The 443,531-nt window shown below is 46.3% G+C and overlaps 173 protein-coding genes across 173 annotated transcripts; 76 read left to right on the top strand and 97 right to left on the bottom strand. All coding sequences in view use genetic code 12, as the record gives it.

Moving 5' to 3' along the window:
* Window positions 1–52,871: 52,871 nt before the first annotated feature.
* On the top strand, window positions 52,872–58,721 carry LODBEIA_P54840 (uncharacterized protein; the record flags this gene model as incomplete). The annotated part of the gene is made up of 1 exon (XM_066975821.1): window positions 52,872–58,721. One exon carries the CDS (start codon window positions 52,872–52,874, stop codon window positions 58,719–58,721), a length of 5,850 nt encoding a protein of 1,949 aa, XP_066832422.1.
* Window positions 58,722–58,783: 62 nt separating this feature from the next.
* LODBEIA_P54830 (uncharacterized protein) lies at window positions 58,784–59,539 on the bottom strand (the record flags this gene model as incomplete). Its single annotated transcript, XM_066975820.1, has 1 exon — window positions 58,784–59,539. The coding sequence occupies one exon, from the start codon at window positions 59,537–59,539 to the stop codon at window positions 58,784–58,786; it is 756 nt and encodes a 251-aa protein (XP_066832421.1).
* A 257-nt stretch (window positions 59,540–59,796) lies between these two features.
* On the top strand, window positions 59,797–60,903 carry LODBEIA_P54820 (uncharacterized protein; the record flags this gene model as incomplete). Its single annotated transcript, XM_066975819.1, has 1 exon — window positions 59,797–60,903. The coding sequence occupies one exon, from the start codon at window positions 59,797–59,799 to the stop codon at window positions 60,901–60,903; it is 1,107 nt and encodes a 368-aa protein (XP_066832420.1).
* A 52-nt stretch (window positions 60,904–60,955) lies between these two features.
* Window positions 60,956–62,227, top strand: LODBEIA_P54810 (uncharacterized protein; the record flags this gene model as incomplete). The annotated part of the gene is made up of 1 exon (XM_066975818.1): window positions 60,956–62,227. One exon carries the CDS (start codon window positions 60,956–60,958, stop codon window positions 62,225–62,227), a length of 1,272 nt encoding a protein of 423 aa, XP_066832419.1.
* Window positions 62,228–62,634: 407 nt separating this feature from the next.
* LODBEIA_P54800 (uncharacterized protein) lies at window positions 62,635–64,410 on the top strand (the record flags this gene model as incomplete). Its single annotated transcript, XM_066975817.1, has 1 exon — window positions 62,635–64,410. One exon carries the CDS (start codon window positions 62,635–62,637, stop codon window positions 64,408–64,410), a length of 1,776 nt encoding a protein of 591 aa, XP_066832418.1.
* Window positions 64,411–66,472: 2,062 nt separating this feature from the next.
* Window positions 66,473–67,198, bottom strand: LODBEIA_P54790 (uncharacterized protein; the record flags this gene model as incomplete). The annotated part of the gene is made up of 1 exon (XM_066975815.1): window positions 66,473–67,198. One exon carries the CDS (start codon window positions 67,196–67,198, stop codon window positions 66,473–66,475), a length of 726 nt encoding a protein of 241 aa, XP_066832417.1.
* Window positions 67,199–67,360: 162 nt separating this feature from the next.
* Window positions 67,361–68,404, top strand: LODBEIA_P54780 (uncharacterized protein; the record flags this gene model as incomplete). The annotated part of the gene is made up of 1 exon (XM_066975814.1): window positions 67,361–68,404. One exon carries the CDS (start codon window positions 67,361–67,363, stop codon window positions 68,402–68,404), a length of 1,044 nt encoding a protein of 347 aa, XP_066832416.1.
* A 42-nt stretch (window positions 68,405–68,446) lies between these two features.
* On the bottom strand, window positions 68,447–69,757 carry LODBEIA_P54770 (uncharacterized protein; the record flags this gene model as incomplete). The annotated part of the gene is made up of 1 exon (XM_066975813.1): window positions 68,447–69,757. One exon carries the CDS (start codon window positions 69,755–69,757, stop codon window positions 68,447–68,449), a length of 1,311 nt encoding a protein of 436 aa, XP_066832415.1.
* A 269-nt stretch (window positions 69,758–70,026) lies between these two features.
* LODBEIA_P54760 (uncharacterized protein) lies at window positions 70,027–70,548 on the bottom strand (the record flags this gene model as incomplete). The annotated part of the gene is made up of 1 exon (XM_066975812.1): window positions 70,027–70,548. The coding sequence occupies one exon, from the start codon at window positions 70,546–70,548 to the stop codon at window positions 70,027–70,029; it is 522 nt and encodes a 173-aa protein (XP_066832414.1).
* Window positions 70,549–70,949: 401 nt separating this feature from the next.
* LODBEIA_P54750 (uncharacterized protein) lies at window positions 70,950–72,882 on the bottom strand (the record flags this gene model as incomplete). Its single annotated transcript, XM_066975811.1, has 2 exons — window positions 70,950–72,009; window positions 72,836–72,882. 2 exons carry the CDS (start codon window positions 72,880–72,882, stop codon window positions 70,950–70,952), a joined length of 1,107 nt encoding a protein of 368 aa, XP_066832413.1.
* Window positions 72,883–72,962: 80 nt separating this feature from the next.
* On the bottom strand, window positions 72,963–74,015 carry LODBEIA_P54740 (uncharacterized protein; the record flags this gene model as incomplete). Its single annotated transcript, XM_066975810.1, has 1 exon — window positions 72,963–74,015. The coding sequence occupies one exon, from the start codon at window positions 74,013–74,015 to the stop codon at window positions 72,963–72,965; it is 1,053 nt and encodes a 350-aa protein (XP_066832412.1).
* A 1,319-nt stretch (window positions 74,016–75,334) lies between these two features.
* LODBEIA_P54730 (uncharacterized protein) lies at window positions 75,335–76,387 on the bottom strand (the record flags this gene model as incomplete). The annotated part of the gene is made up of 1 exon (XM_066975809.1): window positions 75,335–76,387. One exon carries the CDS (start codon window positions 76,385–76,387, stop codon window positions 75,335–75,337), a length of 1,053 nt encoding a protein of 350 aa, XP_066832411.1.
* A 991-nt stretch (window positions 76,388–77,378) lies between these two features.
* LODBEIA_P54720 (uncharacterized protein) lies at window positions 77,379–79,613 on the top strand (the record flags this gene model as incomplete). The annotated part of the gene is made up of 1 exon (XM_066975808.1): window positions 77,379–79,613. One exon carries the CDS (start codon window positions 77,379–77,381, stop codon window positions 79,611–79,613), a length of 2,235 nt encoding a protein of 744 aa, XP_066832410.1.
* A 17-nt stretch (window positions 79,614–79,630) lies between these two features.
* LODBEIA_P54710 (uncharacterized protein) lies at window positions 79,631–80,215 on the bottom strand (the record flags this gene model as incomplete). The annotated part of the gene is made up of 1 exon (XM_066975807.1): window positions 79,631–80,215. The coding sequence occupies one exon, from the start codon at window positions 80,213–80,215 to the stop codon at window positions 79,631–79,633; it is 585 nt and encodes a 194-aa protein (XP_066832409.1).
* A 235-nt stretch (window positions 80,216–80,450) lies between these two features.
* LODBEIA_P54700 (uncharacterized protein) lies at window positions 80,451–82,742 on the top strand (the record flags this gene model as incomplete). Its single annotated transcript, XM_066975806.1, has 1 exon — window positions 80,451–82,742. The coding sequence occupies one exon, from the start codon at window positions 80,451–80,453 to the stop codon at window positions 82,740–82,742; it is 2,292 nt and encodes a 763-aa protein (XP_066832408.1).
* Window positions 82,743–92,289: 9,547 nt separating this feature from the next.
* On the top strand, window positions 92,290–93,885 carry LODBEIA_P54690 (uncharacterized protein; the record flags this gene model as incomplete). Its single annotated transcript, XM_066975804.1, has 1 exon — window positions 92,290–93,885. The coding sequence occupies one exon, from the start codon at window positions 92,290–92,292 to the stop codon at window positions 93,883–93,885; it is 1,596 nt and encodes a 531-aa protein (XP_066832407.1).
* A 560-nt stretch (window positions 93,886–94,445) lies between these two features.
* LODBEIA_P54680 (uncharacterized protein) lies at window positions 94,446–95,612 on the top strand (the record flags this gene model as incomplete). The annotated part of the gene is made up of 1 exon (XM_066975803.1): window positions 94,446–95,612. One exon carries the CDS (start codon window positions 94,446–94,448, stop codon window positions 95,610–95,612), a length of 1,167 nt encoding a protein of 388 aa, XP_066832406.1.
* A 100-nt stretch (window positions 95,613–95,712) lies between these two features.
* LODBEIA_P54670 (uncharacterized protein) lies at window positions 95,713–97,416 on the bottom strand (the record flags this gene model as incomplete). Its single annotated transcript, XM_066975802.1, has 1 exon — window positions 95,713–97,416. One exon carries the CDS (start codon window positions 97,414–97,416, stop codon window positions 95,713–95,715), a length of 1,704 nt encoding a protein of 567 aa, XP_066832405.1.
* A 399-nt stretch (window positions 97,417–97,815) lies between these two features.
* Window positions 97,816–99,213, top strand: LODBEIA_P54660 (uncharacterized protein; the record flags this gene model as incomplete). Its single annotated transcript, XM_066975801.1, has 1 exon — window positions 97,816–99,213. The coding sequence occupies one exon, from the start codon at window positions 97,816–97,818 to the stop codon at window positions 99,211–99,213; it is 1,398 nt and encodes a 465-aa protein (XP_066832404.1).
* Window positions 99,214–99,353: 140 nt separating this feature from the next.
* LODBEIA_P54650 (uncharacterized protein) lies at window positions 99,354–100,730 on the bottom strand (the record flags this gene model as incomplete). The annotated part of the gene is made up of 1 exon (XM_066975800.1): window positions 99,354–100,730. One exon carries the CDS (start codon window positions 100,728–100,730, stop codon window positions 99,354–99,356), a length of 1,377 nt encoding a protein of 458 aa, XP_066832403.1.
* A 2,822-nt stretch (window positions 100,731–103,552) lies between these two features.
* On the top strand, window positions 103,553–104,881 carry LODBEIA_P54640 (uncharacterized protein; the record flags this gene model as incomplete). The annotated part of the gene is made up of 1 exon (XM_066975799.1): window positions 103,553–104,881. One exon carries the CDS (start codon window positions 103,553–103,555, stop codon window positions 104,879–104,881), a length of 1,329 nt encoding a protein of 442 aa, XP_066832402.1.
* Window positions 104,882–105,140: 259 nt separating this feature from the next.
* Window positions 105,141–105,980, top strand: LODBEIA_P54630 (mitochondrial 54S ribosomal protein uL1m; the record flags this gene model as incomplete). Its single annotated transcript, XM_066975798.1, has 1 exon — window positions 105,141–105,980. One exon carries the CDS (start codon window positions 105,141–105,143, stop codon window positions 105,978–105,980), a length of 840 nt encoding a protein of 279 aa, XP_066832401.1.
* A 111-nt stretch (window positions 105,981–106,091) lies between these two features.
* Window positions 106,092–107,816, bottom strand: LODBEIA_P54620 (uncharacterized protein; the record flags this gene model as incomplete). Its single annotated transcript, XM_066975797.1, has 1 exon — window positions 106,092–107,816. The coding sequence occupies one exon, from the start codon at window positions 107,814–107,816 to the stop codon at window positions 106,092–106,094; it is 1,725 nt and encodes a 574-aa protein (XP_066832400.1).
* An 88-nt stretch (window positions 107,817–107,904) lies between these two features.
* Window positions 107,905–108,897, top strand: LODBEIA_P54610 (uncharacterized protein; the record flags this gene model as incomplete). Its single annotated transcript, XM_066975796.1, has 1 exon — window positions 107,905–108,897. One exon carries the CDS (start codon window positions 107,905–107,907, stop codon window positions 108,895–108,897), a length of 993 nt encoding a protein of 330 aa, XP_066832399.1.
* A 12-nt stretch (window positions 108,898–108,909) lies between these two features.
* On the bottom strand, window positions 108,910–110,616 carry LODBEIA_P54600 (uncharacterized protein; the record flags this gene model as incomplete). The annotated part of the gene is made up of 1 exon (XM_066975795.1): window positions 108,910–110,616. The coding sequence occupies one exon, from the start codon at window positions 110,614–110,616 to the stop codon at window positions 108,910–108,912; it is 1,707 nt and encodes a 568-aa protein (XP_066832398.1).
* Window positions 110,617–110,857: 241 nt separating this feature from the next.
* On the bottom strand, window positions 110,858–112,441 carry LODBEIA_P54590 (uncharacterized protein; the record flags this gene model as incomplete). The annotated part of the gene is made up of 1 exon (XM_066975793.1): window positions 110,858–112,441. The coding sequence occupies one exon, from the start codon at window positions 112,439–112,441 to the stop codon at window positions 110,858–110,860; it is 1,584 nt and encodes a 527-aa protein (XP_066832397.1).
* A 306-nt stretch (window positions 112,442–112,747) lies between these two features.
* LODBEIA_P54580 (uncharacterized protein) lies at window positions 112,748–115,156 on the top strand (the record flags this gene model as incomplete). The annotated part of the gene is made up of 1 exon (XM_066975792.1): window positions 112,748–115,156. The coding sequence occupies one exon, from the start codon at window positions 112,748–112,750 to the stop codon at window positions 115,154–115,156; it is 2,409 nt and encodes an 802-aa protein (XP_066832396.1).
* Window positions 115,157–115,455: 299 nt separating this feature from the next.
* LODBEIA_P54570 (uncharacterized protein) lies at window positions 115,456–116,919 on the top strand (the record flags this gene model as incomplete). The annotated part of the gene is made up of 2 exons (XM_066975791.1): window positions 115,456–115,476; window positions 115,540–116,919. The coding sequence occupies 2 exons, from the start codon at window positions 115,456–115,458 to the stop codon at window positions 116,917–116,919; spliced, it is 1,401 nt and encodes a 466-aa protein (XP_066832395.1).
* Window positions 116,920–117,162: 243 nt separating this feature from the next.
* LODBEIA_P54560 (uncharacterized protein) lies at window positions 117,163–118,287 on the bottom strand (the record flags this gene model as incomplete). The annotated part of the gene is made up of 1 exon (XM_066975790.1): window positions 117,163–118,287. One exon carries the CDS (start codon window positions 118,285–118,287, stop codon window positions 117,163–117,165), a length of 1,125 nt encoding a protein of 374 aa, XP_066832394.1.
* Window positions 118,288–118,865: 578 nt separating this feature from the next.
* Window positions 118,866–120,074, bottom strand: LODBEIA_P54550 (uncharacterized protein; the record flags this gene model as incomplete). Its single annotated transcript, XM_066975789.1, has 1 exon — window positions 118,866–120,074. The coding sequence occupies one exon, from the start codon at window positions 120,072–120,074 to the stop codon at window positions 118,866–118,868; it is 1,209 nt and encodes a 402-aa protein (XP_066832393.1).
* A 935-nt stretch (window positions 120,075–121,009) lies between these two features.
* Window positions 121,010–122,053, top strand: LODBEIA_P54540 (uncharacterized protein; the record flags this gene model as incomplete). The annotated part of the gene is made up of 1 exon (XM_066975788.1): window positions 121,010–122,053. The coding sequence occupies one exon, from the start codon at window positions 121,010–121,012 to the stop codon at window positions 122,051–122,053; it is 1,044 nt and encodes a 347-aa protein (XP_066832392.1).
* A 282-nt stretch (window positions 122,054–122,335) lies between these two features.
* Window positions 122,336–122,671, bottom strand: LODBEIA_P54530 (uncharacterized protein; the record flags this gene model as incomplete). The annotated part of the gene is made up of 1 exon (XM_066975787.1): window positions 122,336–122,671. One exon carries the CDS (start codon window positions 122,669–122,671, stop codon window positions 122,336–122,338), a length of 336 nt encoding a protein of 111 aa, XP_066832391.1.
* A 731-nt stretch (window positions 122,672–123,402) lies between these two features.
* Window positions 123,403–125,956, top strand: LODBEIA_P54520 (uncharacterized protein; the record flags this gene model as incomplete). Its single annotated transcript, XM_066975786.1, has 2 exons — window positions 123,403–123,598; window positions 123,687–125,956. The coding sequence occupies 2 exons, from the start codon at window positions 123,403–123,405 to the stop codon at window positions 125,954–125,956; spliced, it is 2,466 nt and encodes an 821-aa protein (XP_066832390.1).
* Window positions 125,957–126,050: 94 nt separating this feature from the next.
* Window positions 126,051–126,602, bottom strand: LODBEIA_P54510 (uncharacterized protein; the record flags this gene model as incomplete). Its single annotated transcript, XM_066975785.1, has 1 exon — window positions 126,051–126,602. One exon carries the CDS (start codon window positions 126,600–126,602, stop codon window positions 126,051–126,053), a length of 552 nt encoding a protein of 183 aa, XP_066832389.1.
* Window positions 126,603–127,580: 978 nt separating this feature from the next.
* On the top strand, window positions 127,581–129,014 carry LODBEIA_P54500 (uncharacterized protein; the record flags this gene model as incomplete). Its single annotated transcript, XM_066975784.1, has 1 exon — window positions 127,581–129,014. One exon carries the CDS (start codon window positions 127,581–127,583, stop codon window positions 129,012–129,014), a length of 1,434 nt encoding a protein of 477 aa, XP_066832388.1.
* Window positions 129,015–129,296: 282 nt separating this feature from the next.
* Window positions 129,297–130,055, bottom strand: LODBEIA_P54490 (uncharacterized protein; the record flags this gene model as incomplete). The annotated part of the gene is made up of 1 exon (XM_066975782.1): window positions 129,297–130,055. One exon carries the CDS (start codon window positions 130,053–130,055, stop codon window positions 129,297–129,299), a length of 759 nt encoding a protein of 252 aa, XP_066832387.1.
* An 897-nt stretch (window positions 130,056–130,952) lies between these two features.
* LODBEIA_P54480 (uncharacterized protein) lies at window positions 130,953–131,771 on the bottom strand (the record flags this gene model as incomplete). Its single annotated transcript, XM_066975781.1, has 1 exon — window positions 130,953–131,771. The coding sequence occupies one exon, from the start codon at window positions 131,769–131,771 to the stop codon at window positions 130,953–130,955; it is 819 nt and encodes a 272-aa protein (XP_066832386.1).
* A 5,092-nt stretch (window positions 131,772–136,863) lies between these two features.
* LODBEIA_P54470 (uncharacterized protein) lies at window positions 136,864–137,583 on the top strand (the record flags this gene model as incomplete). The annotated part of the gene is made up of 1 exon (XM_066975780.1): window positions 136,864–137,583. The coding sequence occupies one exon, from the start codon at window positions 136,864–136,866 to the stop codon at window positions 137,581–137,583; it is 720 nt and encodes a 239-aa protein (XP_066832385.1).
* Window positions 137,584–137,683: 100 nt separating this feature from the next.
* On the bottom strand, window positions 137,684–138,238 carry LODBEIA_P54460 (uncharacterized protein; the record flags this gene model as incomplete). The annotated part of the gene is made up of 1 exon (XM_066975779.1): window positions 137,684–138,238. The coding sequence occupies one exon, from the start codon at window positions 138,236–138,238 to the stop codon at window positions 137,684–137,686; it is 555 nt and encodes a 184-aa protein (XP_066832384.1).
* Window positions 138,239–138,486: 248 nt separating this feature from the next.
* On the bottom strand, window positions 138,487–139,461 carry LODBEIA_P54450 (uncharacterized protein; the record flags this gene model as incomplete). The annotated part of the gene is made up of 1 exon (XM_066975778.1): window positions 138,487–139,461. One exon carries the CDS (start codon window positions 139,459–139,461, stop codon window positions 138,487–138,489), a length of 975 nt encoding a protein of 324 aa, XP_066832383.1.
* A 183-nt stretch (window positions 139,462–139,644) lies between these two features.
* LODBEIA_P54440 (uncharacterized protein) lies at window positions 139,645–140,610 on the bottom strand (the record flags this gene model as incomplete). Its single annotated transcript, XM_066975777.1, has 1 exon — window positions 139,645–140,610. One exon carries the CDS (start codon window positions 140,608–140,610, stop codon window positions 139,645–139,647), a length of 966 nt encoding a protein of 321 aa, XP_066832382.1.
* Window positions 140,611–140,835: 225 nt separating this feature from the next.
* On the top strand, window positions 140,836–141,120 carry LODBEIA_P54430 (uncharacterized protein; the record flags this gene model as incomplete). The annotated part of the gene is made up of 1 exon (XM_066975776.1): window positions 140,836–141,120. One exon carries the CDS (start codon window positions 140,836–140,838, stop codon window positions 141,118–141,120), a length of 285 nt encoding a protein of 94 aa, XP_066832381.1.
* Window positions 141,121–141,223: 103 nt separating this feature from the next.
* LODBEIA_P54420 (uncharacterized protein) lies at window positions 141,224–145,132 on the bottom strand (the record flags this gene model as incomplete). Its single annotated transcript, XM_066975775.1, has 1 exon — window positions 141,224–145,132. One exon carries the CDS (start codon window positions 145,130–145,132, stop codon window positions 141,224–141,226), a length of 3,909 nt encoding a protein of 1,302 aa, XP_066832380.1.
* Window positions 145,133–146,295: 1,163 nt separating this feature from the next.
* LODBEIA_P54410 (uncharacterized protein) lies at window positions 146,296–148,050 on the bottom strand (the record flags this gene model as incomplete). Its single annotated transcript, XM_066975774.1, has 1 exon — window positions 146,296–148,050. One exon carries the CDS (start codon window positions 148,048–148,050, stop codon window positions 146,296–146,298), a length of 1,755 nt encoding a protein of 584 aa, XP_066832379.1.
* A 216-nt stretch (window positions 148,051–148,266) lies between these two features.
* On the bottom strand, window positions 148,267–148,974 carry LODBEIA_P54400 (uncharacterized protein; the record flags this gene model as incomplete). Its single annotated transcript, XM_066975773.1, has 1 exon — window positions 148,267–148,974. The coding sequence occupies one exon, from the start codon at window positions 148,972–148,974 to the stop codon at window positions 148,267–148,269; it is 708 nt and encodes a 235-aa protein (XP_066832378.1).
* A 364-nt stretch (window positions 148,975–149,338) lies between these two features.
* Window positions 149,339–150,988, top strand: LODBEIA_P54390 (uncharacterized protein; the record flags this gene model as incomplete). Its single annotated transcript, XM_066975771.1, has 1 exon — window positions 149,339–150,988. One exon carries the CDS (start codon window positions 149,339–149,341, stop codon window positions 150,986–150,988), a length of 1,650 nt encoding a protein of 549 aa, XP_066832377.1.
* A 205-nt stretch (window positions 150,989–151,193) lies between these two features.
* Window positions 151,194–151,439, bottom strand: LODBEIA_P54380 (uncharacterized protein; the record flags this gene model as incomplete). The annotated part of the gene is made up of 1 exon (XM_066975770.1): window positions 151,194–151,439. One exon carries the CDS (start codon window positions 151,437–151,439, stop codon window positions 151,194–151,196), a length of 246 nt encoding a protein of 81 aa, XP_066832376.1.
* Window positions 151,440–152,623: 1,184 nt separating this feature from the next.
* Window positions 152,624–155,002, bottom strand: LODBEIA_P54370 (uncharacterized protein; the record flags this gene model as incomplete). The annotated part of the gene is made up of 1 exon (XM_066975769.1): window positions 152,624–155,002. The coding sequence occupies one exon, from the start codon at window positions 155,000–155,002 to the stop codon at window positions 152,624–152,626; it is 2,379 nt and encodes a 792-aa protein (XP_066832375.1).
* A 104-nt stretch (window positions 155,003–155,106) lies between these two features.
* On the top strand, window positions 155,107–156,576 carry LODBEIA_P54360 (uncharacterized protein; the record flags this gene model as incomplete). Its single annotated transcript, XM_066975768.1, has 1 exon — window positions 155,107–156,576. One exon carries the CDS (start codon window positions 155,107–155,109, stop codon window positions 156,574–156,576), a length of 1,470 nt encoding a protein of 489 aa, XP_066832374.1.
* A 274-nt stretch (window positions 156,577–156,850) lies between these two features.
* LODBEIA_P54350 (uncharacterized protein) lies at window positions 156,851–157,705 on the bottom strand (the record flags this gene model as incomplete). The annotated part of the gene is made up of 1 exon (XM_066975767.1): window positions 156,851–157,705. One exon carries the CDS (start codon window positions 157,703–157,705, stop codon window positions 156,851–156,853), a length of 855 nt encoding a protein of 284 aa, XP_066832373.1.
* Window positions 157,706–158,071: 366 nt separating this feature from the next.
* Window positions 158,072–161,977, bottom strand: LODBEIA_P54340 (uncharacterized protein; the record flags this gene model as incomplete). The annotated part of the gene is made up of 1 exon (XM_066975766.1): window positions 158,072–161,977. The coding sequence occupies one exon, from the start codon at window positions 161,975–161,977 to the stop codon at window positions 158,072–158,074; it is 3,906 nt and encodes a 1,301-aa protein (XP_066832372.1).
* A 2,846-nt stretch (window positions 161,978–164,823) lies between these two features.
* LODBEIA_P54330 (uncharacterized protein) lies at window positions 164,824–166,047 on the bottom strand (the record flags this gene model as incomplete). The annotated part of the gene is made up of 1 exon (XM_066975765.1): window positions 164,824–166,047. One exon carries the CDS (start codon window positions 166,045–166,047, stop codon window positions 164,824–164,826), a length of 1,224 nt encoding a protein of 407 aa, XP_066832371.1.
* Window positions 166,048–168,045: 1,998 nt separating this feature from the next.
* On the top strand, window positions 168,046–168,541 carry LODBEIA_P54320 (uncharacterized protein; the record flags this gene model as incomplete). Its single annotated transcript, XM_066975764.1, has 2 exons — window positions 168,046–168,070; window positions 168,144–168,541. The coding sequence occupies 2 exons, from the start codon at window positions 168,046–168,048 to the stop codon at window positions 168,539–168,541; spliced, it is 423 nt and encodes a 140-aa protein (XP_066832370.1).
* Window positions 168,542–169,188: 647 nt separating this feature from the next.
* LODBEIA_P54310 (uncharacterized protein) lies at window positions 169,189–169,806 on the top strand (the record flags this gene model as incomplete). Its single annotated transcript, XM_066975763.1, has 1 exon — window positions 169,189–169,806. The coding sequence occupies one exon, from the start codon at window positions 169,189–169,191 to the stop codon at window positions 169,804–169,806; it is 618 nt and encodes a 205-aa protein (XP_066832369.1).
* Window positions 169,807–170,629: 823 nt separating this feature from the next.
* Window positions 170,630–173,683, bottom strand: LODBEIA_P54300 (uncharacterized protein; the record flags this gene model as incomplete). The annotated part of the gene is made up of 1 exon (XM_066975762.1): window positions 170,630–173,683. One exon carries the CDS (start codon window positions 173,681–173,683, stop codon window positions 170,630–170,632), a length of 3,054 nt encoding a protein of 1,017 aa, XP_066832368.1.
* A 7,202-nt stretch (window positions 173,684–180,885) lies between these two features.
* On the bottom strand, window positions 180,886–183,879 carry LODBEIA_P54290 (uncharacterized protein; the record flags this gene model as incomplete). Its single annotated transcript, XM_066975760.1, has 1 exon — window positions 180,886–183,879. The coding sequence occupies one exon, from the start codon at window positions 183,877–183,879 to the stop codon at window positions 180,886–180,888; it is 2,994 nt and encodes a 997-aa protein (XP_066832367.1).
* Window positions 183,880–184,209: 330 nt separating this feature from the next.
* On the bottom strand, window positions 184,210–185,988 carry LODBEIA_P54280 (uncharacterized protein; the record flags this gene model as incomplete). The annotated part of the gene is made up of 1 exon (XM_066975759.1): window positions 184,210–185,988. The coding sequence occupies one exon, from the start codon at window positions 185,986–185,988 to the stop codon at window positions 184,210–184,212; it is 1,779 nt and encodes a 592-aa protein (XP_066832366.1).
* Window positions 185,989–186,251: 263 nt separating this feature from the next.
* On the top strand, window positions 186,252–186,998 carry LODBEIA_P54270 (uncharacterized protein; the record flags this gene model as incomplete). Its single annotated transcript, XM_066975758.1, has 1 exon — window positions 186,252–186,998. One exon carries the CDS (start codon window positions 186,252–186,254, stop codon window positions 186,996–186,998), a length of 747 nt encoding a protein of 248 aa, XP_066832365.1.
* Window positions 186,999–187,102: 104 nt separating this feature from the next.
* On the bottom strand, window positions 187,103–188,527 carry LODBEIA_P54260 (uncharacterized protein; the record flags this gene model as incomplete). Its single annotated transcript, XM_066975757.1, has 1 exon — window positions 187,103–188,527. The coding sequence occupies one exon, from the start codon at window positions 188,525–188,527 to the stop codon at window positions 187,103–187,105; it is 1,425 nt and encodes a 474-aa protein (XP_066832364.1).
* Window positions 188,528–188,869: 342 nt separating this feature from the next.
* Window positions 188,870–189,892, bottom strand: LODBEIA_P54250 (uncharacterized protein; the record flags this gene model as incomplete). The annotated part of the gene is made up of 1 exon (XM_066975756.1): window positions 188,870–189,892. The coding sequence occupies one exon, from the start codon at window positions 189,890–189,892 to the stop codon at window positions 188,870–188,872; it is 1,023 nt and encodes a 340-aa protein (XP_066832363.1).
* Window positions 189,893–190,360: 468 nt separating this feature from the next.
* Window positions 190,361–191,704, bottom strand: LODBEIA_P54240 (uncharacterized protein; the record flags this gene model as incomplete). The annotated part of the gene is made up of 1 exon (XM_066975755.1): window positions 190,361–191,704. The coding sequence occupies one exon, from the start codon at window positions 191,702–191,704 to the stop codon at window positions 190,361–190,363; it is 1,344 nt and encodes a 447-aa protein (XP_066832362.1).
* Window positions 191,705–192,253: 549 nt separating this feature from the next.
* LODBEIA_P54230 (uncharacterized protein) lies at window positions 192,254–194,881 on the bottom strand (the record flags this gene model as incomplete). Its single annotated transcript, XM_066975754.1, has 1 exon — window positions 192,254–194,881. One exon carries the CDS (start codon window positions 194,879–194,881, stop codon window positions 192,254–192,256), a length of 2,628 nt encoding a protein of 875 aa, XP_066832361.1.
* Window positions 194,882–197,219: 2,338 nt separating this feature from the next.
* On the bottom strand, window positions 197,220–198,659 carry LODBEIA_P54220 (uncharacterized protein; the record flags this gene model as incomplete). Its single annotated transcript, XM_066975753.1, has 1 exon — window positions 197,220–198,659. The coding sequence occupies one exon, from the start codon at window positions 198,657–198,659 to the stop codon at window positions 197,220–197,222; it is 1,440 nt and encodes a 479-aa protein (XP_066832360.1).
* Window positions 198,660–199,219: 560 nt separating this feature from the next.
* Window positions 199,220–200,671, bottom strand: LODBEIA_P54210 (uncharacterized protein; the record flags this gene model as incomplete). The annotated part of the gene is made up of 1 exon (XM_066975752.1): window positions 199,220–200,671. The coding sequence occupies one exon, from the start codon at window positions 200,669–200,671 to the stop codon at window positions 199,220–199,222; it is 1,452 nt and encodes a 483-aa protein (XP_066832359.1).
* A 937-nt stretch (window positions 200,672–201,608) lies between these two features.
* LODBEIA_P54200 (uncharacterized protein) lies at window positions 201,609–203,279 on the top strand (the record flags this gene model as incomplete). Its single annotated transcript, XM_066975751.1, has 1 exon — window positions 201,609–203,279. One exon carries the CDS (start codon window positions 201,609–201,611, stop codon window positions 203,277–203,279), a length of 1,671 nt encoding a protein of 556 aa, XP_066832358.1.
* A 634-nt stretch (window positions 203,280–203,913) lies between these two features.
* Window positions 203,914–204,819, top strand: LODBEIA_P54190 (uncharacterized protein; the record flags this gene model as incomplete). Its single annotated transcript, XM_066975749.1, has 1 exon — window positions 203,914–204,819. One exon carries the CDS (start codon window positions 203,914–203,916, stop codon window positions 204,817–204,819), a length of 906 nt encoding a protein of 301 aa, XP_066832357.1.
* Window positions 204,820–205,023: 204 nt separating this feature from the next.
* On the top strand, window positions 205,024–205,914 carry LODBEIA_P54180 (uncharacterized protein; the record flags this gene model as incomplete). Its single annotated transcript, XM_066975748.1, has 1 exon — window positions 205,024–205,914. One exon carries the CDS (start codon window positions 205,024–205,026, stop codon window positions 205,912–205,914), a length of 891 nt encoding a protein of 296 aa, XP_066832356.1.
* A 109-nt stretch (window positions 205,915–206,023) lies between these two features.
* LODBEIA_P54170 (uncharacterized protein) lies at window positions 206,024–206,956 on the bottom strand (the record flags this gene model as incomplete). The annotated part of the gene is made up of 1 exon (XM_066975747.1): window positions 206,024–206,956. The coding sequence occupies one exon, from the start codon at window positions 206,954–206,956 to the stop codon at window positions 206,024–206,026; it is 933 nt and encodes a 310-aa protein (XP_066832355.1).
* Window positions 206,957–207,729: 773 nt separating this feature from the next.
* LODBEIA_P54160 (uncharacterized protein) lies at window positions 207,730–208,671 on the top strand (the record flags this gene model as incomplete). Its single annotated transcript, XM_066975746.1, has 1 exon — window positions 207,730–208,671. One exon carries the CDS (start codon window positions 207,730–207,732, stop codon window positions 208,669–208,671), a length of 942 nt encoding a protein of 313 aa, XP_066832354.1.
* A 188-nt stretch (window positions 208,672–208,859) lies between these two features.
* On the bottom strand, window positions 208,860–209,939 carry LODBEIA_P54150 (uncharacterized protein; the record flags this gene model as incomplete). Its single annotated transcript, XM_066975745.1, has 1 exon — window positions 208,860–209,939. One exon carries the CDS (start codon window positions 209,937–209,939, stop codon window positions 208,860–208,862), a length of 1,080 nt encoding a protein of 359 aa, XP_066832353.1.
* Window positions 209,940–210,490: 551 nt separating this feature from the next.
* Window positions 210,491–212,515, top strand: LODBEIA_P54140 (uncharacterized protein; the record flags this gene model as incomplete). Its single annotated transcript, XM_066975744.1, has 1 exon — window positions 210,491–212,515. One exon carries the CDS (start codon window positions 210,491–210,493, stop codon window positions 212,513–212,515), a length of 2,025 nt encoding a protein of 674 aa, XP_066832352.1.
* A 734-nt stretch (window positions 212,516–213,249) lies between these two features.
* LODBEIA_P54130 (uncharacterized protein) lies at window positions 213,250–214,233 on the bottom strand (the record flags this gene model as incomplete). Its single annotated transcript, XM_066975743.1, has 1 exon — window positions 213,250–214,233. The coding sequence occupies one exon, from the start codon at window positions 214,231–214,233 to the stop codon at window positions 213,250–213,252; it is 984 nt and encodes a 327-aa protein (XP_066832351.1).
* Window positions 214,234–215,634: 1,401 nt separating this feature from the next.
* Window positions 215,635–216,384, bottom strand: LODBEIA_P54120 (uncharacterized protein; the record flags this gene model as incomplete). The annotated part of the gene is made up of 1 exon (XM_066975742.1): window positions 215,635–216,384. One exon carries the CDS (start codon window positions 216,382–216,384, stop codon window positions 215,635–215,637), a length of 750 nt encoding a protein of 249 aa, XP_066832350.1.
* Window positions 216,385–217,600: 1,216 nt separating this feature from the next.
* Window positions 217,601–218,392, bottom strand: LODBEIA_P54110 (uncharacterized protein; the record flags this gene model as incomplete). Its single annotated transcript, XM_066975741.1, has 1 exon — window positions 217,601–218,392. The coding sequence occupies one exon, from the start codon at window positions 218,390–218,392 to the stop codon at window positions 217,601–217,603; it is 792 nt and encodes a 263-aa protein (XP_066832349.1).
* A 3,495-nt stretch (window positions 218,393–221,887) lies between these two features.
* Window positions 221,888–222,421, bottom strand: LODBEIA_P54100 (uncharacterized protein; the record flags this gene model as incomplete). The annotated part of the gene is made up of 1 exon (XM_066975740.1): window positions 221,888–222,421. One exon carries the CDS (start codon window positions 222,419–222,421, stop codon window positions 221,888–221,890), a length of 534 nt encoding a protein of 177 aa, XP_066832348.1.
* An 832-nt stretch (window positions 222,422–223,253) lies between these two features.
* On the bottom strand, window positions 223,254–224,207 carry LODBEIA_P54090 (uncharacterized protein; the record flags this gene model as incomplete). The annotated part of the gene is made up of 1 exon (XM_066975738.1): window positions 223,254–224,207. The coding sequence occupies one exon, from the start codon at window positions 224,205–224,207 to the stop codon at window positions 223,254–223,256; it is 954 nt and encodes a 317-aa protein (XP_066832347.1).
* A 1,201-nt stretch (window positions 224,208–225,408) lies between these two features.
* LODBEIA_P54080 (uncharacterized protein) lies at window positions 225,409–228,951 on the top strand (the record flags this gene model as incomplete). The annotated part of the gene is made up of 1 exon (XM_066975737.1): window positions 225,409–228,951. One exon carries the CDS (start codon window positions 225,409–225,411, stop codon window positions 228,949–228,951), a length of 3,543 nt encoding a protein of 1,180 aa, XP_066832346.1.
* Window positions 228,952–229,401: 450 nt separating this feature from the next.
* LODBEIA_P54070 (uncharacterized protein) lies at window positions 229,402–230,766 on the top strand (the record flags this gene model as incomplete). The annotated part of the gene is made up of 1 exon (XM_066975736.1): window positions 229,402–230,766. The coding sequence occupies one exon, from the start codon at window positions 229,402–229,404 to the stop codon at window positions 230,764–230,766; it is 1,365 nt and encodes a 454-aa protein (XP_066832345.1).
* A 175-nt stretch (window positions 230,767–230,941) lies between these two features.
* On the top strand, window positions 230,942–231,727 carry LODBEIA_P54060 (mitochondrial 37S ribosomal protein mS42; the record flags this gene model as incomplete). The annotated part of the gene is made up of 1 exon (XM_066975735.1): window positions 230,942–231,727. One exon carries the CDS (start codon window positions 230,942–230,944, stop codon window positions 231,725–231,727), a length of 786 nt encoding a protein of 261 aa, XP_066832344.1.
* Window positions 231,728–232,016: 289 nt separating this feature from the next.
* Window positions 232,017–232,496, bottom strand: LODBEIA_P54050 (uncharacterized protein; the record flags this gene model as incomplete). Its single annotated transcript, XM_066975734.1, has 1 exon — window positions 232,017–232,496. The coding sequence occupies one exon, from the start codon at window positions 232,494–232,496 to the stop codon at window positions 232,017–232,019; it is 480 nt and encodes a 159-aa protein (XP_066832343.1).
* A 620-nt stretch (window positions 232,497–233,116) lies between these two features.
* LODBEIA_P54040 (uncharacterized protein) lies at window positions 233,117–233,662 on the bottom strand (the record flags this gene model as incomplete). The annotated part of the gene is made up of 1 exon (XM_066975733.1): window positions 233,117–233,662. One exon carries the CDS (start codon window positions 233,660–233,662, stop codon window positions 233,117–233,119), a length of 546 nt encoding a protein of 181 aa, XP_066832342.1.
* Window positions 233,663–237,020: 3,358 nt separating this feature from the next.
* On the bottom strand, window positions 237,021–238,010 carry LODBEIA_P54030 (uncharacterized protein; the record flags this gene model as incomplete). The annotated part of the gene is made up of 1 exon (XM_066975732.1): window positions 237,021–238,010. One exon carries the CDS (start codon window positions 238,008–238,010, stop codon window positions 237,021–237,023), a length of 990 nt encoding a protein of 329 aa, XP_066832341.1.
* Window positions 238,011–238,143: 133 nt separating this feature from the next.
* On the top strand, window positions 238,144–239,052 carry LODBEIA_P54020 (uncharacterized protein; the record flags this gene model as incomplete). Its single annotated transcript, XM_066975731.1, has 1 exon — window positions 238,144–239,052. One exon carries the CDS (start codon window positions 238,144–238,146, stop codon window positions 239,050–239,052), a length of 909 nt encoding a protein of 302 aa, XP_066832340.1.
* A 1,106-nt stretch (window positions 239,053–240,158) lies between these two features.
* Window positions 240,159–241,886, bottom strand: LODBEIA_P54010 (uncharacterized protein; the record flags this gene model as incomplete). The annotated part of the gene is made up of 1 exon (XM_066975730.1): window positions 240,159–241,886. The coding sequence occupies one exon, from the start codon at window positions 241,884–241,886 to the stop codon at window positions 240,159–240,161; it is 1,728 nt and encodes a 575-aa protein (XP_066832339.1).
* Window positions 241,887–242,647: 761 nt separating this feature from the next.
* Window positions 242,648–243,262, bottom strand: LODBEIA_P54000 (uncharacterized protein; the record flags this gene model as incomplete). Its single annotated transcript, XM_066975729.1, has 1 exon — window positions 242,648–243,262. The coding sequence occupies one exon, from the start codon at window positions 243,260–243,262 to the stop codon at window positions 242,648–242,650; it is 615 nt and encodes a 204-aa protein (XP_066832338.1).
* A 382-nt stretch (window positions 243,263–243,644) lies between these two features.
* Window positions 243,645–244,403, bottom strand: LODBEIA_P53990 (60S ribosomal protein eL43; the record flags this gene model as incomplete). Its single annotated transcript, XM_066975726.1, has 2 exons — window positions 243,645–243,921; window positions 244,396–244,403. 2 exons carry the CDS (start codon window positions 244,401–244,403, stop codon window positions 243,645–243,647), a joined length of 285 nt encoding a protein of 94 aa, XP_066832337.1.
* A 485-nt stretch (window positions 244,404–244,888) lies between these two features.
* Window positions 244,889–247,366, bottom strand: LODBEIA_P53980 (uncharacterized protein; the record flags this gene model as incomplete). Its single annotated transcript, XM_066975725.1, has 1 exon — window positions 244,889–247,366. The coding sequence occupies one exon, from the start codon at window positions 247,364–247,366 to the stop codon at window positions 244,889–244,891; it is 2,478 nt and encodes an 825-aa protein (XP_066832336.1).
* Window positions 247,367–248,255: 889 nt separating this feature from the next.
* Window positions 248,256–249,758, top strand: LODBEIA_P53970 (uncharacterized protein; the record flags this gene model as incomplete). Its single annotated transcript, XM_066975724.1, has 1 exon — window positions 248,256–249,758. The coding sequence occupies one exon, from the start codon at window positions 248,256–248,258 to the stop codon at window positions 249,756–249,758; it is 1,503 nt and encodes a 500-aa protein (XP_066832335.1).
* A 381-nt stretch (window positions 249,759–250,139) lies between these two features.
* LODBEIA_P53960 (uncharacterized protein) lies at window positions 250,140–252,302 on the bottom strand (the record flags this gene model as incomplete). The annotated part of the gene is made up of 1 exon (XM_066975723.1): window positions 250,140–252,302. The coding sequence occupies one exon, from the start codon at window positions 252,300–252,302 to the stop codon at window positions 250,140–250,142; it is 2,163 nt and encodes a 720-aa protein (XP_066832334.1).
* Window positions 252,303–254,841: 2,539 nt separating this feature from the next.
* Window positions 254,842–256,140, bottom strand: LODBEIA_P53950 (uncharacterized protein; the record flags this gene model as incomplete). The annotated part of the gene is made up of 1 exon (XM_066975722.1): window positions 254,842–256,140. The coding sequence occupies one exon, from the start codon at window positions 256,138–256,140 to the stop codon at window positions 254,842–254,844; it is 1,299 nt and encodes a 432-aa protein (XP_066832333.1).
* A 711-nt stretch (window positions 256,141–256,851) lies between these two features.
* On the top strand, window positions 256,852–258,003 carry LODBEIA_P53940 (uncharacterized protein; the record flags this gene model as incomplete). The annotated part of the gene is made up of 1 exon (XM_066975721.1): window positions 256,852–258,003. One exon carries the CDS (start codon window positions 256,852–256,854, stop codon window positions 258,001–258,003), a length of 1,152 nt encoding a protein of 383 aa, XP_066832332.1.
* Window positions 258,004–258,281: 278 nt separating this feature from the next.
* On the top strand, window positions 258,282–259,589 carry LODBEIA_P53930 (uncharacterized protein; the record flags this gene model as incomplete). Its single annotated transcript, XM_066975720.1, has 1 exon — window positions 258,282–259,589. One exon carries the CDS (start codon window positions 258,282–258,284, stop codon window positions 259,587–259,589), a length of 1,308 nt encoding a protein of 435 aa, XP_066832331.1.
* A 201-nt stretch (window positions 259,590–259,790) lies between these two features.
* Window positions 259,791–261,371, top strand: LODBEIA_P53920 (uncharacterized protein; the record flags this gene model as incomplete). The annotated part of the gene is made up of 1 exon (XM_066975719.1): window positions 259,791–261,371. The coding sequence occupies one exon, from the start codon at window positions 259,791–259,793 to the stop codon at window positions 261,369–261,371; it is 1,581 nt and encodes a 526-aa protein (XP_066832330.1).
* Window positions 261,372–261,576: 205 nt separating this feature from the next.
* Window positions 261,577–262,692, bottom strand: LODBEIA_P53910 (uncharacterized protein; the record flags this gene model as incomplete). Its single annotated transcript, XM_066975718.1, has 1 exon — window positions 261,577–262,692. The coding sequence occupies one exon, from the start codon at window positions 262,690–262,692 to the stop codon at window positions 261,577–261,579; it is 1,116 nt and encodes a 371-aa protein (XP_066832329.1).
* Window positions 262,693–263,610: 918 nt separating this feature from the next.
* LODBEIA_P53900 (uncharacterized protein) lies at window positions 263,611–264,090 on the top strand (the record flags this gene model as incomplete). The annotated part of the gene is made up of 1 exon (XM_066975717.1): window positions 263,611–264,090. The coding sequence occupies one exon, from the start codon at window positions 263,611–263,613 to the stop codon at window positions 264,088–264,090; it is 480 nt and encodes a 159-aa protein (XP_066832328.1).
* A 462-nt stretch (window positions 264,091–264,552) lies between these two features.
* LODBEIA_P53890 (uncharacterized protein) lies at window positions 264,553–265,992 on the top strand (the record flags this gene model as incomplete). Its single annotated transcript, XM_066975715.1, has 1 exon — window positions 264,553–265,992. One exon carries the CDS (start codon window positions 264,553–264,555, stop codon window positions 265,990–265,992), a length of 1,440 nt encoding a protein of 479 aa, XP_066832327.1.
* A 2,724-nt stretch (window positions 265,993–268,716) lies between these two features.
* Window positions 268,717–271,413, top strand: LODBEIA_P53880 (uncharacterized protein; the record flags this gene model as incomplete). The annotated part of the gene is made up of 1 exon (XM_066975714.1): window positions 268,717–271,413. The coding sequence occupies one exon, from the start codon at window positions 268,717–268,719 to the stop codon at window positions 271,411–271,413; it is 2,697 nt and encodes an 898-aa protein (XP_066832326.1).
* Window positions 271,414–273,287: 1,874 nt separating this feature from the next.
* LODBEIA_P53870 (uncharacterized protein) lies at window positions 273,288–273,863 on the bottom strand (the record flags this gene model as incomplete). The annotated part of the gene is made up of 1 exon (XM_066975713.1): window positions 273,288–273,863. One exon carries the CDS (start codon window positions 273,861–273,863, stop codon window positions 273,288–273,290), a length of 576 nt encoding a protein of 191 aa, XP_066832325.1.
* A 2,345-nt stretch (window positions 273,864–276,208) lies between these two features.
* LODBEIA_P53860 (uncharacterized protein) lies at window positions 276,209–277,990 on the top strand (the record flags this gene model as incomplete). The annotated part of the gene is made up of 1 exon (XM_066975712.1): window positions 276,209–277,990. One exon carries the CDS (start codon window positions 276,209–276,211, stop codon window positions 277,988–277,990), a length of 1,782 nt encoding a protein of 593 aa, XP_066832324.1.
* A 288-nt stretch (window positions 277,991–278,278) lies between these two features.
* On the bottom strand, window positions 278,279–279,631 carry LODBEIA_P53850 (uncharacterized protein; the record flags this gene model as incomplete). Its single annotated transcript, XM_066975711.1, has 1 exon — window positions 278,279–279,631. One exon carries the CDS (start codon window positions 279,629–279,631, stop codon window positions 278,279–278,281), a length of 1,353 nt encoding a protein of 450 aa, XP_066832323.1.
* A 3,180-nt stretch (window positions 279,632–282,811) lies between these two features.
* On the top strand, window positions 282,812–284,197 carry LODBEIA_P53840 (uncharacterized protein; the record flags this gene model as incomplete). The annotated part of the gene is made up of 1 exon (XM_066975710.1): window positions 282,812–284,197. The coding sequence occupies one exon, from the start codon at window positions 282,812–282,814 to the stop codon at window positions 284,195–284,197; it is 1,386 nt and encodes a 461-aa protein (XP_066832322.1).
* Window positions 284,198–284,283: 86 nt separating this feature from the next.
* On the bottom strand, window positions 284,284–287,469 carry LODBEIA_P53830 (uncharacterized protein; the record flags this gene model as incomplete). The annotated part of the gene is made up of 1 exon (XM_066975709.1): window positions 284,284–287,469. One exon carries the CDS (start codon window positions 287,467–287,469, stop codon window positions 284,284–284,286), a length of 3,186 nt encoding a protein of 1,061 aa, XP_066832321.1.
* A 95-nt stretch (window positions 287,470–287,564) lies between these two features.
* LODBEIA_P53820 (uncharacterized protein) lies at window positions 287,565–288,899 on the top strand (the record flags this gene model as incomplete). Its single annotated transcript, XM_066975708.1, has 1 exon — window positions 287,565–288,899. The coding sequence occupies one exon, from the start codon at window positions 287,565–287,567 to the stop codon at window positions 288,897–288,899; it is 1,335 nt and encodes a 444-aa protein (XP_066832320.1).
* A 1,069-nt stretch (window positions 288,900–289,968) lies between these two features.
* LODBEIA_P53810 (uncharacterized protein) lies at window positions 289,969–291,927 on the top strand (the record flags this gene model as incomplete). The annotated part of the gene is made up of 1 exon (XM_066975707.1): window positions 289,969–291,927. The coding sequence occupies one exon, from the start codon at window positions 289,969–289,971 to the stop codon at window positions 291,925–291,927; it is 1,959 nt and encodes a 652-aa protein (XP_066832319.1).
* A 291-nt stretch (window positions 291,928–292,218) lies between these two features.
* LODBEIA_P53800 (40S ribosomal protein uS7) lies at window positions 292,219–292,896 on the bottom strand (the record flags this gene model as incomplete). Its single annotated transcript, XM_066975706.1, has 1 exon — window positions 292,219–292,896. One exon carries the CDS (start codon window positions 292,894–292,896, stop codon window positions 292,219–292,221), a length of 678 nt encoding a protein of 225 aa, XP_066832318.1.
* A 2,494-nt stretch (window positions 292,897–295,390) lies between these two features.
* On the top strand, window positions 295,391–296,992 carry LODBEIA_P53790 (uncharacterized protein; the record flags this gene model as incomplete). The annotated part of the gene is made up of 1 exon (XM_066975704.1): window positions 295,391–296,992. One exon carries the CDS (start codon window positions 295,391–295,393, stop codon window positions 296,990–296,992), a length of 1,602 nt encoding a protein of 533 aa, XP_066832317.1.
* Window positions 296,993–297,954: 962 nt separating this feature from the next.
* LODBEIA_P53780 (uncharacterized protein) lies at window positions 297,955–298,308 on the top strand (the record flags this gene model as incomplete). Its single annotated transcript, XM_066975703.1, has 1 exon — window positions 297,955–298,308. One exon carries the CDS (start codon window positions 297,955–297,957, stop codon window positions 298,306–298,308), a length of 354 nt encoding a protein of 117 aa, XP_066832316.1.
* A 211-nt stretch (window positions 298,309–298,519) lies between these two features.
* On the bottom strand, window positions 298,520–299,851 carry LODBEIA_P53770 (uncharacterized protein; the record flags this gene model as incomplete). The annotated part of the gene is made up of 1 exon (XM_066975702.1): window positions 298,520–299,851. The coding sequence occupies one exon, from the start codon at window positions 299,849–299,851 to the stop codon at window positions 298,520–298,522; it is 1,332 nt and encodes a 443-aa protein (XP_066832315.1).
* A 330-nt stretch (window positions 299,852–300,181) lies between these two features.
* On the bottom strand, window positions 300,182–301,108 carry LODBEIA_P53760 (uncharacterized protein; the record flags this gene model as incomplete). Its single annotated transcript, XM_066975701.1, has 1 exon — window positions 300,182–301,108. The coding sequence occupies one exon, from the start codon at window positions 301,106–301,108 to the stop codon at window positions 300,182–300,184; it is 927 nt and encodes a 308-aa protein (XP_066832314.1).
* Window positions 301,109–301,451: 343 nt separating this feature from the next.
* On the bottom strand, window positions 301,452–302,360 carry LODBEIA_P53750 (mitochondrial 37S ribosomal protein uS7m; the record flags this gene model as incomplete). Its single annotated transcript, XM_066975700.1, has 1 exon — window positions 301,452–302,360. One exon carries the CDS (start codon window positions 302,358–302,360, stop codon window positions 301,452–301,454), a length of 909 nt encoding a protein of 302 aa, XP_066832313.1.
* A 366-nt stretch (window positions 302,361–302,726) lies between these two features.
* Window positions 302,727–303,917, bottom strand: LODBEIA_P53740 (uncharacterized protein; the record flags this gene model as incomplete). Its single annotated transcript, XM_066975699.1, has 1 exon — window positions 302,727–303,917. The coding sequence occupies one exon, from the start codon at window positions 303,915–303,917 to the stop codon at window positions 302,727–302,729; it is 1,191 nt and encodes a 396-aa protein (XP_066832312.1).
* A 338-nt stretch (window positions 303,918–304,255) lies between these two features.
* On the bottom strand, window positions 304,256–304,747 carry LODBEIA_P53730 (uncharacterized protein; the record flags this gene model as incomplete). Its single annotated transcript, XM_066975698.1, has 1 exon — window positions 304,256–304,747. The coding sequence occupies one exon, from the start codon at window positions 304,745–304,747 to the stop codon at window positions 304,256–304,258; it is 492 nt and encodes a 163-aa protein (XP_066832311.1).
* Window positions 304,748–305,051: 304 nt separating this feature from the next.
* LODBEIA_P53720 (mitochondrial 37S ribosomal protein uS14m) lies at window positions 305,052–305,399 on the bottom strand (the record flags this gene model as incomplete). Its single annotated transcript, XM_066975697.1, has 1 exon — window positions 305,052–305,399. One exon carries the CDS (start codon window positions 305,397–305,399, stop codon window positions 305,052–305,054), a length of 348 nt encoding a protein of 115 aa, XP_066832310.1.
* Window positions 305,400–306,003: 604 nt separating this feature from the next.
* Window positions 306,004–306,705, top strand: LODBEIA_P53710 (uncharacterized protein; the record flags this gene model as incomplete). The annotated part of the gene is made up of 1 exon (XM_066975696.1): window positions 306,004–306,705. The coding sequence occupies one exon, from the start codon at window positions 306,004–306,006 to the stop codon at window positions 306,703–306,705; it is 702 nt and encodes a 233-aa protein (XP_066832309.1).
* Window positions 306,706–306,931: 226 nt separating this feature from the next.
* LODBEIA_P53700 (uncharacterized protein) lies at window positions 306,932–307,525 on the top strand (the record flags this gene model as incomplete). The annotated part of the gene is made up of 1 exon (XM_066975695.1): window positions 306,932–307,525. One exon carries the CDS (start codon window positions 306,932–306,934, stop codon window positions 307,523–307,525), a length of 594 nt encoding a protein of 197 aa, XP_066832308.1.
* Window positions 307,526–307,568: 43 nt separating this feature from the next.
* LODBEIA_P53690 (uncharacterized protein) lies at window positions 307,569–308,489 on the bottom strand (the record flags this gene model as incomplete). Its single annotated transcript, XM_066975693.1, has 1 exon — window positions 307,569–308,489. One exon carries the CDS (start codon window positions 308,487–308,489, stop codon window positions 307,569–307,571), a length of 921 nt encoding a protein of 306 aa, XP_066832307.1.
* A 407-nt stretch (window positions 308,490–308,896) lies between these two features.
* On the bottom strand, window positions 308,897–309,892 carry LODBEIA_P53680 (uncharacterized protein; the record flags this gene model as incomplete). Its single annotated transcript, XM_066975692.1, has 1 exon — window positions 308,897–309,892. The coding sequence occupies one exon, from the start codon at window positions 309,890–309,892 to the stop codon at window positions 308,897–308,899; it is 996 nt and encodes a 331-aa protein (XP_066832306.1).
* Window positions 309,893–310,958: 1,066 nt separating this feature from the next.
* LODBEIA_P53670 (uncharacterized protein) lies at window positions 310,959–312,263 on the top strand (the record flags this gene model as incomplete). The annotated part of the gene is made up of 1 exon (XM_066975691.1): window positions 310,959–312,263. The coding sequence occupies one exon, from the start codon at window positions 310,959–310,961 to the stop codon at window positions 312,261–312,263; it is 1,305 nt and encodes a 434-aa protein (XP_066832305.1).
* Window positions 312,264–312,615: 352 nt separating this feature from the next.
* LODBEIA_P53660 (uncharacterized protein) lies at window positions 312,616–314,088 on the top strand (the record flags this gene model as incomplete). The annotated part of the gene is made up of 1 exon (XM_066975690.1): window positions 312,616–314,088. One exon carries the CDS (start codon window positions 312,616–312,618, stop codon window positions 314,086–314,088), a length of 1,473 nt encoding a protein of 490 aa, XP_066832304.1.
* A 66-nt stretch (window positions 314,089–314,154) lies between these two features.
* LODBEIA_P53650 (uncharacterized protein) lies at window positions 314,155–317,151 on the bottom strand (the record flags this gene model as incomplete). Its single annotated transcript, XM_066975689.1, has 1 exon — window positions 314,155–317,151. One exon carries the CDS (start codon window positions 317,149–317,151, stop codon window positions 314,155–314,157), a length of 2,997 nt encoding a protein of 998 aa, XP_066832303.1.
* A 1,459-nt stretch (window positions 317,152–318,610) lies between these two features.
* Window positions 318,611–319,048, bottom strand: LODBEIA_P53640 (uncharacterized protein; the record flags this gene model as incomplete). Its single annotated transcript, XM_066975688.1, has 1 exon — window positions 318,611–319,048. One exon carries the CDS (start codon window positions 319,046–319,048, stop codon window positions 318,611–318,613), a length of 438 nt encoding a protein of 145 aa, XP_066832302.1.
* Window positions 319,049–323,050: 4,002 nt separating this feature from the next.
* Window positions 323,051–324,799, top strand: LODBEIA_P53630 (uncharacterized protein; the record flags this gene model as incomplete). Its single annotated transcript, XM_066975687.1, has 1 exon — window positions 323,051–324,799. The coding sequence occupies one exon, from the start codon at window positions 323,051–323,053 to the stop codon at window positions 324,797–324,799; it is 1,749 nt and encodes a 582-aa protein (XP_066832301.1).
* Window positions 324,800–324,954: 155 nt separating this feature from the next.
* LODBEIA_P53620 (uncharacterized protein) lies at window positions 324,955–326,193 on the bottom strand (the record flags this gene model as incomplete). The annotated part of the gene is made up of 1 exon (XM_066975686.1): window positions 324,955–326,193. The coding sequence occupies one exon, from the start codon at window positions 326,191–326,193 to the stop codon at window positions 324,955–324,957; it is 1,239 nt and encodes a 412-aa protein (XP_066832300.1).
* A 2,066-nt stretch (window positions 326,194–328,259) lies between these two features.
* Window positions 328,260–329,108, bottom strand: LODBEIA_P53610 (uncharacterized protein; the record flags this gene model as incomplete). Its single annotated transcript, XM_066975685.1, has 1 exon — window positions 328,260–329,108. One exon carries the CDS (start codon window positions 329,106–329,108, stop codon window positions 328,260–328,262), a length of 849 nt encoding a protein of 282 aa, XP_066832299.1.
* Window positions 329,109–329,796: 688 nt separating this feature from the next.
* LODBEIA_P53600 (uncharacterized protein) lies at window positions 329,797–330,212 on the bottom strand (the record flags this gene model as incomplete). Its single annotated transcript, XM_066975684.1, has 2 exons — window positions 329,797–330,032; window positions 330,146–330,212. 2 exons carry the CDS (start codon window positions 330,210–330,212, stop codon window positions 329,797–329,799), a joined length of 303 nt encoding a protein of 100 aa, XP_066832298.1.
* Window positions 330,213–330,909: 697 nt separating this feature from the next.
* Window positions 330,910–331,851, top strand: LODBEIA_P53590 (uncharacterized protein; the record flags this gene model as incomplete). The annotated part of the gene is made up of 1 exon (XM_066975682.1): window positions 330,910–331,851. One exon carries the CDS (start codon window positions 330,910–330,912, stop codon window positions 331,849–331,851), a length of 942 nt encoding a protein of 313 aa, XP_066832297.1.
* Window positions 331,852–332,001: 150 nt separating this feature from the next.
* LODBEIA_P53580 (uncharacterized protein) lies at window positions 332,002–332,949 on the top strand (the record flags this gene model as incomplete). Its single annotated transcript, XM_066975681.1, has 1 exon — window positions 332,002–332,949. The coding sequence occupies one exon, from the start codon at window positions 332,002–332,004 to the stop codon at window positions 332,947–332,949; it is 948 nt and encodes a 315-aa protein (XP_066832296.1).
* A 76-nt stretch (window positions 332,950–333,025) lies between these two features.
* On the bottom strand, window positions 333,026–333,580 carry LODBEIA_P53570 (uncharacterized protein; the record flags this gene model as incomplete). The annotated part of the gene is made up of 1 exon (XM_066975680.1): window positions 333,026–333,580. The coding sequence occupies one exon, from the start codon at window positions 333,578–333,580 to the stop codon at window positions 333,026–333,028; it is 555 nt and encodes a 184-aa protein (XP_066832295.1).
* A 331-nt stretch (window positions 333,581–333,911) lies between these two features.
* LODBEIA_P53560 (uncharacterized protein) lies at window positions 333,912–334,583 on the top strand (the record flags this gene model as incomplete). The annotated part of the gene is made up of 1 exon (XM_066975679.1): window positions 333,912–334,583. One exon carries the CDS (start codon window positions 333,912–333,914, stop codon window positions 334,581–334,583), a length of 672 nt encoding a protein of 223 aa, XP_066832294.1.
* Window positions 334,584–334,691: 108 nt separating this feature from the next.
* LODBEIA_P53550 (uncharacterized protein) lies at window positions 334,692–335,012 on the bottom strand (the record flags this gene model as incomplete). The annotated part of the gene is made up of 1 exon (XM_066975678.1): window positions 334,692–335,012. One exon carries the CDS (start codon window positions 335,010–335,012, stop codon window positions 334,692–334,694), a length of 321 nt encoding a protein of 106 aa, XP_066832293.1.
* A 308-nt stretch (window positions 335,013–335,320) lies between these two features.
* Window positions 335,321–335,824, top strand: LODBEIA_P53540 (uncharacterized protein; the record flags this gene model as incomplete). Its single annotated transcript, XM_066975677.1, has 1 exon — window positions 335,321–335,824. One exon carries the CDS (start codon window positions 335,321–335,323, stop codon window positions 335,822–335,824), a length of 504 nt encoding a protein of 167 aa, XP_066832292.1.
* A 681-nt stretch (window positions 335,825–336,505) lies between these two features.
* On the bottom strand, window positions 336,506–337,999 carry LODBEIA_P53530 (uncharacterized protein; the record flags this gene model as incomplete). The annotated part of the gene is made up of 1 exon (XM_066975676.1): window positions 336,506–337,999. The coding sequence occupies one exon, from the start codon at window positions 337,997–337,999 to the stop codon at window positions 336,506–336,508; it is 1,494 nt and encodes a 497-aa protein (XP_066832291.1).
* A 5,097-nt stretch (window positions 338,000–343,096) lies between these two features.
* On the bottom strand, window positions 343,097–344,854 carry LODBEIA_P53520 (uncharacterized protein; the record flags this gene model as incomplete). Its single annotated transcript, XM_066975675.1, has 2 exons — window positions 343,097–343,861; window positions 343,949–344,854. 2 exons carry the CDS (start codon window positions 344,852–344,854, stop codon window positions 343,097–343,099), a joined length of 1,671 nt encoding a protein of 556 aa, XP_066832290.1.
* Window positions 344,855–347,973: 3,119 nt separating this feature from the next.
* LODBEIA_P53510 (uncharacterized protein) lies at window positions 347,974–349,080 on the bottom strand (the record flags this gene model as incomplete). Its single annotated transcript, XM_066975674.1, has 1 exon — window positions 347,974–349,080. The coding sequence occupies one exon, from the start codon at window positions 349,078–349,080 to the stop codon at window positions 347,974–347,976; it is 1,107 nt and encodes a 368-aa protein (XP_066832289.1).
* A 376-nt stretch (window positions 349,081–349,456) lies between these two features.
* Window positions 349,457–349,783, bottom strand: LODBEIA_P53500 (uncharacterized protein; the record flags this gene model as incomplete). The annotated part of the gene is made up of 1 exon (XM_066975673.1): window positions 349,457–349,783. The coding sequence occupies one exon, from the start codon at window positions 349,781–349,783 to the stop codon at window positions 349,457–349,459; it is 327 nt and encodes a 108-aa protein (XP_066832288.1).
* A 469-nt stretch (window positions 349,784–350,252) lies between these two features.
* On the top strand, window positions 350,253–350,699 carry LODBEIA_P53490 (uncharacterized protein; the record flags this gene model as incomplete). The annotated part of the gene is made up of 1 exon (XM_066975671.1): window positions 350,253–350,699. One exon carries the CDS (start codon window positions 350,253–350,255, stop codon window positions 350,697–350,699), a length of 447 nt encoding a protein of 148 aa, XP_066832287.1.
* Window positions 350,700–350,843: 144 nt separating this feature from the next.
* LODBEIA_P53480 (uncharacterized protein) lies at window positions 350,844–351,476 on the bottom strand (the record flags this gene model as incomplete). Its single annotated transcript, XM_066975670.1, has 1 exon — window positions 350,844–351,476. One exon carries the CDS (start codon window positions 351,474–351,476, stop codon window positions 350,844–350,846), a length of 633 nt encoding a protein of 210 aa, XP_066832286.1.
* A 767-nt stretch (window positions 351,477–352,243) lies between these two features.
* LODBEIA_P53470 (uncharacterized protein) lies at window positions 352,244–352,894 on the bottom strand (the record flags this gene model as incomplete). The annotated part of the gene is made up of 1 exon (XM_066975669.1): window positions 352,244–352,894. One exon carries the CDS (start codon window positions 352,892–352,894, stop codon window positions 352,244–352,246), a length of 651 nt encoding a protein of 216 aa, XP_066832285.1.
* A 449-nt stretch (window positions 352,895–353,343) lies between these two features.
* Window positions 353,344–354,156, bottom strand: LODBEIA_P53460 (uncharacterized protein; the record flags this gene model as incomplete). The annotated part of the gene is made up of 1 exon (XM_066975668.1): window positions 353,344–354,156. The coding sequence occupies one exon, from the start codon at window positions 354,154–354,156 to the stop codon at window positions 353,344–353,346; it is 813 nt and encodes a 270-aa protein (XP_066832284.1).
* A 200-nt stretch (window positions 354,157–354,356) lies between these two features.
* Window positions 354,357–354,711, top strand: LODBEIA_P53450 (uncharacterized protein; the record flags this gene model as incomplete). Its single annotated transcript, XM_066975667.1, has 2 exons — window positions 354,357–354,384; window positions 354,443–354,711. 2 exons carry the CDS (start codon window positions 354,357–354,359, stop codon window positions 354,709–354,711), a joined length of 297 nt encoding a protein of 98 aa, XP_066832283.1.
* Window positions 354,712–354,804: 93 nt separating this feature from the next.
* LODBEIA_P53440 (uncharacterized protein) lies at window positions 354,805–355,617 on the bottom strand (the record flags this gene model as incomplete). The annotated part of the gene is made up of 1 exon (XM_066975666.1): window positions 354,805–355,617. One exon carries the CDS (start codon window positions 355,615–355,617, stop codon window positions 354,805–354,807), a length of 813 nt encoding a protein of 270 aa, XP_066832282.1.
* Window positions 355,618–356,144: 527 nt separating this feature from the next.
* LODBEIA_P53430 (uncharacterized protein) lies at window positions 356,145–356,747 on the top strand (the record flags this gene model as incomplete). Its single annotated transcript, XM_066975665.1, has 1 exon — window positions 356,145–356,747. One exon carries the CDS (start codon window positions 356,145–356,147, stop codon window positions 356,745–356,747), a length of 603 nt encoding a protein of 200 aa, XP_066832281.1.
* Window positions 356,748–356,839: 92 nt separating this feature from the next.
* Window positions 356,840–360,964, bottom strand: LODBEIA_P53420 (uncharacterized protein; the record flags this gene model as incomplete). Its single annotated transcript, XM_066975664.1, has 1 exon — window positions 356,840–360,964. One exon carries the CDS (start codon window positions 360,962–360,964, stop codon window positions 356,840–356,842), a length of 4,125 nt encoding a protein of 1,374 aa, XP_066832280.1.
* Window positions 360,965–363,512: 2,548 nt separating this feature from the next.
* Window positions 363,513–363,968, top strand: LODBEIA_P53410 (uncharacterized protein; the record flags this gene model as incomplete). Its single annotated transcript, XM_066975663.1, has 1 exon — window positions 363,513–363,968. The coding sequence occupies one exon, from the start codon at window positions 363,513–363,515 to the stop codon at window positions 363,966–363,968; it is 456 nt and encodes a 151-aa protein (XP_066832279.1).
* Window positions 363,969–364,282: 314 nt separating this feature from the next.
* On the top strand, window positions 364,283–366,634 carry LODBEIA_P53400 (uncharacterized protein; the record flags this gene model as incomplete). The annotated part of the gene is made up of 1 exon (XM_066975662.1): window positions 364,283–366,634. The coding sequence occupies one exon, from the start codon at window positions 364,283–364,285 to the stop codon at window positions 366,632–366,634; it is 2,352 nt and encodes a 783-aa protein (XP_066832278.1).
* A 202-nt stretch (window positions 366,635–366,836) lies between these two features.
* Window positions 366,837–369,020, bottom strand: LODBEIA_P53390 (uncharacterized protein; the record flags this gene model as incomplete). The annotated part of the gene is made up of 1 exon (XM_066975660.1): window positions 366,837–369,020. One exon carries the CDS (start codon window positions 369,018–369,020, stop codon window positions 366,837–366,839), a length of 2,184 nt encoding a protein of 727 aa, XP_066832277.1.
* Window positions 369,021–369,556: 536 nt separating this feature from the next.
* Window positions 369,557–370,579, bottom strand: LODBEIA_P53380 (uncharacterized protein; the record flags this gene model as incomplete). Its single annotated transcript, XM_066975659.1, has 1 exon — window positions 369,557–370,579. One exon carries the CDS (start codon window positions 370,577–370,579, stop codon window positions 369,557–369,559), a length of 1,023 nt encoding a protein of 340 aa, XP_066832276.1.
* A 380-nt stretch (window positions 370,580–370,959) lies between these two features.
* LODBEIA_P53370 (uncharacterized protein) lies at window positions 370,960–372,162 on the top strand (the record flags this gene model as incomplete). The annotated part of the gene is made up of 1 exon (XM_066975658.1): window positions 370,960–372,162. One exon carries the CDS (start codon window positions 370,960–370,962, stop codon window positions 372,160–372,162), a length of 1,203 nt encoding a protein of 400 aa, XP_066832275.1.
* A 5-nt stretch (window positions 372,163–372,167) lies between these two features.
* LODBEIA_P53360 (uncharacterized protein) lies at window positions 372,168–373,121 on the bottom strand (the record flags this gene model as incomplete). Its single annotated transcript, XM_066975657.1, has 1 exon — window positions 372,168–373,121. One exon carries the CDS (start codon window positions 373,119–373,121, stop codon window positions 372,168–372,170), a length of 954 nt encoding a protein of 317 aa, XP_066832274.1.
* Window positions 373,122–373,485: 364 nt separating this feature from the next.
* LODBEIA_P53350 (uncharacterized protein) lies at window positions 373,486–375,174 on the bottom strand (the record flags this gene model as incomplete). The annotated part of the gene is made up of 1 exon (XM_066975656.1): window positions 373,486–375,174. One exon carries the CDS (start codon window positions 375,172–375,174, stop codon window positions 373,486–373,488), a length of 1,689 nt encoding a protein of 562 aa, XP_066832273.1.
* A 2,590-nt stretch (window positions 375,175–377,764) lies between these two features.
* LODBEIA_P53340 (uncharacterized protein) lies at window positions 377,765–380,533 on the bottom strand (the record flags this gene model as incomplete). Its single annotated transcript, XM_066975655.1, has 1 exon — window positions 377,765–380,533. One exon carries the CDS (start codon window positions 380,531–380,533, stop codon window positions 377,765–377,767), a length of 2,769 nt encoding a protein of 922 aa, XP_066832272.1.
* A 252-nt stretch (window positions 380,534–380,785) lies between these two features.
* Window positions 380,786–381,913, bottom strand: LODBEIA_P53330 (uncharacterized protein; the record flags this gene model as incomplete). Its single annotated transcript, XM_066975654.1, has 1 exon — window positions 380,786–381,913. The coding sequence occupies one exon, from the start codon at window positions 381,911–381,913 to the stop codon at window positions 380,786–380,788; it is 1,128 nt and encodes a 375-aa protein (XP_066832271.1).
* A 407-nt stretch (window positions 381,914–382,320) lies between these two features.
* On the bottom strand, window positions 382,321–383,172 carry LODBEIA_P53320 (uncharacterized protein; the record flags this gene model as incomplete). The annotated part of the gene is made up of 1 exon (XM_066975653.1): window positions 382,321–383,172. The coding sequence occupies one exon, from the start codon at window positions 383,170–383,172 to the stop codon at window positions 382,321–382,323; it is 852 nt and encodes a 283-aa protein (XP_066832270.1).
* A 322-nt stretch (window positions 383,173–383,494) lies between these two features.
* LODBEIA_P53310 (uncharacterized protein) lies at window positions 383,495–384,484 on the bottom strand (the record flags this gene model as incomplete). The annotated part of the gene is made up of 1 exon (XM_066975652.1): window positions 383,495–384,484. The coding sequence occupies one exon, from the start codon at window positions 384,482–384,484 to the stop codon at window positions 383,495–383,497; it is 990 nt and encodes a 329-aa protein (XP_066832269.1).
* A 619-nt stretch (window positions 384,485–385,103) lies between these two features.
* LODBEIA_P53300 (uncharacterized protein) lies at window positions 385,104–386,102 on the top strand (the record flags this gene model as incomplete). The annotated part of the gene is made up of 1 exon (XM_066975651.1): window positions 385,104–386,102. The coding sequence occupies one exon, from the start codon at window positions 385,104–385,106 to the stop codon at window positions 386,100–386,102; it is 999 nt and encodes a 332-aa protein (XP_066832268.1).
* Window positions 386,103–387,945: 1,843 nt separating this feature from the next.
* On the top strand, window positions 387,946–390,795 carry LODBEIA_P53290 (uncharacterized protein; the record flags this gene model as incomplete). Its single annotated transcript, XM_066975649.1, has 1 exon — window positions 387,946–390,795. The coding sequence occupies one exon, from the start codon at window positions 387,946–387,948 to the stop codon at window positions 390,793–390,795; it is 2,850 nt and encodes a 949-aa protein (XP_066832267.1).
* Window positions 390,796–392,385: 1,590 nt separating this feature from the next.
* Window positions 392,386–394,677, top strand: LODBEIA_P53280 (uncharacterized protein; the record flags this gene model as incomplete). The annotated part of the gene is made up of 1 exon (XM_066975648.1): window positions 392,386–394,677. One exon carries the CDS (start codon window positions 392,386–392,388, stop codon window positions 394,675–394,677), a length of 2,292 nt encoding a protein of 763 aa, XP_066832266.1.
* Window positions 394,678–396,215: 1,538 nt separating this feature from the next.
* LODBEIA_P53270 (uncharacterized protein) lies at window positions 396,216–398,561 on the top strand (the record flags this gene model as incomplete). Its single annotated transcript, XM_066975647.1, has 1 exon — window positions 396,216–398,561. The coding sequence occupies one exon, from the start codon at window positions 396,216–396,218 to the stop codon at window positions 398,559–398,561; it is 2,346 nt and encodes a 781-aa protein (XP_066832265.1).
* Window positions 398,562–400,992: 2,431 nt separating this feature from the next.
* Window positions 400,993–403,293, top strand: LODBEIA_P53260 (uncharacterized protein; the record flags this gene model as incomplete). Its single annotated transcript, XM_066975646.1, has 1 exon — window positions 400,993–403,293. One exon carries the CDS (start codon window positions 400,993–400,995, stop codon window positions 403,291–403,293), a length of 2,301 nt encoding a protein of 766 aa, XP_066832264.1.
* Window positions 403,294–404,828: 1,535 nt separating this feature from the next.
* On the top strand, window positions 404,829–406,979 carry LODBEIA_P53250 (uncharacterized protein; the record flags this gene model as incomplete). Its single annotated transcript, XM_066975645.1, has 1 exon — window positions 404,829–406,979. The coding sequence occupies one exon, from the start codon at window positions 404,829–404,831 to the stop codon at window positions 406,977–406,979; it is 2,151 nt and encodes a 716-aa protein (XP_066832263.1).
* A 360-nt stretch (window positions 406,980–407,339) lies between these two features.
* Window positions 407,340–410,540, top strand: LODBEIA_P53240 (uncharacterized protein; the record flags this gene model as incomplete). The annotated part of the gene is made up of 1 exon (XM_066975644.1): window positions 407,340–410,540. The coding sequence occupies one exon, from the start codon at window positions 407,340–407,342 to the stop codon at window positions 410,538–410,540; it is 3,201 nt and encodes a 1,066-aa protein (XP_066832262.1).
* A 148-nt stretch (window positions 410,541–410,688) lies between these two features.
* LODBEIA_P53230 (uncharacterized protein) lies at window positions 410,689–412,200 on the bottom strand (the record flags this gene model as incomplete). Its single annotated transcript, XM_066975643.1, has 1 exon — window positions 410,689–412,200. One exon carries the CDS (start codon window positions 412,198–412,200, stop codon window positions 410,689–410,691), a length of 1,512 nt encoding a protein of 503 aa, XP_066832261.1.
* A 1,426-nt stretch (window positions 412,201–413,626) lies between these two features.
* Window positions 413,627–416,314, top strand: LODBEIA_P53220 (uncharacterized protein; the record flags this gene model as incomplete). Its single annotated transcript, XM_066975642.1, has 1 exon — window positions 413,627–416,314. One exon carries the CDS (start codon window positions 413,627–413,629, stop codon window positions 416,312–416,314), a length of 2,688 nt encoding a protein of 895 aa, XP_066832260.1.
* A 956-nt stretch (window positions 416,315–417,270) lies between these two features.
* LODBEIA_P53210 (uncharacterized protein) lies at window positions 417,271–418,938 on the top strand (the record flags this gene model as incomplete). The annotated part of the gene is made up of 1 exon (XM_066975641.1): window positions 417,271–418,938. The coding sequence occupies one exon, from the start codon at window positions 417,271–417,273 to the stop codon at window positions 418,936–418,938; it is 1,668 nt and encodes a 555-aa protein (XP_066832259.1).
* A 116-nt stretch (window positions 418,939–419,054) lies between these two features.
* LODBEIA_P53200 (uncharacterized protein) lies at window positions 419,055–421,598 on the top strand (the record flags this gene model as incomplete). Its single annotated transcript, XM_066975640.1, has 1 exon — window positions 419,055–421,598. One exon carries the CDS (start codon window positions 419,055–419,057, stop codon window positions 421,596–421,598), a length of 2,544 nt encoding a protein of 847 aa, XP_066832258.1.
* Window positions 421,599–421,747: 149 nt separating this feature from the next.
* LODBEIA_P53190 (uncharacterized protein) lies at window positions 421,748–423,211 on the bottom strand (the record flags this gene model as incomplete). The annotated part of the gene is made up of 1 exon (XM_066975638.1): window positions 421,748–423,211. One exon carries the CDS (start codon window positions 423,209–423,211, stop codon window positions 421,748–421,750), a length of 1,464 nt encoding a protein of 487 aa, XP_066832257.1.
* Window positions 423,212–425,067: 1,856 nt separating this feature from the next.
* Window positions 425,068–426,360, bottom strand: LODBEIA_P53180 (uncharacterized protein; the record flags this gene model as incomplete). Its single annotated transcript, XM_066975637.1, has 1 exon — window positions 425,068–426,360. The coding sequence occupies one exon, from the start codon at window positions 426,358–426,360 to the stop codon at window positions 425,068–425,070; it is 1,293 nt and encodes a 430-aa protein (XP_066832256.1).
* A 2,491-nt stretch (window positions 426,361–428,851) lies between these two features.
* On the top strand, window positions 428,852–433,624 carry LODBEIA_P53170 (uncharacterized protein; the record flags this gene model as incomplete). Its single annotated transcript, XM_066975636.1, has 2 exons — window positions 428,852–428,933; window positions 429,003–433,624. 2 exons carry the CDS (start codon window positions 428,852–428,854, stop codon window positions 433,622–433,624), a joined length of 4,704 nt encoding a protein of 1,567 aa, XP_066832255.1.
* Window positions 433,625–433,669: 45 nt separating this feature from the next.
* On the bottom strand, window positions 433,670–434,605 carry LODBEIA_P53160 (uncharacterized protein; the record flags this gene model as incomplete). Its single annotated transcript, XM_066975635.1, has 1 exon — window positions 433,670–434,605. The coding sequence occupies one exon, from the start codon at window positions 434,603–434,605 to the stop codon at window positions 433,670–433,672; it is 936 nt and encodes a 311-aa protein (XP_066832254.1).
* Window positions 434,606–434,784: 179 nt separating this feature from the next.
* Window positions 434,785–435,969, top strand: LODBEIA_P53150 (uncharacterized protein; the record flags this gene model as incomplete). Its single annotated transcript, XM_066975634.1, has 1 exon — window positions 434,785–435,969. The coding sequence occupies one exon, from the start codon at window positions 434,785–434,787 to the stop codon at window positions 435,967–435,969; it is 1,185 nt and encodes a 394-aa protein (XP_066832253.1).
* Window positions 435,970–436,056: 87 nt separating this feature from the next.
* Window positions 436,057–438,372, bottom strand: LODBEIA_P53140 (uncharacterized protein; the record flags this gene model as incomplete). Its single annotated transcript, XM_066975633.1, has 1 exon — window positions 436,057–438,372. The coding sequence occupies one exon, from the start codon at window positions 438,370–438,372 to the stop codon at window positions 436,057–436,059; it is 2,316 nt and encodes a 771-aa protein (XP_066832252.1).
* A 242-nt stretch (window positions 438,373–438,614) lies between these two features.
* LODBEIA_P53130 (uncharacterized protein) lies at window positions 438,615–439,685 on the top strand (the record flags this gene model as incomplete). Its single annotated transcript, XM_066975632.1, has 1 exon — window positions 438,615–439,685. The coding sequence occupies one exon, from the start codon at window positions 438,615–438,617 to the stop codon at window positions 439,683–439,685; it is 1,071 nt and encodes a 356-aa protein (XP_066832251.1).
* Window positions 439,686–440,184: 499 nt separating this feature from the next.
* On the top strand, window positions 440,185–441,573 carry LODBEIA_P53120 (uncharacterized protein; the record flags this gene model as incomplete). Its single annotated transcript, XM_066975631.1, has 1 exon — window positions 440,185–441,573. The coding sequence occupies one exon, from the start codon at window positions 440,185–440,187 to the stop codon at window positions 441,571–441,573; it is 1,389 nt and encodes a 462-aa protein (XP_066832250.1).
* Between the last annotated feature and the right edge of the window lie 1,958 nt (window positions 441,574–443,531).

Genomic DNA, 443,531 nt, shown 5'->3' with positions numbered 1-443,531 from the left:
CGCTGGGAACGACTATGGGAGACTGGACGATGCCACCATTCGAATCTCGAGAGTTAACAGATGACTACCGAAGAAGTAGCGTAGTTTTCACTCTTAATCTCCGGGCAAAGCTCGTCGTTGCTTGTCTCGTCTCCAACAGCCTTATTTATCGGTCAAAAGTCTCGCACTCGACTGTGTGGGGCTCCACGCCCACTTCTCCAATCATTTGCATGTCACGTGACGCGCTCTCACTTGAAACTCCCATGCTTGAACAAGACACCGCTGCAACTCTCACACTTCAACCTCTATCGCTCTATATCACGCTGGGAACGACTATGGGAGACTGGACGATGCCACCATTCGAATCTCGAGAGTTAACAGATGACTACCGAAGAAGTAGCGTAGTTTTCACGCTTAATCTCCGGGAAAAGCTCGTCGTTGCTTGTCTCGTCTCCAACAGCCTCATTTATCGGTCAAAAGTCTCGCACTCGACTGTGTGGGGCTCCACGCCCACTTCTCCGGAGGGGAGGTGATCATTTCCAAGTCACGTGACTCCCACTCCCATGCTTGAACAAGACACCGCTGCAACTCTCACACTTCAACCTCTATCGCTCTATATCACGCTGGGAACGACTATGGGAGACTAAGCAAGGCCACCATTCGAATCTCGAGAGTTAACAGATGACTACCGAAGAAGTAGCGTAGTTTTCACGCTTAATCTCCGGGAAAAGCTCGTCGTTGCTTGTCTCGTCTCCAGCAGCGTTATTTATCGGTCAAAAGTCTCGCACTCGACTGTGTGGGGCTCCACGCCCACTTCTCCGGAGGGGAGGTGATCATTTCCAAGTCACGTGACTCCCACTCCCATGCTTGAACAAGACACCGCCATAACTCTCACACTTCAACCTCTATCGCTCTATATCACGCTGGGAACGACTATGGGAGACTAGACGATGCCACCATTCGAATCTCGAGAGTTAACAGATGACTACCGAAGAAGTAGCGTAGTTTTCACGCTTAATCTCCGGGAAAAGCTCGTCGTTGCTTGTCTCGTCTCCAACAGCCTCATTTATCGGTCAAAAGTCTCGCACTCAACTGTGTGGGGCTCCACGCCCACTTCTCCGGAGGGGAGGTGATCATTTCCAAGTCACGTGACTCCCACTCCCATGCTTGAACAAGACACCGCCATAACTACCCCCCCACCAAGCTCTATCGCTCTATATCACGCTGGGAACGACTATGGGAGACTGGACGATGCCACCATTCGAATCTCGAGAGTTAACAGATGACTACCGAAGAAGTAGCGTAGTTTTCACGCTTAATCTCCGGGAAAAGCTCGTCGTTGCTTGTCTCGTCTCCAGCAGCGTTATTTATCGGTCAAAAGTCTCGCACTCGACTGTGTGGGGCTCCACGCCCACTTCTCCGGAGGGGAGGTGATCATTTCCAAGTCACGTGACTCCCACTCCCATGCTTGAACAAGACACCGCCATAACTCTCACACTTCAACCTCTATCGCTCTAGATCACGCTGGGAACGACTATGGGAGACTAAGCAAGGCCACCATTCGAATCTCGAGAGTTAACAGATGACTACCGAAGAAGTAGCGTAGTTTTCACGCTTAATCTCCGGGAAAAGCTCGTCGTTGCTTGTCTCGTCTCCAGCAGCGTTATTTATCGGTCAAAAGTCTCGCACTCAACTGTGTGGGGCTCCACGCCCACTTCTCCGGAGGGGAGGTGATCATTTCCAAGTCACGTGACGCGCTGTTCCCGCCCACTCACATGCTTGAACAAAACACCGCTGCAACTCTCACACTTCAACCTCTATCGCTCTAGATCACGCTGGGAACGACTATGGGAGACTAAGCAAGGCCACCATTCGAATCTCGAGAGTTAACAGATGACTACCGAAGAAGTAGCGTAGTTTTCACGCTTAATCTCCGGGAAAAGCTCGTCGTTGCTTGTCTCGTCTCCAACAGCCTCATTTATCGGTCAAAAGTCTCGCACTCGACTGTGTGGGGCTCCACGCCCACTTCTCCGGAGGGGAGGTGATCATTTCCAAGTCACGTGACTCCCACTCCCATGCTTGAACAAGACACCGCTGCAACTCTCACACTTCAACCTCTATCGCTCTAGATCACGCTGGGAACGACTATGGGAGACTAAGCAAGGCCACCATTCGAATCTCGAGAGTTAACAGATGACTACCGAAGAAGTAGCGTAGTTTTCACGCTTAATCTCCGGGAAAAGCTCGTCGTTGCTTGTCTCGTCTCCAGCAGCGTTATTTATCGGTCAAAAGTCTCGCACTCAACTGTGTGGGGCTCCACGCCCACTTCTCCGGAGGGGATGTGATCATTTCCAAGTCACGTGACGCGCTGTTCCCGCCCACTCACATGCTTGAACAAAACACCGCTGCAACTCTCACACTTCAACCTCTATCGCTCTAGATCACGCTGGGAACGACTATGGGAGACTAAGCAAGGCCACCATTCGAATCTCGAGAGTTAACAGATGACTACCGAAGAAGTAGCGTAGTTTTCACGCTTAATCTCCGGGAAAAGCTCGTCGTTGCTTGTCTCGTCTCCAGCAGCCTCATTTATCGGTCAAAAGTCTCGCACTCGACTGTGTGGGGCTCCACGCCCACTTCTCCAGAGGGGATGTGATCATTTCCAAGTCACGTGACTCGCTGTTCCCGCCCACTCACATGCTTGAACAAGACACCGCTGCAACTCTCCCACTTCAACCTCTATCGCTCTATATCACGCTGGGAACGACTATGGGAGACTGGACGATGCCACCATTCGAATCTCGAGAGTTAACAGATGACTACCGAAGAAGTAGCGTAGTTTTCACGCTTAATCTCCGGGAAAAGCTCGTCGTTGCTTGTCTCGTCTCCAACAGCCTCATTTATCGGTCAAAAGTCTCGCACTCGACTGTGTGGGGCTCCACGCCCACTTCTCCGGAGGGGAGGTGATCATTTCCAAGTCACGTGACTCCCACTCCCATGCTTGAACAAGACACCGCTGCAACTCTCACACTTCAACCTCTATCGCTCTATATCACGCTGGGAACGACTATGGGAGACTAAGCAAGGCCACCATTCGAATCTCGAGAGTTAACAGATGACTACCGAAGAAGTAGCGTAGTTTTCACGCTTAATCTCCGGGAAAAGCTCGTCGTTGCTTGTCTCGTCTCCAGCAGCGTTATTTATCGGTCAAAAGTCTCGCACTCGACTGTGTGGGGCTCCACGCCCACTTCTCCGGAGGGGAGGTGATCATTTCCAAGTCACGTGACTCCCACTCCCATGCTTGAACAAGACACCGCCATAACTCTCACACTTCAACCTCTATCGCTCTATATCACGCTGGGAACGACTATGGGAGACTAGACGATGCCACCATTCGAATCTCGAGAGTTAACAGATGACTACCGAAGAAGTAGCGTAGTTTTCACGCTTAATCTCCGGGAAAAGCTCGTCGTTGCTTGTCTCGTCTCCAGCAGCCTCATTTATCGGTCAAAAGTCTCGCACTCAACTGTGTGGGGCTCCACGCCCACTTCTCCGGAGGGGAGGTGATCATTCACATGTCACGTGACGCGCTGTTCCCGCCCACTCACTTGAAACTCCCATGCTTGAACAAAACACCGCCATAACTCCCACCCTTCAACCTCTATCGCTCTAGATCACGCTGGGAACGACTATGGGAGACTAAGCAAGGCCACCATTCGAATCTCGAGAGTTAACAGATGACTACCGAAGAAGTAGCGTAGTTTTCACGCTTAATCTCCGGGAAAAGCTCGTCGTTGCTTGTCTCGTCTCCAGCAGCGTTATTTATCGGTCAAAAGTCTCGCACTCGACTGTGTGGGGCTCCACGCCCACTTCTCCGGAGGGGAGGTGATCATTTCCAAGTCACGTGACTCCCACTCCCATGCTTGAACAAGACACCGCCATAACTCTCACACTTCAACCTCTATCGCTCTAGATCACGCTGGGAACGACTATGGGAGCCTGGACGATGCCACCATTCGAATCTCGAGAGTTAACAGATGACTACCGAAGAAGTAGCGTAGTTTTCACGCTTAATCTCCGGGAAAAGCTCGTCGTTGCTTGTCTCGTCTCCAACAGCCTCATTTATCGGTCAAAAGTCTCGCACTCGACTGTGTGGGGCTCCACGCCCACTTCTCCGGAGGGGAGGTGATCATTTCCAAGTCACGTGACTCCCACTCCCATGCTTGAACAAGACACCGCTGCAACTCTCACACTTCAACCTCTATCGCTCTATATCACGCTGGGAACGACTATGGGAGACTAAGCAAGGCCACCATTCGAATCTCGAGAGTTAACAGATGACTACCGAAGAAGTAGCGTAGTTTTCACGCTTAATCTCCGGGAAAAGCTCGTCGTTGCTTGTCTCGTCTCCAGCAGCGTTATTTATCGGTCAAAAGTCTCGCACTCGACTGTGTGGGGCTCCACGCCCACTTCTCCGGAGGGGAGGTGATCATTTCCAAGTCACGTGACTCCCACTCCCATGCTTGAACAAGACACCGCCATAACTCTCACACTTCAACCTCTATCGCTCTATATCACGCTGGGAACGACTATGGGAGACTAGACGATGCCACCATTCGAATCTCGAGAGTTAACAGATGACTACCGAAGAAGTAGCGTAGTTTTCACGCTTAATCTCCGGGAAAAGCTCGTCGTTGCTTGTCTCGTCTCCAGCAGCCTCATTTATCGGTCAAAAGTCTCGCACTCAACTGTGTGGGGCTCCACGCCCACTTCTCCGGAGGGGAGGTGATCATTCACATGTCACGTGACGCGCTGTTCCCGCCCACTCACTTGAAACTCCCATGCTTGAACAAAACACCGCCATAACTCCCACCCTTCAACCTCTATCGCTCTAGATCACGCTGGGAACGACTATGGGAGACTAAGCAAGGCCACCATTCGAATCTCGAGAGTTAACAGATGACTACCGAAGAAGTAGCGTAGTTTTCACGCTTAATCTCCGGGAAAAGCTCGTCGTTGCTTGTCTCGTCTCCAGCAGCGTTATTTATCGGTCAAAAGTCTCGCACTCGACTGTGTGGGGCTCCACGCCCACTTCTCCGGAGGGGAGGTGATCATTTCCAAGTCACGTGACTCCCACTCCCATGCTTGAACAAGACACCGCCATAACTCTCACACTTCAACCTCTATCGCTCTAGATCACGCTGGGAACGACTATGGGAGACTAAGCAAGGCCACCATTCGAATCTCGAGAGTTAACAGATGACTACCGAAGAAGTAGCGTAGTTTTCACGCTTAATCTCCGGGAAAAGCTCGTCGTTGCTTGTCTCGTCTCCAGCAGCGTTATTTATCGGTCAAAAGTCTCGCACTCAACTGTGTGGGGCTCCACGCCCACTTCTCCGGAGGGGAGGTGATCATTTCCATGTCACGTGACTCGCTGTTCCCGCCCACTCACTTGAAACTCCCATGCTTGAACAAAACACCGCTGCAACTCTCCCACTTCAACCTCTATCGCTCTAGATCACGCTGGGAACGACTATGGGAGACTAAGCAAGGCCACCATTCGAATCTCGAGAGTTAACAGATGACTACCGAAGAAGTAGCGTAGTTTTCACTCTTAATCTCCGGGAAAAGCTTGTCGTTGCTTGTCTCGTCTCCAACAGCCTCATTTATCGGTCAAAAGTCTCGCACTCGACTGTGTGGGGCTCCACGCCCACTTCTCCGGAGGGGAGGTGATCATTTCCATGTCACGTGACTCGCTGTTCCCGCCCACTCACTTGAAACTCCCATGCTTGAACAAAACACCGCTGCAACTCTCCCACTTCAACCTCTATCGCTCTAGATCACGCTGGGAACGACTATGGGAGACTAAGCAAGGCCACCATTCGAATCTCGAGAGTTAACAGATGACTACCGAAGAAGTAGCGTAGTTTTCACGCTTAATCTCCGGGAAAAGCTCGTCGTTGCTTGTCTCGTCTCCAGCAGCCTCATTTATCGGTCAAAAGTCTCGCACTCGACTGTGTGGGGCTCCACGCCCACTTCTCCAGAGGGGATGTGATCATTTCCAAGTCACGTGACTCGCTGTTCCCGCCCACTCACATGCTTGAACAAGACACCGCTGCAACTCTCCCACTTCAACCTCTATCGCTCTATATCACGCTGGGAACGACTATGGGAGACTGGACGATGCCACCATTCGAATCTCGAGAGTTAACAGATGACTACCGAAGAAGTAGCGTAGTTTTCACTCTTAATCTCCGGGCAAAGCTCGTCGTTGCTTGTCTCGTCTCCAACAGCCTTATTTATCGGTCAAAAGTCTCGCACTCGACTGTGTGGGGCTCCACGCCCACTTCTCCAATCATTTGCATGTCACGTGACGCGCTCTCACTTGAAACTCCCATGCTTGAACAAGACACCGCTGCAACTCTCACACTTCAACCTCTATCGCTCTATATCACGCTGGGAACGACTATGGGAGACTGGACGATGCCACCATTCGAATCTCGAGAGTTAACAGATGACTACCGAAGAAGTAGCGTAGTTTTCACGCTTAATCTCCGGGAAAAGCTCGTCGTTGCTTGTCTCGTCTCCAGCAGCGTTATTTATCGGTCAAAAGTCTCGCACTCAACTGTGTGGGGCTCCACGCCCACTTCTCCGGAGGGGAGGTGATCATTTCCAAGTCACGTGACGCGCTGTTCCCGCCCACTCACATGCTTGAACAAAACACCGCTGCAACTCTCACACTTCAACCTCTATCGCTCTAGATCACGCTGGGAACGACTATGGGAGACTAAGCAAGGCCACCATTCGAATCTCGAGAGTTAACAGATGACTACCGAAGAAGTAGCGTAGTTTTCACGCTTAATCTCCGGGAAAAGCTCGTCGTTGCTTGTCTCGTCTCCAGCAGCCTCATTTATCGGTCAAAAGTCTCGCACTCGACTGTGTGGGGCTCCACGCCCACTTCTCCAGAGGGGATGTGATCATTTCCAAGTCACGTGACTCGCTGTTCCCGCCCACTCACATGCTTGAACAAGACACCGCTGCAACTCTCCCACTTCAACCTCTATCGCTCTATATCACGCTGGGAACGACTATGGGAGACTGGACGATGCCACCATTCGAATCTCGAGAGTTAACAGATGACTACCGAAGAAGTAGCGTAGTTTTCACGCTTAATCTCCGGGAAAAGCTCGTCGTTGCTTGTCTCGTCTCCAACAGCCTCATTTATCGGTCAAAAGTCTCGCACTCAACTGTGTGGGGCTCCACGCCCACTTCTCCGGAGGGGAGGTGATCATTTCCAAGTCACGTGACTCCCACTCCCATGCTTGAACAAGACACCGCCATAACTACCCCCCCACCAAGCTCTATCGCTCTAGATCACGCTGGGAACGACTATGGGAGACTAAGCAAGGCCACCATTCGAATCTCGAGAGTTAACAGATGACTACCGAAGAAGTAGCGTAGTTTTCACGCTTAATCTCCGGGAAAAGCTCGTCGTTGCTTGTCTCGTCTCCAGCAGCGTTATTTATCGGTCAAAAGTCTCGCACTTAACTGTGTGGGGCTCCACGCCCACTTCTCCGGAGGGGAGGTGATCATTTCCAAGTCACGTGACGCGCTGTTCCCGCCCACTCACATGCTTGAACAAAACACCGCTGCAACTCTCACACTTCAACCTCTATCGCTCTAGATCACGCTGGGAACGACTATGGGAGACTAAGCAAGGCCACCATTCGAATCTCGAGAGTTAACAGATGACTACCGAAGAAGTAGCGTAGTTTTCACGCTTAATCTCCGGGAAAAGCTCGTCGTTGCTTGTCTCGTCTCCAGCAGCCTCATTTATCGGTCAAAAGTCTCGCACTCGACTGTGTGGGGCTCCACGCCCACTTCTCCAGAGGGGATGTGATCATTTCCAAGTCACGTGACTCGCTGTTCCCGCCCACTCACATGCTTGAACAAGACACCGCTGCAACTCTCCCACTTCAACCTCTATCGCTCTATATCACGCTGGGAACGACTATGGGAGACTGGACGATGCCACCATTCGAATCTCGAGAGTTAACAGATGACTACCGAAGAAGTAGCGTAGTTTTCACGCTTAATCTCCGGGAAAAGCTCGTCGTTGCTTGTCTCGTCTCCAACAGCCTCATTTATCGGTCAAAAGTCTCGCACTCAACTGTGTGGGGCTCCACGCCCACTTCTCCGGAGGGGAGGTGATCATTTCCAAGTCACGTGACTCCCACTCCCATGCTTGAACAAGACACCGCCATAACTACCCCCCCACCAAGCTCTATCGCTCTAGATCACGCTGGGAACGACTATGGGAGACTAAGCAAGGCCACCATTCGAATCTCGAGAGTTAACAGATGACTACCGAAGAAGTAGCGTAGTTTTCACGCTTAATCTCCGGGAAAAGCTCGTCGTTGCTTGTCTCGTCTCCAGCAGCCTCATTTATCGGTCAAAAGTCTCGCACTCGACTGTGTGGGGCTCCACGCCCACTTCTCCGGAGGGGAGGTGATCATTTCCAAGTCACGTGACTCCCACTCCCATGCTTGAACAAGACACCGCCATAACTCTCACACTTCAACCTCTATCGCTCTAGATCACGCTGGGAACGACTATGGGAGACTAAGCAAGGCCACCATTCGAATCTCGAGAGTTAACAGATGACTACCGAAGAAGTAGCGTAGTTTTCACGCTTAATCTCCGGGAAAAGCTCGTCGTTGCTTGTCTCGTCTCCAGCAGCGTTATTTATCGGTCAAAAGTCTCGCACTCGACTGTGTGGGGCTCCACGCCCACTTCTCCGGAGGGGAGGTGATCATTTCCAAGTCACGTGACTCCCACTCCCATGCTTGAACAAGACACCGCCATAACTACCCCCCCACCAAGCTCTATCGCTCTAGATCACGCTGGGAACGACTATGGGAGACTGGACGATGCCACCATTCGAATCTCGAGAGTTAACAGATGACTACCGAAGAAGTAGCGTAGTTTTCACGCTTAATCTCCGGGAAAAGCTCGTCGTTGCTTGTCTCGTCTCCAGCAGCGTTATTTATCGGTCAAAAGTCTCGCACTCAACTGTGTGGGGCTCCACGCCCACTTCTCCGGAGGGGAGGTGATCATTCACATGTCACGTGACTCGCTGTTCCCGCCCACTCACATGCTTGAACAAGACACCGCTGCAACTCTCCCACTTCAACCTCTATCGCTCTATATCACGCTGGGAACGACTATGGGAGACTGGACGATGCCACCATTCGAATCTCGAGAGTTAACAGATGACTACCGAAGAAGTAGCGTAGTTTTCACGCTTAATCTCCGGGAAAAGCTCGTCGTTGCTTGTCTCGTCTCCAGCAGCGTTATTTATCGGTCAAAAGTCTCGCACTCGACTGTGTGGGGCTCCACGCCCACTTCTCCGGAGGGGAGGTGATCATTTCCAAGTCACGTGACTCCCACTCCCATGCTTGAACAAGACACCGCCATAACTCTCACACTTCAACCTCTATCGCTCTAGATCACGCTGGGAACGACTATGGGAGACTAAGCAAGGCCACCATTCGAATCTCGAGAGTTAACAGATGACTACCGAAGAAGTAGCGTAGTTTTCACGCTTAATCTCCGGGAAAAGCTCGTCGTTGCTTGTCTCGTCTCCAGCAGCGTTATTTATCGGTCAAAAGTCTCGCACTCAACTGTGTGGGGCTCCACGCCCACTTCTCCGGAGGGGAGGTGATCATTTCCATGTCACGTGACTCCCACTCCCATGCTTGAACAAGACACCGCTGCAACTCTCCCACTTCAACCTCTATCGCTCTATATCACGCTGGGAACGACTATGGGAGACTGGACGATGCCACCATTCGAATCTCGAGAGTTAACAGATGACTACCGAAGAAGTAGCGTAGTTTTCACGCTTAATCTCCGGGAAAAGCTCGTCGTTGCTTGTCTCGTCTCCAACAGCCTCATTTATCGGTCAAAAGTCTCGCACTCGACTGTGTGGGGCTCCACGCCCACTTCTCCGGAGGGGAGGTGATCATTTCCAAGTCACGTGACTCCCACTCCCATGCTTGAACAAGACACCGCCATAACTCTCACACTTCAACCTCTATCGCTCTATATCACGCTGGGAACGACTATGGGAGACTAGACGATGCCACCATTCGAATCTCGAGAGTTAACAGATGACTACCGAAGAAGTAGCGTAGTTTTCACGCTTAATCTCCGGGAAAAGCTCGTCGTTGCTTGTCTCGTCTCCAGCAGCCTCATTTATCGGTCAAAAGTCTCGCACTCAACTGTGTGGGGCTCCACGCCCACTTCTCCGGAGGGGAGGTGATCATTCACATGTCACGTGACGCGCTGTTCCCGCCCACTCACTTGAAACTCCCATGCTTGAACAAAACACCGCCATAACTCCCACCCTTCAACCTCTATCGCTCTAGATCACGCTGGGAACGACTATGGGAGACTAAGCAAGGCCACCATTCGAATCTCGAGAGTTAACAGATGACTACCGAAGAAGTAGCGTAGTTTTCACGCTTAATCTCCGGGAAAAGCTCGTCGTTGCTTGTCTCGTCTCCAGCAGCGTTATTTATCGGTCAAAAGTCTCGCACTCGACTGTGTGGGGCTCCACGCCCACTTCTCCGGAGGGAGGTGATCATTTCCAAGTCACGTGACGCGCTGTTCCCGCCCACTCACATGCTTGAACAAAACACCGCCATAACTCCCACCCTTCAACCTCTATCGCTCTAGATCACGCTGGGAACGACTATGGGAGACTAGACGATGCCACCATTCGAATCTCGAGAGTTAACAGATGACTACCGAAGAAGTAGCGTAGTTTTCACGCTTAATCTCCGGGAAAAGCTCGTCGTTGCTTGTCTCGTCTCCAGCAGCGTTATTTATCGGTCAAAAGTCTCGCACTCAACTGTGTGGGGCTCCACGCCCACTTCTCCGGAGGGGAGGTGATCATTTCCAAGTCACGTGACTCCCACTCCCATGCTTGAACAAGACACCGCCATAACTCTCACACTTCAACCTCTATCGCTCTAGATCACGCTGGGAACGACTATGGGAGACTAAGCAAGGCCACCATTCGAATCTCGAGAGTTAACAGATGACTACCGAAGAAGTAGCGTAGTTTTCACGCTTAATCTCCGGGAAAAGCTCGTCGTTGCTTGTCTCGTCTCCAGCAGCGTTATTTATCGGTCAAAAGTCTCGCACTCGACTGTGTGGGGCTCCACGCCCACTTCTCCGGAGGGGAGGTGATCATTTCCAAGTCACGTGACTCCCACTCCCATGCTTGAACAAGACACCGCTGCAACTCTCACACTTCAACCTCTATCGCTCTAGATCACGCTGGGAACGACTATGGGAGACTAAGCAAGGCCACCATTCGAATCTCGAGAGTTAACAGATGACTACCGAAGAAGTAGCGTAGTTTTCACGCTTAATCTCCGGGAAAAGCTCGTCGTTGCTTGTCTCGTCTCCAGCAGCGTTATTTATCGGTCAAAAGTCTCGCACTCAACTGTGTGGGGCTCCACGCCCACTTCTCCGGAGGGGAGGTGATCATTTCCAAGTCACGTGACGCGCTGTTCCCGCCCACTCACATGCTTGAACAAAACACCGCTGCAACTCTCACACTTCAACCTCTATCGCTCTAGATCACGCTGGGAACGACTATGGGAGACTAAGCAAGGCCACCATTCGAATCTCGAGAGTTAACAGATGACTACCGAAGAAGTAGCGTAGTTTTCACGCTTAATCTCCGGGAAAAGCTCGTCGTTGCTTGTCTCGTCTCCAGCAGCCTCATTTATCGGTCAAAAGTCTCGCACTCGACTGTGTGGGGCTCCACGCCCACTTCTCCAGAGGGGATGTGATCATTTCCAAGTCACGTGACTCGCTGTTCCCGCCCACTCACATGCTTGAACAAGACACCGCTGCAACTCTCCCACTTCAACCTCTATCGCTCTATATCACGCTGGGAACGACTATGGGAGACTGGACGATGCCACCATTCGAATCTCGAGAGTTAACAGATGACTACCGAAGAAGTAGCGTAGTTTTCACGCTTAATCTCCGGGAAAAGCTCGTCGTTGCTTGTCTCGTCTCCAACAGCCTCATTTATCGGTCAAAAGTCTCGCACTCGACTGTGTGGGGCTCCACGCCCACTTCTCCGGAGGGAGGTGATCATTTCCAAGTCACGTGACTCCCACTCCCATGCTTGAACAAGACACCGCTGCAACTCTCACACTTCAACCTCTATCGCTCTATATCACGCTGGGAACGACTATGGGAGACTAAGCAAGGCCACCATTCGAATCTCGAGAGTTAACAGATGACTACCGAAGAAGTAGCGTAGTTTTCACGCTTAATCTCCGGGAAAAGCTCGTCGTTGCTTGTCTCGTCTCCAGCAGCGTTATTTATCGGTCAAAAGTCTCGCACTCGACTGTGTGGGGCTCCACGCCCACTTCTCCGGAGGGGAGGTGATCATTTCCAAGTCACGTGACTCCCACTCCCATGCTTGAACAAGACACCGCCATAACTCTCACACTTCAACCTCTATCGCTCTATATCACGCTGGGAACGACTATGGGAGACTAGACGATGCCACCATTCGAATCTCGAGAGTTAACAGATGACTACCGAAGAAGTAGCGTAGTTTTCACGCTTAATCTCCGGGAAAAGCTCGTCGTTGCTTGTCTCGTCTCCAGCAGCGTTATTTATCGGTCAAAAGTCTCGCACTCAACTGTGTGGGGCTCCACGCCCACTTCTCCGGAGGGGAGGTGATCATTTCCAAGTCACGTGACTCCCACTCCCATGCTTGAACAAGACACCGCCATAACTACCCCCCCACCAAGCTCTATCGCTCTAGATCACTATGGGAACGACTATGGGAGACTGGACGATGCCACCATTCGAATCTCGAGAGTTAACAGATGACTACCGAAGAAGTAGCGTAGTTTTCACTCTTAATCTCCGGGAAAAGCTTGTCGTTGCTTGTCTCGTCTCCAACAGCCTCATTTATCGGTCAAAAGTCTCGCACTCGACTGTGTGGGGCTCCACGCCCACTTCTCCAGAGGGGATGTGATCATTTCCAAGTCACGTGACTCGCTGTTCCCGCCCACTCACATGCTTGAACAAGACACCGCTGCAACTCTCCCACTTCAACCTCTATCGCTCTATATCACGCTGGGAACGACTATGGGAGACTGGACGATGCCACCATTCGAATCTCGAGAGTTAACAGATGACTACCGAAGAAGTAGCGTAGTTTTCACTCTTAATCTCCGGGAAAAGCTTGTCGTTGCTTGTCTCGTCTCCAACAGCGTTATTTATCGGTCAAAAGTCTCGCACTCGACTGTGTGGGGCTCCACGCCCACTTCTCCAATCATTTGCATGTCACGTGACGCGCTCTCACTTGAAACTCCCATGCTTGAACAAGACACCGCTGCAACTCTCACACTTCAACCTCTATCGCTCTATATCACGCTGGGAACGACTATGGGAGACTGGACGATGCCACCATTCGAATCTCGAGAGTTAACAGATGACTACCGAAGAAGTAGCGTAGTTTTCACGCTTAATATTCGGGAAAAGCTCGTCGTTGCTTGTCTCGTCTCCAACAGCCTCATTTATCTGCCAGAAGTCTCGCACTCAACTGTGTGGGGCTCCACGCCCACTTCTCCGGAGGGGAGGTGATCATTTCCATGTCACGTGACTCGCTGTTCCCGCCCACTCACTTGAAACTCCCATGCTTGAACAAAACACCGCTGCAACTCTCCCACTTCAACCTCTATCGCTCTATATCACGCTGGGAACGACTATGGGAGACTGGACGATGCCACCATTCGAATCTCGAGAGTTAACAGATGACTACCGAAGAAGTAGCGTAGTTTTCACGCTTAATATTCGGGAAAAGCTCGTCGTTGCTTGTCTCGTCTCCAGCAGCGTTATTTATCGGTCAAAAGTCTCGCACTCAACTGTGTGGGGCTCCACGCCCACTTCTCCGGAGGGGAGGTGATCATTTCCATGTCACGTGACTCGCTGTTCCCGCCCACTCACTTGAAACTCCCATGCTTGAACAAAACACCGCTGCAACTCTCCCACTTCAACCTCTATCGCTCTATATCACGCTGGGAACGACTATGGGAGACTAAGCAAGGCCACCATTCGAATCTCGAGAGTTAACAGATGACTACCGAAGAAGTAGCGTAGTTTTCACGCTTAATCTCCGGGAAAAGCTCGTCGTTGCTTGTCTCGTCTCCAGCAGCCTCATTTATCGGTCAAAAGTCTCGCACTCGACTGTGTGGGGCTCCACGCCCACTTCTCCAGAGGGGATGTGATCATTTCCAAGTCACGTGACTCGCTGTTCCCGCCCACTCACATGCTTGAACAAGACACCGCTGCAACTCTCCCACTTCAACCTCTATCGCTCTATATCACGCTGGGAACGACTATGGGAGACTGGACGATGCCACCATTCGAATCTCGAGAGTTAACAGATGACTACCGAAGAAGTAGCGTAGTTTTCACTCTTAATCTCCGGGAAAAGCTTGTCGTTGCTTGTCTCGTCTCCAACAGCCTCATTTATCGGTCAAAAGTCTCGCACTCGACTGTGTGGGGCTCCACGCCCACTTCTCCAGAGGGGATGTGATCATTTCCAAGTCACGTGACTCGCTGTTCCCGCCCACTCACATGCTTGAACAAGACACCGCTGCAACTCTCCCACTTCAACCTCTATCGCTCTATATCACGCTGGGAACGACTATGGGAGACTGGACGATGCCACCATTCGAATCTCGAGAGTTAACAGATGACTACCGAAGAAGTAGCGTAGTTTTCACTCTTAATCTCCGGGAAAAGCTTGTCGTTGCTTGTCTCGTCTCCAACAGCGTTATTTATCGGTCAAAAGTCTCGCACTCGACTGTGTGGGGCTCCACGCCCACTTCTCCAATCATTTGCATGTCACGTGACGCGCTCTCACTTGAAACTCCCATGCTTGAACAAGACACCGCTGCAACTCTCACACTTCAACCTCTATCGCTCTATATCACGCTGGGAACGACTATGGGAGACTGGACGATGCCACCATTCGAATCTCGAGAGTTAACAGATGACTACCGAAGAAGTAGCGTAGTTTTCACTCTTAATCTCCGGGAAAAGCTTGTCGTTGCTTGTCTCGTCTCCAACAGCCTCATTTATCTGCCAGAAGTCTCGCACTCAACTGTGTGGGGCTCCACGCCCACTTCTCCGGAGGGGAGGTGATCATTTCCATGTCACGTGACTCGCTGTTCCCGCCCACTCACTTGAAACTCCCATGCTTGAACAAAACACCGCTGCAACTCTCCCACTTCAACCTCTATCGCTCTATATCACGCTGGGAACGACTATGGGAGACTGGACGATGCCACCATTCGAATCTCGAGAGTTAACAGATGACTACCGAAGAAGTAGCGTAGTTTTCACGCTTAATCTTCGGGAAAAGCTCGTCGTTGCTTGTCTCGTCTCCAGCAGCGTTATTTATCGGTCAAAAGTCTCGCACTCAACTGTGTGGGGCTCCACGCCCACTTCTCCGGAGGGAGGTGATCATTTCCAAGTCACGTGACTCCCACTCCCATGCTTGAACAAGACACCGCCATAACTCTCACACTTCAACCTCTATCGCTCTAGATCACGCTGGGAACGACTATGGGAGACTAAGCAAGGCCACCATTCGAATCTCGAGAGTTAACAGATGACTACCGAAGAAGTAGCGTAGTTTTCACGCTTAATCTCCGGGAAAAGCTCGTCGTTGCTTGTCTCGTCTCCAGCAGCGTTATTTATCGGTCAAAAGTCTCGCACTCAACTGTGTGGGGCTCCACGCCCACTTCTCCGGAGGGGAGGTGATCATTTCCAAGTCACGTGACGCGCTGTTCCCGCCCACTCACATGCTTGAACAAAACACCGCTGCAACTCTCACACTTCAACCTCTATCGCTCTAGATCACGCTGGGAACGACTATGGGAGACTAAGCAAGGCCACCATTCGAATCTCGAGAGTTAACAGATGACTACCGAAGAAGTAGCGTAGTTTTCACGCTTAATCTCCGGGAAAAGCTCGTCGTTGCTTGTCTCGTCTCCAACAGCCTCATTTATCGGTCAAAAGTCTCGCACTCGACTGTGTGGGGCTCCACGCCCACTTCTCCGGAGGGGAGGTGATCATTTCCAAGTCACGTGACTCCCACTCCCATGCTTGAACAAGACACCGCTGCAACTCTCACACTTCAACCTCTATCGCTCTATATCACGCTGGGAACGACTATGGGAGACTAAGCAAGGCCACCATTCGAATCTCGAGAGTTAACAGATGACTACCGAAGAAGTAGCGTAGTTTTCACGCTTAATCTCCGGGAAAAGCTCGTCGTTGCTTGTCTCGTCTCCAGCAGCGTTATTTATCGGTCAAAAGTCTCGCACTCGACTGTGTGGGGCTCCACGCCCACTTCTCCGGAGGGGAGGTGATCATTTCCAAGTCACGTGACTCCCACTCCCATGCTTGAACAAGACACCGCCATAACTCTCACACTTCAACCTCTATCGCTCTATATCACGCTGGGAACGACTATGGGAGACTAGACGATGCCACCATTCGAATCTCGAGAGTTAACAGATGACTACCGAAGAAGTAGCGTAGTTTTCACGCTTAATCTCCGGGAAAAGCTCGTCGTTGCTTGTCTCGTCTCCAACAGCCTCATTTATCGGTCAAAAGTCTCGCACTCAACTGTGTGGGGCTCCACGCCCACTTCTCCGGAGGGGAGGTGATCATTTCCAAGTCACGTGACTCCCACTCCCATGCTTGAACAAGACACCGCCATAACTACCCCCCACTTCAAGCTCTATCGCTCTATATCACGCTGGGAACGACTATGGGAGACTGGACGATGCCACCATTCGAATCTCGAGAGTTAACAGATGACTACCGAAGAAGTAGCGTAGTTTTCACGCTTAATCTCCGGGAAAAGCTCGTCGTTGCTTGTCTCGTCTCCAGCAGCGTTATTTATCGGTCAAAAGTCTCGCACTCGACTGTGTGGGGCTCCACGCCCACTTCTCCGGAGGGGAGGTGATCATTTCCAAGTCACGTGACTCCCACTCCCATGCTTGAACAAGACACCGCCATAACTACCCCCCCACCAAGCTCTATCGCTCTAGATCACGCTGGGAACGACTATGGGAGACTGGACGATGCCACCATTCGAATCTCGAGAGTTAACAGATGACTACCGAAGAAGTAGCGTAGTTTTCACGCTTAATCTCCGGGAAAAGCTCGTCGTTGCTTGTCTCGTCTCCAGCAGCGTTATTTATCGGTCAAAAGTCTCGCACTCAACTGTGTGGGGCTCCACGCCCACTTCTCCGGAGGGGAGGTGATCATTCACATGTCACGTGACTCGCTGTTCCCGCCCACTCACATGCTTGAACAAGACACCGCTGCAACTCTCCCACTTCAACCTCTATCGCTCTATATCACGCTGGGAACGACTATGGGAGACTGGACGATGCCACCATTCGAATCTCGAGAGTTAACAGATGACTACCGAAGAAGTAGCGTAGTTTTCACGCTTAATCTCCGGGAAAAGCTCGTCGTTGCTTGTCTCGTCTCCAGCAGCGTTATTTATCGGTCAAAAGTCTCGCACTCGACTGTGTGGGGCTCCACGCCCACTTCTCCGGAGGGGAGGTGATCATTTCCAAGTCACGTGACTCCCACTCCCATGCTTGAACAAGACACCGCCATAACTCTCACACTTCAACCTCTATCGCTCTAGATCACGCTGGGAACGACTATGGGAGACTAAGCAAGGCCACCATTCGAATCTCGAGAGTTAACAGATGACTACCGAAGAAGTAGCGTAGTTTTCACGCTTAATCTCCGGGAAAAGCTCGTCGTTGCTTGTCTCGTCTCCAGCAGCGTTATTTATCGGTCAAAAGTCTCGCACTCAACTGTGTGGGGCTCCACGCCCACTTCTCCGGAGGGGAGGTGATCATTTCCATGTCACGTGACTCCCACTCCCATGCTTGAACAAGACACCGCTGCAACTCTCCCACTTCAACCTCTATCGCTCTATATCACGCTGGGAACGACTATGGGAGACTGGACGATGCCACCATTCGAATCTCGAGAGTTAACAGATGACTACCGAAGAAGTAGCGTAGTTTTCACGCTTAATCTCCGGGAAAAGCTCGTCGTTGCTTGTCTCGTCTCCAACAGCCTCATTTATCGGTCAAAAGTCTCGCACTCGACTGTGTGGGGCTCCACGCCCACTTCTCCGGAGGGGAGGTGATCATTTCCAAGTCACGTGACTCCCACTCCCATGCTTGAACAAGACACCGCCATAACTCTCACACTTCAACCTCTATCGCTCTATATCACGCTGGGAACGACTATGGGAGACTAGACGATGCCACCATTCGAATCTCGAGAGTTAACAGATGACTACCGAAGAAGTAGCGTAGTTTTCACGCTTAATCTCCGGGAAAAGCTCGTCGTTGCTTGTCTCGTCTCCAGCAGCCTCATTTATCGGTCAAAAGTCTCGCACTCAACTGTGTGGGGCTCCACGCCCACTTCTCCGGAGGGGAGGTGATCATTCACATGTCACGTGACGCGCTGTTCCCGCCCACTCACTTGAAACTCCCATGCTTGAACAAAACACCGCCATAACTCCCACCCTTCAACCTCTATCGCTCTAGATCACGCTGGGAACGACTATGGGAGACTAAGCAAGGCCACCATTCGAATCTCGAGAGTTAACAGATGACTACCGAAGAAGTAGCGTAGTTTTCACGCTTAATCTCCGGGAAAAGCTCGTCGTTGCTTGTCTCGTCTCCAGCAGCGTTATTTATCGGTCAAAAGTCTCGCACTCGACTGTGTGGGGCTCCACGCCCACTTCTCCGGAGGGGAGGTGATCATTTCCAAGTCACGTGACGCGCTGTTCCCGCCCACTCACATGCTTGAACAAAACACCGCCATAACTCCCACCCTTCAACCTCTATCGCTCTAGATCACGCTGGGAACGACTATGGGAGACTAGACGATGCCACCATTCGAATCTCGAGAGTTAACAGATGACTACCGAAGAAGTAGCGTAGTTTTCACGCTTAATCTCCGGGAAAAGCTCGTCGTTGCTTGTCTCGTCTCCAGCAGCGTTATTTATCGGTCAAAAGTCTCGCACTCAACTGTGTGGGGCTCCACGCCCACTTCTCCGGAGGGGAGGTGATCATTTCCAAGTCACGTGACTCCCACTCCCATGCTTGAACAAGACACCGCCATAACTCTCACACTTCAACCTCTATCGCTCTAGATCACGCTGGGAACGACTATGGGAGACTAAGCAAGGCCACCATTCGAATCTCGAGAGTTAACAGATGACTACCGAAGAAGTAGCGTAGTTTTCACGCTTAATCTCCGGGAAAAGCTCGTCGTTGCTTGTCTCGTCTCCAGCAGCGTTATTTATCGGTCAAAAGTCTCGCACTCGACTGTGTGGGGCTCCACGCCCACTTCTCCGGAGGGAGGTGATCATTTCCAAGTCACGTGACTCCCACTCCCATGCTTGAACAAGACACCGCTGCAACTCTCACACTTCAACCTCTATCGCTCTAGATCACGCTGGGAACGACTATGGGAGACTAAGCAAGGCCACCATTCGAATCTCGAGAGTTAACAGATGACTACCGAAGAAGTAGCGTAGTTTTCACGCTTAATCTCCGGGAAAAGCTCGTCGTTGCTTGTCTCGTCTCCAGCAGCGTTATTTATCGGTCAAAAGTCTCGCACTCAACTGTGTGGGGCTCCACGCCCACTTCTCCGGAGGGGAGGTGATCATTTCCAAGTCACGTGACGCGCTGTTCCCGCCCACTCACATGCTTGAACAAAACACCGCTGCAACTCTCACACTTCAACCTCTATCGCTCTAGATCACGCTGGGAACGACTATGGGAGACTAAGCAAGGCCACCATTCGAATCTCGAGAGTTAACAGATGACTACCGAAGAAGTAGCGTAGTTTTCACGCTTAATCTCCGGGAAAAGCTCGTCGTTGCTTGTCTCGTCTCCAGCAGCCTCATTTATCGGTCAAAAGTCTCGCACTCGACTGTGTGGGGCTCCACGCCCACTTCTCCAGAGGGGATGTGATCATTTCCAAGTCACGTGACTCGCTGTTCCCGCCCACTCACATGCTTGAACAAGACACCGCTGCAACTCTCCCACTTCAACCTCTATCGCTCTATATCACGCTGGGAACGACTATGGGAGACTGGACGATGCCACCATTCGAATCTCGAGAGTTAACAGATGACTACCGAAGAAGTAGCGTAGTTTTCACGCTTAATCTCCGGGAAAAGCTCGTCGTTGCTTGTCTCGTCTCCAACAGCCTCATTTATCGGTCAAAAGTCTCGCACTCGACTGTGTGGGGCTCCACGCCCACTTCTCCGGAGGGGAGGTGATCATTTCCAAGTCACGTGACTCCCACTCCCATGCTTGAACAAGACACCGCTGCAACTCTCACACTTCAACCTCTATCGCTCTATATCACGCTGGGAACGACTATGGGAGACTAAGCAAGGCCACCATTCGAATCTCGAGAGTTAACAGATGACTACCGAAGAAGTAGCGTAGTTTTCACGCTTAATCTCCGGGAAAAGCTCGTCGTTGCTTGTCTCGTCTCCAGCAGCGTTATTTATCGGTCAAAAGTCTCGCACTCGACTGTGTGGGGCTCCACGCCCACTTCTCCGGAGGGGAGGTGATCATTTCCAAGTCACGTGACTCCCACTCCCATGCTTGAACAAGACACCGCCATAACTCTCACACTTCAACCTCTATCGCTCTATATCACGCTGGGAACGACTATGGGAGACTAGACGATGCCACCATTCGAATCTCGAGAGTTAACAGATGACTACCGAAGAAGTAGCGTAGTTTTCACGCTTAATCTCCGGGAAAAGCTCGTCGTTGCTTGTCTCGTCTCCAGCAGCGTTATTTATCGGTCAAAAGTCTCGCACTCAACTGTGTGGGGCTCCACGCCCACTTCTCCGGAGGGGAGGTGATCATTTCCAAGTCACGTGACTCCCACTCCCATGCTTGAACAAGACACCGCCATAACTACCCCCCCACCAAGCTCTATCGCTCTAGATCACTATGGGAACGACTATGGGAGACTGGACGATGCCACCATTCGAATCTCGAGAGTTAACAGATGACTACCGAAGAAGTAGCGTAGTTTTCACTCTTAATCTCCGGGAAAAGCTTGTCGTTGCTTGTCTCGTCTCCAACAGCCTCATTTATCGGTCAAAAGTCTCGCACTCGACTGTGTGGGGCTCCACGCCCACTTCTCCAGAGGGGATGTGATCATTTCCAAGTCACGTGACTCGCTGTTCCCGCCCACTCACATGCTTGAACAAGACACCGCTGCAACTCTCCCACTTCAACCTCTATCGCTCTATATCACGCTGGGAACGACTATGGGAGACTGGACGATGCCACCATTCGAATCTCGAGAGTTAACAGATGACTACCGAAGAAGTAGCGTAGTTTTCACTCTTAATCTCCGGGAAAAGCTTGTCGTTGCTTGTCTCGTCTCCAACAGCGTTATTTATCGGTCAAAAGTCTCGCACTCGACTGTGTGGGGCTCCACGCCCACTTCTCCAATCATTTGCATGTCACGTGACGCGCTCTCACTTGAAACTCCCATGCTTGAACAAGACACCGCTGCAACTCTCACACTTCAACCTCTATCGCTCTATATCACGCTGGGAACGACTATGGGAGACTGGACGATGCCACCATTCGAATCTCGAGAGTTAACAGATGACTACCGAAGAAGTAGCGTAGTTTTCACGCTTAATATTCGGGAAAAGCTCGTCGTTGCTTGTCTCGTCTCCAACAGCCTCATTTATCTGCCAGAAGTCTCGCACTCAACTGTGTGGGGCTCCACGCCCACTTCTCCGGAGGGGAGGTGATCATTTCCATGTCACGTGACTCGCTGTTCCCGCCCACTCACTTGAAACTCCCATGCTTGAACAAAACACCGCTGCAACTCTCCCACTTCAACCTCTATCGCTCTATATCACGCTGGGAACGACTATGGGAGACTGGACGATGCCACCATTCGAATCTCGAGAGTTAACAGATGACTACCGAAGAAGTAGCGTAGTTTTCACGCTTAATATTCGGGAAAAGCTCGTCGTTGCTTGTCTCGTCTCCAGCAGCGTTATTTATCGGTCAAAAGTCTCGCACTCAACTGTGTGGGGCTCCACGCCCACTTCTCCGGAGGGGAGGTGATCATTTCCATGTCACGTGACTCGCTGTTCCCGCCCACTCACTTGAAACTCCCATGCTTGAACAAAACACCGCTGCAACTCTCCCACTTCAACCTCTATCGCTCTATATCACGCTGGGAACGACTATGGGAGACTGGACGATGCCACCATTCGAATCTCGAGAGTTAACAGATGACTACCGAAGAAGTAGCGTAGTTTTCACGCTTAATCTCCGGGAAAAGCTCGTCGTTGCTTGTCTCGTCTCCAGCAGCGTTATTTATCGGTCAAAAGTCTCGCACTCAACTGTGTGGGGCTCCACGCCCACTTCTCCGGAGGGGAGGTGATCATTCACATGTCACGTGACGCGCTGTTCCCGCCCACTCACTTGAAACTCCCATGCTTGAACAAAACACCGCCATAACTCCCACCCTTCAACCTCTATCGCTCTAGATCACGCTGGGAACGACTATGGGAGACTAAGCAAGGCCACCATTCGAATCTCGAGAGTTAACAGATGACTACCGAAGAAGTAGCGTAGTTTTCACGCTTAATCTCCGGGAAAAGCTCGTCGTTGCTTGTCTCGTCTCCAACAGCCTCATTTATCGGTCAAAAGTCTCGCACTCAACTGTGTGGGGCTCCACGCCCACTTCTCCGGAGGGGAGGTGATCATTTCCAAGTCACGTGACTCCCACTCCCATGCTTGAACAAGACACCGCCATAACTACCCCCCCACCAAGCTCTATCGCTCTAGATCACGCTGGGAACGACTATGGGAGACTAAGCAAGGCCACCATTCGAATCTCGAGAGTTAACAGATGACTACCGAAGAAGTAGCGTAGTTTTCACGCTTAATCTCCGGGAAAAGCTCGTCGTTGCTTGTCTCGTCTCCAGCAGCGTTATTTATCGGTCAAAAGTCTCGCACTCGACTGTGTGGGGCTCCACGCCCACTTCTCCGGAGGGGAGGTGATCATTTCCAAGTCACGTGACTCCCACTCCCATGCTTGAACAAGACACCGCCATAACTCTCACACTTCAACCTCTATCGCTCTAGATCACGCTGGGAACGACTATGGGAGACTAAGCAAGGCCACCATTCGAATCTCGAGAGTTAACAGATGACTACCGAAGAAGTAGCGTAGTTTTCACGCTTAATCTCCGGGAAAAGCTCGTCGTTGCTTGTCTCGTCTCCAGCAGCGTTATTTATCGGTCAAAAGTCTCGCACTCGACTGTGTGGGGCTCCACGCCCACTTCTCCGGAGGGGAGGTGATCATTTCCAAGTCACGTGACTCCCACTCCCATGCTTGAACAAGACACCGCCATAACTACTCCCCACTCAAGCTCTATCGCTCTAGATCACGCTGGGAACGACTATGGGAGACTGGACGATGCCACCATTCGAATCTCGAGAGTTAACAGATGACTACCGAAGAAGTAGCGTAGTTTTCACGCTTAATCTCCGGGAAAAGCTCGTCGTTGCTTGTCTCGTCTCCAGCAGCGTTATTTATCGGTCAAAAGTCTCGCACTCAACTGTGTGGGGCTCCACGCCCACTTCTCCGGAGGGGAGGTGATCATTCACATGTCACGTGACTCGCTGTTCCCGCCCACTCACATGCTTGAACAAGACACCGCTGCAACTCTCCCACTTCAACCTCTATCGCTCTATATCACGCTGGGAACGACTATGGGAGACTGGACGATGCCACCATTCGAATCTCGAGAGTTAACAGATGACTACCGAAGAAGTAGCGTAGTTTTCACGCTTAATCTCCGGGAAAAGCTCGTCGTTGCTTGTCTCGTCTCCAGCAGCGTTATTTATCGGTCAAAAGTCTCGCACTCGACTGTGTGGGGCTCCACGCCCACTTCTCCGGAGGGGAGGTGATCATTTCCAAGTCACGTGACTCCCACTCCCATGCTTGAACAAGACACCGCCATAACTCTCACACTTCAACCTCTATCGCTCTAGATCACGCTGGGAACGACTATGGGAGACTAAGCAAGGCCACCATTCGAATCTCGAGAGTTAACAGATGACTACCGAAGAAGTAGCGTAGTTTTCACGCTTAATCTCCGGGAAAAGCTCGTCGTTGCTTGTCTCGTCTCCAGCAGCGTTATTTATCGGTCAAAAGTCTCGCACTCAACTGTGTGGGGCTCCACGCCCACTTCTCCGGAGGGGAGGTGATCATTTCCAAGTCACGTGACTCCCACTCCCATGCTTGAACAAGACACCGCTGCAACTCTCCCACTTCAACCTCTATCGCTCTATATCACGCTGGGAACGACTATGGGAGACTGGACGATGCCACCATTCGAATCTCGAGAGTTAACAGATGACTACCGAAGAAGTAGCGTAGTTTTCACGCTTAATCTCCGGGAAAAGCTCGTCGTTGCTTGTCTCGTCTCCAACAGCCTCATTTATCGGTCAAAAGTCTCGCACTCGACTGTGTGGGGCTCCACGCCCACTTCTCCGGAGGGGAGGTGATCATTTCCAAGTCACGTGACTCCCACTCCCATGCTTGAACAAGACACCGCCATAACTCTCACACTTCAACCTCTATCGCTCTATATCACGCTGGGAACGACTATGGGAGACTAGACGATGCCACCATTCGAATCTCGAGAGTTAACAGATGACTACCGAAGAAGTAGCGTAGTTTTCACGCTTAATCTCCGGGAAAAGCTCGTCGTTGCTTGTCTCGTCTCCAGCAGCCTCATTTATCGGTCAAAAGTCTCGCACTCAACTGTGTGGGGCTCCACGCCCACTTCTCCGGAGGGGAGGTGATCATTCACATGTCACGTGACGCGCTGTTCCCGCCCACTCACTTGAAACTCCCATGCTTGAACAAAACACCGCCATAACTCCCACCCTTCAACCTCTATCGCTCTAGATCACGCTGGGAACGACTATGGGAGACTAAGCAAGGCCACCATTCGAATCTCGAGAGTTAACAGATGACTACCGAAGAAGTAGCGTAGTTTTCACGCTTAATCTCCGGGAAAAGCTCGTCGTTGCTTGTCTCGTCTCCAGCAGCGTTATTTATCGGTCAAAAGTCTCGCACTCGACTGTGTGGGGCTCCACGCCCACCTCTCCGGAGGGAGGTGATCATTTCCAAGTCACGTGACTCCCACTCCCATGCTTGAACAAGACACCGCCATAACTCTCACACTTCAACCTCTATCGCTCTAGATCACGCTGGGAACGACTATGGGAGACTAAGCAAGGCCACCATTCGAATCTCGAGAGTTAACAGATGACTACCGAAGAAGTAGCGTAGTTTTCACGCTTAATCTCCGGGAAAAGCTCGTCGTTGCTTGTCTCGTCTCCAGCAGCGTTATTTATCGGTCAAAAGTCTCGCACTCGACTGTGTGGGGCTCCACGCCCACTTCTCCGGAGGGGAGGTGATCATTTCCAAGTCACGTGACTCCCACTCCCATGCTTGAACAAGACACCGCTGCAACTCTCACACTTCAACCTCTATCGCTCTAGATCACGCTGGGAACGACTATGGGAGACTAAGCAAGGCCACCATTCGAATCTCGAGAGTTAACAGATGACTACCGAAGAAGTAGCGTAGTTTTCACGCTTAATCTCCGGGAAAAGCTCGTCGTTGCTTGTCTCGTCTCCAGCAGCGTTATTTATCGGTCAAAAGTCTCGCACTCAACTGTGTGGGGCTCCACGCCCACTTCTCCGGAGGGGAGGTGATCATTTCCAAGTCACGTGACGCGCTGTTCCCGCCCACTCACATGCTTGAACAAAACACCGCTGCAACTCTCACACTTCAACCTCTATCGCTCTAGATCACGCTGGGAACGACTATGGGAGACTAAGCAAGGCCACCATTCGAATCTCGAGAGTTAACAGATGACTACCGAAGAAGTAGCGTAGTTTTCACGCTTAATCTCCGGGAAAAGCTCGTCGTTGCTTGTCTCGTCTCCAGCAGCCTCATTTATCGGTCAAAAGTCTCGCACTCGACTGTGTGGGGCTCCACGCCCACTTCTCCAGAGGGGATGTGATCATTTCCAAGTCACGTGACTCGCTGTTCCCGCCCACTCACATGCTTGAACAAGACACCGCTGCAACTCTCCCACTTCAACCTCTATCGCTCTATATCACGCTGGGAACGACTATGGGAGACTGGACGATGCCACCATTCGAATCTCGAGAGTTAACAGATGACTACCGAAGAAGTAGCGTAGTTTTCACGCTTAATCTCCGGGAAAAGCTCGTCGTTGCTTGTCTCGTCTCCAACAGCCTCATTTATCGGTCAAAAGTCTCGCACTCGACTGTGTGGGGCTCCACGCCCACTTCTCCGGAGGGAGGTGATCATTTCCAAGTCACGTGACTCCCACTCCCATGCTTGAACAAGACACCGCTGCAACTCTCACACTTCAACCTCTATCGCTCTATATCACGCTGGGAACGACTATGGGAGACTAAGCAAGGCCACCATTCGAATCTCGAGAGTTAACAGATGACTACCGAAGAAGTAGCGTAGTTTTCACGCTTAATCTCCGGGAAAAGCTCGTCGTTGCTTGTCTCGTCTCCAGCAGCGTTATTTATCGGTCAAAAGTCTCGCACTCGACTGTGTGGGGCTCCACGCCCACTTCTCCGGAGGGGAGGTGATCATTTCCAAGTCACGTGACTCCCACTCCCATGCTTGAACAAGACACCGCCATAACTCTCACACTTCAACCTCTATCGCTCTATATCACGCTGGGAACGACTATGGGAGACTAGACGATGCCACCATTCGAATCTCGAGAGTTAACAGATGACTACCGAAGAAGTAGCGTAGTTTTCACGCTTAATCTCCGGGAAAAGCTCGTCGTTGCTTGTCTCGTCTCCAGCAGCGTTATTTATCGGTCAAAAGTCTCGCACTCAACTGTGTGGGGCTCCACGCCCACTTCTCCGGAGGGGAGGTGATCATTTCCAAGTCACGTGACTCCCACTCCCATGCTTGAACAAGACACCGCCATAACTACCCCCCCACCAAGCTCTATCGCTCTAGATCACTATGGGAACGACTATGGGAGACTGGACGATGCCACCATTCGAATCTCGAGAGTTAACAGATGACTACCGAAGAAGTAGCGTAGTTTTCACTCTTAATCTCCGGGAAAAGCTTGTCGTTGCTTGTCTCGTCTCCAACAGCCTCATTTATCGGTCAAAAGTCTCGCACTCGACTGTGTGGGGCTCCACGCCCACTTCTCCAGAGGGGATGTGATCATTTCCAAGTCACGTGACTCGCTGTTCCCGCCCACTCACATGCTTGAACAAGACACCGCTGCAACTCTCCCACTTCAACCTCTATCGCTCTATATCACGCTGGGAACGACTATGGGAGACTGGACGATGCCACCATTCGAATCTCGAGAGTTAACAGATGACTACCGAAGAAGTAGCGTAGTTTTCACTCTTAATCTCCGGGAAAAGCTTGTCGTTGCTTGTCTCGTCTCCAACAGCGTTATTTATCGGTCAAAAGTCTCGCACTCGACTGTGTGGGGCTCCACGCCCACTTCTCCAATCATTTGCATGTCACGTGACGCGCTCTCACTTGAAACTCCCATGCTTGAACAAGACACCGCTGCAACTCTCACACTTCAACCTCTATCGCTCTATATCACGCTGGGAACGACTATGGGAGACTGGACGATGCCACCATTCGAATCTCGAGAGTTAACAGATGACTACCGAAGAAGTAGCGTAGTTTTCACGCTTAATATTCGGGAAAAGCTCGTCGTTGCTTGTCTCGTCTCCAACAGCCTCATTTATCTGCCAGAAGTCTCGCACTCAACTGTGTGGGGCTCCACGCCCACTTCTCCGGAGGGGAGGTGATCATTTCCATGTCACGTGACTCGCTGTTCCCGCCCACTCACTTGAAACTCCCATGCTTGAACAAAACACCGCTGCAACTCTCCCACTTCAACCTCTATCGCTCTATATCACGCTGGGAACGACTATGGGAGACTGGACGATGCCACCATTCGAATCTCGAGAGTTAACAGATGACTACCGAAGAAGTAGCGTAGTTTTCACGCTTAATATTCGGGAAAAGCTCGTCGTTGCTTGTCTCGTCTCCAGCAGCGTTATTTATCGGTCAAAAGTCTCGCACTCAACTGTGTGGGGCTCCACGCCCACTTCTCCGGAGGGGAGGTGATCATTTCCAAGTCACGTGACTCCCACTCCCATGCTTGAACAAGACACCGCCATAACTCTCACACTTCAACCTCTATCGCTCTAGATCACGCTGGGAACGACTATGGGAGACTAAGCAAGGCCACCATTCGAATCTCGAGAGTTAACAGATGACTACCGAAGAAGTAGCGTAGTTTTCACGCTTAATCTCCGGGAAAAGCTCGTCGTTGCTTGTCTCGTCTCCAACAGCCTCATTTATCGGTCAAAAGTCTCGCACTCGACTGTGTGGGGCTCCACGCCCACTTCTCCGGAGGGGAGGTGATCATTTCCAAGTCACGTGACTCCCACTCCCATGCTTGAACAAGACACCGCTGCAACTCTCACACTTCAACCTCTATCGCTCTATATCACGCTGGGAACGACTATGGGAGACTAAGCAAGGCCACCATTCGAATCTCGAGAGTTAACAGATGACTACCGAAGAAGTAGCGTAGTTTTCACGCTTAATCTCCGGGAAAAGCTCGTCGTTGCTTGTCTCGTCTCCAGCAGCGTTATTTATCGGTCAAAAGTCTCGCACTCGACTGTGTGGGGCTCCACGCCCACTTCTCCGGAGGGGAGGTGATCATTTCCAAGTCACGTGACTCCCACTCCCATGCTTGAACAAGACACCGCCATAACTCTCACACTTCAACCTCTATCGCTCTATATCACGCTGGGAACGACTATGGGAGACTAGACGATGCCACCATTCGAATCTCGAGAGTTAACAGATGACTACCGAAGAAGTAGCGTAGTTTTCACGCTTAATCTCCGGGAAAAGCTCGTCGTTGCTTGTCTCGTCTCCAGCAGCGTTATTTATCGGTCAAAAGTCTCGCACTCAACTGTGTGGGGCTCCACGCCCACTTCTCCGGAGGGGAGGTGATCATTTCCAAGTCACGTGACTCCCACTCCCATGCTTGAACAAGACACCGCCATAACTACCCCCCCACCAAGCTCTATCGCTCTAGATCACTATGGGAACGACTATGGGAGACTGGACGATGCCACCATTCGAATCTCGAGAGTTAACAGATGACTACCGAAGAAGTAGCGTAGTTTTCACTCTTAATCTCCGGGAAAAGCTTGTCGTTGCTTGTCTCGTCTCCAACAGCCTCATTTATCGGTCAAAAGTCTCGCACTCGACTGTGTGGGGCTCCACGCCCACTTCTCCAGAGGGGATGTGATCATTTCCAAGTCACGTGACTCGCTGTTCCCGCCCACTCACATGCTTGAACAAGACACCGCTGCAACTCTCCCACTTCAACCTCTATCGCTCTATATCACGCTGGGAACGACTATGGGAGACTGGACGATGCCACCATTCGAATCTCGAGAGTTAACAGATGACTACCGAAGAAGTAGCGTAGTTTTCACTCTTAATCTCCGGGAAAAGCTTGTCGTTGCTTGTCTCGTCTCCAACAGCGTTATTTATCGGTCAAAAGTCTCGCACTCGACTGTGTGGGGCTCCACGCCCACTTCTCCAATCATTTGCATGTCACGTGACGCGCTCTCACTTGAAACTCCCATGCTTGAACAAGACACCGCTGCAACTCTCACACTTCAACCTCTATCGCTCTATATCACGCTGGGAACGACTATGGGAGACTGGACGATGCCACCATTCGAATCTCGAGAGTTAACAGATGACTACCGAAGAAGTAGCGTAGTTTTCACGCTTAATATTCGGGAAAAGCTCGTCGTTGCTTGTCTCGTCTCCAACAGCCTCATTTATCTGCCAGAAGTCTCGCACTCAACTGTGTGGGGCTCCACGCCCACTTCTCCGGAGGGGAGGTGATCATTTCCATGTCACGTGACTCGCTGTTCCCGCCCACTCACTTGAAACTCCCATGCTTGAACAAAACACCGCTGCAACTCTCCCACTTCAACCTCTATCGCTCTATATCACGCTGGGAACGACTATGGGAGACTGGACGATGCCACCATTCGAATCTCGAGAGTTAACAGATGACTACCGAAGAAGTAGCGTAGTTTTCACGCTTAATATTCGGGAAAAGCTCGTCGTTGCTTGTCTCGTCTCCAGCAGCGTTATTTATCGGTCAAAAGTCTCGCACTCAACTGTGTGGGGCTCCACGCCCACTTCTCCGGAGGGGAGGTGATCATTTCCATGTCACGTGACTCGCTGTTCCCGCCCACTCACTTGAAACTCCCATGCTTGAACAAAACACCGCTGCAACTCTCCCACTTCAACCTCTATCGCTCTATATCACGCTGGGAACGACTATGGGAGACTGGACGATGCCACCATTCGAATCTCGAGAGTTAACAGATGACTACCGAAGAAGTAGCGTAGTTTTCACGCTTAATATTCGGGAAAAGCTCGTCGTTGCTTGTCTCGTCTCCAGCAGCGTTATTTATCGGTCAAAAGTCTCGCACTCAACTGTGTGGGGCTCCACGCCCACTTCTCCGGAGGGGAGGTGATCATTCACATGTCACGTGACGCGCTGTTCCCGCCCACTCACTTGAAACTCCCATGCTTGAACAAAACACCGCCATAACTCCCACCCTTCAACCTCTATCGCTCTAGATCACGCTGGGAACGACTATGGGAGACTAAGCAAGGCCACCATTCGAATCTCGAGAGTTAACAGATGACTACCGAAGAAGTAGCGTAGTTTTCACGCTTAATCTCCGGGAAAAGCTCGTCGTTGCTTGTCTCGTCTCCAACAGCCTCATTTATCGGTCAAAAGTCTCGCACTCAACTGTGTGGGGCTCCACGCCCACTTCTCCGGAGGGGAGGTGATCATTTCCAAGTCACGTGACTCCCACTCCCATGCTTGAACAAGACACCGCCATAACTACCCCCCCACCAAGCTCTATCGCTCTAGATCACGCTGGGAACGACTATGGGAGACTAAGCAAGGCCACCATTCGAATCTCGAGAGTTAACAGATGACTACCGAAGAAGTAGCGTAGTTTTCACGCTTAATCTCCGGGAAAAGCTCGTCGTTGCTTGTCTCGTCTCCAGCAGCGTTATTTATCGGTCAAAAGTCTCGCACTCGACTGTGTGGGGCTCCACGCCCACTTCTCCGGAGGGGAGGTGATCATTTCCAAGTCACGTGACTCCCACTCCCATGCTTGAACAAGACACCGCCATAACTCTCACACTTCAACCTCTATCGCTCTAGATCACGCTGGGAACGACTATGGGAGACTAAGCAAGGCCACCATTCGAATCTCGAGAGTTAACAGATGACTACCGAAGAAGTAGCGTAGTTTTCACGCTTAATCTCCGGGAAAAGCTCGTCGTTGCTTGTCTCGTCTCCAGCAGCGTTATTTATCGGTCAAAAGTCTCGCACTCGACTGTGTGGGGCTCCACGCCCACTTCTCCGGAGGGGAGGTGATCATTTCCAAGTCACGTGACTCCCACTCCCATGCTTGAACAAGACACCGCCATAACTCTCCCACTTCAACCTCTATCGCTCTAGATCACGCTGGGAACGACTATGGGAGACTGGACGATGCCACCATTCGAATCTCGAGAGTTAACAGATGACTACCGAAGAAGTAGCGTAGTTTTCACGCTTAATCTCCGGGAAAAGCTCGTCGTTGCTTGTCTCGTCTCCAGCAGCGTTATTTATCGGTCAAAAGTCTCGCACTCAACTGTGTGGGGCTCCACGCCCACTTCTCCGGAGGGGAGGTGATCATTCACATGTCACGTGACTCGCTGTTCCCGCCCACTCACATGCTTGAACAAGACACCGCTGCAACTCTCCCACTTCAACCTCTATCGCTCTATATCACGCTGGGAACGACTATGGGAGACTGGACGATGCCACCATTCGAATCTCGAGAGTTAACAGATGACTACCGAAGAAGTAGCGTAGTTTTCACGCTTAATCTCCGGGAAAAGCTCGTCGTTGCTTGTCTCGTCTCCAGCAGCGTTATTTATCGGTCAAAAGTCTCGCACTCGACTGTGTGGGGCTCCACGCCCACTTCTCCGGAGGGGAGGTGATCATTTCCATGTCACGTGACTCCCACTCCCATGCTTGAACAAGACACCGCTGCAACTCTCCCACTTCAACCTCTATCGCTCTATATCACGCTGGGAACGACTATGGGAGACTGGACGATGCCACCATTCGAATCTCGAGAGTTAACAGATGACTACCGAAGAAGTAGCGTAGTTTTCACGCTTAATCTCCGGGAAAAGCTCGTCGTTGCTTGTCTCGTCTCCAACAGCCTCATTTATCGGTCAAAAGTCTCGCACTCGACTGTGTGGGGCTCCACGCCCACTTCTCCGGAGGGGAGGTGATCATTTCCAAGTCACGTGACTCCCACTCCCATGCTTGAACAAGACACCGCTGCAACTCTCACACTTCAACCTCTATCGCTCTATATCACGCTGGGAACGACTATGGGAGACTAGACGATGCCACCATTCGAATCTCGAGAGTTAACAGATGACTACCGAAGAAGTAGCGTAGTTTTCACGCTTAATCTCCGGGAAAAGCTCGTCGTTGCTTGTCTCGTCTCCAGCAGCCTCATTTATCGGTCAAAAGTCTCGCACTCAACTGTGTGGGGCTCCACGCCCACTTCTCCGGAGGGGAGGTGATCATTCACATGTCACGTGACGCGCTGTTCCCGCCCACTCACTTGAAACTCCCATGCTTGAACAAAACACCGCCATAACTCCCACCCTTCAACCTCTATCGCTCTAGATCACGCTGGGAACGACTATGGGAGACTAAGCAAGGCCACCATTCGAATCTCGAGAGTTAACAGATGACTACCGAAGAAGTAGCGTAGTTTTCACGCTTAATCTCCGGGAAAAGCTCGTCGTTGCTTGTCTCGTCTCCAGCAGCGTTATTTATCGGTCAAAAGTCTCGCACTCGACTGTGTGGGGCTCCACGCCCACCTCTCCGGAGGGGAGGTGATCATTTCCAAGTCACGTGACTCCCACTCCCATGCTTGAACAAGACACCGCCATAACTCTCACACTTCAACCTCTATCGCTCTAGATCACGCTGGGAACGACTATGGGAGACTAAGCAAGGCCACCATTCGAATCTCGAGAGTTAACAGATGACTACCGAAGAAGTAGCGTAGTTTTCACGCTTAATCTCCGGGAAAAGCTCGTCGTTGCTTGTCTCGTCTCCAGCAGCGTTATTTATCGGTCAAAAGTCTCGCACTCGACTGTGTGGGGCTCCACGCCCACTTCTCCGGAGGGGAGGTGATCATTTCCAAGTCACGTGACTCCCACTCCCATGCTTGAACAAGACACCGCTGCAACTCTCACACTTCAACCTCTATCGCTCTAGATCACGCTGGGAACGACTATGGGAGACTAAGCAAGGCCACCATTCGAATCTCGAGAGTTAACAGATGACTACCGAAGAAGTAGCGTAGTTTTCACGCTTAATCTCCGGGAAAAGCTCGTCGTTGCTTGTCTCGTCTCCAGCAGCGTTATTTATCGGTCAAAAGTCTCGCACTCAACTGTGTGGGGCTCCACGCCCACTTCTCCGGAGGGGAGGTGATCATTTCCAAGTCACGTGACGCGCTGTTCCCGCCCACTCACATGCTTGAACAAAACACCGCTGCAACTCTCACACTTCAACCTCTATCGCTCTAGATCACGCTGGGAACGACTATGGGAGACTAAGCAAGGCCACCATTCGAATCTCGAGAGTTAACAGATGACTACCGAAGAAGTAGCGTAGTTTTCACGCTTAATCTCCGGGAAAAGCTCGTCGTTGCTTGTCTCGTCTCCAGCAGCGTTATTTATCGGTCAAAAGTCTCGCACTCGACTGTGTGGGGCTCCACGCCCACTTCTCCAGAGGGGATGTGATCATTTCCAAGTCACGTGACTCGCTGTTCCCGCCCACTCACATGCTTGAACAAGACACCGCTGCAACTCTCCCACTTCAACCTCTATCGCTCTATATCACGCTGGGAACGACTATGGGAGACTGGACGATGCCACCATTCGAATCTCGAGAGTTAACAGATGACTACCGAAGAAGTAGCGTAGTTTTCACGCTTAATCTCCGGGAAAAGCTCGTCGTTGCTTGTCTCGTCTCCAACAGCCTCATTTATCGGTCAAAAGTCTCGCACTCGACTGTGTGGGGCTCCACGCCCACTTCTCCGGAGGGGAGGTGATCATTTCCAAGTCACGTGACTCCCACTCCCATGCTTGAACAAGACACCGCTGCAACTCTCACACTTCAACCTCTATCGCTCTATATCACGCTGGGAACGACTATGGGAGACTAAGCAAGGCCACCATTCGAATCTCGAGAGTTAACAGATGACTACCGAAGAAGTAGCGTAGTTTTCACGCTTAATCTCCGGGAAAAGCTCGTCGTTGCTTGTCTCGTCTCCAGCAGCGTTATTTATCGGTCAAAAGTCTCGCACTCGACTGTGTGGGGCTCCACGCCCACTTCTCCGGAGGGGAGGTGATCATTTCCAAGTCACGTGACTCCCACTCCCATGCTTGAACAAGACACCGCCATAACTCTCACACTTCAACCTCTATCGCTCTATATCACGCTGGGAACGACTATGGGAGACTAGACGATGCCACCATTCGAATCTCGAGAGTTAACAGATGACTACCGAAGAAGTAGCGTAGTTTTCACGCTTAATCTCCGGGAAAAGCTCGTCGTTGCTTGTCTCGTCTCCAGCAGCGTTATTTATCGGTCAAAAGTCTCGCACTCAACTGTGTGGGGCTCCACGCCCACTTCTCCGGAGGGGAGGTGATCATTTCCAAGTCACGTGACTCCCACTCCCATGCTTGAACAAGACACCGCCATAACTACCCCCCCACCAAGCTCTATCGCTCTATATCACGCTGGGAACGACTATGGGAGACTGGACGATGCCACCATTCGAATCTCGAGAGTTAACAGATGACTACCGAAGAAGTAGCGTAGTTTTCACTCTTAATCTCCGGGAAAAGCTTGTCGTTGCTTGTCTCGTCTCCAACAGCGTTATTTATCGGTCAAAAGTCTCGCACTCGACTGTGTGGGGCTCCACGCCCACTTCTCCAATCATTTGCATGTCACGTGACGCGCTCTCACTTGAAACTCCCATGCTTGAACAAGACACCGCTGCAACTCTCACACTTCAACCTCTATCGCTCTATATCACGCTGGGAACGACTATGGGAGACTGGACGATGCCACCATTCGAATCTCGAGAGTTAACAGATGACTACCGAAGAAGTAGCGTAGTTTTCACGCTTAATATTCGGGAAAAGCTCGTCGTTGCTTGTCTCGTCTCCAACAGCCTCATTTATCTGCCAGAAGTCTCGCACTCAACTGTGTGGGGCTCCACGCCCACTTCTCCGGAGGGGAGGTGATCATTTCCATGTCACGTGACTCGCTGTTCCCGCCCACTCACTTGAAACTCCCATGCTTGAACAAAACACCGCTGCAACTCTCCCACTTCAACCTCTATCGCTCTATATCACGCTGGGAACGACTATGGGAGACTGGACGATGCCACCATTCGAATCTCGAGAGTTAACAGATGACTACCGAAGAAGTAGCGTAGTTTTCACGCTTAATATTCGGGAAAAGCTCGTCGTTGCTTGTCTCGTCTCCAGCAGCGTTATTTATCGGTCAAAAGTCTCGCACTCAACTGTGTGGGGCTCCACGCCCACTTCTCCGGAGGGGAGGTGATCATTTCCAAGTCACGTGACTCCCACTCCCATGCTTGAACAAGACACCGCCATAACTCTCACACTTCAACCTCTATCGCTCTAGATCACGCTGGGAACGACTATGGGAGACTAAGCAAGGCCACCATTCGAATCTCGAGAGTTAACAGATGACTACCGAAGAAGTAGCGTAGTTTTCACGCTTAATCTCCGGGAAAAGCTCGTCGTTGCTTGTCTCGTCTCCAGCAGCGTTATTTATCGGTCAAAAGTCTCGCACTCAACTGTGTGGGGCTCCACGCCCACTTCTCCGGAGGGGAGGTGATCATTTCCAAGTCACGTGACGCGCTGTTCCCGCCCACTCACATGCTTGAACAAAACACCGCTGCAACTCTCACACTTCAACCTCTATCGCTCTAGATCACGCTGGGAACGACTATGGGAGACTAAGCAAGGCCACCATTCGAATCTCGAGAGTTAACAGATGACTACCGAAGAAGTAGCGTAGTTTTCACGCTTAATCTCCGGGAAAAGCTCGTCGTTGCTTGTCTCGTCTCCAACAGCCTCATTTATCGGTCAAAAGTCTCGCACTCGACTGTGTGGGGCTCCACGCCCACTTCTCCGGAGGGGAGGTGATCATTTCCAAGTCACGTGACTCCCACTCCCATGCTTGAACAAGACACCGCCATAACTCTCACACTTCAACCTCTATCGCTCTAGATCACGCTGGGAACGACTATGGGAGACTAAGCAAGGCCACCATTCGAATCTCGAGAGTTAACAGATGACTACCGAAGAAGTAGCGTAGTTTTCACGCTTAATCTCCGGGAAAAGCTCGTCGTTGCTTGTCTCGTCTCCAACAGCCTCATTTATCGGTCAAAAGTCTCGCACTCGACTGTGTGGGGCTCCACGCCCACTTCTCCGGAGGGGAGGTGATCATTTCCAAGTCACGTGACTCCCACTCCCATGCTTGAACAAGACACCGCTGCAACTCTCACACTTCAACCTCTATCGCTCTATATCACGCTGGGAACGACTATGGGAGACTAAGCAAGGCCACCATTCGAATCTCGAGAGTTAACAGATGACTACCGAAGAAGTAGCGTAGTTTTCACGCTTAATCTCCGGGAAAAGCTCGTCGTTGCTTGTCTCGTCTCCAGCAGCGTTATTTATCGGTCAAAAGTCTCGCACTCGACTGTGTGGGGCTCCACGCCCACTTCTCCGGAGGGGAGGTGATCATTTCCAAGTCACGTGACTCCCACTCCCATGCTTGAACAAGACACCGCCATAACTCTCACACTTCAACCTCTATCGCTCTATATCACGCTGGGAACGACTATGGGAGACTAGACGATGCCACCATTCGAATCTCGAGAGTTAACAGATGACTACCGAAGAAGTAGCGTAGTTTTCACGCTTAATCTCCGGGAAAAGCTCGTCGTTGCTTGTCTCGTCTCCAGCAGCCTCATTTATCGGTCAAAAGTCTCGCACTCAACTGTGTGGGGCTCCACGCCCACTTCTCCGGAGGGGAGGTGATCATTCACATGTCACGTGACGCGCTGTTCCCGCCCACTCACTTGAAACTCCCATGCTTGAACAAAACACCGCCATAACTCCCACCCTTCAACCTCTATCGCTCTAGATCACGCTGGGAACGACTATGGGAGACTAAGCAAGGCCACCATTCGAATCTCGAGAGTTAACAGATGACTACCGAAGAAGTAGCGTAGTTTTCACGCTTAATCTCCGGGAAAAGCTCGTCGTTGCTTGTCTCGTCTCCAGCAGCGTTATTTATCGGTCAAAAGTCTCGCACTCGACTGTGTGGGGCTCCACGCCCACTTCTCCGGAGGGGAGGTGATCATTTCCAAGTCACGTGACTCCCACTCCCATGCTTGAACAAGACACCGCCATAACTCTCACACTTCAACCTCTATCGCTCTATATCACGCTGGGAACGACTATGGGAGACTAGACGATGCCACCATTCGAATCTCGAGAGTTAACAGATGACTACCGAAGAAGTAGCGTAGTTTTCACGCTTAATCTCCGGGAAAAGCTCGTCGTTGCTTGTCTCGTCTCCAGCAGCCTCATTTATCGGTCAAAAGTCTCGCACTCAACTGTGTGGGGCTCCACGCCCACTTCTCCGGAGGGGAGGTGATCATTCACATGTCACGTGACGCGCTGTTCCCGCCCACTCACTTGAAACTCCCATGCTTGAACAAAACACCGCCATAACTCCCACCCTTCAACCTCTATCGCTCTAGATCACGCTGGGAACGACTATGGGAGACTAAGCAAGGCCACCATTCGAATCTCGAGAGTTAACAGATGACTACCGAAGAAGTAGCGTAGTTTTCACGCTTAATCTCCGGGAAAAGCTCGTCGTTGCTTGTCTCGTCTCCAGCAGCGTTATTTATCGGTCAAAAGTCTCGCACTCGACTGTGTGGGGCTCCACGCCCACCTCTCCGGAGGGGAGGTGATCATTTCCAAGTCACGTGACTCCCACTCCCATGCTTGAACAAGACACCGCCATAACTCTCACACTTCAACCTCTATCGCTCTAGATCACGCTGGGAACGACTATGGGAGACTAAGCAAGGCCACCATTCGAATCTCGAGAGTTAACAGATGACTACCGAAGAAGTAGCGTAGTTTTCACGCTTAATCTCCGGGAAAAGCTCGTCGTTGCTTGTCTCGTCTCCAGCAGCGTTATTTATCGGTCAAAAGTCTCGCACTCGACTGTGTGGGGCTCCACGCCCACTTCTCCGGAGGGGAGGTGATCATTTCCAAGTCACGTGACTCCCACTCCCATGCTTGAACAAGACACCGCTGCAACTCTCACACTTCAACCTCTATCGCTCTAGATCACGCTGGGAACGACTATGGGAGACTAAGCAAGGCCACCATTCGAATCTCGAGAGTTAACAGATGACTACCGAAGAAGTAGCGTAGTTTTCACGCTTAATCTCCGGGAAAAGCTCGTCGTTGCTTGTCTCGTCTCCAGCAGCGTTATTTATCGGTCAAAAGTCTCGCACTCAACTGTGTGGGGCTCCACGCCCACTTCTCCGGAGGGGAGGTGATCATTTCCAAGTCACGTGACGCGCTGTTCCCGCCCACTCACATGCTTGAACAAAACACCGCTGCAACTCTCACACTTCAACCTCTATCGCTCTAGATCACGCTGGGAACGACTATGGGAGACTAAGCAAGGCCACCATTCGAATCTCGAGAGTTAACAGATGACTACCGAAGAAGTAGCGTAGTTTTCACGCTTAATCTCCGGGAAAAGCTCGTCGTTGCTTGTCTCGTCTCCAGCAGCCTCATTTATCGGTCAAAAGTCTCGCACTCGACTGTGTGGGGCTCCACGCCCACTTCTCCAGAGGGGATGTGATCATTTCCAAGTCACGTGACTCGCTGTTCCCGCCCACTCACATGCTTGAACAAGACACCGCTGCAACTCTCCCACTTCAACCTCTATCGCTCTATATCACGCTGGGAACGACTATGGGAGACTGGACGATGCCACCATTCGAATCTCGAGAGTTAACAGATGACTACCGAAGAAGTAGCGTAGTTTTCACGCTTAATCTCCGGGAAAAGCTCGTCGTTGCTTGTCTCGTCTCCAGCAGCGTTATTTATCGGTCAAAAGTCTCGCACTCGACTGTGTGGGGCTCCACGCCCACTTCTCCGGAGGGGAGGTGATCATTTCCAAGTCACGTGACTCCCACTCCCATGCTTGAACAAGACACCGCCATAACTCTCACACTTCAACCTCTATCGCTCTAGATCACGCTGGGAACGACTATGGGAGACTAAGCAAGGCCACCATTCGAATCTCGAGAGTTAACAGATGACTACCGAAGAAGTAGCGTAGTTTTCACGCTTAATCTCCGGGAAAAGCTCGTCGTTGCTTGTCTCGTCTCCAGCAGCGTTATTTATCGGTCAAAAGTCTCGCACTCAACTGTGTGGGGCTCCACGCCCACTTCTCCGGAGGGGAGGTGATCATTTCCAAGTCACGTGACGCGCTGTTCCCGCCCACTCACATGCTTGAACAAAACACCGCTGCAACTCTCACACTTCAACCTCTATCGCTCTAGATCACGCTGGGAACGACTATGGGAGACTAAGCAAGGCCACCATTCGAATCTCGAGAGTTAACAGATGACTACCGAAGAAGTAGCGTAGTTTTCACGCTTAATCTCCGGGAAAAGCTCGTCGTTGCTTGTCTCGTCTCCAACAGCCTCATTTATCGGTCAAAAGTCTCGCACTCGACTGTGTGGGGCTCCACGCCCACTTCTCCGGAGGGGAGGTGATCATTTCCAAGTCACGTGACTCCCACTCCCATGCTTGAACAAGACACCGCCATAACTCTCACACTTCAACCTCTATCGCTCTAGATCACGCTGGGAACGACTATGGGAGACTAAGCAAGGCCACCATTCGAATCTCGAGAGTTAACAGATGACTACCGAAGAAGTAGCGTAGTTTTCACGCTTAATCTCCGGGAAAAGCTCGTCGTTGCTTGTCTCGTCTCCAGCAGCGTTATTTATCGGTCAAAAGTCTCGCACTCGACTGTGTGGGGCTCCACGCCCACTTCTCCGGAGGGGAGGTGATCATTTCCAAGTCACGTGACTCCCACTCCCATGCTTGAACAAGACACCGCTGCAACTCTCACACTTCAACCTCTATCGCTCTAGATCACGCTGGGAACGACTATGGGAGACTAAGCAAGGCCACCATTCGAATCTCGAGAGTTAACAGATGACTACCGAAGAAGTAGCGTAGTTTTCACGCTTAATCTCCGGGAAAAGCTCGTCGTTGCTTGTCTCGTCTCCAGCAGCGTTATTTATCGGTCAAAAGTCTCGCACTCAACTGTGTGGGGCTCCACGCCCACTTCTCCGGAGGGGAGGTGATCATTTCCAAGTCACGTGACTCCCACTCCCATGCTTGAACAAGACACCGCTGCAACTCTCACACTTCAACCTCTATCGCTCTATATCACGCTGGGAACGACTATGGGAGACTAAGCAAGGCCACCATTCGAATCTCGAGAGTTAACAGATGACTACCGAAGAAGTAGCGTAGTTTTCACGCTTAATCTCCGGGAAAAGCTCGTCGTTGCTTGTCTCGTCTCCAGCAGCGTTATTTATCGGTCAAAAGTCTCGCACTCGACTGTGTGGGGCTCCACGCCCACTTCTCCGGAGGGGAGGTGATCATTTCCAAGTCACGTGACTCCCACTCCCATGCTTGAACAAGACACCGCCATAACTCTCACACTTCAACCTCTATCGCTCTATATCACGCTGGGAACGACTATGGGAGACTAGACGATGCCACCATTCGAATCTCGAGAGTTAACAGATGACTACCGAAGAAGTAGCGTAGTTTTCACGCTTAATCTCCGGGAAAAGCTCGTCGTTGCTTGTCTCGTCTCCAGCAGCCTCATTTATCGGTCAAAAGTCTCGCACTCAACTGTGTGGGGCTCCACGCCCACTTCTCCGGAGGGGAGGTGATCATTCACATGTCACGTGACGCGCTGTTCCCGCCCACTCACTTGAAACTCCCATGCTTGAACAAAACACCGCCATAACTCCCACCCTTCAACCTCTATCGCTCTAGATCACGCTGGGAACGACTATGGGAGACTAAGCAAGGCCACCATTCGAATCTCGAGAGTTAACAGATGACTACCGAAGAAGTAGCGTAGTTTTCACGCTTAATCTCCGGGAAAAGCTCGTCGTTGCTTGTCTCGTCTCCAGCAGCGTTATTTATCGGTCAAAAGTCTCGCACTCGACTGTGTGGGGCTCCACGCCCACTTCTCCGGAGGGGAGGTGATCATTTCCAAGTCACGTGACTCCCACTCCCATGCTTGAACAAGACACCGCCATAACTCTCACACTTCAACCTCTATCGCTCTAGATCACGCTGGGAACGACTATGGGAGACTAAGCAAGGCCACCATTCGAATCTCGAGAGTTAACAGATGACTACCGAAGAAGTAGCGTAGTTTTCACGCTTAATCTCCGGGAAAAGCTCGTCGTTGCTTGTCTCGTCTCCAGCAGCGTTATTTATCGGTCAAAAGTCTCGCACTCAACTGTGTGGGGCTCCACGCCCACTTCTCCGGAGGGGAGGTGATCATTTCCAAGTCACGTGACGCGCTGTTCCCGCCCACTCACATGCTTGAACAAAACACCGCTGCAACTCTCACACTTCAACCTCTATCGCTCTAGATCACGCTGGGAACGACTATGGGAGACTAAGCAAGGCCACCATTCGAATCTCGAGAGTTAACAGATGACTACCGAAGAAGTAGCGTAGTTTTCACGCTTAATCTCCGGGAAAAGCTCGTCGTTGCTTGTCTCGTCTCCAACAGCCTCATTTATCGGTCAAAAGTCTCGCACTCGACTGTGTGGGGCTCCACGCCCACTTCTCCGGAGGGGAGGTGATCATTTCCAAGTCACGTGACTCCCACTCCCATGCTTGAACAAGACACCGCCATAACTCTCACACTTCAACCTCTATCGCTCTAGATCACGCTGGGAACGACTATGGGAGACTAAGCAAGGCCACCATTCGAATCTCGAGAGTTAACAGATGACTACCGAAGAAGTAGCGTAGTTTTCACGCTTAATCTCCGGGAAAAGCTCGTCGTTGCTTGTCTCGTCTCCAGCAGCGTTATTTATCGGTCAAAAGTCTCGCACTCGACTGTGTGGGGCTCCACGCCCACTTCTCCGGAGGGGAGGTGATCATTTCCAAGTCACGTGACTCCCACTCCCATGCTTGAACAAGACACCGCTGCAACTCTCACACTTCAACCTCTATCGCTCTAGATCACGCTGGGAACGACTATGGGAGACTAAGCAAGGCCACCATTCGAATCTCGAGAGTTAACAGATGACTACCGAAGAAGTAGCGTAGTTTTCACGCTTAATCTCCGGGAAAAGCTCGTCGTTGCTTGTCTCGTCTCCAGCAGCGTTATTTATCGGTCAAAAGTCTCGCACTCAACTGTGTGGGGCTCCACGCCCACTTCTCCGGAGGGGAGGTGATCATTTCCAAGTCACGTGACGCGCTGTTCCCGCCCACTCACATGCTTGAACAAAACACCGCTGCAACTCTCACACTTCAACCTCTATCGCTCTAGATCACGCTGGGAACGACTATGGGAGACTAAGCAAGGCCACCATTCGAATCTCGAGAGTTAACAGATGACTACCGAAGAAGTAGCGTAGTTTTCACGCTTAATCTCCGGGAAAAGCTCGTCGTTGCTTGTCTCGTCTCCAGCAGCCTCATTTATCGGTCAAAAGTCTCGCACTCGACTGTGTGGGGCTCCACGCCCACTTCTCCAGAGGGGATGTGATCATTTCCAAGTCACGTGACTCGCTGTTCCCGCCCACTCACATGCTTGAACAAGACACCGCTGCAACTCTCCCACTTCAACCTCTATCGCTCTATATCACGCTGGGAACGACTATGGGAGACTGGACGATGCCACCATTCGAATCTCGAGAGTTAACAGATGACTACCGAAGAAGTAGCGTAGTTTTCACGCTTAATCTCCGGGAAAAGCTCGTCGTTGCTTGTCTCGTCTCCAACAGCCTCATTTATCGGTCAAAAGTCTCGCACTCGACTGTGTGGGGCTCCACGCCCACTTCTCCGGAGGGGAGGTGATCATTTCCAAGTCACGTGACTCCCACTCCCATGCTTGAACAAGACACCGCTGCAACTCTCACACTTCAACCTCTATCGCTCTAGATCACGCTGGGAACGACTATGGGAGACTAAGCAAGGCCACCATTCGAATCTCGAGAGTTAACAGATGACTACCGAAGAAGTAGCGTAGTTTTCACGCTTAATCTCCGGGAAAAGCTCGTCGTTGCTTGTCTCGTCTCCAGCAGCCTCATTTATCGGTCAAAAGTCTCGCACTCGACTGTGTGGGGCTCCACGCCCACTTCTCCAGAGGGGATGTGATCATTTCCAAGTCACGTGACTCGCTGTTCCCGCCCACTCACATGCTTGAACAAGACACCGCTGCAACTCTCCCACTTCAACCTCTATCGCTCTATATCACGCTGGGAACGACTATGGGAGACTGGACGATGCCACCATTCGAATCTCGAGAGTTAACAGATGACTACCGAAGAAGTAGCGTAGTTTTCACGCTTAATCTCCGGGAAAAGCTCGTCGTTGCTTGTCTCGTCTCCAACAGCCTCATTTATCGGTCAAAAGTCTCGCACTCGACTGTGTGGGGCTCCACGCCCACTTCTCCGGAGGGGAGGTGATCATTTCCAAGTCACGTGACTCCCACTCCCATGCTTGAACAAGACACCGCTGCAACTCTCACACTTCAACCTCTATCGCTCTATATCACGCTGGGAACGACTATGGGAGACTAAGCAAGGCCACCATTCGAATCTCGAGAGTTAACAGATGACTACCGAAGAAGTAGCGTAGTTTTCACGCTTAATCTCCGGGAAAAGCTCGTCGTTGCTTGTCTCGTCTCCAGCAGCGTTATTTATCGGTCAAAAGTCTCGCACTCGACTGTGTGGGGCTCCACGCCCACTTCTCCGGAGGGGAGGTGATCATTTCCAAGTCACGTGACTCCCACTCCCATGCTTGAACAAGACACCGCCATAACTCTCACACTTCAACCTCTATCGCTCTATATCACGCTGGGAACGACTATGGGAGACTAGACGATGCCACCATTCGAATCTCGAGAGTTAACAGATGACTACCGAAGAAGTAGCGTAGTTTTCACGCTTAATCTCCGGGAAAAGCTCGTCGTTGCTTGTCTCGTCTCCAGCAGCCTCATTTATCGGTCAAAAGTCTCGCACTCAACTGTGTGGGGCTCCACGCCCACTTCTCCGGAGGGGAGGTGATCATTCACATGTCACGTGACGCGCTGTTCCCGCCCACTCACTTGAAACTCCCATGCTTGAACAAAACACCGCCATAACTCCCACCCTTCAACCTCTATCGCTCTAGATCACGCTGGGAACGACTATGGGAGACTAAGCAAGGCCACCATTCGAATCTCGAGAGTTAACAGATGACTACCGAAGAAGTAGCGTAGTTTTCACGCTTAATCTCCGGGAAAAGCTCGTCGTTGCTTGTCTCGTCTCCAGCAGCGTTATTTATCGGTCAAAAGTCTCGCACTCGACTGTGTGGGGCTCCACGCCCACTTCTCCGGAGGGGAGGTGATCATTTCCAAGTCACGTGACTCCCACTCCCATGCTTGAACAAGACACCGCCATAACTCTCACACTTCAACCTCTATCGCTCTATATCACGCTGGGAACGACTATGGGAGACTAAGCAAGGCCACCATTCGAATCTCGAGAGTTAACAGATGACTACCGAAGAAGTAGCGTAGTTTTCACGCTTAATCTCCGGGAAAAGCTCGTCGTTGCTTGTCTCGTCTCCAGCAGCGTTATTTATCGGTCAAAAGTCTCGCACTCAACTGTGTGGGGCTCCACGCCCACTTCTCCGGAGGGGAGGTGATCATTTCCAAGTCACGTGACTCCCACTCCCATGCTTGAACAAGACACCGCCATAACTACCCCCCCACCAAGCTCTATCGCTCTAGATCACTATGGGAACGACTATGGGAGACTGGACGATGCCACCATTCGAATCTCGAGAGTTAACAGATGACTACCGAAGAAGTAGCGTAGTTTTCACTCTTAATCTCCGGGAAAAGCTTGTCGTTGCTTGTCTCGTCTCCAACAGCCTCATTTATCGGTCAAAAGTCTCGCACTCGACTGTGTGGGGCTCCACGCCCACTTCTCCAGAGGGGATGTGATCATTTCCAAGTCACGTGACTCGCTGTTCCCGCCCACTCACATGCTTGAACAAGACACCGCTGCAACTCTCCCACTTCAACCTCTATCGCTCTATATCACGCTGGGAACGACTATGGGAGACTGGACGATGCCACCATTCGAATCTCGAGAGTTAACAGATGACTACCGAAGAAGTAGCGTAGTTTTCACTCTTAATCTCCGGGAAAAGCTTGTCGTTGCTTGTCTCGTCTCCAACAGCGTTATTTATCGGTCAAAAGTCTCGCACTCGACTGTGTGGGGCTCCACGCCCACTTCTCCAATCATTTGCATGTCACGTGACGCGCTCTCACTTGAAACTCCCATGCTTGAACAAGACACCGCTGCAACTCTCACACTTCAACCTCTATCGCTCTATATCACGCTGGGAACGACTATGGGAGACTGGACGATGCCACCATTCGAATCTCGAGAGTTAACAGATGACTACCGAAGAAGTAGCGTAGTTTTCACTCTTAATCTCCGGGAAAAGCTTGTCGTTGCTTGTCTCGTCTCCAACAGCCTCATTTATCTGCCAGAAGTCTCGCACTCAACTGTGTGGGGCTCCACGCCCACTTCTCCGGAGGGGAGGTGATCATTTCCATGTCACGTGACTCGCTGTTCCCGCCCACTCACTTGAAACTCCCATGCTTGAACAAAACACCGCTGCAACTCTCCCACTTCAACCTCTATCGCTCTATATCACGCTGGGAACGACTATGGGAGACTGGACGATGCCACCATTCGAATCTCGAGAGTTAACAGATGACTACCGAAGAAGTAGCGTAGTTTTCACGCTTAATATTCGGGAAAAGCTCGTCGTTGCTTGTCTCGTCTCCAGCAGCGTTATTTATCGGTCAAAAGTCTCGCACTCAACTGTGTGGGGCTCCACGCCCACTTCTCCGGAGGGGAGGTGATCATTTCCAAGTCACGTGACTCCCACTCCCATGCTTGAACAAGACACCGCCATAACTCTCACACTTCAACCTCTATCGCTCTAGATCACGCTGGGAACGACTATGGGAGACTAAGCAAGGCCACCATTCGAATCTCGAGAGTTAACAGATGACTACCGAAGAAGTAGCGTAGTTTTCACGCTTAATCTCCGGGAAAAGCTCGTCGTTGCTTGTCTCGTCTCCAGCAGCGTTATTTATCGGTCAAAAGTCTCGCACTCAACTGTGTGGGGCTCCACGCCCACTTCTCCGGAGGGGAGGTGATCATTTCCAAGTCACGTGACGCGCTGTTCCCGCCCACTCACATGCTTGAACAAAACACCGCTGCAACTCTCACACTTCAACCTCTATCGCTCTAGATCACGCTGGGAACGACTATGGGAGACTAAGCAAGGCCACCATTCGAATCTCGAGAGTTAACAGATGACTACCGAAGAAGTAGCGTAGTTTTCACGCTTAATCTCCGGGAAAAGCTCGTCGTTGCTTGTCTCGTCTCCAACAGCCTCATTTATCGGTCAAAAGTCTCGCACTCGACTGTGTGGGGCTCCACGCCCACTTCTCCGGAGGGGAGGTGATCATTTCCAAGTCACGTGACTCCCACTCCCATGCTTGAACAAGACACCGCCATAACTCTCACACTTCAACCTCTATCGCTCTAGATCACGCTGGGAACGACTATGGGAGACTAAGCAAGGCCACCATTCGAATCTCGAGAGTTAACAGATGACTACCGAAGAAGTAGCGTAGTTTTCACGCTTAATCTCCGGGAAAAGCTCGTCGTTGCTTGTCTCGTCTCCAACAGCCTCATTTATCGGTCAAAAGTCTCGCACTCGACTGTGTGGGGCTCCACGCCCACTTCTCCGGAGGGGAGGTGATCATTTCCAAGTCACGTGACTCCCACTCCCATGCTTGAACAAGACACCGCTGCAACTCTCACACTTCAACCTCTATCGCTCTATATCACGCTGGGAACGACTATGGGAGACTAAGCAAGGCCACCATTCGAATCTCGAGAGTTAACAGATGACTACCGAAGAAGTAGCGTAGTTTTCACGCTTAATCTCCGGGAAAAGCTCGTCGTTGCTTGTCTCGTCTCCAGCAGCGTTATTTATCGGTCAAAAGTCTCGCACTCGACTGTGTGGGGCTCCACGCCCACTTCTCCGGAGGGGAGGTGATCATTTCCAAGTCACGTGACTCCCACTCCCATGCTTGAACAAGACACCGCCATAACTCTCACACTTCAACCTCTATCGCTCTATATCACGCTGGGAACGACTATGGGAGACTAGACGATGCCACCATTCGAATCTCGAGAGTTAACAGATGACTACCGAAGAAGTAGCGTAGTTTTCACGCTTAATCTCCGGGAAAAGCTCGTCGTTGCTTGTCTCGTCTCCAGCAGCCTCATTTATCGGTCAAAAGTCTCGCACTCAACTGTGTGGGGCTCCACGCCCACTTCTCCGGAGGGGAGGTGATCATTCACATGTCACGTGACGCGCTGTTCCCGCCCACTCACTTGAAACTCCCATGCTTGAACAAAACACCGCCATAACTCCCACCCTTCAACCTCTATCGCTCTAGATCACGCTGGGAACGACTATGGGAGACTAAGCAAGGCCACCATTCGAATCTCGAGAGTTAACAGATGACTACCGAAGAAGTAGCGTAGTTTTCACGCTTAATCTCCGGGAAAAGCTCGTCGTTGCTTGTCTCGTCTCCAGCAGCGTTATTTATCGGTCAAAAGTCTCGCACTCGACTGTGTGGGGCTCCACGCCCACTTCTCCGGAGGGGAGGTGATCATTTCCAAGTCACGTGACTCCCACTCCCATGCTTGAACAAGACACCGCCATAACTCTCACACTTCAACCTCTATCGCTCTAGATCACGCTGGGAACGACTATGGGAGACTAAGCAAGGCCACCATTCGAATCTCGAGAGTTAACAGATGACTACCGAAGAAGTAGCGTAGTTTTCACGCTTAATCTCCGGGAAAAGCTCGTCGTTGCTTGTCTCGTCTCCAACAGCCTCATTTATCGGTCAAAAGTCTCGCACTCGACTGTGTGGGGCTCCACGCCCACTTCTCCGGAGGGGAGGTGATCATTTCCAAGTCACGTGACTCCCACTCCCATGCTTGAACAAGACACCGCTGCAACTCTCACACTTCAACCTCTATCGCTCTATATCACGCTGGGAACGACTATGGGAGACTAAGCAAGGCCACCATTCGAATCTCGAGAGTTAACAGATGACTACCGAAGAAGTAGCGTAGTTTTCACGCTTAATCTCCGGGAAAAGCTCGTCGTTGCTTGTCTCGTCTCCAGCAGCGTTATTTATCGGTCAAAAGTCTCGCACTCGACTGTGTGGGGCTCCACGCCCACTTCTCCGGAGGGGAGGTGATCATTTCCAAGTCACGTGACTCCCACTCCCATGCTTGAACAAGACACCGCCATAACTCTCACACTTCAACCTCTATCGCTCTATATCACGCTGGGAACGACTATGGGAGACTAGACGATGCCACCATTCGAATCTCGAGAGTTAACAGATGACTACCGAAGAAGTAGCGTAGTTTTCACGCTTAATCTCCGGGAAAAGCTCGTCGTTGCTTGTCTCGTCTCCAGCAGCCTCATTTATCGGTCAAAAGTCTCGCACTCAACTGTGTGGGGCTCCACGCCCACTTCTCCGGAGGGGAGGTGATCATTCACATGTCACGTGACGCGCTGTTCCCGCCCACTCACTTGAAACTCCCATGCTTGAACAAAACACCGCCATAACTCCCACCCTTCAACCTCTATCGCTCTAGATCACGCTGGGAACGACTATGGGAGACTAAGCAAGGCCACCATTCGAATCTCGAGAGTTAACAGATGACTACCGAAGAAGTAGCGTAGTTTTCACGCTTAATCTCCGGGAAAAGCTCGTCGTTGCTTGTCTCGTCTCCAGCAGCGTTATTTATCGGTCAAAAGTCTCGCACTCGACTGTGTGGGGCTCCACGCCCACTTCTCCGGAGGGGAGGTGATCATTTCCAAGTCACGTGACTCCCACTCCCATGCTTGAACAAGACACCGCCATAACTCTCACACTTCAACCTCTATCGCTCTAGATCACGCTGGGAACGACTATGGGAGACTAAGCAAGGCCACCATTCGAATCTCGAGAGTTAACAGATGACTACCGAAGAAGTAGCGTAGTTTTCACGCTTAATCTCCGGGAAAAGCTCGTCGTTGCTTGTCTCGTCTCCAGCAGCGTTATTTATCGGTCAAAAGTCTCGCACTCAACTGTGTGGGGCTCCACGCCCACTTCTCCGGAGGGGAGGTGATCATTTCCAAGTCACGTGACGCGCTGTTCCCGCCCACTCACATGCTTGAACAAAACACCGCTGCAACTCTCACACTTCAACCTCTATCGCTCTAGATCACGCTGGGAACGACTATGGGAGACTAAGCAAGGCCACCATTCGAATCTCGAGAGTTAACAGATGACTACCGAAGAAGTAGCGTAGTTTTCACTCTTAATCTCCGGGAAAAGCTTGTCGTTGCTTGTCTCGTCTCCAACAGCCTCATTTATCGGTCAAAAGTCTCGCACTCGACTGTGTGGGGCTCCACGCCCACTTCTCCAGAGGGGATGTGATCATTTCCAAGTCACGTGACTCGCTGTTCCCGCCCACTCACATGCTTGAACAAGACACCGCTGCAACTCTCCCACTTCAACCTCTATCGCTCTATATCACGCTGGGAACGACTATGGGAGACTGGACGATGCCACCATTCGAATCTCGAGAGTTAACAGATGACTACCGAAGAAGTAGCGTAGTTTTCACGCTTAATCTCCGGGAAAAGCTCGTCGTTGCTTGTCTCGTCTCCAACAGCCTCATTTATCGGTCAAAAGTCTCGCACTCGACTGTGTGGGGCTCCACGCCCACTTCTCCGGAGGGGAGGTGATCATTTCCAAGTCACGTGACTCCCACTCCCATGCTTGAACAAGACACCGCCATAACTACCCCCCCACCAAGCTCTATCGCTCTAGATCACGCTGGGAACGACTATGGGAGACTAAGCAAGGCCACCATTCGAATCTCGAGAGTTAACAGATGACTACCGAAGAAGTAGCGTAGTTTTCACGCTTAATCTCCGGGAAAAGCTCGTCGTTGCTTGTCTCGTCTCCAGCAGCGTTATTTATCGGTCAAAAGTCTCGCACTCGACTGTGTGGGGCTCCACGCCCACTTCTCCGGAGGGGAGGTGATCATTTCCAAGTCACGTGACGCGCTGTTCCCGCCCACTCACATGCTTGAACAAAACACCGCTGCAACTCTCACACTTCAACCTCTATCGCTCTAGATCACGCTGGGAACGACTATGGGAGACTAAGCAAGGCCACCATTCGAATCTCGAGAGTTAACAGATGACTACCGAAGAAGTAGCGTAGTTTTCACGCTTAATCTCCGGGAAAAGCTCGTCGTTGCTTGTCTCGTCTCCAGCAGCCTCATTTATCGGTCAAAAGTCTCGCACTCGACTGTGTGGGGCTCCACGCCCACTTCTCCGGAGGGGAGGTGATCATTTCCAAGTCACGTGACTCCCACTCCCATGCTTGAACAAAACACCGCCATAACTACCCCCCCACCAAGCTCTATCGCTCTAGATCACGCTGGGAACGACTATGGGAGACTGGACGATGCCACCATTCGAATCTCGAGAGTTAACAGATGACTACCGAAGAAGTAGCGTAGTTTTCACGCTTAATCTCCGGGAAAAGCTCGTCGTTGCTTGTCTCGTCTCCAGCAGCCTCATTTATCGGTCAAAAGTCTCGCACTCGACTGTGTGGGGCTCCACGCCCACTTCTCCGGAGGGGAGGTGATCATTTCCAAGTCACGTGACTCCCACTCCCATGCTTGAACAAGACACCGCCATAACTCTCACACTTCAACCTCTATCGCTCTAGATCACGCTGGGAACGACTATGGGAGACTAAGCAAGGCCACCATTCGAATCTCGAGAGTTAACAGATGACTACCGAAGAAGTAGCGTAGTTTTCACGCTTAATCTCCGGGAAAAGCTCGTCGTTGCTTGTCTCGTCTCCAGCAGCGTTATTTATCGGTCAAAAGTCTCGCACTCAACTGTGTGGGGCTCCACGCCCACTTCTCCGGAGGGGAGGTGATCATTTCCATGTCACGTGACTCGCTGTTCCCGCCCACTCACTTGAAACTCCCATGCTTGAACAAAACACCGCTGCAACTCTCACCCTTCAACCTCTATCGCTCTAGATCACGCTGGGAACGACTATGGGAGACTAGACGGTGCCACCATTCGAATCTCGAGAGTTAACAGATGACTACCGAAGAAGTAGCGTAGTTTTCACGCTTAATCTCCGGGAAAAGCTCGTCGTTGCTTGTCTCGTCTCCAACAGCCTCATTTATCGGTCAAAAGCCTCGCACTCAACTGTGTGGGGCTCCACGCCCAATTCTCCCGCGTTTTGGTGGGAGGGAGGTAATCATTTCAAAGTCACGTGACTCTTGTTGCCACCCACTCACTTAAAGCTCCCATGGTTGAACAAGACACCGCCATAACTCTCACCCTAGAAGCTCTGTTGCTTTAAATCAGGCTGAAAGAGGCTATCGGAGACTAAACGAGGCCACCATTCGAATCTCGAGAGTCAAAAGATGGCTACCGAAGAAGTAGCGTAGTTTTCACGCTTAATCTCCGGAACAAGCTCGTCCTTGCTCATCTCGCCTCCAACACCCTTATTTATCTGCCAAAAGTCCCACACTCAACTGCGTTGTTCTCCTGGCCCACTTCTCCAGAGGGGAGGTAATCATTCCCACGTCACGTGAAGTTTCGTTGCTGTTGGCTCCTAAATTTCGGGTTTTTCTTCCACCCACACACGGAGTGAGTCCGAGAGTGAGAACTGAGAGACAGGTTCAATTTGAAAAATGTTGCCAATAGGGCCTGTTGTCAAAACTCGGATCTCTTCCACCAATGTGTTGAGAAAGACAGGTAGGTAGAACAAAGGGTGCCCGGCAGGTTTGGTATACTTTCGCTTCTTCGTTCTGGTCTTTAATTGATAGAGAACCATGTCGTCATACAATGTTACGTCCGTGAAATCATTCATGGAGGCCATGCTGCCGATGATCCAAGAATTGTCCAGACTACCACTCCAGCAGCCAGACGCCAAATTGGGCAACAAACTTGGCAAATTCGACTCAGAACCAGCCAGGATCACACCTATGGATAGCATAATTGGCAGGTTCAAGGACGTCACGATCGAATCGGTGAACCACCTTACAAATACTAGCCAGTCGTCGCATGATGTGCTCGTGTCTCAAATTGAAAAAGACTGCGCCAGGATAAGTCGAGGTCGTCGTCATGATGAGCTGGAAATGTTTACGTTGGTAAAGACGCTAGTGGAGGACTCCCAGAGTGACGAGCAGCTCCAGTCGTCGCTATTCGATATCTTGGGGTTTGAAGAGTTTGAGCTCATTTCGAAAATAGTGCAGAATAAACTGGCATTGGCAACCTACCATGCCCAAGTCAGCTCGTTGTTGACTGCGGAAGAACGAGCGCAAATATTGGTTGACAACCACAACCGAACAAAGAACCAGGCCATTTTGCCGAAAAATTTCGGCAACAGCCAAAAATACCCGCATGTATACAAGAAGCAAGACACAGTGAATCTTGCTAGTGTCACTGGTGGCAAGTTTAGCTTGCCCAAAGGTAGTACACGACAATCGTATGCTACCCACGAAGAACTCATAATTCCATACCCTGATGAGTCACCAAACAAATGGATCAAGGGAAATCAGCTAGTCAAAGTCAAAGAGTTGGATTTCTTGTGTCGCGGAACATTCAAAAATTACACTAGTTTAAACAAGATGCAAAGCTTGGTTTACCCCGTGGCATACGACACTAACGAAAACATGTTGGTTTGTGCGCCCACCGGTGCAGGCAAGACGGATGTGGCGCTCTTGACCATCTTGCATACGATTCACCAATTTGTCACCGAGACCGTGGGCGAAGATGGCGACGTTGCCGTGGATATAGACTACGATGAGTTTAAAATCATCTATGTGGCACCACTCAAGGCATTGGCCGCGGAGATTGTCGAGAAGTACGCCAAAAAGTTGGCGTGGTTGGGCATCCACGTGCGGGAGTTGACTGGTGACATGCAATTGACGCGACTGGAAATCATGAGCACCCAAGTTATAGTGACCACACCTGAAAAGTGGGATGTTGTGACGAGAAAACTGAATGGCGATAGCGAGCTTGTGGCCAAGGTAAAGTTGTTGATCATTGACGAAGTGCACCTCTTGCACGAAGACCGTGGTTCCGTTATCGAGACCTTGGTTGCTCGTACGCTTCGACAAGTGGAGAGCACCCAGCTGATGATCCGAGTCGTTGGTTTATCGGCAACGTTGCCAAATTACATGGACGTGGCCGATTTCTTGGGGGTCAATCGGCAAGTGGGCATGTTTTACTTTGACCAATCGTTTCGACCCATCCCGTTGCAGCAGCAAGTTATGGGTGTTCGCGGCAAAGCGGGTTCAAAATTGGCCAGGGAAAACTTGAACAAGATATCGTACGAGAAACTAGCCGAGTATGTCAACCAGGGCTTACAAGTGATGGTATTTGTCCATGCTCGTAAGGAGACGGTCAACACCGCCCGGAATTTTATCCAAATGGCACAAGAGCACAACGAAATGGACCTTTTTGATTGCTCAGAAAATGACTCTTATGAGAAATACAAAAGAGAGGCAGCTCAAAAGCATCGATCAAAAGAGTTGCGAGAGTTGTTTCCCTACGGGTTTGGCACGCATCACGCCGGTATGCTTCGAAGCGATCGTAACTTGACCGAAAAGATGTTTGAGAGTGGTGCCATCAAGGTGTTGTGTTGTACTTCCACCTTGGCCTGGGGTGTCAACTTACCGGCAGCGGTGGTGATCATCAAGGGCACCCAAGTCTACAACTCCAAGGAAGGTGGATTTGCAGACTTGGGCATTTCGGACGTTATCCAGATCTTTGGCCGTGCTGGTAGACCGCAGTTTGAGAAATTCGGTATTGGTATCTTGTGCACCACCAGCGACAAGATGGACAGTTACATTTCCTTGTTGACGCAGCAGCACCCCATCGAGTCCAAACTCCGAGAGAAAATCACCGATAACTTGAACGCAGAAATCTCGCTCGGCACAGTGACCAATGTTGACGAAGGTGTGCAGTGGCTCGGCTACACTTATATGGTGACCAGAATGAAAAAGAACCCGTTTGCTTACGCCTTGTCGTGGCAAGAATTGCAAGAGGACCCACTTTTGATCAACAAGAGGCGAGAAATGATTATCGCCTCGGCCAAGAGATTACACAATTTGCAAATGATCATATACGATGAAGAAACTGCCGCATTCACACCAAAAGATTTGGGGAGAATCGCCTCGGATTTCTATTTACTAAGCAACTCGGTTGAGATTTTCAATCAGATGTTCAACCCGCTCGCCACTGAAGCAGACGTGCTTTCGATGATTAGCACCAGTAGTGAATTCGACAGCATCAAATTCCGCGAAGAAGAAGCCAAGGAGTTGAAAATGTTGATGGAAGAAGACTCGCCATGCCAGATTGCAGCTGAAGTCGAGTCGCCGCAGGGAAAGACAAACATCTTGCTACAGGCGTTTATCTCGCAGGCAGTGATCAAAGAGTCGGCCTTGATTTCAGACTCAAACTACGTGGCTCAAAACTCCGCTAGAATCTGCAGAGCATTGTTTCTCGTGGCGATGAATCGAAGATGGGGTAAAGTAATGGATGTTATGTTGTCCATGTGCAAATCCATCGACAAGAGGATCTGGTCATTCGAGCATCCAATGTGCCAATTTGACTTGCCCGAGTCTGTGTTGAGAAACATTAAAAGCAAAAATCCCTCCATGGAGATGTTGCGCGACATGGAACCGGGTGACTTGGGCGAGTTTGTCAATAACAAGCTGATGGGCTCGACCTTGTACAAATTGGTGGGCAAATTTCCCTATATCGAAATTTATTCGGAGATTTTCCCCATCACCACCAACGTGATGCGAGTGCATGTTGAGCTTGTGCCGGACTTTATCTGGGATGAACGGTACCATGGCCATGCGCAGATCTTTTGGCTCACAGTTGAGGAATCCGATAAGCTGAACGTGTTGCATGTTGAGAAATTCATCTTGAGCAAGAGACAAGCCGTCAACAGTAATAGTGGAAACAATGCACACGAGATGAACTTTATGATCCCGCTATCTGATCCATTACCGCCGCAGGTTGTCATCAAGGTCGTCTCGGATATATGGATTGGAGCGGAAACGGTGCACCCAGTATCGTTCCAGCATCTCATCAGACCGCAGAACGAAACCATCAAAACTGAACTTTTGCGGTTGCTGCCCTTGCCGGTGACGGCGTTGCACAACAAAGAAATTGAACACATCTACTCCTCCAGATTCAAGTATTTCAACCCGATGCAGACCATGGTGTTCCACAGCTTGTACAACACCAACGAGTCTGCGTTTGTTGGCTCACCAACGGGTTCAGGCAAGACCGTTGTGGCTGAATTAGCAATCTGGCACGCGTTCAACGAGTTCCCCGGCTCCAAAATCGTCTACATTGCGCCGATGAAGGCGCTTGTGCGTGAAAGGGTCGACGACTGGAAGAAGCGTATATGTGGTGGCAGCACCAAGCATAAACTCGTCGAGTTGACAGGTGACTCTTTACCAAGCACTGCTGAGGTGAAAGAAGCAGACATTATCATCACCACACCGGAAAAGTTTGATGGTATATCACGTAATTGGCAAACGAGAAAATTCGTGCAGCAAGTCTCGCTAGTAATTATGGATGAGATCCATCTTTTGGCCAGTGACCGTGGTCCCATTTTGGAAATGATTGTGAGTCGTATGAACTATATCGGATCGCGACTCAAGAGACCCGTGCGGTTGTTGGGCATGTCAACCGCGGTATCCAACGCGTTCGACATGGCAGGCTGGCTTGGTGTTAAGCTGGCGTTGTTCAACTTTCCGCAATCGGTGAGACCAGTTCCCTTGCAGATGTATATTGATGGGTTCCCCGATAACCTTGCATTTTGCCCCTTGATGAAAACTATGAACAAGCCGGCGTTTATGGCTATAAAGCAGCATTCGCCCGAGAAACCCGTGTTGATATTCGTTGCATCGCGTCGTCAAACACGGTTGACTGCGTTGGACTTGATCCACTTGTGCGGCATGGAAAGCAACCCTAGGAGATTCCTAAAAATGGACGAAATTGAATTGCAGGAGATTTTGGAAAAGGTCAAAGATGACACCTTGAGATTATCCTTGCAGTTTGGAATGGGTTTACATCATGCCGGACTCGTCGAATCCGATCGTCAAATCTCGCACAAGTTGTTTGAGGCAGGCAAGATCCAGATTTTGGTGGCCACCTCGACCTTGGCCTGGGGTGTGAATTTGCCTGCCCATTTGGTGATTATCAAGGGCACGCAGTTTTTCGATGCCAAGATTGAAGGGTATCGAGACATGGACTTGACCGACATCTTGCAAATGATGGGCCGGGCGGGACGTCCCGCATTTGACACGAGTGGTATCGCGATAGTGTACACCAAGGAATCCAAAAAGATTTTCTATAAACATTTTTTGAATCTCGGGTTCCCAGTCGAGTCCTCCTTGCACAAGGTGTTGGACAATCACATTGGTGCCGAGATTTCAGCGGGCACTATAACAACGAGGGAAGAAGCCATGGATTTCTTGACTTGGACGTTTCTATTCCGCAGGGCGCACAACAACCCTGCATACTACGGAATCGACGACGTGTCCCAGTATGGTATATCAAAGTATTTGGCGGGACTCATTGACCTGACAATAGACAATTTGGTTGACTCCAAGTGTTTAACAACCGCGGGCGCCAATGCATTGTACGCTACCCCCTTTTTGCACATTTCCTCGTATTATTATCTTTCCCACATGACGATGCGGAACTTTGTCAAGAAGGTGAAGCCAGATTTGGATTTCAGACACTGTCTCATGTTGCTTTGCGAAGCTGCCGAGTATGACGAATTAGCCACTCGACATGGAGAAGAGTTGATCAATGCCGAAATGTCGATGGCGATGCGGTACCCTGCCGAGGATCTAGAGCGCGAGTTCATCTGGGACCCCCACGTCAAGGCGTATTTGTTGATTCAAGCATTCATGAGTCGGGTCGAGCTACCAATAGCTGATTACTCACAGGATACCGTTTCAGTGTTGGATCAAGCTTTGCGTATCTTGCAAGCTTACATCGACGCTGCTGCCGAGTTGGGCTATTTGCAAGCGGTGATCAACTTGATTGAGTTGATGCAGTGCATTAAGCAGCGGTACTGGTACGACGATGACCCAGTGACGGCACTTCCTGGATTGAAATTGCTGCCCAAGAATGACGATAAGGGAAAGAAGAACAAGAAGACGACAAGTTTGGATGAATTGGGAAGGATGAAACGCGGACAAATGTTTAACTTTGCTGAACGTGTTGGTGTGCGTGGAGAGAACATTGAACTCAAGCATGGAGAAATGGTTCATGTCGACGACGAAGAAGCACGCAGGCAATTTGTCCGAGTCGCCTCGCATATACCTACTGGTAATTTGCGCATCAAACAAGACCAACTGGATAAATGCCGAGTTTCGCTCACCAACGGCAATGCACCGTTGAACGACGAGTTCAAGTTGTATTGCCCTTACTTTCCCAAGCCTCAGAGGGAATCGTGGTTTGTGATTGTGCATGATGGAACGGAGTTGGTGTTGCTCAAACGTGCCTCGCCAAGATTTGTGCAGTCGAAGCGGATAGTAGAGTGCGACTTGGACGTGACGGAGGACTTGTTCCACAAGAGGTACAACATTGCGGTGGTCAACGATGGCATGGATACACGATACGACGGCGAAATCGAGTTCTTATAGATTGTGGGAGATGAATAGAAAGACAAAGAAATAGAAATAATCGCGTCGAATGCAATAAATATTTATTCAAAGAAATCATCATCATCATCATCACCTGTCTTTCCTTCTCCTTCTCCTTCACCTTCTTTTCCTTTTCCACCTTCCTCTTTAGCATCAGCTTTGGCTTCAGGCGCATCGATTTCCCGAGCGGGTTTCTCCCTCTCCGGCTTATAGCTCAGCTTCACCCGCTTACCACTCAACACATCGTCCACCGTGAACCCCACTTTCCCCTGGTCCATCAACCGCTCAACTTCTTTGCGAAACTCGAGTCTGCGAGCCTCGGTCTTCCTTAACCCGCGCTTGACGTTAGGATCACTCATATCCTCGGTGGTCTCACTTGGGTAAAGCGAGATGTATTTTTCCAGGTTGGGGAAAAGCACCACGTACATCAAGTCTATCTCGCCGTGCTTAAGCTGTTTCCTGGCCTTTTTGATATCTTTGCGAACTTGCGTCTTGGCCACGTCGTCGAATGCCCTGCGTAGTTGTTTCAATTTGCGGATGGCTTTCTTGCGCTCAAAGAACCGCACCATGTGGTATTTCGACGCATTGTGTTTTTCCTTCAAGTTATGCTGGGCGTTGGAGAGCTCCACGTCTAGTGCCTTGAGCGCTCTCTCGTATTCGATGCGTTTGTCAGCTGGGAGTTTGGTGTTTTTGGCGAGGGCCCGTTCAATGTCTCTTTTCTTCTTCTTGAGTTTGGCGGAGGAGTTGGAGTTGAGCGCTTGCGAGACTTGCACGGGGTCATGTCTCGACGTTGTTCTGGTCTTGGTCGATTTGGGCATTACTTGAGAGTGGAGGGGAGGCGGTGAGATGAGATGAGATGCGATGAGATGGATGGGTTGTGGGACTAAATATTTAGGACTCGGATAATAACTTTTTCTACTATTGCGTGCGCACATTAGCTGAGATGTTGGCGATGTTCTTTTGACAACGTCAGACCCTGGCTCGAGTCAAGATTGAACCTAGGTTCTTTGAATAGACTTTGACTTTGACTTTGACTTGGTCTTGATTTTGATTTTGGCTTTTAATTACATCAGCGATGGGGATCTTGGAGAAAATAGCCCAGATTCAAGAAGAGTTATCACGAACTCAAAAGAATAAAGCCACGGAATACCACATTGGTCTACTCAAGGGTAAACTTGCTAGGTACCGAAGAGAGCTACTCGAACCACAACCTGGCCAAGGTGGAGGCGGCGGCGGACAAGGGTTTGAAGTGGCCAAAGCTGGAGACGCACGGGTCTCGTTGATTGGGTTCCCCTCGGTGGGTAAGTCTTCGTTCTTGTCCAAGGTGACCAATACCAAGTCGGAGGCAGCCAATTACGAATTCACCACCTTGACCTCGGTGGGCGGGATCTTGGAGTATAATGGAGCCGAAGTGCAAATTGTTGATTTGCCCGGTATCATCAAAGCTGCAGCCCAGGGTAAAGGTCGAGGCAGGCAAGTTATTGCGGTGTCGCGTACTTCCGATTTGATTTTGATGGTGCTAGATGCTACAAAAAGCGAAGATCAGCGACTGATTTTGGAGAACGAGTTGGAGTCGATGGGGATCAGGTTGAATAAAAAGCGACCCGATGTTGTGATAACGTTGAAGAAGACCGGTGGTGTCAAGATGAGCTCGATTATCCCACCTAAATATCTAGACGAGAAGCTCGTTACTGCCATTTTGAAAGATTACAAGATCTTGAATGCACAAGTTTTGATTCGAGATGAGAATGTCACCATTGATGATTTCATCGATGTGATTAATGAGCAGCACATCTCATACATCAAATGTCTTTATGTGTACAATAAAATCGATGCTGTTAGTTTGGAAGAATGCGATCGGTTAGCGAGAGAGCCAAACACTGTGGTGATGTCGTGCGAGCTAGATTTGGGCATTGAAGACTTGAAAGAAGAAATCTGGAGACAGTTGGACTTGTTACGGTTGTACACCAAGCGTAGAGGAGTGTTGCCGAATCTAAACGACCCCATGGTTGTGAGAAACAAGAGCACCGTTTTGGAAGTTTGTGACTCGATCCATCGCGATATGAAGAACCAGTTCAAGTACGCCATGATCTGGGGGTCGAGCGCTAAGCACTCACCTCAGAAATGTGGATTGAACCATGCCGTGCACGATGAAGACGTGGTGCAAATATTTACCAAGTAAACACATCTGACTTTTAAAACACTTTTGCATTCTGCTAGGGCCGGCCCGAGAGATGAATCTCTACATCCCCATCCCCACATCTCTTTATTTCTATCAAAATTTGGCATCGCTGAGTGATCTCCTGCTCAACACGTTTATTTTGCAAAGGGTGTTCAACTGCTGGAGAAATGAAAAATCAAAACCAACGCGCGTCCCATCGCGTGGTGATAATCCGTTACTCTTCGCCCTCCCTACCCTCACCACCACCCTCGACGCGATGAACGACAAATTCAATGATTTACCGGGGATAGATACAACAAGCCAAGAGGTGTTTGAGACTTCTGACACCGAGGCAGACCAAGCACCAGCACAAGTTTCAAACGAGGAGTTTCTAAGTAGCGCACGGTTTGATGAGTCAAGAAAACAATTTCTTAACCAAGTTGTCACCAATCGAGGGTTTGATTTCTCGGGCAATGTCACCAATCTCAGTGGGTACCAAGTCAAGGAAGTGAGCGAGACTCGGGAGGACAAGTTGAGCCGAATACGCAGAGAATTGGATGAGATGAGAGTTGAAGACGGAGAGGAGGAAGGTGACGATGATGGGGGTGATGAGGAAAGGAGAGTCCCGGTGGTTGATGAGTTGTATTCTGCCTTGTTAGCTTTGAAGCTGAATCGGCCGGTGAAACCAAAGATTTTCCAAGCCGATGACATGCGGTTGGACTCGATTTTCGAGTTGGATAGTCCGACGGCGGGCATTAAAGCTTCGCAATGGCGACAGCTTGGCGAGTTTGAACAAGAGTTGAGCCAATTGGAAAAGAGAATAGGTCCAAGCGACGCTTCATCACAATCTGTGCAGTTTGCAGTGAACGATCTTCGACGAAAACTAGACACTATAGAACACCCCGAAAATTGCATCACTGCAATTGAAAAGCAAATGGAGTCGCTTTTCAAAGAGATCAACAAGTTGGAGTTGAATAAAAAGGTATTTGGAATTGAAGAAACACCAAAGTTGAAAGTCGACAAGATTGACAACATCTATAACGTCTTGCCCAACTTGAAGCAGTACGCTGACCATGCGCCTATTTTGTTGGAGAGATTGAAAACTTTGAATTCTGTTCATAACGAGATTATCGATGCGGTTGAATTTGCAAACAGCCTAGACGCAACTATACACGATGCAATTGAAGATATGAAAAAGTGGGACCAATCAATTAACGGCTTGAATGAAAAGATTGATTCTTCAAAGCTGATATTTGAATCGAATCAAGCCAAGATAGAGGAGAGAGTTGATGAATTGGTGAACAAAGTGAATCTTTTGCAAAAAAAAAACAGCGCAGCCAGCTAGCATCAACGACATAGATAGATAGCATTATTATCAGCATCAGCATCAAATACATGTTATATCATTTCTTTTTTATTCTTTGGTTGGTTTCATTGACTCCTTTGACTTCTAGACAACGCCTTTGACTTCCAGATAAGAGTCGCTTGCATTGAACGTCTGCCGTGGTCTTGCTCGCTTGTGTTAACCTCGTGGAAGTTCACGTCGCTTGTGCTTACCATATTCGCGCCTTAATAATACATCAAATAATTTGGGATCACGTGATGCTGAACTTTCAATGCCCACTCGTCATCTCCGTCTTTCGTCCCTGCTCCCCCCACGATTTATATAAACCCTTTTAATTCTTCAATTGCATCCCGTTTTTCTTGAGTTTTTCCCAATCCCAGCGTCTGAAACCAAATCAATTACATATAATGTTGAGAAGAACAACGGTGCGCAGGTTGACAACGTTAACCAGAAACAAACCAATCAAACTCACTCCAAGGTTACTCCTTTCAACCCCACACAACGTGACGCCAGTTCGTACATTTGCATCGCAACTAGCTCAAGTTAAAACCCCGCCAAACCTCCAAAATGAACCAGTCAAGAATTTTGGATTCAACGATACAAAGGACTGGGACTTGCTTCGCGCATCCCTTACCAAATTCACCGATGAAGGCGCATTGCAAGTGCCGCTTGTGATTGGGGGCAACAAGATCCATCGCGACCAAACGTTGCCCCAGTTGAACCCAGCCAACCACTCGCACAACTTGGCCGATGTGTCGCAGGCTACCGCCGACGATGTGCGCGCGGCAATCGACGCTGCCAAAAGGGCCAAGTTGAAGTGGTCCCAGACGTCATTTACCGATCGAGCTGCGATCTTTTTGAAAGCGGCCGATTTAATCTCGACCAAGTACAGATACGACATGTTGGCTGCCACGATGTTGGGACAGGGCAAGAACGTGTACCAAGCTGAAATCGATTGCGTTGCTGAACTCATTGATTTTTTCAAGTTTAACGTCAAGTATGCCGAGGAGTTGTACGGCGTGCAGCCTATTCAAACTAGCGCCGGGGTGTGGAACCGTAGTGAGTACCGTCCCTTGGAAGGTTTTGTTTATGCTGTTACTCCGTTCAATTTCACTGCCATTGCTGCAAACCTTGTTGGTGCTCCCGCGTTGATGGGCAACACCGTGGTTTGGAAACCAAGTGCCACGGCCGCATTGTCCAATTACTTGCTCTTGACGATTTTGGAGGAGGCCGGCTTGCCCAGCGGTGTGATCAACTTTGTGCCCGGTAACCCCGTCGAGGTGACCGATGTTGTACTTGCCGATCGCGATTTTGCAGCGTTGCATTTCACTGGTTCCACCGATGTTTTCAAAAAACTTTATCATGAAATTAGCTCCAATGTTGCCAAGGACAAGTACCGCGACTTTCCTAGAATTGTCGGTGAAACTGGGGGCAAGAACTTCCACTTGATCCATCCTAGTGCTTCATTGCACCATTCGGTTTTAAGTACGTTGAGAGGCGCCTTTGAATACCAGGGACAAAAATGCTCGGCCACGTCGAGAGTCTACGTTCCAGAATCGTTGTGGCCCGAGTTTGTCAATGTCTTGAGCTCGAAAATGGCTCAGATTAGCATTGGCAACACTGCGGACTCGACTGCTCTCAACTCGTTTATGGGACCCGTGATTCACGAGCCCAGTTTCAACAAGTTGGCTGCTGCTATTGATCATGCCAAGGAAGACCCCGAGTTGGAAATCATCAGCGGCGGTGGCTACGATTCAAGCCAAGGCTACTATGTCCAACCAACATTGATCAAGACCACCAACCCCAACCACGAATACTTGACCAAGGAGTTCTTTGGGCCCATATTGACCGCGTACGTATACCCCGACTCACAATTTGAGCAGATTATGGAATCGATTGACTCCGTGACAAAGTACGGATTGACCGGCTCGATATTCGCTAGAGATAGAGATGCAGTTAGAGCAGCTGAAGAGAACTTGAGGTATGCTGCAGGTAACTTCTACATCAACGACAAGTCCACTGGTGCTGTTGTTGGACAACAATGGTTTGGCGGTGCTCGCGCTTCAGGTACCAACGATAAAGCTGGCAGTGGCAATATCCTTTCGAGATTTGTTTCTGTTAGAAACATCAAGGAGAACTTTTACGAGTTGACTGACTTTAAATACCCTTCAAACTATCAGTAATAGTCACAGAATATTAAACCGGACATTCGTATTTTAATTTTTGGAAATAAAATGAACCTGAATCGTAGAAGGACTCTGGACCCCTCATCCAAAAATCCATCATGTTTTCACCATGAAACATCTCATAAAGCGTAAAAAAAAAAGAAGCAAACAAAAACTAGAACAATCAAAACCTCTTCTTTGCCTCCCTCTTTCCTCTTGTTGTTTTTTTTTTTCAGTTCTTGAAAGGACGACTACTTACACGCGACATATAAGTAGGACTACCCTGTTGTGGCACAGGCCGAGGCAAGTTCACCACCCGGCCCAACCCAGAACAAACAGGACACAACTCCATATCCAACAAGAAACGAACCATGCCTGAGCCACGACATCTTCCGCACAACACTCCTCCTAGTCTCGGATCACCGGGAGAGACCCGCAAGGGAGCAGCCAGTGGGCCCGGTGGTGGTCCGTAGCCTTGGTACGGGACATAGGTGGTGCATCCGAAATAGTTTGGAGCATAGTTGGTGCTCACGTGATTATATGTATTTCTTGGGGCAAGCGAGTCCCAGCAGTCTTTGCAAGTGCGGCCGTTTTTGAGCTTGTAGCCTGTGTTATTGCATTTCTTGCACCTGTAGTTGCGTGGATATGTGAATGGTAATTGCGGCTGGTCTTGTGGTGGGAGTGGTGGCGCCGATGAGTGTTGAAACGACGAGGGCGGTGAAGATGATGATGCCGGGGGAAATTGGGATGTGTGTGAGTATGGCAAGGACTGGGTTCTTGGTGGCATTGCTGGTGGCGGTCTAGGTTGTTGTGGCCTGGTATGAGACGACGATGATGACGATGAGGGTACACCAGGTGTGTTTATTGCCTCTTGATAACTTGGTGGTTCATCCTCTGGTCTCCCCATTTTCCTAACTCTCTATTTCTTGATAATTTGCTATTTCAGTGACGACTCAGTCAACAGTGGTTTGGGATCAGTTGAGTTGACGATTGGCGCAAGGTTATAAGAAAAAAGTGGGTGGTTGGCAAGAGTGGGTGTTGGGTGGTTGAAAAGGGTGTGGTGCAGAGGATATCAAGCAAGATGGAGTGTAGAAAGTGTGACTGGTACTGATATCCAAGAGTGTTTTGCGGCTTAGCAAAGTTCGGAGATGAGATATTTCAGTTACCATCGCCATCCGCCTCCACCAACCAGCCAACACTCACCAGCCCACCTCCACCCAAACCCGAGCCCAGACTTGTATCGTACTGCAGGAACAAACAAGAGAAATTTCATTTACATTGTTTTGAAGGAGTAGCAAGTAGGTAGAAAGGCAGTGCGTCGCTCTTGTTAACAATAGGCTGACAGCGGTGAAATGATGTGCATGTGGTGCGTATTTCTTATCGCGAATGTTGAGCCGATCACTTCGATGGATCTACAGTCTGGCACGGCATTCCTGCTGGAGTCGTCTTGACAAGGTCCGCCATGAAGTGAAGGGAGGCCACATTGAAAAAACAATACAATACGAATTTGCTGCCGTTGTCCATTCTACACTGTCTCCATCCGTATAGATATGGCCCCTTTTTCTCATTTTTTTTTTGTCTCTTTGGTTCGGACTCTCTAGGTCTCCAGGGCGCTGACTCTGTCGGATAAAGTGGGTATTATGCCGAGTTTCGTGGTAGTGGTGAATGAAGGGGGAAGGGGTAGGGATCTAACTCTAGGTAAACTCGCTGCACTGGCATCTAAATATGCATATATAGAAGCTCAAAGGCACCCGGTAACGGCATTCGCGACTTCAAGGTGATTTTCCACGAGATGCTGTTTCCTTGAACCAAGTCTATCAGAAACGGCAGGTGGGAAAACAGCAAAAGTGAATATTTCTTAATAGTAGAATGGTTTCTAATGTGGGAAGGGAGAACACAAGCTCACATTGATGAAGGGTCTCACGGCGTGCTGAACTATATTGTCTACTTCCAGCAGCAGCCAGAATCCCTCCCACTGAGCCCCTATATTGCACCCCGTTTCTGGCTTTCGTTATGAACGTTTCGTTGGTCGGCCCTCCAACCAATTTTGCCAGTCGTGATCGTGGTGTGAAGAAATTGACTATTCTCTCTTTGGCTTGGTACCCTTGAACTTCTCAGTCATTCGGCGGATGATAAAAGTAAACAATGCCGATAATACACCCACGGGCGGGAACAAGTCAATCAACGTCCAAAGTTTGCTCGGCTTGACTTCATATACAACCAGCTCGATCTGTTGATGCAACTGCTGCAAAGTACCCGAGTTGTCAATGACAATATCGCTTCTATAGTTTCGTTCGGCATTGGGCATCTGAAGGCCAATACGGTTCTCGGCGTCCTTTGCTGTCAACTCGGGATTGCGTTTGAGCAACCTCTCCACCTGCAACTCCGGCGTCGTTGACACTGTGACTATTAGCCCGCACACTAGATACAACTGCGACTCAAAAAGGAGAGGCACGTCCAAGATGACCAAACTCCTGAGACTGATGTAGGCCCGCAAGATCTGCTTGGCGATTTCCCACTTCACTGCCGGGTGCACGATCGAATTCAAGGTTCTCAATCTGCGCCTGTCGTGAAACACCACCTGTCCCAACGTTGCCCGATTAAGGCTCTTGTCCGTCGCGTTGACCAAGTCGGGCACGTCTTTGAACGCTTTGACTATCTTGTTGTAAGCGGGCCTGCCTGGCTCGACAACTTCCCTAGCGATCAAATCGGCATCTACAACGGTAAGCTTATACTTTCGTTGCAATTCTTGCGAGACTGTAGATTTACCGCATGCTATCCCACCAGTAAGTCCGACTATAAGCATGGTTGTGGAATCTTGCTTTGCCAGTGGTTGAGTTCCTCGTACGCAACTACACACGAGATCAAGTGAGTGGAAAGAGACGCACATCAGGAGCGCATATTTTTGGAGCGAATTTCTTTCAACGCAACACACATATATATTCATCGCGATGCCCTATTATATGCAATGAATGGGTTCGCTTTGAAGGTTCACGTTCTAGGAGCCGGGTCAATAGGATCCCTAGTAGCCCATGAGCTAAGGCAGCAGTTCCCCAACACATTGGCAGCGACGGTGCTCGTGCGGCCCGAGCGCAGGGTCGAAGAGCCCACGCATATTCGGTTGAAGCGACTATACGATTTATCGATCCCCGACCTGAGCGTCGAGGTGCAAACGGCCAAACCCAGCATGAAAGACGACGTCATAGAGAACTTGATCGTGACTACCAAAGCGTTCCAGACTCAGGCTGCGATCCTGCCGTACATTGACCGACTAAACTCGGAGTCGAATGTCTTGCTCATCCAAAATGGCATGGGCATGGTCAGCAATTTAACCGACAAGTTTTGGAAACACTCGCTCAACAAGCCTCGTATTTTTGAAGGCATCACCACCCATGGCGTGTTTATGGGCCCTGGTGGGATCGTGAACCATGCTGCTAGGGGCACGATCCAAATCAGCAGCCCTTCTTTCGACTCTGCTTTGAATGAGTTGCCGCTCGTGGTGCAGACGTTGCTCGAGACCCCGCAGCTAAACGCAGAGTACTTGCCCTACGAGGACTTTGTCTTGCGGCAAATGGAGAAATTGGTGGTGAACTGCTGCATCAACCCCTTGACGGCGATCTTTGACGTTGAGAATGGCCATTTGTTACTGGGGGAGCAAGTGCCTAGAATCTGGAAATCAATCATCGCCGAGGCTGTCGATGCGCTCTTGCAGGAGTATCCAATATTGGCCACCATCCCCACCGCCGCGGCGTTTTTGAACCACGGTAGACTTTTAAACTCGGTCATTTCGGTTTGCAGTCTCACTGCGAAAAACAGTTCATCCATGAGACAGGACATGCTAGCGTTGAGAACAACTGAAATTGAGAGCATGAATGGCTACATTGCATACTTGGGGAGAAAACACGGCAGAAACACGCCGACCAATAAGTGGGCGTCGAACTTGGTCCGATCCAAGCTTGACATCGATAGAGGAATCAACAATGCAGCTGCAGATGCACTTTTAAGCCAATAATCCAGACTTTTACTTTTTTTGTTGTCTATTTGGTCTACTTGTCTACTTGTCTAGTTTCTGCTCGAGAACTCTCCTGGCAAGCAAGAGTCTATCCTTATAGAGCGATCCGATTGCCCGCATTTGTGCCTGCTTCACAGGATCAGCATCATTGGCAAACTCCAAGTACTGATGATTTTCGGCTTCGTGGATCACTTTCTTTAGAATTTCAGCAAGCACGATTTGTGAGTGTCTCTTGTATACTGTACTGTCTATATTCCCATTTATAAGAGCTCTCAATCGCCTCGACTCTGCAGGGTTCGATTCCTGGAGTGTAGCCAAGGCAACCTCGGTTCTAAAAGACAACCCGTCTCTATTCAACGTGTAGGTGTCGTAGTAATCGGCATCTTTCAAAAAGTCCACTACAGTTGCAGGCTTCAAAAGCGGTAGGATGTACCGCGATATGTCAAGGTCGTTCCATTTGTTCTCGGGCACTGTGAATCCATACTCCGTCAACAAAAAATCATTGGAGTGTGGACCATAGCTGAGGAACAATTGCTCATCGCTAGCGTATGAGTTTGTCGTGGTGATCTGGAACCCTCGCCCGTCTATTTTCAACGTGCAATGGTCATCGCACGAGTGATTAATAAAGTCAATGTAGGGAGCCATTGTGAAATTATCCAGCGACTCGTGACTAGTGGGGAGGTCCATGTACAAGCAACGCGAGTTAATACATAGCCACGATAACAAGAACTCTTCTTTCGGTAGTAGCTTCGAAACGGTCTCAGCTGTTGTTTTTGAGCTGAGCAATTTTACAACCATGTCGTAGTCGTTTTCAAATCTCTTTTCGAGCTTGTCATTCATCTGCCTCGTGGTGTCTGGAAGTAGCCGTTTCAAATCTTGGCTGTATCTAATCGGCATCAACTCAAATTCACCCATCTCGGGCAACATGTCTATGAAAGGCTTCCAATACGAATGCGGCCTCTTGCGCTCAAACGTCAAGTACATCCCCAAAAGTTGAAACGAGGATAGTCGCAATAGCTCTGGCTTTGTAAGCTGCTTGTAAATTTCCGTAAACTCGTCCTCCTTCACGTCGTACGGAACATAGACATGTCTATCCAACTCCATCTTGTTGAACTTGGCAATGTGGTTCAACACGGTGGTAAAGTTGAGCAAAAAGGCGTGAGGAATGTTCATGATGAGCTCATGGGGCGAAATGCCCGAGGCCGTGGCGGCATAGATACCCCTACCGGAGTCCTCTACATTTTTAACTGTGATTTTGGGAGATATGAATGAATGAGTGGACGGTTTCCTGTCGTCCTCGGTGTATTTAATCCATTCGAGAAGCGCCTCGACTCGCTTGTCGAAATCTAGCATTGAAGGGGAGGGAGGGGGAGGAAGAGTACTTGGTCTGCTTGATCTGATGTGCCCAAGCTGAAATTTTTCAAATGTGCTCCTGCTTTATTAAAACCCCCTTCTCCTACTGATGCCGCCACTTATGAGCACCAAATGAGTCACCCAACCAATACATACACACACCAATGCTGACGTGGCTACAAGATTTCGTTGATGATGGGTTTGGTTTTCTTTTTTAAAAGAAAAAAGATAGATACTGTACTTATATAAATATAACTTTTCCACCCCGCTTAGAACATGTTCAACGTCAACGTGTTTGCAATCGAATTGCTGTCAACTGCATTTTTGAACTCCTCGAAGTTCAACTTGCCATCACCGTCCTTGTCGGCCTCCATCATTGTTTTGTCTACAATCTGCTGGAGCTCTTCGTCTTGTAAATTCTTGCCCACCATCATCTTCATCACAATAAACAACTCTCCGTTTCCGATATACCCGTCTCGATCAATGTCGTATATGTTGAAAGCGAACTTCAACTTGTCCAAATTGGGCGACTTACCGCTGAAAGCAGATAGCCCCATGATAAACTCCTGGAAGTCTATTTGGCCGTCGCCGTCCTTATCGAACACATCCATCAACCGCGCGGCCAAGGGGTTCGATGATATTCCTGGTATCGACAAAAACTCGTTCTTGTCTATTTCTCCCGACCCGTCCTTATCTAGCTTCATGAACCTCTTGCGCAACCGGTCTATTTCCTCCATGCTGAAGTTGGTGTCCTCCATGAGATCACTTAGTAGACTTGACGATGCACCCATCCTCTTGACGTGCGTGTTGCTATAAAAAAATTAGTATGCGTTGAAGATCTGGAAGTCAAAATTGATTCTGCCGAGGTAGGGCAAAAAGCAAACACAGTGGTGGCCGTTGGTTTCAAGATCAATATTAGAGCAAACTGAAGGATGTGTTCTGTTTGAGGCTTGTCTCCACTTCCAGGCTCCTTGGGGTTTAAAAATACATCAACATAATTCTGTCTTTTTTTTTGCTCACTGATTACGGAGCTCATCACACGAGGATCACCACCGTCATACGTCCCAGCAGCAGCAGAAGCAGAAGCAGTAGGGACGATTCCAAACATCCAGAGACTAAGCAAAAGAGTTAAAGGTCTCTCCATTAACTTCATACATTTTTTAAGAATTTTTTTTAAAAAAAAACCTATATTTTACTTACTAGTATCGAGCACGTATCTACCCATGATCTTACCTTCTCCCATCAACTTGAACACTTTTGGCAATTCGCTAAGGCCGACAACTTTTATGGGGCAGTTGACCAAACCCCTGGCAAAGAAATCCAATGCCTCGGAGGTGTCCTGTCTGTTACCGACATAAGATCCCTTGATTTGAATAGTCTTGACAATGGCGAAAAACACCGAGGCAGACACTTTTGAGCCGGCGGGCAAGCCCACCAAAACGACGGTGCCCAAGGGCCTCACATATTTCACAGACTGGTCGATTGCCTCCTCGGATACAGCAACGTTAATCACGGCATGTGGTCCGCCGTTGGTCACTTTTTCAACGGCAGTAACGAGATCTTTCTCCTTGGTGTAATCGAGGTAGGCCTCGGCTCCCAACATTACACAGTACTCTCCCTTGTCGGCACCGCCGTCTATGGCGAGAACCCGGTAGCCCATGGCAATGGCATATTGGATTGCCAAGGATCCCAAGCCGCCGCCAGCACCAGAGACGCAGACCCAGTCTCCTGCTTTCACATTGGCGGTTTTCAAGGCCTTGTACACGGTGACACCAGCACACAAAATGGGGGCTGCTTGCGCCAAGTCTGCATTTTTGGGGATCCTGGCAGCTTGAACCGCGTCGGCCGTGGCATATTGCTCAAACGACCCGTCGTGGGTGTATCCTGATAAATCCGCCTTGGGACAGTTTGGCTCGGCTCCTTGTTCGCAGTACTCGCAGGTCAAGCACGAGCCATTGAGCCACTTGATCCCAGCGTAGTCTCCAATCTTCCAGCCTTGGACATTGTCTCCCATGCCAACGACAACACCAGCGCCCTCGTGGCCGCCAACCAACGGCTTCTTTGTCGGTAAGGGCCAGTCGCCCTTCCACGCGTGCAAGTCGGTGTGGCACACACCGGAGTACTTGACGTGGATCAAAAGTTCATTGGGTTTGGGGGTGGGGACTGGGATATCCTTGTACTCCAACTTGCCTCCGTTGTCCTGAAAGACAACAGCCTTTTGCGTTTTGGGGATTGACTCGGACATGATGTAACTATGAACAACTAATGATACGGTTACTGAAAACTTGTCTCCACTAAGAAGAAGAAAAGCTGCGATACTTAAATGCTGGAGAGGTGTTATCTTGGGTTAACAACAAGCAGGGGCAATCTCCGGTCCCAGCTCTTGCCACTTTTGTAAAAGAAAAGTATGCGGTGGCATGTGTAAACGTATACGATATCACGCAAGACCCGCCCCCCTTACCCCCCGGTGTTTGACCGTAAAGAAGAGGATGCTTGAATCTACCACATGGATCCTTATCTAGCCCCTCTAAAACCCAGATCCCAATTTTTTTTCCCTATTGTTTGTTGATTACCCCTTGCAGAATGCAAGGCCCACCACCCATCAACTCGCGCACAAGCCACCACCTCTTGAGCAAAGAGCCCAGGGCTAGTTGGTCTTCTTCGTCGCTCTTTGCGTTGTGTTAAATTTGCACACCATCTGCTTCCACTTGTGTTCTTTTGCAACCTGTCGAAAATGCAAGTAGATGCGAATGTGGCATCACCAGCTGGGCCGTTTTGGACAGCGGGCTGATTTTTCTTTTCTTTTTGCAATCTTGACGGGAGAAGTAGCCTTACTGTGTGAACGATTGACAGCGAATCGGTACACTTTCTCCCATCTAACACACGTGGGAGGAAAATCTGGCGAGCATTACACGGGCCGGCGGTGTGCTAGAATTATTAAACTTCCTGATTTATGTTCACCACATCGGTGTCGGATTTGATCCCTTACTCGGATCCCTGATTTTAAAGGGGGGTGGGGGGGAGAAACCATAAAAAAAAAAGGAATAGCGTCGAGAGATGTAGTTTAACTCGAATCACGCAAGAGGGTAACCTAAGAGCTCATCGTCATCTTCATTCATCATCATTATTACTCGTATCTCTATCTATCACTCTATCGACTTGCATGCCACCGGATTATTGTTTGGTCCAAAATTTATTTTCGCATCTATTTGCTGGTGTCAAGAACGTATCTGCCCATGATCTTGCCTTCTTCCATCAACTTGAAGACGTCTGGTAACTCGCTGAGACCAACAATCTTGATCGGGCAGTTGACCAACCCTCTGCCAAAAAAGTCCAACGCCTCGGACGTATCTCTTCTGTTTCCAACGTATGAGCCTCTGATTTGGATTGACTTGACGACGGAGTCAAAGACTGGCGCAGTAACTTTCGATCCCGCGGGCAATCCAACCAAGACAACAATACCCAAGGGTCGAACGTAATCGATCGATTGGTTGATGGCATTCTCTGACACCGAGACATTGATGACACCATGAGGTCCGCCATTTGTAGCTTTCTTGACTGCTTCGACAATGTCTTTCTCCTGGGTGAAATCGACGTACGCTTCAGCTCCTAGCTTTTTAACATAGTCTCCCTTTCCGGCACCGCCGTCGATACCAACGACTCTATAGCCCATTGCAGTGGCGTATTGGATTGCCAAGGATCCCAAGCCGCCGCCAGCACCGGAAATGCAGACCCAGTCTCCTGCTTTCAAGCCCGCGGTTTTCAAGGCCTTGTACACGGTGACACCGGCACATAAAATGGGGGCTGCTTGCGCCAAGTCTGCATTTTTGGGGATCCTGGCAGCTTGAACCGCGTCGGCCGTGGCATATTGCTCAAACGACCCGTCGTGGGTGTATCCTGATAAATCCGCCTTGGGACAGTTTGGCTCGGCTCCTTGCTCGCAGTACTCGCAGGTCAAGCACGAGCCATTGAGCCACTTGATCCCAGCGTAGTCTCCAATCTTCCAGCCTTGGACATTGTCCCCCATACCAACGACAACACCAGCGCCCTCGTGGCCGCCAACCAACGGCTTCTTTGTCGGTAAGGGCCAGTCGCCCTTCCACGCGTGCAAGTCGGTGTGGCACACACCGGAGTACTTGACGTGGATCAAAAGCTCATTGGGTTTGGGGGTGGGGACTGGGATATCCTTGTATTCCAACTTGCCTCCGTTGTCCTGAAAGACAACAGCCTTTTGCGTTTTGGGGATTGATTCGGACATGCTTATTAGTCTGTGCAATTGAAGCTGGTGAGCTTTTGATCTTGAAACTTGACGCTTCAACTGGGCAAAACCCAAGGCTTTTATAATGAACATCTAGCCAAACTCCAAATTTAAACACAAACATCGTTTTTTGGTTAAAAACGTGTCGATAAGCCCCCCATCCCCCCCCCAAATAACTCAAACTTTGTCCATTTAGAAAGATCCCTTGGCGGCGTGGACCAGTGTTGCCCAATTTTTGGAGGTTGAGGGAAGGAAATCATGCCTTTACATCTTCCGCTAGTAAACCCCTAACCCCCTTCCCCCCAAAAAATAAAGTAGTGGTGGTGGTGAATTTCAATCCTGGGACTAAATTAGACCCCCGCGCAGCAAACAATCAGATGTTTTTATCGGTGATGATCAGACCGTATCAGACCGTATCAGTGGTTTTACACCATGCAAAAACAAAAAACCAAAATTTAGAGAAGTTCACCATTGCGATCGACAGCTGACCATACTCCGAATCCCGGTTCACGAGCCAATGCCAATCCCGGCATGATCCTCTTCCTCTTCTCCCCCCCCTTTCCCCTATAATCGCAAGGGGAAGTTATCCCAGGTAGCGTCGTGGATTGAGGGTTGGAAAAACGTGCTTGCATGATTTCCTGCCATCTGCGATCAGTGTGTATCATATACAAACTTGCCCATACTTCTCAAGCTGGATGTACCAACAGAATTCACCTTACAGCTTCATCGAACGTGACGGCCCTGGAGTGGCCCGGAAACGCATCAAACTTGAACAACGCCATGAAAGCATGCCACAAGCCGCCTCTTACACACATACACACACATGTGGATCACGCCCAATACGTTTCGCTCTTCTGATCAACCTCGAATCTGTTGCAGTTGCTGCTGCTGCTGCTGCCAGTCGAGAGTACGGGTGAGTGTGCCTCAAGTTTGGCAACCAAATTTTGCCAGATTGCCAGATCCTTAGAGTGATAAGATCACTACCTTCTTCACGGAAGTACACGTCCGCGTATTTGTTTTCTTCCCCTGCGTTCGCGACGCGCGGCTGCGTGGCTCGCGCTGAGCGTCGCCGGAGATTAATCTCCGCTGAGGCATAAGCGTCAGCACCTGTCGCCTGTCGCGCAATCCCGCATGGCCTAGACGCATTGGTGGACCCTCGCTCATACCCTCTACGTTCAAAGAAATAAAAAATGGCATTTCCCACGTCATAACTCGTCATCATCGTCATTGTCATACACCTCTGTAGAATAAAATTTCTAATTTCTAATCTGTTTGTTTGCTTCTTTCTTTTATTCGTCAAGAATGTTCAAAAGATGGCTTTATTTGCTAGTGTCAAGGACATATCTTCCGTTGATTTTACCAGCTTCCATCAACTTGAAAACCTCTTCAACGTCTCGGAGTTTGCCAATCTTGATAGGGCACTTGACCAAGCCTCTGGCGAAAAAGTCCAAGGCCTCGGCGGTGTCTCTTCTGTTTCCAACGTACGAGCCTCTGATTTGGATCGATCTAACAACAGAGTCAAACACCGAGGCTACCACTTTTGACCCCGCGGGCAATCCAACCAAGACAACAACACCCAAGGTTCGAACGTACTCGGTCGACTGGTTGATGGCCGTGTTTGAAGTGGAAACATTGATGACGCCGTGTGGACCGCCATCGGTGGCGTTCTTGACGGCAGCAACCACATCTTTTTCAGTGGTGAAATCGATAAAGGCATCGACCCCCAAGTCGTTGGTGACGTAGTCCTTCTTTTCGCCGCTATCAATTCCCAAAACTCTGAAACCCATGGCCTTGGCGTATTGGACTGCAACAGAGCCCAAACCACCGCCGGCACCAGAGATACCGACCCATTGGCCTGCGATAACGCCAGTTGTCTTCAACGCGGTGTATGCAGTGACACCAGCACACAAGATGGGGGCCGCCTCAGCCAAGTCGACACCCTTGGGGATTCTGGCAGCCTGGGTAGCATCGGCAACTGCATACTGTTGGAAGGACCCGTTGTGGGTGTAACCAGACAAGACAGCGTGGGGACAGTTTGGTTCAGCCATCTCTTCGCAAAACTCGCATTGCATGCAACAGCTGTAGAGCCACTTGATGCCGGCATAGTCGCCAATGTTCCAGTACTGCACGTCGCGACCCATACCAACAACAACACCGGCACCCTCGTGGCCGCCAACCAATGGCTTCTCGGTCGGCAAAGGCCAGTCTCCTCTCCAAGCGTCGATATCAGTGTGGCAGACACCAGTGTACTTGACATGGATAAGCAACTCGTTGGGACCGGGGGTAGGAACGGGGATTTCCTTGTATTCGATCTTGCCCGCGTCACTTGCGTAAACGACAGCTTTTTGGGTCTTGGGGATGTCTTCGGACATGGCTTCTGTTTGTTATTGGTGGTGGTTGATGGACCCTTAGAAATATGATTGACTGATGAGGAAGGGCGGAGTTTCCTGTGTATTTATACTACTTCAGAACAGTTGATAGCCCTGCCCCCCTCCCCGTCATCGTCGAACAGAATGCGATGGAAACCTGGTGTCCATACTGTATATGATAAATGGAAAATTCCATAAAGATATTCCTCCATTCTTTTGCAACCCCCATCCCCCTTTTTTTTGTTCCTCCTTCAGGGTTAAAGTCACCCATGCAAAGCATTCTAAACATTGATGGGGAGTCTCACTCCGGCTGAACCCAGTGTGGCCAATATACACTCTTGATTATACCCATGCCAGCTGGCTAAATTTTTCTGTTGTTTTTTGGTGGGATTTTGTTGTTGCTGGATGAAAGCAATCCCACCAGTGGTTGCGAAATTTTGGTCTCGATTATAAATTTGCCGGAACAAATGCACCCGTTTCAGAGCCCCCGTGGCGTCATCTAACCCTCTGGCAAGTGCAAAAGAAGTTGTAGGAAAGAAATTGAACCGTCAGAAAGCAAGGTAACGGGAAGGAGGTCGTATTTGGGAGCTTATCTTGCCGTCGAGCGGCGTAGATCTGGGATGCCGTTTGTTCTTGTTCTGATAAACTTTATCTACATCTCTTGCAAAAAAAAAAAAAAAAAAAGGGTCCTGAAGTGTAAGAACCTCTCCCCCCGCCTTATCTACAATGAGTATATGTTTCCCAATCTTGGAGGGTATATTGCTGCTGCTAGGTCTTTCTCTACCTCCCTCACTCCCTCTTCAAACGATGTAAGCTGCTTGATCTCGAGTCTCCACAATCAACAGGAGTTCATGTGCCTCCCTTTTTTTTTATCTCGAAGCGCGCGAGAACCACACCAGGAGGACAATTCGCTCCCGGGTGGGAAAAGATTCAGCCGAAGCACACACGTATATATCTATGTGTATATATCTTTCAGCATTGTTTATGACCGTTGATGTCTTTCCCCCAGATTTTGGAACATATCGAAAAGAGCCATGTCTTTGTTTCACTCGATAAGCTCGACCAGGCGAAAAGCGAGGTGCTGAAAGCGTCCAAGTTGATAAACGCCCTCCTAACTAAACAAAACGAAGCCGACCCCGCAATTATCAAACTCCTTTCGAAATATATACTTGATCATTATGATGGACTCAAACGACAGCAGCAGCAACAAAGACAAGAGAACGCAGTCTCGACGTCGACAAAGCTTCTATGGCTTTCGTCCAAGTTGGCGAACGAGTGCGTCTGCTACCCGGTGTTGACTTTCGGCCCTGGCCTCGATTCGACGTGCTCGATTTTCATTGACACCAAAGCTAACTACGAGGACCCAGATCTGTCATTGATGTTGTTGCCCACTGGGATCGACGCGGTGTTTACACGGGTGAGCGTGCGCAATTGGACCACCGAGGAGTCATCCCTCTCAAACCTATGCCAGGACCTACTAGAAAACTGCTCGTTTGTTTCCTCGTTCTTGTCCTTGATCGACCAGCGTTTTGACATTGTCGACAGCATATCTCCCAAGCAAGAGTCGCAGCATTACTGCGTGGTTCTTCACTACAACGGAGCGCGAAGGAGAGTCAACATTGACAACCAGTTGCCCATTATCCCCAACTCGCAGAGAAACCTCTTCATGAAAGCGCAAACCGGCGACGAGTTGTACTGGCCGGCATTGATCGAAAAGGCGTATCTAAAGATTATAGGCTCCGGATACGCTGTCAGCGGCTCAAACATGGCTAACGACACCCACATCTTGAGCGGATGGCTTCCTGAGATCATAAGATTGAAACAAGGGGAATTGCCCGGTTTGTTGGCCAAGTTCTGGCCTCTCAAACAAAAGAAGCAAGTCATCTTGGGAATCGGCACGGGCAAGTTGAGCAAGAGGCTCGGCTCGCAACTAAACCTAATAAGCGAGCACGACTATATGATTGACAACGTTGGCCAGGGTCACGACCATGACCAGGGCCAAGGGTCAATCACTTTGAAAAACCCTTGGCTCGACACCGATTCCAAGAATAGATACATCACCACCGATGACTTGTCGCAATTTCGTTATCTCTATGTCAACTGGCGGCAACCTGACGTTGAGCAGTTTACAGAGAATTTCATCTACTCCAAGAAGAACATCATGGCCGACTTGCCCCGGTTTACACTCGAATGCACAAGCGAATGCTGGCTCTTGTTGGAGAGGCACTTACCGCTGGAACGTGGACACTGGTCCAGTATTGACGTCTTTGAGTCAAAGTACCGCGTGCTCTCCCCTATCCAAGCTATAAACTTCATGTCGTGCGAGACCAACAACAGACTTCAGCTACTCAAATTGAAACCCGGAGCATACACAGTTGTCATTTGGTCTAACCTTGTCGGCAAGTTTTCATTGACTTCCTACGGGTTCCCATTGCAAAAGCTGGTGCTGCAGTACAAGTTTGTTAGCCGCATCAAGGGGGAATGGACCACTGAGACTGGCGGTGGCAACTGGTCACAGTCTAGTTTCCTCGACAATCCCATGTATGATATTACTGTACGTGACGCTTGCGAGCTCACGATTTGCTTATATGGAGAAGGCCCCGTGAATTTCCACTTTCTACACACTGACTCTCATCAGCAGGGCAAGAGGTTGAGGAAATTTATCATGGCAAAGTCATTCACGGGCGATAATTACAATGAAAACTACCAGTCGGCGTCTTTGTCGTTGAATCCCGGAAATTACAAGCTTATCGTATCAACGTTCCAGTGCCGTACTGGCGAATACACGTTGTTGTTCAACTCCTCGACTTTATTGCAAGTGGAAAAAATATCAAATACAACTGCCTTGTATTCGACAAAAACAACACTATCGTGGAACAATGAAAACCGATTCAAGTTGTACTTCAATGTTGAAACCCGCAACACGTCGGTGACTTTTAAAATCCAGCATTATGCCAATAGCAACACCATCCAGCGACAAACAGATTACCGTCCCAAATTGCGAGCCTCTGTGTTTGATGCCTCGACAAGACAGCCAGTTCAGATCAACGAGGAGTTTGATGACGACACCTTGTATGGACTATACGTTGACCAAAAGTTTGCAAACCCGGGAACTTACATATTGCTAGTCGAAAGGTTTGAGATTGGGTTCGGTCTGTGCGTTGTGCAAGTGGACAGTAACTACAAAGTAGACATGCTAGCCGCCCCCCAAACCAACAACAATCAATAAAAGAGTGGGTGCCCCATTTATTTTTTCAACTTTTCTCGAAGCACATTATTCTGCATTTGATAAGTAAGCAACTCGTCATTGACAAACTCAATTGTGCGGTTTTTTTCCTTGATTTCGAATTTCAACGACTCAATCTTTTGCTTCAACTTGCCGTTGATGCTCTGGAGATTCTTAACCGCGCCGTCTCTTTCACTCACCATGCTCTCCAATTTCTCATTTTTCAACGTGGCAGAGTTTAAGTTTTCCACTAACTCGGTGATTTCGTTGGCCAATTGGTGGTTCTGCTTGATGAGAAGCGCGAGCTGCGTAAGGCTTTGCTGGGCTTCGGGCAACTTCTGCGTCTGCGACGAGGCCAATTTGGGGTCCACAAGCGACGGCGACGGCGATTTTGAAATTGTGGATGAGGTGGACGGACGCTCTATGCGTTGACCTTGTTCCTGATCTTGAGCTTCATTCTGAAGTTGTTGCTGCTGTTGTGCCTGGAGCTGGAGTTGTTGGCTAACCTGTTCAAACGCTCGGAAATATCCCAAGTCTTTCTTCTCCACCTCGTCCCTTATGGCTAGACTCTTGAGTATCTCTTGCTCCCATGACGGTAGACTCATCGTTTATGCGAAAAAAACCAACCTTCAATTATTGTTGGGTCTGGTTGTTGCTGCAAAGCATGTGATCCAATTTGGCCCTTGGAGTTTTTAGAAAAAAAAAGGCGAACCATATTGAGATCATCAGCGGCATCTGATTAGAGAATAATATAATCCTCTTTCCCCATACTGGTATTAGATACGCGAGGCCTACGAGTTGCCATCCAACCACCACCAAACTGTTGCCTTCGGTTCACCAATGTCTCTACACAATGGAGACCAGCAGCAGCAGCAACCACTACTAATACCAAATTTACCACGGGAGCGACTGCTAGCCCCTTTTAAACACAGTCGCAACGCCACGCGCTCGAATAGCCCCACCAAGAGTGCTCCTTTACAGCTGTCGCCACGTAGAGCAATCACGCCGCCTACGGCGAATAACGGATTCTTAACTCAGACAAACTATCAACAGTTCTCAGTGTTTTCGGCATGGAGCAATAAGCAGAAACCTGGTAATGAAACACGAAACAATGGCGAGAACGGCAGCAGCGACGATGCTGCGGATCCTAGAACCCCGTCTCCGCCGGTTGCTTCCCAGCTCATTCAGAGAGACGAACTGAAGCTAAACTTGAAGCTACCGGCTGGTGGTGGTGGCGATTGTGGCGGGGGGAATAACAACAGCTCGAGCTGGTACTCGTATTACTCATCAATTTTGTTCCCCAGAAACGAGAGCTTGCTACGGATAGAAGATATTCCCTTGCTCAGTCCCGAGCGTCCTGCCTCGCCGAAAGAAAGCACGAATTCGGATTTCTCACAGGCCGTGAATAGCGAGCAGTCGTGGTTTGGCTGGCTTTTTTCGCACAACCCGTTTGCATCAGCAGCTAAAGTTGAAGATGGGCTTACCGAGATGGAGACCACCAACGAGGCTTACAAGAGTGCGAAACTGGCCATTGAAGGGGCCAAGGACGAATGCCATTACGTGTACTATAGCGGTGACGGTTTCAAAACGTTTGAGCTCGCGGTGTTTGGCACTATGAGCGAGCAAACCCCAGTTCATGTTTATTCGCGCAAGGATAGACCCGTGTCGCCCAATGAGCTATTTGAAAAACTGCTACGGCGATCGCTGTCTGTCTCCGTGAATGAGCTAGCTGCGTTGAACGAGCCACCACCTCTTGAGGCTCTGCGTTCCCCGCGAGTAGTGCCCACGTTTGAAGAAAACTACCGCGAGCTGACGCTCAAGACCAAGCTCCGGATTTTTTCCAAAGACGTCGTATGCGGGATCAAGACTGAGCATCACCTTTATCGAAAGCCCAGTGTCCATATCAAGAAAACCGTTGACAAGTTGAAAAGAATCACAATTATTGGAGTACACAATTTCTTACCTACAAAGATGGTGCGGGCACTAATCGGCGAGAGCACGGGTACTTCGATCCACTATGCGAGAAGGGCGGCGCGGGCAGTCAAGCTGTGGCTAGCCCACAACGGAGCTGAATACGAGTCCGAGTATAGCATTCGAACAATTGCCATCGATGGCCAGGGCAAAAGCCACAATTGCGTTGAAAAGTCGGTGGAGTTGCTAGCCAACTGGAAAACAGTGTTTGAACAGAGCGATTTCATTTTCTTTGTGAGCTACTCGACCTCGGTGCCTATCGCCGTCAACATTTTCGCGAGACTTTTCCAGAAAATCCCCCACTTGAAACATAACCAAAAGAAAAAGATGGCGTTATTGAGCATGCTGGGTAACTTTCTTGGTCCAGTGCCTTCGCACATTTTCAAGATCGTGTATCGTGCATACACGCAGACGGAGAATGAAATTGTTCGCGAGCTGTTTGAACTAGAAAGGAAAGATTCGCACTTGGCCGAACAGCTCCATGAGCTGATGCAGTTTCTCGTGGCGCAAAATGTGAGGTTTGTGTTTACGAGCGATTTAGACGAAGCGTTTTTCATCCCGCTTTACTCGTCTTGGGGCTTGCAGTTTCAGCACCCCAACATCCATCGCAACATGTTCCAGCACAACAATGACGCGTCGGTTTCTTTTATTTCGTCAACGTTTAAACTTATTTGCATGATGAAGAACTTGGGCCAAACGAGCGACTACAACATCATCAAGGAGCTAGGGGACAAGTTGGACGTGGCTGCGAAAAATCGATTGTCACGGATGATGATCTATGAAGAAGAAGAAGTTTATTTCGAAGCTCTCAATTTTGCATTGGGTTCAACGAGCTTGAATCACAAGCGCGATTTGAAAATCGTCTATCCTCGCATCCTCACCAAGCCATCGTCGTCTTCGTCATCCACGTCAGCGACGGCTTCATCGGCTGACTCGTTATCGCCCGCGGAGTTGCAGCTCAATTTCCAGAATGTGCTACCGTGGACCATGCGCGGGTTGTTGCAGGACTTGGTGCAGTATCAGCACATTGATGTATATGCAAGGTTGCGGGAGTTGATTAGACAGTTTGACGAGTGGAAGCCCACGTCGAAGCCGCATAGAGACGTTAAATATTGCCTTGATGCGTTGACTGATTTTGACTTGGCCGAGTTGGTGCAATAAACAGCGAAATAGGAGAAATCAAAGTATGTATCGCATGAGAGGCTGAATTTCTATAACTTGCGGTACGGTTGAGCTAACTCTTGTCTTGTTTTGTCGTCTCTACAATCTGATCGAGTAGATTCATCACTTATGGTGATCGTAATTGATCGTATTACCCCAAAGGTTTTTTTTTTTTTTTTCGCAGTCGTTGTTTCTTGTATTGTATTCAAAATGGCTTTGTGGCGCGAAACCATTGCGACTCGCGATAACAGATGAACGTGGCTCCTCGGAGGCTTCTGCCAAAACACTCAAAAAAAGAACTCACCGCGAATAGATGGTCTTTTCCCCCGTAATAGTCAGGGATGCTGAGAGGGTATACAAAGAGGGAGTTTATAGAGTTCTGAGTTGGTGAATCACGGATATGAACTAAGCTTATTCCCAAACAGACACCTGTAGACAACGAGGCTCTCCTCGCTGCTGTGCTGCGCTACGTTGCGGTGCTCGTTTGGTTGGGGGTCGAAGTCACCCATATCGAAAATTCAGCAAATTGTACCACCTACCATGGCAGTTGAAGACACCCCCCCCGAATTATAATCTTTTTCACGCCACCCCATCGGCGGTGCTGCATTCCATGCTTTTGCACGGGCAGGACATTCGCAGATGAAACGTGGAGGAGACAGGTTTGAGATAAGCCCCTGTCCTCTCTGCTCTTGCGCGAATGTTTCATACAATCTTGACTGCACTTTAGTTGCCGCTTGTGTTGTATCTATCAGAAAGGAGTCGATTCTCGCCTCTCTGTGGAACTTGTGAACCCCAGTGTGCCAACACCTTAGCCGTTCATTTTATTATCATCAATGCTGTTGTTTTATTTTATTTTTGTAGCGAAACCGGCGATTCAGGGTCTTGCTACGACAAAGACATCTATTTTGGTGGTGTTGTGCGTTTCTCTCGATGGCATTAGCTGACAGGGAGTGAACGATTGAGAAAATAACTTAGGGCATTGCACTAGAGAAGTTGCGTTTCCTAGTTGAAGTTATTTCGAACTGGTTTGGATGGCATGCAAACTCGAGGACGGAACCTATCTTGGATGGTTTGCCTAGTCTCAATCAAGGTCGACCTAGAAAAGTACAAAAAGCTACGAGGTTCGACATGTCGGCAACGAGTCGATGGGTATACACGGGTACGTGAAAACCAAATAAAAAAAAAAAAGAGAAGGACTAGTTTCAACACTTTGGAATTGTCCTGCACTGCGCAATCTGGAACGATCAGCGCAATTAGGCTGCAAAAAAAGACAAAGAGGAGAAGGAGATGTGTCCGCTCCCAAAACGGAGATAACGCGGAATTACGTCGACCAAACTCTACCCGAAAAACAGCCAAAAAAGGAGCCCAAAACGGGTGTAAAAAAATACTCACCCCCTTAACGAGCCCTTGACTTTGTACCAAGAAACATTACTCGAAAAACAAAAACAAATGCTAGCAGGTTGGAAGAAGAGTCTTGATGAGATTCTGCAGACAACACAGCGTAGCCCACGTCAAAAAACAAAGCGATACGAATGAACGGGCGTAGGATGGAGGGCGTAGGACGTGGGACATAACATCAACCTATTTGCTATGGAAACCGGAAAATAAAAAAAGCCGGAACTCCAGAGTTTCCGCTGACATAACAACGATAGCTCGACTTGCTATCACGTTCAACAGATAATATGCCGTTCGACGCCCTGGCTCAGTCGTAAGCAAGCAAACGCCAAAGCCAAAGTTTTTCACGGATACGCACAGCTCCCGCCTAAAACCGCTTGAAGCACACTGCACTTCACTACAGTGGAGGACGACTGGAGGTAAAAAGAGGGAGAGCCACAGGAGGGGGGGACAAACAAGCTCAACAAGCTAAACATGCTAAACCAGAACAAAGGCCCCAAACCCTGAGCTCTCTTTTCTTTGACCAAAAGGTTTTCCCTTTGTTGTTAAATGCTGCATCGTGTGGTAAGAAAAGACACAGCACAATATAGGATCTCGGCCTAAATATAGACAGATATCAAGACTCACAACGCTTGTACGGCGTTTTGAAGAGAAAACATTAGTTAGGATCGGCCGATGAGACTTGTTTTCAATCAAGCGCTGATGCATCGCGACAATCGAGAAGGGTTACTTTGTTGAAGTTGAAGTTGAGGTCTTTTTTTTTTTTTTGAGGGGTGGGGTAGTCTGGGGGGGGGGGGGGGGGTGCGATTTCGGCTTGCTGCTACAGGGTGGCTTGGTGAAGTGAAAAACAACAAAACCAAGGTCAAGTGAGCGCAGCAGGTAACTTCTAGCGTCGTCGATGCTAGAGTTGGGTTTTGGGTTTCAAAAGCGACGGCCGATTGTTGGGAGTCGAAGAATTCGAGTTTGCTTCGCTTAGTCTTCCATTGGCTCAATTTGTAAAAATTTAGTCAATCTCCAGCACCTATGAAAATCTGACATCAAGAAATTCGTGAGGCAAGCGATGCAAAAAAGGAATATGGATGGGCTCTTTTCGTTTGTCTGAGGATTAATGTTGACGGGCTGTCAAGTTTTTCAAGACAAAACATTGTCGTCATGCGGGGTGCCGAATCGAGTCGAATCTCAATGCAAACTCTTTACGATTCAGAAAGATACGAAAATAAAAAAAAAAAGAGACGAACATCGTGTTGTTGGCTGTAGTTTTGCTAGAGGCGGAGGGGTTCTTCGTGGACCAGCTGACGACACCAAGTGGGCAGCATTTTGGGAATTGCGGATATTGCAAAATTCTACGAAAATTGAAGACTTATCGCAAGCAAGAGGCACGACATCAAGAGAAAATCCAATGATGTCAAATATTGATGACAGAGAGTTGCACAGCAAGGCACTCTAGGTTGACCTATAGTGTATTACCTCTCTTCTACCTGATCCAACTTCGGGAGCAAAAAAAAAAAAAAAGAACATGGTGCTTCTAATCCTCTCCTCTCACCCACACTCTTTTTCAAAACTGGGTTATCTCACACGGCATTTTGAGCTCTATTCGTGGGTTGACTCCGCTGAGCTGACTTTACTGGGTTTCGCAAACACAACGCAAATCCAGACGAAAAATATACGAACACCAGTAAGTTTAAACGCGAATAAATCTATATATATTACACAACTGAGGATCTCTTTCCTCCTGCTCCTGGGATTTTTGGCGGGAGCCTACGAATCGAGCGGGCTGTACCTGAGACGAAAGTGCTGTCGGTTGAGTGGGTGCTACAGCACAAGCCCGTCAAAATTTCAATGTTCTTGGGGAGAAACTAAAGGGATGTTTTTGTTGTTGTTCTTGAACAATAGATCCTGTTTCGCTCAAGCTAGCTTTGTTTAATTTTTTTTCTACCAGTTGTATTTTGACATGAGACAGCTATGGCACGTCAAAATGTGAACATGACGTAGGTTTTCTTGATTGCTTTGCGAGTGCCAGCTCCAGTTTCATCTGGGTTTGGCATTCGAGATCTAGGCTCGTTTCTCAAATCTCACTTGCCCTGCTCGCAGACCCATGTACCATATCCAAAATTTGTGTAAGGTGAGGGAAGAGCGATGAAAAAAAAACCTTATCAGAACGCTAGTTTTGAGAATGAAAAGACATTCCGAATGGGTTTCCTTTTCACCGATCTAAAATACTCTACTATTTTTGAGAAAAAAACCAGGACGGTGCTCTACATGAATTCCCAACTGACAACCGACAGGACAACCCGTTTCTGTTGAGAAGGGTAATAAACCCGACTATGTTCAGGTTAAATCCGCTGTTGTCCTATTGTTCAATATGCAAAACAGAAAATAGAAAACAACGCAAGTTTGGGGGGGGGGGAGGGCTGCTCTCCGTTTGGTTAAATGGCACAACGTCTAAATGTCTTGAAAAAGCTAAAAGCTTACTTTTTAGACTCCCTGAGGCGGAAGCAGAGGTATCAAATTGATTCCTGTAGGACAACCAAGTCAACCTGAGTTTTGAAAAAAAAAAAACTCACCAATCACCAGCAGGTTAAACACAAGACAAAGTCTGTTCTAACTATAGTAACTTCAGCTACGAGTTAAGCAGCCCTTGTTTCACTATTTCGGAGGTATTTTCCAACTACCAACTCGATAGTGAATGTTAGGATGTCTCTGGTGTGTAGGAGGAAAGTTTAGACCCACTAACCATCGGAGTAGAAGTCACGACTAGCTGACCTTGGAAACGCTCAGAAAAAAGGGAGGACCAAAACCAGCCCCCAGTGGATACCTGGAAACAACGCTGGAGGAGCTGTACGATTGTATAAAATCTCGCCCATCAAGTGACTAGCGGACACCAAATCAACCACAACCGTCGAGACAAACAAACAAATGCTCTCCATCCGTCACCTGGAGAGAATATCTGCCCAAGAGTCGTCTGACTTGATCAACTTCTTCCACTTTAACCTTGATGATCCCTGTTGTAGTTTTTTTTTTACTTGCATTGTCTCACATTCCTCACCTCCGCTTGCTTGCTTCCGGTGGCCGTAGATCAGGTCGCATCCCACACCACCACCACCTTGTCCTCCTCCCCCTTTCCCAAAAAAAAACCCCCCCTGGTGGATATTACCTGACTACACGATAGGAGAAAAAAGCTTGCAAAAGTAGCGGAAATTGCAACCTAAAACAGAAAAAAAAACTAATCGGGGGATCCTTTGTTCCAGAGTTTGAGGGGGTGCATTACACAAACGCACATCTACTTGTTTTACTATTGTGTAAGTTCTGAATATGAACGGTCCCCCCACTTATCGGACGAAACCGCAATACCGGCACCTAAAAACACTCACGCGGACTATCTCCTGAATCGTGTTGACTCCAGAACCACTTTTCTTTTCTTCAACGTCCTCGACGCCAAACATACGCTGCCTTTCTTCGAGTTGGTAAAAGAGAGAGAGGGAGAAATAATGTGTCCGGTAACCCTAAAGCTCGGGGAGATGCGCTTGCGGCCCGTTTTCTCGTTGCGTTGTTTTACAGTGCTGCTGTTAGGTGGAAGGGTCTTTAACTCTGAAAAAAAATTAAAAGCGCTTTTGGTTAATGGTAAACCGTGCGCCTGGTAAAAGAAATAGATAGACTTAGCCTGAGTCCAAGACTAACGGGTACTGAGTAAGAGATAATGAGATCAAACCTTGAAATAGAGTAGGGAGAGTCTGGAGGGGGGCCGGTGGCGGGGACATAACGTTCCGGTTTCTTTCTTCCCTTCCCCTCCCCCCCCCCTCCCCCCCCCCATGGCGATGATAAAAGTGTAGAAGCTTGGCTAAGTTGGTGCATGCTGGCAACGCCTCTTGACGACGAGCAGAGCTAAGCAAGGGAATCCCTCTTTGTCCTTTGTAAGAATGAAACAGAGTAACATTAGATACACACACTGGAGACATTGAGCAAAGAAGTAAAAAACAAGAGAGATGAGAGAGATGAGAGAGATGAGGGAGAGATGAGACATTGAACACACAAAGCTCAGACTAAAATTTGAAGATGTACCAAATTGTAGATCATTTTCAGGTTAGTGCTTTTTTCCATGTTTATTCAACTTAGCCGGCTAGAGAGACCCAATTTTCCAACAATAAAACCTAAAAAATGAAAAAAAGAGTGTTTAAATTCTTCCAACATGGTTGGAATCATTATAGCCTCAATGAGTCGTTGAGCTTCGCTAGTTTCCCCATTTGCAACTCCGTGGAGATGAAATTCAAGCTCAGTGACGTTTGGACCGTAGAAACGCAAGCGCAACGTAGCAAACGAATCCTCCCCCTCTTCCTCCTCCTCCCCCCCTCTCTTTTCCTCTCATCTGCCCATCTACCCACCTGCAATGGTTAAGAAGAATCCTTCTTCTTCTTTGGTTCTGATACCACCGCAAATCGACCTAAGCCCAGATTTCTCTACCATCGCTCAAACAAAAGAAAACAAGAGGCCGTCGCCATTACTCCAAACCTACATCTATATCTCTCTTTTTTTTTTTCAACATGTACAACGTTCTTTTATTTATTGAAAAAGAAAATATCCCTTCTCTTTTTTTGACGCCTTTCTTTCGCCAACTCTAGTCTGGGAACCGGGCTAAAGCAAAGTTGTTCAGGGTGATGAAAAAGAACAACAACACTGACAAAGCGCAAATGGCTTTTTTTTCACTTCTTGGTTTGGTTTGAGGTTTTAATTTAGTAGAACTTTTATGGGAGCACAAGAGCGGAAGGCACAGGATCAGGTTCTAGCACTGGTTCTGGTTCTGGTGCTGGTTCTTGTGCTGATGCAGCTACTGCTTTAATGTCTCTAGCGTGCGGGATCGCATTGCTACGGCACTACAACAATAGATCCGCCCTCATTTCTCTCCCCCTCCCCCCCCCACGCTGTGAGACACCTTGCGTCGACGAACTTAGTCTACCCTTGTGTTTAAAAAAGGAATAGTTGTTGTTGTTGTTGTGTGGGAGTCCGGATTTGTTTCACCGTTGCTCGGTATTGTCACCAGACAATCACCCAACGCAGAACCACTTCTCTTCTCATGCCTCTTGCCCAAAAACAAAGAAAATTATTGGCATTTAGATCCGAGATGAACGAGACACACCCAGGGTCTAACTCATAGCCTACGACGAGACAGAGTCAAAAAACGTTTGTAGAATGTGCCTGGGGAAGAGAGGGAGAGAAGGTGAGAGATTATTCGCTTGACGTGTTTCTAGCGAAACTGCTCTTAGAGAAACGTTTGACGAGTCAAATGGGCCACAGCCGAGAGAGAGAATGTTGAAGCCTGTGGGTGACGTCTTGTCACGAAGCACATTTCCATGTTTCCAAATTCTAGGAACTCTGCCACGGAGGAAAGACGGGGTGAGTGGATGTAAGTGTTGAGATCAGGAGATAGCTGAAATATGGTTTGGTCATCGCAAAGCGTGCGCTTAGTCTGGCAGAAATGGTTTGCCAGCAGATGTTTGGAAACCTTGATTGACGACCGGAACTCAACGGGGGTTGGGCAAGTCTCAGGGTCACGGATCCTCATGACATTTGCCTAGTGTTAGCTGCCGCTCTTGCTGCTGACAGACTATGAAATTTCAGTTGCTGGCTGGCCAGAGGCAACATACAATCGGCCAAGCTGGTGGGATGTTATACTTGCTCTTAGGCTCCTTCTTCACCTCCTTCTTCTGTTCCTCCTGACTTATAGCCACGAGGACAAGGCGACGTCCCGCCCTGGAAACAATTATTATTTTACTCACGAGATCGATTCCAAAAAACACCCAGTCCGCCTGCCCTTGGGGCAAGAATGTCTCCCTGGTGCTTTAGCACCACACAGTACGGTTCCAGAGACAAAGAGAAGGAAAAAGCAGCATTTCTTGCACGCTTCATCATGCCATGAGAATGCAACAAAACTTGTTACTTTGCTGTGAGCTGTATGAAACTGTATTCTCGTTGGAATGCATTGCTATTTTTTTTTCTATTTTATGGGTTGAGCTCGAACTCTGTAGGCTGCCTTGTCTTGGGAATGAAAGTAGGAGAATGTACATGAGCGAGTTTTAGCAAAGGCATATAGCTCGATATACGTCGGTTACAATGCCAATCCGATTAAATCTCTCAAACCATACAAGCAAACAACAAACACAACAACAACAACAACACGGGCTCTCTCAACATGCATGTGTGTGCATGGTGAGTGTACAACCGGCAAAGCTGAACATTTCCAGAGAAAACAGCCAAATTCCCACCACCAAAGGCTATCCAAACGTACTTTGCCGCCCCATGTCCACCACAGGTAGATGGAATGCGTAGAGAGCTGAGCTGAGACACTTGTCAAAAGGTCCGACCACCAGATTGCTCAAGAAACTGGACTTGATTGAAATCGAAAGCGCACCCACCATAGGTGCACCAGTGGCTGCCATGACATATTGGCTAAGCCGGGGCCTACCTACACCCACACCCACACCACTGCCCTCACTAGCAGTAACAGCAGCGAAACTAAACATCTGATCTGGCAAAAAACAAACAATAGCTTCGGCACTTATGAAACCAGAGCCAGCCGAGCTGTGTATACCACAATATACTACTACACCCCTCAAAACACACACCTGGTTCCATAAACAAGCAAAACGCCCCCGTAAGAACGGGCCAACTACAGTGTGATCCCTTATTTGTCTGATTTGCCTGAGACATGTGACCACGGGCCGCGGCGACCCACACTTTTATCACAAGCAGATTTCTCCCTCACTCAGCTTACAACCGAAACCCAAGCCCAAACCCTAGCACGGGAACCCAAAATAATTAATTATTATTCCAGTTGACAACTTTCATTGCAACTTCAAACAACTCAACTCGATGAAAACCTACCAAGAAAGAGGAAGTCGAGGGTGGTGCGGTCTCCCTCCCGTCCACCTTGCAAAAACTCCTAAAAAGCTAAGACATGTGTTGATTCGTACACCTTATTCTGCTTGACAACTTCCACCACCCTCAAAAATACACAAACCTTCGGTTATAACCCCCGAACAACTCCATTTGATAGCCAACAGTTACAAACTAAAAAAATAGAGCTCTAGCCAGAAGTACACTACGATTTGGGGAGGTTCCTATCCTGTGCTGGGGGCTCTATCCTGTCCGCTGTGTGCTGTGCTGTTTGCTTATTTGGTGGTTGGTATACGAAGCAAACTAAACCAAACTAAACTCATCCGACCCAGCGGCCTAACAAAAAGCATTTTTAGCCAGACAAGCATATACCCAACATGCCTAAACGCAAGAAAGATTTGGGGGACACCCTTGTTCGAACAATAGAGCCCACCTCCCTCCCTCTCTACACTGTACACCACACCTGTCCAACCATCACCGACATCATGTTCGTCTGTTACCGCCGTGAGTAGCCCCCTGCACAGCTCTTCCCAAAGCCAAAAAAATACTAAATAAAAAAAAAATTAAATAAAAAAAAAAGGAATTTTTAAAAAAGTCAACAGCTGTTTGCAGTCAAACCAAACCGAACATAATCCCATATACTACGCCGGTGCCCACATTACCCACCCACACACTCACCTTAGAGGCTGTAAATAACGGAGGTTGAGGTTGAGGTTGCACCAACTACATCAACCGCATGTTTTTTTTCTTTTATGGCCAAGTACAAGGGACTAAAAAGACACACTGGCGCATATACTACAAAAGTTTTTCACAGCCGCCCCAAGGACTTACTGAACAGGATACATCCGAGCTTTTATGTATATATATATAATCTTGCAAATCATCCACCGTCCGTTAGCTTCCGACGATATAACTGAGCTAGAACCCTAGGCACCCTTTCCCATCAGCTTAACCCCCTACTCAGAATATAATTTAAACTTAGAAAACCTTTTTTTTAAAAGAAAGTAAAATATCAACGGTTTCACCCTGGGCTTTTCTTGTGGGAAACAAGCCCTTGCATTGATTCACATATACATAAATATATATATTGATACATTCTCCATCATTTGCACGGAAACTCTCAAGCAAAGTTTCAAACCAATTCCACTGTTTTTCCTTTTTCTTTTACTTGTTCTTTCTTGTTCAACAGAAGACCATATTCATCATTCATTCATTCCTACAATAAAGTCCTGCCCCCCTTTCCCCACAATAAATCTCTCGGATCATGTCTGAACGAAGTCTGAGCCCCTCCAGCGTCAACAACGACGTCAAGGATGCACAACCACAGAAGAGGATTAGAGCCTCGGGGGAAGTGCTCAACTTTCTAATTGAAGAGTTCATAAAGAACGCCAACCCAAGCCCCGATAGACGCAAATTCATCAGCGACAAAGCCTCCATGAGCGAAAAAGCCGTGCGCATTTGGTTCCAGAATAGAAGAGCCAAGCAAAGGAAATACGAGCGGTCCAAAAGGCAGGACTTGAATGGGTTCCATATTCAACAGCACCACGCTAGCACCTTTGATCTAATACAAAAGCCCAACGTGCCCATTGAAGTCAATGAAAAATACTCGTTTATCGACTGTTCGAGTCTATCTGTGGGGTCCTGGCAACGGATCAAGAGCGGCATCCACCTGGCGCTGTTGCTCCAAGATAATCTAATCAATTTGTCCCCTTTCAACCTCAACAATATCATGACTCAAGTGGACTTGTTGGTTATACTATCCAAAAAAAACCAGGAGTTGAACTACTTCTTCCTGGCGGTGACAAACAAGGACTCGCGGATCTTGTTTAGAATCTTTTATCCACTCAGCGCCATTTCGCTGTGCTCGCTACATGGGAACTCAATTGAAGACAAGAATGGGGGTCATGAATTGAGGATCAACTTGTGCCACCAGCCCAAATTCTCGGTGTATTTCTTTAATGGGATCAACCTGAGTGCCAACCAATGGTCCATCTGTGACGATTTCAGCGAGGGCCAACAAGTTAGCCAAGCATACACTGCCAATTCAGAGTTTCCTCACTACAATAAAAACCAAAACCATAGCCATTCGCCCTCGGGTGTGCCCCACGTCATTGTTGGCTCCAAGGCGTCCTTGAGCTATTTGAGTCTATACATCAACAACATTATCGGCGACTCTTGCAACGTGGACTTTTCGGCAAACCAATTGGCAACAGTCGCACCTACAGACTTTATCTCATCAACTCAACCACCACCACCGCCACCACCATTCAAGCAGCATCATCCTCATTTATTCGATGTCAACGCCAGCAACTCGCAACATCCACAGCTAGACTTTCAGGATTTGCAATCGCTCTGGCCAAACTCATCAAACCCCAACTCCAACTCCAACAACAACATCATCACCTCAAACATAAACACATCACCTTTTTCCACCACTTCGTCGTCACATCCATTCTATCAAAGTGAAGATACACCACAATCAACGCAATCCCTCACCAACACTACCGCAGCCACTTCCATCACCACCACCACCAACAACAACAATGCCAAGAATAACAACCACATGGTCAAATCCTCGTCGTCACCAGAAGATAGCTTCCCCCTCCATGAAATGAAACACGCATACACCCACGTGGGATCGACTGATTTCATGGGTTTAGTAGATCCAGCACTCACCACCTTTGCCACTGGCATCATCAACAACAACAATAGCAACAGTAACACGGCTGATTTCGATTTGGGCGGGTTTGGCGTCGATGTGAGTCTAACGGGCGGAGCAGCACATCCTTTTGATCTACTTCATCATGGCACGGCGGCGGCTACTGCGACAGCATTGGACTTTATTGATTTCAACAGCTAGAATTTTTCCAAAAAAAAAAAAAAAAGAAAGAGGCGTGAGAAATTAGGGTACGAGGGGTGGTCAAGGGCGGTAATGGTCAATATCATACAAATCACAGGAGTTTTATTAAGCGAGTTTTTTATTTTAACAAATAGACTCGACTTTTTCGTTTTCAGTTCTTTCTTTTCCATAAAAAAAAAAGTCTTTTTGTTTTAAAGATGTTTTTGTTGTTTCATTGTGTAACAATATAATTAACAATGTGTGATTCTTCGTGCTTCTTGATGAAGATTGTGATTTTCTTATTTAAGATTGTAGAATTTGCACTCTTTGTAGAGGGGACTGAGAACCAAGACTTCGTGAAAGGTTTCGGCATGGGCCGACTTGCCCTGGGCATGAATTTGGTCACGTGCAAAATGTTGATGATTTTTCTCGTTTTTCAGGTTCGCCAGATTGGCACCCACCGGCCTTCAACCTCGATTTGATGCGCTTGTTAGTTTGAAATCCCCCCTCCCTACACCCGTATACACTTTTTTGTTATTTTTTACTCCGCCGAAGTTCCTCCAAGACATTACCAATAGAGAATGTTGCGACTAGTACGACTAGCGAGCACAGCAGCTGCCCCGACCCCAGCACAAGCACGCCCCGAGCTCCGCTCGATCCTCCCTTCGAAACGCACCATCAACCGTCTTTTATTCGATGAAAACTCGCAGGTCACATACGCGAAAATGATGCCGGTGCTCGAACAAATCTACACCAACTTATCCACCCCTTCCAAGATCGAAATCCCCCCCACCATAACATCAAACGACCTAATGACCTTCCGCTCGATGCTTAAATCGATGCGCACGCAAACGCAGTCCATCAACACCCACCTCGCGGCGCTCGAGATGGAACTCGTGGAGCAAAGCGCCGAAATGGGCAACTTGGACGCGATCACCATCCTCGCGTACCGCACCATCCAATCGCATCTCAAGCGCGACACGGTGGTGCTGACGCAAGACAAGCGCGACTTCCAACATGCAAATGAGCTCGTGCGCCAATTGACGCAGATGAAGCATCCGCTCGTGTTCAAGATGGGCGGCGACCTCGCGTTGCTGAAGCTGATGTGGACCCAGGCGCATGATTACTATACGCGGTTCTTGGCGTTGGATAAGGATAGTGTTGACGCGGGGCATGTGCATTATCAATTGGGGTTCTATTTCTACAATTCGCCGAGGGACGATGTGCGCGATCATGATGTGGCACGCGCGCATTTTTTGAAGTGTATTAAGCTTAGTGATCTTGATTTGTCGGCGACGAAGGCGCATTATTATTTGGGCCAGATCTATTTGCAAGGTGGCGATTTTGCGAGGGCCAAGTATCATTGGGAGATTGCGGCGTCGAAAGCGCTTTTGGAGTCATTCCAGGCGTTGGGGTTTTTGGAGATGAACAAGTTGGGCAATTTGCATTTGAGTGTTGAGTGGTTCAAGTTGGGCATCGAGGCGAACAAGTACGATGCGGTGTGTCTTGTTGGCTTGTTTGATTGTTTGTACAAGATGAAGCGGTACGATGACGCGGTGAAGCAGTGGAATAATTTGAAAAACTTGAAAATGTATTTCGATAAAGCGGGCAAGATGACGGTCCTGGAGAGAGAGAAGTTGCCCGGGTGTGAAAACTTGCAAGAGAAATGGGCTATGGTTAGTGGTATTGTTGGTGGAGGGAGGAAACTGGAGATTGAGTCTTTACGAAACTTGGGTTACGACGTGTAAATAAAAAAAATGCTAGACTTATTTAATCACTGCCCAAAAGTCTATATATATATATGTATCAAGCGGGGCAACATCAACCACGCTGCTGCTGCAGTTGTTGCTACTTCCTCTTCTTCTTTTTCACCTTATCCTCAAAATCAATACAGGAAATGGGCACCCCTTTACTTTTCAACATTTCAACAATGAGAGCACCATGTGGACCTTGCACTTGGACTTGATCGTCGATAATAGTGGACGAGCCCGAGCACTTATTCCGCAACTCCTCAGCGAATGCCCCTTGCTTGATGAAAAACTTGTCATAGTTGGATACACGAGTCACGACTTTTCTGCCGATTTTGAGCTCAGTCACAATGTGGATCTTGGGAGGCATGCCACGCCCCAATTCGCGTTGGCCTTCATTTTGAACCTCATAAAAGGGCGTGAAATTGGTCATGAATTCCTTGAGGAATTGGTCTCTTGCAATTACAAACCCCTGATCTTTGTTTATTGGTTTAGACAAGATCTCGTCCAAGATGATGGTTTTGGGGTTTTGTGGGTTGACAAGTTGAAACTTCTTGACATAGGTTTCATACATTGATCTGAGTTCGACTTGAGTGTATAGTTGATCAAAAATTTGGTCGAGTTTATTGAAAAACATGCGTGATTTGCTAGTGGGCTTGTACAACGTGGTGATATTCATTGCGGCATGTTGCGAAGAAGAAGAAGAAGAAGATGATGATTTGCTGCCGGTTTGGTTATTCTTGGGTTTATTGATCTTGTGAGGAACAAAGTTTTCAATCTTTGGGTCTTGCTTCGACATGAGCTTGGTTACCGAGAGGTCCTCGTCTTTACCCTTGGTGTCCAAATAGTTTAATTTGGTCATTGCTTTCAAGAACTTTGCAGTTTTCTTCCATGATGTTTTCTTGATGTTGGTATACGATGCATCCATCAGGGGCAAGTTTTTGTAGATGTACGAGGACATGAACGTAGAAGCCGAAATGGGGAGTTCAAAAGTTTCAAGTTTGATGGTTTGGAGGAGCGAACGGATGAAGAAGTTGTCGATTTCTTCTACCGTTAGCCGGGCCATGTCTTCTTCCAATGCGTCCACGTCCACACTGTCACCGCCAGCGTCACCTCCATCTTCTTGCTCCTGCTGCTGTTCCTCTTCCTCCTTTACCTCCTCGGTTGTCTCCGCGTCCGGCACAGTCTCGATCCGGGGCATCTCGGCATCAATCACATCGGGCACCACCACGTCAACCTCCTTATTCAACTTCATCAACTCATCATCATAATGGTGCAAGACCTGCACCGCAGTGCCCGACCGTCCCAACACACTATCAAACTGGGTCAAGTCCAAACCGCACAACCCCACGGCCATGATCCGAGTTGGATCCTGGCTACTTACAACACCAACCACGGCATGCTTGGTGCACCGCGCGTCGAAAGGCGGGATCGATCCAGGCAACATTAGGTTTGCACCTCTGGCCAAGACTTCAATCACATGGGGATGCGTCTGGACTCGAGGCACCAAATAGGGACATTTCCAACACGTCAACACGGAAGGGTACAACTGCGAGTCGCGAGTCTGGAACCACGTGGGCACTTCCTGAGCATCAAAATAGATTGTCCCGGAATGAGGGTCACCGGTGCTGGTGCTTATATAACTGGCCTTTTTGCTGATTGCCGGCAACAATTTCTCCAACCCTTCCTTGGAGATTTCGTCGATGGGGAGGTTATAAGTTCGACATATCGTGGATAGAAGTTTCCGTCTGTCTGACGACTTTATGTTGGCTGCCGCTTTTGCCTGCGGCAGTTTCCTAAACATCCTTGCTTGCCGGATGAAAGAAGGCAAGTGAAGTGGTTGCTGCAAATGGCGCTGGTGGTCAGAGAATCGTGTGCGCAGTTTTGGCACCAGCTTTGCTGCCCAAAAAGTTGAAAAAAAGCGAACCACTGGGGCAACTCTGGTGTAAAGGGACTGAATTCTACCAACTACAGCTTTCCCACAGACCAGTATCTCTCAATGAAGGTCCCTCTCTTTGCAAATTGAGACTGCCCACTGGTGAAAGCCATATTCCTCTATTGCTCTTCATTCAAAGGGTCATTGGCGATGATCACCAGCCGTATCACGTGACAGAGGCAGCGGAGAAAAAGAGATCGCGATGTCTCACTGGAAACGGAACATGAACACGTCGAGGTTACTCTATTCCAAGGAGCTGAGGGCCAAATGCCGGAACCCGTGATTGAGCAGTCCAAGGAGTCTCCCACCACGTCGTATGTACGGAACTTCATCAATGCGTTGATAGTGGTTCTAATTGTCATTTTGGGGTACCCGTTATTCACGTCCACCACGTCGATATACCGAGCTGTTTTGCCCATTGAACGCATCAATGGGTTTGACATCAATGATATCGCGTTTGAGATACCCGTGACGATTTTGCTGTCAGATCGTCGTGAGGAGAAGGAGGAGGTGGTGGTGGTGGATGAAAGCTATATACAGTCGCAGGTCAGCGAAAGGTACCCCCAAATCGATTTTTGGTCTTTGAAATTCACGACGCTGCTGGAGCATGAGGCCCCGGGCTACAAGGTCGTCATAGTTGATGGGGCCTCAACTTCCAAAAAGTTTGAAGTTGACGGCGACACCATCTCGATTTTTACTACGCCCGACACCAATGTCGACGAGTACATAGCCGAGGTGTTGCTTGACCACGTGTTCAAGGCGGAATTGCAGAGTCTATCGACGTTGGCCCGCGGAGAATCACTTCCAGGAGTGTCGCTCCCCTACAGCGCCAACTACAACTTGGTTTTTTCGCTCTTTGTCGAAGGCGGCAAGCGGATCAGCTGGGAAATCGGACAAGCTCTTGAACAATTCCAGCCTGTTCTCAGCGCGTTGTTGCGTCCCATTTCGTCGTTTCAAGTCAGCACCCAGATCCAGTACTATTCGAAATTATCGCAACTATACCCAAACGGCAAGATCCCCCAGGATGAGCTAGCGACATTTATCAACTTCGGAGATTGGAATTTGGGAAGTATAGATATAAACCCAACTATAAATTTCCTCATCTACATCCCACAGAATCACCTTGAAATTGAAGAGTCTCCAGATAATGCATTTTTGGTTTCGCAATGGGGCGGGGTCAAGATTATGAATCGGATGCCCACCATGTCGCAATCGACAATTTCGCAGGATGAACTTGTGCCGATACTCGAGATTTTCGCAAACCACTTGTTGAAGCTCTTGGGGTTACCTGACTCGTGCATCGATTCCGTCCCATTGAGACTAGAGTCCTTGCAACGAATTATTACTTTTAAAAACTTGCGAGACTCGCTCGCCAACCTCAAGTCGCTCGTGAAGTTGTCTGAATCACTAAAGGAAATCACCGTGCCCGAGGAAACCAAGCAGCAGATCTTGTTAAGTTTGGACCGCATGGACCAAGCTATACAAAGCCAATCTGTGCTGGATTCAGGTGAAGCTGTTGACGCGTCGAATCGAGCATTTTTTGAAAAGAAGATGGTTCAACAGGCTTATTTCCCTAGTGAACACAAACTAGCGGTATTTTTGCCGTTATTGGGACCCGTGGGTTCAATTGTGATATTTAGCATCTTGAAATTTATCAAAAAGTAGATAAATCAACAGGTTACTTGCATTCTATTTTTCATTTTTTTATTCTAGATCACGTTCATTCATTTACTCTATTTGCTATCTAAAGGTGGTTACTCCAGGTAAAGGAGGAGGAGGATACAGTAGGTTTTGTTCTTTTTTTTTCATTTCAACCAGCTTCTATTCAATACGTCGACAACTTGTGAATCACAACTACCAACCGAGGAAGAGGCTACATGGGTTTTACCATGGTTGACATTGTTAGGTAAAGGCAAATTCATCTTGGGCCAGTTGTAGTCTCTCATATCCTGCAGTAGATTATTTGATCGGTTTCTAGCCAAGTCATTCTGGAAAGGTTGTGGCAGGATCAACTGCTGCGGTTGTTGTTGTTGTTGTTGTTGTTGCTGCTGATCAGGTGCGATTCGCATCAGTGGCTGCGAAAAACTCTTTCTTGCGTCACTATAAGGCGAATGAAGTTGCAATTGCGACGGAACATAAAGTTGCTGTTGTTGGGACTGTTGATGCTGCTGGTGATGTAGTTGTTGGTTCTGGTGCTGCTGCTGCTGTTGTTGCTGCAGCTGTTGCTGTTGCTGGTGTGAAAGACTCTTTCTCCGATCAGCAAATGGTGAACTGAGCTGAAACTGCGGTATAGAATACTGTTGTAGTGGCCCAGGAGCTAGGCGTTGCTGCTGGTGGTGGTGATGGGTTGCATGAAGCTGGGGTGATGGGGAGGCAAGGTCAGATACGCTCAGCGCCAGTGGTGGATGCAGCGACGCCAGCATTTGCAACAGAACGGGGGTCCTATTGAAGCTCACGGGTGAATGCAGTCGCAGCCGCAGCCTCATCCCCGATGCCACTGAAGACGAGGGTCGCAATAATGGGGTGGTGGTGGTTGATGCCGACGATGGATTCTTGATAAAGTGCTGGTTATACACGCTTTGCAACATTGTGCCCGGGTAATGGTCATTGGATAGCTTCAAGTGTGCCAAAGCGGCATCTTTACTTGGTACTTGCACGTCTCCGTCTACCCCATCCACCATATTGACATTCTCAACTGTTGTTCCCGAGCTGTTTCCAGCCTTGCTGAATATGGGGTTGAGGTAATATGAAATAATGTGGTATTTTTGCTCGTCTTTTGTAGTTAGTGAAAAGCTCTGCTTGATAAGTCCATTTTCTTCCAACTTTTGATTAAACTTGTTCAACTCCTTGTAGATTAGAAAATTGCCATTGTGGACTTTCGAAGGTGACCAGATCTTGCCGTCCGTCCATCGTTTCATCCCACAAGTGCTCTCGTTCCAGATAAAGATCGTATTGGGTAGTATGTATTTGGACCGCTCAAAACTGGTCAATCGACGGTTAATTGTAGGGATGAGATGCTGGCGACACGCCTCTAGTAGGAGCAAGGCATCCTGGGTGGTTTTTATTCTGCCATGGTACGATATTATTTGATCGCTCTGGGCCAACGATATCGCTGTCTCGTTATCCTTGCTACTTCTCGGTGTTTGCTGGCTCTGATTGTACTGCTTTGGCCAATTAGCCATGTTCTAAACAAAAAATGATCACTTTCCTTCCTCTAGCTTGTCTCTAATTTCTAAATGGAGACTTTTGGTGACTATGAGTATACTTGCACATTGAAAATAGTGGGCTTCCTTTCAGTGAACTGGTTATGTATCTGAATAAAGAGAGGAGAGTAGAAGAGAGTTGAGGAGAGTTGAAGAAAGGCGCAAGGGACTGACGGGGTTTATTTAAAATCTTTAAACTAAATTTCTGTTTCTGCTTCTGTTTCTGTTTCTTCTTCTTACGCTTCTTCTTCTTCCTGTTCTCCTGAGTAGTGGCAGTTTCCCTCTTTCGCTCCCAACTTCCACTCCCTCCAATCTCTCTCAATGCTGGATGAGTAAATTTTGGATTCTTAAAAATGCTTAATTTTCCTTTAAAGAAATGTTAAATAAGTTTTTTTTTTTTCTTTGCTGTAGGGTTGAATAATTGAATTTCAAATAAACTAACATCCTTGAACCTTCTTACATCTCTTGCTACTCTGCTCTCACCCACCCTTTCTTTTTTTGTTTTTTTTTTTTGCTTTTTTACTTTACCTATCTCTTTCTTCTAAAGGACACTAGAATAAGAAATGGGTGTAAAATGTGGTTTTTTCAAAAAAAAAAAAAAAAAAAAAATTTCGCAACTTCAACTTTTCTGTTTGGACTGTCCTGGTTTTCAGCCAATGTGGAAAAAAAAAACCAAAAAAATCAACAAATGAACAAACTACCTCTGCAGTAATGGCGGCAAATGACTTATCCCCGGCAGAACAAAGGCTGCAGTGAGTGGCAGACACACGTAGTGGGGTGGAAACTGGAAACCGGCCGATTTTTTTTCCTCTGTGGTTTGAATGCTTTGAGCAAGTGACATGTCCTTCGTAACTAGGAGTCGCCATTTTTCGATTTGGGGGTTTTTATTTTTTTGTTTTTGTGATTTTGGCAAAATGGGGGTGGAAGTCCAAGCGAGAGAGCAATAATAAGAAAAATACGCTGAACAGACATGTAGAATGCCAACCCCCAAAAAAAACCCCCCTCCTTTTGGAAAAGAGAGTGGGTGAAGCTTTTGGTGATGGTCAGTGGTCACTGGTGAATGGTTAAGGGGTTGCGTGCGATACACCTCTGGTCGATCAACAGGAACGTGATTCTTGAATTGCCACGGAGAAGTATTCAAGGTCACGGTCAATCCGTCCACAGTTTGCATCCTTTTTTTCGTGCTGTGGGAAGCAAGATTAAAGAAAGTTAAGCTGTCCCAACCTTGCCCACGGTATTCGTGGGTTCCATAAGTGTCGATGCATATACTACATCTTTCTCTCTGCCTCTCGCTCGCTTCCCTTCGCAAGGTAAAAGCAAATTGCCTCGGATATCTGTCAATACGGTCTGCGCCTAACCTTATTGTCACTGAGCAGGCTGCGCCAACAAACAATTCTCGAATTTAAAATATACGTCAGCAACAATTTGAAGCAGGCAGGTGATCATCACGATCAAAAACTAAAAAAAAACAACGACAACAAAACAGAAAACAGGCTCTTGATAGCAAACTTGAAATGAAAAAAAGGCTATGATATCATAGCCAAGGTTTTTCCCTCTCTAAATCTGTAGGAGACAATAGATTCAACGGTCCAAAACGTTGAGCGGGTAAAAGTTCTAGAATGTGGGCGTTAGTACGTGTGGTTCTATTCCCACTGTGAAAGAAAAAACCACCAAAAAAAACAAAAAAAAAAAAAAAAATTAAGGAAGTGGTACGGCCTCTCCTTGTTCGACGTCTGGTGGATGTAATCAAAGTTGAAGAGACTAAATAATAAGCGTTGGCAATTCCCCTGTGACAAAATCTTGAAAAAAAAAAAAAAGAATGAAAAGAGGTGAAGCAAGGTTGGTGGTGTTTACGAGACTATTTTGCAGCAGAGATTCATCGAGTGGCGAGTGAGCCACATATACGCCGCTGCCCCTTCCAAGTTCTAGCCTCTGAAACAGCAATGAAACGGCGAACAGCCGGGCATGACTCGACAGAAGGTTTGTTTCCCAGCCAGGCTACGCAGCCCCCGCGGATTATCGGACTGATAAGGGGTGCAGTATGTGTGTGGGTTATTCATGAGGTGTGCGGGTTTGTGTCGTGAATTCACGACACTGCCTTTTCCGACAACGCGTCAGAGATGTAGTTTTTCAGCCTAGCGCAGTCACGTGACACTACACCAAAAAGCACCGCTTTAATTTGCAGGTGAAAAGGCCGCCCACAAGCCCCCCCCCCCCCCCCCAAAAAGTGTTTCTCCACTGTTTCTTCTGTTCGTCTTCACCTTCAGCACCGTGTCAGGATGAAAAAAAAAACACTAGTTCACACTCACTGTATTCGAGTTTCACATTCACACTGTAATTGCAAACTAACACATTCCCCAGTTAAACATGGGGCCCTGAAACACAGCCAAACATACATACTTCCGCACTGGGGGTCGTGTCTCACTTTCTCCGAACGCGACACGCAAAAAAACGACAGACCACGTGATCGAACGTTCGATGTTTTCAGGCACCAATAACACAACATAACACATAACATCAACAGCTACAAACACCCACGCCATTGATCCGTGCCAGATCAATCCTTTCACTCTACAAGTACCACTAAAGACTAGGGCTACTACTTCTTCAGGAACAACCACGTCTAGTGTCTATCCACTAAACAGGAAGCTTTATTTGAAAAAAAAAAGTAAAAAAAAAAATAAAACTTGTTACGCATACCCTGATTTTTTTTTCCTGTTTTACAACCCGTTTTATATATCCACTTGAACAACAAGGTCAAGAACAAGTAGAAGACACTTGTTCGAGGAAAAAGCGAAGCAATGATGAACTACTCCATAGACCAGGGGAACGTCTCCTCAGCCGCCTTGAGGAAAAGGAGAACCCTCAAGAAATCGATCAATTTTTCAATCATGATTGTTGGGGAAAGTGGCTCGGGAAGGTCGACTTTGATCAACACGTTATGCGGAGGCAATTCGATTGTCCCCACGTCCTCCACCATCAAGGATAACCCTTTCACGAGAAAACTCACTTTGAGACACGAAAATGTCGAGTTGGAGGACAACGAAGGGCACAAGATTAGTCTCAACATCATTGATACCCCGAACTTTGCCAATCAAATCAACTGCAACGACGACTTCAGAATCATTGTTGATTTCATCCGCCATCAGTTTGACGAGGTGTTGTTGGAAGAGTCTCGCGTTAAACGGAACCCCAGGTTCAAAGACGGCAGAATCCACATTTTAATCTATCTTATTAATCCCACGGGCCACGGCTTGTCGGAAATTGATGTGAAATTCTTGAAGCACATCAACAACTTGGCCAATATAATACCCGTGATCTCGAAAGCCGACTCGTTGACAAGAGAAGAGTTGAAGCTAAATAAACGGTTGATCTTGGAAGATCTAGAAAATTACGGAATCAATTACTACAAATTCAACGAGTACGAATACGAAAAGGACTACATTGACGATGAAATTATTGAATACAACAAGTACTTGAACTCACTTTTGCCGTTTGCCATCATTGGCGCAAATGAGTATAGAAAGAACCCAGGGCCAGAAGCAGGCGCGCAGCACGAAGGCGACGAAGATGACGAGGCCGACGATATTATCAAATTGAGAGTGTTGAACAGCGACCTCAAGCCCATTAATATCGATGACCCCGAAGTGAATGACTTTACCATTTTGAAAAATGTCATACTCATCACCCACTTGAATGAGTTTAAGGATTTGACCCACGATCAAATATACGAAAACTATAGAACCGAGGCATTATCTGGTAAACAGTTCCATTACATGAACAAGAACACCTCGGATGACGGAAGCTATAGATCGTACACAGCAAGCACCCAGAACTTGGAGAATTTGAATAATGGCAACGGTACAATTAATGGACTGAGTAACGGCCATCACTTGGGCAACGGTCCCGAAAGTGCCAACTCCTCCGACTACTTGAAGAAGGAAGAACAAATCAGATTGGAAGAGGAGAGATTGAGGAAGTTTGAAGAAAGAGTGCACCAGGACTTGATAAACAAGAGACAGGAGTTGCAAGATAGGGAAAATGAGTTGAAGGAGATTGAAAAGAGGCTATTAGCAGAGGGTTTGAAGTTGAATGAAAATGGCGATGTAGTTAAAGTTGGCGAAGATTGAAAAAACAAAAGAGCCATTTCCGTGTATGTGTCGGTGTGTATAGCTGGCTATTAGTTTGAGTATGCTATTAAGGTAAATCTTTTGGGCTTGAACCAGTAGCATCTGGTACTCTTCTCATGGTTGTTGTTCAAGGTTGTTGAAAAAAAAATCTATGCGCATCCACTCGTTCAACACCTAGGGCCGAGCCAAACAAAAAAATTTTCAGATCTCCATATCAGGGCTCTACACGTTGGATGAGCACCAACCACCACGAACAGCAATGTTTTCGAGGCTACTATCCCTGCCAATGAGGCACTCAGCAAGATCACAGCTTGCAAGGAACCCCATGCGAACCGCAGTGACGCAATCGAAAGAAGCCAGAGACGAGACCCGAAGACAAAAGGACAAGGAAAAGAAGCGCAAATTGAAAGAAGAGCTCAAGTTCCAAAACATGGAAGACTTGCCTGACCACCCGTTGCACATGTCGATCGCGGACGCTTTAAACACCATCAGGTCGATCAACATCGGTAAGCCTGCGGAAAAGACCAATATCGCCTGCAACTTGTTTGTGCGCCAAGAGCAAGGCGCGAGCCCCATTAATGAAACGATCAATATCCCGTTCCCCGTGCTGAAAAAGACCAAGCCTGTGGTGTTCACGTCCGACGCGGGTTTCATTGAGGAGTTGAAGGATGTAGTTGACCCGCAGCATATCGGAGGGCGCGAACTCTTGGCGAAGTTCAGCGAGGGGAAATTGGACGCGAGTGCTTTCACGCATGCCTTCGCCACGAGCGACATGGAGAAGGACTTGAAGTCGGTGGCGAGGATCTTGGGGCCCGCGGGGTTGATGCCCTCGAAGAAACGAGGCACGGTGACGGACTCGCCGCTGGATGTGTTGAAGATTGTGCGATCGTTTCAGATTAAACAGAAGAATGGACATGTGTCTTTCTTGGTTGGCAACTGCACTTTTAGCGATTACCAGATTATGAAGAATTTAAAGGCTATCAGTGACGCGATTCACAAGACTATTGATGACCCCAGCACTAAGAAAAAGACGAGAACGGGGCATTGTTATATCAGTTCAGCCCATAGTCCTAGTTTGGTCATTGACTTTAAGCCGTAATCATGTGGTGGGGAGAGTTAGAGGTTAGGATGTAATAGTAGATGGGAAGCGGAGTAGCCTTGTAAATAAATATATATATATGTATATATATATATTAAAGAGGAGGGAATGCTAGTTGGATTTCTCTGATTTTGCTGTGGTTGCTGGAGGTTGTTGCACTTGCGATGGTGATTGCGGTTCGAATATTAGCGTGATTGAAGCATATGCAATCATCAACCAAACGGGGAACCAACCCAACGCGAAAATAAACCACGTCCAGCTTTGCAAATCGGCCCAAGCTTGGATTAGACTGGAAAGGACATCTTTGTAACCGATGAACACCCCACCCACGTATAAAATCAAGAATGGGTTGGATACGACCAAACACAAGACAGCCAACACTCTATTCTTTCTAATCAACGTTGGAAGAAAAGTCAACGGCAACGCCAATAACCCAAGTGTAAAGGCCAATGCAAAATGAACAATCAATAGCGCAGCAATGAGCAATGACATGATTAGCAACCCCAACGCAATCACGAAATAGCTCATGGTTCTGTTTAAAACGGAGGCCCGGGAAACAATCACACCGCCAACGACCAGGAGCGCAAGGGATACCGGCTGGAAAAGCTCGACTGAATACTGCGGTATCACAAGTGCTGTTACAACACAGCTGGTTTCAATGATGACCACCAACATCAACAATTTGGTCAAGTGTTGCGGTATTTCGCGCAAGTCAATCTTGGAGTTCAAGATGGCGTCGAGGAACCCAATGGCATAAGTCAAAGCCAACGTCACCGCTGCGGGCAAATACGTTCCAATCGAAACAAAGTGCTTGGGACTCAACATCAAGTAGAAAAAAAAAGACTGGTGGAATTTCTCCAATAGATTATTCACTGATCTAAAAGTGGAATCGATGATCCGTCCAAACTGGGTCACATCGTGCCCCTGGTTACCGCGCGCCTTGATTGTGAAAGCTTGGATCTGCCAGCCGGAAAATGCCTCGTGCCCATGAACATCGGTTAACCCTGCAGTGACCAATTTGAAAATCCCCTTGAACAACGTCTTTAATCTGTTTTCGTAACTTTGCTCCTTCCCGCTGATGCCTTGTAAGCTGCAACTTATCCCCTCGTGGTGGCTAATCAAGTTGGCGGTGTTGAGCAAGTCCAAGTTGGGCAATTGGCCATTCAACCCTTCGTAGAACATGTCATAGTATGCAAAATAATCTCCTTGTTTACCGTACTCCACGACTATCGCCGCTTCAATCGACCCCGCCGTGTCGTCCAACGTCGTGTGATACGCTTCGACCCACGACCGCAAACTTCTTGCGCCATCAGGCGGGATCACCAAGATGATGTTCTTGGACCACACCGAGATACGCTGGAAATATCTCATTAGAGCCACGCCCAAACTCATGCCGCCTTCATTAAACTCTGAATCCGAATTGATCCAGGGCACAACTAGCGCCATGGCCTCGGTGTTTTCGCCTCGTGGAGCGTGCATTATTGCATACATGGTGTCTTCATGGTACGATACTTGTAGTCCCAAATCAAGTAGCCATTCGCTGATAACTTGGTTTCTGCGGTGCAAGTCTTGTTCATGTTCAAGTTTGGCGACTTCTTCACGGTACCCACGCACTATGTTCCACTCGCTCTCTCTGAAATAGGAGTGCACCTGGCTTGGCATCAACGCGTTTTCCGAGATGTAGCAGTTGCGGAAATTGCCCAGCTGGGGTAATGTCAAGAGCCATACTAGACTCGAAACGGCGAATAAGAATGAAATTTGAGGTAGAAGTCCCACTGCTTTGGGGATGAGACCCAATTTATGGATCTTCCGTATCACATTCTCCGCCAATGCCATCTCGAAATCCTCTGGTTGTGTTCTGGCTGGTGGTGCTTGGAGGAGACGTGTTATTGCTATCGACGTGGTGTTTATTTTTCAACCCGCCATGAATTTGAAAAAGTTGAAAAAAGCGCATCATTGCAAATTGCGAAAATGCATCGAGGAAGGGACTTCGGGTGGCCTCCCCGGCATGCCTGTAATGGGGGAACTCACATATAAACAGCTCCAGAGACAACTACGAAGACTACCGTTGCCCACAGCGGTACTTCGAGACGCAACGAGGTTCGTCAAGAAGGATTTCAAGTATGGCGCAGCCAAAAAATTCCACGCGATATTCACCGAGATCCTCGTCAACGAGCAATACAAGGATCAGATTCCGAAATTCCTAGATTTGGTATACAAATACCATAAGCCAAAGTGGTTGAAGCGGTTTATGCATGCTCACTATATGAGTCTCAAAGCGCATTGGCCCGTGGTTCACTTGATCGATGAAGTGACAAAGGATCCCGGATTGCTTGCGACTTACCATGGCAGGATCGAAAAACCGTTTCTGGTGTTGGAGCATGTTAAGTTTGACCCGGCTGAAGAGGAACATAAAGAGCGTCGCACACCACTACCGCTCATGAAACACTACGGTGACCAAAAAGATGAAGTTGGCGGTATGGTAAAACAAGTCGAAACCTTGTACAGTTTTCTAACAAGGGGAAGCACTTTGGGCTTGACCAAGCTTCCATTTGAAATCATATTCGCTCCTTCGAAATTGGGCTTGCCTATGTATCCCACCGGTAGAGACATGGAGTTGAAAAGGAAAGTCACTCATGTGAAACACACCATTGAAGCGAACCTACCCATGATGAAGACCGGCCTAGACGGCTTGATCAAGGCTTGTGAGTCGCCCATCAACAAGAACTTCTATAAGCACTTGAGACGGACTCGTGAGGATGAGAGCGTGCCGCACCAGGTGAAGAAATTGATTAGAAAGGAGGAAGTGGTTGGAGATGATTATTTCCGCGACATTTTAGCGATGTACTTGCGCCAGCAGTACTGGCACGATAAGGAAAATTCAAACTACCGCATGAACCTCGACTCGATAAAATGAAAATAAACAAAATCAGCTAATTTGGAAAATGGCATAGTTGACCTTCATCTCATCGGCGAGACATATGTAGGATGAGTTCAACTTGATCAATCTTGGTTTAAACTGCAAGGTTGGTAACGTGATCAGGATTGAAGACGACGAGTTGATGATTAGAATCTGGTCCTGGGTTAGTGCCACTAGGTCATTACTCCGGTGTTCATAGGTGATGATGTTTGGAATCGTTGCGAGGATGGAGATGGGCGTTGATATGATCAACGACGATGCTTCGTTCAAGTACGTAATGACGGTTTGGCCCTCCCATTCGGATGATTGAAGGTTGGTGTGGCTCGGTAGATCTAGCTTCTGCAAAGGTCGAATTGAGATGATGGAAGTTTTATGCGTATGGTTGACTTGGGAAAGGACTTTGCTAAACATGTTGCAAAGTTGCTGGTGTGAATCGGATAAGCTAATGCTACTGCTAGTACCACCACCACCACCACTGCTTTTTCTAGATGAAATGAAATCCAAATCAATATCAAAATGCGTGAGTAGTTTAGGTTTCGACATATCCTTGAGTATATAGGTGAGAATATTCGTGGGCGAGTAATTCATGCTCCACTCTTTTTCTTCCAAAGTATCAAGCAAAGTTTTCAACCACACCAAAAACTCATCGAAATTCTCCAAGTGAGCTTTCAAGTCAAAGAGCACCTGGTAGTAGTTCTTGAAACGGGCCGTGCTTTCCTCCAAGACAAGTTCGAGATACTCGATATCCAACCCCAACACATTGCTCCACTTGCATATTCCAACCAACTTGTTCAACAAGGCAATCACCCGTTCCATGGGCGAGATGAGGTACCTGTAAATCCGCTTAACGGCGCTATCCCGCATCGTCTCGTGGAGTTTCATGAGTCGTTTATACCCACGCTCGCCCAATTGGTTCACCCAGAAATCCTTTGTCGAATTGCAAATTAGATGCGTAGTCAACACTTCGCACAAGGTCTTTTCCGCCTTGCCTCCCGTTTGTTCGTCAAAATTAGCCAAATATCGATCGAGCAAGGTGAAAAAGGGTTTAATCTCCTCTTCGCCAAGTTTGCCAACTTCCAACTTGATCCTCTCAAAGATTGCAAACACGTGGCACAAGATGACAATCAGATCAACGTACAATCTAGTCGATGAGACATTAAATTCAACGCTGACTAAATTCAGCTCTTGATCCAAGTAGACTTGACTAAACAAGTCCGATTTCAACTGTCGTGTCATCTTGTGCTGTGTCTCCTTCCGCACACTAACAACCTTGTTGAAATTGAAACTGATACCGCCACGAGTATCACTAATGGCCAAATACTCCAAAGTGTACTCCAAGTCCCATATCTGGGGCAAGTTTCTCAACACAACGTCATCCATTTCAAACGGCGTGCTATTCCAATTGATCAACCCCACATCCTGAAACCCGTTCTCTATACTCTTGACCAACGTGCCATCATTGACATCGTAGATCCGCACACTGTGATCAGCCCCTGAAATGCAGCAAAAGTGCTCATGGAACACAATGTCCAAGATCGTGGTCTTGTTGTTGATGGAGTACAATCGCTCTCCGTCGATGCGATAGCACCATACCGACGTGCGGTTCATGGTTTTGAGAAGGAGATTGAGCAGCGGGCACCACGTGAGTATCGACTGCCGGTCATTGGAAAAGGGGAGTTTGCCCGAGTGAAGAAGCGATATGGTGGAGTTGGACATTTACCCTTGTGGGGCTTGCATGGGAGTACCGTCGCGTGTAGTGACATCTCATGAAAACAAAGAGAGTGAGAAGTGAGCCGCACTGAGTGCGGCGTTTTCGATGTCCAATGCTTACCCTTCCACCCTAGAGATCAGATCAGATTGAAGCATTGTACTGTGAGGGACTCCAAGCTCGATCCCATGCAAGGAAGTCTAGAAGAAAAGAACAAAAAATTGTTAATGTGCTACTCTATTCCGTCAACTATTGGGACTGACGAACTCCACTAACGATATCGTCGACTCTCAACAACAAGCAAGCACTCTCAATGGCAGTCTTGATGGACTGCTGTTTAATCACCTCGGGTTCCCAGATCCCGTACTCTTCCATGTTGACCATCTTGCCGTTTTCTCCATCGATACCAAAAGTGTAATGGCCCAGGGCCTGTTTGGCTCTCAACTGCGACAACTCCTTGATTGGGTTACCTCCGCAGTTTTGAATCAAGGTTCTGGGAATCACTTCAAAAGCATCAGCAACTGCTTGGTATGGGTACTGCTCCACTCCCTGGATGGTCTTGGCCTTTTCTGATAATCTCACGCTGCAAGCCATTTCCGTGGCGCCGCCTCCGGGACTCAATGATGGCGCAAACATGACGTTTCTCGTGACTGCCATTGCGTCGTGTAGGTTTCTCTCGACTTCGTTCAAGATATCCTTTGAAGCGCCTCTCAATATGATTGTGCATGCTTGAGGGTCTTTGCATTTGTAGAGGTAGGAAAAGTATTCATCGCCAATCAACTCGACTTTGAACTCTCCGCATTTTGTTCCAACGTCGGATTCTTTCAAGTCTTCGACTCTGTTGACTATAGTTGCCCCCGTGGCTCTTGCGATTCTGTTGTTGTCGGATTTTTTAACTCTTCTCAATGTCGAGACACCGCCTTTCAATAGATAGTGTTGAGCCAAGTCGCTGACACCCTTTTCGGTGATCACCAAGTCGGGCTTGAATTCTAGGAGCTGGTCACACAAGGCCTTGACTTGCTCTTCTTCAATCTGCAATATCCTGTTCCAGTCTTCTTCCTTTGTGATTTCAATGTTTGTTTGCGACTCGCCCTTTTTGTACTCCAAGGGGCAGTCCAACAAGATGACTCGCGGGTTCTCAATGTGTCTCTTCATCTTGGGGTGGACAACGTCCTTGTTCAACAAAACGCCATCTAGCACCTCTGACTCTTCAACTTCTCCACCGGGGATCTTTTCAATTCTCACATACCTCTTGACGTCAATCTCCTTGTGGTCTCCGTTTTCAATGGTCACGGTTCTCACAGCTTTCAAGCTCAATTGGCACATCTTCTCCGACCATTTGTTAATGTACTTGGTGCCAATCGAAGCCTGAATAAGCTTGATCATCGCCTTGTCGTTGTCGATATCGACGGGTCTAGATACTTCGTGAATGACATCCAAGGCATCTTTCAACGCCTGCTTAAGAGCCTTGATGATGATGACAGGGTGGATGTTTCTCTCAATGTAAGGGAACGTCTGCGCAAGAATCTCACCGGCTAAAATTATCACCGTGGTTGTTCCATCGCCAACTTCCTCGTCCTGAGTTCTCGATAACTCAATCATTGATTTCGCAGCCGGGTGCGACACGTCGATTTCTCGCAAGATGGCATGGCCATCGTTGGTCAAAACAATGCCTCCCATGGGATCCAACAACATCTTGAGCATCGCCTTGGGACCCAAACATGTTCTGATGATGTCGGCAACCGCTTTTGCCGCTGTGATGTTGGCAACTTGTGCCTGTCTCCCAGTTTGTCTCTGAGTAGACGTGTTCAAATAAACAACCGGCGCTTGCATTTTCCTCGTTGCTTCGCTTTCAAATTTTCAAAAGACACCAATAGACTAACAACAACGCGTGATATCTGCAAAATTGAGCTGGCCTTGGGTATGAAGGAGGTTGAACTTCGTACTGAAAAGTGGTTGATGTGTTGAAGTTTGACCTCGTATTTTTTTCTCTTCTCACGGGGCTCTTTTTTTTCATCCCTTCGTTCTTCCGTCTTCGATCTCAATCTTGGTGGCAGAAAGCCGCACGATCAGGTACGCAAGGTTGAAACCAGTCACGAAAGAGCCCAGCTTGTGGAGTGACGATAGAAGATAGTGGCAATGGCGGACCTCGATGGGTACGTGAACCTTCATTTCACCAGTTTGGATGATTTGGAAACAATTGACGCAAAGGTTGAGGAGTTGAGCGCAAGGCAGAACCGAATCAAGGAGGTTACATCTGACAAGCTCAAGCCCCGGTCCTATGTGTCTGATCTGACGGAGCTGCAGCAAGAACTGTTGCGGCCTCAAGTTGACGTTGAAAAATTGCAAGATGCGGTGAGCAAGGTCAAGTGCGTTTTATCGACGGTGATTGGCGGGAGTGACGACAACAGCGTGAGAGAGAGTTGCGACAATGTCGAGGCCTTGATCCAGGAGTTTGGCCCGTTGCCATTGTTTGTCAATTTGCATGGTCAGTTGCAGACGAAATTGGAGGCGCAAGGCGCTGTCTCGTATTTGGAGAGATATGGTGATGTCGAGGGCAAATTGCAAGCCGATTTGTCGCTCAGCGAGCTTGAACAAGTTGCTCGCGAGGTCGACAGCCTCGGTGATGTGACTTTGATCAGCAAGCTAGAGAGCAAGATTGGAGACGAGAAGCACAAGTTGGTGCTGCAGCAAAAGAAATTGCAGCGGGAGAGCAAGTGGCTAAATGACAGCAGCATTTCGCGGAGTGAATTGACATCGCTATCAAAAGTATTTGACCAGCTTATAAAGCTACAAGCGATCAAGAACACCCCCAGCTACCCGGCACGATGGTGGGCGGTGGACTTGCTATTGGAGCCGTTCAAGTTCAAGTTTGACTACCATTTCACCTCGCCGAATAAGGAGACAAACAAGTTGTCCAAACCCGAGTGGGCCTTAGACTACGTCGAGACTTTTCTCGAGGAAAACTTGTCTTTATTGAGCAATATTGTTGACGACACATTTAAGAGTTTACATCGGATTGGCACCTATGAAATCATCACCTCCTTATTGCACCTTGTGCGGCAGAAAATCACCAAGATGATCCACGCCATCAATGCAAAAATTGATGATGATGGTGGTGATGATGCTGCAACCGATAGGAAAACTTTGGAAAAGTTTGGAAGGCTCTTATCTCATTTGATTTTCGAGACGTCAACCTTTGATCAGAAGTTGAGAAACAAATACAAGTACAACCCGTTTATTACCAACTTCAATGACCCTGTTACTCTCAAGTGGACGGGGCTAACTGGAGATGTGCTATTGGATGACCCCCACACGGTGGACGTTTGGCTTAATTTTGAGAATGCGTTGGCAACAAAGAGATTCAAAGCGGAAATCTTGGGTGCCGACGACGCTTTCAAGATTGACTTTGACTACCAGGCTCGTGAATATTACAAAGGGGAGTTTAAGGGCCACCACCACCACCAACTCGAGGGCTACTTGCGTCCCACTTATTCTGCATACGGCGTATCTAAACTCATCAACAATCTAAACTCACATTTCCAAACCCTAGCCATTGTCAAATTCCAGTTGCAATATGTATCCAAGATTCAATTGAACCTTCTTGATTCGTACCTCGACGCAATCCAACGCCAATTTGAGATTTACATTGACAAATACAATTCCAAAAGTGTCATGAACATGATCCCGGGGGCCATGAACGAGGATGCAGTCGCAAAGGAAGCTCTTGAGCACGAAAAGCAGCTACTAGCCAATATTGAAAAACTTACAGAGATATTCTGTTCTACAAAGTTCTTAATCAATTGCATGGAAGTTTGGGGTGAGGAGTTGATTTTTGTCCAGTTGTGGAATATGTACCGGACGTTACAGGCGGATCCTGACCACGTTGACGATTCTGAGGGAATCTTTGGAAATCTATTACAGAGGTACGACAAGCTACTAACTAAAACTGTCAACACCTACGTGGCCCTTTTCAAAACAGAAATCAAGCAATTGTTGAAAAAATACGTCAACTCGAGCCAATGGGAAATACCAGCGTCACAGAGCACGGACATGACCCCGTCGTCGGAGTTGAACCCTTTGGTGAATGCCTTGCCCACATACCTTCAAGTGATCTCAAGATCACTTTCGCAATTGGAATATTTTGCAATCTCGGACGCGGTGGTGGGGATAGTTTGCGACTTGTTGTACGAGTTTATCCTTACAAACAACCACTTTTCAAAAAAGGGCGTGGACCAGTTGATTGTTGACTTTGGCTACGTGATCACGTCCTTGCAGTATGCCTTGTCGCTCAACTCGAGAAGGACAAGCGTCGTATCTGGAGACACCCGGCCTTTGTCAAGTGACGACAACGAGATGTACGTAAAAGTCGCCCAAGCCATTGACTTGTTGGACTCGATGGAAGTGGAACGAGCCAAGAAGTTGAGCAAAACTAGCGACTCCGACTCAGGGGAAATGAAAGCGTTGAGACTGGAATATGGTCATCATTTGCTGCAGTTTAGCAATGCTGATATTAAAGACTTGTTAGGTAGAATAGTGCTGAAATGAATAAGTGTCTTGGCCCAGCCCTTGAGGTTCCGAGCGTCGTAGACCTATTCCCTTTCTTACTCCTTTCTTACTCCTTTCTTACTCTTTCCCATCTCTCAAATGAGCTCCTCCCTTCCCCTAGAGATAGTACATCTCGTGCAATCCCCATGGAAAGTCACGTGTAGGCCATCAATGGTGCCACGCCAAAAAAAGGAACGCGAGAATCTGCGCGGGGGGAACCCTCTTCTCTTTGGTTTATTTACACTTGAACACCCATCTCAGAGAGCCAAACCAGCCAAACCTGAACGCCCATACGGACAATGTCGTTGATACGGAAAAGAGTACGTCTTCGCATTTACAGGTTTGCCTACTGTCTGATCTCAAATGACTAACCATCTATTTAGAAGCTACTCGAGACGCAAGATCTAGAGCCCACGGCCAAGACTCAACCTACCATTGAATCCACCACCAGCAAGGAACGCACGCCGATAGCCAAGCTATACAGCACACGAACGCCGCCGCAGGCAGCACTCACGATCCCGCACCAGCAACGCGTCGTGATTGGGCGCAGCAAGACGTGCGACGTGCAGATTCTGGGGTTGGACGTGTCGTCGCGTCACTGCAGCTTGAACTTGGTATGTTTGCCGCAGTCTGATTCGCAGCGCGAGTACATGGACTTGTGTGACTTGTCTTCGAACGGGATGTGGGTCAATGGCGAGCGGATGGATGGCGCGGGCAGTGCTGTAGTTTTGAAGAGCGGGGATAAGTTGACGTTTGCCAAGACGGGCGGAAGCTGGATCTTTCGGTATAATGTCGATGGAGAAGGTGAGGAAGGGGAGGGAAATACGTCGGATGTGATGGTGGAGCAGAGCGCGAAGAAGAGAAAGACGACGCGGAGATTATCGTTTTTCGACGAGTACATCTTGGGCCGGCAATTGGGGTCGGGCCATTACGCCGTCGTGAAAGAGGCACGATGCAAACGCACGGGCGAGGTTGTCGCCGTCAAGATCTTCCACCCAAACAAGACCGGCAAGCTGGAAGAAGAAGCCAAGTTGCAACAAGAAATGAACTTACTCCTAGCTATCAACCACCCCAACATAGTCCAGTACCGTGGCCACTATACTGAACCCCACCTGAACTCCACTACAAACACGTATTTGGTGCTTGAGAAGATGAACAGCGGCGAGTTGTTCCAGCGCATTATCAACAAGACGAGGTTGGGCGCCGCGGAAACGCGAGCGATTTTCACTCAGTTGCTCGCGGGACTCAAATACTTGCACGATCGAGATATAATCCATCGCGACATCAAGCCCGAGAACATCTTGCTCGATATCGTGCCGCGTAAACATGCAGATGAAAGACAGTTGGGGCCATGGGACCCCGAGGAGATTGACGTTCGTGTGAAGATTGCCGATTTCGGCTTGGCCAAGTTTATCGGCAAGTTGAAATTCACCAATACCTTATGTGGCACCCCCGCCTACGTGGCCCCGGAGATCTTGAGGTTACAGGATAAGAGAAACTATCTGACGAAAGTTGATCTATGGTCGAGTGGAGTCTTGCTTTATGTGTGTCTAAGCGGGTTTCCTCCGTTTAGCGATGAGTTGGCGCCACCAAATATGAAGGAACAGATCTTGCTGGGGAAATACGCGTTCTACTCTCCTTATTTTGATGATATTAGTGATACGGCGTTGGACTTGATCACCAATTTGTTGAAGGTTGATCCTGCTGATAGGTTTAATGTCGATGAAACTTTGAATCACGAGTGGTTTACCGAGAAGGACTAAGAAAAGTCATAAATACACACACGTATATGTTTATATATTGAAATACCCCGTCACTTACAGAATTTGAACAAGGGCGTCATTATAAGAGCAGCCTACTTTTAATCGTGAAATCAAATGATCAAAAAAAAAAAAAGGTCTAGCTATCTATGCACATTTCTAATTAGTATACTATCATCTAACAAAAAAAGATCATATTCTTTAAATTCCAACCAAGACCTCCATTACCACTCCCTTGGGTTGTTCTCATTCAGAGTGTGATGCGTATTCTTCATCAAATTCCTCCTCCTCGGCAGCTTGACTTTCCCAGAGTAAAATCTTCTCCTTTATCCCATTGTAAAGAATTCTATTTGGGGTATGTTTCCTCAAAAACAACGACGATTTCGAAATCCGATTCTTGGCAGTCATGCGCAACAACGTGGCCTTGATCGTTTGCGGATCAACACCTTCGCTCAACAAATTTGCCACTAAACCAGTAACAATCGGCGAAGCCATCGAGGTTCCCGATAACACTTGAGACTTGTCGTGGTTCTTGGCATCAACACTTCGAACATATGCACCACTAGCAAACAAATCAACGCATTCGCCCCAATTCGAAAACGTGGCAACCGAATCATTATGATCGTCAATTGCACCCACAGTGATGGCATATTTCGAACTAGCGGGACTCGTCAAGCAAGCATTAATGTTTGAGTTCCCAGCAGCAACAACAAAAAGCAACCCAGATTTCGTGGCTTGTTCTATAGCTCGATTTAAAACGTGATTCTTGTATGCTCCCAATGACAAATTTGCAACTCCCTTTTTACCAGAGTCAAGGCGATGCTTCACGGTGAAATCTATAGCTGATAAAATCGTACTCAATGAACCGGCGCCCTTGCTATTCAAGGCCTTGACTTCAACAATATTGACATTCTTGGCCACGCCATACGTCTGAGATCCAATCAAACCAGCCACATGAGTTCCGTGCCCGTTGGAGTCACCCGAGCCTTCGTTGGTGAAATCCTGCCCCGCCAGTGCGCGTCCTTGGAATTCAGGGTGTTTAACTTCAACTCCAGAGTCAATCACATAGGCATTGACCCCTTGCCCCATATACTTTTTATCGTAAATATAAGGGTACTGCTTATTTGGCTTCATTCTTTTCCTTCTGGAAATGCGGGCCAAGTGTCTTGGTGCATCGGCTTGAATCTTATAGTCAAAAGTCTTGAATGTCAAATCCTCAGTGATCTCTTGAACAAGCGGACATCTTTTCAACCTCAACAAGATGTCCTTGGAAAAATTCCCCGAAAACCCTTTGAAATCTCCAATCACGATGGAGGTCTTGATTAGATTCCGTACTTGAAGATGCTTGGGGTATTTGAGATCGTGAGCCATAAAGTTATCAAGCGAGGAACTTGTCTTTAACGAAACAAAATACGGCTCGTCAGCCGAGCCACCACGACATAAAACAATAAATAGTGCATAAATATAGATTGCTAGCATTTAGACGACACGACGGACTCGACTCAACAAAGTTTCATTCAAGTTTTTGTTCCTTTTTCATACATTAGCTATACTTGAGCCCCGGGCTGCTCTTTTTCCTGGGAAATCTGAGCATATTTATGGTTCCCCAGTTTTTGACTCCACACCGATGAGATTTGGGGAAAGCATAACGAAAAATGTTTCCTTACCTGACAAAAAATCTGAGCTATTGTGTTCCCTTTTTTGATATCCCCAGCAAATCTCACAAATCGGGGAAATCATGGCAAGGGAGGGGCAAAAAAGAAAAAAAGCAGACGAGGTGACCTTTGGTTCTATAGTATCTTGCTCGTTTAAAAAAAAAAAAAAAACTGGTGGGGTGGGGTGCGGTAGGATTCGTATATCTCGAGAATAATGGCTGCAAAAAAAAAAATTGCAATCGAGAGGGAATTTTCAATTTTTTTTTTCTTTTGTTTGTTTGTTTGTTTGTTTCCTCATGATGAGAATTCGTCCCACGGCTCCGTGTCTAGTTTGAAAACACTGGCTTCAAATCCATTAAAGGCAATCTTGTCAGTAGTGTACGGACGATGTAGATAACTCAATTCGGGTATCTTGTTTCTCGTTGACGACTTGAGGAGGTGTTCTTTGACATATGTAGGTTGTATACCTTCGCTCAACATGCAGGCAACAACACCAGTCACGATGGCACTTGCCATCGACGTGCCGGACATTACCAGTGCCCGGTACAAGTTGTTCATGTCAACGCTTCTCACGTATGAGCCACTGGCAAAGATATCAACACACTGCCCCCAGTTTGAGAAACTAGAGATAACGTCGTTGAAATCGTCGATTGCGCCCACGGTTATAGCCAGCGAGGAGCTTGCGGGAGAGCACTCGCATGCGTCACTGTTGGAGTTACCCGCGGCAGCCACAATGACCAACCCCGTCCAAATCGCTTGCTCAATCAACTTGTCCAACACTGAATTCTCCTTAACGGCAAATGGTAAATTGGCCACGCCCAAGCAATCGTTGTTTCTTCGATGATCCACAGCAAACTCAATGCCAGCAATCACCGTGCTCAATAGGCCTCGCCCGTTTGATTTCAAGACTTTAACGTCGATCAACTGAACCTTCTTTGCCACGCCATACGTCTCAGAACCAATAAGGCCGGCTATGTGGGTGCCATGGCCGTTTTTATCGCCGCAGTTTTCACCGGTGAAATCCTCTCCTCTTCTTGCGCGTCCTTGAAACTGTGGGTGGCCAATGTGGACCCCCGAATCGAGCACGTAGGCACTGACGTGGTTGCCAATCGTGTCGTCGTCGTAAACATAAGGGTATTTCTTTTTCGATGCCATTTTTCTGCGCCTGCTCAAACGAGCTAGATGCCGCGGTGCATCCGGTTGCGATTTCGTATCCATGGCCTGGACCAATACATCTATGGTAATCTCATCCACCAAGGGGCAGCATTCCAAACGTTTCACCACCTCGGGAGGGAAAGTCCCACAGAATCCGCAAAGTTCACCAATCTCAAACGACAGTGTGATTAGTTCTTTTATTTGGAGGTCGTTTGGGAGTTCTTCGTCAAAGTCGAGGAACGATTGGTACGACTGGCCCGGTCCGAGTATAACCACGTAGGACTCACAATAATCCGAGGACACAACTCTTGAAAAGATGAGGAGGCAAAGGCAGGTTAGTAAAAGCATTTTTGATGTTTATCGAGGTTGTTGCCGGTGGGGTGAAAAGTGCTGCAAAAAAAAAAAAATAGTGTCACCACAGTCAAAACCAAAACCAATACCAATACCAAAAAAAGGTGAAGCTGTGATAGCCTGGTGTATTTTTTGATCCAAATCCAAAGCCGAATCTAGTTGAAGATCTTCATTTCGAAGCTGGACCTATGTACTTCTACAATCTTCGACGATGGTGGTTTTTTTCTTCCTTTTCCCAGGGGTGGTGGAAACATCATAAGAAAGACCATAGCTTTGAGCAAAATGTAGTTTCACGGCCCTGTGTCAGTCCAAGAATTTGAACCTCGAGTTAAAGACTGATTTGCTTGTTTTTGCTGCCAACGACGACGGGAGGTGGGACGTTTCTTGCTCCGGGGAAGCTCAACCGTGCACTTCTTTTCCTTTTGATCAACACTGACCCTCTCCTTACCCCAACCCTCCCTCCGTTACTGCTCCCTTCAAGCATCCAATTACAACCGACACCTGGGATTTACCCTGGAAAAGTTATGGCAGCCCAATCTTCAAATCAACATCCCATTTATGCATTTGCTGCGCGAGCAAATGAAATCAGTAGAACAGTCTCTGTATCAACCCCCCCCCCCCCCCACCTCTGTAACCTAATCGTGGTCTCTAGACAAACACAACCTTAACAACATATAATACCATGCAATTCGCCAACCCTGTACCCAAGAGAATGTCCCCGTACCAGACTTGGCCGTGTCTCAGGCGGTCTCTCTCACCAGTAACCGCTAATGAGAAAATAAAATAAGGAGTCAAAAAAAAGGAGTCAGTGCGTGGGATTTGAAGGGAAACTCAGATTCGGAAAATGTCGACATGTGTCAATAATTTTCCACCCATTATAAAATATATACATATAATTTCGGCAGTGCCAGGGACCCATCTTTTCGTGAACGATGCAACCATTGATAGTAGTAGCTGGTCTCGTGCTATCCTACTTGTGTGCGCCTGTTCAGAGTGCCTTGACCAAGGACCAATTGCTTCAGACAGTGCAGAACTCCAAGCGGAAGCTCTTGCCCGTGAACGACGCCAATTACGAAACTATCTTGAATGGGAAACGCGATTATCATGTTGTTGTGTTTTTCACCTCCGAGGCGCCCCAGATCAACTGTGTGTTGTGTAAGGAAATTGCGCCGGAGTTTGAACTAATTGCCGACTCGTGGTTCAAAGACCATCCCCACGGCGTTGGAATTGGCGAAGGCGAAGGTGAGGAAATTGACGCGGACGGCAACAAGGTCGAGCCAAAGAAGAATGTGTTTTTTTTCAAGAGTGAGTTTGCTGATTCCAGAAAGTTTTTCAGCTTGTTTGGATTGAACAACATCCCCAAGATTTTCCACTTCGCGCCCACCAAGGCCAAAGGTCCAAACAACTTTTTGAAAGAACGCACCGAGTATCAATTTTTCCAGGGCGACCACAAGAGTTTAATGGTCAATTGGTTGCTGGATTTAACGGGACACAGTTACAATTTGTACATTCCTATAGACCGAACTAGGTTGGTCATCAACGTTGTTGTTGGCTTTGTTGGCGCACTCTTGGCAAAGAGGTTCAAAAAGCAGATCTTTGGCGTGTTGCTTTCGCGCTTGGTGTGGATTGGTGTATCCATTGTCTCGGTGTTGTTGTTCACCACGGGCTACATGTTTAACAAGATCAGAGGCAGCCCCTATTTGATTGAGCATCCGGACGGCAGGACAGAATACTTTATTGGCGGTCAGCAGACCCAATTGGGCATTGAGACACAAATCATCTCCTTTATCTACGGGCTCATGAGTATATTGGTGATTATATTGATCAAAAGAGCGCCTGAAATCAAGACCCCGTCGATAAATTTGATCTTGGTGGCCGTCATCAGTGGCTTGATTTTCCTTTTATTTAGCTTGTTATTGTCAATTTTCGGATTGAAAGGTTTGGGATTTCCTTATAGATTCATCAAGTTCTTTTAAAGAATTTTGAATGAAAAAACCAAAAACTGAAAAAAAAAAAAAAAAGTAAAAAATGAAAAAGATGCATTAGATGGATAAATATTACTACGGCTGTAATGCGTCGACTATGGTTTCAATCCTGTCCAATTGTTTTACAATTGCCGAGATTCTCTTTGTCAATTGCTTAATCTTTTGATGCTGAATAGTGAATTGTTTTTCGTCAATCACATGTGCTTCAACTAGGTTCTTGAAGCTAGTGAGTTTCTCTTCCAAAAAGATGCATTGGATGAACAAATATTACTGCTACGGCTGTAATGCGTCGACTCTGGTTTCAATCCTGTCCAATTGTTTTACAATTGCCGAGATTCTCTTTGTCAATTCCTTAATCTTTTGATGCTGAATAGTGAATTCTTTTTCGTCAATCACATGTGCTTCAACTAGTTTCCTGAAGCTAGTGAGTTTCTCTTCCATTATGCGTAGTCGAGTCAACAAGATGACCTGCGATTGGTTCAACAGCTCAAAGTTTTCATTCAAATTGTCGAGGGACCCACTCAACAAACTATGAGCCGTCAATTCAATCGGGTGCAAGTCATTGATGGAGCTGCTACCTCTCGAAGTCATTCCATCCGCGTCACCCATCCACTACACGATCCCACGAAAAAGCAAAAAATGAAGAATAGCTGCCGACGAGAAGTTTCCTAGCAATGAGAAAAGCAACAACTGCAGTGGTATAGGTACTGACACCAGTGGTGGTGGTTGTTTGTTATCGACTTATCTCTCCACAGCTGATAACACATCATCTCCACTGTGTGAAAAGTAGCCCCGACAATTGGTAGCGGACGGCGGTTGCTATCTTCAATCGGCAACTACAAACCCACTGGTATGCTGTATGGGCAGTGTGTGGGGGGGCATTGTAGGGAGAGATACCCCTTGTAGGCAGTAGAAGGGATGTGATTGCTATCGAGTGTCAGTAGCAGCTACAGCCCCAGCTGGCTTGCGCATCTACAAGTGGCATGTGATGTTGTTGTAGTTGTAGATGTCGTTATTTTACTTGTTTGCTCCAGGAGTAGTGGTTGGGGCGGTTGTAGCGAAGTTCCCCACGGTCGTAAAACCAAACAATCAACCACCTTTACAACTGTTCAAAGTCATATCAGCAACAGGGAATCTCCGTCGCTTCGAGACAATCAGCTGAGTGCCTACTACCTCCTACCTGCTACTGCTGCTGCTGCTGCTGCTGCTGCTATTACTACGACTGCCGCTACTATTTATACCCGCCCACCGCCTTTTAAAACACCCGCCCACCGCGCTCCTCCTACATGTCTTATGGCCTCTCGCGTGATGAAGAGTCTGCACTGCTCAAACCTCTAGCCATGCGTCATGAACTACTAGAGTCCTTGGAGGACAAGATCTTGTATCGGCAGCAAAGCTCGGTCAAAGCGGGGCAGATTCGCCGGTTCAAGATCAATTTCACGCCTCATGCTGAGGGAGACGAGGTGGTAATGCCCCCTACCCTCTGGGTCAAGATCAAGAATACTGAACCTGTATCGAAACGAGCGATTTATTTAGGTACGTGATCATCCCATTTCGGGCGCTGCAAAAGACAAACAAAGTGAATTTCAGAATTCTTACTGACACGTTTTCAACAACTTTTCAGCTGGCCCCTACATCTTATACGTTGACTGCCGGCTGCTGGATTATGACCCCAGTGTCAAGTACTTTGTCACCGCGGATCAGCCGGCGTTTGAACCGCAATTGCTCGCAGGGCAGAGTTTTTATGTCCAATTATCATGCCACACGCTAAAATCGGACTATTCCTGGATTGTCGATGTTGTCTCTCAAATCATCTTTAACAACACCATTTCGATCAATTTCGAAATCACCGTGGGCACGTCGAAGCAGATTTTGCACGATGCCTCAACCACGGAGGGTGCGAAAATCATGAATTCAGACAAGTTGGGCACGTTCCACCCTTTGTTGCATGTGACGGAATGGGACACCCACGATTTGTGGAACTTGCCTCTGCCTCAATTGGGTAAACCTAAACATTTGGTTGTATTTACGCATGGGCTACACTCTAACGCCAGCGTTGATATGTTGTATTTGAAAGAGCAAATTGATGAGATTGTCAAGGGTTCCAGTGGTGACGCGGTAGAGAACGAAGAGGTGATTGTCAAGGCCTTTTTTGGCAATATTGCCAAAACAGAGCGAGGCATCAAGTATTTGGGTAGCAGGGTTGCTGAATACATAGTCCTGCTCGTTACAGAGGACGAGGTGTTTAACAACGGCCAAGTCTCCAAGATCTCATTTGTTGGCCACTCGCTAGGTGGTTGCGTGCAAACTTTTGCCATTGCCTACTTGCGACTGAATTTCCCTTGGTTTTTCGAAAAGATTAAACCAATCAATTTCATTGCTATAGCTTCACCGTTACTCGGTGTTGTCAATGAAAACCCACTCTATGTCAAGATGGTGTTGAGTGCTGGGTTTCTCGGTAAAGCAGGACAAGAGTTGGGTCTCAAGTTGGTGGAAAATGAATCAAAACCTTTATTGTTGTTGCTCCCCACGGGGCTTGCTCATCGTATACTCAAAAGATTCAAAAGACGAACCGTTTATGCCAATGCTACAAATGACGGAATCGTGCCACTTCGTACGTCTGCGTTATTGTTTCTCGATTATAAAGGTTTAGCAACGCTTTTAAACTCCAACCAGATTGAAAATATCGAGTCCACGGGTAAAGTGCCCAAGGCAATGGAAGAAGATAACTTGTTTTCACCAGTGCAGGCGTTTCTTTCCTATTTCATGCCTCAAAAGCAAAAAGGCGATGGTTCGCAGTATAAGCATTTCCAATGCATGGGGGAAGAATGCGATGATGCGGGCCATGAGAAAGAAGGTGTTATGGATGGGATTCCCAGTCTGACATTTTTGGACAGTGCAGCTGCGTTGGTGTTGCCACCGATGCCATCAATGAAGTATATTGTCGACCCTTCGAGCCGTGAAAATGTGATTTTACACGATAAAGTGTATTTCGAGACTGACTTGCCACGAAGAAGACTCAACAGTGCAACCACCGCCACCACTACCACCACTACCAGCAATAATGGCACCAGCATTGACAACAACAACAACAACAACAACGGCAACACCACCGCCCCACCCGCAGCAGCGCAGAATGGCAGTACATCGTCATTGCGCCAAAAGTTGATTGAGAAAATCGACTACAGCAATCTCGAAAGCCTTGAAGAGGAAATTGCACGCGAGTACCACAAGAGCATGAGTTGGAGGAAAGTTGTCGTGAAATTGAAACCAGACGCACACAACAATATCATAGTGAGGCGGCGATTTGCCAATGCTTACGGATGGCCCGTGATTCAACACTTGGTTGAAACCCATTTTAGCGAGGAGGCACGACGAGAAGACGATGCAGGGGAACAAAGACAAGAATCGCTTACTTCGCTAAGTAGCACCGATTCACTAGATGATGAACCGGGGCTCACCAAGCTTCTCTCGCGTGATTTGATGACCAAGGAAAACCACGAGATTGATGAAAATAACCCCGATGAAGAAGAGTTGCATTTGAACCACGAGTGGATCAATTCAAAAGATAACGCCGAGAGTTTGTTTGCCTTGGGGGTAACGGGTTTAATTGGTGAAGTTACTGGTATCGTTGGAGATTTCGGGACTCAGCTATACAACTATAGCTTCCCCCTGGTTAAAATACCACTCGTGGGGCAGATACCGAGGCCTGGGTCATTGACGTCTCCGCATGACGCAGGTGGTGAGTTGTACAATGGCCATCATGCCGCAACCCCTGGTAGCAATAGTAATAATAATATTGATGGTGTTGTTGCTGGTGTTAACGGGGAGGAAAACGATCAAAAGTCCCCTGCTTTGGAAGTGCCTAATGGATTGATGAATGCGTTCATCTAGCTTCAAGGCACACGCAGGTATATTTATATATATATATAGAAACCAGCATAGAATGTTAAAAAAGTTTTGCATCTGTTGAATCACTGACTAGAGGCTATTCCTCCATATTCTCATCTCCTCCTTCTCCCTGCTCCTCTCCATTTCCATCTCCATCTTCCTCCGCCTCTTCCTCTTCCTCCGCCTCTTCCTCTTCCTCCTCTTCTTCCTCTTCCCGAGGAAACATCTCCCGTATCCGCCCCACAATCTCCTCACACACATCCTCGCCAAACCGCTCCATGCACTCCTCAACCAACGCACACAAAACGACCACATCACGAGGCAAATTATTCACAATCTGCAACTTTTCAACCTTGACAAACGCAAACTGGTTCAAATACCGCATCAACTCAACAAATTTAGCGTCGTCCATTTCGGCGATGTCGCTGTTGTGCGCTGCAAACTGGAGGATATCCCTCGTGACGCTCTCTAACTCGACTCCGCATTCCGTGAATCTTTGGTTGTGGTGATGTTTTGAGGTGCGTTTTGATTCTTCTTCAGCGTGGTCTGCTTCTGTGAATGTCCAGTTGTATTTCTGTTTGAGCGATGCTAGGTGTTTCGCTACTTCGTAGTTTGAGAGGAACGCGTCTCGCTCTTTTAGTACTTGCATCGTGGGTGTGTTTGTGGTTGGATGTCGTTATGGGGGTGATGGTGGTGATGGTGATGGGTCTTGGGTTCGGGTTTGATGTCGTGAAAAAATAATGGTTGTGTGTCGCGACAGATGGAGGTGCGGCGTTGTTTCTAAATTTAGACGGGGTTTTTAGCCGAGTATGCAAGGGGGCGGAAGATGGAAGAACCGAGGAAGGGGTTGTTTGTAGCGAGAGTACGTCTAGTCTCTTGCTGGTTTTCTAATGGCTAAAGTGTGCCAAATGAGAGAGATTCCTCAGTGTGAGGGGGAAGGGGGGATCCCACGGGAGTCTCAGCCTACATTCGCGTACGTGTTTTATACATCTTTATCAAGGTTTTTGACGGTGGTGTCGGTGGAATTCTAGAAGGAGACGAGAAATTGCAAAAAGCTCCGCGGGAATGATAAAATTCCCTGCAGTGGTCAGAGAATTGATTGACGATAAGAAAAAGGGGAAGCGGGGCAAGGGGCGCTAGTTCTCTGCTTCTTCGTCTTACGTCTTGTCACCTTGGAGTGAAATTTTCAAAGGGCACATGCAGCGCGAAGGAGGTACTATCTTTGGTAAATTGCGATGGGGTGGGTGCCACGAGATATTTTATTCTAGAAACGACCAAAACTTGATGTATTTTATTTTTTGCAAAATTTCAAGGTTTTGCAATATTCCTTTGAAATTGTTTATAGCCGGTATTGCTTCATCGCCATCTGACGCGTTCTCTTTAGCTTGGCAACTTGCATGAGACAACTTTAATGGTCTTCAATGGTCTTTTTTTTTGGATTGTTTCTTAATTATATATTTTCTCCAGTACTTGATATATTTGACCATTTCTGCCCGCCTCGGGAGAAAGACCCCCAGTTCATCACCCTTTCTACTTCTTTTGCTAAGTATACGAATAGTAGATTTGGTCTTCCCCCCTCCCCCCCCCCATACTTAATTGAGAACGGCATAGTCGCAGGAGTCCAACGATGAACGTTCACGGTGCCTCGATCCAGGGTCTAGGGATCAACTATCCGCCTACCCCAAAAAGCCAGAACAGTAGGAGTCCAACTACCCCGAGCAGCGAGCATTCGTCCACGAGACGATCTGAAAAGACACTTGTCTCCGTCGAGCTACAGGGCAATGCCACCAAGACCACCACCAGTGCTAGCCCGACTCCGAAAAACACCTCGAAAAGAACATCTAGTTTCGGCTCATCTACACCCACGGCATCAACACTACCATCACACGCGCACGCGCAACCACTTCTAGCGGTATTCGAATTGGACGACGCCATACCGTACAACCTATCCAAGCACTTGCACCAAACTTTCAAATCGCGAATAAAATCACAGGAAAAATCGACAAAGTTTACTTATTTGTTGAATGCGTTGGTCTACCTCAAGGCATTCAAGCAAGTTTACTCCAGCGTCGACCTCGACGACTTGATATCTGATGTTCCCGAGACTGAGATAATTGTGAATGGAAATGGAGACAAAGACGAAAATGGTGATGTCGAGTTGTTGAGTGATGTGCATGAGATTCTGAAACTAGCAGTGTATGTACCGGAACGAGTCGATATGTTGCTATGTGGCTTGGGCAACTTCACCAGCTCCAGAGGCGAAGTCAAGATCTTGTGGCCACGAGTTACGTTGTTGACGATGTTGGTTAATGCCATGTACTATGGCCTCATGTACTTTGATGAAAAGATCATCTCGCGAAGACTACCCAACTTTGAGCTTGTATCGGACAAAACTCAAAGGGATCCAACCACCGGAGACGTGAAACTCGCGACGCAGCTCATTTGGAACGACTACGAGTCGTATATGAAATTCCAGCATTATTGCAAACGGCACTTGGCGCAGTACCCCGCGCCTCAAACCATGACCGAGAGACAACAGCGAGGTTTCCACCTGCGGAATCCGCATTACCGCGTTGTTTACGACGCTTATATGTGTGGATTCCAAGAATGGCGCAAGCGTATCGAAGACGAGAGAGACGACGTTGTTGGTGCAACTTGCAAGATTCTCGGTTTGCAGTTTGTCACTATCCAGTCCACGGTGTTGAAGAGCATGAGCTATCGGATATGCCGGGCGTACCTGCTGAGAGAACATGTCGAGTTTGAAAAGATTTGGAAAATGAAGCGGACAAAAGGTACGAGCAAAGGCTGGTTGGGCCAGTTGTGCAAGAATCGTATTGATGATGATGATGATGGTGGTGGTGGTGGTAGTGGTGGTTTTGGCGAATACGAAGATGAGATGTTTCATTTGGGTGAAAGAAACGGCAGGACGATATCAGCGTTCCCTTTGAGTGGGTTTGATCGAACGTTTGGCCATATGTTGAAGCCCAGTAAACACTACGAGATTTTAGATCGTGAGGCTGCTTTGGCCTTGTATCAAGACATGATGAGCAGAGACATTTAACAGAAAAGACGAACTTCCATTGTATTTATAGTATAGCATTTTTGCATTTTCATTCCCACCTCTTTGTCATGGTTTATATATATATATAAAACTATATATATATAAATACAAAAGAGACACTTTTCTTTTCAAATTGGTTGTTTTCGGTTGCAAAAATAATAATATTGGGATCAACATCGGTAAATACTCCAACAAAACGGCTACTTAGCAAAAAAAAAACTCACGACTGCAAAATCATCTAAAAAAAAAAACTTTTAATCTGGCCCCCTTAGTATTTACCCATCAATGAGTACTGGTGGCTGCCGTGACTGCAGCTTTCGACGCAGGAGAGTTTGCTTGTTGCGAGTCAGCACTCTTGACACCGGCTGCACCTGGTGCACCAACACTACCAACTCCAGCAACACCACCGGCACCACCAACACCAACACCCCCAACATTAATCTCGGGTTGCCCATGGGAATTAGCAACAACTCTTTCCATGTCTTTGCCGTCGCTCCAGTCGAAAATTCTCCAGCCAAAGCAATGGCGAAGACGAAGCCCGCTGTGAGGATCCACAAAGATGCATCCCCAGTAGTAATCCGTGAATCTGAATTGATGAAAAAACCCATATTCGCGGATCTCGGGAACATAACTGTAGCCGATGAAGAAGGACATGGAGAAGGTGTACAAGAGCCAGTCCATGATGCCAAAGGCCAACATGGTTTGGTAAATCTGGCAATTTTGCTTGCCCCAGCTGTTGGTTGGACAATCGGTTGGGAAATCACTTGCAACCACCGCCCAGCTCGACAAAAGCAAGACAAAATTCAAAATCTCCATGATCAAGATTATCCAAGATGGCGAGTTGTAGTTGAAAAAAATGGGGACGAAAGCACCCACATAGCCAAGGTAGGTCACACTTATAACACTAGCAACCAAATTGTAAATCACCCTCGCTTCTCTGATATCAGCAGTGAAACCAGCCGATAATCCCAACAAAATGATTGACATTATGAGCTCCAAAACCCGGAGTGCAATACTCGCGGCTTGTGGTCCGTTAGCCATGCTAAATTCAATCGAAATCAAGAACCTGATAGAAAAGATCTAATGATCAAGTAAAAAAAAAAAAAAAAAGAAAATGGCTTTCTGATTCAACAACACACAAGCAACCAACAGACTTGATAAACTGGTTGGTTGTACTTTACCTGAGAGTAAAAAAAGATGTGGTGTGGCAATTTTGGTTGTAAAAAAATTTGACAAAAAAAAATGTGGGAGATCATTTGGTTGTAAATAAATACCCTACTATCTACAATTCAAATGTGTTGTTAAAAACTCATACACCACACACGCAGACACATATACACATACACACATCAGACACACACCAGTCAGCTTGCTTTCACTGCTCGAGATCAAATATTTAAAAGAACGTAGTCGGAGCAATGGCCTGATCAAGTCACATTGAGGGATTGATGGGACATGAATGATTCCATACAAGTGTTGCAAAAAAAAAAAAAAAAAAAAAGCTGCGGTGCAATTGCAAAGGTTAGGGCCAAGTGGGTGTAGAGTCTCTAATAAATGGTATATCTTTCTCCAAACAGGAGAACACAGTACAACCAGTCTCTTTTTCATTTTCTCTTTCTTCCTGGCTCCTGCTTGACCTGGTGTTGTCTTCACTGGCTCCTGCCCCAGCATCTGTTTCGATCTCAGTTGGAGGTGCGGCTGACACCAAGGGGGAAAATTTCTGGGAAAACGCAAACGCTACCAACACATGGCTGCAAAAAAGTAAAAAAAACGACAAAAGAAAGGGGGCGTCGCATTTGAAATTAAAGTGTTCATTAAAGATGTATCGACATGGAAACTACTAAAACAAATGTGTTTAACGAAGTTGAATCATAGCGGGATTGATATTAATTGGTTTTCTTTGGTTTTTTCTTTTTTTTTTTTTTTTTTTCAATTTATTTACTTTTGGTCGCGATCAGAGCTACTAGTGGATGCAGCACGTTCTTCAAGTGGACGCTCGACTCTAGCAGCATCGGTTGGGGCGCCAGTGTCATTGATCGTGTTCTCGACGACATTCTGGTTGTTCTCAATTTGGTCAACATTGGTTACTTGTGGATGTATTTCGCCATCTCCTACCCCTTGCCCATCAGCCACAACTCCACCTGCTTCGACACCAACGGCTTTTTCTTCATCAGCAGCAGTCTTGCTTCCCCATTGGCCAAACCAGGCTTTTCTTCCAGTTCCGTCGACATCGGGGTAGATACAGCCCCAAAGGTAGCTCGACATTTGAACGGTGTGGTTAAAACCTTGGCTTTTCATCTCGGGGATGTAGCTGTAATGAATGAACAAGCCCAAGCTTGCAACAAAAGCAATGAAATTGAGCAACGTCATGGGGAGAATAGCTTGGTACAAACGGCAACCATTTTCCGAGAAACTGCCGACGTAGTAATATGCACTGTACATATCTCCAAAATCACAAGTTGAAGGGAAGAAATCGGCAATCGAGGCCCAGGCAGCAAGGTAGAAAATAGCGAAAATAGATTCCCCAATTATTATCACCAACGATGGTGTTCTTCCATTGAGACCTTTGGGAACAACAAAGCAAACAAAAGCAAGGTAAAGCAAAGTGAGCACTGAAGCGGCAACAGTAAAGGCCACCCTACCAAAGCTATACCCAAGTGCGTTCAAAACTGCTGCTCCCAATGCCAACGAGATGATCGTCAATACCAATTGAACGCCTCGAATCACTATACTGATTACACCTTTGTCTAATTTCATGATGACGTTTTAATGAAAAACAAAATAAAAAGATTCCTTTCTCTCTTCAGGTTGAGGTATGATCAAGTTAAAAATTGCTTCAAGAGTCACTTTAAAATTTTAGACACGAACGGGAGCAAGGGGGGGGAGGAAATTGGGACTTATATACTAAGCCAGAGTCATAAACATCAGTCGGGGAGGAACCACTTATTATTAAATATCGACTGGTGAATAACCAAAATTAAAAGTGCAGAAAAAAAAATAGGAAATTTAATGACTACGAAAGAAGGTTTTAAACTTCAACTTAGGGAAAACAAACTCAGAGCTAAATGAAATAAATAAACATTGGCAAAAGCTCGTCTCAATACCCTTAATAAGAACTCCGTGAAGCCGGGGGGGCTATTCGCCAAAATGATGATCTTATTAGCAACGACGGCTCACCAATGTTAGCGGAAGAGAGAAATTATATCCTGGCCATGCAAGTTGTAAACAAAGATTTTTTTTTTCTTTTCGCTATTTGCAACCCACACCATTGGTGTTGCGTGGAACTATTTGAAGACCTGTTTTTTTTTGTATTTTTTATTGCTGCAAATGAAAGATCAATGGCTAAGACACAAAGGGTCTATAAAAATATATTGATATTTACAAAAAGAAAATACGCGGACTTTCTCATGACATTGCAATTGTTTTTGACAGGATGGGCGAAGTTTTCAACTTGAGTGGATTTGGACATCTGTCTTGTTTTTGAGAAAAGAAAATAAATTGCGAACGGAAAGGAATATCATTGGCAAAACCATTCTTGAGAGTTTCTTTTTTTTTTTCTTCCTTTCGAGGGGGGGGGGCGATTTGCAAAATGCATGTCTCTGCTTTTTAGTACAGCCTTGTTCTTACCATCGCTACTCAGTTGGTGTGCTTTAGTCTTTGGGGTCTAGGTCTAAGTTTTTTTTTGTTTTGTTTTGTTGGTGTTATCTTCAGCCTGACCGTAGATCCTAAGGTCACTTTTAGATCTTGTGGTTCGGAATCCACAATAAGGACACTGGAGATGAGCGAATCAAAAGAAAACAAAAGGCTGGGGATCTTGAATGCTAAAATGCTCTCTGCATGCTTTCTGGTTCAAGCCGTTTGCAGATACGTGCCACGACACAAAATCAGAACCCCCTTCACCACCTAGCTGCTCTTTGACAAAGACGCAACAGACTGAGCGGTCCGACTGTCTACTGTGCAAAAAGCTGACAACTGGTTACTTTTCCATCCCGCTGTTGGGTCTCGTCAGCAACTGCCAACTGCAAATGTGTAAAATTTACATTTGGTATCGAAATGGAAAAAAAATAGAGAAAAAAAAAAAGAGAGTTTACGAATCGCTTATCGTCTCCATAAGTAAGGCGAGTACGAGGTGCGGCTGAATCCTGCGGCATTCTGCTGTTCCAGCCCGCATACAAGTGCACACACATGGACGCAACCCCGGGGAGGCATGCTTCTTTCGTATGGTTTAGCTACTATTGCATATGAAAGCTGGACAAGCAATCTGCGGTGATTTTGTCAAGCGCGGCCAGTTTCCCCCCAATACATTTTCCATGGCTAAAGCACTCCAAAATTAGCAGTTTTACCAAGAAAAATATTTTTAACAAGCATCACATGACACACCCGCCAGTTTCAGAAGCAGAAAAGACATAGCATCTTTGTTTACCGTAGCTTTTTCAAATCTTAATTTCTGCAATTGAGCACAGCATTGTTGTTCATTTGTCTTGTATTGCTGAAAGTTTGATTGTTGTTAGTACAACTGACCATCTCGTCTAACGAAGCCAATAAAACCCAAAAAAAAAAAAAACTCTTGATTGTGAAGGCTAAAGTTGAGCGGAGCAGCAACATGAAAGCAGGCAGTTCCACTCTGAACCCCACAATTGCTCGACGTACATTGAATGCTTTTCAAGAACGATTTGCTTTTTGGCGACTAGACGCGTATTGAGCCAAAAGACGCTAAGCTTGTATTGGTTATGACTTTTGGCTTAAAATACTCTGGAAGTGCCAGGGGGGAGGGGGAGGAAAGTGTGGTTCAAAAAAGAAAAAACCAAAAGGCTATAGCAAATCACAGGGCTGGCCCCTGTGTTTCCGTAACTCAACCAAAGACTCCAGACTTCGTCACGTTGCGATAAAAACAAAGCATCAAAAGAGAAAATCATCATATATTGAAATTCATCTAATCATGGAAACGAGTAAATTTACTCCCATTTTGAAAAGCAGCCAAATTCTGCTGAGACTGACGGGTTCTTCGTACAAAGATAACTTTGTCCTTTGCGTGTCCTCGTTTCGCCTGACGTATTTTCCGACCATGCATCGGGTTCAATTTCCACGGCCATCCCATCTTTTGAGCTTTTAAAAAATGTTAGTGGTGTATCAACGCAAGCTAAGGAAAATTTTGTTGTGCTCGGGTTCAGATTGTACCTTGCGTGGTAATCAAAGAGTGCAGATTCGCATTTTTTTTTTTTGGCTTTGAGTAGCGCAACATTCCGGTTGCAAAAAGGAAAAAAAAAAAAAGAAAAAAAAGGAAAAAAAGAAATGAATTAATACCAGATAGAAGAGATATCGTTAATATGAAAGATGCGTAAAAAAAAAGGCCATAAGACTAAGCAACCGTCAGGAAAGGTCTTGGTTTCAAAATTAGAAAATACCATTATCAGCAGCAGCCGCTACCACCACCACAACCACCACCACTATTATAACCACTAAATCCACCACCACCAAATCCACCACTAAATCCACCACCACTATTATCACCACCAACATATGTGTTGGTGGCGTGGTGGTGATGTTGTTGATGATGTAAATCAGGGTTGGGCAGTTGAAAAGCTCCGGTGTAGGCAGGTGCTGGAACGCTGACAAAGCCCGGTGAAATATTAGATGGACCATCATGATGATTGTGATTGTAGTTGTGGTCATGAGTGCAGTTGTCGTCCGGTGAGCCCGAAGTGCCCGCAGTGAATGGTTTTTCGCCGCACGCGTACGAGCATGAGCAACTCGGTGCAGGATACTCGGGACGGGAACGCGGCACGATATCAATCATTTTTTGTTCTTGGTCGGGTCTTGAAAAGATACCACCAAAATAGAAGCGTACCTTTGTTGATCCAAATGATTTTCCATGAGCTCTCCAAGTACAGAAAAAGAACAAGCACATGTTCAAAAGGGAGAAAAACCAGGCAATCACTGCACATGCCATTATACTATACAATAAGTTGCACGAAAATTGCCACAGATCGAAAATTGTCCAATCCAATACGTAAATAATCGAGTAGTCCACGTAGCAAGAAGAAGGAATTGATGAAGCTAACCACACCCAAGGTGGGAAAACCGCAACAACGAGTATTGCCTCCAGAATGAGTATTTTATTTGGTGGGAGTTTGCTTCTCAACGAACAGGGGAAAATCACACATATGAAGAACAACCAAACCAAAGCGATAAAGGACATGATTGCGAGGTAAAGTAAGACACCGATGACTGACTCTGTCCTTGCCATAAAGCCCAAGCTCATTGCAAAGGAAGCGGCGTAGAAAGCAAATTCAAGGAATCTAAGCACAAATGAAGCTAACCGGGATATCGTAGCACGAGCAGTCCCCATTTTTGGTCTTTTTTTGCTTTTTTGTATTTGATGGGGAATGAGTATTTGGTTGATGCTATTTTCAAAAGATTCCCTTTTCCAACGTGCCATAAGTGTTTTCTTTTATAGTGCAATTCGGTACCCCTTTGACGTCATTGGAAGACATCAAGAAAGGCATCATGGGTAGCATCAAGGGACGGACCCTCCAATACTTCCTCCTCGTGGTGCATCTAATTGACCAATTGATGGCAATATCAGATACGAGGTTGACATTCAACGGGTTACGAGTTCTCATGAATGGATAGTTATTGAACTCTTGGGTCAAAAATTGAAAGGTCGCCGTACTGGAGGCTAAATAAACACATATCTAGTTCTTGTTTTTTTTTTTTTAGGGAAACACGAAGCCGTGTCAGGGTACGGGGCAAGATCGGGCCGTGCCATAAGAGTCTCACTAAAAGTCGGCACTTGCGCAATGACTTCAATCAACCGTCAAGCAACGGTCATTGACAAAAATAAACTGTTCCCAAGGCTTAGCTCATTGCAAAACAAAAAAAAAAGGCTCTTGGGATGATCTGAAGCAGATGTAATCCCTGTTGACCCCCTGACTTGCCCTATTCCATTCTTTGCAAAGTCTCCATGCGTACTCATTTCCCACAACCGCTCAGTTCAGCTCAGCTCAGCTCAGCGGGTGGAAAGAAAGGGGATCGAGGGAAACTCACCAGCGAAGCCCTTGTGCAGCCGCTCTTCCCCCCCCCCCCCCCTCCCCATACAGCGACCCCAGTAGATCATGCCTTGTGAAACACGCATGATACATTGACCTGGTTTTACGAATTGTAATCACGAGAAGACAAGCCCTGTGTCATGCATCGCGGCTCAAGTCGAGTTTTACGACGATAAGCCCTTTAATCCTGTTGTCTTTCACGCAAAGAGTCTTGGATACTCACCTTCTGTTGAAGTAGGACGCAAGTGCTTTGTTTCTAAAACGACAACATTTGCATCCTTGCACCTTGTTTGAAAAGTGGTGACCTGCTCTGTCCACAGCGAGTGGGCTTGACTTTGGCTGAAATGCTGTCAGTCTAGATAAGGGAGTGGGGCCAGAGACACGTGCTAGACATATGTAAATATGTCTGTGGGTAGAGGACGTCGGTAGTCTCCGGAAAAGCGTCGCGTGCCCCAAAAAAACAACCGAGTGAGCAATCGATGTGCTTGCAGCAGACCGTGGAGTCCTTTGCAGCAAGCTTAATTGGCACTACTTGGCCTTGGCCTTGAAAATCAGTGGAAGCCTCAATGTTCACGGGGTTCAAGGGGTTCACGGGGTTCATCATTCCTCCACGATGACTGGGAAATGGCTCACGTGCGCTGTGGATCACGTGACTTTCCATTTCTAGCTGCGATACTATGCGCAAGAAAGGAAGCAAAGGAAGCGAAGGGAAGCATATCGATATATCTATTCAACAAAGTTCAGGATTGAATTGACATCACAGTGCCACTTTTTTCCTTCTTTCTCCCATTATATATCAGATGAGCGTGATTTCAGCCATTAGAGTGCCAGCTACATCGGCACCTGCAAAAGCAGCCATCATTTTCGTCCATGGACTAGGCGACTCGGGTCAAGGATGGAGTTTCTTGCCGCAATTCATCAACCGGTCAGGTCTTATTCCGCATGAGATTTCCAGCTCGATAAACTATGTTTTTCCCAATGCGCCCCTGATTCCAATCACGGTGAACGGTGGCGTGTCCATGCCCGGCTGGTTCGACTTGTATGAGTTTGGCAACCCCAACGCTAGACAAGATGTCGTGGGATTTTTCAAGTCTGTCCTGGACGTGATCAAAGCCTTGATTGATGAGCAAGTCAACAAGTTCAACATCCCGGCGGAGAATATCATCATCGGTGGGTTCAGCCAAGGTGCAGCTTTGTCGTTGGCTACTTTGGCCACGTTGAACTTCAAGATTGGAGGAGTTGTGGCCTTGTCTGGATTCGTCACCCCTCCGGTTGCGCAGGAGTTGGAAGCAAAATACTTGGTAAAGGATGTAAACTACAACACTCCCGTATTCCAAGGTCACGGAACTGAAGACCCTTTGATTGCTTTTGCCTTTGCTGAAAAGACTGCCGAGTATTACAAAGATAAATTGGGGTTCAAGAATTTGCAGTTTCATGCGTACAAAGGAATCGCTCATAGTGCCAGCGAGGAAGAATTGGCCGATGTCATCAACTTCATTAAAGGCATTCTTACAAAATAGATCAGATAGATTGTAAAAGAAAGAGAAGAAAAAGAAAGCAACCTTGGAATATCACTTTTAAACTCTAATACCACAACTAACTTCTCCTTCGTTGCAACTTTCAATTGTCGTAGCTCTTCTTCTCCTTTTCGACTTCTTCTTGCAACGTCTCATACATGTAATCACTAAACTTGCACAATCCGGTCTTTCCGCTGCAAATCTCATACATGTCATTCTTTTGCCACGATCCAGGCACAATGTTCCCCTTGTCGTCAACCTGCACGTATCCAAACACATCTTCAATGTACGGAGTGCGCGAGTAGCGTGGAATCTCTCTAAAGTCATAAACTGGCATGAACGAGTTGGCATTGGTGCCGGCCTCCATCACGAATGTAAAGTCATTGTAGATCTTATCAGCTAACGTCTTGTCTAGAAGCGACTTGAAATGGGAGTCAACGTGGAAATCCAATGGCGCTGGATCGGTAGATTGCGACGTGCCGATTGGGATTGACTCGGGCTGTCTTGAAAGGGAGAAGGTGAAGTAGTTGGGTTGCTTCTCGTGGATGAAAATCTGGGGGTTCTTGCTGTACGTGGTGAGCAACCTCAATGGCTTGAAGTTTGAATGAAGCTGAAGAGCAAGGCTGGTTCTTGTTGTTTTCAACAAAGTGTGAAGCATGGTTTCTGGACGTGATGAGCCAACGGAATTGGTTGCAAGGGATGAGCTGAAGGGGAGACAGAGGTAGAGAAGAGATGGGGGGTTTCTACAAGATAGACCCTGTTGGAGGTCCATCAAAGCTTGCGCGCGGCACATTCAATATCCTCTCCCCAGACTACGAGATTTCGCAACCAACCGTTTGACTTAAAGCATTAACAAAGACAAAAGGGAGCGGCTAAAAAGGCTAGCTCATAACAAATCAACCATGATCATCTCTTTGACGTCTTTCTCATTTTCTTCTTTGGCTTTTCCTCTTCCTCCTCCTCCTCCTCCTCCTCCTCCTTCTCCTTCACCGCCGGCGTATCGTCATGTCTGTACTTGTTCCAATCGACATCTTTATCCGTGAATGGGTTCTCCAACTCCACCATCCTGGTCTCTTTGTTCGCATCATAGAATCCAATGCTCCAAGCACCCCGTTCCAACTCCGTCATTGTCCACCCGTCTTTGGCATGCGCGTGCATAATGTCGAAAAACACACTCAAGTACTCATCGGCGTATTCCTTGGGGCTATATCTGAGCTTATACTCCAGGCGTGCTGCGTCGCCAACGACAAAGTAGAGGAAGCTGTCGTCGCTGAAGAACGGTGGGGCAAGTCGGGGGTAGATGTCGCTGAGACAACTGAGTAGTAAGCTGGCCGTAGCGGGACCGATGCCTTTCAACTCGCCCAATTTCTTTAGCGCAAGCCTCACTGTTTTCGAGTACTCTATCCTGTCGTTGGCGGTCAACTTGTCCCAGAAGTCGTCTGGTAAAGTCTTGAAATAGTCGAGCATGATCTTGAACCCTGACCTGGTGACCTCTTTGACTGTGTCTTCCTCGTTGGACTTGATGAGTTTTGGTAGGGAGGGGCGGAAGGTCCCCTTGGCCAATTTCCAGTCCATTAGAAGCACGAGTTCTTTCTTTTCTAGATACGTGGTTGTATCTTTGGATTTGCGGTATCGTTCTGCAAGAATCTGGGGCACATCTTTACTTCTCCAGGAGTCTAGCTGTTCAAACGTTTTCGTGTTTCCATCGTATTTCTTTGTGATGTGGACGGAGAGTTCGCGGACTAGATTGGGGTAGAGCTTCTTGGATGCCGTTTTGAGATACTCTAGGCTCATTGGGATGTCAATTGTTGTAAATGCAAGAGAAGCAAAAGAGGGCAACTGGCAATTGCGTGGGGCTAGTGTGGGTTTGGTTGATGCCATGCGAGTACCAGTTTCATGAAATATAAAAAAAAAAATCAAAAGCGCTATCCTCCTAGCCTCTAGCTTCTAGCCTCAAGGGCAAAGAGTAGCCACCATCAACCACTTCAAGTACTTGTAACACTCTCGTGTAATGTCCCTCCGTCTATCTATTTACAAACTTGTCTTTTTCTTTCGCTAGTTTTCCTACTCATCATCGGAAGTTTCTCTACTGAACCTCTTCTTTGGCGTATAGGAAATGGGGAACTTCGAATCAAGGACCACGTTCTGGACAAGCGAATAAAACTGCGAGCTCAACCAGTACAAAGTCAACGCCGCTGGCGCATGCACCGAAATCGCCATCATGAACACAATCGAAAGCCGGGAGAAATTGGCCACTGCGTCAGTCAAGGTAGGCCTAAACTTCAACCTCTGCGTCAACCGCGCCATTTCCAAAGTCTTGAACGTCCATTCGACATTGCACAACGAAACCACGCCGAGTATCACGGGGAACACGTGAAGCGAGTCGGCTACGGTCAAGTCCTGGAACCACAATATGCCCTCGGTGCTCAAACTTGGATCGAGGGGTTTATTATGGATGTTGTCCCATGAGGACCATCCGCTGAGGTCGCGCATCGTGAGCGACATGATGATCCAAAGCGGGATCTGCGCCGCTGGCAACATGAAGTTTTTCCATATCTGAACCCCATGCTTTTGGAAGAGCTGTTTCTGACGCTTGCGCACCTCCTTAGCGCTCAAGAGGAGGATCTGCTCGTAGGTCATGTTCGCCAACGGCGATTGTGTAGCGACGACGGAGGGGGACGTCGTGGGCTGCTCTTGCATGTGTTTGGCCTCTTGGGCTTTTTTAGCGAGGTTCATCCGGAGCACGGGGCCCATGGCGGACACGATCGGCTTGAGCTCGCTTTGCCTTTGGATCCGCTGGCGTTGGATAAGTGCGAGCGGCAACGTCCATGCTGATCGCAAGGCGAACGTTGTTATGGGGATGAGGGCCCACCATGGCAAGTGGGTCACTTCGTGGATCGATTGGAACGAGTGGGTGAATGTAGTTATGATTGCATTGTGGTCAAGCGAAAATTTTCGAGCTTGCGTCGTCGAAGCTAGAAATGATATGCGGTTCGGTAGAATTCGTTCCGTGGACCGTCTTAGTAGCATTCTCTTGGTTTCAAACCGTTGGGATATCGTGATAACTTCCACACACACTCGCTCATACTCACGCTCACATTGCACATTTTCATCATCATTTTTTTTTTCAGAATTTCGTCTCCTGGTGAAAGTCGCTCACGAATACAAGATACACACAACTAGCCAACTTCATCACCACGGATAATGTCAACCAAAACAGAGAGAGCATGCATGTTATGCGGGATAATACAGCCGATGAAAGTATTCAGAAAGGACGGATGCCCCAACTGTGAGTCGCTCTTGCATTTCTCCGGCGACGCCAGCCAAGTGTCAGAGTGCACCTCGCCTTCATTTGAAGGCTTGGTGGCGTTGGGCCAGGATAACAAGGGGTCATGGGTAGCCAGGTGGCTAAGGATAGAGAGCTTTGTGCCTGGGTTATACGCCGTCAAGGTGAATGGGAAGTTGCCGCTAGATACTGTTGATTCGTTGGAACAGGCTAATGTTTACTATCGACCTCGTGATGGCACCGCGGAGGACTAAACATGGGAAGAGGAAGATAAAGAGAGGTAGGTGATTTAGCGGAGTTGTGTCTATCTATACTTAATTATACGAATGAGCGAAAAGAGGAGTAGAATGTGTCAAGTTAAAGCGTAGCTTGGAGCGAGCTGATTGTAGCTTCGAGATCAGCCAACGTCTGGGACTTGTCCCACTCGTTCCTATCTTTCCAGATAACGTCCATCAATCGTGCCATCACGATCTCCAACCGTTCTACATTGTACTCTGCCGTCATTTCAAGAATCCTAGCTTGGAGAAGAGTCACTTTGGATTGATCGAGTTGGACTTGTCGGGAGAAATCGACATCTAGCAATTCCTCAGCTTCGGATTCCGACTCAGCGTCTTCAATGACCGCGGTCGTGGTTTCCTTGCTGCTGCCGTTGGCGTTATTGTCCACCTCGATAGTCTCGGTGATCGCCACGCCCACTCCCCCGTTTGAATCTATTTCTGGTGTTGCCCCATTCAAGTCTCCGGCTTTGGTTTTGGTTTCTCCTGGAGTTGGAGCTGGACCTGGACCTGGAGCATCTGCGTTGTTGACTGGATGACCTGAGTCCGCCACAGTTCCATTCAAAACAACTTCATCTGCAGTTGCAGCAGTTGCCGCAGCTGCATTGGCTTCCATCTTGGCCTTCAACTCTTCGTGCTCTTTCAACAATTGTTTCTGCTTGATGAGATCCCGCTCTCTCACCTCCTTACAAGCCTTGACAAACTCGGGAGTTGAAATGTCATCGATGCCAAATTGGGCATTAGTGATCATCTCGTTGGCCTTGAGGATCCGATCACGGTCATTCGAAGTGACGCTATCCTTCAAGATCAACTTCAAGTCCTTGAGGAACTGCTTTGGTTCGCTGTAAAACCCGTTCCATAACCGTTCTTCAATAGTATCCAAATCCATGTTGTAGTAGTTCCTACCAGTGGTGATTTCCTTGATCATGTTTTCGGAACCTGGGTCCTCGGAACGGATGTAGAGAACTTGGTAGTTGTTGAGCGGGTTATCTAGCACCGAGGGGTCAAAGAGATGGTACAACAAGTTCTCATCGACAATGGGCTTCTTGAACCGCTTGTACCGGACCTTGAACAAGTCCATCAAACTGGCGAGTTTGATTTTCAAAACGTTTTTAAGTTTCGTATCTTGGTATTCTTGTTCCCTGATTTTCTTCCTGGTGAGTTCCGACTCTGATGCTTTTATCTCCACGTCGGCAATTTTAAGCTGCTTGAGTTTCCGCTTTGGTCTATTTTGCAAGTCGTTTACAAACTCAAACGGTTTCATCGACAAGGTTTGCCACAACGTGGCAAAATAAAGCCTTCTCTCGCTTTCATTGGGGTTCCTCAACGCGATGTTATTCGAGGGACTTTCGAATCCAAAGATTCCCCGAATCTCCTCGCCCAAGTCCTCCATCGACGACTCGGCAATACCGAGCAATAGCAACTTTTCGTTGCTTTTCAACCCGCGGAGCAAGCTTGACAACGTGGCCTTCGCTGGCGAGGGTAAGACGTCAAACCAAATGTCGATGCTAGGGATTAGGATGATTGCCGGCTGGTGTCTTCTCGCTTCGATGAATGCTTGAACAATGGCCAGCTCCGGTGTTCTAGTGGAGTCGCCAAACATGGATCCCAAGTCTAGCGATTGCACTTGGAACCCTTCCAAATGGTTCAAGACTGCCGCTGCCAAATATTGTTGCCCATTGCCTTCTCGTCCGCTTATCAACAAGTGCGGTCTGCAGATTCTAGAGTTTTCCAACGTCCTGAGCAATTGCTGCTTGGCAAACCCACCGTCGGCATCCTTGGTTGTGGGATCGAGATATTTCGCTTCGTCGAGCGCCGTGAATTTCTGCAACTTGCCTGATGTATTCACTGAGGCAGGGAGCAAGTCATTCAATTTTAAAAGTATCTCATCTAGTTCAGCCTGTAGAAGAGGCTTGAGATGCTCGGGGAGCGGCGACGAACCACCCGTGGTAGATCGGGCACTTGACGGAACAATTCTTTCCAATGCCTTCATAAAGTCCTTGGCAATCACCTTGACTTTCGACGGGTGGACAACTAGTTTGTGGTTGGTCTCATATATCTGAGGATACTTTCTTTGAATACTGTTGAGGGCAGCTTCCGTGCACAAGGCTCTCAAATCGGCACCCCCGTAGCCTTTAGTAAGATCGGCTAGATTGCCCAAAAAGTCATCTCTTAAAGGCGGAACCCATTTCTTGGTGTGAATTTTCAAAATCTCCTTTCGCGAGTCGATATCGGGCAAGGGAAAATAAAACTCTCGGTCAAACCTACCGGGTCTTCGCAATGCCGGATCGATTGCATCGGGTCTGTTGGTGGCGCCAATAACAATCACCTGTCCCCTGTTGTCCATACCATCCATCAACGCTAGCAATGTCGACACGATACTTGCGTGGATTTGTTCTTGCTTCGACGATCGCACGGGCGCCAAGCCATCAATCTCATCAAAAAATATGATGGAAGGTTGTTGGTTTTTGGCCTCTTCGAAAAGCAACCGCAACTGTCTCTCAGCTTCACCGACCCATTTACTCAAACAGTCGGCGCCCTTTCTCATGAAAAAGGTGATTTTCCTTTCGGAAGTAGAGCAGCTCGCAGCTAGAGCTCGAGCCATCAAGGTCTTACCAGTCCCTGGTGGACCGTGGAACAAAACGCCTCGCGGTGGGGTAATTGCGAAATTCTGATAAAGCTCGGGGTACAACAATGGCAACGCCACCATTTCCTTCAATTGGTTGATGTAGTTGTCCAAGCCTCCCACGACCGAGAAATCGATATTCATATCCACGCCCAAGGGATCGGTATCACTGAGATTGTTCTTGCCCTTGGAGGTGTTTTTGTTATCATCTGTTCCGCCCGTGATTAGTTTACCACCCGACTTGTCCCTCTTGGGGTTCTGCTTCTTGCTCACGGTGGCTTCACCGTTAATGGGCGCGATTTCGTCTTCAGAAGTATCTGAGTCGCTCACGTTTTGACCTATAGCGGTCATGTTGTTCCCCGTTGTCGAGCCGCCCGTTAAAGGGATGCCACCTGGTGGGATATTTGTGCCAAATAGCGAGATCACGTCGCTGCCACCAAAGGGGCCCGCTGTCGGATATAGGATCTGGCGAAACTCATTCTGCTTCGTAGGACGTCCTTTTCTTCCCCTCAACCCCGTGGGCGTCGAGGGTCTCTCCGCAAACATATCATTTGTAATCGGAGGCGGGATGGTGTAATCGACTTTGGTGCGTTGGCGGAGTTTATGCGCTGCCGGCTCAGAGTCATGCATGGGCGACGAGTCGTACAAGTCAGCCACCTCCTGGCGGATATCGTCTTCTTCGTCGCCGTCCACGGTGTTGTTGATCATCGTCAGCTCCTCGTGTTCTTCCTCCAAGAACCTGCCCGAGCGCGTAGCTCTGCGGGGCTCAATAGACGCCGATCTGCTCTTTTTGGAACGTCCTTTTCTTTTCTTGGATTTGCGTCTGTCGCCGTATGCGCCGTCTTCGTCTTCGTCCCAGTCATTCTCGTCCTTGACGATGAACGCATCGCGCTTCTTCTTTTCCACGTACTCGTCCTCGTCCGACATGCTCAAGTCGTCCTCGTCTTCATCGCCGCCGTCGTCGCCGTCGTCTTGGAAATCTTCGTCGTCGGAGTCCAAATGACGCTTCCTGCCCCGCGCTGGTTTCCGCTGGGAGGCCCTGGGTTTTCTGTTTCTCTTTGGCCGAGAGACCTTGTCGTCGGAGTCGTCGTTGAAATCATCGGCGTCGTAATCGTCTCCGCCGTCGTCCTTCTCGGGGGACGACGGCTCTGCTGCTGTTTCCTCGTCGTCTTCAAGGGCGTCCTCCGCCCGTGGTGGCTTTTCTCGTTTCCCACTTTGTGGTTTGTCTGTGGGATCCTCGTCGTCGTCGTCGTTCTCGTCGTTTTTCTCCTCGGCGTAGGAGACGCCCCTCGTGGCCCTTCTTGGCCGCGACTCGTGTGCGTCGCCAGCGTCGGAGTCGTCGTCGGAAAGTATCTTGCGGCGCATGGGCTTACTCGATCGTATGGTTTAACGTGCGCCGCAGACGAATTAATATGGGATGTATATTTTCACACCACTAATTGAACCTCCTCTTTCAAAAAAGCGAGCAACCCCACTGGCAATTGAAAACACAAATGTGATATATAATGGGAATCCCCTCCTCTCTTCAATAACGTGCGAGGAAAACTTAGTGCTGCCAATAAAAAGGTGATCCACACTGTATAACTGGACCGTCCAGGCGACAACCCTCCTATTGGCAAGGTAGTTACGGTGTGTGGTTTTTCCCACCTTAGAATGCGGACAATTGTCTCTACGGGATTTTGGTAAGCGCACGCCCCTCCATACACACCCACATACCAAAAGGAGAAGGAGAGAGCCGCACCGCGAACGGCTCCAGATTCTCCGCAGCGTACAACAAAAAAACAAAACCTCTCACACCACGGCGTTGATCAAACCAGCAAGCACAGGACATCAGAGAACCTCTACGAGCCAAAGACGTGGAGAACCTAAAAATGAAAGGCTAGATGAAAACGAAAGTTGCTAGGGTGGATGTAAGAGATCTAGAGTGAGTGCTAATCTAAGCTCGTAATTCGCCTCTGATTTCGAAACCCCAGTCGCACCAGTTGTGTGTGGAGGAAGGGGTATCGCATGTAGATTGGTGAAAAGGATTCTCGAGTTTCAAGCTTCATTTGCAGCCAATTTTTTTGCAGCCGTGTTGGGCTTAGATAATGTGCTGTCTTGACGGTGAGAAATGTCCCTTGTGGGACGTCTAATCTTTGGCGAGCTCGCCCTCGCTAACATCTGTTGAAAGACCCCGGTGTCGTTTTCTACATGTTGTCGCGTTTTTGCATTTGCGACACTGTGCGAGGTAGTTGTGGTTTGTGTGCTACCAGATGCGAATGGGATAGCTCATATATGTGCCTTGGGGGCATCAACCAGTCACTTCTCACCTCTAGTGTATAAGTGTGTGGTGTGTGGTGTATGGAGTAGGCTTTTTCTAGACCCAGCTGCTTCATTCGATACTACTCCCAGACCAGACATTTCACTCGCAAACTCTGTTTAGCTTATATCGACGGAATTACACGAACTAGATTTCTTTCTTCTTCTGAACATCGTCATGTCCACTATTTACATACATCTACACCGTACACGACTCTGTACTCTATATTTCACGAAGCAGCAACTTGTCTCACCTTAAGCTTGCTCAACAACGGCCTGGGCAGTTCATCATTAGCGCCCTCGCCGTACAGTTCATCGGCACCCAAGCGAGCAAACTCGCACGTGCGTTTATTCTCCCGAACCTTCAACAAATCCAACACTTGGCTCGCTAAACTCGGCATCACAGGCTGGATCAAGATGGAGGCGACGCGCAACGCTTCCGCAGCGACGTAAACGTAACGCAAGCTTAACCTCGTGTACATTTCCCGCTTCACGGAATCGAGATCCTGCGAGTTTTCCTGTTGCAATGCCCGGGCGTATTTCCACGGCTCGCCCATTTGGAAAATCTGGTTCGCGAGCGAGACTACTTCCCACCACGATTGAATCGCTTTCGAGTAATCAAACTGCTGGAATCTATCGTCCATCGTTGCGTAAAGTGCGTCGATCTTGGTCTGGAATGAAGTGATGAGCTCCGCGAGTTGCTCCGGGTGTTCTTCTTGGAGTTCGTTGCTGCGGTGGTGGTGGTGGTGGTGGTGGTATCTGACGGCGTCGGCAATGTTGAAATTGGGCGAAGTTACCCGCATCGCGAGGTTGAAATACTTGTTGAGCAACTGCACGCGAGAAGCATGGAGCAACTCATCGGAGAATTTGCAGTCTTCGCGAATGTTGGAGTTTTCAATAAAGAAAAACCGCACGGGGTCAGTGCCGTAGTACTGGAGGATATCTGCGGGGTGCACCACGTTACCCAAACTCTTGCTCATTTTGGAGCCGGAGCTTAGCCAGTGGGAATGGACAATGACCTCGCGTGGTAGTTCGACACCGGCTGCAATGAGGAAGATGGGCCAGTATATGCAGTGGAAGCGGATTATGTCCTTGCCGATGATGTGAGTCGCGGGCCAGATGTTCTCAGTAGGAGTAGTAAAGTTGTAGTTCGTGGTGTTTGGGGTGGTGAACCCGTGGGGGAAGTTTGCGGCGGTGAGGTAGTTTAGCAACGCGTCGAACCAGACATAGATCTTCTGCGACGGGTCATCGGGCACCTCGATGCTCCACTGGAGCCGGCTTGCGGGACGCGAGATTGACAAATCCTCCAACTTCGACCTGGTCAACTCGTTCAAGATAAACTCGTATCTGTGACGCGGTTTGATAAATTCAGGATTCTGCTCGAGATAATCAATCAATTGCTGCTGGAACTGCGAGAGCTTGAAAAAATAATTGGTCTCAGTGCCATACGTGACCTCATGCTTCGACTCAGTCGAGATCCGAATCGTCTTGCCGTCCTTCTCAATCTCCTCCGTGCTCGATTCGGGGTAGAAAGTCTCGTCACTAACGCAGTACCACCCGCTATGCGACCCCTTGTATATATACCCTTTTTCACGCATCAACCTCCAGAAGTACTGCGTTAATCGCACATGGTCCTCATCCGAAGTGCGCATAAACCGGTCGTACGAGATATTCGCCGACGAGCACAACTCCTTGAAATTTTGCGCTACTTGGTCCACCAACGCCTTGGGCTCGAGTCCTTGTTTCTTTGCCGCGGTTTGGATCTTGAGGCCGTGTTCGTCTGTGCCTGTTAGCATGAATGCGCTCCTGCTAGGGTGCATCTGCTCCCATCGACTGCGTGCGTCTGCCATGAGCATCGAGTATAGATGGCCAATGTGCGGAGCCGCATTGACGTAGAATATGGGCGTGGTGACATAGAATGGCTTGGTGGATTGGAGCCGCCTGAACCGAAGCGGGTTGATTTGAAGCGAGCAGCGTGGCTTCATTTGGTTCAACGTGGTGGACAGATTTTCACGATAATCGAGTAAGTGGGGTTTTACTTCTTGTCTATTTTTTTTTCATGCAAAGCCCGCGGCCTGCTTGACGGCGGGTTTACCGATGGGTTCAACTGTTGACCTTGGTTCCACTACAAACAGCCAGCCTTGGGCCTACAAAAAAAGGCAATCATCTATGGTATATGGTACAGTTAAATTTTTGTTCGCCTATTTACCTCCAATCTCTGTCTTTTCCACAAATATCGCCATCAACGCAAACACGCTATAGAACATGCACAACGGATAAGCAATCAAGGGTCTAACGTTATGCAACTTCAACACCGAAACAAAAAACCCACTAGCAGAATAAGTGCACCACAACACGGCGAATGCACTGAGACAGTACCCCAACAAATTGTCCAAGCTAATCACGACCCCCAACACACTGATCAACACGAGCGGCAATAGACAGTATCCGATAACCGACGCGGAACGCACCAAGTCAATCGTGGTGGTGTTGCTCATGAACTTGAACAAATAATGCAAGCTCACAATGCCAAACAAGCCCACCCCGTAAATGTATCCAAACTGGATCTTGCCCGCGAGGAGCAACAAGGTGCCAAAGAGCAAGACGAACAAGATGGGCCCCGCGAGGTCCGAGTCGCTCATGATGTCACTTGGTATGTCTTTATTCAAAGGGTTCAACACCACGAGCGTCTTGGACTTGATGTGCAGGAAATTGATCCCGAGCTCCTCGAGTAGAGGTGGTTCACCGGGGTATCCCAGCGTTCCAAATGCGGCGAGGAGCCCGGGTTTTAGCTCGCCGTCGCTCATGGAGCCGCTGACATCGCCAAAACCGGTGTCCATTGATCCTAGCCCCGTTGTCGAGGCTGGTGCTTGTTGTTGGTAGGAATAGCTTGATTGGTAGAACTGCATGTTTTTTGGATTGCTCACATGCTGTTGGTAGTACGCCATTGTCAAATACCCTTAATACTCTCTGCAAATTAATGAAGCTCTCTAATGTAAATAATAAAAGCGGCAAGTCGAAAGATGAAAGACGACAAATAGGTCTTGTCAGTTTCCCTTGTGGGTAGGGTTCCGGTTGATTAAGTTGGAAGCTTTTATCGAGAGTGCTGGTCTCTTTTGATTCCTGTTAGCCTCTCGCTTGTTCTCTTCTCCTTTTCAGTTTTTCCTTTTTACTGCGCGGTGGGCGGTGACGTTGACTGAAAACGATTAACTCGGATTATAGAAGTTCAAACCAGGCAAAGCGAACAGGTAAGGATTTACAGGGTAACGAGTGATGTCGCAGTCGTTGATCATATTTGAGCCTTCTGGAAAAGTCCAGTACCAGAGCAACGCCAAGATCTACCCCTTCAACGAGTTCATCTCGCATTTGATCAACGAGACGCAGATCACCTTGGAGAACAACTTGACGACGCAAACCATCAACCAAAAGAGGTTCTACTGTTTCCACAAGGAAGAGACTTACGTGGCTCTATATTTTGATGCGATAACTACGATAGATGGCGAGAAGGTTAAGCAGACACTAAGTGGCATCTACAAGACCTACAAGAAGTTTGAAGAGGAGGAGAATCTAGCGGATGAGAAGTTCAAGCAATTGGTTGATTTGCAGTTTATGAACTTGATGAAGCTTAAACGAACGGAAGCGGTAGAAGAGGGTGAAAGAGAGTTGCCAACGGCGGTCGGTGCAGGCAACAACAGCGGCACATCGACCCCCGTCAAGCCAAGTCTGGCCAAGAAGCCCCCGGCAAAGAAGTTGCGTAAATGGGACGACAGCGGAGAGATGGTCGAGGTGGCTGATTCACAAGCGCTCGATTACAGCGTGGGGGATAGTAATGGCGACTTGAGCCTAATGCCCGAGATGAAGGTCAACAATGAGGCTGCATTCACGAAAGAGCATGACATTGTTCTCGTGAATGAACTAAATGAGATTTTGAATGCGTCAAGAGACGGCGATGACGATGAGGATGATGATGATGATGAGGAAAAAGAACGCAAAGATGGTGGAAGGTCAAGCGGATTTTTCAGCAAGATCAGCTCGTACCTTGGTGGCTCGATCAATTTGGATGAAGTCTCCAAGAAATTCAACGAACAACTCATGTCGAAAAATATTGCCCCCTCGACAGCCAAAACCATCATTGACAAGATCAAAAGCCGTCTATCGGGTAAAAAAGTCACCATGGCGATATACAAGCAGACCTTGACTGACGAATTGACCAAAGTCCTTACCCCCAACGTCTCAACGGACTTACTATACGAAATCAAGCGGAACAAGACGGGCAGACCATACGTGATTTCGGTGGTTGGGGTCAATGGGGTCGGCAAGTCGACCAATCTCGCGAAATTGGCCTACTGGCTCCTTCAAAACAACATCAATGTCTTGATTTGCGCGTGTGATACCTTCAGGTCCGGGGCAGTGGAGCAGTTGCAGGTGCACGTGAACAACCTCAACCGGTTGAACGCTGATCTACCCAACAAATCCAAGATTGACATTTTCCAAAAGGGCTACGGAGGAGGCGACCACGTTGTAGCCACCGCGAAACAAGCGATTGAACACGCGAAACTGAGCCAGTTTGACGTGGTGCTTATTGATACCGCTGGCAGGACCCACTCCAACGCTAAGCTCATGGCGCCATTGAAGAAGTTTGGCGACGCTGCTGACCCCGATAAGATTATCATGGTGGGCGAGGCCCTCGTGGGTACCGACTCCGTAGAACAAGCGATAAATTTCAATCTGGCGTTTGGCAATAAGCGGAGCTTGGATTTCTTTATCATCTCCAAAGTCGACACGGTGGGGGACTTGGTGGGGACCATGATCAACATGGTGATGGCTACCAAGGTGCCCATCTTGTTTGTGGGCACGGGGCAGACGTACACCGACATCAAGCGGTTGAGCGTGAAGCAAGTGGTTGAGATGTTGATGAAGTAGAACCAATTGAATTCTAGGATATAGAAAAGACTTTTAATGTAAAAATGTAATCTACATACATACAAACTAACCAACCAGCCAAATAAACCTCTGCTCTCACGCAGGATACCAGAACTGAAAAAAAAAAAAAAAAAAGACAAACCTATATGCAAAATGAAACCGTAGCAAAAATCGCTAAAGCAGTCAACGACAAGTCAAGACCCCATTAAGATTGGCCCTGCTTATAATAAGTGCCAGGTGTATACATATCCTCCTCGGCATACCCGCGATCCTCCTGGATATGCCTCACGTTCCAGCCGACGTACTCCATCTCCTGCTGGATATAGTGTATCTCCTTCATGGCGTCCTTGGCGGGGTTATAATAGATGGGCACAATTACGCATTTCGTCACGACGGGCGTCACGAGTGCTCCTGCTATGAGGCCCTTGAGGCCTGTTGAAAGATACGACATGGTTATTGCAACTCGATCTCTTGTGTGTGTGTGGGGGGGGTATTTCTTTGAATGGTGAGATTAGGGCTTGTTGAGGTATTGAGGTGGTGATAGTGTTCAGGGTTATGGTGAGGTTAGTGAGGGTGGGTTGCAAGGGTATATATACTGCTGCTGCGAACTTGTCAGTGTGGGGAAACCGTACAGTTCTTCTATTTTTTAACCCCCCGGGAAAGTCAGGCTTTCTCGCCCCAGAATGTATCGCTCTGGGGGCATCCAAACATCAATAGCTAAGCAGTCGGAGGTGCATCCAAACATCAATAACTAAGCGCTCGGAATCTCACTGCTTGGGTGGTGCTTAGTGGCCCACTCTCGCCGAAAAAATAAAAACAAAACAGGAGAGAAAAAAAAATCATGTGACACCACTGTCTACTGGGTCTACTGGGTCTACTGTCTACTGGGCGAATACGAATGGGACGATACGACGGGGTGTGAGAGAGATGAGTTGAGAGGAGTTTTTTTTATCCGTTCCTTAGTTTTCCGAGAGGTACAGCCAACCGGGACCGCTTCTATCCGTATGTCATCACGTGATGGAGGGAGAAAGAGCCTGTGGGGTGTGCTGTGTGTATGGGGGGGTAATTATATGGGCTCACCTGATGCGTGATCATTCTGCAGTGCGTGAGACACACGAAATGCGGGGAGACAGCAAATTGCGCTTTCCATTTCTCTCTCTTTCTCGGCTCTCCTTTTTTTTTTCCGGTTCTGGGTCCCCGCGCGCTGGAAAGCTCCGGCTATTTGGCTTTTTTAGAGCCGATGGGTGTGCTGGCGAGGAGAGCGGCGGGCACGTGCTGACTAACGACAATCAGGCTGGTGCTCTTTGGCTGCAGTGATAAGACTCCGCGGGGATACCGCGGGCTCGCTAATGAGGGATCGCTACATTTCTTCCACCCTGGTCTTTTGGTTGGAAAAGTTTTGCAACCAAATTTGCCTCTACTTTGAGGCACTTGTTGAGGCCACGTGTCGTCTTTTGGGAGAGATGTTTCCAACTTGCTTGAGTGTTATAGCGAAAGTGCTGAACCAGTCAGTAAGGCGGCCAGAGCTCAGCGGGGAGGGTGGGAAGGCCCATACGTGAAACGCCTCTCCTTCCTTCGCGGTGCACACTTTTATAAAACATCCTCTATTCATTCACTACGTAATCGTCATCTAGTCTATTTCTTTTGTTGTCCGCCATACAACTTCCTCCACTCGTCAACTTTCTTCTCGTCGATCCTGGTAAACAAATACTGCGCCTTGCCAATGTGATGCCCCGGTTGCAAAACAAGCGTGAACTCATCGGTGATGGACAAGGCGGGCGCATTCAACATCTGGTTGATCTTGCTGGTGGTCTCGGGCATGAATGGCGAAAACACGGCACCTACTGAGTACACCAAGTTTAATGCGACAACAACAACGGCGTCGGCTCTCTCGGGGTGGTCATTATACAAACTATTGTCGAGCTTGTTCTCCTGCAAGAACTGGTTGCCTCGAGAGGAAAGAAGCATGGCTGTCTCTAACCCTTTTCTCAAATTAACAGCCTCCATATTGTTGATGTACGTCGTTAGCAAATTGTTGACTTCGGAAACAAAAGTGTCGTAGTTTGGAATGTGTTTCTGAGCATTGTACTCGGGCAAGACTCCGTTGTATTTGGCAATGGCAAACTTGATGATTCGGTTGACAAAGTTGCCCAAGTTGGCCAACAACTCACTATTGTTCTTGGTCACAAAGTCGTCCCATGAGAAATGCGCGTCGCTGGTCTCGGGTCTATTCGACGCCAAGTAGTATCTCCACACACTGGCAGGCACGCCAGTCTCCTTGGCATTGTTGCCAAAAACACCCACGCCTCGCGACTTGGAGAACTTGCCGCCTTCGTACTGCAAATACTCGGTAGTGCTCAAGTGGTGCAACTTGGTCCAGTCGTCGCCTGTGCCGATTTGAGACGCGGGGAACACCACCGTGTGGAAGGGAACATTGTCCTTGCCCATAAACTGATACAAGTCGACATTCTCGGGGTTCTTCCACCATTTCTGCCAGTTTTCAGTATCGGCTTCTTCAATGTTCTTGAAATAGTTGGCGGTGATGGAAACGTACCCTATCGTGGCATCGAACCACACGTACAACACTTTTTCCTCGTATCCTGCAAGTGGCACCGGTGTGCCCCATTTCAAATCCCTAGTGATGCATCTTGGCTCCAACCCTTGCTTAATCCACGAGTTGGTGATGGTCCTGGAGTTTTTCGACCACGAGCCCTTTTCGCTGGAAACGTCGACCCACTCCTTAAGTGGAGCTTCCAAGTCGTTCAACTTGAGATAAATGTGCGTCGAGGGCTTAACCACTGGCTTGGTGCCGTCGACTTTACACCTAGGCTCAATCAACTCCAAGGGGTCCAATAACTGGCCACACTTGTCACATTGGTCGCCTCGTGCGTCTTCGTAGCCGCACTTGGGACACGTGCCCTCGACGAATCTGTCAGCAAGGAACGAGTGATGATGATCACAGTACAATTGCTCGGTGGTTTTCTCTTCCAAAAACCCGCCCTTGTACAATTTGGTAAAGATATCCTGGGCGATTTCAGTCTGCAAGGGAGTAGTCGTTCTACCAAAGTAGTCAAACCCAATGTCGAACCAATCGTAGACTTCCTTGTGGATCTTGTGGTACTTGTCGCACAACTGCTGTGGCGTGACGCCATCTTCCAACGCCTTGGTCTCAGTGGCTGTACCATACTCATCGGTACCGCAAATATAGATTGCATTGTAGTTTCTATTCTTGGCGTATCTGGCGTAAATATCAGCACTCAAGACTGACCCGACAATATTACCCAAATGAGGCACATTGTTAACATAGGGCAACGCCGAGGTGATCAAGATGTTGCGCTCGTCGGAGTTGGGCACGATTCTATCCGCTTGGCTCTTGACCAAGTGTTCCTGGTTGAAATTCCGGGCCCCGGTGTTGGTGGCCTTGACTCTCTTCAACTTGGTGATTGACAATGCATGCTTGACTCCGGCCTCGACTTTTGGATCCTTAGCAAACTCGCTAAACCATGCTGGAACTTGCAAGGTGGGGAAGGCTGAAGAGGCAGCACCACCATTATAAAGTGGGTATAATGCTGAAAACAAGATGATTTGCGAGGGACAAAGTTCGACCTTGTCTGGCAATGGGATGTTTTGAACGTCGTTGGTAAATACTGCCTCTTTCTTGTTCAACGACAAGGCCCTGTAAAGCTGGGACTCCTCGAATCTGGTCAAATCATCACTGGTAAAGTCATTAGCGAGATATTTGACTATAGCATTTGGTTCAGTCAATTCGAAATCCGGTTTCTTGAGCAAGACATCTTTGATGCTGCCATCTTCTGAGATTTGGACTGCAAGATCGGGTTTGTAAACTGCTGTGGCTATTGCAACTTTCAAATTCTTGACTAATGTGAGCAACGAGCTGCCCTTGGCTCCATACAACTCCAAACTCATGGTATATGATCCTAGTGAAAAAGAATAGTAAAATGGTGATTGAAGCTGCAAAAAAGTGGCTCCCAATGAGTCAATTTTTTTTTTCATTCTCTTTCGTGAACCTCTCACTCCGCGATTCCACTGAACCCATCCGAAACACATCCCTCGCCATTTCCCAACTTGGTGTCAGCCACAGTCATCAACCAAAGTCAATGAGTCGAACATTGATCCGGTGTATTCGCCAGTATTCCCAACTACAGCCAGATAGGTTCAACGCACTCATATCGCAAGGCCTAATTGAGCCCATCGAGGCCGCCGAGTCCAGGTTGCAGCCACTTGGCAACCTCACGTATGCTTGCAAGGACAACATCGTAACCAAGAACAGCGACACGACAGACACGGCGGCGTCGCACGCGCTCTACAACTACAAGTCGCCCTTCGAGGCCACCGTCGTCAAACTTCTCGCGCAAGCGGGCGCCACCTGCATCGGCAAGGCCAACCTCGATGAGTTTGGCATGGGGTCTGCTAACCGCAACTCGTATTTTGGACCAGTGCGGAATCCATTTGCCCCTGGGACCGTGCCTGGTGGATCGCTGGGTGGGTCGGGTGCTGCCGTGGCCATACCGAAAGATGATGGTGATGTTAGTGGTGGTGGTGGTGGTGGTGGTAGCGGCTCAGCGATTTGCGACTTTGCGTTGGGGACGGACACGGGTGGATCTGTGCGGCTACCCGGGGCATATTGCAACGTGTTTGGGTTCAAGCCCACGTACGGGCGTGTGTCACGATGGGGGGTGATTGCATATGCGCAGACGCTCGATACTGTAGGTGTACTTGCGCGCGACGTCAACACGGTGCGCAAAGTGTTTGATGTTCTCGATTTGCACGATGCTAAAGATCCCACGTCGTTACCTGATGACGTACGGCACACGATAGAGATGGAGATGGAGACTACGACGCAAAGGGGAAAGAGAGAAAAGCTCGTGATTGGCGTGCCCTTGCAGTTTATCATCAAGGGTTTAACTCCGCAAGTGAGGCAAGTCTGGGAAGACGTGTTGAACAGGTTCGTGGAGATGGGGCATGAGATCAAGACAGTCTCGATCGCTTCCATCTGCAAGAGTTTGCCCGCGTATTACACCCTAGCTACATCTGAAGCAGCGTCGAACTTGGCCCGCTTCGATGGAACTCGCTACGGGTACACGGCGCGCACGCCCAATGCCAATGACCATCCCATGGAATTGATCTTTGAGAACCGGACAAAATCCTTAGGTGACGAAGTTCAAAAACGGATAATCTTGGGCAATTACACGCTCAGCTCGGACTCGGCTGCCTACTACATGAAGGCTAATCAAGTGCGGGAAAAGCTCACGCGAGAATTGTCGTCTTTCTTTCGCAATGAACATCCGCTTTTGAAAGACGGCGACCTGAAACAAAGCGACGAAAAGCTCTGTGATTTGTTAATTGCGCCAACGGCCATGAGCGCGCCTCCCACGGTTGAGGAGTACGAGAGTCTGGATAAGGAAAACATCTTGAGCGGGTACATCAACGATGTGTTTACCGTGCCGGCGTCGCTTGCCGGTCTTCCTACAATCTCGGTTCCGTTCAACGGCGTGGGTATCCAGTTAATGGGACAATTTGGTGACGACCGATTCGTACTCGACGCAGCCGAAATGATCAAGAACTAGACCCCACACAGAGACATCTTAAATCAGCTTCAAATGTAGCATACATAACTCTATAAAATATAAAAAGCAAATACAAAAAAAAAATAGACATAGAAAAAAGAAAATTGTCAATCAAAAGGGTTGGTAGTCATTGCAAGAACTGAAAAAGGACAAGCTAAGTTGAATTATCATAACATTCGTAACATCAGGAAGAGGGAATGTAACCCCATCTAATCAATTTTTTTTTTTTTTTAACCAGCAGCTGTTGAATCTGCTCTTCACCCTCCCAGCTTTTCTATTTCCTACCCAACAAAGTCAAAAACTCCTCCCTCGTCTTTTGCTGATCTCTAAAACATCCCAACATACAACTCGTAGTAGTCGAGCTCCCAGTCTTCTGCACGCCACGACTAACCATACACATATGGGTCGCCTCAATCACAACAGCGACACCGCGCGGCTTCAAAATCTCACTTAGGGCCATGGCAATCTGTTTCGTTAATCTTTCCTGGACTTGGAACCTACGAGAGTACATCTCGGCTAACCTCGCCAATTTGCTCAACCCCAACACGCGCTTATTCGGAATGTAAGCAATGTGAGCCTTGCCAAAGAAGGGAACCAAGTGATGCTCGCAAAGCGAATAGATTTCAATATCGCGCACAATCACCATCTCGTCGTGGTCTTCTTCAAACACGGCCCGTTTGATCACGTCGCGGATGTTTTCTTCGTAGCCTTTAGTGAAGTAGAGCATGGCGCGCGCGTACCGTTCGGGCGTCTCGACGAGGCCCTCCCGCGTGGTATCTTCGCCTAGCTCCTCCAAGATCACCTGTACGGCGTCGGCTATACGACGCTCGCGCTGCGATGATTGGTCTGCCGTCTGATCGATGCGCGAGCGCGCGCCGCGTGAGGGCCAGCTTAGCCCGTCGGAGTCTATGGGCGGGTTGAGTATGAGCGGGGATGCAGCTCGTGTTTGGAGCGGCGAGTGTTGCGATGGTGATGATGCCGAGGATGTCGCGGTGGACATGAGCTTGGCTCGCTTGATGGGTAAGATGGGTTTAGGAGCATATGTGCCGTTTTGAGTCGCTGGTTTCGTTGCTGCGTCGTTTTTTTTGTGGGGTAATTCTTTGCTCGATTCCTGCTCAGGTGTAGACATTGTCGGTGGTGGTAATGGTGGTGGTGAGTTGCAACTTTTCACACGTTGAAATTTCGACTTGTTCTAATTTTCTAATTTTTTTTTTTTTACTCTTTGTAGTGTGTGGTGGACTGTGCCAGTGATGAAGATGACGCACTGGGACCGCTTCACGTTTATTCATGGAGAAGTCAAGTCACGTGCAAATCTAAAATCTACCCCCCCCTGGTACCTTTCCATCCAACTACAAAGGAGGTTAGATAACACCCTCCTCCTCGCGCCTCTACAGCTAGAGCACACTTACTCAATTTTTTGGAGTTCCACGGGGGTTGAAAATGATTGATTTTTATTTCGCTTTTGGTTTTTTTTTTTTTTTATTTATTTCGTCAACTACATAAACGGGTTCAAGACACGCACGGTCAAGCATGGCAACGTCATCCCGATCTCGGCTCTTAGCAAGACAGGAACTTGGCTCAATTCCTTAATGACTTGAATGTAGTTCTGGCCCTCGACTCGTGTCTCGATGCCTTGTAAATATGGAGCCAATCCGGTAGAGTACGAGTTTTCGTTGGATTCGGAAATGACGGAGGAGGAATTGGTCCTTGCGTTTTGAGGAAGGTTATTATGCGAATGGATAGGCGATGCGGGCATCAGCTTGGTGTGGTCTTTTCTCTCCTTCATCCCGGTGGCATCGCTCTTGTTGTTGCTGTTGTTGTTGTATTGCTGAGGAATCGGGAGCTTCAATTTTGGCGGCTCCAAATTCATCTTGTTCAATTTTTCAACAATGGAGTCGGTGGTGAAGTTGTCCTTCTCCAAAATCGTCTTGCTCTGGATCTTGGCTGCCTCGGCAGCAGATGTCCGGTATTTGTTCTTGATCGAGTTTCTGTACGAAAGCGATGATTTTTCATCGGGCGGGATATAGGTTGCCGAGTCGATACCCTTTTCCCAAAAGAGCTCGAGGATTCTCTTGCTCTTGTCAAACTCGGCCTTGGCCAATGGTAGCTGGTCTCCGTGGACCCTCTTCTCAACACCAAACTCGGGGATAAACACGTCAAACGAGGACTCGTAAACTTGGAGCACCGTTCCCATGCACAAGACTTGGCCCGCGCTTTCGCTAATCTCGTTAATTGTTTGGGACAATAACAAATGGATGGCTTGCTCTTGAGCATTTGCAGCACAGTCCTTTTTGAAGTTACAAGCATCGGCAGCGGCTTTTAATGCATCCAAGTCTTTTTCTTCAGTCCCTTTTGCCAAAACCGTCTTTAACTGTCTGTGCACAATCAAGTCGGCATAACGTCTCAAGGGTGCCGTGAAATGAGTATACAACGGAAGATTCAAGTAAAAATGGGCATAACTGTCGGGATCCTGTTTACCGGCAACGTAGTATTTGCCTCTCGACATGCACTTGTATAATAAAATCTCAATGCACTGCCTCTTGACGGGGTCCTCAATGGCAAGCAAGGTGTTTTGCAACGTGGCCGAGTTGGTGGAGTCAATCTTAACGCCCAAGCTTGTTGCCTTTCTCGAAAATGTCTCCATTTTTTGCAAAGTTGGAATTGCTTGGCGACGCAAAAAGGCCTTGTTTCCCAAGCCAACGTGTATCTTTGCTGCAATGGCTGAGTTGACCTTGAGTGCAACCTCGTTGACAACGTCGTTTGCCAAGTTGTCATCAAAGATATTCAAGCTCAACGAGACTTTTTCGTCATCCAACTGGTTCAATAAAGTCAAGTTGGGTGTGATGCCCAAGTCCTTGTTTGACAACCGGTGACGGCGAAACTCTTTTGCAATCAAGCTGAAAGTTTTAATGTAATCGGAAGTGGCAGATGATATCGACTCATCGGGATCGTTTTCCAAAATTCGATTCACGGCGCTGTATTTGACAACTTGCTTTGGAGTGATAATCGATTCATGGATAAACAAATCTTCAACTTCAAAGTTTGTGGTGTCAATTTCAAAAACCACTGATAATGCAAGGTTTCTCTCGTTTTCTTTGAACGAGATCAACTTGTTGGCCAGTTTGGGGTAGAGGTGGACAATCTTTTGCGGAAGGAAAACAGAAGATGATCTTTTCTTGACCTTGCGTTCCAACGTGGAGCCTCGCTCAACAAAGTAGGAGATATCAGCCACATGGAAACCAAGCTCAATCTTGGTGTTGGAGATTCTCTTTACATGCAAGGCATGGTCGACAAACTCGCCATTCTGGGAAAACGCAATAATGTAGTCGTTGGCGTACTCGACCCTGTTTTTATTGGCCAACTCGGGTTCGGCCGATGGCAAGTCGTAGTGGTTCTCAACACTAGCACCACCACCACCGCCAACGTCTTCTTTATCTCCACGTCCATGTCCATGTCCATGTCCATCTTCGTCTTCATCTTTATCTCCATCTCCAGCTTCATCTTCGTCCAAGTACTCGTCACATAAAAAGTTGTTGTCTCTCAAGATAGAGTCCACCTCGGTTTCAGGACTATCAACGGTGCCCAACTTCGACACCAAAGTACCGAACGGGTGCAAAGACGTGATTGGCCACCTCTTGATTGAAGCCACGAATAATTGGTCGCCGTATTTTTCGTGGTTCTCCACAAAGTCCTTGGGTGCTTGCTCGGTTGGGATGGCGATTAAAGGAACCTTTTTATCCGTGGGCTTGAACCAAACGATTTTCGGTGCTTTTGGCGTGTTCACAGAGGACTCGTTGCCGGATTTCTTGTCCCTTGCCGCTTGTGCTGCTTGAGCCGGTCTCAACAACCCCAAAGTGCCCGCAAACAATTGGCCTGGAATACGATCGACAACTGCAACAACGTGCCCAGCATAGAGCGGTTTGATTTCGTCATTGATCTCTTCTTCTTCAACCAAGAGCAACGATTGGCCTTCTACTTCGACATCGTCATTCTTCTTCATGGTTGGTCTCTGCTTAAGGGAACCTCTTCTACCAAGTCCCGCCTCTTCGTCTTTATCATCCTTGCCGTCAGTGGTGGTGGCAGATGCTGATGCAGATGCTGATACCGATGCCGATGCCGGTGTAGGCGCGGGTGCAGGTGCAGAAGTTGCGTCATTGTGGATATCGTCGTTTAAGGGCCTCGTATTGTGGTCTTTTCTCCTCTTTTTCTCCTCCTTTTCCTTCTTGGATTCCCAAACTTCGTCAACAATCAACAATTCCACGGCAACCAAGTCGCCCTCCAATGCTCTATTACGATCCTTGGAACCGCAAATGAATATATCGGCGTCGAGCAAGCCGTCGGTCGAGACATAGGCGTCTGATCTGTTTTTCTTGTTAACTCTCAAGGTGCCAGTCACCAATCTACCTTCATTTATCAATTCCGGGAGCGAAGACTGGGGCAAATAGGGAGCAAAAAGCGATTTTCTGCCATTATTGCCACCACCGGGCTGGCCTCCTCCTTGGCCCCCTCCTTGGCCAGAACCATTGTTTGTTGAAAATTGCGACAACGACGATATGGACGAGCCGCCACCAAAGGAACTATTGCGTGCTCTGTGACCTGGAACAAACGCAGAGGTTGGTGGTTCTAAAGTGGAACCTTGTCTGTGGTGCTGAGGAGGCAATGACTGTGGTGGTTGTTGCTGAGATCTCCAGTTTTGGTTCATGCCCTCGGTGTTTCTCGACAATGTTCGGAAATGCGATCCTCTTCTATTGTGGCCTCCTCCGCCGCGATCGGGAGATTGAGTGACGCTGAAATTGGGTGTTGGAGGGAGCAAGCTATTATTACCTTGATCGCCTGCCCCGGATTGTTGTGTTGGTTGCTGTTGTTGCGATGATGGTGGTGGTAGTGGAAATTTAAAAGGTTGGCCAAACTGCAGCGACCTGGTACGACTATGCGATGACGACAATGATGGATAATTTGAATCATTATCGGGATTCAGTGGGAATTTAAAAGAGGAAGAAGAAGACGAAGAAGAATTGGTCTTGCTGCCGCCGGCGGCGCCATCGTCGCCGGCCGAATCGTGCGCGGGGCTGGCCTTGGGACTTGAGCTTTGTCTAGTTCGTTGTTGGTCTGCAGCAGCAATTGCTTCGTTCAATGCAAGTGAGTGTCTTCTGGTGTGGCCATGGGCGGTGCCTCCAGTTGACCCTGTTCTTTTATGGGCATTTATAGATGCATTTCTTGAGTGGGAGCCGTGATGATAACCGGGTGACAAGTACAGTGAATCTCCATACACGGAGGAGGAAGACTGGGGTGGGTACTGATATTGTTGCTGCTGCTGTTGCTGTTGCTGTTGTTCTAAGATTTGCTTCTGTTGAGCTTGTACTTGGTCCAATTGACGTTGTAAATTGTATTGTTCAACCATCAAAGTGGTCAATTCAGATGGCGAACGTCTATGAGCAACATGCAAGTTTTTCCCCTTTCTGCTAGAGACTCTAGTCGGGGCATCCTCCCCCTGAGGGAACGTATACTCCTGATCTCGAGAACCACTCATGACAAAGCCAGTTTACCTATTAGGTGTGGGTGTGTGTGTGTGTGTATGAAGAAGTGAAGGCGAGTTGTATCGAGTGTAAGTTGAAAGATAGCAGATGAAGGAGTGGAGGTCTATTAATGGGGAGGCAAAAATTTCAAAAGAGTGGTGCGGTTGGTGGAGACTGGTACTCCCTTGTCTATTGCTTGATTGATGGTCTACCCTCTTGGTCAAAACGGCAAATTGTGATGGTCTTGCTAGTGGTAGTGGGTGGGGAGAAGTGGTTTTGGTGGTTGAAGAAGTAAAGGGGGATGCTGTTATAAACGTTGTAATGGCAAATTTACTGAAATATATTCGGGGTTATTGGTGTCAGATTTTATATTACCAACCACCCAAAAATTGAAGGGGAAAAAAATTTGAACCAAGTGACGGAGGCACCAATTACTATTTTAAAAATAGATTCAACCACCACCAGGTCCAAATAGTTGCTACTGATCTGGAAGTAGAGATAGAGGCCAGCAGCTGTATTCTATTGGCTCGCGGCTCTGCTGGAGATTGAATCGAGTTCAACCTCCACCGCCACTACCACCGCTAGGCCTACAATTTTTACAGCTTCTGTCGACTCCATGACTTTCCCTGCTGTCCGCTGTGTGTAAGTATGGGGGGAGTGCGCGCCGGTCTCCCACCGACTCGTTAGATTTCGCCCCATTTTTCAATTTTGCCCTTTCTTTTTTCAATCTCCAGGCGGATTGAAGAATCCCTTGTCTGAATAATGTCCAGTCAGTCAATCAGTCACTCAATCAATCCAGGAGCAAGTGTGGTGTATGCAACTTCCTGTAGGGAACTTTTTTTTTTTTTCTTTTGATAGACTAAATCGAGTTGGATTGCAATTAGGACATCCTGTTCAAGTTATTTGACACTTTGACTACAAAACCCTCTATCCCCTCTCCTCTTTCCCCCCTCCCCAATCACTTCCCGGGGAGCAGGGAGATAGGATGATATGTGGCAATTTAAGAGCAAAAAAGATAGACAAGGGCACATTCCTACTGGAAGACCCGCGCTGAACCCCGTAGGCACAATTTACACCAGCAATTGGCTACCTATCTCGTGAGTGGATGCTACCACGCTACGCATGCGCCGCAGGAGACTTCATAGTGACGTGTAATAGCACACCCCAGTGAGGAACCAAACTGATTTGTTTATCGAAGAAGTGGAAGTAGCACAAGTAGGAGGTGCTACTCATCCACACAACCCACTTGGCCCAGTAAATCTCAGATCCACAACCATTGTTAATCTTCATTATCAATTTCTTTTTTTTTTTTTTTGTTTTCAAGATAATTTCCTTGTCGATGCATTATTTTGATCAAGAACTTGTTGCGAAATATTTGCAAAAATCCGGGGAATCGATTCTGAAGGAAAAAAAAAAAAAAAAAAAGCTATCACCGTAGCATCCCTGAAAATCCCGCAATGGCACGAAAAATAATGCTCATGATTGCTTTTGAAGAGCCTGCTACTTGACAGAGTTCTTTGCATTCATTGAATTTGCCTCTACGGAGGTGATGTTTGAATTAAACATTTGATAAGCACGAGCAAAAGCGTGTGCATTTTCTATTAAAGCGATATTCATCAAGTAAGTTGGGCTTCTAGCTCAGTTGGCAGAGCGTTTCCTTAGCATGGAAAAGGTCTTGAGTTCGATTCTTAAGTGGTCCACATCTTTTTTTTTTATTTTTTATTTTTTAATTTTTTTTCATGCGTGGGGAAAGATAAAATGAAGTGTGATAACGGCATATAACACCCTATTTTTTCGTAAATACAAGTCACGGGCACTCAATTCTCATAAATATGGCTAGCAATACTTTGTCAAGAAGCATTGGTGAATTCCACCGTGGTCACGTTGAATTTCGGAAAAAAAAGAATCGTTTCAGAAGAACATGACTAGCAAATTACCACTTCAACGCTGACTTTTTCTTTTTTCTTTTTTCTTCCGGGTGTTGACATGTTTAAGTACAAACTTGAAGCGCTGGAAATTTCTTCATGTTTCCCTAAATTTTTCGCAGCCAAAAAATGCGGTCCGAGATCAAAGAGACCCCTCCCCTTACTTTGTCAAGTCCAGACGTTTTATTTTCTGTCCCAAGATAAGCAACCTCAATTGAACTTCCACAAAATGACTCTTGGAAATCCTGCAGACCCATTCCAAGCTCTTGGAGTTTCCAAAACAGCAGCTTTCAACAGCCACTCCAGATGGGCAAATAGGGAGAAGTTGGCAGAGCGTTTTTTTAGCAATTTTATTAAATTACTTTTTTTCCAAACGGAGCCTGTGGCATGTTACGGCATCATCACGACACATGGTGTCTAGCGCATCAGAGTCAGCGAAAAGGAAACCTGAATAGAAGTAATCTCAAATGTCCCTTTTAAAATAACCATTATATCTAGCATCATTTTCTCCATCACAAGATGGGCTTCTAGCTCAGTTGGCAGAGCGTTTCCTTAGCATGGAAAAGGTCTTGAGTTCGATTCTTAAGTGGTCCACTTTTTTTTTTCTTCTGGGCTCTCTGTCGAAAGTGACGTGGAGCCCAGATACACACATCAAAGACTCCGAATACAATATCTCATTTCTCTTCAAAAACACCATGATAAATAACTTTTTATTTCATTTTTATCTAAATATAAACTGTAAAACTTTTTCTTTTATTTCACTAAACCTCTAACGTCTTTTTTTGGCTCATTTTTTTTTTTTTTTTTTATTTTGAAACCGGGTTGAGCTTGAACGAGCTACATGAGCCATCACTCAATTTAACTGCAGTTTGAGCTGTGGATCCACTGCCGGAAGACGAGCCTAAACACCAGTCGTAATTGCCGCCAAATCCAATATTACCATTCTTGATCTGGAATTGGTTCTGCGAAGCATCAACTGATGAACTGCAAGTGAACTCCTTAGTGGACGAGTTGACACCACAACCACCTTTGGACGAAGTGATCGTGACTCCACCAAAGGAAGACTCGGCGAAATGGTAAGTGGCACAAGTGCCCGAGGTATAGTACTTCCCGTTGGAGATCAAGCATCCTGGCTTACCGGACAAGTCAATGTATCCCGCAGATGGCACACCCGTGGGAGCTGGACCCGATGTTGTGGTGGTTGTTGGTTTTGGTGCTGGGGTATCGTCGTCGCCGCCGCCGCCAGAGCCCGATTTGGGTGGGAAGAGGATACCTGAGGAAGGACAATTGGAATTTGACAATGGTGCAATTGGAACGAAATTGTGTTGTAACAATGAGCCTTTAATGTGGTGGAAATACCAGATTTCATTTATAGCATTATTGGAGTCACATTTGAAGTAAACATCTTGACCAAAGTTTGAGCTGAGGGCTTGCTGGATTTGGTCATAAGTATAAGTTTTCGAGTTGCTTGGAGTAATTCCAGCATTGACCAACCATTGATACGTTGGCAAAGATTCATACAAATTGTACAAGGTCTTGTAATAGTCGTAAACGTCTTCGTGGGTTTGGTAGTTGGAGTAGCAGCTTGGGTTAATGGTGTTGATACAAGTTCCGTGCTTGTTCCATTCATGAGCCCACAAGGACCGGTCGTTACCGTTAATGTCTTTCCAAACGTTGCTCAAGTTGTCGTACAAGCCTTGGTCGTTGAATTGGTTAACCAAGATATCCTGGATGGTGCTTCCATCGTTGGGGATGGTGACCGAGTTATCGCAAAATTGCTGGTATGTACCATCACAGTTATCTGGCCATAATCCGTGCAAAGTGAACAAGTCGGAAGGGCCAGTAGCTGGTGAATAATCCCAAAATTGAGTTTGCAAAAGGACACCACCGGGGGCTTCAAAACAACACGAGGCCGAGTTCGACGTGGTGCATGACTCGGGCGAGTCTGATGGACAGTCACTGGCAAACACGGACTGAGCAGCAGAAACGCGTGCTAAGAAGTAGGCAATTGTAAGGAGAACGAACTTCATCTGAAAGTGGCAGGGGGAAGGGGGGTTGATTCTGGGCACTCCTAAAGATGGATATATTTATTGAGATATCCTGGGCTGTGAAATGGAGCTGATATCTGCTTTTATTTATATAGTTTTGCAAAATAGGGGTATGGGCCAGCCCAAATTATAGCAAAATGGTATTAAACGTGTGTAGAGTCGGTTGGAAAGGCGTTGAAATCTGAACCCGTATTAAAAACGAAAGAGTTGCATCCAATTCGTCGTTGGCACATTGTTGAGATCTTATCGTGCTGCAATTTCTTTTTTTTGTCTCTTTGTTGCGTATATTCCCTGTTGGGAGTGGCACATGAGGCACCACTTTTTTTTCAACTCGAAACACCCAATTGTACAAATCAAGGTTCACAATCCTAGTCGCAGAGCTACTACTACAGGAGACTCCCTTGTTCCCACGGGGGTGAGGTGCTACAACGTCACTACGGCGTTATGGATGAGCTCTTTTGTTTTTTTTTTTTTTGTTTCGGAAGCCAACAATAGAGAGCGGTGCCGTTTAAAGATTGGCCACGGGGCCAATTTCTTGTTTGACGGGGGAGAGAAATTCCAGATGCTAAGCCACCTAAAAAAAAGTAGAGACCGAGTTTTGTATTGTTATTGTCTTGTTCCCTGCCACCGACTAGAGTCGGATTCGACGTTGTGCGGGACGGGGCCGCTGCACTGTCCTCTTGACCTCTTTTTCTCGTAATAGGAGGCCGAGGGACCAGACCATGCCAGGACAATTGTCAAAATAGCATGTAGGTAATTTGAAATAGGATTACGAAGTTTGAAACGCTGCCCCTCCTCTTAGTCCTCTCCTAGTCCTCTTGCAAGGTTTGAATATCAACTAGGTTTTGAGATTATGGCAACGATCAACGGTCCGGTTTTTGGTGCACTCCAATTACAAATTATAGCTGCAAAAGAAATTTCAACAATAGGAACCTCAAATGTTGGTATAAAGATGAAGGTGGTATAGAGAGCGCATGTACGTGATCCATCCTTGTGAAAAGGGTGACGTCAATTTAAAATTCACCATGTTGATGTGAGGGACTTGAAGAACTTCATGATACCTGACTGGCTTGGTTTCGAACCAGGATTTTCCCCTGGAGAGTTTCTATTCAAATGCCGGCACGTTGAACCGGTTGACAAGTTCGTCATGTCTGAGAGATAACGCTACCGACCGACCCTTCCCCAAAGATCAATCCCATCACACGTGAGGCCCCTTCTTCCCCACCTTCCCGGAGTTATTGGCCTGCTTGAGGATTGAGTTGAGTTGAGTTGGGTTATAGTTGGATTATATTTACTGCCCATCAGGTTTGAATTACAAAAAAATGCTTTCTGAAATTTGTCCCCGATTATCACGGTTTTAAACTTGTCCAGGTCTTTTCTGGGGTTTTTTTTTTTCAGCGACTAACCCATAAAATCTGCGATAAAATTCAACCCAGTGGAAGTAGTTGAAGCTAAAATCGACCAATTTACTAGGGTCAATCCCACAATATATATAAATATATATATACATGTATATATTAGCCACGATTACCAAAAATGACCAATCCCAATGATACCAATGAAAACGTGCTAAAATTGCTCTTGATCCAGTTTTGATTCTCGGGACCAAGGTTGGGCAGACACCATGACACTTAGACATTAAAGACTTCTCCTTTGAATAAGGAAAGGTGGAGCATCGTCTCATCTGCCTCTCGAATCAACAACCTAGAACCCTCACGATAGAGATGGTTTCAGCAACTTTAGAGTGAAGAAAAAACAACGCGTTGACATAACCGCATGGAGTGCGGCGTCGGATAAATACGTCCAAGTCGAATGAAATTCCGATAGTCAGAAAAAAAAAAGAGATCAGAAAAGAGAGTAAGTTCACACGTTATCTAATAACCACAACCCAGAATTTCAACCATTCCATCAGGTCACCTTCAACATCTCCGGTGCACATATAATATATACACACACACAAACATATAGAGACCCTGGATCATGATTTGGTTATCAGAAAGACAAAGTACGTACTATACATTCCCCACCCATCCGTTTGTTGTTGCAATTCACTAACAAAAGCTTTTCCCCTCCCTCAGAATTTGGTGTTGGTTTCACAGCAAGTGGAATATTCTTCTTTTTATTTGGAATAATGACATTTTTTGACTCGGGCTTCTTAGCACTCGGCAACCTTTTATTTATAATTGGCCTCGTGCTAATCATTGGGCCTCAGCGGACTGTGGCGTTCTTCACAAGGCCCACGAAGATTCGAGGTACGGTATGCTTTGCCTTGGGCATACTTTTGATTTTGCTCAAGTGGTCATTTTTCGGGTTCATTTTGGAAAGTTTTGGCATATTGGGTTTATTTGGCGATTTCTTTGGTACTATTGTCCAGTTTTTAAGAAGCATACCGTATATTGGAGACTTGTTGAACCATCCTATTGTTGCTCCTACTATTGACCGATTAGCCGGTATCAATAACACTTTGCCTGTGTGAATGTTGAAGTAAAGGTTTGAAGCGAACACCGAGGTGAGTGCTGAAGTGACTGCGCTTTGTATTATTTATCATCCCCCTCCCACGCCTTGCCGACTGGGTTTTCCTGAATTTGTAAAGGGTTTTTCCTTGGTTGTTCTTTTATGTATAGGTAGACGGCAATTAATTCATCACTTATAATCCAATAGTTTAGAACTTGCTCAACCAAGCATGAACTTTTTGAACTGGCAAATTCAACATTGTTTAGTTACAACTAGGTAAGTCATCGTCACTGCTTGACAACAAGAAGTCCCAGATAGTTTAGTGGCTAGAATTACCGCTTGTCGCGTGGTAGACCAGGGTTCAATTCCCTGTCTGGGAGAAAAACACCAGAATCTTATTCTTTTTTGTCTTTTTTTTTTTATACCCAGAATCTCATGGACTCGTATCAGAAGGTCATCTTGGCAATGCCTTGGAGACAAAGTACGCAACATCTTTTTTCCTAATTTTCAACCACTGTAGTGATTCATTCACTTCCTCCCACTTCCGCATCTAATCGCACGCAAGGTGCGCGCGGCTCACAATGTGATCTTTTTTTTTTTTCTGTTTTTCAAATCTCAATCCCGCATCACCACATTATCCCGTTCTTCTTCCAGCCGGGGAACTCATGAATGGCGCCGAATAGAAGAGAAGAACTCAAGAAGAAACAGGATCTACAAGCTAGGTTCCAACTTGCGCAATCCGCAAACCACGCGCGCGCTTCATCGTGGCTCATCCCCAAAAAACAAGATCCCTCATCACCGTCATCATCTTCAGTTGGGAATGGTGGAGATGACGAGTTTTTGAATCTTAAAGTTGTACCATCGGGATCAACTCTCGGGTCGACGCGAGTCAAACAGACCGTTTCAGAATTCATCCAATCGCGAGATCCGAAGCGAGGTCAAAAAGAGGGTGATGATGATGATCAACAGCGAAGTGGGGGGCCTGGGGAGATAAAACTGGGGGGAAGTCGAGCTTTGAATTCGTTGTTGAATAAAATCCGCGATGAGCTGCGCCGGCTGATTGCTCGTGATGCTAGCTTGGATAAGCACAGGAGACCTAACGTGGTGCTGGCGAAGAGGAAAGTGGTAGCGGTGGGGAATACTTGGAATGGTGTATCGGATAAGAATAGTGGGGGTGATGGTAATGATGGTGATGATGGGGAGGAGGAAAAGGAGGGGAGTCGGGAGGCGTTGCGAAGTCGGAGTTTAAAGAGTCGAGGCAAGATTAGCAAAAATCGACCTTTTTGAACTCCCAAAGCCCCTTCTTCCCCTTCTTTCCCTCCCTCTCCACCACCTGTGAGTTTTTTTTTCCACCAGAGATGCAGTTTCATTTTCCACGGAGTTGGAAATTCAGCCAGCTGTAAAAACAGAAACAACGGCTGATGAAACTGTTCCAATTGTATCTTACGCTTGCTCGCGTACCTGTCAAATACAATTGTTTTTCTCTTTACGAATGCTGTGCCGTGCCTTGTTTTTTTTTTTTTTTTTTTTTTTTTTTTGGGTGGTTCTTATATATAAATATCAACTGCCCTGACGGATGGATTTTTCGAAAACTTGAAACTTCGTGATGTCAGCTTTAGTGCATTGTGCGCTGTGCATTATCCAGTTGACAGGAACGCACTTTAGTGTTGACGAGGCTAATCAGCTGCTTATGTTCCGTGTGTATCCACGTCAAGTTTGGAGAACAATCCGTCACATTCGCATCACGAAGGGAGTATCTATGTCTAGAGCACACCAAGAGACAATTTACAATAAAAGACTCTTTATCTTCTACTTTGCTATTTTTTTATTTTTTCACTCTATCTTGAAACTCATTTGATTGAAGAATTTATATAAACACACATACACATACTAGCTCAGACAGCGTTGGTACGAAGAATTGAAATTTCACTTTGAATTAATCTAAAATTAATTTTTGGGTTTTTTCTTTTTTTGGGACGATGGAACGTCATTATCGTTGTCGTTGTCGTTGTCGTTGTCGTTGTCTTTATTTTTATTGAAACTTTTTTCATGCTGCTTCCAACATGTCTCTTTATTGGTAGTTTAATTATTTGATTATTTGATATCGGCTTCACTCGATTTTTCTTCTTTTGTTTGCATCTTCCTCACTCATGTCTTCCTCATTTGCGTCTCCCTTCTGTTCAGGTACATCAGTTTCAACCCCACTCTCGTTACTTGATTGAGAGCTGCGTTCTTCACGAATCAGCGATGATAAATAAAGCGGCCGCTGAGGTGCGAGATGAGTTTGCTGAGGCGTAGCAACCCCCGGTGCTGCTCCTGCAGCAGCAGCAGCAGAGGTCGCAGCTTCATCATCTTCTCTCTTCTTCTTGCTCTTGTTATTTTTCTCCTCCAATCCGGCATTCGCCTGAGAATCATCTAGCAATGAAGTGACAGACACTTTCTTGTTGGGCCTATTGTTGTTGCCCAGCGTGAGCATGCTCAATGATGCAGGAATGGGTCCACTCAGACTACGAGCAAGATGACCAAACGGTGAGTTGGGACGATTCTGGTTGGGTGTCTTTGGTCTTTGAGTCAGCTGCACGTGGCGATTCAAGTTCAGCAGGTGTTCCGGTATTGGATGTGTTCTCGTCGGTGACTGCAGCGGCGTACCTGAAACGTCTTCCATAGAACCTCCAATTTGCTTACTTGACAAATGCTCAAGCGGGCCAAGTGAAAACGAACTATTGCTCGAAAACGCAATCGATCCAAATGAGGAATTGCGTGCCGACGATAATGAATTCGAATGGAATGAAGATATCGATGACTTGGCCGAGGAGAAAATCGAGCCGTGTGAAGATTGCGAGGCTATTGAGTTTGAAGCTGTTGCAAACGCAATATTACCCAACAGCCCATTGTAACCACCACTTCCAACAGCACTACCAGCACCACCAGCGCCAGCTGCGCCAGCACCAGCACCAACAACACCACCTACAGCAGCAGCACCGATACCAGTGCCACCACCAATTCCACCAATACCACCAGCAACACCACTACTGCTACTGTTGCTGCTTCCTCTTGCATATCCAATGTGCGTCGTGGGACTATATTTACTTCCACCCGAGTGGAGTTCAAACACCGAGGGACGCAATCTCTCATGAATGGATTGTATCGAGGACTTTTTCACAACATTCGACTGCAACGGCGAACTAGATCTCGATGTAGTTGATTTAGCAGATGTTGCCGTGGTGGTCTCTTGCAGTGACGGATTCATCGAAGGTAAATATGTGATTGGAGCAGATGCCGAAACCGGTGGCAACAGGTTTGATTCTGCACTTCTCTGAGACACGCTTGACCTGATGCGATGTTGTGGTATTGGCGCAACAATGGAGCTCTGGCGTGAGTCGAGTCCCAATCCAGGAAGAGGGGGATGAAAATGAGAATAAGTGGCAGCAGTAGTGGCAGTACCAGTACCAGCACCAGCAGGTGCTGGTGGAGGGGACGCAAGAATGGTTGATTGTGAGGATAACGAAGACGAAATTGTAGTGGCTGAGCTCGGTCTATGGATGGTGGAAGGTGGTGGCCGCAATAGCTGGGATAGTTTCAGCACGGGTGAAATTGCCGATGCGTCTTGTGACATTGCTGGTTTTGGAGAAGGCGTACCTCTCGATGATGCTGCCACTTGTGAAGCGGGAGCCAATGGATCGAAAAGCACCGAAGGGTTCCGGGGCCTTGCGCCTCCTTGATCCCACACTTTTCTAAATTGGAAACCCGAACTACTCAAGGGTGACTTTTTGCGAGTAGTTTCTGGTTCAACAATACTCGATCCACGAAGGATCAGCATCTTCTTAGGTGACGCATCACTAGGAGTATTTCGAGACGTATGTGGAAAAGAGGTCGACGCAAGTGATGACGAGGAGGTCATTTGCAGTGGTTGTTGCAGTCGCAGTTGCAGTTGACTTTGATTTTGAATCATTCCCATGGGTGAATTTACATGTGGCCGTTGGACTTGGTAAAATTGAGGTTGGCTTGCATGTTGAGGATACAGGCTCAACCGATGTTGCGGTTCCGAGTTTGTTCGCTGAGGGTTTTGTAAACGATCATGCGACTGCTCCAAAGGATAAGAGCCTCTGAAGTGTGGTGGGAAATGAGCAAACTGTTCTGGTTGATGTTGCAAATACGATAGCGGATGCTGGTGATTCGGGTATCCTAAATGTTGTTGCTTGTTTTCCTCCTGATATACATATGGTTGGTTATAAATAGGCAAGCCTTGCCCAAAAGGGATTGGCTGTGGTTGAGACTGAGACAGGGTTTGCGGCTGAAGTTGCGGCTGGGATTGATGTCGGTGTTGAGGCTGCGGCTGAGATGCAGGCTGATGGCCATATTGTAATTGATGATGCGGAGGCTGTGCCTGATGTTGCTGGTAATGAAACGCTTGCTGAGCATGAGAATCCATATATCCAAACAACTGCGGCTGTGGGTATCCATTGCTTGGAGGATACTGCTGAGGATACTCTTGCACACCATATTGTAGCTGCGGCACTTGCTGTTGCAGCTGCAGGTGCGAGTTGTTACGCAGAAAAGACGATGATGTCGGTTTGTCCAGTGGGTAGCTATTATTTCTTGATGAGCTATGTGAGCTTGATCTCCTCTTTATATAAATTAGTGAAGACTCATCGTCTTTTTTAAACTTGCCACTCAGGTGTTTAAACTCCCAAATGGGAGGAACATCTTTATCGAGGTACGCAGTGGGGTCCAGAGGGTCTATAGCTTGTCCGTATGGATCATTGAGACCAGGCCCGTGATTATGAGGATTATTGGCGTTATTGTTGGAGTTGTTGGAGTCGCTTACTTTATGAAAGCCATACATATGCAATTGTCGAACAAAACTGGCAACGTTGCCATGCTTGAAATATCGCGTTAGACAATGAGCAAACTCTTTACCTGGGTAAAGTGAAAATGTATTTTGTTCTGGATTATTTGTGCTCCACCATATTAGACTGTTCAAATTTGGATCACTCAACATGGTGAATAATTTGCTGACAAAGGCATTCTTCTTGACCCGCGGTGCTGCCGCTGTTGTTGCTGCTGCTGTTGAAGTTGTTGCAGAAGCAGAAGATGAAGTAAAAGATGCCGTCACTGCCGTTCGAGGGTCATGCTCGTCTTCCCCATGGATTTTTTTGGTCATTTCTATTTATATTATTGTAATTTTCCTTGAGCCTCTTGAGGGGTAGGAGTGGGAGCTATTGAAATATATATATATATGTGATGATAAATGATAATGATGATGATGATTTTTGATGATGATGACAATAATCTCTCTTTAGTCTATACTTGAATCATGAAAATGATATATATATATATATATTGGGGTTGAGTGAATGTTGTAATTGTTGGCTTCTGTATCAGTTTAGAGTAAATGGTCGGGCCCCCTTTTGCAGTGGAAAGCAAAGCAATTTGGTTGTAAAAATCAGTTCTGAGACGAAGTGAAAAATCTCTATCCTTGTTCTATGTTTGTTTCTAAAAATTTGAAGTCCCTGTGAGAAAAATGATTGCCATGCGAGCCACCAGGTGAATGATAAGGATAGTGGATTTCTATCTATCTATCTGTCTATCTATCTATTTCTATGTTTTGGCTGTGGTGTTGGTGGTGGTTGTGATGGATGTGGTTGACAATGACGGTGGTTGTAAAAAAAAAAAAACCGTTGCAAAAAAATCTGGAGTATAGAAGTTTGTAAATTGCAAGTAAATTTTTGTTTTTCTTTTTTCACTCCTGAGTCAGTGTAGGCAATAGTAGCGAGGCGAAGGGACTCCTTCTGTTTCTCAAGTGTGTAAATGAAATGTGATGGTGGTGACGAAATCTGGAGACCGGATGGAGTGAGTAAGTTGGGTGCTTTTGGGGGACGGGGATTGAGACTGAAACTGGGACCGAGTGTGAGTGTGACTCTGAGTCCAAGTCCGAGTGGAATTTCCACTTTTTTTTTTTGTCAAAAAGAGCCTGTAGCTGCTGTTGTTGTAGCTGTTGTTGTTGTAGCTGCTGTTGTTGTAGCAATTACGAAGAATATGCAATGTATGGTAATAATGGGGGAACAAGCTGTAAGTAATAGCGTTGCTTCTATTTCACTTCGGTTATTTCTTGCAAAATATCCTTCTCTCTTCTAATGACTTCTCAATTCCTCAAAATCTTGTGCTGGATGTAATGCTGAATAAGGCCTTCTCTACTCCCCCCCTTCAAAGACTTCTTTAGCTGTTGAATATGGAATTTGAGAAATGAATGGATAAACGAAATGAGTGAATGAAATGGGTTCTGATTTTGATTATCAATTTTTAATTTGAGGAAATAATTTCCCACCTGAAAAAGGTCTCAGAACTGTAAATACTATAGCAAGTGGAAGAAAAAAAAAATAAAGAAAAATAAAATTAAAAGAAAAATTATTAAGTCTGAGTGTTTTGGCTGTTCGGGTCTAACCGATTGGTGTGTGTGTGGAATGGGTGTTGGGGGTGGGTTGAGCTGGTTAGGGTTCACTTGCTGAAGTAAGTGGCTCTTTTGCCTTTGGTGTATTCTTATTGTTGTTGTTGTTGTTGTTGTTGAGGGGAAAAAAAGGGGACCTGGTGAAAAAAATTGGAAATTTTTCTTCTTCTTTACCCTTTTGCAAACCAGTAGCTCTCTCCAGTAGCCCAATAACTCTCTCAGTTTAAGTACAGACAAGAGAAGGAGAAGAAAGAAGAAGAAGTGGAAGAAGAAAAAGAAAAGGAAAAGGAAGAGGAACAGCTCTGCTTTAGTTGGTGTCTTTTTTTTTTTTTTCTTTCTATTTAGTCGTTCTGGCTGTGGTTTTGATATATCCCCCCATGCCTTTAGAGTCGATTGGCGGCTCACCAAACGTCATTCGTGGTGACTTTTAGTCGGTGAGTCGGTAAGTTAGTGCGTAGGATAGTGCGTGAGCTAGTGAGTCGGTGGGAGGATTACTGGGGCGAAGGACAGCCAGAGAGAAGGTCGATGGGAAAACAGATTGAGAGACAGATGGTAGCACCGCTATCTATTAGTCTCTTTGCTTTGCGTTTTGCGTCTAATTTTATAATTAGAGAAGAAGCGCCACTGCAGAAAATAGCACGTGACACATACCGATGGAGATATTGGCAACAGTGCAAATTCAAGAAAAACCCACCTTTGTCCATAGAGCAGTGCCAATAAGAAGGACAGCAAGAACAACAAGGACAGCGAAAAAAAGTAGTACGTCTTTCAAGGTTTTGGACGGTGTTGCCGTTATTACTCCTACTGTCGAACCCAAGAATTATTGACGGATACCAAGAATTCCCCAGCTTCAGGAGAGAACCCTAATATTTTCACGTCTTTAAAGAGTCTCTAAAGCCGTAAAAATAAAAAAAAAAAGGGCAGGAAAGAGCCACCAGACTTTTATTCCATGCATCTACTGCCCCAAATTACATAGCGGCGGGATGGGTTGAGCATAGACTTGGTTTAGACCAATCTACATTACAGCTCCTGCTTCTCAACCTGCAAGAGGTCTTCTTGTTCTAACAAGCTCTACATCACCTGAGAATTTCGATTAAATTACAAGATTCCGTCTTTTTCTTTTTTTTTTTTACACACTTCCGACTTTATGCAGCTGCAAATGAGATGGAACAAAAAGTGGTATAGTATGGCTTGCATGAGCGCTCGATTCCGCTCTTGAGCTCAAAACTGTTGTCACTGTAAAGAGGGGAGGATAACCAACCGCTTTTCTTTTCATCACTGTCCCTGGGGACGGAATCGCGGGATTTTCGCAGTAAGAGGCTGCTGATTCATGTGGCTTCGTGTCGTCTCGTTTAATTTCCGCTCCTTTTTTTTTTTGGTGCTTTTAGTTGAAACGGTTAACGTCTCAAACAAAATAATTATTTGCAGCATATGACTCCGTAACGTCATCTCGATCCAGCAAAAGATATACAGGCCCAAGGCACACTTATCACCACCACTAAAGCTAATTAGGGTGAATCCGGTGATAGCCAGCAGCGATAACAACCTATTCTAGCATGGGTGTGTTTTGTTTGTTATTGTTTCAGCTTAGCGGTTGGCGATCCCGTCTAATATTTTTCAATCCAATCCAACCCCCCGTATCCTATAGCCCTGTAAGTATTATAAACCAATAACAAGTAGTTATCGTCTAAGCGGCAATCCACTTTTGAGGAGAATTATAATTGTCTGACACACACACTGGGACTTTCTCAAACACTCCAATTTTGCAGCAAAAGCCTCCTGTGCAAACATGTAGCTGTATGCAGCTGCCAATTGGACCAGGTGGGACAAAACTCGACGAAATACGCAAGCGGACACCTAAACAGGCATACGGATGGGGAAGGAGGGGATGGGGGTTGGAAGTAGACATAGTGAGAGATCTCGGCTACTGCTACTGCTACTGCTACTGCTACTGCTACTGCAGTGGCAATGGGTGGGTTTGGACCAGCTAGCTAGCCGTATTTTTTTTTCATTCTTCTCAGCATAACCCTACCCCCTCGCGGTCTAACGCGACGACGTTCCCCTCTTCATAAAGGAGACACCACCTTGTCTCACAGGCCTCAGCACTACACTCTATCCTGTCTCAGATGCGATGCTCTCTACCTTGAAATATTTTTGTTGACGTTGATCCTCATCATCGACAGACTCAACAAAAAAAAAATGGGTTGTGAGCCTTCCTTCTCTTCCTTTTCGTTCTTCGTCTCTCCCCCTAGAAATTTTGTACATTTTACATTTCCCGACGAATCTTTTTTTTTTTTTTTGCCAGCTTTTCGTCCGATGTTGAAACTTAACCTTTGGCTTCGATTTTTACTCTTTTTCTTTACTTGTTCCATCTTTATCTCGTCCAGTTGAATAACGTTGCTGGTTATGAACAGACTCAAGTAATTGCATAATTCCATTCCTTTTGTGTTTTTTTTTATGGTTCCACATTGTTTGCACCCATCATATTTCCCCGTCGATCTCAAAGCTGGTGTTGTTGCGTATCTCGCCAATGTGCCTAGAAACATTTATTCAGTCTCGAATCTAAATGGTTTGACAATGCCCTACTCGTTTCGATTTGTAGGTGCAGATGCACCGCACAGCACACAGCAAACTTATCCAATATGTAACCCATGCTTTTTCTTTTCTCTTGTTTATTCATGCAGTCAAATCAATCTAATCTGAGGCTTTCAAAGTGTAAGGATCAAGAGCCCCTAGCTCCATGGATTGTTCGTCTTATCGAAGAGAGGCGGAGTCACATTGCGCTGGGGGTACAATCTAAGCATCGCATGGCTTCAAAGAAAACAAGGATCCAAAGAGAGGAAATTCGAGGATGGCTTTGCTTGGTGAAAGTACACTGGCGAGTCAATGCGAGCACATTTAAACAAGCTTGACATTTGACAAATTGAAAGTGGTTGAAAGTGTTCTAAAAGGGAAAGAAGCGAAGGGGGGCAAGAGGGGAAGGGATAAGAACCCAGACTTTATTCGACACACCCCATCGAATCCCATCGCAAATATGGGAATAAGCCCTTCAATTTTGCAAAAAAAAACTCAGAGGAAATGAAAGTGGAAACATGGGACACGGCAACTATTTACCTCCCCTTCCACCCCAATACAAACAAGATTGAAACAAGCAAACGAGCTTCAACCCCCGAGCACAAAAGTGAACGCGACAACGACGACAGAATTAGCCCAACATGCTGGTGGTAACGAGCGTGATGGCGATGATCAATTGTGGAGCGCGAAATGCTCTCCACTTCACATGTATTGTTGCTCCTTCTAGCGAATGTGGCATAGTCGCCATGGCCACACCTGGCAGAATTGGAAATATAGTGCCATGGGCGTGATGGCCAATTTGCGCTCTTGAGACAAACCAAAAAATTGAGCAAGGTGGCACTCTGCTCGTTTACCTTGATGAAGAAGGGTCCAGTGACCAATACGTGAATCCCCCTTTTGCTTCCTTCCCCTTGCTGTCACATTTCAAAAGAACGTCTCGCTTCGCAATGGATCTCGATCAGAACTTCATGTACCCCACGAAAACACCCAAATCAAACGTTTGAAAGCCTCACCCTTTTCACACGAACTCGACGAATTATACTGCACGAGATCTGGAAGAATGCAATCGGTACGAACGGAGTTATTCTGCATCAAAGTTTATTGGACAATATGCATTTCTCTTTTCTTACTGTTATCAGAAAGTATGATATTTTTTTTATTTCTTCACGAGCTCGAACCCTGTCGCGTATAATTCCAGGTACATTATTATGATGCTGTCGAGAGAAACTGAGGTTGATAGTTTCCCACCCGGCTAACCTTTCCTCGGCGTCTCGTGAGTTACGTCACTTTGTATGCTTATTGCGTAGATCACTACTTTGTCTACTGCTTCAAATCGATGGATATTATTTTTGGTGGAGAGAGAGGGGAGGGGAAGCGAGAGGCAAGTGGTGTAGACCTGCGTTTGGGATCAAATTTCTTTTTTTTTTTTCACTTTCGTTCGTTCTTTGATTCTTGATTCGGGGTGATTTAAGAGTGGGAAAGGCAAAGAAGTAATAGTTCATCATGAAAATGCAAAAATGGGTTGAGCTTGACGCAAGAGGAGGTGGAGAGAATTAGGTCTAAATATCTGCAATTGTACATCTCATTTATCAAAAATTTTGCAGCTGCTGTCTCCCTACATCGGGCGCTTTGTGTAATACGTCCTAATTCTGCAGCACACACACATATATCACCACCACCACTACGCCAATAAAAAAAGAAAGGGAAAAACAAACGGTGCCAAGTTGTTTCGTAAATTTTTTTTTTTTATATTTTTTTGTATTCTTGTCTTTTTTCATGAGGTAAGTGATGTGGTGGTGCATTTGTGTGGGTAAAGCGATGATTCGTGCAGATGATTTGTGCATGTATTGTTTGTCTTTGTTTGTTTGTTGTTGTATTTCGGGACTGCGCAATGTTTGTAATTCCAAAACACTTGGAGATCGAGTGCGTGAGGTTGTACCCAGCTGGTGATTTTCGAGTGGCTCCTGTATAACTTGAACTCTGCAGAATTTTGAATGTATGCTACAGGTGACGCCGGTGATGTTGCTGACGTATACCTCCTTGATTCAAGCTTCTATTTCATCTCAAAGCAACAATTGCACCCAAGTGCAAACAACATCAAAACACGTTCTTTCTTTTTTGCCCATGCCACAGTTGAGTTATTTTCGCTTCCTTCCCTATTCCTGCGTTTTTCCCTTTTCTTCTTTCGATGATTGGCGTATCCTAGGATTAACCAAGGAACACCTAAATTTAATGAACGTGCCCCGTCCCCTTCGGACGATACTCCCCACCGCGCTCGCCAGGGTTAAAATTATCGACCTAATTTAACTGTTCCAAGGATATGACAAAGAGGACGAGAAAAAGTGGAGAGTGATTGGAATTATCATCGTCGAGTACGAGAATGAAGGATGTTCAACTTTAGTTTCAAGAGGCGGCGAGATACGTCAACTTCCGCCCTGCTTTTTTTCTTTCCCTGCTCGTGCTAACTCCTGTTTGACGAAAATCACGACGATCGTGAACTTCGAAACATATACTACAAAGTTTTCCTTTCGTTTCGTGCACCTGTGGAGATGGAGGCTTTGTTCAATCCACGCTCGAAAAAGCAACTGAAGTGCGTCGATATGCTGCATTCTTCACCGTGCAACTTCGATCATCTTGAAAGACATGTCACCTCTAGATGCCAAAGATGGGTCAAAAATAAAGCCTCTAAAAAGGCGCGCTTTCTTCTTCTAACCACCGCCACTCTCATCCTTCGACATTTCGCATTGCACACCACTTGGCCCAATATGCGCTGCTTACACGGTTTCGCGGTGTCACGGTTGCAAAAAATTTAGCAAGCACGCACCCCGTTCCTGCCGCTGCCGCTTTTTTTCTTCTCTCTCTCAGAGAAGTAAAAGGAAAGGTTGCGCTGCGCACCGCTCCACACCGCTCGGCACCGCGTGATTGGGGTCACCCACTTTCCACGGCTTAGGAGTCACCGAAGTCCGCCATGGCATCACCTACCGAAACACATCAACTAGTAATGAAATTGGGCTCATGTTGTAGAGAATGTGAAACTGAGCATCTTTTGTATGTGAGGTTTTTGATGAAAGTCAGGCTGTGGCTGTTGAAATTGGTGGAGTGGCTCATGAAGTCACGGGGACGTACGTGGATTTCATCCGTCTATTCGCCACCGCTTCGGACTGTCGAAATCTTGTAAAAGAATAACAAAACACGGGCCACTGACACACTGCTTCAGATTCGAATGAGAGAAGCTAGCAATCACTGTTATTACCATTTATGATTCCTACTTTTTCCTTTTTTTTTTTTTTTTGTTCTTTTTTTTTGCAATTTATTGTCTATACCCGATACACTTAGTTCAGAGTTTAGCTCAACTCCTGTCTCAACTTGAGCAAGGTCTTTCCACTCAACATGTCTTCAACTTCAATCATGTCCTTCCAATGCACAGTCTTACCTTTGCGCAACTCTACATTCGCTTCCGTGTCGTACAAATGCTTCACGCTAGTAAACTCCAACAAATCGCCCTTGATGCCAATGACCACGGCTTGGTGTTGTTCGACTTCCGAGTCTCCAACACTAACAATGTGGTCAACGTTGTCGGTGCATTTGTTCCACTCTTCAATAAACTCCATAGCCTTGAGCGCAAACTTGACTGCCATAACACGGTCGTTGGCCGTGGGGGTGTAACCTTGCTGAACGTGGCCCGGGATCGCGGTACGCGTTTCAAACCGATTATTGGCATTTTCCTTGATTATATCTGCAATCAATTGCGTTGAGTAAACCAGCGATGCCTGCTCGTTTCGAACAACTAGTTTCCCGTTATGGTCTTCCCCGCGATCGGCTTGGAAAACTTTAAACAAAAGGGCAATGTCCTGGTGTAATTCGCGAAGGTTGATCTTGGCCTCGGGGGTGTATGTAGCTAATGCACCGGTGATTAGCCCACAGTAGGATGCAACGTAACCCGAGTGGCCCCCTTGCACTTCAACCACAAACACTCGTCTACGACTCGATGACGCTGACTGCATCACGGCATCGCAATACGTCACCAATTGGTTCAAACATGTGTCTGACCCGAGCGAGTACTCCGAGCCGGGAACGTTATTGGACACCGTGGCTGGCACTACCACCATGGGAATGTCAAAGATTGGATAATTGACTTTTTCTTCATGCAATTGATGTAAAGCTGTAAAAGCTTCAAAGCCTCCGATAATGATCAAGCCTTGAATGTTGAATTTTTGTAAATTGTAAGCAACTTTACCATAGTTTTGCGAGGGCAAGGTGCGATTGGTACCGATTTCACTGCCGCCTCGATTGTGCCACCCTTCAACGTCTAACCATCCCAATTGCTTCATGTTGCCCTGGTCCAAGCCAGAGAATCCATCTTGCACAGCATACAAGGTGTGGCCACGCGCGATACTGTTCAACACAATGGCCCTGGTGGCTGCGTTCAATCCGGCTGATGCAGCACCCACGTGAACCACAGCAATGTTGAGTCTTCGATTCTCCAGCAATTGGTGCGATCTGTCGTCATAGTATGAAATGGAACGGAAATAGTTGTAAGCATCGAAAAACGAAGTGTCTCTTAAACTCATTGCCTTATCGAAATCCTTATTTTCAATAGCTTCTGCCACTTCCTTCGTCTGCTTAACGGCTTCAACCAAGGGATACCTCACGATTTTGTTCTTCAAGATTCCAATCATAGGGGAAGGGGTCTCTGGAGTCAACTCCAAGACGGCCTTGATGGCCTCGACACCTTGCAACGTTGCCAACCTTCTATCAAATGCCACAGCAGTACCACCTCTTTGCACGTGGCCCAAAATGGTGACTCTGGTATCCAATCCCAAATCAACCAAAACCTTTTTCACGTCATCCGACTTGATGGGGTTCAACTCGTCATCAATGGCACCTTCAGCCACAATAACGGTGGTTTTCCTTCTTCCATAGTCCCTGTGTCTAGCACAGATCTCGGTCAACTCCTTTTCCCATTCACCAGCCTTTGGCGGTCTTTCGGGAATAAAAATATAGTCTGCCCCCGTGGCGATACCTGCCAAGAGGGCCAACCAACCACAATGCCTTCCCATGACCTCAACAACAAAGGCTCGCGAATGCGACGATGCCGTGGCTCCAATGTAGTCCACCATTTCCACGATTCTCTCCAAGGCAGAATAAGCACCAATGGTAACATCAGTTCCAGACATGTCGTTATCGATTGAGCCAACCAATCCTACAATGGTGAGATGCTGATAGGGTAAAGCTTGCTCCTTGGTCAATCGCCCCGTTTCAATCAATTCCTTCACTAACGAAGGCCACTCGCTTCTAAACAAGTCGGCACCAGTCAAGGAACCATCGCCTCCGCACACAACCAATGCGTCAATACCGTTGGTGACCATATTGTAAGCAGCGTGCAATCTTCCCGCGCGCTCTCTAAACTCCTTGCATCTCGCGGTTCCAATTGCAGTACCGCCCAAGGACAAAAACGAACGCACATTGGTCCACTCCATTTGCTTCAACAACTCTCCTCCCTTGACCAAGCCTTCGTAGCCTTCATACACGGCAAACACGTCGCATCCATAGAATATACCTGCTCTAACCACGGCTCGAACTGCAGGGTTCATCCCTGGAGCATCACCACCAGAGGTCATCACGGCAATTTTCTTTTTCTTGACAGTCTCATTGCCGTTTTTATCGTCAAATGCCTTTGTCTCTTTTTCTTCAATAGCTAGACTGATTTCCGATCTGAACTTGAGCTTGGGGTCTTGCAAGTATCCTTTACCCAGTAAAATCTCCCTGGTTTTCTCTCCAATGTAATCCGTGGCGGAGTCATACCTTTTATTGGACAAGGGGTTTTTGCGATTTGAAAAACTCAAGAGATTCCCCAATGGGTCCTTCACTTGAATCTCATTTGAACCCACCATTTCGGCGTTGGCTTTAGCGTGGTGCAAGATTTGCTTAACTTTCTTCAACTCAGTGCTGAAAAAGACTAGCTTTTTAGAACAGGTTGCAGACACTGGCTCTTCGTTTGACAATCGGAGCTTAATGATTGTTGACTCTGAAAGTTTTTCGCAATTGTCTCCGTAGTAAACACTCAATTCTTGCCAGGGCCGCAAATAGCCATTTTCATCTAAATCTTGTAGTGGATACGACTCCAACCAGGCTTCCCTCAACGAATCGTGAGACACACCCAATTGCAATTGAGGCATGCTTGCGGCAGACGCCCCGTGAGGTGATACCCGAGAAAAGGACTTGGTCAACCTGAACCCCAAGTCCGAGTAAAACTTGAACAGTTTGAGAAACTTTTCCTGGTCATTGGTGATGAGTGAGATGTAGCTCAATCGGTCAATTGGCTCCAAACTAGGCATTTTTTTTTTATTTATAATGGCAATTGATGGTTGGAAGAGTGATGGTGATGATGATGATGAAGAAGAAGAAGATGATGGTGGTGGCGGTGGTGTTGGAAGAGTAAAAGAGGTGCTGGTGCTCTGATTAAATATACTGGAGTTCACTTTTAACCAGAGAGAGAGGCTCTCTCTACGTCTTCCTCTTCTTCTTCGGACAACAGCTGTGCTCCAGGAATTATGACTTCGGGTTTACCGAATTACACGACTACTATACTTAGAATTGCTACAACGCTTCGCTTCGAATTTAAAACACCCCCCCCCCCCCCCCCAACTTTGACATCAAGATACTATCTAGAACGACGTAATGATGATCACCAGTTCGCAAAGTAGAACAGATAATAGCGAGAGTGAAATCAATTTGGGAACCCCGGATTTCTGCTTTCTCCAAGAAGAAGTAGATCCCTTTCGTGTTGATCTCTGGCTTCCTCTTCGAATTTCTTTCACGTTCCCGACTCCTTTTCGTCCTCCATAGTCTCTACCTGTACCGTTATTCACTCTGTCAAGGTGGTCGTCAATATCGTCATCGTCTTCTTCTTCGTCAGCATCATCATAATAATAATCGGAGTCGTCGTATTCTTCGTCCTCGGGGAATTGCACAAAGCCATTTTTTGTCCTACCGCTCGAGGGCCTGGCTCTGACCCCGCGGCGGGTGGTGGTGGTTGCAAAATGTCGCTCGGTCGACGTATAATAGTGTGAAGTGTACAAAGTCTCAAAATAGGGCTGATTAGTAGTGGTGTGCGTGTCACTAGGGTCACCATCTCCATTTCCGTCACCGTCTTCGGTATCGGTAATTGCGGTTTCCAGACCCCTCGCGGGCCATTCATAAAGTGGTTCGGTAACGGTGGTCCTGAATCGCGGCACCAATCGCGATGCTGCAACAGTTGGATCACGGTTCAACGGTTCCTTGGGTACCAATTTTTCATTTGCAACCGTTGTGATGGTGGGGGTCTGGAGATCGAATGGGTGTTGTTGGTCGTGATGAAGCGTGGGGTTGGCGGGGTTGATGGTCAAATTCATTGCCTCGGTGATTAAAGGGTCCACGAGCGTGGGGCAATGTAAATCAATTGTTTGTTTCTCCTCCTCTTTGAATCCAACAACAACTTCTTCTTTGACAAAAGGTAATGACGGTGGTGGTGGTAATTTCGGGCTAGTTTCCAGAGTTGGCATTGGCTTTTTCGACGTCGCTGACGGCCTTTTAGGAGCCCATTTTTCCCTTTGATCTTGATGGTAAATCAGTCCACCTGCTGAAGTTACGTCTGCCCAGCTACCATCTGGCAACCACCCGTAGGAGTAAGCCTGGCCAGTCGAGTAATCAAGAATCTTCAAGTTTTTGACCGCCATGGTGAAAGGGGCTTCGCGATAGTTTGTGTTGCCGCCACTCCAAGCAATGGTGCCTTCATCGTGAGTATCTTCGCCTGCCCACAAACTAAACTTGACCGCCATGGGCGTATTTGGTATTCCAAATTTGTTTTTGCAGCCAATTTCGCGCACTTTCTCATCATTGACAAACCAAGTGACCTTCTCGGGCGTCCACTCACATCCATATTTGTGGTATTGACTCAAGGGGCTCTTTTGCACCTGGTGGTATTTGCCTCGCTCATGCTTGGAAACGTTGCCCTTGATGAAAAAATTAGTTTGGTACTGGTAGGGATCGCTCCCAAACACTTCGGCCACATCGATCTCGTCTAGAACATCGCTTTGCAAATAAAACGAACTAATGATTCCACTGCCGTAAGAGCCTTTGATTTCAGCTTCAACTTTGCCGTACATTATATAGGCACTCGAGGCCAACGCCGGGTTCTCAAGTCGTTTTTGAATTGTCAATTCCAACCCATTGGGCCCGAACTTGACTCCCTTGCGGCCACTCCTGATGGCCAAGAACCTGGTGCCTTCTTGAAGTGTTTCAAAAATGTGGCACCCCAAGGCTTCGCTGCTAACAAAACATTTGCAATCGGCTACTGGGTCACATTTTTCAACCTCAATTTCCGAATCCGAAAAGTAGTCTTCTTCTTCCCCCACTTCTTCGTCCACGTCTTCTTTCCCCAGCAGTAGCGTGCTCCCTACGAGCATTAGCATTGTAAAGATACTGAACCATCTCATGTTTGAATTCTCGAAATCTTTGAAACACTGCTCTCGTGGCTGTAGCTGTAGCTGAGAGACGGGATATCAAATGGAGGTTTTTTGCAACAGATCAAAAAAGAGGTAGCACGTGATAAAACCTCTTGAGCTGAAAAAGAATAATAAAAGGCTACAGTATAGTACACGCGTGTAAAGGCTATATACATATTGGTCCACAGCATAACATCTCCAGGTGTCTCTTTTATCGACCAACCATGGCACTCAATGAGATCCACCGGGTCCTACTCACATATGTTAGATCAGTTAAATCGATAAGTTTGGAAAATTTGCTCGACGCATTCCAATTCATGTGTTCTAGACTAGCACCACCAGAAGAAGATGATCCCGTGGCCGGTAATCGAGAATCGCTAGAGGAATATATTCGGAAAATCAACGCAGAGATCACCAAGCAAGGGTTTAAGATAGATCGCAAGAACGATGAGCTTAACGGTACGCTATACTTCATATTTATCAACACGGTTATCGACGATGTAACCAAGCAAAACACTAGTTACTCCATAGCCGAGCTCGTGGCCATCAAGAAAATCATTGAAAACATTGTCGAGGCACATGACTACGGCTTTCAGGTGAGAAGAGTTGTTGCCCAGCAAGTGGCCTCGGCCCAAATGAACCGGACTTTGAACGAAGCGAGCAGCTTCATAGATAAATTGATCGATGACGGGTGGTTTGACGCTACCTTGGATGAAAAATTGGTACTATCGATAAACACACTATGCGAATTGAAACAATACTTAATTGACGGGTACGGTGTATATGGTGTTGACGACGGAGGCAAACTATTGAGCTGTGTTCAGTGTAAAGAGTTGGTCACGTTGGGACTACGATCACGTTATAGACAAGCATTCCATCGCAAATGCTATGAAGTTCATTGCAGGAACAACGGAATGCAAATGAATGAAGCCAACATGATTAGAGTCGGAGCCGATCCAGAAAACTTGTGAGTGGGAGGGGGGGGGGGGGAGGGCAAAGCGAGGAAAAAGAAAAATAGAGGAAATAGGAAGAATGCTCCTCCTCTGTCGCTTATCTTTTTACTTTTTTTTTTTGTTCAACTTATTTCGTCAAAACTGTCAAGATACTGTGCTTCCACTTCATCCAAAATGTCCCAAAACCACTCTTCAATCACTTGCTCCTCATACCGATCACTTAGGGGCTTGACGGTGGCATCATCGCTTGGGGGAAAGTCAAACTCGGGACCGGCGTTGAGCGTCACGGCACCTTTGCCGAAAACGGACAACATCGGGTAGTAGCCAAGAGTGTTGTCGTCCGTGTTTCTATAGTTTGGGTTCAGCAGCTGCTTGACATTGGCCTCCAAATTAATCTCGTCGACGTCTTCGATGTTTGTCGGGAGAAAAGCATATAGATTTTCAATCGCGGTGCATTCCTTGCCATTTTTAAAAACGCGTATTTTGGAGCCGGCAATCACGGGGATATTTTTGGTCTTGTCGTCCATTTCTATAATGGCCTTTTCCCCAAACACAGTCACGGGGTTCAACAAGTGGTCCATGGTCTTGGTCCTGGTATACTCAAACTGGTCATAGTACAACGCACCTTTCGACTTTGTCGGTATCTGGTCGCGCACAATATTGTCATACTCGTTAAATCTAACATTATCCTCAACCGCCTCGGTTTTCTTTTTGGTTTTCCTCCTCTTGACTCGATAATCGGCGGGCATCTCGCTTCGTTTCTCCTCGACGTATCGCTCCAACTGCAATTTCTGTTCTTTCAAAGATGGCAACTCCACGAGGAACCCCACCACGTCCCCCGTGGTGAATCCACCTTCAATGCACACATTTTTCCTGCGGCTAGTGAAAACCAAATACCCATCAATGTCCCTTAGGCCGTACCCGTATCCGTCGTACCCCACTGGCGCCTCCAAACTCGCTTCTCTTTTCGCCAACCCAATCCGAACATGCGCCGAATCATTAGCATTTGAATCTGCATTTGCTGAGTCTGCATTTGCATTTGCATTGACAATCTTGCATTCGAAATAGTAGGATCCCTGCCTGATTCCAACATTGGCCCTAGCGGACCTCCATCCTTGTGCAGTAGTGATGGTCTTGCAATCGCGACTGAACAAGACGCCAGTTGATCGATCAAACAAACTGATGCATGCTTCAAACGGCGCAAGATCAGTCGTGGCATAGTGGTTCGATTGGAAAACGGGCAGCGGGCGACTCAATTTGTATTTGAACCCGCGTCTGTTCACGGGCAAGTCTTCAACTTGATAGAATGTCGTGTTGGAGTGGGTCATGCTTACGTATGGCTGTGGTTGCGCCTGTGAGTATATATCTTGTGGCTTGTAGGGCACGGGACGTAGCCTCGGGTGGACTATTACATTGTGGGCCTGTTGCTCTGATGTTGATTTTTGCCGCACCGTGGTGGTGGAAGCGGTAGGTAATTCCTGATTAAAGCGGGCTGATTTGAATTGATTTGCTCCTAATTCTGGGGTACTTTCAATTTCGTTTGGCATTAGTTTTTGGATGGGTTGGAAAGGTGGTTGGGAAGGGGGAGGTGGAAGGGGGGGGGGAGCGTTTTTGAATTTTTCAGTTGGAGCTGCATCTGGAACCATACAAGCGCGATGCACGACTGACTGGACATGCCATGCCATGCCATGCCATGCCATGACATGCCAATGCCATTTATTCAATCTACTCTAGAGCTCAAAACGTCAAAAGTATAGAGACATACTACGCGAACCACAAACTCATTACAAATCAACAACAACCTACAGTTCCACATGGAGATTTGAAACGAATAACATTATCAAAAGTTCAAGATTGTCCATACGCGATAGTCCATTGTCCTAAGAAATTCACCACCAGGTCTTCTTCTTCTTCTTGTCAGCCTCGCGGCTCAACACCGTAGCACGCCCAGTATCCCTCAAGACAGCACTGCTGCGAACAAGCACCTTGCCCCGCTGGTCCTCGATAACACTCTCCAACTCCACCACCTTCCCGCCCAACAGCACGCCATCCTTCATCTTGGTCTTGACGATCAAAAACTGGTTAGCAAAAGTAGGCAGCTTGTAATTAATCACCAAGTTCTCAACCATGAAATCTCCCTTGAGGTTGCTCAAGGTGTGTTGATTCAAGCTTGCGCTACGTTTGAACGTTTCATTTAGCAAAGTAGCGATTATACCGCCGTGGATTATAAATGGGTATCCGCATAGTCTGTAGCCTGCGTGGACTATGGTTACGTTTTCGTCGGTTTGGATGTTGTGGAACGTGACTGGCTTGATTAAGATTCCTCCTGGTTTGGCTAGTGTTTGATTTGTGAGTTCTGGGACATGGTATTCGTCCTGAACGGTTACTGCGGGTGAAGTATTACTGTTGTTCTCGCTGTTTTTGGCAGGGGTGGCGGTGGCGGATTGGTTGTCCAAGACATTTCGATCCAAGTTTTCCCAGCTCGACAACTTGAACCACTGGTGGTTCCGTGGATGTGCTAGCGTTTGATATATGGGCAAATTCTTCAATTTAAACTCGAGCTGGATTGGCAAGAGCTTGTACTTGGGGTCGCGTTCATCGATGTGTGTATACAGTTCGTAGTAGTCAAATAAGGTCTCCCGATACGAGATGAAGCCGCCAAGTAGCAAAAAGGCCGTTGTGGTGTACCAGTTGATCCAACGCTTGTTGGGGCGGCGCGGCGGAAGGTGAGCTAGCGGTGAGACGTTGCCGGATCTCGTTGCATAGTGTCTCAATAACTGCGTGGTACGGTTCTTAAAAACGGGCTGGACTGAACTGGGGAGCCGTCTCATCATAGCTGGTGGTGATTGTTGATGATGGTTTAGGTTGATGGTTTTGGCCCTGCGCTCATTCAAATTCAAACTCTTCCACATGTGCGCTTCCAGAACGCAGAATATCACCACACCAGGACTTCCACAACCTACCGAAATGGGCCCAAAAAAAGAAAGCCACCTGAATCGCTGAGAATAGCACCAGCATCCAGTGAGGGCTCTCTGATGACCCATTATCATACTATTATCTACAAGATGACATAGTTTGGTATCCGTTGAGGAACATGTATTTACCGTGTTATATAAAAAAGGGGTTATATCTATATATACATTTATATACATATAATGTAATGTAACCAAGTATATTCTATAATAAAATAGTGGAAGTAAAAAATGTACAGTTGATGCATCATTAAAAAGTCGTTATTAGCTTGTTGAAATATTTCACTGGTGTATTCTTTTTTCCAACATAAGTGTTGAAAATGTTGAAAAAAAAAAGCAAACAAAAAGAACTCAATGTTTGAGATGTACTTGTGGTCAGTGTGGTTGTAGATGTAATCAATACCGCGCTTAGTATCTGTAGATGTCGGCCTTGAATGGACCTTCCTTTGGAATACCCAAGTACTCAGCTTGGACATCGGTCAAAGTGGTCAATCTGGCATTCAAGTGGTCCAAGTGGCATTTGGCAACGGTTTCATCCAAAATCTTTGGCAACAAGTGGACACCAACATCGAAAGGACCGGTCTTGGCAAACTCGGGGAATTGTTCTCTAAATTGCTTATTGTCAGCATTGAACAAGGCGATTTGAGCCAAGACTTGATTTGAGAATGAACATGACATGACAAATGACGAGTGGCCAGTGGCGCAACCCAAGTTCACCAATCTACCATCGGCCAACAAGATAATGTGACGGCCATTGTTCATCAAGTATCTGTCAACTTGGGGCTTGATGTTGACAACGGACTTGGCGTTGGCTTTCAACCAAGCAACGTCGATTTCGATATCGAAATGACCAATGTTACAAACAATGGCATCTTCGGGCATTTGCTCAAAATGCTTGCCAACAATGATATCTCTACAACCGGTTGTAGTGACAAAGATTTGGCCAATCGAGGCAACTTCGTCCATAGGTGCCACTTGGTAACCAGAGACAGCAGCCTGCAAGGCATTGATGGGGTCGATTTCAGTAACAATGACACGTGCACCCATACCTTGCAAAGCCATGGCGCAACCTTTACCAACGTCACCGAATCCGGCAACAATGGCGACTTTACCCGCAATCATAACGTCGGTGGCTCTCTTGATACCATCAATCAACGATTCTCTGCATCCGTACAAGTTGTCAAACTTGGACTTGGTAACGGAATCATTGACATTGATGGCGGGCACCTTCAATTTGCCGTCTCTCAAGGCCTTGTACAAGTGGTGGACACCAGTAGTGGTTTCCTCACTCAAACCAAAGCAGCCTTGCAACATCTCGGGGTACTTTTCGTGAACCAAACTGGTCAAGTCCCCACCATCGTCCAAAATCAAATTCAACTTGGCGCCATCCTTGAAGGCAAACAACTGCTGTTCAATACACCACTGGTACTCCTCTTCAGTTTCACCTTTCCAAGCAAACACCGGCACACCGGCAGCAGCAATGGCAGCAGCAGCATGGTCCTGAGTCGAGAAAATGTTACAGGAAGACCACGTCACTTCAGCACCCAAGGCAACCAAAGTCTCAATCAAAACTGCAGTCTGGATGGTCATGTGCAAACAACCGGCAATTCTGGCTCCTTTCAAAGGCTGGGATGGACCGTACTTCTTACGAATGTACATCAAACCGGGCATTTCATTTTCGGATAACTCGATATCTTTTCTACCAAAGGCAGCCAATGAGATATCGGCGACTTTATAGTTGTTTGCAGCCATTGTCAAGGTTGAGTAACGATGTGTTTATTGCAGCTAGTAAAAACGTGTTTACTTGAAGAAAGAAAAAGCAAAAGAAAGAGGGAAAAGAGGGAAAGAAAGGGGGAAAAGAAGGAGGTGTGAAAAATTGCCAATTTGTTGAGTCGAGCTGGCACTGGTGGTGAGACCGCTACTTGATGCGTGCGTGTCTGAAAAATTTTAATCTCACACAAAACTGGACAAGAGCCAACGTGTGAATATTTTGCAATTTCGTTCAACCACCAGAATGGTTCCGGCAGTGGCAGTTACCACCACCACCTACTGAGAGATAACCAACAGAGCTACAATAATCTGTAATCTAGATCAAAAACTTTTACATTCTGTACTGTATTTACTTCTTTTATTTTTTTTTTTCCCCTAGAAAAAAACCCTATGAAAATCTTACAAATATTTTTAAAAAAACGGACCCTTTTTACATTTTACATTTCTGCTTTAGATTTTTTTGATTTTGTTGAAAGAAAACAGCATAATCCATAATCAACATCTCTGAACCCCGGAATCTTTGTTCCCGACTCACAATTCAAACTTTAACCAGTCTAGATCCTTATGCGCAGGGGCATTTACTCCATTGGCATTGCCATTTTCAAGCTTGACATCCTTTGCCATGAAGTCGTTACCAAATGTGACTGGCACCGGTTGCGACTCTTGTGGAGTTTGCATTTGCTGAAACTGGTTCAAGTTGATCATTTCTTCAATGTCAACTTCGTCATCGTTTAAGCTAGTATAGTTTTTGAAAAAATCGTCATCATTCATCACGCCGTTACTAGAATCGAATCCCGATATGGGCATAGCCATTGCGTTGTCTTGAGCTCCACCACCGCCACCACCCAAAGCCGAGTTGTTGGAGTTTGATGTGAACGGATCATTTTGCATCATCACGAGTTCATCGTCTATACCTGATCGTTGTTGCATTGGAGGTCTGCTGGCCTGGTATTCTGCCAATACCCGTTGCTTCAACAACAGCTTGGGGCCGGTTTGTTGTTGCAAATGCTGTTGACGTAGTTGACTGGTTAGTGTAGAAGCCGGTGGTGGTGCCGGGGTCTTGTTGTATGAATTGGTGGAGGAAGGAAGAAGATCAACAACGTTGAGTGGCGTTTCAGGCACAGAACTAGGGGTAGTTTCTTGATACCTCTGTTGAGAATGAGGGTGAGGGTGATGATGATGTTGCTGGTGAGGGTGATTTTGAGAAATTTGATTATGATGAGGTTGATTTTGATTTTGATTTTGATGATTTTGATAATGATGATGATGATGATGATGAGGAGTGTTTGCAAATGAACTAGGGGAGTTATATGAGCATGGAGTATCAGCAAAATCGTGGTTCATGAAATTCTGGTTATTGCTATTGAAAGTTGTAGCGGAATTGTGCCTCGATATGCTGGGGTGCTGCGCTTGGAAACTGCCCTGGTGGAATTGATTTTGCAAAATTTGCTGGTGTTGTTGCGGCACGTCAAAGTAGTTCGACTGCGGGTTTCGTTGACTCCATGAGTTGACATTGTTTGAAGTTAGCGAGTTGATTGGGGTGGAAACTGAAATGCTTTTCCGACTCGGTATATTCACCAACGAAGTTCTTCTACTCAAAGACGTGGACGAGATTATCGAGTTAGTTCTCTTGAGCGATGAAGATGGTGGTGGTTGACATTGTTGTTGATAGCTTTGCCCCGTCAAGGAAACGGTGGAATTATCTCTGCTTCTGCTGCAGCTAAAAGATGACGATAACGGCGTCATCCCAGCAGCAGCAGCAGCTGCAGCAGCTGCAATATTGACTTCAGATTTCTTCCTCTTGAACGGTTGATTGTTATTTACAGTATACGAGTATGAAGAAGACGAAGCCACCGATGACGAAGCCGACGCGGGTGAGGTTTCCAGACTGAGTGGATCATGAGGTAAGGAAGAAGGAATTGCAATCGATTTGCTGTTGAACGAACTTTTCAAGTTTGAAGCACTGGGTGGTTTGGGCAAGATGAGGACATTTTTGAATCTTTGCGTGGAGTTGGAGGAGGAGATGGGCGTACCATGCAGCAGCACCCCGTTAGGGACGGATGATCCCATTGCAGGGTGGAGCCTCTTTTGACCTGCGCCATCGGGTTTGATGAATGAATTTGCACCAACCGAGCGTGGCACCGACGTTGATGATTGCATGGAATCCACCATGGACATGTTCCCAGTCACCATCGAAGGAGTTTTTCTTGAGTTTCTTTTTTTGATGACGTCGGTTTTCAAAGACAAAGGACGAGTAGTGCCATGTAGTTTGAGAAATAAACCACAAGCATTGCACAAGGTGTTACCACTGGCGTCTTTTCGCCACAAGGGGGTCTTTTGAGTTTTGCAATTGAAGCAAGTGGTGACAATACCTTCAGCAGCCTGTTGTTGCAGTTGCAGCTGCAGCTGCTGAGGATGTTGAGATTGGTCTTGGTTCTTCAATTTCGAAAGAGAGCTGGTCAAGTTTGATTTCGGGGCCTTGATGGTCTCTGATTCCGACGGTAGTGATGAGTTTGTTGAACTTGCCGATGCATTGGACCCGTGTCTTGAAGTGGAACTAATGTCGGAACCAGGTGTAAGCACCTTAATCTCGTCCTTGATGGGATGACTCGGACTCGCCGAGCTCTTTTGGCAAGAACTTGAAGATAAAGACGACGATGATGACAATAAAGTCTTGTTGGTGTTGCTGTTATTATTAGTATTATTACTAGTATTGTTTTGATTTGCCCCGTTTGCTTGCTCCGGTTTTATCTTTATGGTGTTGTTTTGCAACTCATCTATAGACAAGGGAGATAGCAAATCCAACGCCGTTTTATCATTTTGGTCCGGTATCCTCCTGTGGTGGACAGCAGGCGACACTACAAACTCCTGGCTATTCAGGGACTTCATGTAGGCAAGATGGTTGAGCTGGGTTCTGCTGTTGGCCTTCCGTAGTTGTCTATTTTCGACTCTCGACTGTAGATGGAGTAGTTTCTTTGCCGAATGGAAAAGGTCAACGAGTGACGGGCCGGCATCAAACTGCAACGCTTGGCTTGGTGTAGCCGAGTGGGTGGTGCCCACGGCTGGAGTTGTAGTTGCACTTGCGCTTGTTTTCAACTTGGTCACTGCACGTGTATTGTCTTCACAGCCGCTCTTGCTTGCGGCTGAAGACAGTGCCATTGAACTCTTGACTATATGTTCCTTTTATAAAGGTTGAAGGTTCGACGTAGCTTGCGGGTGGATGCGACCAACAGGGCTGACTGGCTCTCTTTTTTCTTTAAAAAAAAATTTTTTTTTTATGTTTTGTCTCAAGAAATGCTCTCAACAAGTAGAATTAACCAGTCGTTCGAAAAACTCGCTAGTAGGGGGATATGGAATGAAAGCGACGCTGTGAAATGAACGGAAATCCTCACTTGCGGGGAGTTGGGAGGGCCTCTTCTTCTTCCTCTGTTTCTCTCTCCTCAGCTGTTTTTTTTTTTTTTTTGGAATGAGAGTGAGTGAGTGAGTCTCTTATTTTTTCACCTTCTCTTTCTTCGGTTCTGGCCAGCTGAAACTTGACTAGCGACAACTAGAATGGAAATTCCAAATATCTTTCCAGTCAAAAAGAAAAAACGGTCTTGGTGTGAGCTTTGAAAGAAGTTGTGGTGGTAAAGAAAAAAAAAAGATACTAGTGGGCCAGTTCCGGTGGTGTAGTGTCAGGGTTTGAGTTCATCCACTCTCGATATGAGCTGCGTGAGGAAAAAGAAAGAAAAAAAGAAAAGAAAAAAGTGAGAGAGAGAGGCGAGCAGATAAAATCCAGTGTCGTGTCGCGTTTTCGGTGCTCGACCGGTGTCGCACTTTTTTACCACCAACTGGCCTTCGCCACTCGACCCAGTCCTTGTTCTGCCTTTCTTACCTTTTCTTCTTTCTAGGCTGGATAGCAGGGAAATGGCAATGTAAGAAGTGAACGACTTTACTGGGTTGCCTGTTTTATGAGCTGCAGAGAGTGTGACCAAATGGTTTGGCCTGCAATCCCGAGGAAGGGACCGATATCTCTCTCTCTTTGGCACTCGTGTTGTTATTTTATTTCCCCCCCACCAAGGGCTAGAGTCAGAGGAGACAAGGACGTCAAAGGGTTGCAATTTGTCGGTAAACGACAGTACAACAGCAACAAGAACACTCTCACTGCAAGTAGAACCAAGCGGCCAGAACGGTATGTGTTCTTGTTGTCTGGATCGAAAACCCAAGTTCTTGTTGCTATGTTCATGTTTTAGAACTTTTGCAGCCAAATTGGCACAGAAATTCAGCTGCTCATCATCCCTCGCTGTACCCACATACCGTCGTCTCCAACAGTTCGATTTAGCTGGGTGCCAAAGAAATCCCTCTGCAACTCATTTGTTCGCATGCACCAAGACAAAGAAACCAAAAAATTAGCCCAGGGCTTAGAAATTTGGACTTGGAAGGGAAAAAAACTAGCAAGCTAGCGGTGCGAATTTGACCCGCCAATAGGCTTTGGAATTAGCCTAGAAGCATGGACGCCGACAACAACGTCCCGCTTAATATTGCCCTACGCACGGGCTGTTCTTGTTTTTGGAACAAGTGAGTGAACATTTGTTTCTCATGGACAAAAGACCAATCCAGCGAGTAACAAACGAGGCTCTATCGTCACAACATACGACGTGTGGAAATGAAAAAAAAAAAAAATTTTCAGTTCGGGTGAAAGATTTTTTGTTTTTGACGTAGCTGCAACACAAGTGGAGGCAAGGGCGACGGGGCAAAAACCAAGCCCGATACCTTTGCGGTATATTGCAAAACCCAAGGAGGCTGGGAACCGATGGATCTGGTGGGAAACCAAAAAACAACAACAAAAAAAAAAAATGAGCCGTGGGGGATAGTCGCATCACACAGGGGTCGGTTGGGAAAGGAGGGTGTCTGGCTACGCCTTTCCCGCGACACTTGACGACAGATTCAACCAAGCGTGAAATCACGACATCATCACATCATCGCATTACCGCATCTGCTATTGGGATGTGATGCGTGAGTTGTTGCAATGCAAGCACTACACACACATGTAATTGACGCCCAGTAGTACTGAGACCAGCATTGAGACCAGGTAGAGCCCTACGGGGTCTGGCTCATCGAGGTTGTCTCACTTTTTACAAGCCACCAAACGGTAACACACACGAGTCTCCCGGTTGTCTCTCACGGGTTTTTAAGTTGAAAAGTTTTTATGCGTTGATAGGAGTGAGAGTGAACTGCTTCGGCCCATGGTTGATAGATGGATGCCTAGTCGCTATCGTTCTAGCCCCCTCCCGCCTAGAGTAAAACTCGGCATTTCTGCCGCAAACCTTCCCCCCTCTACTTCTACAAACACAAGATCGACCTCGGAGATCCTTTTTATGGTTAAGGTTTTATTCAGTCAGTCGATAAAAGTTACAATTTTTACTTATTTCATTACGTATATGAAATGTCCCACATCATAGCTCGTTTTTTTTTTTTTTTTTTTTTTGGAATTGTTGATGTATATATGTATGTGTTTTCAATTAGCGGCAGCTTGTCTTGCTGATGTGGTGGAAGAGGACGACGAAGACGAAGATGGAAGTAAGGAAGAAGATTTATGATGTCCGTGATGATTCTGGTGGTGTTGGTGGTTGTGATGATGATGACTGTTGTGATTGTGATTATGATACCTATTGTTGTTTTTACCACCACCTCTCTCTCTGTTCGAGTTACCCAGATTGACATTTGAACCTTCACCGCCGCCATTGGTGGCACCACCACCGTGTGGGGCTTCCACATGCAATCTGTATTCAAAACTGACTCCCCACACGCGTTCGTTTGCGCCAGAGTCCAGCGTGGTTACGCCATCTGACCCGCCATCTATTATGGAGTCGCATTCACGAATCACGCGTAATATAGCGTCGCATATGACACGTCTAGCTTGAAACGCAGAAAGCGGACTTGTGTTGGCACCAGATGTGCTGGTGGCAGCGCTGAGTTTTTCCAACTGCTTTTTGGAAAAATTGAGATTGGAGTTCCATACAGATATAATGTCTTCGTCTTTCCTCACACTAAGCACAATTCCACAGATATCGTTAAGTAGCACATTTTGCAACTCGAGCGATTGCGAGTTGGGAATAAAGTTCCCCGTGAGGATCTTGAGAACTAGTCTTTCCCACACCAACGCTGATCTCTTGCGCAACTTCTCCACCGATTGACAAGGCAGAAGTGCGTCACCACCGCCACCACTACCTTGTTGTAACTCTTTCTGGTCCTGGGATTTTCTCGCGAATCTAAAGATCCATCTTCCACCTTTGGCATTCACGGGATCTTCCCACGCGGGATTGACTCCCGTTTTGAAAATGAGAAACTCGGTGCCGATGGCGAGTTTAAAGCTGTTCTTGATCGAAGTGAGCATAGTCCACATCTGTTCAACAGAAGCAACGTGGGAAATCGTGGTGGAAGAAGAAGAATCTTGACTTTGGTGCGTGAATTGAACTTGGTTGGTTGTCTGTAAATACGAATCGACCCCTACTTGGGCGGCGTCGCTTTCAACAGCCGAGGTCGCAGCAGCAGCTACTTGAGCTGCGGGTTTCTTGTTTCTGGAATGGTGCCATACCGTCCAACAGTACGCGAGAACATGGTCCGATACTGATACACTGGCGAGTGCCTCCTGGGTCAATTTCTGAACATCGAGTTTGGGCAATTTGGAAAATTCAATCACGGGCGCATGCAGACTCGACGAGCCATGATGGTGGTTGTTATAATGATTACGTGAGCCGTTGTTATTACTATTATTATTATTGTTATTGTCATGACTATTATGTTGGTGATGATTGTTGTGATGGTGCTTTGATCTGGGTGGGAAACTCGGTGTCGAAGCACCACTGGAAGCCGACACTGTGGGCGACAAGTCAGCCCCTTGGTTCATAATAATTCTATTGAACAACGACTCTGCTCTTTTCAAATTATCAGACATGGCGTACGGCTCTGGGACTTTGAATTAGAAAAAAAAAATCAAGTTTTCTGTTAACCGGATTGACAAATTTCAACTTTTGGAAACACGAGTAAAAATCAAGTAAAATGCAAAAAAAAATGATTATCAGCTGTAGTAATAATAGTAACAGTAGATGTGCTTTATAAACACTATAATACAAAATGAGGAATATATGAAAAATTAGGGCTCGTTGGCAAGTTGATGATGTGTAAAGGAATGCTGTTTAGGAAAGCTAGCTCTTTTTTTTGTTTTTTTTTCAAATGTTTCTTCAAGATGCCCATTGGAAAGAGCAGGAGAGAGACAACCCACACACACATGTTTCTTTCTTTGCTAGCGTTGCACTACCACCACCACCTCAATCACCGCCACAACTCAGCAAATGTCCTCATCTCACGGCATGTGTCTTCCGCTATGGACCAAAAACTTGTTTGGGGTTGGTAAAAGAGAGCTACAGAAGTATTTTTTTTTTGGAAGTTGAATGAACAACTCGTAATAGTTCGAGTCAATGGTTTAGAGATAAGATGCTATACAAACCCCTCAGTCTAAGCTTTTCCGTAGTAGTGCAAGAAGCCACCCAAGGTCTTGCATCCGTTGATGTAGTTGCCAACATCCAATTTTTCGTTTATAGAGTGAGCGCCGTCATCGCCTCTACCCATGGGCAATAACAAGACGTCAACGCCCAATTCTTGTTCGAAAGTCAAAGTGATGGGTATCGAGCCACCTTCTCTTGTGAAATCTGGCACAATGTTCCACACATCCTGAGTAGCCTTGGCGGCGGCTTGGAAACTAGCGTTGAAAGGATCGGAGACCCAGTAGTTACCATCATGGATCAACTCCACTTTAAACTCATTTGGCGATTTCAATTTGGCAAATTCCTCATTGATGTGTTTGAAAACAAGTTGGTCCAATTTTGCCGAGTCAATGTCGGGCACTGTTCTGATGGAGAATTTACCCACGACTTTGGCGGGGATCACCGTCTTGGCACCGGCTCCCGAGAATGCACCTTCGATTCCGTGAAGAGACAACGAGGGGTATCTCCATCTGTGTTTCAATATATCCTTTTTGTTTTGATATATGGCTGTGCTTGAACCCGAGGCCGCGTTCAACTCCGCTACCGAGAAGTCAATATTGTCATACAACGCATCTTCCTTTTCGGTTAAAGGAGCAACCATTTCATCGACACCTGGAATCAAGATCTTGCCCGATCCGTCAACCAACGTCGACATCACTTTGACCAAGTCCGTCATTGGTTCGGCAATGATACCACCAAAGATGCCACTGTGCAAATCAGCACCAGGTCCTTTAACAATGATTTGGTAATAGTTGCATCCTCTTAACCCATAAGTCAAAACAGGCTTTGTAGTACCCAACCAGTAATTATCAGAAATGGTAACTTGATCAACACCTTTGAAATATTGCTTCGCTTCTTTAGCTACCAACTCATCCAAGCCCAATGACCCGCTTTCTTCCATACCTTCGAAGCAAACCACAAGATTAACTGGCAACTCCCACCCCAATTTCTTATGAGCCTCGATAACATTCAACCACCCCATCACGGGTCCCTTGTCATCGGTTGAGCCTCTTCCATACAAGATCCCCTTGGCCTTGTCGTACGACATCTGGAAAGGTTCCGTGCTCCAGCCGTCTTCCTTAAGCGCAGGCTGGACATCGTAATGGCCATACACCAACACGGTTTTCTTTTTGGCGTCCGAGCCAAACCTGGCGAGGACAATAGGTGGAAGTTGCAAATTTGCATCTTGCACCGGTGGTGGTTGAGTGCCCAATTCCTTCAATTGGATATCAGTGAACCCCAAAGTCGTCAACTCATCCACGAGGAAATGTGCCATCTCAACCACTTTTGGCCTCAACGATTCATCTGATGAAACCGAGGGTATGGCGATGGCTTTTTGCAATCTCTCGATGAATTTCGGTGCCAACTCATCAATTGTCTTGAAAAATGGTTCCAATGGTAACTTGTCGTATTCCTCTGACATATTTTCTTTTGTTCTTCTGTATTCAAGCCTGACCTGAGCAGTTGAAGCAAAAAGAGGCGAGGGGCGGTGGTAGTGGTGGTTCAGGAGGTTGAAAGAATATGACAGATTACGACATCTACAGTCTTTGGTGGTTGACACGACTTTTGGACAAGCCACACGATGCCATGGCACTAATGAAAATTTATTTTGCAACTGTCCCATTCTTTTTCATCGCTTTTTGCCGCATGAGATCTTTCTGAACAAGATGGCTTCTTCGGTGTCAGTTATGCCAAACCCATGCCCATTCGTTTTGGGTTATATGACTGCTCCTCTTGGGAAAGAGCCACCGAGTTTAGAATCTTTTTTTGGGAAAATACCACTGAATGGAGAATAGAGCATCACCCCCAAAATCTTATCTCCATTCATGCCTCTGGCGACTCTCGCAGCTCTCTCGGGGCTTTTTTGAAACCATCTCTGCCATCTGATACCTGCGCTATTAGCAGTGATGAAACTTGACATCCAAATTGAAAATAAATTGAAATCTGAGGTGGTTCTTACAAACTCACGTGACTTTCACGTGACTAGCCATTTCCTTTCTTTCCAACGCGCGTAAAGGTTTTATCGGGGGGTTTTTTCCGCGGGGAACACAGGTGATGCAACAACAACAGCATCATCATCATATTCATACCCAAACAAAGCTCATGAACCGTGTTATTATATGAGTCCAGAACCTGATCCAATTGACTCTGATACATCATCAGATGACGGTGATTTGTTTACGTTGCTTCAAGTCAAGAAGCCAATTTATACTCGAAGCAAAGATACCCCTCGTGGAAGAGGTCAACGTGAGGAACAAGCAAAAGAAGATCACGATGATCAACCATTACTTGAGCATGATTCAATCCTCGGCAAACTGCGAACGGCTCAATTTTTCCAGGAAGAGCGAACGAAGAAGACAATGACAACAACAACAACAACAACGACGACGACGACGACGAAACCAGCATACCTCCGCCGTGGCACTGAATCCGACCAGGAACGCAATGACGATTTGGCATTCTTCAGAAACATCAATAAGCAAAATGCATTCTTGCGGGAAATGAGGGAAAACAGTGAAGTCACTAGTGAGCATCGGCATTTGCGCAAACGATTTCAAGAAGCTGAGCAGATTGCCAGGGAGAAAAGAGTATCGTTAGATGAGCAGAAGTTGCGAATATTGAATGAATTGAATTGCGATTTGAATGGTGGAAAAGAAGAAGAAGAAGAAGAAGAAGAAGAAGAAGAAGAAGAAGAAGAAAAAACAGCAACCGGTTCCAATGGTAGGAAGTACGATTTGGTTCGAGACAACTCGTATTTGGAAAAGTTGGTGGAGATGGAAAACAAATCGGTCGATGGCATTGTTCGGCATTTCTTCTGTTTGAGACAAACTGGGCCTAATTTTTGTGCCGATGCAAAGTATGCTCACGGGTTATCGCGATCGTTGCGGTTTCTTATAACCGGCAGGGATAAGCAGCTAGCGTTCAATCAGTTTAAAAGGAAGTTGAAGGGCAACATTTTGAGGAGTTTGCATATGGACCACGTGAGGGCTATACTTGATGTTGCCGAAATGATTAGCCAGCAGAAGCTGATTGAGTTTCCTGTGTTTACGCTGGAGGAAGTTAAAAAGTTGGCAAAGATGATTGGATATCATGTCGAAGTTGATCGCGGAACGACAACGACCCTACCGATCAAGATTGAGCAGAGCAATTGCTGTGTTCAGTTGCAGTTGGCTCGGCTAAGTCTATTGTTGACTACACACCTTGCCTTTGCACATCACGACGTGCAAATCTTGGACGATGCCATGTGGATGTTTCTCATGATCACATCCGATTACAACGTTAATAAGTACGCACTATTGACATTGCCGATGTTTATCAAGCTTACATTTCCGAGAATCGTGGCCATCTCAAGTGATGATGCTACGGCGTTGACTAACAAGTTGTACTTTATGATTACCTCGATCCATGCTGCCAAGCCAGCAAACAAAGACGGTCAAGACAAAAAAACCGTGCGCAAAGTTGACTTGGAAATACAGTACAGCATCATAAAGCTCCTCAACGTGACATTTACCAAGCAAGTTGCCAAACAAGTTGCCAAACAAGCTGGCGTGACGGCTAATGTTGAAACAGTGGTCAACAATCTAACGTTGCGCTGGATCTATGCTCATCCAGAAGAAGAACTACCGAAACTTCCTCGACTCATCAAGTCTGCACTCATAAAAGGCGACGTTCGATACTTGTTGCTCGCCCGTGATCTAAATTTCGCCAACGAGATCTACCATTTCTACTACAAGATCAAGCTCTTGCCCTATGTGCTAGTTTACCAGCTTTTCGATTTCGACAAGGGCAAACTAGAGAATTTGAATATCTTGAGAAGTAAGAAAAACTCCATCGATTCCATGGTTGAAAACTGCTACTACTTAATGAGTCAAATCAAGGAAGTGATTTTCAAAAGACTAGAGTTGTGCTTTGATGGCGATGAAGTGATCCAGTTGTTGACTGACGTGCATCAGGATTTGCGATTGCAAGGTGATAAGATTGAAGAGGATTTGAAGATGATGAATGATGATTTTTTCTATCATGGCATGTAATGTGGAAATAGAGGATATATTATAGAATCAAGAAGTGGCGAGGTGTGCGGAACGTGGTGGTGGGTACTATTTCGATATAGATCAAGTCTCTTCGGCACTCTCTATTGGCCACCCACAACGTTACGTGAGTTTTTGGAGCACAGCTTGACAAGTCCCGTGTTCGTTTCCGTGCTCGTTTTCGTGATTCTAACTGGGAGTAGCAACAATATAATACCGGTGCATGTTTGGTGGCTGGCCCGGTCCGATGCAAATCCCGCAACAGGGGCTCACGTGGGGTCCTTCCTTCCCCCGGTCAGCACAGGACATGTATTCCAAGTCTAAGCGGAGGTGCGTGAGCGAGTGAGCGAAAGTTTGACGTAACTTCACCAGTTTCGGAGTTGCAACCAAAAATCTCGACGATTTCACCACCCATCTCCAGCGAAACATAAAAGACCCAGTCAGATTAGAAACAGATAGATTAGAAGCAGAAAGCCATTTGAGCTTATTGGATATTAGACACCAAGTTAGAGCACTATCCGCAACCCCCCATGGTGGCTTAAACTACTACTACTACTACAAAAAAAAATTCATGATTAGAGCATTATCCATCACCACACCAACCCGTATACGCAATTACACCACGCTAGTTCCGAAAATGACATCAGACCAAAGCAGCAGTTTGAACAGTTTTGAGCAGACTACAGGTCAGCCAGTGACATACATCAACCCCGAGCTTACCCCGACGGAAAACGCCAAGCCAGGCCGCCATGTCCACTTGCAATTCGGCTACGGCCCCATGCCCGTTACAACTACAGGCACCAGCACCGCCAACAACAAGACGATATTCTTCTTTGACATAGATAACTGCTTATACCATAAATCCACACGCATATTCGAAATGATGCAAGTCAAGATCCACGATTACTTCAAGCACAATTTGAAATTGCTGGACGAAGAAGCAACGCATCTCCACATGGACTACTACAAGACGTACGGCTTGGCCTTGGAAGGGCTAGTCCGAAACCATCAAGTCGACGCATTGGACTACAATTCCCAAGTTGACGATGCGTTGGACTTGCACGCGGTGTTGAGGTACGACAAGCCCTTGCGCGAGGTGCTTTTGCATATTAAGAATCTGGGCAAATTCGACTACTTCTGGTTGGTCACCAACGCGTATCGAAATCACGCCTTGCGGGTCTTGAGCTTTTTGGGCATTGGCGACTTGTTTGATGGCTTGACCTATTGCGACTATGCGCGAGCCCCCATTGTATGCAAGCCCATGGTTGGCTATTTCGAGCGTGTTTTCGAGTTGACGCGCTTGAGCGACACGGACTTGAAGAGGCAATGGTTTGTTGATGATTCCGCGTTGAATGTGCGTGCTGCTTTCGACTTGGGGGTAGGGTACGTGATTCACTACGTTGAAGACCCCGCGGATCTTGCCCAGTTGAAGAAGAAGCTGGACTTTGAAAAGTATTACGGTGGTGGCTCAGGTGAGGAAGGTCGGAGGATTTTCATCTTGACTGATTTTCAAGACTTGCCTCACTTGGTTAACAGAGTTTGATAGAGAGGTGGATATAGAGAGTTATAGAATTTTATCTCAGTTTACTTGACTGCAAAAAAAAAAAATGAAGAGTTAAATTCGGCCGAGATATCAACCCGATTACCGAAGAGCTCAAGAGAGGGGCCCTATTTTTTTTTTCACCACCATTGTCACCATCATCATCAGTCAAGCAGAAAAGAAACGCCAGAAACTATCTTTGCCACAATGACTCAAGCTCCGCCAAAGAGAATCTTGTTTTTCCACGGCTACACCCAAAACGCAGCCTTGTTCCGCGCCAAGACCTCAGCCCTCCGCAAAAAGCTCCAAAAATTTGGCTTCAATTGCATCTACCTCAACGCACCCTACGTGTTATCACCAGCTGATCTCCCCACGACGGACTCCCTCTCCAAATTCGGCTCCGCTACATCGGGAGAGGAGAGTCCCGTGACGTATAGAGGGTGGTGGATCAAGCCGAATAAGAGCAACGACTGCATCGATCTTGATTTGTCGATCGCGGCCGTGCGCGATTATGTCCAATCTGGGGAGATCATCGCTGACGACGAGAAGGAGGAGAAGAGCGAGAGCAAGAGCAAGGGCAAGAGTCAGGAGGGTTCCGAGGATGGCGACGTGGTTGGTCTAATTGGGTTTTCTCAAGGGGCATCATTCGCGGGACTCATAGCTGAGAAATTCAATGAGTTGTTCGGCGCACGAGGCCATCACGTGAAGTTCGTTGTGTGCTACTCCGGTTTCAAATTGGACACTTCTCCAAGATCCGGCAATGAGAAATACCAAGGGTATTATCGTGGTGGTGGTGATGGGCGTTTGAGGTATTTGCATGTGTATGGCGAGTTAGATACCGTGGTTGATGAAACTCGGAGTTTGACTTTGTATCAGGCAAAGCAACTGGTGAGTGATGTATTGAAGCATCCCGGGGGTCATTTTGTGCCCAACTCTAAACTTTACGTTGATCAGGTTTGCGGATGGGTTCTGAATGTCATGAATGGGGAGGAGCCAGAAAAGCTGGAGAAGCAGGGGAACGACAACGACAACAAGAAGAGTAAAGACGACGACATTGATGAATTGTTGGCTATGATGGATGGGTTCGGCAAAGCTTAAACTGTTGATGCCACCGTGCCACCGTGCCACTGAATAGAACTCTTACAGATAACGATAGACACATGCCCTCAAATATTTTTCAAATCTCAAGCTATACTTTTTTCAAATTCTACAATTCATCATGCTGGACGGAGTTTTTTTTGCTCCGTTTCCCACTTCTATACTTTTCCAATTTCTTGCCCTTTTTAGAAAGCGGGCCTTCAACGGGCTCGACTCCCGACACCTTGGTGATCCACTGGCTAATCTTTTTCTTATCGTTCAACTTCTCCGACTCGGCATACTGGACCAACTCCTTCGCCGCTTTATCGAAATAGAACAAAGTCGACTTGTCCACCGCGGGGATCTTCACTGTTGTTCCACCTATATCAACACTCTTTTCAAAATCATTCAATTTCCCAAACATGGCAAAGTCGACGCTGCCCAAGTAGTCAATGGCTACAGTCTTCAAAAGCGGGCTGATCAGGTTCGCTTTTGCCACGAGGAAAACCTTGGGCGCATAATTCGCATCACTGGCATTTTCCGATATCCATTTCACAAGGTCATCTTCAAGATTGTACAATTTCGTCACGTAGTTCTTTAGTCTCGAAGTGAGGAAACTAGAAATCGCCTTGAGCGTACGCTGACCTTGATACACTTCGCTCGCATGCTTCTTTCCCCTTGCCGTGGGTTTGCCCTTGGCGAATTTGGGCGGTCTAAACACCATTAGCGTGGGGAAACCTTGGATTTGATACGATGAGCAAAGCGGCTTGTTTTGGGGATTATCGCAGTTCAACGCGGCTACGTTTATGCCGAGCTGGGCATCCTGGTTCATGTATTTGCTTAGTTTCCGCCATACGGGTTTCAATTGCTGGCAGTAGCCGCACCAGGGAGCATAGAACTTGACTATGGTGGTGTAGTTTGTATTGTGGATGGCCTTGTCGAAGTTGGAGGCACTGAGCTCGATTACGTTTGGATCTGAGGCGTACTCGTCTCCTTGGGCTCGTGCTGATGCGCGGATGAGAAACTGGAGGAATAGTATTAGGGCCGAGGCTATGAGTTTCATTCTTGGAGGATGGCGTCCAAGTTGGCGTCCAATTCTGCTGCAAAGTCTTTTGAGGAGTGAAAATGAATAGAAGCTGAGGTGCGACGTGTATATCTTTTTAATGGGAGTAGATGGAACAGATAAGTCCACGAATCACGAGATTCAAGCCAGCTCCCCAACGACATATACTCTTCTACACACACTCTGCCATGTTCACATCACTCTATTCTGCAAATGAGCAATGCAATCTATAAATTACTCTTTACTAAACGGCCTGCTATGCTCTGCATTTGAATAAACCCCTACTCCCTTTCCGTTTATATATAAACTCCCACATAATTCATAACGTCAATTGCACTGTATCCAATGCTAACCAGGGCAACAATTGATCCCACCAAGTACGTGGCAAACTTTTTATTTCTTATGTCTCCTAGCAAAGTTGACGCTAATGAGCCGAATGCGACTAAAAGTAGGACGATTGTAAAGAATAAAGTCAATGGAGTTTGGGCGCTGTTGTTGACTGGGTGCGAGTCTACCGTGAAGTGCTTGTTGTATTCTGCATACAGCTCCCCATATTGGCGTTCAATCGACATATTTTATGCTCTTTGTTCCTCGTCGTGATGGCTGTGGTTGAAGTCAAGTTGTGCACTCGAGTGGTGGTCGTGGTGGTGATTGAGTCGGTTGATTTGGTTCTCTTTTTTTTATTTCGCTGTCAAAGATTCCCGTGAGAGAACCCGCGATTTCTTTCCCCCCCGCCATTGCCACCACCACACCTCTATCAGTAAATAGCAGAAATGTCGGAAAGTGGCTGGAACACGATTGACTCGGACGCGGGTCTATTTACGGAACTAGTCGAGAAGCTAGGCGTGGAGAATATCGAAATCAACGACTTGTACAGCATAGATGCCGAAACGTTGCGAGCCGTGCTGCCCGTCTACGGGATCGTTTTCCTTTTCAAATACGGCAACTTGGACCGGACATACGCCAAGTCCAACCAGCCCATTACGGGGACGTATGATGCCAACTATCTCGAAAAACAGGTTTTTTTCGCTAATCAGACTATCCGGGATGCATGCGCGACTCAAGCTGTGCTAAACATTTTATTCAATTTGGACAATGTCAATCTTGGTGAAGAGCTCAACAATTTCCGGAGCTTTGTCGCTGGTTTCGACGCGGAGATGATTGGCGAGACCATCTCCAATAGCGACGTCATCCGCTCGGTGCACAACTCGTTCCTGACTCCCAGCATGCTTGCCATTGATAAAAAGCCACCCTCGGACAACCACGATGATAAAAACGATGGCTTGTTTCATTTTGTCGGGTACATTGCCAAAAATGGCGAGCTTTATGAGTTGGATGGGTTGAAGCAGTTTCCCATAAGTCATGGCTCATGCAACACCCAAGAGGAGTTTATCGAGAAGATCCCACTGGTCATCCAGGAGCGAATTGCCAAGTACGATGCTAGCGAATTGAGGTTTTCGTTGTTGGCAGTCACCAATGACAAATTGGCAGCTGCAAGAAACGCAGGCGATGCTGTTGAAGTTGAGCTGCAGTTGATGAAACGACAAATGTGGCACCGGGAGAACGAGTTGAGAAAGACTGACTATACGGGGTTGATTGTGCAGTTATTGAAGAATATCGCGCGAGAGTCCAGCGACGAAGAGTGGGAGGCCTTGTTGCAGAAGGGAAGGAACAGCACCCAGGAAATGATGGCTGCCTCGATAAGAAAACTGTAGCGCACCCGACAAGGGGAGACAGAAATCAGAAAGAGAACGATAGCTGGTTGGCTGACTCAAACAAGTTGCTTTGAAAAAGTTTGAGCCTCGCCACGCACGCTCACCACCAAAGGGACACGAGAGGTAGACTTTAGACTCTGGCGTCACTAAATTGTTGATCTGTACTTGTTCTAAATATCCCATAATTATTAAACCTCATCGTAGCCACCAAAACCTCCAAATCCAAATAGTCCACCTCTACCCGAGTGTCTTGAAAAGTAATCGAAATCGATACTCGTGAAACAGCTCAAAATCACCGCTCTTTGGTCCATCGTGATCCCCAGCTTGCTAATCTCACCGTAGTATTGTTCCATGCCTTCAAAGCTTCTTGGGTCGAACCGTAACACGTAAACACCAGTATCAGTAAACATCTCTCGGCCGAGACCAACCCAATTCCTGTCAATCGAAGCTATAACTTGTCCACTCTCATCCTTAACTGGGAAATCAAACGACAAAAACGGAGCATCAACATCGCCAAACTGTTCATAATCATCAGTTTCTTCATCTTCCAACTTGAACAAATTGTATCTGCGTCTCCACAAGTGCCATCGCTGCACGCTTTCGCCTACCACTTCGTAAATGAGCTCGTTATTGTTGGCGTGGTTGTACCCGGGGAGCAACGCTTTGATGTGGGAGTTTATAAATGAAAACGGCCGCTTGATGCTGAGTGCCAATTCGCCCTGTAAGTTGTAAACGTCGATAGCGAATGGACGATGGAGCCGGAAAAACTGCCGTCCCAACGTTTTCATCAATCCCACGTCTTTCTCCTGCATGAACCCGATGATTTGGCCCGAAGCGTTCATGATGGTGTAGTTGTTTGCTTGTTCGAACCCGATGAATAGGTTCATAAACTCGATTTGCCGCTCAATCACGAGCGTCGGTTCGGCCAAGATGGAGTATATGGGGTCCTCGGGGGTGATTATGCCGTTTGTATTGTTGGGTATGTGGATATAAGGAGAGTGCGCGGCATGGTGACGGGAGTATTGGCTGGGGTCAGGAGATGACGAGGAGGAGGTGAAGCCCAGTTGGCGTGCTTTTTCTTGAGCTTCTTGGAATTTGCGTACTTCTTCGGGGGTTATTTCGTGGGTGACTCGAGTGCGGTTGCTTCTGCTACTGCTTGTGTTATCGGGGTACCGTGGTAGTGAGAGCTTTGACGTTGTGTTGAGGTGGCGAGATATGCACGCTCGTGGTTTTAGGTGGTGAATCGCGGGGCGTAGCAGCGGCAACATCTTTGAAACAACTAGTTGGCCCTAACACCTACTGGTTCTGCACTGGATCCAATTGAAGTTCAACTCCTCTTTGTATATATATATACCACAAGAAGGGATATTTCGGTAAATTCAGCTTTTTTTTTGAAATAACTAGTTGGCCCTAACACCTACTGGTTCTGCACTGGATCCAATTGAAGTCCAACTCCTCTCTCTATATATATATACCACAAGAAGGGATATTGCGGTAAATTCAGCTTTTTTTGCAATCTTCAATTGCTGTGGGCAGTCGAGCGATAACCTTCAAAGTAAAAGAGTATGGTTTATTCGAGAACGATATCGAGTCTTCCCCATTTGGTAGCGCATAATTACCACCAGCAGTCACGTGACAGCCCATCCCCATGAAAACCCTTGGGGTAGTGTGAGTCTGCCCAATTGCCCGAAAGTCACAACAAATGGGGCTCCCTTTCGCTGATGGCGCCCTCGCAGTTAACAGAAGGGAGTTTTCTCCCCTCTCCCCTTTCCAAAGAGAACAACTACCAACCCACACCACACACCACCGCAACTACCAAATGACATTATCATCAAGACGTAGAGAACTAAGAGCTTCCGTGTTGGACAAGAGCACGTCACAACATCATTTAAGCGGCACCGGTGCTGAAGGGATCACCGACGAACAGCTAGCTCAGGAATTGGCCAACCACGGAGTGCCCCAGCCTCATCACAACCACGAGCATTTGCACCATGAGCATGGCCACTTGGTTCATGGGGCTGTCATCCATCCACACCACCAAGTAGGCGCAGGTGGAGAAGACGATGGGGACGTCGGGTATGACAGTGCTGACGATGAGCAGTATCAGCCTGCAAATGGGGAGTATGGGGAGGAAGATGAAGAGGATGGTGAAGAAGAAGAAGAAGAAGATGATGATGGAGTGGAAGAGTTGTATCATGATCCAGCCGGTAGCACCACCGCCAGGAACAACCAAGGTAGCAGAAAGAGAGGCAAATTGGGGGCACCATCGACGTTGTCGTCATCGGGTAGCACCAAAAAACCGCGCTTGGTCCATGAACATGCTGCTGGTTCTTCAAGTGCGTTGGATGCCGCTTTGAACGCTGCTGCTGCTGCTGCTGCCGCTGCACACCATGCTCAAGTTAATGGCGTTCCAGCGCAAGGCCAGCTTCTTTCGGGGCAGCAGCAGCAGCAAATGCTGCAGCAGCCACTTCTGCAGTTGCCCAATCCGCAGCCACACCAGGTTCCAAAACAGACCCGCACGATTTTCAAACATATCGATAACCCCGACTCCACGATTTGCGAGTTTTGCGGCAAGGAGTTTCGCAATGTTATCGACAAGAGAAACCATCGAAGAACCCATTCGCAGCCAAAGAAGTATGAGTGTTCTTCGTGCGGTAAGAAGTTTAGCCAAAAGGCCAACTTAGCCATCCATGAAACCCACGTTCACCACGATTTGGTCTTGGGTGAGGATGAGATTAACGCAGTTGCTCAAGCGGAAAGTAATGATGTCCAGCGTCAGCAACAACTGCAACAAGCTCAGCAGCAGCAACAGCAGCAGCAGCAACAGCAACAGCAACAACAGCAACAGCAACAGCAACAACAACAGCAACAACAACAGCAACAGTTCAAACAAGAGGTTGAACAGTTGCACAATTTGCAGCAATTGCACCACCACGCATCCCAACAGCAATATGGAACAAACGTTGTGGATGACAACGTGAATGTGTTTGCTGAGGACCCATCGGCTAGACACCAGCACCACCTCCACCAGCAACACCAACAGCAACAGCACCACCTCCACCACCTCCACCAACAACAGCAGCAACATCACGCTCACTCTCAGTCCCAGCCCCAAGTGCAGACCCAACCACTGGTCCCTGTGGACTTGAAAGATGTGCGAGTCTTCCATTGTTCCGCCTACAAGTGCGGCAAGGGGTTCATCTCGTACGAGAAATTGATGAACCACATCGAGGTCGATCACAAGGACGCGCAAGCGCAAGCACACGCGCAAGCACAGGCCCACGCCCTAGCCGAAGCCCAAGCGCAAGCATCACAAGCCTCACCACCACACCCACCACAGCCACAGCCATCATCGAACCCCTACGATCCAGCCGTGGCCGCGCAGGCGGTGCAAGCAGCCACGGCGGCGCAGGCGGTCTCAGTCGCGAACCAAGCAGTCTTGCCCACTTCACACACCTCCACGCGCGGCTTCAATGCCGCGATGAGCTCTCCCGCGTCGCAACCGGGCACCATCCATCCTCGTCCAAGACAACGCCGCAAGGAACCCACGCAGGAATCCATCAGCGCCAAGATCCACCACTGTACTCACGCGGGGTGCAGTAAGCTGTTTGCGAAAGTCAGCGACTTGACAAGACACTATAGGATCCACACGGGGGAGAGGCCGTTTATATGCGAGCATTGCGGCGCTAGCTTTAATCAGAGATATCGGTTGACTACTCATGTCAGGATCCACACGGGGGAGAAGCCTTTTAGTTGCAAGTATTGCGGCAAGACTTTTGCGAGAGGTGATGCTGTCCAGCTGCATATTTTCTCGATCCATCGGAACAAAGGCGAGGCTTTCTAAGCTTGAGGTGCGAATGAGAAAAGAAGAGAAAGGTGGGGGAGGGGAGTTTGTAACTTTAGTTTAGGTTGTATGTTTTAAGTACTTGATATGAAGCGATTGCGAAAACGTAGCTCTATGAGCCTCGAGGCTCTAACTATTTTTTTTTTTTTCCTTTGGTGGACGTACTTGTAATGTAGTCGCTGATTTCGCAGCCATTTCCCATGGGCGACATCAAACTAATCAGAGCTTATGTTTGTTTAGAGTCTTCACGAAGGTCTGATTCATAGAGAGAGTAATCCAGCAAATCATTGGCCATGATTTGTCCATTTTTTTGCAAGATTCGGAGCCGGGGTTCGGGGATCTCGAGGGCTCGGTCGAGCGGCACCTCCGTCTCCCTTGCCGCGTTCTGCATCAGTCCATTCTATTTTTTTTTTTTTAGATTGTGCAGTCGAGCAAGTCGAGCGAGTCGAGATGTGAAATTTTTCAAAAGAAAAATGTGGAGAAGTGCTGAGAGAGCTAGGAAGTGAGGTCTGTTACTAGATGAACGGATTCAAATGTTCAGAAATGTGTAGATATATGTGTATTCATTTTTTTTTTTTTGGTTTTGGTGGTATTATACAGAGAGTTTCTAGGTTCAAACTAACCAGTCTATAATTTTAGAAAATTTTTGGGTGTGTTTTTTGGGGTCTGAAGGTGGTTTTTCAGAGGCTGTCATGGCTCACGTTGCTCGCCTGGCGTTGCTCGCATGGCGTTGGTTAGTTCAACTTCTTTTTATCCGAGTTACCACTCAAGGAAGTGCCACCGCTAGTATCCTTGGTCAACAAGTCCTTCACGTATTCGTAAACGGTAAAGGTGACAGCTTGACCGGGAGCAACTCTCATGATTCTTGGCGTGATACCCTTGTACAAGGCATTGACACCTTCTTCCTTGATCAACTGTTTCCCGATCTTCAAAATTCTCACCCAACCACTCTCGTTACTAGCATAGCTCGACTTCTGCAATCTTGTCTTGATGGTGTCCAAAGGAGCATTCGACAAGGGGCCCAATGCACCCGAGATCAACCCGATACCACTTGTTTGCCAAGCAGGCAAGATTTCCGTGTTTTGCTTCTTTTGCAAATATTCCTTAAGCTTCGAGTAAACGGTGAAATTGACACCTTGGTTGGTAGCTTGTCTAGCGCAAGTTAACGAGACGCCACGATAGAGAGTCTTGAAACCTTCTTCTTTGACAATGAGATAGGCAGCGTGAGGAGCATTTCTGTATTTGGGCACATCGAGGGGGTCCTTCATCGAGTGGTGTTGCGCTTGTAATCTAATCTTGACCACTTCCATGGGGTTGACAACCATAATCGACTCGGTTATACCGGCACCAACACCAGCAAGAAACGTCTGCCCCGAGGTGATCTTACCGTCCTTGTCATAAAAGAACGATCTGTAAAACTCGTACGACGAGAACCTAATGGCCATTTTGGGCACAATACCAATGACAACTGCACCCAACCCTTTATAAAGCGAAAGAAATCCTTCCTTTTGGACAATGTTCATACCGGTACGGATGAACCCCGGGGGCTTCTTGCCGGATTTCTTGTACAACTGCATTCGAACCTTGATGGTGTCCAAGGGGTGGCAGCACAACGCCTCAAACAACCCAGCGACACCACCGGCGACAAAGTCAACTGCTCCTCTCTTGGCCGTCTTGGGCGCGGGTGCGGATGCTTTAACCTCTGCTGTTGCTGCCATTTTCCGTTATATAGGTAAATGCTGAATATATATGTATATGTGGTGGTGAAAGCACTAGTTGAATAAATAAAAGTTGCGCCAACCGGAGTCGAAGTGAATAAGTTGGTGGTGGCAGTATAAGGAGCTGAAAGAAGACTGATGTAAAAGAAGAGCAGAAGAAGAGGAATAGAAAAATTTCTGGAAATGATTCCATTATTTATTCGAAACAACACTGCACTCGATTCGTTGAAAAATTTCATAGGATTATTACAACTGCCACACGCCATACTTTAGTGCCTACTACTAGTAGCACTGGTGACAGTCACCGCATTGTTTTGGTAGTACGATAAAAAAAAACAAAGTCTGGGGAAAAGTAACAAGTGGGCAGCGACCGGTGCTACCAGGTGTGTGCCTATGCGTGTTTGTTCACCGCCAGGTCCTTTTCTCCGGGGTACGGGGGGCTCGGGGGCTCGGGCCCACCAACGGGGACCCATCAGTACCAGGAAGATGCAACAACAACAAGAAGAAGAAGAAGCACCAAGAGCAACACTCGCTGGAATCAGCTCATTTGACGAACCAAACAGGTACAGCTGTGAAACAGTGCTTCCATTCTGAAATTGCTACTACTACTAACTCAGTACATCATCATTTAGCCAGCGGAAGTATACAGCCGGGGAAGAGTAGGTGGCCCACCACGCCCGCCCCACAATTTTTCCCAGCTCTCGCTGAAGTTGTGGTTGACTCATGAGTCTCGCTCGCTGGAAGGAGAGTAACGCAACAAATGCTGCCATCCCCCCAAACGATAGGGCGCTGGCACTCCCTGCGAGTATTTTTCGCGTGCTTGTATATCCTCGGCCTGAAGGTGGGTTTGTCACTTGCGCGTTGGCCAATTCCAGAGCTTGAACCCGTGAATGATGAAGGGTTAGAAGGTAGAAGCGAGAGGTTGGAGGAGAGTTGAACGTCAAAGGTCGGGTTTTTGCACTTGCTCGATGCCCCGGGCTTCTTCTCCTTCCCGTCATTTTCTACTTGCATGCTATGCTTGGTATCTCCGGCTCCGATTGAGCAGTTTTCAACAGGTTATAATATTTCTGGGAGCTGCGATGTCTGTGATTCGATGATGAGGCTCATCGGGGTTTCAGATAGTACCTGTTGCGAGGCCTGTGTATGTGGGACTGACTTTGAAACTCGTACAGACAAAAAGGCAAAATGTACTATCCAAACATCCAGATAACACCGCTGGGCATATTTCGGGTCTGGAGCAATGTATACGAGGCTATGTAGAACACACACACGCGCACGGCGAGGTCCCCCCCCCCCCTAGGTCATTCAGAATTGCAAGTTTTCATAGATATAAAACGTAACTAGACACCACCCAGAACAAACCCACTATAAACCAACCCTGGCATCACTCAAAAATAGAGCCTAATCGGCCGCAACGGTGGGCTTAGCAGCACTAGACTCACTCTCATTCTTCTCCTTTTTAATCTTAGCCAACCTCTTCGCTTCCTCATGCACATCCTTGACTTCATTGCTGAAATTCTTGTAGTACTGCGCAATACGAGCGCCCCAAGGCGAGTTGGCAGCATCGTCAAAGTACTTCTTCAAAGCGCTCCTGTTGAAGCTTTCCTGCGCGTGAGCAATCTGCTGGTTGACAGTCGAGTTCGGGTCGGAGGAGTGCACGTATCTCGAGTCCAAGTCCTTGATGAACCGGTTGAAGCGGTCCGAGATGCCGTTCTTCTTGTCAAACTCGGTGCCGCGCTCAATGATGGGGTCGCTCAAGACGTAGCCGTCCGCGAGAAGTTGCGCCAAGATGGCGAACTTGGGCTTGTCTTCTTGGTCCACGTCGTCGTAGGTCTTGTCGCCCGTTAAAACAGAGCTGGACGCCTGTGCATCACTACCACCAGCTACCGGGGCCTCGCCTTGTCCTTTTGCGCCATCGGTGATGGCTTTTGGTTCCTCAACTTTGATAAAGGTGTTTTCCAACTCGGCGTCGTTGAGCAACAAGGCGGTCGAAACGGCCTTGGGCGAGGCAAAGATGACTTCGTAGGTCTTGGTGGCGCCCGCAGCGTCGAGCTCGATCAAGTCGTTGATCTTGCCGCAAAAGGAAAAGAATTCCCGGACTTTGGCTGGGGTCACTTGTGCGGGCACGTTGGATGCGATAACTGAAGACATGGTGGAGGTGTAAGGAGCTGCTCTTGTCAGAAAAAGGGGAGGGGGGTTTTTTAAGGCAAGATACGATGGCAAAAAGAGTTCGAAGGGCGAATTACTGCTGGTTTATATATGATTGCTCAATTGAATAGTGGGAAATGTTGGTTGTTGATTTTTTTTATCTGTTTTATTTGTTTGGTTTAAAAAAAAAGTCATGTGGCAATGTAAGAATTCTAAAGAAGGAGGAGGAGGAGTAGTAAACCCAAATTAGTGAATAGGCCATGCTTGCGTGGCTTGAGGAGGCTATTTCAGCGAACGTACAGCGAGCGTACAGCGTATGCCGCGTTGTTGACAACGCGATGGGACGGGGCGATTACCACATTGGGCGGTCCATGGTGGCGATAAGGAGACTTTGGGCTAGGGGCCTGGGGCAATAGAGCAATCAGGGTGAAAATAGGAGAGAGAGAGAGACCAACAGATCATCTTTGAAAAAGAGGGCAAGGACAGTGTGCTGCTGGATTCAAGGGGTGGGGTATGTGATAACAATACGATTGCGATGAAACGTGCAAGTCACACTTTTGCATGCCGGTTGATGTATTCTAGTTAATAATATGCCAATCTCGTCCCGTATGCCTATGACCACCAAAAACCTCGGAGAGATCCTGGTGCTATTATAATAAGATGAAAAGGCGAGGATTTTTCAGCGTACAGCGTAACAACATAGCCCTTTATATATAAACATACAAAGGTGTATTGGATGTTAGTATTGGCGCGCACATTGGATCTTGTCCCAACTAACGAAGAAATTGAAAAAAAAAAAAAATGAGAACAATTACATGTGGCTTATGGACCGTCTCTTTTCATCTCGAGAGTTGATGAAGGAGGTAATGAAAGCGGGGGACTCCAAAGGGACACTCTTTGGCTAAATACAAGGAATTTGTGTGTCTACTAAATTTGGGATAGCATTTACGAGCGATCCGTATGCTGGGATAAAGACTCATGGGGATTATTTGGGCTGCTTGGCTGCGAAAAACAAAAAAACAAAAAAAAAAACGAGACCTACTGGAACAACAAGTTCAAGATTTCTGATGTCCTTTTTTTTTTATATATAAATCAAACTTTGTATTTACATTTGCTACTTTATCAACTATATGCCTGAAATGAAAATGAAAATGGAATGGAATGCAAGAAATATACCAAAACTGGCAACTCTAGAGCTAGAAACCATAACGAATGCCGGTTAAACCATGTAACAACTGATATCACCCTCATCCGAACTATAGCTCTCCTCGCCACCGTCGCAAAACTCGCCACTCAAACGACGGCTCTGGCTCTCAAAGATGACCAAATCAAGATACCTCTCCAAAATTTGGATCGTATTCTTGATGTACCTCTTAATGACGCGCGGGATTTCGTCATTGACAAACCAACAATCAGCCTCTTCCTCATCAGCGACAACCACGCTCGAGTCATCCATGGGGTTAATCACGCGTAAAAACTCCAAGTACTTGCGAATGTGGTAATTGATCACCGAGACATCCAAACTTGCACCCTGATTGTTGTTGTTGTTGGAGATGTAGCGAAATTCGTGTTTTAAATACTCGTGCAGACCCGAGATTGTCTCAATGTCCAAGATGTCGTACTTGAACAAGTCGTCTAGCAAGCATAACATAATGTAGATCTCGTGGTATATCGTGGTCATCTGGCTCAGCACATTGCCGTGGGTGTAATTTTGGTTGTAGTGGTGGTTGTGGTGGTGATGGATGTGGGTCGAGGTTGCTGATGTTGATGGGTACATGCTCGTGGCGCTCGTGTAGTTGGATGTAGCGGAGGTGTAGTTGGAGGTGGCGGTGTATGACGAGGAGAAGGATTTGTTGCGTTTGAGACATGACGCAGGGTTGATTTTCCCGAGCCTCGACAAGATGGGGCTGCGATCCAGCAGCGTCATTTTGTGCTGGTAGTTGTGGTAGTTGTCGTAGTAGTGGGAATCGTGGAACTGGTTGTGATAACTGTGTGGCGTGGTTGAAATCATCTTCTATCGCGTCTGTCTGTTTGTATATCTATGTGTGAGGTAAATACGGTGTGTATGGTGTGTATGGTGTGTGTGTGGTATGTGTGTGGTGTATCTTGTGATGAGTATGGGACCCTCCTTAGTTCAACCTGTATTGTTTTTTTTTGCAGCCAATAGACGATGGTATCGGCACTCTTCAGGATTTTCTTGTTGCTTTCGAAACAGCTACCCGGTATTTAATTAAAATTGAGCTTTTGATTTATCTAAGGAGGTGAGATAAAATTGGATCAAAAAGTAGTAAAGTATGTGAAAACTATGGGTATCAGCTTCTACTTATATACTTCATGAATCTCGGGCCTTGGGTCTCTCTTTTTTTTATGTATGGTTATATCTTCAGTTCTCGGAGCTTATCCAATCCGAGGTCCGAGTCAACCCTCTCATCCATGAAAAATCGTCTTATCTGTCTCAACAAACGTTAAATGCAAATCATGTTAAAAAAGAAAACTACAACTTCGCACAAACTGCAAAGAGGGCCACAGCCAGTGGCTAAAGTTAAAGTTGAAGCAAGTCCGTCATTTGTGGATAAATGCAGATGTACAGCTATGCATATTGCGCACATCGGACAACTCATCTCGGCCCTTCTTCCTCCTGTCCTGCCTGTTCTTTCTCTCCTTCTTCTGTTCTTCTCCCACCCTCTCTGTAGTCACTTTCAACCAAGCCAGAGTGAGTTGCAGTCACCCTCAACGCAATGCTTCTTAAAACGTAAGAACGTAAGAAGTTAAAAGAAAAAAGAAAGAGCTTGACCTGCTACGTTTGTTTTTGCCCAGGTTGTCCATCTAGTTCCGTCTCTTGACAACTGAGATGGAAATATTTTGGGGTGGGCATTTTTTGAACCGAACAGCAAACCGAGGTCTCTGCCGCTCGTTTCATTTTTACCGGTGGCTCATCTTGTCTCACACACAACTCAGACCTTCAAGCCTCATCCTCCCTCCTCTCATCCCCTTTTTTAAGTCAGGGAAAACAAAAAGACGCCTGATTGTGAGTTTGCTATCTGCTTGCTGCTCCCTGGATACTCCGAGCTACGAATCGCAGCAAATCTAGAGTTGTAGAGTTGCAAAGTTGTAAAGGTTGTAAAGAGAGGTCTTGGCTCTCATCGAAGGTGCTCCCCTGTAGTCCCCTCTCTTTAATCCTCCCCCTTGTTTTGACCGTAAGAAGCAACTCCCTTAAAAGCTTAAACTTTCCTTATACCTGCGATGAGTAATCTTAACCTTATCAAACTCGCCAGGGAAGAGCAGAGAGAAAGAGCAGGGGGAAGGGGGGAGCCAAGGGAGGTTGAAACCAGCATTACTTAAATCTGCGATGTAGTATGAGTTTAGCTGGGTAGCAGGCATAGCAGGATTAGCAGGTCTTACAGCGTGACGGGATGTTTAACGTGCTGAAGATCTCGCCTCGCCACAGCGCGCAAAATTCAACCGCGGTCTATTCTTACAGCTAACTAAGTGGGCAGGCGAGAAGGAGCAAGAATTTCCGTGAGCTTGAGAGTTGAGAAGATGCGATATTTAATTTTTGTCTTTTTTTTTTTGCTTTCAAGCTCGATGCGTTGCATCTCAAGCCATGGGGCTCTTCTTTTTTTCCATCAAATTCCCTCTGTTGGGGACGACGAATAAGGAGGGGAAAGAAATGGGGGGGTTCATCAAGGGGGGAGGGAGAAGTGGCTTGTAGTTTGTCTGGCCAATCGCCAAACGTTTCTCTAGCCTGTCCTCCCCTCCTCTTTACCCTTTTTCCTACCCTTTTTCCACCCCTTGGACAAAAGAGTGGCAAAGATAAGAAAAGTGGCGTCTCTTTTTTTTTATTCCTTTTTTCTTTTTTGAATAATTCGACATGTTCGATGAGTTTGCAATGTCAAACGGGTTTTGCAGATGTGCCATCTTTTGTTCTAGTTTTATTTGGGTCTGAGGAAGAAATAAGAGAGACGTCCAATGGTTTCAAATTTAAAAAGCAAGGGCAAGTGGGAGAGATAGGTCAGTCTAAAAATTGAGAAACAAAGGGAAAAAAATATAGACCCTTTAGAACCGTTTCGAAGCGTCGTCCCTTGTCGTCGCAACTTTGGAACGGGGGCTTTCAATTGCAAATGGGAGACAAGCTGTATTGTGGTTCCGTGTTGGTGTCACCAAGGCAACTACAATAGGAATAGTCTACGCAAATGTGAGATACCCAGTTAGTGGAAGCCTGTTACCAAGTGGGATTTGAGCTGTCCCAACTAGCGATCCGATACGTTTGTAGAAAACAATTGGGCTGGGTTTGAGATGGGCTGAGCTTGACTGCGTTTGGTTGAGCTCAGATCCAGAAAAATTGCTGGGTACTTGAGACTCTAGGCCTCATCCAGCTTTTGACCCCTGGAACATAATTTTCCCTTTTTTTTTTTCTTTTTTACTTCTTGCATTTACGGTAGGGATAGCTTATACTCTAATACAGTGGACAACTCTCAACCGATATTGTCAATGCACACAACTTTAATCTGCCTTGTTGTGCGTCTATTCTCATCCCTAGACCCGGGCATGTTTTTTCCAAGGGATGAGACGATGGGTTTCTGCATCTTGTTGTCAAGAGGCATTTTGCCGTTTTACACTGAAAGATTTACGTCAAGAAGAAAGCATTGGGTATGAATCGATGGGGTTATGGGAGCTTGAATGGATTGACGGCGCAGTGTAAAACAAAAAAAACCCCTTTTCTGTAAAGTGATTTGCAGTTTAATCGATGCTACTGATACGAAATTGCAAATTGGCTGCAAAAAAAAAAAGAGCCAAATTCGCAGCATTTCAGCAATTGGTGATTGTGATGTATCGAGGAGTATTCTACGCCCTTTTGACAGAGTCAGATAAAAAATATGTTTGACTTTACAACACCACGGACTCTCTTCTTCTCCCCTCCCTTGCTCCCTTTCTCCCTGTTCTCTCTTCCCTACAATAGGAATTTGATCTAGCAGAAACCAAAAAGTGTCAGTGTTATCTGTCATCTGGTCAACAAAGTCGAACCTGCTCTACTAATGACAACAACGCCATTGACTCTATTAGCAACTGTAGTCTTGCATCCTTGCAGATTGTCAACTGCGGTCAGTTTCAAATTATCATTGATGGCGAAAATCCTGTTACATGGCCGTTGTTTCTTGTTGCTCTCCCTCGAAACTGATTTGATTGAGGAGTCCATGAGTTGTGTTATGAATATCCGTATGCAGTCCCGCTTGTCAAAGTTCTGAAGCAGAAGCTGTGATTCAGGAATCCTACTGGACAAATACAACTCACGTCATCTGCTGCTTTATGTTTTGCATGGCGCTGAATATGTCAGCTCACGTTGAGTTTTGAAGCCATTTTAAGGTGTCAAGCCAAACTCAGCAATCCCACCTCCATTCTCAAAATGCAACAGTCACCTCCTACTCCTAACTACATGGAGCCACTTTCAGAAACATTTACTGACTTTTTAAAACTTCTATACAAACCAAAGTAGTCTATATTCCTCTCAGGCAGCTTTACCCAGTTGTTTCAAACCAGCCAATCTCTTGCCCTCTTGTTGAACCTTGGCAACGTCGTCGATAAACTTATCCCAACCTTCACTGATACCATATTGCTTATCAAACTCAGTAGCCTGCTTGACAACTTCATCTTTCAAAATGTAACCCTCAGCAAGCAATTGCGCAAAGACACCATACTTGGGCTTGTTCTCCTGGTCAACTGCATCGTATTTCGCATCGCCTGTCTTTTGAGCATCGCCATCGTAGCCGGGGCCATCATCTTGCGGAGCTTTGCCAGTTTCGCCATCGGTGATTTCTTTAATTTCGTCGACCCTGATGAATCCATTGTTGAGCTCGGCGTCATTGAGCAAAAGGGCAGTGGATACGGCTTTGGGTGACGCGAACACGACTTCGTATTTCTTGACTTTGCCGTCGTCGCCCAAGGGGATCAAGTTGGTAATTTTGCCTGCAAAGGAAAAGAATTTGCGGACTTCTGCTGGGGTGGTTTGAGATGGGATGTCTGATGCGATTACTGAGGACATTGTATTCTTTTCTTTTTTTTGTTTCTTGAAAAGTGGTTGCGAAATTGAATCAAGTGTGGGGGGGGAAAGGTTTTCTAGATAGAGCAGATGAATTAGAAAAGAATATTGGGAAGCAAGGTGGTTTTTATAGATGCAGCCTCGCTCTTATCCGGCTGTCCCCACCCCCTTTTTTTAAGAAATTCATTCATCTTCACTTATGTAGAAGCTAATTTAGGGCTTAGAATGTTCTACAACTGTGGTGGTGTGGTGGTGTGGTGGTCTGGTTGGTAGAGATAGATGTTGCTAAAGGTGGTAGCAAAACGATTGCAAAAAAAATCCAAAAATTTCTCTCATTTTCCATTAGCAATTTATGAAAGTTTGGGGAGAACACACCTTGTTAGTGAACGGATTTACGACTTTTAAGCAAATTTGCTTAATATGTATATGAAAGCTGTAACAGCATTCTCTTCCCAGTTTGAAATACTGAATTTCAACGCGTTGGGCCAGAAGAATCCCATCTTGAGTAAAAGGAATAGTGTCGAATATGATGAAGCCACTCCCCCCCCCTTCCCCCACCAAAGGTAGTTTAAAGCCACTGAGATTTTCAAAACCTGGCATCCCTCCTGCGGGTCTCAACAGAGATGGCTTTTAAAAAATGATAGGACTTTTCATGTAACCTCAGAGAGAGTTCATATTCATTTGTCGAATAGTTATGATTGCTTTCTTTTTTTTTTCTCTTCTTTTTTTCAAGTCTATAAGCTCACCTCTGAGCATTAGCCCAAATATTCTACCCCTAAAAGTTTCGTTCTTTTCCAATTCCGTTTTTTTTATATATTTCCAGATTTTTCCATATCTACAACAAGGTTTGGCCCAATGCACACCGACCGATGGCACAAGCAGCACTCACAGTATCCAAGACATGTTCTTCGGTTTCAGCCAACATGGGGTTGGTCTCGACGATATCCAAACTCTGCAAAAGCCCCGTTTGTGCAATATCCTCAGCGATAAATAATCCTTCTCTCAAACTCAACCCGCCTTCAACTCTGGTACCGGTGGCAGGAACAAAGCTGGGATCAATCGCGTCAACGTCATATGACAAGTGGATAGGGCAATCGCGATTTGGGTTGACTTTATCCAAAGCCATTTCCACAACACGGCCAATGCCGTACTTGTCAATATGGTACATGGAAAACGCGGCGATATTGTGCTCGCGCAATATACGCTTTTCACCTTCATCGACGTCACGCAAGCCAATGTAAACAAGCTTGTTGGACTTGAGCAATTGTGGCACCCATGCAAACTCGGGAGGATACGATTCCTTTTCAAGCCCCATCACGAAACTTATGGGGCATCCGTGCAAATTGCCCGATTCTGTTGTTGCAGGCGTGTTGATATCCGCGTGTGCGTCAACCCAAATGACACACGTTTCCGGGTTATGCGAAAGTGCTGCTGCCAACGTTGCAGTGCCAATGGAATGGTCACCTCCAATCACCACGGGCATGGAATCATTGGCTAAACTCTTGGCGGAAGCGTCAAATATCTGTTTGCAGCACTGGGACACGATGGCTGAGTTTTTCACCCGAAACTCATCTCTAATGTTGGATTTTTTGGCCTCCAAATCGAGCAACTGTAACGGGTTCTCCACGGTAGTTTTCCAGCCCAACGAGTCGAGTTGCTTTTGGAAACCGGCGTTGAGAATGTACTCGGGACCCAAATCCACGCCACCTTTTGGCTGGCCGCCTGAAAATGGAGCCGTTATTATGGTGGCTTTTTTGGTGGGATAGTATTTGTAAACGATTGACGACATGGGCGAGTATCAATGGTGTGAATGTGGTTAAAAGTAACTAACAAGAATACGAGAAGCAAGTGGAGAAGAAAGCAAGAAGAGGAACAGAGTAACAGGAAAAAGAGTAAAGATTTGCCCTTCTATTTATGAAAAGATGTTTCATCCTGGGATCTCTCCCGTGCCCGTGAAATGTACCAGTTTCTAAGCCCATGACACACATCTGCCTACTCCGTATAGATGTCTAGATAACGGTTAGCTGTGCCAAAGAATAACTTAACGGCAATTGACAGCGACTGCCTCTTTTCGACTCACTCACCCACCCCCTCAACTCACGTGCTCAGCGTACTCACTAGGAAGAGAAGTAGGTAATGCACGCCGACTCAAATCTGCCCCGTTAAGCTGCCATTAAGGGACCAGACGTTGCTTTAACAACGAGAACAACTAGAAACCACAACGGCAACGGCAAAAGGACCTTTTCTTGTCCGTCGAGCACCCAGGCCAAGACTCATGCGTGCTCCCACTGACGAGAAAACTAAAACATGTCTAGAGGATGACCAATTGAATAAACCGAAAACCAGCCTCTTGAGCCGTGAAGAAAGAGGAAAAACTCTGGTGTAGCCCATGATTCCAACCCAAACCACCTTGAATCAACCGAAAAATGCAACTTCAACCAATGCGCACGGAGTTAACTTCAACTTGCGCAATTGCGCTTCCGCGTCGTATATCCGACGCGACACTGCTACTTGTGACATGCGACACCTCGCTAGCGACCTGTATCGAGGCCAAAAGTTGCCGCTACCATGTGTGGAAATGCGGACTTCTTGCAAACCACACTCCCACGTTTTTTACAACCACATTCCACTGCCAAATCAAACAAAAGAGAAAAAGAAAGGGAGAAAAAACGATACAACATTTAGTTCAAACATCCACGTACACCTTTGCTTTAGAGCTGCTGGACCCCTCTCCATATACGAGGCGTGTTTCTTCTTTGAAAACTGGGAGATTCACGAGGCGTGTTTTTCTTTTTCTGAGAAAAGTCAACAGAGCCAAAAGTTGAGATTGGAGGAGGTATATCAGGTGTTACCAGGAGGATATATATATATAAAAGATCGAGCCCTGGGCATTTTTCCAGAGTATTCTTCTTTTGGTTTTTTTTTTGGTTTTTTTTTTTTTTTTTAGGGGGGAGGGCGTGTTACGTGTTTGTTGCTAGGTCTGAGCCAGGATGAAGTTTGGCAAGACCTATTTGAGCCATCAGATTCCAGAATGGTCGATCTACTATATGAACTACAAGCATCTCAAGAAGATCATCAAGTCGATAGACGCTATCAAGGGCTCGGAGTACGAAGTTGAAGACGGAGAAAAGCTTTTGGAATACATCAGAGACAAGCTAGGTTTGTTCTTTTTCGAAATTGACCGGAATATTGAAAGCGTTGACGAGTTTTACAATGCCAAATTTAAGGAGTACGAGCGGAGGTTGCACAAGATTGTTGACGTTTTGGGGTACAAGGACAGCTTGGTGACCCACAAGGTTGAGAGCAAAGAAGAGTTGGATGAAGTCATCAGTATATTGATTGAATTGCGATCTCTCTTTAGAAACCTCAAGTGGTTTGGAGAGTTGAACCATCGCGGCTTCATCAAGATTCTAAAAAAGTTGGATAAGAAATTGACCTCGATTTTGAATGAAGACGGCACCGCTGGCGGTCAGGAATTGTCAAATACCAACAAGGAGGCATATTTGAACACGAGGATAGATGCGTTGCCGTTTTCGCATGAAGCTGAAGTTGCCAGCAATTTGGATACCATTCATAGGATATTGTTGCAGTTGGGTAGTTTGGGACTACCGGATGAAACCATCAAGTTGGAGCACTTGCATCTCGATGACCTATCGGGTGAAACGTACAAGCAAATTTTCGCCAGTGATGATGCAGAAGCCTTGGCGAAGCATTTTCTTGTGGAGGGCAAGTCTGACAAATTCACAATCTCGCTTTTAACCAAGGCTGCTCTAGCAAATGCCACGAGATGCATTGATGTCATCTGGGAACATCTCAGCAGCTTATTCGACGAAAAGGACATCAATGGTAGAAACTTTTTCCACCAGTGCATCATTGGTTTGGGCAAGGAGCAGTTTATTAGAGAAGAACAAGTCAAACCTGGGGATTCGCCAAATTGGTTAATTGGGAGTAAGAACGGCGCTGATAACAACAACATCAACAACACCGGTGGATTGCTTTACGTTTTAAACAAGTTGCAAGATAAGCCATTGCTCATTGCCAAGGACCATTACCATCGAACACCGTTGCATTATGCTGCCCAGTATGGGTTGGTGCAAGCAACCAACATTTTGCTTGACCACTATGGGAAGTGGGAGCTCATTGACAAGTCCCAGTCCATCGACAATATCGAAATCTGGGGAGACCAAGAAGGGTTTTCACCCTTGCACCTTTCCATCATTGGCAAGCACCCAAAAACCACCGAGGTGTTGACCCGGTTCAATAGCCCCAATCCGTTGAGATGCCCCGATCTTTTGTTGTTGGCGGTTCGTTTGAACTCGAATAGAATCTTGAGCTCGTTGATCAATGATGGCAACATCGACATCAACTACACGGACTCAAAACACCGCCACGAAACTGCCTTGTACATTGCCTCCAAGATGAACTTGCCCGACTTGGTGGAGTTTTTGTTGGAGTCAAACGCAGATACGCTGATTGGTGAACGGGTGTTTGGATGGACTCCGATTTTCATTGCCGCTTGCGAAGGCTACGAAACCATTGTCAAGCTCTTGAAGGAGTTTGATGCAAACTATGACATTGTAGATGATAGTGGGTGGTTACCCATGGAACACGCGTGTCTTCGAGGTCACTTGAAAGTTGCCGATTTATTGAAACCAAAGAATGAAAAGCTTTTGCTTTATGACACCTATCACCCGGAGAATAATGTTCCTCGAGTGCCCAGTGAAGCAGCTAGCCCCGCGATGATGGCTGTCAACAATGACGAAGAAGTTGAAGATGTGAGAGCAAGCAGTGTTGACAAGTTGCCCCAGGCCCACAAGCAAGCAGTTAATGAATTTTATAAGCAATTGAAAAACTCATCAAATAGCAATGTCTCGCGTTCTGTATCACCAAAGAGGAGGAGAAAAAGCCATAAGCCGATCAAATCATTTGGTCACAGATATTTGAATGAGAATGAGAGTTTGATTTTAATCACTTTGGGCACCACGGATTTGAGAGATAGCAGCGTTCCGGTTGAGTTGAATAAAGTCTCCTTGGCGCATAGTTTTGCCACCGAGTTGGACACTGCTTTGTCATTATCGATTACATGTCGTGACAAGGTGACTAACCAAGCAGTTGAACCACCCGTAGTTGTTGACTTGCCATTGGAAGATTACCATGGCAGTGCAACTGACCCCATCAGTTTCAAATTAACCAATAATTTGTCCCTTGATGATATCATCATCACTTTTGATTTAATCCCCACTTATCAAGTCAACAAAAAAGTCTTGGGAAGAGCCATTGCTCTTTTGAACAAAGTCTATACCAAAGTTGGTCCACATCTCCGGTCTTTAAACAATAGCATCACTGTGCCGCTCATTGAGTCTAAAAACTTGGATATACTTGGATTGATAAGGTTTGAGTATCTACAAGTTTTACCTTTCAAGCACCATGCAATGAGCATTGCTCGTTCGGACACGTATTGGAAGCAATTGGTATCCACGAGAGTCATTGGCCATCGTGGATTAGGTAAAAATGAAAGTGGCCGGCAATCTTTGCAATTGGGTGAGAATACCGTGGAGTCGTTCATTGCCGCTGCTTCACTTGGTGCTTCGTATGTCGAGTTTGATGTCCAGTTGACCAAGGATTTTGTTCCTGTGGTATACCATGATTTCACCGTGGCCGAATCTGGTGTAGATATCCCCATGCACTTGTTAACGTTGGAGCAGTTTCTTGGTTTGAACAAGACCCAGGAGAAATCAAATCACTCGATGGATGATGAAGTTTTGGTTCGGTCCAAGCCTCGAGCCAAGTCGTCTTATCAATTGAATGGCAATGGCAACCAGTTCCACCATGACGATTTAGTCGATCGGCAATTTGAAAGCCAGATCAATGAGCGTATGAAGTTGACTCAAACGTGGAAGAATAAACAGTACAAGGGAAATGCACGCGGAACGTCGATTGCATCCAATTTCGTTACCCTCAAGGATTTGTTTAAGAAATTGCCGTCAAATGTCGGGTTCAATATCGAGTTAAAGTATCCCATGTTGGATGAAGCGCAGCAGGAAAGCATGGGCGAGCTTGCTATTGACATGAACTTGTACTTGGACACGATTTTAAAAGTCGTTTACGATGAAAACTCCCACGGCCGTCACATTGTTTTCTCCTCCTTCCATCCAGATGTCTGCTTGCTTCTTTCGTTGAAACAACCAACAATGCCCATCTTGTATCTCACCGAAGCCGGCTCGGCTCCAATGGCAGATATCCGTGCATCGTCGTTGCAAAATGCTATCCGGTTTGCCAAAAAATGGAATTTGTTGGGTATAGTTTCCGCTGCCGAGACATTGGTGAAAACTCCACGGTTGGCCCAAGTTGTCAAACTGTCGGGTTTGGTTTGCGTTACATATGGTGTTGAAAATAACGATACCGAGTTGGCTAAATTGCAAATGAGAGCAGGCGTTGATGCCGTTATCGTTGATAGTGTCCTTGCCGTGAGAGAAGGATTGAGAGAGCAAAATGATTCAATGAAGGAATTTGAAGATTCCGGAAGTGATTAAGAAAAAAAAAGGAAAAAAAAAAGAAAAAGCGTCTTATGAGTTAGATTAGAAAGTTTAGAAAGAAGGAATTCAATACCCTATCCATTTAGAGTTGTGAAGAGAAAGTGGATCTTGTTGGTTTTTGGAAACAAACCAACCCACTTTGTTGAATTTCACGTTGTTCAGCTCTGTATTATTACACTCGAACCACTGAGGTGTAGATTTTTTTTTTTATTCTTTATCACCGCCAGTAGCATCTTTAAATGCGGTGATATTGAGCATTTCAGGAAACTGTTTAACCAGCCTTTTGCCAAAAATTGATATCAGCTCAATTTGGTTTTGCCAAAGGTTTCAAATTTTTGGAATTCGAAAAGTCGGTTTTTTTTTCTTCCCCCTACTCCGCTTTTTGAAAGATTGCCCGATATCGCTATACAACTCACCTCTTTTACCAACCAACCCGCCCAAGAAACCATGAACAACGACAAGCAAACAACGACGAAACCAAAGAGTCTCGACGGCTCAAGTCGAATGCCAAACAGGCCTCAGGGTCCTGGAATCGAGGCGATACACGTCAACGCAGCACGACAAATGGTTCAGCTTCATACACGAGGCCGAAATCCACCCTTGCAACAGTTGCCCCAATCAAGAAACCCAATGCAGCAGCAGCTTGACTCTACACGTGGCAAGTCGTTGGGGAATTTACCACCTTCAAATTCTAGTTCTACGGCAACCATTACACCTGCATCGTCGTCTGCATCGTCTACATCATCGGTGTTTCCAAAACCACGCATTAGTATTCCAGCAAGGACACGCCATGAAGAATGCAAGAACCCGCAGTGTCCTCACTGTGGCTCGATAATCATCCCATCGCCGCAATCGTCTTTGCCGGTGCAGGACCAGCCCAGTCTCAAGGTGAACAATTGGGAGATTTACACTGTGAAGAAGCCGATTTTGTCGAGTGCTGAGTTGGATTACTTGGGGGATCATGAGTTTGAGTTTCCTTTGCCTGAGATGATCTTCGGGAATAATGTTGTGCGGGTCAAGTATAATCGTCTTGAAGAGGAGGAAGTAGGAGATAAAGGTGGTGATGATGGGAGGGGGACGGAGACAAAAGGTGGAGCTGGAATCAAGGATGATAGCGAGATCTGGTTCAACGCCGTGGATGCGTTAAAAACCCTTGATGACGAGTGCCATTTGAAAGTGAGTTATCATGAAGAATGGCTAGAGCTGCGTCAAAAAAAGAGCAAGCTGAGGAAACAACAAGTTGAGAAACGCGGCGGTGACGCTGTTCCTTCAACGGACACGGGGGCCACTGCCGAGGAATTGATCAATTCCGATGGCATTAAGCCCTACGACTGGACCTATTCCACCAACTACAAGGGACGATCGAAAAATTTCAAATTCATCAGCGGCGAAAAGGGAGAGTCAGGTGAAGATGTCGAGATCCCCATTGCTCGACTCACTCAACCCGACCCCATTTTGTTCTTTGATGAGATGATCTTGTTTGAAGACGAGTTGGCAGATAACGGGATAAGCATGCTTTCCATCAAGATCAGAGTCATGCCCACGTGTCTCCTTATCCTCTGCCGGTTCTTTCTACGGATTGATAATGTCATATTCAGAATCAGAGACTGCCGGGTTTTCATTGACTTGGATAGGGATGAGATCATCCGAGAGTACAAGTTGCAGGAATGCGATTATGATAAAGTTTTGAGAATACTGATGGGAACCGGAGCTGGCGCAGGGAATGATCCCAAGAAACTATTACGGGACCAGAACTGGGTAAGTTTGAACATTCCCGTGATTGAGCGTAGCATTGAAAAGTGCACTTTATAGATAGATTTTTCTTTTTGAATAACTTCATCAAGAGTGGTTTTACAGGCACCTGAACATCGTCTCTCTGTTTCTCCCACTCTCTCGCCAGTGAAAAAAAAAAATTGGAATTTGAAAAAAATTTGTAGATCCTGGAGAGACCCAGCACCACAAGCCTAGATAGATCAAGAACCAGCTGATGTTCAAACATACACAGCGCTCCAGCATAAGCAGGAGTCTACGTGCGATCCACACCGTGCCCAAACTAACCCACCATGAAACCTGGTCGAAAGAAGGGATTCCCGGTCTCTTTACGCCGAAAGGATACAATGCCGCTTGGACAGACTATCAAAACTACTTGAACACCAACCTTACCCTCTTGACCAATGGCACCGCCAACGAGACCAAATCTCCCTATCAGATACTCTTGAACACGGCCAAGCAGACTACCCAGCAGCACACCTACCATTACGCCGCCATGTCGCACATGAACCATTTTTTCTTCCAACAGCTCGCTGATCGTGACACGGCGAGGTTGTCCAAGCCATCGCGGTTCCTCATGGAAAAACTCATGCATCAGGATATTTTGGACGTGGATGCGTTGAGGAGCAAGTTGCTCTTGATGGCGGAGAATGCGCACGGGCAAGGGTGGGTCTACTTGGTTGAGGACAAGGACAAGAATTTACAGTTGCTTACGTGTCATAACGACGGAACGCCCTATTATTTCGCCAAGAGACAGCAGTTGGATTTCAACTCTGGAATCGACGAGTTGAGCTATAAGCAGTTGGAGAATATGCAATTGAGGTGCCAAGATGAACTGGTGAAGCAACGCGAGGAAGAATACATGTTGCCTATTTTGGCTATCAATTTCTGGGACCATATGTACGTTGCGGACTATGGTGTTAATGGTAAAGCCGAGTATTTGAACCAGTTGTGGGAATATTTGAACTGGGACGTGATTAACAAGAGGTTGTTCCAGATATAGTAGGCCGCGGTGTTGAGTTGAAACGTGTAAATATTGTAATAGACGTTGTAAATGTGCAAATTTGAGTGCAAAAACAAAAAGCAAACAAATGACATTCCACTTCGTGATTTAAAGATTGATTGCTGGTTCTGGTTTCAATAGAAACGTTCGTGGCAGAGGCACGAAAGTGTTTCTCGGTAATGAAGCTGAAGCAGCGATGAATGCCGATGTCCAAGAACAGCCACGGGCACCGTGCACCAAGGCTTTCCGAGGGACAGGGGGTATTCTCCATAAGCAGCAACTCTATCCCCTATCCCCAAAGCGCCTGGACCACAACCAAAAGGGCCGCCCACCATTTAACAACACTGCTCCCGCTTGAAGTGGCCACGTTACGAGACATCTCAGACACTTCACCGGTTAAAAGCCATTGCTGCGCACCTTGGGTCCAAGTCTCCGTCCCATTAACCAGCGTGAGCACAAACTCAAGTCGCTCCGTCTGATACACCACATTGTCTTCCTTATTCTTTATCTGCGACATTTCGCTCATGGGGAGGAATCGCACCGTGACGTCGGGGCCGTAATTGGGCAAATTGGAGGAAAAATCATCGCCCATCACGTAGACTGTAAATGTGTCGTTTGCTGGGCCCCACGTGCCGTTGTCCTCGGTGATTTGCATTGCTTGAACCACAGTTTTGAACCTTGTTTTGGGGCCATCTGAAAATACACTGAGCGACGATGTGTCGGGGCCGGTGGAGAATGAAGATGCTAAAAGTGTTGGTGACGCTGTCATTTCTTTGGGGGGAAAGCGGAAGCTGGAAAGAACTGGCTAGGTTTCAACCGCCCCTCCCTCTCATTTTTTTTTACTTTATCGGAGTTCACCCCTGATTATGGGATTTTTTGTTTGTTTCGGGAGCTGCAGCATTTACATGTTTTTTTAATGCCAATTGCATGGTGGGTTTATCATAATAGAGTTGTTGGTGCATGTTTGCAGGTATCGTGGATAATATTCGAGAAATAGGTGGCTTAAATTGGAAGAAAAATTTAGATTGCAAAATTACGAGATAAGCTGTGGCTCACGTGCCCTCGCAATTGGAATTGAAGAAATATACGCGGGGGTGATCTTTTACACATTAAAGGTGACAGCGACGGGGTTTTGAATTGAAAGCCAACCGGCATGCTCTGGTGTTGGCACGTACAGTAAGAGGCTTTTTATGAGATACTGATAAATGCATGGACATGTAGCGAATGTAGTATTAAGTCAAGCCAAGCTCCGGTTCCGGTCAAAAAAAAAAAAAAAAAAAAACCACTGAAGGACTAGGTGCTTGCTCCGAGTTCTCCAGTACATGTCCAAATAAACCATACCAGCGTTTCGAAAGTACTGTAGTAACGAACTGAATCAAAAAGAAAAGCTTATCCAAAGAAAGCATGAAACAAAACCAAAGCAAGCAAGACCCATTTTTCAACCACCAGCCCACCGCAATTCATACAACCAGCTCCACCATTTCTACTATATGTCCCATCCAATCTCTCAGGATACCCTTCACGATACCAGCCTTGAGAGCTATTAGCAGCAGTGTGACGCTGGAATCTAGCACGATACCATTCTTGCGAGGCTCCCAGCGAGACCGATGTGGGTTTACTGGCGTATGGCACCGCGGTGACTGCGAAGCCCAAGTCCACGTTTGTCAATGTTAGCGTGGGGTTGCCCATCACGTACATGGAATAGGTGGCGTCGGTATCTATGGCGTAGTTTTGCTGGATGCTTGTGCTGGTGTTGCTTATCGATATGGTGTTGTTCCATGTCTTGTGTGCGATGTCGATGGCGAATGTCTCGGTGAATTGGTCTGTGTCTGATGCTGTTGTTGAGGATGTTGTTGTTGTTGTTGCTGCTGCTGCCCTGTTGAAGACTCGTTCCTCTATGGCGTTTGCTGTTATCGTGGGGAATGCTGTGGTCATTCTGGCGACACTGGGAAGATGGTGCGGTGGTGAGAGGAAAGGGGGGGTTTTCACGAGGTCAACGGTTTTTCAGGGCAGCCCATTACTGAAGATTTTCTCTATATATGTTTCGTAGGTATCTCTCTTGAGTTCTGATTTATTGGGGCCCTTTCGTCAACTGATAAGGTGGGAGAAATCTCACACTGCAATCGCGTCACAAAGTATCGTATCCCGACATCTGAAACCAAGTATGCACAAGGGTTTTGCAGCAATTTTCCTACTTTTTTGGTCGCGATGCTTCACATCTTCACCTAGTCGTGGCTTTTTTGGAATTATGAATATAATTTCAACTGGATTACCTCGATGATTTTCATACAGTGATGACCTGTTATGGAAGTCGACTTGCCCCAAGTTGAATCGAGGCACGGGGAGTGTTTGGGATTATTACCATGCGCAACAATAGAACCCCAAGCTCAAAACAATAGCTCAGGGTTCGTGACACGAAATTGTGTCGCTCCTCAAATGTAAACACTGGCTCGGAGGGGCTGCATCAAACATAGAACACGGCTAACATTCAAATACTCTTTTTTCCTTTACAAAATTTTCAATTTGCTGGGTTTATATCGACATCCGTGTTTTTTGGTGTATTCCGGACCACTAGCGAGAAATGTGGAAATGTTGTAGCGCATCAATGTGCATTCCGAGGTTGTCTCGTTGATTTTTCCACAAAGTAAAGGGAAGAATCGGGAAAAAAGAAAATGGTAAAAGAGTAGTGTAGTGGCTGACACTGAAAGGTCTCCTCAATTCAAGCTTCAATCTCGAAATGCTGACTTTGTTGTTTATGAAATTATAAAGATGGTGGTGGTGGCGAAGGTGATGGAGATTCCACTATATTGGGTGGTGATACTGCATACAAAACTATTGCAGCTTTTTCTTTTTGTGCAATGCAGCCCGCGGGACCCCATGGATGGAGAAAATTGCAGTCAAAAAGAAAGGAGGACACCATTCATCAACAAACAACTGGAAAGTCTGTGGTCTGGCCTGAGTGCAAATTAAGCTAAACCTTTGCCAAAAACATAGAAACCACACCAAAATGTTAATTATTGATCTATTCTTGTGGGGTTTCCTCCAAAGTTTTAAGAAGAATTTCTCTTTCGTGAATCCAAAAGGTTGGTTTTTACTTGCTCCAGTCAAGCTAAACTACTTTTCACCATTAACTCTGGCAAGTTTACTCGCAACTAAATAAAAGCTCAAAAACAAGGTCTATATATCTGTACAATATGACAACTACATAACGTTTCCAACAGATTTAGCAACGGTTTTGATCAAAGGCAATTCAAAAGAAACCCACTTGTCTCTGCCTAGTTTCAGCCAAAGCCAACTTACCCAAGTAAAGCCTGAACGAGCAACATCACCAAAAGACCCCACCTAGCAGTATGCTGCTTCATCCCATCACCTTTAGAAGTGGAACTTGCACTAGAAAACACATCTCCGATAGCAAAATCATTAACATAAGATCAGCTCCCATCGGAGCCATTCCTAGTGTAAATAGCTTCGAACCACGCCTCATTGGAGTTCAAGCTCAGCGTGTCGTGCGGTCAGCTATAGGATAACACCGTGACGGGTCTCGCCCAATTTATATCAGTGATTGTCCAACTTGGATCGTTTAAGACGTAGACTGTCTCGGTTTCTGTTGTCGCTAAGCTGGCGGATGTTGTGGTTGTTGTCGTTGTTGTTGATTCGTCGTTGATTACTATTGTGTTTGTTTTGCGGATGTATGATTGGCTCAAGTTTAGGAGGATTGTGACGCGGGTTATGTTTGGGTTATTGGTTGTTGTGGTGGTGCGTTTGAGCAAATTATGGGAGGTTGTGGGCGGTTCTAACTGAGATACCCTCATTTTCTATTTGAACGGTGAGGTAGTCGGTTGAGAGAAAGGTGTTGGAACTTTTCGTGGTTGATGATCTTCTGAGAGGGGGGGGGGGGGGAATATTTGTATCTTGGTCCGGTTGTACGTCTCGTATGTCGAATTGATTGCATTCATTTACGAGGTTCCGGCTGTCACTTACCAATATAATCATCTCGAGCAGTCTTGTCCTTTCAATTGTAAGTGAAAGAGATTCTGATACCAGTCTGCCCTGGGTATCGAATCGCCACACGGTCCTACGTAGTGTGTGACAGTGGGAATGCGAAGCTGCAACACTTTCCCAACAAGAGAACAATTGTGGCGATAAAGAGTAAAACTCAAGTATAGTATCAATAGATAGATAAGTATATATATAAAAAAAAGACAAGATGGAAACTATACTCCTCTTACAATCAGCAACAATTCGCGTGTTCTGGCAGCAGAACACTCAAGTCAATTCAAGCCAGAGCCATAAAAGCGACAGCGGGGAATCGCAGCATTTACTTCTTTTGGCAGGTGCATTTATCCTTTTCGCATTGGCAGGTGTTCATACATGAACATTCAGATGAGCAGCATGGGCATTCAGCTTTAGAAGACATTTTTGTTTTTCAATAGTAGTGGTGTGTGTGTGCGTGTTAGATTCAATTGATGGTGATGTGAATAGTTTTCTTTCCTCTCTCCAATGTGGGAGATTTGCAGGTCTATTTATACTCCAATTTTGGGCCAGTGGGGAGAGGGGGACTTGGGGGAAAGGGGGGTTGCAGTATAGGTGGAGTTATTATAAGCAATGTATCTGTGGGGCTGTTGTGGTAGTTGTTATCGGGAGCGGAGTTTCTAGGAATGTGCAACGGCATGACGGGACTGTCCGTATGTGTGTCTCCCCGTGCAACGCGTACACTCGCTGGTTCCTAGCAATCCGGGGGTCGGGAGCAGGGGGGGCAGCAACTCTGGCTAAAAAGATAAGCGTCAATCCGACTGTTACGAGTCGGGTTCAACTCCTGCATGCCCTCGCATGGGGTAGGTGGGCGGCCGCAGTGGGAAGTTTTTTGGGCCGCTGGGTTCCTTGGAAGGGCCGTTCCGATGGAAGCCAATGGAAGCGCACGGCTAACAGCAACGCGAGCATTTGGCACAATAGACGCAGACTCAGACTCAGCACAATTGACTCAGCTTGGGGCAAATGGAGCTCAAGTTGGGGGCGAATGGATAGGGTCACGAATGTGGCAATGTCAAAGTGCTGAACCCCCCAAAAAATAGAAGTGGATGTGCGTTTTTACTTGTACATTGATACCGGGTCCTATCTTAAAGAGGGGTGAGAAATGGGCCGTAAACCAGATGGGAGATAACGTAACCTTATCGCCCATTGCCTACATCAAAGATCTGACATGTTTATCTAGATAACGAAATAGCAGCATGTGGTGGTTTGTTTTTTTCTTCATGATTCCATAACATCTTTACATTTTCCACCCCCTTTTCTTTTATTCCCGCAAAAGTTTGTCCACATCCACATCCACAATGTCTTCTTGATACGCCTCCAATTTCCGTCTTAGGCCATTCAATTCCACCAAAATTTGAGCCATGGCTCCACCACCGTCAACGGCGGCATCATACCATTGGAAAGGTAAGCTTGAGATCAACCCAATAATCAAAAGGCACAAACGGTCCATCTCACTCCAACTAGACCGCAACTCGCTCTTGTAACGTGCACTTTTGGCTTGAGCCTGTGGTTCAAGATCAGCAATGCTGTTGTTCAACCCTCGGATCTCGCGGATCAAGTCTCGAATCTGTTGTTTTTCCCGTTTCGTCTCGTGTGAACTTTCATATGGATACAAGGGCATTTCGCCTCGGCGTTGCTTTAACTTGATCTCTTGTAACTTGCTTACCAAACTCTCGTCTCCATCGTATAGCTGATTCAAGTAGTGCAAGATTTGCGACTCGGGCGTGTTCAACTCGGCATAGTGTATTGCTTTCTGGATCGGGTTGACGAGCATCAAGTAGCGATTGAGCAAGTCGGCGGTTTTGGTTTCTTGATTGGCTAAATACAAGAACTCATATAACTGGGGAAGTGAACTGGGCACGGACATGTCTTTTTGAATTTCAGTTATCCGATTTGCTAAACTAGCCGTGGTTGGTGCAGAGGATAGTTCCTGGAGTTTTGTCAAGTAAATTAAATGGTTTAGTTTTTGAGTTAGTTGTTTGTAGATGTTGTAGTAGTAACGTTGGAGTCTCTTGATTTGGGGCCATGTCGGCAACTCTAAACTCAATGTGGTTGTGGTTGACAAAGGGTGGGGCTCTTGCCAGGGCTCGTGCCGTAGTTCATCTTCATCTAGACATTTGTCGACCTCGCGGTGTCTTTGCTTCACGCTTTCAGATTCCAGGTTTGACTGAGGCACTAGAGAGTTGTCTTTCGTCTCACTTTTCACCATGCATGCATTTAGCTGAGGTCTGGCTGTTACATTCGTGAGCATTTTCTTGCAAGGGGCGCCTTTCATGTTTGTTGTCCAGGCTCCAAAAAAAAAAAAGAATACACCATGTTATCTCAACTAGTTGACCAACTTGTCCCACGGTCAATATCCCCTCAGCATCCTCTCATCATCCTCAATGTCGGCGGTAGAACCCTCACTAGTTAAACAGAAGCTACTTCACATAGCAGCAAGTGGAGCATTTGCCAAATTCACCCCAGAACAACTCCACCACACCACGAGACAACTCACGGACTACTTACTCCACAACGAAACCAAGCTCGATTCAATTGAACTTTTCCAACTATTCGAGCTAGAATTCTACTTGTCAATCCTAACTCACCATGACATAGAGGCCAAGAACATCTTGGATAGGTTGCGCGATCAGTTCGGGTCGGATGCCACGTCGCAGCGCATCCGGCTACTTCAATCGATATACTATGAATCGCAAGGCCAACTCAAGCACGCGGGCGATATCCTCAGTGCCGACCCTGACGAGCTCAAGTTATCGCGTCGCTTGACTACATTTGCCAGGTACGACTCTACCCCTGAAAAATACATCAACAACTTGAATTTTTACTTGAATTTGCAACCAGCGGACATCTTGAGCTGGTGCGAGTTGAGCCACCAGTATGCGCAATTGGGCATCTATGACCGCGCGCTATATTGCTTGAAGCGCGTGGTGGTGTTGCAACCGACGGCGTATAACATTTTCTACAAGATTGGCTTGATGAATTACTACTTGTTCTTGCAGGCTGAAAGAGAGTTGAAGGAGAATGAACAACAGCGCAAGGATAAGGTGATTGAGTTGATGCTGATTTTGATTGACGCGAGGGATAACTATATGTATTCGTTGGAGATTAATGACCAGTATGACAAGTCGTGGGTCGGGTTATGGAGTCTCGTTCAGCCTCGCTTTGCATTCAATTTGAAGTCAAGAAAGATTAGTGAGAGCAGTAAAGCTATAAAGCACTACTTGCAACAGGTGGATGTGTTGAGACCTATTGTCAAGCTGAAGATCACCGAGTTGGGCATAGAATCGGAGTAGCATCAAGTATTATACGTGAAGTAGTGAGAGTAATAGAGCTATAAAGCATTACTTGCAACAGGTGGATGTGTTGAGACCTATTGTCAAGCTGAAGATCACCGAGTTGGGCATAGAATCGGAGTAGTTTGGAAAAGCCCTCGAAACCCTCCAGTCATGAGAGAACTTCAAACGTGTCTTCTACACCTATTCAAAAATAGTTTCATCAAATCACATCTCTTGTGTATTTCTAAACTATACCATTATAGCATAATCTAAACCTCACCTTCTCACTCCTTAGCAAAACTGACTTCAAAAAAAAAAACCTCTTCTTGCTCCTCCGTTCAAGGCAGCAAAAACCTCCATGGGTTCACTTCTTCTCGCACTTGCAGTCGGATTCAGAAGCACACTTGCATTCAGAACCGCACTTGCATCCACTTTCCGATGAGTAATTGACTAACTGAGCTGGCATTTTCTTAACTATGTTAAACTACTTTGAGTTGATTAAATTGATATATGATAAGGATGGCAAAAAAAAAAGGAGAAAGACGGGGGATTGTGTGGCGGTATTTATACTACTCACGACAGGGGAGGGGGTGTCTGTGGGAGGGAAAGTTGAAGAAGCGGGAGCGAGTGCGGCGCGTGCGGGTATTACTCCATTGGGCAACTCCGTTCTCGATTGCATCATTTCTTCTTCCCACTGGTGTTTCGAAATTGAAATACATCACAGCCAAAATCGCTCTCCCTCTCTCTGTTGCTGTCACTGTCGCGGTGGCAGAAACTGCTCATGAGCTGAGAGGACAAGATAATACCAGATCTGAGATGAGTGGCCCGTTTGGGGTGGTGGTGAGTGATTATCGCTGTCTACAGGAAATTGCAGTTTTTTTGGGATTCCTGCCAAGTTTGAGTTATTATAGCTGTACTTACCCCCCTCCCCCCTGTCCTCCTCAGCTCTTTCTCAACCATCACGTTTTATCAGCTCTACTTACAAGATAACAAGGTAGAGAAGACAACTTCTCTCTCTACGACCAATAGAATCCAGAGTTCAAGCTTATTTCTCCAAAAAAAAAAAAGAGAGAATGAGTTTCTTCTATACTTTCTGTATCATGCAAAAAAAAAAAGCCCCCTATCTAGAACTCACCTTTATAGTTTAAATCATCCCTAGCCAAGACTTCGTCCAATATTCCAGCTGAAGCAGCAACCAAACCTAAAAATGGTCGAGAAGGATCCAAGACCTTGGACAAATACTCAGGGTGGTACTGCGTACCAACGAGGAATCTGTGCGATGGAATCTCAATCATTTCCATCCGCTTGCCACTTTCGTCTTTACCAACGAATTTCAACCCCTTGGACTCGATCTCGTTGATCAATTCGGGATTCACTTCGTATCTATGGCGGTGTCTTTCAAACACGGCGTCTGCACCACCGTAAAGCTTGCGCAAGACGCTATCTTGTGAGTCTTTGGTGAATCTCGTCTCGTGGATGCCTAGTCTCATGGTGCCGCCCAACTTGATCTGGTCGACATCGGGCATGTACACCACCGAAGGGGTGATGCCGTCTTCTTCTTTGTAATTGTCAAACTCTTGCGAGGTGGAGCCCTTGATTCCGACAACATTTCTCACAAACTCAATCACGGCAATTTGTAAACCTAAACAGACGCCAAGGTAGGGGATATTGTTTTCTCTGGCGTATTTAGCTGCGGCAATCATACCTTCGATACCTCTAGAGCCAAAGCCACCGGGCACCAAGATACCATCGGCTTGACACACATAATGCCATGCCTTGTGGTACTTTGACAAGTTCTCATGCTTCATTCCTTCTTCCAAATTGCTCGATTCAACCCATTCAATCTTTAATCTGCGGTTGCATCTCATTGACGAGTGTTCGAGCGATTTGATCACCGACAAGTATGAATCGTGCAAGTGGGTGTATTTACCAACAAGGGCAATGGTGACGGTTTCAAACGATCTATCGTGTGCCGTCGTTAATGATCTCCATTTATTCAACAACTGCTCGCCTCTCTCCAACGCCTCCGTAGGGACTTCGCCAATGGCCAATTTCTTGGTCAAGTACTTCATCATCTTTTGCTGTTTTAAAAGCAAGGGCACATGGTAGGTGGAGTTGACATCGTGCACCGCGATCACTTGGTCGGGCCCCACGTGGCAAAACATGCCAATCTTCTCAATCGTTTGCCGCTCCAACTCCTCTTGACATCTGCAAGCAATCATATCGGGGGTTAAACCCAAGCTTCTCAAGTCCTTGATGGCTGCTTGCGTGGGCTTGGTTTTCTGCTCGCCGTGAATCACCGGCACCAAGCTCACGTGAATCAAGGCAAAATTCTCGGAGCCAACGCGAAATTGAAACTGTCTCAAGGCTTCAACAAATGGTGCACTTTCAATGTCACCCACGGTACCTCCCAATTCGATAATACACACCTCAGGTTCTAAACCGGTATCGTCAACGGGGACCTTGGCGACATTTGCGATCCAATCTTGAATGGCATTGGTAATATGTGGCACAACTTGAACAGTCTTGCCCAAATAGTCTCCCTTTCTCTCCTTTTCAATCACTTTGGAATATATTTTACCTGTGGTGATGTTATGGTTCTTGGTCAAGGTGATGTTCAAGTATCTTTCGTAATTGCCCAAATCTAAATCAACTTCACCACCATCGTTCAACACAAAACACTCTCCATGTTCTAGTGGCGACATGGTACCGGCGTCGATATTCATATAGGGATCAATTTTGATCGAAGTAACGCGCAACCCCAAGGTTTTCAATAATAACCCTGTCGATGAGGCCAAGACTCCCTTACCGATACCTGAGATGACACCACCTGAAACAACAACGTACTTCATTCTGGTTTCTCTTCTCCTTTACTTGTTTTTTGAATTTATGGATATTTCTAGAGTGGGGTGGAAGCAGAAAACAACGTCTATGAGATGTTTGACACGTCTAATGATTGAGATGACGAGGCGAAACGAGATGAAATGAATGAAAAATATGTAGAAAACGAGGGATGCCTAAAAAGAATCACACGCAAACAAACGCAAAAGATTCAAGTAGGATTGACGATTTGTTTCTCCGATTAAATCAATCAACGCGGATGATCTAGTTGAACAAGAACTATGCCCTCTTAAATGATGAGATTTAAGCGGGAAGAAGAGACAAGAAGAGCTAGGAGTGGGAGTCAGATGTGATGGTTTCACCAGTTTTTTTTTTCTTTCCTCCTCGTGATGGCTTACTTAAAATCGTAGACTTCCTTATACGGTAATATCACGCGTGAGAGACAAATGTTGGCTGGTTTATACACTTCAATGGGATAGCCATGGGAGGATAGAATTGGCTTTAGAAGTACCTTTTGCACCAGTCATAAAGAACAAGAATGTTTTCTTTTTCGATTAATTTATGCCTTCTGATGAAATCATGGAGCAGATTGCCGTGAGTTTCCTTTTGAAACCACGGTAATTCTGTAACGGCAAAATTTGAATATGACACCCAGCACGAATGAAAGCCCCAAGACCCAACTCGTACATTGCGTTTATGATTTCTATAATTTGATTCTAATATTGATCTTCCTCCCCCCCTCCCGCAAGTGTGTTTGCACTTTTTCATTCGCTTATACAATTTTGACACCGCCAATAGAATCGTGCTCGTTAATCAAAACTTGCGCTTTGCCCAGCTTGACGAGATACTCCTGAATGACCTTAATCAACAACAGCTCATCCATGTTCTTCAACTCTAGCGGCAAGAGGTTGGCATCTTCCTCGGTTCCGCCCGAGGTCAATTCCCACAACGTGAGCACGGTGCCCTTTTGGCCCGTGTTTGACACATAGTCATATAAAATTTGCCCCCATTCAGCGATAGATCGCCAATATATGAACATCCCCATGTGCGGCTTCTTGTGATCTATCAACTCGGCACGCTTGGTACTTATCATGTGGTTGAAAATCGCCGTTTTGAACTCGAGGTTGACGCTGCGGTTTATGGCATTGTTGGTGAATATCGGTGGGAATGCTGACACGTTGCGCGTGGTGCTTGTTGTGTGTTTCGGCGTGCCTGTGCTTGTTAGCGATGTGATCTTGTAGAACTCGCAGTATAGTAGTATTATGTGGGACCATGTTTCTAGTTGTTGTTGGTGGATCGATTGGTTTGGTTGTTTTGTATATAGCGGCGGGAAAGAATGAATTTTGGGGAATTGGAACTCCGGTTGTGATTCGTTTGGTTCTGTCATGGTGCTGTCTTTCGTGCAGGGCCAGAACGAGAAGGAGAAAACCGTTGGTGACAGTGTGTGGCGTATGGTGGTGTGAATGGAAGCAAGAGGTGGGTTTTGATCATGCCGTGCGCTTTTTGGAGTTTCGCGATATCGAGTCTCGTCTACCGAGAACTCAGAAGCCAAAACCCAATGTTAAAGAGGTTTCCTATCACTCTTGACATAAGCACGGAGAAGGAAAGAGAGGATTAAAGCAACGGGATGCCACGACCCATGCGACCCGACCGCAGACTTCCCGATCGCTGCTAAAAAGAAACAAAACCAACTGGTCCTTGATAATTAATCCTCTTTCAAAAAACATTCATTATTATACAGAAGTAACAACCACCACTCGAGCAAAAGCTTAGGCTTCAGCCATGTCTCTCAAACGACGGATGGTTGATCTAACAGTAGCAGCAGCAGCGGTAGACACGGTGTAAGCACCACCAGCAACGGTCTTCTTACAACTCTTACAAGTCCAGATACCGGCAGCACCTCTTTGGACAGTTCTCTTACCACAGAATGAGCAGTCGTACTTGGCGTGTTGTTGAACTTCCAACTTCTTGGTTTGTCTTCTCAATGAAGAACCGTATCTCACACCGAATTTACCTGTGATTCCAACCTTCTTAGTTCTCTTTGTCCTAAAGAAAAGTTTTGTTAGTAATGCACTAAAGACTGGCGGGAATCCAAATGCAGTCGGTAAAAAAGGGATTTCCATGAGGTTGTTGCTTTGACTGAGTGATTGAATAAATGCGAAATGGCCGGGGCTGAAAAGTGTGTGGATCTTCTGAATGATTAGGATAAAATTCTGCTTTCAAAGTTAAAGAAAACCCTCCTGTGACTTCAAAATTCAATGTCATTGAACAAGAATAAATTTTCCATAGTTTCATTATCACCATGAACTCATTGTTGAGAAAACATGGTTGATGGTGCTCTTTGTCCTTCGTGAAAAAAAAAAATTCCTTTGCTTGTCAATTTCATATCCAACAAGTCATGATACCTCGTAGTTTCGTCTCCAGTTTTCATTCGATTCAATCAGTTGATTCGCCTGCTTTATTTCATTTGATCTTGTTTCCCTGATTACCCTTCGAATGCTTGCTATATCTATGGTTCACACATACATTTTTGGTCTATGCTGTTGTAATGAAGAAACGTCAAGAGTTCAGTGGTGCCCTCTCTCTCTTAATGATTAGCTCTTTTTTTTTCAGTGATGGGACTCACTATTGCTTAGTGTGTGCGTAGAGGCTTTTTTTGAGTGGGGTGCGCACGAGACTTAGGGCTGTAGCCCGATTCCATGCGGAAATGTCCATTTGCTTTTTTTTTCCTTTTTTGGCTCATACGGGTGGATCTACTACGACTTAATTGCAACGGTTAAAGATCGCTCAGTGCATAGCTCATAAGTGGTTTTTATATCTTGCGCAGTTAATAGTATGCAAGGTGAAACGAGCCCCTTGAAAATGTGAACCTCTAGGCTTTAAATTGAAGTAATGTCTCCTATTGATAGGGCCAATAAACCTACGTTTTGTAACACGGCTTCTCTCAAAGATGCAAAAGATTAGTGTATTAGTAGTAGAATAGATCTATGTAATACCGAGCAAACTTTAGAACTTACATTCTAGGAAACAAGTCAGGCGCATCCATATCAACATCTTCAGCGTCCACATCGTCAAAATCCGCTCCTCCTCTGGCTGGCTGCTGATGCTGCTGCTGTTGTGGTAGTGGTGGTGCTGGTGCTGGTGCTGGTGCTGGTGGTTGTGGTTGTGGCCGTTGTAGTTGTTGTTGTGGTAATGGTGGTGCTGGTGGTGGAGGTGGTGGCTCTTGTAGTTGCTGTTGCTGTTGTTGTGGTTGGTGTAGTTGTGGTGGTGGTGGTGCTCGCTGTGGTTGCTGTGGAACCAAGCCTTGTTCCACGGGCTCCACAGGCGGCATTTGTAGTTGCTGTTGAATCTGCTGCATTTGCTGTTGCGCAAATCTCTGCAACTCGTCGTTTCTTCTGAATAAGTCGACATTGGCATTGTTGTTGTTCGCTTGTCTTCTTTGCAAAATAATTTCAGCTAGTTCGGGGTTGATATTGGGTATGGCCAAGCCTCTCCTTTCCCAAATGTTTAGTTCGTCATCATCAACTTCCAAATCCCCATTAAGGAAACGGCGTCTTCGTTCGTTAAATAAAGTTTGCATGTCGCCCTGATCTATTTGGTAATTTCGTTCCTCCATGGCTTGGTTCAAGTAGTTGCGCAATTGGTTGACCCCGTGTCCACTAAAGACGCAAAACAAGGACTTCTGATGCTCGTTAAAGTCGGGAGGAGGTTCTCGGCAGTACTGGGTTATTTCTCTTCTTAAAAATGCTGAGATACCAGTTAATGATAAATGGGTCAATTTGGGACAGCTTTTCAAAAGCAAGAAAATCGGTCCAATGTTGAGATTGGTGCAATAGGACAAGTGGACTCTTTCTAAGCAATCTTGCTCGCCCCGGCGTCTAACTAGTTCCAAGATTCCGGAATCTGTAATCATGGAGCACTTGACGAGACCGATTCTTCTCAATTTCGGCAAATTGGCAAGCTCGACAAGAGTCCAATCCGTCAATTGTGAGCAACAAGCGAGATCAATGTACTGTATGCGGTGGCAGTACCTAACCAAGGCAGCAACTCCATAATCGGTAATCAATACACAATGGCCAAGATGAATATAGTGCAAGCTCCTTCCCAACTGACTCAAGGCTCGCAAACTTGCATCGGTGATTTGCATACATTTGCTCAAGACGACATTTCTCAATCTCGGTGCACATGCAACCAATTTTTCCACCAACCGATCGGTGACTGCGTTGCAGCCAGTGATATCGATTATTCTCAATTTTTCCAAAATGAATCCCTCGGGGAGTAGTTCAAACAACCGATCGGTGATGCCGGGGGCAAGACTGATTCGGAATTCCCGCAACTGGGTCAATTCCAAAAAGATTTTCTTCAAATATAAATCGGTCACGTTTTCGCAGCCATGGAGATCGATTTCAACCAAGGACTTGCAGTTTTGGTACATTGCCAATATGCATTCATCGGTAATGTTGAGACTTGAGTTGAATTTCAATCTTTTCAACATGGGGCACCTTCGTAGCAACTTGATAATCGTTGGCTCTGTCACGTTGCCGCACCCGGGGGCATACAAGCCTTGCAATCTTGAACAGTTTTCCGCCAAGGCATTAATGATGTCATCGTGAATATCGGTGACTCCCGATAAGTCAATCGACTGCAATCGCCAACAGCCACGCAAGACGTTGGCTATTGGTGTCCGTGTTAGCTTTGCGCAATTGACCAAGGTGAGTCTTTCCAACCGGGGGCACCCAATAAATAAATTCAACAATTTATCGTCCACTAGCTTTGTCATAAAGGACAAATTCAATCTCTTGATAAACTGGCGATAATCCCAATGCGTCTTGTGCTTGTTCAACTCCATAACCAGTTTAATCTTTTTGAAAGCCACGTCGTTCTGCATATTGGGGCGGAACCAGAGCATTTCAATGATCAAATCGGCAATCTCCTTGCATGTTGTTGCCAACGAGTACCAGTCTCTTCGTTCTAGATAGTGGAAAACCTGTAGTAGCACCTCTGTGGGGAGTCTCAAGAGGGAGTTTTTGTCGACGGCGACTTCTTCGTCGATGTAGGGGCCGTGGGGGCGTTTTATGCTCGACAACCGGCGCTTCATCACCAATGCCTTTCGTAGTTCTTCATAGTCGTGATATTCGTTATCCATCATGAAATCGTTCTCCATGTGGCCCGAGCCGTAGTAGTTGCTCTCTTCCGAACTATTGTTGCCGTTGGAGGTGTCACGCTGAGCCCCATTGCTCGAGTTGCTGTTGCCTCCTCCATGAGCGGAGTTTTTGAATAAATGATCGTTGTTTGAATCCATGTCTACATCTTCATTCTCTTCATTAGACGGGGGCGAAGTGCTCTTGGCAGTGCGCGTTCTTGGTGTTGTTGTTGTTGTTGTTGCTGCAGTAGTGGTAGATGCGTTGTTACTAGTGTGAGCTTGTGACTGCTGCGGTGGCTGTGGTGGTGGTTGTTGTTCATAATCTTCAAAACTGGTGGGCGAACTCATATGTTTTCGTTCACGTTATGCAATTTCAACTCCAAGTTCCCAGCTTCTTCTTCTTCTTCTTCTTCTTCTTCTTCCGTCGTTGTTGTTGACGGCAATCAAACTCTGTAAAAAAAACGGCTATTGCAACGGAAGAATCAAATCAACTGACTCCACGGAAAATGCAAGAATATGATACACCTCTTCCTCGTCCCAATGGTGGCCTGTAGCAGGTGTATGATGTGTATGCGGTTTCGTGTGGGTGGTGTTGCTTGAATGGCGTGGGGTGGGTGTTTGTAGTTCTATATCACCAGGTTATTTTGCTTACTCAGAAGGTAAATTGTTATTCCTTTAAATACAGGCGTCCTCGCCCATTGGGGGTGCTACCAGTTGCAGCAGATTTCACAACCAACCACCACCGCCACAACCAAAGACAACCAAGCACGGCTATCTTGGTAACAGTGTGTGCTTGATACTTGTCTTTTGCTCTGGTTTTTGTTTGTCAAGATGTGAGAGCTGGACGTTTGTTGTGTGGTTTGAAAGTTTCCTAGCGAAAGGGGGTGGCCATGCGATCTGTTTTTTGCATATGAAGCGGGGGAGTGTGCAAGAAACCAGGCCCATGCTACTTTGTCGACTGGTCTCCAGCTGTTTTCTACTGTTATTTCTCCTGCAATTGAGGATCAGTAACTCTCCAGTCCTCCAGGTTGGCTAAGAGGGTTGCCGCTCAGTTGCAGCTACTGCTTCGTTGCACTTACCAGGGGGGTTATTCCCATGGCGCCGGGCTACCAACTGTATCATTTTGAAAAAGACCAGTAACATATTATACATCACCATCAATACCACCAAAACCACACGAGTGTATCTCCTGCACGGGGTGTGTGTGTTTATAAGCTGCGCTTCTGGTTACATTGTCATGGATGGGCTTCAAAAGTACATTGATGAGTTTTTGCAAGTGATCAAGGACGCCAAAACCAGCAGGAAAGACGAAGAAGCGGGCAAAAGACTAGCGTTTTTGCTAACGATTAACCCCGGAACTGACGAAGCTGCACGGCGTAAAAACTTCAAGATCCCCAACGAGTTTGACATTTATAAAGTTCCCGACAAATTCAAGCAGTTGATAGTGTTGCATCTCCAATTGATCCAGGCTATACACGTGAATCGGTCGTTCAACGATGCGTTCAACCTATCAAACGAATTATGCTTGGCCCTCGTGAGAGCATCTGAGCAGCAGGATAGATGGATTATGCCGGCGCTCATCTCGAGCTTTTCCGAGTTTGTCACCATTTACCAAATCAAAAACAAGAGACAGCCGGAGGACTTGGACTCCTTCATGATCGAAGACGGCGAGTTTGACGTCTATTCGTCGAAGAAGAAACTGAATTTGGAAACAGTGATTGACACGTTGAGGCGAGGGTTCCATGTCGTTTTCAACGACAAGAACCCCGACCCAAAACAGAGCAAGAGAAACTATGTCTATTTCTTCTTGGGCAACTTGATGAAGTTTTGTTTCAAGATGGGCAAATTGGATTTTGCCAAGAGCATCATGAAAACGGTTGAGGCCAGTAAACTGAATTTGCCGAGCATGTCCCAGAACGTGGCAACGAGGAAATCCGCCATCACTTACTTGTACTATATGTCGATCATTGCCCTTGACAACGGCGATTATGCCACAAGCGAGGCAAAGCTAAGCGAGGCTTTCGAGTTGATTGCTCTTTACAATGTCAAAACTCGATGCAGCAAGCAAGTCCAGAGACTCCTTTTGTATCTAATTCCCTTGCGTTTATACCTTTATGGTAAACTACCGAACGACTACATCAAGACCAGCAGCTATGATGAGGGAAAACGTGCAGCAGTGGAGAAGGATAAACTTTGGGACAGATTCCCGCTTTTGCTGCTTCTTTACAAGGACTCATTCATCCCAGCAATCAAGCAGGGCAACCTATTGAAATACAACAGCTTGATTGAGCGCAGTCAAAGCTTGCTCTTAAACACGCACTTGTTCATCTTGATGCAACTAATAACCCAATTGGTGCAACTACAGTTGATTAAAAAGACGTGGCAGATATGTCAAGAATGCGAGACGAACCACATTGTCAGCCTTAGTGCTTTCCAGATGAGCTTTGTCTATTCAAGCTACTACGACGAGCTGTATTATGGTCCAGGCTGCGAAGGGCAAGACTCGTTCAAAATCGAATCGTTTATAAACAGCATCAGTATTCTTGAAGTGGAAACCATAATTGCCAACTTGATTGGCCAGGGTAAGATCAACGCCTACATCAGTCACAGCCAGCAGTGCATTGTTTTTTCTAAAACGAACCCGTTCCCAGGTTTTGGCCTTGGTAAAAAAGTGGGAGGGGTCGCTACTACAAAGAATGTCAATGCCAGCTCGGAAAGAAAAACCATTGGCAAAAAATGAGACGCCCAGCAGGAGATACGCCAGGTCCAGTTAGAAACTCTTGTGTATACACCCTAAAAGAAACCGAGCTCCGTTTTTTTTTTTTTGTTTTTGCAAAAATAACAAAAGTATACGCTCCAGAAACCGGAATGAGATCAGCAAGTACTGGAAGTAGCTTCCCCTACTTCCTTGCTAGATAAACCACCTTATATTGAAGCTTTGATTCTATTACGCGCCTAGGGCTCTAACTCCCCGCAGAGTAATTCCGAAGAAACTTACAAATTTGCATTTTTCACATTAACTTTTCAAATTCGTGGATCGTCATAAACAACAAAACCCCCCCCCCCCCCAAAAAAAAAAAGGGACCTATACAATTATTCAATTTTTTCATTTAAAACAATTCTAAACAGCTAATCTTGGTTTTTCGAATCTGTCCGAGTCGTAACTGGTGACATCCTTTTCAGGAACGGCGATTTCTCTTTGGTCAATCATGAAACCAGAGAAGTAGTCGCACACTTGTTTCAAACCTTCACCGGTGTACTCAGAGACTTGAGCAACGTGGCCATCGGGTCTAACAACCATGATGGCACCGGCCTTTTTGTCGATTCCGTAAGTTGAGTAAATGTCAACTTTGGTGGAGGTGTTGTGGGTCTTTCCGACACCAGCAAAGATGGACCAGTAGTCGACTCTTCCTCTGTAATCTTTTCTTCTGGCAAACTCGGGGAAACCGTAGAACTCAACGTCGTTTCTCAAAGAGGCGTGGACAACCAAACATTCAATGACCGAGTTGAAGAAGGCGTTTCTTGGGGTGTATCTGTTGAGGAACGATTCTGGAGCCATGAGTGGTTCGTTGAAAGAGTGCAACTTCTCCATGTTTTCTGGGTATTGTTTAACGTCACCTGGGAAGATCACAACTCTGAATCTACCATCTGATGGCAAACGGTCAGCAAAGTGCCATGGTCTGTGGTCAATTTGACCCAAGGCCCAGTCACTGAACAATCTTCTACCGAGTGGCACCTTGGAGGCCAATGGGCTAAACACACCGTCTTCTTCATGACCTTCACGAGTTGCACCGCCAACCTTGTTGATCAATGAAGAGTTGTCGTAGTCGGAGATGGTACCGGAAGCAAATCTTGAACCGTGCAAGAAGACCGAGTGGAACTCGTCCATGTTGGAACCTGTGGCTTCACCTTCCAACATGGCAGCGTTGGGAATCATCGGCTTACCACTGAACAATCTCGAGAACTTGTGGTCGAAGGCAATCAAGTCACGAGCAACTTTGATTCTCTCGGATTCATAAGTTTGCAAGATATCTTGCTTAGCCAAACCTTTACAGACCAAGGCCAATTTGAAACCCAAGTTGTAGGTGTCTTGCATCGAGACGTTCATACCTTGACCTGCTTTTGGCGAGTGGGTGTGGCAAGCGTCACCAGCGATAAAGACACGCGAGTGTCTGTGGAAGTTTGGTGAGACTCTTTGACCGATTTGGTAAGCAGTGTACCAGGTCAAGTTGGTGTAGTCCAACTTGTATGGCTTCATGGATTCTCTAGCTTGGTTAATGATGGACTCAGGGGTAATCTTGGATCTGTCGATTCTTCCCTTGGTTTTAGCCTTTGGATCATCGCAGTTGCCCATGAACTCTCTGGCATCACCAGCGGTTTCTACGTCTCTGTCGACTTCTTTCAATTGAATGTACAATCTAACCATATCGTTTTCTCTTGGAATGATCATAACGGAACCAGAGTCCTTGGAGTGGATGGCACATCTGGATCTGACATCGGGGAAGTCGGTGATTGGAACGATATCAACAACACCCCAAACGAAATCGGTTTGTTCACCTTCCATGTCAATTCCCAATTGCTTTCTAACCCAAGAGTGAGCACCGTCAGCACCCAAGACGTATTTAGCGTGTATCAACTCGAAATCTTTCTTGTCGGCATCGTCAATGTTTTGGTTGTAGAACTTGTCCTGGTCACCGTCGAAAGCTCTGTACAAACCATTGGCAATACCACCGTATTGTTCTGGTCTGGCCAAGTCGTCGTCTAACTTCCTAACCAAGACTTCAACGGCGTAATCTTGTTGGTCCTTGGCGTTTTCATCAATCTTGATGGAAACTGGCAATAATGGTCTTTCGACTTCAATGGAGCCTCCCGAAAAGTTCTTGATCGACTCAGTGAACCATTTCTCAATCTTACCTTGGTGGATAACCGATTCAGTGAATCTGGAAATGTTTGGGATAGAGTCTGGGATTCTTGACTTTCTGGCCAATTCACCTTCTTCATCTGGGGACCAGAAACAAATCTCCTCCATTTGGTTAGCAACTTTCCAAGCTTGGTCCATGGTGGCCCAATCGAAGCAGTCCTCGGAGAAGGACTTGAAGATTTCCAAAGATCTACTTTGCAAACCATCGGCTTGACCAGTGAAGATCTCGTTGCTTCTCTTGTCAATGATTCTGGTGGGGATACCACATCTTGCGAGCCAAAGGGCGGCCATATAACCAGATGGACCTGCGCCAATTATCAACACATCGGTATAAGATTCTTTAATTGTGCTTGTGGATGGCATTCTGTGTCTGTTTCGTGAGTAGTTTGTTTATTCGTAAAGTCGTTAAAGGATTGGGATGGAGTTGGAATGAATAAAACAAAAAAAAGGGAAAGAACTTAGGTCTAAGAACATGGTCGTTGGGCCTGTTTATATATACTCGTTGGCCACGATCGTCATATTGAAAAAAAGAGCGGGGAGAGGGAAGACCACGAAGGTCTGGAAACAAGGTGCTCTTCTGTTGTTGTAGTGAAATTTCCGAACGTGAACTTTTTCGAGGTGGTTGAAATTTCCGATGCATTTCTGAAAACTGCCTTTCTCGCAGCCATTGACTAAAAAATTGCAAATTTGCAATATTTCAGATAAGGCGCTCTTGCCACGAGAGCAAGAGCTTTCTTTTCAGGCAAGCTCCTCCAGATCCTCCCTGAATCGTTATAATTTGCAAATCTTGTTTTACCAAGAATCTAGGTAACTGCTTCTCTTGCAAGGCTTTTCGCACAACGGATGTAGCTTTTTCGTTTTTGCGGTTTTTGTAGATATGAGCTTTTCTAACCCCAGAATATAATATCTGTTCCCCACATTCCAAGACTCAACCATGGGGGGGGTGATTGGAGGGACGGTGCGTGGTAGAGAGATAGACCCCACAATTTTCCACAGGGAAATTATACGACCAGGTGTTTTCTCATCTTGTTTTGGGAAAGACCCCCACCTGGAAAATAATCTTTGCTTGTCATTTTTCTCTTTTTATGCTTTTGTTCATCCCCAGATTCAAATAGTAATTGGCCCTCTAGTCATTTTGACAAACAGCGGAATCCAAAAATGAATAATATCAAATAGCTGGAGAAACAAATCAGGCTCGGGGTATTACATAGTTCCTTCTTTTTTTTTTTTTACTAAAAACCATCGAGCAATACAAGTCCCAAATACCTTGCCATTACTAATTTGAACTGCCATCGAAAGTTCGGAAATGTATACTAACGCGCCGCTCCTCCGCTCCCCTTCTACCTCCTTCCCCCCCTCCCTTGTTGTAGTAGGAGAATCCTAGATTTTCTTATTTTACCACCCGCGATGTAATTTGGAAAAACCGCTTCTCTAGCCTTGGGAACGTGTTGTTTTTGTTGTTGATGATGTTGTTGGCTGGGCTCTTCTCCACAACACACATGGACTACCAGGCCAGAGGTGTGGACACCGGTGGATCTGGACACCAAAATAGCTTCAATGCGAAGGTTTTTTCCAGACACACACACTCTATGACGGAGTACCATATCCATGAAATGAAAACAAAGCCACTACTCCAGACCTTTACCTGATCTGGATAGCTGTGTTTAAATGTTGTGGTGGTGGGCGCGAGAAATGCCCCTCGACGTTGGCGACAGACTTACCGCCCCGCATGTGCGTCTCAAATTGGCCCGCTGAGTCAGAAGAACATGTCCTGATCCTTCCTCTAGCCCCTCATGCTTCAGCTCATTCTCGTGTTCGTTTTGGCGCTTGTGCTCAAGCCGATGATAGTGGCGGCAGGAAATCTTCTTTGTCTACGGGGTTTTTCCGATCAATTGAAATGTGTCAATTTTTACCAATACATGGCTCGCCTGGGGCATTCGCGAAACTCCCACTACTGTGCTCACGTGTCGAGGAGAAACGCAAAATTCCGTCCAGCACCGATTCTTCAACAACTTGAAATGTTCGTTTTTTTTTTTCTCTTACTAATTTACTCTTAAATGTGTAGTAAGTGTAGTATTTCCGAGCAAAAGTCGGATCCAATTGAGGCCGTCTTTATGCGTTGGTTTTTATGGCTGCTGCGTGAATAGAGAATAGAATAAAGGAAGGAAGATGAATCTGAGACATTGTTTGTTATTTGCAAACTTGACCTGTTTACATGGTCTTGTTTATTTATCACGATTTCCACTTCACTTGGATCTGGAAATTATGATCAACCATTGTTGGAGTACGGAAGTGCCTGAGCAAGAGTAAGGAGTCAGTCACTGTACTAGGACTCGAGAAGTCGGAAAGGGGAGGGGACAAGGAAAGGAGACCGAAAAGGTGGGGAAAGTGTGTTTTTTCTCATCTGAGACTGGGGACCGGTTTATGAGACCACAGAGGCAAACTGCTGACGACGTATTGGTTTCATGAAACCAGAAGGACGAGAGAGATGGCGGATGGGGTGATGGAATTGAAGACCCCTTTATTGTTTTAGCTCCTGGACTCCCCACACATGGTAGCTGCAGATTTGCAGCCAAATCTGCAGCCTTTGAGGTTAGATGCAGAGCCGCAGAGACTTCCGAAGTAAGAAAAAAACCCCCCGTGAGGACCAATACGAATCCAAAATCATCAGTTACTCAAATATACTCCGTACCTCCTTTGCCTCCTCTTCTTTGCCTCTTGTCTTCCTCATCGCGAAACAAACTCCAGCGATATATATATACAAACAACTCCTTAACAAGATTTTCAATTATTTTCACACCTGCTGGCCGCCTCTCTCTCTCTCTCCCACACCGATCAGATTCCACGCTTATAAAACAAACTTTCAATTGCATGGTTGTTGTGGTCTACTATCTATCTCTTCCTATTGTTGCACGTAATTGGAAGGGAAAACTCCTTCGATACCATTATATTTCCCCAACCACCAACCGGGATCGTTTTTATTTATAACTTCAATCACGGCACCAGCAGGGAAAGTCAAGTCTCCCTGGGCCTGAGCATTGTAGTCGTACAAGGCGGTGCAAGTCTCTGCCGAGGGTGGCGGGGTGTTGTAAGCGGGTGGAGGAGCCCCAGTAGCTGTCGGCTGCTGATAAGTTGCTTGTTGCTGATGTTGGCCGTAGGCTGGTTGCTGAGGTGATTGGTAGCCATAGCCTCCCGTAGGCGTGGGTGATGTTACTGGGGTTCCTTTATAATCTGGATTGTAGCCAGCTGGAGCCCCTCCTTGATAAGCAGGAAGTTGTTCTTGGGTAGCGGTGCCCGGTGCAGCAGCGTGGGCACTTGCCATACCCGCATGGCTCCTTCTCGCCGCTTCCAACTTGGACTTGGCGTGGCCAACTTTAAAGTGGGTGATGCCAATAGCATCGGTCTGCTCTTCTATATTTCCCTTTTTGGCATGGTAAGCATTAACAATATCCTCGGAGAAATTAAAGTAGGGGATTTTCATCTCCTCCATGGTGTTGTACATCTGGTAAAAGATGTTCAATTGCATGTAGTAGAAGGAGACAAACAAAGGGCTGATAAACTCGCTCTGCTTTTGAAACAAGACGGGGAGTTCTTGTTTCAACATGTCGTTATAATAATCATACTCTTGCTGTGCAACTTCAAGCTCTGCCTGCGAGCTGTACATTTTCTCCTCATCCTTCAACGTTCTTTCCTTTTTCGTTTCGTATTTGCTGTAGGTCCGCTTGTGTCTATCCAAGTCCACCTGCTTGTGGTCTCGTTTAGTGGCCATCTTCCTGATGGCAGCAATAATCTTCAATAGTTCCTGGGCCGGCTCAACAATTCTCTTTTCAATCAACTCCAAGTCGGGCTTCAACGTTTCCTTCAAGTTCTTGATCAACTCTCGGTACTGTTCGGCAGCCTCTATACCTTGAGGATTGTCCTCGGGCACAGCGGCGTTGGGATCCGACACTTTGCCACTAATGGGCTTGTAAATCTCCTCAATTGCGGTGGAGAATGCCATCAGCTCATCAAGCATGCCGCTGATAGCCTGAAAATACTTTTTGGACTCGTCGCTCAACTTCTTGGTCTCAATCTCTATTTCTTTGAATCTCCTCTCGGCGTCTTGGTAAACGGGGTCCTGCGTGACTTCGCCCATGTTCATCTTTTGGCGGAAATTCTGCGGCGCCCTCACGATGGTCTTTTTGATCCCCTTGAACGACATGTCTTGTATCCGCGTGTATATGTCTCTCTCTGTGTCTGTGCAAGTGTGTGTTGTTGGAGTTGGAGTTGGAGAGGGCTGTGGTGCTTGAATCTCTCTTTATCTTGTTGTTGCTCAATTGTCGACCGAGCCTCTGGTGTGTGTGTGTGTTTTTTTTTTCTCGTATATTGAGGGGGTAGTGAGAGGTTGAATCGGTCCCGTCAAATTGAGTAAGAGCAGGCACGACTCTAAGGCAAAATCTCAACCCCAAAAGCCTCCATTGGCCCCCCGTTGGCCTCCTTTAGGGGGGGCAGTAGAGGTTGTAGAGCCATGCTGGTGTGTAGAGTAAGGGGACTGGTGTACGAGATGAAATTTCTGTTGCCTCTCATTGCATGTGTCTTTTTGATAGGGCCTTTAAAAAGAGAGAACGAAGGGGAATTCAGGACATCTAGATCAGGACTGATCAGTAGGCCAGATCATACTACGCGTGTGCAATCGATTTGCTTACAGTGCAATAGATTGACTGCATCTTTGCGAATCAATCGCCCTTCCTCCTTCTTACTTCTCACCATGCCGTCATCTCTTCAGGGATTTTATCCGGGTGCTGGATGCCCTCTTCTTGCTTCCAATTGTAGGCTTTTACAACCGTTTTCCTTTTTTTTTTACAACCAAATATGGGAACCAAATATTTGCTTTTTTTTACAGCCCACCATTTTCACGGTTTTTTCCCATATTATGTCCCAGACCTTTAAATTGGTTCAAATGCAAATAACCAGCCTCATTTCCGTGCTCTTGGTGCCGTTTGCCTTTATCCAATCCTTCTATTCCGAGTTCCCGGGGCAAAATGTGTGGGATCGAGCTTACTACCTAACAGACAGGTACATTGTGCACACACCAAAACACATTTCCCAAAGACTCAGAGCAGAGAAGGTTCGGTATGTGCATAACGGCTTCCAGTTCCAGCAGTACCAAGGCTACAACTCCTACTTAAAGTTCAAGCGCGATTGCGTAAGCAAGCGGTCTCTCTATCACAAGCGCACATTCACCAAATCTACCAAGGACAAAAAATACATTGAGCGCGTGAAAGAAGCCGTGAAAGAGGTGTTCCCAGCTGACCATGACGATGGGTCGTTGGCGCCGGTTATCTTGAGATTGGCCTGGCACGCTTGCGCTACTTACAATGTCGAAACCAAGTTAGGGGGCTCCAATGGCGCTACCATGAGGTACATTCCTGAACTCACCGATGAAGGCAACATGGGGTTGGAGGTTGCTCGCGCTGCGTTGGAACCGGTCAAGGCTGAGTTCCCCGAGGTCACTTATTCGGATCTATGGACTTTGGCGGGCAAAGTGGCGATTGAACATATGGGCGGTCCCGAGATCGAGTGGATCCCTGGAAGATACGACTGCATGGATCTCAAATATATGCCGCCGGCGGGGCTTCTACCTTTTGCTGACAAAGACGCAAATCACGTGAGAACCACTTTCACAAGAATGGGGATGACCGACCAGGAAACTGTGGCATTGATAGGAGCACACGGCCTCGGCAGATGCCATAAGCACATAAGTGGCTGGGACGGCCACTGGACTCAAGACCCGCTCAGGTTCAGCAACGAGTTTTACAAAGCGCTCGTGTCTGAGAATTGGCACCAGGGCACCGTGCCCGAAACGGGAAGACGCCAGTACTATAACGACGACGAGAGTTTGATGATGCTAAATACTGACATGGAGTTGCTTCGAGACCCACTGTACAAGTTCTTCGTTATGGAATATGCCAAAAATGAGGCAAGGTTCTTTCAAGATTTCGCAGAGGCTTTCGCTAAATTGTTAGAGCTCGGCATTAGAAGAGATACAAAGGGCGACGTCGTTTTGAGAAGCACGTACATGTGAGTTTATGCAAGGTTTTAAAACATGTTGTACGAGGTGGACCGCTTTCGTCATCCGATTTCGAAAAAAAACCAAAAAAAAAAAAAGAAAAAAGAAAAAAAACAAAAACAAGAATCTGGAGATTTCCGATTTTTATTGAAAAAAAAAAAAGAAAATAGCAATTGTGCAGAAGCAATCTTTTTTGGCAACCTTTTCTTCATCATCTCCGTGCACTGTCCGCAACGCTACTCCCACCCTCCCAGTTGAAGAAGAAGAAGAAGAAGCACAACACTCGCTTAGTGATGATCCCGGAGCTCAGAGACTACGATATAAGCCCACTGTGGGGGTTCCTCCCCTCGCAGTTGCCACTTACAAGACTCCCGCAAAAGTACTACTCGCCTTGGGAAATTACCGCGGATAGCATTCCTTCGTTGATCTTGACAAAGCGTATACGCAAGGTCGTTGATGCGCTTCCCTTGTTAAAGACAGATAAACTAGCATCGGAGAGAGAGGTGAGAAGGGCGTACCAGGCCTTGGGGTTCATTGCACATGCCTACATATGGGGAACCGACGCTCCAACGGACAAGCTTCCACCTCAGATTGCCAAACCCTGGATTGAAGTCTCGGAAAAGCTTGGGTTGCCTCCCATTGGAACCTACGCCTCGCTTTGTCTCTGGAACTTCAAGCAAATCATACCTAGCGACGACGACGACGACATGTTTGACTTGGATAACCTCACCACGATAAACACGTTCACTGGAGCAATTGACGAAAGCTGGTTTTACTTGGTCAGTGTCTACTTTGAGCAGAAGGGGTCGTTAGCAATCACCACTGGTTTGGAAGCATTGAAGTGCGCAGAGAAGAATGACATTGGCAGGTTGACGCTGAATCTCCAGCAGATGGCCGAGGCACTCGATTTGTTGGGCTCGGTTTTGATGAGGATGGAGGAGATGTGCGACCCTCACATTTTTTATTTCAGAATCAGACCCTACTTGGCCGGTTGGAAGAACATGGCAAGCGTTGGATTGGATAAGGGTGTCTTTTATGGGAACGAAGAAACACCAAGAGGCTTTGCCGGAGGATCAAATGCCCAGTCGTCACTCATTCAATTCTTTGACATAATTCTTGGTGTTAAGCATTATGCAACTGGCGATTTGAAGGCCGACAATTCGTTTATGAATGAAATGAGGCAATACATGCCCCAGAAACACCGAGGGTTTCTCACGGCACTCGAACCGTACTCAGCTACAATTCGCGAGCGAGTCAACGAGGAAAATAACCCCGAATTGGCTCTTGCCTTTGACGCTTGCTTGGCGATGTTGAAATCGTTTAGAGACAAGCACATCCAGATCGTCACAAGGTATATCGTGCTCCAAGCCAAGAAGATCAATAGCATGGGTTCAGGAACGACACTAAGATCGGGGCTAGCTAGAAAGAAACAAAATGGGGAAGAAAAGGGAACTGGGGGCACTTCGCTCTTGCCGTTTTTGAAGCAGTGTAGAGATGAAACGGGCAATGCTGCCGCGGGCAGCTGGGGTAAGAGAATTCTCACCGACGGCATGTTGCGTTTGAAATACTCCAAGTCGAATGGTGTGAACGAAGATGACTGAGCTAGCAATATTTCATCTTGAAAGAAAGAGAGTTTTATAGAGGTACTTATTAATGAATTTTCATTTCGCGTAGAGGTAAGTTCAAGAGTCCCTTCGTTATTCTTACTTCAATGTTTGAGCGAGATGCACAATAATCGAATAAAACAGTGAAAAAAAAAAAAATTCAATCGAAACATCTTGACAGATGGGTTGCCAAAGTGTATGATCAGAAGACTTTTATCCACAACCATGACCAAGAAAGCCAAAGCACAGGACTTTATCCTCAAGACCCCCAAGGGCACCAAGGATTGGGCCGATAAAGATATGATCATCCGAGAGTCCATCTTTAACAAATTATCTACAATTTTCAAAAAACACGGAGGTGTCACCATCGACACCCCGGTATTTGAATTGCGTGAAATCTTGACGGGCAAGTATGGTGAGGACTCCAAATTGATCTATAACTTGGAAGACCAAGGTGGCGAGTTGTGCTCGTTGCGTTACGACTTGACTGTGCCTTTTGCGAGATTTGTTGCGTGCAACAGTGTCAGCACCATCAAGAGATACCATATTGCCAAAGTGTACAGACGAGACCAGCCTGCCATGACCAAAGGTAGAATGAGGGAGTTTTACCAGTGCGATTTTGACATTGCTGGGAACTACGACTTGATGGTGCCCGACTCGGAAATCTTGAATATTCTATGTGAGGGTTTAGTTGGATTGAACATTACTGACTTCAAAGTCAAGTTGAACCACAGGAAAATCCTTGATGGTATTTTTGAAGCTTGTGGAGTTCCCGAACTGGATATTAGGAAAGTCTCATCGGCAATTGATAAATTGGATAAATTGCCTTGGGAAGCTGTCAAGAAGGAGATTTTAGAAAAGGGTCAAAGCGAAGAGGTTGCTGATAAAATCTGGACATTTGTGCAACACAGTGGTTCCATTAGGGAGATTATCGATATTTTGAGAAAAAGCGATGGGTTGGATAACAAGTCTGCCCAGGAAGGTATCTCCGAGATGGAAGTTTTGGCTGATTACGTTGAAGCGTTTGAGATTCAAGATTATTTGAAGTTTGACTTGAGTTTAGCCAGAGGGTTGGATTACTATACGGGGTTGATTTATGAGGCTGTCACTTCTGCCTCAGCACCGCCAAAGAATGCCAGCGAATTAAAGAGCAAAGCAGCGGAAAAGAAAACCGAAAAGAAGAACAAGCAGAAGAAGGATGGCGCTGTTGCTGGTGAAGAAGCACAAGTAGAAGAAGAGGAAGAAGAAGATGCTTCCGAGTATGTTGGTGTTGGATCCATTGCAGCAGGTGGCCGATATGACAACTTGGTGGGGATGTTTGCCAACAACAAGTCCATCCCCTGTGTTGGTATCTCATTTGGTGTCGAAAGATTATTCTCCATCATCAAACAGAAAGTCGACTTGAGCAAACTAAACTCGCAACATACAGATGTATACGTGATGGCGTTTGGAGGCGGCGAAGGCTGGAACGGATTCTTGAAGGAGAGAATGCAAATCACCAACAGATTATGGAAGGCCGGCATCAATGCCGAGTACCTATACAAGAACAAGGCCAATATCAGAAAGCAATTTGACGGTGCTGAAAAATCGGGTGCCAAGATTGCTGTCATCTTGGGCAAAGAAGAGTTTCCCGAGGGGAAATTGCGAATCAAGGTGTTGGGCCAAGGCGAGGAAAATGAAGGCGAGTTGGTTCCTGTTGACGACTTGATTCCAGTAGTGAAGAAAGAATTGGCCAAGATTAGCGTAGATGATGTTACTGCATCGCTCAACAATTTATAGTATAGTATAGTAGATGTGTAGATGTACATAGAAAATAGTCATACTGAGAAGCTGAACCCGTTCTTGTTTGTTGTATCATATCGTATATCGTATATCTATATATATATATGTATATAATAAATATGTATATGTATATGTATATGTATATGTATATCTTTCATGTTCATTCATTCCTTTTCTTTTTTATAAATGTCTATAAAACTTTTTATGCTTGGTTTTGATCAAGCTTATCTATCTTGTGTCCGTGTTTTTCTTTACCACGTCTCTTGACTCGATTCCATAATAAGTTGACATCGTTGAAAATAAACCACCATATGACTCCGCACCAGCTCTTGACTTGCGGTAAAGGCTCATAAAACTCTGGCGCGATTCGTTTCAACTCGGGAAGTTTCGTCCACGCAATATAAGGGAAGTCGTGGTGCTCGTTGTGGTATCCAACGTTCCAAGTGACCAAGTTCAAGGATCCATAGTACGAATAAGTCTCTGGCGGAACCGGGATCACGTTTGAACCATCCACGATTTCGCTCTTTCTCGCCGTGTTGTTTTCGTTGAGCACATAGTGCTCAGCTATAAAGTGTCCTGCGCACGGGTGCAACGAACCTGCCAAAAAGGAACTTAGGAGGAAATACATGAAGCTGTTGAGCCCAACATACTGGATCCATGCATAGTCAAACACAACTTGGCCAATGATATTGAGCAAATGGATATAGGTGAATTTGATTTGCGTGATGAACATGGGCCTCAATGCATAGAAGAAAATCTGGCACGTTGCAAAGAAAACCTTGCCGAGCAAATTGGACAAGATGATGCTTTCCCACTTTGTTGGCAAATCGGCATCCAAGTACTCGTCGCCCATGAATTTATGGTGCAATTGGTGGTACGGCTGGAACGATGCCGAGTATGGAATTCCAATCGGAATATTAGTGAAAATGGCGAACATCTTGTTGTGGAATGGCTTTTTGAAAAGCAAGTTGTGGCTAAGCTCGTGGATAGCTAAAAAGATGGCCTGGTTGGCAGTTGCACCAATCACGTAGGACAAGATGAAAAATTTCCACGACAAGATAGGCGTCTCTTTCAAATAGAAAGCAACGAGACATTGGAGTAGCACCACGAGACAAACGTACCATTTCGTTTTCGGCTCGTACCCCGTGAGCTTGGTCACTTCTGGATGCTTTGCGAGTATTTGTTTTCTCCGAAGTACATGGGGCTCTGCCTCGTTTGTCCAGTAGAATTCATTTAGCACCTCAATAGAGGCATCGGCCGGTGGTGTAACGAACGTATAAGTTGTTTCAGAGTGCCTGTGCTTTATGCTGGCATCCATCTCTTGTATCAAAAAAATATAGCCAGATTTGTTGCAAATGTCCCTGTTTTTTTTTTGTCAGTATATATTTGAGGCTTGGAAGAGCCATTTATAGGCTGCAACAAATTTTAATCAGTTCACCCGTGTGAGGTAGTGGTTTGGGGTAAGGTGAGGAAGGGAGGGCTATCTTTTTATTTTGTTTTTTTTTTTTGTTTTATTTTGCAATATTTAGAACGTGCTTTGGGATCAGAAGTATAATCACACCACCGTCTACTCATTGAGCTGGGGGAAATGCTCGTCTATAGCACAGTCCCTTTAGATATTTGACAAGTGAGATTATTCCTCTTTTCATGCCTGTTGCTTGTGGTTATTTGAAGGACACCATGTTCAGAAGAAACTACTAACTTGGACCTTTTTTTTTTATACGAGGGTCCGCTCCTAGTTTCCGTGTGTGTGTGTATTTGTATGGGAGTCCTCGACGAGAGAGTATCTAGCTATACCCATTGTCTATGCAAAGGACTCCACTCTCAAGCAAGGCAATACCATCCAAACTTGGCCCCGGTTAATTGAACTCTCGGGCTTGTGCCGTCGGCACAGGACCTTTTCTTTCATTTTCAAGAGCTACCTCTTGTACTTTCTGTTCCTTGAAAAAAAAAGACATCTTTCAAATCGGGGAAAAAGCCGAGCGCCGCACCAGATCTCCAGATTTAGGTTGCGAAGTTGCAGACTATGCGGATTGCCACCAAAAAAGATATATCCCAAATGTTCAAGCTGAGATAGGCGACAAGCTGGAGATATAAATATAGAATTTGGCCTTCCCACTCGTGCAGTGGCGACGAGACTGCTCAACTCAGTTTTTCCTGTTTCGCTTGTTCCAACTGAAACTCACATCGCCCAGCACCCTGCACCCCGAACTTCATTCAAACCCACATCGTCGCAATGTCTGAGGAAGATGACAAGGGATCACCGGTCCAGGTTTACGTGTATGACCTTTCTCGCGGACTCGCAAGGGTCTACAGTCCCATGATGCTTGGCTTTCAAATTGATGCAGTCTACCACACGTCGGTTGTAGTTCGTGGCAAGGAATACTACCTCGACCAAGGCATCCGAGCCATCCCTGTCCACTCTTCACACCACCTGAAATACGGCCAGCCGCTCGAGATAATCGACGTGGGGGAAACTTTTATCGATGACGAGATATTGCAGGAGTTTATCGCGGACTTGAATAACCACGACGAGTTAAAGTACCATGCTGAGAAATACGACTTGTTCACCAACAATTGTAACCACTTTACCAACACCTTGATTGAGTTTCTTTGCGACTCGCAGTTGGAGGAGCGGATATTGAAGCTACCCGAGGCCGTGCTAGCCACGCCCGCTGGCCAAATGTTGAGACAAATGATTCAAAATCAAGCCTAGCAATCTGCTTGATGAAAATGCCTGTGTGGATGACTCAAGGGGGGATCTGGGTCTTGCTGATTGACCGTATGTTTGTCTATGGTCTGGCTAATTGCGCCTGGTTTAATCTCAGCATAGTAGTTTTTATATATAAAAAGTGTGTGTATGTGTGTGTTGGTTGTAAGTGAAATTTTGCAACACATTTCATTTCTTTCACCACACAACGCACCAGTCACCACATCAACAAGTATTACTCTAACGAACAGTTTTGACAAGAAAGAGAGCGTGTGTCAGTTGTCTGTGGGTTGACCGAGCGTGAAACAGACCATCAACCTCTACTTCTTGTTTTGAAACAGCTCTTTTATTTTCCCACCATGAGTGATTCGTTTAATGTATGTCACCACCTCGCCATAAATGTGATGTGTATCATGCATGCTCTTTTTCTGGTTTGACTATACATGTACTAACATTTTTCCACGGCCCATGATTGACCCCTTCAACGTTAACTTATCCACGGATACTAGCATTGGCCAACAGGGCAACCCTTCGAATGGCATGGATTCAAGCCTGCTCAGCTCCAGACCCAATCCCTTTGGCAAGATTGATTTTCAAAGTAGTTTGCAACCACTAGGTGGCCACCAACAACAACAACAGCAACAGCAACAACAACAACAACAACAACAGCAACAACTGCCGCAGCTGCATATTGACCTCGACCCCCTCACTCAGCACCAACAGTTTCAGCCTCAACTGCAGCCACAAGCGCAATCTGTGCAATCAAGATACCTCTACCCGTATCAACAGCGCAACTATGAGCCGAAAAAGATTTGGAACACCACACCGGCAAGATCGCAACCAGAAAACATCAAGTTTCAGCAGTTGAATCCGATAAGAGAGTCCATTGGCAGTGGTGGGTTCTTCAATGACACCTCGACCACCCTAGATGACACCTCGTTTGACTCCAGCTTCAAGCAAAACGATTCAAGACTCGCCACGTCGCAACTGTCCAAAGGTTCACTTCATCTGCAAGGTGTTGCCAGCAGCAGCTCTGGGAATAAGTATATGAAAAACTCGTTGTTGAATGCTCCTAGTTATATTCCCATGCAGTACGGTGGTAATGCTATGAGCGGGATCAGTAGTAATAACAATAATGGGAGTGGCACTTCCAATTACAGATACCAAGCTTCTTCGTCTGCCGATGCCAGCAATAATGCCGCTGTTGCTGCTGCTAGTGGTGGTGTCAGTGGTAGCGTTGGTGGTCCTACTGCTGCTGCTGGTGGTGTTGGTGGTGTTGGTGGTGTTGGTAATCCTGCTGGTGCTGTTGGTAGTGCTGGTCCTGCTTCTACTCCCAGTCTGAAGTTTGGTGTGCTTGAGTTGGACAAGAGCATCAAAAGGGAAACAAGTGATTATTGGAAAGAAGAGTTGAACAAATTGAAAGCCGAGTTGCTTATAAAGAACCAGATGATTAAGAATTTGACCGACCAAGTCAACATGATGAACAAGAATCGAGCCAACAAGACCTATATCGAAGTCAAGGACGACGATGGAAGCTCGTCGCCAGTGGTTTATCACGTGCCTTCCAACCACTACCAGTTATTTCAAGACTTGTCAAAGACCTTGCAAGAGAAGATCACGGAGCTAGACGAGACCAACGAAAGGTTAGAGATTCTTTTGATTTCGCAGGATTTGGTTCAGAAGCAAGGTGGCGCCGCGGGCATCAACATTGAGCAGTTGAGCCAGAACTTGTTGTACAAGTTGCAGAATTTGCAACAAGAGAACGAAGAGTTGATGAAGATGGTGAGTTTGGGGAGCAGGTCCAGTTTGATGGTGGAAATAGGGATGTTGAGACACAGGGTCAGGGAGTTGGAGGAGAAACTCAAAACGGGCGAGCAGGAGAAAGCCACCACCGACAACAAGGGTTAAAAACTGGAGATAAGCCACGGCATGTGAATGGAAGAGGAGGGGAGGGAGGGGGTTAAAATAAAAGCTCGCGCAAAATCAAAATCAGAACCAGAAATCAGAAATCAAAGGCAGAAATAAAGTGGCCGTTATTATAATTTTCGCACTCTATTTGGGGTTTGTCCTTGTTGTGCAAATAATGTAGGTTCAACAAGTTCAAGATCAAGCTAAGCCTCGCCTGGGTGAATGATCCGAGGTTGAGGCCAGCTGAGAAACTAGAACAAACTCTTGGAAGAACAAGAGTGTGTGTAAGCTTAACGAAAGGATGGCGATCAATCCAAACTAACAAAAGGTTTGGATATGATGGATTCCACTGGAAACTGCTGCGATTATTCGGGTTGTGCTTACTGCAGGTAAAGTATGGACTCCCTGCATCGAAATTTTGAAAAAAAAAAAATCTCCCATCTCTATAAAAGCTATTGAATATCGGACCCCGAGTTTGGAATCAATTGTGGGGTTAACAGTTTACATGACGTCCTTATTGTCCATTGAGAACGGGTTTCGAACCGTTTACACGATCGAAATTTACCAAACGTTGAAGAGGAGTGGGTATCTCTCTGCTTAGATGTTCCGCTCCAATCTAACAGGAAGATGCACCCGAGATCACCATATACGTACGTCACAAGAAGAGGAACGAAATATTCAAGTCCGTGGGATGTCGCGTGAAAAATTCGCAGCCAAGATTAATCCGAAATGACGTGCGGCGGCTTGAAAACTTTATCTCTTCCCTCAAAAAGAAAACTACCCCCACACACCACTACCTTTGCCAAAAATAAAAAATAAAAATTAAAGACCTTTCCATCTGCTGCGATATTTCAATTCCCATTAGGAGTTAAGGTCTTGAGACCTTTCGCAGAAAGAATGAACCTCTCCTGATTTTTAAATGCGAGGAGAAGAGAGGGGTGCAAAGTGAAAGGGTACAAGTTCCCTCAACATCCGGTGCTTGTCGATCGAAAATGAAACACAAAAGATTTTTCCCTACCTTCATCCCCTAGGTTGTCATCTATTGCTTCCGGTCCAAACGTGAGTCGCAGGGTAACCAAACTTCCCCCCCCCTCTCCCTCCGCCCCCGACGCATAGTCATTGAATTTAAGCTACTTCAAGTCGCAGGAGGGGATGGCCGCGAGAGAGGAGACAGAAGGAGATATGCTTTGTCTCAAGAAGCCAGAGAAATACTACCATGATGGCTATGCTCAGCGTATCCTTTGTTCTCATCTAAATTTACGTGGCTTGACGTGTGTCTATTGTCTCGCTACACAAAATTGAATCTAGATCCACAGGTTGCAAACACTTAAAAAAAAATTCAAAACAGTTTTTTGGTTGGTAGGAGGTGGAAGGACCGAGATTTCACACTCCTGAGTGGTGGATAAATGCGATAATGTTGGTGGTGATGACCCCTGGCGGATTTTATTTTGTTCCAAACTATCAATGTCTTGACACAATTGTTATTATATTCCTTGGCCCAGACTACACCGACTTTCCTGTCGGAGCAATTGAGAGATAAAGCGAGAGAAAAGTCAAGGAATATTAGTTCTATTTTTATCAGGTTTTGTTTACTTACCTCGCAGGAACCTGAATGCAAATTTTCATACGCAATCGAAAGGGAGTTTGATCCAGCATCAAGTTGCGTAGATCTCTTTGCAACACCCACTATGTTACTTTTGCTTTTTGATTTTTTTTGTTTTTTTTTTAAAAAATTATTCGTTTTCCTTGTTACATGATGATGGACCCCCCCCCCTCATCCTCGTCCTCATCCCGATGACCGGACTAGTGATGGGACCTGATCCCCGAGCTGAATATATAAACGAGCACATGGTCGTCATGTTCTCCTTTGAAGTATAAAAAAAATCCCCCACCGTTCTTCAAGTATTATACGAGCCAATTGGAACCACCGCAGCTAGCCAGTTATCAGATCATTTTTTGGCCATCTCGACGCGGATAGAAAGCATCAAGAGAGCCACTGCGGTTGTCGTTATCTGTCAAGAACCGAGAATCAAAAAAAAAAAATAAAAAAAAAAAAAAGAATATACATTCTTATCCGACATTATCAAGCTTCAGAAGAAACCTCCACTGGTAGTAGTTGCAAATCAAAACTTAAAAAGAAAAAAAAAAAGAAGATTCTTTTTTGTTCAAGCTTTCCCTTGTGAGGTTGGATCAACGACTTGCCCAACGGGAACATCTTACATTTGCCCGCTGTTTCGTTTTGTTTGAGAACGGAAACCTCAATTGCCAGTTACTTGAGGTGCGCTAGATTAGAATAAGTTAACGCCCGGCGTCAATCCTTTCTTGAGTATCCCCGGCTGCATCAACTGTAATAGAAAGAATTGGCTTCTAACACCTCATATATATCAGCAAATCAATTTCCAAAGGTTTTAGCATAATAAAAGGGAACAAAAAAAAACCCCTCCTTGAAGAAGAACTTACACCTTGTGCTTCTTCTTTTTTGAGATTACCTGGTCGATTAAGGTATCTACAAGCCCACTTTTTTAAACCCAAACAAATTTCCCAGAGGTCTTGTCTCCTTACTGCCTCCATCCTCCTTTGCCTCCAGCTCCACCCAGATTGATATAAATCTCATCGTTTAACCCCTTCCCCCCCCAAAAAAAAAAGCAATTCGCTGGGTGTGCTGGATTGAAAAAATAAAAAAAATTAAAATCATAGACACGCGCAAGGGGCCAGCATTCAGCCATGAACAGCTCGAAATCGTCATTTACATTCTCCAAGGAGAAGGTCTTGCCCACTTCTGATCCAAAGTCTCCATTCTACTACAACTTGCCACCACATGACTCCAAGCCCATCGACACCTTGGTTGAGTTTTTCAAGTTTTGGAAGTACTTTATCAAGTCCATCATCTACTACTTTAAGGAGATCAGCTTGGTTAAAGAGTTGGGTGCCAACCTCAACTACCAGTTGATCAATGCTGTTCAGTTTCCCGGGTGCAAGGATCTACCTCAGCGCATCATTCATGAGATCAATGTGAGTTCGTCGCCGCAGGGCGCCAACAACGGTGCATCGTCTCCGAGGGAAGTGACACCGACAAAGGAGTTGAAAAAGACTCCTTCTGGGTCGAGTTTGAGCAGCATGAGCACTCAGACTTCCGGTGCCGCGTCTCCGGCAGTGTCCCAGAACGGAGTGCCACATGGAGCACTCACTGGTTCAAGTGTCAATGGCCACAAGAGCAGCCCAAGGCCAGGGTTACACAAGGTCAAGTCGGGTTCTGGTAACCAGTCGTTTTTGAAAAACGCATCGACTAGTCTCCACAAGAAGGCCGCGTCCTTTGCTAGCCAGACCCCGTTCCCGCATCATCACCAACACCACCACACGCAAGGGCTGCATCCGGGACTGCCGCACCAAAGTGGAGGAGGATCAACGCCGCCATTGATAACGCTGGAACACAGCAATGATGTGCGCATCCCACCAAACATGTTTCCTGAAAACTCAATGTTCACCAATCTTCCCGCGCTTTTGTTGAGCTCCCACCACACAGCATACAGCAAGAGCAAAAAATTGCACAAGGATCTCAATGCGAGATTGATTCCCAGATTGGAAGTGTTGTTGAAGCAGGTGTCACACAAGATCAAGGAGATCAAGACCTCGCTACGCAATGACGCTTTTGCCAATGCAGAATTGGCAAAAGAGATTTCCAAAACGGGACAAGTGTTGAGCAGGTACCTGGTTGCCGTTGAAATATACTGCGGAACCAGGCCTGTTATCAAGACTGTGGGATCAGAGGATGAGAATGGACAACCCATAGCCGAAGATGGTGAGTTTGCTGCGCTTGATGACCCGTTATTGCTCAAGTTTAAAGTTGATTCGAGGTTAAAGACGCAGTTAATTTTTGAAAACTACATGTTTGCCTCGTATATGAACTTGCAGAATATCAGTAAGGACTTGTTTACTTATTTATTAAAGGAGCTCAACTGGGTGGTTGACAAGTATGGGAAATTGGATTTGAACACGGAATTTTACCATTTCTTGAAGGCAAAGATTAGTGCATCATCAACTAAGGACTGGGAGTTTTTCATCTCCCACAATCCTGCGTTTGTCAACCCCTATATTGACACCGAGGAGAATCCAAAAAGAGAGACCAGGACGTTTAAATCGGTGATTTTACCCTATGCAGATTCGATTCAAAACAAGTGTCTCCACTTCGGTATGATGTACAAAAAATCCAAATTGACGAAGAGTTACACGAGACATTTCTACATTTTATCTTGCAACTATTTGCACGAATTCAAGTTTGACGAAGAAGCGAGCAAAAAGGCCAACGCGGCCAAGAAGGAAAAAATCGGTGGGTTGGTTGGCGCCGACGATGAACCGATAAAGTCGTACAACTTGAATGACTATGCCATTTCGGTCAAGGAGGACGGCTGCAAATTCATCATGACCAAGAAGTCAACGAAATCTAAACGCACTTTCCGGTGCTTGAATGAGCAAGAGTTTCAAGGCTGGTTTGGAGACCTTTCCGAGTTGTTGAAGTTTGGCAGTGACCACCATGGCAGGTTTGCATTTATTCAGCGCAAGGCTGCCCAGAATGGAGGCAGCTTTGATCCAAAAAGGAGGAAATCGTCGGCTTCTCCTCCTTCAAACACCACCCCCGCGTCCACGACGCATGCGCAAGCAGTGGCAGCCTCCAAGGAATTGTCCTTGAATCTCAACAATGCATCAGTTCCAGCACTATCGGGCATGTTTACTCCAAGGATTGGCACTCCTCTCGAGTCAAAAGCAGCTGCTGTGCAGGAGGCTAATCCATTCGACGAGGTCTTTTCATCGATGCCCACGCATCAGGGATCTGCCATGTCGAGTGTCAGGTCGTCGCCTGCGCTTACTCCAAAGGCACTCACTCCCGTGGAGTCCTTTACCAATATTCCTTTGATTATCAACCACGAGGGTGGTACTATGCCGGGTACAAGTTCGGGCGCTGGCGATGGCGCTGGAGAGAAAGGCTATGTGGGACACGATGACTATGTTAAACTTCAACAGGCATTTATGAAGCAACAAGCTGAAATACTGGCTTTGAGGCATAAAGACCATGACAATATCGAATTAATCAGAGACAAGCTTCTATCTTTGCACTTGCAAGATGTGCCGCCATCAGCGCAACATCATCACCATCAACAACAGCATGCTGATGGCGGATTGAATGTTCGCAAGCAGAGCGACGAGAGCTTGAACTCGTTTGTGTTGCTGCCTAACTCTGTCCCGCTTGCTCACGCCGCGGTGGAGAATTTTTACCCCCGGAAAGAAGATGGTGGCGTTGTGTTTAATATTGCTCCTAGCAGTTTGAATAACGACGTCCAAGGTGTGGATGCTCAACTGAGTGAACAGCAGCAGCAGAGTAGTACCAGGAACTTGCCCACTGTTTTCATTAGCAGCAACCATTAAATAGAAAGAAGAAAATAAAAAAAAGAAAAGAAAAAAAAAAAAGGATATTTCATTCACTACATTGCGGTTTATATAAAACACTCGCTATGGTGTCATTGGCTTTTGAGGTGATCATTTAGTCGGTGATGTAGATATTTAGAGTTGATTTTTTAAGATTGATTTTGTTGAATGAGTCATGTAGTAAGTAAAAACGGCCAGACCCTACCCGGCCAAGCCCTGGCAGATTTGCACTCTCTTGTCGGAAGAAGACGTGAACTCATTCAATCCACAGACATGCAACTGAAGAAGTCATTTGCAGTCTTTGCTAAAAGGGTAAAAAAAAAAAAAGCAAAAAAGAACCTGCCCTACAGGACTCGAACCTGCAGTCTTCTGATCCGTAGTCAGACGCGTTACCATTACGCCAAGAGCAGGATTATTGTGGATAAAGATGTAAACAATAAACACAGCAATGGATAATTCAGTGATGCACTCAAGCATCCCGCTCTATATTGCCTTGCTCCTGACTTCTAGGTGGCGGCGGGTTGAAGCTTGTTGTTTTTGGGTACATGATTTGGAGGTGCGGTAGTGAGCGGGTAGTTCCGTTGCTGGTTGGGTGGGCTGAGTGCAAAAGAAAATGACACGACAACAGGGGCACTGGCTGAAGTAGCTTATTATGCAGCAGAAATCAACGCCTCGGATTGAACACTTATCTTCCCAGCTATGCGTGTGAGAGCTCTTGCGCTGGACATTGAATGAATTTGGTCCTTGATCTAACCTGCGGTGATTATGGTCTGAGAATTCAAAGTAAAATGATGGTTGCAAAAAAAAAAAAGGAGGACTTGAGTGCACGTGATGATCCTCGCGCGGAATTCTGAAAGCGATGGGACGTAGAAGTGGGTTCAAGGTGGGAATGTACTTGATATACTTGATGGAAATATTGAAGCTGTTAAAAAATTCAAGAAAAGGCCATGCTATGGTCCGGTCTCATTTGATTGAACGTTTTTCACGGGTTCAGGGTCTTTGTCGGCTGCATCACAAGCCAGTTTTGACCCACCATCTACTTTGGCATCTTGAAGTTCACCGGTCGAATCGCACTTTTGTCTCTCCCATTTGGAAATGTCGCTGTTTTGTCCTGTGCTGTCCTGTGCTGTCCACTATGTATTTGGAATCGACCCCACGTTGTCTCTTGATGACTGGTTGAGGGCTCACATCTGCGCCGCCTCAATTGCAAAAACATTCAAATCAATTTCACGCGAATTTCGAAAAAAATCCAAAATGGAGCCTTTAATAAATGTGATGAAAAACTTGTTCACCTTGTAAATACTAGATTGAATTGAAGCTGGTATGAGATCTGTATGATATACCAGGAGCAGTCTGAAAGTTTGCCATGGAGCGTACTGTTCAAGGGCAAATTTTGCAACCATGCGAATCAATAGAGAAAAAAAAAAAAGCAAAAAAATTAAACCTGCCCTACAGGACTCGAACCTGCAGTCTTCTGATCCGTAGTCAGACGCGTTACCATTACGCCAAGAGCAGCTGTTGTGATGAAAGTATGAAAATAGAATTAGTATGTTTTGGAGGAAACATGCAAAGGCTTTCCCTGTGGCAAATATACCTCCGATTTCCGATGTTCAAGCATGAGCCCCAAAGGTATTTCTTGCTTTTGCTTCCCGATTCAAGTAATGCTTTTCTTTAAATCCAAAACTTTGCAAAGTAGAGAGATCAAACTCTATATTCAAGAGAAACACCGCCAGTTTCTCCCACCAAATTCCCAAAAACCATCGAATTAAATTTTTTTTTTTTCTATTTCCTCTATGTGATCCCATCCAGAATTTAAAATCGTAACAGCCATACATCATTCATAATCAAAAAAAAAGGAAACACCTTAAGCCTCGTCAAGCCTCAACTAGTCTTCTGCTATCGTCAGCAACGCTCCGACTCTTGGCGTCTGCATCTTGCCTAGACCCACTAGAGAGCCTAACCATCTGGTTTCTGTAGAAATTGCCATTTTGCCACAAGTGGAACTGGACCAAGCTCTCAAACGCCGTCAAGTCAGCTCTAAACAAGTTGGCAGCATCAATGTTCAAAGGCGAGTCAGGCTCGGGGTGGTCCAACAACTGCAAGATTGCCACAAGGACGCCTTCCAAGTTCCAAGCGGGGCTCCAGTCGCTCTTGAGGATATCAAGACAGATTTCGCCCAGATGGACATCGATGTTGGGGTGGATTATCGGCGTGGTGAACTTGACCGTGGGTGGTTGCTGCGGATACGTCTGCGGCACCAAAATGTCGAGCACCCATTCTCCGTTGTAGTACCACGGAGAGTCCAACGTGGTTGGCTTGGCTATCTTGGCCGTCCAGTGGTACAAATCGTCCTCCTTCACGCACGCTAGAGACACAATCTGGCTGTTGGATGCGGACGGCGGGGTTTTCTGGTACTTGAGGCACTCTTTTGCTAATCTTTTCTGAGACATTGTTACGCGATCTTGATATCTGTTGCTATGACTATCGAATATGCTTCTGCCGAAACTAGAAATCGCAACTCAAGACGGGATTTTCCAAAGGACAGAGGGAGTGGGGGATGTCTCGTGGCTTATATACTTGTCCTGAAACTTCCCCAGGTTTTCCACCAACGTAGCGAAATCCAGCCAGTGTCTGGTGATGCAAAAAAAAAAAAAAAAAAAAAACTGCGGAGGTCACCCGCTGAAAAGGAGGGAAAATTACATAAGCTATTACCAATCGTGTCCTGTGAAAAATTCCCTCCCCCCCTCTTCTGCAACAACCACCACCATCATCGCCATCTCCAACATAACCACCACCATCATCATGATCTCCAACATAACCACCACCAGGATTTCCGCCAGCAGCAAGATCACTGCAGCAGATCCACTTATTGTCTAGGACGACGAGAGGAAGGAGGATGCTTCCAGGTCGTTATCGCCGGTTTCTTTCTTGCCTTTTCTTATTCTCCTCAACAGAAATACCCAGGGAGCCTCTTTGCAAGTTCTCTTACATACATTGTGTTTTTTAACATCTCGTGCTTTGAAACCTGCGTTTCTCTTTTTGATGAAAGCTGTGATGGAACTGATTGTTGCTCGGCTTTAGTTCTCTTGCAAAGGAAAGCCTACTCTCCATCCTTCTTTTTCCTCGCCCCCGGTTCCTTCCCACCGCCGCGCCTTGGCGAGGGAAAAGAAATCAGTAGCGTGGATGAGCCAACATCATGGATACTAGTTGATACCCAACGCATAGAGCAGCCAAAGATGCGCCTCGGTGATTGTGCCTGATCTCTCCACGGTGATAAGAAAATTGGTGCCGTTGACTTATTGACTTTCTTGTTGTCTACTTAAGCCCCCTCTTGTGCCTCCCTTCCCTCCTCCTTTAATTACAAGCTTACTTTCCAACGGGTCTTTGTTTGGGAGAGAGACAATGGAGGAGCTTGCCAACAAACCCAGTGCCAGAGTTTGTGCCGCGGTATAGGTGCAACTCAAAAACAAAATACCCGCCGATTGTTGGTGAACAAGTCTAAATATCAACTGTTGAGTGTTTGCTCAAAGGATCTACAATTTTAGCACTGTAAAATTAGTCGTGATAGGTTCTAGATGGGAGCTGTGAATGTTTGCAGAGTATTTCTAGTTGGCCAATTGCTGCGAAAAAGAAAAGCGAGTGAGTGAGTTTGAACCTCGGAATAATTTTTTTCCTGCGACCCCCCCCTCCCTCCGCTTTTCTCCCCCGCTACTCCTGACGCGCCACACCGCAGCTGGCCGCCTACCCCCCCCCTCTGCAAAGGAAGGGGTAGGCGTCACCTGCGAATATGGTGGAAATATCGGTGCTCTTATTGATGATTTTCAGCCGCTTATCAAAATTGATAAACCTCTAGATCCTGGCAAGTTGCAAAAATCACCATCCTCTTGAAACGAGCCATCTTTTCGAGCGCTTTCTCCCCTCCCCCACCTTTCGCTTGAAGCTGAAACAAGTGGGTACGTTGAGGTTCGAAAAAGTCACGAGAAGACGGCAACGGCCGGTGTGTTGAAGTCGCCACTAGCTAGTTGCCACTCGTTGCAATAGAAACCGTTCACGCTCCGTGTCCTGGGCCATTTTTTCAAACAAGAGACTCCACCCATGTAAAGTACATGAAAATCAGGCCTACTCACTCACGAACCTCTCGTCATCGCAACAATCTAATCGCTAACTTTTTTTTTTTATTTGTTTCACTGACTGCTAGGATTGACTTTATATCAGTGTAAGAAGAGTCTTGGAGAAAAGGGGTTCATTTCTCAGAATAGAAAAATAGTTATGGTCAAGATGGTACGCAAGTTGGTGAAAGTACAGCTTTTTACAAAGTAATCTCTCTTCCGTTCCCCCCTTGCGATTCCCCTCAGCGACGATGACTGACTTTTTATCACCAGATGAAACAGGACCCTGGAAGACGAGCAGGCACGAGTGGTTGGAAAAATCTCAGCCAATTGACAACTCCAATATAAAGGTCCTCATCAGGCACAAATATGCTGACCGACCACTACACTATTCTAGCCTTGGACCGCATTTGACACTCTTGCACCTAGCGGGCTAACCGTACTATTCTTCGTCATCCGCACTGACAAATTTGTCAATTCCTATTGGTGCGCTCCTCCGACCCCCACGCCGCTGCGCCTGAACCGGTCCGATGAGGCCAGAACCAAACCATCTTTGGTGAGTCAATCGGACCAACTCACACGACCTTTTTGCATCACCACCATCAAAATAATGTGGAATTTTTCAAACCTCTCCTGGTGAGATCAACTGATACATAGATAGGTAGGTCCTTCTAGTTCAAGCAAGGATGAGTTTTGCAAACACGACAAGGAGGTGCATACGTGGCTTTACGTCAACGGCATCCCGATATGACAAGAAGATCAAACTAAACAAACATTCAGCTATCGTCACCGAAGATCCATCGCAAGGTGCGTCGCAAGCGATGCTTTACGCCACGGGTTTCTCTGACGAGGACTTTAACAGGGCGCAAGTTGGCGTTGGCTCCGTTTGGTGGACGGGTAACCCCTGCAACATGCATTTGATGGAATTGAACGACATGTGCACTGCCTCCGTCAACAAGGCCGGATTGAAAGCGATGCAGTTCAACTCCATTGGTGTCTCCGATGGTATCACTAATGGTACCGAGGGGATGAAGTACTCGTTGCAGTCGAGAGAAATCATTGCTGACTCGTTCGAGACCATGACCATGGCCCAGTTGTACGATGCCAACGTGGCTATTCCTAGTTGCGACAAAAACATGCCCGGGGTCTTGATGGCCATGGGTAGACACAATCGACCTGCAATCATGGTTTACGGAGGCACAATCTTGCCCGGCTCGCCCACGTGCGGCGGATCGAAGCTGAACCCCGCCATTGCCGACAAGATTGACATCATTAGCGCGTTCCAATCTTATGGCCAATATTTGTCGAAGCAGATCAACGAGGAAGAACGTGTCGATATCGTGAAGCATGCGTGTCCGGGACCTGGTGCCTGTGGTGGTATGTACACCGCCAACACCATGGCCTCGGCCGCTGAAGTGTTGGGGTTGACTTTGCCCTACTCCTCGTCGGCACCCGCGGTGTCAAAGGAAAAAGCCGATGAGTGCGCCGCCGTGGGTGACGCCATCAAGAACCTCTTGGAGTTGGACTTGAAACCAAGGGATATCTTGACCAAGAAGTCGTTTGAAAATGCAATTGTTTACATTATCGCTACTGGTGGCTCGACTAACGCGGTGTTGCACTTGATTGCCATTGCCTCGTCGTTTGATATCGAGTTGACGGTTGACGATTTCCAAAGAATCAGCGACGCGACTCCCCTCTTGGCCGATTTCAAGCCTTCTGGCAAATACGTGATGGCAGACTTGCAAACTGTAGGAGGCACTCCCGCAGTGATGAAATTTTTGATGCAAAATGGCATGATTGACGGTTCGCAATTGACAGTAACGGGCAAGACCATTGCTGAAAACTTGGCCTCGGTGCCCGGTCTACCCGAGGGGCAAGATATCGTGCACAGTTTGGAGAACCCTTTGAAACCCAATGGCCATTTGCAAATCTTGAAAGGCAGTTTAGCTCCCGGATCGGCGGTGGCGAAAATCACCGGTAAGGAAGGCACTTATTTCAAAGGTAAAGCTAGAGTATTTGACGAAGAGTACGCCTTCATCACCGCGTTGGAAAATGGCGAGATCAAAAAGGGCGAAAAGACCGTTTGCGTCATTAGATACGAAGGTCCTAAAGGTGGGCCCGGTATGCCTGAGATGTTGAAACCTTCGAGTGCGTTGATGGGGTACGGGTTAGGCAAAGACGTGGCATTGTTGACCGATGGGAGATTCTCCGGTGGATCTCATGGGTTCTTGATTGGCCATATTGTCCCTGAAGCCGCTGAGGGTGGGCCTATTGCCCTCGTTGAAGACGGCGACGAGATTGTTATCGATGCCGATAAGAACATTATTGATTTGTTGGTTGGCGAGGATGAGTTGGCTAGGAGAAGAGAGAAGTGGTCTCCTCCTGAACCAGTATACAAGAGAGGCACCTTGTATAAATACGCCAAGTTGGTCAGCGATGCTTCCAAGGGATGTGTCACTGATTTGTAAAACAAAAAAAAAAAAACAAAATCAAGGTGGTGGTTGGTGGTTTCCCTTACGCACAATTCATTTCATGAATGAAAGAATCGAAAGTAAAAGAAAGTGAAGATATGCTAGATTGAACAGTTCCTTTTTTTTTTTTTGCTTTTTTTTTTTTTTCGTATATATATATATATTTTGCATCTAAATGTCCAGGAAAGGATCCATTTCTAGAAACGAAAACGATTGTCAATGTAGTAGAGAAGTTGTCTTGTATTTCTGTATTTCCGTATATCCTTTTTTTTTTTGTTTTTGGTTTTACCTTGTACGAACTATATAATCTTCACCCGATTTTGTAATGTACCGAACCCAGGGATACGACTGGTATTGCAATTTAGGCTCGTTGATTCTGAGGTAGCGGACTTGGATACCGCTAGTGGTGAAGTAAGGGATGGAAAAGTTCACCTTGATTGGCTTCTTGCTGAGAATGTTTTCCGTGTCATCCATCACGGCAGGGAGCCCCAATTCAGCACTCATTGAGAACTGTTTGCCTCCCGGGAACGTCTTTAATTTCCACACGAGACTGGATTTTTCCGGGATCCACTTGACGGAACCGTACTCGGCGCTGGTCTTTGGTGTGTCTGCGTCTTCAGGTATAGGTATCACAACTTCGACATTGTTTGCCGTCGATTTCTTTTTAATTTGAGCTCGAACAGTACACGCGATTTCGAGTCTCGAGTGTTTATGTACTTTGGTCTTGCATTGCACGAGAATCAAGGGCTTTTGCAAAAACTGCGCCAGCGACAAACGATACGACATTAATGTGAACTCGCCATCTGGGGGTATAAAAGTTATGATTTTCTCATTTTCAAACTTGGATAATCGGACACATTGGTGGAACTTGATATCTTCCATCTCGATATTCTTGTTGCTCTCGGTGCTATCTCCTTCACCACCGTTGCTATTATTGTTATTGTTGTTGTTGTTTCCTGTAAATATACCTTTATCGTTCAACCCCAACCTCAAATCGGGCATGCCGCTCAAATGACTCTTGATTTTAATCTCGCCGAGAATTTCACTGTTCAACACTTGTCCATTGGCGGTGATCAACATGTTGATACTTTCAACCACATCCAAAAACGCCTCGTTTTTCTTGTACGAGATGCCATCTTTCCTCCAGCTCACGGCGTTGGTGAGAGCATTAGGCGGAGCAACGAGGTGACTTTGGGTAGTCTTGAGTAATGCATAATAGTCCTGAGTGATGTACTCCTTGAGGATCTTGAAGTCGGTGGTCTGCACCACCCCAAAGTCCATCATTTCGTCTAACAACTCGTAAATGATGACAAAATTGTCCCTTATACTTTCTTCTTCTAGCGACTTGAAATACTGGGTCATCACCTCGATCAATTTCGAAAGAAAGATGATGATGGTCATGATGTTTTCATTCTTTCTCGTTAATGCGCAAATGTACAAGTTGTTGTGGTGGATAAAGATATAGTTGACCCCTTGGTCGTTGATGAACGGCTTGTACTCTCCCTCATCGATGGTGTTTTCCAATTCTAACAACAACATGGGAAATTTTTCAATGGTATTGGCCGGGATGTCTCCTTTGTAATCTCGTGATAGCAAGGCTTTTCCCTTGATGTCCAAAAAATGAATCTGCGAAGCCATAATACCAAATTACCTTGATTTCTCTGAAAAGTGCCCGCCGCTAGTGAGAATCTAGACTTAGAAACGGCGTTGGATCAAGTGGGTGCAGTTGGTAAGTTGTAGTTGGCACTCAAACGTTGGTCACCAGTGTGTGTGTGAGCGTGTCGTGTTTGATATCGAAGCTTTGATTTCACGAAAAAAAAAAAAAAAAAAAAAATCAAAAATCAAAAATTGAAAAATTGAAATCCAACGACAACTGGCGGATTTATCTTCACGACACTCTGGAGACGTTGTAGCTCTGTTGGTTTTGCCGTGACGAGATTGAGGCGATAAAGAGGAGCTTTTTTGGGGCCTAAGTTTTGACACCCCTTCAGAGAAAGCAAAGAGCATGAATGAAAGAAATTAGCATCATCCTAGAGTTTGCAACCCTCTTTACGCCAGTGGCTGAACCATTTCGGATAAGAAGTACTTTGGCTCAGGCAATGTCTGTGGTAGTGATAGTTGGCGCAGCATTTGAAAATGCTGGACAGAGTTGACCAACACTAGACCCATTGTCGTTGCGCATTCCTCGATAGCTATCCTTGTGCTACACAGATGTACTTTGGCAATAGTATCGCAAATCTGTTAATAGAAGGGGCGGCGGAGGGAAAGGAAAGGTTTGTAGTTTGTTTTGCAGGACTGAGCCGGGAGATATAAAGGTTCAGAACTGGACGTTATACGTGATGATAGAGGCAAAAAAATGGACAGAGTTACCAAGCAACAACGTCACCACCCACGTCTGTTTGGCAAGTATTCGCCACACTGATGTCACCAGCACATTATCTTGCTTCATTAACACGAGTTTCATCGTGTTTCTAGCGCTTACCGACTCCATGACTACTTTGCAAGGCCCTTTGACACAAGCAATCAAAAAAATTAACGTGTCGTGTTTTGGAATGGAGGTGAAAGGGCATAGTGAAATGCATTCAATCACTGTATATACTATGCATCGGGCATATGACATAGAGCTTATGTTGGTGTTGAATTTACGACTCGATTCATGAACTTTTCAAGTAAATACGTGGATGCAGAGTTATCGCAAAAAGTAAATCTGCCCTGTACATACCCTATTGCTTAGCTTTCTAATTTATGTGTGTTGTTCAGCTCAAATCCCGAGATGTGGGTACGCAACCTATTGAGCATCTGAGATGGATGAAGCTGCTAGGTTTGTCATTTTTGGGAAAAATATGCCTCAAGTGGGAATCTAAGATGGTTCCTGTAATATGATTACTTAATACGGAAAGCAATCGTCAAAAGCGACGTGTCTCTAAACTTCAAACGAATCCAGGCTATTCATCAAGAGAAGTAGCAGAGGACAGGTACTCTCGTAGAGGAATCTTCAAGTTGTAGCTATGTTGTCCCCTTTTTTTTTTCAAAAATCGTGCTAGCGTCAGCATACTTTGAAAACTTCACGCCTTCTAGTAATGGGATAAATTTCATCATAATCATCACCACTATCAAGTCTATCCTCTTTGTAGTTGGAAGGGAAGGGGAGGAATGTTTTGTTCATCGAGGTAATCGACGAGTTCCATGACACAAAATTAGTTTCAATTCACCTCGAGTCGAGTTTTGCAAATATGCTTCGATATTCGCCGTTCTGAAACTCCTTCAAATTGAAACTTCACGTAGGCTAAATAGTAGAAAAAAAATACTTGCCGTTAAGGTGTTTGCTACAATTTTGTTGTTGTCAGAGCGTTTGCTAACAAATTTGTTGCCGCGCCCTGCTTAATGATTGTGAGTAGCAATTGAGGAAGGTCCAAACTAATGTCAAGAGCGACTATAGCGAAAGCAGGAGAGCAAGGAAAACAACATTCAAGTTTGGAGGAAAGCAGATCAAGAAGCTTCAATATTTTGGGGCTTAAGGTCGTTCTACTTTCGCCTCCCGCCTCTCACCTACACCTATATAGGACGATCATTTTTTCCCATTCGTTACTTAGATCTACACCGCAGACTGCTATACTTGTTGAATTCATAGTGGAAGCTAGACGCCGTTGATGCTCACAACGACTTGCCACCACCCATACTTGAGAACGTTAGCTCTGCACTAGAAACAACTAGCGTTCCCACCATCAAAAGTCCTTTGTAGTGTAACGGCTATCACGGTTCGCTTTCATCCACAAGAGAAAGTTCCGAGCAGACCGGGGTTCGACTCCCCGCAAGGGAGCTATATTTTCTTTTTTTCCATTTTTTTTTGACAGCGTTGGCTAAGAAAGGAACCAATGGGGACGTGTTTCGAGAAAAGAAGCGCAGGTGCCGGACTTTGCCTTGGCTAGCTCGATTGCAAAGTCCGTTGAGCGCTCATGTGGAGCTCTCGTGTGAAGCTCTCGTGTGAAGAAGAGATAAAGAAAAGAGGATGCTGAAGTATATTATCTTTTTCCTCAAGACATATATCGTCTCCAATGAATAATTTCAGGGGCACCTGGCACCATGCACCTGGCACCTGACAGGAAATGGGGTGAATAAAGAAAGAGTAATAATAAAACGATTATTATACTCCTCCTCCGCATGAGTTGGTGCTATTTTTCGTTTTTCTTTTCAAGATGCGTTGATCAAAAGATCCACACTTCTTCTGTTACTAGCGAGACCAACTCTACAGATTTTAGTCCCGATGCAACGTGGTTTTCCCTTTGGTGTTTTGTTTCTGCTCTAATTTCCCCAATTTCCCACATGAAAGATGCCACGGCTGAACATTCCCAGCTGTTGATTGGAGTATCTGAAAAAAAAGAAAAAATTTCGCGTTTCTTCAAATTCGAGAAGGAATTGCGAGATTGTTTCAATTTTAAACAACAACAATAGTCTCCATAACCATATCCTTAACAACAGTAGCCCTGGCGATGGTAGTAGCAGTGGTATATATTAGACTATCACATCCTTTTCCAAATTCTCTGGCTTTTTTTTTATTTTTTCAGTTCCATATTTTCCTTGAACCTTCTCTCTTCCTACACCCAGGCTATTCACTCCTTCAAACTTATACTTTCCATCCTGCCCCCCCTTCCCTGTTCCAGTTTTGCCATTCGTTACTACCACTCCCACTGCCAACTTAAACTTTCAATTCGTATAATTTCGTCCCGTATCTAGAGTCTGGTTTTTTTTTTTTTTTTTTTTTTTTACCCACTTTAGTCAAGACTCACCGACTATTCTTTCCATAATCTTTTTATCACAATGAAATCACTTCAGTTTTTGGTGATTTTGGCCTTGGCTCACTTGGTGAGATCGATCAACCCCATTGAGGTCAAAGGCAATGCATTTTGGGATTCGCAAACGGGTTCCAGGTTCTATATCAGAGGAGTCGATTATCAGCCCGGTGGCTCGTCGGAATTGGAAGACCCCTTAGCCGACACTAGTGTTTGCGAGCGAGACATTCCCTATTTCCAAGAATTGGGCATCAATACCGTCAGGGTTTATTCGATTGATAATACCCGGGATCACGATGAGTGTATGGATAAGTTGGCGCAAGCTGGCATCTATGTCATTTTGGACGTCAATACCCCGTATTCTTCCATCACGAGATCCAACAGTAATTGCTCATATAATTCTGATTATTTAAACGAAGTCTTGGCCACGGTGCAGCAATTTGCTGTTTATGACAACACGTTGGGCTTTTTCGCTGGTAACGAAGTGATTAACGATGGTGGCTCGTTAGAGGCTGCGCCCTATGTCAAAGCTGTTGTCCGGGATATGAAGACGTTTATCAAGAATCGAGGATTGAGAACGATCCCCGTGGGCTATTCAGCTGCCAGTGTTGATGAATATAGATTGAGCACGGGATTGTATTTCAATTGCGGAGACGACGAGTTGGCTCGTATCGACATGTACGGAATCAACGATTACTCATGGTGTGGCGACGCCACGATGCAATCTTCACAGTATCCTCAGATCATGAGTGACTTTGAAAACTACACCATCCCCGTGTTTTTCAGCGAGTTTGGATGCAACGCTCACCGCCCAAGACCATTCACCGAGATTGAAGTTATCTACTCCGAAGACATGTCGCTGGTTTTCTCAGGTGGACTAGTCTATGAATATTCAGAAGAAGAATCCAATTATGGATTGGTGTCGTTATCGGGAAACACACCGCAAACAAATGACGATTTCGACAATTTGCAAAAGGAATTCAACAAGACTGCTAACCCTAGGGGCGACGGTGGTGCCAATAGCGACACCTCGAGTAGCGGCAACAATTGCCCCGTCAAGTCAAGTCTCTGGAATGTAACTGAAGATATCCCAGATACCCCCGGTGGTGCCATCAAGTACGTCAGAGGTTTGGCTGAGCCCAGTGGCCATGGATTCGACGCTCATGTTCAGCAAAATTGTGGCGGCAACAATGACGTTGATGATTCCGACGATTATTCGCATACAATTGGTGCTTCGTCTCGTGCACCTGTTGCTGTTGCTACTAGCAGTGGTAATGCAGCAGATGCTGCCGCGAGCTCATCAACAGGTGCTTCTGCCACTACTTCCAGCGGATCAAGATCAAATGAAGGCCATAAAGTCAACGCGGGAATCATGGGATTAATTGCCTTGATTGGTGGATTTGCAATGATTTGATTCTTCTTCTTTTTTTTTTTTTTGTGGGGAAAACAAAATTTTCTAGATCTAGACGTATATACGTGATAACGATGCCTTTTTTTATATTATTTTTTTGATTGCACCCTTCGTAATCCATTCCTCCAACCACGTCTTTTTGAATCTTTTCTTTGGTTTGCGAAAAGAGGAACAATTTTTTCACTCCTTTGGGATGTCGATGGGTCGCCCTTTTTAAAGAATTTTGGGGATAGTTCCACTAGCCATTGCGGTTGAATCACACTGACGCAGTGGATATACTGTTTAGTAGTCAGGAGGACCGTGTGGTAAAGCACAAACTCGGGGCTTTTCCCCCACATGCTCAGCGACGGATGTAGAAACACAGACTCGCGGTTGGCGAGGATCATGTATCCAGCATCCGAACTTCTCTCCGCCGTGTTTTTAAAGTACCCGCAACAGAGCGTTTTCAAAATGACGGAAGGGTCGCCACTAGATCTGAAATCCTTGTATCCATATTTCTGTAGAATCAATCGCAATTGCTTCCTCACATCCACGGCTTTCTTCATGCTTCGATGCTGAATAAAATTGTCCTGGCACCATGTCTGACTGCCATGATTGAGCATGAACCGCTGATAGACATTTAGCAATGTAAGATGATCGCCTTGGGTCAGATGGAAACGAGCTTTTCTCTGATCTGCAAGTGCTCGTCTCTTGTGCGGCCTATAAAATATTGTCTGCACAGACAACATCGCCACGATGCTAAGGATCTCCTCCGTGCATCCAAACTCCATTGATTTGATCAAAACCTTGGCTAATGCCGGCTCCATGGGATAATCTGCCATTTCTCGACCGAGTTTGGTGAGGTTTCCCTCATCATCTAACGCGTCCAACATGTATAAATCTTCCAATGACGCAAACAAGGTGTGAGACGATGGCGGATCCATAAATTCAAAGTTGACAAGATCATTGATCCCCATTGCTTTCAACATCAATGTCGTATGCGACAAGTTCTGGCGCTGGATTTCAGGAATGGCATTGGGGAGCATTTGCGCGTACGAGTTTTCGGTGTATAGTCGGTAACATTTGCCAGGCCCAGTTCTCCCGGCTCGACCGCTTCGCTGGTTAGCTTGAGCTTGACTGATGGGGCACACGCGCAACGAGTCCATCCCTGCGCGGGGGTCAAAGGCATTAATTTTCACATAGCCCGGGTCAACAACAAAGTAAATGCCGTCGATGGTAATGGACGTTTCGGCAATGTTTGTGGCAAGGATCACCTTGCGAGCTCCCGGCGGTGCAGGCTCGAAAATCATGGTCTGCTGCTCCGGTGGCAACGACGCGTAAACGGGGAGAATGATGAGCTCGCTGGCGGCGTCTCCTAGTGTTTGCATTCGGTCGGCTAGAACTTCGCAACTGGTATCAATTTCCTCTTGACCGGTTAAAAACACGAGAATGTCACCGCCCACGGGTTCGGACAAGTGTATCTGCATCACCGAGTTCAACGCCGCGGCCAAATAGTCCATTTCCGGTTCCTTGGTATAAAGCACTTCCACGGGGAATGTTCTTCCCGGGATCCTCATGATGGGGCAATTGTTGAAGTAGGTTGAGAATTTTTCAGCGTCCAAAGTTGCCGAGGTCACAATGACTTTCAAATTGGGGTTCTTCAATGCAGCCTTTTTGAGCAATGCAAATAGCACATCAGTTGCAATGGTTCTTTCGTGCGCCTCATCTAGCATAATAACTGCATAGTTGCTCAACTCTGGGTCCAGCAATGCTTCTCGTTCCAACATACCATCCGTGAGATACTTGATCTTTGTCTTGTAAGAAGTGTTGTCGTCGAATCTCACATTGTAGCCCACTTCATCCCCCACGACACACCCAACTTCATCGGCGACTCTGCCTGCAACCGAAGTGGCTGCAACTCGCCGTGGTTGCGTGCATCCAATTATTTTCTCGCAGCCGTTGAACACGTGTAGTTTTTCTTCATAAATGTACTGGACAATTTGAGTCGTCTTACCGGAACCAGTCTCACCAACAATAACAATAAACTGGTTATCTCGAATTTGCGTGACTAAATCTTGCCTCATTTGATATATCGGTAGTGATTTCCTTTGCAAGTCAATTGACTCCTTTGACGGTTTGACGAATTTCGTCTTGTGGGCATGCTTCCAGCGAGTGACTACGTCCTGCACTTTTTCTTTTTGGTACAATGGGTCGTCTTCGATTACAGCCTGTTTGTTTTTTAATTTCAGCTGTTTAAATTTATCTTCACGGAACTGCTTGGCTAGCTCTGACCCGTTTGCAGCTGCCTGTCTCATTTCCCCGACGGTGTTGAATATTTTATTCATGTCAAAACCAGCCTTTGATTTTTGATGTTGTTGAAGTGGTTGTTGCTGTGGTTGTGGTTGCTGTTGTTGGAGAAACTTTGGCCGGCTCTGGTTCAACTCGACATCTGTACTAATCTCTGGCCCAGGATTCGTTGAACTGGGCACCTGCGGCTTTGACTCGGAATTTGGCCTTGGTGACTTGCTGCGGCGGTCCAAGTTGTCGTCAAATTCATCGAGTTGCCTCTTTTGATCTACGTCTCTCATCGATAAGCAGATCCTTGTCCGTCCACGTTCAATTCTCTCGTCAAGGATCCTGACAAAGACTACTTGATTCAACTCCAACACATCAGCCGGATGGTTAATCATGGAGTTGCTAATCTCTGACACGTGGCACATCCCCAGCTTGTTGCCAAACAGAACAAAGGCACCATACGGTTGCAAGGAAGTGACGATTCCTTCATGGATGCCTTCACTTTCATCCCGCAGCCTCTTTGCTGTTGCTGTTGTGGTGGTGGTTTGCCTCCCTGTCAGCAGATAATCAAACTCATAAAATTCCTTAATAAAAGCTCGATCAAACTCCTCCCCTCCATTGGCTCTGACTTTCTCATGGAACCTGGCAAGCGATGGCGAAGAACCGCATCTTTGCAACAAGTCACCAAGAAATTCAGTGATTAACTGTACATTCTCCTCGTCTAGTCCCTTGAAGTGCTTTTCAACAACGTCTTTCCTGGACGTTTCACAACCAACATCCCCCAGACTGTCTGACATGGACAAAAGAGACGGCAAGCAAGGGCAATCCTGTTTGCTAATCGTTTCGTAGTCTATCGACGGGCATCGAGAGTGGGATCTGCCTTGTCGATCGCACGGTAAAATGGCTGCTATTAAAATTTTCGGCCGCAGAACTTCAACATCAACCTCAAAAACTCTCTTGCCACCAACCGGCCAATCCACCAAATTGAGAGCTTTCCTCATCCCATCCAAACACAGCGTCCGGTTCCACTTAGTATACGTATATCTAGTAGCGAGTCTCAAGAATTGATTACATTTACATTTGAATACAGAGCAGGATGTCCAGGGAAGATCCAATCAAAGCGGAGAAAGATTTCACCGAGACGTTGAACCAACAACTTCCCGAAATTGAAAAGATACCCGACTACAAAGAGCGGTTGGAAAAGTATTTGCTCTTGGAAAAGCAAACTCGACAATCATCCGATGTTGCCTCGTCCAAGAGGGTTCTCGCGAAAATTGTAGCGACATTGGCTCAACATCAAGATTGGGACTACCTCAACGATTTGATCACCACGCTTTCCAAGAAACACGGCCAGCTCAAGTCGTCGATCCAACTGTTTATCAAGGACCTGATCAAGGTGCTAGATGAATTGAACAACTCGCATCCGCATGAGCTTGAAACAAAGATCAAGTTGATTGAAACCATCAGAACCGTGACTGACAAGAAGATCTTTGTTGAAGTGGAAAGAGCCGTGGTGTCGAGACAATTGGCTGATATTTATCTTGAGCAGAAAAATGACTTGGACAAAGCTGTCGAGATTATGAATGAGCTTCAAGTGGAGACGTATTCGTTGATGCCCTTCAAGGAGAAAATCGAGTTTATTTTGGAGCAGATTCGGTTGACGTTGGAAAAGAAGGACTATAACCAAGCCAAGATTTTGAGCAGGAAGATTCTTCTCAAGAGTTTAAAAGACTTGCCCGAGTTCAAAGTGACCTATTTGAAATTTGTTATTGAAATTTACCAGCACGAGTACGACTACGACGCCATTGTGCAGAATTTCTTGCTTTTAATTCAAGTGCCCACTTTGTCGCAACAGGAGTTGCAAGCTTATAGTCAGGACATTGTCTTTTACAATTTGCTAGATTCCTCGGTGAAGAAGTTGACCCACAACGAGGAGTTGAAGAGAAACACCGAGGCCAAGATCTTGCATCTTTTGGAAATATTCTCGACTGACGAGTTGATCAACAAGAGCATCGATGCAGATTACGATTTCAAACAGTTTACCATCTTTAAGGACGCCAAGAACTTTGAAAATCTTGAAAAGAGAATCATTGAGCACAACTTGCGAGTTATTAACAAGTTCTACCAAGCCATCAAGTTGGACCGTTTGGCTTTCTTGTTGCAGTTGCCCATTGACGAGTGCGAAAAAAGCGTTAGTCAGTTGGTCAACGAAGGCATGATTACTGCGAAAATTAATCGTCCTAAAGGTGTCGTTAAGTTTTCCAAGACTAAGCACTTGGAGGGAAGCGACCCGAGAACAAGCGATAACCATGTCAATGGATTGTTGAATGACTGGTGTTTTGACGTGGATAAGCTCTTGGAGGAGGTTGACTCGATTGGCCATTTGATAAATAAAGAGGAGATGATGTATGGTATCAAGCAGAAAGTATAGATGATGAAACTTTTTTAAAAAGAGCGTTTTTTACAAAGCCGTAGGAAAAAAAGGGGGGGGGGGGTTCGATTCAGCCGTTTCGTTCATCGCCCCATTCCATCTAGTCAACCTCTACATCTTCGAGAACCATAAGCTAGTCTGGATCTTACACTCCGGCAATTTGCACAGCCGCAGCGAAACGTACGATAAGGCCACCTCTAGATGTACTTTCGGGGCTCAGCACCGAGAAAAGAGAAAAAAAGGAAAGAACCGAGTTTAGTCCCTGTCGAGACATGTATGACTCAAAGATTGCAGTCTGCAAACTAGCAGGTACATTCTTAGGAGATCCTTGGTTTTTCGAGATCAAAAGCGAAATAGCAATGTCAGCTTAGCTTTTAGCTTGTTACTCATATCTACTCGAGTAGGGGAACGGAGGGAAGAGTGTGCGCTGCGCATTGGCGCCTGTTTTGGACACTTTGAATCCTGGGAGAGAAAGTGAATAGGCCTCGACGACAAGCGTCGGAACTGCATTTCGGAACCAGCTCTGAAGTCTACCACTTCCCTCCATCAAGGGGCATCGTCTACAGAGCACGTTGGCTCGAATAGCTGTGTCTCTCCGGGTACCCCACTTGGGAAAAAAGCGCAATTTCTTTCCGACGGTGCCTCCGATGCCGCTAAAAAAAGAATACCGTCGACTTCCCGATCGGGAAGTAAGCGACAGCGGTGGGAATACCCACGCTACATAAATGTCAAAAGAGTTCTATTGTGAGTGCACAACTGCGAGGAAGCAGAGAGAGGAAGGCAGTATAGTAGTAGCCCTTTGGGGGATTACTGCGCATGCACGATGATGCATTGTTCTGGTGAATTCCTAGTGCCGATTACTCATCACTTGAGACGGAGGGCCGTATACATATATAGCCCATGCATTTCAAACGACGGCGCATCTTTCAAATAGTTATATTTTCTTTTTCTTTTTCAGTATATGCCAGGCTTTCATAACCCCCCATCTGCTGGATCTTCACCTTTTTTACTTTTTCTTTTTAACAGTTATCGAATCTCGTTAACGGCGGTGGGGATAAAAATATAGACTATGGCGTTGGATACTTCAACTACGCTGGATGGAACGCTGATTTCGAAGCATAGCATGTCGGACGAGTCGCGGAGATCGCTAGATGCAGCCGCGCCAGCTCACAACCAGTACGAAATCTATCCTATAAGCCTCCACAGTTTGCATGAGGGAGCCAGTATTGCGTCCAACGCAACCACCAATGCGAATAAACTGTTGCAGCGCACAAGGACCAACCAGTCGGAGTTGCTGCGGATCCTAACGGGGATTCGCGATGACCAGCTTCTAGACGAGGAACGGAGGAGCCAGTATCGCGAGCGCGGCGAGGCGGAGTATATATTGGCGCACGAGTTGGAGAAGGCGACGACTGCCGTGGGGAAAAGCCGGCCTCACTCCGTGGCCGATGTGGAGCTGATGAGGCTACGCGCTACGAGGGACGATAAGAGAGAGGAAAAGCGCGAGGATGTGGAAAGTGCGCGTGGCAGCGAAAGTGATGGTGGCGGCGGTGACGAGGTCGATCTTGATCATAGGCCCGATGGCGGGTTTGCTTGGTTGATGGCGATATGTGCCATGTTGTCCGTCTTCTCGACGTGGGGAGCTAACGCCGCGTACGGGGTCTTTCTCAACTACTATTTGAACAACGCCACTTTCCGCGGCGCCACCGAGTACGACTATGCGTTGATTGGTGGCATTGTTGTCTGCTTAGCCAATTTGCTTTCCCCGATTAGTGTCTTGCTTTACAAGATCTTGGGGTTCAAGTTGGTTTGCTGCTTGGGGATCATCTTTCAGACTAGTGGCTGGATCTTGGCCTCTTTCGCCACGGAGATTTGGCATCTTTACCTCACGCAAGGGGTGCTCGTTGGCATATCCTTTAGTTTGATCTTTATACCAGCGACAATGATCCTACCCACGTGGTTCCACAAGATGAAAGCAGCGTCGATGGGCACATGTGTCGCGGGCGCCGGGTTGGGGGGATTGATTTTCTCCTTGAGCTTGAATAAAGTCATCGAGGACACGGGCGACCAGAAATGGGCCTTGCGAATGGTGGGGTTGGTCTGCTTGGCCACCGCGTTATTCTGCGGGCTATTGATGCGGCCTAGAAACTACAGATTACCCTCGGTGAAAGAAAGGTTTAGTCTGCAGTTTATCAAGACCAATGCGAGAGTGATTTTCGACATCAAGGTGTTTAAAAATGGCGGCATTCGACTCGTGGCGTTGTGGTTTGCCATTGCGTTGGTGGGGTACACCTTGATGTTGTTTAGTGTTTCCTCGTATGCCTCGTCGGTGGGGTTGAGCCATTCGCAAGCGTCAGTGATGACGGCCGTGATGAATGCCGCGCAGATTGTTGGCCGGCCCACAATGGGTCTCACTGCAGATAGATTCGGGCGGGCCAACTTCACGGGTGCGATAAGCTTGGTGGTGAGCATCATGTTGTATGCATTTTGGATCAATGCAAGAACATATGGTTCGCTAATTGCATTCTCCGTCGTCATTGGGCTTATAATTGGTGTTGGTTCGTCCTTGGCGCAGCCGTTGGCTGCAGATTCACTCGAAGGGGAATTGGAGAAACTACCTGCTGGATGGTCGGGCATCTGTATCTTTGTTTCATTTTTCTGCTTAGTTGCGGAAGTTATTGCATTGTCCTTGGTTCAGAAGCAGTCACCGAGACCATATCTCCATACCCAGATTTTCGCTGGCACTTGCTTTTTTGCCTGTTTCTTGTTGATTTTCCCATTGAGGGAGTTTCTAGTGAAAAAGACCCTCACGGAGAGGTACAACGAGGCCAAGCTTCGGTCGGAGAAACTCGCGAGCGGTGAAGTCACCAAGAGTGGCTACTTGAAAAATAACTCGAGAGACTTCACCGACATGATTGAAGAACACGAGGAGGATGTTCTCCAGGAAAGAATAGCACGATACGAGCAACTTTTACAAAATTCATTGAAAGCATACATTATTCGCATGGTATATCCTATAAAAGTATAGAAAGACTTGAATATAACATACACTAGACATGTAATTCACCTAGAGTTTCAAAGTAGATGAAGTAAGAACTTATTTCCATTACACATGATTATTACACTCTCTCTCTCTCTTGATTGTGCATTAGTAATTTACAAATATACAATAGGCAAAACTACAATAGTACACAATTTTGCAATAAAACCCGATGTGTATATATAAAAGATAAAAAAGGGACATCGCCAATGATGAAAGTCCCCCGTTGCTTTTTCTTTTCTCCTCTTCTTCGTCTCCCGTAGGTCCAATAATACCACTTTAACGATTAGATTTGGCAACTCTCTCCAACTCATCCTTCTTCTTGATAGCGTAAGAAGTAGAAGAACCCTTGGCAGCATTGATCAACTCTTCAGCCAAACATTCAGCAATGGTCTTGATGTTTCTGAAAGAAGCTTCTCTAGCACCAATGGTGATCAAGGCAATGGCCTGGTTGACTCTTCTCAAAGGAGAAACATCAACAGCTTGTCTTCTCACGGTACCCGAAGAACCAATTCTGGTGGAGTCTTCTCTAGCACCCGAGTTGATGATGGCATCAACAACCACTTGGATTGGGTTTTGTTCAGTCAAGACGTAGATGATTTCCAAAGCGTGCTTGACAATTCTAACGGCCTTCAATTTCTTACCATTGTTTCTACCGTTCATCATTAACGAGTTGGTCAATCTTTCAATGATTGGGCATTGAGCCTTTCTGAATCTCTTGGTGGCGTATTTACCGGCGGTGTGAGGAACAAACACGGGGGATCTGACTTGGATGTAGTCGACTAAGGAAACATCGTTGATTTCAACATCTTCAAAAGACCACTTGTTGAATAATTTGACTTCACGTTGTGCTTCTTGAACATCCAAAGGGATGGGGGTTGCCAAGTTGACAACTTGTAATTCTTCAACGACAACTTCTTGAGGTTGTTCTTCGAATTGTTCTTCAACGTCAGACATCTTGGATATATATGTTGTACTTTGATGTGGAAGACCGTTGGGTGGGTAGGTAGGTAAGGGAAATATCACTAGTCTAGTTGGTGGTTTGAAATTTGGCTATATTGATGGGGCCTGCTAGGCTCTAGGATTTTTTTTCTCGGGTGGACTGAGAGAGCCAGGCCCACACCATTGAATTTTTTCTCATGAGTACTGCACGTGAAAGAGGGCTAGAGACCTAGCCAGTGTCGCAAAATTGAAACCCACGCTACCAATGAGCAAAAATATAGAAAAGTACGACACTGGGCTACGAGAACGCGAGGTTGTTGCCACCGACAGCCTCATTGCCCGGAAACGGCTAGTGATGCACCGAGGAGGCCCAACGGAACATGATGCGAGAGACGTGACGGAAAATCTCGTTATATCAAGTTTACCATAGAGTAGTAGTGGATCCTAGACTTGGACGGTCTTTCCTCTCACCCGCTTACTTTCTCTTGTCATGATCAAACTAGCGAAAAATGAAACCAATAAAAAGCACGTGGTTATAGTACCTTGATGGTCCTTCTTGAGAGTTGTAACTCCTGTGATTTACACCGAGATCGCGGGTCCCTGGATCTTGTGACCTGCTTCAACGTACATGTCACCGATTTACCCTCTCCGACCCGCGATTAGAAAGCCGAGCTTTTTATGGAGAGGTTCGTTTTCGTATATTGGTGACGTCGAGGGGCATTATTCTGCATCAATGTCGGATGACCCGAGGTTCACTTACTTAAACTGGAAGATAATCTTAAGGGGGGGGGTCAATTCGGTGAGAGATGGGATGGAAGCGATGGAAGGGGCACACTCTAGGTGGTAACGTGAGGGGCTCATCATCATGTAGCTCAGGTGATGCTAAGTCCTGGCTTAGGGAATAGCGATGTTGGAGCCGTGATGTGAAACAAAAATCAGAGCCCAGCGTGGCTTCCGTGTAAGCGATGTCGAATAGTAGGGGGTTTGAGAACTATCTGGTCAAGAAGAAGGCCGACGAGGGAGAAGAGTGAACGAGAAAGGGGGCAAGAGGGCTCGATGTCAGTGGACCCTGGCAATGGTCCACTGGACTGATCTTGGTTTCTCTTCTGGATTGTAATCTTACTTCGATTCATCAACACGCCAACCTTTAAACAGCTTTGAGGATGAAATTCCGTCTAGCGAGTTCACTAAAACCCGCCCCTCGCCCCAGGCGCATATTTTGTTCACTACGCATGGTGTGAAACAGGCGTTTTCTAAGATGCACAACCGGACATACGTTTCCAGCTTCTCTTCTCTGTTGTTTCTCGCAGGAGAAGGAGAGAAATTAGCAGCACTTGTCAAACTTCGAGACAAACCCGAGGCATATGAGAGTTTCCTGAGCTTTCTTTTTTAGTTTGTTTCTTGTTTAATTTTTTTTGAAAGATGGTTGGACTTGATGGATATACGCAGGTTGACGCATAAAGCCAACAAAGAAGGAGAAGAAAGGAGAAAGGAGAGGCAAGGAGGAAAATCCAACCTAGGAGGAACCGAGGTGGAAGATTTATAATAACGAAACAGCTAAATAATATGGAGACGTAGAGAGACCGAAACACTGTGAGATTGAGGTGAAGATGAGGGAAAATTCCTAGACGTCGGGAACAATGGTAGAAGGGAGATGAGGTGGAGATGAGAGGGGGGGGGGGGGAGGTTGACGTTGATGGGATGGAGATGGAGATGAAATCTTGGCTGTTGATACTTGGAGAAAGCAAAAAAAAAAAACACTAGTTTCAGTTGTGGGAAATTTTCCCCCTTCCAATTGCATCCAGATTTGAAAGCTGATCTATTTTGAGGTGTTTCCTTCTCTCTCTCTATTGGGTGCGTGGTTAGAAGGTTAGAAAAGTCACTGTGCATGAGCTGACGCAAGCCGTGCTCTAGCAAGCCAGATAAGCAGGTGGTGGGGGTAAGCTTCGTACTTCACTTTCAACACCCAGTGGGTGGGCGGAATTGGTGCCCTCTGGTTTGTTGATACTAAATAAATAAATCACGCTACCAAGTGCGCTTACTGTTTTTAGCCCGCACCAAAGGGGATTTTGTGTCACTGCCTGAACCGGAGTGGGTGAGAAACTTGGAGAGGGTCATAAAGCCCTCCCAAATTTCATTTCACGTCGAAAGCAGATCTCTGGAGGGGAAAGGGGGTAGGACGGGGCATCCTTGGTGGTTCTGAGGAGTGGTACGGTTTGCCGGTGGAGTTGAGATTGGACGGGTCTCTTTCGTTTCGTCTTGGGAAAACATCGGAACCTTTTCTTTCTCTCGAAATACCGTTAGTTGCAAAAGAATTATTTGAAGTAAGCTCTACCCCATAAACGACAAACAGGGAAAGAGCAGCACTCTACATACACTTGCATATATATATTTGTACATATCCATATATGTTTATGCATCTAGAGTCTTGACTATTTAAAAAAAGGGGAAATTCCAGAAAAATTTCCACAGAGATTCCCACCATCACCAACTTTTCCTAGTGACAAAAATGTCTGACGTTGAGAAAAAGACGGACTCGCCCGTCGTGAGCGATCCCGAATACATCTTGGAGAACCAGGGAGATGATAGCAATTCATCTTCTTCTGTAACCAAGTCGGCCGACTTGGAAATTTCCTTAAATGATAACCCAGAGGAAAAAGAAGAAGATAACGAGAGTGCGGTTGATCCACGTGAGGCCACCGAGACACTCGCTGCGGAACTAGGCATAAACCACAAGAAACTAATGTGGAAGATTGATCTTTGCACGGTGCCACCATTTTGCCTCCTTTACTTTTTTTCGTTTTTGGACCGTGTCAATATCTCCAACGCCAACCTTTACGGGTTGAGCACTGATTTGAACTTGACTGGTACCCAGTACAACACCGCGTTGACCTTGTTTTTCGTCCCCTACATCTTTTTCGAAGTTGCCGGCAATTATGCTATCAAGTATTTCAAACCGCACGTTTGGCTCAGTGGCAGTGTCTTTTTGTTTGGATGCATAACCGTTGGGATGGGGTTTGTTAAAAACTTTGCTGGATTGGCCGCATGTCGGTTCTTCTTGGGGGCTAGTGAATCGGCCTTGTTTTGCGGCATGTTTTACCTTCTTTCGACTTATTACTCCAAACACGAAGCTCAGCGTCGGTTTTCGACGTTTTTCTCGTGCACTTCGTTGTCGGGCGCCGCGTCGGGAGCTATTGCTTACCGTGTCAATGAGTTGCATGGATTGCGCGGCATTTCCTCATGGAGATGGATCTTTATCTTGGAAGGCTGTGCCACGGTTATTGGAGCATTTGCTTTGTTCTTTATGATTGCTGATTTCCCCGAGGAAGCGAGGTTTTTGAATGAAAAAGAGCGCAAGTTTTTAAAGAGAAAGTTGGAACTTCATTCCGGTACCCAGTCCGCTTTTGAAATCAAGAGTACCTTGCTGGATGTGGTCAAGTGTTTCAAGGATTGGTTGATTTGGCTCCCTGCATTGTCGTATTTTGGGTTGATTATTCCTTCTTACGGATATGCCTATTTTGCAGCTACCATTATCAACCAGATGGGCTATACCGCGGTTTCAGCGCAACAGCACTCGGTCTACCCATGGGTCTGTTCCTTTGGAGTCAGTATTATCACTGCGTTTGTTTCCGACTATTTCCAAAAGAGATTACCGTTTTTGATGATTTTTAGTGTTGTTGCCATTGCAGGGTTGTCGATGATCTTGGGGGCCACGGAGTCCCCGCACATTCGTTACGCGGGATGCTTCTTGTCGGCCGCGGGGTTGTTCACCTCGATGCCCTTGATTGTCTGCTGGGCAGCATTGAATAACGGATCGCATGTTCGTAAGTCGGTGGGCACTGCATGGCAAATCGGTTTTGGTAACATTGGAGGCATCATTGCCACTTTTATCTTTTTAAGTAAGGATGCTCCTGTTTACTTGCCCGGGTTGGCCACCTCGTTAGCAGCCATTGTTTTCTCCATCGTTGCCTCGTTGGCCTACTTCTTTGTCTGCTGGAGAATGAACAAGGTCAAAAAGACGGATTCGTATAAGCAGGCCTTTGCCGCGTTACCCGAACGCGAGCAGATTAACCTTGGTGATAGAAACCCCAAATTCACCTACTTGTATTGACTGGGCGAGAAACCGCACCAGGTTGGTCGCTATTTTGGAGGAAAAACAGTGTATGATTTGAGAAACAACAACGACGGTGGTGGTATTTCTACGTTCTATATAATTCCTAGACATTTAATTCAAGAGTTGCATTTGCTTGTATAAAAAGAGAAAGAGCCTGTAAATGAGAGATTGAGAGATTGAAATGGATCTGCCTCTTGTGGGGGGTGGCAGCAAGTTGGTTGCCAAAAAATATCTACATCACTTGGTAGCACACATCCGACCCGATCGCCGAGCATATCCGAGAATATCCGAGCACATCCGAAGACGATGACCTTCTCCCGAGACAGCCGCCCACCCCATCTCCACCAAATGCACCAGGAGATAACGAGAATGACCCTAAAAAGCGGACAGTCAAGGGTCCACTAGGGTCCACTACTCTAGGCTGTCTTGACGAGGTTGTGTTTGCATCTCCTCCATGGTTGGCGGTGGCTTGGGCTTAGACAGATGAGCAGTTGAGTGCGAAAGATCAAAAGCCGGGGCTATGCCCACTGCCTTCCTTGCCTTCTCTATTATTTCCTGTTTTCCTGCGCAGCTAGCTGGGAGAACATCTCCACCACTGGACCCGCCAGTGCCACACCGGTGGGCTGACGGGTCCAGTGGTGCCCACCGTGATGCTCTGTTCTGCTCTACTCCTTAGAGCACCATCGCCCAAACAGTAAAAACCTTGCGCCTAAAATAAATTTATTTTAAGCTGCTGGTTCACCCCCCCTACCCGCCAGAATTTTTTTTTGATTTTTCTTAACGGAGGAGGACATGTGACCCATTTTAAAAATGACCAATTAACTAACCACACACCAGCGACACCAACCACTACATCCACATCTTCATCCTCTTTCAACGGCTCAAATCTGATTTTCTTTCAATTTGGTATAAACGTATACCCGCCAGTTTAGACCAGCCGTTGGATTCGTGAGCTCAAGATGTCGAAGAACGAGTACTTTAACTCTCCCGAAGGGCCACCGCCAAACTTCCAGCAGAGCCAGCAACAGAACTCCAGCTACGTGCCCCAAGCGCAGCCCTCCTACAACAACCAGACGCAAGACCGTGGCATGTTCAGCAGCAACCAACCTCACTACCAGCAGGGCTACGGCCAAGGTCCTCCTCCGAACGCGTACTACCAGCACCAACCGCAATACGGGGGCGGCGGCCACTATTACCCGCAGCAGCAACAACCGATGTATGTCCAGCAGCAGAGAACCGATAATAACAACGACTGCTTGATGGCTTGTTTGGCTGCCATGTGTATCTGCTGCACCTTGGATATGATTTTCTAGTTGGCCAAGGTGCAAAGTGTATGATTGATGCATTTTTTAATTTTTTTTTTCTTTCACTTTATGGCGAGGCAGGTGGGCTACAGGGTTATGGGGTTTGGTGTGTGCTTTGGAATCTGAGTATAGAGTATATTTACATACAAGAGTTTCAAGAAAATATAAAAATCCAAGTCGTTCGTTGTGTTTTTAATTTTTTTTTTTTTTAAGGTGTGTATTACGAATCTATGCGTTGGGTTTGGATGATCTCATGATCCAAGTGGATGAAATTTATAGCTAGCACCGTGTCGGCCAAGATGAGACACACGCAGTTGATCAAGAACCCCAAGTTGAGCCTGTTGTGCTCGGCCAATTTGCCAGTTATGATGGGCCCCACGCACCGCGCCATGGTTTTGCCGATATTCACCGTGCCCATGACTTTGGTGATGTCCTGTTTGGGCATGATGGAAGTGAGCAAAACTTGGCGCGGCACCACGTCCATCGTCGACATGGGCGAATATAGCACGAGCAATATTGCAACGAGGGGGAAGGAATGGCAGTAAGTGATGAGCGCAAACAAGATGGCCGAGGGTGCTTGCGTGAATAGCATGGCTTTGACGGGACCCCATTTTTTCGCCAAGTACGCCGAGGGAAGAAGCGAGATTGCATCTAGGGAGTTTGTCACAAAGAACAAGGTACCGAGCACGGCGGCGCTGAGTTTGAATGTCAATTTGAGGTAGTAGACTATCCATGCCGAGGGCATGAATCCGTAGCCTAATGAATCCAACATGAATATCACCATGAGCTTGGAAAGGTAGTGTCTGGTCTGTGGTGAGAGGTGTCCTCCTCGCTTAAGCGGAGCTTCGTCTTCGTCCTCTTCTTCTTCCTCTTCCTGTAGTTCTCCTTCTATTAGTGTTGAGGTTTCATCCACGGGGGAGTTGTCCAGGTAGATTTCGCATTTGCTAGACAAGCACCACATAATGGCAAACTTCACCATGGCCACCGCAGCATAAACGTAAAACACAACCTGGTAACACCGAACCAACTCAAACTCTAGCTGCTGGTGCAAATAATCAACCACGAATCCACACACCAAGCTGCCCAAGGCCGCGCCCGTAGTCGCAAACACGCCATATATGGCAAATACCTCCGGTCTGTAGCCAGCGGGGGTCAAGTGAGCGATACTTGCTTCTTCCACAGTCTTGAAAGGACCAGTCTCATCGCCACTCGGCGAAACCACCCCCAAAATCGCCGCAACGAGCAACACCGTGAAATTTGTAGATGTAGCAAATACTAAACCCGACACCAACATCATTAGCGACCCCACAATCATAATGTTGCGACGTCCCAAAATATCGGCGTTCCATGTTAGCACATAGGAGATGACGGTGTCTCCTACTAGCGTCAACGTCATGAACCAGCCGATTTGCAGCTCGGAGATCTGGCACTGTTTGAGGAATAGTGTGAGCACTTGGTTGGTGAGGCTGTATGAGGCCATGCGTAGAAACACCGATGTCCATAGTATGTGGACATCAAGGCTGGTTTGGCTTAAAGTCTGGAGTATCTGCATCGCGGAGTGGATTGAGGAATTGAGGCTAGAGGGCTGAGGCTAGAGGGTCATTCTGGGGAACCGGGAAACGGGAAACGGGTCCTTTGGTTGGGCCGATGTCGTCGAAAAGTTTCACCCGTAGTTGGGGGAGCACTTGGTGTGGGGGAGAAGAGAGAAAGACCTGCCGCGGGCTTGATTTAACGAGTGGGCCAAAATTTTGCAACATCTACAACCACCAACGAACCTCCACAACGACAACAACAACAACAACAACAACAAATGTCAAATTCAAACTAGACAAAGTCTCTTACTTACTAACCCAAATGGCTCTTTTTCTTTATGGTCGTGACTTCACATCGACGTAGCCTTTTGCCAATACTTCAGTTGAATCAAATCTAAATCGTCCTGGCTCAGCCACATGTTGACGCAACTGGCGCATTCATCAGCATAGCTCACTTTTTTCATCTTTTCGTCGCGTGCCTGTTGCGCCTTTGATATGATGCCATCGATGCTATGCTCGAGTGCTGCTGTGATGGGGAGCTGCGACGTGGGTAGGGTGTGCTGGGGCGAGTAGATGGACTCGATGCTGTGGTCGCTGGCTACTCTATAGATGCCAGCGTCGCCGCACGCGGAAGCATAAGCACCAGCACCACTGCCCGCATTCACGCCCACGTTGGCGGTGGCGTTTGCATGAGCATTCATATTGTCTGGTATGTATTTGAATGCGTCGGAGGCGGGGGAGTTGATGTATGGACGCAAGGGCTCCTCCTCGACGGAGCTCGCGTCATCGGGCTCACCACCGAGGCCAGCAGTTTCCTCCTGCATTAGTGCATCTAAGTTCAAGTTCAAGTTCAAGTCGACGGTGGGGAAAAACGTTTTGCGTATCGGGTCCGAGAAGATTCTGCGGGGGCAGCTCTGGTTCTCGTAGTTGGCGCTAAAGGTTGAAAAAATGTCGAGGTTGGTCGATTGGTCGTGGTCATGGTCGTGGTCGTGGTCGCGGTGGGCGTGGGGCTCAACGTTCTCGTTCTCGTTCTCCTTCTTGTTCTCGTTGTCGTTGGTAGTGGTGGTGATTGAGGGTTCATCGTGGCGAGACAATTTGATTTCCGAGTTGTTGTCTGGCTTCGAAGCTGTCCTTAGCGACGTCAAGTACCCCAAGTTATCACGTTGGCGGATGACATGGGGGTTGTTGTTTAAGCTGTAATATCGTTGCTTGTATTCGACTTTGAATCTATCTAGTTGTAGTCGGAGATCATGACAGGCTTCATGGATGGTTTTCATGGTTTCATGCAAAACCCAGGCCACACCAACGCGACGGATGATGGTGATGGTGATAAAAAAAAATAACGGAGCTAGTGTGATCTATGAACAACGAGGCTGGGGGCTGGCACTAATACAGAGTGAATAGTGATACACATACATTTATATAAGAAAATGTGATGCGTTGATGATATAGAGAAAAGTCCAAGGCATTCTTTTTGCAGTCAAAAAAAAAATCAGAGTTTGTTATTTTTGCAGCAAGTGGCACGCCGCGCGTCCCAATTAGGCAATTGACGTTGATGTATACGAAACTTGTATAAGAGGTATTATTTACAGAATCAACAACTAGCGGTCCCCACCCACGTTAGAGCTGGATATAGGCTCTCTGTTGAGTGGCCTGCTTGTGCATCTGGGCCTTCTTCTCAAAGCCCGAAGATTTCCCCTGGTACGCATTGATCAACTCCTCAGCCAACCTCACGCTGAAGTCATTCGATTTGCGGTTTTTGGAAGCTTCCAAAATCCACGTGATGGCGTATCTGTTGCGCTGTCTCTCGTTCAATGGCACCGGCACCACTTTCTTCTTAGCTACCCCTGTCGACATGGTCCTGGTCTTGACCAAGGGGCCCAACTTGTCCAAGGTCTCCTTCAAGACCTCAATGGGGTCCTTTCTCAACTTCATCTGCACTATATAGAAGGCGCGACTCACGTACTTCCTGGCTTGCGCCTTGCGGCCGTGTCTCATTATCAAATTGATGAAATTTTGCACGGTGGGGTCCAAACGTAAGGGAATTTGTTTGTTTGCGTAGGCGTACGTTTCTTCGAGTTGTTCTCTGGTGGGCTCAAATTTCCGACGCAAGTAGGGCTCCGGTTGAATTAATTGGCCCAAGTATATCTCTTCCGCGGTTTCGTGTTTGGCTTTGCCTCCGTTTAGGTTCTTGACGGCGTCGATCCATTTGTCCAAGTCCTGTTCGGTGATTTCTTGCTTGTTCAAGGGGTAAATCTCCGCCAAAAGCGATCCAGCTTGAGGTGAGCCACCACCAGAGTTTAGTTTGGACTTGGAGCTCAATCTCAGTTCCTTTGCGTTTGAGTTTGGAACAGACTGTTTTTGTTGCTCTTGGGCGCTGCTGGTGGGCTCCGATTGAGATGGGGTAGGATCGGATGCACTGGTGCTGTTGAGCCTTATCACTCTGGCATGGGAGAGCCTGGGTGAGTTAATCACTCTAGGGCACCTCAATAGCTGTCGCCTCAACAAGCAAGTTCTTATAAGCGACATGGCTGCTTGAATACAGAGGTGTGGTCCGTGGTGGGCTTGAGCGTGAAATGGGCTGTCGGTTGGTGCTTGAAAAATTTTGGCCAACGATTTAGTGCCCTCTCTCGCTCTCTTTTTTTTTTCGTCCCTCTTTCGACTTCACCAAATGGAGTCGACAGGAACCATCGCCAGCAGAGGTAGAAAGCTACTTTCCAACCGTCAACGATGGTAAATGGGCACCAGCTGCCTACGAGTCTACGTGTAAAAGCTATAGATATTTCGGTTTTTTTCTTCTTTTTCATTTTTTCATTTTCCTTTTTTTTTTTTTAATAATACACAACTTAATCCAGCTCCCCATCGTAAAAAACGTCTTTTCAAAAAAAAAAACTCTCAGTATCTATCTGACCTTCTAGGTGATCTGGAACGAGAACGAGATCTGGACCGGTCTCTACTTCTTGAAGGAACATAAGAGTCAGTAGTTCTTGGCTCGGTTGAACGCGGTGGTCGACCGGGGATGTAGGAGTCCGTACTGCTTACTGGACCTCTAGAATAGGGAGCTTGATGGCCGTGGCCGTGGCCGTAGCCATGTCCATGTCCATTGCGTCCCGGGTAGTACCTATCGTGGCCGCCACCTCTGTGGTAACCACGATCATAGTCTCTTCTTGACCCATAACCATAACCAGTGCCCCCACCACCACCACCGCTTCTATGCGATTGACGTGGATGGTATCTAGGAATGAAATCTCCATTCAACAAGGTGTGAGACACCACAACGTCGTCGTCGTCTCTTTTGACAAACTCCAACTTCCATTTCCCGTTTTTGGGACCTTTATCTTCTTCAAAAGTCCATTGGTTGATAGCCTTGACGGGGATAAACTCGACGTACAAAGGCAATCTCTCGGTGACAAAGTCTCGAGGCTCAACGGGAGCTGGCAATTTCTCTCGTTCCTCATCGTCCACCGCTTCTTCGTAGTGACGTTTTTCGTTTTCAAATCTGGCAATTTCGCTATTCTCAAACTCTTCCTTCAATCGCAAGTCCTCGGCTTCGCCAGGGTATATCTTGCCCATGATTTCCCGTCTGAGGTATTCTGCGCCTTCTTCAGTGCTCACTAGCACCACGGCGTGGGTTCTAAGCCTGTTCAACCAGGCCCTGTCGATTTTGAACGTGATGTCGGCCTCGGCAGCAATCCCTCTCAAGTATCTCTGGAAATCTCCCGCGTTGATTGGCCTGCGCAAGTTACCGATGAACAAGGCTCTGGTGGTGTGGAACTGGGGCTTTTCCGTGACCTCGTAAACGACATCCGCTTCTTCATCGTCCTTGCCTTGGTCTTTGTCCATGTCCTCGTTTTCTTGATCGCCATCATCATCATTCCCATTCGGATTCTTATTTGTCTTGTTATGACGTTTTGTTGATAGTGGCTGGGGCAAGTCTAACCCGATTATATCCGGTCTTCTCTCTGGAGGCGGTTGGTGGTCTGCTGGTCCATGGTGATTGCTGGGGTTGGGGTTGGGGTTACCAAACTGATAGTACGGCTTTGGCTCCTCCCTTTCCGAGTCACGATCATACTCTATATCACTCATGCCTTCTTGCAACCAATGAGAGTATGCTTCCGTGTATGTGTCTGCGAGGGAGTGACACGTTGGGCAAATAGATCTGGCGGTGAATCTCAAGGTTGTTTACAATGTAACAGGTGTTGAAATTTCGAGAATTCGAGAAGGTCAATTTTCACCCTCGCGAACTCCGCCGACAAGAACGTGAGACAGAGAGCGGGACAGCAACAAGACGTGTATAATGAGGATACCAACAGCCACAACGTATCTACCGAGTCTATAACCAAAGATGTGACATTATGTATATGTATAGTTACACGTGTATTCTTCTATTCACAGAATTTCTTTGTAAAACCAACGGGACATCTTCAGGCAGCCCATATGCTCTTGACCAAATCAAACAATCCATTACTCGAGGTCTCCAAGACGTAGATGCCGTACATGGCAACAGCGGTACCAAACGTCAACAATCTGGTAGCCATACGGTACCAAACGCCGTAGACTCGCTTGGGGATATAGTCAATTATACAGCTCTTGAACCCAGCGTGGCAATGGAGGAGGGTGAGGGTCGAAAAAACAGCATCCACCACGGGGAACTCGACGCCCGCGACAAAGGGAGTCATCACCAAGGGAACCATTGTTATTGCTATCAACCGGTCGTAGGTCCAGTGGTATGCGCCTTCGTATGCGTTGGGCCTCGGTGGTTTATAGGCCTCATTGACGGTATCGACGATGAATCCCGGCGGTTGCTCTATCAATTTGTATTTTGACAAGTCCGGCACGAGGCGAAGGGTTCTCTTGGGTAGCATGTGGCAGTTTGAAGAAAGCGGCCGCATGGCTCTGCGCAGTAGTGAAAACATCTTGCTTGGTTTTGTTGGTTTTCGAGGTGGTTCTGGTGATGGGGAAATTTTAATTTTTTCAGCAGAAGCGACTCACTCGAGTTGGTTCAGAGATGGCGATATGGCGATATTCCAGAAACACACAACAGCAACATTTAAAAGGAACAAGCGCCGGCTCTCAGCTTACAAGTATCTGGAGAGAGGAGAGTCGAACTTGTGAAACCAGTTCCCGGTCAAATCATCCATTAAATATGCACATATATACAAGCAACAAGCAACCTCTCAAAGAACCAAAAAAAAACCAAAATATTTATACAGTTTTTTCTTACCAAGAAGCAGGGTGGACACCGGGGATCTGACCGGCCCTAGCACGGTCCCGGAATGCAGTTCTGTTCAACTTGAAATCGCGGATTAGCGACTTGGAGTTCCCCGTAGCCACGCAACGATCTTTGATCTGCACGGGGCATGTATATTTGGGCATACTGGTCAACTGCAACTGCGCTTCGACGCGGACCCTAGTGGGCAATTCCTCGTTTCTTGCAATGTATTTCAAGGCGTTTCTCGTCACTTCGTGCTCGGCAAACTGCAATCTCTTGTGCTGGTCTCGTAACACTCTGGCGTTGATGTGCACGTGTTTTGGAATCTCAAACTTCAAGGGGAATCTGAACGGCATTATAGTCTGCTTGCGAGGCTGTGTTTGTTGCTTGGATGTGGGGATGTAACTCGTCTCTGGTCACCCACTGGTTGATTGAAAATTTATTCACCGGCGCTTTCTGGTGTTGGCGCACATGTGGTAGCGCACGGACATGAAGAGTATACCAATGGAGCCTCTGGCAAGAGGCCATCTTCATCCCGGGGGGACTTCCATCAACACAGTCGCCAATTTGCTAGGTTTCCAGTTGCCTCCTTCATCTGAAGTGCTGGAGGAGTTTTGACCCAAACTAGTCTAGTTTTGGCTGCGTGAAAGGGAGCAGGGGGGGGGGGGGTTTGACGCAGAGAATTTGCCTGCAAGAAGGCACGAGTCTAGGTGACAACTTCAAGCAAACTGTAGAAAGCCAGGGCTTTTTTGCTTTGACTGACTTGATCACATTCAATGAGTTTCAACACGAGTCTTTGGAAGAGTCCACCGAGTGTAGAGGAGCAGGAGCCAAGTTCGTCACCTGTTTCTCATAGAATCAACCCTTCCCCCACATTTGAGCCGTCCGTTTTTTTTCTTTCTCCTTTTAACACCCCAGAGAGATGCCCCCCAGACTTTTCTGCTTTCTTTCCAAGCGCCGATGTTTACAGGACTAATTGAGAAGATAGGGACCGTGGCGGAATGCAGCAGGCACGGTGAAACGGGAGAGGTGACCATGAAAATCACCGATTGCACCGAGATCCTCGCCGATGTCCACTTGGGAGACTCCATCTGCACCAACGGCGTGTGTCTCACCGTGACCGATTTCGACGCCGCCAAGACGTTTTTCAGGGTCGGTGTGGCCCCCGAGACTCTCCGCAAGAGCAACTTGGGCTCTCTTGCTGTTGGGTCCAAGGCCAATTTGGAGCGGGCCGTCACGAGCGAGGTGAGATTAGGCGGCCACGTTGTCCAGGGCCATGTCGACACCATAGCTACCATTGTGGAAAGAAATCCCGATGGCAATGCGTTGGCCTATACGTTTGAGTTGAGAGACAAGGAGTTCATTCGTTATGTTGTGCATAAGGGGTTTGTCGCTGTGGACGGCACGAGCTTGACTGTCACCAACGTTGACGATGCCCAGGGCCGGTTTTCGGTGATGTTGATCAGCTATAGCCAGAGCAAGGTTGTGATGACCGATAAGCACGTGGGCGACACCGTCAATGTTGAAGTAGACTTGACGGGGAAATTGATTGAAAAACAGGTGGAGTTGAACTTGCGGGGCCAGATTGAAAAGGGGGACAGCGCCTTGAATCAATTGATTAGCGCTCTAGTTGAGAAAAAAGTCAGGGAGACGCTTAAGTAGTCATTATGGAAGGCTTTATAGAGAGATAGAGAGGGAGAGAGCGATATATATGGTGTTTAATGTGACATTTCTTTAAATTTTGTAGTTGGCGTGGGTTTGAACTGGCTTTGGTTGTGGGCGGTGAGGTTGGAAAATTGAGAGGCAAAAAAATCACCATTTCTCAAAACACTCGACCAACCAACTACTCTGTTAAGACCCACCACCACGAACAAATAAACCCAAAATCATGGACATTATACTAGGAATAAGAGTAGAAGAAGCAACCTTGATTGCCACTTCGAAAGCAGCAACAAGAGGAATCTCCATCCTCAAAGATACAGACGACAAAACAAGACACCTCAATGCCCACAACTTGATTGCATTCACGGGTGAAGCAGGAGACACGATCCAGTTCTCCGAGTACGCCCAGGCAAACATCCAGCTTTACTCAATGCGTGAAGACGGCGGAGTGGAAATGTCACCCCGGGCCACGGCATCGTATGTTCGCAACCAATTGGCCACCTCGATAAGATCACGAAAACCGTACCAGGTCAATTGCTTGTTGGCTGGATATGATACCAAGACCAACAAACCTTCCTTGAACTATATCGACTATTTGGGCACCTTGGTTGAATTGCCTTACGGTGCGCATGGATACGCCGCCTTTTACACCACGTCGTTGTTGGATAAACACTACCGCAAGGGGATGAGTGTTGAGCAAGGGTTGGAGTTGGTCAAGATGTGTATTGCCGAGTTGCAGAAACGGATGCCTATTGACTTTAAAGGTGTCTACGTCAAGGTTGTAGATAAGGATGGTATAAGATTAGTTGACCTGGATTGAATTTTATATTTTAGAACTTGTCATGGAAAAGGAAGGATTCTACTTAGACCCTACAGTTTGAAATCTCTAGTACGAGTATATCGGAGGCACCAACTTTCTTTAATTCATCCATCACACCGCCAATGTTTTTGCGTGTCACCATGGCCGAGATGGCAACCCAGTCCTCTTCGCCAGGGGCATGCTTGTCCAAAGTCGACACGGTGGCAGCTCGTTTTCCAGGGGTAATGGCCAAGCACTCAGCCATGATGGACTTGGGGGCATTGTAATTGCACAAGACGTACTCCTGCGCAGCCAAGACACCCTGGATTCTCTGGTTGATGATTTGCACAATTTCGGGGAATCGCGGTGTCTTGGAACTGATGAGGTGGGCCGACGTGGTCAACACAGTAGCGATAGCTTTCAAACCGGCAGCCTTCATCGTCTCTCCACTCTCTACCAAGTCGACGATTGCGTCTGCCACCCCCAAGGCACACGATGCCTCGACTGATCCTCCAACATATCTTACATTAACATTCGCCGAAGCGCCGCCCTCCGCTTGCTGAGACTTTAACTCTTCAAAATAGTCCGTAGCCAACTTTGTGAAACTCGACACTATCTTCTTGCCAACCAATTGCTGAGGCTCCGAGTAAGGTCCATCAGCAGGCACTTGCACTTGCAATTTGCAGACACCAAATTGCAAATCCAACAAATCTTCAACATTGTCAAACTGGTCTGCTTCCATAATCTGGTCTAGTCCCGTGATACCCAAGTCACAATTACCTTCGCCGACAAACACGGGGATATCTGCCGCGGGCAAGAAGATCAAGGCGATGGGTAAATTGGTCGATAACGCGATATCCAACCTGCTCGATCTCCTAAACTGGATATCTGCGCCACTTAACAAATTGCAGCATTTCTCGTATAGTCTGCCCTTCTTGGGGACGGCAAACAATAGACGGTCCGGGAGGTGGTTTACCAAGTCCATACTCTGTGGCTTGTGTGTGTATGGGTAAGTGGGTGGTTTGAGGTGTGGTACTGGTCGGTGGTGATGCCAAAAAAAAAAATTAGGAAATTTTCAGATAGCGTCGGAGTACAGGTTTCTACGCGCACGCTGCGAAGAGATGTATGAGTCAGGGCCCTTTCTCTACCACGGGGGGTCCTTAGTTGAAACAAGACAACCCACCACTACGTCCATTTTAAAATCTACTTACTACAGGTTGGTATAAATGGACTTCGTTTGAACTGAAAAGTTGAACCAAAAGAGTAGCAAATTGATGATGCAAATCGTTTTTTTTGTCTTTTTCTTTTTTTCTTTATGTAGATGTAAGTGTTTTATAAAACCGTCATGAGTTATCCCTGGTGGTGACGTTGAAATGGGTGTCGCCTCACCTCTCATTGTCCTTTCGTGAAAGCTTGACTGGCAGGTTCTCCTTCTTCTTCGGAAGTTATAGTATCGTTTTCACTTTCAACGTCTCGACTGCTAATGTCTGTGATCTCCTCGTCGTCTTCTTCGCTTCGAAGTCTGCTGAACCCCGTGGTTTGAATTTGTGAAGCAGCAATTAGTTCGCCGTCTTCGCCGTCTTTTATCTTTTCCTGGGCGTGGGCCCCGTCGTTCATCAATGTTGTTGCCGCTAGGGCCATGGGGTTGACGCCATCGCCGCTGGAACTGCCGTACCAGTACTTGTTGAAGCCCCAGGTTATCAAAATCTTGAACATGTCCCACGGAGTAAACTCGGGCCATAGTTTATCCACAAACATCACGGCACAGTCGGGCGATGTGCATTGCCATAGCAAAAAATCCGATAACCTATAAGTTCCCGAAGTTCGAATTAAAAGATCCAAGGGGGGCGAATCTGCTGTGTACAAGTAGTTTTCCAAGGTCTTTTCATTGATCACGATGCCGCTTCTTGTAGCCTCCTCTACTACATTCTTGATGGCGTTTTTCATCTCGTCTCTCGAAGTGTAGGGAAAACACACATTCAACACGGCTCTCGTGTTGTGCTTGGTGATTTCCTCGGTTTCATGGAGAATCTCGAGCACATCGGGCGGCAACAATTTCAAATTGCCCAAGATCTTTATTCGGATGCCATAGTCTTGACAAAGAAAGCCGTTCTTGTTGATCTGGGTGAATTTGGCCTTGGCCAAGTCCATTAACCATTTCACTTCAAACGACGACCTGTTGAAATTTTCTATGGAAAACGCATACACTGTGGCTGCCGTGACGCCACTCTCATAAAGTAGCTCCAAGGTATTGGCCATGGTTTCAAATCCCAAACTGTGCCCTTCTTTGATCTCCATCTTGTGCGAACGTGCATATCTTCTGTTGCCATCCATGATGATGCCAACGTGCTGGGGCGTTGGCCCGCTTCGTATCACTCTACCAAACATTTTTTTACTCTGCTGAAGTGCTTGTTTGTAACCTGGAAATGTTGATATCCAGTCTGACATGGTTGTTTACAGAGAGACGCGGGGAGTAGACCTTGTTGTTGTTGTTGCTCTGCTGCTGCTACTGTTTTTTTTTTTTTTTATTTAATTCGAATGTCTGTCTCCACGTATTCTGTGATATGCTGCCAATATAAAAATTTTATTATTTTGGACGTGTAATAATCTGTGTGAATGTCACAGTAGTCTTGCTATTCGAGCTGGGAGGGTCCAATTTGAATAAAGATCTATCTGGAATGTGAATGATGCAGGTAATGCTGAGTTGACTAGGGTCTTTTTTTTTTTTTTTTCTTCTTTCTATAAGTCTATCAAAAGGAAAGTGGATGAGTCCGGTGCTTATCTTTTATACTTGGTCTGTGACCATGGAATGACTACTTCTAACGCAAATGAACAAAGCAGAATGCAAATTACAGCTGGTGTGACTTGGACTATCGATATGGCAAGGTGACAGTCTGTCTTCTGATGTTGGGGGATTTGTTTTTTTGAAATTATTGCCTTTGCTGGTGGGCCGCGCTACCAACTGTAATCTTCCTGAAGGCCTGTGATAACGCAACTCTTGCGCATACAGACGACTTACACGGCGACACTAGTCAGGCACACTGCCAAAAGATACTTGGTTTAGTCCGATCGAGCGTATCTTGTCTTGATAATATAGCTGTAGAAAAAGGCAAGGGAGAAAACTGTCTGGGTGAGCAGATATTGCTTCGTCACAGTGGGGTGAGGTTGCCTGATTTCCCAAATAGGACAAGAATGGAATGCGTGCGGCTCAAGTGAAAGAAAAATTACCCCCTAAAGATAGGTCACTTGGTAGCACCGGGAAGAGCCGTATCACGTGATATGAGTGTCACGTGCCTGAACTACCAACTGTCGAGAGCTCATCTCCTGGGGCACCTCCCCCATCAGATGTTGCCATTAGTAATCTCTGGGGGCAACCAGTTCATCTTATCTTGCCTTTTACTCAATTGAATCGAAAGTTCATCCATCCACGTAGTAATAAGAAATAAATAGGATCATGACGGAAGAGGAGAAACAAACTCAGCAAAGCCGGGAGAACGAGCCTCAATTTCAAGGCAATGAAGAAGAAGAAGAATTCATCGATATCAACGAAGGAGAAGAAGTTTACGATGACGATGATGTAAACGCGCAAGAGCCAGAGGAAATAGATGATGGCGATAACGATATGAACGGTGAAGACGGCGACGAGGAGCATGAGACGCTTGAAATTGACATGTCCAACAACTCGTGGACGTTTTTCGACAAGCACACCGATAGTGTATTCACGATATTCTCACATCCGAAATTGCCCATGGTGTTTACAGGTGCTGGAGACAACAAGGGGTACCTATGGACTACACATTCGCAGCCTCCCAAATTTGTCGCGGAAATCGCGGGACACGAAGAAAGCATCATAACTGGGGGTTTTACCAGCGATGGGAAATTCTTGATCACGGCAGATATGAACGGTTTGTTACAAGTTTTCAAGTCAAACAAGAGTGGAGAAAAGTGGAGTAAATTTGCCGAGTTGAATGAAGTTGACGAAATCTTGTTTGTCACTGTGCATCCCTATCTCCCCTATTTCGCGTTTGGAGCCCAGGATGGGTCCATCTGGGTCTACCAAATTGACGAAGATTCAAAACTGCTTGTGCAAATCATGTCTGGATTCGCACACACTTTGGAATGTAACGGTGGTGTGTTTATCCCTGGTAAAGATGAGAATGAGTTGACTTTGGTGTCAATCTCGGAGGATGGCACCGTTGTGAACTGGAATTGTTTTACTGGCGCGGTCAACTACAAACTACAACCACACGATGATTTCAAAGGCGTGGAAAGCCCGTGGGTGGTTGTGAAAAACCATGGCAATTTGGTCGCTGTTGGCGGCAGAGACGGCCAGTTGTCGATTATCAACAACGACACGGGCAAGATTGTCGTTTCAATCAAGACATTGGACAATGTCGAAGATGTCGCCGAGTTGTCTATCGAGGCTTTGAGCTGGTGTCAAAGCGACAACATCAATTTGCTTGCCGTGGGACTAGTCTCTGGCGATGTCCTACTTTTTGACACTCAGCAATGGAGATTGAGAAAAAACATTAAAGTGGATGATGCAATCACGAAATTGGAGTTTGTTGGTACTACTCCAATCCTAGTTGGCTCGTCGATGAATGGCAAGATCTACAAATGGGACGCGAGAACCGGCCAAGAGTTGTATGCCGGCGTTGGCCACAACATGGGAGTGCTAGATTTCACGGTGTTGGAACAAGGGAAAAAATTGGTGACTGCTGGTGATGAAGGGGTTTCGTTGGTTTTTGTCACTGAGTAAAAGAAGTTACTTGTAACTCACTCTAGACAACTCTGTAAAATGCATAGACACGTTGATATTCACTTCCAGCCTTCTCTTTCCAATCACCTAGAAAACTGAACCTCAAACCACAAGCCCTTTCCTCTGCTCTCATACTCATCTTCACACTTACTGTGTCATGGATGCAAAAAAAAAAGGAATTGCTGCAAATTTGGGAGCAAAAAAAATTTGATAATTTCAAATTCGGCACGCGCTTCAACCAACACGCGTCTTGCTAGGACTCACCAAACACCATTGGATCGAAGTACCAACCACTGCAGGCTACTTACATACTAGAGCTTTCAATTAGTGGAAAGAAATACTTATTGTCACAATGGCACCAGCTCCCATCCCGAATGACGCCATGAAAGAGTTTAAGCTCGAGGATACCCCTGCCATCACCAATAGCGAGGTCAACGCCTCGTCTTCGAAACCATCAGAATCAGACATGTTATTCTACTACAAACATCTCTTGCCATTCAAGCACATTTTCCACTGGCTATCCCACTCGCCGAAACCAACTAGAGACTTTACCATGCGTGAGTTTGCATACGAGTATCGCTCTGGAGCGTACCAACGGTACAATGCTTACTCCACCAGCGAAGACTTTAAAAAGCTGGTGTGTGCTGCTAACCCAACACGGTTCGAGATTGGGGCCGTCTACAAGGTGAGCCCCAAAGAGCGTAAAAACTTGCCCAAATCCGCAATGAAGCCTTTGGAGAAAGAACTAGTGTTTGATATCGATTTAACTGACTACGACGGCATCAGAACTTGTTGCTCCGGCACCAAGATTTGTGAAAAATGTTGGAAGTTTATTCAAGTTGGAGCGCGAGTCATTGAAGCTGCCTTGCGCGAAGATTTCGGGTTTGAGCACTTGGTTTGGGTGTTTAGTGGACGTCGTGGTGCACATTGCTGGGTTAGCGACGCCAGGGCTAGAAAGTTGGATGAAGTGGGCAGGCGTGCCGTTGTTGAATACTTGGATATCCTAGGTGCCAAGAGTCCCAAAACACAAACTGGAGTGCATATCAAGCGGCCCTTGCACCCGCACGTCGAGCGGAGTTTTGAGGTTTTGAAGCTGGTGTTCTATGACATTGTCTTGATTGATCAGGATCCTTGGTTGACTCATTCGGGGACGGATGAAGAAGGATGGAAAAAGATTGACGAAGCGTTCTTGGGGTTTTTCCAGCAAAAGGAACTACGTGATGCGCTTTGGAAGAAATGGACCAAAGAAAGCAGCAAAATAAGCCATTCAAGGGACAAATGGGAAGATATCAATCTTGTCGCTTCCCAGATATTCAAACTGCAGCAGCAAATTGCCGTGTTGAATGAAGCCAAGAAGGATATCATTATCTATTACTTGTACCCGAGGCTAGATGTTGAAGTGTCGAGACAAATGATCCATTTGTTGAAATCTCCATTTTGTATTCACCCGGGCACGGGCAATGTTTGTGTTCCCTTTGACCCCACAAGAAGCTTAGTGGAGGATGATCACGACGACAACGACGACGATGGTGTAGGCGGAGGTTATGGGTTTAATCCCATGACTGCGCCGAATTTGAAGCAGTTGCAGTTGGAATTGGAAGAGAAGTCTGAAGCTGAAACTAGAGGTGAGGAAAGTGGAGGAGTAGGCGAAGGTGATCGGGTTGTTCCTGCTTGGGAACGAACGAGCTTGAAGCCGTATGTTGATTTTTTCAGGAAGTATGTCCAACGGTTGTTGGTGGAGGAGAGGAAGGGCAAGAGAGGATTAGGCGAGGACATTGAAGGTGGTGGTGGTGGTAAGGAAGATGCAAATGTATTTGATTTCTAATGTCTAATACTTTATTAATCTACGGATAGATAGTTTTTGAAAGGATGAATTTTGTTTCTTCGAGGACTAGGTGATGGGACAGCTCAGGTCAGAACCACCTTTTTCAATCAGCTTCATCTCTTCAAGACTTCCACTATTGTTCTTAATCACGATAGTCTCTGTGCGCATCAAAGTTGCATTGTTCTTCTTCTTCTTCATTGCGGTTTTCTTTTCATCATCATTATCATCATCATCATCCTCTTTTCCATCTTCTCCCTCTTCTTCCTCAACAATGCTTGGATCAGGAGCATGATACCATTCTATATACTCCAACTGCTCGTTATACTTGATATACCCCAGTGTCAAATAAACGTCTCCGTAATCCAAGTAAGGGAAATGCCACTTGGGCACGAAAACCACTGTGGGGATATACTTGTTGTTACTTCTGTCGAAAGTGTCAATGCTTATTTGGAGTGAAAACTTTCTAGACTTGAGATCGAATTCCGAGGCAACAATCCTTCCACGTGTTGCAATGCAGTATGGTCTGATGACTGCTGAAACTGCGCGCACTCCATCTGGCGAGGCAAAGCATTTTTTGATTTGATGATGGTGGACGTTTGACGAAGTTGAGGAAATGACGGATTGGGATGAAGAGACCGAGGATGAGCGCGACATGCTGGTTGCTGCAGGTGCCGAGCCGGTGAGTTTTAAAGCTTCCTCCACATATGCAGGGTTCTCGTCGTTGTTGTTATATCCGTTGTTGCCTTCTGGAGTCGGAGATTTGAGAAAAGTTCGCTCGTATGATGACTCTGAATTGGTTGACATTGTACTGTTTTTGGAGGAACTGAATCCCATCTTTGTAGAAAGCGAAGATGAACTGTTGCTAGTTGAAATCTTGCCAAGTTTCCTTTTCGCTTTCCGTAACTTGCGGTCTGTTTTCTTCTTGCCCGCGGGGAACGAAGGAATCACCGACGCCGTGGAGTCGCTGTTTAATTTGTGCATGGTGACGTTATCAATCGAGGTGTAGGAATCTTCAAATGTCAAGTCACGATCCTCGGGTGACCAAAATGAAAAATCTTCATTGTTCCAATTATCGCCCCACTTGTGATTATTTTGACTATTGTAGCACCAAAACGTGTGGGACATGTTATGGGCCCCTTCCAATGCATTGCAGATTGCATCGAGTGCCGCGGTTTGTGAAATGTATTTCCCATTTCTGTATGATCTTTTTTCATCCATATCAAATGGCATGCCCGTTTCTGACATCAAGATGGGGATCGGGCCGAGGTACTTGTTGCACTCATTCCTCATTTCGATAAATTGCTTCTTGATGCAGTTTCGAATGGCGCGTTCACCAAATACGATACCGAGCACAGGGTTGAGATAACAGCCCCGCATGATGCCCAACGTGTCGACGTTATATCGAGAGTTCCAGCTTTTGAACATGAGCGAAAGCCCATCGTAGTAGTGGGGGCAGTAGACGGTCTTTGCGTCTATGACTTTTCGGCTGTCATTGATTAAATCAGGTGGTTCTTCAAGAACTGGTGTCGAGAAAAGGACAAACACATCGGGCCGATACTTGCGAATGACTTGCTTGAACTTGATAATGTGGTTTACGAAATGATAATTTATAAATAGTGCAGTGTCGACTTTGGGGAATCTTTTGGATAAGTGTTCCTCGTAGTTGTGTTGCGGATAAATCTTGCTGAAAAACTCCGGTTCGAGCATCTTGCAATTGTTGCCGATTTCAAGTCTTTGAGATTGGGTGATTTCGTCCATGTTTTTTGATGATGATGATGAGGCTGTTGCAAGTGCAGAAGGTGACGGTTCCCAGATGCCCGCTTGGGCAAAAAGACAAGTGCCCAATTTCCAATTGTCACTTCTCTTGAATCCATAACGGGCGTCAACTTCTTTTCCCACCTCGGGAGTCATCCACGCCGAGACACCTTTAGGGTCAACTATTCTCGTTCCGCATTTTCTGGGTCCCGTGATTGTGATTTGATATTCGTCAACTTCGCATGTGATCCCCAGTCCCAACTTGATGGCTTGGAATACAGTCGGAGTTGTTCCTACTCTCAATTGCTGGTTTGCTGGGAGTTGGTCTAGTTTCGGATGCCCGACAAGCCCGCTGTTGGGTTCGTTCATCGATTCAAACCCCAATATTGTTCCATTATCGATCAATTCGGGCACATGCTTGACAACGTAGCTCCAGATGAATTCCACGGCGCCGAGATACTTGTTTTGTAAGTAATCTTGAATGTTTTCGCCATTCATTTCCAAACTGGGGAAGTAGTTCTTACCGGCAAAGAACATGGTGAACATCACCAAGGGGGCCAATCTTTTATAGTTTGACGTCCACAACATTTTATGGTAAATCTCGGACGATTCATGGAATCTTGGGTCATTGTGCAATATCGCAGCCTCGTTAGCTGCAAAGTTTCTTGGGTCTAATCCGGCAGCGTAAAAAGTCCACATGGGAGCCCCACTGCCTCCCGAGTACCGTGACCACACATCTTGGTGAAATTCAAGAAACACATAGAGACCCTTGACCTCGGCTATAATCTTGAGTATCTCCACGGTATACTCGGCAAACTGCAAATCGTAAATCCCCGGACCCTTGTGCTCTATAGCTTCCCACGTCAACAAATATCGGATCGTGTTGTAGCCCCAGTTTTTTATTCGCTGGAGATGAACAGCAGCGTCTTCAAGTGGGAACGGACGGCCGACAAACGAAACATTGTCGCCATCGAAAAAGACGTTGTTTGGGTCGGTGCTGTCCCCGCCGTAGGATGGCATATAGGGAGACGCGGGCAACTTTGTTTGCGAGTCGACATTGATTCCCTTGAGGGTAACTCTGCGGCCAGCTATTTCATCGAAAAACTCGCCTTGGCCATCGGTCGTCAAGGGGACACAGTCCAATATGCAATCGTCGCTGTTGCCCGCCACCGGGATTGGATGAGAAGCAGGATATCGTCTTTTCAAGGACTTTAGACTCGATATCGCGGTAGTGGAGATGTTGGATGTCACTGAGTACAACTTCAATCTATCATGGATGGCATCATGGGCATATTTGGCTGATCTCATTGCGTTGCGAATTAACAAACTGACATTTACTTTCAGAAATCTCTCCAGCTTCGATTAGTCTGTTCTTTTTGCCTTTTCTTTCTTTAATCTGGAACCGCTAGTTAAAAAAAAGGCGGTAAAGGTGTATTTGGTTTATCAAAAGAGCGGCAGAATCGGAAAGGAAGCAAAAGTGGAGATAAGATGTGTCTTGAAGTTATATATGTATCTTCTATGCAAAGGTTATGGATATTTCCGAGATTGCTGCGAATGTCACTGGCAAAATATATATATCTATGTAAGTGTGAGTAGATCTTGTGGTCCTTCAAGGAGTTGAGCTGGTTTCGGCGGACGTTTGGCCTCTTTCTGTCGAGGAGTGCTAGTGACGGATGACTGGACGTGGTTCACTCTGTCTATTGTCAACAGGGGGAGGCCTCAGTTTGAAAGTTGTTGTAGCAGCAAAAGTCTGGAGATGGCGATGACACTTGCGAGTTGTAATTTCCGTAAATGGTTAAAGAGCGGAGTAAAGAACCGAGATTGAACAACAACGACATCTAGATCACACACACACATACACTCTCATGCAGACACTGCCTGGAGCAAGCCAATAGTCTCGGGACGCGAATCCACCCCTACCTACCCTGGACTCGAGTGGGGGAAGGGGGGGGTGGGTTAAGGTGTACAGTTGAGTTGTCATACCGCTTTTTGCAATTGCCCTTGCCCCACGCAATTGTCCCGAGTGAATGTCGCGACATTGTTGCAACCTCACTACCTTTGAAACCTCTGCCCATAGAGGTGTCAAAGGTTGATATTTTACATAGAGCTTTCCTGTTGAGGCGGAAGGGATAACTGTTTGCCTAGACCCAAGAGCTGAGAAAGAAAAACCCCATGGTGCAAGTTCAACGCCGACGTTGTTGCTCCTCGGCGTCTTTCCACCGCCCAGGGCCTAATAATTTTGTTACTAGTATTATTATCAGCGGTTAATGTCCAACTCTGAAACATAGAAATAGTACCAAAGTTGCAGGATTAGGAAAAGAGACATGGAAACAAAGCCAACCATGGCAGTTGCAAAGAGAAGTCCATGTGTATCATTATCATTGCAATTGAGATTCATGTGGGTGAAAGAGTAGTTTGGAAAATGCTCTAGTGAAAATTTATTAATCAAGTAGTACATATGGATTGAATTGAATGGAATTAAAATGAATTGAATCAAGGGGTAAAAAAATCAAACGTATTTTTGTTCACTCGGCATTGAAAGATGAGCTGTTTCAGACAATTTCTTGACGAAAATTGTCACTTTCCTCCCACCCCCCTTTCTTCCTCTTTCCCACATACCTTTTGTCTGGCTTTACTTGCCATCTATTCGTGGCTCCCTTTTTTTTTGTTGTTGTTGTTAGCCCAGGGCATTTTTCAACAGCAATCGCGCTCACGACCTCACGCACGGAACACCAGTGGTGAACAATTTGTCCGATTCAGTTGGTCTTTACGCGACAAACACAAACGAGATGAAAGCCATTCCAGACATTATCAAGCTTAGTTTTATCTTTCTCTTGTCGGCCACCGCCAGCCCGCTGCTGCTTCCTGTGGCAGTAGCGGTGGCTAGGTTTAAAGTTCTCACATCCGAGCTAGCTGCAAATGTTCCCTTTGCGCCAGTCATATGTGCAGTATCCGACTGATAAACCAATCCCGAGGCAGTTGGTGTTGTATGGTGTATCGAATATAAAGCAGACGACTCGTGCGAGTCTGATGATGATTCATTTGAGCTTGCTTCTAAAGCGTTATTGTTGATTCCACTATTTAGTAAACTGAGGGGGCCGCTATCGTCTTCTGACGATGTTGTTGTAGCCACGAGCAAATTGGTAAGTGATGGTGTCACTGTGTCGGTATACGAGATAGCTGATGGATATATTTGACTCGACATTTGTATATATAAATTTTTGTCTTTTGAAAGGTTCAGTCAAGATTAGCTTGTCGGTGACAGAGCAGTAGGTACGCAAAACTGGAGGTCAATAAATGGCGAAACTATCAATTATTTATCCTCAAATAAAAAAAGGAAAATCTTGTGGAGATGGCGGATGTTAAATGACGGTAATAATTTGTCCTACCAGTTTGTGGTGGAGGATGCGAGTTGATTTTATTTTTTTTTTAACAATGCAATAAAATATGGCATACTAGTACTAATACTTAGTGTTGGCGGTGGTGGTGATGTTGGTGTTGGCATTAGTGGTGGCAGTAGTGCCTATTGATAATATGCCATGCAATGCAACATGTACAAAGCTGATGATTGTTCCTGGTTTTTTTTTCCATTTCCCCTGAATGAAGCCCTTACTTTTTCTTAGCTAATAAACAAGGTACCGTGTAGGGATGTGATCCAATCAGGCACCCCAACTTTAAATTGACTGTAAACGCATACCAACTTCGAACACATGTTTCACCTTCTATTAGCAGGAAAAAAAAAACCTGTTAGGAAAGGGGGGCAGGGCAAACCCACCTTGAAGTGACATCATATTACATTCTTTCTGTCGTATGCTTAGCAAGGTCCCGACAGGTTGCCTATACGACGAGAGGTGGGGGAAGCAGCTCGTAACGTTTTGCGCGATGATCGCGCACGTCCTCTCATTTTCCGTCGTGGTGATGCCAGCGAGCTATTTGTCTCGACGAAATGCTGTACCAAATCAACCCTCAAAGAAATACAAAAAAATAACACTTCCGATGAAATGCGCTGGAACTGTTGTTTCAAATTGGGGTCAAACGTTTCTCTTTCCCGTTCTTTTCGTTTCCTTTCCTTGCCTTCCCTTTCTCGTCACTTTTTCGACAACAACAACAAAAAAAAAGGGACAATCCGCAAATCGCATCTAATCTAATTACGTAGTTGTGCCTGTCGCTCGAATCCTTTTGGTGTATGTTTTAGCTCGATTCGTGTCTATTGTTTGATGATGAATAAAATAAAATAGTACGCGACTTGGCCATGTTTGAGTTTGAGTTTGAGTTTTCTTTTTTGAAACAGCAGCTATTTTGAATGCTGCAGCTTCTCGTAACCGCATATCATCATCTTCATCATTCCCATCTCTCGACACCAACAACCCCTGACAACATTACCCCTGAGACCCTTCAGTCGTTTCTTTTTTTTTCTCGAGGTTCTTCACGATCTCCTTGACTTGTGACGATACATCCGATTGCAGTTCTCTCCCTTGCACAGCCTTTGAGTGCTATGAGGGAACCAAAAGAAAAACAAAAGGGCCAAAGGAGGCACACGTACGGCTCCATCCTCTCGTGGACATGGTTGGCTGTAACGCGTCTATTCTTTTCAAAAATCCGAGTTGTTGCCGTGGGCATTTCGTTGACAATAGATCAACCACGCTCTTTCAGCCAACACAAAAAAATAAAAAGGGGAAACTCGTAGCTGGCACGGTAAGTATGATTACCAGGACGGAGTAAATACCTGCCCGGCATGAGGTTGGAGACGTCTACAATTGAGAAATTTATCCGTCCGCGATTGTAGAGGGGTTTGTCGTTAGACCCAAGCCGCCTTTAATTGTAAGGTTTTTTTTTTTCAACGGAGATCAAAAACTGACAGGTTTGTTGTTTTCCATATAAATCCGACAACCAAAAGCCTAGCCATTTGCTTGAGTGCCTCGTGTCGTGTTTGTTTATCATGATAACTTGATACCCTTGGTGATCTCTGAAAAAAAAATGTCTCAGTTTTCACACACATATCACCCATATGTGGATGAGACTCTGCAGCACCGATAAACACCGTCAGAAACAACCGCTCAAAACTAACGAATTGTTAATCCCTGCCACCAGACGTCAATTCAACTTTTCTCTCCTTTCCATTGACTTGAGTGCACTCTTGTAGACATTCAAGGAGGAGACGCTGTTAGTAAAACTCGTAGAAAGTACTCTTGTAGTCTGCACGTGAGGTTTCTGGTAGCTTGCAAATCTCCTTTTTTCTGCACTATGTCTCCAAAAAGTTGCAACCAAATTTATTGAATGTGTTGCAAAACACCATTCATTCAACCGCTATTGGAACCAAAACCATCTTTACGGTACATAAAAAGACGCGATAACGGAAGAAAAGAAACCGAAATACTCTAGAGGATCTATTGAACTTGTCCTTAGACAAAAGTACTAACTTTGTAAACCAGGAATTTCCCTCGCCTCCAGTTGCAACCACAAACGAGACGCCAACCAAGGTTAATCTAGAAACTTTGAAGATTGACTAGCAAGCGTCAAGACTCTTAGTTGAATTGTTGGCCAAACCTGGTACCTTTTGGTAAGCTGCATGAACCGTTTGCATTTCAAATACTTCCTGATCGATACTTTATACATCCTCGTTGCGCCAAACCACAAAGAACTGCTGCCACTGCTGCCACTGCTGCCACTGCTGCCACTGCTGCCACTGCTGCCACTGCTGCCACTGCTGCCACTGCTGCTACTGCTGCTACTGCTGCCACTGCCGCCTCCCCCGCCGCCGACGCGGACTCGGATTCGGAAGTATGGAACCAATACCTCGATGCAATTCGACAAATTTACAGCAAAGCCTTACCTTTCAGAGATACTTCCACGTAATCTAGGGCCCGGTTACATTGAAAACGCTGTGTTTGGTGAAGAGCGGGAGAGGTTATTGAGTGACTGGTTACCAGGTGCTTACAAAACGTCAAAAATGGAATCAGAGCTTGAGATTGAGCTTCAAACTTTCAAGTCAATTTTTCCACCACAAGCAATCATATTGAATCCCATTTCCCTTGATAAACAATTTGGTGCTGATGATTCGTTGTTGTTGTTGCCAAATTAGAAGCATTTGCCAGATACAATCTCCCCGTTTGACATTGTCCCAGAACGTCTACCGTATGAATTACCGCCTAACATAGAAGAAGAAACCAAATTACTACATCTTCCAGCAAACATCAAGCAAAGGTATGTATTATCACACAGCAAAACGACATATTTAAAAAGCCAACAACATTGATCTAAAGCCCAAGTTTGACAATATATGGACCGTAGAGCAAGGTCCCACAAAAGCTTGATTTACATGATTTCAACTACGTTTTAATTAACAAATCTGGGCTCAGCAAGAGTAGAAAATATTTGGTGCATCCCACAAGTCCAATGGTTCCAAAGAAACCACTTGTAGCTGAGGTCGCTTCATTGGGTCACTACAATCGCCACTTTGTGACCAGATCATGGCAGTTGGCCAAGTACCAGTTAGTGGTTGAAATGGAGTGGACACCAATAATCAAACATTTGAGAAAATTACAATTGAGCTGCAAGATAGATCATGATTTAATCAGTGGACCAAAAAATCAAGCTTGGATTGAAACAAATTGACGCAGACAAATCGTGGGACTGTGAGTTTACATACCTTTTCATGTGGTGCTGCGACGGAAAAGAGCAAACACAAATCATTTGGAGAATCCCCTGGTGAACCGGACGTGATTGAGATTACGAGTCGGCCCGACTCAAAAGCTGATGAACACAAATCAAATGAGATAAACACCAACTTTACAACGTATCATAATGACACCGACGAGTTGGAGAATTTAGTCAACAGGAAGAAACAGAAATTGCAACAGAATGAATCAAGTTTTTTCCCGCTTCAAAATATGCCCAGTGCTTTGGTTGTTGCTGTCACGTTTCTTCCCATTCATTTCCTTTCTTTTCATTGCCTTCCACCCCACTAGCATTGAATCCTGGCAGAGTAGCCTGGCAATAGAACTCCACTAACGCACTATTTTTTTCGCAGTATAAATTGGATATCATTTACTCGGAGCATTTTTGCTGAGTGCACGACTTTTCAACATGATCTTGACACGCACTGAAAATAAATGCATTTTTTTTGGCCAAAAACCAACCTCCACCCCACCGGATCTCACTAGCAATCGCAAAGTATAACCAAGACAAGACAAGAAAAGAAAAGGCCATGGTGGTTCTAGCAGCATCAATTTGTACCCGAGGCGGTAAAGCCTTACTCTCGAGGCAGTTCAGAGATATTTCCAAGGACAGAATCACTGCATTGTTGGCCAATTTCCCAAGCTTAATTTCCAGTTCAACTAGTCAACATACCAGTGTCGAAGATGAACAAGTCAGATACGTCTACCAACCATTGGAAGAATTCTACATCGTTTTGATCACCAACAAGACATCCAACATTTTGCAGGATATAGACACATTGCATTTATTTGCTTCCACCATAAGTAACCTTTTGAGGAACGTTGACGAACGCGAGATTTTCGACAATGCATTTGATATCATTGATGCCTTTGATGAAGTTATCAATTTAGGATACAAGGAGAACTTGACCATGAGTCAAGTGCAAACGTTCTTGGAGATGGATTCACACGAAGAAAAGATCCAGGAGATTATCGAAAGAAACAAAGAATTGGAAGCTACTGAAGAAAGAAAGAGGAGAGCCAAGGAGATACAAAGACAAGAAATGGCCAGACGTGCTGGAGCTGGAGCTGGAGCTGGAAGCGGAATGGGATCATCCTCCTTTGGTCAGCAGAATATGGGTTACGGAATGGGAAGCAATCGCGTACAACCAACTTATCAACCTCCACCTACTATTGAAACAACAGTCAATGAGCCAAGATCTAAATTTGACGCTCCAAGCAGACCAAGAGGAGGCGGACTACAATTGGGCAAAAAGACAAGCAAGATCCGCGCCCCCATACCTTCAGCCGCAGGCTCTGCTCACGAGCCATTGCTTACTTCTCAGAAACCATTATTCAATCATCCTCATTCATTATCATCATCTTCTTCAACAGCAGGAGCAACAGCAGCAGCAGCAGCAGGCTTATCCAACCAGCCTGCAACACCAATCTCCAAGAGCTCTTCACCAGCACCAAATGTGGTAAAAGTTGCCAATAATGGTATCTTGGTGACGATAAACGAAAAAGTCAGTGCTAAATTAACCCGCGACGGTTCAGTCACATCTAGTGAAGTCAAGGGAGATCTACAATTGAGAATCAATGATGCATCTTTGGCCAATTGCAAAATCCTATTTAAATTCGATGACGCTAAGCTCGATAAAAAGCAATTCAAGATCCATCCCAATGTTGATAGAAACTTGGTTTACAATGAAAACATCATCCGTGTCAAGGACAAAGCTAAGCTGTTTCCACTGAATGATCAAGCAACAGGGGTTTTGAAATGGAGATACGTTGGTAAAGCTGATGATACTACTAGTGTGCCTTTATTGGTTACAGCATGGGTCAATATTGGAGATGACAATGTCGCGTCAGTGACTTTGGAGTATGAGTTGGCGCAAGATTTTGTTGATGCTCATTTGGTGAATGGAGAGTTTGCAGTTGGCGATGTCAAGATCCTCGTTCCTGTGCTTGAAAATGACCTTTCGTTACAAGGTGATGACGATGAGTTGGTGTCATATGAGATTTTGGAGCTGGTGGGGACGGTATTCAACATCAGCAAGATTGATTTGCAGGAGCCTCTGGGCTCTTTCGAGTTTACTGTGCCTCTTGGCGAAGAAGGCGAAGAAGCGTTGTTCCCAGTAGAGATTCAATTCGATATAAGTAACACGAAATGCATCGAAAGTGACGCCTCATTGGGTGGTGTGAGCATCACAGATGTTGTATCTAATAATGATGACGAGGAATCATTGCCATTTGATTTACACTTGAATCTTGCTTCAGATAGTTATATCGTTGAGTAATTAGAAAAGAATGAACTAAAGAAAAGAAAGAAAGAAGGAAAAAAAAGGTTGTATATTACCCTCCCCCTTAAAAAAAAATTGAAAAATTAAAAAATTGAATAAATAAAAAAAATAGAAAACCTGACTTGACTTGACTTGGCTTTGATCCGCGGTAGCTATATAATTATGGAAGTTCCACTCAATGCTACTGAGAATTGTATGCCCATATTCTCCTGAGCATTCAATTTATTCAACTCTTTTAGAATTTGTTTTCTTGGATCTTTGATTTGTCGGTAATTGGACAATATTGGCTCTTTAACATGGTTGATAATGATGTTCAATCCCTTGAGTGCTTGCAGCTCTTCGTTTTCTTCATCGATCTTGATCCGTTGGCATTCACTGGCTAATTGCTGCAACTCGTGGATCACGTGTCGCGGGGTCAAGTGCCCATATAGTTTGTTTTCATCAATCTCAAAACTGTTTGAGCATTCAAGTATGATGCCATGCATTTGTCCCTTGTTGACAAGCGGTGCAATTTCTTGCCATATACGTAAATTATAATCCAAATGACTTATGCTGTCACTTTCGAAATCTCCAAATACCAAGAGGTACGAAATATCAGCGTCGTTGGTGGTGTTTTTGAAATTCCGTGAAATAAGGAAAGCCAGCGATAAGTAGTGGGACTTGACTGCTTCTTCGTCCAAGTTTCCGCCGATGCTACTTGCGCTGCTATTATGCCGCGAGCCATTTGGCTGGAAACCTTCGTAGATCTTGGTCTTGACGTAGTCGTCATCGTTTATACCTGCAGGTATGGTGGTGACGCTTGAATGACGACGCGGTGGAATGGAATCTGCAGCAACAGGTGTACCTTGTTCGCGGTCATCATTGTCTGCCTTGATGGAAGTGGACCCATTTTTGAACTTGACCTTGTGGCGACTTTTCTTTTCTATGAGGTTGAGTTCCCCGTGGCTCAAGGGAAACATCTTGATCTTGTAGTTTCCCACATGGAAAACTTGTTTGAATTTACGTTGGTTGAGATTGACAATATCGAAATCGGGCATGTTGGGCCAGACTATACCGTTGAAATAGTGGTTTTGTAGGGAGTCTATGGTATAGTAAGAACCGTATATTTGCTTTGGTGGATTATTTGTTGCGAAACCTGCCGAGTTTATCACTAGCGAGGAGACGTGGTCCAAGTGAGGATGTGAGATTAGGAAATTTGTCAATTTTTGGAAAATGTACTTGGTGTACATGATGGTGTTGTAGTGGCTGAACTTGATAAATGGCCGAGTGATGTTGATGTTGCTGTGATAGTAGTAGTCCACCAGCTCCGAGTCAGAGTAGTAGTCGAGCAAATTGCAGCGCGATTGCTGGTATTTGCTTTCTTGATGGATGATTTCAGTTAGCTTGCCCATTCCTGAACCAGCGTCAATGCAGAGAAACTCCTCTTCTTTGTTTATTTTGTCCGGTCCAGCCAGCGGTTCTGTATTTGTATTTGTATCTGTCTCTGTATTTGCAGTAGGAGACGGTGACGGCGCCGTTGCCGTTGTTGTTGCTCTATGGACTGGAACACCACTATTGTCATTGCCATGTTGTTCTTCCAAATCAAGAAGAGTTTCATAGGATACATTGGCTGGTTTCACGAGGAGTGAGCACGTGTTGCCCTCTAGTGGGCCACCGCTTGTTCCCAAAAAGGTTATCTCGAACGACATGGAGGTTTAACGTGACTCTTCTTGAAAGTGGAACAATTTATATAAATATGTTTCAAAATTAAAGGAAACTGCTCTGGGAATGGAGGTGGAATATTTGATATTTGACACTCGAGGATGCAGTTAGGCGCTTGATTTTAGCTTGAATGGGATACAAGATGATGATACCTACTTGCTTATAGATGGTGTTTGCAATAGTACAGCTTCCCTCTTTGATGATTTTTGGCGCAACTGTACGGTTCAGTATTGGATAAGGTGATTCCACGGTTATATTTTTTGCCTTGAGGTATCTCCACTGGTTTGAACGGAAAAATGGTGGGGATGAGAACCAACTATCAAACACCAGGATATGAAAATAAAAGAAAGCAAAGATTGGCAAGTTGGAAAGCTCAGTCTTTTATCACAATCAGGAAGGAACTTTTGAGCTAAGCCCAGGAGTAAGAGTTATATAAACTGTTCAACAATAAACGAAAAGAGAAATTGTAAAGCAAGTCAAGGAAGCGAAGAGAGGGAAGAGAAGAGAGGGAAGGAAGGTTGTGTGAGTGTTGCTTGCGAGCCAGAGTCTGGACTTTGCAAACCTTCTAAGTCATTAAGAAAACCGCAAACTCATTCCTCAATCCTTTCCGCGAGACCTGTGGTCTTCTTACCTAGCAATCCAAGTGGCAGGCTCGGTTGTTGTAGTTTGGAAATATGGAAATGTGATTTATCGAAAATCCACGTGTTTATAGACATCAGCCGAATGCAACTACAACAATCTTAAACCTTGAATAACAATAGACCAAGCCAGATATCTACTTCTCCGAAGCGTATGCAACGCGAAACATCTAGAGTTATAACCTCTAGTGGCTTGGTCGTTGGCACAGCTGGAGAAATGCAACTTGACTTAACGTCAAACATCGGTATTCCGCTTGATAAGGAAAAGGTGGTTGAGGAAAGTCACGTGATTGGTTTTCAAGCTTTATCATGGCAAGAATATGTTTCATCGACAGATGAGAGCCACTTTTGATTTCTAGTAGCTGTGCTGATGTCTAGTTGCAGTTTTACAGCCTATGTTTGTAAAGCACCAGTAGTGGTACCCAAATTTGTTTTTTCAACAGCAGAGGAGGGGAGGTATGGATGGGCGAAAATCGACAAATCAGTGCTCAGGTTTCAACTTCCTATTGAGCAGACCGTACCATACAATGGGCATACCTGAACAACGGAGGCAGTCTGAAATATCCTTTTGATGGGAATTTACCGGTGGTGATGGTGCCTTCCTGTCCTGCTATTCTTTGTAGCCCACTGAGAAGTCCAGTTGGCAATTGAGAGATTTTAGGGGGTGGCGTGAAGCGTCTGGAGACTAAACCCCCTTAGTGTCTGCTGTGTTCAACTGCCACACAACTGTAGATTCATATAGCCTTGGGCTCCTCGTCGAGGAATCTCACTGTGCTAGCACTTCCTCTCGATGGAGTTACCCACGTGTTCGAATCACGTTGCACAGAAAGAAGGAGAATTGTATACTCGAGAAGCGAACTTTTTGGAAATGCAAAGGAACGGTGGGACAGGACTGGGGGCTCTCGCGTCCGACATTCAGTGCACATTTCGAGATTATGAAATTTATATGGCACAGAGTACATAGCCAGTTACAAATCGGGGTTCATTCCAAGGCTGGGTTCAAGAATGAATAATCTTTTATTTTCCGAAAAGATGTCAATCTTGACGATTTAGACTTCCACGGTATTTTACATCTATCCGAATAAACAGCATGCATTGGGGAACATCTTCTTCTTTTTTCACTGTTGCTTACTTGCGTATCCTCTTATATCCTTGGCGAATCTCCAACTCTGGTTCTCAACTTTGACATCCTTGTCAAATGCAAACTCCAATTTGTTCGTCTCCTCATTTAATTTAATAATCACTCTTGAAAAAGAGTCACCGGATCTAGCGTCTCTATAAAACAACACCCTCATGCAATCATCCACCACTTTTTTAGCTTCGGTTTCTTCAACCTTCACATAATCTTTATCCTCTGGTATCATATTCCTCAACAAGGGGATGGCCAAATGTGATCCAAACCCGGTGGCTATAGTTGACGCATGGTACGTCACCCCCAACAAATCAACGTATTTCAAAAACGGCTTCTTTTCCTTATCGAAACCCCCAACAACAATGCTATTCCACAAGGGGTTCATCTTGGATCTTCTATTGTACATCACACGCGACAAATATTCGTGAACATTTGGAGCCCTCAAGAAATCCCCTTCCTCGGTATCGTACACTTCCTCTTCAATCTCTAGCTCGTCAAGTAGACGTTCAATATACTGCAAATCCGATATATCACCTGAAATGCCGACAATGGTCTCCAGGCCAACCTTAATCAACCGCTCAAGATTGTTGAAACGCAAAAGTGAGCCATATGAGCCCACGTGATCAGCGGCCATTATTATCCCATTGGCAAACTTCGAAGCTATCACCGAAGTACCGGTGATTATAGGTTGTTGAGTGTTCATCTTGGGGAATTGATGGAGCGACTGGTTGGTATAGTCGGTGAATTCGGCGTTGTTTGCCTGGGCAATTCTATGGTTGTAAGGACCATAGGTTTCATTCGAAGGTCTACCCCACTGATACGGATCGTGATTCATGACTGTCTATAGCTCAATTGGAGACTGGAATAGGGAAATTGATACTTGAAATGGGGAAAAGTCTGGAGGAAACCGGTGCCCTGGCAATCGTGGCGACAACTTCTGATAGTGGCGATTTTTTTCTCCTTCTGTTCAGCATGGAGAGCGTGTCGCGTGGGCAGAATTTGCGACACCGAATTTCGCGACACCGACGCCAACACCCCACACACCCGCCCAGTGGAGGCATCCAGTCCAGTTCAACTAGCCTTGGATGGAAGCAATAGAGAGCTACAAATGGGGGGGGGGGGGGGGCATGTTTAGGGAATAGAAAACAGAGAGCAAACTCGAGATGGGTTTCCATGTGCCAATGAAATCTCTGTGAGTTGGGGCTTTTAGCAGCCAAAGTGGCGTAATCACTGCTCATAAGGCCCAGGGCAACACAGTCCAGCCTGTAAAACAACCTTCACTCGTTTCCTTCTACTCCAGTTGAGTCAATCTCCAAATATGAGGCGTTTGACAAGGAAGAATGAAAAAAAAAAACCTATCTTGACAAGCTATAAATACGAACGACGCTTCCCACTTTTCTAATTCCAAATCTTCCAAGAGCTTCGTGAACTCAACCCACTCTGCTCTGCTCTGCCCTGCTCTGCTCTGCCCTGCTCTGCCCTGCCCTGCTCTGCCCTGCTCTGCTCTGCTCTGCTGTAGTCCTTCAAAATATAATATCAGCACCGCCAGAGCTAACCTGGTCAATTTCGATATCCTTAATAGGCTTGTATCTGAATCTCTTGGACAATTCGCTTCTTGAGAAATATTCGCCTTCTTTTGGTTCTATGGGGTTGCTATTATGATACCTTCTTGTCTGCTGACCAGATGAGCTCGAGCCGACCGATCCCGGTACTACGCCTTCTGGTGCAAATGGATGTGCTTTTGCCGCGTGTGGGGTCTCTGGAAAATCAAGCCGCCGTTAGTATATACATATTCATACTTATATTGGTTTCACGGGAAGCTTCGACAAGAAAGAGCTTTGTTTAATGGGGGGGTTTTTTTTGTTCACGTACTTGGAATTGGATGTGGGCCACCCACAAACTTTATTGTGTGCTTCAATAGTCTTGACGATACTCTCATCTTTTGCTACTGCTAGGTTGTCGACTGTGATAGGGATCGGGATTGGTTCGAGGGGTGGGATATAAAGTCAACCTCTCCTGTGGATGACGAATGGGATTTTTTTTTATTTCTCGGATGTGGATTGGCTGGTCGGAGTTAATGAGGCTGCGCGACAACTCGGTCCTTTTCTGTTTCCTGATTGTTCCGGGCACAGGTTGACAGCTCAGGAACCACAACATGGAGGGTGGTGACGGTCTGCGGAAGAGCTGTCATATGGAGGAAGACTGCTAGCTGTTGAGAGCTTGGAACTGGGATGCCGAGTGGGAAAGTTTGTGCGAGATTAAAGCGACAGTGGAGAACTTGCTTTTCATGAGACAAGTCATCCACGATTGGCGCTGGAACCAAGGGGAAATTCAAACAAACGAAAGCTCTTTAGAGATCTACCTTGAACGTTGTACTTTAATCTTTAATGGAAAAGCAGGGACATGGTTTTTAATATTTGGTGTCTTGATGTCTTGATGCGTTGACGTTATAAATGGTTTGAGATCTGGTGGATTCTCGATTTCGCAGCCATTTCCAACCCGCGCCGTGAAGATCGAATCCAATATAGTTGCAACCGGCCATGAGTAGCATATCACATTCCTTCCACAGAGAAAGAGTGCAATCGACGATAGAGCCTTCTTTTTGCTCTCTTAAACCCGGTGCATATTTCCATCCCATGGACAAAGAATACCAACCGAAATCCATCCTTGACCTTCCCTACCCTTTGATAAGCAGAATCTTGTACGAGAGATGGCGCATGGACCACAGTTTTCAGCACATCTTGCCCATGATGAAAACCTGCAAAGAGCTCTACTTGCAACACGGGATGCTCTACATTCTCCAGCCGTTGAACATCGGCGCTTCGTCCATTTGCATGCTCGACGAGGCTGTTGAGCGGATCATACAGCAGCAAGCCGCGTCTCGAATCCGCGCAATCAGCTTCTACTCTCCTACAACTCACCAGAGTCTGAAAGTGTCCGAGTTTCGAAACTTGACCACAGTGTCGGTGCTAGCCAACTTGAATGTCTTGCAGCGCATGTTGGCGTTCTTACCTGCCTCGGTGCAACACTTGAGCATTATTCTTGAAGTATCTCGTCTCGTGCGCTTTTCCAAAATAAACATTGCACCGTTCAATTTGAAAACATTGACGTTTAGATCGACGCTGTGTCTCAAGAGAACAAGGAAACTATCCTTCCTCGATGTTATAAACTCCCTCTATGCCAAGGCCGACTCAGACCGGGGCTTTTACGAAATGAAGTCAACGGCGAGACAAGTGGCCGTGTTGCTAGCCGACCTAGTTTACTCCAACAGGAAAAGCTTGGAGTACTTGGATTTGAAAATGATTAGCTTGATCCAAGTCTACTTTGCCATGCGAGACCAAGGTTACAAATTGCTGCTGATTAAGTTCCCGCAATTGGAAAAAATCCACGTCGACCAAACCACCATGTACTCCGTACCGTTTCTCACCTACTGGCTAAAAGTCAGCAAGGAATTGATCTACGACAACGACTATTTGGCGGTGAAGTACGTGATGAAGATGGACGCTAACGGCCAGTTGCACGTCCAGAAGGATGTCACCAAGCCCAGTGGAGGTGGTGGTGGTGGTGGTGAAGTGTGAAAAAAAAAAGTTGACATTTTGGCCAGAGGCCTTCTTTTCGTCTCGCGCGTGAAATTAAACCACCCCGGGAGATCAGTACACGTTGCAAACCAGTTGAAACTTGAGGCCATATAAGTATATCTTTTTGGCAGGAATTGAAGTAGAGCTAGCATGTCGGATAAGTTATCGAGAACCATACAGAGATTCCAGGCCAAAATCGACTCGGGCTCGTTTTATGAGGCGCACCAAACATTGAGAACCATCACCAACAGATATGTCAAGGGCAAACAGTATCAGGAGGCACGAGATTTGCTTTACCAAGGAGCAACTATCTTGACCAAGAACAAAGAGTATGCGTCCGCTGCAGATTTGATAAACTACTTGATCCAGGTTTACGAAGAAGAAGAACTTCCAGTCACGGAGAAGGACGCCAAGTACAAGTTGATGGAATTGATTTCGAATTTACCCAATGACGACCCGCTGCTCAACGACTTGGCAAAAAGCAGTATTACGTGGTCGCAGAAGTCACCCGAGACTTCGAAATTTGGCGACAATGACTTGCATCATTTGTTTGGCGCCAAGTTTTTGGCGGCGTTGGAGAAGGATAGTGGCTCATGGGAGGCAGAGCAAAAGATCAAAGTGTTTGCCATTGCCGAGTTGCATTTGGTCTTGGGCACTTTTGAAAGTGTGCCTGTTTATGTAAACTACTTGGTGCTGTGCGCTCAAGCCAATAGCGACGTTGACCCCGGGGTGTTTTTGTCAAGAGCCGTGCTCAACTATGCTTATTTGAAGAACATCAACTTTGTCAAGGAGGCGCAGTCGTTGTTCTTGAGCAAAATCGACCAAAAGAGCGAGGAACCGATCAAAGATGTTGTTGACTATTATGAAAACTGCCCATTGCTCAATTTCCTACAATTGTTGGTTCAAGTGTTGCAGAAGGATCCACCAACCAACAGTCAGAAATTCCTCAAATTGTACGATCATTACAAGTCGAGTTTGAAACAGCACGAAATCCTAGCTCCAGTCGAATACCTCGGAAAGCTATACTTTAACCTCAATCTCGGTTCAGGCCAGGGCGGCAATATGCTTGCAAATATCATGGGAGGGTTATTCAAATAAGACTGCGTATAGAATAAAGAAAATGGAAAAGAATAGAAACAACCAAAAAAAAAAAAAAAAAAAGAAAATTCCTCATCTAATATTCATCTACGTTCTCATTTGTTGTGTCTTTAATAATTGAGCTCAGGTTCAACGCTTCAACAAGCTCGGGTCGTTTCAGCTTCAACAATTCGTGTTTTGCCTCGGAGTAAGTGCACCATCTTCGCTCTCTCTTGTGTAGCTCGGGCCAGTCGGTGCTCAAGTGGTCCACCAGCAACTCAAAGAAATGGAACTCGCTCTTGGGTATGATTTCATTGAACTCGCCGTGGATCACGGGAGCCTTGTGCCCTCTTGAGTCCAAGACAATGGGGAGTTTTTTCACAATTATACCTTCGACGCCCGCCTCTTCCCACGTTTCACGCACGGCAGTCTCCAATTCCAGCTCGTCCGACTCGTTGCCTCCCTTGGGCAAGACCCACCGGCCTTTGTTTTTCGAAGATGAGATCATGATGACTTTGGTTTTGGACTCGTTCAAGCATATACAGCCAGCGACGATCCGAGCTCCGGTTTTTTCATTGTATCGTTGCCGTTCACGCCCGACGCGAGCGGTAGTGGCCTTGACGGGCAAGTTGGGGTTGGTGTATCCGCTCATCAGTAGATAAGACTCTCGACTGTTGGTTGTTGGTAGTTTTTCACACGAGAGAGGGAAGCTACATGGAGGGGGAGGCTCTTTTTCAAAAAAAAGGAAGGAAGAGGTGGATTGGAAAATTGTGGAGACTCGAAACCATCAACAGGGGGGGCAGCAGCGGCATGATTGAGGTGTTGGCCAATGTCGCGTCATGGCGGTGCTAGTGTTGCAAAATTACGGAATGCTCCGGCATCAAATGACACTGGCACGTGTGAGTAGAAGGCGGGCATTTTCCAACGGACAGTGAGTACAGTGTGTGTTCCTTTTCATTTAACCACAAATCAAAATATAACAGATGAAGATCTGTGGTTTAGCCGTAGTATCGGTGCTAGCATATGCCGTGGGGTCAATGGCCCATGGAGACCATTCTCAAACCGTTTTGAAGCAAAAACCAGCCGATAAAAGATGGCAAGACTGGCACATGCTCGAGGAACACAACATTGTGGAATACGACGGCGAGACGTTCTTCACCATGCACGATCTCAAAGGCATGGGATCTTGGGATAGGACCGATATATTGAACATTTATGGGTTGGTCCATGAGCAAATCATCGGGGACGGGTCTGGCGTCGGCCAAAATCGGATAGAAATCACACCGGCAGTGCAGGAGATGGTGGTGGAATCGATTTACAAGTTGTTCGACAAGAACAAGGACGGGTTGATCAGTCGAGACGAATGGTTGCAGTTCCACAACAACGGTGGCGAATTGCCCGATTTTGGCTATGGACAGGGCCACCACTTGGATTTTGAAAGTGAATACGAGGAGCACCATTGGAGGGAGTACCATGCTCAAAACGACCCCGACACCAAGGTCAAGCATAAGGAAGACATAGAGCACGAGTTGTTGCACCACAAGTACGAGATCGAAGAGACACACGACCGATCAAAGAAGATCAAGGACTTCACACGGCACTTTTTGTCAGATATTAGGATCAACAACCTCCGCCCGAAATATAGAAGCGCCTAGCGGTCTGAGGGCCTAAGACATGTATTGAACTCTTTTATCTTTTCATCTATAGATACCTCTCCAACTATTTGACACGGCTGCGATTTTTTTTGTTCTTTTTTCTTTTTTTCACTTTGTAATTGACCCAAACGAACAAGATCGTAAATCCTCCAACTCATGGGTGCATTTGGCCTCATTACTTCTGTTTATCTTTAGACAAGCCTCGTACGCCTGTAGCTTTCCCGAACATTGGCTTTGAATCTTCTGAAACGAGGGCACCGCCGTCTTTATACACTTGGTCAACAGCACCTGCTGTTTCAAGCACGATTCCGGGTCGGGCTGCGGTGAAGCCATGCATTGGTGAAATGCGAGAAACTGACTGGGACAGTATCTGGCTATATCTTCCAACAATATCTGGTCTAACGCTCCTCCTTTCGGTTGCCGCAACATGGTATGCCTACCTGTGATCTGTGGATTCTCTTGTAGAAAGGGAAACCAAGTTGCTCCGATGGCCACTTGCTTCACACGAGATCAAGACAAATGTGGCGGGGGGGGAGCAGAGGGAGGCTCGCGCGGAGCAGGGCACTTAAAAAAAAAAGTTCACACCAGTGAGTCTTTGATTTGATCTGGCACATGAAGCATTTTCAGCATCTAGCACCAAGGGCCTGCGCTTGTTCGATTCTGGAGAAAGATCTTGCGCCTTGCCATTGAGGACACTCCGGTACTGTTTTGTCATCTTCCCGGGAATTCCAGCCGAGATGCCGCTCAATAAAAGCCTAAAGACGACGCTACTAACGTTGACTTGGCTCCCAGTGCTATATTCTTTCACCAGCCATGTCTACCAGCCGTACCAGATCAAAGGATCGTCCATGACCCCCACTTTCAACCCGGGGACGTCCACTACGGCCAAGGATATAGTGTTGGTGCAGAAATTCAACATCAAGTCGAAACCGGACTCCATTGCCAAGGGAGATATCATCATGTTTAGATCGCCGCTAGATCCCGATAAGCTATTGACCAAACGAGTCATTGGTGTCAATGGGGATCGCGTCTACCCCAAATCGCCACGGTATCCCAAGCTGGAGGTGAAGATACCGCGAAACCATTTATGGGTGGAGGGGGATAACAGCTTCCACTCGATCGACTCGAATGAGTTTGGACCTATAAGTAAAGGCTTGGTTGTCGGGAAAGTCGTGTATATAATTTGGCCAGCTAGTCGATGGGGACAGGATTTGCGAGGCGGTCTAGGTGATGATATTTGAGAAATAAAGAAAAAAAGAAGAACAGGATCAGGAGTAAGAGTGATGATGTCTGCTACATTTACTAAGCACAAGCATGAGCCGTAGGTTTTCAACAGGGAAAATCCTGGTGCAAGGAAGTGCACTGGAAACTCCGTATGCGGAATGGTAGGGGGAAGATACGTTTGACTGTTTATAATTGGATGAGGACAGCTAATTGTCATTGTCATCGGTTAATAAAATCCCCTTTCTGAGCAACTTTTTGAGGACTCACAATGATCAAAGTAATGAAGTTGGTGGAGGAAGGGTGAAATATTCCTCGAGTTGACTCGCAAAAGACGAGAACTTCAACAATGACGACAAAAGAATGAGGTTACAAACTAGTGCTTAAGCTAGACGGGGTATACATTTCTCACGCATTGGCGGAGATGAGATTAAACCCCTTCGGCGTAAAAGTTGCAACTGATATACTCTTTTGTGGGAGTCTGAAAAATCATAACGAATAGAATTCACTTTTATTTGCAAATCTCATAAACGTCATGTATTAATTAAGAATTAAATCTTCTACTCATTCGTACAATTTACACACATACAAACACACCAAATAACTCCCTTTCTCTCATTTAACTTTTTCCACTCACTCCAATTCAAGCTCCAACTAGAGCTCCAGCTCTAGCTCCAGCTCCAGCATCAACTTCAACTTGCTTATCTTCCCTTCTTGGCTTCAAGAATGTGCAAGAAAAGAACTGGGATGAAAGCAAGAGCTGCCATCAAGATGGCCATCACACTGTAGGCCATGGTGAAACCCAATTTAACAAACATTATTGGGAACCAGAAAGTACCAAGGAAAGCCAATGTTTGTCTACAGAATGAAATGAACAGGATAATGTCTGAAGCCATTATTGGGTTGATGTCGATACAGTAAGCAATCAATGGCGAGGTCATGACTTGCAAACCGAAAGCACAGATGGCCAAACCAATCAATGGTGTAATGTTGTAAGTGGTGATGGCGTCAATTTGGTAACCAAAGACAATGATACCACAAACGGCACAAGCGAAACCTGGGTAAGTGACCCAGAGTCTGAAGGAGTTACCCTTGTTGTTCTTTTGGCCCCAGCCTTGGAACTTGTCGGAAGCGTAACCACCAACTTCACCAATAATGGTACCAACCAACAAACCAAGGAATTGCAAACCCAAGGCTTGTGGACCCATACCGAACTTGACGTACATGACTTCTGGAATTTCAACATTGGTGGCAATGTTGGCGTGCATGAAACAAATGGAGTAGGCCCAAGTAGCAATAAAGATTCTCCAGTTGGCAAAGTAGGCGAATGGGTGGAGCACGGTCTTCAAGTTCAATTTGAATTCTGGGATAATGGCACCGAATCTGGTCAATTGCTTGAATCTGTTTGGCTCGTTCTTGGACAAGTCATTGTAGTTGTACAAGGTTTCCTTTCCGAACAAGAAGTAAGCGACAACTTGAGCAGCGTTGATAGCGACAAACACAAGGTAAACGACATTGACGGATTCACGCTCAGCAACGAAACCCATAAACAAAGCACCGGCCATGGTACCCAAGTTAATAGCGATGGACCAAACACCAGACATGACACCTCTTTGATGACTGAAGGTCAATTCACCGACAACGGCACCACCAACAGCCAAACCGGGCGAGATAAAGACAGCTTGCAAACTTCTCATGGCCATCATCATACCGTAGTTGTTACTGTAAGCACCACCCAAGTTGAACAAACATGAACCCAAAACAGACAAGATCAACAATTGTCTCTTACCGTATTTTTGCATAAATGGCACCCACAACAATGGGAAAGCACCAATCAATACAATTTGAACACCAATTAAATAAGAAGCAGTAGCAGTGGTGATTCCGAAAGCGCCAGCCAAAACACCAAGGGAGGGAACCAAACCGGAAGCACAGAATGTAGACATGAAACCGTGGAAAGCAACCATTCCCAATTGCAAGTATTTGACACCTTTGGACCAGTTCAAAGGATCTTCGTCATTCATGGATGGGACGGGGTCTAATTGGTAAGTACCATGTTTGGCAATCAAGTATTGTTTATGTTCTTCAGTCAATTCCGAAGCTGGACCGTCATCTTCAGATGAGATGTACTCGACTTTAGAGTCAGCTGGTACGTTCTTCTCTTGGTCAACGTTGGATGTAGTTGGTGAAGCCATCTTTGTATTTGGTTCTGGGTATCAAAAGTGATGTCTATTAGATGATCTAACGAATGGACAATAGGACTTTTCTTTTTGTTGTTGATGAAGAAGGCCCCGTGGTCAAATATATATAGACCTCTTCTTCCCAAATGCTTCTCTGCCTTTCGGAGGTTTTGTTTTTTTGAACGTGGGGTAGACTGGTATTGTTTTTTTGTTTTTCTCGATGAGCTAGAGAGGGGATGGTGACAGGAAATGGGAATAAGAAATTGATGAATGGAGTAAACTGAGTAATGATGGAAAACAACTTATTTTGAATCTGCTATATTATAATCAAGTTACGGGTCTGTTGGTATTTTCGGCTAAAAAGTTCTTGTCCTTCTCCTTGGGATAAGTGTTTTCCTCTGTTTTGCTTTGCTTTGAGTAGATGTCTGTTGTGGGGAGCAAGTTGAGGAGGGGGGAAGGATTTGATTTTATTATAAACCTTTCGAGCTTTCTTGCACGGTTATTATTTTCTTGAAATTTTTTATCGCAGTCTCAATTGATGTGAGTAAGTCAGGGTTGTTGGAAATCTGGTGGGTCGCCGCGTCTTGAACGTTGTAGTCACCAATTACTGACTCTCGATCTGGATTCCTCTGCTCGGTCGTATCTTGCAAGAAAGAAGTCGACTTGGTGTAACTTCTATGGCAAAACTCGGCACTCAATTTGGGTGAGATCTCGCCGAGTAATGAAGGGCATGCCGGGGGCATAACTTTCCTAATCCCCCATAATTACCAAATCAAATCAAATCAAATCAATCAATCAGTCAGTCAGTCAGTCAACCGGAAACAACAACTTCGATGGCATCATCACCAACCGTCTAGGGTGTTTTTTAAAAATCCTTTATCCGATGGGACCGTACCAAGAAAATATTTGTGCGACTAGAGTAGAGTGCAGCTGGAGAAACTCCGTATTTGGCTCTTGAGCAAGGCAAGCGGAATTATCGTAAAAGGCCACCGTAGCGACCTCACTGGGCAAGCTGTGCTGTTTTACCTATCCAGCAGGTTGCTTGTTGGTTGGGGAGGTTTGTTGCCTCTGGTGAAGTGGTTTTTGGCCGACCAGCACTTTTGGAGAGGCCAGAAACACGGGTAGTGCAGATGTTTCAATATGACACAAAGCCCGACTCCCGTTGCTGCAAGTTATACCCCCAGAGATCTGGGGAAGAGTTTTGCAACTTCTGCTCTTTGGTAATGAATCCTACGAGATCCGTGGTTGCTGTGGGTGGTACACGAGCAGCGGCTGACATGGGTAGTTTCTTGCCTTATTTGCAGTTGTGATGCCAACGTCAGTTTACTGGTCGGGCGTACTAAAAGGCTAGACTCTCTTCAGAGCAATAATTTCTTTAGAGAGTTCTTTCTATTGCGGAAGTGTCCTGCAACAAGCGTGATGGATGCGGATCTACACCACCAACGCCTCGAGTAGGGAGGTGGGAGGGGAGAAGAAAAAGAGGACTCGATGCATGACGGATGCTCAACCTTAATGGGCAAAAAACCGCATCTCTTGGTTACGTTTAATAGTGGGGCATAGGGCGTAATAAAAAAAATAAGCCGCTGGCTTTCCTCCCACAGCTCTTCTCCCACTCTTCTTCCTCCCCCCCCTCCCCCTTAGTCCATGTGTGCCTCGGCGAGTTCCAGTCGCTCTGGATGGCTAATTTTTTTGCCAAATTGCCAAAAAAAAAAAAGAAAATTATCGACATGAATCGACTGTACTTGCATCAAGGTGAATTCGGAGTACGGGACTACGGGAATATTTTAAAGCGTCATATGCTTGCAGACTTCTTTCTTTTTTATTTTATGGAGGTGGACGTCAAGCATGTGGGGAAAAAGGAATATGTTATTGTAGTTTGGGCTTGTGTAGCCCCCTCTTGCTGGGTGTCTCGGGCGCTCAAATATGGGAGTCCTTGGCAATGGAAAGGCTAAGTACTTGACTGGGCTCGAACTATATCTTTTCCTCTTGGTAATAGAACTTTCGGGCTGCGCCCATTATTCTCAATGAGTATTGAAAAGTTGGATACATTATGGCTATTTCCGCTGCTTACATCACACCGCGATGGGGTTTCGGAGATGTGAACTCTAACCCCCCAAAAAAGAACGTCTTTTTGCGAGACATGAGGAATAGACCCTCATCTGGGGAAAACCTTATAAGTCCCTTGTTACTGTGAGTTACCTTTCTCCTCCTCCGCTTCTCATCGAGGTGCCTTCAATAGTGGAAAAAGAAACTTGCCTAGGCGATGATTACACGATGGAGCATTCATTGGCGAGCTCTTGATTAAAACGTTCCAAGCAGTTGCCACTTTGTCTTTCTATTTGGTTCAAACTCCCTCATCTGTTTCATCTTGCAGCTTGATTCGGAAGTTTAACCAAGACATTGGTTGACGTCTACATGGAATGAACCATCATTATTTTGCGCACGGCTGACGGCCAAGCGCTTTTCATACCCCACGGGAAGAAAGAAAAACAAAAAGTAAAAAGGAAAAAATAAGCTGGGGGAGTTTCTGGGGTAATGTGCTTGTTCTTGATAAGTTTGGAGATGCAAGCTGCTTGAATCTGCCGGAACATGCATCGTCTTGCATGGATCCCTCCGTGTCTGATTGGTGAACCAATAAAACGCATCTAACAACTTGCAAAATGTGAAAAGTGCAACTTCTAAATTCTATTATTCAGGCCAAGGAACGGAAAATGGTTTTCCCTCCCTTGCAGATACTTGAATGAAGGGAAAAACGTCACTCGCGAGAACTGTACTGAAGCTGACTGGACAGAGGTAACCCGTAAAGGTATTGGAGTATGCTCACCATGTAAATTGGCTCTACCTTTTATTTTTTCTGACACGGGGAAAAAGATGAGTTAAACTTCAAGCACGTTGAAACTCAATTGAGATGGAGAAATAAATGAGCCCCGCCAATGCAATACAAGTTGCCATACCTGAACGTAACCATTCGGTTCTATGGTTTGCCATGAGCCAAAGGTGTTTGTCAGCAAGAAAAAAAGCGGACGGGGAATTTTCCATGCCTAGAAATATCAAATACTACTATGAGAAAAAAAAAAAGGTCAGAATTTTATGGATTCAGTGTTCACGAAAGAAGGTTTTTCCCGTCGGTGCTTCTTCCTTCCCCTCCTTCTCATCCCATCCCATCACGGAACCCATTAAGCAAAAACTTTTTGATCCTACCAACCGAGGCATTTTTTTAATTCATTGAAAGTTGTGTTTTGGTGATATCCTGGTGCGAGGTCCTAAACGCTGACCCGTTACACACGCGATCTTGGATTACATGTAGAAAACTCTCTCGGACAATTTTCTTGCGGAGTGGACTCGTTTACGGAAAGTTTTGCGAGAGTCTGACATATCGACTTGCTCCAACTGATTTGAAAAATTTGAGGTATGCCTCGACGATACCTTGAGCTTGGTATTTTCTCTCCTTGAAGTAACTTTTTCCTGGAAATATTGCAAAAATTTGCAAGGATTTCAGCCAAAATTTGATTGCAAAAAGACAAGATTATTGTAAATCGCGCTTAACTGCTAATATCTTTGAGTACCAGAACCAGTAAATGCTCTCAATCTGACGTTTGTATTTTCGTAGAACAGCTCCCGCCTTGTTCAACCAAACGAAGCAGATAAACTCGGTTAAAGAACGTACAGCTAGATGTAATCAGCACAGAGGGTTATGTTTTGGTTCGTATACGCACGTAATGTACTATGAGCAGACGACTAAATTTAATATCAAGGTTTTTAGAAAACTAGAGCTTGGTTAGCTTAGAGGCGGATCCTGTGAAACTTTGGGTAGTTCATGGAGAGAGCACGGGGCCATATCTTTAGAGACGGGAGCAGTGGGAGCAACCATGAGGAGCTCAGCACTCACAACTTGATATTCTTCTTCCTTGGGATGTAGTCGAGTGCTCGGAAAATGCAATGGCATTGCGAAGAACGTAAATTTGGATCCAAAGTCATGACTTTCCAGACTTTTCAATTCTCGGTAATAAGTTCAGCTTACACATATCAACGACAACATTGGTACTTCCAAGTTTAATTCCGACTTGTCAGTTTTTTAAAACCTTTTTAACACTTTTTTAGTCTTAATCTCTCTAGATTTTATACTCTTGAACCGCGCTCAAGATCTCGTCTTTATTCGCTCCACCCCCTGCCAAGAGTTACCTGCCAATGTCAGAAATGGCAACTTTTGCTTAATCTCAACGCCACCTTTTACATCGTCAATAGCATTGACCTTTTTTAAGCCAGCCACTGCTGTCCGAAGATGAATTGAGGATGTCGTTGTTCTTGATCCATGGGAGAGCGAGGGGGTAGCCTAAGAAAATGGCTAATGGAGATCGAACTAAAGATCGCGAGCTCATAACTTGACAGATTTTCAGCAGGGGGAAGGGAAGTTAGCGCAAGTGCGCAAGTGCGCAAGTTGGCGAGTGCATAAATCGAGGTCCTTATAGTCGCATGACTTTCCTAACCCTGTTTTTTCGCTCTTGCTCAGGGGTTTAAAAGTGCCGTAGGAGATATCACCACGACCACGTGGACCTTTGCTCGTCTATTGCTTTGCTCTTACGTGTGCTTAAGACTTTACTTTTGGAGTAAGATATGGGAGTCGGAAGTGAGTGTCCCTCGGACTCTTCTTTTATTCCCATGGAAGAGATTGAGACAATTGGACCCATTCTGAGCTTTTGAGAATCTGATAAAAGAGCATGAACTCCAGCTGGATCCATCGATATACGTAATTTTTTTTTTTGCAGCCTAATCCCCAAACATTTGGTAGCACTCGCTGCAACAATAGGAGTATCTGTGTTTTGCAACTTTGTATGATAGTCGTCTCAGCAATGAATACAGCTGGGTTGTAGTCTTTGTGAAAATCACGGCCGAGGACAGAATAGCCACCAGAACATGTAATTGAGAAAAGAGATGGAATTTGACTAAGTAATGGGCTCTTTTTGTTCAATTCTTTCTTGATATTAATCTCTAAGTTATACTGAATTAAAAAAGTCCTTCAAACACAGGACATACAAAACAAAATAAAAAGTCAGTCACACCAACTGATGTGCTAGTGGTGGGGAAAAGCCAATTCTTTTTTTTGAAAAAATCCTAATGTCCCTTGGCTACAACTGACTGGTCTCTGTAAAACTCGGGCTTTTCAACACTGCTGCTTTCACCACCAGCATTCTCGTCCGTGGTATCTTCTTCGAAACGCTCTTCAACTTTTCCTTTTTGGTCACCCAATTTCGAAACGTCAAAACCGTTTTCTCTCAAGTAGTTGATGAACGCGGTGTCCTCTCTATTGATAGCATCTTGTCCCACATGAGGCAAGAAGAACAAGGCAAGACCAGCACTAAACAAACAAAGGGCAGAACTGATATAGAATGGCACTTGCAATTCCAAATCAGGGTGTTGTGGGTCTGCATAGTGGCGCTGGATTGCTGGGAAAACCCATGAACCGACAAAGGCACCAATCTTGCCCACGGCTGAGGCGACCGAGTAGTATTGACCACGGATAGCGGTAGCCGAGGTCTTGGAAGCCAAGAGACCACAGGTGTTTCCCGCGGAAAACTCACCTAATGTGGAAAAGATACCAAAAACAACGACAAAACCGGCAATGTGTTTTCTTAAGCTGGCGAGACATGCCGACATTGCGATACCAATGACTGCTTGGCATGTAAGGCCAATAGACAAGGTCAACCTTGGGCCAATGTAATCGGAGACAATGGCGCCGAGGAATGACCCGGGGAGATAGAAAAGGTTAAACACAACACTCCATCCCCATTGTTTCCAAATGGGAGCATCGGGGATGATCTCGTCAATGATGATGGTGTTGAAGTTTCCAAAACTGTACACGGAAAAATCGTAAATGAACTGAAAATTTGCAAAGTTAGTAAGAAAGTCACAACAACAGGGAAAGGGGCCTTAATCGGATTGGAGAGTGAAAAGTTTGGTACATACCCAGATGAGACTCACCACGGTGAGTCTGAACCAGTAAAACTTGAAAATCAACCACCAAGGGTAGTCTCTGTATCTGACGTTTTTCATGTGGAGTTTTTGAAACGATTTCGAATCCTTCATCTTCATACGGATGAACAAGAGGGCCAAAGGTGGAATGACACCGAGGCCAATGGTGACTCTCCACAAGGCACGCAAGTGCCTCTCGCCAAAGATCCAAATCAACACAAATGGGACAAACGCAGAAACAACAAACCCAAAATCAATCATCATGTTGGTGAACCAGGCAAAGTATCTGTTCCTGTGTCCCGAAGGTAGCAAATTGGCAAACTCGGAAGCAATAACGGAGGCGGTGGGGTACTCGGCACCAATGGCAACTCCCAAGAAAAATCTCCAAACGGTTAAACAAGCAAAAAACCCATTAACGGTTTTACCCCACGAGCCAACGGCGCAAAGCAAAGTGAACACGATAAGCATGACATTGGCAGCCATCATACCACCTTTTCTGGCAATACGATCGGAAATGTAGCCAAAAGTCAACTGGCCCACAACAGTACCGACAAAGGCGATCGAGGCAATGTTGGAGATGGCATTCGACTCGGTAAACTGCTTACCGTAAATCTTCTTTAAGCAAAACAAGACGGTGGAAATGGAGTTGTTGACGTACCCATCGGAGAATAAACCGGCTCCGGAAGCAAACGCAGGCCACAAGTTCTTTACGCGCACTTTTGTTTCAACGTGCGAAGTCTCGTCTTCGTCACTTGAGGACCCAGCACCAACATCGGGGAAATGGTCCTGTTCCTGTGCATCGACGGATGACCGGTTGAGGATGGTGACTTCACTTGGGATCCGCGTGGCCCAGTCTGTGAACAAACCCTTGAATGAGTGTGGCAAGTCTCTAGTAGCCATCTTTGATCTTCCTTTCTATCTATTTATCAATTTGCGCTCGTTGACAGCTTTTTTGATTTTATATTTTTTCTTGAGGAGTTGGGGTGGGTTTCAATTAAGGGGGTGTAGAAAAAGACCGAAGAAGTGGCCAAGTGTAGGCGATTTCGTTGACAGATTGATTTGATTTGCTTCTTCTATTTGGTCCCCAGCGGTGGTTTGCCCGAGAAGAGTTGATGATTGGTGTTGGGATTATGAAATTGAAATTTTTTGGAATCAACAAGAATGGCGAGGGAAAGGCTCGACATTTATATTGGTGAATTTCTTTGTCTTTCTTCCTCCACTCGATGCATCTGTTCTTTGTTATCTCATGCCAATTTTTTTTGTTTTATCAATTCGCAATAGTTCCTACTATTGAAGCGAGCAGTACAAGTTGCATTGCAAATTTACCCAGTTCTACATGAAAATTGGACACTTGTCGAAGCAGAAAGCTGACGGAGAAGAAGAAGAAGAAGAAACGAGTGGGCGAGGAGGGTGTCTCTGTCGTATCTTGAGATTAAACGCATAACCGACGCACATCCCCATGGCTAATTTTCCCAGCATTCTTAAATCCTGCCCTTGTAGAGCAATGGTTGAGAACGGAAAATTGCAGTTCCACATCTTTCTGTTTCTGCCAGATTATTAGGCAACTCGAAAAAGGAGCGCGCAGAAGCGAGCACGAGCACATTAACACGAGAAGCAATTGCTTCTCTTGAGCTTGCAGAATGCCACATCGAAAGCTCTTGGTGTTAGATTTCCGGGATCTTTGTTTGGACTGTAACTCAAAAAGCAAACAAAGAAAAAGACAAGTAACTGTCTAGATCATCTGTTGATTTCACACACGCTGCTTAGCCCAACTGAAGCATTCGAAACTTGACGAGTAAGGGAGAGATGGGCTCAACTTCTAGGGATCGGTGCAAGCTCAATCTACACAACCGTTACATCAAGTCTGGTTAGTCCAAGTTTGTCATTGGGCATCCTTTGAAAAATTCAGGGCTGCTCAACCCCCCTCATCCGTCTCCCTCTTCTACTCTGTGGCTAAAGCCCCCTGGTGTGCATTCGTTGGTGGTTTCGATGCCGAGTGGTTATTAAGTAGGGACAACGTGGGTCTATAGAAAAAAGAAAATGGGGGGGGGGGGGGGGGGGTTAAAAATTTCCCGCCTTTTGTTTGAGGTATAGCAATCGGGGGCCGTCTCGAAAGCTGCGGATAAGAAATCGCCGTTCAATGTCACATAACTAGTGTCTAGACCAACTGCGACATGGTGCCATCTTGCAGGGGCACTCTGTAAGGCCTCTTTGTAAGGCCTCTTTGTAGGACCATGGGATTCGGTTAGCTACGGCTTCTTTTTTTTTTTGACGTTGTAGTTGGTATCAGAAGCTAGATTGTGATGGGCGAGTTCTTCCTGACTTTTTTCCCCGTTCTTCTTGGCTTTACTTGTTTCCAGCTCAAGCAGGAAAAGACTGGAGAAGCTACTTTGCGCAGGTAATCCACTCCATTTCTGATGCAGCCTAGAGTTTAAAGCTGAAATTTGCCAGCAAACAGCAACAGCATAAGCCATGACACCTCTCTACGCCTTCAAACTTCATCTTGCATACACAATAATTTTCATAATGCAATTAAAGGACCCCACGAGGGGTTCCAGAAAATCACAAAAGTAGATAATAGAATCGCCATCCGCTCTGGCCGGTGTGTGCTTGCAGCTTCCCTACGCTATACTGCTGCTGGACACAAAGATGGACACAAAGATGGACACAGAGATGGTCCCCCTGCCCTGAGGCGTGTAGTCTTGAGACTAATTTTTGCAACCTTGTCTAAAACCAAGAGTCGACACGAAACGGCGTTCACCAAAAGCGCAAGTGCGCGTTCAGAGAAACAACGTCAAGACCGAAACCTCTTCTATCTTTTTTGCAATCTTTAAACTCGAGCTAGACATAGCAGTTTTTAGTTGCGCTGTTGTCGCGTGGTTCACCTACGTGCATTTTGATCTCGACAATGCACGGGCACTCAAGGTAGAGCCAATAATTGGCTCGTCAAGTGTGCTGCTCATAACTGGGTGAAATTAAACTTATCAACATAAGCGTAGGCTGGACATTATTCCAGCCGCAGTCGGATTTAAAGAATTTTGGAACCATAAGCCGTGCATGTTGGTTTTAGGCACAAAATAACGACTGTAAGAGTGTCACTACTAGACCCCCCTTCGGACGAGTCAACACGGCCTGAAATTGTAGGTGCTGTTATATCAACAACAACAAGGCGGTGGTCCCTTGGGCACATTCTCTTGTGGATATATCAGACAGTCATCGAGTATTATTTCCATCGAACAGGCACGGGATTCAATAATAAAGCTGCTAGTGGGAAATAGAAACTAGAGCTCATCGAATTCGACTGCAGTTTTCTTTTTTCTTTTTGGGATATTGGTTCATGTCTGTATAGCTTAGGTGACATTGCAGCAACCACGATAGCTGACTGGTGGCAGAAGGCAAAAAAGAGAAAGAAGGGGGTTTGAGAGGCGGCTGAAGAAATGCATTTACCTCAAGTATCAGGTTAGCTAGCGTAATTTCCTTACTCTCCAAGAATTGCAACACGGTATATTTCTCACGAATAAAACAGTCGAGAGACAGATAAGAGAAGCCACTCCGTGTTGTTGTTGTTGTTGCTGCAAAATGAAACAGCGCAATAGAGCAAGTTGAGAAATTCACCGATTAGGACTCAAAGTAACGATGAAACTGCTGGTGAGACCGTTTATCAAAAAGGAAAAAGAAAAACACAGAGATGGGTCGTAACCGTTTTATTTGTTGATTGCAAAAAGAAAAAAAAAGTTTGAAATTTGCAACCTTCTTGTGTCACGCAACGGCCCACGTGGTTTCTTGAAGAAAGGATACAGTGAAAATTTGTCACCTCAAATTGTAAAAAAAAAAAAATAGAGAAAATCAGGCAAAACTGCACAAACTAGAGAGTGGGAAAGAGACTTGCTGAACTGGGTGAATCTACAATTATTGAGACAACTCTACTCATCTCTCTGAAATTTGAAATCTGAAATCTGAAATCTGAAATCTGAAATGATGCAAATTTTTCTGCGTTTTTTTTTTTTTTATCTAGTTATTCAGTTTTTCCTCCACTCAACAGCGTACTTCAATTCCGTGCCAGCTTTGAAAGGCACAACATTGACATCGCCATTTCCAATGAGCTCAGGCACGTTGTTTTTCCTCTCCACCAACCAACACAGTTCACCTTTATGCTTATTCAAAATCTCTTGACTCAACCCGTAAAAGCTGATGCCGTTTTTCGCCACAAACTTGGCCAAATTGTCTAGTTTGTCTTGCCTATCAAAGATTTCAGCAACATAGCTGACAGCGTTGGATTGCGTGTATACACCTGCACACACGCCGACATGAACCTGCTTCTTGTGGATTGGGTGAGGCGCTGAGTCCGAACCGAAAAAGAACCAAGGTTCACCAGAAGTTGCTGCGTCAATAAGAGCTCTTCTGTCCTTTTGGAATTTCGCAACTGGTTTGCAGTAGTTGATGGGATCGCCGGCCCAGTTATCGATGATGAGGTATAGATGATGAGCGGTAATGGTGGCAGCCACGTAAATTTCGTCATCGCCACCATCATCTGAATGCAGTTTTTTATTTTTACCGCTGTTTAACTCACGCACCAACTCAATGGCTTCATGAGTTGTGCAATGCTCCAAGATGATTTTTAGCTTGGGGAAATCCTGGTGGAGTTGGCGCAACGCGGGAAGAAATTTTGGTTCGGCGTTTATCACGTTGATTTCATCTTCCTCTCTGTTGCCTGGTTTTTCACCATGCAAATTGAGCACGATGCCCAACTCTTGCATCTTGGCAAAAAGCGGGTAAAAAATCGAAAAATCGTTGGGGTCAACGCCAAACTTCGAGTTGGTGGTGACTCCTGCGGGGTAGCACTTGACTCCGTGGATTATATCCTTGCATTCTTCGATCAATTCCGGGGTCAAGTCTTTGCAGAGGTAAAACGACATGAGATATGTTGTCTTTGGTTCAATCGAGGTGAGCTTGGCGTGGTAGTCTATTACTTGTTGCTTTGTAGTGATTGGTGGGACCAAATTGGGCATCACGTAGCAAATGGATATCCCTCCCGAGTGGACGGTTGGTGTGATGAGCTTGCACATTGGTCCATCTCTGAGATGAACATGCATATCTGCTGTTGTTCCTAAATTGATCTCAGTCATTCTTGGCCGGGGTTAGCGTTGGTATGATTCTTTTGCAGTGTGGAGCTTGGAGCTTGGAGATGGAGATGGAGATGGCACGATCTGCTTATCTCGAAAATTTTTCAAGATTTTCCCCAGATTGCTGCAAAGTCACGTGAGAGAGCCACCAGACAGTGACCAGTCAAGAGACCAGGCAAGAGACCAGGCAAGAGACCAGGCAAGAGAGGGCTTAAGAGCTCAAGTGTCATATCAATGTCATCTCAGTGTCATAACATCTTCCATCTTCATTTCAAAAGTAAAAAATAGCTTATACGAAAAACTAAACGATCAACCCGAGTGATCCCAAATGGAAAAAAAAAGAAGACTCATACCGAACAAACAAGCGTGTCTCGATGCTTCACATCAATTCGGAGTCAATGATGCTCTTGATTTCATTAGGTTCGGGACCAATAACCTTGTCAATCAACTTGCCCTTCTTGAAAAACAAGGTGGTAGGCGTCTTGTTGACGGAGTAGTCGTTAGCCAACTCAGTGTCCTTGTCAACGTTGATCTTGTAGAACTTGACGTTCTTCTTTTGGTTCGAGTACCAGTCCGAGTATTCATCGAGCTTATCATTCATAGCGGAGCAATGGTTGCAGTCGTCGAAAAAGTCGAGGACAATCATGTCTTCTTTATTTTGAAGCGCGGAGGTGAATTGAGACTTTGATCTGATGTTTTCAATCATTTTTACTTCTTTCTTTAGCTGTTGTTACACTTGGCAAGTAAACTGGAAAGAAAGATCAAAAGCATCTTGAAGAGAGCCTGTTCAACTCCATATATATATGCTGGGTTGTCTCTCGTGGTTTGGACATGATATGCAATTTCCTGCCACTCAACTATTGCTCAAGGGGGGGGAGGGAGACGAGCCTAGATGTAGACACACCTGATATTTTTTTAAGAATCCCACTCCCTTCCACCTTGCCCCTAACCACTTCTCCCTTCTCCTTTCTCTTATTCTTTGCCTTTGCCGTTGCCGTTGCTTGAGACTCCCTTCGCTTACCCCGTGAAGTCTCCAGTTCAAATGTCACGTCCGCTTGCATGAGAGCAGCCACCAAAGAGCCACCATACAAAGGAAAAAAAAACTCCGCTCAGGTACATTTTTCGCATCCAGCAAGCATCATCTCATCATATCTTATCCCCTGTTGTGAACGGCCATGGGCTCCGTGTTTCTACCCCACCTAAAAACCGGCTGGCACGTTGATCAGGCGATATTATCGGAGGACGACCGGGTCGTGGTTATACGGTTTGGCCGCGAAGAAGAGCTGGAATGCATGGTTCTAGACGAGTTGCTCTATTCGATCCTGGAGAAGATTAAGAATTTTGGAGTGATTTACTTGGTCAATTTGGACAAGGTTCCAGACTTCAACCAGATGTATGAGCTAGATCAGAATAAGCGGGAGCCTTACACGCTCATGTTTTTCTACAGGAACAAGCATATGCTCTGTGATTTCGGCACGGGGAACAATAATAAGCTCAATTTCCCCATCTACGACAAGCAGGAGCTCATTGATATCATTGAGACTATATACCGAGGTGCTAGAAAGGGTAAAGGTCTAGTAATGAGTCCCAAGGACTACAGTCGAGTTGCAAAACACATATAGCCCAAAAAAAAGGGAGAGAGCCATTCAATATTGTACTTGCATGTATATATTTATACATATATATATACATATATGCTGATATATATATCGATATATCAAGAAATTGTTACTTATTTGTAAAAAAAAAAAAACCACTTGGATGATCTAGTTGTCTTCGTTTTGAGCGTAGTAAAAGTTGACAGCCAACAATTTGGAGCCGGGGGCCTCCTTCTTGATCCAGTCTCTCACACCAGAGCCGGGGGTGTCGGTGCCCCAGTTCTTTCTATCAGTAGGGGCTTTGAGGCTGTCCTTGGCGTCTTGTTTGAACAACAAAAAGACATATCTGTGCTTGCCGGTTTTTGGTGGAGGTCCGGGTCCAACGTAGGGAAGCAATTCTCTTCCTTGCTTCGCATCGATGAAATGACTAATTTCGGGCTCGCCGCTTTCGGTCTTGGCCTCGGGGAACTCAATGTCCGTGACCAACCAGTGCAAATACTCCGACCACTTGTGGTCGGTTCTCGAAGGAGCATCCGGGTCGGTGAACACCAAGATAAACTTGTCACCTTTGTTGATGCTCTCAATCTTGCCGTCCTCGGAGGGCGAGTTCAAAGTAAACTGGATTTTGGGCACATGCTGCGTGCCAGCCACAGTCAAGGTGTTGCCCAAAGTGACCAACTCGGTAGGACCATACTCAATCGATAACAATCCCTGGGTGTCAAACTCGTCAACCACGTCAGGAACAATCTCGTTCTTGGTGTAGGCCTCGTCCAAGGACTGGGAAATAGTAATCAAAGTCATCTGTTGTACAAAGTAAGGCCTTCTTACGCAGTTTCTGAAGCAAGCGCTGTGGATGCAAGCGAGATTTCTCCTGATTGGTGGAAGAACGGATCTATATAAACCTGATGTAGTAAGAATTCTCGACGAGTTTCTCAACATCAGTTTTGAAAAAAAGAGCCTTGGTTGGAGAAAAGGGGTGCTGGGAGAGCCAATTGCAATTTATACAGCAATTGAGAGTTTTGAAGTAAGAGAAAGGAGGAAGGAGAGCGAGCAGCAGGGGCAAACGGCCAGGGGGGGCGTGCCGTGGGCTGTAGCCGGAATGGGGGGAAAAGCGGGTGTGGATCCTCTATTGGAAAATTGATAGCGGTGGAAACTCTCGCGGAAGTAAGCGCTCACTAAAAAGACAAAGACAAAGAGACAGAGAGCAACCAAGACACATGGGGGGAGGAGAGTTCCACTGGAGGGAGACAGGTTAACGCCACTTTATAACGTCATCGGACTTGACACATGTTGACAGGTTCCAGTGTTGGCCGCGGTCTTCTTTAGGGATAAAATTGAATCAATTCGTGGGGGGTTCCTCGACTCGTCTTTCCAGAAGGGGCGGACTCCGTTGAAAACACCGACGATAGCATTCAAAAACACAGGGGAAAAAACACGATACGCAATTTACATGGGATTATATACATGCTTTTTTCTTTTTTCCTCCACTAGGGATATTGAGACCACTTTTGTTTTTGCTTAGTTTTTGCTTAGTTTTTGCTTAGTTTTTTGCTTAGTTTTCTGCTTAGTTAATTCGGTTCATGATTCTGCTGCAGATGCATCTGCATCTGCTGTGATTGTTGTTGTTGTTGTTGTTGTTGCTGTTGTTGCTGGTGCAGAACCATTGCGTCCTCTTGATAATGATTCCGCAACGACTGCGACTGGGACTTTTTCGGTTTCTCTTCTTCTCGAGGAACAACATCAATGAGAAAATCAAACATATCGCTCTTTGTCAATGCGGCAGCTATATCGGACTTTTGCAACGTCCTCCGCTTGTTTTCCTCAGCATGGATCCATGCTCTCATGGTTAGTTCAGTGATGAATATATCACAGCCTTTGGCAAATAGTATTGGTGCCTCGGCACTGATCATCTTGACGTCTTGGTCCGTCTTCATCACTTTTTTGATTCTAGCTAATGGTAGTTGGTGTGTTTTGAACTCGTGGTTGTCATTCTCAATGGAATTTATCGTGTCTTGCCAATATTTCATTACGTTTTCTCTATGATGGCCTTTTAGACCTGCTTGCACGTTGTTAAACACGTCAAACGGTTGATTCTGCTGTGCTGCTGCTGCTGCCTCGGCTGCTTCCTGTGCCGCAAGGAGTTCTGCATCGTCGACAATAGCGTATGCTTGCGGCAGCTCCAAGCTCTCTGGTTCTTCGCTTTCGGCGTGATAGCTCATTATTTTTTTGTGGGGGGGGGGGGGGGGGGGGATGTGAATGTGGGAGTGATAGTATTTGGCGTTGTGTCGTGTATGTATATATATGTTTCGGAATGTTTCGGATGTTTTTGATTCTCTTTTTTTTTTTCAGATTTTCCAGATTTTCCAAACAGCGTCCTCGGAGTTGATGCAAGGAATGGGGAGTTAAAACTCCAGAACACCAACACACATTCACTGCCTCTCACTGGTAATCTGACTAGCTGTTGATGGGTGGTCATGTCCCCTTTTTTACCCTCTTTGTTATCCCTTTATCCGCCTCTTCTCCTCCGCGAAGTTGGACTTGAAGCTATTCTGCTGCACGTGACTAGGAATTCAGGGACGTGACGTGACATGGCGCGGAGGGACTCTTCTGGTAGATTTCGAGCCCCGTAAGCTACAGTCGAGAGACGACGACCACCACCTAGCCATTTTCAAACTAGTTTACGTTTCTTCAATCCTCGTTCTGGTTCAGCTTCCACATTCTGTTGAGCTACCGCGTTCTCGATGCTAATGAGCCGTGGTATCACTAGCTGCAAGAATCTCTTTATATCACCAACACTTTTCTCTAGACCGCCCACACTTTTCTCCATAACACCCACAGTTTTCTCTAGACCGCCCACAGTCTTGCTTATACCGCCCACAGTCTTCCTTATACCGCCCACAGTTTTCTCCAAGCCTTGTTGGTTTTCAAAAATATTCCTGTGAAGTTCCAATCCTTTTTCGTAAATCTGCTGCCCTTCCTCGCCGTTCTTTGTCAACAAGCTGACATTTTCCTTCAATGCTGTCAGCAGCTGCAAAAGCGGTTGCAAAAGCGTGTTTGAGCATTCTTCTACGAGTTTTGCTGAGACGTCATCTTTGAACTTCCTCCACTCGTCCAAAATCAAAGGGAGCAGTGCTTGGCTCCTCTCATGCTCCGCTGTAATGGCAGCCACTTCCTTTTGGAGCTTTTCAGTCGAGCTTGCAATCTTCCCGATTTCCGCAACGGGTGCCTTGCGAAATTCTTCAATGGCGACATCTAGAGTCTCCTTGAGTGTAATCGACTCGAGTTCAAGTCTAGCCGCGTGTTGGACCAACGCTGCCGACTTCAAATCGTTTTTTTGAGATGTAGGAGGAGGCTGCTGCTGCGGTGGTTGTGTTTCTTGAGTTGAGCTTTGATTGCTTTGCAACAAGGAAAAAAACAGCTCAACATCACTCTCGCAGTCGTCCAACTTGCCCGCAGCCTTATTAGCATTTGTCATACCCATTGCTATCTTTGTATAAGGAAAAGAAAGGGGGAAAAAGCGTCAGTTCCGGTTGGTGGAATGGGTTTGTCAAATCAAGGGGTTTTTTTGCAGCAAATATCAAATGTGTTGGAGGGTTGGCAAAAAAAAAAATCAACCACCGTACTCGATTACTCACTCCAACCCACAGCAATTTCTTTCAACAACATCAACCAACCTAGCTGATGTCAGATCTCAAGACATTTATTGGAAGTATGTATGGATGTACAAGCCCGAAATATATAAGCAGATGTACTAACTTGCGCTCTAGAAAAGATCAACGTCATCACGACCGACGCGAGGTATTTCGAAGGCATTTTGGAAGGGTTCGACAAAACGACAAACATCGTCCTCAGCAACTCCGTGGAACGAATAATCTACAAACAGGGTGAGAAAGAAGAGAACGAGGAAATACCGAGTGGTGTCAACATAATGCGAGGGAATGAAATTGTGTGCATTGGAGAAATCGATGAGAGCCAATCACCCGATTGGAGTAAAGTCAAGGGAGACCCACTCAAAAGCACCAATAATCCACTATGAAAAGCAAAAAAAAAAAAAGAAAAAGAAAAAGAGCTTGAGTTTTGAAGCCTTCTTGGTATTGATGTTTCTACTCAAAATCTAGTTTCCAGAAATTTAGCTTCTCACCAAGGGAACGCCGGCTTGATGCATCTTCACCGCCAACTCCAATAAATAATCAATGGCTTCGTTATAAACTTTGGCCTTCCAGACGGTTTCACCCCAAACGTAGATTCCGTGTCTCCTTACAAGCACCGCCGACGTGCCAGGGTAGTTTCTAATTGCCTCCTGCAATGAGTCAGTCAAATCTTCTTCATGAGGAGTATTTTCGATAATCGGAATCACCAAGGTGTCAAAGTAGTCCAAACTACCGATTTTCTCCACTTTGCCGCTGTCCTCGTTGTACTTCAACTTGGGCAATGCTTTAATCTGCTCAATGTGGCTGATTTCAAATTGTTTCTGATTCTCGAAAAGAAGCGTCACCATCACGGCGCTTTGTGAATGAGTATGGATGCACGCGCCAGCATCTCTCATGGTATAGCAGCTCATAAATAAAGGAGTACACGCACTTGGCTTGTATTTGTATTTCTTGGTCAATTCCTCGGGTACATCATTGGGCGAACGCAATAGTTTTTCGTCTGGGAGCTCCACCAAGAACATTTCCCAAGGTCTGATTCGTTCCTTTTGAACTCCCGAGGGGGCAATGTAGACGAGGTTGGGGTCGGCTCCATCGACGTCACGTATGGAAATCCCTCCTCCTGTACCGGTAACCCAGTTGTTATCGTAGAATAACCTACATAATTCACAGATTAAGTTGGCTGGGTGGGATGGATCCGAGAATTCTTTCTGGAGCTCTGGTGAGAGTGCCTGCAATGAGCCGTCAACGGCGGTTGTTGCTTCTGCGTGTTTGCAGTTGCATGGGGCCGACATCTTCTGGAGGGAATAGCTGAGCTGGATCTTGATTGGCAAAGCTGTCTGGGGAGAAAGTTCCTGATATATATAGGTATATCGGTATCTGTATCTATGTCTTTATGACTGGATCTGGAAATTTGCAATTTTTCACAGTGGAGTGTCACGTGGGGTAACGGCCTCACGTGACCGCCTCACGTGACCATTCCACGTGACACACAGCACGTGACCGTCATGGCGACAATATAAGGTGGTCCCATTACAGCATTACAGTTTCAAGCCTCTGCAAGGTTTGAGGAATAGACCTATTCTTCTTCTTCTTCTCTTTCAAGGCCTCTCTCTATGTCTCTACCTTCCTTCACCTTGTTTAGCGGGTTCTCTCCCGCCGTAGTGCTGCCGCCTTTCCTCTCTTCTCCTCCCCGCGACGCTGGCACGAACCAGATTTCAACAAAAGGCGAGACACACCAGATCTTATCTCGGATTCTGGCTTCCACCTCCCACCGCCCGACGGCAAAACTCCCACCCACCTTTGCACATACTATTCAGTCATGGCAGGTTTAGAACAATCTCTATTCCAGCTTAAATTCACAGCAAAGCAACTCAACAGACAGGCCACGAAAGCAGCCAAGGAGGAGACTCAAGAACGGGCCAAGATTAAAAAGGCCTTGCTGCAAGGAAACAACGACATTGCCCAACTATATGCCCAGAACGCCATTCGCAAGTCCAACGAGCGAGTCAACTTGCTCCGGCTTTCATCGCGGATCGATGCCGTGGCTTCACGCGTGCAGACCGCGGTTACGATGCGCAGCGTCACTGGCAACATGACCCAGGTTATCCGGGGCATGGACAAGGCGTTGCAAACGATGAATCTCGAACGAATAAGCTTGGTTATGGATAAATTCGAAACTCAATTTGAGGATTTGGACTCGGCTACGAATTACTATGAGACTACTACGAATAACGTCAATGCCATGACTACCCCGCAGGACCAAGTTGATGAATTGTTGAACCAAGTTGCTGACGAGGCTGGCATTGAAATGAAGCAAGGGTTGAATGCTGCTCAAGTTGATATTCAGGCCCCCGTTAGCACGTCCATTAGTGAGGAGAAAGAGGATAGATTGGCTGAAAGGTTGAGAGCCTTGAGAAATTAGATAGACATATAATATATATATGTATGTATATATATATGTTTCAATGAATTAGTATACATTTTTATACAGCTCGTTTTCCCGACTAGCTTGATTTAGCTCTGAATTTGCTCTTCCTTTCTGATAACGTAGGAGACGACTTTGGTAAAGTTTTGGAAACTTTTGTCGGGGCCCTTGACTTTCATTATGTGCAAAGAACTCGAAGTGATCAAATCGATCATCTCCATTCTGAATTTCAATTTTCTGCCGTGCGAAAACTTGCTTGGAATCGTGCCCGTGATGAGCCCAAACTCTTCATCAATGCTGACTTTAGTTAGAGACCCCTCGAGTTCTTTCAATTCCATTTGATCCTTGATGACTCGGATGAGATGCGCTGAACGGAGCGACGAGTCAAGAATTTTGATATCCTTGCCAATGTAACGGTTGGAGATGGGTACTTTGTTTTTAGAGTGTGGTTGTTTGGAAGACGTGAGTGATTGAAAAAATTTCTTGAACCAGTTACTCTTTGTAGGCTCTTGCTTTTCAAGAGGCTTGGAAGCACCGGAAGTTCGCGAGAACCGGTAGTGGCCAGGCATGGGCTGTGCCGAGTTTGGGGCTGGCGGTGCAGACCTTTTGGGTGCTTTGGACAATCTTCTAAACAAGGATGTTTCTTTGGGCTCCGGTGGTGTATCCACAATCGGGTTCCTCATAATGCTAGTTCGATAGCCCAAGGTGCTTTGTCTCTTTACATCAATGGTGTCTGAAGCGGGACTACCACCACCATCATTATCATTGGGTGGAAGCTGCACGCGAGGACTCTTGTTGGAAGCGGTGCTAAAGATTGCTGTTGAAAGTCTTGCCTCTTTCAAGGCGCCACCTTTGTCGTCTTGGACTCCGGCAGGAGAGTGTCCAGCAGCAGCAGGAGGTGGCGAAAGAGGCAGCTCAAAAAGTGGAGGTTCCTGAATCAGACTGGATTTGGAATGCTCGGCTATTGAATAATAGTCATCTGCGTTGTTTACTTGAGCTGCGAATGAGTCGCGAACGTGTTCTCCTTGAATGGTATCGTCACTTGAGCGTCTAATTAACGTTTCCTTAGAGTCAACTCTGCTTGGTTGTTGGCTTGGCGGTGAGCTAATGACGTTTATGGATAAGTTTGTTTCCAGTTGCTGGCTATTGGAAGTATGCAAAAACTCCAGCGCAACAAATGAATACCTGGACTCTATGGTTGTTGCATCCGAGGGATCATCTTCCAAAGGGGAGTCGCCACGGGTGTCGACAAGTTTTTTATCACTTTCTTTTTTTTCTTCTACTTCTTCTTCCACTTCCACTTCCTCCTTCTCCTCGTCTTCATCTTCATTGATCGTGTTGCGCACCTGGATGCCCAACCCGGTAAAGTTCGAGTGCGATTTGTGGGGCCTGCGAATAACAGTGTTTGAGTGCTGCATGGTTTGAGTCATAATGGTTATATCACCCACCTCGTTTGTCGTCGTGCTGGACTTTAATAGCCCGCCAAAGGAAAAGCGGGAGAATCTCGGGTTTGGAATGAGTGATGTGGTTTGATCCATGTTTTCCTCCAGAGTTGTTGCATTTTCCGTTTGGTCAACCACTTCAATATCAACAAGCGTGCTCTTGTCAGTGCTGTGGTATGTGCTTTGGTCTGTGCTCTGGTCTGTGCTCTGGCTCGTTCTGTTTAAAGATGAGCTCATTGAAAGAGTGCGCAGTGGCTGTGGGTTTTCAATCTCGTTGAATTCCTCTACTGACATGGCATCGTTGGCTTTAGACGCGTGCAAGTAATCAAACAAGTGCCTAGAGCTTGAAGTTTTCATATTTTGTCCCTTTGTCTTTGCTGTGTTTTTCAAGACTCCAGACAAGTTCCTCGAGCTTGACGTTTTGAAACTGGCATCAAATTTCCTTGGAGACGGGGCAACCTCAATGCCCAACTTGTGCAACACTTTTGAAGTATTCTCGCTAACCTGGGGACTATGCACCGTGTGGTATCTTGTTCTTGAAGGAGTGTTCAACGTGCTAGCTCTTGATAGTGAAGATTGGCGCGGATCCAACAGCGACCGCATTGGCACGGGTTCAATTGTAGCAGAACGACGATTCCTTTCGAGAAACGTTTCAAAATCATTTCCGCTGTTTCTCTTTTTCAATTTTTCCAAGGCTAGTTTCTGTCTTTCTTGCAAGTTTTGCCTGACAAGAAGCTCTTGCTCTTCAAGTGCAATTTTTCTTTTCCGTTCTTCCAAACGTGTCCTTTGTTCCTCCAATTCTCTCTTGATCTGGTCCTCCATTTGAATTCGCTGCTCTCGTTCTTCATTCCTCTGCCTTACTTTCTCGGCCAACTCGCGCTCTTTCCGTGCCAAAGCACTTTCTTCTTTTCTGTTGGTGGTGGAGGTCGTGGTGGAGCCTGTTTCTCTTGTCGGAATGTTTTCCTTTTCCTGTTCTTCGTCGAAATCATCCAAACTATTGATGAAATGATCACCATTTTTGCTTTTGGGAGTGCGTGCTTCTTTAGCATCGTTAGCTGAGCTTCTTATTTTCTTGTTTAATGGTACTCCTGACCCAGAAGAAGGTTGATGTCTCGCTAGTCTTTGAAGGTTGCTATTATTATTATTATTACTATGCGTTTTTTCCAAAGTATAATTCTTTGCCGGGGTAGGAGATGATGCACTTCGAATTTTGGATAAATTTGACTTGAGCGAAACGGTGGATGGAAGTCGGCTTCTGTTGTGGGACGATGATCTATTCTTGTTGAACGAGTTTGACGCGGAAAATTGTCTCGATTGCTTGTTGGTGATATTTCTCAATGGTGTTTTCGATGAGTTTACAGAAATGTTTGAGTAAACCGACGGCGACTCGGTCAATTTTTTCACTCTTGATCTCGTTTTGGCTATGGGCTCCCCGGTATCATTGTATATTGTTGTTTGCACCATTGAAGTAGAGCGAGGCAATGACCGGTCTCTTGAACCAGACTGCTCGGAATGTGACTTTTTCAGAAAATGCTCATTGCGATATTTCATGAGCAAATAGTAGAACATTTTCTCGGGGCATCGATTGGGTGACATCAATTTAGATATTATCGTCTTTTCATCGCAGTTGTGAAACAATACTGACAAGTTTTTTAAAATCTCCTTGTCGATTTCAAAATTGGAGCTAATTGGCTTGATAATGGCACTGCGCAAGTCCAAAGTGGTTGAGTTTGCATACGAGACCTGTGGGTCTGGGTATTTTGTCAAAAGCGGATGGCTGAGTATGGATTCGATGGCGATACGGTCCGATGGGTTGACCTTGAGCATTTTTGAAATCAAGTCCTTGGCCTCCCAGCTCAAATCGTGGGGCATGGTGAACTTGCCGCTTTGAACTTTCAATAGTAATTTGCGAATGTTTTCGTCATCAAATGGCAAGTGGCCAGTCAACAAGGCAAACAAGATGATTCCACAGGACCAGATGTCAGACGGTGCTCCGTGGTAGTTTTTTCCGGCCACAATTTCGGGCGATGCATAATGAGGAGAGCCACAGGAAGTTTCCAATAATTTCTCCTTGATTTCAAGGGCAGCCATGCCGAAATCGGCAATTTTGATGTTTTTGTTAAAGTCTAGCAACAAGTTTTCCGGTTTCAAATCTCGATGGCAGATGTTGAATTGATGCAAGTAGTTTATGCCATTGATGATTTGTTTAAAGTAGTTGATGGCCTCAGATTCGTGCAATCGGCCCTTTTTGATCAAATAGTCAAACAACTCGCCGCCTTCAATGTATTCTAGAATCAAATATAAATCATTTTTGTTCTCCCAAACATCGTATAGTCCCATGATGTTGGGGTGAGAGATTAATTTCATGATGATAATTTCTCGCTCGATGCCGTAGGGGAGTCTCTGCGTTGCCTCATCATCGCCTTCTAGTTCGTTCGAGTACCGTTTATACTTTGGGTTCTCCAATTTCTTGAAATTTGATTTCGGTACGATTTTCACTGCTGCTAGTTGGCCCGTTTCGACATTTTTAGCCAATCTCACCCTACCAGTGGAGCCTCTGCCAAGGGTTCTTCCTAGTTTCCAAGGACCGATTTTGTTTTGCGATTTCCTCTTTTTCGACGAGGTGTTGGTACTTGTCGATATCTGAGATAATCTTTTTGTTGCGTTGGTCACTGATTGGACCACCTTGTCGACGTTGGTTGACGGCTGGTGAGAGCAGATCGAGCTGGTATCGAGATGCGAAACCGAGGTTCGCTGTGTCGCCGTTGCCATGGTTCAATTTTGTGGATGCAGAAATGAAGGAAAGAAAAAGTAGTTGGTTCGAATGAAGCGAATGAATGCAATTGGGAATCGAAATTTGGTGGTGATGGAGAAGGAGAATGCCCCCTTGGCAAATTAATCAATGCTTGTTAATGGGATCTAATAACTTGTGAAATGGAAAATTCTTTTTCAAACTTACTCAAACGACCATGAGCTCTCGCAATAAAAGGGATCTAAACGGCTGTGTTTGCTGTTTTTTTGTTTTTCAAGTTGATTGAAGGAGGGTGGGTTGAGGATCAATTGTTGTTGCAAGAATGCCGTTGGTTGCAAGCCCTTCGTTCCTGATTGAAATTCGAGCGGGCTTGTTGTAAGAAGAGCCAATGAATCAGGGATAAAAGAGACTGGACCAGCACTAAGTAAACTTTTCCACTGCCTGGGATCACTGCAAGCGGACGAGGTTGTGGATGGAACAGTACTGATGGCTCGAGAGGTGGTTGTCTGTAGAGGAAACTCGTGTTTATGGTGTGGTTATAATTTCTGTTGTAAAACTCGGGATTTTTTTTTCGTGTTTTGTCACGTGCCCGGAGGAGGTTCGATCCAGTCACAACAACAACAACCAAAACAGCCAAAGCAGGAGTTACTAACGAGTTTTAGGTCCAAGTTATGAAGGCGGCAGTGGTTGCAAGAGTGAAACTTATACCACTCCACTCTGGCTAGATCAAGCAAACGTTTTTCCCTTTTTTTTTACACCCAAGTAAAGGTTTCTCGAACTGACAAGAGAGGTTGCGAAATTTTTCTTTTTTTTTTTAAGTGGGCTGGGAAGATCCCACAGCTGTCCAGTTGAACGTAGAGTCATGGTTAGTGCTACTGCTGGTACCAGTCGTAAGTCTAAACTGGCAACTGTAGAGCCATCTCCTCTTTGCTGCTTCCCTTTCCACCACCGTCTCCTCAAGGCAGCTGGATCTAAACCTCAAATGTTCCACAACCAAAAACAAAAACAAACGCGACATTACGGAATTGGGACTCCCACAACAACAACAACAACAACAACAACAACAACAGCCACCACAGCATCCCGCCTCCAGAAACGCCACGCCACTTCACTACACTCTCACCGCCAGGTTCCAACTGATGGGGTTGAAGTAAACGGTTGTGGATGAGTTTTAGGCTGAGGTAGTTGACTATCTCCTTGCCTCGCGCTTGAGAAAGAGAATCCCCCCCTTCTGTTGCTTTGATCGGAGCAAGAACATCGACTCTCTAGAGATTTTCTGGGAAAAGGGAATAGACGCCGATCTAGGTCTCGCCAATCGTTTTGCTAGGCGTTCTTGTCGATGAACATAACTTGTAGAGCGAGATCTGCAGAATCTAACGGCATTTGCGCATGGATCTCGCGATGCCTTATTTTGTTTGAAGCCGCGCGTTGCACTGTTGGTTTCTTTTTTGCAATCTCTTCTCTGCACACAGTACGGTGGGCTCTATCAGAAAATTGGAGCCAGTCCATGTCAATGTCCAGGTTCGAGTCTTGGCTTGGGGAGTAGTTTACAAAATAATAGGGACCAGTCCTTCATTTACCCACCACGTGGGACGTAAGTAGGCTCCTTCCTTTTTCACAGGTACACCTCGTATTGTCTTTAGAGATTCTAGCTTCAAAGTAAGAAGGAGGGGGAGGAGGTGGAGGGATTGCCCATGAGTCTCTTTCTATTATATTCGGTTTGACATTCAGGCAGCAGCCGTGGCTGTCAAAAGGGTCATGTCAGAGGTTTTACATATCAATTTTTTTGCAAGCAGATCAGCTGAAAATACTGAGAGTTTTGAGTTCGAAGCGGCAAAAGAAAGCTTGTGAAAATTTTTTCCTGTACTACTGTAATCGTGCGTAATCTAAAGACAGCTCTGCCTCCGGAGCCACTTTACCTCGTCTACGACGTCAATTTATCTCTGGTGGACACAATTGCTCAAATCTGATCTTGAATTGCTGCAAAATTTGACCGGGCCGGAGCACGTGACTACACAAGCACGTGACTGCACAAGCACGTGCCGAATTTTCCTAGCCACATGAGCCTAGAGCCACATCAAGAGGGGTTCATTGCATCCTGGCTGAATGTGCAACACCAACACTAGCCAGCTGCTCATTTGATGAGCAAATTCGAAAGCGCTTTTTTTGGACTGTGTCTCTGCACCTATAGCCAATTCAAAGTAAGGGTTCAATTGATACTAAAAAGCGGGACATTTACAGTCAACCCAAAGTCTACGACCTTGATCCCAGGAAGCCGTCTTTTTTTTTTAAACTTTCCTCTTCACTAGAGACACGCTACTACACCATCACAGGATAAGATTCTGACCCTGGTGGCGGTGTCAGCAGCAGGTGAAAACACTCATCTTGAGAAGAAGTTTCGGGAATGGCGATGCTCGTGGTTAGCATCGGCGCTACCAAATGCGCATACATTAATTTTTCACCGTTTTTTTTTTCAACAAATCAACTTTCAAGGCCGCTGGTGCTGTCCTCTTCTTCCTCTTCCTCTTCTTTACCGTTGTCCAGCTCCAGAAGTCACTCAATTCCACAATGTCCAACGAAAGAACTTTCATTGCTATCAAACCAGATGGTGTCCAAAGAGGTTTAATCTCGTCAATCCTCGGAAGATTCGAACAAAGAGGCTACAAATTGGTTGGTATCAAATTGGTGCAACCAACCGAGTCCTTGTTGAGAACCCACTACGACGACTTGCAATCTAAGCCATTCTTCCCATCGTTGTTGTCCTACATGTTGTCAGGACCAGTCTTGGCTACTGTCTGGGAAGGTAAGGACGTTGTCAAGCAAGGTAGAGCCATCTTGGGTGCTACTAACCCCTTGCAAAGCGCTCCAGGCACCATCCGTGGTGACTATGCTGTTGACATGGGCAGAAACGTTTGCCACGGCTCAGACTCGGTTGAGTCTGCCAACAAGGAAATCAACTTGTGGTTCAAGCCTGAAGAATTGGTTGAGTACAAACCAGCTCTTTTCTCATGGATCTACGAGTAAACTTGAACCGTTGCTAAGTAGCTATATCAATTAAATATACACATAGTTTTTTATAAACAAAACATCAATTGACGTTTCACAATCGACTAGGAGAAACACGCACCGTTTCACAACTGACTTCTCTTCGTATATATGCTAAGTCCAGTGGACTAGCCTCTTGGAGGGTGGCTGCACAAGTAGCATCCATGTCTACTCTAACGAGCGGAAAAAGATACACGAGATTTTTCAGAACGCATCCAGACTGTTTTCTTTCTACAACCAACTGCAACTTGCGGGGAGGAAAGGCCACTTAGCTACAAGATACTTCCAGCTTGATGGCGTCAATTGAACAGGACGACATATTCAATGTTGAAGATGACGAGGATGAAATGGAAGATGATTACCAGGAGGAACAGCCTCAAAAAGATTATGATATGGAGGTAGCTGCAAGTCAACAAGAAGCAGCACCAGCACCAGCAGCAGCAGAAGAAGATGAAGACGAGGAAGATGAAGATGAAGGGGAAGAGGAAGAGGAAGAAGAGGAGGAAGAAGAAGAAGAAGAAGAAGAAGAAGACGTGGAATCACAAGAGGACGAGGATGAGGCAATGGAAGAAGATAATGAAGGAGAAGGTGGGGAATACGAAGTAGAACGAGAGGAAATGGAAGAAGACGACGACGAAGGAGTAGCAGCACCTGCAGAAGCAGATGAAGAAGAACAGGTACAACAACAAGGGGAAGAAGAAGAAGAGGCAGATGAAGAAGAACAAGAAGAAGGGGGAGAGGATGAAGGGGACGACACCACAAATAGCCAGGAATCGAAAGAAAATAAAGTGGAAAGAAATGAAAATGCCGGAGAGCAGAAAGAAGCAGATGTAGATGACAAGGGTGCTGAAACTGGGAAAAAAAGCGACGAAGCTGGAGATAAAGACAATGCACTTCAAAATAGCGGCGAGGGATCCGAAACTCAGACGCAAGAAGATACACGTGCTTCTGATGCAGCCGTCGAGGAAACTGAAGCCAAAGTCGAAGTTGCAGTTGAAGCAGAAGCAAAAGCAGATGTTGAAGTAGAAGCAGAAGCCAAAGCAGAAGCCAAAGCAGAAGTCGATGCTGAAGCCAAAGATCGTGATCAGCTAATGGAAGATGTTGAAGAATCCGAAACCAACCTCTCCTTTCGAGATCAAGTCATAGCAAAAGCACGCAAAGCCACCGAGTTTGATATCATCCCCCAAGTTGCAATCCCATACACATCACAGTGCCACGCGTTGGCCTTCACTCAGGGTCCCAAATGGATCTTGACTGGTGGAGAAGACGGGTTCATTCGCAAATACGATTTCATCCAATCGGTCCAAGGTAAAGCCCCGCTTACAATGGCACAAAAGCACAATCTCAGCGACTCCGTGGCTAATGCCGGCGTCATTTGCTCATATTGGGAGAATGAACAACCCTACACCCGCAAACAATTGATGAAACAATATCCCAAACTCAAGGATTCCGATTTCTCCACGGGCAGTGTCAGCTACGAGCCAAAGACTAATCCGATTTACGCATTAGCTGCTGAGCGCAACGGGTACTGGTGTCTACTGGGCCTATTAAGTGGTGGAATCAGCTTATACACAATGAGATACAACGAGGGCACAATACACCATTATTTCAAGCATGGTAAACGGGGCCACCTGGGCGGAGGTCACTATGACGCGATAAGTGTCTTGCGGTTAAATCACAGGGAAGATAGATTTCTAAGTGGGTCCTGGGATAAGAGTATCAAGGAATGGGATTTAGACACTGGTGAAGTCGTCACTGAATTTCTGCGCTCGAGTGGCCAGATTTCGAATATAGAGTTCCGGCCCGATGGATTAGAAGATATAGCTTTTGCTCAACCTGAGGAACCCGAGGAATCTGAACCCAAGGAGCTGAAAAAGTCCAAGAAACCAAAGAAAGACCAAGATGATGATGATGATGATGATGTCGACTCCTTATTCGGTGATAGCGACGAAGAAGAAGAAGAAGAAGACGAAGAAGAACAACAGGAAGAGCGCAAAAATAAAGAAGAGCAGGAAAAAAGCCTGGAGAAACCCCGAGCTCAATCTAGACTACATCGAAACTCAGATGTGTTTATGAGTTCAAGTATAGATGGAACCATCAATATCTGGGACGTGCGCATGGCTGCCCCGGTGATACGGCTAGGGGTTCCGGAAGGCACACCGCCTTGGTGCATGTCACTGACATGGTCAAACAATGGAGAATTCATCTACGCGGGACGCAGAAATTCAACAATTGAAGAAATATCAATCAAGATGCCCCATAAGCGCGCGACTGCAGCCACACAGGGCCAACATCACACAGACACGAAGGAACCCAACATCTCCAAGCTTCTCCAATTCCCCAAAATCAGTGGTCCCGTTAGTGCCATCAGCACCATGCCCAATAGCGATTTCTTGCTTTGCGGATCAAATGACAACATTCGGTTATTTGATTTGAGACTATACGATGACCTAAGCAATCCCCTGGTCAACACCAAAAAGCAAGTTACTCCATTTTTGATTGTGCTGGGGCACCACGGTGGCATGTTGAGTCAATTGTACGTTGATGAAACTGGCCGTTTCATGGTTAGTGCTGGTGGGTATAGAGGTTGGGGACATGGAAGTTTTACTGATACAGTGCTCATTTACGAAATAGACTTTGAATGAAAAAAAAGACAAATGAAATAAATAAAACTAGATTAAATAGATTGAACTTTTTTTATTTTTTTGAGGGAAAGGTGGTGGGTGCGGGGTCGGGCAGCGTTTTGACCGACTTTATATACCTCAATCAATCCTTTCACCATGATGATGATGATGATGATAAAAAAAAGGAAAATCAATTCAAATTTCTTTTTTTTTTTTTTTTTTTTTACGACCCAATGCCGTATAATGTATTTCTCAACGTTCCTGTACCGACCTGCAATACATTGGGAGAGTGCGTTTGTGGAGTTGAGATCAAGTTGCCGAGAATGACTCCAACATCGCCAATGACATTTTTGATCTCCGTTACTGCCGAGCTTGCCAACATTTGTCGGTAAAAAAATTGACCACTGCCATTTTTGATGAGCAAGAAATGAATAACGAACCCAATGACCCCCACCGCGATACTGAATTTGTAAAAATTCCTACTCATGAACCAATTCTTGTTGCGTATCACTAGTTTCTTCTCCTCGTCATCGTGGTTCCGCGAAAACAAGTTTTTGAATATTGCTCCCGCCGACGTGATCTTGTATAGTGATGACGATGTGTTTAGTGTTAGCGATGAGCTTAGTGAATTGATGTTGGAAGTTTCAGTATCTGAATGATATTCGTATTCTGATGAGTCCATCGATCCATTAAGTTCGTCCTCCTCGGCAAAGAATGCTTGTTGTTCTTGAATTTCGTCGAGGGTCTGTTTGGTGACTTCGTCATCTTGAGCTTGCACGAGCTCGCTCAAGGCATGGTTGTCTGGGTCGAGTAGATTCGAGTATTTGGCAAAAAAGGATTCGTTCTTTGGTGCGTCAATGGCTGATGTGGTGAGAAGCACAGAGTGCGGGTTATGCTCTACAAACCACTTGTCCCATGTCCATTTCGAATTCTCCATTTTTTTGGCCCATGGTTGCTGCTGCTCGATTAAAGCTTTCGCCTTGATTAATACCAAGTTCCACTGTTTGTCGTTGATACCATCAAATAACGCTGCAGGGGATATCGCTGCATGCACGGCGTCTGGATCCACATTTTCAAAATCCGCTTCTTCCGCTTGCAGCAGTAGCAGTAGCTTCTCCCAGATTTGCAGTTTAAAGACAAGCAATGCGGCTGAGTAAATGTAAACGTTTGAAAACACTGACCCATAACTCAATATAAAGTCCCACGCGGTGAGAATGTGTGATAGATTTGACAAGTCGTGTGAAAACAAGGTCAATATCGACGAGAGCCCTTGAAGAAAAATATAGTCGTATCTTTTTCCCAGCGACATGAGAAACGAATTGGATGTTTGTTTGATTAATTCGAATAATTGCCTGTCGGCATTTTCCAAAATGGCGGGAATCAACCGCAAATGGTTGACTGATAAACTGATTTCTGAAATCATAAAGTCCCTGAGGTGGAAAACAGTCAATTTTTCAAGTATGCTAAATGCCAAGTCTTGATCGATATCTTCTTCAGTAAGCTCGGCGTGTTTGGAGTCGTAGCAAACTAGTAGTACGATACTGGCTATATCATGATAGCCTTGATAATAGTTTAAGCTCGGGTATCTTCGAAGAACCTTGATGATCAAGTTTGATAGAATTTTTTTCAAAAACTTAATATCGGAGGGGCTTATGATTGTGGTGAACGACGAACAACCCTTTTCTAACATCTCAGTGGAGCTCAATGCACAGCTCGATGTTACACTAGCACTAGCACTTGCACTGGCACTTGCGCTGACACCGGCACCGCCATTGAAACTGGCACCGGCACTGGCACTGACATTAACACTTGCACTTGGACTTGCATTTGTACTTGCACTGATTGACTGAATGTGACTCAACATCGTGAATGACCTCTGGATATCCAATTTCACCTGGTCTTCATCCTTATGTGGAGGTAAATCCACGCAGTCCAAGTTTTCCAAAAAGCTATCGGGCGAGAAATTCGCATGGCTGGCAACGGACGGAGTCAGTAGTAGCGACCCAGGCTTTTCCAACTTGTCTGCTGCATGACCTGCAAGTAACAACTTCGGCCATAGTATTCGTCTCTTTTCATTCGTGACTACTTCCCTGGTGGGCGATGTAATGTTCATCAACAACTCATCGCAGGTGTATTGGCTATCTGCAAGTTCCAAATTTGCAATGTTTACAGGTTCTCGCTTATCATCCTGTGTGTTATGCCGTGGCTGGATATCCCCATCATCGTCTTCAACAATTAATTCCGGCTCATCTAGTAGTACCTGCGATTTTTCAAGCTGGAAAGAGTCGTCCATCCAGTTTTCAGAATATTCAATCAATGCCGAGTATGAGAGTGTTGATGATTTCGACCTTGCTAGTTCCACGGGACGATTAGGAGGTCGTTGTTCTGTAAGCGTTTCCGAACCCATCTTGGATCAATTGCTAAGTAAAAAAAAAAATCGCCGTGGTCCTCCCTGTTATAAAAAAACAAAAAAAAAAAGGGAAAAAGGCAGTAGGAGTAGTAGTAGTAGTAGTGGTGGTGGTGGTGATATCAGATGAGGAAGATAATGAATATGATGAATCTGATGGAAATGTCAATATTATCTCTCTCAGCTTTAGTGGTTATGAATATAATATCTCCAGTTTGTTTAATTGGAACAAATATTATCGGCTAAACAGATGATGCCCTGGAATTCCACACTGCCTCTGTTCTGTTCTGTTCAGTCCTGTTTCGTTTTCTTCTCTCCGTCTTTCATTGCTTATCAAAAATAGAGCAAACCGACAGCCGTGCTACCAATTGCGTATACATCAGCCAGCCAGGGGAGCTTCAGCACCTCGGTCAACACCAAAAGAGGCCTCCTTAGCCTTGACGAGCCATGCGATAACGTCGAGAAACGTGGAAAAGGAAATGGCACTGCCATCCAACTCAAAAAAGAAATTTGAAACTTGCGATGAGAAACTGTGGTTACACCTCTCTCACGATTGCCGTTCCGTCAGTGGAAGAACTCACCGTGACATCCAAAGTAGGATGGTAATCAAGGTCAAGCACCGCTCCCTCGTGGCCCGACAATTTCGCAACCAAGGCCCCGCTAAGCTGGTCCCAAACCACCACCGAGTGGTCTTCGGCCCCCGATAAAAGATTGACATTATTGTTACTAAAGCAAGTTCGAATGAGCCAGTTCTCCTTCCCCGAAGGCGCGCCTTGGAAATTGCGGACGACGCGAGGCATGGTCGATGCGTGCGTTATATTATATGTCCAAACCAAGCCATCAAATGACCTACTAGATAAACTCGATCCATCGGGGCTCACCAGTAAACTCGTGACGGAATCAAGCTGGTCTGCAACACACCACACGGGCGCGTCCAATTTTCTCATATCAAACGCTGAAATCCGCGGGTCTATGCCCGAGATGTAAATCGAGCCATTGTGTGCGCAACTGGTCAACAACGGGAACTCGGTTCGTATGCCCGCGACGGGCGACTTGTCTCTATAATCCCATACTTTGAGCTGCCCAGCATCCGAAACGGAGCAGAATGTAGAGTCGGATATAGAGGCAACTTGGTTGATTACGGCTGAATGGCCCGCCAACTTGCGTATCTTTCTCGGTGCATCGGTGGCGGTGTCCCATATCCCCAAAGTTGCATCTGCACTCGCAGAGACAAGTACGTCGGCGAGCCATGCGAGGGACGTGACTGCTTTCTTGTGCTGCTGCAACGATGCCACGTTGACTTGGACCTCGTGGTTTTCATCGTCCATGGAGGGCGCCCATAGCTGAATCGTGCGGTCCATCCCCCCTGTCGCTAGCAAGGAACCATCGCGGTTGAATTTGGCTGCTAGAACCGGACCCTTGTGTGCTTCTAGCACCACGGCATCTCCGTGATTTTCGTGTCCGTTCTCGTCTTCGTGTCGGTGTAATTCGGCGGCTTTGGAGCTGTAGCTAACTACCTGAGACTCACCTGGCTTCCGTCGCTTCGTTTGATGCATCATCCACGGCGCTTGAACAGGCAGAATGGGAAATAGGAAGTGGGATATCGTGAAAGGAACCGGGGTGCTTGGATTTGGTTGTAAAAAATTGTTGCAAACATCAACAGGCTTTGATAAACGCGCACTACTTTGACCGATGCCTCAATCTGTTCCGATGCCTAGATACCTCGGAATTTCAAGTTGGTCGACGAATGGATATCTGGACAGTTTAGCCCGAGTTGAGTTGAAAAGTGACTATTTGGTTCAATTCAATAGCATTTGATTTCAATCCATATTGGTGAAGGTTTTTTTTTTTGGTTTTTTTCACCATCCAAGTGACTTAAACCTCGAAGATAAAGTGTCAATTTTCAAGTTTTCAATCGTTGCCACGTTTTTCAATCGACATGTCGATAGCGTCCATTTCCTCAGTTAGCCCGGTTGGTAACGAAATTGAGGTCACATGGTCAGACGGGAAAAAGTCGAAGTACCATAATATATGGCTTCGTGACAATTGTCATTGCGCCGAGTGCTACTACTCATTAACGAAACAGCGGTTGTTGAACTCGGCCACAATTGACCCCGAGATCAGGACCAAGGATGTCCAGTTGTGCAAGGAGACAGTTGGGATTACATGGGATGACGATAGTAGCCATGTTTCTGAGTTTTCACCCGCGTGGCTCAGATTACACTCGTATAATCCGCGATTGATTCCAGTTGCGGATAAACTACGCGGATACGACACGGTACTCGAGCGGAAGCTATGGCAAGTTGAGGACATAAAAGACAATTTGCCTCATGTTGACTTTGAGCAAGTGATGAGCTCATCAGATGAAACCGACGGCGAAGAAGCCGTCAAAGATTGGAGCTTGAAAATTTGGAGACATGGCTTTTGTCTAGTTGACAACGTGCCCGTTACACCCGAGGCGACGCAATCGTTGTGTGAAAAATTAAACTACATCAGACCGACCCATTATGGAGGGTTCTGGGATTTCACGTCCGACTTGGCCAAAGCTGACACGGCTTACACCAATTTCGATATAAGCAATCATACTGATGGCACCTACTGGTCCAACACGCCTGGCTTGCAATTGTTTCATTTACTATACCACGATGGTGAAGGCGGCACGACTTCGTTGGTGGACGCGTTTAAATGCGCCGAGATTTTAAAAGAAAAATTCCCCGAGAGTTTTGAAGTCTTTTGTCGAGTCCGTGTTCCTGCTCATTCTGCTGGCGAGGAGAAGGTGTGCATCCAACCCGATTTGCCCCAGCCTGTGTTTAAATTGGACGAGCTGGGCTCACTAGTTCAAGTTCGATGGAACCAAAGTGACCGGTCTACGATGGATTCATGGGACGATCCACTGGACGTGGTCAAGTTTTATCAGGCCATTCGAAACTGGGTCTCGATTATCACGAGCAAGGAAAACGAGTTGTGGCATCAGATGAAGCCGGGACAAGCTCTAATTTTTGATAACTGGAGAGTGTTCCATCTGAGGAGCGAGTTTAGTGGCAAGAGAAGATTATGCGGTGCCTATTTGGAAAGAGACGACTTTGTATCTCGGTTAAAATTGTTGTGTTTGGGAAGAGAAACTGTACTTGACTCTATATAAGTTGGTTAAATAAAGATTGGTATGTGGTCCCAATCCCATGGGTCATTGAATCGTAATCCTTGATCCAACTTTGCAATCTCCTCCAACTCTTGATCCAGAAGCTTGAAATCATTAATTGACAAGTTCTGCAAGGCACGGTCAGGGTTATTGGATTTCGGGATCACGGCAACGTCGCGCTGAGTAGCCCAACGAAGCAAGACCTGCGCTGGACTCACCCCGTGCGCCTGCGCAATCTTGGTTATGACATCATTTTCAAACAACGTGGGAGTATCAATCGCCCTTTTGCTCTCCAATTCAATAAACGACTGCGGACCAAACGAAGAATACGCCGTGACTGCAATCCCGCGAGATTGAACCAGCTCAATTAGTCTCTGTTGTTGCAAATATGGGTGGTGTTCAATCTGCAACACCGCGGGAGGAATCGTAGCTCCACGCAACAAATCATAAATCAAAGCCCCGCTGAAATTTGACACTCCGATTGAACGCACTTTACCCAGCTCCACCAACTTTTCCATGGCTTTCCACGTGTCCAATAACGGCACGTTTTCGAAATGAAACTTGTCGCCATCACCACAATAAAACCCCGGTGGATACTTTTCGTCAATGGGAACGAATTTCTGAGCAATGGGGAAGTGAATCAAGAACAAGTCCAAATACTCAACCCCTAAATCGGCCAATACTTTCTCCAAAGCAACTTCAACGTTGGCTGGTGCATGGTATGAGTTCCACAATTTGGAAGTTATGAAGAGCTCATCGCGTGATACCAAACCGTCGGATATGGCGCGGCGTATCCCCTTGCCGACTTCAACGTCGTTGCCGTAATCTTGCGCTCCGTCGAATAGTCTATATCCGATTTTAATTGCGTTGTAGATGTGGTCACTGGCGTCCTTGGCGGTTAGTTTCCAGCAGCCAAAACCCACTAGTGGCATTGCATAACCTGAGTTTAGTTTAATTGACATTCTTTCTTTCCTTTTTGATTGAAGTGTGTGGTGTGCTGGATGAAAGAGGATTGGTGTTGGTCTCCAGAATAAATTAAGGGGGAAAGGTTAGCGGATTGAGTTGCAGCAATTGAAATTTTCTGTTTGAATTGCTGGATGGAGCCGCACGTCTTGCTTGTTGCACACAGCAAGGGATGAAAGAATGACACGAGGACTCTATCAAAGTTCTCAATGCTGTAGAGATGTTTGGACCTTGTCAACAGGAGTGAAAGATTGATATGTAATACTTACAGGTTTTTTAAGCAAATCGATGACATTATGAGTATTATGTATTAAATGCAATGAAAATTTTCCAAAAATGAACGAGGTTTTTTTTTCAGCAACTTTATGATAACAAATTCTCTAATCTCATTGAGCCCTGGGTATCCAGCTTCTTTTGAGCTTCATTAGCCTCCGCTTCGGATTGAGGTTCATGTTGATGCAATGTCAGAAACGAAGGGAAATTCAAAACTGAACGGATGGGAGGTAATTGCGTTCCAGTGTTGGCAATGCCATCCAACTTCTGCCCCAATATTTCGTGTCCTCTCTTACCTCCAATGTGTAATGGTGGTGGCGGTGGTTGGTTGTGATCCATTGTAGCAGCTTGCAAATGCGGCGAATGGCTAGGTGTCTGTAGTGGGGTTTCATTTGGTGATATAATGAATCCTTTTGAATGTGATTTTGTAAGATGAAGTGGCACAGTATGCTGCGGCGTAAGTGAAGGTGAATTTGGTCTTGATTTCTTTGCTACATGAGCATCCGTTTGCTGGCCATTGAAAAACTCGAGATTTAATGAGGTTGCCGAGGGTTGCTTGGGAATGGGGTTTGTCAATGTAGTGCGTGCTGAAGATGTATGGGACAACGTTGGTTTCAACGGTGTCATTCTCTGTAATCCTGAAAGGTTCGTTGTTGAGGCCGAGCTTCGCACCTTGCTCAAAGCAGATAATGAAGATGAACTTGAATTAAGCACTCGAGTGCCACTGCCCAAGGTGCCGTTTTTCTGGAAATATTCATGCAAATTGCTAAACGAGGAAGGCGGTGCCATGGAAATGGTTGAGTTATCGGGTGACGTGCCCAAGGACTGAGCTGCTGAATTGGTATTGCTAAATATTCGCTGATTTTCCAGGATAATGCTCGATGAGGACTCCAGTTTCTGAAGCGCAGATTGTGAGTGGTGATAAGGGCTAGATGGATTATGGCGATGTCCAAACGGAGGTGAGACGTTTCCCTTGCTATGGTGGCTGTTGAAATGTCTTATTGCATCTGATGAAACTGTTCTTGACACCATTAAAGGACGAGCATTGTGGGAAACGAGATTATTGGACGAGTGAGACGCATGCATGGCAGATGGATTGTGTTGCAAGTGAGTTGGCGACGAGGGGATGGAAAACACGGCAGATCCTTGATTTCTGTGGATATCCAAATGCAGTTGCGGATTCAGCAAAACCGCGGCTTGTTGTTGTTGTTGCACTTGTTGTGGTGGTGGTAAGGGTGGTTGCTGCTGCTGCTGTTGCAGTTGTTGTTGTGGGTGTTCGATTGGAGCAAATTGAGGATGAATCGGTTGTTGAGCACTGGCAATAGGTTGCTGGATATAAGTTCCCGTGCTTTGATTGAAAATCACCGCAAGTGGCTGATGATAAATATGCTGGCCATTTCGATCGATTGAAAACGGGATGGCTGTCGAGCCATCGGTGGGCACTAGATAGGATGATTGTCCAGGAACAAGTATCAAATGCTGATTACCGATAGCAAGAGGCAAATCCATGGCTTCGTCACCGCCCAACTTAGTTTTCCGTTTCCTATTGGAGTTGCCGTTGCTATTATTAGTGGGATTGTTGTGGATCCTCAAATGTCTGGTTAACTCATCTGACCTGCTAAATCTCTTGGTACAGCCGGGGAATGTACAAGCGTGGGGCTTTTCGCCAGTATGAGTTCGAATGTGTCTTGTTTGGTGCTCTAGTCTATGAAACGCTTTATCGCAAAACGTACACTTGTAAGGTCTATCCTCCTTCTCCTTTTTATCTTTGGTAGGCATTTTTTTGGAGGCTTTTTTTTTTCTGAAGTAGTTGCGGTGTGTTGGCCCTTTTTCGGCTTTGGCTGATGCTATAACGAAACACTGGATCTAGGAAAAAAAAAGGGCAACGAAGGTTATGTTTTGCCTCGGTGGACTCCGGAAGATTGATGTGGTGAGGTATAGGTTTAACGTGCAGCTGTAAAAAAGATTTCCAAAGAAGCAGTTGTTCCAAAAATGAACTCCGGGTCAAGAGCTGATATATTGAGATCCTTGAAGAAGACGAAGAAGAAGAAGCAGATGGAGTTGGAGTTGTTTTGGTTGTTAAAGGAAAAAGAGAGTGGTTGTGGGTGTGAGAGTGTGTAGTAAAGAAGTTGGTGAAGTAAAGTATAGAGATTTTTTTTCTCCCTCTCTGGTTGATAGTTCTACCCACTGCAACTTGACAATGCCTCTGCCTCTGCTTTTACGTTTACCTCCACCTCCTGCCTGCTCCGGTTGAGATTGTACGTAACCTCCAGTACAGAGTAGTACCCACGTCATACGTGGGGGACTGAAAAAGAAAAAAAAAGAGAGAAAATTCCTTATCACTTACTAGTAAATTAATAAACTCGGCAATAGTTTCAACCTACATATACTCTCATTCATCTACTACTTTTTTTCAATTCTATTTTTTGTTAGCGATGGTTTTTCTTCCACTACTACTTCGCCATCTGCTTTCGTTCTTTCTTTCTTTTCTTCTCTAAATTTTTTGGTTTCTTCTTCGAAAATAGTTCTTTGTTGCTGTGGGTTCAAGGACAAAAACAATAGAAGCTAAAAACGCCTCGTTTTACCCCAAACTTCATTGTAACAGATTAGGTTAAACCAAGGCTGGGGAGGAGGCGGGGAGAAGGGAAACCACGCGTATCAGGAAACTCGTCAAGCCAGATCTGCTCCAGCCAAAATTGGTCCCGAAAAGAATTCACTCGATTGGTGGCAATCTTGGAAAAAAATTTTTATATTGCACCTCGCCCGGTTCTACTACGGGGGGGGGGGGGGGGGGATAAAAAAAAGCCCATCCGGAATAACTAGGCCTACTGATTTAAGAAACTGTGCATATTAGTGATGCACAAGTTTATCCGAGAAATAGAGGGAAACCCAGCGTGGATCTCCATGCCCCCCATTCCTCCGTCCCCCCAGTCCCACTGCCCCCCACCTTCCTCTTTCCAACTCCAGTGTGCCACATTGCTTGCTTGCATATGTAGAAGATCGTCACTTGCAGTGCGGGTGCTTCTAGCGACAGATGAAAAAAAAAGGACAACAAAAAGAACAAGAAACAACAAACCTCTCCGCGTTTTCGGAAGTAGGAGGTAGACCGTGTTTGTAGCTTCATCATCCAATGCGACCACGCCAGAAATATTTTTCTAGAACTGAGTTTAAGGCAGGTAAGAAGACGGGCTATGTGGTTACGTGGTTATATGGTTATGAAGACATATGGTTTTACAAGTTTCATGACCTTAGCCCATGGCGACTACTGCCAATCCTCTTCACATTTTCGGGAGTTTCGAGAACTAGACCTCTATATTTGGCCAAGGCAACAAGAGGGGGGGGGGGAGAGAAAAGTCGGAGTTCTATCAACCGTGGCTAAAAGCAAGACGCAGCATAGTTGCCCACTAACCTCATAACCAAAGTGGTATGGGGACGCGGGAATTACGGCATCTCCGAGTTTCCCCGGAACTAGAAAGCAAGAAACAAAAAGAGTCAAAGAACTTTTTACCGCCACCATCTCCTTCTTCTTGTGCATCTGCTTGTTCTTGTTCTTCTTTCAGTTTCACCCTATTTGTTACACTGTTGATTGTCTCTGTTGCCAGCTAAATTTTCGATTGTTTCAGCTTACTCGGTTCGCGTTTTGCACGGATATGCAAAAATATGTTCCAGAGACCAGAGACCAAGGGGGTGCCAGATATCATGTGATTCATGGAACAGGTCTAGAGTAAAAAAAGAAGTATTGTACATGCACCCCCTCCCCCCGCTCACTTTTACCTTTCCCCATTTCCCTCCGCTCTGGACGTTTGAAATTGGTCTTGCTTCTGTTATATTGTGCCAGGATTGTAGATGTAGGCCCCGTGGGGTAATTGTTTTCCGAAATTTTGCAACTATTTGACTCTCTGGTATGAGGTAGTGGCTCTGACCCGGTTTTCTTTATTAGTCGACAGACTTTTACTCTAATACGTAGAATTCAGAGGGAACAAGGGCACAACAGTGATGGGCAAAGGTGTGACTGAGCGTTTTCTCTGACTTGGTGACCCTTTGGTTGAAGTTGGCGTAGACCTCATCGAACCATCCCTTTCACCGAGGCTTATGTGCGATATTTATAATCAGAAACATATTATGTATGCGCTGAGCAGTAGGAAGCGGGTCCTCGGCCCGATGTCACCCCTTTTGTCTCCGAGGCTCCCGAAATTTATCAGGAAAGTTCCTGTTGAGGTTGGGCTTTCTACACCATCCCTCTTTCTATGGAAAGAAGTATTGTTGGGTATTTCTCGTTACTATACAAAGGTCCATGAATATACAGCTTATATGAACAAAACCCAGTGTCATCATATACTACACGAAAAAAATTTAATTGCACATAGGATCAAGATAAAAATTGGGGCTCCAGCATCAACTCGTAATTGAAATCCAACCATTGATCAAACCATTGGAGATTGCTCAACATGTTATCGATATTATGCGATGAATAAATGTCAACTGCTTTCAGTTCATTATGATCAATCGTGCTTGAGCTAGCCGGCGTCGACATGTTAACCTTGTCACCTCCATTGTTTTCATTATTGCCGTCGTCGTTGTTGTTGTTGTAGTTGTTGCTCTGTTCAACACCTTCTGCACCTTGCTCTGACTTGATCCTTTGCAAATCCGGATGATCTTGATTCAAGCTGCCATCTCGTTCGTACGACATTCGTTCCGTGACATCATTGCGATGCAATTGTTTTTCAAACACACGATTTAGTTCATTGCTATCTGGTTGGACCGTGTGCAATCTTCCATCTGCAGATTTCGATGCTCCTTCAGCAAGAACGGGAGGCACCCCGGAATCCGAGTAGCCCAATTGCGAGAAATACTGTTTATTGACATCGGATGATCCGTGGTCGACTCCAATATTATTCAATGCATTTGAATCCTCTTCTAATCTCAATGTTAGGATCTTGTTGGCCATTTTCAACGCCCAAGTGCATTCTCTCACCATTTTGAACCGTTCTCTGAATATGAGCTTGTTTTGGTCGTTTCTAATGGGCGATTTCCTCAAGCTGGTCAAAAACTTGATTGCTGACCTTAATATTTCTCTCGATTGGAGCACGTATATACCAGCATTGATCAAAGTGATGGCGTTGACGCCAATGTTGAACAATAATAAAAGCGTCGAGTACCATGGTGTATACAACATACCGGCCTTGTATATCTTGTCCAAGACATCAATGACCCCGTGACAGGCATCCAACACCATTTCGAGCTTCAATCCATGACTGGATATTTTGCGTCCTATAAAGTTGAACAATACTTTCCCATGGACGCACAAGACCAAGTCATAGTAATGGAGCTTCACTTGTGCTTTCACTAGAGAACTAATGTCTGATTCATCACCCTTGAATAGCAAATCGTTTCGAAACCCGTTTTGGTTGAACCAGTCGTGGAGCTTGACCAATTCGGTATTGACTTGTTGGTACTTGACCAAATGCGGGTTATCGTTGGGCGAAGTGTGTACAAAGTTTGATATCCGGGCAATGTGGATTAGCCCCAATGCCGGTAAGCTCAACCAGTCATCCTTGACTGTTTCATGAGCAAAATCAAACGAAGGGTAAGGGCATGCAAAATCTTCATCTCGAATACCGCAATATCTCCCAGTTTGCAAACCAAATACCCGGTCAAATGTAAATACACACCAAAAGATTCGGTTGGCCTTCTGCTTCTCATAAGCGGTTGAAACGCGGATCTGGGAGTTTTCTTCACTAAAGCCTAGTCCCATGGCCTTGGTCATGGTGATTGCTTGCCCCAATGCGTGCGAGCATGAAGTTTGCCGATGCGTGACTCGTAGATACAATGCAATCAATAACCAGCTCTGGATCAATTCAAAAGACTCCCATTCAAAGCTTAGAATCGAGATGACTTTATGGGCATATTTGAATAACTTCTCTTCCAACGCCAACCTCTCCATATCGGGACCCTTGGGTTTTTGGATCTCGGTGAATCTGATGGCAAGCGCGTAAACGAGATATAATATCGCCACAAATAACTTGGTCTGGTTGGTTTTTGAGTCGTGTTCCTCCAGCAGGAGCTCTTCTCGCATCAACTTGTTGTAGGCACTGAATTGCTCTCTAAACACCGTCTCGTGAAGTATAACAAAGAGCGGATTCAACTCGCTAAAAAAGAAATCCACCAATTGTTCGGGGTCAAACTGGATATCGAATTCGGGCACCGGGGGTAAAGTTTCCGGAGTGAGATAGTTCACCCCGGACATGTTCCACCCAAAATACTGCCGCCTTGGGATGGTGACTTTTTGTTTCAGCTCTTCTGATAAGTTGGAGTACATCGACTGGCATAGCTCCACAATGAGCAAATTCTGGTGGCGGCGAGAAAACCTCCACTTGGAACTGGCTGAAAAGAGTGTTTCCGTGATTAACTCATTATCGGGTTCTTCAGATCTCGGTTGTTTAAAAGTTTCGTGGGTGCTCCCCGAGAGGATACCTTCGAGATACTGCACTCTGTTTTCCAAATGGGAAATATATTCCTTTTCGTTAGACTTTTCAATAGCAGGCAACCCAAATGGCTCCGAGTTGATCATTGTCTTTTGCCTCTTGTACGATTCGCCAAAAGACAGCGGCGAGTTTGCGCTTCTTGTTGCACCGTTGGCGAGGGCGGCCGAGTTGGAAAAAGTACACTCTTTCTTCTGTCTGGTGCATGTGTTGCAAGGCGAAGTTCCTGAGCACTTGATCTTGTGTGTGCGGCACCTATCGCAAGCCTTACTCACTCTCATTCGTGGCTTCGATGCGTCGGAAGCAGCAGCAGCAGCAGCAGCAGCAGCAGCAGCAGCACTGGCAGCCGTGGCAACACCAGCCGAGGCAGCACCAGCCGTGTGAGGTGGCCGAAACTGAGGCTGTAACGGTTGCGCTATGTGAGCCTGGTGCATCTGTGGAATCTGCTCAGGAGCATGCTGCGAGAACGCAGTGCCTGGTGGTGGTGCTGGCGTAGGCCCTGGTGCTTGTTGCGTTTGTCGGTACGAAGAGTATACTGGTGGTAGTTGCACCGCGTTGTAAGGGGTGAATCCTATGGGGCTCGTCGGCTTGCTCTGGGTATCGGGCACGCTCAATTTCCCCACCCTCTGGTTTGCGCTGGGAGTTGATTCCGACATGATCTTGTTTGAGTGGTTGGTTCAAGGCTAGGTTAATGTTTCAAGAGAAGCCCGTGGGAATTAAATTTTTTTTGGAGCGGATATCCATCGGCTTTCTGTTCCGAGATTATACGCCCATGTAAAAATAAAAACACATCAACCTGCCAGTTTTATGCGGTAGAGGCAGATACCAGATATCCAAATTATACCATGTATGTGGGTGTCTACGTATACATATATCTAGCCAAGAGGTGGGCAGAGTGTGGTGGCGGATTATGCACCATTGGTCAAGTCGAAAACCACTTTGCCCACCTTGTGCTTATCAAAGAGATCGAATGCTTCCCTGGCATCGGTCAATCTGGCCTTGTGGTCAATAAAGTGTTTGAAATCATCCTTCATTGTCTCAAAGATCTCCAAGGCCTCTGCAAATAGTGCCCACCCGTGGCATCTTCCAAACGAAATATTGATGTTTTTCAAGTAGCACTGCAAGGCATCAAATGGCAACGGTTCGTGGCCCATGCCCAACGACGATATGAACCCGTTGGCACGGACAGAGTCAAAGGCAGTTTTCAACGCAGAAGAAGCGCCGACTACTTCCAACACGGCGTCGAAGCCCAACCCATCCAACTTTTGCTCAATGTAGTGCTTGACTCCGTCGGGGTCAGTTTTGAAATTGACGGTAGCCACGGCGCCGAGCCTCTCAGCTTCCGCTAATCTGGTGGGGATACTGTCAACCACCACAACACGCGTAAAGCCAAAGTACCTCAACGACCTCAAAGCACACAAGCCGACTGGGCCTGCGCCTATTTGCAAAATCGTCACGTCTTTGAAACTCTGCGCTGCAAAGCCCTTGGCAGCTGGTATTTTCAAGAAATCCATAATCTTCTTGACTCCATAGTAGCCCGTAATGAAGATATCGGCCATAAGAACGTACACCGATGCGTCTTGCGCGGCCGCGGTCACCTCTTGTTCGGGGAGCTTGATTATGGTGTTTTGCGCATGGGGGATCCGCACGTATTCGGCCTGTCCCCCATCGAGGCCAATTTTGCCAAAAGTGTTTGTCAACCTGCACTGGCCCGTGTATCCATGCTTACAATACCAGCATTCTCCACACTGGATCGTGAATGAACTCAACACCAAATCACCCACGTCGAAACCAGTCACGGCGTCCCCCTTTTCGGCAACAGCTCCCAAGAACTCGTGGCCCACGATTGTGCCTACCGGACCCTTGATGTGGCCCCTATAAGCGTGCAAGTCTGTCCCGCATAGACCAGAGTAGTGGACTTTGAGTATGACATCGTCTGGCTTTTGGATTTTGGGAGTGGCGCGATCTTCGACTTGTACGTCAAAGGGGCCGTGGAACACCACTGCTTTCATTGTTTCTGGAATCTGCGACACCATTTTCTGCTAGTTGGTACTAATACTAGAATGGGAGTTTTTGTTAGATTCTAAGGTGAAGGAGTGGGCTTCATTAGGACCGTGGGCGACGTGGCAGATATTTGTAGACCCTAGGAGTGGTGCTATTTATACGTATCGGTTGGTCCACCTGTTGGTTGTTGGGGCTGGGCGAGTCTAGCGCGAAAAATTACAATAGAGGCCGAAATGTGGGGGTCGTATATACTCGTAGCGGGTTGTATGACCGGGGGTAGGCCTTCCCTCCTTCCACTTGTAACGTTCAAAGCAGCTAGTGGTGGACGAGATGGCCCTCTATAGCTTCTCCTGGTCATTCTCTGGGCAAACGCAGGAGTTTTGAGTGTGTTTTCTTTCTTTCTAATTTTTGATTCTATGGTACGAGGTCTATATCTAAGCTATGCTATGAGATCGAAAAAGGAGGTCCATACAACATAGAACAAGTTTTTGGCAACAGATGCCACCCTCATCCACTTGAGGAGCAAGTTCGAGGTGTAAAAGATAAAGATGTTCATGCAGACGAGGTTTCCTATTGTGGCATAGATCAAGTACAACAGAACCGTAACCATCATCACTAGTCCCTTGGACAAGCGAGGGTAGCAGTTGCCCACAACGTCCTGGACTTTGAATATAAGGGTGTTTGTGTAGGGCCGGCACGTGATTGCGTCTCCATTGTCAGTTTTGGTGCAAGTGGCCACCAACATCGAAGCAAAGTGGTTTTTAACCGCAAAGATGATGCTTTGCAACGTGGACAAGTGCTGGTACTCTTCGAGGTTGTAAAAGTAGAAAATGTCTCCCTTGTGGGCGGCCAACGCTTCTCGATGCCGCAAGATACTTGGTGCATCTTGGAAAGCATACGTCAACAAGTCCCTCAAAAAGTTGTCGTTGAACGTCATCACGTCGCAGAATGAAAAGATGACGCTGACCATGCCTCGGAAATAGGATTGGGCTGCAACTATGAAAAGCGTTATTCGCACGGCCTTGACTAGGAACTTCAATGCTCTCTGAGCAGCGGCTCGAACCACACGGACAAAGTTCGATAAAGTCACGGTCTGCCATATTCTCGAGTATTGCAAGTGCACTAGTGGGATGAATCTCCTGTGCCATCGGATCTCGTAGTACTTGGATGATGCCCTTTGCTGCTGATCTTGCTGCACCAACCGGTGCACTGATTCCAAAGTTTGTTCTCGTTCTTCCGGCGATAGTGTCTCCAAGTAGTCGCGAGCCTGGCCACGTTGGAATATCTCCATTAGCAGCGTATCTAGCTCTCCAAAAATGTCCACATGTTCATCCATCTTGGGGATTTATAACGGGGGATAGGAAGGGATATGGCCGTTAAAGTTGTACTCTCGGTATGGAAACTAGTGATCTACAAAATTGGATATAGGAAAAAAAATAGAGCCGCACCCTCGTTGGAGCAATCGCGATAGAGAGGGAAAGAGATACTACCAACGGCATCGTTTATGGAATGCTCATTGAATTGAAGGAAAAGAGGCAGAAGAGATGTTGTTTCAGTTTCTTTGGCGGATAGACGCTTTTTACCTTTTGTAAATCACAGTAAAGGCTTCACAGTCAGGGCTTCCCCTTGGCAACCTCTAGAAATTTTTCAGAGCTGATCCCTAAGAGTCTTTTCGCAGCCGCCTTGTTGCTAATGCAGCGAGTGTCCGATTGAGCCACCTCCAACAACTTCTTTATCAAGTTGAAACATTTCGCTGCTTCGGCCACGGGCACTTCCATACTTATGCTGGTGAAATTCTCCGGTATTGTCAAGTCTTTAAACTTGTTGCTTCCTTCGAGAACAGTGATGACAAAGCAGACGACAAAGATGACTTTCATGTCGTAGCATAGAATCACCGGTAGACTCGACAAAAGCTCAATCAACTTTATCGTCCTAGACATGATATCCTTGCGTTTTTCGTAAAAAGTCGAGCGCATCCCCGAGTGGATCCGGTTCAAGATCTTGTGCTGGAGGAGATAGGGCGAGGCGAAATTGAGGTCAAAGTTCAACTTGTGGAGGATCATCTCTTCTCTATAGGTGACTTGTGATTTCCATCTTCCGTAGTATTCGCTTTGCTCATCGATGGGCGGAGGCTGGCGGCCAGCGGGGCATTTTGCAGCCTGGGGGTTTTTCAAGTTGCACGCGTACAAGCTGATTCGGTCGTAGGAGTTGACGCAATCGTTGATTTTCCCCGATATGTATAGCGCCGCCGACGCCACATAGTATTTGGAAGACGTTATCTGGACCGTCTGGTAATATCGATGTAGGTAGACCGAGGTCGCGAGGATCGTGGGTGCGTCCACTTTTAGCTTTAGCCCCAATTTGACGACAAAGTCGTGGATCGACTCCTTGAGCCTCAACTCCTGGGCCAAGGTGATTTTCAGCTCCTTTTGGCTTGGGCTTTGCCTCAAGATGTCATCTTCGGGTAGTATCCAGGGCCCGCGCACCAATCGTCGCCTCTTTTTCGAGTTGGCACCCGGCGTGTCGCTGCTCTGTCGTTTGTAGTTGGAGCCGTTCTTCTGCCCCTCGAGGGTTAGTCCGTTGCTGGTTGACTGCGCACCCATTTGCTCCAGGTGTTGTTGAGAGCCTATGCTGGTGGTTCTTGAAAACACGGCTGGTGTTTTTACAGTGGCTGCTTTTTTTTTCCTTCCCTCTGCTGCTATCGCGACTGGGACTTTTGATGTGGAACCACGTAGATGATGATGGTGGTGGTACGCTCGAAGACGATGAGCCACCCAAGTAGGTCTAAAGCAGGGTACTGATGGCTTGAGAGTCTTACCGCTCGCCACTGCCCTCTATCTTTTCCAAGATTAACAGGAGCCAGCTTGAAGCTGAAGAAAATGCCGTACTCTCGCGTGACTAGTCATCTTCTTGAACCCTCAAGTTGAGCCAACTTTTCACCGTAGCAGTTGTACCGCATCGGTTCTTCTTCTTCTCCTGCTCCTCCTCCGTGCTTCTACAAAACATACATCATATACAGCTGAGTAGAGTGTTTCGTTGTTGCGTTCTCTGTCCGTTTGTTCATCCTCTCCAGCACTTCACCTTCTCACTAGCGTGTGTGTCAAAAGGAGAAAAAAAAACCGTCTCGTGAAAAGTTTTCCACATTGGATCGCTAGTGCTACACCACTTATCTGGATACATTTCCACTTGAATCAAGCAAGAGCAAGAGCAAGAGAGAGAGAGATGTCTGATAGCTCATTTATGCATTTGGTTAGGCCAAGTGTCACTGCACCTGCCGCAGGGTCGGCCAACGGGCCCGCCAAGGTCAGGATCCATGCCCCTGCGCTCCTCAATATCCTTGAGATTGTTTCGAAACAGGTGTTGAAACAGCGTGTTATTGGTACGTTGCTTGGAATAAGGTCGGATGACGGGTTGGAGATTGAAATCAGAGACGCATTCATGGTGCCCATCACCGAGACGGGCGATTCCATTCTTGTTGAAGAGCAGGCCCACAAGACATTATACCAGTTTTACAAGAAGGCCCATCCCAAGGAGAGCGTTTTGGGCTGGTTTGGAAGCGCTTCGCAGATTGACGACAACACCAGCTTGATCCACGATTTCTACTCCAAGGGAGTTGATCGTGCATTCCCCCATCCTGCCATATATTTGAATGTCGAGTGCTTTGACTCGCAGGGTAACGTTTCGGCGCCCAAGATTTTCACATACATTGGCGCTGCTGTTGGTAAGCCCGCCTCTAGGAGCAATGTGCAAATAGGCTGGAACAAGACCGCCAGCATAAACAACTCCTACATTTTCAACCCTATACCGAACGAGGTTATCAACGGCACCAGAACCGAGAAAATCGCCTTCAAGACGTTGCAAGATGCAACTTTGGAAGCGGCTACAAACAGCGGCTCTCGCTCTTCCGAGTTGATCAATGGCGACTTGTCGTATTTATCCATGAATTTGCAAGAGACACAAGCAAACGTGGAAACTTTGCTACACTATATCAACTCCAACTCTCAAAACAACACCGACGCCAACATTGATCTATTGAGAAACTTGAGCAATGCCTTGTTGACTAAGCCCTTTATGTTGAGTAACTTGGAAGAGTTGAACAAGGCGTTTGCCAGCCATAACCAAGACGTTATAATGATTGAGTTGATGACTAAAGCTTTCAAAGACCAAATCGAAACCAGTGCCAAGTTGACTGCTGGTGCCGACGCAGACAAGAGATTTTAGTTAGAAGCAAAAAAGAAAAGAACTTAAAAAAAAGGCAAACTTGATGTATAAAATAGTTCATTTATAGAGACACCTTGGCGAAGAGGAATGTGAGTTGGACGTAATAAATTGAGAACAAAAAAAGAACAAAGCAGTAAAAAAACCAAGCAGATAGAGCGCTCTACCGGGTCAATTTTCTTTGAACCTATTCTACCGACATTCAAGCCTCTTTAGCCCCTCTCTTTTGAACCTCTAAGAGTCTAAAAGTCTTGTGAGTTACAGTCAATAGGTGTGGCTGCGAGACGACGTGCTTGAGCGCAGACTGGTATTAAAAAAAAAAAAAAAATACACCTACATTCTCGACTCCCGTTCAGATGGATGTCAAAGGAAATAGGAGTATATGAGAATAAGGGGAAGGGAAAGGGGGTATACGAGAACGTAGGGTTATAACAAGCCAAACTAGGTGTCTTTTGAAACGCCAGAGCAGCAGCAGCAGAGATGCCCGGCTTGGCTGTGCACCTACCCAAGCCGGGCATCTCTGCTTCCGCCGGAAGCTCCGGAGATGCGCTTTCCGCGTTTGTGTGGAGGAAGTGAAAAATTTCCGGTAGTTCGCAGCCTGACTGTGGATCTTATAGGGACATGCAATGGGGGTGAATTATTATGCGACTTTCCGCCACTTTCTCCCCTGAATATACCGCAAGATGGCGATGGCGATGCTGCTAGAATGGAACATCAAACTAGAGAGACTTTTTCATCGCCATTGCCAAGTGCAAGCTGGCAAAAAATGTGGGGAAATACTACACCAGCATAAGGCGTATTTTTATTTCCACAAATCGGAAGTAAAAAAATGGAGCGAAAGCGTAGGGGAAGATGGGCTTGGAGTGTAGCATCACGATGTGTTGCCTCAGGGGGGGGAGAACTTTTCCGGTCCAGTTTCCATCACTCGATTAATCTCGGTGTATTAACTGGTTCGTTAAACGTAAAAATTTCACCAAATATGATGCCAGTTTGCCTAAATTACTCCAAAACCGTCTCACACTGCAGCTTCTACCCCCGGCTGTCTCCCTATCCTTCCCCCTAATTCCCCTACCTCTCCCCCCACTACACTGCCACTCTGCCTCGCAAATCTCCCCATTCAACCTCTCATAAAAGATGGCTCATCCTCACCTTTGAAACAATGTAGCATCTCCCTCCCACCCCGCTACCAAATGCACAAGAGACGAGTGCAGAAAAATATATAAAAAAAAAGACGAAGAGAAGAGCCCTACACTCGGACTCTTTCTTCCATCAGCCTACAAATACACCCCCGTCTGCCTTGCTTGCCCCTTGATCAAGTCAAAAGCGCGAGATTTATCTGATTCCAGAGGACTTGTTTATTCTTCTATTCGTTGCAATTGTTCGGAGCTGCCACTGTTGCTGCTTGGAAAATTGTTCGCCTTCAATATCACTACAAGTTGGAAAATTGAGATACGAGGAAATAAAAAAGGATTCAATTTTTATTGCAAGAATCAAACCTACTCAGGACCAAACAAAACAACAACCCCTTCTTCCCAACCCCTTTCCACGACAGACTCTATATAGTTGCTATATAGACTAGCCCCACTGCCATTAAAAGTCTGCCTTTTTTTTCCGGATATTTTTTTGCCCAGCAACTAGTCAAACATTTGGTCGCTTTTAATCGATTATTCTATATTATGAACAAGCTTCGAAATTCCATCTTGTCATTATTCATATTTACACATTTTACAAACCATTTCATAATATAAGGCAGTAGCAGAAGGGAAGAAGAAACAGTATAAAAATATATTCAAGGACAATTTCAACTCTCCAAATTAGTCAGGTTTTTTTTTTTTTGAAGAAGAAAATGGCGAAGAGCCCTACATCGTTTGGATCTCATTCCCCGCGCAGCGGCGAGATTCGATCTAGTTTCAGCGGGCCGTCTTTCCAAAATGGACCGCGGCCTCAGCTTGGTGGGAAGAATTTAAAGGCGTACAAGAGACGCAAATTTAGTATAGCAAACTCAACTACCTCGTCTTCCTCGGGAAACTCGTCATCGGGCGACGATAATGATGAGGATGGTGACTCAGACACAACCATGAAACATTTGGAAATTGCTCGGCCGTTGACTAAAGCTGCTGGAACAAGTTCAGGTTCAGAATCGTCCTTGACAGCTTTTTCAGATGACGAGAAGTTCGAATTCAAAAAGAGAAGTAAAAACAACAACAGCAAATTGGCCAGGTCGAAGTTGTTAGTAGGACGCAAAGGCGTTGGTAAAAAATCCAAAAGTTATGGAAGGAAAGAAATCCCTCGGAAAACTGTGGACTGGAGACATGAAGATGTTTTCACTATTTCGTCTGAAGATGACGAAGATGAAGTCGAAGTAGAGGAGCTCATTGAAGATGCCATGAGAAATGGTGCCAACAAAGACGCTCATGATGACGATGACGAAGGCGACGGCGACAATGACAATGATTCGGACGACGACGACGACGACGATGATGATGAAAAAACTCATCTTGCCGAGCTTCGTTCTCTCATGGAGAAAGGTAAAATCACTAAACGGTTTGAAACTAACGAAAGTGATGACGATGACGATGACGATGACTCAGACGAAGGAATATACAGTTCTTCAGATGAGGATTCGGACATCGACTTTGTAAAACTTCAAGCTCAACAGAAAGCGCAGGCGTTGAAAGCGGCGAAGGGGCTACATGCTCGTCTGAGCGAAGAACCCGAACAAGAGAAACCAGCACCAGAAAAGAAAGAACGAAGGAAATCCGAGGTAAAGCGTCGAAAGAGCGACGCTAAATTTGGAAGGAGAAGATCGGATGCGGTTTTGCCAGAGTTGAATTTCGCTTTTGAGTTTAATAGCAGCGACGACGAAGATGAAAAAGAGGATGCAAAAGTCGCCAATCCATCACTGTCACTACCTGCAGCAGCAGTAGCAGCAGTAGTAAAAGAAGAAGAGCAAAAGGAAGAAGAAGATATGGGTGTTGAAGTTGATTACTCTCCGTCGACGGCAAATTTCGAGGGTCACTTTGATTTCGACCTCGACTCGAATTTGCTCAATGTGCCCAAAATCAATGACAATTCCGACGACGACTACGAGATTGACGACAATGAGCTTCTTGCTACATTGCAAGCTGAAAACGACGTTGATGAATTCTTGCCAAACATGCCGTCGTCGTCAGGGGCCGTCATTCTTCAAAGTGAGGAGAACCACCTTGACAATGGGAGAGGAGACCAGTCCGTCATCTCGTCAGGAGGAGAGGACTCTGCCACTGCCGATGCTGGAGACGACGATGACGAAAATGACCCCTTTTTAAAAGAGGAGGAGAAATACTTGGTGAATGAGTTTGAAAACAATGGATTCGACGAGTTTGAAGAAGACGAGGACGAGGATGAAGACGACGAGTTCACTCTAGATGAAGGCAAGTACTTCACTTCCAAGAAGATTGCCAACTCGTTCAAGGGAATTGGCGAAGACAAGAGTAAACCGATTGTGCAATACGAGAGCAGTTCTCCTAGCCCCAGCGACTATGACGAAGACGACTACGTTGACTTTGTCGACTTTGACATACCCTTGTTTGATGAAGAGCCGGGGGAGGCGGCCACCGAGGGCAAAAGCAAGGCTGTCAAAAAGAATAGAAAGTTGCTGCACAATAGCGACGAAGACGACGAGTCCTATTTGTGGAATTATTTTTTCAGTTCCGATGGCGATTCGTCGAGCGATACCGAGAACCAACGTTCCGAGTCCAAGTGGCAGTCTTCTAAACCAGCCGTTGAGGATTTATTTGACCAAATCGACAATGACAAGACATTCAGCACCAACATCAACATGAACACCAGCATTAGCACCAGCACCAACTCCAAGAACAGCGGTAAGACCAAGAACAAGAAAAGAAAACACACCAATATTGCCAATCCCAGCTCACCTTTCCCCCACTATCGAACTTCGAACGAGTTTGAAAATGACGAGGATCGCGGATACGACAGTAGTGAGTCAACCGATGTCGATGAAAGTCTCCCCGTATCGTCGACTTTGGCAAATGTCGGGTCCAAGAGAGCCACAGAAGTGTTGTCGTCAAAGACCGCCGACTATAGGCCGCCGGTTTTGGGCTCGTGGGTCACCATTGATAGCAAACCTTTTGGCATAATCGATGGCATGAGTACTCGGTCATTGGAGCCCAGCAAAACCCGTGACCCAAGGTTTGGTTACTCGGATAACTCGTCATCCACTCCAAGAGCTGGAGCTGGAGCTGGAGCTGGAGCTGGAGCTGGAGCCGGCACAGGAACCCGGGCGGGAGCTGGAGCTTCCTCCTCAGAGACCGCGCTTTCCTTGCGTGGGAATGAGGATTCTTCTCTTGATCCCAGTAGCCTGCTGTATTCACCAGTTTTAGCACCCAAATCTCAAGTTGGCGCATTAAGGAAAAGCGTGTTGAACAACTATCATTCTCCGCAGCCGGCAGTTTCTGACGATCTGGTGTTGGGATTAGACGAGTTGCTCAATGTTAGTGATTTGGATAATCATGACGAAAATGATGCCCAGATTTGGCGAGATTTCAATAATCAAAAGAGGAGAGTGCCTCTTGGTGCGTTTAGAAACAAGTCGGTGCTCTACACTCATCATGCAAACCACCAACACCAACACCACCACCACCACCACCATCAACCAAAGCATTATCCTCACGATAAAAGACAGAGGAAGTATTAAGTTTGAGTTGTACCGGGTTCAGTCTTTTCTTTTCTTTTTTTTTTTTCATTTTTGTTCCTTTCTTTTATATTAGATTTTGTTTAGGCTAGTTTTTGTTAGTTCTGGTTATACTTTGGGGACGGAAATTTTAAGGTGATTTTATTTAGTTTTCATAAGCGCTGGTCTTGCCTCTCTCTGAGCAGATACCTCTCATGGCTTTGGATGGTATCTTCAGCGTGGGCTTTTTTTTTGGTCGTATGACAAGCGGTGAATATGTCTGACACTATTTGGAGAGGCAGGTGTTAGGAAAACCGCCGAAGCACAGATACGGAAAAAGGATTGAAAAATACACAGGAAAGTTCAAAACACTTCCCAGTAATAGCCACCGTTCTTGCACTCGTACCCAGCTTGTCGTCTTCAGGCGACAGTTCAATCTTTCTTTTTTGAACGTGGATATTCTCGTGGTAAGGAAGGCTTACGCGACTTCTTGAAGACACGCATCGCCAATTGTGCGAATAGAACGACGGGCCTCTTTGTATACTCCGCCAGGTTTCACCTGAGAATGTGGAAATCTGACCTTTTTATCACGGGGTTCCTAGTGATCCAAGTACCTCACATTATAGAGATCCGAAGTACTCCAACCTAAACTAACATCCTAGCAATTGCATCCAATGCTAAAAAAAAAGAAAACGGTTGAAGAAGCAAAGCCCACTAGAACTACTGGTTTAACTCCCATGCCGATGCTTTTTCCACAAGTAGTTTAGCACTTGAATACACCTGGATTGTGAATAGATAAGATCCGCAACATCGTCTGGATCAAATTTATCTACAGGTGTGGGAAAGGAAAGGTAAGGCAGTTGAAACCCACTGGAACAAACCTCTCTCCAGCCGCGGGCATTAAGAGTCCTACCAAAAGTAGCGCCATCGGGATTACACCTATACACCTTGTTGTATCTTTCTTTCTTTATCAGCTGAGTTGCAACCACACTTGTTCCAATATACAGCCACGAATGCTACTAATACGAGAGGGCCAGCAAGACTCGTCAAAGACGAACTTTTCAATCGTCAAAACAGATCGGCACGTTTGATACCAAGAGGGTTTTTTTTTGGAAAAAGAAAACAAGCACCAAGAAGCAACCAAGAAGCAACCAACATGCAACAAGTAACGGCAGCACCAACTCCAAAGTGAAAGTTTGGCTGGTGATGCCGACACCACAGCCACCCTCCTCCTATGCCCCCCCTCCCTTATAGGCAAAAAAAAAGACAACATCAAGAGCGTTGGTGAAGACAAAAAAAAAAAGGTGAATTGTGAATTGCCGATTGTGATTAGAATCGGCGTCTCAATTAACATGTACTTCGTCCTAACCTGCTAGACGGTTTGCAGGGTCGCTTATCTTAGTGGAATGGCTCATAACTTACGTATCATCGTGAAGAAGATCCTCAATTTTATTTTTAAATTAATAAAATGTTGTTGTTGTCAAAATAATAACCATTGAAAATATTTCACCAAACCCGATCCTCCAGCTAGTCCAGTCCACAGAGCCGTTTTTTTTTTCACTTTGCCTTGATAATCGACTGGTCCATCGCATTCATAGAAAAATAAAAAACACGATGGTTGCACGAGGCAAATCCAAAGCAAGAGTTTGCACGTACTATTCGTTACTCCTGGTTTGGGTAGTATGTGCAATTGGTTGGTATCGCTACTACTACGGATCAGCTGCATCGGCAAAGATACCGCATTCGATCTATGACACCAACGATCCCGAATTTGAACTCTCAAAAGTGCTTAATCTAGCGGTGGATGGTAATGAGTTTACAAACAACCTGATGTATTTACGCTTAAAAGAAGCGTACAACTCGAGCGAAGAAGTTGGTCTTCGCTACTCGTCGATTTATGACGACATTTTCCAAAATCACGAGTTTGAATCTGTAATTGGTAACCTTGACTTTCGACAACGATGCAATTTGTTTTTTAGAAATGTCTTCATCAAGAACCACAATTGGGTATTTAACCCCAATCAGAATTTCGAAGTTGGACTTGGAAAGGAGTTTGAGCGTTACCAGTCCAATAACGCGGCCAAGTTGCAAGCGGCGTTTGACAAGGCCAATGAGGGTAGGAGTGTTGAAGATTACAAAGGGAAATTCTCCGAGTTTAAAAAACAGGCGTTTCAAGAGTTGAAGCAAGCGGAGGTGGAACAGCGGGTTGTTAACGAATTGGCGGTTTTCCGGCTATACAACAAGTGCTATGTCACCGACAATGATCCACTCCAAAATAGGAAAACAGATGCTTTCATTTCAGAGCAGAAACTTTTGATCAATGATGACGCGGAATTGAAGAGCAAAGTTGTCCCCTTTGAGCAAACGAAAAAGGAGCAATTGGTCACCAATGGCAATACTTTACCAAACTTGGACCACAGAATCTATCCTTGGTTGTCATTTGATCTCCCTGTCTACGAAAGATGGACTGGTCAGATCTACCGCGACATTCCCGATTTCAGTCAAATTCTCAAGGATAAATCGCAACCACCTAAAAGTGGTTCATCCAAGTCTGCACAATCAACGGCTTTTTTCAAAAGGTTCAAGAGCCAGTGCAATGGGAAGGGGATCGTGTTGTCGTTTGCAAACCAACACACTGATACCGCGGTAAACTTGATTCGCCTCTTGCGTGCGTTGAAAAACACACTCCCCATTCAAATTGTCTATTTCGACAATCTCAACGATGACTCCAAGAGGAAAATTGTCACAGCAGCTAGAGAAAATTTCTCGTATCTCCCTCAATCGTTTGATAAAATATCGCAGTACTTGCCCAAGGACTACCTTGATCCAACATCAAAGGGCTTGCCCAAGCAAGAAGTCTGGTTTGTCAATACAGCCACTTCAATCAATCCAAACTTTAAGGACAAGTTTGGCGGGTATGCTAATAAGCTATTGGCGACGTTGTTTAACTCTTTCAACGAGTTTATGTTGGTTGACGCTGACACTGCGCTTTTGCATAGTCCCGAGTCCTTTTTCCAGTTGCAAGGGTACAAAGAAACAGGCACTTTTTTCTTCAAAGATCGGTCCATCTTGCAACGACGAAACGAGAACGACAGCAGAATGTTCAAACGGATATCGCAGTCTGCTGTGGATAAAATCATGTTTGACATTGATCCAATGACAAATCGTACTTTTAACGGAAACTTTTTCCAAGACTTGTACCACCAGATGGAGTCTGGGGTTGTTTTATTCAATAGACAACAGCATTTCAACTCCATCCTCATGGTTGTTCATATCAACTTCCTAAGCATAATACGAAAGAAATCGTGGGGAGATAAAGAATTGTATTGGTTAGGATTCGCATTCAATGGCGACGAAAATTACCATTTCAACTCGCACGGGGCGGCCGCTATAGGTGAAGTTACTAATCCGAGCGATCGGAAAAGACCCGATGGCACACATCATCGCTCGCAAGAGTTGTGTTCACCACACCCGGGCCACATCAGCGAAGAAGATAACCACACGTTGCTTTGGATCAATTCTGGTTTCCGGTACTGCCATCAAGCAGATATAATTAATTACGATGTCGAGAGTAAACTTGGCCGTAAACTCAAGTTCCTCGATAGCACCGCGGCTGCATTCAAGGAATACTACCATAGTCCATTGCGAATCAAACATGCCGTCGTGCCTCCACGAGGGGAACGGTTGCAGAATATGGAGAATAAAAACGACGAGCCTTCACTTGGGTGGGCAGTTGAACGCGAGTATTGCAAGGAGTACATGTGGTGTGCTTACCTGAGCATTGGCGGCATCACCGATATAGACACTGGTGCAGAGAACACGATGGAGGGGTTGTTGATTACTTATACCGAGAAAGAGCAGGCATTTTTCGACTATTATGGCGACATCTGGATCGGCGTTGAATAGATGTAGGACTAGAGATAGACTAATGAGAACAAACTGTGACGATTATGAGTTGCCCTTTTCCTTGTGAACAGTCTTGGAGGAGGTCCCGCTGTGATGTAAAATTTCGACGTTATCGCAACGTGCTTAAAGACTTTGGTTGCAAAAAGGAAAAAAAAAAAAAGAAGCAACCTTTGATCCAGGTTCTTGATGCTGTGGAGTCCCCACCAGATTCAATAGGCACCTGCAAAAGAATACGTGTGAATCATGTGGTGGGATCCACATTGACAATAGGGACTGGGTTGAGGAGGAGCGGTTTGTAATTTTGCCGAATTTGCAAGTCTGGTGCCCTCCACTCTGTTTGCTTCGGGTGCCTTGAGGCAGCCAAAAAAAAAACAACAGAAAGTAGGTCCCTGGTGGCATCTAGCTCTATTCAACCCCAAAGATGGATGGATGAGGAAAAATAGGGCGGATGTGAGAACATGGGCTCTCTTCGACATAGCTTCCCCAGTTAGGAACTAATCAGGTGGAGAATGATGCAGCAGTGTTGAAAACAGCCGATCGACTGGATTGGTGATGGCAGTAGGAGCCTTGCTGATCAGAGTTGTTTCAAACGTTTAGAAAGACAATAGCTTTTTGCCTCCTTGATTTTAGTTGTGTTTCCAAGCGTCCGAAGCGTTCAACTAGCTAACTAACCAATTAACTAACCACATGGGCCAAGCTGCTTAGAGGAAACCCTGATTTTGAAGAATTCTTCCGTCCATAAATCGCCTAAGAAAACTGACTTGTCAAGAAAAAACCCTGCAAGGAGAAGCAGAAGGAATCGTGCAGCCACAAATGGAAGATGCCCCGGTTGTTGTTGCTGTTGTTGTTGTTGTTGTAACTTTTGTTATAACTTCTGCTGTTTAAGCGCTCGACGGTGTCTATCTTGCCGTACATGCTATTTGCCACAGGAAATCGTCAAAAAAATACATCTACAGAGAGCAATGGTAACAATGTGATTTTCCTAAGCAACTGATATTCATCAAGAGAGATTCTATTGTCCAATAGCCAGGTTTTCATATTCGATTTTTTTCATTCTTTTGGGGGGTCAGTTACATGTTGAGCACCAAGTGCGGTGAAAATAAAGGAGCTGGTTATTGATGACATATGCTAAAGTGCCATGAGCCTCCGCATGCGGTGGGTTTCGTCAGGTCCGTCAAGTTCACTTTTGTTTTCGAGATAGTCAAATGCGCCTCGCCTAAGCCGGCGCAAGGCTTTGAAAAAAAAAAAGAGTTAAATAAGGAGTGCCCATCATCGGAGGTTCATAACCAGTTGTGATGAAGAGGGTTTCCAACAAAGTTGGCCGTAGGAAGGCTACTCCTACTACTCCTACTATTACTGCGAATAGCAATTGGGGACTTGTTTGTGATTATCATGACTTTTATTCATTCACGTTGTAACAGACTGTATACTCCATTATCCGTTATTCTTGTTCAAAGCTCGTTTGACCGTTTCAGACTAGGGAGAGCCCTTTGAACAAAATAAAAGTTTCAACCGCACCACGAAGAAAGATAAAAAATATGTTCAAAATCATGCGAAATAAATCCAAGAGTAGAGTTAGCACATACTATTCTTTGCTCCTACTATGGGTGATTGGTTCGCTTTTTTGGTACCACTACTACTACTACTACAACAACCACAACAACTACCAGTCGATAGGTTCAAGCAAGAGCCCGCATTCAATCTACGATATTCATGACACAGAGTTCCAGCTCGCGCGGCAATCTCAAGCGGTGGATCCGTTTATAGAAAGCGACTTTAAGAACAACCTGGTGTACATTCGCTTTCGAGAGCTTTACAATGCCTCGAAAGAAGTCGATAAGCACTCATCGGTTTATGACAACATTTTCAAGAACCACGCCGTCGAGTCCGTGTTGGCAAGTCTCGATTTCTCGCAACGGTGCGATTTATATTTCAGGAACATTTTCGCTAAGAACCACAATTGGGCTTTTAACCCCAATGCCAATTTCGATATCGATTTTGGCAGGAAATTTGATGATTTTCTGCTGAAAAATGCTGCCAAGTTAAAAGTCCTCTTTGACGAGGCAAGTAATAATAACAATGGTGATGGCACAATTGAGAATTACGAGGAAAAATTTGCCGAGTTCAAAAAGCAGGTGTATCAAGAACTAAAAGAGGATGAGATTGAGCAAAAAGTTGTTGACGAGTTGGCGGTTTTCCGGCTATACAACAAGTGCTATGTTACCAACAATGATCCCGTGCAAAAGAAAAGAACAGAGGCATTCATTGCCGAGCAAAGAGCATTGATTAACGGGGACCTGGATTTGAAAAGTAGGGTTAGACTTTTTAAAGCAACCATGCCTGAAAAATTAGTGATTAACGGCGACACTTTGCCCAACTTGGATAACAGAATCTATCCTTGGCTATCGTTTGATCTTCCGCTTTATGAGAGATGGACCGGCGAAATCTATCACCATGTTCCCAATATGAGAGAAATACTTGGAGACAGGTTGCAGCCACCGGTCATCATTGATCAGGCAAAATACGAGTCGTCGCAATCAACGGCCTTTTTCAAAAGGTTCAAGAGCGAGTGCAATGGGAAGGGGATCGTGATGTCGTTTGCAGACAAGCATGTCGATTACGCGGCAAACTTGATTCGCCTTTTGCGTGCGTTGAAAAACTCACTCCCCATTCAAATTGTCTACTTTGATAACCTCAACGATGACTCCAAGAGGAAAATTGTCACAGCAGCTAGAGAAAATTTCTCGTATCTCCCTCAATCGTTTGAAAAAGTGTCGCCGTACTTGCCCAAGGACTATCTCGATTCTACGCCAAATGGCTTGCCCAAGCAAGAAATCTGGTTTGTCAATGCAGCCACTTCAATCGATAAACATTATAGGGGCAAGTTTAGCGGGTATGCTAATAAGCTATTGGCGACGTTGTTTAACTCTTTCAACGAGTTTATGTTGGTTGACGCTGACACTGCGCTTTTGCATAGTCCCGAGTCCTTTTTCCAGTTGCAAGGGTACAAGGACACGGGCACTTTTTTCTTCAAGGACAGAGCTGTTCTTCAAAAGAGGGACCCCAACGAGAGCAAATTGTTCAAGCGCGTAGCGCAGTCTTCTGTGGATAAAATCATGTTTGACGTTGATTTAATGACCAACCATACTTTTCACGGAGATTTCTTTCAAGACCTTTATCATCAGATGGAGTCCGGGGTTGTTTTATTCAACAGACAACAGCATTTCAACTCCATCCTCATGGTTGTACACCTCAACTTTTTAAGCATAATTAGAGCAAAATCGTGGGGCGACAAGGAGTTGTACTGGCTTGGGCTTGCCTTTAATGGCGACGAAAACTACCATTTCAACAAGCATGGCGCTGCCGCTATAGGTGAGGTAACACTTCCAAGCGATAGGAAGAGACCAGATGGTACACTTCACCACTCTAAGGAACTTTGTTCGCCACATCCCGGGCACATCAGTGAAGAAGACAACCACACGTTGCTTTGGATCAACTCTGGATTCCGATACTGCCATCAAGCCGACAAGGTTGATTACGAGAAGGAAAGCAGGAAAGGTCATAAGCTCAAGTTTCTCGATGGTACCGCTGCTGCGTTTAAGGAGTACTACTATAACCCATTGCGAATCAAGAATGCAATTGTTCCACCAAGAGGCGAGGAGTTGACGTTTATGTATAATGAAAGCGATGAGCCTTTGCTCGGGTGGCTGTTGGATCACGACTACTGCGAGCGGTACATGTGGTGCGCTTACCTGAGCATTGGCGGGCTTACTGACAAGAATACTGCAAAGGAAAATACCGTGGAAGGGACGCTTATCACATACTCGGAGAAGGAAAGGGCATTTTTTGATTACTATGGTGACATTTGGATTGGCATGGAGTAGGACAAATGAGAAGGATAATTTATAGACTAGTGATAATAAATAAATTGGAGGTGATGTATATCTGAAAAGAGGGACTTGATAATAAAGACCCGTCTACACCATGGGGCTTGTGGTGTTGAGTTTGGGTCTAGGGAGACATCACCTACATATTTATTGTCTAGTAAGGCACTGTGGTCAAAACCCGCCATTTCCAAGAGCATATCGTTGACACAACACACACTGATTTCTGTAGATAATGGTTTTTGGTGCTAGCAGCAAGATTAATCTGTCCACATGAATGTGGCTTCTTGGTTAACACCTCCACGGCTCTGTCTTTTTTTTAAAATCATAGCTGTTGTGCAAATCTTCATCTACAGGAGAAACGAGGCACCTAGCACTTTCCCCCAAATCCGCAGAACCCCCCACGGCCCTCCTTGCATCCTTTAAAGAAATAGTAGAAAAGAATCTGTCTGTGCTTTAGAACCATCCCTCCTGAGTCAATGGCAATGGACGTCACTATCACCTCGAGAGAAGAGGAGGCCAAAGATGTAAGTTATTCTATCTTTCCTTTTTCTCTTGAGTTGCATCTCCCACCAGTTATGAAACAATTGAATTCCAGGTTGCATCCGAAACTGACATGATAGACTTACTTCTGCGCTCCAATTTGCGTCTGCCATAGGCTCTGCTCATGGAATAGCGGACACGGATAGGGAATTAGACAACATACAGACTAACCTTAAGTGGAACAAGAACAAGAGCAAATTTTCAGGGGAACAGAGGTTTGATTGGCGCAAAGCTGTTCCTGAGATTGCCGTTGCATGATAGCGTTGGTCCAGCTGTGGAGGATTGCTCATATCAGAACAATCAAAGATGAATGAAAAGAGGAGCCCGTGTGAAAAGTAATTAGGCCTGGTCACATGTAGGCATCTAATTTAACTGATGCATGAGATACCCACCGCGCCATCTCTATCTCTCTCTACATATGGCGTACGGTACATGGCGCATGGTGCATGGTGGGTGGTGTTTCGTTGTGCCGTGGCCACCAGGTGTGGATTATCACGAGATAATCGACACCTCACCTTCCCCACGGTGGCAGAAACTGCCAGCCGTTAACATTTGATGCATTTTTCTCTCCTCCTGAATCAACCAGCCTGCACTGCAAGAGAAAGCCACCGGCAGTATGGACACGGACCACACCTCGGCAGGCCCATGAAGCCACCTCTCTCACAATCCGCCTCGCAGCTGCTCGCAACTGCTCGCAACGGTTTTGCTAGTAGCTTGCTACATATCTACACACGAGCGGGTTGATCAAGGGGGCCAAGAAGCAGAGCAGGAAAAAGACAGCTTCAAGGGGAAACTTTGCTTTTCTATGACATTGTTCCATATCCAATGATACTCCTGGGTCGTCCTACTAATTTTGCATTGTTCCGGAAATTGCAAGCAAAGCAGGAACGCCTTAAAATTTTCATGCCTGCTGCGTTTGCTGCTGCTGTTGTCGTTAAGCAGCCATAAGCGAGTTGGCCAAGAAACTTCAAATCTCTGGCTACTTCAGGTCTATCCGTCATTTTTAAACTGACTAAAGGAGCCTAAAGGAGTCTCGTTGGAGACACCTTTTTTCCTTCCCCATCATGTGATAGAGTTGTCGATTTGATTTGCAAGATTATACCCAACTACCCACGGCACGGTTTAATTTATCTGCGATGAGAGTGTTTTTTCATGCTGATCGGCAACTTGGTCGGTAGGCTGCTTCAAAAAAAAACAAAAAAACAACGTGCTACAAGTCTCCTTCATCGGCCAACTCAGCAAAATGCCACACATTATGAACTCTGTGTCTATATGTGTGTGTTTTCTTATATTTTTAGTCAGTTACACATGGAGCAACTCGATTGTTGCGAGGGCGGAACGGCTCAAAACCAGGTCAACTAGAACGAGAGTTCCATGTTACTATCACAAAGGAGATGCCTCTTTATTGGGTGCCATGTGTCTCAGCCTAAACGGCACCAGCTTGTTGGAAGGTATAACTCACATTTGCCCTTTTGCTTCGTATCTGGATAGTGGCGATGGGAGGTGGAAGACCCCTTTTGTTGATGAGATAGCGAGAAAGTGTGGGAGACAGAGTGTATTTTCAGGTGAACTTATGAAGCCCATAAATAACCGTCACTTGCCCCACCTACTTCATCACCATCACAGGGCGGTCGCTTCCTGACTTTGTCGGCACAACTTCAAATACCTTTCGCTTATCCAGCTTTCCCTTCCTTTCCATTCTCCTTTTTTTTATTTCGTGTGTTTTTTTTTTTTGGGGGGGGGGAGATCACAGCCTTGTCTGCAACTCCTTTCGTTGATCCATATTTCATACATATTTGCAACTCCTCATTTCCGGGGCAAGACGGGGGCCATTTATAGATAGCATAACACCAGAATCCATTCGACTACTACCAACATTTGCACGATAATGTTGAAAATCAACCGGTCTAAATCAAAGGGAAGAATCTGCACTTTTTACGCGGTGCTCTCACTATGGGTGGTTGGTGCACTTGGCTGGTACCATTTCCACTACCGGTCGGTGCTTTCCAATGAGGTGCCTCATTCAATCTACAACATGTACGATGAGCCTCCCGTTGATACCGATGCAGCTGCTGCAGAGACTGCCCCTGACTTTGACTATAAAAACAGCCACATTTACAAGCGCCTTCAAAAGAACTACAATGCATACAAGGAGGTCGACAGGCCGTCCTCGGTTTACCACGACATCTTCAAAAACCATGCCATCGAGTCGGTGGTTCGCAATCTCGATTTCAACCAAAGATGCGATTTGTACTTTAGAAACGTCTTTTTGAAAAATCACAATTGGGTGTTTGACCCCAATGCCAACTACGAGGTGGACTTTGGCAAGAAATTCGAGGAGTTCCAGAATACAAACTCCGCCATGTTGCAAGCTCTTTTTGACACGGAAAACAGCGGCAAAAAGGTTGATAATTACGATAAGAAGTTTGCCGATTTCAAAAGGGAGTTTTATAAAAAGCAGGAAGAGGAGAATAACGAGCAAAGAATCGTTGATGAGTTGACCTTGTTTCGGTTGTACAACAAGTGCTACGTCACCGATGACGATCCTGTCCAAGAGAAAAGAATCGGTGCATTTGTAGCCGAGCAGAAGGATTTGATTGACGGCGACGAAACTCTAAAAAGTACAGTCACGCCGTTCCGACAAACCACGCGCGAGATGTTGGTGACAAATGGGATGAGGTTGCCCAGTCTCGACCACAGAATTTACCCGTGGTTATCGCTTGAGCTTCCAGTTTTTGAAAGGTGGACCGGTCAAATTCACCACGAGATCCCCAACTTTAGAGAGATTCTCCGCGACAACTCGCAGCCACCGAAAAGAACTAGAGCAACCAAGTCTACTCAATCAACCAGTTTTTTCAAAAATTTCAAAAACAATTGCAACGGCAAGGGGATAGTGTTGACCATTGCCGACAAACATGCCGACTACACGGCCAACTTTGTCCGCCTCTTGCGTGCATTGAACAACAAGTTGCCAATCCAGATTGTCTATTTCGACAATCTTGGGGAGGAGTCCAAGAGAAAAATTGTTACCGCTGCGAGAGAAAGCTTTTCCTACTTGCCTCAGTCCTTCCATGGAGTGTCCGAGTATTTTCCACAGGATTATCTTGATCCAAAGTCCGATGGTTTGCCCAAGCAAGAAGTGTGGTTTGTCAACGTTGCCAGCGTCATTGGCCCCAATTTCAAGGGCAAATTTACTGGCTACGCTAGTAAATTATTGGCTACGTTGTTCAACTCTTTTGATGAGTTTATGTTGGTCGACGCCGATACTGCGCTCATGCAAGACCCCGAGTCCTTTTTTGAGATGAAAGGCTATCAAGAAACTGGGACATTTTTCTTCAAAGACCGCGCTTATTACCAAAAGACTGACGGTGCTTTTGCCGAGCAATTCAAACGGATATCCCAGTCCCCTGTTGACAAAGTCATGTTTGACATCAACCCCATGACCAACCACTCGTTTAGAGAAAACTTTTTCCAAAACCTTTTCCATACTATGGAATCTGGGGTTGTTTTGATTGACAGACAAAGACATTTCAATTCCGTGCTCATGATTGTTCACATTAATTTCTTCAAGCCAATCAGCTCCAGATCCTGGGGAGACAAGGAGTTGTTTTGGTTTGGATTTGCATTCAATGGAGATGAAGATTACCATTTCAACGCGCATGGTGCCGCGGCCATTGGCGAAATGACCAACCCGAGCGATAGAAGAAGACCAGATAGAACACTTCACCATTCTAAGGAACTTTGTTCGCCACATCCGGGGCACATCAGTGAAGAAGACAACCACACGTTGCTTTGGATCAACTCTGGATTCCGGTACTGCCATCAAGCCGACAAGGTTGACTTTGAGAAGGAGAGCAAGTTGGGGCGCAGACTCAAATTCCTCGATATCACAGCTGCTGCATTTAGAGAGTATTACTACAACCCATTGAAAATCACCCACGCGATTATTCCGCCATTTGATCCCGAGATCAAAAACAGGCCCAACTTGAACGATGAACCTTCGCATGGCTGGCTTTTGGAAAAAGGCTACTGCAAGGGCTACCTATGGTGTGCTTACCTGAGTATAGGAGGCATCACCAACAAAGATACCGGGGCCGAAAACACCATGGAAGGTACCGTGGTGACGTTTAACGAGAAAGAACGAGCTTTATTTGATTATTACGGTGACATTTGGGTCGGAATGGAATAGAGCACTGGAAATAGATATATTTTATAGAAAGTTTTTTAACAAGTGATGATAATTGATGAATTGTTTTGATAAACAGAAACAAAAAAAAAAAAAGAAAGAAAATGGGAAAACAAGGTGGGAGAGGTATGCAGAGCAAGGCTATACTAGTTCTCAGTTCGTAGGCAATCTACACTCAAGATAATAGCCAAGAGAGAGGCATCTTGGGAATGAATGAATGCATGGGACCATAAATCTCAGTTGGAGAGGAGCGCCGAGACTCGGAGCGGTTAGTTTCGGTTGTTGCCGGATTTGTGTCATGGGACCAGATGCCTTTTTCGCGACTGGCCCCAACGATCCTACACGAGGGTCTCCTTTGCAAAATTCATCCCAGCAAGTGCGTCGTGGGAAAGTTTTTCTTGTGAACGTTATTTTGACCAGTCTTTCCAAGAGCCACGTTCTTTACGGGTGCGAAGAAGAGTTGTCTATAAGTCAAAACGTTTCTCGCCTTTTCAGTAGCATTTGTAGTGAGTGCTTGCATTCATGAAATAAAGATATTGAACTCCTGACCAAGAAGCAAGGAGAATGGGAAGAGGAGGGAGAATAAGGGAATGGGGAAGAAGAAAGGAGGAAAAGGAAAAGAGAAGAGCCGATATGACCTCATTATAAAATCTGCTTTGATTTCCTACTCATACACCAGAGTTTAAGGAATACTATTACAAACCTTTGAAGATTAGGCACGCCGTAATCCCGCCATTTGATAAGCGGTTAAAGAGCAGGCCAAATCAAAGTGACGAGCCCACTCGTCCATGGGTTAGCAATGGGGAGTATTGCCGCGGGTATCTTTGGTGTGCCTCTCTGAGCGTTGGCGGCATTACCAAGAAGCAGAAACTGCTGGGTGACAATATCTTGGAGGGCAAGATCATCACTTTTACGGAGAAGGAATGTGCCTTTTTCGACTATTACGGGGACATCTGGGTTGGCATGGAGCGATGTAGATGTAGATAGGGAAGTAGACGTATAAACTTCGGAGAAAGACTCGATGAACGACAACCTCTGCAACTTGCCCTTTATCAGCGGGTACTTTAAACCATTCCCATATAGCATAACTTGCTCTTATAGCATAAGTAATCTAACACGTCGGGGCCCGTTGATGATGGGTCTCCTCCTCATCGCCATGATGACTGGGGTAGAAATACTCACTTGGTAGCGCCGCCAAAATGGTAAAAGTCGTGTGCAAAGAAACGAAAGTTTTTTCTCCCATGACAGACACAAGCAGACACTCACAGCACCACTTGAACTCCCTGTTTATTCGTAAGACCAGATACAAGCCAGTCAATCAGTTAGTCAGTCAGTCTAGAGAACAAGTCGAAGGTTACAATTTGCAGATCAAGAGGAAGTTCATCAACTGCCTTTTTTTTGTTGTTTTTTTGCTTTTTTTTTCACCTCGGTGCTCAAGAGTGCTCTATTGTAACCATCACCAAAGTACTTGATCACGTTCTCTGACACTGCTCGAATTTTGCTCTAACGAGACGTTGCTTTTGGAAAAGGAAGAAAGGATGCCCGAGATCGAGATAAGAAGGTCGTCGAGAAGTAACAAGGGGGTCCACTCACATCGCGAGAAAGTGGAAGAAGAGGAAGAGGAAGATGTTTACCAGAGATTGAAGGCGAAAAAGACCCAAAAGAAAGAGGAAGGAACGGGAACAAGTAAGGCAAAGGCAGAGGCAAAAGCGAAGGAAGATAGTGATAATAATGACAATAATGATGTCGAGGAGGAGGAGGAGGAGTTTGTTGATTCCGATGACGGGGAGATACGATGCGGTCCTTGTGGAACCACTACTGAGAACTACGACGCAGATTCTGATCCTCACGGAGATATGGTTCAGTGTGAAAAATGCAACACATGGCAACATATCAAGTGCATGGGCTTGAAGAAAACCAGTCTTGCTGAAAAATACGAATGTGACGTGTGCTCGGGAAGTCCAAGATTGGCGTTGAAACGGAAAAGACCAACTCCGACGAGCACTGAACGGGTGAAAAAATCGCAGAAAGTTCAACAGGAGTCGGCAGAGGCAATCGCTTTGGTGGAGAAAGTTGTTAATCCAATAGAGGCCTTGAAAAACCCAACAAGGGTAAGCACGGCCAAGGCGTTCTACAATTTTTTCAAAAAGAGCTATCCAAGCGCCAATGGTGCTGAGATTGGCGAGGAGGAAAAAACGAAAAAGGCCACCGACTTGGCTTTGGAGATAGAAGATATAATACAAAGAGAATACCCGGGAAAGGCATACGTCGGAGAAGGACGCCGAATATTGTTTGTGTTGAAGAAGCAATTTACAGACGAAATCTTTGCCGGAACTCTAACGTTGGAAGATTTGGTTAAGAAGACCCCCGAGGAGATTAACCAGGATATTAAGAGAATCGAAGAGCAGAACAAGCAAAATATCAGAAATATTGTCTTGAAGGAAAACGACCAGACCCAGATTGTGAGAAGGACGCACAAGGGAGACGTTATCAAAGAAAATGAAAATGAAGAATACTACCAAATGGACGAAAGCATTGGAGCTAGAGCCGTTGACCATCGTCGATTCTCCGAAGGTGGGGCTAGTCCAGCGCAAGTGGTATTGTCCACGCCGGGCGAGCAGAGTGCTTATAACAACACAAACCCAAGACTAGAGAGCGACGATGAGCATAGCGATCTTGGCGATGGGCATGAACAACAACCACGGGAGGCAAATCGTGTCTATCTGAACAACAACAAAGCCAAGGAGAAGGAGGAAAAAGAGCAAGAAAAAAACGGCGACAATGACGACTACAACAACGACTACAATAACAACGGGAAATACGGAGATGATCACGAGGACAACGCTGTAAGGTCAACGGAGTCCCTAAGTGACGTAGACCAACGCAGATCCCCTGATGCGCAAAGCTTGCATGCAATATTGGCCGGAAATGCTACTGGTGCTAGCACGGGCACTGGCGCTGTCACCGGCGCTGGATATACAGACCAGTCTAAATTTGAACCAGTCGACGTTTGGCATGGCTCGATGACTTTTCCAGACTATGCCCACTTTAAAGCTGTTGGAAAATTCTACTCCTCAACCGATGACAAGGAACACTTTGATTTCTCCCGGGCAACCGCTAAAGATATAATGAAAGACCACAAATACACCATAAGGGGACGACTCGAAAGATCGCGGTGCGACAAGTATTTAGAGCAGGTCATATCTACGAGGAACTTGTATTTTGTTCAGATTCAGCCGGAAGAAGAAAAAGAAGGAGACGACGACGAAGTAGTATCCGGACTCGATAGCTCAAATTATGCTCGTAACTATGATAGACTATGTAATTACTTCATAAAAGAAAACAAAGTTGGTGTATTGAGTGGCAAACCCGAATTTGTGAAAGACTCCTACATCATGCCCATTGATTTCAGAGATGCTCATTTGGGAACCGTTATCAAGAGTCACAAGAGAGATTTGAGGATTGGACTATTTGCCGTGTTTGTTGTGAGCAAAGGTTATACCCCGGTGGGGATGATACTGAGGCTGTATCCAAAGTCATCTGTTCCTGCATCGTTACCAGCTGTGCCTTCGTCACTCCCCCCGATCCCTTTATCAAGTTCCAATAACGGCAGCGGCGGCTACTACGGCGATTCAAACCACATGGAAGAGAGCGATAATCTCAAGTCGCTCTTGAACCAATTGAAGTGATGTTTTTATGAGATAAGGCAATGAAAAGAAGAGAAAACGAGGAAAAAAGAAGCCGAGCAGGGTGCTAGAGTTTTGTTCTCCCAACAACTCAATTGTGTATGAGTGTATATGTATTAATTCTTTAATTTTACGATTATCAAGTCTGTCATGGTGAGATGTACTGGACAGCAAGCAGTAGTATTAGTGGTTGTGGTGGTATTTCTCGCCGTAGTAGCTGTTGGATCAGCCGTGGCGGAATTTCCGCCAAAAAGTTGATGATCCCTCACAACGCGCAATTTCCAACCCTCCTTCTTGATAACTTCTGGAACCCTTTTGCCCTTGGCTTTCTATATCCAAAAGTCCAACGGAATGCAGCCATAAATGGTTGCAGATATTCAAGCAGATGCGTCGAGTCAAAACCCCACTGCGACTCGTGACGAGGACCATTTTGGTGAGCACACAAACCTCGAGATCAGCTTAAATTTAGGCTCTGAAGATTTCGGCGGGAATCTTTCACGACAGACTCGTTGGGAACCTCATGACCACTTGGGTGTCCTGAAAGAGGATGAACTGTGTGAGAGGGCTGCAACAAGAGAAATCTTTAAAGATCTGGACCAACCTGGAGACTCCAGTGTCGCGGATCTGGAGCTTGATATCACCTCATTGCATATTCAATGCAATTCAACTCAAATTGACCAGTACAGTGAGTCGGAACCAATTAGCTTAGGGGAGGAAGAAGAAGAAGAGGAGGAAGAGGAGGAGGAGGAAGAGGAGGAGGAGGAAGAGGTGGGACTGGTATTACTTGAAAATGGGACAGGGAATGGGGACCTGTTACCTGAGACCCAAGTGATCAAAACAAGAAACGTGACACAGTTTGAGTTGATTGGCGGGGACAGTTTTTTGATAAGAGGCTCCCTGTATTCTCTCAAAAATAATGAAGAATTGGCTGAAACACAAATCATCTCGAGGCGACGACTACCCGAGTCGTCTGACCGACACTTGGTACCAAGAGGGCAACCTGATTTACAAGATACTCAGCCCATTTTGAAAAGACGTAAAGCCGCAAGTGCGTTGTCCTTGGATACTCTGAGTCAGAAAGCCCAAAGCCTGCCGGCAGCGCAAGAGGTTGTAGACATTCCTACGCAACTGGGGGAAATCGCCGGTGCAGGTGGGGCAGACGTGGAAAAAACTCAGCCCGATGCTGATACCGACTTAACTTACAACACTGGCTCTTCCCAGGCGGCGGGTTCTTCCCCGGAAATTTGCAGACTAAAGTCCTATAGACAAGTGATAAACACCCAGGATGAGATTGTACCGACACACAGTCAAAATTCTCACCGGGTGGTTGAAGTGCAAACAGATGACGAACGAGATTTGACCCACGAAAAGGAGGTAGATGAAGAGGAACAGGAGGAAGAACAGGAAGAAGAAGAAACCGATGTTCCGGTGGATCAGGACTTTAGCCAGTATCCCGACAGTCTAGTGGCTTACCGCAAGAGAAGACTTTCTAGGAGTCCTGTGAGAGTGAAACGAAATCGCACGGCCAACGCTAGAATGACTGAGGAGGTAGACGAGGAGGAGCGCGAGCACGAGCACCAGGAAACAAAGGAAAAGAAGAAAATGGATTATTTCACGCCGGCTCCCGATTTGAAAAGCCGTCCAGTGCCGTTGGTGTTTGCTTCACCATTTGATAACGTATTCATTCTGTTGTCATCGTCGTCGTCGTCTTCCTCGTCTTCCTCGTCTCCCTCGAAAAGACCATTGCATCCTCTGGTGGTGACTGACCACGACCTGAACTTGAACTTGAATTTGAACTTGAATCTGAACGGGAACGGACAGAGGCAGAGGCGGAGGCAGCCTCCGGAGGTTGAAAGCATCAAGAATAATCTGCTGCCAGACGAATACGTTCAACCATTAAGATTACCGCCAAGCTCGCCAGCACTAGCGCAGACACTGTGCGACAAAGATGAAGATGTGCCTGGCTTCGATGAAACATCCGCTAATGATAGTTCACCGGCTACGGCAAGGCGACAGCGAGTGCACAAAGTTCCTGAATCGCAGTCGGGGGCAGAAGACATTTCAGGTGCTACTGATGATCACGCAAGTTCCCCCAACTCCAATGTGCTAAGAGAGGAAAAATCGAATACTCTCACTCGCAAAGATATCCTCCACAGGGATACTGTCTGGGCTATGTACAATTTAAAGATGTTTGCCGGGAGATTGATTTCGAGGTATAGTGAGAGTCTGATTGTGGATTTTCTTGAAGGTTCATACACCATCAAGAATGAGGACCTCCACCCGCTTGATTTGAGGATTGGCGATACCGTGAATATAAAGCTGAAGAGGTTCAAGTGTATTGTGACGGGACTTTCATGTGGAAGCGAATCTTTAAATTCAATCAGTTGTCTACGCGGTTACAGCACGGTTCATGTAACCAAACGCTCGCACAAGGCCAATGCACCTGCTGAGGAACTCACCGTGCCACTAGCCGAGTGTCATATGGAATTAAAGGACTGGATGATGCATCAAGAAAAGTTCAAGTTGAATTTAAAAGATGTTGGGTTGATACTGCGTGCTAATTCCTCGATAGCTGACCGCTGCCCCAGCCGTCATTCTACGTTGGAGCCTGCGCAACCTTTGACGCCGACAGCCAACACAAAACTGTCCAAGAGACTTTACAGCGAAAACGAGTTGCCAAAGTTGAGTCCCTCGCCAAAGAAATCGGCTGTTGGCACGTCTCCGCTCTTCGCGGGAAGATTGTTTTGCGTCACGAATGTCGACGAAGAGACAAAGGACAAGCTTAAACAAAAGATCGAGCTTAATGGAGGTTTGTATTTGGATTCGAATTTCGACGACATTATCAGCTACCAGGAGAAAAGAGACAAAGGTGGGGGATTGCATCTTGTTTCCAACCACTTATCAATGGTTCCTGATGTGCGCTTTGGGTGCTTATTGTCAAACAATTACTGTCGCAGTTCGAAATATTTAAAGGCTTTGGCCCTCGGCTGGCCCGTTCTTTCAGACGCGTATATTGATGCTGTCATCGATGACCCGCTGTGCATAAACGACTGGTGTGTTTATTTGTTACCTGCTGGAATCTCGGCCCATATGAATAATAGTTTGAAAAGTCTTGACGTTTACCAGTTTAGAGTCAATTTCAACAACCATGCAGCTCTAGTGGCTCAGTTGGAAAATAATGCTGAGCTTTTGAAGGGTTATAACCTTGTCATTTTAGGGCTGAAGAGTAGACGAAGTTTCATCGAGTTGGATACATGCAAATTCATTTTCCATGCTTTTGGAGTCAAGTCTTGGAACGAGTGTAGTTCTAGACAAGATATCGAGCGGGTCTGCCGCATGTCTCGTGGTAATGGAGAAAAAGTCTTGATTTACGACGATGATGGCGATGGCCTTGCCAGCGAAGTGTTTGAGAAGGTTAATGTAGCACCAGCTGGTCCAGGGAGAATAAACTCGGGTAAACATCAAAAGTTTGAGGCAAAGGTTATCAATTGGGAATGGGTAGTTCAGTGCGTTATAAGTAGACACATCTGGGACCCAAACAATACAATTACTTTGTATCTATGACAAGTAAGAGAAAGACGGGACAACTTTTTTTTGAATAGATGGGTTTTTCACTGGTATACGTTTTGTTAAAAAAAGATAAAGATTTTTTTCATTAAGTTCGTTATTTATTAATTGTGTTTATTCATCTATAATTCAACATGATGAGGACTCAAGTTGAGATTTTAAAAACTCTACCCATTAAAGTTGCAAAAGTTGCCTTCACCAAAGGCCAACCGTTGCCGCTTTTCACAGCATCACCGTTTTCCTCCAATCTTCTTAGAAGATATTGCTTAGTCTCCAATGGTGGGCCCCATGGAACATATTTGATAACATTGTTGATCTTGTGGTTCTTGATGAGGTCGTAGGTTACATCATCAGCCATACCCAACAACTGGCCCAATACAACATTGTTTTTGTTCTTGTTTTGAGCGGTTGTGTTGTTGTAGACTTTTGAAGAGGCTAATCTTAGAGAATCAGCATTGTGACTTGCAACAACCAAGTGGCCAATTGTTGATTCATTTGCATTTGCATTGGAATTTTGCTCTAAAATGGAGTCAATACAATAACTGATACCAGCGTTGTAGTTGTTATCAGTATCTTCCTTGGTCTTATGAATGACAACCAGTCTATTCTTTTCTGAGTGAATGTAGGCACCACGAACCAACTTCAACCCCAACCTATAGTTGTTCAATTTGGCCAATTTTTCTTCAAATGTTAACAAGGAGCAACTGTCAGTGAGGTACATTTGTAAAGTGCCTACAACATTAACCGGTTGGTTGAGCTTGTTGAATTTTTGATACAACTGACGTTGCAATTCGTAAACACCCGGTTGTAAATCAAATTTTTCAGCATCGACAACGGCAACCACAAATGGGGCAATTCTTTCGGGATACTGGTGGGACAACTTTTGGTTAGCGTCGTAAACGGCTTGACAAGCTCTTTCAGCTTTGGAAAGCAAGTGCGCAAATGCTTCTTCTTCGCCATTGTTGTAGTTGGCCAAGACATGAGCTGCATTCTTGACAAATCCCGTGGGTTTTAAGGCAATGTAGCCCGGGGGAATATCGTTGATCTTGTCTCTGCCAGCTTCTTCAATCATCTTCACCATGTGAGGAACAAGTGCTTCATTTATTGACAAATTGGTTTGGTCAATGATGTAGTCTGGGTCGATGTTGGGATTATCTTCACAAGCTTCTATGGTGAGTGACATCATGACATTTTTGATGCCACGTTCGTTCAATCTTGCAGCAGTCTTGATGATATCCGCCGGTGTTTCGCCAGAACAGTAAATTCTATAGATTAGAGTCTTTATTAGTGGCAAGGGAAGATAGGGAAACAATTTTATACAGGCAGTCAAGACGGCCTTGTTCAATGTGCAGAGACCCATGGTGAAAAACCCAACCAATTCCATATTGGTGAATGATTTGAGGTAGGCATGGGGCAGAACTTGCCTAGGTTGATCTGCTTCTTCACCAGCTTGCGGTTGAGTAAATGAAACTTGGTTTTCTTGTCCTACTGGAGGTGGAGTTGAGGTTGAGGGTGAAACTATGGTTGATTTATGGGGAGTATCGTGAAACCTTGCCTGGGTCACACGAGCAGCAAGGGCAGCGGCCCTTGCTGCTGTTCTCGGAACAAGAAATGGTCTTGATAATTTAGCAGAAGACGTTAAAAGCCGTACTGACATTGCCTAGGGTATAAGGTTTGCTTGAGGAAAAAGTGAATAGATGAAAACTGTGAGAGTCTAGGGAGAAGAAGAAGTAAAAGAAGTGGAAGAAGTTTAGGAAAAAGTGGCAATATATATTTATACATCACTGAGCCGCCCAAATACTACTCAGAGCTAGATGCCCGCCCAAGATGGGCTCTAATGGGGGGAGCTATTGTAGTTCCTCAAAGGAAGGAGAAGAGGAAGAGGAAGAGGAAGATGACGGGAGATAAGGCACTAGTTGCAAAATGATGACGCTCGCTATGGCTAACTCTTTTTGATGTGCTCTGCTGCCACCGAATGTAATACGTCAAATTGGCAAAACGGGTAATGACAAGCGAAGGTGCAGCAGAGGTCACGTGATGCCACTTTTCAAGAAGGAAGTTCCCGTCGTGGACTACGTAGAGAAATGTTACTCCGTGTCTCTTTTCTCCGGCCCCATAGTAACGACATGTCCCCATATACATATGCAAAAGACAGCTGAGGGTTTGGCCAGCCAGGGTATATTTGGTAGGCCCAGATGTTACACTTTCGCTTATCGTTGCTTTCGTTGCGTGGGTCTCGGTGGAAGCAAAACCTTGCACGTGCATACGTTCCACCACGTCAGAAAGCTCCCGGAGGCTGAGAAGTTTTCTCGCAAACGAGTGGTGAGGATGATTCAAAAACTACGACAGGAAAAGGCCTTTGTCATTTTGAAGGATACATGCTTTTGTAGTGTGCATCGTTCACCTCCGAGCCGTGAGGGCTGCTTGACTGTGATGGTCGCTTAGGCTAACCCTTTTCTTGTTTCGCTCTTTCTTTCCGTTTTGGGAATCGACACGAAACGATGGACAGTCACGTGATTGTCGCGAATAGAGCAGGTCACGACACGACACGACACTTGCCCTTCGAGCAAGAGAGCTTTTAGCTTGACACACGGCAGGTGGTTGTATACTCTTTAGCTGCAGCCACTAATGATTTCACACTTGACCACTTGTTGAACGACGCGTGTCCTCTCCATCATGCTTTCGAAGGCTCCGACGTTGGGCCACATGGATCGTCTTTGTTCAAACCTCGTGGTCGACTTGCGCAAGAACCAGGAGCAAAAACAAATTTCTTGCAACAAAAATGAAGCAGCCCGAACACGCTGGAAAATTATACAACAAAAGCGAAAGCCCTTGTCAATACCAAGCTGATATGCTCAGTTAGCTTTGTCCGTCATTGCCGTCGCCATCGTCATCATCATCGTCGCTGAGATTGGCCAGTTTCCCGTTCAGCCTTTTGGCATCTTTTGGTGAAACTCATTCGTGTACTCTTGGATTTACAACCGTTAATGGTAGCGCAGTTGGTCTCAGCGATGCTGTGGTTATATCTGTCTTTTTTTTTTTTTTTTTTGTCCACCAAAGATAGGCAAAGAACAACCACCACTATGCTTGTCGATGGCCGTTGCTTGCGACGAGATTTACAGATTTTGCAACGGTATTGTCTGCCGTGTCGACTTCTCAGTCAAGGCCTTCGACTAAGAAACCATGCCGTGGAAGCCTCAAAGGAGGGAAATCGTGAACCCGCTGACGAGCAGATCCAACATTGCGATGTTCATCAAGTCTCTCCAGTCATAGATTCACCACTCACGAATCATGATCTCCTGCTGCATCAAGGAAAAATTGACTTTTCCCATGACCATCTTCGATCTCACCGTATTTTCTTGAAACCTGCAGACTACAGAAGAAAGAAGAAACGAAACTCCACTCCGACAGCCAATAAACCATTACTGAAACAACCAAGGAGAACATTTGATCCGGAAATTCTATCGACTTTATTATCCGCCTCTACGTTACATGAAAAAGTCGACGATTTTCACCGACACATTGAAAGTTTTAAACCTTTTGAATCCACTGTTGGCAGAAAAAGATATGAAAATATTCATCATCAAATTGACAAGGCTTTTTCCAAAGCCCAGATCCGAAGCTATGCTCAGCTTTTCAACGACAAATCCAGCACCACCAAGCTCAAAACTTCGCAAAGAAAAGCAGAGCTCATCGATGACATTATCAGCAAAGTGTGGAATGTCGTTCAGTCGGAAAAGGTTCAAAGCGACGAACTAATCATCACCAAAATGCTCACCTTGACTCCAGCAATGCAATTTTTCATCATGGAGAACCGTGCGAGATTCTTCAACGCTTTCAAATCTTTCAAATTGCCCATGAAAGTGAAAGGGTCCAAATTGTACGTATCGGGAGTTGACTCGACAGTTTCTGCATTTGAAATGAATTTCTTACGATTTAAAAAAGACATCAAGAAGGAGCAATTGGACTTGACGCAATTGCAGGGGAAATTCGACACACACGACTTGAAAGCCGTTGCTTCAACTGCTCAAGTCTTTATGCCAGAGGTGGTTGATAATGATTTTGTCACGCTTGAGTCCTATTCTCAAGCGGACTTGGACATTGCCAAGAGGTTACTCAGCTGGCTGGTGAGCAAATATAATCCTCATCTACGTACCGATGTGTGGAACAAAGCGGCACTAAAAAATGAGACATTGGTACCTTTTGTCAACAAAGATATATGGTCTTGGAACGAAAAGGATTTCCAGTATTATAGCATCTTGCGTCAATGTGGCAAGCCAGGTTGTGCAAACGAAATGATCTTTGACAAGTTTGATTGTATGAATGAGCTGGTGTTGCAATCAAAGAGTTTGGAAAATTTGACAAATCATAGAAACATGCTTCATCTTCGTGGCAAACCAGTGTCAGACCCTGGTGACTGGCAAAAAAGTGGCGAAACCGAAGCTGGAGCTGACTCTGCATATGATCAACAACTCAATAGTTTCAATTTGGATGGAATCTTGGAGAATCGTCAACGAGCTCCCGGTTTGGAAAGTGCAAGAGATAACCATCTCAATATTGAAGACTTACGTCACCAATTGGGCAAGTTTGACCGCGGCGAATTTGATGTTGACGAGTTCCCTGATGTTTCCAAATTGGTTGAAGACGTTGAAGGCAAAAGTAATGACCAAGTTGTTGACGAATTGAGGACGGGATTGGGCGCGTTTAATGACGCTGATGCTCTGATGTTTGATGAGTTGTTGAAGGACTTTGATGAGGAAACCACTGACAAGGGCAAAGACGATGCTTTTTCTACGTTGACAGGGGAAGACACTACTGACACACTTGATGAATCAAACTCATCAACTGGGAATGAGTTTCTTGGGGAAAGTATAAGCCAGGATGCGGAGCCTCAAGTTGAAGCCGAGGCTAAAGTTCCCTCTCCACTTGCAAAAAATGAAATAAGCAATCTTTACACTCAGTTGTGCGATTTTTCATTTGCTCCAGCTACGGGCAAGACTCAAACGGGGGAATCGTACGTTGCATTCACTGTTCAAATTGGCGCTGTGCTACTTCAAAACAAACCTACCCCGTCTAACTCACTGGCATTTGCTGCCTCACCTGTTTCACCCAATGATGAAAGCGATTATCAATTCATGACAAATGTGCCATTCGTAAAAGATATCGCCACTTCATTCCCCGTGTTGTACAACAACGGACAGCCATTTACCAACAGTATTCAAATCAGATTGCTGCCATCGATCCATCACGGCTCAATTTCAAACTTGGACTATCCTCCCGTGGAGATCCAAGCTGAATTGGACTCTTCTGGTTGTGTGAGATTGGATACGTTGCAAATCTTGTCCATTGAAGCAATGCGGAATGTAATCACCCCCTTGGTTAGCTTGCCCTGTGACTTGCAGGTTACACGGATAAAAGTTTCCGATTTGTTGACCGGTACCCAAGAAGAGAGATTCAAGAGCCAACCTGACTTTGAACGTTTTCTTGACGAGTCGCAATTGAATTTCGGTGGTGTCAACAAGGTTCAAATCTCGCCCGTTCTTGAATTGAACTTTGATGGAAAGAAGATTGCGTATGATTTCATACATCTCACGTACAAGACGGATTTGAACTTCGATTTCAAGCAGAGACGGGGATGCCTAAGTTTGATTGAAGGTGGTGAATTTGGAGGCAGGAAGTTTGAAGTGATTCTCGGTGAGGGCGAGTTGTCTCAAGAGGAGTTTGAGCAGTTCCTTAACGACGCTGTTCAGTTTATAAATTATATCAACTAGAAAGGGGGGGGTTTATCAAATTGTAAATAGATTGGTTTCATTAAATCTTTCCAGGGGGATATTTCTATTGATGACTTGAAGAGAAATGCGTATTGTAGAGTAAACTCAACGTATCGACCAAACCTACAAAAGCGTATGAAATTCAATAATTCCCAAAATTCTTTTCTTTTTTCAACTAAACAAAACAAAACAACAAGTTCTATTTCTTCTTGTCTGCTTCCAAGGCCTTGATGTGTTTTTCAAGATTATCAATGCTATTTTGTAGAGCCACCACGTCGGCCACTACAACGGCTTGAGCGTTTGAAGTAGCGGAAATGATGTACGAGTAGCTCAAGCTTCCAGCGACAACACTACCGAGCAAGAAGCCCACAACGCCGCCTCTGAACAGTCCCACTTTTCTTGGTTTTGTCACTACAGGTGCTGCTGCGGCCTGCACTGTGGCATAGCGACGAATGGCGGAGGCTCTAATGGTTCTTGCAAACATGGGTCGGTTTTTTCGAGTTTTCTTCTGGAGTTTTTTGAGTTGATGACGGCTTCTGAGTTCTCAATCGGCTCAATTTTATTCGGGCCTGGTTTCGACGAGTTGATAGCCAGATATAGGGGTATATATATGGGGTTGAGGTTCGGGTTTGGCCGGTTGGATCAGGAGGAGAAGAGTTGACGCCAGGGGAGTTTCGGTTGGAAGTTTTTTTTTCCATTCGCTGTGGGCCTTGAAAGTCACAAGTTTTGCCGTTGCGCGAAGTTGGCGACTTTCCCCGGATATTTGCCGTGAACAATAGGACGAAGAGCAGAAGGAGGGATTATGAGCATCTACATATGCACAGAGGTAAGAGATAAGCCTGTTTCGCAAGGTCATATCATCTTGTCTAGCTTGTAAGGTTTTTGTCAGGCAAATCTGGTGACCTTTTTTTGGTTTTTTTTGGTTTTTTTTGCCGCCCGAAACAGACGTGTATAGGATGATTGCAAGGCCATGGTGTAGGGTGTCACCTAGATTCAGCATCAGCCAGTTTGTTGTGAGACGCAAGATAGCAACTCAAACGCCCAAGCATGTCAGGGCGAATCGCTGGAAACGGTATGGCTATCCCGTGGCGGCGATTGCCGCTGGTGGCGGCACGGTGTACTATGTCGACCGTGAGTTCAACTCGAGTTTAATCACAAGATCTGTTCGAGCGTTGTATGTCTTGTTGTGGATCGCGTATGCGTATGGGTTTGACTCCAAAAGCTATCGAAACTTGGAAGATCTCCATGAATTGGCGAGTGCGAAATTGCTTGAGCTTTTGATGCACAACAAGGGGCTTTATATTAAGTTGGGACAGGCGATTGCCAACCAGGGCAATTTGTTCCCGAGGGCCTACCAAGCGCGGTTCCCGAAGTTGTACGATGAAGCACCTTGCGACACGTGGACTCAAGTCGACCTGGTTTTGAAGCTGAATCTTGGCGATGGCTACGAAGAAGAGTATTTTGACTGGATTGACCATGTGCCCGTTGCTAGCGCGTCTATAGCTCAAGTGCACAAGGCCAAGTTCAATGCAAGGATGGGTTCACAGGAAGTGGCGTTGAAAGTGCAGCATCATTATATCGAGCGGCAGATTGTTGTCGATTTGTGGGTGTACCGGTTCATTTCGAAAGTTTACGAAAAAGTGTTTGACATACCCTTGAGTATATTTACAAGCTACGTGTCTGAGCAAATGACCAAGGAGACGGATTTTGTCAATGAGATGGAGAATGCGTTGCGCTTGCAGCGCCTTATTGACGGAGACCCGCAGTTGAAACACGAGAATGTCAAAATTCCCAAAAACTACCCCGAATTGACCACGAGACAAGTGTTGCCTGCCGAGTGGGTCACGGGGATTGCGCTCACGGATAAGGAAGTCTTGGTTTCCAAAGGCATCGATCTTAAAAAGACCATGACTCAGTACATCAAGTTGTTTGGTCGACAGATTTTCAAATACGGATTTGTTCACTCTGACCCGCACCCAGGGAACTTGCTTGCTCGCTTTGACGAAAAGGGAAAACAGCAGTTGGTGTTGCTTGATCATGGGTTGTACATCACCTTAACCGACGAGTTTCGTCTTCAATACTGCAAGTTGTGGAAGGACTTGTTTGTGATGAATGTGCAAGGTGTTCAGGAGATTGGCAAAGAATGGGGGATCCATTCAACAGAGATTTTTGCAACCTTGGTTCAGCTTCGACCTGTTAAATTGAGCAACAAAAACGAAAAAGAAGAAGAAGAAGCACAAGATACTAGAGATGTTTCGGCGTTGATGAAATCGTTTATTGGCGACGAGCTGAAGTTCCCCAAGGAGCTCCCATTTCTATCTAGAACAATGAGAATGATTCAGAATATGAATCAGCAGTTTGGATCGCCCGTCAATCGAATCAACTTGTTGACTCAAGAAGCTGTACTTGCATTGTCAAGCGATGGCAACTTGACCTGGACTGACTACTGGGATCTAGTCAAGGTCCACACGAGTTTGCTTCTCTCTGGCATTATTTTTGGAATCATCAGATTCAGACAGTGGCTTCTGGGGGATAGCTACGGGGATAAGAAGAAAGGATTGGAGGATTATCTAGAGTTGTACATGCAAAACACTGCCAAATCATTGGGGATGGACTGGATGTAACGGTGTGAGCGTTTATACGTAAACAGATCGGAGAAGATGTTTTTTAGACGTTATAAAGAGCACATTGTATTCTACCTACTGAGGTGGGTGTTCGTAGTTGCCTTCTTTCAGTCAAAATGTGTTATTCACATCACCCCAACGGTGGTGATGCTCATCGGAGATTTGGCATTTATTTGGCGGCCCCCGTCAATAAAAAAAAAAAAAATTTAGAGACCCATGAAGTTTCCACCGTCAGGGAAGACACCACTAGTAAAGACACCAGGAAAGACCCCATGGACCTCAAGACAACGTATACTCACAGGAGTATAGAGCCGATATACGTGGGTTCAACCAGCGCCACGATCAACACATTGGATGGGAGATATATGGCCACGCCCAGGGATGAACACGTGATCATCACCGATCTAGATTCGAATGAAATCTACTGCCAAGTTCCAGGCGATGACGATGAAGTGATCACGAGTCTTTGCTTTAGCCCCAATGGTCGACATCTCGCTATATGCTCGCAATCTCAACAGCTCCGGGTTTTTGATTTGCTGAGTCGATCGATAGCCAAGACGTTCAAGTTGTCGTCGCCAGTGTATATGTCCTGTGCAGATGCCAGCTCAAGTTTATTTGCGTTTGGTGGCACCGATGGAGTTGTCACCGTGTGGGACATTGAAGGCGGCTTTGTTTCGCAGTCTTTAAAGGGCCACGGTACTATCATCTGCTCGCTTAGCATACACGGAGAACCTCACGAGCCGAATTGGAGATTGGCCCTGGGGGACACGATGGGCACGGTGAAGATTTGGGACTTGGAAAGAAAGAAATGCATACATACTTTAAATGACCACAATACTGCTGTGAGAGGCGTGGCCTTTGACAACCTGTTTGAGTATTTCTTATCTGGTGGACGAGACCAGATAGTCATCATCTACAGCACCAAGAACTTCAAGCCGTTGGAGACGTATCATATTCGGGAACAGATTGAAGCTTGTGGGTTTGTGAAATTTGTCAATGAAACCCAGTATTTTTACACTGCCGGTTCCAGCAACACGTTGCGGTTATGGGAAATCAAGACTGGGGATTTGATTGCTCAGTCTCCTGCACCATTAAAGACTAACGAGGAATTGCTCATTGTCCACGCAATCAAAGTTGAAGAGCAAAGAAAAATTTATCTTGTGGTGAGTGACCAAACTGTTGTAGAAGTCGATTTGCTGATTGAGGATCAGAGAATCGAGAAGGATCACGTGTTTGACTTGCCCTGTGTGAGAAAGATTGCCGGGAACCAAGGTGTTGTGGCTGATGTCAAGTACGTGGGTCCCGATTTGAACTTATTGGCCATGGCTACTAATGCTCCGGCCTTGAGGGTTTTGAATTTGGAAAAGCCTTTTGAAGTTGCAATGTATGAAGGACACACGGATTTGCTCAACGCCGTTGACGCGAGCGCCGATGGTGTTTGGATTGCTACTGCTTCAAAGGATGGGGAAGCCAGAGTGTGGAATTGGAGTGACAAAACACTGGCGTTTGAGCCGTTTGCTGTTTTCCAAGGGCACGCGGGGTCCGTCACGGCAATCAGTTTCAACAAGCTGACGACGACACCCACTTTTCTCGTTACTGGGTCGAATGATTTGACGGTTAAAAAATGGAAGATTCCCAAGGTCCCAGGCGAAGTTGTCAAACATTCCGTTTTCACTAGAAGAGCTCACGACAAGGACATTAACGCCATTGACGTTTCGCCAAATGACGAGTTTTTCGCCACTGCCTCATACGACAAGCTCGCAAAAGTGTGGAGTTCAGAGACTGGAGAAACAGTGGGGGTGTTGAAGGGCCACAAGCGGGGGCTTTGGGATGTGAATTTTTACAAGTACGACAAGTTGATTGCCACAGGTAGCGGTGACAAGACGGTAAAAGTGTGGTCGTTGCATGATTTCGCGTGTAAAAAGACGTTGGAAGGGCACACGAATGCCGTGCAACGGGTGAGGTTTTTTAATAGCGTCAATGCACAGTTAGTATCGAGCGGTGCTGATGGGTTGGTCAAGTTGTGGGACTACAAGACTGAAGAAACTATCAAGACTTTGGACAATCACGCGGACAGGATATGGGCTTTGGCTGTCAAGGACGACGAAGGCGATGAGTTTGTCACTGCTGATGGGGATGGCAAAATTGTTGTTTGGAAAGACAATACCGCGGAGGAGGTCAAGGAGAAGGAACTACAGGAGAAGGAAAAGATTGAACAAGAACAGGATTTGAGCAACTTTATCAAGAACCAAGATTGGAGCAATGCTTTCCTACTAGCGTTGTCGTTGAACCACTCAATGAGGCTATACAATGTGATCAAATCGTGCATTGAGACCAATATCGACGCCGACTCGCTGATTGGCTCGTTTGAGTTGGAACTGACAATCAGCCTGTTGAATAATGAGCAGCTAGTTCTACTTTTCAAAAAGATTCGAGATTGGAATGTCAATTTCAAGTTTTTTGAAATCAGCCAAAACTTGTTGCATGTCATTTTGCACAATTTTGCAATTGAAAAGTTGATTGAGATCCCGGGAGTCATGAAGAATGTTGATAGTATTTTACCATATAATGAGCGCCATTATAGCAGGTTGGACGACTTGATAGAGCAGACCTATGTCTTGGACTATACAGTTGAGCAAATGAACCGGTTATTAGCTTGATCTTTTTTTTCCTGAACTAGATATAAATAAAATGTAAATGTATCTATTGATGAAATTTCTATCTTCTATTTAAAATGCAAAAAAAAAAAAAAAAAAAAAAAAAGGAAAAAAAATTCATCTTTCTTCATGTTCTACCCCCAATTACCCCCTTAAATAACATCACCGTTTTTGAATGTTTTACCTTTGACAATTTCCAAGTCTTCACCGAAATAACTAGTTAAGGGACTGACTTCAACCAAGTCGTCTTGGTTTTGTAAAAGCCCGCCATTTTTCTTGATCCATTCGGTGCTTCTTTTCAAATAGTGCAATCTACACGTTGTTGGTGTATCGTTCTGGGCGCCATCGGCGTTTTTCAAAGGTGAAAATTCATCCAGTCTTGCAACTTCAAGACAGCCAAACTTGGAAAGTTCGACTGAGGGAAACACATCAAAGATGAATTGCTCTAGTTTGATCCCATTTGGCTCGGTTGGTTTATAAAACTCATTCGATTTCAAATTCATGCTAGGGATCTTCTTTTTGGCAATGTGGAATGGCAAGTATTCTTGAGATGTGGTCCATTTGGGGATCATCTTGGTTAAAAGGTCAACTGAGTAGTAGTGGTTCACAATGTTGGCAGCTCGAAGAAACAACTTGGATGGGTCCTGGGGGTCTTTCTTTTCCGCCAATGCTTGTGAGATTTCACTGTACTCGATAACACAAGGTCTCTTGAGGTCGTCATTCAACACGATAAGCCCCACGCTCTCGTTGGCGTCTCTTTTACGCACGACTTTTGTGGCCAAGTCAAATTTCCGGTCAATGGCAAAGCCAATAAATAAAGGGTCAGCCACTTTGACTAATGAATTGTCAACGCAATAGGCATGGATGTGTTTGATACCCTTGGCAACCATGTCATCTAATATGCCATTGACTAGCAAAGCCTTGTATAACCCGCCATTACCATCTGGAGACTCGCAGATTGAATCCTGAGAAGCAAGCAAGATTTTTTCTCCTTTCAAGTCAAAGCACGGCAATGTACCTTGATTAAAGAATTTGACTTGGTTCGGGCTCAAGCCGAAATAGTTGTTTTTTTGGAAAAAAGTTTCCGTGGATTCTCTTGTTGGTCCACTGGTCATAATATACCACATGATGCGAGGCTGCTTTTCGCCGGTTTTTTGTTGATGTTGAGTCAATTTTTCAATTTTTAAAATCTTTTCAGCTTGCGTTTGGAAAAGCGACTTGTGAGAAGGCAATTGGATATCAAAGCACCCCTTGGGCTCGTTTGAGCCCAAACGCGTGCCCTGGCCTCCAGCCATGAGCAAAACTGCAACTTCACCTTGGGCAATGGCCTCAAACCCCAATTGGGACCAGTGTGCTTGAGTTTCAGAGTCGAGTCCCACGGTTGAAGCTGTCAGCTCCTCTGGCAATTGAGTAAAGTCTCTAGCAGATGAACTTGATGAATACTGTATGGCCTCCTCAACCGTGTGGACCAAGTTGACTGGATCTTCAATCTTGGCCAACTGGTTTATGAGCTTCCGCTGGCCTTGCTCGGACAAGGAGTCAAAGTATGTAAAGACTTGCTTTTGACCTGCCCTGTTGAAGGATTCCATTATGGATTCTTGGGACGCAAATGTCATTGTTGTCCGTGTCTCCTTGCGAGTGAATAAATAAAGTAAATGAAATCTAAGAACCAAGTGAACGGAAAGCAAGACAAAGGACAGATCTGGGTGTCTTTATATATATGAAGAAATAGTTGTATTCGAAGTCTCGAATCGGTTGATATTTTGAAATTTAATTTTTTTTTTTTTTCTATTTTCGTCCTGTTGATGAACGAGTTGAGACAGACAAAAAAGAGCCAGGGTTCTGGGAGAATTTTGAACCAGGTGATGTGGACTATGACTGGTCGAGAGTTGAGGGAAAGTGAAGCACGAGTATCTCTTTGTCTATTACCTTCTTCTAAACTAAAGATGAGTTAAAAAACAGTAGCAGTGTTCGTATATATATATGTATTAACACAGCCCTTAGTATAGCTGGTGTTTGCGAGTATCACGAGGAAAAGAGAAAAAAAAAGAAAGTTGCACCACCACCACCACGAGGCCGGGCGAGAAGGGGGCGACTTTCTCGCTACGCCTCCCGCGAGCCCTTCCGCCAGATCCCGCGGGAAAGGGGAGAAAATAATACAATTCGCGACGCACCGAGTAGGTCCCCCAATACCGAAAAGTCTGCCGAATAAACAACTAACCAATGCAGCACCCAAGGTTGACGTGCTTGACATGCTTTGCTACTGCTATTAATAGAAGTGGAGAATAATAGCAACATGCTCCCTGTTCGATTCCCCGGCCCATAGTGCCTCCTTCTTCCATTCCATCTTTAATGCTGCTGCTTTGCCTTTTATTGTATTAGAACAAAAACCTCTCTTGTGTTTGTAGATCTAGTTAAGGCAGCAAAACAAGTAAAACCAGTTGGTCCACTTCAGATCAAAGTAAGGTGAACTCCACGCAAGCAGTGGTTGGTTTTGGCTTCTTCAGCGTAACCTCGGCTCAAGAAAGAAATTTTGCAATGAAAAAGGAAAAGAAAAAAAAAAAAAAAAGAGAAAGTTTCACAGCCAAAGCCGAACTACAACATGAAAGGAAAAAAATATTTGTATTCCACTTGCCGGTGCTCTCCTTCTCCTGTTCTGTTCGGTTCCTAGAGTCAAGAAGTTTAAAAGGAAGGGTCTTGGAATGGGCAATTTGTCCTGTTCGAGAAGTTGGGGCCCTCGGAATTAAAAAAAAAAAAAAGAAAAAACTCCCCTTTGCTCCATCACTCATCTCATGCAATTTGTAAACTTTTCGCTTCCCAGCATTTACTGCTTTCGGTTCTATTGAAAACAAAAGTAGCTGACATTTTTCGAGCCAAATTTTCTGTGAAGTAGCTTAAAACATCGTCGTGGGTTTTTCCTTTTCTTTTGAAGCGTTTCTGGTTATATGGTGGCTGTGTGGTAAACAGTCAGGTTCTTCTTTCCTTTCACAAGGTTGATATTTTGTGAAAACCCAGTACCAAAAAAATTTCAAAATTTTTTTTTATCTTTTATTTGTTTACTTCTGGATCAATCAATACGTTGATGCCAGATTGTTTCAGCGGACGGTGATGTAATGATGTGGAGTTTGATTTCTGGCGCCCAACTTCAAAATGGGAAACATCTACTAGTAGTGCTCTCGGGCAGCTTCGGTATGCTTCTGGTAGCACCGATGCTCATTTTGGCTGCGAAAAAGGACATTTCACAACCGTCAACGTTTGTGGGAAGGGGCTTGTACTACTTCCCCCCCCCCTCCCCCTGCGTTCTACATTTCCAAACACTTTATTTCATGAATGAATGAGATTTATAGATTAAAAGTATATATTTGAATTTCTCTTTTTTTTTTTGCCCACTATGTAATTAAACTACCTCCTTCTTACCAAGAAGGTAGTGCGACTAGGCTGCTCTCGGGAACTGAAAAGTTCAACTTTTTCCCTACAAAAAGGTCAAAACACCAGCAAGGAAACAGGCAAGCATGCCAGCTGGAGTGTATGGCTTGTCTGCGTTGCTTTCTCTTGTTGTAGTTGAGCCACCAGCTGTTGTAGTTGAAGCACCGGTGGAAGTAGACTCTGTCAAGGAAGCTTCGACTTCGGCGTGGGTACAGACATAATTGTGGCCCTGAATATCGCCATCATCGTGCAACTCATCTAATCTTGAACAATCAAAATCTTCCGAAGTAGAAGTAAGCTCAAAGTCACCATCGACTCTTTCCAAACTTGCAACGGAGAAATTGGCAATTGGACCAGTGATACTAACAGCACCTCTGACTCTTTGCAATGCACTAAATGAATCGTTCAAGTCTTCCAACAAGGTGTTGTTAAATAACCTCAATTCTCCGCCAATTTCTCTTAATGAACCAAAACTCAAGTCGGTTATCTCGTCATTGGCGAAAACTTGCAAAGACGAGCCAACAGTGGTCAAACTGGAAATGTTGAGGCTTTCAAAGCTATTGTAACTGATTGACAAGGAGCCATTAACCGCAGTCAAGTTTCTAGCTGAAAACTCGGCAACATCCTGCACCGTCAAGTTACCGGCCCATCTCAACGAGTTCAAACTGACAACGGCGTCGTCGTGGTTAAAGCTCAAGATCAAGGCATCGGTAACCGTTTCCAAGTCTTCAAAATTGATCTCAACAATGTTCTTGTTGTTGTTGATGTTCATATAGTCGATGGTATCAAAATGGGCCAATCCATTCAAATTTTCCAAAGCCGTGTCTGAAAGAACCACTCTTCCAGCTCTGCTAACACCTTGGTTTAAATTCAAAGTCGCAAAACCTGGCAAGGAAATAAATTGCAAATCGTCGGCAACGGTCAACGAAGTCATGTCGATGGCTTGCAAATGAGTGTTGTTGTTCAACACCAAGGACCCACTAATAGTTTCCAACCTGTTGAAGTTCAAAGAAACAAGACTGGGTGCGTTGAAGATGGTGAGATCACCTTTGATCTCTTCCACGCCCGACAAGTCAAGTACTCCTATCTCGTTACCGGTGATGGTGATATCTCCATCCAAAGTGGAACAGGCATTCAACTGGCCAACTGCAGTGGCAGCCGACATGGTAGTTCTTGAAAATGAACATGGGTTGGTGCTGGTGGTTCTAAGCGAGCCACTTGTGGTGGCTGAGGCTGAAGTGGTGGTAGCTCTTGAAGTTGTTGAACTGGTAGTAGTATCATCATCGGCAAATGCCAATTTTGCAGTAACTGCTAATGCAAGGATAAAACTGATCTGCATTGAGTGGTAATATTAGTAGTAGGTATGTTTTATGTTGTTTTTTTTTCTTGAGGAAGTAAGTTGAACGTTGGAAAGAAGAAGAATACGAGGGTAAAGAAGAAGGTGAAGAAGAAGAAGAAGTAGAAGAAGTAGAAGTAGAAGAAGAAGAAGAAGAAGAAGAAGAAGAAGAAAGCTGGATGAATAGTAGGAAAGGAGGACGAGGACGGGGAGGAGGTGACAGTTTGGAAAAATCTTTCAAAAAAAAAAAAAAACACATATGCGGACCAATTACCAAAAGTATAAATATGTTCCCTAGCACCATAAAATGATAAAGTAACTAGAAGCTTGTTCAAGTTTAATAATTTTAAAAATAAACCAGAAGAGAACAGGTTGCAAGAGAATAAACAAGACAAGAACTTTGTTTGGAAAAACACACGCAGGAGGAAAAATGGAGGGAAATCAAGTAAAGTCAGCGAGAGGAAGACGATGATGGAGTAGAAGAAGTATAGGGAAGTCGAAAACACCTAAAGGTTAAGATTCCGGGTGCGATATTGTGTTGGTTTGCAATATATTTTTAACCCAGCAAGCCTCAACTCTTTGGTTTGAGTGGTTATTATCAAAACCACTGCAATCCACCGGAGTAGTAGCAGTATAGAGCGTGGCAACTTGTTTATGAAAGTATAAGCACCCATGATGTAATTATATTTTACCTGTTTCAAAATCACAATCACAGCCCTCCTCCAGTCCCGCTCAGTCCTGCCCAATCCTGCTCAACTCGAGGTCGAGTATAAATCACAACTTTTTATTATTTTTTTCATCACACCTGATTCAGGCAAATACGCCCGTGCATCAAGTTGCATTGGAGTGCCTTGTGGCTGTAGGAAATATATCTAAGGTAAATAGTAGCAACAGTAAACGAAATTCACGAGATTCGACTAGTAATAGCGATTCCACACAAACAAAACAAGAATTACAAAAACGAAAAAACGAAAAAACGAGCTGGAGGGCTTGTTCCACCGTCAGTGTTTCCGAATCGCAATGGCCATGGCTTTAAAAAAAAAAAGCTCTCTTGATGAAACTGCACAATTAAACGGTTTAACTGTAATCTAAATGAATTGTATACGGCATTTCTTTCCAGCTTAAGCGCCCCTCCCCCCGCCTCCGCTTCACAGTTGATACGCTTTTAGTCAAAACGTATGAGCCGTGTGTTCTAACCTCTAACCAAAGCGGCTGTAGTAGTTTGTTTTTTCCCCCATAGATCTACGAAGTTGTCTGGCTAAAGATGGTGTTTCAAGACGTTGAGAAAAAACAAAGGGGGTGTTGGGAAATTTACCCCTATTCAGTGGGTGGTTTTGTGTGAAGGAGCAGCAATGTCCTTAAAAAAAAAAAAAAAAAAAAAAAAAAAGGCGGTGAATCGATGGGATGGGACCGAGTGGCTGCAAATGTTGGAATTCCTGTACCCCATGCTGATTTGACAAGAGTCGGAAAATAGGCAGAGCTATCTCTTTTTTCTTTTTTTTTTGGGGGGGGGGGGGGGGGGGGGGTGACCCACATTTGACGGTGTGGTTTGAAATATAAGCAATTTCGGAGCCCCATGGCTCTTGTTTTTACCACGTAAAATTTTCAAATTTCAAAGACGAAGGACAAGAACACGAGAAAGATCTTCTCCCCTTCATGTGATCGAGACTTGCTGCTTTGATACAAGCAGCATTATCCTATTTTTGTTTCTAGACCTTTGTGGGGCTCGATTAGAAGATCTTCTTGATCGGCAAGATCAGCCGTTTTGATTCTAGGCCATGGCGGTTGTACAACTCAAAGTTACACCAGAGTAAACAAACTGTCCCAGGATGGTTGAACATTGAGCTTGGGCAGCTTTTGCATCCAAATGACCTGAAATGTTAAGCCCATGACCTGTGGGAGAGAAACAGGAGCGCGTTTCTCCAGGAGTCACGTGGATATAGACATTTCCTGGTGTTTACTCACAGCCGCACTGCCAGTTCTGAGGCTCTGTCTGTTGCTGTTGCTGCTTACATTCCGATGCTTTCGGAACCTGTCTAAGCCGTTCTTTAACCCCCTCTAAGGAATCGCTCAAGGAAAGCACAAGAAGCAATGGGCCATGGGCACCTTTCTCCGTATTGGTTGCAAAAGTAAACAACATTTGCAAAACAAACGAGTGCGTGAGAAAAGGCAAATTTCGAGCCTTTTGGTGCAGCCAAACAAAACAACCAGACAAAAAATTTGGCAGCAGAATTGAAACCAAAACACATGTTGCCCTGTTTGATCACCAAAGACTCCTACTAGCGAGCTTCCTTAGTCGTTCTTTTAGCCTTACAAACCTCCATCGACAGTATCCTCATATTTCTGTTCAACAAGAAACTCTGGTTTTCCTTTTTTGCTGTTTTTTTTTTGCTTTTTTCCAAGTAGACCTTGTCTTTTAAGGACGCGTCTTTTGCTTTCATATTTCAGGGACGTTTAGAAACAGCTACAGGCTCCGTCAGTCAGGCAGATGGCAATGTTGGATGTGGAAGAAACAAGGAATTTACTCGACGCCACGCCTCAACCAAGCAGTCATGATTTCTTCAAGCATGAAAATGGTACGTCTGCCTTTTTCCCGAAAGAAACCTTGATGAATGTTGTTTTTACTAACACTTTTGTTCTGAAAGAATCCGTGGATCTATTGTTGAAGGAAATGGAAGCCGATGCAACTGCTGCAAGCAACAAGCTAGAAGCAATCTCGGCCAATGCTTCGCCTACAAAGCCTTTGAATTTTCTAAATGCTACAACCAAATTCTCGACGGATCCAAACTCGAGTTCGGACACTTGCACCAGTGAACACGATCAACAACCAGCAAACACCAAGATAGCTGAAGTAACCCAGTGGCGCTCGTCGTTGAGTCGAAATTTCGACATTGAAGACTCGTTCGAAGTGCAAAATACCATAGCCGTGGCTATTAACAATAACAATAACAATATTATCAACCCTATTGACGACTTCCAGACCTCAATGACCTCGACCGTGGATTTGAAGCCAACCTACATCAACTCCTCTCCTAGCAAGTCGATTCTCAAAAAATCTTCTAAACCGTCACCAAAGAAAGTGGCATTCACGGCAACAAACCCACAAGTCCACCACTATCCAGAAAACGCCAACCATTTCTCGGAGCCTTTCGTGCCAGTAAAGGACGATTTTGACCTGCAAACTCCCTTCAATCACCAATGGCCGCAACCAACAAGGCAAGACCCGGAAGACGAGAATCTCAACTCAACCCCGCCTCCGCCTCCTCCACCTCATACCAGCAAACCAACATTTGCAGAACTACTCAGACACAACAAAATCGTTGATGATGTCGACGATGATATCGTCAATGTTGTTAATAATGACGATGATGATGATGACCAAACGTTGGCCGACGACACAAGGAGGGGCAAACATGAGAATGATGCCTTACTCTCCGAAAAAAAGGAATTGCCTTCATTATCCAGGGACGATGAACTAGATACGAAATTGGAAGAATTAGATGAAGCGAGAAAACGGAAAGTCTCAGACAGTATTAACCTGTTGTCATTGTCATTGCATACCACGGGCCAAGGGCTCGAATCCCCCTTAAACACATTACAGAAATCCCCAGATGTACAATTGCGGTCCTCGGGCTCATCTAATTCATCGCTCCAGTCTCTCAAAGACGACAGTCGCGGCTTGCACTCGGTGCCAGGATCACCAACAAAAATCAACAGAGGCTTGTCAGTTACAGACGGTATCCGAGGCTTACCAGACTCTGTGGTTGAATCGCTTCTTCCAAGGGACGAGTCTCGAGAAAATTTCGCCATCAACGACAAGAAATCTCGCGAACTACAAGGCGGTGACGACCAAATAGACCTGTTTGACAGATCTTACAACAACACCGAGCAATCAATTTTAAATCTCTTGAACAGCGCCTCGGGGTCGCATTTGGCATTTCGTGAGGATGAAAAGGACAATGTGCCCATAAAGCAAGAACCTGGAGGAGAAGTAGAATTTGAAGAACAAGAGCCTCAAGAAGAGGCAGAAGATGATAGTTGTCAAGTACATGTAAAACGTGAACCCGAATTGCAAATTAAAGAAGAACCACTGATGCGAAAGTCACCCACGTTCACTACCCAAGTTTTCAAATCTGAGTCAAATATTTACATCTCAGAAAGCGGACTCACTCCGCAGGAGGAAGTGGACCATGAGCTTGCAAGGAGGGGAGTCACCGCAAGTGCACCGCGAGAGGAGTCGGATGAGTCGAGGCAAGAAGAATCGAAAATGTCCATAAGGTTCGAAACAGATAGCGACTGGAAACTTGAAGACAGCAACGATGGTGACCGCGAGGACAACGATGAAGTAAGTCGCGTTCAAGATAGATCGACTTTTGCCAATGACATGGGTGGCGATACTTACTCGGAGGATGCAGGTGCCGTGCTTGGAACCACAGATGTGCCGGTGGAGTTGCCATTGGATTCGGGGCATGTTGTCGATGCCGATGCCGGCGCCGTTGCCGATGCAAAAGACTTTGAATCAAAAGGAGCAGAGGCAAGGGTGAAGCCCGATGAAAACGTCTTGGCAAACTCGTCCAACATTGCACACACATTCAGTGAGGATATTACTTTGCCACCTGTCGAGAGAAATGATTACTCAGCATTCGAGGAACTCACTAGAAACATGGCAACGGAGGAGTCTAGTTATGAAAGATCATTATCTGCAGAACACGATGTTGAGAAAAATTCCCTTTTAAACTTCATCAGCATCTGGCACTCACAAGAGAAAGAAAAGAAACGACAAGTGCACAAGGTTCCCACAACACAGCTCATTGCTGCACTCAATAATGATGAAAAATCGCCAAAGCTGGCAATGTCCACTAATCAAGTCAGAGTGCCCAATGGACTCAATACAAAGAAATTCACCGAAGTCAACGTATTGTCAAGAAGGATTGTAAGTCCCGATTTCGATGACATCAACGTGTCCCAGTTTTTACCGGAATTGTCCAAGGACTCTGGATTCGCCGATATGCATTTTTCAACGTATGGAAACTATGGAGAGCCTATATCTTCAATTACGAAAAATGTTTTATCCAGCCTCGACCGCGATCCGCATGTGATTGAACCCCCCAAAGCAGAGTCCAATTATTATACCGGGAGACGCGATGAACCTAAATTGGATCGAGGAAGCACCCATCTTGTAACTCCGGCAATTTTCAAATCTACTGCCACCACCGTCGCAAAGCCCTCGAGGTTCAGAGTGCCTACTTTTGAAATCAAGAGATCGAGCTCGACACTCTCACCGGGTAACATGTACAATGACATCTTTGACGATTTTGTGCCTACAAAAAGACCCACGATTCGCTCAGAGGGCATAAAGACGTTACCCAGCATGGACAAGGACGACGTCAAGCGCATTCTAAGTGCAAGGAAAGGAATGACCCATGACGAGTACATGAACGCCAAACTTGTCGACCAAACGTACAAGAAGCATTCAGTCGTCACCGAAGCCGAGGACAGTTATGATCGCATCCAGCAGGCAGCCTCGATCCACAATGCCGATATGGAGTCAGCAAGGTCGCGTCAAACATCAGCCGTTAACCGTGACAAGTTGTTGCCCAGACTTCACGAGGATTTTTTGCTAGACGCGAGGGATGAATACGAGGAGCACCACCACCAGCACCACAATTTGGTTTCGAGGCTGAGTTCAGGTGCAGCGCGGACACTGGCAAGAAACAGCCCCTTGCCTGATCCGCACTTTGATTCAAGCTACTCCTGCGACATAGATCGGGAGAAATTGTCACCGCTGGAACAGCAAGAGTTACCATGCCTTGTTGTCGATGAGCCTGAACAAAACAAGAAAATGGTTGAGCTGGATGCTCGCACTCTGCCTGCTAGAACTCCGCTGCCACCAAAAAAGGGTTTGATAAAGATTGGTTCCCCCGTGAGATTAATCAAGAAAGATGGGTCTATAACAGGGATCGAGTCACCAGTACGCAACCTGAGACCTCAGGAAGTTGACGCTACTAGATTGAATAAAGCAAAGCAACCTGTGGCCAAAAGTGATATCTCACATTCTAAAATCAGAGGTGGCAAGCCTCTTGGAAATTCCGCAGAAGATGCAGGTCCACTGAGTGCTTTTTCTGATACACCACCACCGGCAACAGCAGCAGCACTAGCAGCACCACAACTGCAGCAGCATCATTCTTCTCTTCATGCTCCTCTTGCCGATGACGAAGAAGAGCCCGATTTGACCTTGCAGGAGCGCGGAAAAGTGTTTTTCAGAGTTGTCGGTTTAAAAAACATCATGTTGCCCGATTTGAAAACTCAAAAGGGCCAATTTTCCATTTCGTTGGACAACGGAATGCATTGCGTCAAGACTCCTGATTACGATTTGCTCAGTCCGCAAATACCAATTGGCAAGGAGTTTGAGCTCACGGTCAGCGAGACTTTGCAGTTTATCCTAACCATGAAAGCAACATACACGAAACCAAAAGGCACCTTGGTTGAAGTGCGCGAAAGAAAAGTTGTCAAATCAAAGAACCGGTTCAGTAGACTTTTTGGATCCAAGGACATCATAACAACAACCAAATTCGTGCCTAGTGAGGTTAGGGACAGCTGGGCAAATAAACTCGCCAATGATGGCTCGTTTGCGAGATGCTACGTCGACTTGGAACAATTCGAATCCCAGATCACGGGAAGGCTCAGGAAATTTGACTTGGATTGCTTCAATGAATGGGAAACGACAAACGACAAGGTTCCTGTGAGGCGCAAGCCGTACAAGATTGCGCTGTTGGAAGTTGAGATGCTTTTCGTCCCCAGAAGCGACCCTAGAGAAATCTTGCCCACGAGCATAAGATCGGCATTTTCAACGTTGGAGGAGTTGAAGAAGGAGGCAGACGTGCTGTTTGAAGGATTCTTGCATCAAGAGGGCGGTGACTGTGACATTTGGAAAAAGAGATGGTTCGAGCTCCACGGAATCTCGTTGGTTGCCCATCTGGAGTTTAGTAGGAAAACTAGGGCCAAGATCAATTTAAGCAAAATAGTCGATGTCATCTACGTTGACAAGGAGAACATGGCTATCTCAAAGCACAGAAACTTTAGCGATGTCTTGTTGGTTGAGCACTCCTTCAAAATCAAATTTGCCAATGGTGAAATAATCGAGTTTGGTGCACCAAACCAGAAGGAGATGAAGAGGTGGGTGGAGATTTTGGAAAATATAGTTTACAGGAACGGTTTTAGACGCCAAGCTTGGGTCATGTTGATGCTCAGGCAGCAGACTATATAGTATATACCTTTTTTTTCATTAATTTTTTTTCTTTTTTTAATAGACTTATTTTTGATTCGGAGGCGCAAAGTTGAAATTTGGCATGGTGGGCATGTTAGGCATGTTTGGCATGTTGGGCATATTTGGCATTGGAATGGGTGGCATACCAGGCGGTATTTTCATTCCTGGCGGTAGCTGCATTCCAGGAGGCATCATCATCGGAGGCATTCCTGGCGGCATACCGGGTGGGAACATCCCCATTGGTGGCTGAATAGCAGGCGGCGAGCCACTTTTCCCCGTTCCAGGAGCCGGGGCCGGAGGCATTGTCATCCCTGGTCCTTTCATCATGTTTTCCATCACCTTTTGTGGGTTGAATTCGCCTCTCATCTTGTCTTGTTTATGGCAGTAAGCCGTCCAAGTAAATTCATCAAAACCGAAATTGAAATAGTCGGAAGTATCTGCACCTGGAGCCCGCCAGGGTTTCTGTTTTAGTATTTCCAAATCCAACTGCGTTAGCGGTTTCCCTTCGTAGTCGGGGACTTTGTTGATGTCGATATTGGAGGCTGTAATCTGTGTTTGCGTGGCAGGTGGCGCCGTGGGCGCAGATGTAGACTGCTGTACAGTTGGCGTGGCCTCGACTGTAGCTGCGTCTCCTATAATAATGTTGAAGTCGTCATCTTCATCGTCTTCCTCGTCATCATCATCATCATCATCATCATCGTCATCGTCATCGTCATCGTCGTCATCGTCATCATCATCTTCTTCTTCATCATCGTCATCCTTATTCTTCTTATCGCCTTGATTGCTCTGTTTATCCTTTAAATCTCGCTGCAGATCCAGAGCAGTTTCTGTCTTCTGCCTCTTTGCGGACGGCTGCTGTTCCGCCTCTGCTTCCGCCTCCTTCTCCTTCACCTCTTCCTCGTCTGAGCCGTATAAATACGCGTCTTCGTCGTCAGAATTTGCCATCGTTAGCCTCTTGCTGGGGTGTTTTCTGGTTGTCATCGGAATTTCGCGAATGTGACACCAAAAAAATTGACACTGTTTTGTATCAAAAAATTTTTCAAAATTATCCTCCTGCCATAAACGAATTAACTAAGCTCAATGGCAAATTGAGATACCAGCCTCCACTCTTATCATCCCCACTAATCCCATACCTTATTAAAAGAAAGCAATAGGTCAAGATGTCGTTTATCAATATCTGCCGAGACAACACGGATCCGTTTTACCGTTACAAAATGCCTCCCATCCAGTCCAAGACTGAGGGAAGAGGTAACGGTATCAAAACGGCAATCGTCAATTTGGGTGAGGTTGCGCGTGCTTTGAATCGTCCATCGTCGTACTTGGTCAAGTTCTTTGGTTACGAGTTGGGAGCCCAGACTCAGCTCGATAGGTTCTTGGTCAACGGTGCCCACGATACTTCGGAATTGCAAGACTCATTAGATGGATTCATCAACAAATTTGTTCTTTGCGGGTCATGCAGGAATCCGGAAACCGAGATTGTTCTTAAAGGCAAGGACTCCTTGGAGAGAGATTGTAAGGCATGTGGTAAAGTTACCATGATTGATCCAAAGCACAAATTGTATTCATACATTGTCAAGAATCCGCCAGATAACAAAAAGGGCAAAAAGTCAGCTACTGCTACTGCCAATGTTGTTGGTGGTGGTAAGTCGATTTCAGATATCGCTGCGGGCCATGAGGGTGATGTTTCAAGCTCCAACATTGACGACGGCGACGAGGACGACGATTTGCTCGCCAAGAAAATCAACGCCGAGGCTGCTCAATTGCAAGAGTTGAAAATCAAGGATGACGAATGGGCTGTTGACATGTCGCAGGAGGCGATTGCTGCAAGAGCAAGGGAGTTGGAAAGCGGATTGAACGCTCCTTCAACCAAATTCGACGAGCTTGGAGAATGGTTGTTGTCAGAGTCAAACAATTCCACCGAAGAGTTGCCTTCTGATGTCGAGATCTACAAGAAGATTGTGGAGTTGGACATTGTTGAAGCACCAGAGACGTTGCAAGTCTTGGCCCAGACCTTGTTTGACGAGGACATTATAAACCAAATCGAGCCCCACGTTGGGTTGTTGGCAAAATTGATCAATGGATCGCAAGAGTTTGAAAAATCCTTGCTCGGTGGATTAGAACGATTCATTGGATTAACCAAGCCTGAATTGATCCCCCAAACACCAAAGATCTTGCATGGTTTTTACGATAGAGATTTGATCAGTGAAGAAGTGATTATACCGTGGGGTTCCAAGGTCTCCAAGAAGTACGTGCCGAAGGATGTTTCAAAGAAGGTGAGAAAAGCTGCTAAACCATTTGTGCAGTGGTTGCAAGAAGCTGAAGAAGAAGACAGTGACGAAGATTAGTTTTGTTGTATAAATTTTTTTAAAAAAATAAAAGAATTAAATTAAATATTAGTAATTATTTCAAATAAAAAAGTCTCATTACACATTCTAAATGTACAGATTTCTCTGCATGGTTGGGGTACCAGGGTTGGAGTTGTATCCAAGTGCAGCGCTACTCATGGACAACTGCTCTAGTTGCTGCATGACTGCCAAATCCTGCAGCAGCATTTGTTGTGGCGATATATATCCGCGGTCAGCCTGGGGAGGGTAGTAGGGCATCATGTACATTGGCGGAGGTGGATTCATCAAATACTGGAAAGGCGGTGGGTGCATGGCAAGGTACTGCTGAGATTCGGGTGGAGTTGACTGCGGGTATTGCTTTTGGACATAGACCTGGTTTTGGTCGTACCGTCCTCTGTTTCTTCTGGTTGCTGTACCACGCTTTGACGAGTTTCTGCTGAACCTACTACTCGACAAGCCAACTTCGTCCATTAATTTCTTATAGTTGTGGAAATTCACGATATTGATTTCCATTAATATTCTTTTGATTGAGGGCAAGTAAGGTGCAGCCAACTCCGCTAGTATGGGGTTGCTCAACACTTTGAAGATGAACACGGGGCCTGCATTCAAATTGCTGTTGTCGTTTTCTTGTAAAATAAACTCCAATGATTTCGGGTCCTGGAATATCGCCTCAATGATTTGTCGTCTAGCTCTTTCGTCGGAACGGTTATTTAACAATTTCAACACCGTCAAGTTTGCCAACTTGTGCACGCATAAATGTTTGACTTGCGGCAAGAGGCAATTGGTGAGCATTTCCACTTTGAATTCGCAATCATTGAACGTGTCCAAGTACCAAGTGATTAACAAGCTTCCGTTGGGATTGACAACCAACTCCTCGGCGTGCTGAACAATAAGCGAAGCAACCAAAACAATTTGGTCGTTTGAAAGAACAGGGTTGGCATTAGGTTCCACGTGGCTACTCTCCAAGATTGTTCTAATGCATCTTGCTCCGTATCTACCAAAACTGATTTGCAAAAAGTTGTCCAAAATTGCTTCAAAGACAAAGTCATTGTAAGGCGAGCCAAATTTGATGCATCCTTGTATCACGTAGTTTCCAAATTGGTCATTAAACAATTTAATTGCATACGGTTTCAAGCTGGCCCCAATCAAGTACATCTGCTGGTACTGGCCCTGGGACAAGGATATAATCTTTTGCACCGCATATGTTCCATTCTTGTGGCAGCCCAATTGAGTTAAATAGGGAGCCACTTCTTTAACCATCATCAACTTTACCAACTTGTCATCGAGCAAGGTGAATAACTTTTGAACAATGGTGTTTCCCAAATAATCGTAGCAAATTTCTGGCAACTCGTCAAGCATCGCGAGAGCCAACTCGTCCAACTTTAAAGTTGACAAGTTGGGGTCGTTGCAACGCTCGGATGTTCCCAACTCCTTGCTCTCCAACAACTTTCTCAAGTCCCTTAGTGTCGGGGAATCAAACTGCCTCTGTGGAATCGGATCTGGGAGAGGGCCGAAATCTTCTTGGTACTGGTCCTTATGGTAGGCAGCGCATTTGTTGATGATGGAATGAATTTTCTTCAAATCGTTGCTCGGTGCAAGCTTTGTTATTATATGCAAAAGGTTCAGGTCTGCTTTTGAATCTTGCTGCGACTGTCTCAAGTCGTCTTCATTTTCAAAAACAGGAGCAAAATGCGCCGACTGCGAGCTCTGGTAGCCATTGTGGTTGATTTCAAAACTCGCACCGGGGATGCTTCCCGAAACTGTTTGCGATCTATTTCTCGAGTTGCTCATGTACGAGTCCAAGAGCGAGTTCATGTCGTCGGCCTTTGCATTCATGGGTGCAAACGCAGCCGAGGCACCATCGTATGCAAGGTGCGGGGTCACGTTCATGGTGTAGGACCTGTTGCGCGAACTATTAATTGCCGGGAACGACTGTTGCTGGTGCGACGGCGTCGTTGAGTCCAACGGCGGCGTCAAAAAGTTGCCGCTGGAGTCGGAGTTCAAACTGGTGCCATTCGAGGTGTGCATCTCGTCGTTCCATATCGAATTGGACGAAAAAAGCGAGCCCGACCGAACTCTATTGGCCGGCGGAGTTTGGAGGTGGTTTAGCGAGTCGAAATTGGAGCCGGTTCCACCACCACTAATGCGATGCGGATTCGACAAAGGCGACGTGGAAATGGTGATTTCCTTGGGCACACCGAGAAGATCCCCACCAGGCTCATTGATGTTTATGGGGCTGTCCGTGAGCGAAGACGCCATGAAATAGTTATTATTGCTTGCAGAACCCGCCGTCGGCGCCAATTGACTCCGTGAGAAAAAGGAAGTGGGCAACGTCTCCGACCGCCCTCTATTATACTGCTGTTGCTGAGCCGAAGGCGAAGACGAATTGGCGAAGTTGTTCATACTCTGTTGCGAGGGTTATATCATGTGAAGCCAGCTTGGATCAAATCGAGTAGAGGAGTAAGGGTTGGGCCGTGGGTAATATCGTATTCCTCTAAGAAAGGGGGGAGTGTTTTCACAACAACCTGTCAAGTTGGAAAATAGGGGAATGTCGCAAATGTGAAAAATACGACATTGACGGGAAAGGACAAAGAATATGAGACACTGGTGGCGTAACTACTACAGGGATCTATAAAGCAACCACCATGGCGGTCAAACCAGTCAGTAGGGTATACACGAAGGATGACTTGGACTGTTGGGTAGACTCGGAGACGTATCGGGAGGTTGTGGAGTTTGTGTGCAGCTTGCAAGAGGCTGTTGTCGGGAAAGCAAACGACGACGCAGGATGTTTGGTGTCGCTGCAAGTGCAGAGGTTGGTCTCGATTTTGGAGTCGATCAATGAGATGATAGATCTCCACCCGGTGGAGCAGGAGAAGGGGGCTTCAAGGTTTGGCAAAGTGGAGTTTAGGGATTTTTATAGTGCGTTGGGCGAGCAGTGTCCAGAATTGGTCAAGAGGGTCAGTGGAGAAGCGAATATCGAGCTTGCAACCTATCTCCAGGAGTCGTGGGGAGACAGCAACAGAATCGACTACGGATCCGGGCACGAGCTCAACTTTGTCAGCTTCTTGCTCAGTCTCTGCAAGCTTGGCACGTTGAGGGCGGAAGACTTTCCCGCACTCGTTCTCAAGGTGTTTACCAAGTACATGGCGATCATGCGCAGGTTGCAGAAGACGTACTGGTTGGAGCCTGCGGGCTCGCACGGGGTGTGGGGGCTTGACGACTACCATTTCCTTCCGTTTCTCTTTGGAGCCGCACAGCTATCACAGCACCCGCACATGCGGCCGAAGTCGATCCACAACGACGAGCTCGTCGAGTTGTACAAGGACAAGTATATCTATTTCGAGTGCATCGACTTTGTCAACAAGATCAAGACGTCCACCAAGCAGGAGAAGTTGAGTTTGCGGTGGCACTCGCCGATGTTGGATGACATTTCGTCGGCGAAAAGCTGGGAAAAGATCAAGGAGGGCATGGTGAAGATGTACAAGGCGGGGGTTTTGGGGAAACTTCCCATCATCCAGCATTTTCTTTTTGGCAGCATTTTGAAGTGTCCCGCGGGGATACCGGAGCGCGGAGAAGCAGACGCGGTGGAGCGTTGCCGACACTCGCGTGATGTGGTGAATACGTGGGGCGATTGCTGTGGTATAAAGATTCCCAGCGCGATAGCGGCAAGTGAGAGTGTGAAAAGAGAGGAGAGGCGTGCCGTACCCTTTGACTAGGGTTTTTGCGGGTGTTGACCGACTTTTATCCTAGAGACAATACCGATGTAGGGATCAAGCCTGTGAGAAGAGAGGTGTTGTGGTAGAGCCCTTATGTCATCTTCCTCTCTTTCAGAAGGTGTCTGGGCTCTTGTAATACTTGCAGCGAGATTCTGCGTATGAGTAATACGGGTGGTGCTAGGCGCGGCCGTTTTATCGTTTCGAATATCAGACGGCAACTATTCATTTTATCGCATCAATAGTTTAAAACTCTTTCAAATTGAGGCCCGGCCAATATAGAGTAGGTTAGATACCACGGTGGTCTTCTGTACCACCAACCCCCTAAGTCGCAAAAGCTTGACGTAGCTAGAGGTCCACTTGCACGAGCTGCACCTATAGTTTCGTAACCACCAGCCCCACGTGGATGAAATTGACAAGTTTTATTGACCAAGCACATTGTTTCTGGCTCAGCTGATCCAACAATTTTCTTCTCCGGCAAGACCTCAAACTTTGCCAACAGATGGTTGCCTTGTCTAAATTGCTCTACCACGGCTTGTTGCTCGCTCCGCAGCGCATTTTTGAAGACGTGGCGTCGCCACAGCAGGCGTCGGTCGAGCAGTTCAACGTCATCAACTTTCTCGGAGGAAGTGCTCCTTACAAGCAGAGAAGTGGGGTTGGGATCAGCACCGATGTGCCTGAGACGTGCTCGGTTGAACAGGTGCAGATGATTTCGAGACACGGCGAGAGGTACCCGTCAAAAGGCGACGGGGTCGCGTTCAGGAAGGTCTTGGACAAGCTCCAACAATATGGGAAGAACTTTAAAGGCGACTTGTCGTTTTTGAACACGTACGAGTACTTTGTTTCTGACGACGAGCTTTATGAGAAGGAGACCAGCCCGCAAAACTCCGAGGGTCCTTACGCGGGCACGTCAGACGCCTTGAGACACGGGGCGTACTTTAGGGCCAGGTACAAGGATCTATTTGCAAATGCCAACGCAACTTTGCCTGTTTTCACTACAAACTCGGGGCGTGTATACCAAACGGCGCAGTATTTTGCCAGAGGCGCCCTTGGCGAGGAGTACAGTGAAGACAAGGTGGAGTATGTTGTCGTTGACGAGAGCGAGAAAATGGGTGCAAATTCGTTGACGCCTCGGTATGCTTGCAATACAAACTTGGACAAGAGCTCGGATGCAAACCTGGAGTTGGTGGACTCGTATGACACCACGTATTTGCAAAACATTTTGGACAGATGGACGAAGGACAACCCGGGCCTCAACTTGACCAAGAGCGAGGTCAGTTCGTTGTTTCTCTGGAGCGCTTTTGAAATCAACGTCAGAGGCTGGTCGCCTTTTACAGAGCTCTTTACCAATGAGGAGTATATCAAGAGCGGGTACAGGACGGATTTCGGAAACTACTACCAGATCGGCCCGGGCAACAACATGAGCACCACCGTGGGCTCGGCGATGGTAGCCGCGTCCTTGAAACTACTACAGGGCAGCTCTGATCACAGGACATGGTTGATGTTCACCCACGACACCGATATGGAGATCTACTTTTCGTCTATGGGGTTGATTGAGCTTGAAACTGGTTTACCGGCGCATGTTGTTTTGCCCAATCCCTACAACGCGGCCGAGATGTTCCCCCAGGGAGGCCGAACTTACATGGAAAAGTTGCAGTGCGGAGGCCAACAATATGTGCGGTTTATTATGAATGATGCAGTGGTTCCGTACCCAAAGTGCACCAGCGGGATTGGATTCAGCTGTCCATTGGAGGAGTTTGTCGAGATTGTTTCGAGGCGAATGGCGGGGGTCTCGTACCGCGACCAATGCAACTCGAGTGTTCCCACAGAGTTGAGTTTCTTTTGGGACTACCACGAGGTGAGATATGACGCGCCGTTGATTGATCAATAGACACAGTGAACTCTGAGTCTTTGTAGGTATATCATTGATACATCAGTTGAAATGAGTTTGCCATTAACAAACTATCGTAATTAATAAACAAATATTTATAAATGTTTAGCTTGAGTTTTCTCACAGGTTTATTTTTGAGACATTCTACTGCAAAAAACAACGAAATTAGATGACTCAGATTGCTTCACAAAACGAACTTACAAGTGAATACAGTCTGTTGCGTAGATCCAGGGGGAAGCTCAGTGTAAATCACAGCCCCTCAGCGATGAGTAGTGATGGTGAAGGGCAAAAGAGCGGGTGGTTAGTCGAGTGCATGTTGATTTCCTCGGCTCTTGAAATCGAGGTCCACCTTTCTTAATCACACCGCGCGTGCCAAGTAGCACTTAATACGTAGTTCTACTGATCCGGTGTATTACCGACAATGACAAGCAGGAGAGCTGGGTAAGTTTTGTCATTTCGAGGTACTCACACTGGGAAGCTTTCTCTTTGAAGCAAAAACGAATGAAGTGCTCTTGTTTGTGCTCGCTTGAGCCCCTACTTTTGCAAGTTGACCGTAGCTAGAAGTTCAAATTGGTACGCGAAGGTCACGACTGGAGTCCACAAAAAAAAAATAACCATATGAGTGAGATAGGTGCCGTGACGAGCAGAGCCCTATGACGTAGAGGACATAATCTTCACATAGGATAAGAGGTAGTTGTTTAGCTATCAGCTCAAAGCAGGCACTACCATTGGTTAAGTCATATGTAGGTGGTGTTTCATTTCGAGGTACCCATACGGGGAACTTTGGATGAAATAGATGCAAAAATGTTGAATTTGCCTTATCAGCTAACTGGGTGAGATGGTCTATAGAGGGTTCAGCCAGTACAGTGATACCATTATGGGATCAACAGCAGCATCACGGTTGGGTGTATTGGTGTGGGTGCAAAATGGCCCCCAGGATGCACATAAACTCTGGTGTAAGGATGCACATAAACTCTGGTGTAAGGATGCACATAAACTCTGGTGTAAGGATGCACATAAACTCTGGTGTAAGGATGCACATAAACTCTGGTGTAAGGATGCACATAAACTCTGGTGTAAGGATGCACATAAACTCTGGTGTAAGGATGCACATAAACTCTGGTGTAAGGATGCACATAAACTCTGGTGTAAGGATGCACATAAACTCTGGTGTAAGGATGCACATAAACTCTGGTGTAAGGATGCACATAAACTCTGGTGTAAGGATGCACATAAACTCTGGTGTAAGGATGCACATAAACTCTGGTGTAAGGATGCACATAAACTCTGGTGTAAGGATGCACATAAACTCTGGTGTAAGGATGCACATAAACTCTGGTGTAAGGATGCACATAAACTCTGGTGTAAGGATGCACATAAACTCTGGTGTAAGGATGCACATAAACTCTGGTGTAAGGATGCACATAAACTCTGGTGTAAGGATGCACATAAACTCTGGTGTAAGGATGCACATAAACTCTGGTGTAAGGATGCACATAAACTCTGGTGTAAGGATGCACATAAACTCTGGTGTAAGGATGCACATAAACTCTGGTGTAAGGATGCACATAAACTCTGGTGTAAGGATGCACATAAACTCTGGTGTAAGGATGCACATAAACTCTGGTGTAAGGATGCACATAAACTCTGGTGTAAGGATGCACATAAACTCTGGTGTAAGGATGCACATAAACTCTGGTGTAAGGATGCACATAAACTCTGGTGTAAGGATGCACATAAACTCTGGTGTAAGGATGCACATAAACTCTGGTGTAAGGATGCACATAAACTCTGGTGTAAGGATGCACATAAACTCTGGTGTAAGGATGCACATAAACTCTGGTGTAAGGATGCACATAAACTCTGGTGTAAGGATGCACATAAACTCTGGTGTAAGGATGCACATAAACTCTGGTGTAAGGATGCACATAAACTCTGGTGTAAGGATGCACATAAAC

This window comes from Lodderomyces beijingensis (genome assembly GCF_963989305.1).
Source record: "Lodderomyces beijingensis strain CBS 14171 genome assembly, chromosome: 7".
NCBI classification, from domain to species: Eukaryota; Fungi; Ascomycota; class Pichiomycetes; order Serinales; family Debaryomycetaceae; genus Lodderomyces; species Lodderomyces beijingensis.
This window is presented reverse-complemented; position numbering and strand designations above follow the sequence as displayed.